Source organism: Rattus norvegicus, chromosome 5 (genome assembly GCF_021556685.1).
Source record: "Rattus norvegicus strain SHRSP/BbbUtx chromosome 5, alternate assembly SHRSP_T2T, whole genome shotgun sequence".
NCBI classification, from domain to species: domain Eukaryota; kingdom Metazoa; phylum Chordata; class Mammalia; order Rodentia; family Muridae; genus Rattus; species Rattus norvegicus.
Genome location: NC_141538.1, coordinates 102,393,937 through 102,970,466, shown reverse-complemented (window position 1 = coordinate 102,970,466; position 576,530 = coordinate 102,393,937). Strand labels below are relative to the sequence as shown.

Sequence of the window (576,530 nt, the reverse complement as noted above, 5' to 3'; positions counted from 1 at the left end):
CCCCGCCAGCCAGATTACTGTTTAATAGCAGTTTTTCAAATACTTATTAAGAAATTATTTAATCCAGATCCCTTTACTTTCAGCATATACGACACACACACACACACACACACACACACACACACACACGTGCGCACACACACACTTTCCTGAGTAATGACTAATTACTCTTTATAAAGAAATTAATTTCATATTTTAATTCTATTCCTTTTAAATCACCATCTAACGTGGTGCTCTGAAGAAGCAAATGCATTTATAGCTAGTGTGTATTATGCAACACATCAATGTAATAGAATACGAGCTACTGAGGTACACATGTGACACATACAACAGAATATATTATACCCTTTGGTGGTCAAAGACAACCTAATTGGCCAAGCTGTGGTCATAAGGATAAAATTGTTAAGCATTAATGATATCCCAGCTGGTCAATATATTCCGGTGCCAAAAGCTATTGAGCATCTGTCTAGTGTGCATCCGCCTAACCCTGATTATGTAAACCCATCTCTGCCAATTGGGGTCCCCTTCTCCTCCTTACGTCTTCATGGATCCCTTTCATCTATACTTGCAAATAGGCTCGCAAGCCCAAGCTGCAAACAATCATTAGTTTTATTCAAACTTCTGGCTTGCTCCTCCTCGCACGTAAACTCCAGATGGGCTAGGTGATAGAAGGGTCGGAGCTTACGTTCATAAAGTGATTTGTACGAACCTCATAAAAACACTCATTCATGAATGTTTTCACTTGCAAGAAAAAGCAGTGTCTCTCGGCTCAATGCAGAAAGCACGGGAGCACAGGAGCTTGATGAGAGGCTATGCACAAACCGTGCATCCGTCAGGCACCAGATGTGTCTTCTAGAAGGCCATCTCCTCTTCTCAAAACACATGTGAAGCAGGTAGTCACCTATTCTACCAGCAAAGAGAGTCAGCCTTGTAAGTTTAAGCAACCTGTCTAGGCTTGCATGGACTGTGTTTTCCTTTCTTTTAATAGGCTTGAGAAGTTAATTTACTTATGACTGTATTTGAATATTTTTATAGACTAGTTCACAGTAAAAGGCGACAAAACAGCATTCTTCCTGCTACACCCTCCCTAGTGCAGATATATTTGCTTTACTTATATAGATAGCTACAGGACCACATTAAACATGGCAACTTTTTCTTTGTGGCACTGACTGATGTTCTACACGGGGTAATCACATAAAAGTGTAATCAAGGACCACCCCAGCTTTTCAGTGATACAAGCTTGAGTTGGGTCTTTTGACATTCCCAGCAGAGTTTCTAACTGTATTAAAACAGTTGTTTGCTCCTTTTCTATAACTTTAGCTTTATGCCTCACTGGTCTTATAGATGTCTCACCTGGCCATTCTATCTGAGCATGTCCCTGGACCATATTCTCGTAAATATTGCTATGACTTGATTGGTCCTTGCTTCAAAGGACTTCCTAGATCTTGGTCTCTGTGTGTGTGTCTCTGTGTGTATCTCTCTCTGTCTCTCTCTGTCTCTGCCTCTGCCTGCCTCTCTCTCTCTCTCTCTCTCTCTCTCTCTCTCTCTCTCTCTCTCTCTCTGTGTGTGTGTGTGCGTGTGTGTGTTTATGTACGTCTTTCTCTGTGTGTGTCTATGTATCTTTGTGTGTATTTATCTGTGTGTGTGTGTGTTTATGTATGTCTCTGTGTGTGTGTGTCTGTGTGTCTCTGTGTATATTTCTACGTGTTTAGTTCCTGGAAACAATCAGCCAGCCAACCTAGAGAAACCCGTGAGCTCCAGGTTCAGTGAGAGATCTGTAGGAAAAATATTGAGGAAAACACCCAACACTGACCTCTGCGCTCCCTCTGCACACGCACCCCTTCACATGAACATGCACGTCTAACTTGGACACACTCTTGCGTTTTGGCAGGCTCGCACACACACAGTGCTCAGCAGCACGGTACTGTTTTTATGCATTTGCTTTATTCAGCAGAGGCTCCCCACTCACACATATGCTGTGTACTAGCTCGAGTGCAAGTTAAACAGAATCCCGGCTCCCGTAGAGCTTCCATTCCTGGGGTGAGATGGGCAAAGAACTCGAAAGCCAAACAACTGAAAAGGGAGAATGAGCTGGCTCTAAGCCTTACGCAGAGCAGCCTGCTACAGGCAGATGGCTTTTGACTGACTGCTCTCTGGAAGCTGGGACGTTAAAGCGGTGCCCTTTTAATGGCTGTCCGATGGTCTCCTTTAGTGGTCTGTGGTGGATTCTTCTCTGCACAGTGCCCTGCCTTATTTCTCCAGTGCCTTTTAGAGATATATTTTTCCCCTAAATGTTTCTGTATATTCTAGACAGCTGACATTCAGTAGTCCCTACAGAGAGCAGCTGAGTGGGCTTTAAGATTTTATCCTCCCAGTGTGCACTTTTTTTTTTTTTTTTTTTTTTTTTTTTGGCATTTGAGGATGCTGGTCTATTTTGTTTTTTACACATTTGTCACCGGTTGGCTTTGCCTCTGCTTCACATTCTTCCAGGATTTACACATTTGACAGGAGCAGACACTGGAATAAGCATCTTGTCTGAAACAAAGAAAGGAAAAGATAGTGTACTTATTCTTGAGGATCGTTCTAGAAGAAACACAAATGACCCTTATCCCATGGTTAGGTCAAGCAAGTCACATGGAAATCCTGACTCCAATGATGTTTGAGGCTATTAGCGTCATTAACATCATTATTTTTGATAAAGGATTTCATCTAGCCCAGGCTGGCCCAGAACATACTGTATGGTTGAGGATGACTTACTAACTCTTCTCTCTCCACCTCCCAAGTGTCAAGGCCACAGGTGTTTGGTGTCACAGCAGGTTTCTGGTGTTTGGAGTTATAATCTTCCACCAAAGTGAGGTCAATGATTTTCTTTTACCTACTCCTTGAATCCCCAATTAAGGATGTCATTTAATCCCTGTGGCTTTAGAGAATTTATTCTATGCAAGGTACTACATTAAAAACTACAGGCTGTTCAAAGATAAGCTGGACACAGCTCCTTCCACTTCAAGCCTTTCAGAATGCAGTGAAAATGATGTGTGCAACAGATGAGGCAAAGACTAGCGCAGGCACAGAAAGAGCACCGAATCATTGAGACTTTACTGTGTTTGGATGCCTTAAATCCTTTTAGGAGAAGACATTTTCTGGTTATGTGAGTATGCGTTATGTGTGTTGTTGAGAACAGAATCTACAGCCTCATGCATGGTGGGACAGCTTTCTACCCAACAACTTTCTTTTTTAACAAGGAACTAAAGACTTCATTAATCCATATGGCTGGGAGGATGCGCAGAGGTGAACAGCATTGAGTGTTTCCAGAGGATCGGGGTTTGATCCCCAGCACTCGTGTGGTGCCTCACAATTGTTTGTAACTGTAGTCCCAAGAGCTCCAGTGTCTTCCTCTGGACTCTTCGGGTGCTGAAGACAGATGGCACACAGACTCGCACATAAACAAGGCCCATCCACATAAGCCCAGCGTAAAGACTATGAATAGACACGTTTAATAGACATAATCCCAGTCCTTTCAAGTCTCTAATACAGGAGCAAGTGAATATACGCTGTTGCTTCCCATTCATTCTTTTATAAAGCATACTGCGCTGAATTCCCCAAAATCTCACGCCCAAGCTCAAGAACTGCTTTCCCAGGGAACGGTCCATAAGCCCAGGCAAGCTTGTGTTCACGGCTTACATGCCTTTACGCTGCTACGTTTCTTTACTTCATGCTTCATCTCAGATCATAATTAGACCTTTGTTTGCGGTATTAACTGAATTCTCAGCTCCATGAGAATGGAGATTATAAATAGGTATTTTCTCACTGCAGTCAGTGCCTGGGAGAGTCTAGCACAGGGTAAGTAGGAGCTTCATAAACAGGGGTTTGTAGTACAAAAGGTGCAATATTAATATGTTTACACACTGAACATATATCCAGGACAGTACCAAGTGAGTGCTCTCTCATATTCGTATATGAGATATAGGAAGCACGATAGACTCATATATCTTCATTGACTCTGCGTGGAAATGTATGGAGTAGAGAACTCAGTGCGGTTTCATAGGTGGTGACATTCAAGCTCCCGTGATAGTAACCTTGCTAAACCTTGTCATTGCTAGGGAAGGGCAGAAGGTGAACTCAAATTCCAAATTCCAAATTCAAGTTCCTTCCTATACCATAATGCTTCATGATAAACAGGTACATGTATTTGGGTAAATATATAAATTTTATATGTACATGATCTATATGTACATAAGGTATACATGTACCTATAGCACACAAGCTTAATTAAGCCTGCAGCTCATTTAATGGTCTATCCCTCCTTTAGGTCCCAAAGCTTTTCTTTCTAAAGTAGTAGTAACAGTAAAGTTCTCTCAATTCCAGTATGAGAAAGCACAGAAGGTAATAAACTATACAGGACTTCTTTCACTGGAATGGAACCTGGCCCAGCCAGCATCTCCACACTTCACTGAGGACATGGGCTCCTTCCTCTTTGCCTGTCACTGCCAATTTCCCACAAACCTTTTCGCTGACAACATGGTTGTTGCTGCACCATTCATATGCCAGGATCTATATTAGAAAAGAAAAGGAGGACGTCTGGGGGTGTCGTAACATACAACCAAGAATAGCCAAGATGATTGAATAAGGAAATGAGGAATAAGGAAAAAATGTGGCTCTTGGGCAGCCTAAACCTGTGCCACCCAAGGCCATTCCACTTGATATCTGACTGTCATTAATTTCTACCTAGTTTATAAACCATTTAAAAGAAGCCCCGTGTATTATATATCTTTGTTGTACTTCTGCCTCTGATATATTATTGCAGGTTATATGTATACACAAAAATATAATGTGTAATTTTAATGTTTTAAAGGACTAAATGAGTATGTTTCATGAACTACTCTGGAAGGGTGGCTACATGTTTGAGGCTCATTACACACGAATTTGGTGAGCAACATGGAGTTTTTGAATAGAATACAGTAAAAGGTGTGTACGATCCACAGAAATGCACACAAATATTGAGAGGGTTCGGGGCAGAAAGTCTTGTATTTCCGTGAGCTTCTTAAAGGTTTCCCTGAGTTGGAGATTGTGCCGCAAGATAACAAACTGGAGTATAGAGGAACAGAGGCCGGAGGTGCCAGAAGAAATCTTGCAACACTGCTGTCCAGGCCTCTTCCTCCTGGAGGGGACAGAGGGGAGCCACTCTGATTTCGCCTGTTGACGCTGAGATCTGCTCTGTGGAGTTGCAGTGGTGACACAGTGAGTAACCTAGTAGAGTGAAGGATTTTTTTTTTTCCTGTAATGTAGCTTCCTAAAGGCGGGACTCCTGCCCCACCTACGATTCCGGCTCAGATTTTCATTTTATTGCTTTCCTCCGACTCTTCCTCCTCCTTCTTTTTCTTTATCCTCTTCCTTCTCTGAAGAGAGAAAAGAAAAGAATAGAATAGAAAACAAAAAGCAACTACAAACAAAAACCAAACCAAAACAAAAAAACAATCACAAGTGACCCACCTGGGTGGGGTTTGGATAAGTACTTTCCAAAGAAATTATGACAGCTTCTTCTTGTCTACCAAGAAAGAGAAACATACCTCTCTCATGACCAATGCCCGAGAACAAGAATTTCCAGTGGGCAATGACATCAACGCAAGGAGCTTGGATTCCTGTTCAGCAAAGGAAGTGAGTGCTAACCCCAGGCAAAGGATGCTGTCTTTGAGAAGCCTCCACCTCACTTAGTGTCTTAGCACACAAGTAAATAGTTGAGAGAACTTTGTTGGGACCCTGAACTGTAGCGTTGATCATCACAAGGGCTCTCAAACAAGCAAGAGTAGACTCCATGTCTTGTTCCCCTGTTTGTCCTAACTTAAATGTATAAGATCATGGGGAAAAAATGCAATGAAAATTACAAAGCAGATAGACTTTTCTTTGGTATCATAATAATCTGTTTTTCCCCCCGCTGATCCATTGCTCATGTCATTTTCCAAATATTCAGTTGTCTCCAGTTCTCTAACGTTCCCGATTAAAGTCTGTTTATGTATCTAGCCCACAGATGTATCAATTCAAAAGAGATACATTTGAATCTAGAAAGCCTCAGGTATTGGGCTGGCTTCTTGGGGCACCTTTAACAGCCATTTCAGGCTCCCTTGTTCAAGAAGACAGAAAATGTGCCTTTTCTTTGAGGTGTTGAGGCATTTGAGTTTTATTCCATAAGCAACTGCTTTTCAACCCTATCTGTATACTAGAATTCTAGCATATGTGTGCCTTTGAAATACAGAAACTCTGATTTTGAAGGCCTGGGGTGGGAGCTGGTGCTATATGTTGATTGGTCCACCTGTTTTAAGCTGCACAAGTGATTTTGTCAGATGACAGGAGATACAGAGGGACTGAAAAATCTCTGATCGCGCCTAGCAAAGTTCTGGGTTCAAACCCAGCACTGGAAAACAAGCAAGCAACTTCACCTTTAACACAGTGTCTGCACTTTCTAAGAATTATGGATATTATCATATGTGAATACTATAATGTCACCATTCCTAAGAATATTAACATTTCCAAGCTATCAGCCAGTCATTTGCATTATGAGAGACACCCTCTGCAAGCTAGTGCTTTCTTTCCAGCATGATACCATGGTAGAGCCGTGGAGATCTTTGCAGAGTAAACAAGAATCAGTGAGCTCTTGTCTATTCTGGGCAGACACCAGGAGCAGGTCAGACAAATGTGTCAACTCGTCAAAATGTGCATCCCACTGCATACACATAACCTACGCCAAACTCACCCATCTCAACAGGAAGAGAGGGGAAAGGCTTTTCCCTGTCCCAGGAAACATCAAAGAAGATCCACCTGCCCTCGTTTTCACAAGTGAGTGTACAACAAGGCATCTCATCATTAGCTGGGCATGCTGGTTTAAGGGCTTGCCAAAGTGTCGCTACTGGTCAGGTGGTTCCTGGTGTGATTAAAGAGTTAAAATTGCAGTCTGTTGGGTGCGTTGGATCAGCCATAAGAAGGAGAGATTATGGGAGTCATAGTGTGGCGTTTTCATGCTGAAACTGTCCTGACAGAGCAGCCTCAGCTGCTACTGCACATGCTATAATTTTAATACATTCTCAATAGTTATAGAGCACCTACACGAGGCTTCATAATGACAGCCTGGCGGCTCCCGTAGCAATTAATAAACACCCAGGGAAGAGTCTGAGAATGCAGGCTTTCATAAGTTGGGCCTGAGAAGGTCCTCGGGTGCAGGCCTTTCTAAACAGGAGGTCATGTTCTAGTGTTTGCTACATGTCCCTGGACAGCCACACCCCAGACTCCTCCTAAACGGAGAAGTCAGAGAGGCAGAGGAGTGAATGGGATACTTGGTAGGCAAACACCAACTGGAAATGACCTTTTGTAATCCTGTTATACTTTTAAAGTTTCCATTTTCCCGAGAGTGCCAAAAAAAAAAAAAAAAAAAAAAAAAAAAAAAAAAAAAAAAGACTGTCAGAAGCACAGTGTGTGTAGTGTGTATCTGGGAGCTTGGGGGGAATGACACTGTCCGGAGCAGCATAATAGGCCACTAATGAGCCCAAGAAACAGCTTTGGAGCAGCCGACTGGCCTTCCACTCTTGTTTTTACCGAATTCCTAGATCCCTGTTTGCTGCAGGCCTCTCTCCCTCAGGACTTTATCCTGCCTTTCTTATGGAGCAAATTTTCTCAAGCATGTTTGCCACTCCACTCATGTCAACCACTGTGTGTGTGCATGTGTGTTTGAGTGCATGCATGTGTGCATGTGTGTGCTTATGTGAGCTTATGTGTGTTTAACCAGTGAAGTATGAGCCCTCCTTCTTGACACTGGAGTGTTGAAAGGGGACATGCCAGTGACCTAAATTTTCCAGCTATTAGATGTGGATGTCATGAACTCAAAGATGGTCTATTGAATTTATATATTTAAAAAAAATCTCTTAAAATTTATCTTTTCAGTGTTAGCAGCTGTAAGGCACAACAGAAAGTACTATTTTTTATTTCTCTTAATTTTCCTTAAAGGACTCCACAGATTTATCCCGTAGTTGACAGACCTCCTCTGAGAGGTGTGAACTGTCTCCTTAGCTGCCTAAGGGCCTCCGTCTCTTCGGGGCTGAGTCCTTTTTTCCACCCCCTTTGAGAACACAGCACATTAGTTCTGGAGCCCTAACTAAGAAGCTGGAAGACATTAGAATGTAAACATTCAGCTGTCCTTCCCTCTTTAAACATCCCCAACCTCATCACCCCCTCATCATCAATCATGTCTTTTGATTTTGCAAATTGAGTAACTAAACATTCTCCTGCCTAAGCTAACCTTCCCGCTGGATCTATAAAACCCATTGGTGTCCCTGCCCTCACTTTGTTTAAATTCCCAATTCTAAATCTAGACATCTCTATTCCAAAACACTAATAAAGAAACAATTCCTTTGCTTATCAGCTTCTTGAAGCAATAATCAATGCCTTCATTTCCAAATAATCTATCCATTCTTAAATTATCTGGTTATTAAAATGCTTCAATAGTTTTCCAGGAAAATGCTAGTCACCAAGTCCAATGGTCTTTCCTCAGTGCCATCATCATCTTTTAGGCTTTCCTATTTTTGACTATCACTCTCCTAACCCCATTCCTTCTCTCACCTCTTGAATGTCTAAAACCCTCCAGTATCTGCAGTAAATCAAGACCAGACTCAGATCTATCTCCAACTGTCTGATCACCATTCAGACTCTTATTTTGAGTGTCTCTCCCCCCATTTTCCATTAACTCAACTAACCCACTGAACTCCTAGGATGGATCTGACAGCAAGGGAAGTAATGGAAGGACAAACATCTAAGACAGAATCTGTGCCTTCATGGAGCTGTCTTGTTAGGAAAATGTACAAGCAAATGGTTCATTCTGTGTTCAAGTGGGAACATCGAATAGAAGCTTAAATTCTAGTGGGCCCTGAACTGTAGCTATGCCATCTCAGGAAAGGAGTCCTAAGAATACTTTAAGCGTTAAAATTATCTTGGGTAAAACTGGTCTCGGGACCAGCCATAAATTCTTATACAATGTGACCCTGATCTAAAGTAAAGGTTAACTGTCTGGCTGTCTAACTGCTCATCTTTGCTTTTGTAAACAACACTTGCTTGAGAAGTCCAGAGCTGCCCCTCTGTATATGTCACAACTGTGGTTTTGCTCTTAAAACTCAAACGACCAGGATCAGGCCTCTTCTAGGCACTAATCTGCTTGGGACAGTCCTGCCAGCAGAGAATAAAGATTCCATTCTACTTATTTCAGGTCTCTCAGGAGCTTTTCTCTTCAGATACCCCATAACCAAAGGAAGATGTCTAATGTAGACTGTGGTTCTGAAGGAATAGATTCAAACATTCTCCAGGATGAGTATGGAGTTAGCAGCTGAGATACAGGGCGAGCCATCATTCAAGGTCACTTTAGGACTGTATAGACATATAGTGGAAGGGAAGGCAAAAGGAAGAGCTGAGATGTGGGACAGGGATGAGGCTGAAAAGGCCAGATTATAAAATCATTACATACTGTGGTAGAAAGTCTCAGTTCATGGTAAAGACTTGAAGCAAGGAATAATGAAAACAGATTTCTTTAATGGAAGAGTCTTAAAGGACAAAGTGGAGATGGCTGGGTAAAGAGGTCTATCTAGAAGTCAGAGAGCATCAGTGTAGTTAACAGCAAAACCTAATGACTTTGTAAACTTGGGTGCTACAACAAGGATAAGAAGACTCAAATAGTTTCAAGATATAATATAGAAATATATAAATACGCGTTTGGGAATGGGTATAGATGGATTAGGGAAAGGCAATCTGAGATTTCCAGTCTTGGACAAACTTTCTGGAGTTCGGTTCTGTGTGCCTTGTCCTGAGGGGAGTGAAGATGTCTTGAAGAGACTGTTGTAGCTTTCTTTGCTTATCATTCGACTTTTAAGACAATAGACCCAAAAGAAATTGGAATTTTCTTACAGGCCTTATGACCCGGGGGAGGAGGCTGAAGTCAGGTGACAGTCCGAGGAGGAAGCTGAGTCTCAGGGAAAGATTTCGCAAGGTTCTGACAACCTGCCAGGCCACCTTGCAGGAGAAACTGAAGGATATAATGATGGGTTGGTTGGTGAGTGATGGGGGAGACCATACCTTAATTAGGATTCTTAGTTATGCATACCCCATCCCCTCTTTTTAAATGTAACCCTTATATCAGGACCCGAAGAGGGGTTCCGAGTCACGGGGCCCCTGTGTTCCTTTTGCAATGGTCACATTGATTAAGTCTCCTTCCTCTGCTTTCTGCCATTACTTGTGTCTTTAATTTTGACTTTAATTTTAATTTTGACCCATCGAGGTCAGGGAGCTAGCTCCGCCAGGGCTGATGCTCTTGCCTTAACAACTCTGCTAACACAGGGAGAATAGGTTTAAGGTGGTGGTGAAATATTAATGTTTGAAAATGTTGAGCTTGAGGAATGTAAGGATCATTCTTTTAGGACCTAAAAATCTAGGGCTTTCTTCTTGTTCCAGAGTAAGGCTCTTGATCTGAAAAATTCCAATGAGGTAGAAGTTTGGGGACAACAAAATCAAGCGGGACTTTGTAGGCTTTTATTCTTTATCCAAACAACGTTAAAATGGTACACACTTGTTACCATACTGTCCTTAGACTTCTACTTGAAATGAAATTATTAACAGTAATTGCACCCCTTCTTCACTAGATACATTGATTCACTCATAAATCTCAAGCAATTTATGATGGTTATTATGTTTTTTTTACATGAGGGGAAACTGAGGCACTGGGTAATTAAGCAATATCTACTTAGTAGTGCCAGAGTTGGGGCACAGTCAGACATCCCTTCTTCATTAAACTCTTTAAAATTAAGAGTTTCCAATCATCTACAAGGCAAGGGTCCGTAGATACTGAGGTACTAGGCTACGTAGACCCTGAACCCATGATTCAAATTATAATTTTATTGGTATCCAGCCTTCCTGCTCATTTACAAATTGTCTAAGGCTGCTTTACAGTGTAATGCTATAGCTGAACAAAAACAATTAAGTTCAAGATTTAAAAGATTTCTATCTCTTTATAGAATGTTTTGCTGAGCCCATCCTGAGGGTTGTAGTCACTCAAATGGACGTTTTCCCTTCTGTATGTGAGGTGGAGGGAAGGACAGACATACAGCCTTAGGCCTTACAGCTGAACCTCTGTTAAAGCCACATTAGAAACTGATCTATTCCTCCTCCCTCACTCCCTCTCTTCTAAGTCATTCACTGTTTGAGTTCCCTGCTACAGAAATGGGCGAAGGTTAAAGCACTCACAAACACCTTTGCCTTACTTACCAGAAGCAAAATGTGACAAGCGACATTACCTAAGCTGTCAATGGAAATAAACGTATTTAAAAGGAAAAAGGAAATTAGAATAAACAGAGCATTCATAAGTCAAGAGGCTATTGAGTTATTTTGGTTTTGTTTTGAACGTACATTTAATTTGTTATCAAATCAAATTGCATCTTGGTGAGGGCAAAGCCATACCAAGAGATGAAATCTAGTAAGTTCATATATATCGATATGGGAAAGCACTCTGAGTCCGGGTACTTTCCTGAGCATGTTCATTTTAAACTCATACTTTAGCAAGGGAAGTGGTATTTCTACGCGTGCCTAGTTCAAACCCATCAAGCGCATGTTCAAATGTTAAGATTGTGGGTAAGAATCCGTCTACGTGCCCGTGTGGGTCTGCTTTTTCCATCGGGGTATCCAGGCACCGTTGTATGCCGGGCAGAACTGGAAGGAATGAAGCTTGGCTGGGTGGGCAGTTAAACAGTCTGTCTGCATGAGGTTGGGGCAAATAGACTTCTCCAGAGACAATTTTCAGTGAAACAGTTCTCTTTACCTGCGGGGTGGGGAGCATAAGGACTATATAAACCTTGGGGAGTGAGTACGGGGTTTCCGGGTGAGTGTCAATTATTGGTTGGGGCCCAGGTGATGAGGAATGATTCATTTGTATGAGGAATTCCAGGTGCTTGCTGGGCATGTCCTTCTAAGGAGAGAGGAAGTTTAGCCTGTAACCTGACCACCAGGCCATGTGACTACCTCAAGCTGTCAGAGGTGGGGGTTGTAAGGTGACCTGCAGGCCCAGAGCAGGGAGAAAACAGTCCTACTGCGGGTCTCGGGTCTCAGGGGGAGATTTAGGTGTTTGGATGCACCTCGACCTCACTCTTGCTCCTGGCTTTCCAGACCAGATCCAGGCATGCTTAGCTGGCATCATAAAGACATGCAGACACGAAGACAGGAGGACACACGGGGATGCTTCTGAGCTTGCTCCATTTTCTTCCAAAACGTTCCTGTTCCAAGAGCCATTGAATTTTAGTCTTTTCTATCAAACACTATAAAAGTCTGTGTATGGCAAGAAATTCAAAAACATTTTTTTAATCTCCCTCGCCTTTTAAGATTCTCCTACAAGTCTTTTTATTCAACCCACCTTGTAAAACCTTTATGTAAAAATTTTAATCCCTCCTTTCCAGTGACACTTTATTTATACAAAGGCCTTGCTACATTCTGGGAACTTAAGTGTCTAAAGTCGCTTAGCCGGGTCTGCTTTATTTAGATTCCTTTGAGCTAGCCAGTTGTGAAACACTGAGATCCAACCCCAGTCAATGGAGAAAAGATATAATCATCACCTGTGTTACAACCAGAGCCAAGAGCACTTCCTGCCCTGGCAAACTCACTCTTCTTTTGGGAGAACGCCGTTTTCGATCAACAGTAAAGTTTAGTCTTACAGAAACCCTTCAGCTGGAATGGTGGTCTCTCTCTTTGGGGCCTGTAGTTTGTTTTTTCACACTGCTTCACTCAGTCACTAATGGGTTAACAGGAAGAGGAAATGAGGTAGGGAGGCTTGGCCTGCCTTGGTAAGACCATCTTACCCTCCCTTGACTTTCATAGCTGTCCCCTAAGACTGCATTCTTGAGTGTACATAATAAGTAAGTGTGTATGGGGTAGGGGAAGGCTTTGCTCTTAATTAATGGATCTGGAGCTCAACAGAAAGCAGGGCTGGAGAGTGACTTATAAATAATTGTAGCACAGGGGATTATTGAATCATTTCTTCCTCTCTCTGATCTTTAATCTATTTTGGCTGGTTCCCAAGAATAAGCCTTCTTCTCTCAGCTTTTACTGCATTCTCTTTCCTGGAGACCCAATGCACTCATCCTCTCTGTCATCCTTGCTGATAAGAGTTCTCCAGAACGAACGCAACAGCCTTCCCCCAACCAATCCTAGAGCACCGCCGCCTCTCTAGGGCCGTGACACTTCTCCATCTTCTTAGTGTGCAACCTCATTCAATTTCTGCCTTTGATGGTTTTCACCATCAAAATGCCCTTTAAAACATTTTAATTTATTTACTTATATGAGGATGACCCCCAGTACCTGGTGCATGGTAGACAACAGCTCCACCACTGTGAAGCGTCTTGAACCCTCTCTACTTTTACATATTCTTGTATTTTTACCATAGCATGGATTTTTATCTTCTTTCTAGGATCACTTAATGCATTACTCTTTTGGGACTCTGCTAATTATGTCTACTCAGATATGATTACTGGAACTATATCTTAGTAGGCATATTAGTAAAGCTTTTTCCAGGAAGATATGGTCACACATAACAGTATTCCTAACCCTTGGATGGTAGAAAGAGGAGAATTAAGAGTTTGAGGCCATGCTGGGCTACATGGCCAAAGCTTACTTACAGCAAACCAAGGGCTATGATGTAACTTGGTGGCCGTCATCTTTCTTAGCACACACAGAGCCCTGAGTTCAATCACCAGTACCCACCCAGACAAGATGATTTTTCTTTGTCTTCTACTTTAATCCACATTTCTTCAAATGATGAGAAACAGGATGATCTGCACACAGCATTGGTTTTTCCAACCTTGGAAGTCTCAGTGTGAGCCGCTGAGCCTCATTACTGGGAGTGGCTGCGACTTCATCGCGCCTTTGACACAGAAAGGAGATCGTGAACATGACTTTGAGTTGTAGCAATGGAAAGATTTCATCATTAAACAGTCTGTTAGGACCTAACCAGCCGATGAGGAACAGAAAGTGTCTCACAGCCTGACACAATCAGATTTACTGTCTCTCAAGGAGGGGAGACACTCCTAGGCCAGAGGGATGAGGGTCACAGGTTTTTGTAGTTGAGTCTGAGGGAGCCTGGATCACTTTGGGATCGGTTGGTGTTTGGAGGTAGGATTAGGAGGAGGGAGTTAACTACGTATCAAGTGGTGACCGGAGGTAAAGATGACAGAGCAATCGAGTATCAGAAATAGTGCATGCAAATCGCCATGGTCCAAGGCTCCACTGGTAAGAAGTCATTTGCCATCAGAGCGGTTCATTATGGCATTGTTTAAGCACTGTGCGGCCTTGGCAGCAATGGTGCTGACTTCTACTCTTTGTAGTTTGTGCTGTCTGTCTGACCATGTCCATCCATCCGCCCATCTGTCTATCTGTCGTCTGTCTGTCTTCCTAGCACTCTGAGTGTCAAGAGTTCTTTACATTTTATTTTCATTCAATCTAATTTTCATTGTTTTAACCTCAAACATATTTTAACTTGTTTACTGTCCTGGATTTAAAATTTATCAGAATATATTTCCCTACTGCATTTATCAAAACATTAACACTGCCAAGTTAATCTTTATTTAACTTGGTCAAAGCATCCAGAACAAGCAAGAAACAAAACCAGTTTCGATTTAGAATATCTAACTCTTTCCAAACATGCCACCTCTCTGCTTTTTGACAATGTTGCCCCAATAACAGACGCTTCCAGCTGTCTGAAAGCTGATGGCTCTTCTTCAGATGTAGCTTTGGTTTTGTGGTTTGACTTTGTTTCATTTCGTTCTTTTCTCTACCTTTCTACCTAATACATACTTGACCCACACAGGAACCTTTATGTTTTCATATCTTCATGTATTTATACAGTCACATTTCCCTCCTCTGGGAACTTGAACCCCAAGTCCTGCTCTCTTTTGCTTCTCTACAGACCAACTGTGATCCACCCTATTGAGACTACTAGCTTCTTGGCAACAGTAGCACAGTAGAACAGTAGAACAGTGGCTTGTGTCTGTGTGTTCAGCATTGCTCTCCCTTTGTCTTCTAAGAATGTAGTGGTTCTTCAGAGTTTCCCTTGCTATTTGAAATTTAAAAGCTTGCCTTATCTATTTTTAACATCTCAGGGTAATTTCTTAACCTGATGTTCCTAATTTCCTTGTGTCCACCGTGGGACAGTGTGTATAACTTTATGTGTACACACACACACACATATATAATAAGAGTACTTGCTTGTATGTATGTATGAATGAATGTGTATAATATATATATACTGTATATATGTATATATGAATGTATGTGTGTAATATATATTTATGTGTGTACTATATATTGTATGTATGTATGTAAGTATGAATGAATGTGTATAATATATATTGTATGTATTTATGTATGAATGTATGTGTGTAATACATATTGTACGTGTGTAATATATATTGTATGTGTATAATATATATGTATGTATTTATGTATGAATGAATGTGTATAATATATATTGTATGTATGTATTTATGTATGTGTGTACTTTTCTGAGGAATGGACCTACAACTTATATCACATGTCCAAAGAGATGTGCTACCTCCCAAAAGGTGAAGAAGAACTTTTAGATTATTAGTCTATTCTGGAATGGGCACTCTGCCACTCAAACAGATGGAGGTGATGACTAGAGCAACCAAGACATCATGAATGTGCATCAAATGTGGGTGCTTAGGGCATGAGACCCAGCTGGGCAGGTGGAGAACGCCATCCACCCAGAGCTGCCAAGGGCTATTAGCCAGTGCTGATTAAGCTCTGGACTGTGCCGACTTTTGGAAATTGCAGTAAAATCCAGTCCTCCCTAGTATTGGCACAGGAGCACAGTGGTTGGCTGGGTTTATCCACACAAATGCTCTGCCTGTGCCTTTGTCAGACACGGTGTTGGCAGTGGTGGCACCATTACTTGTCCCTGTCATTTCTTTTTTAATTCCCACATACAATCAGTTTGATTAGTAATCATGCTTCAGCATCACAGGTCCGTGGAGTGGGGTAGGAATCTGGAGAGAAATATTGCGTGTGACTTATTTTCATGCTTAAATTTAGTGGAAAGGCTCTTGGGCTGGGGATGTTGTTCATTGGTCAAGTGTTTGCCTAGCATTTTCGAGGCTCTAGGTTAGATCTCCACCAGGACAGAAACAAAACAACAATAGAGGAGTTAGGGGAAGGACTGAAGGAGCTGAAGGGGTTTGCCACCCCATAGGAAGAACAACACTATCAACCAACCACATCCCCCAGAGCTCCTAGGGACTAAACCACCAACCAAAAAGTATACATGGAGGGACCCATGGCTCCAGCTGCATATGTAGCAGAGAATGGTCTTTTTTGGTATCAGTGCAAGGAGCGGCCCTTGGTCCTGTGAAGGCTAGATAGCACAACACAGGGGAATGCTAGGATGGTGAGGCAGGAGTGGGTGGGTGAGTTGGTGGGTGAGCACTCTCATAGAAGCAGGGGGCAGGGGGCATGGGATAGAGGGTTTGCAAAGGGGAAGCTGGGAGAGGGGATAACATTTGAAATGTAAATAAATAAAATAACCAATAAATAAATGAAGGAAGGAAGGAAGGAAGGAAGGAAGGAAGGAAGGAAGAAAACCAACAGCACTAACAACCAAAATCTCTTCCAGCAATCATCTACTATGGATGCCAGATTTCTTCTGTGTACTCGCTGTGACATGTCTGTCTATACAGTCAATGCTTAGCATGACTTTCAGACTGAGATGACAAACCTCATGGGGGAGGCAAGACTTTGTCTGTGTCCCTTAACTTCCTATGTTAAAACAATTCATGGTAGCAGGAATATTTTTCTGGCTACTGCCCTCCCTCCATGCTTTTCCTAGAAAGTTCTTTGTAGAAATGGTTTGACTTGTAAAGAAAGTTTAATGTATGAACACGGGCATAAACATGTATACTTCTAATGTTTGTGTGCACTCATATGTTGCTTAACTATTTTTTTGCACTTTTTGTGAATTTATTTATTTTGACACAATTTATTCCCCTTCATAGAGATGTTTGGTGAGACATCAAAACAATACGTAATCCATGTCACTTGGTTTGAAGGAAAATAAGTGTTTTTCTTCAAAGTTACTCTTTGCCTGTATTATGTTGGCTTAGTCAAAGAAACCAAGGAACAAAAATGTCACTATAGCAAATGTATAATGATAATAAAAGCTACTTATTCTAAAGGCAATGTGACAAGTTTTTCAACCCCATAGCTATGTGTGAAAGGGGGACTTGCTAACTTGAAACAGAACAAAACTCGCACACGAACAATTCTAGGATCTGAGTATCTGTTCTGAATCACTTGGAAAATTGTTAGAACACAGGTTTGTGGGCTTCTCCTCCAAACTTTCGAGATCGGGGTATGGCTAAAAATACGATTTTTCACCGGTTTCCAGGTGACACAGATGCTGCATGTCTGGGGGGTCACACTGTGAAAACAAATTCATCTATGACTTAGAGGTCACAAAGTGTTTGCAATCAGGAAAGAACACGTTCCCAAATCCCTAGCAGTTCATGATAATATAAGGATTGGAACAAGCCCCGTAAATGCTCTACAAGGGCAGCCACGACACAGAACTCTGCGCTGACAGGGTTCCCAAGGACACCCTCAAAGTCTGGCTACCATTGAGAGCATTATGTCCAAAAGGTAGACACAGAGCCACACTCTTGTAATCCCACCACTAGGGAGCCTGAGACAGGAGGATAGCCTTGAGTTTGGGATGCAACTCAACATTGTTATTCTAGGACTTCACAAAGGTAAAGCTAGATCTTCAAATACAAGTCAGAGCAAAGTGAATTTATTAAGTATCGACAAGGGACAGCACAAACTTCAGACTTAAGTCCAAGTAAGAGTAAGAGTGTGGGACAGAGGAGGTGCGCACGCGAGTACGCGCGCGCACACACACACACACACACACACACACACACACACGAGGGGGAGAGAGAGAGAGAGAGAGAGAGAGAGAGAGAGAGAGAGAGAGAGAGATGCAGTTACACTGGGAGTCTTTATGATATATATAACATATACATATATACATATATACACATGTATACACATGTATGTGTATATATACATATCCATGTATATACACACACACATAATTCTGCAGATTTCTAAGTTAACTTGTTCAAAAGATGTAATTTACAAAATTTAGAGATTAAGCAAAGTTCAAAAGTAAGAATGGTTTAAAAATAAAGCCGTGATTTACTTATTTCTCTTATCTTAAAGAATGCCCTTTTTGTACATTGTAATGTGGTTTCATGAGGTTTACTGTTTGGAGTTGAGAGTACTGCTAACAGGTTTAAACTCAAGGCCACGGCCATCCTGGCCCTAAGAGGCCATCACAGTGACTTTAACATTGCCGTTTGAGATGTATAAGGAAAAATGAGCATTATCTTGGAGGCAATCTTGGCTCGAGTGGTTGTGTTGAAGTTTCTTGACACACAGCCAAGAGGGAAGCTAGATCCCAGGGTGAGATGCCTCATCCTTTCCCATATTCCCTTGTTTTCTCTGTCTTTCTATCCTGCCCCTATCAGAGGGGAGGTAGAAGATTTCATAAGGGGAATGAAATTAAGGGGATTTGACTGAAAATGGAGCAAACTAGTTGGAGGTTAGCTTCAGAGTTAGTACAGCTGTCATCCCAGGACCTGAGTAACAGGTACCACCAGGAACAATTTGTTCTGGAAAGCTCTCAATACCATTTAATACGAAGTTCAGATTTCCTACAGCAGGGAATTTATCTCCCATCCACACATCATCTCCTTCTGGGACATGTAGACACAAGGAGCTATCTTCATACTCCATGAACAGTGTAAGCTTCCCACAGCACTGTTTGGGGGGTGCAGTGCAAAAAGTTTTAGTTACTGTTTCTCAAGTGTTTGTGAGGGAAACAGCTTAGATTGGGAGATGGGTTATTTGAACTGCCGAGTTCATTAATTTTTCCTAGGTTTCACTGATTGGAACGTTGGTAACTTACAGAGATTTTTCTGAAAGACATAAAAAGATTATTTGAATGTGGATTTAGGTTGCCAGCAAGAACTGGAAAAACCTTGGATGGCTGGAGAATCCCAAAAGAGGGTTGGAAGGCCCTAAGAATGAACATTGCTGCTTTGGGGTTCAAGGATAGGTGTCACTTCCAGATCCTATTAAAATTCAAGTACGGAATGAGCAATCCTGAGACTCCATTCTCTTCAAGATTTCTGAGGATGTCAATGTTGCAGACTGAGTTTTGAAGCAAGGTTAACATGAAAAATCCATAGCTTGTCACTGGGGAGAAAGGCCTGTTCCCTGACAGAAGGAGGAAGTGAGCACTGCTTAAGGCTAAGGCTGGTCCTACGCAGGAAGGGTGTCGGGACACGTGTGTGCAGCTCCCCTGGGCAGGGCCGGGCTGCAGGGAGGGGAGCACAGGTAGGTTCGAAGAAGGTAGGCCGGGCGCAGCTCTGGGCTGCGAGCGTTTTCAGGTCTTTCGGCCCTCGGCGGCTCCCATCGCAGCTCCGGGGCGCGAAGCGGAGACGGCGACGGCCGTGCCTCCGCGCGGGCGCGCGGGCATGCCGACACCCACTCGGCCGGTCCCGGCGCCTCGGCTCCCGGAAGCGGAAGGGGAGCACGGCCCGGCCTGGGCGGCGGAGGCGCGGAGCCGAGTGGAGAGCGGAGGAGCGGGCGGCGGTGAGTGTGGGCCGGCGGGCGGTCCCGCACCTGCCGTGGAGCATCCCTCCCGGAGACCGCGGCCCTGAATTGAATGGGGTGGTGAGAGAAATCGGCCGAGTTCTCTCCGGAACTCTGGCGTCCCTGCATCCCCCGGGCTCGGGCTGTCGGTGTGACCGAACGTTTCATTCATTTCGAGGTCGCTGGTGCGGAGCTGCAGAGGACCCTGTGGAAAAATCGTGCACCTTCATTGACCTTCTCCCTCCTCTCCCTCGGCCGCACCGGTTGTTTTGAGAAAATGGCTTTCCGCATGGCAGCACTTTGCACTTGTTACCATTCCCTGTAATCGCTCGCTGGACTGAGCCTGGCGCTGGTCGTTTAAAATTTATGATCTTTCTCGAGCTGTATTTGGGTCACATTTTAAGATACCTTATGAGTCAGTGGAAGATGTGTGTATCTTCAGGGCTGAGAGGACCTGGCCGATAATTACTTGAAAATACTGCAATATAGCAGTTCATAAAAGTACAGGAGGGGGAAAAATCAAGGTCATTGTGGGTCATAAATCAGTGTAAAGTTTCGGCCCCAAATAAGGGCAAATAAAGGTAATTAAGTGTAAGTTTAAAAGACTTGTCAAATGAGTCCTCCACCCACTGCTACTATGCGCACCCCCCCCCCCCCAATTCACTACCTACTTTGTGGTAAAAGGTAATGATAGCCATTACCGTTTGATGACTGCTTAGTGCGTGCCATTCCTAGATGAAAGGGTTTGGTGCAATATCTCATTAAGTTCTTCCAGAGCTTGAGATCCGCGGATAAAGTTCAGAGGGGTACTCTGTTTCCACCTTAGTTGTGCCCTCTCAATAGTAAGGCTTTTGAAGAGGAGAAGAGGTTTGAAATCATTTGGGGGAAAAGAACAAACAAAACAAAACAAAACAAAACAGAAAACCCAAAAACGATTTGGAGTTGAAGAAAGAAAAACCAGATTCGCTTTTGGTTTCTGTACTGTCCAGCTACGGGGTCATGAGTAGGCCAGGGATCCAGTTTATTCTCTCATCTAGACAACTAGGTAGCCAGGCTAAGTTTTTCCAAGAGCCCATCTTTAAAGCTTTCCCATGTTTATCTGGACAATGTCTGCTTTTAATTTAACACCTTTTTGACATGGTGAGCGTTTACCTGATTTAAAAAAAATAATTAGAAAATGCTTGTAGTACTGGAAGTCCACAATTCAATTTGGATGTAAAACAGCAGCGTTACATTAGCTGTCTTCAAACTGTGGAGATTTCTGTTAGTACTTTAGGAGCTGTAGCTGGAATAAGCAAAATAGACATATTTAAGAGAAACTGATGTCTAAATATGCTTTGTTTACTTAACATAATTTAAATACCTAAGTACCTAAACATCCATACGACAGACAAAAAGAGATCAGTCGATCATAGCATTTTAACTTATGTGCCCACTGCCTGATTTCCCTGATTCGTAGTGGGTAATTCAGAATCCTATTGGGAAAGCACGTATATTAGTAGAGAGACCAAGAACTCTGGAAATGTCCATATAGAGCCTATGGAAACATTTCAGCATGGGATGTTACGTGTTGCAGCATAAATTTATCAGGCATAACCGGTAAAGAAAAGGAATGTATACTTTCTTATTTACAAAAATATTAGGGCTGAGATTCAACTTTTCAAATGTCTTAGAAATAAAAGATCATCTAGTGGAACAGTCAGTATACATTTATTATATGCAATTACTGAAATTAAAAATGTTTGACATATATAGAATGCGCTACAAGCACAGGTCTCCCATGATCTAGCTCCATGTCAATGTCTGTGTATATATGTCAGTTGGTGGTAGAGTGTTTCCCTGGGATGAGCAAGGCCCTAGGTTTGATTCACTGGCACTGGGAGGAGGGGGGAGGATGAAAAATAAAAGAAACAAGCCTCTGGTCTGGTCTGGGTTATGATTTGTTGGTTAAGAATCCCCAGGAAGCTGTGTTAGCTAGTTTGGTAGGCACATTTTTTCATGTGTGAGGCCACTAGCTAACCCTGAACACCTTACTGTAATATCAGCTTATTTACTTGTTCCTGGTGTATATCTCCCTGGGGTAAATGGTGACATTTTCTGGCCATGTGTTTTGCATTATAGGCCTTCTCTTCTCCTGTAGTCATCTCAGAGTAGATTAAGCTTCTTCTAGGCTTTAAGAGGCTGGATGTTGGGGGGGGGGCGTGGGCTGGGGAGACAGACAGAGTCAGAGAGACAGAGAGACAGAGACAGATGGGGCAGTGGCGGGGCGGGGGAGTGGGAGTGTGTGTTAAAGAGATAGATCATATTAGGTACAAATTAGCAGTGCTTGATTGTAAACTCACAAATTCTGGCTTTAAGCCTTTTTTCTGTGGTTAGAGAGTTATTAAGTTGTTCACAACCTGCAGGATTTTTCATCAGTAGAAGCATTTAATGTTATTGTGCTTAGTTCATACCTGCGTTGGTAAACTCTGCTGTGTGTGGGCAAGCCAATCTAGCTTTTTTTCTTCTCCCTGGATGCCTTGGCCCAGTGGCCACTTGAAGGGCAATAACTTGCTCATTTTCCCACTTAGAAGAATGTGCCTGGTTAACACCCAGGAAAGACCTGACTTGGCCTCTTCATTTCTGGTGTTTACTGTACCTGAAATGTTTTTCCCTGGTCTTATTTTTGGAGGAAGGTACCTGTCTCCACCCTACATTAATGTTGCTTTATGTGTTTTTGTACCCCTGTGTTTCTCTGTGAAAATTCCCACAGAAGTTTTCCTACATGGAAACAGTGTTTGACAGTCTGTCTTCAGTTGGTATCATTCTACGTCTCCCAAGTTATTCTTTTGTCAGGAGAGTGCAGAAGTATGTTAGCTAGCTCAGTGTTGTTAATGGAGGTCCATTGTTAGGGAATAGATGAAGCCAGTATACTGAGCAACAAATGCACGTGAAGGGCCAACAGCTTATGTTCAGTTTTGTCCAGAATGCAGTGACAGAGAGCCTTTCACGGGTGCCTTCTTGAGACCATTAAAGGAGCCAAAACACTACAGCACCCATGTTTCCTTGGAACTCTTCTCGGAGAACTGTGTCTCAGAATGCCTTAGCTGGACTTGCTCACCAGTTTCTGAAATGGAGTGCTGATGTCCATCCATGCTCCACTCCCTGGTCTGACATCTGGCTTCCTACCTGGAGTAGGAACTTCGTTTCAGATCAAACCTGTAGTTTTCTTTTTCTGCTTAGAAACAGAGCAGACAGCAGAAGAAACGCACTTCTTTCCTGCATACTTATCATGCAACACAATGCCAGTGGTAAGACTGCAGTAACTAAAGGACTTCTCCTCACAGTTTATTTATTTTGTGTGAATGTGTGTGTATGCATGTGTGTGGGCACATACTTGCAAGAGCACATTCGTAAAAGTTAGAGGACCATTTAAGGAGTTTATTCTCTCTGTCCACATTATGGGTCCCAGGAATTGAACTCAGGTCTGCAGGCTTGATGGCAGGTGCCTTTACCCATGGAGACATCTCACTGGCCCTAAAGGGTTTATTCTAATAAATAATTCCCTGGCTTTGGTATTCAGCAAAATAGAAAGTAGATGGATGGCTAAATGTTAGTACCACTTTTAATGATGGGGTGCAGGAATGCTTTTATCTAGGAATTGCTAAAGTCATACTTACCTTTAATTCACTTCCTTTCAAGTTACCATTGGGCAGTAGTGCTTCTTTGCTGGGCAGCTCCCAGTGAGGCAGTCAGCAGTCCTAAGTGGGCGTTATCCTCCCTAAGTTTTGCCGTGTTACAATGTTACATGTTTCAATGTTACAGTGAAGCCCGGAATGGACAGAGAGACAGTACACAGTTTGACTGTAGCTCCCATGTAAGACTTAGGTCTACTTTGTTGATAATAAACTGAATATTGATGATATTTTTAAAATTATGTTAGCTCATTGGCTGATTCCTAAAGTCAACTAGAGCCTGGTATCTCAGAGTTAACTGCCATGCTTACTCAGTTTTTAGAGTAGAATAAACTCAAAAGTCAAGTAGCTTTATGGATGTCTTTAAAGATAGGTACATGCAACTTTGGTTTTTACTGTGGTGTGTTTGAAAAACGACTCCGTTATTTATATCATTTTGGATGTAGCAGGTTAGGAGATGTAATGCTACTGCGTTATGACATTGTAGACATTTTATAGTTCAGAGGCATTGGGATTCAGGGGCTCCATGTTGTTTGTATCCTACAGAGTGATGTTTTTCTAGATTTTAAGTCAGTGAGTGGCTGGGGTTTGAGTCATGGATGTTTGATCTGTGCTGTTTCCTAATAATGTGATTGACAGAAAGTGCTGTGAGGAAACCATTGAGAGCTCCAAGCCTTTTGCTGCATTACTTTGGCCATGTTGCAAAATGTACTTGAGGCTTGCTTGCTCGTTTCCCTGGATAAAAGAATTCATTTATTTACCAGTAGTGGGGTAGCAGCTCCTCAAGTTTGTCATACATACGTGGCCCCTAAGACCAGGACAAAGTGAAGAGACCTGTTTGAACTTGGTTAAAGTTAGGGGCTGAGAGATGGCTCAGTGGCTAGGAGCACCTGCTGCTCTTCTAGAGGACCTGAATTTCTTTAACATTTGTACCCTAGCAGATAATATGTAATTAATAACTTGGTTGAATAAAGAAGTGAATTGGTATATCCTATGTAGAGTTCTTTACAATATTATCTTTTAAAAATTGAACTGTAGGAATTCACTTTTGTGGTTGACTCTCAGTGGTCTTGTTACAGGAAGATAATTTTTTGTTAGCATTTTGAATGAGAACATACATTTTACATTGCCTCTATTTATCTGTTGTGCTTAGGGACTTGGAGCTGCACATTTGATCATCACTGACCTGACTCTCACAAGTGAGCTCAGAATGCACTGGGACTCTGCTTTGTGGCTAAGGCAGTTCAGTAGAGCCCAAATGCGGGACACATGATTGTTTGGTTTTATGGGAAGCGGGTGATTTCAAGAGAGAGAGCTTCCAGGAATAATGACCATGGTGCTCCTGTGGCTGGGTGGGATGTGAGTGCACAGGCAGCTGGACTGGGTCATCTTATTTCTGATCTTAACACCTTTGGTTATTGACTCTTTCCCAGAATGTCTCCCTGCTTACTGTTCCTATCTCTGTAAGACATTTTTGTTGAACTTCGTAGGTACTCATAAAGAACTGTTATTGAAGAGAGGCCCATATGATGGCACACGAAATGGAAAGAAAGAAAGAAAAGAATGACTGAAGAAGATAGCACTTCTAAATGCAAGTGCCAGAAAAATCACAGCTCATCTCAGTGAATTTGCAAGTGGTAAGTGGGCATTCGATTTTACATAGGAATGTGTTTGCCTTCTGTGACATAGAGTGTCCTTGCAATCTAGTGTTTAGCACATTCATTTGCTAATGAAGAATTAAAGACAATTTGACCTTTTCATATTAAATTTTAACAATGTATTTTCTTAAGACTTTTTCCACTAAAAACCTGAGAAGCATCTTTTTAAATTATAAATCTTAATGGCTTTATGCTGGTCTTTCTGCACCACATTTTAAAAACTAATCTGAAGTGAGAAAGAGAAGCTCAAATTAAACATTTTTGTTTAGAAGACCATTGGTATCTATGCTTTAGGCTATTTCTATTTCTCAGTTGGTTGAAAAGGATTTAGAGTTTTATGTCCTCACTAGTAGAAGAAAACATAACTTGTACATAAAACATAAAAGCCATCCTTCTTACTGCTCTGTCAGCCGTGTGCTATGTGTAGTCTAAGGGATGATCTGTGATGGCCATCTGCTCAGTCTTGAAGTAGCCTGACTGAGACGGCAAATATGGTGATGCCAAGCCTTGGGCTCGGCACATTGAGCAGGAGTCTATGTTGGAGAAGTTGAGGCAGTCAGCTGTACTTCCCGAGTGAGCTTTCTCTCCAACGATAGTCTTCACATAGTTAAACATCCCATTCTGAGTTAGGCATTTTTAACCATGTGGTAAACAGTGGTACCCTTGGTTGGAGATGGTTTGCTTCCTAACTGTTTTCAAGGACATAGTGTTTTTGCTGTTCAGTTTTCTTCCCTGATTTTCAGTCTTAGGCAGCCCAGTCCATTCTCATACGAGGGGTCTTGGAGGACATGTGGCATAAACATGCTTGTGTCTGAAATGGGTTGTAACCCAGCATCAAGAGCCAGCTTCCCAGTGTGCTGAAATAGCATCTGAGAGTCGATATGTTTCTGTACACTGTATCATGGGATGACCACTGCTAGCATTTGGCTTATTGTTTTCTTCAGACTGACATGTTCTCTGTGTACAAATCACTTTTCTTAAACAAAAATTATTATACTGTAACTTGGATGCCCAGATTTTCATCTTAAAAAAATTTCAAAGAGAAGCATGGAAAAAAATTTGGAGGTGTAACACCTGAATACCCTCTTTTAGATTGTGTAGTAGTGACAATTCTGGAATTTGTTTTTTAAAAACACAGAACTATTATAAGAATGTATTTTCTTTTTAATCCCAGGTATGGGATATGGGGCTGCTTCAGACTGTCTGCAGCAGCTGACTATGATTTGCCTCATGCTCTAGCAGAGGCATGGTTTTGCCAGCTATAGATAGTTTTTGTGATTGGAATCTGTGTGATGTTTGGAATTCTGGGAATTTTTCAGATGGTATATAAATGCTAGACCCCTGAGAGGTGAGGTGGGTGGGTGCTGGTTTGTTAGTTGTGCTCAAAGGAGAAATAAGAAAGACTTTAGATTCAGGGATCTCTCTCTCTCTCTCTTTTCTCTCTCTTTTCTCTCTCTTTCTCTCTCCCCTCCCCTCCCCTCCCCTCCCCTCCCCTCCCCTCCCCTCCCCTCCCCTCTCCTCCCCTCCCCTCCTCTCCTCTCCTCTCCTGTCCTGTCCTTTCCTGTCCTCGGGTGGGAAAAAGAAAAAGCCATAACCAGCTACAAGCAAAGAAGAAAGAAATTAGGTTCAAGGATATGTGTGTCCCCCACCCCCTTCTCTCCTATCTAGTGATCAGGGGTGGAATTGGAGGGGGGATAAAGGGTGGGGAAAGTAGAACCCACAAAGTAGCAAAGACCAGCCACTTTGTGCAATTGATGGTCTGGATTTCATCATACACTCACTTGTCTATCCCCATCTATCAGTCAACTTTATTATTTATTATCGTTCTATTTCAGAGTAAACTGCAGACATCAGGATTGTTCTCAATAAGTAGAGTTCAGACTTGGCTTATAGTTTTGACTTTGTAAAGCTTCACACACATACACATAGCATAGAATCCTTCAATCTTTTTTTTTTTTTAAATTGGATATTTTCTTTATTTACACTTCAAATGTTTTTCCCTTTCCCGGTTTCCCCTCCGAAACCCCCTATCCCATCCCTCCTCTCCCTGCCTCCATGAGGGTGCCCCCAACACTCCAGCCTCCCCACCCTGGCATTTCCCTTCACTGGGGCATCGAGCCTTCACAGGACCAAGGACCTCTCCTCCCAGTGTAGTCCAACAAGGCCATCCTCTGCTACATATGTGTCTGGAGCCATGGGTCGCTCCTTGTGTACTCTTTGGTTGGTGGTATAGGCCCTGGGAACTCTGGGGTGTCTGGTTGGTTGATATTGTTGTTCTTCCTATGGGTTGCAAACCCCTTAGGCTCTTAACTTCTCCATTGGGGAGGACCCCGTGCTCAGTCCAATCTGCCTCTGTATTTGTCCGGCTCTGGCAGAGCCACTCAGGAGACAGCTAAATCAGGCTCCTGTCAGCAAGCACTTCTTGGCATCTGCAATAGTGGCTGGGTTTGGGGTCTGTATATGGGATGGATCCCCAGGTGGGGCGGTCTCTGGATGGCCTTTCCTTCAGTCCCTGCTTCACTCTTTGTCTTTGTATTTCCTCCCTTAAGTATTTTGTTCCCCCTTCTAAGGACTGAAGCTACACACGTTGGGCTTCCTTCTTGAGCTTCATGTGGTTTGTGAATTGTATCTTGGGTATTCTGAGCTTTTGGGTTAATATCCACTTATCAATGAGTGTATACCATGTGTGTTTTTCTGTGATTGGGTTACCTCACTCAGGATGATATTTTCCAGTTCCATCCATTTGCCTATGAATTTCATGAAGTCATTGTTTTTGATAGCTGAGTAATATTCCATTGTGTAGATGTACCACATTTTCTGTATCCATTCCTCTGTTGAGGGACATCTGGGTTCTTTCCAGGTTCTGTCTATTATAAATAAGGCTGCTATGAACATAGTGGAGCATGTGTCTTTGTTATATGTTGGAGCATCTTTTGGGCATATGCCCAGGAGAGGTATAACTGGGTCCTCTGGTAGTACTATGTCCAATTTTCTGAGAAACCACCAGATTGATTTCCAGAATGGTTGTACCAGTCTGTGCAATCCCAACAATGGAGGAGTGTTCCTCTTTCTCCACATCCTCACCAGCGTCTGCTGTCACCTGAGTTTTTGATCTTAGCCATTCTGACTGGAATGAGGTGGAATCTCAGGGTTGTTTTGATTTGCATTATAAAATTGCAAAGCTTCTGCAAGGCAAAGGACATTATCAATAAGACAAAACAGGAACCAACAGATTGGGAAAAGATCTTTACCAATCCTACATCTGATAGAGGGCTAATATCCAAAATATACAAAGAACTCAAGAAGTTAGACTCCAGAGAACCAAATAATCCTATTAAAAATGGGGTACAGAGCTAAACAAAGAATTTTCAACAGAGGAGTACTGAATGGCTGAGAAGTACCTAAGAATGCCTCAATCTTAGGTATGCCTTTTCTGAGTTTTATGAATGTTTGATAAAGGTACAATAAGGTTTTAGATAATACTGTATTTTTATGATTGCAGAAAGTTTTTGTATATATTTGTCTGTCTACTTTGTATACTTGCAAGTGTGTTTTCGTAGGTGTTATAAATAAAACTGCTGGGCTGAAGGCTTTCACATTTTGATGGGTATGCGAAATTGCCCTCTTAAGAGGACTTTATCTGTTTACATGCAGGTCAGCAATGTAGCAATGCATGGGAGTGCTCTTTCCCTGTACCCTCTCGACATAGGAAAAACTGCCAAGTCACTCCGCGTCTCCTCATCCGTAGTGACTGCCCATTAGATCTCTTTCTGTTTGTGAGCTGTCTTCTCATTTATTTACTTCGTGTGCCTCTTATCAGCCATGCACTGTAGTGTTCATGTCGGGAATACTTTGTAATTTCGTTTCTGATGTGTTTGAGCTCAGAAATTTAAACTTTTCTGTGGTCACTCAGTGTTTGCTGGTCTTGATTATGGAGGCCATCCTTACTTACAGCAAGCATTTAAAATCACTTGCTCTTTTCTTCCAGGGTCGTCTTTTATTGACCTTTACATGGAAACAGAGAGCATTGTGTCTGAAGTGCTAGGGAAGTTGGGATTAGCTTTAAACCCTGAGTTGAATTCAGGCAGTCAGAGTGCTGGAGACTCTTCAGACATGAGCAGCCAATGACGAATATTTTTCATACTTATGGAATAGCAATAAAACCAGTTTTAGCTAAGGTGGGGAGTCATAGGAAACTTAAGTTTATGAATATATGTTTGACTTTGTTTCTTATTAATTATTTTGGCTAATCCTTATTTTTCTCTAAAATTGTCATTCTGACATTACAATTTTCTGTCATATAGTCATTTTTTGTTATTTTTCTTTCCTCAGTGACTCAAATCTTTGTTCTGTGGTGGTAAAATTAAAGTGCCTAAAATGGCAAGAAAGGAAAGATTGTATACCTTCAGAATAAATTGAACACTGTAAATATTTCCTCAGGGTAGTTTATTACAGTTGAATTATAATTTCTTTAAAAGTAGTTTGTGCTGTAGTAATTTACATCAGTATGAAGCTAGTCACTATACTGGTGTAGTCACCAGATGGCAATCTCCAGTGTTGAGGAACCAGTTCATCAACTAGTCACTTCAAAGTTTGATGATGAGCTCACCACGTAATATACAAATTAGCATGTGGGGATCTCCAGCTAATGAAAGTATTGGGGAAATGCCATCCTAGACCTGAGCAGCAGTGTTCGGTTTAGTTGTTGCTCAGAGTGTGTAATAGTTCCTGTCCAGCCACCAGCCACACCTGATAGCTAGCCGCGCTGGAGTGAACCTGCTGTTCTCCCGGTTACAGGCTCTCAGCTGTAGCCAGCTGTGGGCTCCTGGAAGACCACTGTTCTCCCCGGCCTCCTAGAAGGACTATATGGTGCTAATTTTTACTAATCAGGTATTTGTTCTCAACATCCAATGGTGTGTTCCTTGTTTCATTTCTCTGGGCTCAGTCTTCTTGGGGATGCTGTTGTTTAAGCATTTGCTGTCTGCATATGTTTTCATTCAGGGAAACAGACCCATCTCAAATGATTTTGTTACTGTCTAGTAGTTTCTTTTGCGAGGGATTGATCTTTTCATAATAAGAAAAATTTGTTATTTCAAAACAAGAGGAATTAGAAACAGATTCAAAAGATGAATACTTGATTTTCCTACTTACCAGATTTATATATCTGTTTCTAATGTGAATGTTGGGAATAAGCCACAAAAGTATTGTTGCATGTGGACATAGTTTTTAGTCTTGTGTAGAATTGAAGCTTTGAAAGCCAGAAAGGTAAATGAAGTTCATCCTGTTGGCTATGTTGGGAAGCAGAGCCTCTGTCTTTTCTTTTATCTCTTGGTACTTTAGCAAGGCTGTAAAAAAATTAACAGTAACCTCAGGCCAGCCTGGGCTCCAAAGCAAAGTCCTTTCCTAACTTCCCGTCCTCTCAGATACCTTGCAGTGGTTCTCTCTTTAGATGCGCAGGCATTTGTGCTTCTTTAGGTTTAGAACAGTGATTCCTGGCAAATTACACAATAAGCTTTACTCTTTCTGTTTTTCTCTACTTTAGTGAACTGTCTTTTAAATTTCTAAGAGAGAATGAAGTTCAACTTTTTAAAAGATCTATTTTTAAAATTCCTGTTTTAGAATTATAAAAACACTAATTTGAACTTTATATCACTAAATTGGGGGTGTACTGCATTCGAATTCTTATCATTTTCTTTCTAAGAGGAAACTAGTACCTTTTAAATTAAAAAGATATATATATATATATTTAAATTACTTATTTTCTTGGTCCTGCTGGGACTATTGTTACTTAGTGCTGTGTTCTTTTTCTTCTGTTCCTTCAAGAGTTGGGAATTTGTAAGGATGAGAGGAGAGGTGTTCTTTTGAATGTAAGTGGCCTTCAATCGCTGTTTTGGTAGCCTATGGCCCTGCCGAGCACCAGCAGGGTCCCTCAGTGGAAGCTCAGTTATCCATAGAATGAAGTAGTGGGGCTGTCATGTCAGCTACAGATCTAGGAGTCATCCTTGATTTCTCTTCCACTCCCAGTAGTGAACCAATTAGAAAGGCTTACTGATTGGGTTTTCCTTCAGTAGGTCTCTTCTCTAAAGTTAATTTCGACTTTTGTATTCTTTTAATCTAATGAGTTTGTCTTTAACTGTATTCTCCACAGGAGAGTGTTAATAATTTATTTAAAGTACAGATCTTACTTAACCCCCACTTTAATAGCATTCCTGTGCATACGAATGAAGTCTGAGTGCTCTAAATGACGACTGTTTCCCTCAGGAGAGAGCCCTGTCCTTATTTCTGAGCCAGTCCATGGGGGGCTTTATGACTTCTGATAGCAGATCATGATACTTCCTGTGACGCTCAGCTTAGTCACCCTGCTCTGGCTTCTTTTTGCTGTACTGTTGCCTTGTTTTGTCTTAGATAACCTTTACTCATCTTTTAAGATTGAACTCTGTATCTGTTCCAGGAAGTCCTGCTTGAATCCCAGTGTAACTAGGCCCACCGTCTGTGCATTTACTGACAACTTGTCACAGGTCTGGAACTTACCATAGTAAATTAAACCCCTCTTAAGTGACATTTTCCAAACAGATTTGGTTTATTTAAGCAAAGGCCATGCCTTATTAATAGTTGTATCTATGTCTAGGAAGTGACTCTTCTAAGAATTTATTAAACTCACTACTGTACCACTGATGTCTTAGTGAAGTCAGTGGTTAGTTATTCTGAGCCAACATCATCTGGGTGATGCACCTGGTTTTAAGTCTTGTAAGGAATTCAGCGAACGTGGAATGGGGTCCAGGAATCTGACTTTTTTTTTTTAAAGCTCCCTAGTTGATTCTGGTATGTTGCAAGTTTGGAAATGACTGACCTAACTAATTATAGTTTGTCTCAGAGGTGCCCCTAGACCATGTACAGAAAGTAGTTGTTTAAGCTTAGTACGTTATGTGTGCCTACTACAGTACAGATAGGTTTTAGGTCACTTGATGGACAACACTTCTGTATGAAATGTCAGCTCACTTGGAGACTCATTTAGGGATGTGTTGCTGATTGTGAATTCTCAGCTGAATGAAAGTCCTACTTAAACAGGAGTCTTCTTGAGTTGATAATCGGAAGTTAGGTGGGCTTCATCTCATAGATTTTAATAATTTTAACTACTTGTAATTTTAATATTTCAAAATGATTTTTGAAATATTTCATTGTAATTTTAAGTACATATACAATCTTTATGTTTACGTTTGCATATACTCACAAAGTACTACCCAGATCAAGGTGTAGAATACTTTTGGCCCTTTAGAAGTTCTGATCAAATTCATTTCCAGCTAGAATACACTCCATCTACTACAAGATAACCAGAACTAGAGACTGTGATGTTAACCTCCTGGTTAAAGTGCTAAGACTTTTGCACGTGTTGTTTGGTGGACACACTCATTCATTTTGTTCATGTCTACACATGAAATTTGTAGATATGGATAAATATGTATTTTTGTGATTTATTCTGAACAATTAAAATAGAATTGATTGAAGATTTTAATGAATTTTGCATTTGTTTTGGTAAGTACTTATCGTTGAGAAAAACTCGAATTTCCTACACAGGAAACTCAGTAAATGTCATGAAGTTTCCAGAGATGTAGTTTTCCATTGAGTAATTTTTCCATGTTAGTAACTCTTGCTTTTCTCTCTAGGATTGTCTTCCCTGTGGGTTGGCAGGCAGTTTTAGGACTGCAGAATGGGTCTTCGGATTCACTTTGTTGTTGACCCTCATGGTTGGTGCTGCATGGGTTTGATTGTCTTTGTCTGGTTATACAATATTGTTATAATTCCCAAAATTGTCCTCTTTCCTCACTATGAAGAAGGACATATTCCTGGCATTTTAATAATAAGTAAGTTTCTAAGTATTATTACCTCTATAAAGATTTTTTCTCTTTGTGATTGTTTTGAAGTATCTCCATGCCTTCCTTGGAATGTGCTATTTCAGTAGTACTATTAACCTTTTAATTAAATTAGAGTTGTACAAAATAAAATAATAGTTTTTGTATTTGGAGAGATAAGACACTAACTCTATATTTATTTGACTATGTAAAGTATATGAGGACCATTCTGTTCAAGAGAAAAGCCTGACAACAGGAATTGCAGACATGGGAGGTGATTGACTGATTGATTGATTGATTGATTGATTTACTATTTTTGGGACAGGGCTTCTCTGTGTAGTCCAGGGTGGCTTCAGACTTGCCATCTTTCTGCCTCTCTTCTGCATGCCTGGGACCACAGCATCTCTGTGCCTGGCTTGTAGATGGAGGCGTTATAAGGAAGGGAATGGGATATATTACTGGGAGATGAGAAGTCCATGATCCTAGAAATGACTTGATTGTGATGCTACTGGATCTCCTTGATCAGTTTTGTCTGCTGAAGCCCAAAGATTATGGCTTGCTTATGTTACTGACAGTCAGATCACTATACCACGTTGTTGTGGTAATTTCTTACTCCAATAAGCCCTTATGGAAAACACACAGCTCTGTTATGATACTTATAAACTGTCTGCCTGGGTTGGGCAGATCCATCACCATACGAGTTTATTCCCCAGCTGTGAGACCCCTTGCTACTTGCAGCTTCTGCAGGTCATGTGGTTCTACTGCCTCCTCCTCCATTCTCTCTCCTTCTGCACCCACTCTCTAAGACCTTCAGTCCCACCTTTCTCTTCCACTGCCCAGTCACAGACTCGAGCCTTTATTTGACCAGTTAGAATGGGGAGAAGTTTCACATCAGATCACCTGAATGTGTATGATCTACTCCTTGTCATGTGCAGCCCTCTTGAGGAAGCAGAATTAACATCACAATTCAAATAGCACGAGGGCAACACACATTTCCCCTTTTTGTCCAATAAAAAGGCTCCTTTATGCCCCTCAGATATAAATTGAGCACAACTATAGCAATTATGCAAATATAAAGTATGATATACATTTAACATCCATTCCATCATATTTGTCAATTTAAATTAAGTACTCTACCATCTATCCTAATTTAAAGAATCTACAGTTCTATACTTGAATTATGTTTTGATTTTAACTTGTATTGCTATCTGAAAACCATCTTTTTAAATCTACATTATCTTTCTCAATGCTAAATAACTTAAGTTTGATTATGATACTATAACTAGACTTCCACCCCATCAGAAATCCTAGAACAAATAAAGTATTACCTCAGTATATACGAAGCATAAAAACATAGCTTTCAAAACTTAAACTGTTTGCAGAGACAACTGACTGCCTGGACAGATCCTTATTCCTCAAAACATTGGAGCATCTGTCTTCAGCCTTCTGGCCCAGGGTCATCTGATAGACCTTAAACAAAACAGGAACTGTGAAGGACTAACTTACTCTGTCTTGGCAGAGCTAAGCTGTCGACTATCCCATATTGGGTGTCCTTTCCTGGACAGTATTTTTTTGTCTGTAGATGGATTAGGGCAATGCTTACCCAGCGGCTACCTTGCCACAACTGGAACAACTCCATATAGAGGTTTTGATGCTCAGTATCTTCTTTGAACCATGAAGGGGGCACTGTCTCATAGTCAAATGATCTTCAGTCATGAAATAACATTAAATGTTATATTTTATGGATTTCTGATGTTTTTGAAGACTGCCTATGCAAAGTATACCTGAGTTGTAAAAACTTAACTACTCCTAGCTATTTCTATTTAAATAATATTGAAAAGACTTTATTATAACTAAACCAGAATCTAATATAACCATGAGTTTACTGTCTAGCCCTTAACTTGCATTTCTTAATCATCCTAAACAGTTTGTAATAGCAGCTATAGAAGGACTAGTCAAGGCCTTGTGTTCTTAAGAATTGCATAGGCACAATGCCTATCTAAGAATAACAGTAGTAATTCCAATTTTTTTATCAATATATAAAGATTTATACCAATGAAAACCCTTAAACCTGTATCAATATGCATAAATTCTATTCCAGTGTAAGAAATTAAAACTTCAATTTTACATCAATATAAGGATTTCTACCACTGTAAGATTATGGCTATATAATGCTTTGTTTAAGAATAAATTTGATATCTTCTATTTGTATATTTCTGTAATTTCTATACTATTGTTATATTCCTGCTTTTCTTTCCACCCCTTCTCCTTTACCTAAGGAGGAATGGTAGAGAAGAGGAAAGGAAAGGGAGAAGTACCTGACTCTAAGCTCTCTAGTTTCCTCCCTGTTCAAAGCAACCACACATCTGTACAGTGTTTATAGCTTTCATGTCCTTCCTTATTTTGATCTCATAGTAGCTGTAAGAAATATAATCCCTATTATATATACTGTGAGGAATGGCCATTATCCTGTAGTCCTAACATTCAGAAGACTGAAGCAGGAAAATGGTGACTTCTAGGCCAGGCTGAGCACTGTAGTAAGATATACATCAGACGGACAGATAGACAGATGTCGTAGTTAGGTACATATCAGTGAGCACAGTTTCATTTTTATGTGTTTAATGTGTTGGTTTTTTATTCCCCTACAAAATGCCTATTTTTTTGAGCAACAGAGAATTATAGGATATGTTTATTATTTTTCCTATGTATTAATTTAAAACGGGTAATTATGGTGACTGAATCTTAATTGTTAATTATTTTTAAGGTTACTTTAACATTCAAAAGGTTTTAATTCTTCACTTTTGAAGTATATCTCTTAAGATTCATTTAGAATAATTTTAGAATAAATTTAGAATAATTTTGAAGATAGAATTGATGAAAGGTTAAATGTAGAATTTTTTAAAATGCTGTTTTGATCCCATTCATTTATTTCTCATTATTGGGGTTATTGTATGGAAGAATCTCATTTATTATAAGCTTATCAGTGATTTTGGACAATCATATTTAAAATTGATGCATTTAGTATAAATGTCATCTTGACAGGAGTATTTGAAATAGAAAAATAAACCCACATTTTGTTTTTACATATAGTTTATAAAGTTTTCCTGATAGGGCTTACTAAAACTAATTTTTAAATTTTTAAGCTTGTTAATAAAACATTTTAAATGGCTAATTCCTGTGTTCAATTTCATATTACAGTATTCTATGGCATTTCCATATTTTGTCTGGTTGCCTTAGTGAGGGCCTCCCTAACTGATCCTGGAAGACTCCCTGAAAATCCCAAGATCCCACATGCAGGTATGGCGCTCTTGAGGGTCATCCATTTTTCTGATGTTGAAATTATATTTATTGACACATTAGCTCCAATATATGCTTTATGTAAGTCACTTGAAACCACTCTCACGTCTTTGCTCACATGTCTGTTTTCAGTTGCAAGCACTCCCCTCCCCCATTCTGTGCCTGCCCTTTTCATTCCTTTTAGATCCGCATCCATTCTGAACATGTGGGTTACTTTCAACTCCTGTGTATGTGATGTGCAGTGTTGTCTCTCTAGTCTGCAGAAGAATCTGCCTTCACTTACAACAAATAAATACTTGTTGATTGAAACAAAATTACCTACCTGAGAGATTCTGGATTGTTTAAGAACAGGATTTTCAGTGTGTGATATTAATAAGTTGCTTAGAATAAATATTTTTAGTGTTATAGACACTATTTCCCATCTTTCTGAAGGTTCTACCAACATAATGAAAAATTGAAAGCTTTTGTTTTTGATATCAACAGAAGATAATTTTTTATTCTCCTGACATAAATCATTCAAACCATGAAAAAAATGGGCTGTTTATTTTGTTACGTACCAGATACAATAGAAGTTCACTTCTATCTCTCTTTAGCTCATCTTTGATTATTTCTGTACTGGCTTTGAGAGTTCTGTACTTTTCTATATGTTTTTGTAGTACATTTTAGAGCTATTGTACTCTATTTTCTAAAATAATTTAGTGGCTTCTGAATTTTTACTTTCTAATTATCTGGGGAGCTTAAAAAAAAAAAAAACCTCAGTGTCCAGGTTACAACTTGTATCAGTTAAATCAGAGTACTTGGGAACAGGCACAAGCGTGAGTTCACTGAAAGATCCCCCGTGGTCCCAGTGTATAACTGAGTTTTGGAACCAAGTAGTAACTCCATATGAAATGTGATTGACAAGTCCCCATACAGAGCCCTCCAGAGAGACTTAATTCTTGGGTATTGAGACTTGTCATTCAGGGCCTTACTTGGCTCACAGATTAGAGAGTGGGTGGGAGTATCACAGTGATAATGCATAGCTGCAGCACTGCATTTAATACGTAGTTCTGTTCACTTGCAGCAGTCATAACACAGTCTCTGAGTAGTTAGTGTGTATCTGTTCTGGAGTGCGAGCAGAGAGGACGCTCTGGTCTGTATTGACTCCTTCTTCCCAGGCAGTGTAGCTGTATATATCGTATCCACATGCTGCTGCTTCAGCACTGAAGTGCAGTAGCTGCACAAGAAATAGAAATAGAAGATTCCAGACCCATTCTGAGGAACACCGCAGTGGTCAAATACTCACATGCCTACAGGCTCCTGATACTGCCTGTCATAAGAGACAGTCTAAAGGGAGTAGCCATGATTCAGCTGTTGTGAAATGGTCACACAATTAAGTTGCTAGATGTTAAAATTTTAGAAGAGAAAAACACATTATTAAGTTTTTGTCATCATAACAAATATCCAAGGTAGAGAAGTTTTATAAAGAATTTATTTAGCACACATTGAAAGTGTCCCATGGTCCAGATGATAGGATGTGGGATGGCTTCCTTTCCTCTATCAGTCCTTACCTCCCTGATGTCATTCTCTCCAGAGCCCTCTCCAGAATTGTCCATAAGGCTCTGCTTACAGTGTTACAGGCTTGGCTAGTGTGCTCTTCAGAAGCCTGGTTCCAAAAGCAGTCACACATTCTATGTAGTGTTAGTGTAACAGTCCTATCTGAAGAACCCACTTTTTGTGCTACTTTTGTGTCACCATAATAAAACTACCAAGACAGGGTACTGATGGAGAAAAGAGACTCATTTAATTTAGCTCCTGGTCTGGAGGTACAGGGCCCAGGAATGAGTACTCACATTTCTCAACAGGAAGCTGGATCTTCAAGAGGGATACAGGCGACAGCTTTTAGGATAGCCCCGTTCCAGTTCTTCACAACCAAACTCTTTCTACATAGACCTTTGGGTTCAAACCTCACTCAAACATGAGGAACCGGGAATCTCGATATTTGTAAGAGATTTTACTATTAAAAAACTAATTCTACTTCAGTAAGATCTTGAACTTGAGCCTGGCCTATAGTACATGGTGACACACTCTGTCTCTCCAAGAGCCACCCATCCAAACAAACAACAAACAAATTAACTAACCCACTACCAATAAAGCTTTGAATTCAAACTCTTAACAGTGGGGAAAAAAAACCCCAAACTAATAAATAAATAAATAAATCAGCAAGTAATGAGACATAGAAATATTGAACACTAAGCAAATAATATATTTTTCACAGATTTGTGTGTGTGTGTGTGTGTGTGTATCTACATAAAAGTGTACTCCATTAATGTGCAGGTGACCTCACAGTCCAGAGACATTGTCTCGAGTGTCCTTTTTCTGCAGCTGCATGGAGTATTCTAGGCTAGCTAGCCTGCAAGCTTCTAGCTGATTCTGTCTGCCTTACATCTTGCTGTTGGCTTGCTCTTCCTTCCTTCCTTCCTTCCCCCTTCCTTCCTTCCTTCCTTCCTTCCTTCCTTCCTTCCTTCCTTCCTTTCCTTCCTTTCTTTTAAAAATGCCTTTAACATGCATGTGATCCATTAAATATGAGGCAAGGTTAAACACAAGGGAGTATTTTGTTTTTCCCTTGAAAAGGGAAAACCTTTGAGTATGTAGATCTAATTAAATGAAATTGTTATACATTTATATCATTAAAATTATTCAAATATGTATTTGAAATAACAAGTATAAAACAGTACTCTAATTTAGAAATATCACTGTCATTTTCTAATTTTATGGAACCTTATTTGAGCTCTTAAAAGTTTGCTTTGTTGAGGGTAATTCATCTGTCATATAGTTCATTCATTGAAAATATCTAGTTCATTGTGTGGCCATCTCCACAGTCTGCTTTAGGATACTCTGACCACCATTGACAGAATGTAATAAGTCTTTTTCACCCCTTTTATTGGATATTTTTTATTTACTTTCAACCATTATTCCCTTTCACGGTTTCCCGGACATAAGCCCCCTTTCCATCCCCCTCCCCTTCTTCTATAAGGCTATTTTCCTCCCCAGCCATCCCCCCCGCACCTCCTCCCCCACATTCCCTTACACTGGGGATCCAACCTTGGCAGGACCCCTTCTCCTTCCATTGGTGCCTTCCTCTGCTACATATGCAGCTGGAGCCATGGGTCAGTCCATGTGTACCCTTTGGGTAGTGGTTTAGTCCCTGGGAGCTCTGGTTGGTTGGCATTGTTGTTTTTATGGGGTTGCAAGCTTCTTCAGCTCCTTTAGTCCTTTCTCTAATAGTCTTTAAAACAGGAGATTCTGCTTTGTAACACTGCATCAGAGATCTTGGGTTACAAAAATGGGGTGGACTTGACTACCCTGTAGTCTACTAGCCTGGGCCCCAGCTTCTTACACTGTGGGTCCTGTAACTGAATGTGGGGGGCATGAAAACTTAAACTATAGTGAAAGATTACTGAGATGCAAAACTTAATTCTAAATCAAACGAATGACAATTCTGCACTTATAGTAGCACCACTCTACTGAGTGGTGGGGACATCACTGAATTCTGAATGCAGTGATTCCCGTGTGTGTGTGTGTGTGTGTGTGTGTGTGTGTGTTATAAATGCCACCTGAAACACCCAGGCTCATAATCATTACATAATTAATATATATTAATATATTAATTTTAGTTTTTTATTGTACATAAAAGTTTTCTTATGCGTTTTCTTCTATGAGGAAACAATACTATAAAGAAGACAAGGACTTAATATTTTCCTACGATATTCATCTTACTGGAATGTAAATATTGCTGACTGAAGAGCTGGGTGAGGAGGTACAAGTCTGTAATACAGGAACTCAGGAGGCAGAAGCAGAGTTATCTGCCACAAAGTCAAGGCCAGTCTGGTCTGCATAGTGAGTTTTGGGCAACTCAGGGTTATATATCAAGATGTGTCTCAAGAAAAAAAAATTATTTTGCCTAAATTTCTGACTGGAATTTTATTTAAAAAATTGTTAGATTCTGTTTGCTTCAGTATTATGGCAGAATTCTCAACAATTTCTGACATGGCTGTAGATGTTTTTATGCTATTTTGTATAGTATTTATGCACACTGTTCTCAGCCCTGAAGATTTAAAATCAAACATCAGTCAACTCTGCAATATATTTAAAAGCTTTCTCTTTTGCATTATCAAATATTCATCAAAGATTTCTTTGTGTAAAAACAAGCAAACACAAGTATTATGGCATGAAGTTCTTTAAATGTCAAAATCACGTGTGAACTAAATAACTGTTTTAAAATGATTTGTGGTTCATCAGTAATGTTTGATTTGTAAACTTATCTGTATAGCTAGGATCATAAAAATCTCTGGTGAAAAGGGTTACAAGTGTGATAAGTTAAAAGCCCTGTCACATAGCCGAGCTATAGATTCCTTCTCTATAACTGGGTGTTCTCTCCCCCAAGATACAGGCTGCTGTGCATGGAAGAAAGCATTGATTATCTCTAGATGGTTGCATGCTAATTCATCAAAAAAATGGTGTGCTGGGGCCATTATACAGAGTTTCCATCTTGCTTGCAGTAGTAAGGCTGCCTTGAAGTGTTTAAACTGGATTCCAATATTGTTTCTCTCATGGTGTGTTTCCATTATAAAAGGAACTATGAGAGATGTTTTGAACAATAGTTAATTTGATGCAGATTTTAGTTTTATTTACCAGTTTTCTTAAAAATATCTATAACAGAATGTTTTCCTCACGTTTTCCTAAGTCAGATTGGAGTGTGCTAAGCTATAGCCATTAGACTAAAATGGTAGAATTTAAAAAGGAGATTTTTTTCCAGAAAACTGAACATTATTGTCGTCTTCTTTTAAAAAGATTGAGAATGTTTTTTAAAAGTTTAACCTTCATATTGGAGCAGTCACTAGTCATATGACAGTCACTTCATATGACAGTCCTCATCGTGAAGCCGCCCTGTCTGTCCGTCTCCTTTAGATTATGAGGGTGGCACAAGCAGGAGTGCTGACATTTGAGGACTTTATAATGGTAAAATTTTATTTTAAAAACTGTAAAGAATATGCATCTCATATAAGGAAACAGTTATTTTATCTTGGAGGATGAATTAATAGTTTTTATGGATGTGGTTGGAACAATTTGTGAGGAAACATACCTTTCTCTTCTGCAAGCCTTTAGTTGTAGACCGTTTGCTAGAGCAGAGGCAGTTGCTACCTGGGTAATGGGCTAAAGCTGATCCTAGCGCTGGGTTAGCTGTAGCAGGAATGCTGGCAGTTCAAAGCCAACTGGGCTATGTAGTATCCAGACCCTGTCTCATTAAAAACAAAACTCATCTTTTTATTTTCATTAAATACTAACGATTTTTCTAACCTTTGCGTCTTTACTGGATAGATGCCTTCTAAACCCAATCTGACCTCTAGTCTTCTTCTAAAACACATGCCCAAATTAATTCATTAATATTAAAAAATAAAATGCTTTAGGGGAATATAGGATTGGTTTCAACTCATTTATCTACTGAAACTAAGACTCAGTATTATTTCTTCTTTAGTTCTTTAAAATAATATAATTTGTATAAATTAATTGATTTACATAAAATTCTTCTAATATTTTGGGTAGGCTTAGAGTTTTATAAGATATCACTTACATTCTTATGATGTTTTCAGAACTGTGCTTTCTGTCATGTACTTTGAAACAGTGGTATCTTATTTTTGTTGTGTTAAGATAGAAATGTATAAAGCAGAACACACAGCATTTATGGCAGAGTGGCTTGCTTGTGTTAGAGACTCAGCAGAAAGAAATGTCTCGGTGAAGTAAGTTGAAGATCCCTGTGGGATTCAGTAGCAGTTGCCGAGGCCCAGCCTCCCTCATGTGCCCTCTTCCTGAGTGGATCTCTCTCCTTCACAGAGCGGGAGCTGTGGGAGCTGTGCAACAAGTGTAACTTGATGAGGCCGAAGCGCTCCCATCACTGCAGCCGCTGTGGCCACTGCGTGAGGAGGATGGACCACCACTGTCCCTGGTAAGTAGACAATTGTCACCGCTTGCAGATAGCAATAGAATTGCTGGTGAAAGCATCCTACAGCATGTGAGTGTGTTGTGTACATCTATAGTTCCAGCACTCAAGAGCTGCAGCAGGAGGACTAGTTAAGGAAAAGACAGTCTGAGAACCTGCCAGCTTTAAGCAAAAATTACATTAAAGTTACTCCATTAAACATTCTTTCAATAAAAATGACTTTTGCAAAACCCAGAGTAAATTATAGAGATATTATCCCTGCTACCAAGAAAACATTTGAACAAAAACTTTGAGCAGAAAAAAATTGAACAGAATTAACACATACCCAAATACACAGAAGGGCGAAGGTGCTTACATCCAATGAGACTCAGATGCAGAGTATCTGGCAAGCTCAGGTGTGTGAAAGCACCTGCCTCACAGCTGTTTCTCTTGTTGGTGAGAAAAGCCACAATGTCCACTGCTTAGGTTCCTCTTTCCGTACTCAGGTGAAGAACAACATTTTCAGATTTGCTGATAACTCCCTTCTACTCCTTTTTAGTGTTTTCTGTGGCTGGTGACATTCTGTACATGCTGGGTTTATGCTAATTAACTTTCTGTAGAACTGCCAATAGTTTTGGTCAATAGGGGGCTCTGTTGTAATGTTTAAAGTCATTCTGTTAAAAAACAGATTTAAAAAATGCTCTGAGAAATCTATTGTACTTAATTTCAAAGCTGTCACAAAAAACTTTGAGCAAGATATTATAGTAAATTCTGCTTATCTAACATTGAATTTTTAGGTTTGAATATTTAAATTGGTATAACATACAATTTATAAATATATATATCTGCTTATACACGCATGCACAAACACACACACACACACACACACACACACACACGAAGTTAATTGTATAATAGCCTCCTTTATCTTATGTCCATTTACCTGCAGTTGGCCAAAGAAGATAGTTTACCTTTGTCTAACGGTGATAGTCAATTTTACTTCCCTTGTGTATCATAACTCATTTTGATAACATTGTTAATCTAAATTTTTAGTTGGAATGTTTTTAACTATAAACTGTTTATTTACATAGATATCTAGAGACCAGAAAAACAGAAGAGCAATTTAATAAAAGTACTTCAGGTTTTTTAATTGTCTAAATCTACTATAAGATACTATATACTATGCCATACAGTATAAAAAAAATGTACCTTATATTTTAAATAGATAATTTTCCAAAATTTTTTTAAACCTCAGTGGTACTTACAGTCACAATAATAGCATATGAAAAATACTATGTGAAATCTGCAGGTAATTAGTTCTCACACTGAAAATTCATAGCATTTTCTTCTGTATTAGTTTCATAATCAGCTAAAAAGATAATAAACATTTAGGGTACAGCTGAGTGTTGCTGCTTCCTTACAAAAGAATACCATAATTAAAAAAATCACCTGGGCAATGTGTCTGTTAGTACTAGTGATACATGTTTAAGAGTTAGAGACTAGGTTGTTGGTGAGGACATGAATCTCCCTTTAACTTGAAGTGTAGTGTTGAGACATTTCTGTTCCTAGGCTTCTGGCTTTCAGGGTCTGTTTCAGGGTATTGGTGGGAGCTTAGTGAGGAAGGTGGCCTGGTCTAGGTTAGACTGAATCTTCTAGCAGAGTGCTGCCGAGGTCCCAGGGAGGGCAGTACTTGGTGTTAGCGTAAAGCAGGGGGTCCTTAGGTTATAACAGAGTGCACCACTTTAACTTTAGAGCCCAGCTTCAGATCTCATCTGGTGGCCAGCAGCTCTCGGCTGCCTCAAGGCCTTTGGTTTTCTCTCTGATTGGTTTTTTTTTTTTTTTTTTAATATTTTAAGCTCAGGCACCCACACGCTAAGTGAGGGCTCTCAGCCTGTCAGGGTTAGATGCTGTCTCTGAGCAAAGACAAGTGCCGTGCTGTTCTGGAGCCAGAGGAGAGGCAGGAGCAGAGTTTTGAGGCTCGTGTGAGCACACTTCTCTCAGAGTCTCTCTTGTAGGTAACACGGCTTACAATTGTCCTATTTACCTCCACCAGCATTCCAGCTCAGTCCTATTTTTGATTTTTTAAAAAAATAACATAAAACAGTACATCCTAAAAGTAACAAGTTAAGCTACAAGTTGAACTTGCCATATGTACAGATATGCATTTTCTCCTTTCTTTAGTGATAGTATAGTTCTATTTTGAAGGAAATATTCATATAATTGAGAAAAATAATTTTATATTGAAATTTTAATGGCACCTTAAAATACCCATTTTATAAAATAGGGTACTCATTTTAAACGAACTTTGATGATTTATGATTATAGATTATCATTCTTATAGTTAAGACTTTCCTGTTGTTTTGACAGCAAGTGCCCGTAAGTGGTTTTGAATGCATTTTTAGTCTCAGCAGCCAAGGGTAGATATTTCATAAAGTAATCATGTAAAAATAAAAGGATGTGCCTCGCAGTTCTGCCCAGGAGCAGGTTTGAGCTGTTTTCCTCTAAGTGTTCAAATTGCTCTTCTTAGCTAACATGCAAGGAAGGCAGGGGCGCCACAGAAAGCGTCTCCTTGACCTCTGTCTGTCTCTTCTAACTGAACACCCTCAGGCCGTGACCTGAATCCATTATGCATCTTCCTGTGTCAGTTGGATGAGGCACTGGGCTACTGTGAGCTAGAGGAGCGCAGTCTCTGGCTGGCCTCCTTGGTGAAGGAGAAGGATGTTAAAGTGTGTATCTCTAAGTAGTTGGACATTAGGTTTAGGTGAGACTTACCTTCATGATCCTGATGTGAGCATCTTACTAAAACTTGCATGTTTCTTTGTCATTTTCCCTGTAGGATAAACAACTGTGTGGGTGAGGACAACCACTGGCTTTTTCTGCAGTTGTGCTTCTACACTGAGCTGCTTACCTGCTACGCTCTGATGTTCTCTTTCTGCCATTATTATTATTTCCTGCCACTGAAAACACGTAATTTGGTAAGACATGTTTATCTCCACTGTTGTTAGAGTGCCGTGACACATGCCTGTGAACATGGTAGCTCCTTGAGAGCAGGCAAACATAGCAGACAGTGTACACTACACTGACCGGGTTTGAGTGGTGTGAGAGTCTCTTTATGTGCATTTGTGTTGAGTAGATTTCTTCAGAATACAAAATATGAGCTCTTTCAGTATAGGAGTCTTAAAGTATAGGAGTTTAAAAGTAACATAATGAAAACAAAGGAGAAGTATAAAAATCTTGGGTTTTAAAAAAATTTTTATACAATTTATTTTGCATATTCTTTTTTCTCCTCCTGCTTCTCCCACATTCTTCTTCCCACCAAAATTCATCCTCTTCTCTTCTCCTCCCCCTCCAAAAACAAAAAGCAAAACCACCAAGCCTACAAAACAAAAACCAAAAAGACAAAAGCCACCAAACCGTAACCAAAAGAGAGGACATAAAATAGAGAGCCTGTTTCATGTTGATCGGCTATGCCTGAGCATACGTTGGCCCTGGAGTGTGGAAAATTAGTTAAATTTTTAAAGGTTCTCAAAGAATAGTCAACATTTGAGAGGAGGACTCTTTCTTTTCTGTTGTATTTTATGCCTAGGTCTTGGCCTGTAGCCTAAGGTAGCCATGAACTTTTTGCCTCCCTGCTCATTTCTCCTGAGTGCTGAGATAATAGGCATGTGCCACCATACCTGGCCTTCTGCCTCCAGCTCTCCCTAACAGTAAGATGGGTTTGTAGAATATTCTAGAGCAGTGGTTCACAACTTCCTAATGCTGTGGCCCTTTGATAATTTTCTCATGTTGTGGTGACCTCCAACTATAAATTTGTTTTTGGTTACTTTCTAACTGTTATTTTGCTACTCTCATAATGGAAATATCTGTGTTTTCTGGTGCTCTTAGGTGACCCTCTTGGAAGGATTGTTTGACGCCTCTCCCAATGGGGTCATGACCCACAGTTTGGGAACCCATTACTTTTAGGTATAGGTCATTTGAGCAGTGCTCTGACTTGTCTCAATGGTGAGGAGGAGGCCAGCAGCCCCAGAGCCTTTGGTTCCTGACTCTGCTGACACTGTACCATGGCCTTCTCATAGTGTTTCCAGTATTCACAAGAGACAGTGGAGGACAGTGGGGTGAGAGAATCACTGCCTAGAAGGGGAGGGTGATTACCCAACTGCTTTAGTGACAGAGCTGGGTAAACTCAATTGTATGCTAGTTGTCCACTTTGTTTGGGCCTTGTTTTTTTGTTTGTTTGTTTGTTTGTTTTTTAAAGAAAATCCTTTCTCTCTCTCTCTCTCTCTCTCTCTCTCTCTCTCTCTCTCTCTCTGTGTGTGTGTGTGTGTGTGTGTGTGTGTGTGTGTGTGTGTGAGACAGAGGGGGTTCCGGGGGAGGGAGAAAGAACAAATACAGAGATACAGGATAAAAGAAAAAGCAGAACTGATGGAGGTGGGTATTTTTCGTTACTATTTACACAGTTTATGCCTTTGCATTTGAAATGCCATGAGTGTGTGGTTAAGCTGTGGGATATAAGTGATGGGAGTCTTAGTTCTGTCTATATGTGGTTACTTTGGTGCGCATGATTGTTCTGAGACCTGGCTGTTCTGTGTGGCAACCTCAGTGGAGCTCTGTCTTGAAAGTAATTGGATTGTGATTATTAAATATGGTGTACATCATCAAAACTGGATCCAATAACTGAATAAAACCAAATGAGAATTTTGCTTCTTATTGGTACTAATCATTAAACTTAGATCCTTAGTATGCTAGCCTTGCATCGAGCTGTATCCCTTGCCCACTTTTTAGTTTTCAGACAGGGTCTCACATTGGCCTCCTCTTACTCTATTGCCAAGACAGCCTTGAATTTGTAGCCTTCCTGTCTCAGCCTTCAGAAAAGATTTCAAATGTGTTTGTCATTTTCACACTGAAAATACAGTGCCTGTTTCTATTAGAGTTTTAGAAATGTTTCATCTTGCTTAAGGTTAATTTGTGGCATAATTGATGTTAATTAGAACATGTGAGTCATCCAAGAAAATTGTGTGAAAATTGAACCTCACAAGAAGTGTTTTAATATGGTTACGTAGGGTTAAGGTCATAGTTTTTTAAAGTGTGAGAGAAAAGATGTGAGAGGTGTCAGAGGAGAGAAAGATCAAGAAGAGAGACCCCCTTTCAGGGCTGGGTCAGCAGCTTCTGCCTGGGGTTTAATGAATTTCTATATTTAGATTTTGTTAATCAGTTTTACTGGAGGGACAAAAAAAGCTATTTTCATTTTTCCATGCATAGTCTGTGACTACTTTTGTGCTCCAACAAAATTGAGTGGTGGTGACAGACTGTGTGACTAGCAAAACTTAAAAATACTAAATACCTGGCTGTCAATATTAAGTTTACCATGGTAGTCAAGAGGTCCTTTTGAAAGCAGATATCCTAGATTAAACTTCTTACTTTCTTTTATTGCATGTATAACCATTAATAGGTTGTTTAACCCCTCTGCTTTGTAATTTCATTTTCTGAAAGCTTGAATAATAATGAAACTAAATATGTTAATATATTCAGCCAAGCAGGTGGTTGTGTTTGTGATCCTAGAACTTTGGAGGCTGGCTGATTGCAAGAGTTTTAGCAGTCAGGGTCAGCCTCAGCTACATAGCAAGTTTGAGGCTAACCTGGAGTTCCATAAGACCTCATATCAAAAAACTAGAACAACTGAGAAAAAAAGATAATATATATAGCAAATAGCATATGTTTAGCTTATGTTACATTTGGTTTCATGTAAACTCTCAAAAGCAGAGAATATTTTTTTTAGTTTATTTTTAAGAAAAAAATATAAACCATTGAACAGTATTACAGAGGGTTTGGTGACATTCAAAAGAAGTTCCAATAACAAATAAGAATGGCACAATAATACTTATATGGAAGATTTATAAATTTGAAATTGTAAGACTGTTTTTCTTTAGAGAGATGGGGAGATGGCTTAGTGTGAGCAAAGTGCTCATGCCCTATGGAGGTGGTATGTACCTGTAATCCCAGTGCCAGGGAGCTGGACAGGAGGAGCCCTGGATTCATGACTAGTGCTCTAGCCTCATTGGTAGGCTTCAGACCACTGAGGGTCCCTGCACTGTATGCCCTTGCCAACAATACCTGAGGTTGCCTTTTATAACATGGACAGGGACTTGCACACACATTGACATACATGCACACATAATAGGAAAGATAGGAACAATGGGTAAATTAATGCCATTTAGAGGAAGGATTAGAGGAAGTAGAGATCTGATTATAGGTGGTATTTGAATATGTTTTCATACATGTACTGTGTTTTTTTACATATATACTAAATGTTGGAAGATTAACAGTTAAAAGTATATCAAAAGATTAAAAATCCTGGGGAGAAAATAAGCAAAGCTGGGTTTTGGAAACTCAGACAAGACTAATGCAGGATTTTAAAATAGTAATAATATCTTAGTATTAATAAGTGTCAATGAAGTGATCAGATGTTGTTGTAAAAATATAAAAATAAAAAAAGTATGGCTGTCTTTTACCTTGCTAAAAGCAGTACCGTGGTGCCCCAAGATATCTGCTAGATATCTGGGCGGAAACACATCCCAAATTCACCGCGGTGGCCCAGGGTCTCCAGCCACCGCACACTTTCCTACACTCAAACTCTCACATAAAAGAACACACAACACAATAATCTTAGATCCAATTGCTAAGATATAATTGCCCACTTAAACATACAAAGCCCGGTACCATTCATCCCTTGAAAACATTAATAACAACCTGTAAATACCCAGAGCAAGATCTTTAAGTCAGCCTCCATTGTCCTGCCATAGCTTCTCCCCTCCTCTCTCCTCCTTCTGTCCTAGTCTCCTCCTCTTCCTTCAAACTTCTCTCCCGCCCATCCTTCCTTCTCCAATGACAGGCCTCCTTCTATCCTGTACTTGCCCCTCACCTGTACAAATTCAGTGGGGAGAAGGTTCTGGTGAAGTCACCTGATTCCTGAGTACATGACTAGGCAGCTGTCCTTGGGGCAGTGGAATTGCATCAAAAACAGGTAACTTCAGGGCAAACCACAACAATCAGATGTTATTAACTATATTAAAGGCATTTTGGTACAAGTAATTCTAGAAATATAACTGTTGCGTATGCCTAATAATGTTGAGCAGGCAGTGCTCTTTGAGCCTTAGCTTTCAAGTGTCTTGGCAGTAAGTGGATGGCTTCCTAGTTTGCCATTTTCTTTTTCTTCGCTCACCTTCATTTTAGAAGGAATGAAATGGAAACCTAAAAGTGACTTTTCCAAGACCATGTTGCTTGCCATTGAGGAGTCTCTGGGCATGTCCTATTTAGAACACATTTTCTGAATTAGGGGTGGCAGTTTATTCTGTGATTCCAAACTTGGGAGTCTGAGACAGGAGGGTTGGCATGAGTCTGCCATAGTGAATCTCAGTATGAACTACTTCATTTCAGCCTTCCTGGAGCAGATTATCCCAGTTATAAGCCTGAAAGTATCGTCATTTCTTCAAGTTTGAAAAATTTATTGCTTATCACAGGATTATAGATGAATATTTGCTTTCAGTTAAAAGTATTTTCCATTGTCTTTTGGTTTCTATAGTTTCACTATAAAGTCAGCTGTTGGTCTATTTCATCAACACAATGTATCTTTTAATGACCACTTTTATGATTTTTAAAATTCTCATTCAGTTGTTATTCTCTAATTCTGTAATATGCTTCAGTATTTCTTTGCATTTTTCTGTTGAAAATTTAGTGTAACTTCTTCAACCTGTGTGATGAAATTCTTACATTATAAAATTTCTGTCCCACTCTAAATATGCTGTGACCTTTTTGCATAGTTCAGGATATAATTATGTATGAGGTTTTTGCACTTCCTGTCTTTGTGGTCTTTTTTATTTATTTATTTTTTTTTGCATACCCCGCAGTTCAATCATTTTTCTACTGATCTCTCTTCTGATTTATGGTAGCTTTTCTGCTCCACTCTGTTGAGTTTTTAGTTCTGTGGCATGGTACCCTTTTAGAATTCCCACTTGATACTGTTTCTAATAGAACACTTTTCTAGGGAAATTCTTCATTTGCCATTTTTCTTGAACATCTTAATACCATTTCTTACTATCTTAAAGATTTGTTTATTTTATTTCATGTGCATGATTGTTTGGACTACACATGCATGTCTGGCGCACATGGAGGAAAGAAGGTGAAGGGTGTCTGGAAATGGAGCTGGGGATGGTCGTATGCCACTATGTAGGTGCTGGGTTCACACCCCAGGTTCTCTGCAAGAGCAGCCAGTGTTCTTAACTACTGAGCCATCTCTCTAGTCCCTTCTTGAACATTTAATTAAAGTTATTTTGATGTCCATACCAGATATTAGTCTGTACCCTGGTATACCTGATTTTTGTTGAGTACAGGGTGTATGGCCAGTTGTGGGAGATGTGGTTGGTGTGTTTGATTTACTCTTTGTTTCTGTGTAGGATAAAAGAATCCTCATCTTGACCCAGTCGGGGTTAGATGACATGTTTTCTCCTACTGAATTGGGCTTAGTTTAGTGACTCTTTTTAGAAGATCATACTTACTATGTTTGTATTTTGTAGGATGTTTGGTTGCTAAGTTTCACGAAGGACTAGTTTCAGTTTGTTCTTACTCCTCAATTGTATCCTTATGAGGTTCCAGCTGAGAGTTGAGGTGTCTCTTGTGGATTGTGTCTTCTGATGTCTTCCCTGTGATGATGACAAGCAGTGCAGACGTACAGCTCCTCTTAAGGCACCTCTGTGCTCTGGATCTCAGCCTTAACTTACCACTGGTTTCTAGGTTGGCTGCTGGTTACTGCCTTGCTGGTCATGGATTGGCCTTATCTGACTTTTCACGGTGTCCTTAGGAAGCTTAGTCTCAGACAATGGCTCTTACAGGTGGCAATAATGCTTTCATAACAGTTTCTTCTCAGGTGATTCTCACTGTTGCTGCCCTCATCTATGTAATTAGAGTTCTGTGGAGTTTTCCGTTTCAAAACTTATGTGTCCCTAAGGTTTGAGTACTGTTGGGCTCTGGACAGACTTGATAGTGAAGTAGACATTATCAAACAGAAAGAAGTCAAATGTCAGTGTGAGATAAGGAAACTACAAGAGGCTTGATGTTGGATTTGAAGTTAAATCTTCTGTAAAACACTTACTACAGTGAATGTTGTTGGGCTAAGTAATAGTACACTGTTCTTTTTATAAAAGTTCTTTTGAAGATGACATTGTAAAAAGTTACCACTAATTTCAGTGGGGAAGTCCCCATTGTCACATTGACCTTGGTGATTCTATCCATATGCATTTTTGGAGCTCATTCTTCGTACCTTTACATTTTTCTTATGTACAGTAGGAACTTGTATGCCACTCTAGAGTTGTGTGTTCAGCTGGCCAGAGCGTATCATCCCTGCCTCAGCACCCTCTTACTACTGAGATCTGCAGTGAAGACCCCAGAGTCCCTGGACTCATTGGGAGTTGATGCTTCCTGTGCATCATTGGTGCAGCGTCTGAGATTGACTTTGATCCTACACTTTGTCCTGAGGGAAGTGAGAGGCTTTGCCTGCCTTTCCCTCACACCCTTTCAGGTAGGGAGATGGCAGCACAGCGTCTTCCTCCTGTCCTTAGATGCCAGAGCCGAGTGCTTTTCTTTCTAGGTTGGGAAGGAGGGTGTTATCAGCTCCTAGGTGTGTTAGTTTCTAGGATGAAAGTGTTTACTCTCCTAGAAGAGTAGAACTGCCTGTGAAGGCACTTGCCAGTGTTTGTGAGAAGCTGGTAGGTTATAATACCTCTTGGAAACAAGAATTGAAAGAAAGCAGGCTCAAATTCTGGGAGATAAACCATTTGTGAATCTGATTTTCCATTTATTTTTTATTTTCAGTAGACTTCATTCTATGGTGGATAACTTTAGTTTCTTTGCAGTTACCTGGCCCCAGATTTTTCTCTTTCTTACAGTAATTGCATACTTATTTTATTTTTTCTTGTAGTACTGGGGAAAGCATGGCTGGCAAGTACTCCACCCCTGGATCACACTCCCTTCACCTCCTGTCTCTTAGTCTTTACATTCAAAAGAGGACCTTTCCTGCCTATTTATCAGGCTTTTGGGAAATGCTTTAAAATGTCCTTTGTTGAGGGAAGGAAGGTATAGAAAGTGTAATGGATAAGACTGTATATCTGTCTGTGTCTCTGTCTGTCTGTCTTCTGTCTATCTATCTATCTATCTATCTATCTATCTATCTATCTATTTATCTATCTATCTATGTGTCTATCTTTTTTATGTGAATCCCAAATAGAATTTATTTCTTAAACTTATTTATATTCTAGGTCTTCTGTTAAGGAAAGCTCATGAGCTTAAAACAGTTTATATGATCTATTCTCATTGAAAATAGTAATTTAAAAACTCAGGGACTGGATATATGGTCAATATTTAAGAGTACTTGCTGTTCTTGCAGAGGATCCTTTCAATTCCCAGCACCTACCTAGTGGCTCCCAATTATCTGTAGCTGCTGTTGTGGGGGATCTGACAGCCTCCTTTGGCCTTCATGGGTACCAGGTACAAATGTGGTACATACACATACAAGGATGCGGGCAGAAGCCTCATACACATGATCATGAATGAATAAATCTTAAATTAGAAAATCTGAAGGGCTCAACTAATGTAAGAAAATAATTAATGGGTGTCTAGAGATTTTCAGAAACTTAAGTAACAGGTTAGGTTTATAAAAATAATCAGTTTTGGAAAATGTGTAAAATGTATAAGCTTTAAGTCTTTAAAATGTCAAGCATTAAATTTGTTTGCCTTTTTCATGACAGTGTAATGTTGGGGTTTCCTTAAAATTCTTAAAACTCATGTCTTACCTTAATTATTGAGATTAAAATTATTGGAGGATTTAAAAACTTATTGCTTTTGGAATAACTTATTCTAATTAGATAAATTAAGTGGATATTGAAGGAAATGAACTTTAATCATTGGCCAGTGTCTATGTTTGACAGTTTTATATAGTTATTTTAAGGGTTTCATAAGCAAAGTTTAGTCACTTACTGTTTAGCTGAAGTATAAGAGACAAAACCGCAGGCTTTTAATTAAATGGGGAGATAGAGCATATTTAGAGTGAACTGTCTTACGTTAGATCTGGGGGTATCATGAATGGCATGAGTCCTTTCTCGGGTGCACGTTTTACAATTTCTATCATAGGTCGGATGATTTTGAGCTTGTACATTGCTAGGAATGCTGGGAAACATCACTTTGGAGTGTCCCTGAGACTGGTAAGATGGCTGAGACTGAGGCATCTGTAGCTCATTCATTCACAGAGCAGCTGTTGAGAGAAGGTGATTCTGGCTGGTGCATCAGCCTGCAATGCTGCTTCTGTTTTCCTGAAGAATTGTTTCTCAGGGGGGAGGGAGGGAGAGAACAGTGTCTCATGTCGCCTGAGCCGGCCTCAAACTTGCTATGTATCCCAAGCTGACCTTGGATTTCCAGTCTTCTTGTCTCCATCTTCCAGTGCAAGGGTTGTAGCTGTGCCACCATGCTGGGTGCACCTGAAGAATTTTTAGGCTGTTTATACTAGCATTTAAAAAATTTTAAGTACAGATTTAAAATTCACTTAACAAGCTACAAAATTTGCCCCACAAAGAATGACAGGTTGATAGATTCATGCATTGATGTTTTTCTCTTTTTTTTTAATTGAGGCAGCCTGCATTTAATATTTTTATTTAACATAAAGGCTGTTCATTCTGTTTTATAAAGACATCATAGTAGTGTAAATTTTTTTTAATGTATGCCCACTGGCAACTAGATATTGTAGACAGTAATTACTATCTATGAGAGAAAAAAATTTTAAGTAAATAATTTGTAGTGTTAAAGTAGGGGTTATCATTTGTTAGCAGCTAATCATTTGTGGAATACCACTCCAGTTCTAAAATTATGCTTTTAAAATTATTTTTAGATGAAGTAGATTCAAATTAACTTCAGATTGATTCTTTTATAGCTATTTTTATGTGAAGGGCAAAATCCTACAAACTAAACTTACTGATCTGAGAGCAGGGGTGACAGAAGGAGAAGGGAGGAGAGAGAATTTAAACAAAGGGCTTGCTGCCAATATTCCTAAGAAGGGAGTAAATAATGTGCCGTGGCCAGCCAGACTTTTCTGCTAGCAAGATACATCACTGCTATTCCAACTGACTGATAGCTAATAGTGTTGCTAGGGACTTGATGTCATATAGAATTGTGCTGCACAATTATGGGCCTAGGCATTTAGCTAATAAAGAATAGAAATAACCAGAAGACTTGATTGCGGGTACCTTTGAATATTTCTAAATCCCATTATAATTAAAAATATTTCTATATAATCAACCTTAAAGATAATTACTAGTTCATCGTTTATTGCTGTTAAAATACTTTAGGGCTTAATGGTCATTATTTTATCATGTACAAGGTCATTTATATGGTCACTGAAGAATGGAGAATATTTATGAAATACATATTTAACTTTATGACCTTTTGCTAAGTATAGCCAAGAAGATAGGAGATTAAGACCAATATGAAAAAAGGAACTATTAATGCCAGTATGAAGGTAATTAGCTTCTTCGTTCATGTGTGCTGACTTCACTGCTAGGAACACTCTCTCTTTGTAACATTTACAGATATTGGTAAATAAAAATCTAATAATTGTCAGTTCTTTTTGTCAGTGTGTTCCTTTTCTGTCTTGACAGATGGAACCTAGAAACTTTGTAACAAGCCCTGAGCATGTGCTGTGATAACAAGATGGCTGGATGTACATCTTTATGAGACTGTTTCTGTGGTGGTCTAGTTCTAAACAGAGGACTGTGTAACATGGGGGACACAGCAGCCTCTGCTCCTAAGACAGTCAAGATCTTTGAGTTTAAATGGTTAAAACCTGGAGCAGTGTCGTCACTCTCTTAATTCTATTCGACACTGTAGGGGTTCAGTTCGTGGTGAATTTAGCAAGAAAATATGTTACCCAGTTTCTTATGAATTTGTCCAGATTTCCTAGAGATTCCACTGCCAAAATATGGCAAGACAAACAATACACTTTTTCTGAAGTATTCACTGTTTGTCTGGAAATCAAGTGCTGGTCACATTTACTCTCTAATAACAAAGTTGTATGCACATATATACAAAATGTAAGGTTTGATTCTGAACACTCAGTGATAGTCACTAGAGAAGTATCAAAGTGAATTTTCCTTTAGATATCAATTTCCATTAGGATGTAATGATAGAATAGTTTACATTCCTTCAGAGAACATAGGAAGAAAAACAATAAACTTACAAATTCACCACCTATATTTTGGAATTAATAAACAAAGGCCCAAATTTGTAGAAACATCATACAGATATAAGGACTTTCAAACTAAATTAAAATGTGTTATCATATTATGAAATGAATTTTCATATCGGCATTAATCTCTGCATATGAAGTTGTTAGTCATTTTGAAAACTCAGATCTTTATGTTAGGTGTGTTAGATATGATCCAGTTTCTTTTGTTTCTTGGAAAGCCAGGCAACCCAAGTCCCTTAGTGATAGGCTGGCTCTCTGTAGGGATGGGACAGTCATTTTAAAATAATTCTGTTTCTATTTTAAACTCTCAATATAGTAATATGTAATATATAGTCTAAATTTTATGATTGCAGTTTTCTTTTTTACATCGTCATGTACAGTTTATCTGTAGAAGAGTGCACAACTATTAAACTATACATATACAGGCAGGCCAGTGAACTATCAGGGACTGTATGGACAGCATTCTTTTTTAAATGTAGTTAATACCCACTATGAGTTTTGCTATAAATATTCATAATATCTCATTTAAAATAATGTAATATTTCTTTTGATGGATAGATACATTGTTCCCAGTAATAAACCCATTAGGCAGCCTTGCTTGTATCTCTTTGTTGAACCTGTGGTTCACTTGGTTGTAGCTAGAAATACTGCTGTCCAGAAGCATGTTTTACATATGTATATCACATAGGTGAACTTTCTAATGGTATTCTCTAATGCAGTTGAATCCATTTAAACGTGCACAAGTAGATGATTCAGGTTGAAGCTGCAAATAGTTTCTCAGGCTGCATTAAGTGTCTGGCTTTAGCTCTGTGGTTCAGGTGAGCAAAGCATTATTATCCTTGGGATTGCTTCTCTAGTCTGCTGTCTTATCGTTATGGTTGGACCACCCTCTGTGGACTTGGTGTGATAGTTATAGAACTAATCTTGTTACATGCTAAAGCGATACTTTTGTTTTTTCCCCATCATCATCCTCAGGAGTGACTTTGGGTATTTTCTTTTCTTCCCTCTCCCAAGTGAGTTTAAATTTTAAGAAATAAGACTTTGTCAGACAAGATTGGTTTGTATAGTGCCTGAAGCAGTTGTCACAGCCATGATTTCTTCCTTTTTAATCCCTCGTTGGTGGCATCGTTCTGCTGAACACGGGTGCATTGGCTCAGACATGCGTGCCATGCTTTCACGAAGAGGGTTTGCTGTTCTTCAGGTCTGCCCTTTCTTCCTGTGAGAATCAGCACTGTTTACACACACAAGAGCGAGGCACACTGTGCCAGCTGGTCTCACTCTTCCACTCTGCCGATTCTTGTGCTCAGGATTACATTAATTACATACAACAGTGTGAGTGGACATTTTTATGTGTTTTGAATTTCCTGATCCACAAGGTAATAAATAGAGTCTTTTTACAAAATGGGAAACATTGGTAGTCCTTTAATAAACAGCGAATAGATCTTTCCTGAAGCAAATGCACTCCAGGCCACCCAGTGAGTGACTGTCAGGTGCGAACAGGACCATCATTTCAGCCTTCTTGGTTCATTTCTGAATAGTCTCTTGGATATACGACCCACCAAGGAACATTGAGGAGAAACTTAGAGTCCAATGAGCCTGGACGAAGATGGCTGCCTTCTGAGAAAAGTGTTAGCTAATTGATCCAAGGCAAAATCAAGCTTAGTTTATCCTAGAACATGGTAGATTTCCCATTAGAAAATTAGTCTGCAAAATTTATCACATTAATTGGTCAGATAAATAAGTATCTCAATATGTGGCCAAAGATAAAATTTAGAATTTCCATGTTATCAGACTAGAAGTAGATAAGTTCCTTAGTCAGAAGAAAGTTTTCCAGAACCTGGGAAAACAAATTCCTAGTGTGCTGATGAAATGCTGACTTCTTGCCCTGTGATGGAGGGGTAGACCTGGGCTTAGAAGTAGTTACCTTAGCATAGTAATTTCTACTCTAAAAGCACACATGTGCCTTAAATCATTCTACCACATAAAATCATGTGCTAAAACCCAGAGACTTGTGGGGAATGAAGGCACTGTACCCCAAATGTTTTTGTCAGTTACATTCAAAAAGGGTGAGAGCCACCAGGAAGCACACAAACTCTGTTGAGCATGGAGTGAGGCTGTGAGTGTGGACTTAGGTTGTCTTGTGAGAATGAGCGTCAGAAGCAAGCATTGCAAAGGGAAGGCTGCAGGGACTGTGTGTGGGCATGGCTCATGTGATACACTCTAGGAGATGTTTGCCGAGCGAACTGTCCTGTGTGTTCCTCATGGCTTGATTCAATAGGGTGTACTTTAACTTGATTCGTGTGGGGTCCTTGCAAATGCAATAAACAGGAAACACAGTCCTTGTAATGTTCAAGTTGTTGCTTCACGTGTGAAGTGCATTGCCTTTCAATTTTATTTTCATAAGTATTTATAATTAGACCTCTTAAAAGTGAAATGTTGGGTGACAGCTTAGTATTTCATGTTCCAGAACAATTCAAGTGGCTTGGGGAGTTTTAAGTTTTTCAGGCTAATGAGTAACTATTAAAGGTATAGAGTCAGCTCTTTTTCTTGAGTCTAAAGTTTTATCAGCATGGTCCATAAAAAGGCATCAGTCTTTGTTTCAAACAAACACGTTTTCTTCAGGCTCACCTAATATTTTATTTTTTTCCTTCTACCTACCTACCTACCTACCTACCTACCTACCTGTCTGTGTATCTATCTGTCTGTCTATTCATTCATTCTTTAGAAAATTGACTCCGTGCTGCTTAGCTTGGCCTTGGCTGTCTGGTCCTCCTGCCTTCACCTCCCAAGCTCTGCGATGCTTGCACTCCTCACTCCTGGCCCTACTTTTGGGGTTGCCATCACACTCGTGATCCTTAACCTTTGTCAGGAAGCATACGCTGCTGGCATTTGGGCATCTTCCAGTCCATCCATTGCATTAACACTGGCTGTTTTACTTTCAACTTTAACAGCAACTGGTTCCTGGAGAAATACTAATTCTTTGACTCTCTCCCTTGGTATTTTCAGTAACCATGATGTCAAATGGATTGCTCTTTGTTTTCCTGTCCTTAGAGCACAGTTCATGTTCAGATTGCTCAGTTTCATCCCCCGGAAATGACCAGAAAAATGACCTTTGCCTTATTCTAGTTCCCATTTCCCCTCATGTTCTTTTCTGTCTCAGCAACACTGTATGCCTGCATCCCCAGCAGTACAGCATGGGACATTTGGGAGTGCATAGAGCACATCATTGTTGTTTATCCTGTGTGTGGTGCAGGCTAACTGAATGGGAGAACAAATGGAGTAGGCTTGGAGAAGGCTGTTCTTACACTGCTGTTAGGAAGGTTCCCCTCGATGGTGCTATATTAGATAGATAGTAGACATTTTAGTATTATAAATCATGCCTGTACATTCCAAACTTTAAGCAATGTAATAACAAACTTTCCTTTGTGGATCAAATACCCTATAGTGTTTCTGGTTTTTATTTTCCTCCACAAATTTTGTGTGTGTGTGTGTGTATTAGAAAGGTAACTTGTAACTCTGAGATTGAGAGAGATTATTATTTTAAGACATAATACAGTAGTGAAATCCTATAGCGTTCAACTTTTTATTGTAAGTTCTAAAGTTATTTTTGAAATTTTCAAATACTTATGTGTTGCTGACATGGAACAAAGGGAGGAAGCAGTAAGGGGAATACGTATGCACAACATATTGTCTCTGATGTCAATAGCTAAAGACTTTGTTTTTCTTGTAGGACCTCTTTGTTGTTCGGCATGAGCTGGCTATCATGAGGCTGGCGGCCTTTATGGGCATTACTATGTTAGTGGGAATCACTGGACTCTTTTATACACAACTGATTGGAATCATCACAGTAAGTAGACTTTTAATGTAAAATTGACATGTATGAGCAGGCAATGTAATTGTGGACTTAATTCTAAAATGTTACAGGAAGTTTTACAAATTAAAGGGAAAAAATAACCACAATTGTTAACTACGTATAACGTATATTTAAAAATTTGCATCCCTTTTTTTAAAATGTGTAGAGTATTTTTATATTACAGTAGACCTTGTGCTTATATGCTTATTGATTACATAAAATTTTTTCTATTGATTAGCATCTAGTGTGGAATCATTTTTTTTAAATCTTATTTCCTTTTATACCATACCAATCATTTTGTTTTCTGTGTTACAAACAACTCTTTAAACATCATTCTTTTTCATTAAATTATTTGAGATCAATTTCTGAAGATAGGCTTGCTAAGACAAGACTACTTTTAGTAGTAATTAAATCATCTCTTGGATGTCCTAATTAATTTATCAATGTGCAAGCTAACTTAATAAGTGATTATCACTGTTCAGTATGTCTGAAGACAGTCAGCTCCTTCTTCTATATTTGACATGGGAGAAAAGTCTTGAGGCAGCGCCAATCAACTTCGACATTTCTCTCCATCTGAGGCAGTCGTTTTTCTTACTACTTACTTGGCACAGTTGCATCAAACATGTGACAGTATGGTACTGCTCTGTGTGGACGTTTATTGCATATGTTTCTTAGGTCAGTTTGAGAGTATAGGAATAGAAGCAATGAGAGAGAAGACAGATGTTCTAGAGAATCAATAACCATAGTCAAATCCTTTTATCACAACGAAAGAGATTTGAAAAACTGAGAAAAATCATAAGGATTGAACAAAAGAGCCCTCTGGTAGAGAGAATATAGGTCAAGTGGACTTTCTTATATATTATTGGAAGGAGTAGCACTTGACTTAACCTTGTTAGAGGGTCAATTAAATCAAATTTTAAAATGTACAATCCTTTGACCAACCTTGTCAAAATAGTCTTGTAGACGCTATGTATTTGAATGTATGTGAACATGCTCAAAGGGGCTGCAACATTGTAGTATGTCTAACATCTATGTTGTAAATGAACATTTAAGTACTTACCAGCATATAATGAATCAAGTAAAGAAAGAGCACCTCAGAGCCTAACATTAAAGCAACAGTATTCAAGAGTTATGGGACTGGCCTAAGGATGGACGTGCATGTTCATGAGCTAGAACTGAAAACTAGATAGTCCTTTGCTTTCTATAGAGACTCACTTTCAGAATGCCTTGTGTAAACTAAAATTTGCAGGAGCTGCTAAAAACCCTATTGGGATGGCATAGTATTTGCATATACACATATGTAGTTTACCTCATTTCTGCATCCTTTATAATGTCTAATACAATATCAGTGCTATGCAAATAGTCTCTATACTGTGTTGTTTATGGGATGATGCATAGAAAAATCTGAGCATGTTCAGTGCGAATACAAGTTTCTTCCTAGTATTCCTAGACTCTGGTTAGTTAAATGCACAGATACAGAACCCATGAAAACTGAGGGTCAGTAGATTTTCAATAAAAATGCCAAGACTATTTAATGTGGAATACATAGTTCTGGGACAGATAGATATTCACAATAAAATGATCTCTGCTTTATGACATGTGCAGAAAGCTAACCAAGAATGAATTACAGTGCTGAAATGGAGAGCCTAGAGCAGCAACTCTCAGAAGAAAACATGATTGACAATGTTGGTATCCTAGACTGAGCACCCAAAGTCAAAACACCAGAGAAAAATAAGTTGGACTTCATCCAAATGACTTTTATCAAGGGGCTCTATTTAAGGCAGTGCGAGAAGACTTTAGAACTCAGTTGGTCTTCACACACTGTTGTGTGTGTGAAGTGTAGTGCAGTGTTGCAGAGTGCACCTCCACTGTTCTTTAAACAGTGAGCCACAGAGTTCCCCCTAGACTTACCAGTTTTTTTATACATCCAGCCCAAAAGAGGGACGTGTGTACCCACACAGCAGCTATTTCATAGGAGCCCCAGATGGGAAGCAAGCCAGTACCTATCCATCATGTAGATGCAAGAATGTGTGATTTGCCTATGAGAATATGAAAAGAACAAAGTGCATGGTACTATGCATATAACCTTGAGGACATGCTAACTTAAAGACCACATTCTTCAACAAGGCAGTTTGTTTGAAATGTGCAGAATAGGAATGTAGAAGAAGAAAATGGCATTCTGGTAATATAGGGCTGGAAGGCTAAGGGTGACAGTTCAGGGGTATAGAGTGTCTTTCTATGAAGTAACCATATTCTAGAAGTGACATTATTGGGTCACATGGAGCCATTTTCCCTCACCAGTGGACCTTGATCCAGGGAGGCACTGCCCTCCAATAATGTATGAGAATCTCAGTTGCCCCACATCCTGTCATCATCTCTTGACAACAGTCTTGGTGATTGTAGGTATACTGTTGGTAATAGTACTTTTTTCTAGTACATTTCTCTGATGACTGATGTTGAACACTGTATGCTTATTGAGGCTTCATGCAGCTTTGTGAAGTGTTGAATCTTTTTTGATTTTTATTTTTGGAACCATTGAGTGTAAAATACCTGTTGGTAGTGGTGATAATAAGTGGCATGGCTATGGGTAACAGTGCTGTAGATGGTGATGGTTTCCTAAGACCATGCTCTCTACGGTTATACACATTCATGAGTAGTTCCTAAGAACGAGCTTCTAATGCACAAATGTATCAGAATCAACAGGTTATGTTTAATTTACAACTTTGAATTTGTCAGAATTCCTACTGGGTATTTAAATCCCTCAAGCAGAATTTCTCAGATTCCCCTGTTCTTACTGTTAATGTCTAAGATTGGACATGTGGGAACATTCAGCTAAAAGTGCACAGCACTACTGAGGGCTGGCAGAGGCTTCCTTCCCACTGCAAACCCATTAGCTTCCAAGATTGTACTGTGATGGCAACTATGTCATGCTTTTTAAAGGGTTTCTACTGTAAAGTCTGAACATTCTGAGTTGTACATAATAAGTAAGTTATCTGTTACTTGCTTGGTCCTAACCAGATAGATTATTTCTAAACTGAGTAGAAACCACACAAAATGGTACATCTATGAGACACTGAGGAAAAGACGCAAGTGCTGAGAGAGAGGAATATATGTTGTCAGTCTGATCTTTAGCCACTGTTCTTGCCCTCAAATACCGATGCTCATAAGGAAGATTGCTCTGTATTGATTGAGGGGATAGCCCGTCAGGCAGCACAAATGTGAGGACCTGAGTTTGGGTTCTCAGTCCACAAATAAAAGCCAGGTGTGGCAGGATGCATCTGTAACCCTGCATTGGAAGAGGGAAGCCAGTGTGGCCTTCCCTCTTCATTGGCCAGCTAGTAGCCGAATCAGTGAGCTCCAGGGTCAGTGAGAGACACTGCCCTATGACCCTCATGTCATAAAATGAAGAGTGACTGAAGAAGGCACCTGGTATCCATCTCCGGCCTCCACATGAATGTGTGCGAATGTACACACACCCGCACAGGTACCACACAGGTAAAGAAACTAGAGTATAAAGAAACGTTTTAATAACGTTTTCATGGATTGTTGTGGTGACTACCAAGCACTGTTCTTTTTGGATTAAGTTAGTAATTTACTAGTCAGAATTTACTCCTTTCCTTGCTAATTCAGACTTCATTTTAAGGCTTAATTGTTTAAAGTTGTCATATTTGCAGTGCATGATATTTTTAAATCTAAGGTACAGAATAACACTTAAAACATTGATAATATAGACTACGCATACCTTCTTCATAAATACTTGTTCTGTTCCATCTTTTATTAAATTAAGCTTGCCTATAAGCTTCATCATACCTGAACGCACAGGACTCTGCCATGAGCTAGCGGTGAGTTGAAGACCGCATCAGAGCCATGGAGGAGTCACAGTGGACCCAGTCACTCCATGGAAGCAGTCTTCCTCTCCTCCGCTTGTCTCCCAAAGGGTCTCTGGGAAGAAAGGATGTCATTCCTTATGGAGAGCTAGAGTCTCCTAGCTCGAATGGAGGTCCACTAAACAAGTGACCAGAATAAATGCCAGCACTAGCCCAAGGTGTCAGAGAAACAGGGCTCTCATTTTTAGTAATTATTTCTCCATTGTTTCTTTAACCTGGAATGAATAAACTCTGTTAAAGGACTACAGACAATAGACAATCAGGAATTTCTAGTAAATCGACATTTTTCAGATTTGATTTAAATTGGGATGTAAATGTATGAGTTGTGTCGTGCTCTGAATGGGTACTGGAAGTCGTGTTTGGAGAGCGTTGGCTTTGCTGCACTCTTTATTTAGGAAACAAGTTATCTTAGCAGCCCTTGCCGAGGAACCCTTTTCTGCCCTTGCATCTGAATGAAGTGGACAGTGATGTTGTTATCAATGTCATTGACAACACAATTAAGGAGCAGTAGTCCCAGGCAGCAAGAGGGAAGTTCCTGCTGGTGAGCCCCATGTTAACAGTGCAGGGTAGCCAGACCAGTGAGTTTCCAGTGACAGGAGGTGTAATCAAGAAGCTCAACAGCTGCTCAGCTCCCTAGGGAGGTCCTGACAGGGAGCTGTTGTCTGCCATGACACTCTTCTGACAGTTTGTCTGAATTTTGAATACAAGCATTTCTGTTTGCTGGGCACAGTATTTTGTGTGCTAGTGTGAGCTTCTGATGTCTTCTTTGGAGCTCAGTGTGCTGAAGTTAGGGACAGGGTGAGAAAGATGTATTCAGCTGCAGCTTTGTAGACGTTCAAACTGTCTTAAGTGTGTTGCCTTTGTTCTCACAGATGCTGTTGAATTCTATTGGAATTTAAAAGATGATTTTTAAAACTGTTGCATAGACAATGTTTCACCTTACACCTGCTGGCCCATGCTTGATTTGCAGTCAAGATTTGCCTACATATAGAAAGAATCATTAGTGCACGAGTGACTGGAGGTTTGACTAAGATTGGCCCTACAGGATCATATATTTGAATACTTACTCAGCAGGAAGTGGAACTCTGTGACAGGATTAGAAGGGTTGGAGAAAGTGTGTCCCTACTGGTGGGCTTTGAGCGTCTGGATCAGGATGTAGACGCATCAGTGACTTCTCCAGCACCGTGAGTGCGTTTGTGCTTTCAGGCTCCCTACCTAATGGAAGCAAGGCCCAGTTAAATGCTGTGTTTTTTAAGAGTTCCTTGGTCACAGCAATAGAAGAGTTACGAAGAGAGTGGCATAATTTTAACTGGGGCTAATCTTATGCAGTGAAAAATGGCTCATATTCAAAATCAGATTTAAAGGAGATGAGCTATTAAAAACATTTTATTAATCAATTAGAGAGTTTTTTGCTTTATAAATATGTATCCAGAAATGTAGGCCAAAAATTGTCAATCTTTATAATTGAGTTTTCCCAAATATCAGTGAATCAGTGAGGTGACTTAGTACAGTCTCTATGTAAGTCATTCTTTTTTTATTATGATGTTTTTTTTATTGGATATTTTTTAAATTTACATTTCAAATGTAAATTTGCCAGTTTCCCCTCAGAAACCCACTATCCCATTCCCCCTCCCACTGCTTCTATGAGGGTGCTCCCCACCCACTCCCTCCCTCCCTCCCCTCCCTCTCACTCCCTATATTATCATTCTTAAGGAGCTTCACTAGCAGCCAGCATTCCTCATGTGCAGATCATTGTAGCTCGCTTCTTTAAAGGGATATCAGATCTGGCTGTTTCTGCTTTCCTTTCTAAGTTATACAGATTTAAATCAAATAAATGTATTTCTAGTAGTAGTTATAGGACTTCCAACTGTAAAATTATATGACATATAGAAGTTTTAATACATATTGATCCTTTTAATCTCACAAAGACTTAGAAGGTAAGCATTCCTACTTAGGAATTGACATGTGCAGTTTTACTTTCTTACCTATTTTGTGTAGCCAGATGGTGGGTTGATGAAGAAAAGCAGAGAAATTATTTGGGAAAGAGATTTTTCAGTGGCTACAAATGTAAAACCTTCTGCATCTCCACCATTGTCTTGCAATTGATGAAATGCTTATGTGAACTTCACTTTTCAAATAAAAGACGCAGCTGGTCCTCTGTTTGCAATGGACACTAAGGAGCTGCCAGTTTCCAATAAGGAAACTGAGCTCTGGAGGAGGAGAGAACAAAGGTTAACAGGACTCCTGTCTTCCCATTGAAAACCTCAAAAATAAGGAGTAAAGCGTTATGGTGTTTCTGGTTTGCCTGGCCAGCTCTGGCCAGCTCTGGCCAGCTCTGGCCAGCTCTGTCCTACAGATAGGTATCAATGGTACCCAATTTGTATAACCTTGTTCTGCTACATGCTTTGGACTTTAACGTTAAATGGGGATTAGAAAAATGGCTCAGAAAATGTTCTGCTCTTGCAGAGATCCTGAGTTCCTCTGTTGGGTGTTAGCCCTAGCCCTGGGAGATCTGATACCCTCTTCTGGCCTCCGTGAACACCTTCATTCATTCACCACCACACACACATGCATATACTTTTAAAAAATTAAATGTGCTACTGTTTATATACTAGTAAGCAGTCAGATGATGCTCTTACAATTAGGAGAACAGGTATATGACATTGAACTACAAAAAATGTTCCTGAATGGTGTTTCCAAGGCTGCATACAGTAAGTCATGCAGTTAAGTACCTGTATGCAGCATAGAGGCATCCTGGTCAGCGAGACCTATGAGGACAGATTTCAGGTGACTGTGAAGGCTATGTGGAAGTGTATTAAAGGGCTTCTCTCCGATGGCTACCTTTACTTTTATCAGGTCTTAAGTTTGCTATGCTAAGAAACTCCTTTGGAGACTGTTTCCAGAGTTAAACAGGCCCAAAGGCAAGTACTCTGCCACACTCTGAAGACAGTTGTTGGAACCAGATGGACTATTTATCCTTTATGTGTTGCTCAGGATGTCTGAGGACTCTCTACAGCACATTCTTTTCCCCACAGGACAACAAATGTGGCCAAGTAGTGGTGCTTGGTGAGAGTGAACTGAAAGCAAGAACAGTTATCAGCCTGACTCAGGGGCTGCGTTTTCAGCCCTGTTAACCTGATAATCAAGAAACCTATCTATGGTGATAAATTCTTGCTTTTCATACTACACCCGATTCCAATTTTCCAATAAATCCATCTCTTCCTTTTGTTAAAAATCTTTTTTTCTCCATTCCAGGCACAATCCAGCATTAAGTTAGGGTATAGTTTTTCCTTATAGTCATAATTTTATACTGAATCAGAAGGATCTCTTTTTATGACAGAATTAGCCACTAAGAGAAGACAAGGTATTAAAAGAGAGAATAGACCTGTTTCTGAAAGTCTTTTTTGCTTTTTTTTTTAATGTAAAATTCCAGCTTTTAAAATAATGAGGTATTTATTCTCTTGTATTGTTTAGGTATTGAGGATGATTGAAGCTTTAGATGTTGTGATCATTAGATCATTCTGTGCATAAACATTTCTCAGAACTAATTATCGCAGCACTCAGTAAATGCGATTCCGCATTTGTTAAAAGAATGGTTTATTTCCTAGCTAGCTGAGGCTGAATGTTGTATTTTTATTCCTTTTGTAGCATTTGTCTTGTTGGTCCTTCCCTAGTGCCACTAGAAGTTTTGAGTATCTTCGGTATGCTTAGAAAAATCTCATGTTTGTCCATGTTACAAAACAAAGTAAATCAAGACCAACTTAGTACTTGTACATATGTGGTTTTTATTTTTCCTTCAGTGACAGAGTCTGTCTGGTGCATTGCAACCTGCTTATAAATGATAGGGTTCAACTTTCCTGTGCTCGCTGCCTCCCAGACTGAGCGCTAACTAGCACTCAGGTACAGACCTTATGCTGTTTTTGTGGTAACAGTATTCTGGATGACAGAGGTGGGAAAAGGTGAACACTTGCCATTCTAGAGAAAATAGTAGATTAATTTAGGCAGCTTCCCAACTGCTGTTTATGACAGAGAGTGACGATCTCATCTTTTGAAAGAATAGCTGTTATCTACCCATGATTTAAATGCTTTCGATTTTGATGTCTGAAAACTCCAAAGGGCTTTCTATATGTGAAAGCTAAACCTGCAGAGGCTTTTAAAGATATTTTTTTTTCAGGACCACACTAGATTCTATACTGTAGATTCTGTAGTAAACCTGTCCCAGTATAATGGCGACAGTAGACCCACCACCCTGCCCTGTGTCCTCATGCAGCTTTTAGTTATAAAGAAGGTGTTGTCAAAGGTTGTATTTCAGGTCGAGACCCCTTTGGGGTTGAAGACCCTTTCACTGAGATCACATATCATATTTACACTATGATTTATAACTAGCAAAGTTACAGTTATGAAGTAGTAATGAAAGTAATTTTATGGTTGGGGTCACCACAGCTTGAAGAACAGCATTAGGAAAGTTGAGAACCACTACTCTAGAGATAGCATGTGGTGACTGTCTGCTCTTTCCCTCTGCACTTTGATGTGGGTTCCTTTGCAGTGGCTTTTGCCATCTGCTCAGCACCCTAAGACATTGTCCATATGGCCTTTTCTTTTATTGGATATTTTCTTTATTTACATTTCAAATGTTATTTCCATTCCTGGTTGCCCCTCCAGAAAACCCCTATCTCATCCTCTCTCCCCCTGCTTCTATGAGGGTGCTCCCCACCAACCCACGCACTCCCACCTTGCAGCCCTGGCATTCCCTATACTGGGGCATGGAGCTTTCACAGGACCAAGGGCCTCTTGTCCCATTGATGTCCGACAAGGATGTCCTCTGCTACATATGCAGATGGAGCCATGGGTCCCTCCATGTGTACTCTTTGGTTGGTGGTATAGACCCTGGGAGCTCTGGTGGGGGTGGGTCTGGTTGGTTGATATTGTTCTTCCTATGGGTTGCAAACCCCTTCAACTCCTTCAGTCCTTTCTCTAACTCCTCCATTGGGGACCCCATGCTCAGTCCAATGGTTGGCTGCGAGCATCTGCCTCTGTATTTGTCAGGCTCTGGCAAAGCCTCTCAGGATACAGCTATATCAGGCTCCGTTCAGCATGTACTTCTTAGCATCCACAATATTGTCTGGGTTTGGTGACTGTATATAGGATGGACCCCCAGGTGGGGCAGTCTCTGGATGGCCTTTCCTTCAGTATCTGCTCCACATTTTGTTTCCATATTTCCTCTTGTGAGTATTTTGTACCCCTTTCTAAGAAAGATTGAAGCATCCACACTTCAGTATTCCTGCTTCTTGAGCATCATGTGATCTGTGAATTATTTCTTGGGTATTCCAAGATTTTGGGCTAATATCCACTTATCAGTAAGTGCATACCAAGTATGTTTTTCTGTGATTGGGTTACCTCACTCAGGATGATATTTTCCAGTTCCATCCATTTGCCTATGAATTTCATGAAGTCATTGTTTTTGATATCAGCGTATCCATTGCATAAATGTACCACATTTTCTGTATCCATTCCTCTGTTGAGGGACATCTGGGTTCTTTCCAGCTTCTGGCTATTATAAATAAGGCTGCTATGAACATAGTGGAGCACGTGTCCTTGTTACATGTTAGCATATACCAAAAGATGCTCTAACAACTACCCTTTTCTACTTCCATTAGAACCACTTCTCTAAATGCTTAAGATATTTTCTCACATTATTTATAGACTGTTCTTTCATTTAGAATGAATAAAATATTTGTTTGGGGAGGAAATTATGCAACACAACAAACAGAATCTTATTTTCAACATAGTTGTTAAGTTTCAAGACATAATAAAAAACTAACATGTATGGAATATATAGTAACTCTGCCATCTTTTTGCAAATCTTTTTGCAAATCTTCAGAAAATGCTGTAAATGAAACTATTGTCTGTTGCTAGTCTCATAAAAAGCAGGTTTACTTCTCCCTTCTAGAGGCTAGCTGCTTGCTCAGCATATCTGATAGTTTGTCATCCCTGAATGTAAAAGGTTAGTGCCACTAAAGGAAAGTTCTACAGCCAAGTCATTTTTACACTGACAAGTGTTTCCATGAATGGTTCTGATTATTACTGCTTTACTCCGCCGTTTGTCATAAGTGAACAAGGCAGTAAGGTCGAATCATGGGACATGGGGAAGATTTAGCCAATGTTTTTGCGTATTTGAAAAATGTTTCCTTTGTATTGCTTTAAAATGTACTTACACTTTACATTTTTACCTAGCTATAAGGTTGAACAATTTATATATTGGGTATTTGGCTATCACAACATTTTGTCAATATAATCGATAGATTCTTGGTTATTGGAGTTTGCATCCACACTTTCAGAAACACTTCTGCTGAAGAGCTTTCCTTCTAGGTCTGCATTGCAGCCCTGTAAAAACACACAGGAGAAATTGCATTTTTGTAAAGGTTTGGTTTGCTTGTTGGGGGAACTAAGAAATGTTTTCTTTTTATTAGGGAATATTAATCATCTAATCTTATTTAAACATATCGTAACATGATTAATTTATAGATTTGCCTTGTTATTTATAGAAGTCTGTAAAATCCAGAACCAGTAGTATTCTTTGTCTCTTTATAGTTATGTACTCATTGATAGCTTTTATGTGTTATTTTGATACTTATTTTTAGTGTATATTTTCAGAAAGTTGAGTTAAATGGAAATAGCTAGGCTTTTAAAAGAATTACCAAGGAACCAGGTGTCCTCAGAGGTTATAATCAAATGCAGTAGTTCTTGGAGAAGTGTTTGACATTTTTGTAGTTCACTAATTTTTTGACATGATGTAATGTTCATTTTATTTATTTATTTTTTTTTGGTTCTTTTTTTCGGAGCTGGGGACCGAACCCAGGGCCTTGCGCTTCCTAGGCAAGCGCTCTACCACTGAGCTAAATCCCCAACCCCATTCATTTTATTTTTTAAGAGGACCTCAGGATGTATATAAACTTGTTAAATCTTTGTAATATTTTCTGGATTGGCTTATATATTACATAAATAAAATATTGATAAATTCATTACATCTGAATATAATTTTTCTGTTTTTAATAGGATACAACATCTATTGAAAAAATGTCAAACTGTTGTGAAGAAATGTAAGTATTAAGTTATAGTGATCTTATTTAAAAATAGAAACAACTGACTACCTTTGAGAATTGTGTGCCTATGTTAATAGTAGGAAAGTAATATATTGATGTCTTTTTCCTGTCCTGTCTGAAGCCCAAGCTGGACAGGAGTATCCCAGTCTTACAGTAGGGGCTTTCAGCCATGAGAGCTCTTAAACAAAATAAGTACTGATCACTCTTGTTCCCTGTCTCACAGAAGTAAGCTAAATTATTTGTCCTGAAAGTACATCAAAAGAGATTTGCTACTGTGTTGTTGACACACATTCTGTTATGCTGAGCTTCTCCTCTGCTTCCAGAGTTACCCTAGGTTGATTGACGATGCAGATACAATATCTGCTATCCAGAGCTGAAGCTCAGCTGCATGCCACATTGAAAGGAAAGCTGTGTTTGTGATGCTGAGACACAATGCATCAGAGTCCAGTAATGGATCCCCAGCCAACCTGTATTGTTTTAGCTGACTGAAGTGCACCGTGGGAGTGCTGTCTTTCACTAATAATGCTGTCTTCTGTAGATCGCGGCCCCGAAAGCCATGGCAGCAGACCTTCTCAGAAGTTTTTGGCACTCGTTGGAAGATCCTGTGGTTCATTCCTTTCAGGCAGAGGCAACCACTGAGAGTTCCCTACCACTTTGCCAATCACGTCTAAACAGATGGATGGTGGGCACAGATGGGTCCTCCATGCTGGAAATGCGTTACAGGTTTTATGAGAATAGAACTATGACAGTCTTCAAGTCAATTAAAATCCACCCACCAATCTTAGGCATCATAATGTGCCCCAGGCTTCATTTTAATAGTGATCTTGATCCTGTTGTGGGGCTAATACAAGATCTATATTTAAGTTTTAAAAGCATGTTTACTTTTAAATTAGCCTTGCACCAGGATTCTTTAAATGCTTCTGTTACTAGACTCAAAGGCAGTGATTGGGATAAAACAATGGTACATATGTTTTCTTCAGTACTCGGAATATTTTAAAATCTAGTTTATAGAAATTTGAGATGTTTTATGTTTACCTTTAAGCAGTACTAACCAAATTTGAATTTAATTCTTCAAGTTTACAAAAGTGGATACTTTGTTATGTGTAAATTTTCCTTTTTTGAATATCAGTTAAAATGATGTTACTACTTGCTTTTGATGTGCTGCAGGGTTTTTACAGTGCAGTGAGCAGCAAGGCGCAGTGGCTGCCTGGGAGCAGCTCTCGGATGCTCCTCTTTCCTCCTCAGCAGCCACAGACGACACCACGGGTGTAGCGCACCAACTACTACCTTACTGTAAAGGAAAGATGCTTTTCTCTTCTGCAGCAGTCATTGATTGCTAATAGAATATCTGCTCCCAGGAGACATTTGTGACCAGTCAGGCATATATTCCTGTTTTACCCTAAGATTCTAATGACTGAAGAGGGTAGGAAGTTTGCAATAATTCCAGTTACTTCTTCAAGTGCAGTTATAGTAAAAAGCAGATGTTTTAAATGCTCAACTGGATGGTGTGTAATGTACAGTGTAAAGAGGAAAACTGCTTTTAAAGTATGTATACTTTTATTTATCTGCCACTCGATCTCACTGTGCACATTGAAGGTTTATATATTGTAGAATAGATGCTGCTCAACTTATATCAAAGTTTAAAGTAGGTCACAAAATTCATATACCAGTAATCACCCCAGTTAAAATTGAATTTGCATTGGCCAGTTCTAATTTGTATCACTCTAGAGACCTTTTATTAATGTCAGGATATTATTGTAATCTACGGTAGTGATGGTCCCTTAACAACATGGGTCTATTGTATGCAAAGACATTTCATATGAGTTAATTTCTTTTCATTTAGAATACTGAAAATGTATATGTTTTGTGTGCTTGGTGACCTTTTCCCTGAAAAGAAGTTGAACAAATCTACCATTCTTGAACCATATACATACTTTTCTTATAAGAGTTGTAAAGTAAGGAATCATAGCTGGGAAATACTGTGGCTAGTTCTTTCAGATACTGTAAATGTCTTATAAGATATTCTGAGTAGAATAATCTCTTTGCAGAAATATTAATACCATATTTTCATGTTCTAATAATTATGTTTGTTATTTAAAAACTTAGAAGTGGCAGATGGAAGCATTTATTGGTGCTAAGACATATAGCAAGTTTAATATAAGAAACATTTATAAAGGTTAGGAAACCTAAAATTAGTATGTTTTAGTCTAGGCAGAGGGGTTGGTTTTATGTAAGCTGATTGACTAAGTTGGCTGGTGACAGTTACTAAAGGGGAGTGGTGTATATCTAATGTGGGGAGGTAGGCGTCGAATGCCTGCCTTCAGCTGTGTATGTTCAGTTCACTCAAGACCTGGAGCATCCACAGCAGAGCCAAGTGCAGGCCCAGTGTGGAGCTCCGTAACTGCATGTACTTCTGGAGCAGAGTGGCTCTGACACAGAGGCAATGGGGAGGGATGATCACTTCCCCATCTGGGGGTCTGTGGATTTGGTTTGCTTATATTTACCACTTCTGGGCACATCATCTTCCCTTTCTCTTTGTTCTCCCTGGTCCTGACCCGTCTCTGCAGAATTTCCTAAGTAGTCATTGGACTTAATACACAGTTTGACCTACAGAAATGCTATTATTGATGTATCTATAAGAATCTATATTGCAGTGTACCTATATATACTCACACAGTATTGTCCAATGTATGTGTCTGACCCCACGAGGGGTTTGCAATCTATTTAGATTCCTAGGGAAAAGCCTGTTGGCCATTTCCTAGGGATTAAGCTCCTATGTTCTTTCTGCGCCCTCTTTTGGCTAATTGATGTAATTATTCTGGCTCTAGAGGCTTTTACTATCCTGTTAGTGGGTTGTATCGCCAATCTAGGAACGTGCCAGAGGTGTACACTTATAGGAACATATGTATAAAAGTGTAAAGTTTTATAAACATTGAAAATGGATGTGTTACTGTTGGCGATGTTCCTTCTAGGTGAAGTGCTCAGCTGTATGTATGTATATTCTTGTATACTTTTTACTGTCGCTCACAAGTTCAGATTAGGGTAAGCTAGTTCTTGATTTTACTTTAAACCTTATTGTGGCAACTTATTTTGTTAGCATTATAAAAACTTACTTAAAATACTATTTTATTAAAAGACGAAACATTTATTACAGTTGCTGTGGTAACTGTGTTATCCGGTATGTTTTATTGAGAATTTAAAAAAGTACATGTAGTTTTTTCAATTCAATTTTGGGATGGTCCCCTTCCACACATACACAGGCTCAATTGCCTTAAAATAATTAGTAATTGGTTAATAATACTATTTTTTCTTTGCTTTTTAAAAAACCTTCTCAGTGAGAATTAACCCTGTAGATTCAATAGCCCCTTTCCTCTGAGTAACGGAGGGCATACCTGCCCGTGTGGGGTCTTAGGAGGCAGTGGAGCAAGGAGATGGCTCCTTCTCTATATTACATTGAAGCACATAGAAACTTCCTTTTTAATTAGCAAAATGTGGGTCAAAAGGTATTTTTACATTAGCAAAGTCACCTCTTGGGATTCTGCAGTTCAAATGTTAATACCAGTTCGCAAATACTTGGTAAACAATTAGAGTTGGGCCTGCAAGGTGGTTCAGTACATAAGGGTGTTTGCTGTGCATGACTGGTGACCAGATTTTGGCCCATGTACCCACTTAGGTGAAGAAGGAAAAACGAAAGCACCTGACTCCACAGAATTGTCCGCTGACCTCCACAAACATGCCTTGGCACTCATGCCCTCTCCCCCATCATCATCATTCATTTATTCATTCGTTCGTTCATTCATTCATTCATTCATTCATTCGTCTCACACACCACACATTAAGTTTTGTGATATCTAACAAGCTTGATGTTGGTAACAAAGGACCGAGTTCAAAATCTTCTAAACATTAAACAGTCTCTAAGGAGTCTTTGTTACCAGACTTCCATTTCAAATTACTAAGCTAGCTGATGTTACTTGAAAATAAAAACCTATTTTGTTTTATAAGTTATGTTTAAAATGTTTTAGGTAACATAAAAGACATTTAAAATTGTAGCTAACAGGGTAACCTCTTTTTCAGAAGACATTTTACTTTTAATAGTAATAAAGTAAGGGTCCATATGTACCTCAACAATAGAGTGCACAAGATGCCCAGGATTTAATTCCAAGAATCAAGAAAAGACAGGAAGAGGGTATAGAGCATAGCTGTACCCTAGATGCAGAAGAACTGAGTCAAACATCTCAGAACATTTCATTAATGTGCATAAGTGGTTCCTTTAAGGATGGTGGCTCATTCTAGCTATTCTTAATGAGACTTTGAGCTATTTCCATATAAGTAACTAACTATTTTGCTCCAAAGATATATTAATTCTAAACAGTAATCACAAAGACTCAAATTAAGAATACACTTCCAAATAGGAGATACAAATGAGTTTATATGAAAGCCACATAGTTTTCTGTGTTAGTTCATGGTTAGTTTGAGTGTTCTTACATGTATTGCTAAAAAAAAAAAATCACAATTTGTCTTGCAATGGCTTAACATGGTACTAATATTCATTAGTATTATGCTAATTTCTCTCTAGTCTGTCTGTTCTCTGGGTAGTTCTCTTGTGTGACACATATCAGTAAGTAGATAGCCTAGCTACAGTTCACTACACTATCATACTTGATTATGTAAGTTTTTGACATGACCTCTACTATACATACATATATTGGAAATTTATTACAAACATTATGTAATTTACTAGTAGCTAAAACATTAGACTTTCACCCACCTCTACTAATGCTTTGAGAATTACAAATGTTGACAGATGGAGTTAGTAGGTCCTGTAAACTTACTGCGTTCTACTTGCTAGTGTTATTGACCATTTAATTAGCTAAGCAGTGAGAACGTGGTCCAGTACCCACATCTGTCATTGCCTTCTGGGGTAGGAACCATACTCGGAACTTAGTTACAAATAAAAATTTTAGTATAATTTATGCTTAGCTGTTCTTAGATTCTACAGTATTTTACAGTAGAACATGGGAAAGTATTAGAAGCTGTTTACATGAAGTACTTTGTACCAGTACTGTCACTGAGTATATGAACCAATATTAGCATTTCTGCTACCTTTGAGATGGTGATGACTTAACTTCAAGAAGTGACTTTTCCCACTTTTTTCCATTACCTTTATGCATTTTTAAACAAAATTTATTTTTTAAAAGCTGTTTTGTTAAGACCAATAATATTTTTATCAGTTCTTTTATCAGTTGTGGCAATATTATCTGCTAGTGATAATTTGAAGCAAATTATTGTTATTATTATTATTATTATTATTATTATTATTATTTGGAGACAGGGTTTTACTGGCTTTGCCACATTCTGGGATCATGGGCATATGCTGCTGTGCTTGGCTCAGTGCTTAAAATTCTTAAGTCATTGGTAGTACTGATCTTCCAATGTCATATCTCTTGCTATATTACAGCTTTCCCTGTGTCTACCCTAGAGTTCAGGTACCAGTGAGTAATATTATTAAAAACTAGATTAAGAAAGTCAGGGACGTTAGTGAGATGGAGCGAAGGCCCAAGGACATGAGTAGTCAGCATCTGAAAAGAGCTGACTGGAGACTGAACTGTCCTGGCCACCTCCTCCTCGTCCCCGCTGGCACCATGTCCCTGTAGAGCTCTGTGACGTGTGTAGATAGCTGCACAGTCACTCTGGGAAGCATTTGGTCTGAGCTGTTCCTTCTTCACTCACTGTCCTCCCTCCTTGGCTGGCCCGATGCTCCTGAAAGATTATTTTTAACGTCAGGTGATTGTGAGGGTCAGTTCACCTCAGGCATTTTTAGCACGCACATGTTAAACTATCATGGAAGTGTAGCTGTAGTAAAAGGAGAAGTGATAGCCTGCTCAAAGTTTAAAAAGAACTGGAGCCTGTCCGAGGAGTCCTATAGCAAAGAAAGAATACCCAGTCACCAGAGAAATCAGCAACTGTTATGAAGGAAGGAATCTGTTGGTGTTCATGAGACCCTGGAGGCCTTCTTTTCTGAAGCCCTTATTCCCTCACATGTACAAGTAGTGCTCTCATAGTTGCTCAATAACTAATTACACGTATAAAACACTTTTCATCTCAGTAGCTTTGTACACAGAGGTGTAGCCTGAGCACCTGTGACCGCAGGCATGCTCCTCTGTGCTTTGCCTGCCTGCCTCAGTCAGCACACGGTCTGCTTGTTTGTAGGCTGTCAGTCAGAGGGAAGACGCATCTGCATACTGATAGCTCTGTGTCCAAGCCAATGTGGATGCATGATATTTTTAACCTACTCGTGCCTGAAATTAGAGTTTTACAACCTGAACAGTTAAAACATCCTGGTGCTATTCACATTAGCGTTGAGTTACATTTTTAATTCTTGAACCAAAGAGCAGTTTTCTTTTGGTTGACTGAGAGCTTCTTATGTTCGTGTCTGAAGAAGTGAACAGTCTTGACAGCTTACATTCAGCAGAGTCAATTGAAATGAATCTACCTAGACTCATTTTTATTTTGTTGTGCAGATTAGTGTGGGCTTTACTTTTGTACTTATGTGGCTACTTTATAAGGTATTTCAATAGGCTGAAGCTACTGAAGATTAGAGAATCACTTTTCAAAAGTTCCCCCCTCCCTTGGTCTTCTTACTTCAGCAGTGAAGAAAAAATTATTTCTATAAGCAAAGTAATTCTATTGGACACTTTTAACATTTGCTCAACCAGATGCTAAAATAAAGGGCAAATAATGGGTCCGTTTTTATTTACAAGTCAAGAATTTAGTATCTCTGTGTGTGGGGGTGTATAATCCGTAATGGCTTTAAATAATGATACAGGTATTTGCTTATTTTGACAATGAGAATGAAATTAAAAGACACTTTAAAACATAAAAATCACAAACACATGCATACACAAACACTTTCCCAGTAGGAGGCCTAAAGGTACATTGATTTAAGCCAACACCCTGACAGTTGAACTTCACATCAAAAGCAGTTCCGCTGCTCACCATATGTGAAGATTAGAGTTTGATTGTTTTACAGACTAATTTTTTCAGTGATTTATTTTACATAGCTGGCAGACCAGAGTCCTGGATAGATCGTCCAGCTGTGGTACCGCTGCTCACGATCGACTTCCCTGTGCTTCCCCTGAAGCTCTACACACACTTATCAGTGTTTCCTCAGAGAGAAGCTGCCAGGGCTGATCGCTCAGCCAAGCAAGTAACCATGCAGCTGACTGGGAAAGTAGACAGTCGTGGAAATGCTTGTGTCGTTTCCAGCAGCTTCAGTCTGTGTCTCCTTCTGAATGAAAAAAAAAAAAAAAAACAATCAATCCTAAAACTTGAAAGGTGACGAGCTCATGAGCATGAGGTGTTTATAGATGAGCAGTTAGACAGGAAGCAGGGGAGGGCAGCACTGTGGCTCTTGTGAGAATGTTGCCACTGGAGTGTGTCTTAATAAGCCCATTGCTTGTCCATTGCTTAAAAGGCAGAGTGTAGGAAATTTTTCTCAAGTAGGAAAAGAGAGAATTTGCCACTGCTTGCTGTCTCCTGGTGTGATTATTAAAAAGCAAAGAAAAAACCAACATAAAATAAAAGCAACTAAAGATACAGAAAGAAGAAATTCATCCCCATCAGAGATTTTCGGATGAATGGGTTGTAAGCCCAAGGACAGACAGAGGAAAACAGAGTGCAGGGAATTAGTCTGGCTAGTTTAATCACTAACAACACCTGTGTCATTCTGATGCTCCGAAAACTTGCTATCTGCTCCAATTCTCACACATCCCTAATTGAAAAACACTGCTTGAGTTTTAATAATGGTGTGTACTGTAGGTACCTAGGAAGACCCTGTCTTGAAAGTTGCTGGGTGTGCTTTTCATTCAGCTAAACTATGTGTACGTCTGAGGGCCGTTCGCCTGCCTCGTCTGCTGTTTTGGTTTTGTCTCTTAGCCTAGGAAATCTTCACTAACATTTCCAGTGCTAGTGGTAATAAGGAAGAGAGTGGGTAAGAGACTTGTGAGCACTCTGAGGAGAGGGAGGGAGTTGACAGGTGGGTGGGAACTACGAGGTATATGTAATTGTTTAGATGAGATGTCTACACTGGTTCTTCTAATGAAAATGGACTATGTATCTACCTTAAGAACAACATTGCTTTTAATATTTATTTTAGTGATTTTGTTTTATTCATGTGATACTCTATATTCTTTGCAAATTGCTTTTAATTTAAATTGTGGAATTTTTACTTCTCTTGAAATGTACTATGTACTGTATTTTTAGAAATCTTATTTTTAAATAAATATTTTTGAAAAACATAGGAGTGTTTTTATCCTCTTACCTCCTTAATTATTAAAATTTACTAATGCTCAGAGTTTTAGAATTATCATGTCCTAAGACTACCCCAAAGTTTGTGCTATTTGGATGAATATTTAAAAATTAGTGGCCTTAGGTTCTTCTACCACAATCACAGAAAAACAAGGTATAAATATTGGACTTAAAATTGACAGTATTCCTTGGAAGGTATCTTATTTTATAGACTGTCCAATCGCTACATTCAACTGTCTCATGTATTTGTGTTATGCTTGATGCTGCTTTGTGGAAATATTTTTCTTGAGGAATAGCTTCCACATAGTGAAGTGGGAAGAAGGGTCAGTCTAGGCACTGCTTTAAATCTTGAGTTTGGAAGGCTTCGCTCTTAGGGCATCAGCTCATACAGACTTTCAGGACATCTAGGGACAAGTCTCCAAGCCTGCAGTAGCTGTTTGCTGTGAACACGGACAGTAGATTAGAGAGAAGGACACAGACATGTCAGGTCCACACAGGTAAGCTGTCAGGTCGCCCTGCTGATAAAAGAGGGAATAACTTATCCTTTGAAATCTTTACATTTTTTAACAGAATAGCAATTTTAACAAATATCCTGTATTAATATGGCTTGTAGATAAGCCTAGGGATTTTGTGGTGGTTGGTGAACCGAAACAATTGTTACCCTCTGACATTAAGACTATGAAACTCTTACCTGGTTCTGTTCATTTTTTTTCTCTAACTCTAAGTACTTCATGTTTTAGCTTCATGTTTTATGAATAGTCTCCTGACTATTCATAAAAATTATTACAGATATTAGTATTTTTGTTATCTTTATATTAATTTACTGTATTCTAATTTAAAAGGGACTAGGGAGATGGTTCTGCAGTAAGAGTTCTTATTGCTCTCACAGAGTACATGAATTTGGTTCCCAGCACCCATACTGGGCAACTAACAACTGGGTAACTCCATCTCCTGAGGATCTGAGACTGTCTTCTGCCCTCTGCAGGTACCTGCACACAGGTGAGCATACGCGTACACAAGACACAGGCATACAGAAAATGAAATCTTTAAAAAAGCACATAAAAGTGTAAGAGGGAAATTAGATGTGCATATATTTAAACAAAAGCTCACTTTGATTTAACAATTTAAAATCTTTTCATAAAACAGCTGCCTTCAGAGAAGAAAGTTGGTTTCACGTTTTATGATTCAGTCAGATACATTGGTATCTTAGTGAAGTCTCAGAAGAAGTTTGATCTTATGCAGAGGATGTAATTGGAAAAGGAAGGGGTATTTTACTGGCTTCTTCAAGTAACTGGATATTCCTTTATAGGACACAAACCCACAAGTTGTTCCAGTTATGGCTGTCATCAAGAAGACAGATGACGGCTAATGTCTGCATGAATCCTGGGGAAAAGAATCCCTATACTGTCGGTGGGAATGCAAGCTTAGAGTAGCCACTTTGGAAATCAGCCTGGAAGTTTCTCAAGGAAGGAAGGAAGAAATAAAGCTAGTTTGTGACCCAGATACAACATGTGTGTACCCAAAGGACAACCATACCTTCATATCACTGATACTTACTACCCTTACTCCAAACACATAGGCAAAGGAAACAGACTACTTGTCTACCAGCTTACATATAATGAAAATGTACGGATGGAAAAGGAAAATTGTAGATAAATGGATGAAACCAGGAAAAACATAGACTGGTTGTGACTGTGTCCCAGAAGGACAAATAAAAGTTCTCATGTGAACTAGTTCTAACTCAAGTACAAGTGGAAGCCAAGAAGCTAGGAAATGGGAACATGGTGGGGCAGGGGTCTGAGTACAAGGGGCGTATTGAAACATAGTAAAGGGAAGTGGTGGATGGGATTATGGAGGGTGGAGAGGTTTAAGCAGGGAATGTAGGAGGATTAGGGAGATGAGACAGTGAGGAGGGTTAACCAAAATGAACAGTATATAGAAAAGCCATGTGGAAACCTAATGTTTTAGAATTCAAATAAAGAGAAGCTGAAGTGAGTTACCGCACATGACTAGATAAAGCTACTTCTGGAAGCGGTGGATTACTAAACAAATAACCAGACACCTCCACAGATGTTGGTCAGGGAGGCCCCAGAGGTTTCCAGAACAATGAAGCTCTTGTCAATCCTATTGATTGCTCACTAGAACTAGAGGCTAAGATGCTATGGCTGAAGGCACCATGTACCTCAGTTACAAGGAACAGAGAAAGCAAGCTGGAAGTTTCCTTCCCGCTGGCTAGTTTTCATAGAGCCAGGTGACATGTAGGCTGCTGGAGAGAGGTGTATGTGGAGGGCGTGGGTAGAAGGTCTTACCCAGCTGTGAGCCATTAAAGCAGTATACTAGGTAAGATGAGCTTACCTTTATAGTACTGGCACAACTATTGTGGGTGTAACCAACTGCCCTCGGCATTTAAGGCTCACTCCACAAAAGGGAACCTCTGTCTGCTACTGTAAACCCAGTTAATAATCCATGGCTGTGGAAGTCATTAGGTCTAAGAAAGAAACTTACTACCATTATCTAGCTACGTGGGCATAGCATACCCATAGACAAAACTACTCTTGGCCATAGTCAGAGAACCTCTCTTTGTAGTGAACAACAATGAATACAGGTACTCAAGGCTGCCCAAGAGTGTAACCCAAAGTGAGTGTAGAATGCCATCCTCTAGATTCATAAAACCACTGTGACCAGGAATTCAAAACAGTGCTTACCTGCCCTGCACCACAGAAGACTGCCTTGTCAACCACCCATCATGGAAGGGAGAGGAGCCCATGGACCCTACTCTTCAATGCTGAAGAAGTGGCTATTGATAGACTCTTAAGAGGGGGAGTCATTGTCTTCAAATGTGTGGCCAAAACTGAGTCTACCCATCTGTGATGGTTTGTATGTACTTGGACCAGGGAGTGGCAGCATTAGGAGGTGTGGCCTTGTTGGACTGGGTGTATCACTGTGGACATGGGCTTTAATACCTTAGTCCTAGCTGCCTTCAGATGAAGATGTAGAATTTTTAGCTCTTCCTGCATCATGCCTGCCTGGATGTTGCTATGCTCCCACCTTGATAATGAATAATGGAACCTCTGAACCTGTAAAGCAGCCCCAATTAAATGTCCTAATAAGAGTTGCCTTGGCCATGGTGTCTGTTCACAGCAGTAAAACCCTGACTGAAACACCATCTCAAATAGATGACTCCAAACTCCCATCACACAGATTGGCACTAGTTAGGTTGAATGTAAGGAAGGTTTGTAGGAGAGGATGGTAGACAGGTGGGAGAGAGTTGGGATTGAGAACGATCAGCATGCACTATTTATGTGTGACATTGTCAAAGAATGAGTTTAATAAACCCATACACAATAGTTTCTAGTGATAGTCACCAAAATCCATTGGCTTTACTCTCTTTGGAATGTTCTTCATATAAAATAAAATTCACTGCTCTCACCACTGTTCTCGTCAGAAAACAGGAATGCTGGAAGCTGGTTTGATGGTTACGGGGAAGCCTCACCAGTTAGCCATGGCAGTCTTGGGGGAACGTTGGTTTTTCTTGAAGGGACAGTTAACTTTCACTTGTGTTTGAGGAAATGCGTAATATCCAAGTACAAAAAAAAAAAGCATAATTCCCCAGTTATTCAAGTGATGAGGGTGTTTGGGGGTCAACTCATCCTGTAACTCACAGTAACACTGGTGCTTTCCTCAAGAATAAGTAGTTCTGCTCCCAAATTCACCGAGGAGAGTTTTCCTTGCATATCTCATTGGTGTTGAGAATGTACTCCAGATCAGGACTTGATATGGTGAGTGGGTTGTGTCCCATCCTCAAAGGCATTATTAAATGAAACTGGCTTGCCGATCTCTCTCTCTCTCTCTCTCTCTCTCTCTCTCTCTCTCTCTCTCTCTCTCTCTCTCTCTCTCTCTCTAGCCAGACTGTTCAAATCTAATTCTTTTGTCTGTTTGGGGAGGAGGGTGAAGGAAAACAACTGCATATGTAGTAATGAGTAGCCTAGTAGGGACACCAAGGGAAGGGGAAGCCCTTGGCCCTGCCAAGGCTGGACCCCCAGTGAACGTGATGGTTGGGGGGAGGGCGGTAATGGGCGGAGGATGGGGAGGGGAACAGCCATAGAGAAGGGGAGGGGGAGGGGTTGGGGATGTTGGCCCAGAAACCGGGAGAGGGAATAACAATTGAAATGTAAATAAGAAATACCCAATTTAATAAAGATGGAGGAAAAAATACACTGTCTCCTATAAACCCATGCTAGTTAGCCTTACTATAAAGTCAAGAGCTGAAAAATTCACGGTAGCCCTCTAAGACTGCAGAGTCATCCGGGAAGCTGGCAGACAGCGCAGATGAACAAATGCATGCGGATGCTGCTCTAGGCTGACCAATTACCCATAGAGTAGCAATTATATTAGCGTGCAAGGGCAATTGGAGGGAAAAATTGGACCCTGTGGACATCCAGCTGAGCAAACAGCACCGAGGAAGGAGAGAGGATCTGTGCTTGAAAAACACTGACATCCAAGCTTACTTATAAAAATATTTGTTCCAGTCACAGCACATTCTTTGTGTGGCCTCTCATGCCTAGTGTTTTTCAAATTAGTCCTTGTCCACAAGTGCGGTGCCTGCCTCCTCTTCAAGATCAAACACCCAATAGTAACGGTTTTCTGTTAAGTGAAAATGCCAAGACATCCAGGACAGGGAAGTTAGAATGTTCACATCCAGACACTTTCTGATGGCACTCTGTCTAGGCACAGGACTCTCTGCTCAGCCCAACTCTGGTGTAGCCTGCATATCTGTCCACAGCACTGAAATTCATAGTTCTTTTAAGCTAGATGGGTTCCCTGGATCTAATGTGATGATTATTGGCAAAAAAAAAGTGTTGGGGGAAGGGGGTATTGCCATGTTGATGCTCAGTCCATGTGGGCAGTCTGAGTGTGTAATCCTTTGATATGCACTGCTCACCAGGTTAATGGCATGTTTCTAAACCAGAACGTCATGCGGTTGAAGAGCAAATACTTCACTCAGTCTAACAGCTGCACATTTTACTGCAGTTTGGAAGCTACTACAGCTTTTTTTAATTTTTATTTTCTGAGGGGTTGACTTGGTATACCCTGATGTCTGACTTTGTTGTTGAGTGTTCAAAGTTATTTCTGATATTCTCAATATGGACTAAGCCCCTTGGTGTGGAAAAACGACAAATCATTTCAGGTCCTATGAAATGTGCTGTTTTTGGTCTTTTGTTTTCGTTGTGTATTTTCCATATGTGGATGTTTCTGGTAGTGTGACATCACTCTAAGACCCATGACTCAACTGTCTGCCTTCAGCCTCTCACAGGGAGGAGCATAGAAGTAAATACTGTCTTAAGTTTTGAGTGCAATATTTCCACACATGTATATAAATTCTGTTGAAGATGGACACTGTTCTGTTTGATCACTTTATAAACTTTGCATACAACGTGAAAAGCAGTCTCCATCTTCCTTTTCTAATTATTTCCTCCATAACACTACCTCATAGAACAAAATATGAAAAAAATGGCCAGGATTTTCTCTCTACCCCTGAGGCTTTGGCCGGGCTGCTTTTCTGGAGTGTTTTCTCATAGAAAATTGGTCTTGAAGTAGTCACTTCAGCTCTCACATCCATGCTTCTTCCCACCCCTCCTGACCTTGTGCAAACATCTTTCCCATGGTTTCTTTCTGTATTTCTACCTCTTCCCAAATTATTTGCCAATCTAGTAATTTCCTAGGAATCTGATATCATTTTCTGTAAAAAGTTGAGGGGGAGGGGGACACTAATACAAGCATGCTTCAAAGAAATGAATGATCCATCGTGGAGATTTTTCTTTAAAGGACAAAAGTCAAGGACCAAAGGGGCTGAAATCAACATGTCGGAGGATGAATGGGAGTGAAACATCCCGTTCTCTCGGAGCTTGCTGGAACAGAGCAGCCTATGGGACATGCTGAAGCTTGGGGTCACCCAGGCTCTGCTTATTTCTTATTAGCTGCAATTCCTTCTTCAGTCTCACTGTCGGGCTGAGGTTTGTGAAGTCCTCAGGAATTGATTAGTGTTGCTTGTAGATCTTGGCTTGCCTGTTCTATTTCTCTGGAAAATCAAGATCAGCTTGATAAGATACATACTTCACCTGAGGGTAAATTAGTGAGCTCTGGGTTTTCCTATATGAAAGGAATTGGATCCAAATGTTTTGTGTTCAAATTTGCTTGCTACCAGGGATTCATGGAAATAATAATTTAAAAAAAAACAATGGAGAGAAAATGCCATCAAAATAGTATTGTCAGGGCTGGAAAGAGAATAAGAGTCAGTGAATAAGAGTACTTTATATGAAAGCAAGAGGGCCTGAGTTCAAATCCTGGACATGGCTTTGGTGGGGCAGCGGCAGGGAGACCCTGGGAACTTTTTAGGCAGCCAACCTAGCTAAAGTTGTGAGCTTCAGGTTTGGTAACTCTTTCTCAAAAAGTGACCAATTAAAGGAGATGTTTAATGTTTAAAATAGCTTATATTTAACTTTTCTCATCATTATTGCTAAGGCTTTTCTGGAGCACTTAATCTACATTCTTATAAATGTAATCCTTATGTTAAAAGGATATCATTAGTTCTCTCCCATCTTTAAAAAGTTATACCCCGCTTTCAAACTTTTATAAATGTAACTGGGGGTTTAGATTATGGCTTTATATATACTATCTTGAAACCTATTGAGACATCGTTTAAATGCAGCAAAATGTCCACTTCAAGACCACGTTCCAGGGCAGTTTGGGAAGATCTGCACCTATAGAGTTACAGTCAGTTGCTTTAGACCCCATGATCACACCAGAAACACTAATGGAAATATAAACAAGTAAATGCTGTAAACGTGTAGCTGTTCAAGCATCACCAAGTTTCAGCTTTAGAACACTCTATGCCTGGAAAGCATCCTCACTCCTAGGCTAGACCTCTGGTCTATTGACTCTCTGGTCTGTTGACTGTTATAGGCTTGGTTTTCTAGGCAGACACTGGAGATGGAGTTATAGCTCTCTAGACTTTTTATTTGGCTTCTTTCACCTAATGATGCATAACATACGGGTCAGGTGCACCTGCCCTCTTCCTGGTGACTAGATCACACCCTGTTGACAGGATTCACTATTCCATCCATCCACTCCACAGTCCAGGGGTATTTGGTTGCCTTCATTGGGGGCTGCTGTGACTAATGCTGCTCTCAGCAGTAGTACCACGTGGGCAGAACATCTTAATCTTCTGAGATAGGTATAGGAGGGAGTCTGGCTTGAGTCCTACACTTACACATTTTAGAAAAACAAAAAACAAAACACAAAACCTGGCCAATAGTTAGGCTCCAAAAAGTGGTTGTAACACTTTATATGCCTACCAGGAATGTTAAAGAACTTTTGTATCTGCACTAATGCCAGGATTATCTTTATTACGGCCATTCTAGTGACCCTAGAGGTGTTCCTATGGTTTTGACTTTCAGTTCTTTCGTGGGTTATTATCCCAAACTTTCTTTTCAGTGCTGGCGCTCAAACCTGACATGTGACAATGAGGCTAAGTTAATTTTGTTCTTTACAGGGCAGATCTTGTTCACACCAGTGAAATGATCTACCATTGAGCTTCCCAGTCTGTTAGCCCTCTAACAGTGCCTTTAAGAGATAAAATTCAGATTCAAAGACATAGATAAGTTGAACATACAGTAACTAAAATAATACACAGACACTCATCAATAGCTGGGGTGGCATCTTCATGAAAAATAGGTTTTATATTAAGAAAAATAAACAGACAGGTACGAATCCGCTGAGACAGGCTGTCTAGAATTTTTACATGTTGTGAAGGATTTCCTCAGAAGGGATGTACTTCCTGCTACTTCAGTATTCCTGAGGATAAGTAGGACCTTGGTTCACAGTACGTCGTCTGTGATTTGAGTCTGGGGCTGTGGACAGAGGTTTTGGAATTGCTGACTTGCAACATTAACATTTAACGTAATTGTCAAGGGGGCTGTGTTTGACTCAATTACCTTTCTAATTGTTTACAATTCTTCACATATCTTAGACCAGTTTTTGGTTGCTAGAACAAAATAGTTCGGTCCAGGCAGCTTAGAACGAATAAGTTCTGGGGTTGCGGTTGCACTGGTGTCTGGTGAGGGCTTTCAGGCCGTACCCTTACATCCAGATGGCGAGTACTATGTCCTCACATGACGGAAGACAGGAGGGCAGAGATTCCCTCTCCCAAACCCTTGTACACATAGACCTTCCTGGCCTAGTCACGTCCAAAAGTCACATCTTTACGCCATCGTGTTAAAGATTAAGTGAGTATGGATTTGGGCAGTCACAGATATTCAGAATCCCATCTGTTGTTCGTCCCCTTCCCTGCCCTTGATGGGGTTGAAGCAATTGTTTGCTCCCACTTCATCCCTGCTCTTGGTATTGCTTAGGACTACAATCTGCCCTCCGGTGCGCCGTGTTGCCCCCCCTTGGCCTGTTGGCCTCTGTGGAGTTTGTTGTTTGTGCGCCGGTACCGTGTCTTTCCCTGATGCTCATGTTGTAAACCTAGCCGTACTTGCTTGTTTGCTTTCACTAGTCAACTCTCTTTGAAGTAGGGAAAGCATCTTTTAGGTTTGCCCACACTCACCATTTCTGGTGGTCTTAATTTTCCCCCTCCTGGATCTGTTTCCATGTGGGTGTCTTTTTCCTGTCTGTCAGAACTTTCTTTTACAATTTTTGTGACTCCCGTGGCTGCTGCTGATAATTCCCGGGGCTTCTGTTTGCATGAAAAGGTTCTCATCCACCTTTGTTTCTGATGAGTTTTCTGGTGAACGTAGAATTCTGGGCTGGCGATGGCTTGCTCCCTGTGCTTAGCGCCTTTCATTCTGTGGTTGTCTGCTGATACAAAGTCTGTCCTCTTTCTTTTTTCTTTTCTTTTACTCGCTGTGTTCCTTTTCACTATTTTAAAAATGACACTTTTCCCTCTGGGTTTTAGCAGTTTCAGTGTGGGGAATTCCTGTGGGTTTCTCTGGGTTTGCCCTGCTTAGGGCTAAGTCTGTGGGGTTATTCTCTCTAGATTTGGAGACCTTTGGTCATTAGATCTTCAATTATTTTACCTACAACCTCCCTTTAAAAAATGTTGTGTCACTTTGGGCTTGTGAATGTGCTCTGTCAGAAACACAGAAAGACATGCTTGGATTTGTCTTTCCATAATGTCAAATTTTACTGAATAGCAAGTTCATAAGGTAAGGTGGTTTGAATGGTAGGTTCTTATGTCCATGGAAACCCAGGTCAGGGACAACACAAGTTCTTTAATTCCAGTCCCAATCACTAATGCTCTTATTAGACATCATACATAAATGTGTCTATGTCTCGGCCTCGGCCTGTGTCTGTGTCTATGTCTGTGTCTGTGTCTATGTCTGTGTCTGTCTCTGCCTGTGTCTGTGTCTCTGTCTGTCTATGTCTGTGTCTGCATCTCTGCCTGTGTCTCTGCCTGTTTCTCTGTCTCTGTCTCTGTCTCTGCCTATGTCTGTGTCTGTGTCTGTCTGTGTCTCTGCCTATGTCTGTGTCTGTCTGTGTCTGTCTGTATCTGTGTCTGTCTGTGTCTGTCTGTGTCTGTGTCTGTCTGTGTCTGTGTCTGTGTCTGTGTCTGTCTGTGTCTGTGTCTGTCTGTGTCTGTGTCTGTGTCTGTGTCTGTGTCTGTGTCTGTGTAGAGTACACAGTGACTGCAAAGGGTTAAAGAGGCAAGGACTTTTGAGGAGTCTTAGAAGCAGGCACATAGAAGTGTGAATAGGGTCTATGTTGATACAGATGACAAATTAAAGGCAAAGATGAGGTCTAGGAGCCTCGTGAGCAGAGCTGAGTCCAGCTACAGAGGTGAAAGGACAAGATGGGTCCAGATGGACAGTAGTTCCAGGGCCACATGGTGAACAGGCTTGCAGGGGAGAGGGGTAGCAGTTGAATAGGCTTCATCAACAGCACAGAGCAAGCCCTGGTGAAGGCCCTGCCTGTCAGCCTCTGGGTGTCAGATGACAGCTCTGTGGGGCTGTCACAGGGATAGGTGTCCACTTTGTTATGTCCAGACAGAAGCGTTAAGCCCCTTTCTCTGTCTGACCTTTCTCTGTCTCTCTTATCTGACTTGCTTGTCCAGTAAGTTCTTCAGCCTGTTTCCGTGACGTGACCATGTGCCCCTGTACCTTGTCTGTTGCCATCAATGCCATCTGTCTACCTATGCTGTGTGGGTGGCTCTTGACAGAGGAAGCCATCAAGTGTCACCCTTCAACCTTCAATGAGCCAGACCCTGATTGTAAAATGGAATCTCTCAGGTACAGGTGGTTGGTCTGTGTTGCTTCTGTTTACCTGCTAACATACTGGCTCCCAAGATCTGGTTGGCCCCAATGAGCAGATCCCGAAGTACACCAAGTGATGCTATGTAAACTTTACTCTCCAATTTAGAACTATTGGCTAAATAAAACTGGCAATAGCCCGTTACTTGGGGAAGAAAGAGATGTGGAATTTGAGTTACCGGGCTGGGGGTCGCAGGTAGGGACCACGAGGGAAGAGAGAAGGAGTGCAGGAACACGGACTGGGGGACGATGGGAGAATAGGAGGTCTCCGTGAGTCCCGAAGGATCAGCAGCGTGAGCATATGGGTCCAGGCTGCTGGAGCTGAAGTAACCCAGAGAGCTTCACACAGCAAGCTGAGGAGCACAGCTGAGCCAGTAGCCAGAATGGCACTTAGAGATTTAGATTACTGGTAATTCCCCAGTAGTTGTGCAGAGCCTAGGAAATATATATCATAGTTTGAACCTCATTCATTTAAAGTTAGATGAGGATAAGTTTAATATCTATTCAGGCCAAGAAAAATATCTGAAAAACAAACAAACAAACACCCCAAACAAAACCCCACCATTTTACATTGGATGGAGTAAATTAGAGCAAGATGTAGCCTGATGCTACTGTCCCAACTTATGGAAGCCCTCGGTTCGTGTTCCTTGGGTGTTTTTTGTTTTTTTGTTTTTAATTTTTTTTCTTCCCCTCTGAATGAGTTCTGGATTTCGAGAGCGGATCAATCCTGCAGGCAGTTCGCATGGTGAACTTTGAATTTTAGGTACTGAAGATCATAGCTCTAGAACCTGTCTTTGGTTCTCCTTCCTCGGTGAATGGTTTGTTTGCAGGCTTTCTCTAAATACTGAGAGCAGTGGTGAGAACCTTTAACCCAGTTCCTCATGGTGTGGGGACCCCCCCCCCCACCATAAAATTATTGTTGCCGCTACTTCATAACTATAATTTTGCTCCTGTTATGAATCATAATGTCTGGTATGCATGAGTCTTGACCTACAGGTTGAGAGCCGCTGCCCTCAAGGTGTCCGAGAAGGCGCTGTGAGGAAGTGAGCTTTAGTGGAACTCCTCAAGTTACAGGGACACAAATTTGAAGGTTCAGGGACCTCCAGGCTCTTCTTCCTCGTCTGCATCCTGACGATACAGTCGGTAGCTTTGTCCTGTCCTCAACTTCCATCCTGCAGTGCTACCTCCCACAAAGCAACGGGGCCAGCCCGTCATGAAACAGACCGTCAGCTGAAGTGAGCCTTCCCTGTCTAAGATCATTTTGGAAAAAAAAAAGTCTGAACACTTGCTACGGTGATGGGAAGCTGCCCCAGCCTTTGTTTCCCAACAAACCATGGAAAATTCTTGTGCCCTTTCAGGAAAGCAACAGAAATGTACGTGATCTGTCGGCCCCCTGCCCTCGGACCCAACACCTCGTGCCCGTTGACTTTTCCAAACCGGAGGAACACACTAGCTTTTCATCTGACCTTGTGCTCACCAGCCCTGGAAGGAAGTAGCCATTAATTTCATGCTTAATGAGGAGGGTTCTGCCGGAAAGTCCGAAGGTAGCTGGAATTCCTCTTAGGACTCCCTCTTTTAGTTTGAGAAAAAGGGACCAGGAATTCTCCCAGGGGCAAGGAAGGTATTTAGTGAGCCTCGTGTGTGGAATGTCCACCTGGAGGAGGAAAGGACACTTCCTTGCCAGATCTTCGTTTGGGTGTCAAGTGCTGGAGGCCGAAACAGTGAACCAGCACCTCCCAGTCAGCCTGCATCCCGTGCTGTCATTTCATGCATTTGCCACAATAACAGGACCATAAAGAAAGCCTAGTGTTCACAATAGGAGCCATAAGACCATGCTGCCGGGAGTTAACGGGAAACCAGTACTTATGTGCCCAGCATTGTTATTAAAGACATTAGCTCTTCTGCTCCTCAGAACAACCTCAATCACCCCTGCTATCACAGCTTCTGGAGAATGAAGATCAGCCAGTGATTAAAGATCGGATCCAGTGTACAGCAGTCTACACTTTAACCACCACTAGCATGTTTTTCCAGATCACATGTTGGGGAAATCGAGGCAACTGAGAATTTCCAACTTCGGGGAGAGACTGTGGGGCACCCCTGGAGGTTCCAGACAGAAGCCTTTGCAGTCAAAGATCTCACTGTCCCCTTGGGGGTTCACTTGGGGATTCTGCCATTCGACCATGAATCATGGTGAATATGCTTTAGTGGGGGTTAATGGAACCCTTAGGAATTACCGTCACTGCCAGCTTTATTCCGCATCCTCATTGGTCTGTTCTCAGGAACTAGCTGCCGCTTTGGGAATTAAATTCTCCATGTGGATTTGAATTAATTCCCCCAGGCCACAGAACAGTAATCGAGAGAGTTCATTCAGCGGCGGCACCCAACCCTTCTCACGCTGCTCTGCCAAAGTCACTGTGAGGCTTTGTTTGAACACAGGCAGCAGCACTGGGTGGCAGATGTTTGCAAATACCATTTGTTTAATTACTCGGGCACTTTATAATGTCTGCTTGTCCTGTGCGGTGGAAAACACATCCTTCATTGGCTTTAAAATGGAGTGTAGCTTTGGAGGGCCATTCGGATCTTCTTTTTCCCTTGTGCACTGGGCAAGCAGATGGAGTAAACAAAGAGGAGAGAAAGGAGAAGCTAATGGCAGTTAGGTTTAACTTGGCCTCTTAGCCACTGTAGCATCGACACTATAGAAATCAGAACCATTCCCAGTGTTTCTCCCAACCCAATAACAGAAAGAAAAATGCAAGCAACAGACAAACACACAGGCCTGTCAAGCTGGGCAGACAGTGGGGCAGTGTGAGCTCAGTTGCAGACAGTGGGGCTCTTCTTAGAGGCTCGCCTCAGCGCCTGTAGTTTGTCAAGTGTAAGGCTGCAACAAGAATCTGGCATGGCCTTCCTGCACAGCACAAGTGCTACTGTGAGGGGTGGTCCCACTAAGAGTGCTTGCCCGGCGTGGCCTTTTACCAAGCACACACCAGCTTCCTTAGTGGGCCATGGGAGGGGCTGCGGGTATGAGCTGGGTTGACCTTGGTTTCAGAGTCATGATGGTTGTTGGTAAGGTCACCGGTAGAAGTGAGACTTTCTAGCTATCTCACATTCTACCTGTTACCCTCTTTGTAGCCAGTAGGATATGGTGGCTCTTGGGTATTGGCACCTGTTAATCAACTCATGCGTGAGTGATTCAGGTGTGGATATTTACTGCTTTCTCACGTGTGACACGGAATGTCTCCTTCGTGTAGCAGTTATAAGAATCATCTCTAAACCAAGACTCTAATCTGACAGCTACTTGCTAACTGTCCGGCCTGGGACAGCTCAGGCCTCACTTTCACTGTGAGAGGGAATGGTAACATTCCTCACTTTGTGGGGTAGGCTGAGGCTGAGATGGGCGCTCACGTGGAAGGGACTTAGAATGCAGCCCTTTGACGCTTGGATCCATTTATAGCTGGCTCTGTAGACCCGGAGTTTCAAAGGGTTGTTGTTGTTGTTGTTTGTTGTTTTGTTTGTTTTCTATCTCTGAAGGGATTACTCTGGAGTCTACAGAAGTCAGCTTGACAGCCCTATGTGCCGCTGGCCCACTTAGAACAAATAAAGAGCTCTTAAACATAAACTTTTAGCACTGCTGAAGTTCAGGGAGCTTGACCCAAAGCTAACTAGGTGGAGACCGTACATGAAGCACTTTGGAGGAAGGTGGGAAAATAAGAGAAGGATGGAGGTGCCCTCTATGACAAATATAGTACTAAAGACTTCACAGTCATGTCATGCAAGGCCCGACATAGTTAGTCAGCTGTCCATAACAACAGAGAATCTGACCCTCCTGGAGTTCAAGTCCAGCTCTCTCTGAAATCCAAGGCTTTTCCCTTTCTTATGTGTCCTGACTCCTTGGAAGATTTAGAGACACCCAGTTATGTGTGTGTCTTCTTCTGCATTGGAACTGGGCCAAGTCCAGGGATCTGGCTCTCAGCTGTATTCTGAATCATGTTTACAGGGCTGATCATAATGTGCTTATGGCGCTTTGGTGCTGGGGAATTATTTGTCTTAGTCCACGTTTGTCACAGCAATCTTATGAAAGAACAAATGACAAGCTAGAGAGGAACATTACTTATGAATTTATTGTGTACTAGGCAGTGTGCTGGGATGCTCCTTTACATTTAAAGTAGCTGGTGGGTCCTCTTGGCATCCATATTTTACAGATAAAATCACTGAAGTCATCCTCAATGCTAGCACTGAAGCTCACATTTGGGTCTGCTTCTAGATCCCCAAATCATAACATTCATCTGCCCCTTGTGAATGAGGACACCAGGCTGAAAAGAGTTGTGGACATTCCCTAGGTTCCGAAGCTACACCAGGAATCACCCCACCTTCTAACGACACATTTCTGCTGATCTGGGAGAAAGGTTAGGTAGCACGCAAGCAATGTTAGAAGGCAGAAGAGGAAAGACAATGGGACAAACATTAGGTATATGGTCTGTTGGGATCAGGAGAGGTATGTGAGGGAATAAGATGGACTAAGTAGATGGGTGAAAGCCCTAGAAGCTGAAGTAACCAGGAAGGATATTTAGGTGAAAGGCAGAGGAGGAGGAATAAAAAGATTCCATGAATTTAACAACAACAAACAACAACAACAACAACAACAACAACAACAACAACAACAACAACAGAACCCACATGCAGAATTCAGTGCAGAGAGTGTGGAGGGCCAGGCTAGAAGGCCAAGTGTGCTCACCTGTAAGTCTGGGCTGTGTGTGCTCACCTGTAAGTCTGGGCTGTGTGTGCTCACCTGTAAGTCTGGGCTGTGTGTGCTCACCTGTAAGTCTGGGCTGTGTGTGCTCACCTGTAAGTCTGGGCTGTGTGTGCTCACCTGTAAGTCTGGGCTGTGTGTGCTCACCTGTAAGTCTGGGCTGTGTGTGCTCACCTGTAAGTCTGGGCTGTGTGTGCTCACCTGTAAGTCTGGGCTGTGTGTGCTCACCTGTAAGTCTGGGCTGTGTGCCCCTACACTGCTGCAAAATGGGAGCATCTGAAGTCTCTTGAACAAGTACCGTGTCTTAATTAAGGCTAACCTTTAAGGAAGATCTTTGTGGCAGATAATGAGAAGGCTACTAGGAGGCTGGGAGCCATGATCTCATGATTTGAACTGGTGGTGTCCAAGTGTTGAAGAGGAGAATTCGGAACAAACGGTGATGTAGAGGTAGAAGAACCTTACACGTTCCTGAGTGTGGAGGCCAAAGAGAGCAAGTGCAGTTTTATGTATACCTCAGACCTTAAACGATTCTATTGCCCTATAAGAATAGCAAGGTAGAGGTTGGCTCAATGGTAAATCCCTGGGTACAAGCATTAAGAATTGAGTTTGAATTCCCAGAACTCACATAAAGCCAGGTGTAAATCATGTGTCTCTAATTCTAATTCTTCTATGATAAGAGATGGGAGTCAGAGATAAGCTTGGTGTATACAGACAGATACACACACACACACTCACACACATACTCACACATGCACTCATGCACACATGCATACATGCATACACGTATACACGCACATATATGCATGCACATATACTTGACAAACATGAAAAAAGATTAAGCCTAGGAATCTATAGAAAAAGAAGACTAAGGACGAGCGATGAGCTCATTTGTAGCAGGCCAAGCTGAAGCACATGAAGTTTGGTGAAGCCAACGATCAACAACCGAAGACCCAGTCTGGAGGAGCCTTGTCAGGTCACTGAGAAGGCAGGCATGGAGAGAAGGGAAAGGAAGCAGATGGTGAGAGCCCAGGCTGGAGGCAGCACACAGGGAGAGCGGAAGGGAGCCAACCACGAAAAGACTTTGTCAAGAAAAAATGTAAAAGGAAGCTTCCAGAAAAATAAAAAAGATTAGCAGTAGAGAAACATGGAGCAGGCAGGAGATGAAGAAATCAGTTGAGAGTTGTAGGCGAGTCGGCGCAAGCCCAGAGAGCAATGGGTTAAAGAAACCAGTGAGCTGAGCCCACAGAGCAAAGGGCAGCTGACTCAAAAAATCTGTTAGCAAAAAATTTCCAAGACACACGATCAATTCAATCCTATTTTGCAGTGTCAAATAGCATACTGCATTCCAGTCCAAGGGAGTAAATTCTTTTACTACACCAATTTGTATTTTCAGGAGATTTAGAGAAAACAGAGGTCTTTTTTTTTTTAAATAAGCGTTAGAAATCAACATAAGGCAGCTTTCTGAAGGGGCCGGGTGAAAAACTCAGTGCCACAGATGGAAATGAAGCCGCAGCCCAAGAAAATCCTGCACCCCTGGCTCCCTCCCTCGCTCACTTGGGAGAGCGCATTCCATTAGTAATTAGAGGAGAAAAACTACACCCTCTGGGGAGAAGCACTCAAGTCACTGCCAAGCCAGACACCAAGTTTCTGGAAGTAGTTGGCTGTGCACCTGGCTGCACAGGGTCCTCATCCCGTAGACAAATAGCCATCCGAGTCCCCTTACGACGGATGCTCCATTTCAGAGCGGCTACCCCTTCGGATCACCACAAAAGGAGATATTGCCTCCTCTGGTGCCACAGCCACCCCTTTACTCTTTCCTCTTTTGCAGTCTGCTCTTGAGTTACACATTTCAGTGGTGTTGATGATATAACAGTGGAATTAAATTGAACTTAGTAAGACTGGGAAGACACTGGCTGCAGGGAGAAAACTTGCCTTCTGGATTGGCTGCAACATAATTTCTATTCCCTCCACTTGATGTGATGGGTGCGGGCACCAGCACCAGATTAAGGTTTTGGGGCTCATCACAGAGACTTGATGTGCCAGAATGGGGGAATACCCAAGGGGACCCCACCTGCTTGGAAGAGAAGGGAAGGGGGATGGGGAAGGACTGTGGGAGGGGGGCAGTGAATGGGATGCTAAGAAAGTAAGTAATAAAAATAATAATAAATAAAATTTACTATTTAAATTTAAACTGTTTAGATTGAAAAAAGTTTTAGGGTTGAACTAAGCTTAGCAAGAAAGATGGAAATGAAAGCAAATGACAGACAAGCTGTGACTGGAGGTTATGGGGTGAAGTCCTCAGTGCCAGTGTGAGCTGAAGAGCTTGTCAGCAAATTCCTGTGAACACAGTGAATACACACCCTAAAGAGCTGTGGGCTAGCCCGGGGGACGGAAACCTTCATGAGGAGTGGATGTTTAAGCAGGCTTCGCTTACTAGAAAGCCAGTCTCACAACGGTGTGTGAACATTAGGTAGCATGCCTAAGAGTTTTATAAGTTAATAAAGTAAAACCGACCTGTTCCTCAGAGGCAGGGCTCCCAGCACTGCTCGGGGTTAGTTCCTCTAGGTGCGTGTGTTTTTTCAACATGCCCCAGTGCTAGCTTTGACATTTTTCTAATCTTAGATGCTGGGTGCTAGCTTCCTTCTCTGGAAATTGTGGATTTTGTTTCATTATTCCACCACCTCCATCATCTACTTCCTGTTTCTCTCCATGGCTGCTGGTTTCTTTGTTGTCACAGTAGAAGCCAGATCATTGGCCCTTGTCTGGCCAGCCCTTACAAGGTTATCCGAAAGCTCTGTGTAGAAGGGTCAAGCATTAAGGGTGAAGGCTTCTCCACCAGGGCTCAGTCAGATATTCTGGGTTCTTCCTGAAGAGTTTCAAGGCCCAATATATGTTTTAAGCCATATTTTATTATTTTTAATTATGTATGCATGTATGTGTCTGTGTATGTGTCTGTGTGTATGAGTGCAGGTTCCGGAATAGTTCAGAAGAATGTATTTGAGCCCCTGGAACCAGGCTTACCGTTTGTGAACCAAAATTGGGTCTTCTGAGAAAGAACTAGGCCCTCTTAGCTGCTGAGCCCAGCAACTCAAAGGCCAGTATTTTTAAGTCTTCTCCCTCAGGCTGGTCAACTTTCCCAAAGATGACTCCCACAGCTGGAGCGGTGCAGAGGTCAATATGTCAGCTGTTGTATAGCTCAAACCATCATCCAGGCGGGAGGTCAGCTCAGGGTTTCTCTCAGTCTTGAGACTGCCTCCCCACCCACAGCATGAACTGTGCCTGCTCTAAGTTCGGAGTCTTCAAATTTAACCTTTCCAGTGGAAACCATCAGGCGTAGGGCGCTGAGCAGCCTCCAATCCACAAGAGGGTGAGGGGTCCTGAACCCAGCTGCCTCTTGTGCACTTAGCAAACCTTCCATGGTCAGCGTCCTGTCCTGTCTCCCGTGGCACTAAGGACCTGGCCCTCTAGTCCTGTGAGATGCACTGGGCAGCATGGCGTCCCTACACCAGCTGGGTTGGGTACCATACATCTGCTTTGACACATCCCGAAGCTTTGTTAAAGCACACCACTGCCTCTCACTTCTCTTCTCTTGGTTCTCATAAAGACTCCCTTTCAGGTTATTTTGCTGATTTGTCACCGAGAAGAGTTTACCTTCATTTGGCCTCTCCCGTTTTGGAGTTATAAGTTAAGTTCTAAAAGATACTTGAAGGGTACGAAGGCATGGGGAATAGAAAGGCAGCTCATGAATGGTCATCCACTCATCTCTTCATTCATTCACTGTGGTTTTAGAGACAAGATTGGGCTTTGTAGTGGCCTTAAACACAATGTCTCTACCTCTGCCTGCCCAGCGCTGAGATTATAGCACATCCCTCAGCGACAGGGAGTTTTGATGCAAAGAAATAGCCATTCCAAAAAAAAAAAAAAATTAGGTATTTTCAAAAGCCTTGGCCCTGTTCTTAGGAGACAGGGATTGCAGTTTGGCTAAAGTATGAAATAAAACGGTGGGAATCTAAGCAAGGTGGAAAGGCTCCTTTGGGAGATGGGTTTCAGAAACGGTCCCAGTTATTTCCCTCTCTGCCTGCAGGTTCTTCGTGACGTCACTTTGCAACTTCCTCAAGAGGAAGCATCTCTTGCCCGTCTTTGGAATCTGCCTTGCGATGTTTCCGGATGATAAAACACGACTGAGGATGATGGACAGGCCTGGCTTGAACAAGGGATCTTGCATTTCCACTTGGTATTTTGAACCCTGCCCAGCCGCCACTAACCACTGAGAGGCAGGTGGTCCAGTTGTACCTTGTTGTCCCAGTGAAACCATTGGGTCCCTAGAGGCAGTTGGTTGGCAGACTTAGAGTTAACCATGCAACTCTTAACAACAAAATTGAGCATCTTGATTGGGTACCGGGCTGGGGGGTTCACAGAACGATGGGAAATATATGATGGTTGACTGATCTTTGCTATAGGTCATTCATCATCCAGCCAGAGCTGACTGGTGTAGTCCCTGAATAGAAATCTGAAGAGGAACCTGGGGACCAACAACAGCTCCTTAGTGGTAGGAGACCATTCTACCTCTACCTTCCCTGTTAGTCGTGTGTCCCTAGAAATGGCCATTCACTTGATCTCAGCCTTATCGTTGGTGGACTAAAAGGTAGAGTAGATGAGTGTTTTTTTCAAACCTATTCGTATGTTTTAAAAATAGTCATTCTACCAGCAACACCTCACTGTGATGCCAGAGGCAGAAGGAGTCTCACAAGTTTGGGCTGTGTGGGCCTCCACAGTATAAATTCCACATCAGCCAGGATCCACCACAGCCCAATCTTGTCTCAAAACTACCCTAAGCCAAACCAAACCCCATTTCTGTTCCCAACACTATAAAATGGAAACATGTCGACTGTTTTTTATCTCCTTAGTGAATCTGACGTCAGCAGGCCAGCAAGCGATTCAGACAGGACCTCTGAGTACAATGAGACTGTACAATGAGATTCTCAAAGTCCCTTAAGGGTTAAAAATATGATGGTTGACTGATCTTTGCTATAGGTCATTCATCTGTGAGCAGAAGTCTTATATGTTTATTCCTAACTCTATCACATACCTCTGTGTCCACCTGAAATTGATCCTTCCTGCCTACCTCCCACTCCTGGGCTCTGTCACTTGTCACCCTCTTCCTTTCTCCACCCACCACAGTCCTACAGCTTAGGCAGCTGCTGAAGGCTTGGACTGGCCCAGCTGTGAGGTTTGCCTTTATCTCTGAGTCTAACCAACAGCCTGTGTTTTAATACTGCAAAGTCTACCTTTAGTTCTCCTAAGGACGTCTTTGCTTGTTAGAGGAAAGGGCCAGTAGATTAGAACTTGCTTTTTTCCTTTTTGTTTGTTTGTTTGAGACAGGGTTTCTCTGTGTGATATCCCTGGCTATCCTGGACTCACTTTGTAGACCAGGCTGGCCTTGACTGATCTTAATTTTCCTTAATGCTCCATCTCGAAGGGACACTGGCTCTACTTCCTACTTCCTTTTAACCTCGGTGTGTTGTTTGCAGTTTGATGACAAGTGACAGGTGTCAGGTGTTCTGTGGTGATCCCATAAAAAGTTATCCCCATTCAATCTCTTGAAACCTTAGTCCCCAGCCCCAGCCCCAAGTCAACATTTCTAGAATTCCCAGTCCTCTTTGTTGACATCAGGATCTGGCTTTTGCCTCTGAACCCAGCGGTGACATCATCCGTAGGTGACAGGGACCTGTGCATCTGTTGCCAAGGCCATGGCCACACATTCCCAGCGTCCATTTGGTTTAGCTCCCACCTTTACCTGGGAGCGGTTACAACACAGTTTAAATAAAATGTAGACCCTTCCTGACCTTTGCCCCTTCTTTTTCCCTCTCCTCTTTGTCTCCATCCCCCGTCCCCCCAATAACCTCTCCTATGTGGAACTACATTGGCCTGCTGTGGTCTGTCCAGACACGAGCCGCGAGCTACTCTATCACAAAACTCTCCCTTCTGGAATGCTCTTCCTTTAGGCCCAGGTTGCCCTGACTAGAGTTTCTAGTAGGTGAACAGTTAACAGCTTCACTAGGAATATCAGCATCCCCATCTCTCACAGCAAACATTCGTTCATCAAAGCCTTATTCTGTTTTGTTTTCAAACTGTGTGTGTGTGTGTGTGTGTGTGTGTGTGTGTGTATGTGTGTGGTGTGTGTGTGTGATAGAGAGAGAAAGACAAACAGACAGAGACAGAGGGACAGAGAAACAGAGACAGAGAGAGAGACAGAGGAGACAAAAAGATGGAGAGATTCCATCGACTACATCTGTGTTCCTTTCTTTCCTCACCCCAGTGACGGGGAAGCATCTCAGGACATCAGACCAAAGCTGTACAGCAGCTGGTCAGGCCTAAGTAGCTCCTAACCTGGTGACAGTGGGTGGGGATTGAAAGGTGCAGAGCTCAGAACCAGGTCTAGCTCAGGAGTAGAGAAAGAGGCACCTTTATTGCTGCTGAGTGTTTGAAAAGCTTGGCCCTGTATAGCTCAAACAGAGCCTGTCTCTGGATTCCCCTCTGCTCCAGTGGTGCTGGCTCCTCCCATTAACTTCAGTGTGTGTGTGTGTGTGTGTGTGTGTGTGTGTGTGTGTGTGTGTGTGTGTATGTGTGTGAGCATTGTGGGGTGGTGAATCTGGATAATTTGCAGATAGGTGTTAAGCCCTTTTAATATGTAAAAAGTATAGAGGTTGCTAAAGCTAATTTAACCTCTTTCATTAAGAAGCCAAGAACAACCTATTTATTATATGATGTCCATCTGCTACAATGGTCAGCCACCATAGTGAAAGCAATTAACCCTTTCCTCTCTGTAAACACACAATGCCATCCCAATAAAAGAGCGCTTCCACAGTTACAGCAGAACCAAACACAGACTCAGTTTAACCATGGGTTCAAGTTACTTCTCCACAGCTGGGCAGATGCCTCCTGGCAGTTTATGAAGGAGCTGGCTTGGAGGTAGAGCGGATTGTTTTCCTTCCCAGAGACTCATGTCCATCCTAGAATGATGTTTGGATTCTGTCTTCTTTACACGATCACAAGCTTCACAGGGGTAAGACTCCTGTGACCTAAGTGGCTGTGTGTCTCTGTAGGGCAAGCATTAGTCTGTGTTAGACAACGGAACTCACCTAGGGTTGGGCGGTTCATTCACACTCCTGGCCTTTGAGTTTCTTATTCATGTTAAGGTGCAGCAGAAATGATCCTTGTAGGACATTCTGCCCTGCCCCCTTCGATAGAAGTCTCAGTGTGTGAGCTTGAGAAGTTACCCACACAAGGCTTAGCTGATAAAGCTCTTTTGGTACTGCTGCTATGTGGGACTGGCTGATGCACTTGCTTTGATTTGCCTCAGGTGACAGATAGACTGCTGTGGCCCCACCAGCCCTGGACAGGGAAGTTCTGCCTTGTTTGTTCCCTGCAGAGAGAGCTGTGCATGAGGGCTGAGCAGTACTTTGAGCCTCCAGTGTCCTTTGCATTGGCAGAGGCAGGCCTGCAGGCACACCTAAGGACAGGCCCCTGCCTGCAGCCCATGAACAGCCCTTTCTTTCTGAGAGTCACACACACACACACACACACACACACACACACACACACACACACACCACTCCCCTGACTGCTTTCCCTCCCCCCTCACAGCAGGATAGAGACCTGTAGGGCAGACACACAAGGCTGCCTTTGTCCCTGGGCTTGGAGTTGAGCAATGCACCTGCTTTAGATGAAAGTCTTTCGGGAAAGCCAAATCTTTGTTCCCTTTCTTCCTTTTCCATTTCCACAGATTCAACAATACAGCCCTCACTTTCAACATTTAACCTTATCAAACGTGAGTAGGTTTCGAGTTGGAAAGTGGATTTAAAAGTTCCCCAGCTCCACACTGGGGGCTTAGCTTTCTGAGAGGAAGACTTAGAACTGGGCATGGTTTCTGAAGGCTCCTGAAATCCCCTTAACGGTAGTGGCGCCCTTATGTCCTCTGTTTTCCAGTACAACCATGTCCTGCCTTTGAGGGCAGGTGCCCCTTTTAAGGAATCGGGCATAGTGAAACTTCAAAGCAGTTAGCTTGCCCTCAGAGGGGACCAGGTGTGCATGAGTGGACATGGCTGCTGTCCCGGAGGACAAAGAGCAGCCAGCATTTAGACAATAGAGAACCTAGCGCCTCCTTGACCTCACACTGGCTCCAGCTAACCTGCTCTGGAGAGAATGTGTGCTGTGCCTCTGGGTGATGGGCAGCTCCATTCCCTTATTTAACCCTGGGAACACCACCCAGGATGCCTGTAATTTGAGCAGTGGACAGCCTGCTGCTTTGAACTGAGCTTTCCCATGTTGCAGATCCCTCTATCCTCAACTCCTCTGGGCTCCTTCTGCAGGCATTCCCGTGAGCACTGAGCACAGAGCCTGGCCACCACAGCTCGGAAGCACACTCAGTGCTGAAATTCAGGGTTCTACCGTTTCATGTGAACTACCCAGAACCCCAAATTGGTAGATCCAGAGTTGGCTGACTATAGCCTGAGAGATAGACTTGGCCAAGTGACCTTATTTTGGGGGAGGGGTAAAATATGAATAACAAAATTCATTAGTGTCCTCTTTTTTGAGGGGGAGGGGGGCAGGGTTTCTCTGTGTGGCCCTGGTCATCCTGGAACTTGCTCTGTAGACCAGGCTGGGCTCAGACTCAAAGATCCACCTGCCTCCCTCTGCCTCTGCCTTTGCCTCTGCAGTGATGGGAAGCAATCTTGGTGAGCACGAGGCAGCATTTCGCTGTGGTTTTGAGCTGTGCTTCTCCAGTTATTCATAACACCGAGAGTGTTTTCCCGGGCTTTTTGGCCATTTGTACTTTTTCTTTTTTCTTTTGTTTTCTTCCTTCCTTCTCTCCTTCCTTCCTTCTTTCCTTCCTTCATTTCTTTCCTTCTTTCTTTCTTATGTCTGTCAAATTGTTGACCCACTTTTCACTTTAGCAGTAATAATGGCTTGCTTCCTAGATTTATCTCAGAATGCCTCATCCCCCATTTATTTTATGTGGTTGCACTTGACGCTACAATGGAATGGCAGAGACCAGTGCTCTGCGAGTCTGCATTATTTCCTACACACTCCTTTCTAGAAAAAGGGGTCATCTCTTGGTTCTGACAGTAATAAAAATTAGTTAGATTAAATGTCCTTCATGTTGTGTAAATATTTGAGAGTTTCATACAACATGTTGTTGCTCCTGTTCCTCCTTCCTCGCCTCTGCCTTTGCAGAGTCACAACCCTCCAGCCAATATCAAGGCAGATTTGTGCTGCTCAAATATTCTAAGATGTACGATCTTACACTGTAGTGTGGTCAAATTACCAGGGACTACTTTCTTAGTGAAAAAAAAAAACTGTCTCTCCTTCTCCCTGAAGCTAACAGTTGCCAATTGCTCTATGGCTAGAGGTAAAATGTTTTGTCTAACTCCCATCTCCATGCTGGGATTTAGTCTGGCGTGGGCTTGGAGAAAGATTGTGCATGGTTGTACAACCCCTGTGAGTTCATAGATGCCGTTCTCCTGCTGTGTCTAAGAGTCATTGGTTTTTTGTTTGTTTGTTTGTTTTGTTTGCACAGTGGTCCGCCATGTCTGCCCACTTCTACAGTGAGCCTTGAGCCTTGGGAGGAGGGGCGGAGAGTGTTACAGAATACATGTTCCATGGAAGTCTGAGGGCTCTGTAGCCTCTTATTTTCTGCACTTTGACCAGTTGTGGGTCGCTGTGCTAAGTAACATCTTTTTACAAGAAACTTCTCAGAGGAGAGTTGAGAGAGGCACTGATATACGGGTATAACAATAGGTCATCAGAAACTGGCTTAATATTATGTACACTTAGCGAAAAGAATGGTGTTATGCTCTGCCTTATGAGCTATGACCTGTTTACCCATAGGTTCTTGGTGTGATAATGGTTCCAGGTAGGAGATTCATCTTGTGGAGTGAGACTTAAACGCAACCAGAGTGACTGGCTACTCCCATCATGTTCGTGCCACCACTGAACGAGTGGGCACACCTTCGTCATCTCACAGGGCACACTGCTAGGTAAGTTGGGTGATCATTTTTCTCTTCCCTGGTAGAGTGCAGGGCACCTTTCAGCCTAATGAAAGACGGCCAGGAAGAATGACGCTTCCAGGTCATCACTGCTTGATTCCTCCATGAACTGAAGAGCATATGGGCAAGTTCTGGAGGATAATTACAAGTATTGACAAATGCATGTGTAGTCCCTAGGTCTCTCGTACGGCTGGAATAAACTCAGTGGACTCTTACTGGAGAGACACATCCTTCCTTGTTCATTCTGGCTCCTAACAATAACCAGGAAATGGAATCAGCTATGTCCATCAGCTGATGAGTCTATGATGAAATGGGCTATACTTGTATGATGTAATACTACTCAGCTGTTAAGAAGAACATAATTAGGAAACTTACATGTAAATGAAAGTGGCTATAAACAGCCACTCTGAGTGAGCTAATCTAGACCCAGGAAAACAGACATTGCATATGTTCCCTCCTTTGTGGATGTTAGCTTTAATTCCTCAGATCTGAGTATTTCATTTGGAATACCTGTAGAGGTGAGGAGATTGCTGAGGGGCCATGGCGAGCGACCTCCAAAGGAGGGCAGATGGAATAGAAGGTTAAAGTAGCATAAAATGTTAAAGGAGAGGATGGGGCAAATGGGATTAAAATGGGATGAAGAATGTGAGGGTGAAGGAGGGAATATTGAGAGCTTAAGTAACACTAAAGACTTTTGGAAAAGTCATATGGAAACCTGCTGCTGTTTAAACACACACACACACACACACACACACACACACTCACACACATACACACACACACTCACACACATACACACACATATACACACATACACACATACACATATATACTCACACACACACGTTTTTTCAAATGCTTGTATTACATCGAGTTATTCATTTTGCTGATTTTCTTAATGTAGTCAGAGCTATGGCTCTCCCTCATAGTTCACTTTCAATGTGTCCTAAAGATTTTGGTGATCTCTTCTTTGACCTATTCATAGTGAGCCATTGAACACAATGGGTTTGGGTGGTTACTAGCATTTTTTTTTGCTATTGATTTCATGTTTTATTGCATTGTGGTCAGATAGATACATGGAGATGATTTATTTTTTCTGTGTTTGCTGAGATTTGGTTTGAGTCTTAGAATGTGATCTATGCTAGAGCTATGCCCTGGGTCACTGAGCACGATGTATGTTCTTTGATGTGGGTGGAGCATGCTGTAGTTATCTATTAGGTAAATTTTATTTATGATGCTATTACATCTGCTATTTCTCGGTTTATTTTTTCTAGATGACATATCTATTGGAGAAGGTTAATATGGAAACCACTTATTATTACTGAATTAGGTTAATTCATGTCTTGAAGTCCAATAGAATGACTTTTATAGAATTGCGTGACCCAAAGTTTGGTGCATATATGTCAAAAATTGTAATGTCTTCTTGGTTAAGTTTTTTCCTGATCAGAATGAAGTGCCAGAATACAAACTACCATGACATATCATATTTAAAACACTAAAATATACAGAATAAAGAAAGAATATTAAAAACTTGAAGAGAAAAAGAGCAAGTAACATACAAGGGAAAACCAAGAAAAATAACAGCTTATTTTTTCAATGGAAACTTAAAAGGCCAGAAGAAATTGGATCAATGTTCTCCATCTTCCAGAAGTGCTGGGTTCTGGACATTTGGCCTTATTTCATGATCTGTGTGCATGATGTGAGATTCTAACCCGCGTATGTGGAGTGAAAGCTTGGTCCTGCTTTCGTTCTTGTCTGAACTTGATTGGTTTCAAGTCACAGTAGGAGAGTAGGCAGGCTAGTCCTTCAGATACTTGGTGTTGATTATTGATTAGAGAGGAGGGGTGATTCTGATTCTCTAGTGACCAGTGTGACATATTGGTCTTCAGGCAGTGTGACATTACTTGAAGTCCAAGAAAGTCACCTACTGTAACTATCAGCTGTGCCTGGCTATAAGAGGCAGCACAGGGCAAGGGACTAGACCCACTTTCTGAAAAAGCATAGGAATGAATGTGACTCCAGGCTGGGCATGGGCCTGGAGGTCAGCACAGATCTGGGGACAAGGGCTGGAGTCAGCAAGCCAACCACAGATACAAATCCACTGAGGCCTGGGAAGAGATGGCCGGACAGGCATGGCTCCCAGCTGGGTCCAGAAGGGGGTGACTGGGGAGCATTGGTTTGAAGTCTGGGTTGACCCAGAAAGGGTGAAAATGGGTGTTTGTCCTAGCTGGGCCTGGATCTGGATGTGGGTGGGCAGTGAGGGACTCTGGAGGCTAACACACCACGAGAGCTTGCATATGCAACTGTACCTGGGCAAGGAGGAGTCTTGTGCATGGGCTCTGTGAGGTGAGTGTTCTGAGTCAAACTGGGCAAGAGAGCTCACAGATGTGGCTACTGTGTGGGCCTGGAGGGACAGTGTGGCTCAGGTCTTGCCTTTTCATACTTGCTTTGTCCTCTGGTCTAATTACAATGTATTTCTCTCTCCACACCCTGTCACTTCTGTTATAGCATACATTACAATACAGCTATGTGCTCAGAGAGGGCGTCGTCTGCACAGGGGAATGGTTCTCACCCCTGAGCACATTACGCGGTGTTGCTACCCTTCATTTCTTGAGCACGGGTTCATAATTGCCACAACTTTAACTCCTTTACTCTTCTCCAAACGGTCAGCGGTTCACCGGAAGCGTTATGGAAGTGCACTCACTAGCACCATGTACGGCACTGCTGTATTTACTTCCTCATCTTTTGGAATCCTTGTCTTTCCATCTGAATTCTCCATTTCTGGGGAGTGAAGATGAGGTAAGGAAAAGGAACCAGAGCCGACAAAGCATCACTCTGGTCCTTTGAGGGAAAACACTGTGGGCAGATGTCATAAGAATCCCCCCTGTGAGGTTATTCTTGTGTCTTCCCAAAGCTTGTGTCCTCTGTCTTCCTCTCGAACTAATTTTAATTTCCACTCACAACTGCATTCATTCAGCCTTTGCTGTCAGCATGCCGTGGATGAGGACCATGCTGGGGACGATGGTGTCATCAAGAGGGATGAAGCAGAGATGATTTTTGTCTTGCAGAGGACACAGAAAGCACAGAGCATCTGACAGCATTGGCTCCTTTTTTAATGAAACTCTGTGACCCACATGCCTTTTCGTTTAGCGGAGAAACAGCTCACCTGCCTGTGTGAACAGTTTTTGTGTCTTCAGGACGTAGCAGCATTCGAGGCCCTGGGCTGAGCACCCGCATTGTTCCATGGAACACGGTAGCCCTCTGAGACCGAACTGTTAGGCCTCCCACTGTACACGGGTCATGGGTAGTACTGACGGGATTCAGAAGTGAAGCTCAGAAAGACTTCCCCATGCTTCCCCCTCCATTCTGACTTCTTCTGATCCTAGTTGTGAGGGACGGGACATGGCACCAAATGAGACAAATGTGGGAAACTGAGGAGATACCAAAGACATGCTGAAGAACCGACGCCTTCGGACCGTTGGGATCTTTCCATGCTCACCTCATTCCCTAGCATGACAGTTTATCTTCTTGAATTGGTCTAGAGCCTATCATTCACACACATACATGCACACCCACGCACCCACCCACGCACACACGCAGCAGTACATATTCTATAAAGACAGGAAAGACACCTCAGACCTACCTCCAGTTTTGTTCTATGATGGCCAGCATGCCTGCTACTCTCTCAATATAGGGTTCCCTTTGCAGTCCTTGCTTAGACATTCTTCCCTCCCCTTCTCCTGGCCACATCTACCCACGTCACCTCCTGAGGGAGGCGAGCTGTGGCATTCTGGAGGACTGTCTTGTCTGCCTTCCACAGGAAGCTCCGCCTTGCGTCTGCTGCAGTGAGCCTCAGTACTTACTAAGGAGGCCTAGTTCTGCACGTCAGCTCTGGAGAGACTGGATAAAGTTTATCTAAGTGAAGGACCCTAAATGGGTGGATGACCAGTGGAGGACTGTTCTGTGTCAGTTTCCCCTAAGGACAAAGAGCCTTGCAACTCTCCAGAACCACTTCCTTCGGAATGGTATTTTTCCTGAGGGCCCTTCCATAACTTACCATCTTCCAACCTTTTGTTATTCATTTTAAAATATTGCATAATGGGAAGTGGCTGTCCCTTCATTTCTTCAATTTTTCTCACTATACCCAACTGAACATGCATATTTGAGCCCACTGCTTTGTTATTCTCTTTATAACTCAGCATGTATATTGCTCCTAAAAAAAAGACTTACAGCGTAACACACAAGAGCTCCGTAACAACCCAGTGAAGGAAATGAACCTCTGCTCAGACAGAAGGGTCTATCTCTGTCTTGGCGTCATGCCTTTGACTTAGATCATATAATTCTACTTAGCACTTCTGGGCCATTTCCTTCAAAGTTCTTTCCAAGTATTACCTAAGTGATGCTTAGGTAGGGTGGGTGGGACGCCAGGAACTCTGGCCATAAACGTAGAACTGTTAAATGCAGTCCCGAGGAAATTAGATTTTAGAGTTGGGGGAAAAGAAATGCAGTGCGGACACTAACAGCCTGTTTCACTTCAAATAGCCACGTGTCTACCTTTTCCTCCAGATCTCCTCGGGGACAATGGGGGTATTATACTAAAAGCAGGGGAGAGGGGGAGCTGGTTTTCCAAAGATTATGAAAAGCTATATCCCTTAGTGGGCAGCCACATTAAAGGACAGTCCTTTCCAGTTTGGATGGGAAAATAACTGGCCTCACTTCCTGATCGGGGGTGCAGCATGCTGCGATCGGCAAGGCCAGCCTCAGTTCAAGGGTACGCTATCTGCCAAGGGCCTGCTGTGGGCCAGGCATTTCACATTTGGCATGTGTCATTGTAACACCTAGTGTAAAGCCATGAAGTGTCGCATGTGAGGTGAGGTGTCATACATGAGGTGATTGGTCGGCCCAGTCCCTGGGTTCCCAACAGCTGCAATGCAGGAGCTATTCATACAAGCAGACATTTGAGAGGCCAACATGTGATGGCGAACAAGGTCAGAGGCTGCTCGTGAAACATGCGTCCCAGAATCCTGGAAGGTTGTTAGCAGTGTGGGAACTAGCAGTGTGGGAACAGAGGGTGGGGCTGAGGGTGGCTTTCAGGCATCAGCTTAGAGACTCTGGAACCATAAGTTTTTCAAAAGAAATAAGATGTAGCTGTTTTAGGGAGTTTGAAACACTGAAAGGGAGAAAAAAGCAGACTGTAAGACAACTGCTTTTCTCACAGATAGCCCTGTTTCTCTTTCCTAGTCTAGTATGTAAGCCTGGGGAGCCATTCTTCCTGGGGCAGGGTGCTCAGCCCACTTCATGGCTGGGTCTGCCCCTCAGACCACTGCTTGGTGCCTGGGAAGAACTTGGTATATACTCTTTCCATTCCTTCTGTCCCGGTTCTTTCAATTTTCTTCCTTCCTCTCTCCCCCATCTCCTTCCTTCCTTCCTCTTTTCTCCCTCCCCCATTCCCCTCCTTGATTCCCTCCCCTCCTCCTTCTCCTCTTTTCTCTTCCTCCTCCTCCTCCTCCTCCTCTTCTTCTTCTCCTTCTCTCTCTCTCTCTCTCTCTCTCTCTCTCTCTCTCTCTCTCTCTCTCTCCTTTATTTCTTCCTGTCTTTCTTATTTCTCTCTGGTGATTCCATGAAACACAGCCTAGCCTCAAACTTGTAATCCTCCTGCCTCAGATTCCTGAGTTCCTGATGCTGTAGATATATGCCACCAGCTGCTCATTTCCTCATTATTTCTTGGAGCGGATTATATTTTTGATCCAAAAGAATTATTAGTCTCAATGATGATATAAGAGTAAAATTTTCTAGTTACCTTGATACCAACGTGGATGTGAGTCAAGACACCAATGAGTGTTTTGGATTGTACTTGAGGCAGATGATAAAAGGAAAAGTTAGGTGACTTGTGTGACCGATGTGAGGGCTAAGACCCAGAATGCTGACACACATATGCCACCATAGCTTTCAAAATAGAGCCATGCAGAGTCCAAAGTGCCTCAACCATGAATGTAAGGGCCACTGGACTCATTTCCTCCCAGCCTTGTCCTCTTCACACCATTAACTTGGCTTTTATGAGGTTTCCATTTTGTAATATTATAAATTGTAATAATATTGTAATATTTTAAATTTCCATTTTAAATGTGTGTGTGTGTGAGTGAGAGAGAGAGAGAGAGACAAAGAGAGAGAGAGAGACAAAGAGACACAGAGAGAGAGAGAGAGAGAGAGAGAGAGAGAGAGAGAGAGAGAGAGAGACATGCTCATTTTCAAGTGTATGTGTATGGCCTCTTTTACCTTAATTGTTGTGTATGTTTAGGCACATATAGAATACACCACCTGCCCAGTCCTTCCTGTTGAGTTGGCCTTAAATCCAATTTGAGAGGTGTTGGTTACCACCAAATATGCACACTACAACTGCCTCCTTAAGGTTAGTATGTCATGCTGGCTGTTGTGGTTCGCAGACCTCACAGCTTAGAAAGGCCGTTGGTTGCTTCCCTTCGTTGAAGCTTGCATGGCACCTTCTGGCACCATGGAAACTTGTCCTCAGGGAAGAGGCTTCACGTCAGATCCAGCTCAGGTCCTCTGAGTCTAAAGTGCACAGTGTTTTCAGCAATAAGGGCTTATCTTCCACCTTTGCAGAATAACGCAGGGCAGCGAGCAGTAGCCGGTAGGGTTCTGGGAGTCTCTCAGACAATCCTGGCCGACAACTCAAAAGAGGGCCTCATACCTAATGTTGGCTTTTTTGTTGGCTATTCCATGGCTCACTTAAACTACATACTTATTCACAGGCTTACATGTATTATAGTAGATAGTTGATGGTATGTGATTCCTTATGTATGCCCCAGACATGTCTAATTTGCCTTCTCCCTCTTCCCGCTGTATTTATTTCTTCCCTTCTTCTCTATTTAACGTTTTCTGTTTTCCCCCTTTTCTCTCTTTGGATAGCCACTATTTCCCTCTCCATTGCTCCCCAGCCCCGTGTCATGCCAATGGTTCCTTTTTAAATCCCTGGTGACTGCAGTTACTTTAGGATCTGTTCTCACATCCGAAGATTTGGATTTGGGAGCCTCTGGTGAGAGAGAATACGCGACATTTGTCTTTCTGGGTTACTTCACTCGATGCGATCTTTCCTAGTTCCATGGACTTCCCTGTAATTTCATGTCATTCTTCTTTACAGCCAAATAGTATTTCATAGTGTATATGCACCTTTACGCTATCCGCTCATCAGCTGAAGATCACATTTTCCTGTTTCCATTTTCTCCTGAACAGAACAGCGACACGGCAAGCAGGTAAGCAATCGTGGAGCAGGATGCTGAGGTCTTCGGGCAGATGCCCACAAATGGTATAACTGGACCATGAGGTGGATTGGTTTTTAAAATGTCGAGGGTACTTCAGCCTGGTTTCCAGACCAGCCGCATTAGTTTATGATCTCACCAATATGGAGTGAAGGTTCTGTTTCCCCTGCACCCCGTCCAGCATTTGCTGTTGGTTGTTTGGTCGATCTTTACCTTTCAGACTAGGCTAAGATGAAATCTCAGCGCTGTTTTGATTCCCACTTTTTCTAATTGTCAGGGATGATGAACACTTTTGAGACATTTTAAGGCATTTTTATTTCTTCTTTTTAGAACTCTCTGTCACAATCCCGAGCCCACTGTTTCAGTGGGTTGCTGGCTTTTTTCCTCGTTGTTTTTGTTTTTGTTTTTGTCTTTGTTTTTTGAGCTCTTTATACATTCTGGATATCGGTGTTCTCCCAGATGTATGGTTGGCAAAGATTGTCTCCATTCCGTGGGCCCCTTCTTCACTTGAGTGGCTGTTTCTTGAGCTGTACGCAGAAGCTTTTCAGTTTTATGAAGCCCCACTTGTCATTGTTGGCTTTAGTTCTTGGGCAAGCAGAGTGCGATTCCGAAAGTTGTCTCCCACAACCTATACCATGAAGGGCACGACCTGTGTTTTCTTCTGGTAGTTTCAGTGTTTCAGGTTTCGGTCGTTGATCCATTTGGAGTTAGTGTTTGAGCAGTGTGATAGATATTGGTCTAATTCCATTCTTCTCTGTGTGGCATCTAGTTTTCCTGGCACCATTTATTAAAGGTGCTTTCTTTTCTCCAGCCTGTGTCTTTATATTTAAGCTTCTGTATACTCATATTTAAGCAAATGATTATACAAAATAATTTAAGTCAAACATTAACAACCTGTCAAAATCTTTTTTAAATATATTGGGAAGATTGTTACCAAATATATTGCAACAGACAACAGATACACAGTGATACTATGACGGAACTATTAATGAAAATTTTGGAAACATTTGTTGAATCAAATGGAAATGATGAAAATATGAATCATAAGACTGTTTCCAAAACTGTGCATCTCACCCACATTATGGAGTCACAGGTTTTAACCACCGCTTATTAAAATCAAGGCACTCAGTCTTCAGCCCCCTCCTCACTCGTCCTAGCATCTGTCGGAAAGATTAGTGGATCCTTACAGCCACGAGGTACCAGAGCCTCTCACCGTGTCTGCACCCTCAGCCTGGTGTCTCTCTGCACAGTTCTCTTGGGATGAATCCTTTGACTTAGTGCTGGGCACTCCCAACTTTTATCTCTATGTTGTTCACTGTAACTGGGAAACTGGAAGTGAAAAGCAAGTTTGCCTTTCTAGAGTCCTGGGCTCCAGTAGCCTAAGCTCCCACTGTGTTCTTTATTCATGGCTGGGGCCAGAGCTGCCACACACTGCCAGCTCCTGACTTCTCTCCCTGCCTGGGTTCTTTCTTTTTGGCGTCTGTGTGATTGACCTGTGTTGGGGCTTGAATGGGAAGTGTCTCTCCCAGGCTCAGGCATTTGAATGCTTAGTTTCCAGGGAATGCACTGTTAGGAATTTCTGAGACTTTTTTATGAGATGGGACCACCATAGAGGAAATGGGTCACTTGGGGGAAGTCCTGGAGGTTTTGCAGCCAAGCTGGACATCCTGACCACATTCTCCTTTCTGGTTCATGAAGCCATGAGAAGGCAAAATATCCTTACTGTACATTCCTGCCACCAAGGACTGCCTGCGTTATGCCTTGCCCTTCTTGTTGGACCGTGAGCCGGGTAAACCCTTCTCCTCCTCTCAGATGCTTCAGATATTTACTCAGAGCAACGAGAGAGCTAATACAGCCTGAATTGGCAAATTCTACGGACTGTTTCCACTGATCCAATACACCCACCTCTGAGTTACGTAGGACATAAGCTACCTCCCTTAAGTAGTTAAGTGAACGTGTATTCAATGTCAGGACAATGGAAGAGGGACTAAAATAGTGAAAATTTTCACATTACAATTAATTTGAACTCCACGATGAATTCTAAAACTGAGATTAAAATTATGCATTGCACATATTTATGTAAGCAGTTAAATGGGTCTTATGTTTTTATTGAACTTGAAAAAAATAACATTTAATAAAGTGGAGGAAGTTAGTGGACATGGCCGCAGGTTTGCCCAACTCTTTGCAGTTCCCAGGACGAGTGATCTTGCCTAACTTTGAGCTTCTGGCATGATCTTCCTTACCATCACCTCTTCCCTCTATAAATTTAGAAATGGAAGATACACACCTCTGTCATGGTTTAGAACATTATCCAGTGGCATGAGTTCTCAAAGAGATAAAACATATCAACAGCATTTTTAACTTCGTATTCTCTGTTCCTGTCTGTGCCTTTGAGGTGATGTTCACTAGAGCCATTCTAGTTGGAGTTTGGCTTCTATTTTCTGTTTGTCCTATCCTCTCTGCAGATCAACAGTTTTATCTTAAAAGCAAAGACCAGAGAAGGACCTGGAAAGATAAGAGATCACATTAAGAGCAACTGCATATTATATACAGATATGAAAAGATGTATTTAATGTAAAGGAAATATATAGAATTGCACCTGGGATGGAAAACACAAATATTTAACAAGTGATAGCATTATACAGTAGCTATTCTTGTTTGGGCTATGAAATCAAAACCACTGACTTTTTGAAGTAACAAACATGATATTTTAATTGAGACACAGTGTGCTAATATTACTCTTTCTTAATTATTTTTTATTTTATTCTTATCAGTAGTAGTGTGTGTGTGTGTGTGTGTGTGTGCGTGTGTGTAGTCATGCACGTATGTGTGTGCCACGGTACACATGTGAAGATGAGAAGACAACTTTGTAGAGTGTCCTCTATTCTTCTACCTTAATTGGTTTTCAGGAATCTAACAGCTCTCTGGGCTTCTATAAGCATAGTTATCTGCTGACCACACCACTGCCTCTAGAATTTTCTTTACTCACAATACCCCTGTATTTCCTGAGGAAAGAATTCATTGGCAGCAACAGAACAACACACTGTGAGACTCTTCTTACATGAGGTGCCTATTGTGGCATAAAGAATCGTGGTTGCTTATGGGTAGGAAGGCCAGGAATTGTTATTTAGAGGTGGAGACTTTCGGTTTCCAAGATAGAAGTTCATACATAGATGGCTTATGTGGTGTTTTGTCTTCAACATCCACTTAATGGATTTTGAATCACCTAGGAGACTGACAGAATGGAAGACCTACCATAAACGTGAATGGTGTCATCTCATGGGCCAGGGGCCCAGACCGAATAAAAGGAGAAAGGAAGTCAGCTGAGGTCTGGTGTTCCTGTTTCGGATTTCTAACCCTCAAGAATATGAACTGCTCTGCTCCTTTAGGCTTTCTCGGCCATCCTGGCTTACACCCAACACGACAGATCCAGAAGACCTTAGAATGGGACCCCTGACACTGAGCCAGAATCTTCTTTCCTTTTGTTGTCACAGGGGAAACCTGACTAACACATCCACTGATAGACAAAACGTGAACCGAGTGGTCACTGTAGCTGCCATTTTGTGGAAGACATCAACGCAACAAATATCAGTATTTTAAATGAACTGTGTCATCAAGTAGTTCTCATTCTAGGGATTTCTGCTAAAGATGCCCTTCATGAGTGCACATTTTATATCTAGAAGAAAAGTCCTTTCAGCTTTGCCTTTCTATCACAGGACTAGAGACAACCAATATGTTGTTCTAAGGGCTATTAAACAGAGCCACTTTTGGTGACTTTACAAATGTTTGCGTCTGTCTGTCCATGACAAACATTTTAAGAATGATGGCATCATATTGGGCATGCGCTGCCTAGTTTTATGCCATCTTGACACAAACCAGAACCATTTTGGAAAAGGGAACTTCAACTGAGAAAATGCTCCCGCCAGGTGGGCAGTCATGTAGGGCATTTTCTTGTTTGATGATAACGTACGAGGGCCTGGACCACTGTGGGTAGTACCATTCCTTGCCTGGTGGTCCAGGGTTCTATAAGAAAACAAACCAAGCAAGCTTTGAGGAGCAAGGCAGCACTCCTCCATGGTCTCTGCATCAGTCCTGACTCCAGGTTCCTGCCCTGCTTGAGTTCTTGCTTGGACTTCCCTCAGTGATGAACTGTGGCCTAGAAATGTAAGAGGAAATGAACTCTGCTCCCCGCACTGCTTTTGGCCATGGTATTGACACTAGAAATCCACCCTAAGACAGCAGGCTATTGACTCACTCATCTTTCTGTTGTGTACTGAGAATTTTGTTTTCTTTATGCGCACAGTTATGTTGTGAGAAAACGTTTTTGTTTTAGTCCCGGGTGTGGAATATGGGACTGATTCAGATTGTCCACGGCAGCTGACTGTGAGTGTCTCATGCTCTAGGAGCATGGCTTTTTGCTAGCTGCAGATAGTTTATGTTTGGAATGCTGGGTATACATGGGAGAACCCTGAGACACCTGGGGTAGCTGATGCTCCTCTGCTGCTGGTCCCTCTGCTGCTGGTTCCTATTGCTATGGTTTGTCAAGTAGTTGTGAGCAAATGGATGAAAAGAAGGAATTGGAGATATCCTGAAGTTGGAAATTTGAGCTGCCCCAAGGAACTCAACACCCATAATCAGCAGGAAGTGGTTGGTCTTTCTTTCTCTCTTACCTAGTGTTGGAGGGTTGGAAGGGATAGGGGTGGAATAAGGGATGGAAGAGTGGAACCCAATAAAGTAGCCCCACTGTCACCCCCAAATCGCACCTACATTGTTGCCCTGCTTACCTGGCTTTGTTTACTCACTCTGTTGTTTAATGAATCTCTCTCGCATCGTTGATCTCTTGCAGCTGAATGTCTGACTGATGAGATTATAAGCTTGTGGCAGTACGAGTCAAGAAAGGAAGATAGTGACATATTTGTAGTGTCTACAGAGGACAGAAAAACAGCCCACACTTTTGCAGTCATCCGTTGCCTCCTGTGTTACAGCTTCTCCTCCCAGTGCATGCAGCTTACTTCTCTACCTCTTCAATGTGGGTCGAATAATGACTTGAGGTGAATTATTTGTGTTCAAATTTATTGAATAACAAATACACTCACAACCTCTGTCTCTCTGTGTGTGTTGTTGTTGTTGTTGTAGAATGGCTGCAAAATGTCTACAGAGGGCTTCATTGTAGACTGAAGCAGAGAACTGTTGTTACAGATTTAGGGAGTCTCTGAAGGTGAGTGGGTCAGGTTAAGGAAGCCAATGGATCTGTGCTGAATAAAGCTGATGATGAATCAGGACAAAGTCTTGAGAGATGACTAGATAAACAGATGGGTGGCACTTTGAATGGGCCACATCAAAGAGCAAGGACCCTGCTGAGCTGAAGCCGTGGGACCCTGGCAGGTTTTGGTTCGTGGGCCCTGAGCACACTCTCTGGATGGCAAGATGACAATTCAGTGGTGTCATTACTCACTCCTTTGGAGGATCCAGGTAAAGCGGTGGCATCGTTCATTGATCTGGTGTGCTTGGTAAACTTGCAGCCCTGATTTTTGTGATATGGTTCTAATATGTACATAAATGATGGTTTGAATAAGAATGTCCACCCTCCCAGTAGGCTCACATATTTGGTTGCTTAATTACCAGGGAGTGGCACAGTTTGAAAGGATTTAGAAGGAGGTAGGGTCTTGTTAGAGTAGGTGTGGCCTTGCTGGAGGAAGTGTGTCACTAGCGGTAGGCTCTGAGGTTTCAAAAGCCTGAGCAAGGCCTAGTCTCCCCTCCCTCTTCCCCTCCCTCCCCCTTCCTCTCCCCTTCCTCCTCCCCCTCCCTCTCTACCTCTCCCTCCTTGCAGACCAGGATGTTCTTTCAGTTACTTCTCCAGTGTCCTGTCTGCCTATGCACTGCCTTGGTCCCTGCCATGATGATAATGGGCTAAACTTCTGAAGCCGTAAGCAATCCCAGTTAAATGCTTTCACGTATGTGTTCTGCATAGTTTGATGTCAATTTAACAAAAACTGAAGATTGGGCTGTGGACAAGCTTGTAGGTCATTTTCTTTTGATTAGTGATGGATGGGCGAGGGCCCAGCCCAGTGTGGGTGGTGCTATGGCAAGACACAGCCTAGTCTGCATGCAGAGGTTTAAGGAGCTTTTTGTATTGGAGTTGGTGTTATGGACTCTAAGGCCACAGTGCCAAGCTCACCCTAGAAGACACAGTCAGCTCATTTAACTTCTTCATGGGATTATGAGTTACAAAAGTAATTTATTCCACCATTTCTTTTTTGTTCTGTGAGGTCTCATTATGTACCTCATGCTGTCCTGCTTAGTTAGGCCTCCGAATTCTGGGGTGGTTTTGTATGTAGAGAAAGCTTATAGATGAAGCACTATTTGTTCCACAGAGGGACATGCAGCGAAGCACCACTTATTCATGCAGTGGAGTGTGAGAATATTGTTGGAAATATTTAGTCTTTGCTTGGGAAAGTGTGCAGTGAAAAAGAGATGATTTTAAAATAGTAGATATGCTATACAGAACAAAACTAACCACAGAAGGAAACCGTGACCGTGTCTGCTCAGGAAGAGCTGACTGTTAACGGTGGTTATTTCTGATATTTTAAATAATTTAAATGTGCTTTGGGTATGCTTTGCTTCACTTATTCACTTGGATCAAATAGTTAAGAGTTCATTTCATAAAGAAGAGATATTAAATCTGCTCTGGTTTCCGTGGGCCCTGTTTTAATTAATCTACTTTCAGAAACCCCAGATCGCTTCTCTCCTGGGCTTTGTGCAGCTTCCCTTGCAGCCCGGCCCTCAGCCCCTCCATCGTCTCCCGCTTTCAGGCCCCCTTCTGCGCTTGCTGGCCTCCATGAAACATTCATTATAATTTCATTCTTCCCTTTCCTTCCTCTGTCTACTCAGGTTCCCACGAAGGATCTGCGTTTGTGAATGAGACCTGAGAGTGCCTGGCCACAGACCCGCTCTTGTCTTCTCAGTGAGACACGTAACGTGAGAGGGCCTGGGGTGGGATGAGGTTACCAGGCTCCAGGGATGGCACCCGTGGGCGAGTGCTGTCCAACTTCAGACAGATCTCAGATCAGCAGGCAGAACCCTGTACCTGAGGGAAAAACAATGCCCAGGGCCAAGGAAATCTCACACGCACGAAGCTTCAACAAATAGCAATTCAGAAATATGGTGTTTCCACACGACTAAAGAAAATGACATACATTTATTTATTTATTTGTTTATTTATCATCTCAACCACAGTTCCCCAATTTCTCCTCCCAGCCCTTCCCACTCCCTGCCCTCTGAGTCTCCCCTCAATCCACTCCTCCTTTCTCTTCAGAAAAGGGCAGGCCTCCCATAGCTATCAACCTACCATGGCATATCAAAGTTGCGGTAACACTAGGCACTTCCCTTCCTATTAAGGTTGAATGAGGCAACCCAGTATGAGGAGAAGGTTCCTAAAAGCTGGCAAAAGAGTAAGAAACACCGTCCGCTCCCACTGTAGGGAGTCCCTCAAGGAAACCAAGCTACACAGCTATAGCATATATATGCAGAGGGGAAAATGCATTTCCTATTGAAATTGGTAAACAGCAAACAACAAATAGTCATAATCAATAGACTTAGATGGAAAACAATAGTATCTGTTTTTAGCTTCCAACCGATTTGCATCTCATCACCTGGCATCCCCTGCACACATGGGGATGGAAACATATTTATTTGGAGTGAGGGCCTTGGGAAAGTGACCGTGTTTGTGGGGCATTTGAGGGGCATTGTGGCGGTTTGGGATCGGGTTTTCCAAACACACCATCAAAACGCTAGGTGGTACAGAGTGCTTCTGTGGTTTTGTGAGTTTTAGGACGGGGGTTTTTGGTATTTAATTGGTTCAGTCCCATGTGTTCCCTAATGGTTACAAATGATTAGGAGCTCAAAGCTACAAAATCTGCTTAGCGGAGGGTAATCCTGCCCTGGTAGTCACTCACTATGCCCGAGGAAACAAACAAAAGTAGTGTTTAATGTATTATCAGAGTAGATGGCCGCCCCAGCATTAACTGCAGCAACTGTTAACTATGGGTGTGTGTTAAGCCATAATTACAGTGGCAGCGTGTCATGGAGAACCAGAGACTTATCTGTTTTGGGCTCTTTAACGTCACTAGCAAGGCTGAAAATGGGTCCCTCAGGGCTGTGTACAATCTCATGAAAACACATTTGGCTTAAGCGAACGAGTAGACAGTTATGACTGCCATGCTAAGACAATGCAGTTGGAGCACACATTGAGCCACAAAGAAGTCGCCCCTCTTGCGAACTGCACTCATGGGCCGCCTCTCCCTGGGAGGCCAGCTAGGAGGCGCTGAGGGACAGGTGGGTGGCAGTCGTTGTACTCAGAAAGGATGTTAGAAACCAATTAATGCTTCCTAACTTAATAAGCATAAACTGTCAGTCATTAAATCCTTATGTCATGCAATAGGTTCATGGTTGTATGAGATGCTTGGGACCCAAGTGCCTAATTTTAGAAGAAATGACTGGGGACTAGCTAGAGATGAAAGCGGTGGCCATATCAGCTCTGGGTGTGGAAAGTAGAAATCCCAAGACGAGTGTTGCAATTACGGTCAACTCAGAGAGGGCACAAAGCCATCCTCAGAGAACAGATGCCTCTCCCTGGGCAGAGCCAGCTCTCAGATTCACTTCTTTTGAGCATCCACACTGCAGGTTTGGATAAGTCCCCTCACCTACACACAGCCGTGGTCAACTCATCAGCGCTGTAAATGATTCCAGCAAAGCATAATGGGACAGGATCTGAGCGAAGACTCTCTGACACATAGTAGAGACTCAGGAGACCATGGCCGTTGATGGGTCCACCACATCTACCTTCAGTGTGGTACACAAGGAGACCAGGTAGAGGCCTGTGGAGAAGTCAAGGCGTGTCTGAGAGAGGTTTCCAGATTCTCCAGCCAATGCTTCTTCTATTCCACCATGACCCTTGGGAAGCAGAGATCACCGAGAAGCTAGACTTCTCACATCTTTGTACTTGTGTGGGCTGCAATGCTCAAAAGAAAGGCAGTTTGAACTCACAGAGATGTCAGTATGGTAAATTAAGGGATTATAGTTCTTCCTCTGTGAGTCTGCTCTGACCTGAGCCAAGCAGGGAAACTAGACAAAGAGATGGAGGAGAATGATACACGGAATGCAGAAGGGCGAAAGAGTTGGAGCAGAGGCCTTTTGTCTCAAGCAATGGACAGCAGAACTAGCCTATCTCCAAGATACCTCAACCATCTTTCTGCTCCATCTATCCCTCTGTCTCATTGCGTTAGGCTGAGAATGGGAGGAGAAAGGGAACCCTTCAGAAGCAATTTTTTAACTGACAATGCAGAAAGGCTCTGTTCAGAATTAAGGGGCCTTCTGTATGGGTTTGGCCTGGGGTCATTACTGAAGAGATGGTTGTTTTTTTAGATATCGTTTTATTTCCAAAATCCATAGTTAACTGCATAAGCCCAAACTCAATGGTTCTTTATTGGCCCAAACACTTCAGTAAAAAATCCCTGGCACCTGTCCAAGGCTCCAGATATCCTGGGAGATAGGAGGTCTGGGAGGGAGTGGGTTGTTGGGCTTGTCTTACTAGAGCAAGGGAGACAGTGTGAAGGAAGACACACTGTGTGCTCATGCAGCCGTCAGATCCAACACTGACCTCCTGCAGTATGACATGGTGTCTGGTTTCTCCTTCTGTACCACACAGCGCACACAGGGCAGTGGGTAGATTCTCCCTGCATGTGAGGACCCTGCAATTTGCAAAGGCTTCAACCTTTGTGCAATTGACAATTCTGTGAAGCACAGAGCTGGGACCAGAACTACTACTACTACTACTACTACTACTACTACTACTACTACTACTACTGAGACAGGGTCTCCCGAGATAACCCTGGCTATCCTGGAACTTACTGTGTAGACCAGGCTGATCTCAAACTCGCCTGCCTCTGCTTCCCTAGTGCTGTAACTAAAGGCATACACCGCTTCGCCTGGCTGGGACTCCCATTTCTATTCCTCTGATTCTCTTCCTCCTCCTTTCCCCTTCGGTCAGCCCCACCATCATCCTGTGTGTGTGATTGAACACTGGTCAAATTGGATGATTTGTAGGGCTGTGATGAGCAAATTGTTTGGGGTCATACCTCATTTGTGCAAGTACAGAGACATTGAAGAATGAAAGTTGAATGATAGTCTTGAGAGAGAGGGGAAAGAGTTTAGCTTCTCCCCTTATTCGTATTTTTGATAATCCAAAGTAGAACCAACTCCTGGGCTCTCACCTAAGCTTGCAAGCCTACCTCATGTTGGCTGCCTTGACTCTCATATCCACTGTCATGACAGCCTCTGATTGACACTTCTACTTCCAAACCTCATGTGTATTTTCAGTCTCTAAGACCCTACAGTTCTGTTTGCTATCTGCTGGACAGCCGTGTCACTCAGTTCTAGCTTTTAGGGATGCCTTAGTCACAAAACTGCATATGTTTTTAATGCTCTGCCCAAACTTTATATATATGTGTGTATGTGTACATGATGTATATATATATGTATATATATGCTTATGTATATGATGTACATGCATGCATGTATGTATACAAATACATATATGTATATTGTACACATGTGTGCATCCTTATTAGTCTTCCTCTGACAAAAGTTTATGTTTATTTCATTCAATCATGTGGAGTCATCAGAAGAACAGGTAAGGGAATGTGGAGTCTACTGTCATTTCAGCTTTACAGAATAAGAAACTAAGACTCTGGACTTATGCAGCAGCCTCAAAGTGTACAATTGGAGCCCAAATCTAGCAACTTTGGCACATCCTGGGCTAGTAACTGCCGTGTTTGATGGCACAGTCCTCTGACGTGCCACTTTTCTGAGATTAATGAATTCTGGAAGAGTTGGAACATTTGAAAACTGCCATAGAATGACCCGCACTTTGAAATGTGGAGTCAGTGAGTAAAGCCATGGAGTGGCTACTGTACAGGAGAATTCTTTTGCTTTATATTTTTAGAGAATTAAAATTTAAAGGACTATTTGTTAGGACTTAAGAGAATATTTGTCTCTCTTCAAATTTATATTCCTCAAAGCCACGCGGAGAGTCTGAAAAAGAGGGAGAGCATGAGGATCTTACAATAGCCAGACTAAAAACTGAGAGACTGTTTTATGAAGAAGGACTAGGGTAACTCTATGTCCAGAAGTGACTGCAGGACAGCAGTGGGTGAGGAGAGTCAGCGGGATGGAGGTTGAGTAGAAAGCAGTGTAAGTCTGCACCACCAAGTACTGTGCAAAAACCAGTGGCCAACTTTAAGTCAAAGAAAAATTAAATCCAAGGTTAACAAAAAAAGTTCTAAAAATAAAACATAAAACATGGAAAAGAAAGGCACACAGGTGATAAAACAAACAAACAAACAGCAGAAGTCACAGGTTAGAGATTTGAAAAGATTAATAAAATTGTTAAACATTTTTAACTAGACTGACCAATCTAAAAAATCTTTTTAAAAATAACAAAACACTATCTTAGAATGTTGTATGAAGTGCTCTAGTAGTTTCAGGCTTTCTGTGCTTCCATTGAGGCCTTTGATCCATTTTGGATTGATTTTTGACAGGGTTAAGCGATACTGATCTGGTCTTGAGTGGACCTGCCATTTTCTTGGCACCATTTGTTAAAGTGCTGTCTTTTCTCCAATACTCATATACCACAGCTTTGTCAAACATTAAGTAGCCACGAGTCCATTTACTGCCCACAACACTGTTCCACCCCACTGGTCTATCTACACATCTGGTTTCTGTACTGGTGCTATGTTGCCTTTGTCACTATGGCTCTGTAGTGCAATTTGAAATTAGTATTATGATACTTCCAGCATTTTTCTTCAAGTGACGACTTTGGGTGTTTAGACTCTTGTGTGCCCATGTTCACTTTAGTACTGTTTTCCCCCTAGTCATTGATGAGGGTTACATGGAATCTTTAGATCACTTTTGGATGTATAGCTTTTTAACAGTATTAATTCTTCCCACCAATGAACAACTGAAGTTTTTCTACCTTCTAGTGTCTTCACTGATTTCCTCCTTCAGTATATAAAATGTTTCAGTGTGTATGTTTGGGGCTGCTCGCTAGGTGTACTTAATGAAATGTTTTAGGCTGTTGTATATAGGATTCCCTTCCATTTTGACTTTTTTGTTGGGAAGATTGTCGTTAGTATACAGAAAATATGCTCGGTTTATATATTGATTTTTTTTAATGCTTACTATTGCTAATGGTGTTTATCAGGTTTAAAAGTATTCTGGTGAAATATTTGTAATTTAGTATTATGTCACCTGCACTTCACACACACACACACACACACACACACACACACACGCATGTTCACACATACACATGCACACACACACACAAGCATGCATGCCAACTGGATTAAATTATTCATTGACATCACCCAACAATTACTGCATCAGGATCTATTCACCTTTTATGTCCATTAGTATTGTAAAAGTGTGAGTCACAGTATTTACTGCATACATCTTTACAACTGTGACATTCTGGTGAAATGTCCCTTTGTTAATATGTAACTGCCTTTGTTATGTCTTTTAACTTTGATTTGAAATCTGTTTTCACATATCAGAATAGCTATTCCAGTTTGTTTTCAATTTCTGCTTGCTTAATAATTTTCCATCCTTTAACTCAGTCTGTTGGGGCCTTTGTCAGTGAGGTGTGTTTCTTTTGGAGACAACAGATAATGAAATCTATATTTTTAATCCAGTCGGTCTATGTACCTTTTTGGGTCAGGCCGTTTGCATTAAAGGGTATTCCTGAGGGATGTTTACTAATTCCTGTAATCTTGTTAGCCTTTTTTTCTGGTTGGTTGTGTTATTATTTGTTTTCCCTCATAATTGCTGGAGGTTTACAGTTTTCTCTGTGCATTGTACAGTGTATCCCTTCCTGTATCTCCCATTCTTAGCAGTTCCAGGTGTATTCTCTTCTGTGCCCTTGTGATTGAGTCTGTCTTTCCCTCTCTCTTTTGCACTAAGTTTCCTCGTGCTGGGTTGGGGGTCATAGATTGGCCAACTTAGTCAGTGCTTGTCTCCACTACCATTATTTCTCTTCTCACTTTAAAAGATATTTTGCTTGATACCACAATGCTGGTTGGCAATTATTTACTTTCATACCACGAGGCATATGTTTCACTGGCTTTGAGGGCTGCTGCTGAGAGATCTGTTGTTATTCTGTAGTCTGCCTTTGTAAGCGAGTTGACATTCCTCCCATACAGTTTTTATTACTGCCTCTTTGCTTTGTAGTTCGACATCTTGATTGTGATGGAGTTTCTTCTCAGATCGTATCTATTTGGGGTTTTGAATGTCTTGTGTCTGGATGTCTCTTTCTTCATCATTTGAAGATCCCCTGGTATAATTTCACCAAACCCTACTTAATTTTTCCTCAACTATTAAATTCAAAGACACCAAAAAAGATAAAACTTTATTTTTTTTCTGTGCTGTGACTTTTGTATCTGTTTGTTTTGAGATCACGTCTGCATTTTGGAGGAATCCTCTTACCGAACAGACTTCTCTCACAGATTTGGTCTCCAGGACCACTCAGCAAGGAGAGAGCAAACTGCAGCAGCTGCCCCAGCAAACTATTCAAGGTATACGAATATACTTAAATCAGTCATGGCTCACTAGCCCATCACCAGTGACCATAAAGCTGAACATGGCAGGTGTACTGGAGGGTGTGCTATGAAGCCAGAAATTGTTTAGGTAAATGGGAGGCGTAAATGAGTAAGGGGAGACGTAGGGATAAATAATCTAAAGGAAAGGGAAGAGGATTAGAGAAGAATGCTGTTGGGGTAGAGATCAGAACAAAATTAAACAACAACAACACAACAGCAACAACAAAACAAGAAATGCTTCCCCAATAACAAAAAAGTTCAAAACCAAAATTAAATAAAATGTAACAAGGAGAATAAAGACTATTTTTTGTTTTATTTTAAGATTGAAAAGTGTGTGTGTGTGTGTGAGTGTGTGTGTGTGTGTGTGTGTGTGTGTTTGTAGTATATGAGTGCAGGTGTCTGCAGAGACTGAAGAGGGTGTTGGATTCCCTGGAGCTGGAGTTCAGGCTGTTGTGAACTACCTGACAGGGGTGCTTGGAACTCAACTTGGGTCCTCCGAAAGAGTGCTCCTAACTCTTGATCCATTTCTCCGGCCCTCAGAATACTTTACAAAGTAAAACAGGGCTAGAGACAGTGCTCAGCTGTTGGAGAGCAAGTGAGAGGTCCTGAGTTTCAAAGCAGGTGAGGTCTTAAACATGTGATATGCTGGCACTCAGGAGGGGCCAGGCCATCTCATGCTGAAGGTCATGCTTGGCTAAGCAGTGGATTTGAGGCCATCCTAGATTATGCTAGACCCTGTTTCAAACAAACAAATAGAACAAGTTGGGTCTGACAAGATGGCTCACTGAGCAACAACACTTGCCAGGAAGTCTGAAGACCTGAATTTGATTGCCTGGTCCCACATGGTAGACTGAGGGAACTGAGTCCTCTACCCTCCACCGCCCAACACACACAGACACACACACAGAGGCAGACACACAGACACACACACACAGAGGCAGACACACAGACACATATACAGATATACACACAGAGACAGACACATAGACACACAGATAGACATACACACATGTCCAGACACACACACCCAGGCACACACACAGACATACAGACACACACACATATACACAGATATACACACAGATATACACACAGAGATAGACACACAGACACACATACAACACACACAGCACACACAGACATACACACACACAGGCATACACACAGACAGACACACAGACACATACACAGACATATACACAGATATACACACAGAGACAGACAGACACACACACAGACACACACACACAGACACACACACAGACACATACACAGACCTATACACAGATATACACACAGAGACAGACAGACAGACACACACACATAGACCCACACAGACACACAGATAGACACACGCACACACACATACCCAGACACACAGGCACAGACACACAGACACACACACAGACACACAGACACACACAGACACATACACAGACATACACACAGATATATACACAGATATACACACAGAGACAGACACACAGATGCACACACAACACACACACAGACACACAGATAGGCACACACACAGACACACAGACAGACACACACACACAAACACACACACATACACACAGACACACAGACAGACACATACACAGATACATACACAGACATATACATAGATATACACACAGAGACACACACAGACACATACACAGACATATACACACAGACAGACACACAGACACACACACAACACACACACAGACATACAGATAGATATACACACAAACAGACATACACACACATGCCCAGACACACATGCACAGGCAAACAGACACACACAGACACACACACAGACAAAGACACACAGACAGACATACACATAGAGACGGACACACACAATACACACACAGACACATAGATAGACACACATACACAAACAGACATAGACGCACAGGCACACAGACACACATATACACACACACATAAATGTAATGTTTCAAAACTAAATTCAAAATGTTACTACACATACAGGTAAAAAAAGAGGAAACATAGGCAGAAAATAAAAAAAAAACAACTAAACAAAACATTTAGGGGAAAAAGCATCATTCCCTCCAAAGTAAAAATAGAAATAAAAATACCTTTAAAAATACAATAAATTAAAAATTCTGCAAAACAAGTAAACAAGAAAAGTAGGGAGTCAGAAGGGTAACAACAACAACAGAAATGAAACAGGCATTAGAGCACTTTCTTTGTGGGTCTTCCACATTGGAGATGCCAGTCAGACACTTGGAGGTAGGAAGGACCAGTTGTACTGCAGACTCTTGTCTTTCCTGTGGCTCGTGCTATTGCTGAATCTGCACTGGACACGTGTCTGAGGTGTACCCGAGTTGTCCTCACAGTGGTAGGTTTACCCTTTGTATATCAGGGGCCTTTGCTAGCTATATTAGCTTTGCATTCTGTGAGCTGGGCATATTCTCTCATCCTCCAGAGACTCCTTACACTGTAGCCCTGGGTGGCTAATGTTGCAGCTGTTGTGTGTCTCCCTAGTGTGGTAGTGGAGGTTGTGGTTCAAAAGGAAGACAAGTCTTCATGCTTGTAAAACCTGCTTTTTTGTAGAACTGGCTTCTGTTTGCCATCTCCCAGAAGGGAACTGAACTTTCATCGCTCTTAAGGAAGAAGTTGCACTTCCACACCACCTTTCCCAGAAAACCGGAACGGATGAAATATTCCTTCACTCAGCGTCCCCAAACAGACGCTATGCTAAGAAAACAGTATCACAGACAAGTAATTCTTATGAATGACACAAAAGAGCAACAGATATTATCAATTCAAAGCCAGTGATATCTAAAAATGGTAACAAAATATGGTGTTTTTAAGTGTGAAAGCTTCCTTTTAGGGTTCTAAAAGTAAAAGCCTGTAACATTAGGAAATTTAGGAGAGTAAAGGGGACCATTTTTATGATCATCTCAATAGAGTAAGAATTCAATTTTATATCAGTGACTTTCAAAACATTAGAAGACACTAACAGGAACTTAATGAATGGAACTCTCAGAGGAAGTGTCAAAGTTTTGAATCCAGTATGCTTTCGCTTAGCAAAGAACGAGATTTTGAGACTTTTTTTTTTTTTTTACAAAAATGGAGCTGATTTCATTTGGGAGTCTTTGACACTTCCCTCTCCCGAGAGGCAGAGCTGTGCCTTAGAATTGGGGACCTAGCATAACTGAAGCAGAGCTTGCAGTGTGTACCAACTTTTAGAGTTTCTTTATCAATGGTTTAATAATTCAATTTTTATGAGATTATCTTGTTTGTTTGAGATATTTGTTTATGTCCCAAATTCCAACAACATTGTAGCGCTAAAAAGGTCAGAAATTGAGCATTTATTCAATACAAACTGCTTTGTCTAACGTTTTCCTTACTAATGAACTGGTAAAGGTTTTCTACCCAAGATTTGAAGAGGAATAAGAATACACGTTCTCACCATATTAGTCGGCAACATTTCCCCTGGGGATTGTGACCCATTGGAATAACAAAAAAAGAAAATGAGAACAAGAAAGAAACAGTACCATGCATTCTGGAAAAGGTATACTCACATCAGCACAGAAGACAAGGTTACCTCTAATCAACTAAGAAACAAAACAATCAAAAATTCTTATCAAATGAGTAAATTTAGCAAGATTGATGGAAACAGGAAGTCAACATAAAAAAGCAATTATATCACATTTTGGCTTTGGGGTAATACCATTCGGAAAAATCAATTACATTTCTTCAGTCTGGAGATGAACAACTGCAGAGTGCAGTGTCTTTAGAAATAGCCCCCAGTACAACAAATGCACGATGGCAATGTTCTAACATTTTTAAAAAATTTATTCTCAAACCTCCACCAAGAAAAGGCCAGAAGGTTGCAGAGGAGCATAAACTCAAAATCTAAAGAAACGGTTATGCACACCACATTGGTGGACTGAGAAAGGGAGGAGGGAGAGAGAGAAAAGGGGTGGGGTAATCAAGATCAGCTCTACTGCAGGTAGTCAGAAAAGTCACCACTATCCTGGTGAAATCCAAGTCAACAGACTAACGCACACACAGAAACGCAAAGGACCGAGAGAGCTAGACAGTCTTCAGAAGCAAACAGCAGGTGACTTGCACCACTGAAATGTTACAGTGCTTAAGAAAGTGTTGTTGGCAGAGGGGTAGACACACTTAAGCACGGAATATATGCACAAGTAGAGGTCAGAGGGGGCCACTCACAGGCATGCAGCCAGGTGACATTTTGCTGATGGACCAAATCTATACAAGGAGAAATGGAAATACTTTTCAACACATGGCTCTGGACCGGTTACCCAAACTAAAAAGATGAGAGCACCAATGCTCAATTTTCATCTTACACAGAAATGAATCTGCAGCGGGTCACAGACCCAAACAAAACGGAGACCCCCAAGCATCTGCGGAAACCCCAGAGGGATCTCTGTGATGTTTGGGCAAATGAAAATGTCTCAGAAAAGAGAGAGAAGCTATAAAAGAGGAAGCTGGACTTTACCCAAATTTAAAACAGTATTGAGAAAATTCAGAAAATATGGGCTGTAAAAATAATTCTATAACACAGATGTGTAACAAGAAATCTACATCTAAGCAGACAGAGAGATTTCTATTGGGTAAAAACTACTGCTCTTCTGGAGGGCCTGTGCTCAGTTCCCAGAAGTCACATCAGGTGCTCTTTAACTTTGCCTCTAGTCTATTCTGGCCTTTGTGGGCACAGAACCTCTTGGCATAAATCCACACTGTGACACACACATATACACAGAATTAAAGTGAAATTTTAAAAGTCTAGAATTTATTTATAAAACATTTATACTTTAATATCAAAAGTAGAAAATTAAGTTGGACATTTGGCTAAGATGCTGGCAAAAGGAATGAAATGGTTGTAGCATGAGAGGTTCATCATCCCCAGAGGACAGCTGAGGAACTAGTCAGGTCCTTTATACACCCGCTGAAATGCTAGTTGGAGAATCCTGGCTGTGCCAAGAGGAGAAGATGGAGAAATCTGCAAGTCATATGCACATGATAAACGGCTTATGGTATTACTGCTACATCTCAAAAATGTATGTAAAGTGAAAGGTTCAGACACAAACAAGTACTCTATACCAACGTGAGTTTCTAGAAAAATGCACAGGATGGGATAGTAAAATTCCAAATGATGATTAAAGTTGGGTTCAGATACCCTGAAAGGACCAGACTTGTTCCAGAGCGTCACAGGAGATTAGACAGCCCTATGTATTTGTTAAAAACGTAACTACTTACATAATTGTATAAATTACATTTCAACCAGTCTTTGCTGAACTCCAGCAAACTGGAGCAGGGTGCCATCTTCCAGACTTGCCTCTGGGTGCCTTGGTGAAGGACCCATAGCAGAGACTTTCTCTTCTGGAGAAGCAGAAAGTCCTTCTGTCGATTCGAAGCAGAGTCAGCAAATGGAGGGTGTTCGTTCCGTGCCTTCCAGTGTAGAGCAGTTACCCCATTGCTGGTCAAAGAGAATGGGATCCAGGGTATGTGATTAGTTTCTAGGGTGAATGCACGCGGTGCCCTGGAATAAAGGTGGGTTTTAGAGAAGGACAGCTCTGGTTTTGATTCCAAGGGCTAGCACTCATTCAGAGGTAAATTGCTTAATTGCAAAATGAAGATAATCAGTTGCCTTGAGGGCTATATGTGGAGTCCTGCCCAGCCCTCCCTCTCTTCCTTCCTCCCTCCCTCCCTTCCTCCTTACCCACCTCTTCTATGAGGCTTTCCCCAGTTTTCCTGACTTTGTCAACTTTCTTGTGGCACTGTTCTTTTAAAGCAGAATAATGTCAGGTTTTTTTGTTTTTTGTTTTTTGTTTTTTGTTTTTTACCTCTTTCTCTGCTACAGACTAAATTCCTTCAGGACAAGGAACACAATATTTCTGCTCACTGGCACCTAGTATAATACCTGGTATCCTGTAAATACATAACGAATGTGAATGTTTGCCGTCAAAAGTGGCTGACTGGGGGTTTGGGATTTAGCTCAGTGGTAGAGCGCTTACCTAGCAAGCGCAAGGCCCTGGGTTCGGTCCCCAGCTCCGAAAAGAAGAAAAAAGAAAAAAAAAGTGGCTGACTGGTTGACAAGCTGGGGTTTGTTCTGTAATCAAGCCTTCTCTTACTTTGGTGAAGGCAAGTGGAGCGGTAAACCTCAGTGGAGTCTTCCCTGCCTCCTCGGTTTCACCCCCTCACACTCTCAGACTAACTGAGTGCGTCCTTTCTCCCTTTGCCTGTGCCCTGAGTTCATTACCTTATATAATTCGTGGGAAAGATGAAGGGTGTTGGGAGGAGGGTTTGATAACTCCATCACTGGTTTTTACATGGTCTTTAAGGAGTCCGCTGTTGACTTTATTGGTTACTAAGCTTTCTCTCCAGGATGTCTACAAAGCCCTACCTCAGGGACTGGAAGTCTTGTGCGTGTCAGTTGCTTGCTTATGTGCCCCAGCCTGGACATTTTCAGGACCCTGCTTGTGAAACACACCAATCTTTTGGCAAGGTTTGCAACATGGCAGGGTGCTGTGCTTCCTGTTATCACAACCTCTTTTGCTCTCCATCTTTTTCTCTGCTTTCTCCTTTCTTGCAAGATGGGAGAAAAGGACTGTGGCCTCTCAGCCTGGGAATGCCTGTTGCTCTAGATAGTCCTGTAGACAGACTGTCTGTTATTGGCTTTACTGCTCAGGAGTGTAAAACTTTAGATGGGAACACAATTATTTATGTTGCACAACTGTTTGTTTGGAAGTTCAGCTGCTCCTTACCTTTCGATGGAGTTCTGTACTGAAAACTCAAGGTGAACTGAAACTACGGTGAGTTAGAAACAAAAGATGAATACAGACTGCCCGGTGAACTTCACAGCAGTAGGGCACCCTGTGGTGCCAATTGGTTACCCTTCTGATTCAGTGGCATCTATATTGAAAACATTGACCATGTCTTACTAGCTCATGAAACAAATATCAAACATCGAAACGGAGGCAGCTTCCGCTAATCGAGTATTGCTCCTGCCATCCTGAGAAGCTAAGCATCCAAACAGCCACGGTGAGGAGCGTCTGTGACTGTAGATTGACAGGGCATAGCAAAACGCATTGGGGGCAGGGAGCTTTTATGCAACTGCTTGCTTTTGTTTATCAATCCAATGCATGGGCATTAGAACACCAAGAGCACCAATGCATTTATGACTGACCCAGTTGCAGAGCTGCATGCCTGCAATCCCAGCACTCGGGAAGCAGAGTCAGAAGGACGACCATGGAATGAAGACCAACCTGGTCTACTATAAAGTTCTAGGCCAGTCAGGGGTACAATGTGGGGCCCTGCCTCAAAGCAAACAAAGAAACAACAAAAATATTTCTTTATAATTAAGTCCATATCCTTTTAAGACATTTTCCAGCCATAAATGAATGCATGGAGCTTCTTGGCTCATTGAGCAAAAAATGGAATCATGTGAGTCAAGTTTTGTGGCCCACCCTTTGGATCTCTCTGCGTCTGAGGCCAACCTGGTCCACATAGTGAGCTCCAAGAGAGGCAGGACTACATAGAGAGGCCCTGTTTCAAACAAGCACATACGAGGACCATGCTATCAACCATTTTAACCCTGTCTCAAAGAGGAAATCCTCCTACACCAGTTGCTACAGTGCCACACGTTTCTGTAGGCAGCCATAAAAAAGAGAAAATGTTTCAAACACATATTTTTTTTTAGTAAACAAGATTTTGAAACTCAGTAGAGAAAAGCTGGTATACTCTCAGGTGAACACTCTTTGATTCCGGGCCAGGCCTCTGTTCCTGGTTTTAATCAAATTATCCCTTTCTGGAAACAAACACCTTCCTCCAGGAGAAACCAGGGGTGGTTCCCATCATCACCGTAGGAATTCACTTGCATAATGAGCCTGTTCCATGCCTGTAAGCCCTTAATCTTGTAAAAGGAAAAAAAGTCTGCTGCCTGTCTCCAAAATGTCCTTTTGTCCAGTCTGTGGGGACCAAACTCAAGGGCACCTTTAGGGACAGGCAAATGGGTTAAGACAAAGCCTTCCGGGAGGCAGTAGGAAGACTGCTGGGGCAGTTGCTGGGTGGGTGGGAGGTTGAGTCCTTCCCTGTGAGTAGCCACTACCCACAGCATTCATTGACCAATCCAGACCTCCATTCCAAATCCTGAGATGCTGCCCTGCAGCTAGCATCAGCGAAGGAGAGACAGTAAGGCAATGGACTCGGGCACCTGAGACAAGGCAAGGTTTCATCTTGGATCCCTGCTAAGCTCTCACCCCTGAGACTCTGCCTCAGAGAATCTCTCAGTCTGAGCTTAGAGGGTGAGGGGAAGTGACTCACAGGATAGCAAATCCTATCTTGAGTCCTGAGAGCAGGAGAAGCTGGACATTGTGAAGTGCTTGACTGTAAGTACTCATCCATGAGACCATCACTGCCACCACCAAGGCCATAGTCAGACCCACAGGTGATCCAGTGACATCCTCACAAACACTCAGGATGGTGCTTCCAGCCCTCCTTCATGGGTAAAGAACTTGAGGTTCCCAGAACTTGAGTAGATTGTTCAAGCTTATACAGGTAGCAAGTGGCTAGCAAGAACCCAGAACTACTGTCCAAAGAGGAACACTTATCCACCCACTATGTCATAGTCTACTGCTTCATGCATGAGTTAGGACTCATGAGCACAATTATGTACGTAGAACAGACACCAGGGTTTAAAGGACACAAGCAAACTAAATAGTTTAATTAACTGGATTTCCAAATAGTATATAAACTTATGATCTCTGGGGTGGGGGGGGGGGCGTCCAGTTATTGAGAAAAGGTGGTATCATTTGTAGAACCTGAGGAATATAAAAAGAGCTTCCAGCCTTGGGTGTCTACACCAGAAAAGTATAAGTAGCCAGCAGGAGTCTGGGGCTCAGAGGCAGCTTGGAGCCCCCCACCCCCACTCCTAAAGAGCAATTCAGACACCAGAGTGTCTTTCTCATGCTCTCCCTGTCTACCTCTCTCAATTAGTTTTCTGAATTCTGTTTCTGTGCCTTTCTCTCTCTCTCTCTCTCTCTCTCTCTCTCTCTCTCTCTCTCTCTCTTCTTCCTCTCTCTCCTCTCCCCTGCTGTATGTGTGTGTGTGTGTGCATGCATGTGAGCGTGTGTGCAAGTGTGTAACTCATTTCCCACTCTTTTGTGTAGAAGAAATGGAATTTTCACCTCCCTTTCTCTCATTCTATTTTAATTGTGACCTACATGATTTGAGACAATAGGGGAAGCTGAGATTAAGGAACCTTATAATAGGCCATATAACCAGCAGGCAATAGGGTGTGACAACCCTGGGACTGTGACTCTAGTCCATGTCCACGATTGGTCACCACAGTCCCAGCTGATAGAAGACAAGAGGCTGTAGTAGTTGAGGGAGTCTCACGGGTGTGGGGGGAGGGCTCTCCGAAAACCTCGATATCCTTGAATTCGACTCCAGACTGACCCCTACTTTGTTTTCCTGTAACAGAAATCGAGGCACTTTCAGGGAGAAACTCAGCTACAATCAGTGCTGGATTTGGGGAGAAGGGGAAGCTTGCCCAAGGTTGAATTCTGCTCATGTTCTGGAACACCAGCGGCCCAGAAGTTCCCTTCCTCACTTGAGCCTTCAGAGTTTAAATGTGTTTTTAACTTTCCAATTAACCTTCAGGCCTGCGGCAGGTGGGCGTTTCAGGTAGAGGAGGCACTCTGCCTGAGAACCCAGACCTTCCTCTTGGAAGGCACAATAGGACCCTTGATGGAGAATGGCCACGTAGACGTGATCTGCTTCATTCCAGCCCCAATTACAAGTCTGCTGTGTCTCCAGTTCTTTCAATGAGGGCTCGTTACCTGCTATCCTGCACCCCCAGCCATGCAAGGGGTGCGTGGTTCTCTTATTCATTCTCCATCTTTATACCCCACCCCCACCCCCAGAGTCTGTGAGTGCCTACAGCCTCTCTCCTGCTGCCTCTCCTTCCCCTGGCCTCTCTCGTCATCTCATCATTTCCCACATGTCACCAACTAATTAAAGGGAGGGTTCCCACAGAGCCAGTGAGAAGGGACCCTCTCAGCAGATGTACCAGTGTGCTGGTCACACAGCATGCCGTGATCATCAAGGGATTCTAGGTGGTGTGCAAGCCATGGAGAGATGAAAGCTTTCAGGCCGTCACCCAAAGCTGGTGAAGAATCCTTCAAAGCAAGCACAGCAGGGATGGCACAGAGGAGTTGGCCTTACCCTCAGAGCACACAGAGCTCCAGTCAGAGCTGACTGGAGGGGAGGAGCCAAGATACCAACCATCAACTGCAGGCCACGCATCTATCCCCACAGGGAGCTCTGCAAACACTTGAGTCAGGTCCTGGGTCCAAGCTGCTGCTGGCCTGGCACAGAGTAAGGACATCTCTGTCAGGACATCTCTCTCCTGGACAATGCCAACCAGCTAGATATCCCCGTAGCCAGCAGGACATTGGGTACACACAATTGGAAGCTGCATGAGACTCTGAACATATCTCTCTAGCCTCTCTGCCTCCACGGCCACGGCAACCCCTGGTACATAGTAGGCATAGGACATGGTTGCTAGGGTCCGTGAAAGTTAAAACAACGGTCTATGATCACTGTTAGTGGCCTTATTAGCAAAACGCTGCTCAAAGAAAATCTACAAATAAGTCTTGAAGAGGGAACGAAGGGATAGAGGAGAGAGAAGGGGGGGAAGACATCAGAATCATGGGGTACTTCAAAGGTAGAAGCTGGAGTGGGGTATCCAGGTCCCCAGATACCTCTGCTGCCTGAGGTTTAAAAGACCTAGTGGCGCTCTGAGGGGTTGAGTTAGTTGATACTATTGTTCTTCCCTCAGAGCTCCCAGGGACTAAACCACCAACCAAAGAGTACACATGGGATGGCTCTCCCTACGCATAGAGCAAAGGACTACCTCATCTGGCATCATTGGGAGGGGAGGTGCTTGGTCCTGTGGAGGTCTGATGCCCCAGAGAAGGGAGAGTGGGTGAGGGGGTGGGTGGGGGCAAAAAGGAGGGGATGGGGTGGGAGGGTTCATGGAGGAGAGACCGGGAGGGGGGATAACATTTAAAATGTAAACAAATACAACAATTAATAGAAATAACTAAATAAAAACCCGAGTGGAGGAGGGAGCCACAGAAGCCCCCTGTGACCTGGAGGTTGAGGAGGGTTACCTTCTGCTGCCAGCCCCTGTCAGGTCACCTTAAGCTCCCAGCCTGTCTGGGAGTGTGCCTGACCTGTCTCTGGGTGAATATAAAAATACCCTAAGGACAGAGCTTCAGTCTGGAAGCCATTGCCTCTCATTTTTTGAAGCTCCAAGCTGAAACCGGTTGCTTTGACAGCATCTCACTCATTGAGTGGAGAGGACAGAAGACTCGTTCAGTCTCAGGCAGCAACTTCCCTGTTCCCTCTGCTCAAATTAATCAGGAGGTTGGCCCTTTAAGCTGTGTGCAGCCAACATGAACCCTTAGCCTAAAAGGCTGGCAGAGATACGAGCAGGACATGTGAGGGGCTGCGTGACAAAATATCAACACAGAGAGTTTGCTGGGCCTTGCTGGTGCTGTAGGGACCTGGGGTTCTGTGGCAGTCACTTTGCAGAGATGTACTTTTCTGTATTTTAGCAAAAGAAAAAGTTAGGTCAGCTTGTCCTGACTTAGCTTTCTAGTTTTAGGGTCCTGATTCTGTGAGATTTTCTCCGCATTATTCAGATTTTTTTTTTAATTCTTTGGAAACTTGAGGAAGGAGGGAGGGGAGGAAGGAGGGAGGAAGGAAGGGATGGAGGGAAGGAGGACAGGATATTGGAAGCAAGTGCTTTTATTAGTAATTAGTCCCCATTCCTGTATGCGCTCTCCAGGAAATCAATGCCAAGCTCAGAAGGAAGCAGAAGGGACCCCTTTGAAGGGCGAGACAGAGAAGACCTAAAGCAGAAGCTGGATCTAAAGTCAGACCATGCACAAACCTGGCCCTCATCTTCCTCGGATTTTAATCAGGTCTTCCTGTTTCTGGGTCACCTTTGGAAAGAAGTAAGCACCAGGCAGGGCACCTTCCTGATGGAAAGCCTGTTCTCAAAGCTGGTTTATCTTTGTAAACTGCCTGGCTCTTCTTGAACAGTGATTTCAAAGAGTTAAACTGTTTCCATATGTCCGGCATGAGAATAGCGTTTGTAGCCTTTGGCAACCTCAGCTGAATCCAGCTGCAGCTGCTACCTGTGTGTTCCCCTGTGTGTGTGTGTGTGTGTGTGTGTGTGTGTGTGTGTGTGTGTGTGCTCTCATACGCACACCCGCATGCTTCATGCTTGTGTGCAGTGACACATGAACCGTGTTCCCACTATGTCAATGAAACTGTTATGTCTTTGTTGGGGTAGATATTAATTCTGGGCAATTACAGCTCCCTTTCCCTTCTCCCCTCCCTCCAACCCCTCCCCTCTCTTCATCTGCTCAGCAAGGACCATGGACCATGTCAAACAATATACAACAGAGAAGAATGCAAATAAACTTTAGTCTGCATCGCCCAGCAAGGCAGTTAGCCGCCCACTTGCAAGATACTTAACTCTTGTACACATGATACACAAAGAACGCTAGCTACTTTCACCAATCCCTTTAGACCAGGAAAAAAAAAAGAGGCAAAAGAACTGATCCTTGTCCTTCTATCTGTGAGGTTGCAGTTCCTCCTGCTAATGAAGGAGCTTTTCCCATGATGCAGTGTGATAAGGATTGGCCTACATGTAGTCCAGCAAGCCACCGCTGATGTTTCCTTGATTAGGTCTCTTATCTTCCATTGAGCTGCCTCTGATGAAGGTCGCTGACAGCAGGATGGCTGGGAAAACATCGGACAGCTCCATCAAATGGCAGCTCTGCTATGACATGTCAGCCAGGACCTGGTGGATGGTAAGTTTGGCGTGATAACCCTTTCCCACCCTCCCTCCAAATGTCCCCCTCCCTGCTTCCTTCCCTTTGAGCGCCTCCTTTGTTGTGCGGTGCACGTGTTATAAAGTTTGCTGCCCACTGAAAGTTCAAGCTCAAGTTGTGGGAACCTGGAGTGTTTTGCACACCAGTGGGCTGGATAGGATTTCCCACTATTGTGGCCAGGGGCATAGGCCTTCTCTCTGAAAGGGCAGGGTGAGTTTTTGTTCACTTTTAGGAAAGAAAAGGGGGAAAGGAAGAGAAGAAAGGAAACATGCAAATACTCCGGTGGGCCACAGACAGGCTGGCTGCTGAGAACTTTATGGAGGCGGGGCAGGCAGGCAGGCTGTGGGGGACTGGAGCCGCCTTGCCTAATTGTTCTTGCATTGGTCTTAAAACGGAGCAATGTTCTTCTTCCTTCGGTGTCTCGAATAATAATTTAGACGGTGTATTGTGGCACGTCGAGCGCAGCCCCCTCATCAGTATGCGGCTGTCCCCCATGCTTCGCCTTAATTTGGAACCCACCTCTCTTTCAATGAATACTGTAACCGGAGCGACCACTGATTACTATGCCACTCAGCGTAATTAAATTTACTTAATGAGGATATGCATATTCAGTTCATTATTTTTCTTTGCTCAGGCAAATGTGTGTGGGTTTGCTGTTGGTGTCCCCCCCCCCTTCATATTTGTCCAGCTGCAAATGCGGGGAGGAGAGAGAATTAGCACGGAGCATGGGCGAACCCTGAGACCAACTTTAAAAGTAGGATCGGGAACAGACAAGTTTCAGCCTTCTTCAGTCAGGTTGCTGGGACGAGAGGAGTTTGGGGAAAGAAAACCTCTTCCCATTATAGAGCCGCTACATGATAACTTTCAATATGCTGGGTCCCGTGTGTGGACAATGGTCTCTTGTCTGCTGTAGCCCGTGACATGAATGGGAAATCTTCCCTAGCCAGCATTTAATGTGACTATCAAGTTTGTCATTGGCTAATTTATCTGAGCCATTTTTTTTCTTTTGTCACTTTTTCCCTTTGCTCTCCATCAATTTTGACCCTCGCATTGGTGCCTGGATAGCTTTGGCTCAACGGCTTCCACAATTACTGTGCTGATTGCACTGCCTATTTTCACAATTAGCATGCCGGGAGACAGCCGGCATTTTCTCCTAGGTGGGGAGAGATATGTCTGCCCTGGTGGTCAGTAGTCTGCAGTCCTAGCACAGAAGGCAGCTCCTCCCAAGGTCTTCTGGCTTCTGGTGTTGCTAGGCTACAGGGGTTCTTATTAATGTGTTTAAGTTTCTAAAAGGTAGATGCAGTACCATTGCCTGTAGGCTCCTCCTGAGGGTCCCAGTGCAGAGGCTTCGCTGCCTGCTGCCTGCTTCGCCGTGTGCTTTCTTGTTAGCGAGAGATGTGGGAGCCACAGAACGCCACTGCTACTTGTTGCTGTTTGGAGCTCTCAGTGTCAAAGGAAAAAAGACCGATCTCTGTCTTGTTGTACCCCTTTCTCCCTCCCTCTCCTCTCCTCTTACTCTCATTAGAGTACATTTTTCAACTGATCTAACTCTTCTCCAGTGTTGCAAAACTCTTGTGTAAAAAAGTCTTGTTGTACATGCCTACACCAAGGCTTCAAAGTGACATTTAATAGTGACCCTGTCTCCTGAAACTCATCTAAAAGCTGGGCTTTAAAATTAATATTTTCACTAAGCAAAACATGTACCTGTTAGGGTCAAAAGTAAAGTTGGTGCTAAGAAATTCGTCTTGGTGTGAGCCCAGCAATCCGGTCGCGAATGTGCCCTTAAACTTCATCATCTGTCTCCACAGAGTCGGTGTCCCTTGAGAAGTCCATTGCGAATACTTGATTTAAAGACTTACACAGCTGATTGTTTATTTGCTTTTTAATTATGTTATTGTGTTGCCTGAGAAGATGCAGATGATGGACAAGGACATGTTCGGAGATGAAGTAACAAGTTGAAAATATTTGCACAAGTCATTTAGACTCAGGCGTGGTGTGTAAGGGTGCTGTTCTTAGGATGATTCCGTTTTAAGGGACTGTGTTAATTTGGGACCTAAGAGATTGTTTAAGAGATTATTATTTAATATGTCATCAGAAACTCGGGGTGACAGGTGCTTTGTCAGATACCTGATTAATCAAGCTGCGTTATCGCTTATCTTTGGGAAAGCTCTTGAAGAAACACGAAGCACACAAGGGCCACCCGAGTGTCAGCACCCTGTTTCTGTAAGGTCTAGGAAATATTTTTAATGGGGCTTTAAAGTTCTTACAATCTCTTTTACTGTGACTTTCCACTTACTGTGAAACTGACTCTCCTTTCTGTAATTACTTCAGGGCTTTGTATAAGAAAGGATATTGTATCCTTGTCCGGCTTAATCAAATGAAATTTTAGTAACCAAAGCCTAAATTCCAGAGCCGCAGTGTCAACGCACCCCGACAGTTGCTTCCTGACTCATTGTCTGTTCCACTTAGGTTCTCTTTTTGTGTGACAATGATCATAAATTCTACTTGACAGGAGGGAAAGCCCAACAAGACGTGGTTGTCCAATTCTACATCTGTTTCCCTTCCTAGATAGGCATGTTTTGGTAAAACAGAGGAAGAAAAAACATCTTATTGAGACAGCTCAATAAACAAGTATAGGGAGAGTAAACTCTCGTGAGTGTGCGTGGTGTGTGTGTGTGTGTGCTAGCTGTCATCTACACGCATGCAGTTCTTACATGATGAATCCTGTGTGCTTGACTTTTATGTGTGCGTGTAGTGTGTGTTAGCTATCACGTGCGGAGTTTTAAAATCTTGTGTGTTTTACGCTTGTGAATTTATATGGCTGAGTTAACTCTCACGAGTGAGGAGGCTTTTAAACACTCGAGCCACACACGAGTTACTCTAGTGTGTGTTTTGAGTATTAAACACAGGTACATGGCGCACTTTTTAAAATAATAAACATCATGGTTTCCTTCTTTAGATGGTTTCCTATGCGCTCGCTCTCTTTTCAAGGGAGTAAGCCTGTGAGCACTCTCAATGACAGTTGGCCGGCTATATTTAGAGTTCTGTTGATGACCTTTCCCACTGCTTGAAAATACCACTCAGACTGTATTAAAGATACGTCTTGTAAGTAACACTATCTCACAACTGGTTATTAAAGATGCTGTATGTTTCCTTTTAAAACACTAATAAAGAAAACTTACAGGAGCCATCTCCAGAATTCCCATTGTTTTCTGCGTTGTTTATTTGAAGCTCTCTGAGAGAGAGATTTATTAAAACTTCTTTAGTAGCTGTTTGGAACTTCAAGGAGGCAGATCTGCACCAGACATAATTTTCTTCCCTCTAAATTTCCTAAGTCTAATCCTTTGATCCCATCAGAACCAGGCCAGAATGTTAGCAAGTTTACCTTGATTGTTAAGGCTAATTATGTAAATATTAATCCACAAAATTAATTTGAAAAACAAACTACTTATGCTGCTTGAAATTCTTTAAATATTAATTAAGGTGAATGGGGAGAGAAGTACCATGAGAGAAGAACTTGAGGTAGACCTCACATGGGCAAATTTGTCATTTTTTATTGAATGTTAATATACTTAACTCCTAATATAATTTTGATTTTTTTCTTTGAAAGAAAATAATTTGTCTATGTTTTAAGAAGTTGAACCAAGTACCTTTTCACAACTTTATTCATTGATTTATTATTGATAATAAAATAACAATGTTGCCAAATGACTCACTTTTTGTTTTGTGGTCTTAACATTGTTCTCAATGTCAATTTTAACTGATAGTTTGACAAGAAATGTCAGTGTGCAGATAATTGCATTGAGGAAACTATCTTCAAAGAAAAATATCTTTTGAACTCCTTGAGAAGTAGGGATAAACTTAAGTTTATAGTTGTCTGCTTTTCACTGGCATTTCTAAAATTAGTATCTTCTTAGAAATTTAATTTCTTTTAATACAACCAGAAGGATTTCTAAACCGTGTAATAAATATGTTAAAAAGATATATTTGAGTAAAGCTCTTTCCTGGCTACAAGAGTTGCCAAGACTCACTGACTACTGACCTAGTGTGGACTGCTGGCCTGTAGACATGCATTATTTCAGATCAAACTCCATTTTATCTCTAGAAGTATAGCAGAAATTAGCAGACTTCATACAGATAATAACCTTGTTAAGTAGTTTTCACAAGACACCATGCCCGTGGACAGACTGTTTACAGGGCTTCAACTATGAAGTCTTTGTTTCGTTCACCATTACCAGGCCCACACTGTATGCCAGGCTCAGTTCCAGATGCAGGCACAGCAAGCCTATCTACCTTTACTGGAATCAACCCCACGTCCCTGTGTTAAAGGAGGAAGTGTGTCCTATTGGTGTCCTTCTGAAGGGATTCTCTTTCCCCGAATGCTGGGTGATGTAGGAGGCTCTCAGTCCTAGGCTTGCCACTCCCCAAGGGCAGCCAGATATCTTTCTGATATTCTTCCCTAGACTCGTGGGTGAATACTAACGTGGCCATCACCTCTAAGTCATGTTCTGTTCAGTGCCGAGGATGATCGTGTCTGCAGGGAAATGGTTTCACACTGTATATAGTGCACTGCTTTTTAAATATCTCACGGCCATCACCCGCGGCATGTGCCTTTTTCTTTAGGTCTCCCATCTCTTATTCTTCAGTGACAAAGTGGCATTTATAATAGTGTTTTCCATATGTGAAACCATCTTTAGGTACCAGGGCTCTGTACAGAGGATGTGGTGATTCTCTCAGAAGGAGACCGCTTGTGCGCTGTTCTCCATGGCTCGTTTTCACTTACACACTTGCACAGCCACTGCTACGCATAAACTGTGGATCCTATCTCAATAAGCAGTGATTAGATGGTTGTTAATTTTAAGCAGAGGGTAAGGAAACACAAGGGCCTATTCTCTCTCTCTCTCTCTCTCTCTCTCTCTCTCTCTCTCTCTCTCTCTCGGAGCAAAGTGTTGTGCTCTCAAGGGTGCTATCGCTTCCATCAATGGGAAAGCTGGTGCTGATTTTCCAGTTTAGGGGCTGGTCAGCAGACAGCTATCTGATGCTTCAGTGTCACCGAGACTGTGGCGTTTTTCACTAACATGGCTGAGTGGTGTCAGTCACAAAAGGCATTTTTTCCTATTTCCCAAAATCTTGTGACACTGTAATATATAGTCTCTTAAAGGGCTGAACTCAAGGAGTCGGCTGCAGGAAAATACATACACTGGAGCAGAAAGAAACAGTGGTATTCCCTTGTCTCATTTCAATGTGTAAAATAGCCAGAGAAACTGTAATTGTAAAAGCCAGGAGCTGTGCTAAGGGGTGGACGCAGCTGTACCACATGCCTGCAAGTTGTCTAAACGGCAATGCTCGGCAGAGTCAGAAGACGAGAAAGGGCTCTGTGAGTGTTGCTATGGTCATTATTATTATGTCAACTGACACTGAGTCCGACATACCACAGGACATGTTTAGCCTATCTCGTACTGGGCAAGCTTTAATAGCGTTAATAACCGTTTTCGTTTCTCACCGTTCTAAATAAATCTTAACATTGTACTTCTCCCTAAATTGACTTTGTTCAAGCAAGGTAGCTGTTTTTTCTCTCTCACACAGTGTTCCTGTTCCAAGTTTGTACATAATGGATATGTTTATGAGCACGGGACTGAATCCTGGGAAATGTAGACTCTGTGACCTCTGGCAAATGAATTTGCTCATCCCGCGGCTGCTGGAGCCAGCTGTAAAGTGCAGATAATCATTCTCATTACTTGTCTCTCCAACCTGTCGGGAGGATGAATGAGAGAGAGCCGGCTAGGCACCTGGTGAATGCAAGGTTCATGACACACACCCAAGGGGGCTAACACAACCCTATTTATTCAGGCTCAGGTCCAAGCACTTAGTAGGTGCTCACAGGATGGGTTAGTTAATGGAACTGTTCCATTTTCAAGGTGGCTTTTAGAATCGTGGTGGGTTTTTTTTTTTTTGAGTTTATATAAACATTTTTGGGGGTGTGTGGAAATTGTGTTACATCCAATGAGCTATAAAAATGTACTGTTTTCCATTTCAGAGAGTTGAAGATTTCTTAAAAGCACTGCTTCCCAAAGCATCTTTGAGTGCTTAACATAATCTATTGGCTAGTGTTACATATTAGGTTAATTTTAATTTTAAACATTGACTCCTATGATTTTTTTAAGGCTAAAAAGAAAAAGCAATGATTTTTGAGGGGCTCTTATTTGCCAGGTGTCTGCCAGGTACTTGGCGAGGCAATTTATATAAATCATCTCATTCAGGCTTCAGTACAGCACAATAAAAGAGGCATCACCAGCCCCACACTACAGATGAGGCCACTCGACTCAGAGGCTCAGCAACTTTGAAGAGTGCACTCCACTGTGAGGGAGGAGGGACTGAGACACCGTTTAGAAACCCAAAGTGTTGAGCTCATTTCCCCCCCCTGGATCCTGGTCTAGGACTGCCTCATTCTGTATGACCTGGGTTCCACCTCACTTCCTGCAAACATGATGAGGCATTTGGCTGTTGTCTGGCAACAGTTCCAACTTCACCCCTAGCCTTGTTTTGAGGCTCCAATCCTCCTCATGTTGAGCGGAGCAGGTCAACACCCTCACTTGCACGGGAACTGCCTCTGAGAGGGATGTGGAGAGGGATTCGTTGGAAATGTGATTCCATTCATCTTCCCTCGAGACAATTAGGCTCGATATAGTCACAAGCCATCTGGGGGAAATTTCTGGAAATCCACCAGCAAGGGAAGCATTTGTACCTTTTAGGTTTGGTGTCTATCGCACCTCTCGGGGCTCTGGTACCTCTCAGGGCCGGGATCTAGCAAAGCTGCAGCGAGGTGATGTTCAGCAAACAGGCTAAAAGCTTGAAGGAAGAGAAAAACCCAGTGTACACACCCTGCCAGCTGCTGTTGTTCCACCCGAGTAGGTGAAGGGACGGTCTCAGGCTTTTGCCCATATTCTGGAGTGTGTAGAATGGTAATTTTTCGCCAGACAATGGAAAAACTGCTAGTGTCTAAAGCATCAGGTGGCATCCTTCGCAGATTCCGTGACCAGAATTCAAAAGATTAGTTCTTCAGACCACAAGGCTAAAATCACCAACACCCTGTGAAATAGCAGGGCCACGCTGCCTTTTGTGTGCTTAATAAGACAGGAAGAAGTTCAAAAACAGAAATCCCACAATGCAACCTTGCAGTCACCAGCATCACTATGAACAGCTTTACTCTTAAAAACGCCATCGTTCTGCAGTGGGTTACGGTTCCAGCTTGTGCTTAGTGGGCATTAGCAAGGGAGGATTTGGCTTGTCACAAAGTAGATGGCACATGATACTGTAAATAGTTTTTTCCGGTGTTTTACTTTATGTGTATGAGGTTTTTTTTTTTTTTTTTGCCTACATGTATGTCTGTGTAGCATGTGAATGCCTAGTGTAAAAGGAGATCAAGAGATGGCATGGGATCTCCTGGAACTGGGGTTTATGGATGTCTGTGAGCTGCCGTATGCTGGAAACGGAATCCAGGCTCTTTGTAGATCAGTGAGTGCTCTTAACCCCTAAGCCAGTGGTCCTCAGCCTTCCTAATTCTGTGACTCTTAATACAGTTGCGATGACCTCCAACCATAGGGTTATTTCATTGCAACTTCAGCACCATGATTTTGCTACTGTTACGAATCATAGTGAAGGTACTATAGGAGGTATAGGATTGCTAGAGGGGTCACGACACACAGGTTGAGAGCCTGCTCTAAAACATCTCTCCAGGCTAATTTTAGAATTGTTAGAAATACAACATTGCCGGCAACTATTTGAGATGAAAGACTAGCTGAATTTAGTGTGTTTCTATGTTGTATGTGACATGCACACATGATTGTTGATTGTGAATGACCACAGGTTGGTATAGGACATTGGCTCTGTGTTAGGATTTGTCTCGTTTGGTTGCTTAGGTGTGAACACAAACGTACAGATCCCAAGCAAATAGGAAGCAGGAATTCTTTATCCGCCTACACAGTATTGCACTTGAAGGGCTTCTGATAAGTCATGGCTAGGTTTCACCAAGACAGTTGTCACCTCCTTTGCTGGTGGGATCCTGCTGTGCTCTCTGTGTCTGAGCTGACGGATTATGGTGGGCTGCCAGGCTGGAGCCTGAGACCACCCAGGTGGCCCACTCACAATGAACCCTGCGTATGTTAGAAGGATGTGGATGTTATGACCAAGAGTTTAAAAGCTGAAGGAAAGAGCGGGAAGACACCCAGAAGCAAAAGCAGCCAATTGCCTGTCCCCTTAGGAGACATATTGCTGAGGAAGGCTGAAGAGGAGCAAATCAGGCCGACAGCACACCTCACTCCCACGTCCTCACACCACCATCTTCATGATGACCTGGACATCTCAGAGACTCTGTGAGGAGAAGCTAGTGTGTTTTAACATGATCAGGCAACAGGCTATAGAATCAGTGTGGGTTTGTTTTTAGCTTCTTAATTTTGTTGGAATAGAGTTCACTTAATAAGATTTTTTTCTTGTGAGCTGGGGAGAACATCCAAGAGTTGTCTTGTGCCTTTTAAATGGAAGTGTGAGACTCGAGTTTGAGTCTCAGGATCCACATACAAATCTAGCTGTGGTGATTTCTTCTTGTAATCCTGGAGCTGGGATGCCTGAGACAGGACGCTACCCAGGGAAGCTGATATAGGTTACTTGCTGAGAGGTCCAAGTACCAATAAGAGGCTATCTCAAAAGAGAGTGCTCCATTCGGGCTCTCTCTCTCTCTCTCTCTCTCTCTCTCTCTCTCTCTCTCTCTCACACACACACACACACACACACACACACACACACACACAAAACGGAGGGGGTCTTTTTATTCTAAATGTTGGGTTATTTTCCATGTCTGTACCTTTATGGAAAAACCTCTATTGTGGACTGCCATTTTGGCTGAGGGGTCAGAAGAATGAGTACCAGAAACATGAGAGAGAGAGAGAGAGAGAGAGAGAGAGAGAGAGAGAGAGAGAGAGAGATCTGGAGAAAGTGGGAGAGAATGTAGGCAAGCAACTGCTTCTAAGGCAGCCTAAGAGAGGGATCTTTACAGCGAAGAGGCTGTCTTTAGGCTCTGTCCTGCTTCAGCAAGGTTCTCTGGGGTGTGATAAAAACTTGGAGTCCTGCTGCTTCGGCCTGCACCCAGTGTGCTGGCTATAAATACCTCAGCCCCAAATTTAGCTCACTGGGAAGTCACCTGCTCATCCGTTTCCTGGGACTCCCTTCCCACCTGAAACTTGAGTATTCTAGAAGCCTCTACGATTTTTAGTAGGTTCGTCTTTGCCACACTAGCCCACCACATAAGATGACAAGCTACTTGGTGATCAATAATACTTCTCTACTAATCATGCCCAGGCACTTCTGTGTATTTTAATGTATAACAGCGATGCGGAAACTTGGGAAGAAAGTCATCTGTGGATAGATGTCTCTACTCCCACCACAACCCCAGTCATAGCTGACCTCGGAGGCACTGCCCAACTTTCTCCAGCAGAGCCTCTGGCTCAAAGGAACAGAGAGAGCTGATGATCAAGGAACTAGAACTTACTCTGCCTTCCCAGGTGCTTCGACGTTTCCCACAAGCTCAGTCTTCTCTCAGTGCTGATGCTGACAGCGAACCTGGCAGAAGTTACTCAAAGTGAAGAGATTTGCATGTTTCCAACCTGAACTTTTCGCAGATGAAATAGCAGATCACACAGCTACGATTAACATCATTTATGGTCTAGCATCCATTGCAGAGAAGAGTGGGAGTGGCGGCCTTGTGGGATCACACATAGTTCCCTATCGATAGAATTGGACAATCTCACACAAAGGTCTATCACCTCTAAAATTTGCTCCAGCTCATTCTTCCATAAAACTCAAGAATTTTCTGTTATGCAATGCTCACCAGGACTAGACACGGTCATCCATAGAAGAACTAACGTTCAATTGCCGTTTTACTTTCCAATAAGATTCATTTTCTTACGTGAGCCTGGCTATTCATTATATTGGCATGAAAGATGTGTTATGTGGAACCCCACATAATACAAACCGCATGTTTATGTAGCATGAATGTTCAATCAATTAGTTTATACATACAAATGGTGGAATATTAATGACACATGTTAGTTTTCAGTGGGACAAAAGCCAACACAGCTAATTGATGCATTGATCCCTGGAATCTTCGTGCAGATGTGAACCTTTGACTTCATCGAAAGTGATTTGGCTGACAAACAGTAGCTTGTAATTATTGTTGAGCCATCGTAAATTAATTAAGAAATCAATCAATCAGCTCAACACGGAGTTGAGTCACCTCTGTCAGCTGGGCTCCTTCCCTCTAACTTCCCCCCTTCACCAGAGCTTTCTTATCGAATGTGTGGAAATGTTAGCCCGTGTCCTTTTGATTTTCCTAAACTTTCACAGAATCTTCCCAGTCATAGCATACGCGTGTGATGTTGCTGATGTTTGCAGAGGCAATGTCCTACAAACCCTTGGGCTAAGTCTAGCGATGGGTTAGAATCTTAATGAAAAGGATAACTATTGAGTATTGATAAGCTTTGGGGTAGAGCTATTTTCCCTAATAAAGGACCCTGGACTAGCCCCGGTCTCTTAGCAAATAGGCCTCCTCCAGACTCTGAGTGACTGCCGAGGAAATGGCCTTGTCCAAAGGACGCTTCTCTGATCACGTTTTTATCTGAATGCTATGCTTGGAGGACTGCAGTAACTGAGCAAATTGCTTTATTGGACTGTGAGGTGCAGTCACAGTTTTTCCAAATGCCTGTCCTTTAGGCTTCTCTTGTGTCGGTCTGCCTGCTACAGCCTTGGCACATCATCTTTTGTAAGTCTGTAAGTCTGTCAGCAACACTGAAATGTGTGAGGGTCTATGATTGCCATTCCACAGCGAAGACACCAAAGTGCAGAGGGTGAGATACTTCGCCCATGTCCACTCAGCTGAGAATGGACAGCCCCAAGAGTAAAACCATTGTGCCCAGCCAAAGATATTCAAGGACTTCTGAATGGCTCCGTGCCTCCTGTGTCACAGGACATTGATGTCATTTTAGCCAAATACAAAGCTTGGCATTTTAATTATAGCAAGCACACCCCTCTGCCTCTGGATAAAAAGACCACTTCTGGGTACTTTATGTCTCAGTAAAATATTTAAGAACGGCCAGGTTAGCTTTCTAGAATCTGCTACATTTCAAAGTGCACAGGACAGCTCTGACTCCCTCCTTGCCCTGGTTAGGAAAGCATCGCCCCATTACCTCAGAAGCCTCGCCTACCCCTTTGCTAACACACTGATTGCTTGCTTTTGGATTGCTTCTTTCTCTCAATCAAAATGAACTGTGGAAGTCCAGCCCATCCGAGAATCCAGAGGTCAGAGGACGTTCTAAAACTGTTCTGAAGGCAGAAGCAAGCCACTTGACTCTCCAGTTCTGCTGCTGTTTGTTTTTAAAACACTTATTTCCTGTGTGAGCATGTGCATGTGCGCACGCACGCACATGTGTGTGTGTGTGTGTGTGTGTGTGAGAGAGAGAGAGAGAGAGAGAGAGAGAGAGAGAGAGAGAGAGAGAGACTTGTGTAAAATAGACAACTTCAAGGAGTTAGTTTTCTTGCATCACTGGGGTTCCCAGGGATTGAAGCCAGGTTGTCGGGCTTAGCATTAACCACTGAGCCACCACAGCAGCCTATGATCACTCAGTTTTGAGCCACTGTACAAATGAGTTCCTCTGTTTTAAGACTTCACCTTGCACACACATAAGGCAGATGAGAGTTGAAATACGTGTAGTCTTTATGCTTATTTTAAACTTTTAATATCATTACTGTATTCTAGTTCATTACTTAAATACAAACACTGCTTCTTTAAATCGATATCGTGGCCCATTGGCTACATGGTTTGGAGAACACCTGGATATGAAAAGTCTCCTCAGAAACCGAATTCAATATTTGCCCAGACATACTTCCAATTCCTGTGTTTGCAGGCCTTCCATGATTAGAATCTCACCTTTTGAAGGAATTTCCTATTATTTGGAAGTGATTATTTTAAGGACTGTGGTCTTGGGCTACACATTCTTGTAGAACATTCCACTGGTGTCTTCTCTGGGCTGCTCAAGTCCAGAGGAGTCAGTCTGTCCTTTGGTAGAAGGACAGGCAGGGGGCCATCTGCAAATCATCCAGCTTCCTGTTCATGACTGTTAAGTCTTCTGTTGTGAAGTCATACCTAAGACACATCCTTACTTTTAAAATAAGGTGAGAGAATGAGACTCAAGTGCTTTTTTGGGGGGGAGGGTAGTGCATGGTGTTCGGTTGCTCAATGGCTATATAAAAAAATGACTTTTTATAAAAATAATCACAGTGGGTAGATGGTGCAAATCCTGATGGGTAGATGGGTAGATCCTGAGGAGGCCTCAGTCCTGAAGGTACCATGTACCAGGGAGGCTACGGCTCTGAGAGGGGTCTCCTGTCAAAGTCAAAACGTACAGTTACCTCCTTTACAGTCTCTTCTCTGGTGTCTTCCCGATCTACATTTTATGGTAACAGGGAGCTTACGGGAGCCAACAGTAAAATGGGAGAGACACTAGGATGTAAATTTATGCTTTGAAGAGTTTCAGATCCTGTTGAGAGGCACAATAGCACTCCACTCAAGGCCCTGAGCTTCTGAGATGCCAATTGGTGGTGACCGGCTGGACACAGAGGACAGTGGCAGCCTCCATGGCTCCGTGGCCTTCATCATTACTTGGGGTGATAGCGAGATGCATTTTTGTGAGATTGTGGTGAGGCCTGAAGCAGTTTGTACACATGAGGTGATTCCTTGGACATGGGGTAACCCTGGTGTTCTAATGAAAAGGGGGGCAGTCATGCTTTACTGTAGGGTGCTTTATAATGAGGAAGGCATTCAGAGAAGACCAACGATGACAAAAACCCAAAGCCGCTATTATTCTTCATCCCTACCTCTGCCCCCAGAGCTGTGGAGGCTGCCTCTGGAAATGTGCTCACTGTCTCTCAGCTGTCAAGTCTCTGGGAACCAGCTCAGCAGATTCTCAGAGGTTCAGCTCCCATTGCTCTGACATAGTGACTTCTTGTGGCTTCTGAGTCCTGCCCATGTCCATCTATTTACTGCTCATGCCCTACCACTTCTCTACTTTGCTTTGAGCTTGTTGTGAACAACTCGGGAACAGAGAGGCCATGGTCCTTTCTCCCGTTTCAGTGCCCACAGTTTCCTCTGCTTTTCACAGAGTCGCTCCCCACCCGTGGGACGGCTTACAAATGAGACGAACTGTAAAAGTTCACTGTGAGGCTTTAAAGACCCCTGCACTGAGGTTCCTCTCACCTGTGAGAACCAGGCACCCTGCTCTCTCTGAGCAGTCAGGGTTCAGGTACCAGCACCCTGCCTTCTGCTATTCTGCAGCCTTTCCTCAGCAGGGCAGCAAATCAACCCTATTCCCAGGGCAAGGGCACAGATGCTCCTGCCAATCCAGAGAGACATGAAAACAGGATGTGTGGCTTGAGGCTCCTGGAGCATCAAACAGGCTGGTGGAGAAGCTTCTGCTCCCTAACTGGGAAGCAGAGGGAGAATAGTTCTGCAGGCTTCCTTCCTTCCTTCCTTCCTCCCTCCCTCCCTCCCTCCCTCCCTTCCCTCCCTCCCTCCCTCCCTTCCTCCCTCCCTCCCTTCCTTCCTTCCTTCCTTCCTTCCTTCCTCCCTCCCTCCCTCCCTCCCTCCCTTCCCTCCCTCCCTCCCTCCCTCCCTCCCTCCCTCCCTCCCTTCCTTCCTTTCTTCCTTCCTTCCTTCCTTCCTTCCTTCCTTCCTCCTCTCAATTTTCCTTCCCAAGCGTCTCCTGAGCTTAGAAACTGATCCACATGTGAGGGGCTGGGAGTAATATCCAGAGGTAAGCCTAAGAGATCTCATCTTACTTTCCCTCAGCTCATGCTCTCTTCCTATCCCATCAAGCCACCCAGATCTCACTCCTGGACACTAGATGAGCTCATAGGTTGTGAGCGCTAAGGACCCTGTGACCTGGGAGAACAGCAGGTGGCGGTGATCAGTGAGACTCTGGGACAGCAGTGGGCCCGTCTGTGGGTAAGGATGGTTGGGAGGAGATATTTAGGAGTCAGCAAAAAGAGCTCCGCCCTTATGAGTTGAGCCCACGCAAGTCAAGAAACACCTGTGTCCATGTACCTCAGCTCCTATTCTTGTGGTGGGGGGCTGGGGACTGAGGGGTTCTCAGCGTCTGCACATGTGTCTGTGAGGATATTGTTTAGAACTTCCACCGGTGCTGTGGTGTAAAAATTCAAGCTTTCTCTCCCTGTCAGCTCTGTATTTGCAATTATACGAACCTGTTCCCTATGTCTAGAATTTCATGAATTATTACAACAAACACTACATGAACAAAGCAGACTCAGTTCTGCTCCCTGTGATGGATCCAGTGTGGGAAGGAAGTATGTAAATTAAGAGATGGCCTCTTCCAACTTCTGTAGGACACCTAGTTCATAGGCACCTATGAATCTTGGCAGTGCTACAGTTTCTCTTGAGGGAGAGAAGGAGAGGAAAGTACTAATTCTAAGGAGGAGCGGACATGTACAAAGACCCTAGCTTTTGCATGGAGAGAGTGTGATTCTGGACCCAGAAACAGCACCCTGAATGAGGCAGTACGCTGTAGGTGAGGCAATTAAATAAGCAGGAAAGTCCACAGCCTTGCCGTGTTGCCAATTGATGTCAAGGGAAACATCCAAGAAGAGGACCATGGGCTGTTAAATCACCCCTCTAAACCCTTCACCTATGCACCCAGCACACACACACACACACACACACACACACACACACACACACACACACACCACCACCACCACCACCACCATTACTCTCACCACCACCATGCATCTGCTGCAGGATACGGATTTCATTATAGTGGGACGTCATGGACAGAGATCAAATGACCGTGGATGAGGGTCTAAGCTCATGGCCGTTGTTTCTGCAAGTGTCTGGTGCAGTCAGCCTCAGAGACTGCAGCCAGCTGTACTGTGTTACCTCTGAAACCCTTATCAGCAGCATTCCATCTGTGTCAGCCAAGTAGCAGGAATTAGGCAGGCACCCTTTTGGAAAGTGGCCCAGAGGGTAGAGAAAGCAGGTATGCCTCCAAGGCATGCAGCCTACATCCCTCCACTCAGGAGAGAAAGAAAAACACATTGAGTTTGTCCCAGAAACCCTCAAATGGCTCCCACATTCCAGAGAGGGGGTGCGTTGCGTGGGGGGGTGGATTTGGAGGTTGCTGTGGGCCTCATAGTGATGATTGCTTTGTAATGGAACAAATTAAATTATGTGAAATTTTAGATGCTTTCCCTCGGCCCTGGTGGCTCCCAATCTATTTAGGGGTAGTCAGGAAAAGGGGACCTTCACAACAGCTGCTTAGCTGCTTGAGCTCAGAGAGGAAAACCGTAATTTGTCTGTAATCCCTAATGCCAACCGTTGTTCATTAAGAAACAAAACTAATGTAATCTTGATTATTTGCTCAGATTTCTACTCTATCATGTTTTGTACATCTGGCAGGCTAATGTAATTTTCCTCAGAAACCCAAAGCAATCTGGTACTCAGACAACACCATGCAGATTTAGGTAAATTCCAGGCTCAGATTAGCATAATACTAACTAATCACGAATATCATTTGCATCCATTAGAGTGTTGGGGGGAAAAATTGTTTCTAAATGGCAGAAAATTGAAAGAAAGATTAAGGGCAAGAGCTTGAAAATCCTCTTTGGCTCGATCTGACTATATTACAGATGATTTTTCTCTTACAAGGCCTAATATTTAATGTGGAAGTATTAATTAGAGTATTGGAAAAAGATTGCATCTAATTGGAAGAAAACTGGAAGAGATTAAGGATGGACATATATAGGCCTGAATCAAGTGGGGAACAGATAATTTCCCATGCAATGCCAAGGAGCTTGAATGTGTAAAAGATAGGGTGATTAATATTTTTCAGCAAAAAAAAAAAAAAAAGAAAGAAAATAGGCAGCCTCTCTCTGAGATAAGGGAGAGACACAATTACTTTGCCTTGTGTGGTAAGAAGTTATCAGTCACTGCCTTTGTTGCTAGGATCAAGGAAGGACGATAACCCCATGAGAGTCCCAAATCTGAAATATTACCAAATAAAAAGAGACTTTCCCACAAAGCCCCCACACCAGGCAAACCTGAAACCATGGTAATAGACCCCAAATGTGCTGATTAAAAAAAATAAACAAAAAGATCCAAACCCCCACCTCCTGGTGGCTAGCTATTTCCCTTGCAGTTTCCCAGGGCCAGGCATTTGGCAGAGACCGAGTTGGTTATAGGCTGTGTGCCTGACTGTGGTTGCAGGCAATTGTCTGTAAATCCCGTCTCTCCTCGGCTCGTCTGCTGAGGGCCTAAATTCAGCGCTGGCTTCCTGAGGGCTGGAAGCAGGTGCTCGCCAGAGCCTTTGGCTTCTCGCTCTGACAGATGAACAAGATGAGGCTGCTCCCTGGCTTCCTGCCAGGGGAGCAGCCATTAGCAGTTCTGGTCTGCAAGTGCCCAGGCCTCTCCTGAGTATTTAGGATTCAGGCTCTGGTGTGAGGGTGGATAAATCTAGACAGTATTTCTGATCTGTTGTACAAGGGAAGCTTGGTCACAGTCTCAAAACCTGCCCTTTCCCACCAGTCCTGAGCTATCTGTATGTCCCCTAAAGTTTGAGAAACTGTGAGGTCAAGGACACCAGGCCTCATGCATCCACAGGGACGTATCTACCCACCCAAGCCGTTACTACCCCACCTCCCTCAGCACAAGATTCACCCTCAAGAGGGGTGAGAGGAAGCCCCAGATGACCAGGAAACAGATTACTGACGCCATCTTGACTAGGAGGTGATTTCTCTACCAGTGTCATTGTCAATCAAGGATAATTCAAAGACATTAGCTGTAGACAATCGACCCCAGAGTTAACACAAGTCCTCCTTAAGTTCAGGGGAAGCAAAGCTGCTTCATTAGTCATGCTCTAAAAACAACCCATATCCTGAGTTCTTAGTAAGAGCCATTTCAACTGGGCTAGGCTGACGGAACAGGGGCTTGAACCTAGGGCCCTGCATATGCTAGACAAGAACTCTACCACTGAGCTATAGATCCTCAACCCCTTCTGGCTTTTCAGAGATTGTTTGTAATGATGTATGATGTGTGCCTGTCTGCCTGTACTCACAGTGTGTGAATGTGAGTGCAGGCGGCCGAGGAGGCCAAAGCTGTTGAAACCTTTGGGAGCTGGAGTTACAGGAGGTTATGAGCCACTTATGGGCTCAGGTCCTCTGGAAGAGTAATCTATGCTCTTGACCCCTGTGCCATATCTCCACCACTCTACCTCTGACTCTCACTGAGCCATATACATTTTTGCTCTAGTCCTTTGGAAACAGGTTGGCTGTCATCTCCCTGGCCTTTGACATATAGAACCTTTCAGATGACTCAGGGACAGAACTTGAGTTACAAGGGGCAGCAGAGAGTTCTCTTGCCATATTTGCTTGGATGGAGAAAGCAGACAGAAGGCCATCTCCTCCTCAGAACACGTGTGGCTATCCAGTGAAGGATGTCCAAGGTCTAAAATCAGTGGCAACAATAGCTGGTGTTCTCCTTATCCAGAAACAATGGGACACCAGCTCTGCAAGGGCAGGGATTCTAGTCTGCTTTGTGGTTGACAGCCCTGCGCAAAGCAAGCCCTTATGAAAGAGACAATATAGATTAAGAAAACAACTCATTTCACAAGTGTATGACCAGTCACGCCCATTCTCTTTCCTAGAATGTCTCTGTAACTTTTTATTTATTGTTGGGCTTTTGTTGTTGTTGTGGTTTGGGGTGTTTGTTTGTTTGTTTTGTTTTTTGAGGTTGGTAGAATTACAGGCATGTGACATACTAGTTGGCTGTGTTTTGATACCTTCTTTCGCATTGCTCTAAATAGTCTTTAGAAGCAAGAGCTGGAGGAAATAATCATTACACTAATACACCAATTTTCACGGGCAGAAAAAATTATCTTGTGAACACGATTGAGGTAGAGAGTTTCCAGTTTCCAGTTAATCAAATATTTAATTAAACAGCAGGTGAGACAGGACTTCTTTGGTTATTAGTGACCCAAACCAGTTTGAACCAATGGAGGCACGAGGAGACCTTAGTCGTTTGTGGAACCCAAGGAAATGTGGCAAAATCAACAGGAAGGGTAGAGGCTCTCAGGAAGATGAGGTGACCAGAAGGCAAGCGTCATGTCACACATCACTGGGTCACACCCCTGCTGGCTTCCTTTCCCTCACTGCAGGTAGACTTCTCCCCCAAGGTGGGACACAGGAAACAAAAGTTGTTGGGTTCTGTGTCCCACAGTTTTTACCAACTGAGAGGAACTGTCAACCATCAATGTTTAATTGTATTTAAATTTGTGGGAAGGATTTTGATTAGAGTGGCTTGATTAGATCCTCTCCCTGAGACTAAACAACAATTTCCAGAGGATGTGGTGTAAGATGAGGTAATTTTCCAGCAGAGACTTTTCAGGTAAGGGGTGGGTGATCGATAGGAAAGTAGAAGGGTCCGAGCTTATGTTGCCAACTCACTCGGGAGGTGACCTCTGTTTTCCCACATAGATATAAATGGAGGTCACACTGTTTGGGTACATGTACTTAACCACTGCCACAAAGGTATTAGATACATGTGTCCCCTGGCTATTCCTCAAGCAGGCAGCCTTTGTGATGGCAGCCACAGTCACTGCAAATCCCTGACCTGGAGTTTGGTGGCCGAGACAAAAGTTAATGGATTTCCCCCTCTCTGACACCTAATCAAGGAATAAGTTTCAGTACTCCAACATAATAAACCCTATATTTTCTCCTAATAACAGTGATCCTCCAGAAAACTCTTTTCTTCTCCCCTTTCAGCCAAGCAACACAAGTCTTTCCTAAGTTATTGAAAATTATTCAGCTCTTTTTTTTCTTGCCTGATAATCTTCAATCATTTTAGGGGCCAGTGAGGAAGAAAGGAAATGAGGGAAAGTTAAAAATGAAGTTGTATAAGAAACCTAATTTGTGTGTTTACATTTAATAAACACATGCTTCTGGCATTTCCATATTTATTTACCTTCACGGATTCTCCCAAAATAATCTCTCCTACTAATTATTTATTATATGTTACACTCTCAATATGGAATTCATTTCCAACATCTCTGGAAGGCTTATTCTATTAATTTCTGTACAATAAAGAGTGAGGAGGGATGACCAAGACCCTAAGAATTAGGAGCTATTATCCGGAGATTCCACCCCTCACACCAGTAGTCAGACTCCATTTGCGAGATGAAGGGGTCCAGGCCAAAGACGAGCTCTAAGAAACCTTTCCACACTCTTTTTTTTTTTTTTTGGTTCTTTTTTTCGGAGCTGGGGACCGAACCCAGGGCCTTGCGCTTCCTAGGTAAGCGCTCTACCACTGAGCTAAATCCCCAGCCCCCCCTTCTACACTCTTGATCACCCACTTAGCATGGACTATCCGCTGCTGTCCTGGCTGTCAGGGCTGCATACTTCAGAAGGGTAAGTTTTCTATGCCGAGCCCTCTCAGACAACTTCTCTTCTCCAGGACAGAACAGGAAATGATCTAAATGAAAACATCACACTGCGTCAATGGTAGCAAGTCTGTGAAGCTGAGGGCATGACCTATAACACCCAAAGTGCATGCCATTCGAATCCTGCTCGGAAGACGAAATGTTGGCAGGTGTGGCATGCATCTGTCCCTCCCGGCATAAACAGATAAAGAAGAAATGCAATGCTGAAATTAGAATAAAACGTTAGTACAAAGTTAGGTGCGGAGTTACCTTAAATAAGAAGGTAAATGGAAAATTTCAATTCCTTGCTAGCAGCCACTGTAAGTCTCACAAAATTCAGAAAGATAACAACGTTTTAGTCATGTATGGCATGCTTCTATGCTTTCCCTACATAATGCTGCCTGTTCCATGGTATCATGCATGGCGGCAATTTTACACTGTTTCTGTGGAGAAAAGGAAAAAGAAAGTTGTTGGAACACTAGAGCCACTGCTCAGAAATGGTGTCATTTGCTTCCTAGAGAGGTTTCATCACTAATTCCTGTCCCCGGTGAGGGTGCCTTTGTGATACCCTTTGCAGTGTCTTCCTCTGGTATCATCTCTCAGAGGTTAGCTCACCTCCTGATGAATTCTGGCCTTCCTGTCCCCAGGCGAGAAGTCCCACAGAGGCTGCTGTGCATGGTCCAGCGCTAAGGCAACATCGCTGCTTCATGGGAGTACGTGAGGAGTGTGCTGTCAGGCGTGCCCTATAGCCACCCCTTGTCCCCAGGCCTTAGGGGTGAGCGTTAACCCAGGGTAGCACCATGCTAAAAGTAGTGTTTCTCTGGTTCCTACTTCCTGCCTGCATCTTAGAAAAGCCCCCAACAAAGTGTGATGCTCCAGCCCAAGCCACCCAGCTTCCCTCCGGGGTATGAGGAGGAGCGGGAGTTTACGACGAAACAGAGGACCCAGTGGACGAGAGCTTAACAATTATGAATTATCTGCTGTGTGCATAGGGTCACTAGTTATATACAGTCACAGCAGTGGTTTCTTGGATTATTGGGGAAGGCTTGGATCACTTCCTTCCCCACACTCCGTTAGACTTTCTGCCCCTAGGGCATATTTTAGGCAGGCTCCTTGTCTTCTTGGGCCACATTCAGAGAACCGGAAGCTGCCATCTTAGGGAGACAGATCATACGTTTCATGTCTACCCTTCTAACTCTCCTCCGAAGTTCCCACTTCCAGGAGCGAGCAGGTGAGAGGACCAGGGTGCCGCTGTTGCAGAATCATCGCTCAGTCTCTCCGTTGTACGCCTTCATCCTAAGCACCCGTGAGCCTCTGGCTTCCCTAAGTCGGAGGAAGGAAGACAACTAGACCGGAAAGAAGAGTCTTCAGTGCTACTGTTGCGGTTCTTGCGCTGTAATTCGTCAGTCATTCTCTTGGCACTTTTGATGGCAACCCTGACAGAAAGAAGTTCAGGAGCTGGGAGAGCTGGACCACATCCTGCTTACACAGAACATCATCCCAACTTCCAACCATGAGCCCTCGCCACCGCTGTTCTCAGCTTTGGAATTTCAGTAGAAGGAAATGTCTTGTTTAAAACTGCTGCAGAGGGGGCTGGTGAGATGGCTCAGCGATTAACAGCACTGGTCCTGGGTTCGATTCCCAGCAACCTCATGGTGGCTCACAGCCACCTGTAATGAGATCTGTTGCCCTCTTCTGGTGTGTCTGAAGACAGGAACAGTGTATTCACATACATAAAATAAATAAATCTTAAAAAAGAAAAGACCTGCTCCAGAGCCGGACGTCGCGGCCTATAGCACTTGGGAGGCTAAGGCCACTTTGCTTTGAGTTCCAGAAGCCCTGTCTCAAATGTGAGTAAGTAATTAAAATAAAATTTAAAATCATCTTTAAGGTAAACTCCGAAGACGATATATTCTATATAATGAATTCAAAAGGCCCAAATAATAAAATAGGGGTTAATATGTACATTTAGTCATTGAGTGATTTCAAAAGGAAGGAAATTAGAATGCTAAGATTAAGAAAACAAAGATCAGCTGCTGGGGGCAGGGGGACGGGGCAGTGAGCGGAATGTAAAGTGAATAAGTAAAAATAAGTAAATAAATAAGAAAATAAAAATAAAGAAAGCGGAGATCACAAGGAAGCAGTTACAAAATCTTTATAGCAAGGAGGCCAGACCAAGGGCTTTGACAGAATTGGTCAACCTGAAATAAAACAGCCTCTGTGAAAGGCAGGGGAATCGCTGCTTGTAGAGTACGCCCATGGGAGTGGAATGCAGGTTCTACATAACCACATTTAGAGAAAAGGACATGACGATCAGAGCTTCACGGCCTGTCTCCTGGAACTTTCTACTCCCACTCACCACTCAAGGAACTCAGAAAAATCTGTAATCTTTAAAAGTCAGAAGTCAGGTTGGGAGCCACCAGGATGAGCTTAGAAGCCTCCATTGTGTTTTGAGTGGGTCTAAATTTGGAAATAAACTCAGTCCCACAGACTCATTATACAGTTGGCATGCCCAAGAGGGGAGCTGAAAACTTTCCTTGTCTAAATCCCTCGCTCCTTTTGAGCGAGAGACTTAACGAGAGCGGCTGACATTTCAGAGACACAGCTTCTCTGAGTTTAGAAACCCGGGAGTGGGTGGTTTTCAGAAGGCACCTGTAAACACCATGCAGATCCGCTGTGGGAAATGCGTGAGAGTCCCAAGACGGCATGAGGAGAAACAAAGCAATATTCTCCTCCCACCAGGGGCAGAAAAAAAAAATGTGCGACTCCAGGGCGGCAAAGAATGTTTCATTCACTCCGCCATTCATTCAAGGAAGACTTCTTGAGCTTTGAGTTTCCTTTGTTTGCCCAGCCATGCGTTTGTTTGTTATCGGCACCAAGCACTAGGATATTGACGAAGACAAACTATTATATGATAAATCACAAGTGGGTATGTGATTACACCACAAGGTAGGCGTCCCGAAGACTGCATAGAGGCATAATAAAGGGAACTGATCCTGTAGTGGCTGCTCACACAGGATGTAGACTTTGTGTGGTAGGTAATAGTAGAGGTTATATTGTTCTTTGGCTGTTTTTAGATACATAAATAAGACCGTGCAAACCTTACGGTGACTCTGGGTTTGGGGGTGAATGTATGCTTCAGCCTCTCTCTGATTATTCTTTTGTTCCACCGCTTAATGCCTTAGACGTGCTCACTGGGGTGGGCATGGGTTCTAAAGCTGGCCTTGCTGGTTTGGAATCCACACTGCTCTTGCCTCTTGACCTAGTGAACATCACCTGTCCTCTCTATGCCTCCTCATCTGACGTGCTGAACCATGTTAGTGCCCTCATGTGCCAGAGGAACTTGAAGCATGCTGGCATGAGTGGTGACTGGAGAGGAAGGCAGGGAGGTCATGTCCTGCATGGTCCTGCCCCGAAAGCCTTCCCCATGTTCTCTCAGTTCAGTTGCTTCTCTCCAGTGCTCATGATCCAAATCATCAAATTTGTCAAGCCCAGTTGGATAGACTGCCTTCAGGCTGCACTTCTCCTCTACAGAGGAAGTGTGCGCCATACTCTCTTGCCTCCTCGAGCAGTAGAGATGGGGCAAAAGAAATGAATGCAGGAAGATGAGGGCATGCGTTTACATTTAAACACCCCACGCTCAGGTCCCATGCTAGCTTTGTTCCGGCCTCCACATGTCCAGGTAAACCAGTTCCCTTCCGTCAGCTTCATTCTGCGCATGGACAAAACAGACAGCCAGAGCTGTCTCTCCAGGTTTGCTCCAGAGATCCAGTGAAATACTGGACACGACACACCAAATGGTGCAATACAAAAGGGCCACACCTAACATCAGTAGGCGCCAGCCACTGACTTTAGAGAGCTGCCCTTTTCCAGCCCCTGGTCTGCTAATTGTATTCCAAACTGAAAATCTCATTCACCAGGATGACTCTGCGAGATGTTATGTCAACAAGAAGGCAGCACTACTGTCAACCTTCAAGAAGCTCTTCAATGCTTTGGCGGAGTTCTCGCTCCTTTCTCATCCACCATCCCGGGCTTCATTCTGTGTTCTCAGATGCAAATGTTCTCAGGTATAACATTAAAATATTTACTCCATCTTCTTCTGACTCAAGCCATATTCCATATCCACTTACTGTCATGCTCAGACTCAGTGTGTGGCTGGTCCCTGTCCTCGATTTGCCCAACCTGCCCAATGGGACCGCTGCGGTCCCTGAGTGCAGCTCTTCTGGTCGTATGTGTGTTGGTTTTTAAAAAAAGTGTGAAGTCCACAGCAAATGCTGGTTTATTTCCATCATGCAGTCTTGGGAAATTACGGCATCTAGAGACTGTTCCACAGCTTCTGATCTCCTGAGGAGATACCTGGGTATTTGAAGACAGAATAATCTGGATTTAAACCCCAGCCCTGTCATTTCCAAGGCAATAGAATATTCTTCTCTAAGATCAGATTGTCCTTTTGTAATGTGGAGGCAGTCATACTCCTGGGCTCATGTTGGCCAAGCACCTCATCCACCACTAAAATACATTGCCTGTCCTGCTTCTAATTTTGTTTTTGATGATGCTGGGAGAAAGTGATATAAACTCAATTCAAACAGGCTTTAGAGAGAGGGGGGGAAAGGCAGAATATCCCAGGCAGTCTGTCCAGCTTCAGCCAAAGTTACATCCAGGAGCTACAGTGAATCTTTTAAAATTCAGTCACTTTTCCCATCTCCTAGTTCTATTCCTTTGTCTCTCTGTGTGACTACCCCAAGGCTGCCTGTCAGCAAGTGGCAGGGAAATAGGACTGTCATCCAAGCCTTGGCCTTATACAGCCAATCAAAGGGATGAGATCTTTTCTCTTCTGCTTGGAATAACTTATAGAGGAATTTTTCTCAGTTTAGCCCAGATGAAATGCTCTTCTTGGTGGTGAGGAGATTGAAGTTACCAACACCTCTCCAAGGCCAATGGAATGGAGGTAGGATGGCTATCCATGAAAGACACTAAACGATGAACACAAGCTCATCATAGAATTCCCTGGTTAGCATTCTTATGAGTCATGTGGTGTTGCCTCATCAGCAAGGGGATGCACTGGGCAATAATCAGACACATCGCAGCTGGTCTCTGTTCTTTCTCATTTTCTTACCTCCTTTCCAAGGCTACAGAACTCAGTTACAGATTCCAAGAATTACCAATTAGTGGCTCCCCAGGGCATGGCATCCCACACACTGAAAATTGCCACCAAAGCAAAGATACCAGGGCTGCTTTGGTCTATATAACTTGAACTTTAGGGAATTACCTGGAAGGAAATTTGCTTCTAAGGATGTAAATCCTCCTCTGGTCTGCTCATATATAGCTCCCATAAAACCATGTTCCATGATACTACCAGAACAGAATCCCCCTGTTCAGAGGAGCACTTAAGATCACTGTTCCCTTCTAGCAAGATAAGAAGCAAGGGACTGGACTCTTGGAATGTGACATAGGTAGTGCAGCTTCCACAAGTTCAGCCCTACTTGCCGCCTTTCATGACTTGTAAGGAATGGTGTTTAAATGGCTCCTGTACTGGTTTGAATAAGAACACCCCCATGCACTCAGGCATTTGAGTACTTGGTCCTTAGTTAATGGTGATGTTTGAGGGGGTGGTGGTGGTGGACAGAAGGTATGGCCTTGCTGGAGGAAGTCTGTCACCGGGTGCAGGCTTTGAGGTTTCTAAGCCATACGCCACTCCTAGTTTGCTCTCTCTGCTTGCTGCTCCAGTCACCATGCCACCCTGCCACCAAGCTTCTCTACTGTGTTGAACTTTTATCCCTCTGAGACAACAAGCCCAGTGAAGCCCTTCCTTCTGTGTTACCTTGGTCGTGGTGTTTTTCAGTACAGTGATGGAAAAAGAACAAATACAGCTCCCCCTCAGTGGTTAGGATATCATGTAGTTAGTTCTGGGAAATCTGTCATATACTGAACTTCGTTGGTGTATGGAGGAGATGAGTTTGTGTAGAAGGACATACATAGGGCTCGTGGTTGTGGATCATAACTGAGCAGGACGTACAGACCCATTCTTATGTTTGTAAAAAATATAAAAAAAAATGCAGTAACTGGCACTTTGTGTCCCAAGGTCTAATGAAGTCCCTGCCATAATTCTTGAGTTAGAAGGCCACCTTGGGGAGGGATATGGTGGTGTTTAAAGAGATGTTCAGAGTCTAGGTTAAACTTGCTCTTTGCTGGGGAGTCATGGCTACAGGAACCATATCTATACCTTGTGCGTTCGAGAATTTGAAATTGGCTCTGGTGGACTGTGAGATGCCAGGTGGATGATGAAGGCCAAGGCTTCCCAGCGTCACACTGTAGTGGTGAAAGGACCATGGGACATGAGGGACAGGAGAGACCTTCAAGCTCCCACATGAGGACGATGCCGTGCACATAGACTGTTTCTCCTAATGCCAGCAGCAAACGCCAGCATCAAATGATAGTGACAGTGGGGTGTATTCGTTAAGTGCTTACAGCCTTCCAAACCCACAGCAAAGCAGCTGCCTATACAAAGCTATACAACAGCTGTGAAGTGTTCCCATTACATGGGTGAAAAGATGGAGACTTGGAGAGCTGGGATATCTTGCTGAGCATCTCCCCGCTGGCGAGAGGAGGGTGCAAATTCAAGTGGTGACCCTAGAGCTTACCCACACCCCCCCCCCCAGAACAGTCTCTGGGTCAAGAGTAGGAAAGGGTTAAGGTGTTCAACCTGTGAGAACATCAAATTGAGGAAAGTAGACCAGTCAGAGTTTTCCAAGCTCTGAGTTTTTCTTTAAACACTGTTGTGGTCTAAGAACAGACTTTTCTTTTGTACGGGCCTCTGCCGCCTCCTGTGTTTTTAATAAAGATAATTAGGGTCATCTTGGTCCAACCCTACCTTCTTTTTAATTACACTGCACCTGGATAGAGTGAAGGCACAGATTCATCTCTGCCCCCAGCCTGGTAATGGGTGCGTTTAAAAGACGGGGGCCTCTAGTGCAGGAGAAAGGGTGTTGGCTGAGGGCATAGGGTGCACAGTAGCAACGGTTCTCTCACTCTGCTCTCTGGCTGCCGCCATGGCTCACTCTTCTTTTCCTCAAGTTCTCGCTGTTTTGGTGTCTGTTAAGGCACTGGGAGAGTGTGCAATTCCTGAGGCCTCTGAGATAGGCTTGGGAGATATAAGCTTAGCTTCACGTTCCTTTGCTTTTATTCAAGCCTGCTCTCCCTAGACTCTCTCAGAACTGAGTGTGTGCTCACCTGCTTTGAGATAAGCCAGCCGTGTGCACAGTCTGAGGCAATAGGACCTTCCTTTTTATTTCACAAGTCCATGGGTGTCAACAGAACTGATATGAACAGAGGCCAGGGGAGTGACCATTTCTGTCTCTGCCACAGACAACACTATGGATCAACCTGAAGTTTTAAAATGATTTTTTTCATTAAAGATTTATGAAGAGTGCATTTGGTTTTGGTCTGTTTGTTTGTTTTCAAGACAGGGCTTCTCTGTGTAGCCCTGGCCATTCTGGAATGAATTTTATAGTTCAGGCTGGCCTCAGAGATCCACCTGTCTCAGCCCTCAGAGTGCTGGGTTGAAGGTATGCACCAACACTGCCTAGCTAATAACTCATTTATTTTTACTTTTCATACATTACTATTTTGCCTGAATATTTGTGTGGAGATGTTGTATCTTCTGGAATTGGAGTTACTGACAGTTGTGAGCGTCCATGTAGGTGCTGGGAACTGAACCCTGGTCCTCTGGAAGAGCAGCCTTAGTTCTTAACCACTGAGCCATCTCTCCAGCCCCAAGAGTATATTTGTAATAAGCAGAATAAACTGGTTTTCAAAAACATGAGAGCAACTGTGTGTGTGTGTGTGTGTGTGTGTGTGTGTGTGTGTGTGTGTGTGTGTGTCTGTCTGTCTGTCTGTCTGTCTGTCTGTCTGAACTGGGGTTCATACAAGCCATGGTGCACCTGTTGAGATCAGATATCAAACTTTGGGTTTTTACCTTCGACTTTGTTTGAGGCAGGGTGTCTGGTTCATTACTGCATATACCAGGCTGGCTGGCTGGGGACTTCTGGCTGGTCTCCTAGCTCTCTGCCTCTTATCTTCTCGAAGGGCATGCTGGGATTGCAGATGCTTGAGCTACTGTGTCTGGCCTTTGTGTGGATTCAGGTCATTGGGCTTGTGTGGTGATCACTCTTGCACGCAGGCCAAATCCCCTACCTCATAACCACAGTTCAGAAAAGAGAGCAAAGTGCCAAAGTATCGTGGGTGCTGTGACTGGGAGGATTCCATAAGTTTAATGGGCACAGCAAGATGAGGAAGGCCAGCCTGGATCACTTGAATTGGATGGAGACCTGGGCCATTGAAACAGAGCTGGAGGTCTCAGTGATACAACATTAAGAGGAGCATGGAGATCACCTCTGTAACATGCATTTATATAGGGGTGGGGTTGGGGATGGGGTAGGATGCATAGCTTTAAGTTAAACCTCTGGGTAGGAAGGAAGATAGGTATTCGAAGAGTTCTCAGGCATCTCAACTGCGGAATCCACTCTAGGAATCTATGCGTTTCCAGCTTTGTCGCACCCCATCTTAGGAACACCCTGAATGTGAGAAGTGCCTGGCATCCTGCCTGGAAGAAAAGGGTTCAGGCTGAGAAGTGCTCCACATACCAGCCATTACTAGTGATCCACAATTCAAGAGGAAACGGAAGGATGCTTATGACTTTGTCATATACTGATGAGCTGTAACCGTTGCGATGTGAAAGGTATCCATAGACTCATAGTAACACTTGATTTCTAGCTGGTCTCATGACCAAAAGGCTCCATGGTCTCCATGATAGCTACAGGCCGCTGCCATGGGACTGGAGGGCTACAACTAACCCCATTTCCAGTCTGTCTTTGCTTCCTTGTTCATGCTACGGAGAAGCTACACTCCAAGTTCCCACAATTCCAAGCTCCCATTGCTCCAAGCGCCCCCTACTACAAGTTCCCTCTGCTCCAAGCTCCCACCACTGCTAGCTCGCCCTGCTTTGAGGTTCCCACTACTGCAAGCTCCCACCACGGCAAGTTCTCACTACTTGAAGGTCCCACCGCTCCAAGCTCCCCCTGCTTCGACTTCCCACAATTCCAAGTCCCCGTAAGGTCCCACTAACTATATCACCACTACCAAGACAAAGACCTACTTCAGCTGCTTTCCTGCTAGGATGAACCGCTCCCGCTGGCCTCTGAGCTAAAAGAAATCGTTCCTCCCTTAGCTGTGAGGAAAGCAACTAACACCGGAGCCAAAATAAAAATAACAAATCTGAAGCGAAGCCCAAAGAACATTTACGAAATTCCAAGCTTCCTCATTCAGACTTTCAGAATGCGGAGTCTCACTGACCGCATTCGTTATTTGCATGTAAGTGCACCTTACACAAAAGAAGAACTTTTACTGTTTTGCTTTCTGCTGAATTTAAACCCAGGAACATACCGACTTTCCTCCTTAGAGCAGAGAACTAAAAATGTCAAATACACTCCACCATCAGGAACTCTTCAAACGGAAGCTAAACAGGGAGACTCCTCCCCAAGGACACCACTCAGGCATCAAGCAAAACAATTTTAAAGAAAATATGTATTGCTCAGGTGCGCGCAGGAATGCTGCCTTTAATTGATGTGAGATCTGATCTGACTTAAAAGAAATGATCTACTTCAAAGCAAAAGCCGATCCTCTCTGATTCTGCCACTTTAATTAATGGGAAATAAATAATAATCCCCAGTGCCTCAAAAGACCTTTCCTACATTGTGAAACATTTACTTGTAAGGGGAGAGACAGAAGGAAGGGGAAGAAAAACCTCCGTGTGTGGGGATTAAACGAAGCCTTTCATATTGTGGAATTTGTGTTAAACACATGTAATCAATGCAGTCCTGAGAAGGGTCTCTTCAGCCATCGTTTCCCTCCAGAGTTCATATTCACCCGAGGAACCTTTCTAGAACCTGCTCAGAGTAGGAACACCAAACTGAAGAGATCCAAAGAGTCTGGCAACCCAATGCTGACCCCAGGGTCTTTGTTTCATCATGTAATGAAGCCTTGAGACAAATGACTTCAGCCTTAAGACTATGCTCATGGCTCTTCTTTTTAAATGGAAACAATGACAGAGACTGAGAAAAAGTCCTTTTCCTTTCTGAGAAATCTGTGGGTTCCGAGCTAGTGAACGAAAATGCTTCTTCCCCTAATGTGCTCATTTCTGGTGATCCCAAAACTAAACCAGAGTGTGTTACCTCTTGCCATTAGCATAACACTGAGCAACAATTTAAGTCAAAATTGTGGCAATATCTTCTAAAGTCATAGGGTTTGTTTGTTTGTGTTTAAGTACTAAAAGGGGCTGGAGAGATGGCTCAGTGGTTAAGAGCACTGACTGATCTTCTAGAGGTCCTGAGTTCAGTTCCCAGCAACCACATACATGGTGGCTCACAACCATCTGTGATGGGATCTGATGCCCTCTTTTGGCACACAGAAAACTCATATACATTAAATAAATAAATAAATAAATAAATAAATGAAGAGGGAGGAGGAAGTAGAGGAGGAGGAGGAAGAAGAGGAAGAGGAGAAGGAGGTACCAAAACGGGGGGGGGGGGGGGACTGAGAATAGGAACTAGTCACATGTCTTGGAGACTTAATAAAAGAGGTCTAAGTGCCTCCCTGGTCCCAGGGCCTGAGCTAGGATCTGTGTGGGATAAAAAGGAGAGCACACACTGCCTTCATGTAGGGAGAATGGAACATCAACCTTATCTCCCTCCCTGAGTGACAGTCATTGTCAGGAAATGCCATCTGGTCTACCACATGTTGAACATTTACAAAACCCTGTGGTGTATCATTATTTCCCCAGCTAGCATCTGGAATAGAAGGGCAAGGTTTAGGCTCAAAACTGATCAGGTCAAGGGGTTGGGGATTTAGCTCAGTGGTAGAGCGCTTGCTTAGCAAGCGCAAGGCCCTGGGTTCGGTCCTCAGCTCCGGAAAAAACAAAAAAACAAAAAAACAAAAAAACAAAAAACTGATCAGGTCAAAGCTCATCAAAGCAAACTTAACTCCCTTCTATGCCATGACCCCATCTCCATTTGTGTGAACTAACAAAGCTGCCTGGGGAAGCATGCTGTACACACAATGATGACTTAAAAGATATCCATACACTGAACATTAGTCAGATGTGTTGCTAGGGAAAAACAGTTTATAAAAATGTGAGGAACAGGGGATTTACCTTGGCTCTGGGTTTTGTGGTTTCAGCCTGTCATAGGGACAGTGTGACAGCAGAGAGGCTCACATGGTGAGAGCCCACAAACAAAAAGGAATAATGATGGCCCCAGCTGACTCTGTCTTTTCCCCATTTTATTCCACGCGGGTCCTGACTATGAGATGGTGCTTCCACACCCAGGACATGTCTTCATCCCTTAGTTAACCCTCTCTGGAAACATCTGAGGAAACCCAGAGCATGTTCTGTTTAATCTCCTGTATCTCTCCAGTCAATCAAGCTGATGATCAGAATTAACCACCACGCACTAAAACATGGATACTGACTGTGTGGAGCAAAGATTGTAAGATTCAGAAAAGGGGGGGGGGGGCGGTGGTAGAGAAAAGAAAAAGAAAAGAAAAAGGAGCTTCTGTTAATAATAAGGTTTCTGACTGGTATCAGTAAGGCAGAAAATAAAATTAAAAAGCCAAGGAAAGGGGTCAAGAACAGCGCCATGCAAGGTAAGGAGTGACTCACTGCGACCAGCAGGATTCCCCTTCTGCATGCAGGAGGTGTTGAACAGACGTCATGCTCTCAGGTCTGGTGGGGAGACTGCTGTCCATGCTGGCCCTGTCTCATCTGCCCTCTTGCCCAGCTCGGACCCACAGTTGTCCAGTTGTCCCTGTACATATACTCTTGCATACTCTTGGTCATCTGACATTTGGATCTTCCTGCTTGAAGTTCTTCCCACCATTTCCATCCTGCCGTTTCTCCATCTTACTTTCCCTCATACCTCCGCATTCAACTCAAAGCCCACTGTCTTTTTTACTTAGATTGATGAGAACTTCTGTCTTACCTCTTTAATCACAGCAGCTAATGCGATGCACCTTCTGTGTAGTAGATCCAGTCTTCAGAGCAATTATCCACTTAGTCTTCCCCAGAGAGCTGGGAAACTAGAATTGAGGGGATGAAATACAGAAAAGTAACATCCAAAATTATACTGTTGGTGAATGGAATCAACAGCATTTAAATAAAATGAAAAAATCTAAGCTCATGATCTCACTTGCTTTGTTTTTACAGTAATCCACTGTCCAAAGGTAAATAATTATTCATTTTCCAGTCTACTGGACAATGTGACTTAACTCCAGGTTTTTGCTATAGACATGATTTGCACAGGTTTTCTACAGGTTCTGAAGGACAAAGTATGAACTTCCTGTCATACAGAGTGTAGTTCCTGGTCTTTTCAAATGGTTCTCCAAAGTTCTGTATAAGAGCCCAACCCCTATCAGTACAAGCTGTTGGCAGATAATGAGATAATATTTCATTGAGGCCTTAATTTGCATGTTTTTTAAATATTAAAGGACATTTTGAAATGCACATTCAACACTCCTATTGCCTTTACTGTATGTTTTTACTTTCTTTTCTGTTTTTTTTCCTATTGCTTTGCATACATAACTAGCAAATAGATCCAGATGCTAGATCAGACACTTCAGTGTGACACAGTCTTCCTGCAGACTCGGCCCTGTTAACTTTAACGTAATCAAGGTTATCTATCTTTTATCATTCCTAATTTTCATTGTCTTAGATTGTTTTCTGTTGTTGTGATAAAGACCGTGTCCCAAAGCAAGTTTGAGGGATGGGTAGTTCAGTTTACAGCCCATCATGAAGGGAAGTGAGGACAAGAACTCAAGGCAGGAACTTGGAGACAGAAACTGAACCAGAGGACATAAAGGAATGCTGCCTTCTGACTTGCTCCCTGAAGCTTGCTCAGCTCACTTTTCTATAGCTCCCAGGACCACCATCCATAGTGGTCTGGCCCCTCTCACATCAATCAGTAAGCAATAAGAAGCCTAACAGACTTGCCTCCGGTCAATTTGATGGAGGCATTTTCTCAACTGAGGTTCCCTCTTCCCAGATAAGTCTAGCTCGAATCAAGCGAACAAAGACAAGTAGCCAGCACATACATTTAAAGTAGAAATCTGCCTTGACTTGATTTTGTATGTTTGTGTATCCAAACCCATAATCATCCCAGACCAGGTAAGAAACCTTCCCCTTTCCACCCATCAGCATTTTCTTGGAGTCATACGAAGTATAAATGCTTCACTCATCAGGCTCTAAAATTTTGATAAGGCACCAGTCATTGAGAATGTTGGTTAATAGTCATTGTTGCTTGGAGAGTAATAAAGTAGTATTATGGGGAATATGTGTTCATTTCTAAGTTATCCATGGTCCCCATTGCACTTTGAGGAATTGATAGTATAGACCCTTTCAGATATGTATAAGGCATATATATATATATATATATATATATATATATATATATATATATGCCTCACCTTCGCATTCCCTGTAGTATTGTAGCAGGAATTGCTGCAAACCCGCCTAAGCTGAAACCAGCCTGATTGCAAAAGTGACGATGTGCAGTGTGCTGCTGCTCAGAAGGCAGAGAGAAGTGTGGCGTCCACTAAGGTAGAGACTTGGTAATGCAGGAAAGCAGAGTGGCATGGTGGCTCACATGGAACCCTAGAACCAGAGAGGCTGAGGCAGGAGGATTTCTGTGAACTCAAGGATAACTGGCTATATAATAAGTTTCAGGCTAGTCTAAGTTACAGACTGTGAAATCCATCTCAAAAAACACAAACCAGGCATTGGTGGTTCATGTGTTAATCCCAGCATTCGGGAGGCAGAAGCGGGTGGATCCCTGTGAGTTCATGGCCAACCTGGTTCACAGAGTGAGTTCCAGAACAGCCAGGGCTCTTTTGCACTGGGAAACTGTGTCTAAAAAACCCCAAACTAACCAACCAATCACATATCCAACCAAACAACCAAACAAATAAAAGCCCAACACACACACAGTTAGTGTACGTGCACAAAATACTTCATGCATACATGTCAAAGTGCATGGCGTTTTATAAAACGTAAACGCTGAGCACAAAACTCGGGTGCTGCATAAGTATTATTTCTATAAAACAATTCATATTTGTATAAAATAGCTCTGAAAAGGTACACCTCAATTCAGCACAGTGGCTGGCCCCTGTAGAGGATCTGGGGTGGCCTTCTGCCTCTTCTGTAGTTTTACAATTACTGATCACACATATATTACTCACAGATTGTTTTAATCTCAGTTGAATAAGAAAATGAAGGGATGACTGCAGAGACAGTTCCTGCTTTCCACTTGCAAGGAATTCTTTAAAGGCACAAAATCATCCACACAACAGGTGGGAACGATGGAGACACAAGAGCGGGAAGACATCTACTCGCCGGGCTTCTTCTAGCGCTGTGTCTCATTTATTCTTTCTCTGGCATTATGTTCAGACAACCTTCAACAGACCATCTACCTGATGCTACGTTTTGCCATTGTTACTGACACTTGCACGACACGACTGTTGCTTAAAACCATTTTCTGTAAGTTCTTTCAGAATTTTCATCTTGCAGAAAAAAATCAGTTTCTTAATAACAGGGAGGTAAAATGAATATTTATGGACCATTTTGGAATGTCAGACTTGGGGCTGGGGTTTAACCAGCATTATCCTGGGTATGCCTACAGCAGTTTAGGAGACACGTGTCACCTTGCTTACACGAGACGAGGAAGGTGGATGCCCTCACTACCACCCACTAAGACCAAGTCTTAGATTTTCCATTGGAATCAGAGAACAGAGAAAGAGTATCTAACCGGAGGTCTAGTCAAGGCAGCTCGTTATTGGTTTGTATTTCTTCTCTGCTTCAATAAAAAAAATCTGTGTCCCTTGATCACTGATAATAATTGATGCTCTAGGAAGCTTGAGGCTGTGTGGGCTGTGAGGTGACTTTTGCCTCACACCACGCACACCTGAAGAGTTCCTCAGGAGCAACTGGACATGTTTTGTCTCTCAGACCCTACTGATCAAAGCAGTAAGAACCCTGGGTGGCATGGCGATTTTAACACAACATTTCTCAACACGTAGAGACTTGTATTTGAACAACCTAAAATGCTATAAGCAAAGCAAATGCCTGGAGCCCACCCCATACTTAACTGAACTTGTTAAGGGCATGGTGACTGGGAACCTCTTATTTTTAAAGAACAAGTTTTAAGGTGATTCTTTTGTAAACTGAAGTTCAGAAACATGAATTAAGTCCTCCTGGTCCTACTACTCCTTTCTGGAACTGTTTGGCAGTCTAGACTTTTCAAGGCTGAATTGGGTCATGTTCTCTAGATTTCCCCTGGCTTCCAGATCAGAGGTTTTCCACTTAGACCACGTGATGGGGACTGAGTCCCAGGAACCCTGCTCCGAGAATCCTGACTGAACTTCTTTATCACTTGCTGAGCATGTACTGACATGGCTGAGGAGGTTGGCTGTGAGTGGCAATTCAAACAGAAGATCCTTTCATCCAAAGATTTATAAGACCTAAGGTTCAGCTTGGAAAGTCACAGACAGCTGGTGTTAGCTGAGGCTGGAGCAGGGGCTGGCAGGGTGAGGTAGGGGGGACAGAGACGGAAGGCATGTGTGATTGGTTCAGGCAAGAACTTGAGTTCTTTGATTTTTCCACTGTCCAGTTGTCATTTCTTCTTCAATTGGGTTAGTAGTAAGGGAGGGAGGGTGGAGACCGTGTGTCAGGTGCTATGGCTTTGTAAACCATCAGGGTCCTAACTGCCTTCGCTTTACATGGAGTGTGGTGCCAGTTTATTTCTAAAGCGATCTTTAGTGTTAAGGGACGACTTTTATTAAATATGAAAAGTGTTTCTTTCCATCGCTTTTATAATTTCTATAAATATTCAAGTTGAAAATGGTATCTGTCACACAAACTGGTCGTTTCTATCTTTCTGCATTTTCGCTCACTTTCACTGAAACACAAAGATGCACATGATGCTATTTTCTGTTATTTATTCATTTGGTCCTTCAAGACCTGTTTTCTCTGTGTAACAGAGGCCTGGCTGTTCTGAAACTCGTTTTGTGTAGACCAGGCTGGCCTGGAACACACAGAAATCTGCCTGTCTCTGACTCCTGAGTGCTGAGATCAAAGGCGTATATCACCATGCCCTGGCTCCTTTTGTTTTTGTATTTTGTTTTTTTTATTTTTTAAATCTATGGCTCTGCGTAGGTGTCAGGAAGGCAGCAACAGGCAATGCATATGTTCATGTACTCAGAGCTTCTCCAAATCCAGTGCAAATTTCCCATATATAATCACCTCACAGTGAAAGAGTCCCTCATTCTCATTAAAACAGTCTGGATCCTAGTGTCCGCTTTTGTGAGACACTCATAGTTCCAGAACAAAGAACACACAGAAAAAAGAAGCCAGAGAGATGCCTCAGTGGACATCTACTAACAATGTCCTCAGTTTCACCCATGAGACCCAAGTGGTGGAGAGACTCTGTTCTAGACCCCCACAACTGTCCTCTGACCTCCACACACAACAAAGAAAGGAATGAACAAATGTAAAGAAAGGTCAAAGAATCATAGAATCATTTGGGATAAAATAGTGTCCTGGTTTGAGTCTCTATTGCTATGATAAAGATCCTGCAACTTGGGGAAGAAAGGGTTATCTTGGCTTACAGCTTCCAGTCCACCATGAAGATAAGTCAGGGCAGGAGCTCAAGGCTGGAACCTGGAGACAGGAACCAATGCAGAGGTCATGGAGGAGTGTTGCTTATTGGCCTGCTCCTCATTACTTGCTCAGACTGCTTTCTTATACTGCCAGGACCATACCTACCCAGGAGTAGCATAGCCTCCAATGAGCTGGACCCTCCTTCATTAATCACAAATCACGAAAATGCTCTACCGATTTGACTACTAGCAATCAGATTGAGGCATTTTCTCACTTGAGGTTCCTCTTCCCAGACAACTCCAGCTTGTGTCAAGTTGACAAAAAATTAATCAGGGCAGTTGCAGTTCTCCTCGGTGGCCCCACACAATGCAATTAATAAAAACTCATGCGTCTGTTATCAGCTGTGTTCACTTGGAATGCATAGAAACACTGTTTAAAAGGAAAAGAAACTGGATCTCTTTTGAGTATAAAACAATGTAACTTGCCCCTCTCCTGCAGTCTGATTTAGTTCAAATGTAAATGTGAAATAGTGAGCGACTTGCAATCCAAATGGTCTGAATTGGCAACATCTTTTGCCTAGAATTCTTTTAACTTCCAGTAAGTCTTCACAGTGTCTCTGCTATGGACTGAATGTTAAAGCCCTAATCTTCCTGTAACCGGTGCTGGCATAAAGATCTTGGGATGGTAACTAAGGAGTTATGAGGTCATCAGGTGGAGCACTTAACCAAAATAACTGTCACCTTATAAAAAGAGAAAGATCTCTTCCCCTCCCTCCTTATTAACCTCTCTTCCTCCCCACTCCCCTGTGTGTGTGTGTGTGTGTGTGTGTGTGTGTGTGTGTGTGTGTGTGTGTATGTGTGTGTGTATACTGTCTCCCTCTGGTTCTCATTCTCTCTGTGCCATGAGGGCACAGCAAAAAGTCTGCCATCTGTAAGTTAAGGAAAGCGCCCTCACCACACCTTAGCCAGGTCGGCACCCTGTACTTGGATTACTAGCCTCCAAAAGCTGAAAACACAGATTCCAGCTGCTATAGTCATCACTATATAGTATTTTGTTATATCAATTAGAGCTATAGTTAGATATAGTTATAATAGAGCTATATATTAGTATAACTCCATATAGACACAGGCTTCCAGAGACTCAGGGTGTGCTGCCAGCTATGAATGGAATCTGGCACACTGCATGTGCTCAGCGAAAGCCTGATAACCCACGGGTGGCTTTTGGTACTTGTACTCTGAGTCTAGAGGGGGATCCCTTTGGGAAGCGATACAAGACAACCACTTAAGATGTAGGAACATATTTATGTTGTATTTATTTATTTATTTATTCATTTTTGATGTAGTAATAAATTATTAATTTTTCCCCAAAATTGTTGAATATAACTATCAAAATGTGTCTGTCGAAAGGATGAAGAAATGAGTGAGAGTTGGACAGGGGACAATAACAAGATAAATCCAGGAGCAAAGTTCATGCTGAGGAGAGGACTATGCCATGAGAACATTTGTCTCCCAACTTCCTAGAATCTAAAACAAAGGCTCAAACTGAGTTATTCTTGAGATCCACAGTACTCATAAAATGTCTACACTCATATCTACATCTTCAAATGCTATGGAGGTAGGAGGTGAGCGCCATCACTCGGAGCAGCGCTGTTCTCTGCTCTGTTTAATATTCTGTCCTATGGCCTCAACGTTGCCCGGTGAGGGAGCAATGCACAGTTTTTAAGTAAGAGTGGCATTTTCCTCATTTTAGCCAGGAACAGATCCTCACAAAAGGGGAAGCCATGTAACAAAGCAGGGAGCATCCTCAAGACACTCCCACAACAAATTAATTATTGAGATTTCCGGAAGTTGTTCTCTTTTAACCTTCAATATAACATGTTCGTATGAAATACACAGAAAAGCTAGCCGTGTGATAGTCACTTTGTGACTTTGTCGGTGTGGCTTCCCGATGCCCTGTCTTAAGCCTAGAATAACAGTAGACTATGTTTAGGAAATATCTAGTCTGATGAATGCTGCAGAAGGAAGTACACATGCGAATTGTGGCTAGCTAATCAGCTGCCTCAAAAGATTATGCTACTCTTAGATATTTTTATTGTGACACTGATTGGGTAATGTCGGTGTATCAGGTTCTAGGCATCCTCATCATAACATACGAGGTAGGTGTTATTATTTCCACCCAATCATAGCTAGGAAACCAAGGACTAAGGAGCTGGAATGGTTTGTATTTGCTTGGCCCAAGGAGTGGCAGGCACTACTTGGTGTAGCCTTGTTAGAATAGGTGTGTCACTGTGGGCCTGGGCTTTAATACCCTCATCCTAGCTGCCTGGAAGTCAATATTTTCCTAGAAGCCTCTAGATGAAGATGTAGAACTCTCAGGTCCTCCCGCACCATGCCTGCCTGGACAATGCATGCTCCCACCTTGATGATACTGGACTGAACCACTGAACCTGTAAGCCAGCCCCGATTAAATGTTGTCCTTATAAGAGTTGCCTTGGTCATGGTGTCTGCTCACAGCAGTAAAACCCTAACTAAGGCAGGGGCTAATGATGAAAGTTACAGGCCTAGTGTATCAGCTGCAGGGTTTGGCCCAGGATGTCTGTCCCCAAGACCTCCCTTCTTAACCATTCTTGACACCTTTGTTGGGAGTAATGAAACTATGAGATGTAGCAGAATTGACCGTGTTGCCTCTACTCCACTCAGGACAAGCATACTTGACCCCTACACAAAGCTCTGGGTTTCGTGGAACCCCACCCAGGACCATAATGTATTCTGCACATCCTGAAGCAGTGGGCTTGAAAAGGCACCACCAAAGGAACGTCTGGTCCTTCCCACCTTATTTTGTTTTTGAATTTTAAAATAATTTGAATCATGAACTAAATAAAGCTGAAAATGCTAGAAACACACTGTTCTGTTTATTTTCAAACAGCCTTAAGCAGGAGTTTACAATTCAGCCCACAGCCCAGGTCCAAAAGAGCGTTTTCCCGAACCGTTTCCTTGAGTAAATAATGCACGAGATCATCATTGTCTGGAAGCCACATCACAATGGCTTGTATTTTTATTTGAATTTTCATTTATTGATTTTGTTTCTCTTCCCCATGAATAATGCATCCTTTCAGGCGACATCCAAATTCCCGTTATTTGGCACGCTAGATAAAAAGACCTTTATTTTGAGCAGTTACAAATACAAATTATGCCGGCAATGTGTTTTTAAACTGTTTAAATATGTATTTGCTGAGCTGGGGCATCACTGCATTTGTTTGCATGGAAGTGAAGTACAGTTTTCAATTGTCCAAATATCACCTCATCATAACAAAATGGCTTTAAATGAGGCTGTTGTGGTTCATCTGGGGGCAATAGCGTGTTTAAATATTGATATAAACAACATTCCGTACAATAGCTAGAAGGAACTGTAATTGCATAGGTGAGCAGTGTGAGCCTTTACAAGCTCCACACAGATTGATACCCTAGAGTAGTATGCTGCGTCATTCTCCCTCAGACTTCCTTACGCTATGGACAATCAAAGGACTTACAAACACCGGACTGTCTCAAGTATTTACTCCTGATTTAGCTCCTCACAAACAGGGAATTAACTCTCTATGTTTGGGGCCTGAGCCTGCTGAGAATGATTCTTGATGAGGAAATCAGGCAGTGCTCCAGGGGGAGGACACAAGGCTGAGGAGGAATGGATAGGTGTTCCACCCTCTCCTGCCCTGGTGTTGTCAGATAGGAGGTGACAGGCTGAAAAAGGAGAGGATGCTATAGCATCTCTTGCTGTGGGTGGGGCAGAGGTGTGATTTCTGGCTAACTCTGTCCCTGGTCTTGGTGCTGTACTCAGTGGGATCTGTTTGAAAGGAGACAAACAGGGGAGCTGCTTTTATGGAAGAGGCTTGGTGAATATGCAGCAGCTGGGAAACTGTTCATCTCAGGGCCAGAGGAAATGCTTATGAGGGGAAGAGCAATGTCCCAGGACATGGTACTTAAGGGCATGTTGTCTTTAAGGCTCTTCCTGGTGTACCTACTCTTACACTCCAGAGTCAGTGGAGGAAGATGACAGTGAGGGCTTCATCACAGAACTAGAGCGGGACCACAGGTGAACGTGGCACCCACACAAGCAGAGAATGAGGGGAGAGGTTACATAGGAACCACAGAGGCAGGTTTGAGGACAAAGGAGCACTGTTTCTACCTGAGATGAACCTCTTGGGAAGTCTTCAAGGCTGTGATGGGTGTCTTTGCCCTTTCCGCTCAGGTCTAACACTGGGTGTTTCTATGTTTACCTTGTAAAAAAAATAGAGTAATACCCAGAAAGAAGCAGGGAACGTTTCCTCTATCTGTAGGGATGGCCCTGAATAGAGAGAATCACGTAGTTCCCAGGCGATCGGCGAAACCCCATACCTTTGAAAATTAGTGAAGAAAAAACTCAAGAGATGAAGAGACCTACAGTCAGTACGTGGAGGGCGGAGTCAAAAGCGTGTTTTCTCGATGACTCCCTTCTTTCCCTTTCAGTCCGTGTGCATCCTGCTAGGTAGCTTCTCCTAAAAGAGACATAAACTAGAAGATTCTAGTTGTGTTTGGAAATACAATAGGGGAAACAGGAAGAGAGGAGTGGAGATGTGAGACAGGAAATGGCAGGGCGCTGATGGAACCTGTTCCCACTCCAGATAACTGTGTCTCCCGAACTGTGGGGGAGATGGAGGGCATGGAGTTAAGACGCTGAGCTCCTTATACAAATGAAGTCTTTGGGCACTATTTGCCCATCAAATTAATTGTCTATCACCTCCGTCCCTGGCTGGGAGCTGCTGCTGTATGTTACCCTCTAGCTCTTCCTATTGCCTGGAACCCCTGTCTGTCACCCTCTCCCCAGCCTGACAAAACCCTCACACAGAGTCCACTTATGGTAAACATTCGCGTCTAATTGTTGGTGACACAGTAGTATCTGTTCCCCTCCTTTACATCTGAAATACTCACTTAAAAAAAACAAACCTGCGTCTGAGGGCTTTTAATTCCTCTTGTTATAAAATGACGACCCCTGCCCCCCTTCCCAGAACTGGCGCAAAAGGCAGGAGGGTTTTGCACCAGGAAGGCATGGTTAAAGCACCGGCTATCCACAAAACAGACTGCGCTCCGGCTCTGCAGGAGGCAGCCACGTTTCTTGAAGTGTTGATTAAACTGTTCCCCCATGGTGGTCCCCTTGTTTGTCTCATTCATGTCGTTCTCATTTACCTCCTTTTGCTTTGGGAATTTGCCAGCATGGTACTTGTTTCGACGTCTACACTGATTAGATACGAGCTTATGTTAAGCTGGAAGCCAATAAACATTTGGCTAGGGAACGTGCGGGCCTCATTAACCCAAAACAGGGTTTTGGACTCAAAATGCAAATAGACCCGGGAAGGTTATGACGAGTGTGTAAACACTCGACTCGTAATGGACTGTCCTTCTCTGGCAGCCACACTTTTCTCAACTTTTCAAGTTGCTATCAGAGAACACCCTGGTGATCCTCCACGTGGAGTGAGTGGAGGGGAGACCGCATTTGTGTCTCTGGTGCCTCTGACCAGACCCTCTGCTTTCTGTTTTCAGCTGGGTCGAGGGGCCTCATGTACAGCCGAGGACTTACATTCAGGAATGGAGAGAAGCTAGATTCCTATTCTGAGCAGAGTACCTAGTGACCCATCCAGGCTGTTAAAACCCTCCCTCATTTCCCACAAACACATAAGGAAACTTTTAACATCTCAGGTTATAAGGAGGGTTAAAAAATGGCGCTCTATCTAAAGAACTGAGGGCCAGACTTACCAAATATATCTGAGAGGTTATCTCCCCCTACCTTTTTCCATATCTCCTGTTCAGAATAATTTCTTTTTCTCTTTCCAGGTACTGTCTCTCCCCCTCCCTTCCTTCCTCCCTTCCCATCTGTTTCTCACTTCCACCCTCAGTAGGAGCTTCCTTCTGAGGGAATACAGGGAATGGGCTATGGAGTGAGTGGAAGCGGCCCTTCAGTCCCTACAGTGATGGTAGAGGAGGGATTCTCTGTATTCCTTCTGGTGGCTGGCCCATGGCCACGCTGCTGAGGCCTAACTCTAGAACAATGTGCTTGGTGCACGGGACAGTTCTCTGAACATGCTGCCAATGTTTCTGGGGTAAGATGTTACCGCTAACCACTGTCTTCGGGAGTGGTGACAGAGGACTTGCTGTCTCTGTCGGAGGCTGAGGCTCACTGATGCTCAGTCCTAGGTCAACTCTCAGTGTCTTCTTCACGTATCAGTAGGCTTTACTATGGACTAAATCACATGGGATGCTATGAGCTGATGAGCTGGCAAGCAATAAAAACCAGTAATTAGTACATATCAAAAATTAGTACAAAATGCTATCTTATGTTACTGAGCCGGGACCATTTGGACATTGAGTAGCAGGCCAGACACTGGAAGCAGAGTTTTCCAAAAGAAAGAGCAAAAGCAAGTGGGTTCATTGTTGTTGTTGTTGTTGTTTTGTTTGTTCTCTATCTCAGAAGACAGCCATATTTGGAGACAAGAGAACAAATCTCGAATCTACATTCTATAGGACAGAGCTGGGAGGATTTATGGAATAGGGAAACAGAGAGGCCTACAGGGTCTGGGGACTGGGGAAGGACATTGGAAACAAGAACACACACAGCTTTTCAAAGGTCAGTGAATGGAGTAACTCCCACCTCAAAGGAAATATGAGATCATGGCCCAGGAACAACGTTTTTTGTTTGTTTGTTTGTTTTTACTTTCAAAGTGTTTTAATTAATTAATTAATTATTATTATTTTTTACTTATTCACTTTACATCTCACTCACTGCCACCCTCCTGGTCACCAGCTCCCACAATCATTCTCCTCCCTCCTCCCCTTTTTCTCTGAACGGGTGGGGGCCCTTCAAGTATCACATCAAGACTCTGTGAGGCTAGCCACATCCTCTCTCAGTGAGGCCAGACAAGGCAGCCCAGCAGGAAGAGCATATCCCACTTATAGGCAACAGCGTTTGGGACAGCCCCCACTCCAGTTGTTTGGGACCCACATGAAGACCAAGCTGCACATCTGCTACATATGTTTGGGGAGACCTAAGTCCAGCCTCTATATGACAGGAACAACATTTTATAGTACCAGAACAAAGAAAATCACAAATCAAGACACTTCAAATACATTGGAAGAGTACACCAGGGAGGCGGGTTCCAGAAAACCGGCAAGAACTCAGTTACAGGCCTTGGGAGCTATCTTCTCCCTCTGTCTGGTGGAAACTAGGGTTCTGTTAAATTAATACACTTCAGAAGTTTTTATCTGCTAGTCACAGGATGTCAGGCCCACACAGACGCTGTTTAGAGGCCTGAAGACAGGCCCAGATAAATTACAATTTGGCCTTGACCTGCAACATTCCAACCTCTCCACATCCCTAAGTTCTACTCAGTCAATCATCCTTGGCAGACACCGCTGCTTTCCAGGAATTCTCATTTTCTGGTGCATGTTGGGAGATGCACGATCTGGGGCAAGAGTTTTCAGCCTTCTGCACTTCACTGGTAAGCCACCCATCAGACAAGTTGTACAAGCCTACGCAGAGGGCCAGTTTCCTCAGCAGTCAGAATGGCATGCGACCAGCTTCAAACCCCCTGCAAACATGAGCATCTGCCACCCTCACTTTATAAACCACCTCATTGTCTTCTTCCCTTTTTTACTGTAGCTGTACTTTCTTCTAAATATGAATTACAGAGTGAATGTGGGTCTGAGGGTAGGGTGGACAATGGTAAGCTTCTTCCCTGTGACCCTGTAAGTGAGCAGAGTCAGGGCTTGACAAGCGAGACTATTCTGAGGAAAGATAGAGAGGAAGAGTAGAGGACATGAGGCTAAACATCAGAGAAACAGAAGCACTGTGCAGAGAAAGATGGGAGCTGTCCCCATGTGAAGCTGGCTTCCTGGGGGAAGCTATGGTACCACACTTCAAAGTACACCCGGTGACAGCAGGCACAGGCCCAGCCTCAAGGGAAGCCCAATGTTCTCAGGAGCCTTAGCCAGGCAGCCCAGGGCTTTGGTGTGACAGGAACTCTCTCTCTCTCTCTCTCTCTCTCTCTCTCTCTCTCTCTCTCTCTCTCTCTCTCTCTCTGTCTCTCTCTGTCTCTCTCTCTCTCTCTCTCTCTCTCTCTCTGTGTGTGTGTGTGTGTGTGTGTGTGTGTGTGTGTGTGTGTGTGTGTGTAGGGCTAGCTCAGGAGATAATGTCAATTGCATTACTTCCCATAATTTGGAGTGTGGATAGCCAAGGACCACTTAAAAGAGGGCTTATTGTTTGAGACTGATCTTATCTTGGTGTCTGTAAACAAGGAGTAATCATGGGGCAGGGAGCCTGGGGACACACAGTGGTAATGTCTGGATGCATAGTTTGAGGAGCCCCTGGAGTAGAGCAAGTGCAGGCCTGCCCAACCCACAGCCCACAGAATCCACTGGGATCAGTAGTGCCTGCCAGTACACAAAGCACAGAAGTCTCTGAAGTGACTGCCTCAGAGAACATGGCTGACAAGAGGCAGGTAGCATCACTTTGGCCAGCCTGGGCCTCAGCTGTTCATGGTACCAGCGTGGTTGGTTCCCTTCTGTGACTAATACTTTACATCACACACTTAAGAAGAGGTTACTCACAAAAATAAGCAAGCAAACAAACAAACAAACAAAAACTCCATAGAAGAGAGGAAAAAGATCCATTCCATCAAATGCACAACTTCTTTTTTTTTTTTCATTTGTAAAATGGGATAACAACTTTATTGAAATAGAATTTACAAGCAATTTACTCATTTAGGATGAAGCATTCAAAGATCTTTAACACCTTCAAAAATTATATAATCATTATTACAATGCTAGAACATTTAACCACTCCCTAAGGAAACTTCATATACCTTAGCATTTGCAATTCCTTTCCCTTAACTTCACTCCACTTCTCTAGTACTATGAAAATGCTAATCTTTTTATTGCTACAATTTTTTAACCTCTTCAGGAAACTTGATACTAATGGAATCATATAGAAGGTACCCAGTGAAATGCACAACTTCTAACACAGGTATACAACTCGAACCAAAGGTCAGTAGCTCTTCAAACATCAGAGATGACAAGACGGTTTAAACGCCAAACAGAAAAAATTGAAAGCATAGTTTTAAAACTCATCAGTGAGCTCTGTCAGGACTCAAATAAATAGATGGGGTGAAAACTAAATCAGTTAAAGACAGGCAGAAATTCAACAGAGATACAGGGAGAGAGGGTGGGTCATGGAAGTGAAAGCTTATAGTAATACAAGAAGTACCTCTGGGTTGGGGCAGTGGTGGCTCTGAGGGGAAAGGTTTCCTGTGCAGTTCTGAGCACCCCAGTCGAAGTCCCCACAGTGCATGTTAAAGGCGGCTTCGAAGCACAGGCATCTGCACTCCCAGAGCTCCGGGAGGGGCACGGGGGTCGGGGCAGAGACACTGGGATTCCCAGAAGCCTTCAGTCCAGTTAGCCTATCTGGTGTATGCAGTAGAAAAACACCAAAGAGACCCTATCTAAAGCAAGATAGTAAGTAAGGAAACTGAAGCAGTCACAAAGATAGACTAGCCCAAGACAGACTGAGCCATTGCCGAATCCCTACCAGCTTGGGCGCCAAGGCTCCTCTAACATTCCATAAAATAGAAAGAGAAGAGGTGCTGTACAAAGGACTCATTGTACAAAGCCTGTATGGTTCTGAAACCAAACCTAAGAAAAATAAAATAAAAGTAGGAAAGAAAACTGTAGCCCAACTTCTCTGATGAACAGAGATACAAAAAATTATTAGTAAAAAAAATGCTTATTACCAGATTATATGCTAGCTTATTAAACTAGCATAGAGCGTTATAGATGCTTTAATTCCAGAGACACAAGAATGGTGTAATATGTACACAAAGTATTAAGTGTAATGCAGCACAAAAATAGAGTCAAGGAAGACTGATACCAGGTACAGCAATATTGAGCCCACGTGAACAGTAGGAAGGGTAACAGATCAAAAATCTTGAATTCAAAGTATATCACAGAGGTTTATTTAAAAATCTGTGTGCTAAAATCAGAAAAACAGAAATGTAGACCAATGGAGTAGAATAGAGGACACAGACAGAAATCCATGAAGCTACACATATTCGACTTTCAACAAAGGGACCAAACATTCACAGGATGAAAAGACAGGATGTCTAACGTGTGTGGGTGGGAAAACCTAACATCCACATAAAGAGTGAAATTCGATTGTGTTCGGAATCTGTCAAAGGCCTTAAAGTAAGACCTGAAATCTCGAAAGCACTACAGGAAAACATTTAATGAGTTTGGGATAGGCAACAAATTTCCAAATGAAACCCAGCTAGCTCAGAAAATAATGATAATAATTGAAAATAAGAGTGCACTGAACTGAGAAGCTTCTACACAGAAAATGGAACAGTTATCTGGATGAAGGGACAGTCTACAGAGTGGTAGGATGTCTTTGCTAGCTGTTAATCTAATACCCAAAATATATAACTTATCCCAAAAGTTAGCGCCAAAGAGCAAATCAAGGAACAGACAAATGAACTGTACTGAGTTCTTAGAGGCAGCAGAAATGGTTGGAGCAAGTGCAAATGTTTGCATTGTCCCGTCTTGACCATTTGGATCAAAGTTACACCGAGACTCCATATCGCTCCAGTCGGAATAATTACTGACAAGAAAGCAAAGACTGGGGTTGGAGTTAAGAGCATCAGCTGCTCTTGCAGGGGATCCATGCTGCTAGTGTGGACGTAGATTAGTTCTGCCACTGTGGAGATCAGTGTGGAGGGCCCTGGAAACCCAAAGACAGACATATTGAAACTAGTATATGATCAATACCACACCACACCACCCCATCCCATCCCATCCCATACCATATCACAGCACACCATACCACACCACAGCACACCACACTATACCACACCACACCATACCATACCATACCATACCATACCATACCTAGAACACTTCTGAGTATACACACAGAGGAATCTGAACCAGCAGATATTTTCATACCTGTGTTTTTCTTGGCACTATTCACAATAGAAAAGTTGTTACAGAACTAGAACGTGTGACGAAAATGTGTATGGCTAGGGAGATAGCATGAGGACCTGAGTTCAATCCCCAGACCCTCCCTGAGATACACATACAAAGCTAAGCATGGTAGCAAGCATCTGTAACCCCAGTACTGGGCAAGAGGCAGGAGTACTCCTGGTGCTTGCTGGTCACCTTGTCTAGGCTACTTAGGAAGACTGGGGTGAATGTGAGACTCCGCGTAAAAATGAAAGTGAAAAAATAATTACAGTCACAGTTGTCGATTACTCCTGAGAAATAACACCCAAGTTAGACCTCTGGGTTTCACACCCACCCCCCCACCCCCACACACAAACTCATGTTGACGTGCACCCGTGTGATACACATCCATGTGCACCAAAGGAAGAAAAGGAGGGAGGGACGGAGGGAAGAAAATGGAGGAATAAAATGATAAAGGAGACTGTTATTCAGCCATAAAGAAGAGCTGTCCTGGAGCCTGCAGGAAAGCGAACAAAACAGCAGCTCATTATGGACAATATTAAGTATTCTCTCTCCTATGTGAAATCTGCATTTTTATTTAAAGATAGGAAAATGGATGGGGGACTGTTGAGAAGGAGGAATAGAATGGAGGGATAAGGAAGAGTAACAGAGGTTGAAAACTATCAAAGTAGGTGGTATGTATGTGTGAGAACGTTACAGGGAAATCCGCTATTTTGAAGACCACACAAATCTAAAACTCTCAAAATTCCTAGCTTTAAAGAAGGAGGAGAAAAGAAGCATTTGCTTTTCACTATAGCTGATACTCCTCATCCTCCCACAGTTGCTTCTCTGTGCTACATTGGCTTTTCTCATCCACATCTTCTTTGCAGGAATAATGAGGCAGGGTTGAGTTTTCTGGTGTTTTCCTCAGACTAAGGAAGTCAGTGGCCTTTATATGAAGCAGTTAGACCTAAATAGCTTAACTGTCACGAGCTGGAACCTTAAACTGTGCTTTTTTAACATGCGTGTTCTTACGAGTTTTACTGGACGACATCTAACGGCATGCAGGAATCTGACAAGCCTCAGTCAGTCCTTGGTTCACCTGGTGGCTCACTCTTGGGAAAACACTCTCTATAGTGTTTTCGAGTGTGCCAGTCAATGCCTTCAATGAGTTTTAATTCAAAAGTCCAAGTTCTCTGTGTCCTTTCACTGCCTGAGTTACAAAAGCCATCAGGGAGTTTCTGTCCTGACCTACTGATGGGAAGACCCAAAGGCAATGAGGAACCTCCAAAATAGCCAGAGCATGGGTGCCTGAGATTCTGACTCACCCTATGGAGCAGGGACTGATAGAGACCCTGCCAGGCTGGGAAGACAGTGACTCACCGCTAGGATAGGCCCAAGAAGAGAGTCATGTCTAAGCTGGAGGCCAACTACATCTCCATCCCCCGACGGTCATCAATACATAGAGATTTTTCTGAAAAGATTGCCTTTATACCAATCAGCTAAATGTGCGTGTTTTTCTCCCCTGCTCCCTGTGGGTGCTAAGGAAAGAGGGCTGGAGAAAGCTCCAGGGTAGGACCGTACACTCGCCACATTCCACTCAGTCAGGAATGCTTTCCTTCTAAGCTGTTTAGATATTTGATTTAGAGAGATTAGAAGCCTCGCACAGGGTTGCCTGCATTTTTGGTTGTTTTTGTCAAATATGCCTCCCATCGACGACTGTCTCTAACTAACTGGACTCACAAGTTAACAAATATATTTCTTGAATTAGAATTGGTATTAACTCCACTGTCGTAATTACTAATGGCCCTGATGTCATTGTTGGTGTGGATCCTTCAGAACTCAGAGGGTAATATAAATAAGATATGGCGAATATACTGAATTAACTTCAGTGCCAGTCAATGCCTTCAATGAGTTTTAATTCAAAAGTCCAAGTTCTCTGTGTCCTTTCACTGCCTGAGTTACAAAAGCCATCAGGGAGTTTCTGTGCTGACCTGCTGATGGGAAGACTCATCAGTTTTCCCAGTGGGGATTCTGCTTAAAGAGCAAAGGTGAGTTTTACTACCTAGGTATGTGGAAGGCAGACGCAATTGCAAGTTTAAAACTCACTAAATTCCTTGAGAAATCAACCCTTCTCCACTGCGTTGGAAGGCACTGAAACACACCATTGTTAAGGTTTGGGAAAGCTCAGGGAGATGCGGTGTGACATTGGGTACAAGGTCTGGAAGAAATGAAGAGTTAATGTTGTTTGGGGACCTCCTTCAACAATCAGTTCTTTAGCCTGAAGGTCTACTGGAACTTGGCCATGGAGTTTTGTCTTTCCATTCTTCTTTCCAAATTCTGTCCTTCGGAATGGAAATATTTACCTGCTCCCTAGCCTACCATGGTAGTTTGGAAGGACATAACTTGTTTGGTTTCACAGGTCTGCAGCTGGAAGAACTTTGCTTCAGGGTACTTCATGTCTTGAATCTCACCCACATCCAACTCAAACATTGTTTTGACGGGATTTTGGACTTAAACTTTAAACCTTGAGTGAGTTAAGATGTTGCAGGCTAAATTGACAATCACTCACAAAAGAAAAATTAGTTTTCCCCAATGGAGTCTCACTGGGTATACAAACAACAATGCTGGGCAGTCTCCACACCACCCAGCAGTAGATGGTCAGCCCAGAACGAACTCCGTGGGAAATATCTATCTATCTATCTATCTATCTATCTATCTATCTATCTATCTATCTATCCATCTATCTATCTATCCATCTATCTTTCTATCTAGCCTCATAATGCTTTGTCCCAGCATTTTTTAACCTTTCTGGTGTCTTGCTTATATATTGCAGTTACTAAATTTGCATTTCATAGGTTTTGTGCTTGTGTGTATGTGTTTATGTGTGCATGCATGCACGTGTGTGCGTCTTTGTTTTTGTTTTTTTTTCTTTTTATTTGCCTATTTGTTTCCTGAAGAGACAAAAGGTGGGGAGGATCTGGGAGGAGATGTAGGAGGGGAAAACTGTGATCAGAATATATTGCATGAAAAAAATCCATTTTCAGTTAAAAATGTTTTAAAGGCTATTGCTATTAGGAGGCTTGAACTTATAGGACGTGAGGAACAAATGTCCAATACAGTTATCTGCGATGTCTCTGAACACATCTGCTGAAATCTAACCTTCCTTCACTATGGTCACATTTAGAAGTGGAGTCTCTGGGAAGTGATTATTAGGTCAGGAAGGTGGGAATCCTAATGCGTGGAAACAGTTCATGATGGTTATAGAAGCGACCACCCAAGAAATTCCTCAGCTTTTCTGTCACAGCTTTTTATTTTAGTAAAAGATAGCTATCTTCCCACAAGCTGTGACAACAAACAGAGATGGAGGCTTCTCTGAATGACATATTCTCTGAATGATTAGATAAAACTTCCAGAGTCATAGCACAAAAGATAGCCATAAACCAATGTACTTGCCAAATACATTGTTGGAAACAGCAGGTAGCCTGGTTTTAACAAAGCAGAGGAAACTCTGTCGTCAGGGTTCAGATGCCACCTATTGTCACTCTAGCTTGGGAAGTAGAGGTTAGTGGTTTGCAAAGAATACATTACAAAGGGTTTACTGAAAGAGAAAAGAATGTTAGACTAGGTACAGAGGTGAGTAAAAATGCCTTTAAAAGAATAAAGATAACCCAAGCTAATGTAGGTCATTGATCAGCATCAATAGTCCACTTCTCTACCATCAAGAAGTCTCACCCAGGTATGGCCTTTCAGGAAGTGGGACAACATGTTGCCAGCACCCTGGTCTTGAACATCTCAGCTTGTACAAAAAACGTTGTTACTTTTAAGTCACCTACTCACGGCATTATAATGGCCCAGATGACCTGTGGAGATTAATCTTGATTTTAGCTTTGATTTGGTTGAGAAGTACCTGGGCTAGTAAGCCCCACCTAAGATTGTGTCTGTGAGGTGTTTTCAGAACTTAGCCAGCTCTAGATGGGGTTTTCCCTGCCACAGAAGCTCAGAAAGGTCCAGACCAATGAAAAACCTGTAAAAAAAAAAATCCAAGCACATACACACAGCACCCCCCTCCACCCCCAACCAACCAACCAGGTAGATAGGTATGCACACTTATGCAAATGACTCACATGTGTGACCTCCTCCACCCTCACTAATGACTTGTGGGGGGAAATTGGCCTGGAAAACTCCCCTAGGAAGAATGAAGTCATTTCTACCATTCAGTCCTAATATTCCTTCACAATCTTTTACCTGAGTTAGTTTGAAACTTTCCCAGGCAGAACCCCAGTGAACAGTCATTAACAAAGACAGGAGACCTGGCTAGAAATTAAACTCCATTGAGTTGCTGTCCCAGAGGGAGTGTAAAGTAGAGGTGGGAAGGGGAGCAAAGCAACGAGCTAAGCACAGACTAGCCCGTGTGCTTGGCTCCTAACCAATTAGTGTCACACACCTACTGATAAGTTAGCAAGGCTCAGGATGAGGGGAGAGGCACGGCCCTGGGATGTCAGAATGTGACAATGGCGTGGGCACCCACTGTAGCACCAGTAAGGCTTTGAAGTCTATTGGCTCCAGCACAGCAGAAAAGCTGCCCCGGGAACCAGCTCATGAACAGCATGTGCACCACAGCGCTCTGGACACCAGGAAGTTTGGAAGCCTCACACTGATGGTCAGAGTCCCCGTGGTGAGCATACCGCATCCCTTTGCCAAATGAGAAACTGAGTCTGAAAAGAATTCAAGGCCCTGAGGGGTTCTGTGTGCACAGCACACACATCCCAATTAACTGTGTATCTGCCAATTTGGAAAAATAATGAATATAAAAAAAAATAGTCTTGAAGGGGAAAGGGAGGCCAAGAAATTAGGCACGGGCTGCGTGCATTCCACTTGCGGGTGCTGATCACTGTCGTGTTACCTCATCCCAACCCCTCTTCTGATGCCCGGATCTGCGGGCACGGATCATAATAGGCAAACTAAGGTAAGAGGCAGAAAGAAGATACCGGAGGGAGACTCTACCAGTACCTCTAAAATTACTTTTAATCCAGGTGCCAGGCCCATCTCCCCTTCTGTTTGAGAGACGTTTTCCTGAGTGGAGGTCTCCTTGCTTAGGAAAATTGTTTTCTTTGAGCCAATTCCCCTACCGCCAGGTGTTTTCAAAATCAGAGCAAATCCTGCTGTTGTCTCCTGCTGACTTCAGCCCCAACACAAACCAGGACCCGTATATATTATCATCAAGTTAAAGCAAATACCAAAGGTGTCCATTAAAGAAATGGGAAAGAGATATGCTGGAGAGCCCTGAGGTCAAGAAGAAAGGAAACCTAGAGGGCTCCTCGTAGGGAGGCTGGTCGTTCACCATTGCGTGCAAAAGGTGAATGCTTGTGAGCAAATGGGAGACCTAGAGCTGGTCAACGTTGGATTCCATTTTCCATTTTAAGTATCTCCCTCCATGTTTCCCTCACTCAGCCTCATGGTTTTTGTAGCCAGGAGAACAGGGCAGGTGCAAGCACAGGCCCGGAGGGTAGAGCTTCCAGACCTGCCGTCTTAGACCTCCCATCTGGACACTCGAGAGCTGGTGCCTGGAGTCCTTGGTATGTTTTCAAAGCTGCCCATGTTTGCTACCCACTGGAACATAAGAAAAGACATGTCCTCTGCTTCGACACTGCCTGCATGACACCACTTGGCAGCCCTTCAGGATTTTATGACAAATAGTAATGAATAATTAACTAATCATTTGAGCTGCTACCAAAAGTCTGAAGACAACGGCATCGCCTGAGCCCAGCACCACCCAGAGGGACCCGACAGTGCTCCTCTCTTTATAAAGGCTGGCCAAGACTCCAGCTCTCTGATGTCTCCCACCAGGCTGGCAGGAGATATATCAGTCTTCCTAGATCTGCTTGTCACCAGGCTGTTCACACAAGAGGGCACAGATACAGCTGAGGGTCTCTCAATACTGCCACACTTCTCTGTGAGGGACCAGAGATTTGGGGGCCCATAAGCTCTGGAAGCTTCACTAAGTAGGCATCCCTGCCTCCGAGTGGAGAGGGACATTTGGCAGTGTCTTGTGACATTTTGATCAGCACAATGGGGAAAATGGAAGGATTGTTGCTATTGGCAACTAGTGGGCAGAAGCTAGAGAGACGCTGCTAAGCGTCGTACGGCACACAGGACGGACCTTGACAACAAAGACACCAGCTCTTCTGGATGTCTACCCTACAGCAGAGCAGCAGAAGGATGTGCCACTTGACCAAGTCCCCATGTGATTACAGTGAGGCCAAGACACTTGGGCTCCCTCGAGTGGTGAATAACACTATGACAGCCAGGAAGCACCCCTAGCTGCAAGAGGGTGTGTGTGTGTGTGTGTGTGTGTGTGTGTGTGTGTGTGTGTGCTGTTTCAGATATGTCATTAGAGTCATCACAAAATGTGCATCAGTTAATGGTGACAGTAATCTTGATGAATTATTAATGAGTCATTTTCTTCTCTCCATGTTGTTAATACCAGTGCAGGAGTCTGAATTGACACTGGGTTTCCTTACAATTAATCAGAAATATGTCCTTCCCATTAAGTTTAGAGCAGTGCTCCAGTATGAATCTGTGCGATTTCTTTCTGTTTTTTTTTTTGTGGGTTTTTTTTAATTGTTTTGTTTGTTTGTTTGTTTGTTTGGGTTTTGTTTTGTTTTCCCTTAATGAAAACACAAGAGTTCCTGTCGTGTTCTCTTTTCTCTTTTTTGGAAAGAGGACACTAGCATTCTTCAAGGGGAGAGGACACAGGGTAGTGGGCAACTGTACAATTCCGTTTCCCCGTTTTCACTTTCTACCTCATAAGGCAACTTTCTCAGCATGTCCCTTTTTTTTTTTTCATTAAGCTTGAGAGAAAAGTGTCTTTCACCAACTTAAGGACCTGCCAGCCTGGGTCTAACCTAAGATTGTAGGACATTTTGTTGTACTTCTGTTCAGTAAGCCAGCCATCACATGAGGAAGCTGATTTCCTTCAACTTTTGATCCAGAGTAAGGAGATGTCTGAGTCTTCTTGTGGGAATTCTTAGCACCATTAGACCCAGAAATGGTGGTGGACTTAAATGAAACCCACAGACAGAGGGAGAGAGCTTAGCTCTGAACCTTAGCCCTGGGAGAAACTCACAGGCTGAGCCAGTGTCGGCAGGACTCCATTCCTTCCAAAAGCTTCCGAGAAGAGCCTGTCTCTTTTCGCTCTCCAGCGTCAACAGCCCTCCTCGTCCCTTTCATCATGTTTAAAGCCAGTGACAGCAGCTCTCTCTCTCTGGGCATTACTCAGTAGCCATCTTTCTATCTTAGATTTTCTTTTTAAATCCTTTAGTCACTATACTCATAAACACCTTAATAGATCTTGCTAGGTTTAGTCCTGGGTTGTTCTTGCTGCTGCTGTAAGCTATTCTTTTTATTTAAATTGTCATCACAGACCTCATATCTATTAGTTTTTTGTAGAAACTGTGTCATTATATGAAGATTAGCATTTCAGGAACCGCCGTGGTCAGCCTGGGTGACAAATGAATATGCTGTTCTCTGTGCCTTTGGGAACTGCGGCCAGGCTTTTGAAGATGATTATTCTATACTAAAAGTGTAGCTAAATACCAAATGCCGCTGCCATGGCCTTGTACTGGAATCACCAGTGAGCTCTGGTGTCCGGGAAGATTGTTCTGTCTTGTGCTGGGGGCTCCCAGGCCTGCCTGGCAGCCAAGAACATCAATCTCACTTTTAGAGACCAGGAATTTCTCTCAATTAAAAATGCTAAGAATCAAGGCTGGACGCCCCGTGGACCAGCTGTTCTTTGGTGGTTACTTCACTGTAGAGGAATTCAGTTTGCTGTGTGGAATGCTGGGCTACCCACTAGACACCAAGAACGTGTTTTTGTTTCAAGCTGAAGCTCTGGTGATGTATGAATTTTAACCAATTTAACTCACAAATCAATTTTTTTTTTAAAAAAAATGTACATTCCGATAACCACGGAGCTGGTCATTCATCGAGGTGGCCTAGAGAGTCCCAATCAGGTTCCTTTGACCTTGGTCCACAAGAAATCATCCAGAAGATGTAGTCCTGTGACTCACATGGGTCCAGGTCTCCCCTTCTGTGGATACCCCCAGTATCGCTGTGAACCGTTCTGGAAGCTATCCGAATGGTTTGGGTCATACCTTGTATCAGTACCTTCAACTCCAATGATTCTCCAGCACCCAATTAAGAGCCGACTGTGGTTGCCACAGCCAGGGTGCTGTGAGCTGCTTGGGGGCACAATCATGATCTAGCAGTGAAATGGGGAAGGATGGAGCAAAGGTGACAGAAGTGCCTGCCTGGGGACCCTAATGACCCCGTGACTGCCTGCCCGCCCTCCCACCTGCCTGCCTGTCTGCCTATTGCTGCTCCTGCTGCTGAAGGCAGACTGGTGAGGTTTCGTGTGGCTAAGAACATCAGTATAGGGCTGTGTTTGGGAAGTCCGTTCATTGGTGATGGCCTAATCCTCTTGACAAATTGTACTTGTTTTTTTTGAATTCTATTTTTCCCTCATCTGTGTCTCACCTCCAGTGTGACTTTATTGATAGAGTTCTCCAACAGATTTAGTTATTTATTTATGGCTTCCTTGCTGCTAACAGTTCCCTCCAGGAAATCACAGTCTATTGAGAGGTCAGGGGAGCGAGATACCAACTGCCATCCACGGAAGCGAGGAATGGCCAGAGAGAGTGGGTTTGTGTGGTGAACCTCAGGGCATGGAGGAGATTAGACTGATCCAGCTTTGGAGGCCAAGGAGATCTCTTCTTTTTAGTCGGACGCAGAGAGAAAAGGAGAGGGAGAAAGACCCCAAAGCCAAAGGAACCAGAGGTGACCAGGCTAAGGTAAAGATCTGTTGTGGAGACCGGGTCTTAAAGACAACGTGGAACTCAGTATTAATGAAAACATGAGGAATGAAGCTGGAGAAACAAGGTGAGGTCAGGTGAATGAGGGGCTGTGTAGTACGTATCAAGGAAGTTGAGTCTTATTGTTCTGAGGGTGAGGAGAGCAATGAACAGATCTATGGTAGGAAGATGATGCTATCAAGTTTGTGTTCTAGAAAGCTCCATCTAATTGTGGTGCTGGAAATGAATTATCTTACATACTTATTTATTTAAAATGTAATTATTATAATTACATATAATAACATAACTACACCAAGTATTTTAGTTATTTTTATATCAGGTTTGAGATATTACATCTGGGTATTTCTTTTTTTTTTTTGAGACAGGTGGATAAGTCTCTGTAGGAGGCATAAGCCTCTTCCAAATACTATTGACATAAATTAGTTTTAGCCAAACTAACACTTTAATTTTGTGAGTACGGAACATGTCAAAAGGGATCAAAGTTCAAGAGGGAAGGGAAGACACAGTGGAGGGCGTTTCTCTAGATAAGCGGTTTCTCTTCTCACAAAAACAAGTCTTCCTGGTTCCCTTTCCTTCAGCAGGAAGTTTATACTTACAAAGCCGTACCTTCGTGTAGTCTTTCTTGGCCTTTGAAAGTCAATGCCTGTTGTTTTTACCTGCCCTTTTTCCACATGACTTGAGCATGGACATCTTTCTAAGTCAGTCCCTGAGCATCTCAGGCACCGCTGTGGCTGCATGGCACGCAGTTATGGGCCAGCCTCCTAATCCACACAGTCCTTTCCCAATAACGGCTATTCAGATCACTCCCCATCTTTTGATTTGGCAAACCGTTACGCAATTAATAATGATGCCATTGTCATTTCTCACATGAGCAGGTGCATTTGTGGGATAAGTCCTCCAGAATGGGACGACGGGGCACAGTGTGCTTCTCAGTAATCTTGATTAATATGGCGGAAGTGCCCTCCACTGGGCTTGCGTCAGCTCACAATCCCACCAGAAATGCATGAATTTGTCCGTTCAGTGCATCCTTCTGCGATTTCTGCAGTTTAACGGGGGGCGGGGTCATTATAGTACTCTAATTTTAGTTGGTGTCCGTGTATTCCAAGCACAGCTAAGTATTTGTCCTTGCGAATATGATTTGTGGTCTGTCTTGTCCTTCGACCTCTGTTCTTATTCCACTCTTACCTTAATAATAGACTATTAATAAAATACCTAACTGGTCTTTTAAGGACACTTATAGAGGGTCTTGAGATATTAAAATCATGTGATCTGCATTGAAAACATTTGTTTTTGTTTTTAAGTTTGTAATTTATCTTTGTATTTAAAAAGATATTTTTACAGGTTATTTTAGTGTGTGTGTGTGTGTGTGTGTGTGTGTGTGTGTGCACGCACGCCTGTATGTGCGAGCATGATTAAGAGCAGCAAAGCACCCATGCAGATTCAGAGCACAGTTTGTGGAGGTCGGTTCTCTCTCCCCACACTGCACATCCCGGGGACCGGCTTCTCAGGTTTGATTGCAGGTGCTTTGCCCACATGCTGTCTCTCCTTGTCTGTTTTAAACCTCATTTTGTTTTTATGTATCAATAAATATTAATATATAGTATATTTGTAAACATTATGCTTATTTTTCCTTTTTTTTTTTTAATCCTTTAAAGGTTTTACGGTTTTGTTTAAAAGGTTTATTTTTAAGGGGTCGAATTAGGCTTTGGATTCTGTTACAATCTAAGAAGTATTTTCTAATTCAAGATTCCAAACAAAAACAGAAACAAAACATTGCCTCTATGACTTCAGTTACATTCTGCCATCAATATTTGACAGTTTTTAATCGATAGATATGGTCGCATGGTTAGACCTAGTGCACTTATAAGTGACACTTGATATTTACTCAGTTGTAAGATGTGAAGTTGAGTCCAATTTAATGATTTGCAAAGGGGCCTAGGGGGATGAACCCAAGGTTAAGGTCACTTGCCGCTCTTGCAGATGACCTGGATTCAGTTCCCGACAATACAGCAGCTCACAACAGTCTTGACTCGGGTTCTAGAGGATCTGACACCCTCTTCTGGCTGTCAGAAGCAACTGCACACATATTGCACACACACATACACCCAGGCTCACAAGTTAGGTAAAGAAATCTCTAACATTCTGCAGGTGTGCATGTGGGGCTCAAGTGTGGGCACACACACACACACACACACACACACACACACACACACACACTTTTATAAAGGCACATTTTCTAAGCTGCTTTCTTCGCTGCTTGCAGTTTTTTCAGATCTTCTTTCTTTTGAACTGAGTGGCTTCTGCCATTTGGCTAATGGGCGTCACATAACTTCCCCATTAGCTCCTGTCCCTGAATGTCCCTAATCTGTACATTGTCTTTGTTCTAATCTCTCTTCAGAAATTTGCCAAGCCCTCCTCTGCAAGCTAAAGGCCTTGCTAATTAAGCCTTGAGGAATCATGTCCACCCAGCTAGATCCTTGAGGGAATCTCTCCTCAGTCTGTCAAGACATTCCACATATCTCTCCCCTCCTCGAAACCACAGCTTCACCCTCCATAGTAAACACTGAATTATTTATGACTTTTATTACCCCACACATATTTAACCTGAGAGACTTAGGCTTCAAAAGTAATAATTAAACATTTAATTACATCACATTAAACGCCAGATCTTTGTGGTTGATGTCATGGTGCACATAGATTTATCTTCCTTTGGACTTGGGCATATGTTAAATTCTTGTGTATCTACATCATACATCTCTGTCCATACATTCGGTCCATCACCCACTATGTATGGCAGGCCTGTGTGTACCAGTCACTGAGACTCATCAGACGTTTATATCGAACAAAGCTACATTTAACTATCAGTAACTAAGGGCTGCTTACATCACATGTCCTCACACAGCTCTGCTCTACTATTTCATTTCCTCACCCATTGGTCACCTCTCTGGAGAGAGGGTCATCCCTGTCTTAGGCTCAGGGTACAGGGAAAACAGAACTAACATACTCATATTTGCTGGATTATCTACATGTAAAATCAACAAAACCATTTCCGAGATTCTATATTCCAACAAATTCTTGTTAGCATGATTCCCATGTGGCAAGTCAGAGATAAGCTCAGCTACATATTACCATCATGTCCATTGGCATGGTTTGGGTGGTACCTTTGTACAGATGGCAACATATACCTTGATCTTTACAACGTGGCTAGAGATATCTCATAGAAGTCTTGATCTATATTTTTAGCTATGTATTAGTAATATATGTGTGTGTATGTGTGTGTGTGTGTGTGTGTGTGTGTGTGTGTGTGTGTATTATATCTTCCTTGATTTGAAAACAACACTGCTTTCAAGATAGGTAATTGTACAACCAGGGAATGGTGCAATCACTTCAGGTGGGAGTGCACCCTTCTCCCAAACATATAATTACTAGATAACTTCCAGGTCTCTTAGATGACATTGCTCTCGATTATTTACTAGGAAATAAATGAGTAAACTAATAATGGCGCTGGGGTCTTAGTCCTGCCTTCTTAACGGATGCTTCAGAAGAGAGCCTTTGTAATTCCATCTCCCTGCCATATGTCTCTGTTGACATTAAAGTGCTTAGTTCCAAATGAGTTGGCTTCATTCAAGCATCTTAATTCAAGAGTGGATGATTAGATCTCAAGCTAAAACCCTCTTAGGACAGAAGCACTTGTATTTTTGAAAGGTATTAAGAGAATATCCGAGTGTGGCTGCAGATAAATCTTCCCTACCCCATAGTAGGCTGACAAAAATATAATCTCATTTGATCCTCAAATGAGTTGCAGACCAACTCCTTGTTCCAATTAAGAGCCCAACAAGAAATCTTCCCAGTGTTTGGTACACAACCTACACACTGTGAAGATTCAAGTTTTACCCTTCGCTAGGGCTCATTTTAGAGATCCTGTTTCCAAGTATGCAAAGTCTGAGAGGACCAAATATCTTTCATACGTTGAAGACAAATAGTTGGAAAATTCAGAGATGAGAGCTGAAGCCCACTGCCACAGGACCCATACCCTGAACATCACTGAGTGGCAGCCTTATGCAAACTCAGGGTCTTTCAAGAAACCCCATGATAGAAAGCAATCCATATAAGTAGAGATGGGCAAACCACCTCACACATAGTTTTAGCCCCTTTGGGAGAGCTTGGGCTGGTGCATATAGCTCATTGCTATGGTTTTATTTTATTATCTTTTTGCTTTATTTAAGCATGTGTGGTCCTAACTAATAGGATTTGTCCCCTTCTCCTCCCCTCTTCCAGTTAATTTGCTTGAGTCCCTGTGTAATCCTGTCATCAGCAGGATACAGGGATCTTCGTATGGGGAATGTGAAAATCATTTGATAACCATCTGCCTAGTGTTTTGGCAGATATTTGTCTAGCTAACAGGACTACTGCCACGTTGGGATGCCTCGTCAGGACTAGGCATGTCTACGAGGGAACGGGGAAGAATATAAAGTTGCAGGATTGAGAGTTCCTAATTACATTTTGACAGGTGACCTGGCGAGCTTTAGCTAGAAGAAAGGAAGGCAAGATGAATCTATCATTCTATGATTTCAAAGGCACCTGTTAGTTCCCTCTCCTCCCTCCCTTCCTCTCTTGCTCCCTCTCCTTTTCTATTTCTCCCTTCCTTGTTTCTTTTCCTCTCCCTCCTTGACTTCTCTCCTCTCCCCTCCCTTTTTCTATTTTTATATGAAAATATTGTGGAGATAATGACTCAGAAAAGATGGGCTTTGACTGAAGTGCCTGGAGAGTTTTAGTAGCACAGACTTCCCTCTGTAGAATCCCTGGCTGTTTTTCTTCTGGTTCCCATCATTGTTGACAGCTACTTTATTGCTCTCTAGAAACACTGATAACCATGCACGAAGAAGAAAAAGAAAGGTTGTTTTATAAGAACTGGAATGAGCCAAGAATGGTGGCACACACCTATAATCTTAGCTCCATGGAGGGCAGAGGCCAGAGAGTCACTGGAGTGTGAGGTCAGTCTGGTCTGGGACGATGGTTTGTACTTTAGCTTAAATGAGGGACTAAAATGAACCTTGAGTCAGTAGAAGCTGCTCCAGTCATACACCCAGTCTAGAACAGTTGTTCTCAACCTGTGGGTCTCGACCCCTTCAGAAGCCGAATGCTCTTTCCCAGGGGTAGCATACCATATACTCTGCACAGCAGACGTTTAGATAACAGTGCATAACAGTAACAAAATTGCAGTTATAAAGTAATGAAGAAAATAATTTTATGGCTGGGGGGGGTCACCACAACCTGAGGAACTGTATTAAAGGTTCACAGCATTGAGGGCTGAGAACCAGTGGTGTAGAATGTTGTGATTCTGTTATGGAAGGTATTTGAAGACTATTTGTTTGACTAAGATAAGATAACAAATTACAGTTAATTTGTTTTTAACTATGGGTCATTTTATTAGCTGACATGGTATTGCGATATTGTTTTTAATTACTTACCTTCTCCATATACATATGTTTAAAATCTTTATCTTTTAGAGGTATATACTAACGTGGCTAAGTCAGAACTAAAGCTAGGTAAGGACACATACAGGACCAATGTACTTGCTACTTTCGTATAAGATTAAACATGCTTCATAATAAAATTTAAAAGAAGAAAAATTGATACAAAATATGTCATGTGGGCAAAGGTACAATAAAGCATAGTTTAATAAGCAATTACCTATCCACTAACCAGCTAGCGATCTAAAACATATCAATGTATCTGAAGCAAAAAATAATAAAATGGCTTTATACTGTTTTTGCCTCAATTATCCAGCTGTGTTTGTGGGGTCCCACTGGGAGAGTAGCTGCTGGTGTCAACTCATTAAAATGAGTAACACCTCACATGTTCACTCCAGCTGGCCAGAGTGGACCTGGCTTCAGGCTTCACTGTGTTGCTATGGAGCTAACTCAGGCTCGAGAATCAAGAACACCTGGGCGAAAATCCCTGCCTTAAACACAATTAATTGTCCCGCCTCCAGTAAGGCACCAGACTTCAAGTCCCACGACCTCATCTGTAAAAATCTGATTATTGACATCAACCTTGAAAATGCAGCTGAAGCCTTACAAACCATGTCTGTGAATTGTAAAGCCATCATGGGGAAAACATCACGGGAAAACTGAAACAGTGGAATAAGCCGTAAGCAAAGGCCTGTGGGCCAGCTGCCTAAACAAAGCCCAGTTTGCTGCTTCCTGAAGGAAAGATAATCATCTTCTGGGAAGTGTTCGAGGGGGATGAGGACGGGGAGGACAAGGTCAGGACAGGTGGGAGGTTGGATGGAGGAAGTCTGAGTTCAGTTGTGTCTTTAGGGTCGAATTGTCCCCAAGTTTACCGTATTAAGATTGAGTAGACACAGAATGGGCAGAGTTTGAAAGTAAAGATGGGGCCATCTTTGCACCCACCTGTCATCCCATGAAGGGATAGTGAGTGGAAAACCAATGAAGGGACCTGAGGAACTTTAAAAAAAAATAAATATGGGGTTGGGGATTTAGCTCAGTGGTAGAGCGCTTGCCTAGCAAGCGCAAGGCCCTGGGTTGGGTCCCCAGCTCCAAAAAAAAAAAAAAAAAAAAAAAAAAAAAAAAAAAAAGAAAAAAAAAAAGAAGAAAAAATAAAAAAATAAAAAAAATAAATACAATTACATTATCCCTCTCGCCCCTTTCCTTTCTCCAGTCACTCCTGGGCACCTCCTTTGCTCCTTTTCAAAATCATAGCCTTCTTTTTTTTCTTTAGTTGTTATTGCTATATAAACATACATGCCTAAATATATAATATAAAGTACTCAGTCTACTCAGTGTTACTTGTGTCTATGTGACTTCAGGACTGGTCACTTGGTATTGGATAACCAGCTAGGGGGCTCATCTCTGGGGAGGACTACTTCTCCAGGTCTCGGCGTTCCTTAGTTGCATGCCTATAGTTCTTTGACTAGGACTAGGCCTAGTGTGTTTTCCTTTCCCATGCCAGCATGTCTGATGGTGTGGTTCTTGTTCAGGTCCTGCAGAGGCAGCCATATTGTTGAGGTATCATTGGTGTAGCTCCTCTGCCATCTCTAGGAGACGCAGTCTCACAGATCTCTGTCCTCTGGCTCTTAAGGTCCTCCTGCCCCTTCTTCAGAGATGTCCCCCGAGCCTTAAGTGTAGGGAATGTATTGGAGACGTAGCAACTGTGATTGGGCACAATGAAAGGAGTTCTTGAAAAAAAATACTCAGTTTTCAACTTTAGTTTCCTCCTGGGCAGGAGTTTCTTAGAAAAATGAAGTTCGGCCTTGTGTGTTCAGAGCTCTCGGAAGCTGAGTAACCAGGTTTTGTCCTCACAGAGGGGGCTTTAAAGAACACTCTTATCATTTTTTAACTTCCATTTTCCAGCTTCGGTATGAACTGGGGTTGCATAAAAATGCATTTTACCAGAGTTAACATGCTTCGTGCTCCCCTCTCTCTCCCACGCTCTCTGCTTCTTACCCTCTCACGTGGCCATTGCGTGGCACGTTTAATTCATTGCAGCGCTCTGACTGCAGGACTCAAGGTTGTCTGCACACTGGAAGATTTCTGTCTTGACACCCATGTTTCAGAGCACCTAGAACAGAGCCCTAGAGTGGAGCAAGTGAGTCTGAGCTATTCCAGGGATCCTTTGTGCATCTAAGCTTGAAGAGCGCCCCCTGGAGCAGAGCTAGTGAACTAAAGCCATGGCTGAGGAAGAATGACTTCTTCCTCCAGGTGGGTAGACCCCCAACAGTGACGTCTAACTCATGAAAGCTACAGGGACTCTCTAAAACTACTAAACTTGCTACAAATGTTAACAGTGACCCAAGTGTTACGTGTGAGCATCTGCCCTTCTCTGGATTGAAATCCATCAGGGAGTTGAAGTTTCCTGGTAGCCATTTTGTTTAACCTGTTCCACTTGTTTCTTCTTTGTCACAGAGTTGTTCCCTTATCCTTTGGCACTGACCCACACAAGGAGCAACTTTCTTTCTATGATTTGCACATATGTCTCTTCCGTACCCAGACAAGACTTCTGTGAATGTCGCTAAGTTTCCTGGAGGTTGGGGATGCTGCACATGACAAAAACCTTGAAGAAGAATATTAAGTAGCAGATATTGATGCTACGGGGGTCCATTGTCACCTCACCTGTTGTGTGATTAGCCAAACCTCCCTTCTTTCACACTCCCACTCTGCCTTCTGGAGAGAGAGAATGAGGTTCCCTCTACACCTTCTGAGGAGTACGGCATTCATTTCCATTCACGTCTCCACTCCCTTTGAGATTCTCTTGCAGACTCATAAAGACCTTTGAGAACACATTATATCCTCCAGAAAGCCCATCTACATCTAGACTATGTCCTTTAGATCAAGAAAGTATTGAAAAAAGGCTTATTGACACTTATAAAAATAACAATCATGTCTTCCTGATCCCTTCTCAAGAACAGTTCAATCAAATCAGACATTAATTTATACATTTTTAATCCCTTGGTTCAGTTGGTTTTACCCCTTTAACTCACCATGGTAGGGGTAGACATTTCTAAATGGATGAAATGCATTCCAGGAAGAACCAGCATAGTTGATCATAAGACAGACACTCAACAGACACAGGGCATACAACTGAGCTATAATACAAGAGAGGAATTGTGTGTCCAACGAACTCAGTCTCTAAGCATTCAACTTCACAGACATTGGCCTGCAGTGATTTTTATTCTCAAAGAGTGTGATGTTTGCAAAGGACCAGACTTTTTAACTTCAATTTATTCCCATAGATGATTATACAAGTGGTGTGTGTGAGAGAGAGTGTGTGTGAGAGAGTGTGTGTGAGAGAGTGTTTGTGTTTGTGTCTGTGTGTGTATGTGTCTGTGTGTGTATGTGTGTGTATGTGTCTGTGTGTGTATGTGTCTGTGTGTGTATGTGTCTGTGTGTGTATGTATCTGTGTGTGTATGTGTATGTGTGTGAGTGTGTGTGTTTTTTGACTTAATCTCCAGATTTATTGTTCAGAAGGTTACAATATGAATTACACAACCGAGTCCTTCTCCTTCCAGAGCAAGTACCTGGATGAGCCACATTTCTGTGCACAATTAGAACTCAAATCTGAAAGAGTAGATGAAAAGCCCCATCTTAAACCCACAGAAGAACTCTCATGAAAAGAGAGAATGGCAGTCCACAAAACAAAGTAACTGTTCTATCAGATGAATGTGAACTCCCAGTTTTACAAATTCCATTGTATAAGGAATCTTAGAAAACTCTCAGAAACCAAAAAACTAAGGAGGAGAGGGGGAGGTGAGAAGGCCAAAAAACTGAGTGTCAGAGAGTTGTCCATGTGGGTTAATGTGAACTAGAAATAATCTTGTCATTTCTCTTCATTCCAAGCCTCAACCAAGGGCTGTAAAGAAAATTTACAATGTTTAAGCTTGACGCTGAGTGAAGGTAAGAAAACAATAAATTACCATGGAGAACTCCTAACTCCAGCTATCTCAGATTTACTGCCTGAGTCCACATTCCCTGAGTGGCTTGAAAAACCTCAAGCCAAGAATTTAATCGGGAGTGACGTTTAGAATACTTGTGCCACCAGATGCTTGGTACAAACAAATGCATATCCCTTTATAAAGTACATATCCCTGTGCCAGAACCCAAATAATTCTCGTGAATAAGATTCCAAGAATATTGAACATCCAACAATAAAAATCGACTAAATGCAGAAGGAAATAACTCGCAATGAGCAATAAGTTGAACAGAGCAGACACAGAACCATGAGGACTTCAGATCATGGCAATTTCAGACAGAATACTTTTTTAAAGTATGCATAATATATTTAAAGAGATATATTATAGACTTGAAAACATGTGGAAGAAATAATGAACTATGAAATAGCAAATGGCTGAGCATATTTCTAGAGAACTAAATTGAATTCCTGCAAATGCTGTATAACATTCCTTAAAACACACACACACACACACACACACACACACACACACACACACCCCTACACAATCTCCCTTACTTAAGTATAATGATAGCACACAGGTAGGTAGATATCCAAATCAGTTAGAGATGTAAACTAAGGTCCTTTCAGGAGGAATTCCATTTCACTTGGAAGTACACACTCTCAAAGACTTGCTTTAGCTTTTTCTATGAAGATTTTGTTGAAGGTATGCAGATTAAAAAAGATTAGCATTGGATAATTGATATATTAAGGTTTTTCAATACTTTTATACTTATTCTTGCTTATGCATAATTTTTATGTAATCATAAGTTTATTAAGGGACAGGAAGTATATTTACCTAGCTAGCTTTGTCAAAGATATTGTGCTGTTTATTAAAGTGAGCCTTTAAAGTATACCTTAAAAAACATAACTATCCTACATATTTTCATATCGTTTTACTGTACACAGGGTATATATATATATGAATTTTCATATATATATATACATATATATATAACAAACTGTGACTAGGTGTTCTATAGGAAGAATTGAAGTGTGTAGGCTTGGTAGAAGAGGCCTATAAGTAATTACCCAGGAAACAGCATAAGAAACAAAACCATGGTGGTCACTTTTGAAAACAGAGATATGGTAGGCTCGACTAGACAATGTACTGGTTCAGTGGAGTCCCCGAAGGATAGGGGAAGGATGATTAAGCAGAGACAAAGTCTGAAGGGCTAAAGACAGAGAATTTCTAGAACTGAAGAAGCAGACCAATTCAAGTTGAAGGAACTTAATAAGCCTGCGAAATGGCCTAGCAGGTAAGAGCACTTGTTAAACAAATCTGATCAAATGTGCCCAGTCCCTGGAACCCACAGCAGAAGGAGAGAGACAACTCCTGAGAGTTTGTCTTCTGACATCCACACATCCACTGCGGTGTGAGTGTTCCTGCTCTCATAAGAACACACACACACACACACACACACACACACACACACACACACACACACACTTACACAACACTCTCACATACTTATATTTTTTTTAAAATGAAGAGTTAATAAGTAAGGACCCTCACAAATCCCAGATAACCTAATTAAGATGAAATCCGTAGTTGGACACAGTACAATAAAACTGAAAACAGAAAAAAAAATCACACAAACAAAACTACCAAAACCCAAATGAAGAAACAGCCTTACAAAGAGCTGGGCAGTCAGGTCCCACTTCTCAGCAGGTCACTATTTGAGAGCAATTTTCTTCAGTGTGTGTGTGTGTGTGTGTGTGTGTGTGTGTGTGTGTGTGTGTGTGTGTGGTGTGGTGTGTGTGATTATTTGCACATGAGTACAGTTGCCTTCATAGGCCAGAAGGAGTAAGATAACCCGAAGTTGACGGTACAGGTTTGTGAGTTGCCTGGCATGGGTGCAAGGAGCCAAATTCCAGTCCTCTGCAAAACCAAAAGGTGTTCTTAATGCTGAATGATCTTTCTACTCCAGAGCACCTTTCTTAGCAATGATGCTTGGTGAGAGTCGGACAGTTCCAGAATGCTGAAGGAAAGTGATTGACAATCTGGGTTCTACTTCAGAAAGGAAGACAGAATCCCCACATTTCTGGACATGTGAAACTTAGTTTGTTGCACACAAAAACTCTAGTGGCAATCCTGAAACGTGGTTTTCAGATATCAAGAGAGTCCTGCAAATCAAACTTCTGCCACGTGGTAGAGAAACAGAAATAAACACTGGCTACTAAACCACACACAGGTCAGGCCAACTTCCTTTAAGAACACAGTGAACCAGTCATGATGGCACAGGCCTCTAACCACAGCACTCAGGAGGCAGCAGCAGGTGGATCTCTTAGAGTCTGAGGTCAGCGTGGTCTACAGAGTGAGTTCCGGGATAGCCAAGGGGCTGTTACACAGAAACCGGGTCTCAAAAAACAAAAACGAAACAAAGGGCCACTGTAAATCTCACACACATTCACACATTTTCAGAAAGCTGAGTGGTGTTCCTAAAGGTCAACACTTCTAACCAACTTGGGCTTCTTTCAGGGCCATACAGAAGATCCAACATTTGCAAACTAATGTTTGCATTAATAGAGAAAAGGAGAAAACACTCATGCGACTATCCCAAGAGTTCCAGAAAGAGTGCTTGAGAACATGTCATACCTGTTTCGTGATTTAAACTCTAAAAACGTCAAAATTTCCTATGCCAATTAAAAATAGAAACTTCTTAACTTGCCAATCTATCAGTAAAAACTACAGTGATGTATTTAATATATAAACATACTGAGTATTCCTTTAAAATTATTTATCAGCATCAGCGTCACTACCACCACCACCAGCACCATCATCATCATCATCACCATGTGTGTGTTTACCTGCACGATGCGTGCACGTCGATGTTTGTGCATATTCTCGGAGGTCAGAGAGCAACTCTATGGGGTCAGTTCTTTCTTTCGACCTTCCCACAGACTCTGGGGATTGACTCACTTCACCAGGTACTGTGTGATAAGAGCCTTTACCCACAAAACAAAAAAACTCAAAATCTAAACAAGTTGATAGATTGAATTATTGAGAGGGTTTGGCAACACTATCAGATCAAAACTAAAAGGAAAAAACTGAACTACAGAGCAGGACATGGTGACGCATGCCTTTAATCCCAGCATTTGGGAGACAGGAGTAGGTGGCGATCTGTGAGTTCAAGGTGAGCCTGGCCTACAGAGTGAGTTCCAGGAGAGCCAGGAGGATGTAGAGAGTTCCTATTACAAGCAAATACAACCCTATATACGAGCGTTGCATTAAGCTTTCTATTGCAGTGATAAAACATTGTGAACACCAGCAACTTGATGAGAAAAAGGTTATTTGGCCCACACATGTCCATCATGGTCCAGCATGGGAACTCAGGGCAGAAACCTGGAGGTAGAAACTGAAACAGATCCCAGAGAGCCATTGCTTACTGGGTTGTCCCCCGTGGCTTGCTCCCTGTAGCTTGCTCAGCCTCTAATACCACCCAGCACTACTTGGGCAGGCAACACCCAAGTATGGATATTCTCACAAAAATCACCAATCAAGAAAATGCCTCTTGCAGACGTTCCTTCAGACCGATATGTCGTGGCAGTTCCTCGGTTGAAATACCCTCTTCCTAGATGTCTGGGTTTGTGTCAAGTTGACAAAACCAACCATCACAACTAAATGGTTGGGGCAGAAAAGCACCATTAGGCACAAATGCCAAGCAAACCCCAGCTACTCACGGCTGCACACGCCAGACTCACTAACACAATTGTGGGAATAAGAGGCAAGCTGCGAACTAATGTACACTTTAGAGTTGTGTACATTTAAAGTTTGATAGCAAGCAGAGTTTGTGCGTTTATGCCTGAGGAATTCAGGAATGGATGATAACAGCAGTAAAGAACAAGGAAGTGCTTGGCACAGAGTGAGTGTTGGTTACTTCTGAGAGAAGTCAGACTAGACAGTGAGGGCTTGTGGGCCCAGTCCCTGCATTGTTCTCTCTCTCTCTCTCTCTCTCTCTCTCTCTCTCTCTCTCTCTCTCTCTCTCTCTCTCTCTCTCCTTTCATATATTAAATCCCAGCTACAGTTTTTTCTCCCTCTTCTCTTCCCAGCCCCTCCCACAATGATCTCTTTTGATTTGATTGAGCCTATACAAGGCTAAGGATTGTTAGAAATGTGTGTATGTTCTCATATTCTTCGGGCATGTTTCATAGTTCTTAAAAGGTCAAAGAGTAAATGGATTTCTGGCATTTAGAAAATGTTAAATGCTTGCCTAAGATTAGTTAAGGCTGCCTCTCACAGTTCACATTTGTAGTGCCTGCTGTCTAATTGTTGCGTACATCTCTCTCACAGGAGGCTGAGCACACCTATTCAAAGTGTTCATCTGTTCTCAGTTGTCATTACGTTCATGGCACCCAGATCTCTACTTCCCTTGGTCCTTGTCATCTGTGTCCATTGGTCGATCCCTTTGAGATGCTGACATTGGGAACACCTATTGTTATCTGAAACTTCAGCTCCCATTGGATGGTCTATATAGAGCTTATGAAATACTCTACTTAAATCTGTACCTCCTGTTCCGTGAGTTTATTTGTGCCATTTTTTTTGCTGTTATCGCTACTGTGCCTCTACCCTAACCCTTGTAGTAATTACAGTTCTATATATCCAACTGCTTACCTGAAATCTCAAGTCTCTCGTGACAATCCTGCCACCAGATTTACATTTTAGAACACCTTCGCAAGCATGGAAGATGAGTTTGAGTTTAAAACTAGAAAGGAAAGTTACCAGATGAGAAGTCTGAGCTGCAGTGGTGGGGAGGTGGAGATCAAGGGGGATTTTCAACAGAGCTCACAGAATTATCAGAGTAACCAGCATCTATTTCAGACTCAGCTCACAGCCCAGAGAGGACTAGTTTGGGGCTCTTTCTATGTAGCTAAGCAGTCATACTTATGGTGCTGTTATGGTGACCCCAGGCAAACACTGCATGGCTGTATATTGCCTGCCATTCTTCAAGTGCAGTTCTTTGTGTGGCTCTCATGGGATCCTCACTGTGACCTCCTGGGGGAGGTGTCCTCTGCAACTCTTTTAGGAGGTAGGAGACTAGAAGCTTTAAGAGACTTAGGTGCTTGTGTGGTTAGGCACAAAAAGTCACTGGGGACAATATTAGAAAAAGTCACACGTGAGCAGTTTGTCAATAGTGCTGTAGCAGAGTGTGGTGGAGATGATAGCCTGTGTGAAATGCACTGCACATGCACATTTAACACAATCCGGGAGCACAGGGCAGCATAACCATGGCTTACGGCAAGGCCACTTGGTTAATCTCCTCCAGAGCCCATTGAGTTACTCCTGAGGGTTCTCTCTGTAAGTTAAGCCTCCCAAGAAGCTTTCTCTAGTAGTTATAGGGTTCGCCACATTGTTAGATGTTGGGTGGGTTAGGGGGCAAATTGGAAGGAATGTGCAACTGGGAATCAATCAGTTAAAAGGTCAGAACTTAAAGTGTGGGTTTTGGTATTAGATGAATCCCACATGCGTTGAACTTTAAAATCATGGCCTAAGGTTTTACTATAAGCAAGTTCACCATAAAGAGGTTTCACTATGCAAATAACGGGTAAAGAAATGCAATCTCCATCTTGAGTTTTAAAAACACAATTAAAATTGGTGCAGGCTCGCTGAGCCTTGCCAAACCCTGCTTTAAATAACAGTTTGGAGAATCGCAAACTTCAATTACTTTTGGCAGTGCCTTGGCTTTCCATGAGGCACTATAGGTTATTAAATGCGTAGCTCTTTAGTGTGCTAATGAATAGTTTATCCTACATTCAATTAGGCTAGTTTTCCCTCTTCCCCCCAACCACCGTTCTCTCGTCTTTTTCCCCCCAAATCATCCAAAGAATTGATGATAGTGAAGAAAAAGGTGTCAGGGTCCATATTTTTTTCCAAGATGTATCTTTATGACCGGAGGGGTTTAGGATAGACACACCTTGTTCTTATAACCTTAGTGTCTACCTTCTGAATCCGTAACTGTTATATGATTGTAATGGAGAATAATTGCAGTCAGATCTATATGGAGAGAGGCTTGAAAAGTGTGTGTGTGTGTGTGTGTGTGTGTGTGTGTGTGTGTGTGTGTGTGTGTGTGTATATATATATATATATATATATATATATATATATATATATTCTCCACAACACTGTTCAAGTCTCTGTTCATTACCTCACACTTTCCTCTTGACGCCCTCACATAGAGAGAGAGCCTATTGTTTGCTATTTTTAAAGCTGATGAAGCAAAGGAGGTTATGGCTTCCCCAGGTCATGAGCATCATGAGAAAGGGAGATATCAGCAAGCAGGATGAGAGTGTTCATTCTGTGGTCCTTGCGTCTCCCTGTCTACTTCCTGATTCCTGTCTCTGGTGCGTGTGGTGAAAGAAATGAGATCCAGTCGAGCTATAGTATTTCCGGTATTTTTGATGGCCACATTATTAAGGTCTGATCAGTTAACTTGCTTGTTCAGATTTAAGGTTTTTCTCAATTCTCTCTCTCCCCCTGCCCCGCCCTCTGTGTGTGTGAGTGTGTGTGTGTGTGTGTGTGTGTGTGTGTACATAGATTCCAGAGAACACATGTAGAGGACAGAAGACAACTTGAGGAAATTAGCTTTCTTCTACAATGTGGGTTTCAGGTCATCGGGCTTGACAGCAAGTGTCTCTACCTAGTGAGCCATCTTGCTGGCTCTTGCTGGGATTCTAACTCCAATCTAATTGGGAGAGATTTGGGGGCTTAACAAATTTGATATTCACTGGGCTTGGTAGCACATATCTAGCTGCAGAGGCAGGTAGATCTCAGACTTCAAGGTTAGCCTGGTTTACAGAGTGTTCTAAAACAGTAGGGCTACACAGTAAAATTCTCTCTTGAAAAACAACAACAACAACAAAGAGAATAGGACTTTAAAGAGAAGGTCAAAATCGACCAAGTACTCCACCAAACGGAAACACCTACGGGGCACTCTGCAGAAATGGACCGCGTTAAAACTAACAGTGACAAGACATTTGGCCATCAATAAAGGAAAGCTTTCTGCATTTCTTGACACAAGATCTTGTCATATAACCTAGGCTGGCCTCATATTTGCTATGTCGGCCAGACTAGCCTTGACCACACGATCCCCCGCCTCACTGTCTTGAGGCGGTGTCCCACAGGAGCTGCCATATCCAGCCAAATGCATGTTTACCAGCTTCTTCTGAAGCTCGAAAGTGAGGCCACACTTGAGGCTCCAAGGCACACCAGGTACGTCTAACGTCTAAAGCTTGAGGCTGGTGGCTGGGGTGCTCCAGTACTTTAGTGAAGACTGTGAGAGGTAGGAGACCAAAGAACTATCTGGCCTTTGAGAGGCCATGGGTTATCCTCTGCTCTCAACCCCACCTACCTGGAGCCAGGTGTCTCATATTGTGACAGCTCTGTCATTTTAAATGCAAACTTGTTAAGATTAAAAAAAAAAAAAAAACTAAACAAAAACGGGCCCAAGGGGTGAGCCTCTCACCTCAATCTATATCACAGAGGGCTTGACATAATAACCCATAATTCCTACCTACCTACCTCTCCTCTCTAACGCTCCCTTCGGCCTAAAACAGCCCTAACTTCCTGCTTCAGACACTTCTGGGCTTAAGTGGGTCAGATGCTGGCTTATTTAGGGCATAAGGGCACTAAGTCAGCTTACACCAGGTACAAGTGACTTCTGCCTCAGGACCCTTCTCCTCTGCTTCTGCTTCTTCTCACCACAGTTTCCAGTTGGGTCTCTCTGATCCTGGGACTGGAACCACCTTCCCAGGCCCTGAAGTTCTCTTCCCTGTGGAGAACAGCCATATCCTTCGTCACAGCCACTCAGCAACATGAAGTTTGTAAACGTCAGGCCACTGCGGGCCTTGCCATAAACCTGCTCTTCTGGTCTCTTCTCATGCTGGCCTGGGCTCAGGGCAGCTAGCTCTGATCTACTGAGGCACAGCCCCTCGGTGCTAAGGCCAACCAAGTACGTCGCACAGAGTTTACAGCATGTTGCACACTTAGTTCATCCTCAGTGCAGCCCTAGAAAGTCGATAGTATCCGTCCCTGCCTCCTTGCGCCCCCTCCCTCTGCCCCCTGGTATGAAAGAAACAAACCCAGAAAGGTCAACTCATCCATCCAAAGCTTTTAGCCTTAGTGTAGATTGGGTTCCACAGTGAAAAGCCTGAGTAAGGTGTTCAAGGCCCTGGATTCAATCCCTAGCACTCAGAAAACATAACCATAATAAATAATAAAAGAACAGTAGTTCCTCGGTGAATCTGTCCAAGATAAATCCAGACTGCTCACTGGGCCCCTTCTTTCCATTGCTTCTCCTCCCACGAGCCTGGGGTCTTAATGTGATTGGGGGAACTTGCTGTGCATCCTGAGGGGTCCCTCTCCCACCTTATGGACCCTTCTCTTGTATGCAGAGCTTGACTCTCCGATGCTGGAGGCTTTCAGCTGTTTGGGGGACTATGTGATGTCTCACATTATCATTAATGGATCACCTCCGTCGGAAGGATTCCAGGGGCCGGGACTGCCAGTCATAGAGGTTAGGCCGTATGCTCCGGAGTGCTGTGTGGAGGAGGAATTCTATTAGAGAGCTTTGCATCTGGAGTTTTATAATGGTGCCTTCGGGCAAAAAAAATTAAAATGAAACCAACAACCAACAACGCCCCCACCCCCACCAACCCACAGTTCCAGCTTTCCCCACAGCAAGATTTCTGACTTGGTTAAATAGAATTCATTAATAAGCAGAGGGAAAACCACTCCAGGCAGTTTACTGTTGAACATGTAAGCTGTTAAAACATTTTGTGGTTACAAGCCTTCTGAAAAAGCATGCATTTTCTCCAATGTTTTGTGATTTCTCAGAATCAGAGATATTCCGACGCAGGATGTGTTCAAATCCGAGGCAGTCCACCTTTCTGCAATGTTTGTGATATAGGCTTACACGGAAGTTTGACACTCAAAGCCACCATGTGTTTGGGCTCCCCCCAGCTTTCAGTTGCCTGATTTTTCCTTCCGAAAATACAGCTTATTCTCCAAGGCATGTGCTGTGTACATGAAAGCCTTGGTCCCTTTATAGGTATCAGATTGTCTAATTTTAATCTCTCTCTCTGTCTCTCTCTCTGTCTCTCTCTGTCTCTCTCTCTGTCTCTCTCTCTCTGTCTCTCTCTCTGTCTCTCTCTCTCTCTCCTGTTTGTGTGTGTCGTCGCTTGAGTGTGCATGTGCATATATGCACGTGCGCACGTACACACACACACACACACACACACACACACACACACACACACACACACACACAGCTTCCTAGGATGGGGGCAGAGTTCTAGAAAGTGCCCACGAAGAGACAGGACCCTAGGAGGAGGGGACCGTGGAGCCTTCTTTGTAGGGGGGTTCCCAACCTGTCTTTGTCTGAAAGCTGGGCACACAGCCAGCCTCAGCCCAATGGGTTGGCGTGCTTGGCCTCCAGCCCAGTGAGGATCTGACTGTCATTTCCCCACCCCCAGTGAGGCAGGAGGCAAACTGAAAAAAAGAGGGACTGGGTTGGAGAAAACAGTGTTGAGTCTGGGAAAGGAGGGAGGAGGGGTGACAGAGGAGATGGGGCTCAGCTGGGAGGTGGGGACCCGTGCAGTCCCTGGCCCCTTGTCAACCCCCTTTCCTCTGCTAGAATCCATTATGAACGACCAGAAGATAACAGCTCCATCAGAGGGACACCACCCTGTTGGGCAGCAAAGCTGTTATGCTAACAATGAGACCCTGGTAAACATCAATCTTCCTCTTAAAGACTTTAGAAGGGAAGTCAACAGTGTCTTCCGGGAGAGAAATCTGTCGTTTAGTGCCCCCTCTAAAATGAGAGATACTGGTCATCTTGGAGCCCTTTGCTGTTCGAGCCTGCAAACAATTTGATCCACAATGTGTGTTTGCATCTGGTCTCCTATTATTGTTCTTTCTTACAAAATAAAACTGTATTCAACACTTACTAAAGAAAAAGAAATTCTTCCCCACACTCAGCGAAAGCCACTCATCCAAAAGACCAATCGCTACATGCTTAAAATATGTTCCCATGGGCAGGAGACTAAGACAATAGGACAGTGTCTGTGACCTCCAGGAGAAATACAGATGGTAACTGTGACAACCACTTCTCTTCGAAATGGGTTCCTTTTTTCCTGCAATTGTTTTGTTCTGTATACTGGCAAAAATAAATAAGGAGCAAGGGCCTGAGAGAAGGTCACCATGATATATGCTGGGCTCACCTTCGTTGTTTATTTGGGGAAATAATGCCCTTATTTTGACATTTTTGCAGCAGGATTGGTGCACTAATAAAGCAACTGCATAGACATCATCTTCATAAAGTTTAAAGGATTTATGCCGATTTCTGTTTTTATTGATCTTCATTATTCTGTCTGTTTGCAAAATTTAGCCTGGATGCCAGACAGCATGCGGTCACAATTTTTTTTTCTTCCAAAAGTCTCCTCATTCAAGCTGTGACTGGATTCGAACCGAATTTGCATTAAGATAGCAAAAGTCAAATGTCCATGCATCCTAGTTAACAGGCCACCATACTGACAGACGCAGTGGAAGGGCATTGAAGACATTATTTCTGTGCGGACTGTGCCACAAAAAAACTAACAAAAGATGAGCCAGGCACATCGTGGTGACCTTCTCTCTGACCCTTACTCCTTATCTCACTTTCTTCCCGATAGGACTCCATTTTGGGAAGTCATAAAGAGGTGGTACACAGTGGAAGCTAAGATTATGATGGTCAACTCTGGCTGTTGGAAACAGAGACAGGATGATGTCATGTATAGATAGCTCTTGGGTCCAAGAAGATAGTGGAGCGGAATGAACTTCCTTCCCATTGCAAACTAGTCAGCAAAACCTGTACAATATGGTCGCCAACAACTCCCAAACCCAATGTCTGCTTGATGATTATTACACACCATATTTAAAACCCGTATTTCTCTCTCCAAGAGTTTAACCCCCAGGGCAAGAATACATGGTTTGGCTGTTCAAAAGAGCTTTTATTTGCTCATTTCAGGATCTCCAGAGCTCTCTTCCCATTTATCATGCAGTGAGCATCCCTCAATGCCCAGTCAGCTCCTGAGAACAGATGTCCCCTCAGCCTGGGATCCTGACTGCAGAGATATGGTAGGGTCCTGTGATAGCACAAGTAGAGGAAACCTTGTTTCTGCATTGTCCCATAGTATATCCTAGACTGACAGATGTATGAAATGGTTTACAGGAGCTAATGGGATGTGTTTATTTAAACTGTGATAGCAAAGGTTTCTACAGCGCTTACCCTGTGAAAGGACTGTTTTAAATATTGACATGGACCTATCTATCTTTTCTTAGTCCTGTGGGGTAAATACCATTATTGGTCCCTACATAAAAAAGCCCAGAGGTTAAAAATGGCCTACTACCCTCCAGTTTATAGGTGGCAAGCCACAATTCAAAGAGAAGCTCATTTCATAATTTGTATTATAGGAGTCCTTTTCTTAAAAATAGTATTTCAGGTAATAACAGACCCACCCTACTACACACCAACCAACCAACTAACCAACCAACCAACCAACCAACCAGTCAGCCAACCAACCAACCAACCAACTAACCAACCAACCAACCAACCAGTCAGCCAACCAACCAACCAACCAACTAACCAACCAACCAACCAGTCAGCCAACCAACCAACCAACTAACTAATCAACCAACCAACCAACCAACCAACCAACTAACCAACCAACTAACCAACTACCTAACCAACCAACCAACCAAAGCTGATCCACTCAAGAATGGGCTTGGAAAAGCTATTTCCTTTTCATCAAGAGGTTTGTGTTGTCCCTTCCTCACCTGGTGGCCCACTAGGCTTCATTTACCGTTTGCCTTGCTTCTTACACTGACCATTCACTGCTCAGGAACACGGGCAGCAGCATTCTACACACCACAGCAAGAAAATGTGTCTTTGAAAGTGCCACAGCTTACCTCCAGAGACACACTCCCTCCAAAAACCAGGGAGCTCCTAGCAACCAATCAGCACATGGATTTGGCACCTCACCCACCATGCCTACTAGCCCAGACTGAAACACCAAGGCTTCTAAGGCTTAAAAGAGATAATTCAATAACTGCCCATTCTATAGCAACAGACTCTTGTAGGTGCGTTCCTGTAAGGATCTCAACCCTTCAAATACCTTGAGGAGGATAATTTTTGCAAGAAAATTTATAATAAATTTCCCCCGGAAATATATGGAGCACAGATCAAACTCTTTTCCCTGTCTAATGGGTTGACGGTGCTAAGGGAAGACCTTGTTTCTTTAAAACTGTGAAGTGGGCAAAGAGTAGCTTCAGCGATCAGTAGGTTTGAAGGGAGCCTTTCTTCTTTGGGAATATATTCTATTTCCTAGTAGATAGGAAAATGTCTCTTGGATTCTCTGAACTTCAAGGCATTTTCATCTCTGCTGTATTTTTAGGGTGGTGCTACCTAGGCATGCGGAAATAAGATAAACAGAAGAAAGGACACAAAGAGGTCCGATTTACGTCATTCAGTACAGCATAGTAGGTGGCAGGCAGTATGGGCAATGTGCTGTCTTCGCTGCCTAAACGGTGGGAAGCATGAACCAGCCCGCCAACTTCTGTCTGCCTTGCTACCTTGACAACCATTTCCTAGGCAGTGGATCCAGTTTCTCCTCTCCTCGGACAGCTTTTCCAGTCAGGGAAGAAGGCGGAGCAACTTCCATTATGAGCTTCGCGCTGGGCCTCTCAAGAGACGAACAGACGCACAGCTCATCTCTGGCAGTATCAAGAAAATGTACACAGTTAGGCGATAGATGGCAGTGTTTCCACAAATTTTAATATTGCAGTGGCTCTTAAGGGAAGCTTGCTGTTCAGCTCGTCAGTAGCTCGCCGTGATCGTATAGTGGTTAGTACTCTGCGTTGTGGCCGCAGCAACCTCGGTTCGAATCCGAGTCACGGCAGGATTGAGGAGACTTTTGGAGGAAAATAAAATGTAGCCGCCTGCTGTCTGGCATCCAGGCTAAATTTTGCAGACAGACGGAAAAAATGAAGATCAATAGAAACAGGAATCAGCATAAATACTTTAAACTTTATGAAGATGACGTCTGTGCAGTTGCTTTATTAATGCACCAATCCTGCTGCAAGTGTGTTGCATGGGGATTTTTTTTTTATTTGCATTGACGGATAATATGATAAAACTGGAGTGTAGTGGGCATGTAATTATTATTAATTACAACTACTTAAGCTGTGCTTTGAGCAGACTCGTCAAGTCTGCTTGCTTTTGAGCATTGCCAGTGCTATACAGTAATAACAGCCCTGAATTATTTGGAAAGATGTCAGCAGGAGATGTGGAAATCCTGTTTAACCAGGCATGAATTGTTGTTAGGAGGGTTTTTTTTTTCCAGGATGACAGAGAGAAAATGAACTGTCCCTTATCAGTAATTGCAGGAAACATTTTGTTTCTATGATATGAACTGGTTGTAATTTAACTCTCCTGCATCATTGGATAATGTAAGAAGCCAGTTGTTGCTCAGAATGAAAATCTCTGAAGTGGGCATTTGGGTCTGATAAAGTGTATATTATAAGTAGACAATAGGGCTCAAGCCATAAATAATGTCCATATATGGCAAAACTTTTTAAATGACATTTTCCAAAAGACTGGGGTTTGTATTGTTAAGTGGCTAAATGTTGAATTAATGCGGGTAACACGGCTTTAATGGGTTTTTCTCTAGGACTTAAAAAGCTGGGCCATCCAGTCTGAAAATGTCAACTGTATGTGTGTCCTAATGAGGTATCACTGCTGGCCCATTGTAGCCATCATGTCTTAAATCAGGGGCCACTAGAAGATTCTACATGAATGCCCCCGTGTCTGTCTCCTCACCAACTTAGTAATAGCATATTGAGTTTATGGAATGCTAAAAATTTTTTTCAAATAAATATATACAGGGCTGATCAAGTTCTTTCAGAGCCAGTGAGTTCTTGCAAATAATATTGTAGAAGGACTAGAATAAATATCATACCTCTCCTTTCAAGGCTGGCAGCCATCGTTTGATTATGAACCCAAAAACATTGGTCTCAGCCCCCATGTAATGGAGACAGTAAAATGTGTTTATTATCTCCTCCAAGACTCCCTTTCAAGACCATTTTTCACTCTGAAATTTCTTCCTCCTGCTGACCTAGCATCCCTCCTTTCTTCCCAGTGTTCTCACACGTTTGCCCTCTTCTCCGAAGGCCCTGGCCTAGCCTTTACCTCAGGCCTGCACTGCCTTTTCTTACTGCCAGGACCAAGGCTGCTTCAAGCATACTGCAGTTCTTTACTAAAACAGGAGCTCCCAGCCAGCGTTCTTCACATTTTAGTAAGGGACTGAAAGTGCAACGGATGGCTCACCTGAGGATGCATCCTGAGTTCATCAGAGTTCTGTGGTTACAAGCGACAGAAACCCAGTCTGGGCACAAAGAGAGGCGTGAACCGAACAAAGAGTTTAGGAAGCTTCAGAAACTATCTCGGGTCAAGCCATTGAGGAGAACCAGAGCATGCTAGCCCCAGCTCATGTTTCTTCCAGAATGTTACTGTGATTCTCTGAAACTTACTTCTGTGTAGCTGGAGATGTGTCAGGCCCTGCTCTTTATATCGTAAGAATTGACTGCAGTGGCGGGAGTGGGGGGAAGTGGAGGGGGGCGGGGGGGGGGTGCGGGAGGATGGGAGGATCTCCTCCATTTCTTTTCAAAAATCCTGGACAGGCTGAAATAGGCTGATCATCAGTCAAATCTGTCAGCTATGTCATGGGGACAATCAGATAGACAAAGGAGAGCCTTTATCACACCAGGAGGTCAGTCTCGGAAGGAGAGGGGCAGAACTGACAGCCTTGGAGCCACTACCATGTTTGCCTGCTCTGCGGAGCACCAGTGGCTGTCTGTCTATTTCCACCAACCTGTGAGCTTGCCTCCCACACCAATAGCGTGCTTACCTTGGTGTTGATCACTGTCCTACGGCTGCGATAAGAAAGCATGAACAAGGCAACTTATTGAACAAAGCGTTTAGTTGGGGGCCTATGGTTCCAGAGGGAGAAGAATCCACCCCATCCATGACCGGGAAAGTATGGTAGCAATAGAGATAGAAATGGCTGAGACCTCCCAATCTGAACCAAAATCAGAAACCAGGGACAGCTGGCACGGAATGGCACCTGACCTTTGAAACCACAGAGCTCAACCCCAGTGAGGCTTCCCTTTTAGATAGAACCAAACAGGGTTACCAACTGGGTACTGTCTTTTCAAACACCAAAGAATTGCGGGATGTCTCATTCAAATCACCACAGTTGCCTTGAGGTAAATGAAAATAATGGCGAAATGCTAAAACTACAGTGAACCTGGTCCTGACTTTGAGCCTCCATACACAATTAGAACAGTTGTCTAAATGGACAGCATTTCAAATCACCACTTCGTTGTCTTCACCGGAAGGGGGCCTTTTGGAGTCAACGATCGCCCCCTGTTCGTGAAACCTGCTTAAGTGAGCCCAGTTGTCTATCCTCGAACATGGAACAAACAAACAAAACACCCCTCCCCCCAAAAAACCTAACACACACACACACACACAAATATATATATATACATACATATATATATATATATATATATATATATATATATATAGAGAGAGAGAGAGAGAGAGAGAGTAAACACTAGCACTTAGTGGGGCCACAATGGAAACATTACCCATATCCTTCTAAGATCACTTAGTGCCCTCAGGCACCATCTGGCCCCTATTGGTAGAACAACCAGACTGAGCTTCTGCTTGGAAAAAGCCTCCTCACCACAGATTTCGGAAATTTAAAAAACATGACACTGTACACTCCAAAACCAAGGGCAGCCCAAATCAGCATCCCCAGAGAGACGGCATCTGAACCCACGTTTGCAATCCCAGCTTTCGCCTCTTCATGTGGTTTCCATGACGGAACACCATGGAAATCAATGGTTGCTTTCATCAACGGCTTGTTGACGTTAGCGTTCCTTCTTGCTGTTGTGAAAATGTGTCAAGTTTTCATTCTTAAAAACAATTTTATGTCAAATTCGCTTCCAGAATAAATTAAAGCCCAAGTTATGAGAGGAAATGAATTCTTGTTTTTAATTACAATAACATGAAGACACTACCTGTTTTAACTTTATGGAAGCACTTTATAAATATAAAACAGATCCCATTATTATCTTCAAGTTTATATATCTATATTTCATCATCCAGGGACAGTTCATATTTCATTTAAAAAAAGGCAGTGTTTGCTAGTGAACAAACAGGTAATTGTGATATAGGCTTTAAAAATCACCTCTCTGAAAGGTCAGCTACAGGTCATTTCATGGAAAATGAATTTTTAACATTGACGAAATGCTTGAGACTTGAATCCATGACCATGAAGCAGTAACTTCAAAGGCTATGGTTTTTATTAATTAATGGCATTCTTTTTCTGTAGTTTTAAGATTAATGACATTCTTTACTATATTCAAGAGGCTCAACTACAATGGCAAGAGATTATTTTGTTTGATTTCAGTGAATCTGACTTTTAGAAAATGTTTTATTAGTTCTGCAATCATATTTACCACCCTCTACTCTTCCAAGAGCTAGCCTGTTTCTCTGTTCGTCCAACTATGTGCCTTTTTTGGTTTTTTTTTAACATATCAAGTTATTCTTAGATGTGTGACCTTTGCTGGAACAGTGTGGTTGTCTTATCGGGGGTTATATTCTTGGAGAACCCTGACTTGCCAATAGCTTCTTGACTAGGGGTGGGATTTCATGCCTAACTCACCTCTCTGTGCTGGCATTCAATGTGTCTTGGACTGGCCGAGGTCTTATGTGTGACGTCACAACCTCAGCAAGTCTAAATGTGCGGCTGTCCTGATGTGTCCTTGTAGCATCCACTGCCTCTGACTCCTACACTCTTTCCGGCCCTTCTTCCTCAATGATTCCTGGGCCTTGGAGAGGGACGTGTAAGATATGATAACTAGAGGGCTGAATATCCTGCACTCTCTTATTTTCTGTGTCTTTGGCCAGTAGTTGTGACCAAATATATATTCATTTGCTCTGTAACCTAGACCTTCATGTCCCTCACATTGGCCTGTCTGTGTGGTCTGTTAAAGGTTGTTCAAACAACACGATACGGTTACCTACCAGTTAAAGATCCAGAGCTGCATACCCTCACTTCATTACCGCCAGCTGTAACCAGACATTCTTCCTCTCTTGCTTTCTGCCGTACAATGGAGCAGAGCTATTTCATTGGGGCCCATGGTTGATGCCTTGCACTGAAGAGGCTTTATAGCCCTGGATGACATTTTTGTTTCTACTTCAGTCAACTTTCAGAAACAAAGAAAATCTCCATTTATTTGTCTGACCAAGTCACACTCTGAACAACCCCGAGTAAATCAGCTACTTTTCTTTTAAAAAAAAAAATGTAGTTTCTTGTTTTCAGCCACTCTCTATTCTCCAGTTACGAAGACTATATTTTAAACTTATTTTTCCACAATGAAAGCTCACCGATCCATAGGAAATGATTTGTTAAGACAGGATCTGACGAGCTAGAGTTCACTTTTAAGGAGCAGTGCTGAAGCAAGAAGGTTGTTTCTCAGGTGCCCCGAGGATGCCCTAAGGTGTGGCGCCCCAGGAGAAGCAGTTGGCTTTGCAAAAGGCTAGCAAACTGTTGTGCTTCAATCTCAAGGATAAGGGCAATGAGAAGTAAAGCCTGGGCCACTTCTCCCTCAGCATCTCAGCCACGGGAACCATAGTCTAAAAACCCTAACAGGGCCCCCAGTTCTTCTAAGGTGGGACTGATAATTCAGTTGCTGACAGTCTGTGGGAGATTTGGGGGTGTTGGCCTCCAGGAAGGGAAATTCCAACAGAAGCAGATTCAGAAAGCACGCGTAGAGAGACCTGGGTTAGCCCCATCTCTGCTACTTCCACTGCTTGGCTTCAGACACGACCTCTTTATGGTTTGCTCATCAGCAAACAAGGAGCAGTTTTAAAGTTAGACAAGACGAAATGTAGTTGGGAAGAATGCTCCCTCTTGCCCTCCTCCCCCTCCCAAGAAACTCTGTTCTGTGTGGTTTGTGTGGACTTCCCAGACCTCAAAAGCTGACAACCCATCGACAAAAGGCTTACCCTGGACTCAGTGACTTTGATTGGTGGCAGTTCTATGACACTCTTGTCTCTGTCGTGTAACCGCATGGCAAAAGTAGGTGCTTTTTCCAAGTCCTGGGAACGCTTGCTGAGCTGGAAGGCCCTTTTCTTATTATCCAGGATAAAAGCAGACTGCCACTAGATGGCACTGCTTGTTGTGGATCAGAGACAAGGAACTCCTTTCTGTCTGGGCAGGGAGGGGCCAATTTCACACATTACATCAAGATCTAAGAACCAAACAGACCCCACCTAGGAGCTGGGGAAATTACCTCCACAGGTTGTCTTTATCCAGAGGTGATTTTAAAGGAATATATTGTGTTTGGATGTCAATGTTCAAAGGCTCCAAGGCAGAAAATACCATTTCAAAAGAAAGTGTGATTAATGAAGCCACATAAATCCCGCCGAGCCGGAGCCATGTCAGGGATCACACCACACAAATCAGACAGCTGGGAGCCCCTCTCACATTCTCCTGTTCCCATTTCTATGTCGCTGCATCCCTTGCCTCCTCTTTTCCTCTTTGTCATTTCGTGAACACACGGATCCCCAAATCCAAACCAGGAGGAATTTTGACCAGAATTTTTGGCTGCAGCTGCCTTCAAGCTTGGGTCTAGCCATTTATGCTTTCTTCTTTCCCCAGGAATTCCAAAGACAGGCAGAGGCCGTAACAACCATAGCCTCACTAACTGCCTGCCAAACCAGAGTCAAGTCTGGATCTTTCCATAGCCCAGTCTTACTCAGAGACAAGACTGCACTAAAGAATCTACCCCCAGATTTCCTTGAGACACAGTGCTTCTGTTTCTTTGGAATCCTGCACTTCTGTCAGCTGCTACACGTGTCCCGTGCTCTCCTCGGTTTTTTCCACCTGGGTGCACAGCCTTACCTTTCTCTTTCTCGAATACCAAGTTCGCACACTTGTGCGTTATTTGCTGTGCTAGGAGCACCCTCAGGGCACTAGAGAAACGTAGTCTCCTCTGTCTAGTCTGCAGTGTCTGCTTCCAATGAATCCAGTTCCTAGAGTGATGGTAACACCAAAGTTACCACGCTATCTAAAGTAAGGAGCATGGTGCTGTCTAGTTGCTAAACATTTGAGCTCCCAGGCAGACACCTCTATTTAAACTACAAGCTGGGCACCCATCACAGGCAGATAATTTGGTCTCTTCTTGTGTCTCTTTGTCCACGTACACCATGTAACTGACAAATACACCCTACAGAGGGGACGGGTAGACAGCCCGAGCTAATAGAACAACAGCACAGAGGACAGTGTGGAGGCAAATACTCACCTTGGTTGTTATTACCCTCATTACTAGAACTTGGATTTTAGGTTTTGAAATTATTGTGTGTGTGAATGGTGTATTCCTGGGCACTCACACCATGGCGTGGCTATGGAAGTCAGACGAGCATTTTGTGGAGTCAGTTCTCTCTTTCCACCTTTATGTGGGTTCCAGGGGTCAAACCAAGTTGTCAGGCTTGCTCAGCAAGCACCCATAGCTGTTGACCTTCTCGACGGCTTATAATTATTATAATTATCACCATTACAATATGCTAGGCACAATGGCAAGTAAAGAGGCTAGACGACTGGATGAAATAGGTAACATCTTTGCCCTAACGAAAGAAACAAAATTCATATGGCACAATTCAGTAAAAGAGTGTGAAAAAAACAAAGCAGGTCACAAGAATGATAAAGATATGCACAACCACTTAACCCCAGTTGGGAGCCTAGAGCAATCTTCCTTTTATTACCAAGAGCCCAAAAGACTGAGAAACAGTCTTTACAGAGATAACTACTGGATAACACGTGCTCTGGCTCTTGGGTGACGAGCACAGGAAGGAAAGAGACTTGGTCCCCTCTTGCAGTCTCAGCTTGGCTCTCATGCAGTGTGACCTGAAGGACTCTTGGCATCATTGTGCAGCAGGAACAATTTGCATCTTCAGGGGCTGTCTTAATGTCTGGGGATACTTTTGAGTGCCTAGGACATGGCAGAGGCGCACACGGGGCAGCATCTTCCCTTTTTGTCTTTGAGACGGGGTTTCTGTGTAGCTCTGGCTGCCCCAGAACCTTTTTATAGACCAGGCTGGCCTCATATTCACAGAACTTCACCTCTCAAGTGCTGGGATTCAAGGCATGGTTCCTTTTTTCTGCTTTTAAGGAATCAAGAAGTATCTGGTTTGATCCATACACTCCGTGCACACTGTAGGAAGTATCATTATACCGTAATAATAAAGACAGGCTTTCAATGAGCTCAGTGTCTGTAGGACGAATTGGACATGTGGGTGGGCTGCTATAATCGAACAAACCACGTCATCTCATAGGAACAGGAAAATCCTTGGGAGAATACAGGACCCATTGCTTATAGAGAGGCTCTGCTCGTAGAAGGGACAAGCATGCAGTCTAGAGGAGGATCTGTGGCATGATCGCAAACACTCTCAAGCTGTGAACAGGAGGCTCTGTTTCCCTTTAAGCTGAGTTTAAATTGTTCCCAAGTTACAGTTCTGGAGGAGGTGGGACTGCTCAAAGACTGGACCACTCCTGCATTCTGTCAGCCAACTTCTTCAAAGCATTTACTCAGACAGTGGGGTAAGCAGAGAGTTGAATAGAGGTGGAGAGAGAGAGAGAGAGAGAGAGAGAGAGAGAGAGAGAGAGAGAGAGAGAGAGAGAGAGAGAAGAAAGGACATGCCTGCCATGTACTCTTCGAGTAAACCAAAGTTCTTCACATTTTCTCCTCTAACTGGAAAGATAGAGATAAATCCCCATAGATTGTCCTGAGATTAGGACATTTCATCCCTTCATTCTTTCAGTTTAATGAAGGTTTGTTGGATGTATATTGAGTGTGTTAAACTGGGTGCTGTTCTGTGTTTTGGGAGGAAATAGCGTTTGACACTAGGCATCTGCAGGGAATTGTCTCCTTCCCAATAAACAGGAAAGTACAGATGTCCATTTAAGCTATTGTCACAGGATGGCAATCTCACAATCCACAGTTGGGCTCATAACGAGTGTTCTCTGAATACCCAAGTCAGGACACAATAGTCCCTAAAATTCCAAACTGAAACTCACATGCATACGAAAGAAAATACAGTTTTTTTTTCCTCTCATCTCTCTGTCCTTCCTGGTGAGCCCCCACTCTACAGGTATGCGGGCAAATAACTAAGAAAACGTCTGGGTGCATTTGATTCCAACCCAGAAATATAAATACGCCACATGGCTAATCGTTTGTCTTTCCAAATGCAGTTCAGTATCAATTGACCCAGAGTCTCCCTCAGTTCTCAGAAAGTACAGCGTTGAGGAATGGGTGGCAGGATTCATCAGTTCTCACAGGTACACAGTGAGTGGGACACAGACCCCTGGCTCTAGTCTGTCTCACAGGGCCACGAGTGGCAGGCAGTGTGCTCTGGCTTTACTCTCCTTTGTCGGGGTCTCCTGGACTTTTGAGGCTGACTCTACCACTCTCACCTTGACCATCTGATGGTGTTGGAACTAGTGGGTATATGCCACAGCCACACCATATTAAAAGCTGTGAAACTGAATCCCAGACATCAACCCTGCCTGTTCATACCTCATCTTCTAGGGAGGAGCCAACCACTCTGGCCTCTGTATTTTCCAAGTTCGCATCCCTATTTTGCAGACAGTCACCCCTCTAAGGCTTGATCAGTTCATTTTCTGCTTTCCACACTCTCTTCAAGCATCCTTCAAATGTTGCCAGCACTAAAAATGTAGTTTCTCTCTCTGTCCCTTTCTACCTAGATATTTCTCGTGTAAAATGCTTTGCGATCCCCAGATGCACTTACTCAGCAATAAAATAATCAAAATACAAAAAACAAAAAGAACAAAGAGAAAGCCCTCCTGTCCTTCTCTAAAAAGCCCATCTTGCTGAAACAGACAAGAATTCATCTACCCCCAGCTGCTGGGCCAGTGATCTCTATGGCAATGGTACATAAGATGCAGCAGTAACAATGATTAGAGAAGGAAATTACACTCATATATTTAATATCTACAAAGAGCATACCACTTTTAAGATAATAGAATGTATCTCTTTGTCCTCTAATTGAGTAGCTCAAGGACTGCAGCTCTGCTGGTCGCCTCTGGGGAAACTGTGGCAGGGTTTTCAAGCTCAAATAGGTTTTGGGAATGCTGAGTTAAACAAAGTTAACTCAGTTTATTTAATGTGGAACCATCGGAGCCTTTAATATGCTAATGCGTTCTGTGAATTTTGATACGATGTTTCCCAAACTTATTTGCTCATAGGATACTTGTTTATAACTCCCGGGAACCTTCGATCTGCAAACTTCAGGAGTGAAGGACCTTGAAGATTCTTTGTCCTTAAAATCCTGAATGTGCCCATTGCTACGTTCCTTCCTCATTAAGGAAGCACGGGCAAGCATCAGAAGAGCGTCTACTTCCAATTTGTTTCCCACCTTTTTTCCCCTCCCCCCTCCCCCACCTGGGCTTCCCTTCCAGCTATAGTTTCCATGACATCAGGGTGGCAAGCAGAAAGTACCTGGGAGTTAGGCAGTTAATGACTAGAAACTTAAAAGACTTCATTCCAATTCAAGCAAATAAGTGGGAACCCTTCCCCACCCTCACCAACCCCCCAACCCGGAGAAAAAAAATCAAAGGACCAAATTCCCAAGCTTCTCTGGGAATTCTCTAATGGTGTCGCCGACCCGGGCTCCCCTTATGAAGGATGGGAAATAGAAGATGGCTCATAGTTGAGGAATGCAAACTAAGGATCTCGTGACTTTCCATATAAAAATACATATGGTGTAAGATTACCGCCTAGTTCCCCTGCAATAAGAAGGAATGCTAATATACCCTGCATGTGGGAACAAGGGGACCAATCTGGGTGGACGGAAAGCCTGGAGCAACCGGAACGCTGTGGCCAAACAACTTCGCAGAGAACATAATGATCTTAAAATAGGTTCTGTGAAGGGAACATTACCTAAGGAAAAAATAATGGGAACGCAGGGGACGTGGATGAGTTTCTAGGGAGGACAGTGATGGATGAGAGGAAATGACAGGAGAAAGCCATACACAGCCAGGATAATGGGCCCAGTGACCCTTTTACCTTCCTCAAACTTTTCTTCTGCCCTTGTGTAACTAGAGAAGCCTGACCTGACAGAGCAAAAAGTGTATTGGGGGACGGTAGGAGGGGGGATGGGGAGTGGGGAATTGATGCTTCTCATGCAGCCACATGTGGGCTGAAAATATAACTCATAAAGTAAAGAAGAGAGAATCATCCCGTTGCACATATATCTGTGAAAGGGGATTGATTTACATGCATGGTGTTGGCATGAGAAAGCCTCCCACATCCTCGGGAAAGCAGGGGAAAGCTGCAGGGCACCAGGAGGAGTCTATCTTCTTGGACGTTCTGGGCTTCCATGTCTTGAAGCAACAAAGCTCTCTTTAAAATGAAGGAGAGCACTTTTTGTCCCTAACCCTTGCCATTCTTGTCCCTCAGATCTTCACAAAGTAAACCATGATATCTGCATTACTTTCCAAGTCCTTTATTCATGATGACCAGTTGGTAGCACTCTGAATATAGCGGGTAAAACACTGCCGCTGGCCTGTGGGCATACTGTCTCCTAGCAGAAGCCTCAGTCAAGATAGGATGGTACCTTGAACTGTCTAATGGAGATGGCTCTTACAATGTGAAGTAAATTACTCATCCTAAAGCTATTGCTTCTGAGTGTCGAGAATTTTGGAAAAGCGTGTCTTCTTTCAGACCAGATCAACTTTTTGGCCCCCATTGTCATCTGTACCTTACACCCTACCTACTCTTGTTCCTACTTAGTACTGCTCCACAGCACAAGACTGTAGACGGGAAGGCCAGGAGAACAATGCTCTGTACCCCTTTGGCCACAGTAGTCACTTGATTCAGTCTGGATCAACTTGGTATGGTATTTTGGGTATAGCCAAATGACCAAGGCTAAACTACCCACAATCCTCCCTCCAGATGTCTGGGGGTGGGTGTAAGGGAAGAACCAAGGGGATGTTGTCTCCAAGTAAGACTTAAGTCTTACTGTCTTCCTAAATCCAAAGCTACATGCTCATCCCATGCAAGTAAAACACTTCCGAGTAAGTCAAAGACCTTGGTAGATGGGATGAGAGCCTCAGTTTCCTTTTCTTACTCCATAAGAATATTTATAAAAATGGTGGAAGTGCCAGACCAGAAACATGGCAGTGAAACACTGACATTTGGAAAGATTATGCTCTGTTGGGATAAGTAAACATCAATGATCAATAATAACTAGTGAATTTCAAATGTCCACCGTTCTGTAAAATGAAGTGACCCCAAACAAGAAGGCTAGGATCTGGGGAAAGGAAGGACACAGGCAAGCACTGAGGGTGTCTGGGAATTGACTCATGCTCCCAGAAAGCTGGCTTTGCCATTTGAGTCCTGCAGAACTGGTGGCTACTTGCTTTTTAAGATGTCTGTCCTCCCTGCTGGCTAACAGGCTGATGGCAGTCTGTTGATTTGATACTGTCAGTGGGATAGACTTTGGTACTCTTTATTCTTCAGACTGGGGCCTTACGAAGTAGCAAATGCATAAGACAAAATGTTGTCTAAATAAAATAAAACGCAGAGAGATGAGACAAAGAGCCCCGAAGGGGGAAAATAGTTTAAATTCTATTCTGATAACTTCAGAACCCTAAGAATATCAAAAATTCCTTCTAAATCAAAACTCATGGAAATACTAAAACTTGAATGCTGGTGTGGTGTTGAAGAACATGTACTTTTGTTGAACGAATGTAGAAGCTTATCAAAATCAATCTGTTCTGTTATGCAAATTAGCACTGGGCTAGCCCTACCGGGATATTCTTTGCTTTGTTGAAATGTTTCCAAGTATAGTGGGGCCACTGTCCGCTGGTTTCTAGCAGGTAATTCACATTTGCCAACTCTCATTTGTGTGTGGCTATGGTAACTCATATTGAAGGCCTGTCTTCTTATCTTGCTCAATGGACGAGCTAATCCAATTACCATTTTTTACAGCATACACTATGCATTCGGTGTCTTAAATCCCAGGTAGCCTTTGAATGGCTCCTAATATGAATGGCTGTACAATTTATCTTGTGAAAGAACACACATGTTCTTTGTATTCAGGTACCACAGCTAGCTGCTAGCTTTTTTTTTTTTAAAAAGCATTTCTTTACATGCATAAAGTCATCTCATCTAATAACAATATTGATAACCAGCTTACCGATCTTTATTGAATCTTCTACATATACTTCGGAATTGGGGAAATAAATGACCATTTCGCTTGATGTGAATAGTCTTTATCTCACTTAACATGTGATAAGAACTGTCATCGAGGAAGAAAAGGGGAATTATATATTCGTGAACTTCTATTTATGAATGCTACAGTTAGTTCACACAATAAATACCTTTTTTTTTTTGGCCAAAGACACAGAGTCTTTAAATTATTTGATAGTATTCCACAACAAAACCACTGAAGGCAAGATGCAAAAAGAAATAGTGCAACTCACTTATAATTAAGACAAAGTTGAAAAGTGAAAAGAAATTGGCTTACTCTCGGTAGTGCTGCTGTTGAACTGTCATCTCTGAGCTTATATAATTAGTGAAAGGATGTTAATTGAATTATGGCAATTAAGTCTGTCTTGAGACAAGAGAGTCCCTTCTGATTGAGGAGACTATGGTGGTGGTGCAGCCATTCTTCCCCGTAGGAAAGTTTGGGGCTCTGTCTCATCTTGCCCCCTTAGTAATTTAGCCACCACAATGTGGCCAAATTTGGATTTCTCAGGTGTTAATTATCCACTTTGTGGGTTGTTGGGCCTTGGATTCTCTCCTCCTTTCTCTGGGGTTACAGGGTTGACGGCATCAGTGTGTAGGTTGGATCCCAAGAGGCCGTGCGATTGACATCTGTGAGTTTTTTGTTAGCACACAGCTTCATCAGAGTAAGATAAAGCAGTGGGAGGAAATGAAAATATTTGGGGAGCCGATGTAGAGAGAGCAGTTATCTCTTCAGCCCTTTCTGTAATAAAGCCATTGTTGATTGAAGTATTGAGAACACACTGAAGCAGAAGTTCACATGAGTCCAGTGCTGTCTGGGAACTGTAATTAGCCAGGTGAGCTCCTCTTTACTGATGCTGCAGGAGGAGAGAGGCACATGGACCTCAGGTCTTGCCCCTGACCACTACTAATTAAGTTGCCTTGGGAAATTTCCTTATTCTCTGGGAATACATTTACAATACAAGACGAGATCACCACAGTCCTTTTAAACTCCAAACTTCCATACTTTGGTCCTATTCACAAATTCACAGCCATGTTTTCTGAGGTTTTTGGATGTGGAGTGTGAACCTTCTGCACTCGGGGTTTGTGGGTAGAATGTGTGTGCACCAGTCAGGCTGGTGGAAAGGGAGAAGCTTCTATGACTGCCACCTGGAGTGGCCTTGAAAAGCAAAGTGCCAAATTTTCAGATGAGGATCATACATCCAGGTCCTGGAACAACATCTTGAGAGAAATTCTGTAAGCAGGGCCAGTTGCTTCAATCCACAGGCTTCACCACCCATAGAATATGGGGCCCTTAAACAAAATAAAGAGTTTTACAATGGCAGAGCATTGATGCAGGACTGAGTGATGGTGCAGGTCACACATCCATGAACTTTGTGCCTCGCGTGGTTCTGACATGGTTGAATCCTGTGTTCCAGGGCTGAACCAGCAATATCCTCCCCTCGGGGCTCCCCAAATCTGCCGGGCTTGCTCCAAGTGAGTCTGCTTCTCATTCAGTCCAGTTCCCTTCTTGCTTTTTTTTTTTTAAACAATGTTGCTAACTGTATAAATATTTTACAGTTCCCCTAAGAAAAGTTTCCAAGGGGCCCATGTTGAAGGGGCAAATCTTTGAAAGGATTTTTCCATAGCAATTAAAACCTTTCAAAGAACCAAGAACTCCCCAGCCTCACTTCTGTGCAACAAACCTCAGAGCTTTCTGCACTGTTTGGATGGCTCCGGGTCTGAAAGTAAGCCAGCCTCTTTGTTTAGTGACTTTGTGGGTTTCCGATAGACATTTGGAATTTAAATTCATTAGATACAGGACAGAGCTGTGGATGGGACCGGTGGAAGGTTTGGCAATGCTGTGATCAGAAACTCTAGCCCCCATTTCCTGTATCTCATTTACAGGGGTAAGAGGATTGTAAATCAGACCAAAGCTCATTTCGGCTTCCCAGATGAAGTTGAACGTAGAGTCTGACTTATGCATATACCATTTTTAGTTAACGCACCAATAAAAATAATTGTGCAAGCCTAAATTTGGAAGTGTTCCCAGCGTTTATGACAAAACTTAATAAAGCCAGGCGCATTGAATGTAATACGGGAATTTTATTGAAATGAAATTAGTCCGTCGTGTAAGCGCCACAGTTTCTTCAGATTTCTTGGACTTCATATGAGAACTCTCCTGGGGACCCTAATAGGGTCCTGCAAAGATTCAAGTGCAGGCTGCAGACGAGGGAGGCTCGCAGTGCCTAGCTTGGCCTGCTCTGAGCTGTGTGGCAGCTCTTCCAGCATTACTCAGTTAACCCCAGGGTGTAGGCAGCAGACAGGCTGTTGCGGTTTTACTCAAAACATGGGAGTCCTGGGGAGATGGGAGTGGGGCTTCATTTGCAGTGTTAGGAAACAGTGGCTGTGGCAGTAACCTATTACGTAATTTCCCTGGGGAGGCAGCAGGCCACAGCCAGTGAATGTGTCCATGCCTGTGTAGTGTGGTGGCTTGCCTGTGTTTAGAGACTAAAGCCAGGGTGCCGTGCGATGCCTTTTTTGACTGGTCAGCACAGGAGACACCAGATGCATTTTTGGAATTTAAGATTGTGGGTGGCAGTGCAGAGATAAGGGAACTTAAGAAAGAATTCCACTTTTGATGTGCTGTCTTATTTACAGTAGCTCTCACACTCAGTAATCACATAAATACTTCCTGCGGTGCTTGTTTAAAAAAAAATCTACACCTAATCCCCAATTCAAAATACTTCAGTTCCTTTCTATACACACCCAAACCAACGAATCTCTACGTGCTTCTGTAAGGCGGTTTAATAGTCTCTGTCAACAGCAACTTCAATGGAGCTGGTTGTCTGTAGCAGCAAACCTGTATATTTAATAAAAAGCCGGGTGGGTTACCCTTGCTTTTGTGCTTGACATAGGGTCTCACTGTCTAACCCAAGCAAGTCTGAAAGTCATGATCAGGGGCCCCAGCCTCCCGAGCCCTGGGATTGCAGGCCTGTGTCACCATGTTCAGCTTGTAGAGTTCTTTCCACAGGGGAGCCATGTGAGGGACCTACCAGATGATTTTCTGAGTTCGGACTTGTCTCTGGGTAGTTTTGTACCCTGTTTAAAAACAACTCAGGGACAAGTACCAGATTTATTTCATAGCTTGTATTGGTACAGAGTTACTATCGGGAGGTCTACGCAAATTCTTTCTTGCTGAAATGTGAGCCTGTTTCCATTTTGGAAAGGAGAATGCTTGAGTAGTGTGTTGTTAATAATCCCTTGTCTTTTGAAGGGAGCTTAGAGTTATTTCCCTACAAGTCTGTCAGGCAGGCAGCCTTGCCCATGGCTCGGGGGGTCAGTTTCCAGACTCACAGGTCCAAGGTGACTGATTTAGGCCTGGTCTGTGGGTCTCCTCAGAGGGCCTTCTCCAGAACCATAGTGATGGGGCCCTGGGAATTTAAAGAGCTGCCCTTGGACACTGACATCACCCCAGCCACAGTTCAAATAGAACACATTCTCCTATTCCCCTTCTCTTAAGCTTTTTCCCATTTTGTCTGTGCTTTGTGCCTTTGATTAACAGACACCAAATCCTGCCCAGTCTATGAGGCTAAACCAGAGGTCAAGTTGGGCAATTAAAATGGAGAATGAATGGTGTCTTTCCTCTTGACAGTGGATAGTAATGGATAGCTTTGGAGGAGGCTCCCACCATTTGCACTTGTGTGTTCATGCCCTTTTGAGTATAAGAAGGACTTGTGACTTGACTATAACCAGCAAAATATAGTCAAGCTGATAGATATGACATGGCGTGGCAGTTTATGTATATGACTGATGTGCTAGAAAAAGCTACCATGCAGGCTCTTCCTGATGATCTGATAAAGGAAATGGCTAGGTTGGGAGAGTTCATATGGCAAAAGAGCATGGTGGATTCTAGGAGCTGAAGGCACTCTCTCAGCAATAGATAGCTGTGGCCCTCTGTTCAACTTCAAGGGAATGAAATCTCTTAACCTCCCCCAATGAATTTTGGAGCAGGTTCTTCGCCAGCAGCCTGACCATTAGCACTCATCCTGGATAGGCAGGATCCATCAGGGATCCAAAGGACCCGATGCAACTGTTTGTATTCCTGGCTCATTGGAATGTGCAAGATAATATATGCTGTTGTTTTAAGCTACAAATTATTAGCCACTGTATTACTTACTATCGATGTGATAAAACACCATGACCAAGGCAACTTTTAGAAGAAAGAGTTTATTTGGGTTTATGGTTCAAGATTGTTGGCATCCATTATGGTGGGGACACTAAAGCAGCAGTGGCAGACAAGGAAGCTAGAGCTGAAAGCTGAAAGCTCAGTGCTCAGATCTCAAACCACAAGTGGGAGGCAGAGAGAACGAACTAGAAATAGTACATTATTTTCAAAACTTCAAAAACCTGTCCCAGGGACACATTTTCTCCAACAAGGCCATACTTCCTAACCTTATGCAAACAGTGCCACTAACTGGGACCAAGCATTCAAACTCTAGCCTATGAGAGACATACTCATTCAGTGGCATTTACTCACTGTCTTTCAGGATCAACACTGTTTAAAAGTCTAAACTCTTTTATGAAACTCAAGGCAATCTCGTAACCGTAAGTCCCTCTAAGTGCAAATATTCTTCCACCACATGATGGCACAGAGTATACACCACCATTCCAAGTGGGAAGAATGGGGGCACAGTGGGGACATACTTGATCAAAGAAAGACAGAACCACCAGGACAAATGCCAAAGTCTGCAGCTTCGTGTCTGGTGCCTAATGGCTGAGATGACTCGGGACTTCATCTTTGCTGCCTGTATAACGTACTATTTTCTCTTGGTTTCATTGTCCCACTCTCCATGTGCAACTCTCATCTGCAGATATCCCATGGCATCTCAAACATTTTAGGTTCTCCAGTGAGGCTCAGGGCTTCCCTACCACATCTCCCAGCTGTATGTCAGACCTCCCCTTATCTCATCACAAACCTTTAATGAAACCTTAACATTCCTGATGTACTCTTTCTCATCATACTGTATATTCTATATCCCACTTGATCTTTTTCACTGTGGACTTATGTATTACTAATTAATAATATCAACACCATAGAGCCAATATGTTGTCTTGAAATTTCCTCTCCCCCAAAATTAACTTGTTACTTTTTAATTTAGCCTTGGGCAAGTTCTTAGGACAAGGGCAGAAGGTAGCCAAATTCTTTGCCAAACTATCACAGGAATATCTTCTAGCACAGTTGTTAATATTCTCCCTGCCATTCTGAAACCTATTGACCTAGGCTTCCAAAGTTCATGTAGATTTCAGTACTAATGCCTTATGAACTCCTGTAGGATAGGTCATTAAGCCCTACTCATAGAATTTAAACACTTTTCTACTCCAAAGTCTCAGCATTATCCATTTTCCTCACACAGAGAGAACGATTAGGTCTGTCACAGCAATAGCCCATTCCCTGGTGCCAATCTCTTAGTTACTCTTCTATCGTTACATAAAACCAAGGCAACTTACAGAGAAAGTGGTTTATTTGGGCCTATGGTTCCTGAGGGATAAGAGTCTATCCTGTCCGGGAATTGTGGAAGCAGGTAGAAGGAACTGTTGATAAGTGAGAGCTCACATCTTGAACTACAAGCACAAAAAGCGAATGAACTAGGAATGGTATTGTCTTTTGAACCTCAAAGCCTATCTACCAGTGTTGTACATCATCTAGCAAGACTATACCTTCTAAACCACCTCAAATAGTGCCACATCTAAGCCTACAGGGGGCATTTTAACTCAAACTACCACAGACACCAAAAGAAAATAAGCAAATTAAGATTTGACTGACATGGCACTATGTGTGGGGAGTGAGGTGGCCCTCGTAGGCTGATAGATTTGAATGTTTGATCAACAGGGAGTGGCACAATTAGAAGGTGTGACCTTGTTGGAGGAAGTGTATAACTGGGGGTGGGCTCTGAAATTTCAAAAAGTTCAAGTGAAGCCCGGTTGCTCTTTCTCTTTCTGCTGCCTGTGGATCTAGATGTAGAACCCGCAGCTCCTCTAGCACCATGTCTGCCTGCATACTGCCATGCTTCCTGCCTTGATGATAATGGACCAAACCTCTGAATTGTGAGTCCCCAATTAAATATGTTCCTTTATAAATGTTTCCCTGGTCCTGGTGTCTCTTCACAGCAACAGAACGTTGACTAAGACAGGGAGCATCTGTGGATTTTGGAGAAACTCTTTCCAGAAGTATTCAACCTGTTTGTCAAGCTCCAGAGGTATACTTTTAAATATTTGGGGTCATGCTTTAAATAAATTTCATTTACATAAAAGCTATTTCCCTTTAAAATTAGTTATTATTATAATAGCAATTATCATTAATTTACTGTATGTTAGCCACACTGCTAAGTATGTATTAGTATGTATAAAGTGATAATTTAATTCTCCTAATGATTCTGTTGGGTGTGCAATGTTATTAATTCCATTTTATGGATGAATAAGCAAGGCACTGAGAAGAAAGCTAATCTTCTTGAGGCCACAAACTCATAAGTGAGTTTTCCAGGAGGAGAAGGATAAAAGGAAAAATGAACAAGACGGAAAAGAATCAGTCTTGAGGGGCAAGCCTATAATCCCCATTACTACTTAGAAAGGCTGAGGCGGAAGGTCACAAGGTGGGCGCCAGTCTAGGCTACAGAGTCAGGCGAAACCGAGACATAACTTAGCCAGACTTGTTTCTACATGAAAAGTTAAAAGAAAAATGTTGGTAGAGTGGAGTTTCTGGGTCTGTGGTAGAGCATTTGCCCAACACGCATGAGGCCCTATGTTCAATCCTCAGTAATGAGTGAAAAAAAAATAAGGCTATTCCCTTTTGATAGCCACTTGGTTTCTGTATGTCTTCCATTTATAGAGTTATATACTATGAAAATGCTGCAAGGTGCAGGTCTCCTGTCTCACTATACATCTGAAAGAGTCTACGGGAATGCACCCTAGATATATTTTCCCTAATGAACAGCAAGGACTAAGGCAATGTAAGGGAGTATTACTAATTTATAAAGGTAGAAATTATGAGAGTTCAAGCTTCTGAGACACATGAACTGTCAGAAAACCTATTAACTTCTGGCAAATTGTAAAGTTCTCCCCCCCCCACCTCCTATTCTTTTCTTTCATCAGATGCTGAGTTTTCCTAAGTATTCTTTTGCAAATGAGGAATTAAAAACTCAGTTTGTCACGGTCAAAGCTTACTTAGTATTGGGTCCATGCGTGTGTCCTGGAGTGACACTCTGTTACCTTCAGAAATAGCAACACAACATCCCAAGCTGGCAGGAAACCTCTGAGTCACCCCTTGTATTCATAGCCCCTAAATTTAATCAAACATTCCAAAATATCTGCTTACATATTTTAAAAAGTTCGCTTGACCTCAAGAATCCCAGTCCAATTCAGCCAAAAGTTTTTCAGCGAGTCCTGGGGGGACAGAGGAAAGCTGGTTAAACACTCTTCATTTTGTAGATGAAAACAACAACAACAACAACAACAACAACAATCTAAGACCGAGGAAAGCTGAACTGTCTATGGTTAAAAGATTAGAAGTAACAGATGAGGGATTTGAGATCCCGCTCCACTATTCCACGTGCAGGCCCTGTTTACCACACTACCGGAATGCTATATATATTTTTTTCTTCTCAAAGGTCTGTAATGAGAAAACGTAACATGGGACATCTTTCCCTATCTCTTACTCTCAGGTAGACAGGAAAATATGCAGTCAACATTACTTAATGTTTCCTGACAGCGGGCCCCACACTGTGTGGGTTCCTTAACTCACTGGAAGCTGCTGCCTGCCCAAGCGTTTCTCCATGATCAAACCTTCCCCCTCGGATGCTTCTTTTGTTGTTATTTCCCATGTCCCATCTCAGCAGTGTTCTCAGGGAGTGTCCCCATGGTCTGAGCTTCTCATGGCTGGGGTAATTGAAGCGACTGTTCCTTCTACTTACAGCCGACCTGGAGAAACAGGGGTGGGGGAACAGAAAGGAAAGTCATAGCAGAAGAAATTTTGTTTTGAACCTTGAACCTCTAGACCTTGGAGACAGTAACTCAGTTTCAGCTTCACAAGCTAGGTCCTCAGCTGGCAGGTCCCATCAGCCTGCCTGACACCATCTTATTCATTTTTCCAGTGACATTGACTGAGTCCTTCCTGTGTTCTAAGCACTACCCTTGGCACTGAGGATGAAATCACCAGCTTGATCTCTTTCCTCAAAATACAAGTATTTCAATGGAGGCCCCCGACCGGAGAGTACATGCTTGCGATCATGAATGAGTTATATGGGAACATACAGAAAGACAGTCTAAGATTGTGTGTATGTTATTTATTGCTGCATAACAAATTGCCCCAGACTTGGCAGTTTAAAACAACAAATTCTGATTATCTCATGCAGTGTCTGAGGGCCAGGGGCTTACTGGGTAGCTTTGGCTCTCAGTCAATCATGAGCTTGTTGTCAAGATGTCATCTGGGACTGTAGTCTACAGGCTTCACTATAGAAATAGAAGAACCTCCCCCAGCAAGGTCGCTCACATGACTTCTGACCTTAGTTCTCTTTCACATGGAACCCTCCTCTGGGCCAATCACAACAAGGCAACCCCTTTTTCTTCCTCCTAGCACGCAATTTAAGAGCAAGTGGGACAGATGTCAAGGATTGTTTGTGACCTAACCTCATAATTGTTTTGCTGTCACTTCTGCCATATTCTGTTGGTCATAATGTAACCATTGTATGAGGCATCTACACAAAAATGTAAAGTCAAGGAAAGGGGTTCATTGGGGACCATCATGAAAACTTGCCACCACCATCAGTCTAGGAAGATTAGTCAAACCTCCATCCTCCCCCAGTAGAAGCCAAGATTGTAAAAAGGAAGAGAACTCCGACCTGTGGTTCATGCAAATTCCTATTAGCTTGCCAACCTTCTAACAAGGAGTGTCTTCTCTCCCATCACAATCTGTCTTTTTCTGGATGCCTAAGGTGGCCAAGTGTCCCTCTGTTGGCCTCAACCAGTCTGAAAGAAAACCATTTTCTGAGTCGGGAGGAATGCGATATGAGAATATGCTAAACTCTGGCTAGTGCATCCCAAAGAGCTTTATTTGGATTCTGCTAAGAGTTATATAGAATGGCAAACTGTAGAGGCCCTGTGATGGCTAATCTTGGTGTCAACTTGATTTGATCTGGAATCAACTAAAATACAAGCTGCTGAACTCTCCAGGAGTGAGGGATTTGTCTTGATCAGATTATCTGAAGCAGGAATGCAATGTTTAAACCATAGCTTGTGGTGTTTCCTGTCTTTAACCATAGAATTGATCCCTAGGAAGAGCCCTGTATTGCTGAGTTATAGTCTGTGCTGGAGTTAAAGTAGATGGGGGCAGATTCTGGTGTCATTGCAACCCCCAGTGTGCAAGGAAGCCATGGCTGCTTACGGAACTCCCATGGTCCGTTGTTTCTGTCTCCAGGCAGGGAGTACCCTGCTCTGGGCTGAGACTGGATTGCTCTAGCTTCTAAGAATTGGATTGTCATATCAACAAGAAACTAGCCAACTAGTTGTGAGACACAGCTGCTGTTGCAAGTGAATGGTAGATGCCAGCAAACTGTACTAAAAAGCAAGCTATTGAATACTCAGAACAGATCACTTGGCAGTTGTTTGAGTTTGCAGGTTATTTACCTCTGGTGTGTGTAGTAACAGCACGGTATCAGCAGTCTGAAGCCTCTCTGTCAAGCACAACACGTGCTGCTTTTCCCTACACAGCTTTCCATTACTCCTTGTCCTTGAGCCACACAGCCAAGGTCTGTGGGACAAACAGTAAGTAGTCTCCAAGCAGTTTGCCTTGGTGTCTGTGAGTTCACACGTGCTGTGTGTTACAGACGTAAACACTGAACGCTGCGGACACCCTCGTAGAATCTACCTCTGTCCTCTCCACTGTTCTTGGGAATCTTAGTCTACGCTACTAATGAAATACCTATTTTTTTTTCTGTCGAGTGTGTGACCATCCAAAATAAAGGCTTTTTTTTTTTAATGAGGCTTCTCAATTTCCTAGTAACAAAATTAACAAGTTATGAGCAAGAACATGTGAATGTGAGGAACAGCATCTAGGACCCAATCTCCCAATGAGAGTTTGGGAGCTTTACTCCTCTCCTCCTTATCTATTATGGTCCTTGAAACCTGGCTATGATAGCTAGGCGTGCAGCTGCCTATGCTGAACTCAGGAGAAGGAACCCATAGTCGATGAATAATGAAAGGAAGTTTCAGCAGAGAAATTAAAAAAAAAAACCAGTTATATTTAACCGTTTTGAAGGTAAAAATGGCTGAAATGGCTACAGTTCAGAAAGGGAAGAAGGATTCTGGATTCATATTCTGAAAGTCTTCAGAGCTTGATATAGACTCCAAATTACCTTTTTTGTTCCAAATCCATGAGATTTTGATACTGTAGCTTATTATTTATGGGTTTATGGAAAATTCTATCCTTCTTTTAGGCCATCTGAATCTTTAAAATGTCTTCTTTACAAGGGTTAATGTGACTGTGTCTTCCTTGAGCAACGCTGAAACTATGTGGTGTACAAGGGCACCCCCCAAGTAAAGCCACCTCCAGGCCTGTGTTCTCTGAGTTGATGTTTCTTGTGCGGACGCACTCACACCGCGGGCTTTCTTGGAACGTCCGACGCCCTAAGGTCATCCCTGGGTGGGAGGTTTTCTAAACAGTGACCTGTCACTTCCATCTTAAAAGGCGCTAAACTCTTCTCTCCGTTTACATGTTTACGTATTGATTGTGGTTAACGTTGTTCTTGGGGAGGGGGCTAAGCAAATGCACGTGTGTTTTCCTCCCACTGCCTCTGTTGCTCATCAAGCTCTGAGTTCACATGTCTCTCACCCCAGAACATCAATTGTATAATATGCTGAGTAATCAGCTAGCACGAGGCAACGGTCTCATTCGCATTCTATTGTTAACTCACACGGGGGTTGAAACTGGACCTTTGGCTCAAATCAAAGGGAAAAAATCACCGCTATCTATGTGTAATATACTTACATATCAGACATTATACTAGGAGAAAAAAATTAAACTTTACAACTAATACACAAGGCAAAAGGTGTTGTAGCAATCGAGAAAAATTAATACCTGGTAAAACAGAAAATAAATACATTGAAAAGATATTTGAGAGTTCATAGACCCATCTTCAACCCGGACATATCAACTAAGAAATCTTAGAGGCTTTAAAGAATGTTTCTCACACAAGAGCATTTGGTGTTGGAGGGAAAGTTGCAAGGCCTTGCTTCGTGCACACATTGAGCAAGTCAGCTGGCAGTAGGTGTTCTCTCGTGATCATCAGGACCTCCTCTAGCCTCAACACTGTGTAAGCACGTGGGGCTAGAGAGTGGATGACGATAGGGACAGTCCTTCCTTACACTGGTTTATCTTAGTAATTCTTCAGTGACAGACACACCTAGCCAGTGGTAAACACACAAGGCAGGCGCTGGTTTGTAAAGATTGTTGTCTGTCTTACTGAGACGAGAAAACCTTTCTGTTGGAGTGAGGAGACCCTACCTTGTGAAAGAAACTGTTCTGTCTATTGTTCTGCATGGCCACCAGCTCCACCATCTAGAAGGTTTTCGGACCTTACCATTTTAGCCACTTCTAACTTGAGGAGGGGAAGAAAAGTTCCCATGGGAAATGCATGGTTTTCAAAGCCCACCTCTTACTGATAATCGTCTCACTTTATCTCACTGATAAAGCTTACTGATGTGCTGACGAAGCTTATAGGTTTCATGGGTACAGTTCTGTCACAACCCTGATAGACTTCTAACCTATTTGCTCAAAGTCGGCTTCTTCCTGGTTAGAACTCTCAGGTATGAGTCATGTTTTCTTTTCACCCTTACCCCTGCTCCATTTCCTCATTGCCTTGGGGCTGTCTAGCTTAGACAGCGAGGAGGCTTCACTTCTGATTTGTTCTTAGATGCAAAGCTGAATCTTTTTCAATTGTACTCCTTACTATTTGGGTTTTAGTAGCAGTTGAATTTCCCAGCCTTTCAACACCTCTCGTTTCTGGTGTTCAGTTTTATTTTTACTTGAAAAGAAGCCAACTCTTGCCTCAGTTCCTCTGCCCCTTGGTGAATTGCCACCAGCATTCTGTTTTCTAACCCTTTCCCCTAGAGCGGAAGAACCAGCATGCACTTGGCCTACCTTCTGAGTTGTATCAAGGGGCAATATCATCAAAGGATTCTGCCACTGCCTAACTTATCTTCATCTTCCCAGCCTCCAAAGTCCATTCGACTGCTGTTCCCGCCCTTGTCGCTGAACCGTACTATACATTTTGCATTTGTGATATGGCAATATTCCAGTTAGAGTTGGGGCAACTTTAGCTGCTACAAAGATAAACCCTGAAATCTCAACAGCATAAACCACAGGCTTATTTCTTAGTCCCTGAAATCTGATTAGTGAAGAGGCTCAGCTCCCTGCAGCCATTGAGGAACTAGGCGCATGAAAGCCACGCCATGCTCACCCTGTGAGTGCTAGCTTATACTGCCGGACTAGCCAGCTCATAGCTGGAGGGAAAGAGATTATAAGCTGACTGCTGAGAGGTTTCCATAGCTTACACTCAGAAGGAGAATATGTTCCTTTGACCCTTGACCTACTAAATAACTTTAACTCTAAGTAGAAGATAAAAGAACCAGTTTTAAAAGTATGGCTGTGTGCAAAAGAAAAAGAAAAATGGGTGAGAAACGTTGAGTCTCACTTCTTAAATGTTCTGAATCTTCATCTTTCATAAAGTACATTCTAAATTTTACTGTGACAATTGCAAATCGTTCTTTATCCGAAGGGATTCATGATCTCGGCCCATCTCTTAGCAGTGTTCATCTTTAGGTATTATTTCTTTTCTTTTAGGCTCACAGGCTGGAATAAGTCTCATGGAAACCCATGTTTATCTCATTGCTTCGTAGAATTTTTTTCTTTCTGAGACTGAATAGTGACATCTATTTGACAGAGAGATTTGCCTTTATAATAAGACACTTTAGGTGACACTGAAATTACATGACAATGTTTTAAAAGACAGCCAGCTATTACAAGGCAAAATGTTGAATCCTTTCCTCTCTGGAGGACAGGCCCTTTCATTGGTTTCATACTAATAAGAAAAAGTGTGATATGCAGAAAGCTGTCTACAATTTTGTTCTTCTGTAGATGAAGTTAAAGAGTCTGTGTCTAAGGCAATCAATCTTTAGAAAGAGAGTGGGATGGCAAAGGGAAGGAGAGGGAACACAAGAGGGCAGAAGGGAGGGGAGAGAGAAGAGGCTTTCTCTTTCTGATACAACTTAGATTTAGATTGATTCTTTGAATTCTTAAGGGGCCTATAATTTATAAAGTAGGGATGTTGGACCTACACACTCTTTCTCTCCTCTTTCCCTCCTCTCTTCCTTTCTCATCTCTCTCTCTCTCTCTCTCTCTCTCTCTCTCTCTCTCTCTCCCTCCCTCTCTCTCTCTCTCTCTCTCTTTCTCTCTCTCACACACACACATATACACAGACACACTCTCACACACATGCACACGTACATACAACACACACTCTCACACTCTCTCATACACACACACACATGCACACACTCACATGTATACATAGACACACTCTCTCACACACACACTCTCATGCACACTCTTTCATACACACACACACACACACACACACACACACACACACACACAGTGCTCTACATCTTCCGTCACTGGGAGCACTGCCACCTGGCAGGGATAATGTTCATTGCCTGCACAGGCTGGCTAAAAACCATCTCCTAGTTCTTAAAGAAACATGGTTGTATTTTTAACAGAGCTTATCTCCCCTGTCCCTGAAGAGGGGCACCCTGTCTGCATTATTTCATGGCCACAGATGCTGAGACCCCAGAGTGTACAGCTGGGAGATTCTACACACTCCCTTAAAGAGAGGGCCTCAGACATGTGTGCAAGAAGAAGACAAAGGGAATAATTCTGCTCAGTGTAGAAATAGCCAGTCCATATACATTTTCCAAAACAGTTTTAAGTATGACAGCAACTGTTACTTACAGTGCTATTGTCCAGATTGGGTGTCCTAAATACTTTCTGGCCTAAGCAAATGTCTTTTGTTTAAGCATTGAAAAACTATAAGTTGATAACCTTTTATTACAGAATGACATGAAGGGTAAAACAAAATGGAAGGAGAGAGGAAGGGAGAAGACATAAATGGAAGGATGAATGAAGGAGGGAAGGGATTTTTCTAATACGTTTTTGGCATCTAATATTTTGTTCCAAGGCTAACGTGCCACGCCATCTGCCAAGTTACCATGTCTTTATTAGGTTGCTATGGTATGTAAAGAGAGAAATGCTTTGTAAAGGGTCTGAGTGGTGTTTTTATTTCCCTCTTCAACTTAATAAGCTTTTTTTAAAAGGTGATAAAATTTTGTTAAAAATATTGCTACGATGCTACCCACTAATATTAGCACTGTGTTTTACTTTATGGTTTTAATTTTTTGGACCTGAAAATAATCCTGAGGTTTAGAGTATTTTAGATTTGTAAGCTAGCAAATAAAAAAAAGCCCTCAATTATATCCTCAGAACTGGAAGGGGAGAAAGAGGCTCTTACTCTATTTGGATTTTGCATGAACTGGGAATACAGGACAGAAGCTCAAGGAAGTAAAGGGATAGAGTGGCACTTGTGAGCTTTTTTCACAGAAACTAGTGATTGTCTTCTTGTGGTTAACTCATCTGACTATCTGACCTCTGCCTCTCTAAACGGAGCCTGAGGTAGTAATTTGATCCAGCTTCATCCTGACCTGATGGTGGTTGCAAATGACTTTAAGGAGAGTGTACAGTTTTATGCTTCTCTTCCTCCGCCTCTAAGTTTTCAAGTCTTATTTCTTTTCTGTATCTTACAAATGAGAATTTAAGGCACATGCATATGTGCATACAAATGCTTGATTAAGAGAAATAGCAATGATCTGCAGAGTGTGTGTGTGTGTGTGTGTGTGTGTGTGTGTCCCCGTCTGTCCGTCCGTCCTTCTAGGTGAGAAGTCGAAGGAAGACAGCAGCTGTCCTTCTCTGTCATTCATATTTGCTTGCTATCGGATCTTTCCTTGAACCTGGAGCTAGGCTGGTAGCCAGTAAGTCCCATTGGTCCTACCATCCCTGCCCCTGACAGTACTGGGTTCCAGGCTCGAGCAGCCACACCAGGCTTTGTAAGTGGGGGCTGGTGAGCCCCAGGATGTCGTGCTTGTGCAGCTGCAGCAACTGTGCTTGCTCTCCGAGCCATCTCTCCAGCCTCAGCAGACAGTTTTGACAACACACTGGAATTCATGTAGCCGGAGGGTGGGAGAAAAGTTCTCTGGTCTACCTGTTCATTCTTATTAATGGGAAAAGACTATTAAAATTTTTTTTCCTGCAGAAGAGTTTCTATGACCCATGACCTAATGCTCTCATTACAAACTTTAAAATGACATCACCTCTAGATAATTAAAATGATATGACACTGAACACTTCTGGTATGCCCAAATTATTATTATTATTTTTTGTCAACTCAAACAACCATTTCTAGCATTTCTGTTCAGATCAGCCATGGAGAAGTCTCATTCCTAAAAGCAGTCAAGGGGACATAGAATCCAGAACTATCGAGGGGATTGCAACCCTACTGGAAGAACAACATCAACTTACTGGACTCCCCCTGCCCACAGCTCCCAGGGACTTAAGCACTCACCCAAGAGTATATACATGGATGGGTCCATGACTGCAGTTGCAGACGTAGCAGAAGATGGCCTTATCAAGCATCAATGGGAGGGGAGGTACTTGGTCCTGTGAACGTGGATGCTAAAGTGGTGAGGTAGGAGTGGGTGGCAGGGAGTGGGGAGAACCCTCATAGAAGCAAAGGGGAGGGGAATGGGGTGGAGGTTTTGTGGAGGGAGACCAGGAATGGGGATAGCATTTGAAATGTAAATAAAGAAAATAACCGAGAAAAAAAGAAAGAAAAGAAAACAGAACTATCAAAGTGAATCAGAAGATATTTGCTCAATGTCTACCTATATGGTGAAAACTGTCCTAGGAAGTGAGAAGATGGCTTGAGATACCATCCCAAGAATCTTATAGTTCCAAGTCAGTTAGGAATCTGGTCTTGGTAAAGGTGGAAAACTAGGTTGCCAGGGAATGGAGGCTGGGCAAGGTAGCACATCTTTAATGCCAGGACTCTGGGAGGCAAAAACAGGCACGTCTCAGTGAATTAGAGGACAGCCAGTCTCTGTAGTGAGTCTCGGGGGACCCAGACCCATATAGTGAGACACCTCCTCAAAAAAACAAAACAAGGGGTTAGGGACTTAGCTCAGTGTTAGAGTGCTTGCCTAGCAAGCACAAGGCCCTGGTTTAGGTCCTCAGCTGGGTGGGTAGGGAGGAGGAGGAACAACAACAAAAGCCAGAGAAGGGAAACAAGGCCTCATGAGGATACAATGTCACAAATCCAGTGTCTGTGCAGCCAGACAAGTTTCAATGTCAAACTGGTGCTGGTGGAAGAGAGATGGGTAGAAATCAAATCAAATTGGTTCATTATATGCCAAAAGTGAGTATCCTCAAAGCTGATAGGATACCGATCAGTATTTGGGCTAGAAATTACCCTTTTAAAGTAATTTTATCCAGTGAATCTTCTGATAAAACCTTGGCATTCCCGTTCAAATTTCTTAGCGCCCAGTTGACCACCATCTTTTGGAAGATTGGCCCCCTAAGTGGAATCAATCGATACAACGTTCTCTCCTTGCTTAGAGATAGATGCTTACAAAAACATTCCTGGCTACCAGTGTGAAACATCTAAGAGAAAAAGCGAGGCTTCCGTAGAGAGTTGGCCACTTTGCAGATGGCTTCCCAGAGAGGGTTTGCCAAGTCCATGCTTCCTCCTAGCTCCAGTCACAGAGCATCAGTGATTTGTTCTCTGAGGCTCTGGCTTCAGTGGGCAACATCTCATTAACCAGACCAGCAGATGTCAGTCCTGACCCACTTTTCCTCAGGTTTGAATCAGGACTGCTCCGACTGGGTTGCTGTCCCTGTCATGTTTCTTCTTCCTGAGGTGGAGGGGCCCCGGCTTGGTTTGCTTTGCTAATATTTGCATTATTCGGTAGTCATTATGTGATAAGCAGGCTGTTTGCTTTTGGTTTGCCTGGGTTTGTTTCCTGGTGCTTTCTATTCCTAGCTGGTAGTTTAACCCGAGTTACAGCTGAGAGCTGATTGCGATTGAGTGTGCAGAGGACACTTTTCCCTCACGCCTCCAAAATCCAAACCTGGCTCAAAATAAATAAGTAAATCAAATAAATAAATAAATAAATAATCAACCAATCTGAGGAACACGCATAGCTTTTAGCACTTCGGTGTCAGTTTTGAAAGTATCAGTGTGAACAGGCTAAGGTTTACAAGCCCATTGCATTTGTTTCTGTACATTTATTGAGCAAGAATTTTATCCTTGAATAAAAAACATCTCCCATCTTATGTGGACCAGTTCTCTCATTAGTCAGCAGTACAAATGGAAACAACACAATTTTACAATATATTCCATCTCCACGATGCTGTGACGGACAACATGCTTTCGATTGCAATTTTGAACTTGGAGATGAGTCAGTGAAGGAAAAATGTGTGTGTGTGTGTGTGTGTGTGTGTGTGTGTGTGTGTGTGTGTGTGGTGTGGTGTGTTGTGTTGCTTTTAACAAGGCATTGCTTGTAAGGGATAATTGGCTGCTGCTTATGCCGAAGTCAAATGTCTTAAGAGCTATACACAGGACAAGTTACTGGAACATTGCAAAAAGGCCAGACACAAAAGAAGGCCAGGCCACATTTTGTCAGTTTTGTTACATGCTAAATGTTTATTTACCCAGTTGATTAGCTTAACCAACAAGAATCTCTTGATTTATTAAGAATAACAATGCAACCTATAATATATAGGTAATTTTTAAAATCCCGCCAAAGATTGTAATATTCTCTTTCTTTTCAGGGCAAGCCCTGTAGTAAGCTAATGTATAGTGTTGCCTTTTCTACACTTGAAAGTAACTTCTGAGTTACATAAAAATCTAATCTAAGTAAACATTTTAATACTCCTTTGAAGACACTGTGAGGAAATAAACATTGTTTATAATTCTTTGCAATATTAAATATTAAAGTTATATAAAAATTTGTATTTCATGTTGTTATTTTAATTACTTCAAAATTCTTTGCCTTTTTTTTATTACTAAAGAGACCAAATGCTGACAAAAACAATTTATACTTCACAGTGTGTGTGTGTGTGTGTGTGTGTGTAATATCTTCTTACATTTAGGATTTCTCTGTTAGTGTTGACTGTAAAATTAAGAGCAAAGCAAATGTGATTTGTAAAGATTATCTCGGCCTGTGAAAATCATACCCTGGTTCATCCTCCAGCATTCTAGACTACTGCTTTTCAGTGAGATAATATAATGTGAGCCTTAATAACCAGGTGCCCATGTTAAATTTCTATCATACACACTCTAGAAAGTGAAATTAATTCCAATAGTATATTTCCCAAAACCATTTTGTCGTGCGGTCAATATTTTAAAATTGCACATGCCTTTCTCTGTGTGAGCATCCATGCCTACAAAACCCCCTTCATGGGGTTGGGGATTTAGCTCAGTGGTAGAGCGCTTGCCTAGCAAGTGCAAGGCCCTGGGTTCGGTCCCCAGCTCCGAAAAAAAGAAAAAAGAAAAAGAAAAAGAAAAAAAAAACCCTTCACTTTGTGTTCACCGTTCTTCTCCATCCGCAGTAGGCGTACTTCAGGGGTGTGGGTTAGAGACCACCACACTAGATACTGAAGGCAAAGATGATTAAATCCTACTCTGAAGACCTGGGGAACGTCCCTGCTGAGCCGATGGCCATAGACAAGATTCATGATTGTTCTAACCCGGAGAGGCTGGGCCCACACAGTTCTCATCGGAGTTCTGTTTGAGACATGGAAAGAATGCGTGTCTGTGGACTTTTGCGTCGTCTAGTGCGTAATCCTGAACTAACCCTGGGAGTCCAGAAACAATGCAAATTCCATGCTTAGGTTTTCTGGGAGCAACTAATTTTTTTTTTTACAAAGTTCATCTGATTTTTTGTATTGAATAGGCCTCCAGCTTCTAAGACAAATGTATGGTCTGAAATTTAGAAGCCAGGGCTTCCCTTAAGAAGGTTTTCTGTTGTTGCCAGTGGGTTTGTCTGGGCCAGAGTGGCTGCCCAGGGACACTTGCAGAGCTGTGTAGGAAATGGTGAGAAGAGATGGCCAGGGAGTGAACTGTAAATGTTCCTGATGGGTGGGGGGACATGGATTAGATATTCTGAAGCATATAGCTCTTTCATAGGTACCAAGTTTCTGCACCATTAGTCAAGAGATAATTTAAATTAGAAAGTGGAGAATAATTCACAAAATTCAGATAAATGGACACTTTTCTCCTTTTTCACCTCTCTGTTATACCACACTCTGTATTCCTTATTAAAAAAGAAGAAGAAGAAGAAGAAGAAGAAGAAGAAGAAGAAGAAGAAGAAGAAGAAGAAGAAGAAGAAGAAGAAGAAGAAGAAGAAGAAGCAGCCACTGATTCTTGGTGTTTTCAGCCATGTAACTCCTAATGGAATGAGAAGTATTTGTACCAGACTGGAATATAGTACGCACTAAATTAGTGGAAGTCCTTACTAGAAAGTCTTGGCTGCTGCTGAGCTGTCCCGGGCACAGAAGAGAACGAGGGTGAAGGGATGGCATTGACGCTTCCACTCCGGCCCCTCTCCTGTTCTGTCTTGTTTGTTCTAATAGTCAGGGCCTGCCTCGCCTTGCAGCCCTCTGCATGAAATCATTTTTTCTATCTTATTAGCATACCTTAATTAATAGAAGTATGTTTGTGTATCTCCTAGGCCAAATCACCTCCCCGGGTAAAGGTCTTGGAGGCTGTCCGTAAGTCTGGTTACTTCTCTATGAAGTTGAAGTAGAATCTTGTTTTTAAAAAGGTACCAATAATTATATAAGACTCAGTATGATCTTGAATACAAATTCATTTTTCTTTAAATGGTCCTGGGCTCCTCTCGTTTCTTGGATCAAGGCTTGTGAAGAATTTCTCACATTTAGGGGTTTACTTATTTGCCTAATTTTGAACTCATAAAAAAATGTACTGTATTGGGTGTCTTCACGTTTTTTGGAAGCAAGAGATCTGGCTTATTGTATCCAAAGTTGGTTTGCATTAATCCATATTACTTGCTGCATAAGTGGCAACTGCTTAATGTCCCCACCAAGCCGTTCAAGGTGAGTCATCTGCCAGTGGGATACAGTTAGTGTGGCACATTTGCTTATACTGCCGTTGTTGCTTGTTTTAGCCAAAGATTAATTTAGGAAAAAACAAACCCAAGTATAATATAGCAGGGCTCGCCACGGTTGTCCATAGTGACTGAAATGCTGTCTACATTTCAGTGACACAGTCTTTGCTTATTTTATATTCCTGCCACTGTTGATCTCAGATCAGTGGGCCTTTTTATTTAGAAAGAAAGAGAAGGAGACTTTGATATGAAGGAAGAGAGAGGGGTGCTTATAGACAGTTTACAGAATTCAGGTCCCCCCATCATTGTAGATACAGATAGCCGTGCTTCATCAGGACCTCACCCAACCGGAATTAAAATTATATCTGCTTCTTGTTACGTACGGCAGCCAGAAGAAGTGTCTTCCAAAATCTCCTTGTCCCTGCCTCCATGGACCACTGCTCTTCCTTTTTTTGTCTGCCAACAGCTCAACACACCAGAGGCCCCTCAGATTCTGCGACGGAGAATGACACTGGGTCACAGTCAGACTCCTGTGACAATGACATTTTCTGTGAGAGTTCTGCACAGCTGTGTCACTATTAACTTTTAATGAACATCCTTTCTTCCTTTGAATTTTGGCGAGTTAAACGGACGTGCAGTTTTTGCTTTCATCCCCACTTTATGTGGCTTACTATGCAGTGACTGTGGGTGCTGAGCTAGTCTGGAATGCCTAGCTCGGGTGTTCCAAAACTAATAACATAATTTTGCCCATAGTTACACACGAACATAATATATTTTCTTGGTAATCCCGGGGCTGAAAATATATTTTAACTTATAATACACTAAGAAGCAAAGAGATGCATCTAGGCCTGAATTTGGGCCCCACTGTTCATTTCAGGGACCGAGCGTCTGTGGAGAACTCAATGGAAGGCGTGCCCAGTGGTTCCCGGGACAATGGGTGGAACAGAGGCTCCATGGCGGGTATTTGGAAGCATTATTCTGTCTTGGTCTCCACAATAGCTGGAATCTGATAATTTAGCATTAAGCCTCTTTTCAACTATATGGAACTGTAATAAGGTGATTTAGCCAATGTGCCTGTCCATTGTCCCAGAGATTCTGTGATCTATTATGCTGCAATGTGTAAAAAGAAAGAAAAAAGAAAAAGAAGAAGAAAATGAAAGAAAGAAAAATCGGGGGAAGGGGGAAAACATAAACCAATTAATTACCAGAAACATTAAAAAATGCTTTGAGAGAGCTGTTACTTATTGGCATTTTTATGAATCAATATAGATATAGGAATTGACTGCAAAAGCCTCTGGGTACATTCACATAATGAAAGTCCAATTAATATCCCCAAGCGCAGTGCACGGCCGGCATCAGGGGGCTGCAAGGACAATCACTGGCTTCTGCAGCCAGCATTGACAGCTGCAGGGCCCTGATAGAAAACAGCCTCAAAGGCTCCATCCCCTCCCCCAGCTCAGCCTCAACTGCCCGGGAGCTTCATGTCTTGCCTGTACTGAAGCAAGGGCTGCAGGAACAGATGGGACACCAGAAGCAACCCGTGGCTATTTGTGATGTCACCGAATGAGGCATTCTGGGATGCTGTTGGGTGGCAAAAATATCAAAAGGAAGGATGAGGGAGCTCTGTTAGGAAAACTACATGTGAAGGTAGGCAGTAGGTTAGCAAACCTTCCATCAGGTGCCGGAAGAGGCCATGCAACCTTCCGTCGGAATGGGCTTACATTCCCACTTTATCTTGTGTGGATTAAGGGAAGATTGACTTGATCATTCCATAGATACAGTTTACCCAAGGAGATAGAAGAGACCTATGTGAAATTGCCGATTCTTATAGTGACTGAATGGAACAGAAGTTGTAAACAAAACATAATTTTCCTTGCCTTGCAATAAGCCATTGATGATGTAATTATACTCTTAGAGATCAAAACTCCCAAGGAGCTCACAGAGGTCTGCCATGTGGTCTTCTCCGAAAATTCTAGGAAAGACATTTTAAAGCAATGATGCTATTATGCAGAAGTGACCTGATACCTTGCCTAGGTCAGTGCTAGGAGAAGTCAGAGACAAGGCTCCATTCTTATCCTCCCAAGACCTCTGAAGGCTATAGAAGCCATTTGAGGAAATCATGGAAATAACCTGTGTCTATTTGGTTTTGACTCAATAATTATTGCCTTCTGCACATCTTTCTTCAATCACAGAGTCCCACATCACTTATGGGGGCTCTACTCATGAGAGAAAAACCTGTGTTTTTTCCCCTCTAGAGTGGAGAGCTCTTCTAGGACAAGGACTCTAATTCATTGTTGCATCTTTACTACCTAGTACAATGCCAGGAAAGCAGTAATTATCAGTAATGTCTATTTAAGTAGGTTAGATAGATAGACAACTGGATGGGTGGGTGGATGGATGGATGGATGGATGGATGGATGGATAGCAGAAGACTTAGTTTAGTTACCTGTATAATTTAGCAATGAGCAGCTTAACTTATAAACTTTCCTTGGCCTTCCAGAAACAGAATATATTGAATTTAACCATATCTACATCTAATTTGCCAAAAAACCTTTAGCTGTTACTAATAAACAAAAAGAATGGTACGTAACTCTGATAAATGAAGGAGAATTATAATTAGGTAAAAGCGAATGGGGGTGTGAAAAGGCACTCACTGTCGATGTTTATTCATTTATATTGTTATCAGTTCTAAGGAATTCCTTCTGCACACAACACAGAAACACCCATACTGAATCTCTCTGCTAAGCAAGAAGAGGCCTCCTGGTAGATAAGTTTGTTTCAATGCTTCAGTAACATTTGTAGATGGCTTCCAAATGAGCACCACTTCACTAAATGGGAACTAGGCCACTAGATGTGTTCATGTGTACTACATGTGAAGAAAGTTATCAGGTAGGACTTGGCTTTAGTCACAGGGGAGTTAACCTGGAGAAATAACACAGAATTCTTGCAGATACCTTCAAGATAGGGCTGTGTCTCCAGTGGTCTAGGGAGGGTGATGCTGAGGACCTACTTAGGGAGCAGGGTCAAAAAGGCTTTGATGAACAAAACTGAAGGGATAGATGTGTAAGTAGAAAGCAGATGTGGAGACATTGTAGAGCAGACCCCAGATGGTGAAATGTATCCCTGTAAACCACATCTGGGCTGGAGCATCTTAGAGATGCCCCAGAAGTGCTCTGGAGGTGTGCACAGCACGTTTTCTATCAAATGACTACTTTAATTTGTTGGACATAAAGACGGAACTTTGGAAGTAACTTTGTAACTTAGTAACTTTGGAACAAAGTTACCAGAGGAGATTCCCCAGTTCTTTGCAGTAGTATGAGAAAGTTAAATAGCCCAGAAGCTGTATGGGATTCACTCTTCAGAGTTCTTGCTTAAGTGCAGAAGAAGACTGGGAAACCACTCAGAAGAGTAGACTCGTTGAGCAAGGGTAACACGACAGGGTTCCCAAGACCACATGATGCAGACACAGATCAATGCTCAACATAGTATATTCAAACCAGCACATCATGCTAATGTGCTTCCAAGTAATCTCTACAGCTCATGAGTTAAAATTAGCTTAATAATACCAGATAGTTCATTCTCTGTGTGACAATGTGCTATTTTAAACTTCATTTTTAACCTAATCATTGTTACTACTCTATGAAGTACTATCATCCCTAATAATTTTTTTTTTAGTTCTTTCAGGCTTATTGAAATCGTGAATTGATTCCTGATTACCCTATGCCCACTCCCCTATTATTAAGAGCTTACGTGGGATGCTACATTTTTTATTACTCATGAAGTGTTGTTGGCGCACAATTCTCAAGTCTGCATTTTATTCATACTTCTTTAGGTTTCACTTAATGTCCCTTTCCAACCTATCTTGCCTACTGTGCTATATTCCGTTGTCACTGTCATGCCTCCTGAGCTTTCTCTTCTCTGAGGAGGTTTCTCCATCTTTGCTTTTGAGGACCTTGAAAGTTCTGAGAAGTCGGTTGCAGTGTTTTTCAGACTGCTCTGCAGTTGGGTTTTCTTGTGATTGTGTTGTGCGGTGTAGGAGGCCCCAGAGACAAACTACCATCTCATGTCCATGTGCTTTGTTACTCATTGTATTAACCTTGAACACATAACTGAGGCAAGTCTTGTCAGGTTCCCCTACTGCAAACTGTCCCCGAACCACATACTACACTCTTTGGAAGGAAACCCTCATGCACAAGCCATTAAAAGGAGAAGGAGTTCTGCCCCATCCTGCAGAGGGCCCAATTTTTATGAGTGACTCAAAAGTTTGTATGTGAAAGCCTTCTATACTCGTCCACTTTTAAAAAGTATTCAATATGATCTTCATATCAGTATGCACTCAAAAATATTTGTCTCTTACTTGGTTATTCTGAAAATGCTAATTCATTCAGGCCACTTTCAGGATATCTCAGAATTCCAGAGGCTACAAAAGCCCAAAACTCAGATCCCAACAGGGTTTGTGTCTGCTGAAGGCTGCTTTCTGGCTTGTAGACTGGCATCTTCTTACTGTTTTCTCACATGGCCAAAGATGTGAATAGGACATTTTAGGAGGACACTAATCCGTTCATAGGGGTTTCACCCTCAGGACCTTTGCACATCTGAAAGGACCTACCTTCAAATACTGTTACATGGGGATGAGGTCCCAGCATTTGGATTTGTGGTGGAGACATGCAGAAATCCAGTGTGTGCCTCTAATGCTGCTTTATTTTTACTACCAGTATGGCCACTGTTAATCAAATGCCTCAGCTTTGGGCACCCGCAACTCTCCCACTTGCCCCCTATGTCCCTCTGACAGAACCCCAACTTTTTGTTGTTGTTTGTTTCGTTTTGTTTTTGTTTTTTGTTTTTTGGGAAGTGGCTTATTTTGTTGACCATATCTCTAAGGAAGTCTTTTTTTTTCTTTTTCTTTTTTTTTTTTTTTTTTTTTTTTGATATAAGAAGTGAAAATCTGGATTCTGGGTATAATATGACGGGAACTGTTATTTTTTTTCAGTTTTATTCATAGGGGATGGTTAATAAACCTGCCCCCCCCCCCCGTCATGCTTTAGAGAATTACAGAGACTCGAGTCTGCCTCTTCATTTAACTGTAGCATGATTTCTTACCTTTCCCCTCTGGGACACCAGCCTTCTGGTTAGAGTTAACTTTAAGTGCTGGAGCTTTTCCTGGCCTGTTGGCATACACTGTATCTCAGGATCCCTTGTTTTGTGTCCCTACGATTGGATTTTGCAAGGTTTTAGTCAAGACATTGGCTGTTTCACTAGTGGCTCTGATCTAGAGTTGATATCCTGGAGGTAGTGAGGAGGGTCTGAAATTGATTTTTCTGTATTTTGAGAAACCTAATAGAAATCATATGTTTACCGCTGACACAATTGCCCAGGCCGAGGAGAATGTCATGATTCTCTATCAACTCAATGTGCCTGGTTACACGGGTTATTTCAAGCTGGTAGAAACTCCGATTGGTTGATGATGAGTTCATGATTGCCAAGGTTGGGAAGGACAATAAAGTGTCTTCAGGGTAACAGTGTTGGGAAAGGCCACATTCATTCCTATTCCACGTGTGATCCAACTCTACTTGAGGTAGAGCCATTGTGTCTCTGTGCATGTGGCAGGGAAAGAGTAACTTTTTTGGATATAAAGTAGACATCTATATATTTGGTCTGTGTTTTACCAATTTACTGTAATGTTTTAATGTTCAAAATTCTGATCCAGATCACTTTTAATTTCTGCTTCATTTTAGATGCCTGTTTAAAATACTGGAAGTATACACATTGGACTGATTTTTTTTCTGTATTCCATTTTCTTATGGAAAAAAATCTATATCTCAGTGTAGATAAGCATATGGATCTGTTTAATATGTTCAAAAGCCGTGCATGAGAGTGACTCAGAGCTTAAATTTGTGGTGCTTAGCTAAATTGCTTGTTGGATGGACTCAGAGAGGTAGGAGAGAGGGTAGGATCAACAACTTAGATGAGGAAAGAGAAAGAAAACAAAGGACAGGAACACCCGATGTTAGCTTCTGAGAGAAGGGACAGCCTTGTGGGTGTTAAGACCCTGGCTACTCCTTGTATTCTTTCACATGAAGCCAAACAAAGAATATCATTAAAATGCTTAAAGACAGAAAGTATTATTGGAGAAAAATTTCTAAGATAATATGCGTCCGTAGTCTGAATGTGCACACCAGACCCAGAGGAAGAGTTTCTTTTCGAGTTATATTCATTTAGTGTGTACATGTGCCAGCCTGCCACGGCATGCTCATGGAGGTCTGAGAAGTCAGAGCTGCAGAAATCTACTCTCTCCTTCTACCATTCGGGTCCCAGGGATTGTGCATAGTTCATCAGGCTTGGTGTCAGACAACCTTACCCGCTGAGCTATCTCACCAATCAACAGAGGCCGTTTTTGAATGATACATATGTCTAGGCTCAACTCCTTAAGAGATGATCAAGCCCAGACCCTTCGTATTCTTGACAAGTACATTCTCATCAAACATCAGTTCGACAGCATTGAGACCTGAAATCATTGATCCCTCTGTCTGGTTTTGTAAATTATGAAGAAAATTAAAGCTGTAAGAGTAATAGTAAAAATAGACTCAAAACCTAAGTATTTGCCATCTAAATTTAACCTATGAACTTATTGTTGCCTCTGCTTCGTTTGCTCATAGATGTCCTAAGTTCCTCACCAAACACCAAATCTAATTGCCTTCCTTCCCTTCTTGTCCAGAGGCAATGGCTATCCTGAAGTCGCAGACAATCTCCTCATCTATGTATCTCTGTGTAGCTTCACTAAGTGGGCACCTATAGTTTTGTTTGATTTAAATTTTTGTTTTGGTTTGGATGTTGAGTCTCCTCCTTCCAGCTTGTTCGTGTGTTGTGATCTTTAGAGTAGCACACTAGGACATGGTGAAGAACCTTTAAGAAGCAGAGTCCGTGGGAGGTCTTTAGAACAGTTTGGGCATGGCGTCAGGGAGGACCACAGGACCAGGCCTCCCCTAGCTTTCTGTTTTGTGTATGATAGCTTGCTTCTTCAGAGATGTCTGCCCTTCTGATGTCACACACCTTAGTCTCTCAGCAGAGGTAAAGTCAATGGGGTCACCTCATATTGGATTTTCCTCTTCCAAAGGTGCAAGCTAAACAAACATCTTTTCTTCATAAAGCTACATTTCTTTGGGTATGTCATGATAGTGACAGAAATGATACACATAGAATCATGGCACTTGTGCTGATTTGTATTTTGTTTTTCTTAATTGGCATTCCAGTTTGACACATCATCCCTGAGATTCAAGTTCATTAGTATTTTGTTTTTAGCTAATACACATGAATTTTCATATTTGTGATGTTTTAATATGTTTTGATATTGGTAAATGCACATATATTTATTAGATTTATCACTTGGGTGAAGTTACAATAAACAGGAGACACATCCTAATGTTCTACTCACAGAAAGTGGCTAAAAATCATAATAATGTAGTATATATTTCTGAAAAGCTAGAATAACTTAAGTTTATCATTTTCAACTGTTAGATCATATTTCATTATATAAATGCCCTTGAGTCTATTTTTTCATTCCTTTACCAATGGGAATTTGAGTTGTTGATTCCATTTGTTTTGTGTGGTATCATAAAAAAAAAATCCTACGGTGGGGTCAGAAATGCTGAGGTGGGTAATGGAGTTTGCCACCAAGCCAGACAATCTGAGTTGGCTCCCTAGTACCCACATGGTGAAAGGCAAAGACTTGACTTTCCATAAACACTGTGATAAGAAGCACCCAGTGCATGAGGGAGTGAAAAGGGAGAGGAGAGGGCGGAAAGAAAGGAGAGAGGGAAAGAGAGAAGAGAGAGGAGAGACAGGAGAGAGGAGAGATTTTTTTTTAAAAAGCTGTATAGTTTGTACTTATCTCCTTAAATACACAGAAATAGTTTATCTAGGGTGAAGCTTCCCAACCAGTAGGCAACATGGAGCCTTTTCTAGCCAAAGCCCACTCTATGGGTCCTCTCTTGCTGTGAACAACCCTCTGGGTTGCCCAGTGTGCTGTATGGAATCATCATTTTTCCATGTGTCATAACAAGGAAGAATGTGAAAAATGCTGTCCCATGAAATATACCGTCTTAGGGATTCCATGGCCGGGGTTAAGAACACTGTGCTAAAAAGCAACTTGAGAGAAAAGCTTTATTTCATCAGACAGTATGGAGGCTGTCATCCAGGGGAGACAGGGCGGGAACTCAAGGCAGGAACTGACGCAGTGCCCATGGAGGAGTGCTGCTTCCTGGCTTGCTCCTCGTGGCTTTCTCGGCCTGCTTTCTTCCAGCATCCAAAGCCACTAGCTCAGGTTTGGTACCACCCACAATGAATTGGGCCCTCCCACACTGACCATCAATAAATAAAATGCACACAGGCTTGTTTCAGGGCAATCTGGTAGGGGCATTTTCTGATCTGAGATTCTTAATGACTTCCAAAATGATTCTAGTTGTGTCAAGGTGACTTTATAAAACTAGCCAGCATGGGTACCTACATTGTTGAGCAAGCAGATGTTTATAATTATTGTAAAGTTGTTCTCTAAATAAGTGCACCAATCACGGGCCCATTTTACCAGGCTGATAGATATGAACTGATATTTTGTTTTAATTTGTATTTTTCGGTTAAATCAGAAAGTCTTTTTATGTGTTTGTTGGTCTGTTTAGAGCATGTCAGCCCTCTGTCTCTATTCCTTACTTATTTTTCTATTAGACTGTTTATCCTTCTTGAAGATCTGTATTAACTGTCTGAATTATGAGTATGAATATTTAATGCATACTAATTTTATATATTATTAAATTAGGCTATTGAGTTTGTAAATAGCCTTTGCCCAATCTTCAGGCTGTCTCTTAGCCTTGGTTTTGGAGTCATGTGGCAACTGGTTTTTGTCCATTTGTCACAAATCTAGAGTTATCTAGAAAGAAGAACCTTAATTAAGAAAACGCCTCCATCAGCTTGGCATGTAGACAAGTCTACAGAGCATTTCTTGGTTGATGTGGGGGGGGCCAGCTCTCTGTGGGTGGTGCCAATTCTGGGCAGGTAGTCCTGGGGCTATGAGAAAGCAGGCTGAGCAAGCCATGGGAATCAAGCCAGTAAGTAAGTAGCACTCCTCTATGGCCTCTTGATCAGCTCCTGCCTCCACATTCCTGCCTTGAGTAGTAGCCTTGATGTCCCTGGATGATGAACTCTAAGGTATAAGCTGAAATTAACCTTTTCTTCCCCAAGTTGCTTTTGGATGTGATCTTTTTCACAGTGATAGAAATCCCACAATAAACATTATTCATAAAGTCTTTTTTGTAAGTGGGTGTATGTGTATGTTTGTTCTCATTCCAAGTGAAGATACTTAGAGTTGGTGTTTAAAGTAATAACTTTGGGCATCATATAATACTTTGTGCCTACATAGCTATGTTGCTATGGATCTGGGTCCAAAGCCACAGACACCATAGAGCCCTGACTCCATTAGTTTCTGCAAATAATGGATATTAAAGTCATTTTTCCCATGTCAATTGAATGGTTACCTGAGTAAGTCAAGGCATTTGTTGATGTACACTTAATCACCTAACTCCAAGTCCTATTCTGAAATCCAACACCACCTCCTGACGTATGCTCAGTGTCTTGAAGAGCCACAGTCCAAGGAGGAGGGAAAGTGATATAATACAATTTCAATTGAAAACATGTTTGTTTGATGCCCCAAAATGTGGCTGGTAGCCAATTTCATTTTTTTCTCTTTCTTTCTTTTTTTTTAAAGATTTATTTATTTACTATATTTAAGTACACTGTAGCTTTCTTCAGACACACCAGAAGAGGGCATCAGATCCCATTACAGATGGTTGTGAGCCACCATGTGGTTGCTGGGATTTGAACTCAGGACCTCTGGAAGACCAATCAGTGCTCTTAACCACTGAGCCATCTCTCCAGCCCCTTTCCTTCTCTTTCTTTTCTTAAAATTTCAAACTTTACAATTTGAGAGAGAGAGACTTGGATTTGAAAGCAGTAAGACTTTGCTCCCCCTTCTCCCTTTTTTATTTTTTTTTCAGACATAGAACCCAGGGTGGCCTCAAATTCAAGCTCTCAGCAATCCTCATGCCTTACTTTCATCCAGCATTTTATGAGCTTAGTATTGCCTGTGGAAACTTTTTGGGAAGCATCTAATAGCAATCCAAGAAATATGATGGGATAGAATTTGACAAGCTCTACTTGAAAGCATCCCTCTAGGATATCCAAGACTACTTTCCCCATGTGGGTCTCTCGTCTCTTCTACCAAGTCAACGCTTGAAAGGAGGGACACTGATAGCAGTCGTGTTGAACTTGAAGCACTGGTAGACAGCAGCTGCCTTAGCACATATTCTGGCTTGCTTTTCTGTGACTTTAATAAACGCCATGACAAAAAGAAGAGCAAGCAAACAAACAAAGCTTGGTTAGAGAAACCTTTTATTTGGCTTTTACTTCCAGGTCAAATTCATCACTGAAGGAGGAACTCAGGCAGGAACTCAAGCAGAAACCAAGGGGGTGGGGGCTGCTTACTTACCCATTCACCTGTTCACACTCAACTTCATTCTCACGTTGTCCCAGACTATCTGCCTAGGGATAGTATTGATGAGGCTCTCCATCAATTAGCAGACACCCCCTCGATTGTGTCAGTTAGCAATAAGAAATTAACCAGAACACAGCCAAAATATTTACACCCTGTTGGGGTTCCGTGACTTGCCGCTGTAAGCTACTCTGCTGTGGAAGTTTTTCATCCTTGGAGGATAGAAATGGCTATGTGGAAACGTCTCTTTCTCAGTTAAGGATCCAGGATAATGAGGTTGGAGACAGGAACTCAGATTTTGGACTTTTGTTAGGACCAACATATACTCTCTCTGGACTTGAGTCCAGAACATAGAAAGCTGAGTTACAAAGCAAATATTCATAAAAGGAAGGTACCATGAAGGTTTGGAGCCTGGGCCTTGAACTCCAGAGGACGTAAACCTTGAGAGCCAGACGTACGAGGCAGATTTTTAAAAGTACATCGTTTACACATTTAAATTTTGAGCAAACACATGTGTTATTTATTCAGAATCTTAAGCAATGGATCATAGACTTTACCTCATGAGTCAACACAGTTCCTATTGTGTGTCTGACTCAACATTGTGACAACCAAAAGGAGTGGAAAATTCATTTGTGGAACATGACGGGGGCACAAGATTTTGAGTCATACATTCAAAAATATTACAGAATCATAAATTGCTATTAGAAAAAATGGCAATAAATACAAGGAGAAATGCTGCCTGTACTGTTAATTAAATTGGTGGGAAACTTGGTAGATCTTTTTTTTGCTTCCTTATATTTAAGAGTTTTCTAGTTTACTAATGATAGTATATATTTTTAAATTTCATTTTTATAATTCCACATGTGTACACTTTGTGTCACTTTCACTTCCCACATTTCTACCACCCTCGATTTTGAATTATTTTAAGTTATTTTATTTTTAGATATTCGAAAACAGTGTTGTTAAATCGTAGAAGATGTGCCTATAAATTATGATTAATATGTACTCTGCAGAGGCCCATAACTCTCTTGTGTGTAGTAACTGACCAGCCCCTGTCCAGCTCATGACTAGGGAAGGGCAGCTAGAGAAGCGGGTAGACCTCAGCTTAGGTCCTAGGTTGGCCGATTTCCATCATCCAACCTTGGTCAGTGTTTCTGTGCTTACTGAATGAAGAACGGCAGTTACTTTTGTAGGCTTTTGGTAGTGATGAGTTGAGAACTCCTTGAACCTCTGGGCACAGAAACCAGGGTATAGCAACTAAATCCCAAATACTACTACTACTACCTGTGCTGAAGTCTGACTCCGAGAATTCTAGCCAAATTGGAGTGACTGTTTTCCTTGAACCCAGACTCAACACCAGCCTCTATATGCAGATATTCCTTAAAGAAAGAGGGAGAATTGGCTTCCAGCACAGGGGTACTCTGAGTTCTTACAGTATTGCTTGTGGAGAAGAGACAGAATAACCAGGAGATGGAAGTAAAGACAAAGACAAAGTCAAGAGAGGTCCAAGAGGTGAGACATAACCAGAAGCATAAATACCCATTAATATAGCATTTAACCTTGGATGTGAACCCTCAGGGTCATTTACAGTATCACATTCCTGGCTGTACTATCTTCCCTGCGGTCTTTGGGTTTGCTTTAGATTTATGTTTGTTTGGGTTTTTTTTCCCTTTTCTTTTAGGGAGGGCTTTGGAAAAGAGAGTAGGCGATTGGAAATAAGACATTGGGGCTTTGAAGGCCAAGGGACTTCCCAAGGCTCCCAAATACTGAGTCTGTGCTATCAAGTATCATGGTGGTGTCAGGTTTGTTTTCTGGGAAATATTTGAACTAATTTTATCAGCAGCATTTCTCTGGGGCTATTTACTACCTGAATATTTGTCAGGGCCTCTGGAGGAGGCAGCCAAACATGTACATCTGCAGTTCATGCTATTTGGAGCACAACTTGGGTGGGGACGTCTCTCTGGTAACAGGGGTGGAGAGCTGACAGTAGATGTTGCTGCGAGAAAGATGGGATTTCAGGAGCTGTCATCAGGATTGCGACGTCTGGTTGCAGTCGATATTTTTCCAAATGCCAGCCACACAAGGATTTAAAAGAATGTGCAAAGAAGCATGTGGCGTGCTCCTCGTGAAGCAGAAGTGGGCTGAGTGGCTCGCTTAACATCGCGCCCCCTCCCAGCCAATCACAAGCCCAGGAACCCTGGCCTCTTCCCTGCAAGGCCTTGGCCACATGCCCTCCCGTACAATTGTGAGGAGATTGGATGAACCGCGATGCTATTTAAAGCACTCTTCCATGGCGCTCTTGCAGTTGTAAGATTTCCCAAGAGGCCGTTGCCAAGATTATGCTCTTCCCCACTGGCTTTTAATTTGTAAATTCTAATGGGCTCCCCTTTAGATATGGCAGTATAGGTAGCCTTCCTTGAGGTGGCCAGAGGCGTGTCCCTGGAAATCTTCAATGAACACTCCCTGCCACAAAAGCAGGATGGTCAAATCCTCTCCCAGTCAGCCATGTAGGTGGCAGAAATTCTGGTTTCAAAAGAGATTTGTTATCACCCGTGATCTTACAGAAACTTGAAAGCCACACAATTTTGCTTAAGAGTAAACCACCCTTACAAATGAAACGGAACTAGATCCAGCGTGGGGCCATATTTCTTTTTATGTTTCTACCCACCCTTATCATGCAAACCATGCTGGCAGTCTTCCCAGATTCTTAACACTGCCTTGACACTCTTTTCTCCTCCTCCTGGCACAACAGCCTTATTTGAATTATTAATTCTAGAACACCCCCTTCCTCTCAACCTAGGAGGCAGACATAACCACCCAATCTGAGCACCAAAAAGTAACCAACACTTCACTAGGAATGCATGCTATGAATACTATTTTGGCACCAATTACAGGACTGTTACTTTGGAGTTACTGAATATCCCTCCCCTGGGTAAAACTGAACGTGGGCTCTCTAAGCTTTTACCCTTAGCTTACACAGTGAGCTGTAGAAGTCTCTAAATAAACACCACGACTGTTCTTCCTTTGACTATGGATAAGAGTTTCTATGACAGAAGGACCCAACTACCTTTTGCTTCCAAATTTTGTCCCCCGTCTCTTCTCTCCAGGGTTCTGTATAGGTTGCTGAGCTGGAGGCTAGAGCTGACCTGGGAGGATCACTTAGAGAGGTTTTGGATACCGCTGGGGGGTTTACAGACCCAAGAAGTTCGGAATCCAAGACATGTACCAACCACAAAGCTGCTGTCTTTACGCAGCCCCCTGATGGGTCTGAGTCTCTCCAGATGACTTGGACTACAGAATGCCCTCTGTCCTTCGTACAACGTTTCTCCAGTGTTGTGGTGGGTGCTTCCTATCATCTCTGTGGCTTTCCATTCCACTGAGTGGCCAGTTCACTATCCTTTTGTTAATCCTGTTGCTAGATCTGCATTTGTTTTCATCCGGAGGCTCGTATCAGCTCCCTTGCACATGTAACCTGGCTCGCTCATGCAAGAGTTGTTGAGGATTTGTATTTAGAAGTGGAAAATGCCATAATTCACGACGACTGCCTGTCTCAATAGATAATGCCAAATTACCTTCCAAAATGGCTACCTCCAAATAATTCCTATTGATCCAGGATGTATGCCAGGCTATAAGCTGGCCCCATTGCTAATAAGGTGCATTCACAGTCTTTCCACTCACAGTCTTTAAATCCTAGTGGGAAGATTGGATCAGTGAAGCTGTCTTCTCCCTCTCTGCCTCTGTCCTCTTTCTCCCCACCCCTACTCCATTTTCCTTCTTCTCCTCCCCTTTCTATCTTATTACTTCCTGCCTCTATGGTTCTATCAATGATTACATAAAAGCTGCTCATTCCTTTTTACATTCTTGAACATGATGTGACCATCCATTCTCTCGTCTAGCAGTCTTCTCCCCTCTTTGGCAAGGGTTGCCTTCAGGAGAACAGAATTTATAGCTTTTTGGAAGATAAATCAATCACACACAAGTGATGGCTATCAGTATCTCAAGCTACTTGCCTTTCTCAGTGCCTTCAGGTATTTTAACTCATGTGTACCATGTACATGCCTAGTGCCCATGTGGGTCAGAAGTGGGTGTTGGAGCCCCTGGAACTATATGAACCCTCATTCAAGTGCTAGGAACCAATGTGGGTCTCTGGAATAGCAGTGAATGCTATTGATCCCTGAGCAATCTCTCCAGCCTCTCTCTCTCTCTTTCTCTCTCTCGTTCTTAAAAATTAAAAATAAATCTTTATTTAAATGTAAGAAAATTCGGGGTTGGGGATTTGGCTTAGTGGTAGAGCGCTTGCCTAGCAACCACAAGGCCCTGGGTTCGGTCCCCAGCTCCGAAAAAAAGAAAAAAAATGTAAGAAAATTGCTGGGCAGTGATGGTGCAAGCCTTTTTAATCCCAGCACTCAGGAGGAGGCAAGGCAGGCAGATCTCTGAGTTTGAGGCCAGCCTGGTCTACAAAGTAAATTCCAGGAAAGCCGAGGCTACTCAGAGTAACCCTGTCTCTAAAGACAAAACAAACAAACAAACAAACAAACAAACACTAAGTAAAATTAAGATCATCCAAAGTTGAAGTTCAGTTCCTCAGCCATGCTAATCACATCTCAAGTGGCTACAGTATGAGAATACAGTATAGGATACAGATAACTTCTATCAAGGCAGAATGACCAAGTGGGTGGTGTCAGAATGGCAACCACTGGGCTATAAGTGGGCTTTAGTCATACACGTATGCTGGAATTGAAGTATATGCACTGAGTCTAGGAGTATAAAAGCAAAACAAGACAGTAGACAGTGAAACAGGAGGAAGATATGTAAGGGAAGATAGACACCTGTGCCCTTCCCCTCCAAGATCATATTCTGAAACCCTAACCTCCTGAGTGTTGGTGTTAGAGGTAGAGAGAGTGTTAGGGAGGTGTTTCAGTCTGGAGGGTGGAGAACTTCCAAATGAAATCAGTGTCTTTATAAGGAAGATACAATGAAAATGTGGCCACCTGTAAACCAGAAAGAGCACTCGCCAAGAGAAAGAGTGTTGTTGGCTTGACTTTGGACTTCTCAGCTTCTAGAACCAGGCAAAGTTATTGTTTATTGTTTAGTTATAGTTCTGTTGTTATAGCCTGAACAAACTAAGACAGAATAGTTGACTAATGTACAAAGGTCAGGGTCCTGGAAAAGGGTAGCATAAACTGGATTCGTAGGCCAATTGCATTGTGGGTGGTTCCAAAGGCACAACCAATCAGTGACAGATTCCTTCCCCTGCCTCGTCGTGGCCATGTGGCTCTGTATAGTCACTCAAATATCTCTCCTAAGAATCATGGAAGTTGACACCTCCTCTGAAAGTGGTCATGGGGATTTAGATATCAAAAGCAGTGTGACCAGCACAGAGGAAGAAGTCATTTCTTGGCCCATGCAAATGACTAGGGACCCAAAGTGCCTACCTTCCCTTCCCCCTGCTATGACAAACACTTAAAAGAAATAAAAATGCTTAAGAGGAAAAAATTTTTAGGGAATATAGTTCCAAAGACATCAGTCCATGGTTGGCTTCACTGTTTGGACCCCAAAGTGAAACAAAACATCACTGTGGCTACCGTGACTGACTGCTCAATGTCAACCAGCAGAGAATGTGAGAAGAGCTGGTCCTTTTTCTTCCACTCTAATCGATTATACAGCTTATTGTAAGGTGCTACCCACATTCAGTTTGATTCCCCCAACCTCCAGCCCTGTCTCTTCTGCTATTTCTCTCTGGATCCTCTCACAAAGACACACCCAAAACTGCTTTACTGACGTAGACACCTTTCTCTACACTCAGGTAGACAGTTAAAATTACCCATCATCGCCTCAGCCACTCACACGCCTGATGTAAAATGTCATGACATTTGCATATACTACACACACACACACACACACACACACACACACCCCTTCTCCTATACTTATCTTAGAGTTACGTACAATATCAATATAATGTCAACTCCGTGTAACTAGTGTTCTACTATATTGCTTAGGGACTAAGGAGGGTGAGCTTGTGTGCCCGTTGAGCACAGAGGTGACTTTTTTGACTCAACTTTAGATGAATCCACAGATGCAAAATGTACAGATAATAGAGGTTGACTGTGTGTCCCCTGTCACTGATACTCCCCAGAGTGACTAAATGTTCCACACAACAATGGTGTCAGGCAAGTCAGGAAGATCAGTTGGGGGCAGGCTCTGCTTGCTATCATGAATGGCTTGCTCTGGGTAACTATTCCTGCTTGTGCCTCCGTGGTTCTGATTCCAGGAAGATTACTCTTGCCTCCTTATTTTCCTAATAACTAAACTCAGTCAGCAGAGCGTGAGCTGTTAATTGGCCTTTCATCCTAACCACTCTGAAACAGGTTCTATTTACATTATAGCTTACTAGGCAGGCCACCATTGGCCTTAGTTTCTTTTAACAGTTATGTTTTAGCTCTCAGATTCAGCCCTTTGTTGGCTTATCCTTTCTCTCAATGACTGTGCCTTCCCCAGGTGTGGCTGCTTCCTCATAGTGAAGACCAGGACACGGTATAGACTTGGTAAAGAATTTTCTGCATGTTGTGTCCCATTTAAAGTTTTCCTCTAGCTTGCAGCACAAAATGGGTCTAGTTACTGAGTTGACTCTTGGATTTTAAATGCTTACAATTTCTTTTTATTATTTGGATAAGAACTAATGGCGATGGACAGATATATTTTTTCTTTTATTTTAAGAGTTATTTCTGCTGAGTATGTCTTCAACTCCAGCATTCTGGAGACAAAGGCAGGCAATCTCTATGGGTTCGAGACCAACCTGGTCTTTGTTGCAAGTTCCAGGATAGACTTATATGAAGTATTCCTTATATATTATTCCCAACAGGTCAAATTATACCTACTTTGCTTTCTTCTTAATTAAAAAACAAAGTTTATGGCTAGAAAGATGCCTTTAGGTTTAGAGCACTTGCTACTATTACAGAGGACTTGAGTTCAACTCCTCATACCCACACTACACTGATCACGGCTACCTGTAACTCCAGGGGTTGAGGGTGCAGGGGTGTCTGATGCCCTCTTCTGGTATCTGTGGGTACTTGTGCGCACGCGCGCGCGCACACACACACACACACACACACACTTTCAGACTCCTATCCATACACCTAATAGGAAAATAAAAAGTAAATCCTTTAAAAAAAATCTAACAGCTAAAAAATAATTTCTAACAACAGAGGAAGAAAGTGGAAGGATATTGGCAATGTGAAGACAAATCCAGATCCCCCTTTACCCAACCAGCCAGTGACATAATCCCAAGGTAGAAGGACTAGGACTGAGCAAAGGGGTCAGGTCATTCACAAAGCCTTACTCTTAGCATCATTAACATATCCAGCAAGTAGGGGATTTTTATGTGCGTTCAGCAATCATAACATGCCACAAGTGGTCTTTTATGCCTCAGTTAGTGACACCATAAAGAGGCTGTTATTCTACAAAAACGGCTTTTCACAGAAACCTAATTCAATTTTAAGAAAGTGAGTGTGACAGAAAATACCTGTTCCTGCTCTTTCAATAGCTCCATCCTCCTCCGACTCCCACTGAGAGTCAAACTTCCTTTATCCTCCTAGAAGGCTTCAGGAGTTTCCAGGTTGTCTCAACAAACAATTGTCCCTCATTGTTTGGTCGGCAGCTTCTGCTAGGGAGAGCATTTCAGGGCTGATTTCGAGCACAATGAATGTATGGGAAGTTACAGTTCCCGGTAGCTGTACTGACAAGACAGGGGTGAGTGCATGCTCTCCTCGCCCTGTCTTTCAGATGGTTACTCTCTGAACACTACAGACTCCTTCTTTTCTTTATCTTAATGCCTCTTCCCTCTGCTTATACATCCTCTAATGCCATGGGAAATTCAGATAACTTTTTGGGTTTTTGTTTTTGTTTTTGTTTTTCAAGAGAGGGTTTCTCTGTGTATCCCTGGCTGTTCTGGAACTCCTCGTGGGATCTGCCTATGGTACCACCTCTTACCTACCTAACCTTAGATATCTTAACATTCAGGGGGCAGAGCAGTGTGGATGAGTTCAAGATGCATTGCTTGGAATTCTCAAAGAATTAATTAAAACATAAATTGAAAAGTCTTAACATGGGAGTCAAAAACCAAATCAAGCCAGCAGTACCAAACAGTGCTTTTCTTTGAGCTACAGTCTGATTTTCCTGTTCCGTAGCTCTTGGAAGGAATCTGGATGGTATGAGGTCCTCAATGGCAACAGTCAGTGCTTATCTCTGAGTTGTTTTTTTTAATGTCTGCACCACCACGGCGTCTGTTCACCTGATGAGTCTCAAACAATGACGTCCGACACAATGCAACGTGAAGTTGTTGTGGGGGCATAAAAATAATAATAAACAATTTATGTAGCTAAAATAAGCCCTTCATGTGGATTACTGGGCTTATTCTATAACCACGAGGCATTAATCCTTTCGAAAAGCCAAAGAAACTGACGATAAAAGCAAATTGTGCGGCTCATAAGAAGAGTTAAGTCCCACAGTCTCGAGGAGACGAGCCCCACTGCCGGGTGGTGGAGATGGCGTTTGAGACAGCCCAGCTGATCCTAACCGTTAGTTATTGCTAAGCGATTACAGACTTGCCTTCCAAGCTGGGAACGCTTTGAAGACGGAAGTGGAAACTATTAAATACTATGCCAGGACAAGTGGCATCAATGGAGACTGTTTCAGAGAAATTTAGTTGTCGATCTAGTTATTAGGAACCTAGAACGGTATTTTCTGTTGAAATGCTGCCACGTGGGGTTTTACTCTCCCAATCGACCCTTGTGTTGCCTTCGGCTTGAGGTTTTCCCACACAGGCCCAGGCCTCTATTTTATTTTCATGCTTGTTTTTTTTTTTTCATTGAAAATAGATCTTTTTCACACAATATACTCTGGTTACGGTTTTTCCCCCCCTCATGCAACCCCTCCCACATCCTCCCTATCTTCCCACTCGAGCAAATCCAAATCCTCTCTCTCATCAGAAAACAAACAAGAATCTACTAGTGATGATGACGATGATGATGATAAAGTGAGATTAAAATAAAAACAGATAGAAAAAAGAACCAAAGAAAAAGCATGAGAAGACATGTAGAAACATTATTGCATTCATAATAAAACATTGAGACAAAATGTCTCATACTCTAAAAATATAACATGCCTCACACTGTCGAAAACTCCAATTTTAACGACAAGCTTTATTTTGTTTTTAATATAGCATTTCTGCATAACGCTAAAAAAGAAACTTCCAATGAAACCTTAACTTTAATTTTTTATTACTTGTATATATTTGCATACGATTACGAGGGTCAGAGAGTGACTTTAGTTCTAACATTTCATCCAATATGTGGGTCTTTGGGTCAAGCTGAGACCTTGGCAGCTCCCCAACCACCAACCCTGCTTTTTTTTTGTAATGTAACACAGAATGGAGCATGAGAATATGTTAGTTAAGGTTAAATAGGTTCTTACCTATTTCTACAGTATATATGCATGTGTTAATACACATAAAATTCACAAATTCTCACTATTGCTTCAAGGAAGGAAAGAATCTCAAAATCACAAATGAATGGGAGACACAGTATGTCTCTTCCTCAGGCTGGAATGTTTTACTTTTTGAGTGAGAAGACAAACTAGAAAAACAAAAACCACAATAACCAAACCCCTTGCGTTCTGTGGAGCTTCACTGTAGTCGGGGAGGAGCATCCCGACGAGAATAAGTAGGAGAGCTGGTGATGTTTTTAGCAATAATACTTCATCTCTGAAGAAACAGTGGCGCTTTGAAGGAGAATCTTTAATTGGTGGGATTTTAGGAACACAAGAAAAAAGTGAAGGAAGAGGAAAAACAAAAACAAAAAAACCCAAAACCCTCAAGAAGTGGGGACCTTGAGGTCAAGATGCTCATTCCTCCCAGACGGCCTCCTGAGCCAGCTACCCTACCATGTCTACCTTTTTCTCTATATGTGAGCCTGCATCTCTAAAAACTGGCATTAAAATATGTTTACCCTCCAATAACAATATAAAATATGCAACCATTTCCAAATGTCATTTTTTTTTAAAGCAAGAAGATGTATTTGCGTCATTCAGAGACCTGAGGCACGTGGACATTTCTGCACTCCAGTTACCTACACAAAACTTTCTCTGCTTGAAGTACTCCCCTGACAAAGGACCAGTGAGTGCAATAAGTCTGTTCCTTTCTGCCTTATGCGTTGAGACACTGCCTTCAGAATCGGGCCATTCTGGCAGCACCTTTCCATGGTACGTGGTCTGAGAGAAGCAGCCGGAAAGCTTGGTGCACTGTCAGTGAAGACGCCATACAGATGTCTAGCTTCCTGTGCAAAGCTTGTCTTTCCTCTATCACTATTAACAGAACCCCCAAGCTCTTTTGAAATAGGCTTTCCCCGCTTTAAAAGACTAAATCTCTCCCCGAAATTTCTCTTGCAGTTAGGCACAGACGTGTGACAAAAGTACTTAAAATGGTCTGACACAGGGTTGTGCTGAAGCTCCTTAAAGGGAGACTACCAAGCCAGGTGAGGCGCCCTTTTGCAAGGGCCTTCTGTCATTTATAAATCAAGACAATGCATGATGGCTAGAGGACACTATGGTATAAGAATAAAGGAACAGGGAGTTGAACGGATGGGTCCCTAAGGACTTAGAAGAGGCAAAGGCAGGAACTCTTCTAGATATGAAGTCATCTTATATGGTAGGAGTGGTGGCTCATGCCGAAAATCCCACCACTGTAAAGGCTAGGCAGGGAGATTCAGGGTTGATGGCTAGTTGGGGTACAGAGTGAGTTGAAGGCCATCCCGGGCTGCTTTTTACAAGTCTGTTCCAAAAGCAAAAGGAAAACGAAAGAACAGAACAAAATAGAAAAAGAAACAAGGAAAGAAATTGCTCATGTATCCTTAGGCCACTGTAGCTGATTAAATCCTGTCATCGACAGGTAGACGAGATGTCTAACCTCTTTCTTTTGAGAGGAGATATCGCAGGCCTGGAGGGATGGATCAGATGGATCAGAAATGTGTGCGCTCTTGCAGAGGATCACAGTTCAGTGCCTACCACCTATGTCAGGTGCCCACAGTGGCTTGTAACTCCAGCTCTAGGGAATTTGGTGCTCTTTTCTGTCCTCAAAGAATACCACATACACACACACACACACACACACACACACACACACACACACATACACACACACAGATGCACATGCATATGCACACACACACACACAGATGCACACACACATGCACATGCACACACACTTACACACAGATGCACATGCATGTGTTCATGCATGGGTGCACACATATACACACACCCACATTTAAAAATAAATCTTAAAGAATCTGTGGCATCAGGTCCAACGGGTTTAGTGCAGAATTCTATCAGACCTTCATAGAAGACCTCATACCAATATTATCCAAACTATTCCACAAAATTGAAACAGATGGAGCACTACCGAATTCCTTCTATGAAGCCACAATTACTCTTATACCTAAACCACACAAAGACTCAACAAAGAAAGAGAACTTCAGACCAAATTCCCTTATGAATATCGACGCAAAAATACTCAATAAAATTCTGGCAAACCGAATCCAAGAGCACATCAAAACAATCATCCACCATGATCAAGTAGGCTTCATCCCAGGCATGCAGGGATGGTTTAATATACGGAAAACCATCAATGTGATCCATTATATAAACAAACTGAAAGAACAAAACCACATGATCATCTCATTAGATGCTGAGAAAGCATTTGACAAAATTCAACACTCCTTCATGATAAAAGTCCTGGAAAGAATAGGAATTCAAGGCCCATACCTAAACATAGTAAAAGCCATATACAGCAAACCAGTTGCTAACATTAAACTAAATGGAGAGAAACTTGAAGCAATCCCACTAAAATCAGGGACTAGACAAGGCTGCCCACTCTCTCCCTACTTATTCAATATAGTTCTTGAAGTTCTAGCCAGAGCAATCAGACAACAAAAGGAGGTCAAGGGGATACAGATCAGAAAAGAAGAAGTCAAAATATCACTATTTGCAGATGATATGATAGTTTATTTAAGTGATCCCAAAAGTTCCACCAGAGAACTACTAAAGCTGATAAACAACTTCAGCAAAGTGGCTGGGTATAAAATTAACTCAAATAAATCAGTAGCCTTCCTCTACACAAAAGAGAAACAAGCCAAGAAAGAAATTAGGGAAACGACACCCTTCATAATAGACCCAAATAATATAAAGTACCTCGGTGTGACTTTAACCAAGCAAGTAAAAGACCTGTACAATAAGAACTTCAAGACTCTGAAGAAGGAAATTGAAGAAGACCTCAGAAGATGGAAAGATCTCCCATGCTCATGGATTGGCAGGATTAATATAGTAAAAATGGCCATTTTACCAAAAGCGATCTACATATTCAATGCAATCCCCATCAAAATACCAATCCAATTCTTCAAAGAGTTAGATAGAACAATTTGCAAATTCATCTGGAATAACAAAAAACCCAGGATAGCTAAAACTATCCTCAACAATAAAAGGACTTCAGGGGGAATCACTATCCCTGAACTCAAGCAGTATTACAGAGCAATAGTGATAAAAACTGCATGGTATTGGTACAGAGACAGACAGATAGACCAATGGAACAGAATTGAAGACCCAGAAATGAACCCACACACCTATGGGCACTTGATTTTTGACAAAGGAGCCAAAACCATCCAATGGAAAAAAGATAGCATTTTCAGCAAATGGTGCTGGTCCAACTGGAGGTCAACATGTAGAAGAATGCAGATTGATCCATGCTTATCACCCTGTACAAAGCTTAAGTCCAAGTGGATCAAGGACCTCCACATCAAACCAGATACACTCAAACTACTAGAAGAAAAACTAGGGCAGCATCTCGAACACATGGGCACTGGAAAAAATTTCCTGAACAAAACACCAATGGCTTATGCTCTAAGATCAACAATCGACAAATGGGATCTCATAAAACTGTAAAGCTTCTGTAAGGCAAAGGACACTGTGGTTAGGACAAAATGGCAACCAACAGATTGGGAAAAGATCTTTACCAATCCTACAATAGATAGAGGCTTTATATCCAAAATATACAAAGAACTCAAGAAGTTAGACCGCAGGGAGACAAATAACCCTATTAAAAATGGGGTTCAGAGCTAAACAAAGAATTCACAGCTGAGGAATGCCTAATGGCTGAGAAACACCTAAAGAAATATTCAACATCTTTAGTCATAAGGGAAATGCAAATCAAAACAACCCTGAGATTTCACCTCACACCAGTGAGAATGGCTAAGATCAAAAACTCAGGTGACAGCAAATGCTGGCGAGGATGCGGAGAAAGAGGAACACTCCTCCATTGTTGGTGGGATTGCAGACTGGTACAACCATTCTGGAAATCAGTCTGGAGGTTCCTCAGAAAATTGGACATTGAACTGCCTGAGGATCCAGCTATACCTCACTTGGGCATATACCCAAAAGATGCCCCAACATATAAAAAAGACACGTGCTCCACTATGTTCATCGCAGCCTTATTTATGATAGCCAGAAGCTGGAAAGAACCCAGATGCCCTTCAACAGAGGAATGGATACAAAAAATGTGGTACATCTACACAATGGAATATTACTCAGCTATCAAAAACAATGACTTTATGAAATTCGTAGGCAAATGGTTGGAACTGGAAAATATCATCCTGAGTGAGGTAACCCAATCACAGAAAAACACACATGGTATGCACTCATTGATAAGTGGCTATTAGCCCAAATGCTTGAATTACCCTAGATGCCTAGAACAAATGAAACTCAAGACGGATGATCAAAATGTGAATGCTTCACTCCTTCTTTAAAAGGGGAACAAGAATACCCTTGGCAGGGAAGAGAGAGGCAAAGATTAAAACAGACACAGAAGGAACACCCATTCAGAGCCTGCCCCACATGTGGCCCATAAATATACAGCCACCCAATTAGACAAGATGGATGAAGCAAAGAAGTGCAGGCCGACAGGAGCCGGATGTAGATCGCTCCTGAGAGGCACAGCCAGAATACAGCAAATACAGAGGCAAATGCCAGCAGCAAACCACTGAACTGAGAATAGGACCCCCATTGAAGGAATTAGAGAAAGAACTGGAAGAGCTTGAAGGGGCTCAAGACCCCATATGTACAACAATGCCAAGCAACCAGAGCTTCCAGGGACTAAGCCACTACCTAAAGACTATACATGGACTGACCCTGGACTCTGACCTCATAGGTAGCAATGAATATCCTAGTAAGAGCACCAGTGGAAGGGGAAGCCCTGGGTCCTGCTAAGACTGAACCCCCAGTGAAATAGATTGTTGGGGGAAGGGCAGCAATGGGGGGAGGATGGGGAGGGGAACACCCATAAAGAAGGGGAGGGGGAGGGATTAGGGGGATGTTTGCCCGGAAACCGGGAAAGGGAATAACACTCGAAATGTAAATAAGAAATACTCAAGTTTATAAAAAAATAAATAAATAAAGAAAGAAAGAAAGAAAGAAAGAAAGAAAGAAAGAAAGAAAGAAAGAAAGAAAGAAAGAAAAAAGAATCTGTGGCATAAGACGGCTACTCTTCACAGCCCCTACTCTGTGACTTGCATTGGGTCTGGTTTGTCTTCTTTTACTTTTAATTAGCTCTGGTTTGAAGAGACCCTTTGTCTTTAAAGATAACCCATGTCTCGAGTCTTCAGTTTCTTGTAGTCTAGCAAAGTTCCTACTTTTTCTGAATGAGCCGTCTTTGAATTCTTAGGAACCTCAATTAATAATCATTTGCTCACAAGATGACTTTTGGGGACACTAACTTAGACATTGTGACTGTCACTGTAGTTGCTGGAGCTGAAGTTAAGACACAGATGAACTACCCTGCTTGCTTGTGTTGCATGTGGGGTGTCCCACTGAAGCAGCTCCGTTGTGAGTTCCCACGCTGTAAACGCATGCTGCTGTGCTGTAGATATTGTGTGAAACCCCTCCTTTCACTCCTCTGCAAAGGAGCAAAGGCTCAAATAATGAGGGGGATAGAAAAATAGAAAGGGAAGAAAGGGAACAAAATAAAAAACCATGTTTTTAATGAAAAGATTGTCAAAGCTTTGGGAAATGTTGTGTTCACTCACACAAGACCCCACTGTTTTAAACATATTTTACTATAATTTTTCCTTCAAAATCCTGACATGCAATGTTGAACAGGGCTCTTTGAGTGTACAACCCCAGGACACAGAGATATAAAAGGAGCAATATTCCATCGAACGCATGCCCAGTGGGGAACATAATATTGACTGATTGCTTGAAATCCACAGGCTGATCCAATGTCATTGTCCTGAATATGCAAGTATTTCTTTGTTTTCTGATTTAGAGGTATTTCCTTGCTCTAGGGCTTAACTCTTCTGTTGCTGCTTCTTGTGTGGGACATGATTAAAATGAATGTTAGGCGAATCTTCTCCAGTCCCCTCTATACCTTAGGCAAGAGGCCCTGAGACTGTGAACCTCTGTCCTACCAGAACCACAAAATACAAATGTTGGGCTACCCCTTGCCTTCTTTTACAACACATTCCACATACTACACACACACACACACACACACACACACAAAATATACCCATGCCACCACACACACACGCCACACATACCACACATATACATCCATACATCCCCATATACACACAAACATCCACACACATAAAAATATATACACAGCACTCCTGCACTACACAACCATATGTGTGCACCACACATCCTCCCCGCGCGCGCGCACACACGCACACACACACGCACACGCACACACACCACATATACACAACCCCCTTTCATCATCTGAGAAACTCTGAAAGAACAGAAGAGTTGCCATTTCAGAGCAGGCAATGGTATATTTAAATTTCATCAACTTCCCCTTAACCAAACAGCAACCAACCAAACAAAAAACTGGCAACGAGTCTAAGCAATGGAAGACAGTTTAGAGGAAGAAAATCTTGAGATTTCGTTTTTTGTAACATGATGTAAATCCAAAATGCACCAATGGTCTGGAAGTGATTACAAAAGGCTATGGGGTAAAATAGTCCTACGCGAACTTTGCCAACAGGAGCCTCACTGCTCATCAGAGGGTTTGGGAAGGTGAGGGCTCACTGCAGCTAGAGACTTGTGGCCCTGCAGTTTGCCCAGGAAAGCCTCAGGAATAGACCCTCTTTATAGAAGCTGGTCTTCTAACTTAGGGTGAATTAGAAGTCCCTGTGCTTCTGATTGTATTTGTCCTTCCAGACAGATCCCCAAAAGAGGAGGGGGCCCAAAGCCCACAGTTCTAGAAATGTGAGTCATTTCTGAATCAACCCCCACTGCCCAGATAAAGTCCTGCCATACTCCAGCTTCTCAATGCCTGTCAGAAGTGTGTCATGGTTTTGTCTGTTCTCAACCTTGTCCCAAGGGTAAAGTTTTAACTTTTCACTCTCAAAGTGTTTCCACCCTTGAGTTAGAGATTTCCTTCAGTTCATAGAACATCAAAAAATCACACTTTCCTTGATAGAGAGGCATGAGGAGTCACAGCCAGCCAGCTCAAAGGGACACTGCAATGCCATCTTATAATTAAGCAGGGCACCCACTGAACCGCATGTTACAACAGATGTTTCTTGGCCTCAGGTACTAAGCCAGCGCACAGTAGAACTGCCCAGAGCTTGGCTGAGCCAAGATGGGTCAGTGTCTGGACCAACTCTTGTGTAGTGTCTCTTACTGTAATTAGAGAATGAGACTAGTTTTTGGTCATTAATTCCATTTGAAAAATAGCCATGGTTAAATTTAAAAATGAAAGAAAAAAAGGAGGAAGAACATCAGAGTGCTCTTTAAAATTGACAAGCCTAATAAGAAAGTGGATAATTTATTTATGATGTGTTATTTCTATGAGTGTTTTAGATCTGGTATGGATTCTTGCATGCTGCCTTCTCTTCAACATTGTTTGAAGAATGCTCACTCTATTTATAAAGTGGCTAAAATTAGTGGCACTTTATCCTTAGGCTGGAACGTAGCTTATAGATCGGTCAGTACCAGGAAATCACACTCAGAAATGCAGAGGACAGCTGGACAATGAGCCAAGCGGGTGTGGCAAGAAGGACTGCTCTGCCATTTTGTCCTAGTTTTCTTCCATTTTATTACTTTCACAAAGATCCCTGGGGATCACGAGACTCTGGACTCTGAGGAGCCAGCAGCCCTGGTAAGCCTGGCTCTCTCGGGGCAGGTGGTCCACATGCTGCATGCATCATGGTGTACAGATGTCACTCTGAGCCTGTCCAGTGATACCCACCCCTGGCTCTCCTCTAGCAGCTCCAGGGCCCCTCACGACCACCTGGGGCAGCCCAGAGCACTTCCTACGTACTCTCTCACAGAGTATGCTCTCCATATCTTATTGATTAAATGGTTTTAATTTTTCCCAGTGCCGGCATGTTGATAAACAGCTACTTACGTTTTGTCTGAAGCAAGCAGACAAAAGGACAATAGAAAGTTCTAGGTACACTGGACAGGAGGGTATATGCCTTACTAAAGGAGGCTGCTGCTGTGAGTAGAGTGAGGATGTGGGATTTATATAGGCTGGGTCTTCTGACTTCTTACATGAAGTTTTCCAACACAGTTATCTGCCGCCTCATTTAAATGTTGTTGGGAGGAACAAGTGTGCCCCAGGTATTCCAAGTTTGCAAACACTTCCATTCCCACGACAGAGAATAATAGTCAAGGCACAGTCATTTGCCAAAAGGTCATTCAGATGGCTGTGTAACAGCCAGAGTTAGAACCCAGAGCCCAATTTTCCACCCAGTGAAATATGGCTTCCTTTAAAAGTAAATCCTACCATACTATGGAAAACCCCTGAGGAAGACTGTGCAGACATCAAAGAAACAGGGGGGGGGCGGGAATTTTTTTATATTGCTGTTCTGTAGGTATATACATGTATACACCTGTACGGATAGGCCAAAGGCTGGTGTCCTCTTTCCCTCAATTACTCTCTCCATTTTTTAATATTTATTTATTCTATGTTATGTGCATGACTTTTGCCTGCATCTCTCTCTCTCTCTCTCTCTCTCTCTCTCTCTCTCTCTCTCTCTCTCTCTCTCTGTGTGTGTGTGTGTGTGTGTGTGTGTGTGTGTGTGTGTGTGTGTGTAGGCCACATCCTGTTTCCTTCAGTTGCTGTTCATGATCTGACATGGCTACTAGCCAATAGTTGCAGGGATCTGTTTGTCTCTGTGCCCCTTCCCAAAACTCTGGGACTACAGGCACATGTGAGCGCATCCAGCTTTTTACATGGTTCCTGGGTATCTATATCCAGGTGCTAATGTTGTACAGAATGAAAGATCTCTCCCATAATTATAATCCTAATTCTTTACAGTAACTTTTTGCCTACAACAGAAAAATGAAGCATCACTTCCAGAGCTGACATGGAAGAAACGATAAGAAAGTTCAACAGATAACTGGGTCATTACACAACTATCAGGACAGGGTGGTCATCCGAGCGTTGGGAACTTCTTCCTAAACAAGGAATCCCAAGAGATAATGGGGTTTTAAATGCCCTGCAGTGAAGGTGAATCCCTGAATCAAAAGACACTCTCCAACTCTAAGGAAGCAGTGCTGTTAGGAGCGATTGGGCTATTGGTAGACTTCTTGCTCTATGTGGCCTTAAGCCCCTGTCATGGCTATTTCTTACCTTGTTGTTAGGCAGGGCTGTGCCTAAGCCAGGTAAGATGTATTGAACTTACACTGTACTGTAGATCGGCATTGCCAAACATTCTACCTTTCTATGTGAGTTGGCTTCTTCTTACCTCTGATATTGTTCACTTCAATTAGAAAAAAAAATGAATGGGCTCCTTTCTCTTAAGTAGAGAAAGGCTAAGTATCTATGTGTGCTGGGATTGGAGCTCTTAATGAGTTTAACATCCTACAGACCCTTTCTATATAAGCAATTTCAATAAGAAATGTTGGGAGTACATGCGAACGCACTCAATTATCCTCGGGTTGGGTGGGAGTGGGATAGCCAAGGGCTACATGAAGGGAGCAGGGTGCGAGAGTCTATTTTGGTGCAAAGAGGCCACAAAGGAGGTGATGATGATGTAATCATCAGAAACTGCTTCAGTCAGGACAGAACATAGAGTATTCAGACACTGTTACACCTTTACGTGTATGAAGTTCTTTGAGATTGTGTTTCATTTAACTCTTGTTGGCTCATTTTACCCTTATCTGTTCGCCATACCAAACCTCCGAGGTGGCTGTTACTGCTCTCCCATTGTACAGTTGAGGGAACAGTTTGGGGACCTTGCCTAAGCTCTTAGGGGAAAAGCATATGTTCATCGGAGGACATGTTTTAATCTCTGCTCTGCCAAACACAGATGGATGGTACAAGCAAGGCCTTTTCTTTCACAGCCTCAGGGTAGGCTGAGCAGAAGAAGTTACCACCCAAACATGGTGCCAATAAGTAGAGATCCGATAGTACAATAGACAATGGTTAAAACTCAGGTTTGTCAGGGTAGTTCTGGGGCAAAGCTCTCCACGTACAAGCGACCATGCACCAGGAAAGAAGAGCTGTTGCAGATGTCAATGCAGATATCAACACAGTGGCAGCCTTGGCTGCCATTCCCCAATGCACGGCATCAGCTGGTGGCCCACGATTTAACCAAGGAATGTCTTCCCACTCAGTCTGAGAGGAACAGAGAAACGAATTATTGACTCATCAACTGAGAGTTAAGAAGATGAGAGAGGCAATTACCTCTCAAAATGTAACCTTTAAGACATTCTGGGACAGGAGTATTTACCCCTCCACTGCTTGCCCATAACTGCTCCCTAACCATTCCTTAACACCTTCCTCTCCCCTCCCTCCTTGCTGGGCTGTCCTCAATCCTAGCTGCTTACATCCTCTCTCCTTGATTGTGATGCCACAGTCACTCCAATGGCAGTTCCCGTTGTCCCAAACAGTCCCAACCTTCACATGTGTTCTGGCATTCATCCCCTGTTCAGCTTCTGAGACCCCAGACTGTGCCAGACAATTTCACCACCCTGGTCTTTCGAGCCAGCACTCATTGCCCCTCTTCCTACCATGCCCTCCCCAGTTCAGTCTGAGAGTGCCTACTCCTCTTTAAACTCACATATCAGAAACCTTCCACGGCCTTTCCTGTCTGAATCTCTGTCCCCACTAGACTGTTTGCTACGGAATCTGGTCACACCGAATGAATTTTACTCATTAGCATTTGTGCCTCCCCTAAGATACTGACCTTGCCTCTCTCCCTCGAAATGCTGTGACAAGGCAAACAGGCTCGGTAAAAACTGTTGCCTTGAAGAGAATTGAAGGCAACCGTTATTGTCATGGCCACTGGTCCATGGAGAGTGAACTCCTGCAGGACGATAACTTGTCGGTAGGTGCTACGTTGGCTGTGATAGGAGAGACAGCAAAGCTCCTTGCTGATTCCAGCACACATCCACCACCCCCATAAGAAGGAGGCAAAGAAGAGAAGCCCAGGCATCCAACGATGCATTTTCTGTAGCGCTCTTGGATGCCAGAGACTGGAAATGTACTACAGGCCAAGTCACTTATTTTTGAAAGTTCCAAAAAGTTTTCTGGGGGAAAAAATAAAAGAAATAGATAAAATTAAAAATGTGTGGTAAGAAAGTTGGAGGAAGGAAAGGCCTACGTTTCCGCTAGGGAACAGGAAGTGGTCTTGTCTTCCGCAACAGGGCTGTCTAATAAATCTGGAGAGTTTTATTGACTTCATAGGCGCAAAAATAACCACCCAGAGAAGACATCGGGTTTCACTTATGTTTTTGGAAAGTAATTTCTCACAGACGCGAGGTTAAAAGAAAGTGGTTGCACGGGCCTCATCTGCGGTGGTGTGTCTTCTGGTATGCGTAATGCAACTGGATCTGAGTTCTGGGACCATGCCCAGACTCGGGGGCTAAAGCCTCTGTTGAAAGCACCGAGGACAGAGTGTTGCCAAAATTTTATGTATGCAACTATAGATCGATTGTCTTAGTGCAAGCACAGACTTTGATCAAGAGCGTCTGGAGGGCGGGGTTTCATTAAATGATGTTTTCATCCCTTAATTCTGCAGTTTTTATGTCTACTTGTTCCTAAGTCGACCACAGACTCTGAGTGTCCCTGACGCAGAGAAGCCCCTCCTTAAAACCATGTCTGGCTCTCAGGCTGCTGCAACGACTGGCACGGAAAGAGTTCCTGGGTAGAAAGGATGCAGTCTGGGAGGTTTTACCCCACTCAATAGCTTTTGGTCTCCTATTAGACCAGTCAGAAAGGAAAACGCTAGGCGATCGCTCCCTCCCGCCTTGGGTCTGTGATTCATTAGTAAGACTTGAAAACTTCCCTTACACAAAGACAAGCTTTCCTAAGCAAAGGACTGATAAGAATGTGTGTCTGTAGAACGAATTCTCCCTTTTAAAGATGTCTGGCCAAGACTAGAAAACTCAGCCTGTCTCAGAAAGTAGAAATGTGTATTTCTGAAGTCTTTTCGGGTTTTCATAGAATTATGGAAAAGATGGGCCCTAAGTAAGATTTCTAAGGCCTAGCAAGAGTCTTCTTCAAGTCTCAGGGAGAATCTTGTCCCAGAGGGCAGAGGAAACATTTGTTCCACCCTGCGTCTACAAAGCTGTGGGACTGAAGTTAGTACTTCTGTTAGTACGTGAAGTAGCCACGTTCTGGCCACTGTGAATGGGAGATCAGAGCCTGCTGGTATGTGGGAGGGCAGTTTACTCCCATAGCCTCTAGCACTGTCCACAAAATTAAGGCAGGGTTGGAGAAAGAAAAGAGCCTTTGCCCTGAGAAACGGGAAATAAACAAAATGAAACTCAGAATTAATTGCCTCATTTTAGAGATGACAAGAAACAAATTGGTGGTTTCAAAACTTTATTTTAGCAGCAGAATCTCTTTTTCAAAGCAAAACTTTTTAATAAAATACCTAACATTTACTGAGCCTTTGACATGTGCAAGGTTAGGCTAAGCAGTGTACAATAGTGCTAGTTAGTAGGCTACACTGTTGTGAAATGGGCATCGTCATTTCATATCTACCTCACAACTGTGGAAAGTGAGAAGCCAGTCTTCTCCAGATGAGACAGTAGAGACAGTTTTGTATCACAGGGCAGGTCGATGTGAGGCTGCTCTTGTGAAATTGGGGCTGCAAGACCCCAAACCCCTGCTCTCTCTCTCTCTCTCTCTCTCTCTCTCTCTCTCTCTCTCTCTCTCTCTCTCTCCGGAAGCTCCACAGGGCAGCATTCCAATCTTCTGACTAGATGACTTCTCTATCCTCTGATGGTGTCTGCACAGCCCAGCTACCAGAGGTGTAAACACAGTAGCCCTTAAAACAACCTTACATTGCAAGCTGGCAAACCCTGTCATTCATTAAGGGTCATTAGATGCCATTCACTAGATGGCCTCCACTTCTTTTTTCATGCACCCATAAAGAGTAGATTTTAAAAAACAAACAAAACCTACTTTGAAGAAATAGACATAAGGATAGAATTCAAGAGTTGTTCACATGCAAACATACGCTATTAGGTCAAACATGTTGATTTCACAAAAACCACAGGCCAACCATCAGGATCAGTTTGCACTCCTGCAACCATTCAGTTACAGAGTTTTCTATCTTTGACACACTTTTCTATTTTCTCTCTAATAAGCTGCCTCTAATAACTCCATCTGGAGACAAGTAAGAGGCTGTGATTTTTTTTAACCTCTTAAATTAAGCAGTTGTCTGTCTAGTTTCTGGATTCCCTAGAGCAGAGTTAATCAAGGTAAGAGGACACTTCTGATGTCATTTGTTAGCTCCTGACAAAGGGAGAAACAAACAAACATAGGCTGAACCTCTTTACTCCTGTTACATCACACACACACACACACACACACACACACACACACACACACACACACACACACATACACAATTACAGGACTTGAGAGCCACTCCAAGAGCAGAAGAAAACACCATTCTCATGCTTACCTCCACAAGGGGTATAAATAGATATAAAATTATTGGTGGGTAGTCTGATGACAGCTATTAAAATGAAATGTTCAAACTGTTGATCTGATAATGATTCACCTACTGGGAGCTCCTCATAGAGAAACATGCTGACAACTGTTCAAATGCTCAAGTGGACCGTGATGCTTGCGAGAATCCGTGTTACAGGAGAGTGGAAAGAACCCGTGTGCACTAAAGAGAGGTGGTTAAGGAAAATACAGTTTGGCTATACAGTACAATCCAGTGAGACTATTAAATGGTTAAAAAGATCTTTTCTATAGACTGACATGAAACACAGTGGAGGTTAGAGTTTTTGTTTTGTTTTTGTTTTATAAAATGTTAATGGGTATCTTAGAAAAATATCTGCTTTTCTTAGCTACATGGGATTTTAGATTTTCATTTTCTATGCTGTATATTTTTTGTTTCAAGTTATTTTTTGTGTGTTCATGTATATATGTGTGCATAGATATACAGCATTGCTTCAGTTATCAGAATAACAGCCACTAACATTCCTACAGCTTCGTCCTCTGAGAGCCCTCATTGCACAGTCTGGAAGCCTAGTCCAAACCTACTGACTTTACTGGCAAGCAAACCAAGCTGACACTGAAACAGTGAGAGCCCAGAGCTGAGAAGACCATGCATGAAAGTTCTTGTAGTGCTCAGAGTTTATGAGCCAGTGTAGCAAATATTACCCCAGAAGGAAATCCTCTTCTAGGGAGGAGCCGATGTGGATAAACTTGCACTCTGGCTAGTTTGTGACTTGGTGTTGTAGTTAAGAGAGTACAACTTACAACCAGAGACAAAAGGAGTCTTAGGCAGATGGTGCCATTCCAGGGGTAAAGGCATGCCCATAAAAGATAGAAGTAGTGATATTTAATCGTGTTTATGTGTATGGGTGTGTTCCTGTGTGTATATAGCACATGTGTGGAGGTGTCAGAGAGGCCAGAAGAGGAAGTTAGATCCCCTGGAGCTTCAGATACAAGCAACTGTGAACCTTCCTACACAGGTACTGGGAACTGAACTCAAGTCCTCTGGAAGAGCAGCAAATACTCTTAACCACTGAGCCATCTCTCTAGCCTGGTGCTTAATCTTTATGCTTTCATCCGGAGGGACTTTGGTGTACTTTCTCTAATAGGTATCCATGTGGAGAGTTTTATAGCTTATACAATTCAGAGAACTCAATAAAGAGGACTCAAAATCCCAAATCCACAGCCAGGCGTTGGGAGAAGCCCTGAGAAGGAAGAGCCATTAACCTAAGCTTCACTATGGTCACTCTAGGTGTCTCAGGGAACCATCATCACAGATTCCTGCACCCAAGACAACATGGGAGAGCAAAAGCCACACCTCCTTTTCCTGAGGGACCATCCTTAGAGCAGAGATTTATTCCACACGTGGCAAAAGCTCCAGGCTGAGTGGTAGACCCAAAGAGACTGGGGCCTGCCTTTGGGGTTCTTGGTGTCTGTGCAGAGAAAAGCCCAGGAGAAGCTCTGTTTGTTGACAATGGCAGACACCCAGTTCTTGATGCTCATAAAACTATGGCCGGCAGTGCTGAGAAAGATATATTAGGTCATCAATCTCGGTTTGGGTCCAAGGCAGGATGGTTCCCCAGTGCAGTCATTCTGAGCCTTTGTCCAGGCAGCTTTGACAATGTCTCTTGGGCTTAACTCTGGTCCTCAGCTCCAGTTCCTGAGCAAATGTTGAATTGCTTGACTTCAAACAAAAGAAAAGAGTGTTTGAGAGTAGGAGCCACACGGTACCTAATTATATCCATTCCTAGATTTCTATCAGCCATTTCCACATGAAGAAAACAATTCAGTGTAAAGAAACACATATCTTTGCTATAAAGTTACCATCAAGAAACAAATCACTGATTTCTTCCAGTTCCTTATATCTCAACTTTGGTGGTGAGTTCTCTTTTAGCTTTTAGAGAAAAGGCAGATTTGCAGGGCTGCTCTTAACCAGTGTTACTGAGAATGAGTAATACTTAAAAGTGTTTTTTTGTTAGCAAAAGGAAAATTGTAATCTTGTCTTTTTTCTATAAACCTTATTTGAGTCTGTCTACCTTTGACATTGATAGAACTGATGTGTTTGCAATTTTCTAGGCTACAATGGGGCTTATATAATTCCAGCACTTGGGAGGTAGAGGCTGGTAGATCTCTGAAAGGTCAAAGTTAGCCTAGTTCAGCAAGATCCACAGCTACATAATGTGACTCTGTACAAACACAGGGAGTGAGATGAGGGGGGGTGGGAGGTTTTAAAACTAAGTTTTTATTTTCTCCCATTTTTCTTTAGCTTTGTAATAAATAATTCTAATCTCCTGAAACATCTTGGTGGCTGGAGAGCAGACTTGAATAAATACTGTTGTAGCAATGCATGTTTTATGGCCTTAGAGGAACCCTTCATCTGTGGCAGGCCGTTTGGTCTTAAGAATAGTCTATTTTCTTTTAGGTAAATAATATTTTACTCAGTAAGAAAGTCTAAATAATAATGCAACATTTTCTCTGAACACCCATAATCCATTCTTTCTGTTATTTATTCTTTACATGTATATGTATGTGCGTGTGTGTATGTGTGTGTGTGTGTGTGTGTGTGTGTGTGTGTGCTCATGCGTGCGCACACGCATGCTGTAGGGATAAAAGCCAGGCTTTTCACAAGCTAAGTATACATTCTGCCTCTAAGTTGCACTTCAGCATCCAAATGCTTTTGTATGATTTGTAAAGGCATTTAAATGTTATCTCACAAAGAATTCTGGGTATTTAAATGCATACTAAACAACTTCTTCTTAGGGAAAAAAATCATTAAATTACATGAAATTAGGACTGTCCAGAAGTCATGGACTCCACCGAAAAAATTAATTTAAAAAATGTTCATATCCATTAAAAGATAACAGTGTATACATTCCCAATGTTCTGTGCAAGCAAACATTTTAAAGGCACTCTAAAAAAAAATGATGCATTGTCATCTAGGAAATTGATATAAAAGGAAATTAACTCACTCATTTATTATATGTTCTTACTCACAGAGGCAGGAGCATTCCACTGGGCCACAGCTTCCTTCCCCTTCACTGTTCTTGCCTTGTGCACTATGGTGGTAGGTGGACGCTCTCAGCAAGCCCTGGCAGGAGAGTTTGCTTCCCAGCAGAAGTTGACTTCCTATCCTGCTGCACTGAGCCAGTGCTCATGCACAAACCACAGGGCAAGACTGCAGCAGCATTCTCCTGCATTCCATCATTACCAACTCCAAGCAACCTTAAAGAACACAAATGTATTCTTTATTCTTTCTGGATAGCGTGGGGCTGTGGTGCCACATTGCCTCTAGATACTAGAGGGGAGATTCTGTCTCTGTCTCTGGCAGCTTCTGGTGACTCTGGGGAAATTTTTGGTTGGTGGCAACCTCATTCTAACTTCAGTGTGTGGGGTCACACTGCCCCTCACTTCCTCTGCACTCATGCTTCACCTTGCTTTCTCCTTGTCTGATAGCACAGGCTATCTCATCAAAATCATTAATGTAATTACAGCAACAACGACTATAGTCACAACAATGAGGCTATAGTCACAAGTTCTGGGAAAGAGGATGCAGACATATCCACTATAGCTAGCTGATGCTTAACAATGCCTACTTTGGGAAAGGGGAGACCTGCTCAATAGCACTGGCCTCATTCCATCAGTACTGCCGCCATGATGAACTCAAGGGGAAGTCACTGATCACAGATTTGAGATGTCAACAGCGTGTCACTATACGGTCTTTTTTTATAGGACCAAGAGATGCTAGTAGCCTCAAGACCCCAGGTGGTGATATAAAGAACTGAAGCAATGGGGAGGAGAGGCGGCATGAGCACTGCTTCTTTTGATTTCACTTTATTTGCTTTAGATCGTTACAGCAATTGAATATAACAAACAGCTCAAGAGCTCTCTTTCTGTATGAACTCAACTGGTTCACGTGGGTCAGTGCAAGTTGGCGTCAGTCAGCATTCCATTTGGACAGGATATGCCAAGGGATGAAGCATGAGTCACCGTGTCTAGGACAGGCAGCCTGTCAGAAGTAACGGCAGCATGTAAACTGAAAATGGAGTTATCAGTTCTTTCAGGGCAAGTTGCAGTGTTAGTACCTAAAAGGGGGGACAGAACCCCAAATAAATCAATTTTAGGCTCATTTAAATATACACATATCTTACATCTGTAAAGATTTGCTTATTTTTAATTATGTGCATATGTGTATGTCTGTGTATGGGTGTGCACACATAGAAATGCAGGGGTCCGAGAAGAGCGTGAAAGTGTACGGCTATCCTGGAGCTGGGGTTATAGGTGATGGTGAGCCATTCAACATGGGTGCTGGGAACTGAACTCAGACCCTGTGCTGGCTTTTTTATGTTAACTTGACACAAGCTAGAGTGATCTGAAAGGAGGGAACTTCAATAGAGAAAATGCTTCCATAAGATCAGGCTGTAGATTTCTTATTTAGTGACTGGTGAAGAGCCCAGCCCATTGTGAGTGGTGCATCCCTGGGCCCTGGGTTCTATAAGAAAGTAGATGGTGTAAGTCATAAGGAATAAGCCAGTAAGCAGCATTCCTCCATGGCCTCTGCCTCAGTTCCTGTCTCCAGATTCCAGCCCTGCTTAAGCTCCTATGACTTCCCTCCGTGATGGACTAGATGTAGAAATATAAGCCAAACAAACCCGTTCATTCCCAACTTGATTTTGGTCATAGTGTTTCATTATAGCAATAGAAACCCTAAAGACAAGTTGGCACTAGGATAGTAGGATATTGCTGTGACAAAACTAAGTATATTGTGTTGGGGAGTGTTGTTGAAGGACTTTAGAACTTTGGGCTAGAGAAACTACTGAATGTTGAGAACTCAATGAGCAGTCTCGCAGGTGCTTGGAAGATAAGAATCTTGAGAACAGTATGGACAATGGGGGCCTGGCTTGTGAAGTTTCAGAAGGACACAAAGACTCTACTGAGACTTTGAGTTAAGAAGCTGTGGTTCTGATAAGCTGTGGTTAACAAAAGACCAGAGCCAATGAAGTAAAACCATTGCTCTACTGGGACAATAGAAGCTGGTCAACTGGAGTTAAGAAATTGACCTCGATTAAGGTGATTAGGAAGAGACCAGCATCATTGAGGTGAAAGAGATCTGGGCAGTATTTCCTCAGTATCTACACAAAGAAGTTGTGTTCCAGAGGTGGCCCGATTTGTACCTCATGCTGATAGCTGAACTTAGTAGCCTAAGAGTTGTCCAGGTGGTACTGGTTTCGAAGGCATGAAGGGGTCATGAGAAACAGCTGAGATTTGGCACCGTGAGGGGCCAGGATAGGCCATTGGAGACGGTGCGGCCTCAGTAGCAATTGAAACCCCACAATTGAAAGGGATATGGAGAAAAGTTGAGGTTTGGCACTATGAAGAGAGCTCAGTGAGAAGCCATTGCTGAAAGTGCAGCCCAGTTGAAGCTGAAGACTGCCAGTACCATGGGATGACCACCAAGAACAGCAGCGGTGGGGAGGAATGCAGCCAGCAGGAGCCTAGAAGACAGGCTGTGTGTGCTACAGAGGGCAGAGCTGGAGAAGTGATACAAACCCTTGGGAAGAGCCCAGAAGACTGTGAGTGAATCCCAGACATTGGTCATTAAGTTATTTATACTGCTGGAGTTTGTTTTGCTTTATTCAGATGGTAAGTGTGCCCTGGTTCTTTCCTCTTAAAGTGAGAAACTATTTAATTTACTTTTGATTTCATGGGAGCCCACAATCAGAAGACTGAATTTTACAAGAGTTTGGATTTTTAGAGACTGGATATTTCAAAGAAAATGATTTTTTTTAAAGACTGTGGAACTTTAAAATTTTGGAATACTTATATTATAATGTTGATGATATTAATGTGTAATCTTGGGGAAGCACAAGGAAGGAAAGGTTATGTGTCAACAGTGATATGCTTGACAAAGTGTCAAGTTGACAAAGGGTCAATTGTGTTGGTGAGTTTTTTGGTTCTTTTTTTTTTTTTCCGGAGCTGGGGACCGAACCCAGGGCCTTGCGCTTCCTAGGTAAGCGTTCTACCACTGAGCTAAATCCCCAGCCCCGTGTTGGTGAGTTTTATTTCAACTTGATGCAAGCTAGAGTTATCTGAAAGGAGAGAACCGCAATTGAGAAAATGCCTTCATACATTTAAGCTGTAGGGCATTTTCTCATTTAGTGATTGGTGTTGTGAGTGGTACCAATACTGGGCTGGTCCTGGGTTCTATAAGCCAGTAAAGAACTCTCTCTCCTCTGTGCCCTCTGTACCAGCTCCTGCCTCTAGGTTCCTGCCCTGCTTGAGATCCTGTTCTAATCTCCTTTAGTGAAACACTACAGTGTGGAAGTGTAAGCCAAGTAAAGCCTTTCTTCCCCAACCTGTCTTTGGTCATGGTGTTAAGTCACAACAATAAAACCCCTAACTTCAAAAGGCCCATTGCTAGAGCAGTACCTGCTCTTAACCACAATGGGCTATCTCCCCAGGTCCCATTTAAATATATCTTAATGATTTTGTAGCAATAAAAATCCTTTAAGTTTAGAGGAGACATAGGTGTGGATGTGCATTGTGGGTATTCACTGATATTCAGGTCAGAACCTGTCCTGGAAACGCACTGGTTTGCTTGTTTGTTTGTTTGTTTGTTTGTTTGTTTGTTTTTCATTCTCATTTCTACTTGTAAGATCTGCTTTTAACACACTTATCAGAAGGCAATTAGGGCCCAAGAAAGAAAGGCAGTCCAGGTCTTTAGAAATCTCTTAAAAATACTCGCAGCTTTATTGAGATTAAAATGAAGGTACCATGCAATTCACCCACTAAAAGTAAAATTCAGTGGTTTGTAAATGCAGTCATCAAGTGGGCAAGCATGACTTCCGTTCATTCAAGAACATCGCCACTCAAGTAAATTCTGTTCCATTCTGTTGTCTTCCAAAGTCCAGTCCGTGTCTCCAATCCAGGATACCAGGCTGTACTTTTTTCTGCATCGGTGAGCCCATATATCCCAGAAATATGGAACATACGCCTTCCTAGGCTGACCTCGTTACTTAGGGAGATGTTTAAGGGATCATCCATCGTATCTATCATTTCAAACTTTTCTACTGATGACTAGCATCCCGAGTATAGACAAGGCACTCCGCTTATCCATTCCTCAGTAGGTGTTTAAACTCCTTCCCCTTTGCGCCTATACTGAAAACGCTGCTGTGAATGCCTCCACTCCTCCCGCTTCTCTTTTTCGGTGCTGGGGCTTGAACCTCGGATTATGCACATTGCTATGCAAGCACTCCATGACTGAGCTATATCCCCCGCCATGATCAAAACATGAACACTTCCATACATGTTTTATGTGGGCATGATTTTCCATTTCTCTTAATTCAATGGTTTTTTAAATGACAAGGTGTAACTCCATTTCTTATTTTCCCCACGACTAAGGGACAGAATTTCAGAACTGAAATCAGAAATGCCAAGTATACAATTTGAAGCCTCTTGAATGTGGTGGAGTCATTCATTTTCCTAAGCTCTACTGTTTCCTAGGGATGGGGGAGAGGCTGTCTCTTGGGGTAAAGTGGGCTCTGGATAACCTGTGACCTAGGAGCAGATGCAATGAAATTTCCTTTGCTGTCCCAGTGCAGGCCTTGCCTACCGCAGGCTCACAACTCTTATAGCTCATTGCAATATTCCTTTAAGGGCTCATTGCACACAGACTATCCAGAAGAGCGAACATGAACCAGAGGTAGAGAGTTTAGGAAATTCACAAGGAAGAGGTGGAGAAAGCAGCTTCTGAGACACAGGCCAGCGAGAGCCTCATGCTGTCCCTGGAGTGACTTGGAAACATCCGTCCTGTGTGTCCTGGGCCTGCAAAGAAAAAGAGGGCTCTATATTAATGTATAGTTACCTTCTTCCAAGAAATGCAGGATGTCTCAAACAAGCTTTCATTTATCCCCTGGAGGGAATAGGCATAAAACATGCATAAGAAATAAGTCCTCTTGAAATGTACACTCTTCAGTTAGTGCCGGGCAGAAATACTAGCAAGGCAGACCTCCAGACCAAACATTCCACCACACCATTGTCAGTGTGCTTTATAAATCAATGCATATGCAGAAAGGCAGATCCGCCACGACAGCCCCGTGACCGGGTCTCACTTCACTGATAACTGCATTTCTTTTTTTTTTTTTTCTTGGAGCTGGGGACCGAACCCAGGGCCTTGCGCTCGCTAGGCAAGCGCTCTACCACTGAGCTAAATCCCCAACCCGATAACTGCATTTCTTTCAATGGGATCTAAACCCTTTCTTCCAAACTCTAACCTCCTGCTATGACCTGCTCCAGGAAGTGGAAAGATATCAGTTCATCTACAGTACGTGACTCAGACCACACATTTCCATGCACAGGTGGCCTCGTGTTGTTTTATGCTCCAGCTTAATCCTCCAAACTCATCCCAACTGGGAACCTGGTAAGGAATCTGGTAGAAAGGGAGCAGAGGGGGCCGTCGTCGTCGTCGTCGTCGTCGTCGTCGTCGTCGTCGTCGTCGTCGTCGTCGTCGTTGTTGTTGTTGTTGTCATTGTATCTCAGTTTTATTTCTGATACTGTGATAAAACACCCTGACAAAAAACATCACACGGGGGAAAGGATTTATTCAGCCTATAATTCAGGGTTATAGTCTGTCACTGTAGGGAAGTCAAGACAGGAACCGAGACAGCTGGTTACACCACAGCCACAATCATGAATGCACACTGGCTTGCCTATGCTCAGCTGGCTCTCTCCCCTCACACGGTACTGTGGCAATGGTTGGACCCACAGTGGGCTTGGTCTTCCCGCACCAATAAGTTTAATTAAGATAATCCTCTACAGACTTGTACCAACCCAGTGTACACAATCCCTTATTGAAAGTGTATTCCTGTGTGATTACAGTTTATGTCAAGTTGACAATTAGGGCTCACCATAACCCTTTGTCAGCTTGACACACAAACATATCACTTTTAAACCATTATGTTCCACTCATACCCGAGTCTCACTGAGGCTCTGCGAGGAAACTTCAGTTGGTACTTGCCAGGAAAGCACAGGAGCCTAATTCGGATCCCCAATACCTATATAAAGGTCTCCTGTGCTGATGTGTTTGTGATCTTAGTGCTAGGGGTAAGGGTGGAGACAGAAGGATCTCCAGACTTCCCTGGGCAGCCATTGCAGACTGTTGATGGGCTCCCTATGTAGTATGAGACACAGTGTCTCAAAAAGTAAGATGAAGAGAGATTGACATACACACATGCGTGCACACAGGCATGGGTGTGCACACCCTACACACAGAGAGTAAAAATTAATTAAAAAATACTGAAACGATACTTGTGAGGTTCTTAAGGCTGAGCTCTAAAAACAACAACAAACAAATGAACAAACAACAACAACAACAAAAAAATCCAGCCTGGGCCACATTAATTCATCTAAGAGAATCATATCTGGTGGCTTTCCTTCCATCTCTGACAAACTTCTGGGTTCTATAAACTCTTTCCCAGTGGTTATCAGGGATGGAAAATCTTAATGCAGTTAGAACAAAAAATTCAGTGCAATATCCCAAGGTCACTGTAGCCCCTAGCCATGTTTGATTTGGGCTCCCATAATCTTAATACACACATCACTTATATTTCATATCATTTGTCACTAGACTAGTTCCATAATGTCCAGAGGCCTAGTCACATATGAAAAGGCAAGACCCCTGTTGGGAATTAAGAATTTGAAGATGGAGAGAGCAGGACATCAAGACAAACATGGACCACTCACTTCTAAGTAACGGATCTTGTGGGATTGCTCATGTCGCACACCCGTAAAGCCAGTCCTCCTCCCAAAATTCAAAAATAAAAGACTCTCACACTGGAAAATGTGTTGACATGGGATCTGTATCTCCACGGCTGCACATAATTGGCTCCTGCCAAAGAGTAGCTTGCATTAGTTTGATGGGACCGCCATAATCAAATGCCACAAAATCTAGTGGTTCAAACAAAGGCAATCTATCACCTCACAGTCTGAGTCTCAAGTCTGAGACCAGGGTTATCAGCAGGGTTGGTTTCTTCTGAGGATCTTTCCTTGGTTCATATCTGGTCCCTTGTCCTTGTGTTTTTATATGGTCTAGCTCTGTACATGTCTCTGTCAACATCTTATCCGGTCCACGTTGGTCACCTTAGATTAATTAAGGCTTACGTCACTGAGACATAATTGTGTTTCTAAAGAACCTGTCTCCTGGGGCTGATGACTCAGCAGGTAAAGGTGCTCGCTGCCAAGCACCTCGATGGATCCTCGAAATACGATCCCTGGAACCCAAAAAGTGGAAGCCAACTCTAGTACATAAACACAATAAATAAACAAGTAATAAATGGATATTGTTTTTTAAACAATGAACCTATCTCTGAATGCAACCACGTTCTGAGGTCCGAGGGATTAGAACTGTAACATAGGAATTTTGGAATCATGCACTTTAGCCCGTAACAGAGTTGTTTCCTTCAATGGGGGTCATGGTGCTCCCAACCACTGCATTAGCCATCTGGTAAACCCTTCTTACTCAGGGTCTTCCCCTTTGTGAGGCAGGAGTCAGTTATCACAGGGCATCTCATCTGTGTGCTGCCCTTCCAGGCTCACCTCTCTCAGAGGGAGACCAGCTCCTCCAGACACTGTCATTTGGGACAACGGCTGCATACGTTTGCCACAGCTACAGCACTAAAGTAGCTGCTCAAATATTCTTTCTGGGGCACTCATGAGATCCCTAGTAGTGATGCTAGTAAGAAACTGTGCCCATTGCACAGAGATAACAGTGGAGCAGCAGTGCAGAGGGAAGAAGCTGCCCGAGGCATAACCGACTGCTCACGTTAGAGACAAGACATACAGGTTTGAGGAGTGGAAAACTCTCAGTGGCGCCATAATTCTTCCCCGGGGCTGATCACCTGACTAGATGAGGAATGGCTGTAAATTTCGATGGCAATTCAGTCTGGTCTTCATACCTATTTGCAGAAAAATGTTAGCCAGATTATAGCTGAAAACCCTGCTAATTCTGGGGAAGTTTTTGGTCTAGTGCCTGGAACAATTAAAGCATGTATTCACACCTACCACACGAGACACTGAGCAGAATTTCCAGCACAACACTTAGTACTTTATTTTTAAAAGAAATAGCAGCGACTGAGCTGTGCTCACTCTCCAGCTTCCTAGCTGGGTTTTTACTTGAGACTGGAGGGTGAGGGGCTTCTGTGCTGAAAAGAGATACATTTTGCACTTTTAAAAATCTTCGCTCAGAATCAGGAAACTTTGGATGCTGAAATGGGCCTGCACCTGCAAAGAAATTAACAAATCCCTTTTGCAAGGCTCTGAGAAAAGATGGCTCAGTGTACCACTTATTCAACACTGGAGCTTAAGGGAGCCCTTAAAACATCCTATTCAAAACTATCTGCTTTTAAGAGGAGGAACAAGGGGTTGTGAAGTTTCAAACGACTCCCCTCAAACCAGAACATCACCCACAATGCAGAGTTGTTTGCAGACTGCTGCACTCCCCCCAAAACAGGGTCGCTTTTAAGCGGTCTTTGTCCCGCTAGACTAAATTTTATGCAAAGAAAACCAAATAAAACAAAGTAGCCGGCGGTACACACAGCTCTCTCTAGAGCAGAGGGTATCTACTTAGACTACAGAATTGAGAAAGTAAGGGCGAATTCTACTCAATGTGCTTAGCAAACAGAAGAAACTTTTCTGTGGTTCCTTTAGGAAGCTCCTGGCTGCTGGTCTCCACACAGCTCTCTGGAATCTGATCTGAGTCCAACACCAGGGGGCGCAGTAGCCTTTGTCCTGGTGTCCTTCAGAGCCTCTAGACAAGCTCTGAAGCCTTGCTGAGCTTAAGAAACTTGATTTTTCTCTACTCACAGTTTCTTCTTGGAACGGGCTTACTCCCCAGGCCCCGTCATCTCTTTTCCTTTCTTCCTAGAGGCCAGACAGTCTTGTGTGCATGCTGCAGGCATTAGCAGGAAGGGTTAGCGGCCCCTTCCCATGGCTGTGCCCCTGCTAAGCCAAGGAGACCCTGCCAGTGGACTTTCATTTCTCCTCATCAGTCCCCTAAAGAAAGTTGCAAAACGAAATCGTTGTTGTTTTCTTCTTTTTAAATCAAGACAAAGTGAGCATCACGTGAGAAAAGGCACAAAGCCACCCTTCCTATTCACAAAAGAAATGTAATAAATTAAATAATTGCACTTTGGAAGCTGTTAGCCTCGTACAGGTGTGTGCTCCCAAAAGTCTATGACTAGCTTTTGGTAGTAAATACTTACCAAAGGAGCAGGCCGAAGCATCTTTCAGGGCACACCACTGCTACTCTTGGTCACCCTCCTCCATACAGTGTACCTGTATCTCTCTGTGTCCTAATCAACCAGTCTTCAGGAGGAAGAAATCTACTTCGCACATGCTACAGTCTTCCCATGTGAAAGGCCCAGCACTCCTGTTCCCACTGATCAATGAGCATCCCCTTTCACCTTGTAGCCATCAATCCCCAAAAGCATAGCCTTTTGCAAAGTCCCCAGATTTGCTGGGTGTGGTGGCTCAACCTTTAACTTCAGCACTCAGGAGGTGGAGACACGCAGATCTCTGAATCTGAGACCAGTCTGGGCAAAATAGCCAGTTCTAAGAGAGACACCTCCCCTTCCTTTCAAGAAAAAAAAAAAAAAAAAAACCCTAATTCTCCATTGTTCTAACTGCATAGAGGGTCCTAAAGACATCTTTGAAAAGTAGCAATTACATTTATAGAGCGAGAATTTAAATTTACATAGTTTCCTTGTCTCTCATTGAAATCTCCCAACAAGTCTAAGGGATCATCAGGGAAATCCACAGCTTAACAGGTATTCCCCAGCTCTGGCCTACCACAGGGTGGAGGCAGCCTCAGGGCCTTGGTCATGAGGCTTGGAGGAGAACAGTTTATACAATTACACCAAGGCCAAGGAAGAATACAGTCACTACAGATAATTATTAATACGGTCTCAGCTTCTGAAAATACGCAGCAATGTTGGCTCTTAAAAAGGAGAAATAGAAAAGAAGGAAAGGAAAATGATATCGACTCTCTCATCTTGTATTTTTTTTTTTATATCAATGTTTCACTCACACGGTTCACCTTCGCTTTATTAGCTCACAGAGAGCAATGGGATGGGATGCAGGTAGCCACATTTTGTTAGCTTGAGAGCCTTCCTTTTCCCACTCATAAAACGATACTAACATTTGTCAGGTACATACTCGGCCATGAAAATGAAAGCTATAAATGGTATTTTGGGAGAAAGAGTGAAGTGGAAGGCTTTCACTTTCAGTTTATCTTCTTTTACATTACTTGAGGAATTTTGATTTATGCCTGTCTTCCTATTGTGTCATTTACATTTTGTTGGGGGCTAATGAGACTCGTCAGAGCTGCTAAGGAGATGACTTACATACACGTCTGGGTGGCACGTGCTCTGCCACACGGTTGACACTCACTGAACAGTAGCTCATTGTCAACTTTTGCACCTCCCTCAAACTGAGCAAATGGACTCCGAACTTAAGATGTCCGGAGGCCGCTCCAGCCTCTGCTCTCAGCTCTTCCTGCATCCTTTGGTCAAAAACTTTCCCTGGGCCTCGATTTCTTCAAAATGACAATACAGAGCCAAGTTGACTTGGAGAGCAGTGGGAAAGCCAAGACAATCTATCTGCTCATCACCTAAACCCTCCTGAGATGCCCTCTACAGTTTGGTCACACTCTGTGGGAGGATGTCTCTCAAGCTTGGGCTTAGCACACAGGATGCTTCTTAGGAGAAAGGGCCATGCAGGCCGAGGGTCCATCAGAGACTGCTGGGCAATCTGCAGGTCAAGTACAGAGAGTTAGGAACAGATGACTGTGAGCCCTGGATGAGGTCATCATCTTTGAGGGGAGGTGGGAAAGGGCTTCAGATGTTTCATGGGGTACAGCTGTCAATACAACCATCTCCAGAATAGAGGATGCCTTCAGTGGAACAGGAGGGGCATAACTGAAGGTTGGGTCATCCAGGGAAAAGTGGCAGCCAGCACCTCAATTACCTAGGATGAGTTCTGTCTTAGGGTCCAGGACTGAACCCAGACCTTCCCTAATCAAGCCCCACTCCACCCCCTTCAGCTTTGAACAAAACAAAAGGAGCACAGCCAAATGCCTCTCAAACGCCTTCTAATGGTTCCCTGTATCTGAACAAGCACAGAGGCTATCGGTGAGGCATAGAAGTCAAGGATAAGCCAGACTCTTACCTTGCTTCCCTTTAACAACTGGCCTTCAGGGACCCATCTGCATGTACACTGTACATGGTTTACATTCCCCACTCCGCTTTAAAAAGGAGAGTTTCTAGGTGTCTCCTTTCTCTGCCTTTGGGCTTTGGGGGGTTGGGTACGGAGGCAGGTAACCTGGCCCTTGAAGGTTGCTGGTTTTCTTTTTGCCTGCCCGGGTCTGTCTCTTTCCTATTTAAAGCAGCACCGCCTGTCACGGCAGCTTGGTGCCAATATTTGTGGGCAGATTTTCTGACATTGTAAGGGGAGGGGGTGTTCAGAGCAGATGGGAAGCCCTTTCCCAAGGCCATTGGGCAGAGTAGAAATCAGTTTCACCCACACCCAAAAAGGAAGGCTTAATCCCCAGTGGCAGTCAGCACCCAAAACCACAACCAATGTCTCTCTCTCTCTCTCTCTCTCTCTCTCTCTCTCTCTCTCTCTCTCTCTCTCTCTCTCTGTGTGTGTGTGTGTGTGTGTGTGTGTGTGTGTGTGTGTGTGTGTAGGAAGGAGAGAGAGTTCCCTGTCTTTGAATTATTCGGGCAACGCCAGTTAAAATTGCATTTTCCCCTAAAGTCCCCACTGCCTGTGGTACCTGCAACTCCGGGGCATCTAGAATAAGGGTAGCACAGTATACAGACACCCAGAAGACCCTTTTAATGAGACCTTAAGATAGGGAGGCGATTTGCACCAAGGAGTAGGTAGGTAGCAACTGCGCCTGCTGATCTCCAGAGGCAAAGGACAATAAATAAACACCGCTCCAAACAGCACATTCTGACAACGCGTGTTCCATGTATTTCTGTACTTAAAAAAAAAAAGAGAGAGAGCCGCCAATGGTTTTACTTTACAAGTCTCTTTCAAAGGCGTCCCTGAAAGTCTGACCACTTGTTAAACCATCTCCGTGCTTCTGCACCCACTTTGTATCTTTAGTAAGCAGCATTGTTTATTATCCTTGATTCTGTGAGCCCCCTCCCGCCCCCCATTGAACTAAAATAAAGGAGGGGCTTCGGAGCGCGGCGCTGAAAATTATTCCAGGCTTCTCGGCTGAAGAGGGTCTCCCGGCAGTCCAGAGACCCGCTTGGAGAGAGCCCACCCGCAAGTGTGCGATGGATGGGAAAGTTTGTAAAGAGTTTTTGCAAATGCAGGCACCAGAGAGGTTGGGGCAGCCCCAAACTCTGATGACCCCCGCATAGAAAAGATGTAAACAGAGAAGGAAAGTGTCATGAAGGACTGGAGACAGCTACGTGCGGGCAGATCAAGAGAATATTGCCAGGTTGATTAACTGCGGGTGGGAACCTGCAGCGCGCACGGAGATCGGAGACATTTTTTAGTTCCCCCGCTCAATCTCCTCCACCTTCCTGAGCAGAGAAGTCTCACTAATAATTTCTCTCCGTTCCACGTAGCCCTGTGGTCTTCACTGTAAAAAGGAAAGCTCTCAACAATTTAAGGCTTATCCACTTTCTTCCCCCCCAGTTTCCTAAAATCTATTCCCATTTCGTTTGCAGCCAAATAAATCGTGACGGTGACCGTGAGGGATTAAAAAAAGATGCATGGCCTTAGAAAACTAAACGGGTGCGTTCCTCAAGTTGCTTCATCTCTGATCCTCTGATGAGACCCGTGGTAGGGCTCTTCCAAATATTGGTGCTCCCCAAACCCAGTGGGGTTTGCTGCCAATAAACAAACAAACAAAGCAAAAACAAAAAACAAAAATCAAAAAACAAAAACCCCCAGGAACCCGCATGAGAAACTCTCGATGGAAAAGCCGGAGCCCCCATGCCTCCCGCAGCTTCGCTGCAGTTTGGCTGCCTGGAAGCCTGGAAATTGTGCGCCAGAGCCGGGCTGCGCCCAGCACTTTCCAAATGAAACTTCCCAATGGTCTTTCCCACAGGTTCTGGGACACATAAGCCTTCCAGTCCCCAGCTTCTAAAAATCCTCGTCACAGGCTCAGCAGGTCCCGGTAAGCTGGCCGCTCTTCTGCGGAGGCTGTATGATGACTGTGTCTGCTCCTTGGGGCAGAGACTTTCTTCCAGCAAAGTGGCCAGGCTGCGGCAGGAAAGCATCCGTTGCCCGCTCCTTGGAGAAGTTGAGTGAATTTCTGCACGTAGGGAGAAACAGGAGTTGGAGCGTACCGTGGGGGGCGGGAGCACAGCAAGCTGCCCCCGGCTCTTTGTTTCTGAGAGTCCAAGGACGTGCTCTAGTGTCAAGAATCCACTACATTGCTTCGTAGTGAATCACAGAGAATCGTGCCGAGATTCGGCTGCATGGGACTGTCTTTAGTTTCTGCAGACCGGGGCCGTGGAGCTGGTGCAGTTCCCCTTCGGCCGGTGTCCCTTCTCTGAACACCCCCTGAACAGTTCCACCTCTCCCACAAACTGCATAAGGAAAGTAGGGTCAGACTTATAGGCTGCAGTGTGCCCCAACAGGTAGTTTCACCTGGCCTGGTTTAAATATCAAAGTCTGGGCCTTGCGTGGGCAGTCGTGAAATTGGCCCAAGACATAGACGTTTATTCGTGGAACTAAAAAAGCGATGTGCGAGTCACTTAAGATAATGTTTTCTCTTTACTTTTCACGTTATCCCCAAACAACGAGAGAGCTAATCCGTTAGGAACGAGGCTCAGGGAGCCTCAATAACTGGCTTCCAGCTGCAAGCCCACAGGCGATTTGATTTATCTCCCACCCCCGAGAAAATTACTAAAGAACCCTACTGGCTTTAGAAAGATGGGTTCCTTTGGAAAGATCCTTCCTCAAAACGCCCTAGCCCTGGGCAAGGAGGGTGCCCTGCGCTCGCTTGGAACGTAATTGCATTCTGCGTTCTGGTGGTGCGCTGAGCAGCGAGGGAAAGCAAAGCGATGTGCCAGGGAGATCATGGAACCCGCGTGGTTCACAATTCCTTCCGGAAGCTCAGGGAGAAGTTGGTGGCCGGCTTGCACAATCTGGGGCCAGCATAACCCTCTTCCCACAAGGGAGTGCTAGCCGGAATCCTTCCCCTGGGGCCACGGTGCGTGTGGTGCCCGCAATGACCCAAAGCAGAGTCAGAAAATCACTAACAGTGGCTCAAAGATTCTCGAGTGGCATGCCTCCCTCGTGGGGTGGGGGAGATCGGGACTGGACCCCTCAGAAGGGACAATCTAAGACTGCCTTGGGAGAAGGACTTCCCCAGCTCCTTCTAAGCTTTTGCTTAGTTGTGCCTATTGCCATCTAAGCCAGGAATCCAGGTCTTGCCCCACCCATGTCTCTCTTTAGGAACCAACGCAGGCTCCCTGCTGTCACCAGCCCCCACTTCAGAAGCTACGGGCAGATGTGACCTCGGACTCTGATTTTTAAGGGTATCAAGATCTGGCCCTGTTTCCAGTGTTCAAAAAAATCTCTCCCTCGACTATGGCTAATTTAAAGCCTCTGTCACTGGTCAAGTTACCTAAACTTGCTGTTTTCTGGTGCGTTGACCCCTTAAAGCTTGCCTCAGCTAGCTCTGGCAGGGAGAGAAAAGTAGCCACCCTTTCTCCCCCACCACACACACACCTATTCTCTTCTCACCCACCAGCCATCTTCACCTTTCCCCAGTGCAAACCTTGCAGGCGGTGGAAGAGCAGGGGTCCCCAAAGGCATAGACTCACTGGCCCTGGCTGTCCAAGAAGTTCTTTTCTGTCCATGAAGTTCTTTTCTTCTCAAGCTCCTCTGTGAGACCTCTACCCCACCCTCCACCCTCTGCCGTTCTGCCCTCTCCACCTCTGTCTCACTTACAGTGGGACCCCTGGACTTGTAGTTTGGGTTTCAAATTGATTTTGTCTTGCTTTAATTTGTTTAAGGTTCCACCCTGCCTGAGTCTGGAGCACAGTTTTCCAGTTTATCAGTCAGGAATTAGGAAGATGGATCCTTTGAGCAGGGCAGGTTGTCCCTCCATGGAGGCCTGGGGAATCCCTGACTCCCTGTTCCCTGGCATCACTCTGTCTTCCTGGGGTACCCCATTCTCTCTCTCTCTCTCTCTCTCTCTCTCTCTCTCTCTCTCACACACACACACACACACACACACACACACACACACACACACACCACCACCACCACCACCACCACCACCACGGAGCTGTGCATGAGGCACAGATGGCTATTTAGAAGGCACGAGTAGGTAGAGGACACCAATTTCTATCACTGTCCTGAACTCTTGGCACACAGGAGAGCTGGAGATGACCAAGTTCACTCTCTTGGGGTTACCCAGCCCAGATCACTGAACCTAAATAAACACAGACAAAACCTCAACTCACTTGTCTGGTGGCTTAATAAGGCTATTTTGTCTAGGATTGGTGAAGTTTGATATTTGAGGGGTCCGAGGCTTCAACTTCCAAGCCAAGAAGCCCATGGGAAAGTACCAGAGAAACTAGATCTCTTGTGCTGTGCTTCTGGGATACCTGTGGGGAACGGAATGAAATCCACTCACATCTGCATGGTTGGTCTGCATGGCTGCCTACTTCTGGGTTCGAGGATGCTGGGCTGGCTTTTCTAAATTTACACCACTTTATTGGGAGTGAAATTGATCATGGCTCCCACTTAGCCTTGATTCTCCTGAGTGGCAGGCTCCTATCCTTAGTCACAGAAGATGCCTGACCAGAATTTTGTTCTGGGGACAAGTGGGTTACAGGGTGAACCAGTGTCTGGGATATCAGAATGTGTTTTGTCTTTTGTTCAGGGTTTTGTTCATAGTTTGTTCAACTGTGTGACAGTGAATTTGAAACTATGTGGACTCACGGGAGCACCAGTTGATCCTGTTCCCACCTCCATTTTGCAGGCTCTCCTTCCAACATGTGTACCTTTAGCTAGGGGTCTCCAGCTGGGCTCCTAACTGTGCACTTTGCACAAACCTGATTCAAACCCAGACTGCCAGGAACCTACCCTACACCCTCTCCTTTAGCAGGTGAGAGCCCTGTCACTAAGCCTAAGCCAGGACTGCTGGTCACCTTTGCAGTCAAAACTCTTTTAGAGAAAGCTCCATTGTAAGTTACATGGTGAAGGGGGTTTCTGGACTTTCAAAACAAAATGGGGAACTTCTGCTCTAGCTCTGAAATAAGCCTTTCCTGGGAGGGCATGAGGAGAGAAAAATTAAGGTACCTGTGCTATCCTAACTTTGAAGGGTCCATAGACCTTGTCTTTTAAGTCCCCAACTCTCTCAAGATGGGATGAGGGGGAACAAGCCAGAACTTTTAGGGAGATAAAGGAGATTAAGGCAAGTAAAGGAGAGAAAGATCCATTAGAATTTTCTTTTAAAAAGCTGGCTGGGCTCCTCAAGGGGGAACCAGAGAGGAGGACTGAGAGAAGAGGGAAGCAGATATAGGGCATCTTTTGGAGAACCTCTCTTCCTCTACACTCAAATATGTTCAAATAGTTGCCAAGAAGGGCAGGAGACTGGAGTTCTTCCTAGTGGACAGTCAGACCTGAGGGATGTCTGTTCCTCTTACATCTCCATTACAGGTAGCCCTCCATTCCTCTGCCCTTCAGTGGGGCACCTCTGCCCGGTGTGTTGATGGTTAGAGTGGCCAGGCCAGAGTGAGACTCAAGGCAGGCTTTCAGAACCCCTTGATATCTGGGGGCCTGGGAAGAGGAAGCTGGGCTGAGAGGGCGCCCACCAACCTCTCCCTTCAAAGCCCCCTCCCGTTTGTATCTCTAATTCTTGGGCCTAGATTAAGAGGGAAAGGGAGTGGGGATGGCTGTCATTTTCATTTTATGCTTGTATAAAGGGCTCTCCTATTTTCGCCTCCCCCTTCTTCCCCTGATGTCTTGGCAACCATGGAGTGGGGAGGCTTAGTTGGTACCAAGAAATTGACCAGTTTATTCTTGTTAATCAGGCATAAAGCAGCACAAACACTGACTCTCTATTAAACATGGGATCAAAAAGAAAAAAAAAGAAGGAAGGAAGGAAGGAAGGAAGGAAGGAAGGAAGGAAGGAAGGAAAACAGTTATGTGGGTAGGAACTGGTTGGAACTGAGAATTGAGTGATATGGGTGCTCCTGCTGATCCTGTCCCTTTAAGAAAAATCCATAAAGGTTTTCCATCAGCCCAGTGTCTGGGAAAAAAGCAGACTAACTGCTTGGAACAAAAGAGACAAAGAGGCCAAACAACAAAACAAACAAACAACCCCCCTCCCCACTCTGAGACAACAATAGACTAGACACAGCAAGTGCAGTTAGGCCTGGCCCGCTGCTCCTGTCCACCTGCCAAGTCTCCCCATTCGACTGGAGACGTTCTCTCTCACCCCACTCCCACCCCACCACCCCCTCCCAAATCCCTTTCTCTTTCTCTCTGTGTGACTCTCTGTGTCTCTCTTGGGGTCTGGTGCACTCTCTTCTCTCTCTCTCTCTCTCTCTCTCTCTCTCTCTCTCTCTCTCTCTCTCTCTCTCTCTCTCTCATTAACAACACCCCTGGCATTATTTACCGATCTATTTCCTAGACCTTCTCAGCAGCTCCCCCTTAAGTATCCAACTCCCCAGAACCGGAGCCTTCCCCAGGCATCCCTTTTGTGTTATCTTTGCAGCGGTCCCTGCCAGGAGGACCCCAAGTCCATCTGCACTTCAATTTCACCCTTCCTCCTGTTCAGCTCTTTGCTCCTTTTCTGTGAGGCTCTGGCATGCTCCCTCCCCATCCCCAGCAGCCCTTTCTTCCGTGCTTGGCACTGCTTGGGACTCTCATGCATGCCTGCCTTCTCTTTCTCTCACCCCCTCTCTCTTCCCTTCTCCTCTGAAGCAGGCCCCCTCCCCTTTGCCCCCAAATCCAGCCCCTTTCTTTTCCTTTCCCCTTCTCCCCTTCAAACTTTCATAAAATACTGTAAACAACTTTGCCTGGGGATTGCTTTTCTTTGTGGTGTGAATAGAAAGCATGGAGAAAGGAAAGAGTGGACAGAGGCAAGGACAGTAGGCAGAGGCTGTGGTGTGGAACCTGCTCCCAGCCAACAGCCTTGGCCCCTTTCAGGCTTTCTTTCAAATAACCCCTTTTGTGCCAGCATCCCTCCTGAGGCATCTGCGTCTGCTCAGGAAGGCCTGGCTCGGGCCTGAAACCCTTCTTCAGGGGGCAGTAGGGGTGAATCCAGGCACCCACACCCACAGGAAGGGTTGCTATTGATTTAGTCACAGGCCCGCCACCTGCAGCCCCTTATGGGCAGTAGAGGTTTCCCTGGCAATGTGGCAGCTTGGTCTTCAGTCCCGTCTAGAGTGTAGTTTAGAACAGAGACTGTGAAAAGAATGCCTCCTCAAGGACTAGAGGAGAGAGAAGACCATGTCCTAGAGAATGCTGGTCTTATGGAGAGAGTGTATGTGTTGGGAGGGGGCAGGGGAGGATTGACTGTTGGAAGATGTGTAAGGCAGAGCTTGGGGCTTCCACATTCAGGAAGAACATGGCCAGGAAAGTGATCACTCTACCCTATACCACACGTGCACTGTGAGGTCAGGGCACGGAACCAGGACAAATTATTTCCCCTGGCCTCACCCCACTCCTTTCCTTCTCTTTTCAGTAACAGGCAGACAAGATGGGACACTCCTAAAGAGAGAGAAATCATTGAGTCTTAGCCCAGTATTAAAAACAGAAGCAGCAGAGCGTACTCTGCTGTTTGGTTGCTTGGTGATGAGGACAGAGAGATGAAACACTGATGGTGACTACGCAGGGCCTAAGCTCGGCGACAGAGCCTGGGGAAAGTCCTGACACTAAAGTGACTATTTAAAAATGTGTACACATGTGTGCAGATATGTTTATGTAAATGTATGTGTATTTATTTGATTTTTTTTATCGTCAGAAGAGAAAGGAGATGTGTCACTGGCAGCTTTTTGGCTAGGCAAGTGAAGGTAGGCTGATGTGCCTCCTCCAGGGTGATTTTCTAAAGACGAGAGGTTTTTAACACATGAATACACCACATGCAAGCCTGGCATGGCCTCATGTACAAGTCTTTCCTCCTTCCTTCCATTCCTTCCTCTTTCTTTTCTCCCTTTGTTGGCTTCCTCCCCAGGCTGTCTAAGCAAAGGGGAAGTCTCCCAAACTGTGAGATTTTTTCATGTCCGAAGGGAGACCTCACTGCTGTCTGACTCAGTGTCTGAACCCTGCGGACCGTACAGCAGTCTACTCTGTTTGTGCCCGGTGCCACTGGAGGCTATGTCTTCTTCCTTATGATCCTTAGGCTGTATTCTCTCCTCTCCTCTCAAGGAGGGAGACCCTCCTCAGCACTCTCCCTGCATGTTTTTACTATTCCAGAGGTCTGCTCTTAGAAGCTTGCTAAACAGAGCCCTTTGGCCAGAAAGCCTAAGGAGAGAACAGCAGAGAGGAGTGTGTTCTAATGAACTCTCTCGTGCTGGCCAGAACAGTCCCAATTGGGAATACTGTTTTCTTGGTATTTTGACCTTGTGTCAAAATGACAGATTCCTCCCCCTCGGGGAAGTCACTTCCTAGCCAGCAATGATTCTGGAGCTGTTCTGGAAGCACTCACTAGCAGAGGCCTTCTGGCTGACTGTGGCAGGGAGTCCTCCTCAAGCCTGGGAGCCACTGTGGGAGGCTCTGATTTCCAGGCTGGAAGAAGAACCACACCGAAAATGTTCCCACCTCCAACTTCCTTTTTCCATGGTCGTATTGTGAGCTCTGCTGATCCTCCATGTCCACACTTCCTGGCTTCCTGTGTGGGTTTCCTGTTTTATCACCACCTCAGCAGCCATAAAGAGGCACAGGATGATAGAGGTGCAGGCAAAGTGGATGATCCCTCGGCTCCTTTCCCAAAGCGCCCTACCTCATGCTCTTGATTCTCTGTCCTCAGAGTCTCCCCGACTTAGGGTATAGCTGGGAGAACTTGCTTGTGTTTTTTTCCAATTTGGGCTTTCTTGTACGACCTTTCTGTAAACTACAAGTACACTTGTCCATTCTTCCTGGGAATATTTCCCGCATGCAGACGTCTGCTGCCCTGCAACAAGCATCCGTGAGCTGTCAACAACCTGCACGATCAGTCATGCATGTGCCTTTTAGCTCCCCAGTTCTGACAGATGTGAATGCTAGTGGTCACTTAGTCCTTAAGAGCTATTTGCCTGAGATGGAAAAGACCACAGAGTGTGACATCAGGATGCTAAGAGCTTCTGAAGCCTTCCAAAACTGGGCATTGTATCCTTTTGGGCCCCTGTTTAAGAAGAAACCTGAGATTCTGTTTTATTTTTGTGTTGACCAATGTTCTTCATCTACTTTAGGGTTTTGTGCTAGATGGTGGCAGGAAGGCATTTGCTACTTCAGTGAGTCCAGTGGGTTATGTGAGCAAGACCCTCCCCAAGCAATGAATAAACTTGCAACTATCTATAACTCTGGCTCCAGGGACTATGACACCCTCTTCTGGTCTCCAAGAACACTGCTTATACACAGTACACATACATACGTGCAGGCAAAATACTAATACATGTAAAATAATAATACATTTTACAAACAAAACAAAAACAGTGCCTGGCTTCCCCTCAATGCAATTAAATCAGAATTTCTAGGAATGAGGTGTAGTTATCTATCTATCTATCTATCTATCTATCTATCTATCTATCTATCTATCTATCTATCTATCTCTGTCTCTCTGTCACTCTCTGTCTCTGTCTCTCTGTCTCTCTCTGTCTGTCTATCTGTCTCTCTCTCTCTCTCTCTCTCTATATATATATATATATATATATATATATATATATATATATATATATATTCATTCATTCCTCTCTACCTGACTGGCTTTAACACTTTTTGAGGGTTAGTTGAGGGTTAGACACGTTGATTTATAGGCCAGGAAACCAGTATATTATACAATGCTCTCTCCTTTATGAAGTACATGATGAGTTCATTCCTACCCCAGGATACATTTATCTAGAGACAGAAAAATGCAGCTGTTTTTATGTATGAGACTTAGAGGCAAATGCTATCCTGCAAATGTAAGAACACAGTCTCTGTGAAGTATGTTGGGTATAGGTCTGAAAACTGGGCCCAGAGTTCCAATTCAGGCGCCATCCCTAACTTGGGTTGTGACTTTGGACAAATCACTTGACATTTTGGGTCTCAGATTTTTTTTTTCCAATGTAAAAAGAAATGGCTGCTGTGAGAACTCTGAAATCTGTCCTGCTGTGCCCCAGCCTTAGCTCAATTTGCTAAATTCTTGGACGCCAAGAAGCCAAGAAGCTTAGCTAGGAGATCACCAAATACTTCTGGAGGCTGGCTCACTTATTCATGAACACACAGTACTGACATCTACTCTTTGCCGGCTCTACTGAATCCCTTTCCCAGACCCTGAGTATCAGAGTGATGATTTTTAAATAATTCTGGGCTCCCTTAATTCTCTCTCCCGGTCTCTTGCAAATGAGCAGATGAAGGGAATGGATGGGGTGGTAATGTCTATGAGCAGTGGGTAATGACTAACAGAAGTTTATCCAGTTGGATAAGTGTCTAGTGGATTGCTGCTGGGGTCAGTGCTTGTTCTGGTCTTAATTAACATCTTCATTAATAGTGTGGGAGAGGGAATAAACAATAGCTAATGATATTTGCAGATGGTAGTAAATTCAGAGGTGTTGCAACTACCAGGGAGAGCGGCAAGAGCCATGGGGATATCAGAGATGTGAACAAGAAGCAATTATAATGATGTTTATTCTGGAATAAGCAGAGTGAAATGTTTATAGGGGGGAATGACAGGGGACACTGGGAGACGCCAGAAGAACAACCATCTCTACCATCCGTAACTTGGTGTGAATTTGGCAAATGAGGCAGTTAATAGTCTTAGAACTTCTGTTGCACATGCTGGCCTGGTCCTGACAAACAGCAATAACCACAAGGACAATAGCAGGAACAGCATCCAACATTGTAATCCGGATGCAGGGACATAAGCCTGTAATCTCAGCATCAGCGAGATGGAGGTAGGAGATCAGGAGTTCAAGACTAGGCTTGGTCACATAGTGAGTTTGAGGCTAGCTGCTGGGACTGTGGGAGGCCCTGGCTTTACAAACAAGGCCCCCACCCAAGACAATAAGTCAGACAGACAGGCAGGCACCCAATGTTTATAGACAGGATTCAAAGTGGTCTGTAGGGGAGTGAGTCTTTGTCCTAAATTTCTGAGAAGCGTGGGTCTCTACAGGTTTGTCATCTTGGATTTCTAGATCTGAACAGACTCAGGCTCATGAGGAGGTGAGAAGTGCCTTGCCTCATGGACAAAATCCTCTCACCAATGGCTTTTCCCATCCTGCTTACAGTCTTTCTCTCCCTTTAGGCAATTGCTCAGAATTGAGGTGACCCCTGAGAACAGAGAGAAATTTTTGTAGAAGCTCAGAAAGAATGAAAGTAAAGGGAAAGAGGGGAGGAAGGAAGGAAGGAAGGAAGGAAGGAGGAGGATGAGAGGAAGAAAGGAAAAGAGAAGAGCAAACTTGTGTTTGCTTGTGCTTTCCACAGATACAGAGGGACAAAAGTGCTGAGCTTGGATGTTACGTAGCATCCTTGTGTACCCAATTTTCAGTGACCGTTTCCAGCAATAACTCCCACATCTCGTAATGAACCCAGAAGAGCCAGAGAGTGTAGGCCACTGGCTGCGAGCATAGAGAGGTCATAGGCTGGGTAGAAATCCAAATGCCAGTTGTCTAATCCTTCCATCCACGTCCCTTTCAATCACAAATCTGGTTCCGTTTCTCTCCACTCACCCCTACCTAGAATAATGGCAACACAGAACCATGCACAGAGAGCCAGAAGGTAAAAGTGTAAAGGAGAGAACGGGCCCTGGAGAGCAGAGGACAAAGGGAAAGTGTCCAAAATAGACATCCTTCACCCAGTCCAAATGATTGAATTATTTATAATTACATTTTGAAATTAAGAAAAATAGACTTTCCAAACAAGAAAGGCTTCAACACAATGGGACCTAAAATAATGTGGATCTGACCTTGAGGGAATTTGGCAGACAGTACCAGTGTCGGAGACAAAAGTGAAGTGAAAGGAAAAACAGTTCAATGCAGAAAAGCCAAGACCGTTCTTGAGAAATTCGAAGTCCAGGCCCGATGAATGCCAAAGGTCTCGCCAGTTGCATCAGAGGAATCTTAGGACATCAGAGATGTGGGCCTCGGCATGGGCCTCCACACTCCAATGAGGCCTCATATGCCGGCATAGGTTTAGAAACTAGGAATGTATAAGGAATGAACATTTCTGTATAGGAACATAAATTGCAAAATTCAAAGAACCGAGTCAGAGAAAAGACCAAAGACATTAAGAATCAACATTGCCTTGGCAGGAAGGCTCTCCCTGTCACCTCCCTCTCCTGGAGGCCAGCTCAAGGGATCCTCTTATGGTCACCTCCTGGCTTTTCGTCTTTGTTTGTAGTTTCAAAATGTCTCTGCCTCTTTTTCTGAGTGTAGATGAATAAAATCATGCTGCGTGTTTTCTTTCATGGCTCGCTTCTTCCAACCATATGTTGTGTGTAAGTAAACTCTACCATATTTATCCATTGTACCATTGAGGGAATTTTGATTTTCTCCTATGGAACACTTATGAACAATTCTGCTATAAACTTCTTGCACATGTTACCTGCTGCACATGGTATCCCTGGGGCAGGAAAAGTGAATTTGCATCTACAGTTTTAACCGAATCGACCGGTTAGATGGTTCGAGAGCTTTTAAAGCTTTGTAGATTTTATTTAGTGTTAAACATTTGAGAATAAAACAAAAATAAAAGGTTAACAATATTATGTGATATACTAACACTATATAAAATTCAGCTTTCCATGTCCAGAAATAAAATTGTATTGAGGCATAGCCACACTGTCCCTGGCTTCCCTTGTACAGGGCTGGCAGAGTAGAAGACTTGCCTTAGAAGTCATGGCCTGTAAGGCTTGCACTATGTAAGCTTTATACACATAGTGTTTGTAAGAGATCTTAACCGAAAGACTCAGGACTCCTTAAAAACCAAAAGCTAACATCCCTTAAAAGTTTCAATATGATCCGAGCAGAAGAGTCAACCAACATGAGAGCCCCTAAAACATTCACCTCACAGACAGTCCGAGCAGGACTACACAGCCATGCAACATGAGACCCTTTAAGCAAGGCTTTCTGCAGCCAATATAGACCCGACACAGATCCATCATAGACCCAACCAGGGCTCTATACAAGGACACTGTACATGCTCATGAAGGTTGGTTCTGCCTAAAACACGGGCCCTTCACAGCAAAGATTTATTGATTCCCAGTCATGAAACCTGAAGCAGCTTAGTTTATCAGAGTTTAGTGATGGCTGTCACATACAGGTACAGTGCTTAGTGACCTCCATGGCTGCTATGACCAGTCAGCTCCTTTCCTTCCACCTGTGCTTTCCTGACCTTCCACAAATCCACTAACATCTTTTCCTAGAAAGGTCAGATTTTCAGCAGCTGTCAGTTACAACAATAGTAATAGGCTGACACTGCCTACATTCTTATCGCCTTTGGGCATCAGGTATTCAAAAACCACTGAGTAACGAAGACTATGCAGTCCTCCAGCCAAAGAAGTTAAAATGTACAAGTGTTCTTTCTGGATCTGAGCTATAGAGCTTCTGCCCAAGTGAATTCCAGATTTCCTGTAGAAAATTCGTCAAAAACAAACAACAAAGCCCATCAGAACAGCCATGCAATGAGGGACAGAATTATATGGAGTAAATTTAGGGCAAGATGGCTCAGGAGTAAGGGCACTGGCCCCCCCAGGCTGACGAGTTGAGTTCTATCTCCTGGAGCCCTCATAAGTAGATAGGAAGAAACAACTCTCCAGGGTTATCCCTTGTCAGTGGCTCAGATGAATACAAAAGCTGGGGCCCTGTGCACACAGGCATCTGGACTTGGGTGAATATATAAAGACTGCGAGTAGGGAAATACGTCTTTTCAACGATGGGGCTGGAACAACTTGGAAGCCATATGAATACTTACACGTTTCAAGTCATATCTTGCACTTGATACAACATTTCACTCAAAATGAAATCTAGACTTCAATGTAAAAATATTAGATTATAAAAATTCTAAAAGAAAATTTATGGAGAAGATTCTTGGTGTTGTTAGATTAGGCAAATTGCCTTAGATAGAAACCAAAAGCACAATCCATAATTTTGACTTCATCAAAATTTTTAAAAATCTGCTCTACAAAAGGCAATCTTAAAAGACTGAAAACAAAAGTCACAGACTCAGAAAACATTGAAAATCAGATATGTGGCAAAGGCTTTGCAGGCGCAGTGTAAGGCAGTAAAATTCAACAATAAGAACACACACAGAAAGAACATAGGCAGACAGATGCCTCAGCCAGGATGCTGTGGCGATACAAAGATGCACACAACACCATGCCCACACGTTAGCCAAGAAGACAATGCACACTGCATACGTTCTGTAATAGCTAGCCAATAGAGAGAGAGAAGTGGAAGAGAAGGAGTGAGGGATTTGAGCATAAGTGTTGATGAGCATGTAGAGAAATGGGAACTTCATTCACAGCTGGCCAAAGAATAGCACATAGCCACTCAATATGAGAAAACACCATGACATTTCAGACAAAAAGAGACCAGCCCTGTGCCCAGATATTCCCAAAAGAACTGAGAACATAAGCTGGGATGGAGACCCAGGTTGCCATTTTATGATATTCAAAAAGTGGACACAATCTGGTGACCATTCGCCAGATTATCTGTTTTCTATTATACAGCACAAAATCAGTGAAAAAATATTACTGGTGCACACAATAATGTTGATAAGTATCGGCATTACCGTGGTCAATGAAAGGCACAGGAAACAAGGGGCAAGGAACACAAACAATAAACAAAAAACTCAAGAGTACATGCTGTGTGATTCATTTATCTAAAACACCAAACTGTTACGACTGAAAAAACAAAAACAAAAACAAACAAACAAAAAACCAGGAGCTAGAGAAGGCTCAGGGGTTAAGAGCACTGGCTCATCTTCTAGAGGACCTGAGTTTAATTCCCAGCACCCACATGGTGGCTGACAGCCATCCCTAATGGGATCTGCTTTGTCATCTGCACAAAGACAGAGCACTCCTAGGCATTGCAGGGACAGACTCCATGGGAGGGATGGTAACCGAGTGGAAACTTAACCAAGTATGTGTAGCTTATTAGCTTATTGTGTGCTCCGTGCACTGTTATAATATGCTTTTTCTAAGAAAGTGCAAACGGAGACGTTGAAAGGGTGAAGCTCCACAGCTCTGTGAGGGAAGGGAAATAAACCTACCAGAGATTCAGCTAGCAAAGGGCTCGTGTCTACAACATACAGGGGATAGCTACTAGTCAGTAAGAAAGAGATAGAAGAACCAACTGGCCAGGGCAGACTATTTAAGTAGATATTTATCAAGAGGTCATCCAAATGGACAAAAAGCAGATGAAATACGAACGGAAACTCTTTAGTCATTTGAAAACTGAAATTTCACAATACACTGCCGTCTTACATTATACCAGTTTGTTTGGTTTTTTCCTTTTTTGGGGGAGGTTCTGTCTTGTTTTGTTTTTTAAACGTGTTGGTGAATATGGAAAAAAATTCAAACTCATAGGCTGCTGCTGGGAGCGTGAGTACAGGCATTTTGTAAATACTCAGCATTTTGTCTAACAAAGTTTACTGGCAAACTGCAAACCCAGGAATTCTGCACACAGATTTATGCCCTAAGCGGACATATATGCTCATACACTAGAAAACAGGAAGGACAAGGTTCGCATCATTGTTATTGATATTGGCCCCATATTGGAAATGATCCAGAGGCTGTCAAGTGTAACACAAATTGTGTATACATATACAATAGAATTTCACATACAATGTTGCGAGGTGCGGAGTGGGATCTGTTATCAGCAACAGCAGGAGAGAGTCTCACATAAAATGTCGAATGCAGTAATTCAGACATAAAAGGAACCAGTGCATGTTTTCCCTTACATGTAACTTTGAAGTCAGGGGGTATATGTATTAGGGGAAGGTCTTTGTTACAGGTATATGTTTGCATTATTAGAAATAAGAAGAAAGTTGAATGTAGCAATCGCTAGAGAGCAGGAATGGTTTCTGGATCACCAGAAATCTTCCATTTTTCCTTTTCTCCTTTTTCTCTGATTCCTGATGGGGTCTGCTTATGTAACCTAGGTTAGCTTCTAACTCTGTCCTGCTAACCCCGCCTCCTTGGTGCTGGGATCACAGAAGTGTCCCACTTACTTGGTGTTTTCTTCCTTAGCATGGATAATGAGAATGAGAACTGGATAACCCGACCCCCAGCAATGCTCTCACAGCTCACACTGTGCACATTAAACAGAACAGGACTCCTTCCTTGCTATACTATGTTCTCTTGCACGACTGCATAACAGCCTAGTATTTAGTCACTGACATATTCACTTCCTTCAACCGTCCCTTCCTTCCTTCCTTCCTTCCTTCCTTCCTTCCTTCCTTCCTTCCTTCCTTTATTATGGCATAGGCAATTGAACCTAGTGCTTACTACATGCTAGGCAAGTACTCTAGTGCTTAATTATATTTTTAGTCCATCTTGAACTCTTAGAAATTGGATCTATGTTGTTCGTGGTGGCTTTAATCTTATTCTGTAATATAGGCAAGAGTTTGTGATTCTCCTGTCTCAGCCTCCTGGATTGGAATTGCTGGGATTGCAGGCCTGCTCTAGTCCTAGTCCTAGTCCTCCCCCAACCCCCACCTCCTGTGTGTGTGTGTGTGTGTGTGTGTGTGTGTGTGTGTGTGTGTGTGTGTGTGTAATCCTGATCTGCTAGCCATCTATTTGGCCAGGTTATACAAGGCTGCTCATAGCTTTTTCCCCAGTCAGAGACTTACAGGTCCTAAAGAAAAGGAGATTTCAAAGCTTAGCAACCTGCTGTGATGAATGGTTGGTAGGTGGAAGGGAACAGGTTACATGGTGGTGAAGAAAGGTTTCATTGTGGTAAGAGCCAAAATTCTAGGACTACACAGTGTTGGTTCATTTCTTGCCACAGACACAAGCTGTTGGCTGAGGAGTCTACTTTCTTTATCACAGTTTTCTCATAGGCACAGTGAAAGTCAACACTGGGATCTGGATTTCTAGGAGAATTAGATGCAGAGGGCTCTGAGTTCTAAGGTGAGAGGGAGTAGTACTCTTGGAAAGCATTTTGGCCTAAAGAGTACTTCCAGGTCACTGCTCGAACTCTCTTCCTTATACGACCTTTGATCTACACTGTTTTGGAAGAACTGCACAGCCCCATGTCCCTTCTTTTGCTAAACACCTGTTTACCAGGTTTCCAGAATTTTCAGGTCATGTTCCTGACCCAACTAAGCAGCCTGGGTAGTCAATGCTCCCAAAACAAGGGCGCACATATTCCATATTTCTATTGGCTATGTCTGCATTCTCCTCCCCCTACTGTCCCTATCCCAGGCCTCTTCACACTGGGCAAGGGTATTGTGGTTATTTGTTTGTGCATTTGTTTTTTTGCCCATAGAATGCCTTCCAGACACAGCAGGTACTCCTTTGTCTCCTAGAAACATCCTTTGCAATCGGTGACCAGCATTGTGTCAGTACTTCTGAGATTGTCACAGTTCTTATCATGGGGCCCCACTATTTTATGTCATCACTAGCCTCAGCTTTTGGATACTGTTCTTGTTTGCAGTGTACCATTCTGTCCTTGAGCACAAACCCTGATGTGGGGCGGACACACTAAACCAGTTTACAAAGGGCACTTGCTCAAGATGCTGTTAACCATCTTACCTTTCCAAAGATGCCCTGGGAGTGATTTGAAACAGTCTGCCAGCTGACTGACTTCTGACCACAGCACAGCCTCCTTCAAACCCAGGACTGTGTGGTCAGGGCACTAGTGGGACCCCTCTTCCTATTATTGCAGATGAAAGCTCTTTGCTAGGACCACTGGGTTCTCAGGCCCCTATCTTTCAGTCTATAGTCTGGTCATTCTCATAGATCTTATCAACTCTCTCACGTTGGAAAGGTGGGGACAGGTGAGTTCAGGGAATATTTATTTCAGTAATAAAATATAAAAACATTCTTCTAAAAGGATCTTAAGAATTTTGACAATTGAAAAACAAAACAAAACTTGATCCCCAAGCACTAAGGAAAACATTCTTTTGTTGTGTTCTGTTTGAGGATCAGAGAATATGGTGAAGAACTACAACAAACCTTGCTCAGAATCACACAGCTTTGGTAGCTAAGACAGGATCTGAACCCCCAAATGCCAGGGCTTCTGAGTCTAAGTCGAAAGCCTTATTCTCTCACCTCAAAACATACAAGAGAATGAAATAACAATCTTGTTACTTTCTATCATGTTTGTTTTAGAGCCAAACAGGTTTACCCAGCTGGATAAGTTCCTTAAACACCATAGGGTAATGAACAAATCTTCTCTATATCCAAAACCAGAATCCACATTCACAGAAGGAAGATCTATCCCATTGATAATGTTTGAAAGAATGTGCCTGGAGTCCTAAAGATAATTTCAAAAGAAGAGTGATAAGTTCTCTCCAAGGCATGTGTACAGCTTCCAAAAGATCCCACACAGATGCCAGCCACCGGCCCCGCAGTGGTGACCATCTTGCAGGCTTCCCCTGCCATGGGGGCTGTTTCATTTCATCAGAGCTGGCTGATCGAATGACCAGCAATGGGCTAGCTAACTTCTCCAAGCCTCAAGCTCCTCACCTTTGAAAGAGCTGAAATAATCAACATAAATCCAGTGCAGAGGAGAGGTGGGGTGAGAAGACGGTAATTACTATCGCTTGCCATAATTCTCCTTTCAACTCAAGATTGAGAAAACTATCACCCTAGGGAGCCCTTGCTTAATGAAGGTGCTGCTGTTGGCCTCAAGGGACCATGGAGGAGGAAAAGATCAGTTTGTAGGTGTTACTTAAAATGCTCCCTAATGAGCCTGCCTATTCCGGCCACAGGGAAAGGGTACAGAGGGTCTGATCTGGCTGTGGTACAGTGTTTGGACTGCAACAGTAAGGGTCACTAAAACTGTTCTGCCAAGAGCTTGATGGGACATGGAACTGCCATGTACGGGCCAAGAAGGTAACCATAGCCCCAGGGCATACATAATACATGGGCTTCTCAATTATTTACAGTTGGTGCCTGGTGTTGATGTGTATCCTCGGGTCTACTGGAGAACACTGGGGACCAGCACGCAGAAAGTGGGCCTCCTACTCAAACCCTACAAGCAAATGTGGACTCTAGGGGACGCTTTAATTGTGGCTACAAGGTGGCTGTGATTGTCACCAAAGTTGATTTTTATCCATTTACTAAACTATCACTGACAGATTTGAAAAAATAAAAACTGTAAAGTTCCTCAAATCTTAAGTCCATTTTAACAAATTCTTGGTTGTACCATGTGTCCTGGTTTAGAGTTCAGAAAACCTCTCTGTGGAGGGATGGGCTATTTATATTTTCTTGGATAGGGATTGTCTATAAGAATGTTGTCCTTTTAGTCTCTTTATGACAGAATTGTTACGACGTATCTAATTTTTCCATTAGGTGCTTCCTGAATCACTTAGAGAGGATGTAGTGTCATCCCCATTAACTGACTGTCCTCATTCAATTACTGTTCTTCAGTTGTTAATAAGAGACTGGAAAGGACCTACTGTGTGTGGGCCACCATTCTTGGGCTCATGTGTCTATGAACATTTACAATTAATTATGACCAGGAGCTGGAGAGGTGGTGACACCCTTGGGCATTTTGTCTGTGAAGTAGCTTGTGGCCACAGTCATCCCAGTGGGGCTGCACATTAGTACTTAGGACTCAATGTGCCCATGACCCATGGACTACATACTGAAAATGAGCAGTTACTCGGGGTGAGAGGCTCTACTCTGTGATGCTGGCACTGTTACTAGCCAGCTTAACACCCATGAGCTGGGAGAGTGAGACACTGTAATGGAACCAAGAGCAATGGGAACTAAGGGGAAGAAGACATTCAGCGGCAGCCTTTAGGTTCTGGGCAGTACTGGCGCAGAATGATATCCACCATCCCCTTTTCAAGGGTACTAGTCTGTTTAGATTTTTATGTAAACTCTCCAGGCTTCATTTTAAACTTTAACAATTTCTAACAACAACCACCTCCCCCCCCACAGTCCCCTTTTGGGGGAGTTGGTGGTTTCTGTTTCTTATTCTCTTATCTAGAAGTCTCAAAAGGACTTGCTAGCTTCTGTGTGTCTTTGTGTGTGTGTGTGTGGGGGGGACGAGTATACAATAGTATCAACAATGCAAACGGAAGGCTGGATGGAAAAGTTACAAAATTCTATCCACCTTAGGTTTTCAGGTAGCAAATATTATACACTAAAGAACCTGTTGGTGGTTGGGGATTTAGCTCAGTGGTAGAGCGCTTGCCTAGGAAGTGCAAGGCCCTGGGTTCGATCCCCAGCTCTGGAAAAAAAGAACCAAAAAAAAAAAAAAAAAAAAAAGAACCTGTTGGTAATATGCCCTGACTTTAAGTTACAGGATTATAATTGGATGCCTTTTTTTATCTTGTTATTTATGCAAAGTGCCTCCATTCTTGTTTTAAAAATACTATTTTTTTTAACATAATGGTAAAAGAAATAAAAAGGGCAATTCAGGATGGGATTAGAAAGACTGAAGGTGAAAAGGACAAAGTTTTTATAGCTTGGGTTTCTCCCCAACTCTGTATTGCTTGTGGATCCTCATGAAACCCTTAGTTGGAGGAAACAGTCACCACTAGTCACACATTTGATTAGCCTGTGTGCTCAAGTTTACCACTCCACACTGTTCCTCTCTGTTCCTTCTTTCCCCTTGTCCATAAAAGAATAAACAAACAAATAACAACATAAACCATTTTTAACAACATGTAGCCTAGTGGTATCAAAAACTTCCCAATTTTATTGGTTTGGCTTCTGAATATGTTAGAAGGGGATTTGGTTTTGTTTCACTGGGCCAGAGGAGGGAGTGGGGGTAGGAAGAGCAGCTGACTTATTGTCCCTAATTAAAATTGTCTTTGGTTTTTATTAAGACTGTTTTCACTGTACAAACCCACACCAACTGCAAAGTGAGGAGAAAACCATTCTACAAGTCAATGTGAAGGTTTTCAGAAGACCCCATGTGGACTTGACTCTTTTCTAAACAAATTTGGAGGAGAATATTCACACAAAACCCTTTGTATCACAAATGCAGAGGCATGCCCTCCACTTACACTAGTGCTTAGCAAGGACTGGGCTCCTGCTAGCCAGAAGGTCATGGCCTGAAGAAAGACTTACATCCCTTCTATGCTTACTCCTGGTCTCTTATCTATACTTTCTGAGCTATGGGATCAAGACACAAGTGTGATTACTGATATTGTTAAGCAATGGGCAATTTGAAAGACACCAACATGCTCTAGAATTGACACTGGGAATCTGTGACATTGGGGATAAGTGACTACAAAATTTAGATATGAGGAACTTGATGCTGACTTAACTCTAAGTGGCCCACTGTACAAAAAAAAGGAGAGTTCTCTGCCAGGTTAACACTGAAAGATGACAGGATGTCTAGCATTTCCTGGTATTTTGCCTTACTCTGTACTAGTATTTGGATTGCCAGACAATTCTGGGGTTTTTTGTTTTTTTAGTGGAAAAAAAAATCCAACCAAAAATACCTTAGTAATTTAGTTGTCTCATACATATGGCATAAAATATTCTGAAAAAAATTTTTTGATAAAGCATTTGGTTTTTCTTTATTCAATTTGATCACCATTACAGTGAAATTGATTCAAATCTATTCCCTCTTCTTATGGGCATTTTGATGGTTAAAGTTCTAGTCATATGAATGTATAGGCAAGAAATGAAGATTTAATTGCACATGCTTTGTGTTTATAAGGAAATCTTAAAAACACACATAGGCTAAGAAATGATTAATACTTTAAATAGACAATTTCTAGCAATTGCCATATATTTTTTTGAAGCCAGAAGACATTGATTTACCACTGTTGAATCTGAAAGCAGATTTTCGAATATTGAGTCATATTTTATAGCCCCCCCCCCCCCCTTTTAAACCTCCTTAACCTGCTCTTGAAGTGTGAGCAATGACTCCTAGTTGGTCTCTGCTTAGCCTGGGGTTGGTAAGTGAGGCTGTGAGCCATATTACCATCGCAGGTTTTTGATGACACCACACACCACTTGAGATTTATTTTGCTAGCAGATGTCATCAGATCTATGTGTGCACAGGTGCAGCATGCAGTTAGTGGAAGAAAGAATATTGCATGTAGATATTTATTTTTGTACCCACACTCTCCGTGGGCTACAAAATGACTCCGTGTGCCCTGGGTATTGTGGAGTTTCAACCTTACTTCAAGAGCCTCTATGGAAATCTCCCAAGATCTTTGTGGTTAGAATTGTAAATGGTGAGGAACTATTTCTTGTGTGAAAGACACCGTTTTTAAAACCAGTGTCTTTAGAAGAGGCATAACAGGTTATAGCTAAAGGTCGCCATAAACAATGAAAAATAAAACGTAAACAGAGACTTTGACGTAGGCTTGGCTGGTGTTTTCCTTTCACAAGGCAGTACTCGCCATAGGCATTCTCTTTTCCTTGGTAAGACCTGAACAGACAGCTCCTGCCTACCATCTCCAACAAGATGCTCAAATCTGGTACTTTGTAAATGTCCAGGTCTAAGTCTCTCTAGATAATTTTAAATAACAAAGAAGCAATTCAAACTATTGCCTATAGGCAATAACAAATACATTGTATATTTTTAAGATTTTACATAAACTCCAAATAGTTATCCACTTACTTGTAAAATGCTGTTGTTCTATGTAAGTATTAAATATCCCACTAACTTTATTACATGCATTAAACTCAAATAATTTCTGGTGAAACAAAAGACTAAATGTAATAATATAATACTTTAGTATGTTCCCTTCACTAATATAATGAAAATATGCTTCCTATATTTTTGGGAAATAGAGAAGACAAAATAAACACCTCTGGAGCAATGACTGAAAATTACTGGTTTAGATGGGGCAGAGGAATTACTTCAATTATGACATAAAGCTCTGAAATAATGCATGGCTTTGGGAAATAATTAGCAATTATTTTCATTATAAACACACAGATGTTGCTAGCACATTAAAAACTTCTGAGTTTGAAGAAAACATACAGAAACTGCATTTCCAGTTATTTGGCTATAGGAAGAACCAGAAAAATCTAAAGTGAGTATTTGCTAGGAGTTCTTGCCAGTAAATTCTATGGAAAAAAATTGTCTGCAATTTTAGTGAGATGGTCCCTATGTCCAAAATGATCAAGAAGCATTGGCCATTGGACAGTCATTTTAAAAAATAAATAAATAAAATCAGTAGTTATAATTTCTAAAAAATGAATATAAGAAGATATTAAATCTTAATTATATTCTTGGAAAGGTTTTTCAGTCAAAATTATTAAGAGAAACAGCTACACTAAAACATTCCTAATTTGCACTTCTGGTGCAAATTTATGTTGCCAAATATAAGACCCAGAGAGTCAGCGACGGAGATCAAAAGATCCTGATCACTTGCCATTTGAAGGATCGACAATTGTATTGAGGTGAATACAAATCCGTCAGACAGATTTCTGAACGACACACTTGAAAATTTATCTCCTTATTTCACAAACTTGGAGCATCCTCGCGTGATGCTGTGTGCATGTTTGACAGGCAGAAGAGTGATCGGCACAGGGACAAGTATTCTTATAACCGTCAAATGTGGAGAGAAAGGGTGACATGCCGACAGAAAAAGTTAATCTACAAAAGTCTGGACATGACATGCAAGGGTACATTTTATCACCAAAGAATACGCTTAGGAAGACATCTACTGACAAGTGACACCAGCACTGGATCCTACTGTGTCATAATGAGAGTGGGGAGCATCTCTCCCCCTTCATTTGTTTCCTCCTTTTGTCCCTTAAGTATTTCCTAAACAAAATTGGACTGTGTCTTCTTTGCACGAGATAGATCCTCAGATACCTCCTGGGATACACATGGAAGAGTGGCGGTAAAACCGCCTGTCTAAAACAGTCTCGTCCCTGCTTTCTATAATTTTGCATTTAGCTCTGGATTTTTCTCATTGTATTCTTGGTCTGCAATGCCTCATGTGCCAGTCTGTGTTCCACGGACCAGACTCCTGACCATAAAACTACCACCAGTCAATCCTAGAATGCACAGTGATTTGTTTGTAGCTCACTTAAGTTGACTGCCTGTGTAGAGCAAGTTTACCGCCAGGCTGCTAGGTGGTTATAATCATGGACCAACACCTTGAAAGGAAAAATTTCCCTCCGAAGTTTGAGCTGAGTGTGTTGGTGATGACGAACACGCCTCCTGTCCTCTTTGCTAGTTGTTCATCTGTCTTCCTAAAAACGATGTGGCTATAAAAAACATATACACACCTGTGTTGGTGTTTGAGGGGACATTGGGAACTGTTAAGCTTGCAGCTAACAGCCCATTCTTAATGGTGCATTTTCTAAACTTTAATTTGGGTAGCACTTTTTTTTGGATCAATAATCTTAGCACTGAAAATTGGTATGTGTATCATGCAGGAACAAACTCCATCCATGTATGCGTATATGTTTATGGGCAGGGGACTCTTTTTGTAATGAGGCCAAATGTCTTCTTAATTTACAGTTGTCTATTGTAGGGACTGCAAACCTTAACAGTGTTTAAGTTCATCAGAACTTTGATGTAAACACAATTGGGATCCTAACACCGACATGTTCACATTTAGAGATAAAGAACAATTCATTGGGAGTGTTTTTAGTCTCACTAGTAATCATATAATTGAACAGGGTTTTTAGAGGCTATTTGAAGCTATTGTTGCCAGTTGAGCAATTACATAATTATGATCCCTGTAATAAAATCTCCAAACACACGTGGGTTAGTAACTAAGTGCATTTAGGGCAAATGTTATATTTTTACCTTGTAAGTCTTACATTTTCAAGCACGGTTTTATACCGACTTTGCTTAAGTGTTGACCATGCAAGTACAGATTCATACTTAAGATGAAAATAATTGGATTACTTTAAATCCAGGCATTCCTCGCTCCATATATTTAACTTTCAAAACTATGAATTAAAACAGGTTTATCTGTGAACTTCAATACTATCCGATGTCCTCTAGATACAGGGGGTGGGGGCGGGGTTAGAGTTCTCTGCTTTCTCTCCCACCTACTACTCCCCATCTCTAACAATGTCTCGCACCGCCTAAGCACACACAAGTTCGAAAGCAAAGGCCGTGGAGCCAGGGGCCTCTCGGTCTCTGCACGGAAACCAGCGAGGCCCGGGCAGTAGCAGCTCTGGCCACGTGGCAGGGAACCGCAAGGAACCACAGCCAGTGGCGCTAGGTCGGGTACTGTCCAGGCTCCACTACCCACTGGCGCCACGCCCACCGCGGTACAGGCCCCGCCCTCCCGTGGCTCCTCCCCCCCCAGCGCGCCTTCCCGCCGCCGGGCGGAAGCGAAGCGCCGCTTCCCGCGTCCCGGCCGGCGGGGCGGGGCAGGGCTGCGGGGCGGGAGGCCCGGGCGGCGCGGCCAGGCCAATCCCAGCACGGCGAGGCCCGCGCGAGACCGTGCGCCCTGGAGCACGCACGCACGCACGCACGTACGCGCGCACACACATATACGCACACACCCACATACACTCACACACAGACACACTCACACAGACACACACACACTCACACTACACGGCGTGGGAGTTGGCCAAGAGTCTTCCGCCCAAGCGAGCAACGGGAGCTGCGTTCCAGACTTTACCTCAACCTGCTTTTCTTCTTGGGCCAGGAAGTGTGGCCGTGCAGAAATAATTTTAAACAGTATCAGACTACGTCGGTATTTCTTTAAAAAGAAAACAACAACAAAAAACCTACACACCCCAAAACAAAACAAAACACCCTTAACACAAAAAGACAGAAAAACAACCACAAATTCCTACCCGAGACACGCAAAGTCAGCGGCCCAGGGTTCTGTACAGACTCCAGATCTGTTTTATTTAGTGCAGTGCGATGGTATGTGGCTTTAAAATGATCGGTCTTGTTTGCATTTCATGCTCGTCCTTTGCAACCTCCTGCCTAACCCCACGCACACAATTTATTTCCTGTCCCTGTGTGTACAGCGATTCTTTTACTCCTTTCTCGAGGCCGTATTTTTGTTTTAAAGATTGAACAATGGTGTTGGATTTTCAGAACTAACGTAAATACGTATTTTGTAAGCGTTGGCAACTTTAGTACACTTATGGCGGGAATCAGCGAATTATACTAAATTCAAACAGTGTGGAATCCGGCAAACCACCCCCACCCCCACCCCAGCCCATCCCGTTCTGACTCCACTTTCTCCTCTTCTCCCTTTACTGTTGGGGGAAAATTATAAATAATACTTAGCCGCCCACAAAGTCCATTTCGTTTTTATTTTTATTTTTTTTAATGAAAGCGTATTACTTCACCCTAAGGCACTACTTTGTTCCATATTCTTATTTAAAATGCGGTTTCAAATGCAAAAAGTTTTACGTAGCTTCCATTGGTGTGTTAAGGGTTTTAAAAATTGGTGTCATTCTAAAGTTTAGCTCACTCGTCCACACCCAGTTTGAGCGAGGAATTGTTAGCCCTCTACCTCCAACACCCTCAACTCTTAAAAAAAAAAAAAAAAGGATTATGATGGATTTCTTCCTGCTCCCGTTAATGCGTCTTTTTCCCACCCCACTGGTTTCTGCCCTCGCCTAAGATCCCCCTCTGCCTAAATCTGTGTGTGCTTGTTTGTGGGTCTGCCTTCTCCGTTGTCCTCTTCGACAGTGAGTCTGGGACACATTTTAATGCACAATATCCCATCCATTAAGTTGTGGTTGAATGCGGAGTGTGTGAAGACTTGGCAGCTTTCAGGTTGAAGGGGGCGGGGAAGCCAGTTTCGACTTTGACACAAGATGCCGAGGTGGCGTGATCTGAATTATTATTAGGGCTGCGAAAATGGCCATCTTCCCCTCCTGGTTGAAGAACTGCCATTGAACTTGAGACAGGACAGACAAGATCTCCAGGTTTTTCTTACCCCCTCAAGTACAGTAGCTGGCAGGGAAAAGGCGCCAAAATACACAAGATTAACTGACTTTCTTTGAACGGGTCTTATAGCAGCACCCTTTTGTAACTATAACTTCCAATGGGAGTGGGGGGGGGGTCGGGTTAACTTTTGAACCCATATTCGAACAGACATTTAAATCAGCCCTAAAGTGGAATAAGTCCAGAAAGTCATACACGCATGCTTCTGCGGTTAGAAAGAATGCACGTGTAAATAAGCAGGGTGCATGTGTGCACGTGTGGAAGGCTGGAGATTTAATCAAAATCAGAATGAGTGACTTCCCGGTGCATTTACGGTACTGGGAAGCCTGTTGTGAGACTAAGAGGCCGACCTTTGGGTAGCTTAAGTAAAAACTGCAAAGGGTTGTGAAACGCAAAAAACGTTGTGGTTTCCAGTTTTACATTTGAGGTTTAATGTTTTTATTTAATGGTATGAGGGATGGAGAGAGTGCCAGCGCTGAAAAGTCCCTATTAAATCATATGTGGTCAAAGGTCAAACACTCCAACTTGCTGATACAATATACTGGAGATTCCTGCGTAGTGATGGGGAGCACAGGAAAAAAAAAAAAAAAAAAAAAAACAAACCGCTCGGGCAATAAAAGTATTAGAATGGTAATTATCGTCCGTGGTCAGGGCTGCATTCTTGTGCACTGGGCAAAGGTTTTTACTGGCCCTGATGAATTTTAAAGCCGAGTATTGTTGAAAGCTATTTTAACAGGAAATTGATTAGCTGAGTGTTTCATACAATAAATGGTGACAGATTCATTGTTTGATGTGCAGAATAAATTCCTTCTATTCTTTGGACAGCATAGACATCCGTTTAGTTTTAATATGGTCAGACTGAGCAGCAGCATAATTTTGAGTGGATGTGATGTCACACACATCTGTAACTTTGTAACTTTGCATGGCATCACAGAGCATGACAGTATTCATTGCTTTGAAATTTACTAGCTTGCTGTGTTCTTAAATTACATTCAGAGTTTTCGTCTTTGTTTTTTTTCTGAATATATACTGTGTTTAGGCCCAGTTGTTTATGTTCTCTTTTTACTTCTTATATTTCCATTTGCAAATGTAAGTGGTAAAAATCCCCTTATTGGGCATTATTTTGATTTTGAAATACAGCAGCAGCTTTCGAAGGAGAACTAGAGAAAAGGCTACAGAGGTTTAAGATGGCCTGTGGCCACCTCTAATACTACAGTGTAAAAACTTCTGAATGTCTGTGTCTTTATAGGTCACAGCATATATGTAGACGAGCGGCCAGTTTACTCATCCAAACAAAAGGAAGTATGATTTTACTTCAAAGATAATCTATTTTGAAAAGGTCAAGACTGCAGCATCAGCAGAGAAGGCACCACTGTGTATGTAACCTCTGTAGTGCTGTACACAGAGCCAGGAAACTGTGACAGAAAATTTTGAAACTTCAAAATAAATCAGACATAAGTTTCAGTCCAGTTGCTGACGCTGTAGCCCGGGACCAAATGATTTCAAACTTGGGAATCTCTTGTTGTACTGAATTCATCTCTGTAGAGAAATCGTGACCAGTGAACCTTCATGGAGGCCTTTGGGCTGGTCCTCGTTCACATTCACAGTGGTAGCCTGCAACTGTGTCCTGGCTGCAGACATGCTTAGTGGGATTTCTTTTTAATAGTTAAGTACAGGCATCTCAGCAGCGGCATTATTAACAGCGTCATTTTTTCTCATTTAGTTTTGTCCTCGGGGAGACCAAACAGCTCCCAGAGGAGGGAAGAAAAGTCCAAGGTTATTTATTCATTTCAGTTGAAAAGCAAAGGACTGGCAGTAGGTGGGGAAACCAACTAGTTGTGAATTCTCCAGTGGGGAGAAATTGCTCCCCTAATTTGACAGTAGTAGTTTAAGGGCTCATAGAGCTGGGCATGATTCTGCAGTTCCTATCATGCACAGGCTGTCTTAGCACTTGCTGCCTGTTTATATATGCATTTTTTGGGGGGGAGGGTTTTGGTGTTGTGACTGGTGGATATAAATCTAGGTTTTCCAGGCTATACTTGGAGGAAAGAAAGGTCCCTGGGTATGAGACAGTGGACACCTGCAGTTCTGCAAGCTTGCTTCCTGGGGTCAGAAGGTCACCTGTCTCTTTTGTATTTAGTTTTTAAACATTGATACTGGCCATGCAGGGATTGGGACTGTTGAACCTCCTAGTAAATCATGGGCAAGAGATAAAAAATAAAAGTAGTGGTGCACACTGGGAATGACAGCTTTGTTAAGCTGGGAGAAACCTTATTTGAATTTGCCCAGGCTTTGCAATCTGTCTCTGCAGTTTCTTCTTTAAAAAGATTAAAGAAACAAAACAAAACAAAACAAACCAGTATCAGGAGATACTTGAGATCTCAAACTCCTCTCTAGAGATCAGAGAAAGACCCAGACTGGGTGGCAATGTGAATTTTTTAGTATACAGTTAGATAGATGTTTGAAAACCCACTAGAAGCCCTGACTTTTCTTTTAGAATTCAATAAACTTTCAGAAAAGACAATTTCCCCTAATGTGGCAGCAGAGAATAGTCCAAAGAGATCACTGGGAATATGGCAACAGAGCTCCCTGTAGTTGAGAGCACTTCACAAGCAGGTTTTGAGATTAAGGTAGGTGGCCTTTTATGGCCCCCAATGCAAGAAAGGAAGAACAGAGGGTTTAGGAGAGAAAGGACCAAAGTCTTTTTGGTCCATTTTGACAGCATCAGAAACTTTTCTGCAGAGCAACTTGAAACCTACTTTTAAAAAAACATAGATACTTTCTATCCTTCTTGTATTTAAAAAGAAGGGTGTTTCTCAAAGCACAGGTGGCTGACAAGTGCTGAGGGAAGCCAGAGAAAGCAGAGATCCCAGGAGGTCAGATTTTCCAGGAGGATTCCCTTAGGGTTCTTCCTGGGAAGGCCTACAGTGACCAGAACTTTGGGCAGGCAGCAGAGCTTGAGGCCCACGGAGTGTCAGCCTTCTTGACTTTGACTCTGAGGTCTGTAAGTCAAAGCCTTCCACACCCAGCACCCCAAGCCCTTTTTTCCCAGCTATCTATTGTTCAGTCTTTACTCCTTTTTGGTTTTCCTCACCACACTGTTATTGCTTCTTCTGTTTCGTTTCTTTTTTCCCCCCTTGGAAACAAATCAAAACCCCAAACTACAAAGCATCCCCTATGGCTATCAGCATGTACCACAGCCATCCTCAGCACTGTACAAATACAGACACGGGACACCTGACAGAGCCGGGCCTCTCAGGGATGGGCCTGGGAGGCCAGGAATCTGGGCTCTCTGGGTTCTTACCTGTGTCTGACGCTGCTTCTCTGCCCTGGCGCTCTGCAGCTTTTGTGAATTCTTCTGCATAATGGTGTCAATTTTTCTTTTTTAAGCTTGTGAGAAACTTTTGGATGCAACCTAGTTTTAGTGGCAAAGGAAATGGGTTCTGTTGGGAAAGAAGACTTAATAAAGGGAGAGAAAGGTAGGGATGTCTGGAGACACTTGCCCAGGGCTCAGCACTGGGCCTCTTTTGCCAGGGGACAACGGCTGTTTCTGGGCTCTGGTTGAAAACGAGTGCTCTCTGGGTGCCAGGATTTCGCTGGGGGTGGCGTAGTGAGGAGGGAGGGAGGGAGGAAGGGAGGGAAGCACAGAGATGGGCGCTGGATTTTTAAAGAGACCCCGAAATAATGCTTCTATAAGAGTCCAGGCATTCAAAGAGGTGTGTTCAAGGACATGAGTGCATTCGTGCCAAGGGGAATGTCTTTTATGGTAAATTAACTCCAGTTAAATTGAATATTTGTTCAAAGGGAAACTCCAGTAGTTAAAGCTGGTATTATCAGTGGAGCGTCCCCGCCCCCCTCCCGCAGATTCTGGTGAGGGTGAGAAAAGGGATGCAGCTCAGTACAAAGTGATGCTTTGGGATTGTTCGGGTTGTTTTTTTTTTTTTTTTTTCCTCCTTCCCTTCCCTTCTTTCTTTTAAAAGTTAAGATGAGGTTGCCTAAAAATTATGAGAGAAGTGAGTATTTATTTGGATTAACCCCAACTGTCACCTCCTTTCATCTATAAAGACTGTCAACTTTATCCCAGCTTTTCAAGAAGAAGAAATGACCGGTACAAAGGAAATTAACGTTGTCAGAACGCTAACTAGAGGATTTGCCTAGCAGGGGTAGGGGACCGCTCCCCGTGGCGCGTGCCCTAAAGGGTTAACTCCCCCTGGTTCTCACAGTTTCCCCGACTTTACCTGTCCTCCTAGACCCGCCGCCCTCCCCGCCTCCACACCCCCTGCGCCTTTCTTCACCGGGCTCTTGGTTTACAGGGGCTGCAGCTGGTAGACTTGGCAAGCTCGCCTCATTAAGAGCGCTTTTTGAAAACGGACTGTGTTTGAGCATTTCCCTAATGAGGACAGGACGGGGTTAAAAAGTGACCATTTCATGGTTGACTTGAACCTGCCTACTTTTCTTGATGTGTCGTTGTGAAATGCTTGATGTGGGTAACTTCCACTTGGGGAAGGAAAAAGTCACTGGTTCTTTCAGGTCCGCTGGGGGAGGGCACGGTGGTCAGGAGTGCGAGGACTGGAGAAAGTTGAGGGGGGAAAGTCCGGGGCGCAGGGTGGGAGCGGGAGGCCGCGGGGGGCCTGGAAACGCTCGGCGGCCCCAAGCTAGGGCGACACGGAGCCCCGGGCGCTCACTTTTCTTTCTCCATTGTCTGGGCAGCCTTTGATTCCTCCATTTCCCCACCCACCCCTAGCGGAAACCCGGAATTTGGGGGGCGGTGTGTGTGGGAGAGAGTGCCCGCGCGAATAGGGGTGCGGGCCGGCCGCCTCCCAGGTCCCGGGAATCAAGTTCATTCACTCGGCGGGGGGCGGGGCGGGGCGCTGGCGGGAGCGGCCGGGGAAGAACCGCAGCCGCACACGCACCCCGCGCGCTCCCGCCCCGCAGCCTCGGGCGCGCCGCGGCCCCGCCCTGCCTTGCACCCCCGCGGGAAGGGAGCCGCTTTCCGCCGGCGCCCCGGGCCCTGGGGGTGGGGATTGGGACGCGGCCAGCGCGGCAGGAGGAGGAGAGGAGGGGCGAGCGGTGGTGGTGGCGGGGCCTTCCCGCTCCGAGCGCGGCCACGTGCACCGGGCGCCGGGGGAGGGCGAGCGGCGGCGGCGAGGCTCGGGGGACCCCAGGGACCCCGGCGCCCCTCTCCGCTCGCCACTGAGGGCTCCGGGCTGGGCTGCCCGCCGCGCCCTCGGCTTCGCCCCGGTTCGCTCCAACTCCAGGAGGCCAAGTTCACTGTGGCCCCAGCCTCCGCCCTCTCACTCCCTCCAGCCGCCTGGGGTGCTAGAGTCGGCGCCCTAGCCCCAGCTCCGGGCGGCCTGGGTGTGAGGGAATTTTCCATTCGTTTCTTTCTTGGGCCCAGGCCGGTTCAGGGCTTCTCCACTTAGGATGTTCTTGAGGCTTGAGCGTCTGCAGCGAGCAGTGAAATAACCTCTCCCTGGGCGGGTTTTCGGGGGTGCAAGTAGAGTGGCAGAGAGAAGAGCTATTTCTGAAAAAAAAAAAAAAAGTCCCAGTACTGTGGCACCGGTCTGATACCTTTAACAAATGAGGGGGAGAGACGCGAGGGCTGGGGGAGGCGCGCGGGAGGAGGAGGAAGGTGGGGGGCGGGGGGTGTGGAGAGGCTGGTGCAAAAGGAACGCGCGTTTGCTGGAGGAGGAGGAGTAAAGCGGTGATTGTGTAATTAAATAATAAAACAATCCTTAAGTCTGATTTGGAGAGAGCTCGAGCGGGGTCCAGAGGGTGGAACCGGTGAATCTTTCAACTTGCAAGTTTTTCAAGGAAAGAAAGCGAGAGAGGGAGGGGGAAAGCGCCCAGAACAGAAAAGAGGAGTTTGCAGCCAAGCGGGATCGATCGTTTGGGATTTTTTTCAGGAGGTCCTTCCGATCCCTTCCGTGGGCTGTGGGCATCGGCACCGGCAGCGGAGTCCACGCTCGGCGGGTCAGACGCGGGGCGAGGCGGGCGGGCGGCGGTGTGGCGGGGCAGGAGCGCAGCAAAGGCTTTTCCGCCCGGGAGCTCCGCGCCTGCGCCCCCTCCCTCACCCCGGCCTCTCCCTGCTCCCCCCTCCCCACCCCCACCCGGCCCTCTCCGGCGCGCGCCCCGCCACCCGCGCGCACTCGCTTGCGCTCCCCCTCGCGCACACACATGGTCGGCTCGCGGCAAAGTTTCGCCTGCGTTCGCCACTCCCGGATCCTGCTGCAGTATTGGCGGCGGTAACCTTGAACTTTCCCAGCGCGGTGACACATTCTCCTCGCTTTCCCCACCGCCCGGCCTCCTGCGCCCCCCTCCCCGCCTTTTTTTAAAAAAAGCATTTCACCACCCACCACCACCCCAATCCAACACACGCCGAACTCTCGCGCACCCCAAGCCCCCAACAACAACAACAACAACAACAACAACAACAACAACAACTGCAAAACAGAAAACAAATCCCCTAAACCGGGCGACCAGCAGCCTGCACCGGCGGCGGCCTCGGAGAGCTCGGCCGGCGCGCGCGGACCGCAAGAGGGTTAAAAGTGTAGATTGGATTTCACCCCGGGAAATCTAGCTCGCCGAGTGAACTTGAATCTTTGGCTATTTAAGGAGGACTGGGTTTGTTGCGAAGTTGCGGTGATCCGGCGCAGAGCCCCGTCCTGATTGATCGCACCGCTGGGCTCAGATGACTGTAAAATGAATAGATGAAATCCTTGCTTCTCGAAGATTTTCTTGGGCATCTCCGGGAAAGTGCGTTTTAAGGCGAAGTCATGATGTATTCTCCCATCTGTCTCACTCAGGTACTTATCTTGGTCGCTTTCTCGAGCTTTCTCTGGCCCCAGACGCCTTTGTTGTATCTTGCTCTTGTGCTGCAGACCCTCTAAGGCTTTGCCTAACCTTGGCACACCCTAGTCTTCCCGAGAAGTAGTGAGGAGTTGCGGTGGGCTGTGCGGGCGGCGTGGGACCACGGCTACCTTATACGCCCATCCCAGCGCCCAAGCGGGGAGATCCGGCAACGGGCGGGTGAGGTTGCTAGGGTGGGCCGGGCCGAGACCTGTGGCCGTGAGCCCCGCAGGAGCCTGCGGCGACCGCGGCGGCGGTGGCTGTGGCAGCACCCTTACTCCCTGGCCGGTGCGCGTGGGGCGGACTCCGGCTTGGGAGCAGCTGTAGAGGGACTCTTGGGCAAGGGGCTGAGAGCTTGGCTTGAGCGCCTTTGGACTCCGCTGCCCGCAGTGGGCGGGTGACAAGACCAGTCTAGGTGGTGGTCCAGAGGACCTATTACTTTGCGTATTTGGGGACCTAAAACCCTGTTCTACAGTGACCCACACTTTGTAGAGACCTCACTTTATTATATATTTATGCTGACAAGAGTTGGGTTGTTTGTGGTGCATTTTTAGGACTTTTAGGACACGTTTGTTTTAAAAGTGGGACTTGTTCATTTGATGATATTTGAACATAGCTCGCAAGGCATAAAGAAGTATCGGAAAAGTGAGGTCTTTTTAAAAAAAAAAACAACTTGGAAATTTGCCTTAAGGAACAATGTTAAGAGGTGAAACACGCTTTTTATACCAAAAACCTAAACCAGCTTCTATCCCTTCAATCAGTTGGTAAAATGAAAAAGTGGTCAGATTGAGGGAGCGACTTACCTGGCCGCACTTTCCTCCTTTCATGGGTGCCGGATGAACTCACCAACTGATGATAGCTTAACTAGCTTAGTCCCGAACTGTTAATTTACAGCAGTTAATTCAACCTTGAAAGTTATGGGACAGCTTACTTCCAACTTTCAAGAGTATGAGTCTAGATTGGTCATTGGAAAATTTCATTGACATTGTCATAAAAACGAAACAGAATTGTCGTCTAGTTTTGGTTGTCTTAAAGTTTAAAAAAATCTACATTATGACGATGCATTTTTTATAATGAACAAATAATTAAGATTTCAATTGTATGACAATTAGAAACCATTGTGATTCAAAAGGACTGCGGCATTCATAAATCGTGAATGAAGATGAAAACAGTGATAAGGGGCATTCAGTGATTGGACACAGCCCTGTAGCTTTTTGGCTGACACATTTTTTATTGTTTATATTTTGTTTGGCATCTGAGTACGATTAACTTAGATATGGCTATTTTAAGCAAGTAAACGTGCACTTTAATTTAACAAAACTGGAAACATGGGTTGTCTGAGTTATCTGCATTTTAAAAGCTATGAATGATAGTAACCCACGAAGGATTAACTCAGGTATAACAATCGGCCTGTAGTGGTAAAAGTTTCTTTTATTTATCCATCCGCAGGCTTTTCTCTTTTTCCCATCTCTTTCTGGTAAACCAGGAACATTTCTATTCTTTCTACATAGTGATCAAAGGAAGCAGACTGAAGTAAGCTTTTCCTTCACAAAGATGGCCTAGCTTGTTCTTACCTGGGAAGGACTGGATGATCCGTGTGTGACTCCATGTTTGTATTTCCAACACTTGCTTTTGGGGGAACTACTAGCAAATGAATTGCATTTTTTAAAAAAAATCTCCGAAATAAGCATTTAAAAAGTCACCGGCTCCATCTTACTTTGTGGATGTTAGAACTACTGTTGCAGAAGCCTGACACATGGAGTGTTAGGGGCCTAGACTACACAATCGCCCAACTATCACGTTGCTATTCCAGGACACATCCTTACCAACCGTAATTCAGGATGATGACTACGTATTCTTTGTTATTTTACCAGTATAAATCTGGGTTGGTGTATTAGTGCCGTTTCTGGGGCTTAAGGCCTACCAGAGAAGGAGTTACAGTTTTAGAACTCTCAATTAACAATCCCTTCACCACTTTGTAGGTAGCTGAAGTGAGAGTATACTAAAGTATTACTTTTGTATCAGATGGGTACTTTAGTCTCATGTTACAGGCACATGCTTGCTGCCTCACAACCTATTTTGAAGCCTACGGATACAAAGTAAACTACAATGTTAATTGGTTAGAAACTTTAAGACGTAATCCAGGTTTTACATAGATGCATTTAGGTTGTTTTAAATCCTAATTTAAATGATGCTGCCACTAATCTTGATATTTAGCAAAATGGTTTGGTGTGGCATCATCATAAATCAGCACTCGTAGGTCAGTATGAGTAAAGAGAAAAATTAAGGAACAGCTCTCTGTTTTAATATTTCATTTTCCTCCGCACATAAGCATTTGGTGCAACCCTCAGTTTGCATGATGATGCTTTTCTTTCATTGTCATCCAACTTCCTTCAGCGTTTTTTCAGCGTTTATTGTTATGTAGTGATGAGCCTGCAAGAGCACACAGTACTTACTCTTCCATTGCTACGTTGGACCAGTTTTTCAACCCTTTCCTGGAAACTATTGTTCCCGTGAAGCAGAATAAATAAGTCCAGTTAAGCAAGATATTTTTATGTTTATATCTGGAACTTTAACTCGCCTATTTATTTTATCAATTTACTTCAATACAGGAAAATTTTATAAGAAAAAGGATCTCACTGGACATCCATATGTTTTAAGGAAAATTCTGAATCAACTTGTCTATATATTTTAGTGTAGAGACTTTAAATGCTAAATCACCCCCGTGCTTTGATTTGGGAAAAACAATTTTGATAATTTCTTAGTGTGATCGTGATAATCTATCAGTTAGGATGTTTGAATGCCTTAATCCTGTTTGCTTTTTTCCATGTGAGGACAGCCACATTCTGAATTCATGCCCCTTAAAATTATTAAGACTATGTGGCGATAGGCAGTGACATTTAGACATGGAATGCAAAAATATACACGGCATATTGCTTATATCTATCTACTTCTTATCATGTTGGGATGGTACATCTTCTTCTCAAGTAAATGCTCTACGTAAAGTTGAGTCTGCATAGTAAGGAGGCTCCAAAAGATACTAAGGCAAATTGATGGGCTGAGAAAGTTTGCCACTTCTTTTTAATCAATAAAAGAAGTTATATTTTAAAACAATATTTGCCATCAATAACAGCAAACCCAAGACAACAGTAAGACAGTATCTTTTTGCTTTTTTTTTCCCAAGCTGGTGACGAGTTTCCAAATCAGCTTACAAATCGGCATCCTCGTGGTGTGACGCAATTATTTAAAATTTAAAATTTGTTATATGATGGATGATGCTTATTGTCAAATATTAAATCTCAAAACCATTTAATCAGAAGTTATGTTTGATGAGCATATAAGAAAATGAAATGTCACTGAACATAGTATTTAAGTCTCAAAGCACTTCAGTGTTCCTGGACTGCTTAATAGCCATTAAATAATGGTGCATTTTACGAAGTGTGGTAAGGGTAAAAGGAGCAGGACAAAGCACTCTCACCCATTTCTCACTTACAGAAGTGAGGATGCATGTTTTTAAGTCATATCAGTAAATCACAGTAAAAGTCAGGTCATAGGAAGTGAGTTCATAAAGTACATTTCAGTCCACATTTCCTTGAGCGGGCAGCCTTCCCTTTTGCATATATTTTGAGGGGAGGGGATGAACAAAGTTTTTACAGTTACAGTGGGAGCTAAAAGCATGGCATCGGAAAGTGTATGGGGATGGGATGTCTTCTCATGGGCTGTGGTTGCTGTGAGCAGGGCTGCCTTCCCACACAAAGAACAGATTGTGGTTTAACTCTTTCCATGGCCTCCTTTAATGTGCCCACATAGTAACCGAATTGTTCAAATCTCTGCTGGAAAGAAAGTACTGATCGGTTTAATTTCCTCCATGGCATTTGGCTATGCCTCATGCTGCGATGCGATCAGCTACATTCTGTATTATAAAAATTTGAATCATTCTTAGTCGGCAATATGTCAGAGTACTTGATAACCGTGTTATTGATTAGGGGAGACATACACCTGTTCTGGGTCTGAGCTGCAAACTGCTAAATATGTTGTAGTCTTCTGCACGCAAAGCTTGAGTTTTATCTTACAAAGGCTTTTGTGGAGATCTGAATTCTGGGGCTGCTTCTTTGTTGGAATGTCATTAGTTTACTTTAAACACCTTTATCTTATAAAATTAGTCACTCTTCTAGGCTCTTTACTCCACATACTTCAGAGTAACTAACCCGAGCAAGAAAATTCTGGCTAGGGATATAACCTATTAGAGAAACTTATTTTGTGGTTAGGATGTCAGAACAGTCAACATGACCAGGAAAAATGGTTGTGATAGAGTTCTCCTTTGCCCCTCTGTGCTTGGTTTATTACAGTGCATGCGTGGGATGCTGTCTTTTTCTCTGAACAGCAATAGGCCTAAGCTTATATGACCAGCTTTACCTAGGTCAGGAAGGAGTGGAACACTGACTCCATTTGGAAGTAGCCTGAAATATTTGCAGGTAGAGATGGTCTGCATGCAAGGCCTGACAGCCCCATCCCTTTAAAAGGCTCAGATAAAACAGGCAGAAAAAAATGCCGGGCTTCAAGGTAAACCACTTTATTCCCAGCCATGTAGTTAGGAACTATAGGACCGGAGCACTTGCAGTCTCCCAAGCACAATGTATGTGTGAACCTATAGTCCTGCCCCAAGTACCCTCTGTGTAGCACACAACTTGTAGGGATTCCACAAAAGCAGTAGCCGACCAGGGTACACTCCTGGTGTCACCGTGCCACAGCATGCGGAGAAACAAAGGATGGAAAGTTGGTGCCAAGTTGCCATTTTTTCATTGTTCACCTCAGATTGATTTTTTTAAAGGGGTTTGAATAATTGCCACACTCATGCGATCGGGTAACAAATTAACTGACTCTGTGGGGCTTCATAGTCTATAGGAAAGCCGCCACAAGGACATTTATGTCCTTTTGTTTTTAACTTTGAAAACTATTTGAAAATGAGAGAGAGAGAGAGAGAGAGAGAGAGAGAGAGAGAGAGAGAGAGAATGTGTATGTGTGTTTGTGCTGCTGGAAGCTAATGTTGGTGGTGCAGGGGGAGAATGCACTGTTCAAAGTATGGAAACCTTGTTCAGAACACTGATAGACAAGCCGTGTCCTTTGCCCACTTTCCCTCACTGTATACTGGTTTCTCTAGTTACCACTCTTGGAATGGTGCTGTTTCAGTGTTGGAATGTTGGACGTTTGATAAGAAAATGGATCAAGTTTAATGGCGCATGCTCTTTGTGCCCCCAGCAGCCTCTTGCTGGGAGCATGCTCCAGAGCGGGAACTGTGAGCATTACAGTGGGCATGTACATGCTTTGTGCTTCTGTGCCACAGAGAAGAGGAGTGGACCGTGCCACCGCTCCTGCCTTCTTAGAAGCTCTGCTCCGGCTTACAAAACAAAAAGCAACAAACAAACAAACAGCCCACTGTGTTCCTTGTAAAATGGTACTGCATAGTGCTCCTTGGTCAATCAAATACTTAAATATTAAATTTGGTGCCATGCGCCTTATTTTAAAGGATGTGGATGCGTGGCATGGAGGTGGGAACCAGGGGGATAGGACCAGAGCTGAGATACAAAATAAAACCTTCTATTTTCTCTGTAGGAGAGAGAACCAGTTTATGAATTTTGGTGGAGAGGGGGTATACTTTATTTTCTTCTTGATCTGCTCTTTTGTTTGTTTTAAATTAGAAAATAATGTTATTTCCTTTAAAATAAGTTTTCGTGCTGAGTTTGGAGATTTTTTGTTGTTGTTTTGTTGTCGTCGTTTTGTTTTGGTTTTGCTTAGCATTGGAAATTAAACCGACTGTCCACTTCTTCCTCCCCCTCTTCCGCAGGATGAATTCCACCCATTTATTGAGGCGCTTCTTCCACACGTCCGTGCAATCGCCTATACGTGGTTCAACCTGCAGGCTCGAAAACGCAAGTACTTTAAAAAGCATGAGAAGCGGATGTCGAAGGATGAAGAAAGAGCAGTCAAAGATGAGCTGCTCAGTGAAAAGCCTGAAATCAAACAGAAGTGGGCATCCAGGCTCCTGGCCAAGCTGCGCAAAGATATCCGCCAGGAGTACCGCGAGGACTTTGTGCTTACCGTGACTGGCAAGAAGCACCCGTGCTGTGTCTTATCCAATCCAGACCAGAAGGGTAAGATTAGGAGGATCGACTGCCTGCGACAGGCAGACAAAGTCTGGCGTCTGGATCTAGTCATGGTGATCCTGTTCAAAGGCATCCCTTTGGAGAGTACCGATGGAGAGCGACTTATGAAGTCCCCACACTGCACAAACCCAGCACTTTGTGTGCAGCCGCACCATATCACAGTATCAGTTAAGGAGCTTGACCTGTTTTTGGCATACTACGTGCAGGAGCAAGGTAGGAGCAGATTGTTCTTTCTTCTAGCACAGTAAACACTGCACATACACCTCACAGATATGGGAGGTCTCTGGCTTGGACTAGAGTGTCCTGGAGGCCTCCAGATGTCCTCTGCCCCTTCTGGGAACCTTGGTGTGCCCAGTTGTACTCCATGTCCACGGTCATGTGGGAGCCATGAAATTGGACATGGGCCTTTCTTACCTGGATAGGCTTCCGCGTTCGAAGAAAGGTCAAAAGGCCAAACAGACGCAGGAGCAGTCTAAGCCATACAGTTTATTGCACTCTACTTTCTCTACTAGGCTGCTCTCCACGACCACCTGACAAGACAACCTGACTGATGGCAGCCAAAGTGCTGTTTGATAATCTTTGTACGAGTCTCTTACCTAACGAGGTAGATGAACTTTGTTCAGGAGTCCAGTGGTGGTTGCACCAAAAATCAAATTAGCATTTACTATTACAGAATATCTAAGCTGGTCATTATCAAAATACATATCTGACAGAGGTCCGGATTTATGTAGTTTTCGTATTTCTGGCAACACGTCCTTTTGATCGTGCAGTGTTCACTGTAGATTTAAAGTGACACAGCTCTTGTTTAAACCAGTTATAATACTTTCCCAGAGTGACCAGGGAACACTTTCTGTTATCAGTCTACTTGAATGCAAATTTATAAAAGCTTCCCAATGAAGGAGTCACAGCTTTCTTTACAGAGCATCCCAGAGCAAACCAGAAAGCGAACTGGTTACACTGGTTTAAAATAAATCTCAAAAGAATGCAGAAACCGCATGCCGGACCATGTTTACAGTCCTCGATAAAGAGTGCTGCAAATGTCGCCTGGACAGTGCAAAATAGGCAGTGGGGGTGCAAGGGAGTTTCGAGTTAATGAGCTGTTTCTTTGTTGTTGCTGTTTTTCTTAAGAAGGTGAGACTTTTGACTTTGTCTTCAAATCAGCGTGTCAGGATACAGTCCACACAGGAGAGCACCATACTGAAAGTGGGCTTGACTTTGGGCTACCACAGATGGTGGGTCATTTCTGCAGTTGGCCTGGTGGGAGGGAGGATGACCTACAGATAGCCAGGTGTCAGACAGTTATCCGATGCTCATTATATACATGTGGGGGTTTAATAAAGTGAGGTGCGTTATTCTGATCCAGAAAAGTGAGATAAGAAAACTAATCTTATGACTCAGACCTTGCTGTAGAACTTACTGTATGCCCTTTGCCTTCATTTTCCCTCAAATTAGTTCTTGAGAGATGCTTAAGTGTCATTTCCAATTTCTTTGATTTTTAAATAACCATGTTGGACCTTGTCATTTGGAAATGTGTCTCTTAACAAACAGAACACCACATTTGTTATCTCCCTGGGTTTAGAACTAAAGTTCAAGTAATGACGAGTGGGGAAATACATATTTTCATTCCTGATGTCCTAAAATAAAAGCTTATTAACACATGGCAATTTGATTGGCAGCTGCCTAAGAGGTGGCATTTTAAGGTGGGCTACATGCGTGTGTGGATTGACTACGTGTTATAAGTGTTGCGGAAGTCTCTGGTTAGAAGGAAAAGTTTTGCAAAGTGGGTCACACAACTCTTTAGTCAGGAGAGAAGATCTGAGCAATGCTCCCCTTTAACGCTTGGTGGTTGGTCACTAAGTGGACATACTTGTCGATTTAACCCTGGGCAGGCAACTAGAGTTCTTCGTTTTGTTGAACTGACAATAGAGGTTATCTTTTGGATTTAGGAAGATAGATTGAAAAAAAGAAAAGAAAGACAAAACCATAAATATATTCTTTTTTTTTTTTTTTTTGCATGACACTAGTGGGCATAATAATCATGAAGTTTTGAGCCAAGTCTTAGAAACTGTGTTTTCAGATAAGACACTGATGCAGTATGAAAACCCTTTTGGTATCTTCCCTGTACATCCAGTCACCTGTCCCCTCTGCCACTTGCCTTCACATCATCCCCTCTTAACATCTGGTGACTCGTTACAAGAGTCACAGCCCAGTACTTTTCTGTTTTCTCTTTTTCAAGATTTGTATCTTTTTTATATATGAACTGTGAGTTGACTGTCCTTTTGCACCATAGCTGATCAGAGAAAGAAGGCTCTCAAAGATAAGTCTGCAAACACCCCGGGGCCTCACCTCACGCCGTAACTTTTCATTTCTCCTCTAAGTACATGAAATCATATGTACTGTACTTTAGAAATTAGATAAAGAAGAGAGGAAAACATGAAGGAAGAATTAACACGGGAAAAAAAATACTTATAACAGAATGAGCAACAAAATGACTTCCCCCTATCTTCCTCTCCCCTTCTAAGGGACTGGGAGAGAAAACAGGAGGAAGAGCAGAGAGAATGCCAATACTGGTTGCCACTGGCACCGGGATTGGCATCAGACCCTCTTTGTTTAGCTCAGGATGCCTGTGATTTGTTAGTTGGCATCCGCATTGCAGTGTGGAGTGATGTTACAATATATTGACAATTTCCAGATCTAGAAATGTCAATAGTCCTCTTGGCTATTTGCAGATCACATGCTTCATCTCTAATAGAAGACGAGGTAGAGACGGGCGGATAATAAACTTCCATTGTTGACCAACTTCCCGTTGCTTTTCTGTCTCCCTCCTTCCCTCTTGGTTCAACCCACACTCACCCTTTCTCCTTCCCCAGCAACCTCATCTTTTCTGAAATGCGGAAAGTTACTGAAGCTTGGGCACAAACTGGAAGGCTACCTTTGTGTCTGATACAGTTTTGGGGGAGAAATTTATATATTTTGAAATCATTTTTGATACGTAGTTTAATTAGGCTTTTGCATCACAGGGCAATACTTTGTTCACAGCTCAATGTCTTTGTTACTTAGCTTCTTCCCCTCGTGCAGCTCGCTTGACCGCAATTCGGTCCATTTTATTTATTTATTTTTGACGTCAGTGGAGTCGGGTCGCACGAGGTATAGTAATGTATGAAATTATGTGCCTTCGTTTTACCTAAGATTTTGTAACTGGCTTGGGAGTAGCTGTATGTAAGTCCATAAAAATCTTTGATGCTATTGATTCAGAGGGCTGCGCTTCGGCTGTTCCGTTGCTACAAGAACCGCCATTTTGTTTGTGAAGTGCCAGGCGAGGGGGGAGAAAAAAAAAAGGCAGACACTGTGTTTGGTGCCAATAATGGTTGCCAGTGGCACCGAGGTTGGCATCAGACCCTCTTTGTCTCGCTGCTGAATGCCTGTGATTCGTTGGTTGGCATCCGCATTGCAGTGGGCACACTGGAAAGTTTTTGACAATCTCTGAATGAAAGCTGTGTGCTCGTCTGCTGCAGCAAAGCTTGGCTAATAGAAAAACCTTCCCTTTCCTCCCCCCCACCCCGCCCCCCAAAGGCTTAAAAAAAGATTGGGACAGATTAAGGAAAAATCGTTCAAAAATGGGCTCCATGTTCCCAAAGATATTAAAGATGCCCAATGATTCTTGGGCAGGTGGCACCTATTCCCCATATTGTCTTTGTTATTGCGTTCATCCAAACAAAGCAAGAAAACAGAAGGAGAAGCAAGCAAGCCTTGTGCAGTACACCTACCCGGGACATACCGCCCCATACACTACAGGGGATGCTATGACAAGTGTGTGGGGGACAGGCTCAGTGTGGTGATGTGTGAGCGCACCCATTACAACTGTCTGTTGCTTTCATTTAGCTCCCCACTGGTTTCTGATTCAATTTCTAGTTCTCTCAGTCTCTAAACCTCCTCATTTTTTAGTAGTTTGTTGAGAGGCCCTCACTTCCCTCTCTAGTTAGCAGTGTGTACAGTGAACACGTGAAAAACAGAAAACCCAAGTGAGGGGAGTACATGCTAAAATCTGATATAAATCAGTCACTCCTAACCTCCTCAGTTCTGCAATGAGATGTTGGAAAAATTCTTAGTCCACGATTCCACATACTGGGGGAGGGGGAGGTTGGAGGGGGGACAGACAACAACCAAAAGGCTAAAATAATTTTTGTTCAAGTTTACTAGATAGTTAACATTACTATTGCTTCCTGGTTAACCACCGTTATCTCATTAATTAATAAGAGGGATTAGCAGTTCTACCCAAAGGGCTACACAGAAGGAAGTGTAGCCTATGGGAGGCCTTGAGTCGCCAGACTGTGTCCTGTCTGGAGCCAGCAGAAGCAGGGACGCTGGTGGGGGGGCTTGTAAAGGGCTGTGGGGAGGAAACAAGGGCTGGGCTTTTTCTGAGCCAGGGAGGGTTTTTAAAGAAAGGAGAGGCCACAACACGAAGCTTAAAGACCTCTAGAGATAGTATCTGCTGTTATGAATTTAACAGATGGGAGTTTAAAGCAAGTCAGCCTAAGTGATGTTTGGATCCCACTTTCCACTCCTATTAGATGTGTTTTTGGCGCATGGCAGAGTTCTGCAGTCCTGCTTGCTTCTATCCTGAGCAAGGCGCTTCCTCTAGCCTTCTTGAACCCTTAGCGCTAACTGTGATCCATTGTCACAGGACAGCTTCTTTTTTCTTTTCTTTTTTTCTTCTTTTGCTTGATTGCTAAACGATATCATAATTGAGGCGTATTTTGAAGTTGTGAAACATGTGACTTGTTCAGAAGGGAAGTTGTAATCGTTATTGTCTTTGAAACAGAACCCTTCCTGCTTGTCACGTGGCATTAGTGAGGACGCACATGCAGAGAGCGATTTTCCTCCTTCAGCTACTGCAGCTTAGAATCCTTCTGGGTAACAATTATTTCTTTATGAAAAGCTTAAATAGATAATTGTTTGCAAGTTGACAGCGCACTTTAACATTTTAATAATTTTCACTTCATTTGCAGGTATTTCCCATTGTGGGGGGGGGAAATAAGCTTGCATAACTTGTTTAAATGCTGCGGTTTGGCGGGCTTGCATTGTGACATCAGAGAGCGTGAATTTTGTGTGTAGGATTAAATACTTTGGATGCATGTTCGATTTAGGGAAATGCTGTTTTACGTTTTCCCATCCTGTTACCCTGTCCTTGACTGAACTCCTGAACCCTGGTATGCATTTGTTTGCATTCTTCTTCATACACAATTCACAAGCTAAAGAGGGGCTCTTGTTGGTATGTCTTGCCCGTAGGCTTAATGAGACCTTTGTTAGAACATATATTATAAGATGAGATACTTAGCAATTTTCCCACTGATAAGGACAAAGCAGAGTCCATGGAGCCAGAAGTACGCCTTCTATGCCATGATGTCCTTGCCCCAAGATAGCTTTGCCAGACAACTCAAGAGTTAAACTTTGAGGTCCCGGCTGCCAGCTAGAGAGCTTGGCATCTGTGTCCTGATATGGTGAGGCAAGCTTCTGCATAGCTGTTAATATGGTCTCACTTTTCAGAGGCAGAGGGAAGAGAGAGCACAGGAGAGGCAGAGATGGGAACAGGAGCATCATTTGTTACATTTAGTGTTTTCAAATATCCAAATACACTATGCAGATACACTTTATTTTCTGAAGGCAGCAAAGGTTGGGAAGGCATTCTATGGAGGCACAAGCTTTAGGCTTGGTTTCCTACCCTGTCCTCCCTCCCTTGTAGACAAGAGAATAGATTTTGAAATGAAAAAAAGAAAATATGTGCATAGATTTTGCATGTTTAGAGTCACACACTTTGTACTCTGTGTCTCTTGTGAGTAAGAGTCAAAGTTGTGTTCATTGCATAGGAATGGTGGTAATCGGGGGGCACTGAAGCCCGTAGTTACAGGAAGGGTGGTTGTGTAGTATGGGGGCCAGCACCCTGCTCAACACAGTGACGTGTGTGAGCCTGCAGACCTCCGGTGTGCATAAGCGCATCCAAATGCAGAAGTGTGGATTTATGAAGGATTCAGTAGGGTTTTAAAGTACACGTAGCTGTTTCTACCCTAAATTGGAATTTGAGTTCAAATTGCCAAGAGGAAATGAAAGATTTAATATCCATTGACTTTCCTTCTTAATCTGGCACTCCGGTTTGAATAAACAATCTAAGATACTCAACTCAGTAGGGTCTTTATTCTCATGAGCCTTGATTCTGCTAGACTAACATGAAAAAGTCTGCTGTCTGTTGTGGCATCCCCTTGCTGTCTCCACTGAACAGTGAGAATGCAGCCCCTGAAGCCGAAGGCATTCGTGGCTGAGTCTGAATCCTCTACATTTCCTTAGTTTTCATTTTTGTCATCACAGTGGCCTACAGGACACCTAAACTTACCTTCAGAGGAGTAATTACTGCCCTGACTGGAGGAGGCTTGTGAGGAGTGAAAACAGCACACAGGGCTCACACTGGAACTGGCCAGGCCTAAATAGCTGCGAAGGATGCCATAGAACAAGGCCGGTCTCCTTCAGGAGAGTAACTCCTAATAAAGTTCCTTTTACTTTATGAAAGAATAGCATTTTATAGCGCAGTGGTGGTGGGAATTGAACTCATGACCCTACGGGAGTTTGTCAGCACCTCTCAAAATAAGCATTTCAGCTTTTCTCTTCCATCCTTCCAAGGAAGAATCCAAGGCCCCATGGTTCTGTGATTGAAAATTCACGTTGGTCCAGCAGCTCCGCACACCGAGCACGGGGAGGAGAGGGCTTCTTCCCCCCCTCTGCTCACCTTTCTGTGGCAGCGTTGTACTTGTCTCATTTTAAAGCGACTTCTGAGGTTCTTGAACTCTAATTGTGTGCTGTGGTTAATTTAACAGAATTTGGTCGTTAGGATTTGGGCTTAGAGACTGAATCATCGAATTGTAGAGGAACTTGTCAAAACTGAGTATGTACAGCAAGGAGTGAGTTTGTGGGATTAGCTTGTATCAACTGAAAGTTACAGGATGTGAGACTAATAACACCCGAATGGCTGGGCTTGTTGGCTGTTCCATTATTCAGAAAATTGGGATAAATGGCCACCAATTAACCAGTGAGGTGGAGAGACCTTGAGGCTGAATTGAGGGCTATGCATTAAAAAAATAAAATTCTTATAATTTAGGCAAAGCAGTATTCTATTACGGGGGGCAGCCAGCCATTCATGTGCATCCACGCATTGTTTGAATAAAGCACTGAGACGCGTTGTCTCTCTCCTCATGATCACAGTTTAAGCAGGACAGTGTTGATGAATCACAGACAAATTAAAGAACTTTGAATAAAGACTATATAATTGGGAATATGGAGTGATGGATGAAGTAATTTTATGAGCTGAGAAGTTGCCCGGAGGTTGTGTATTTTCAGAATCCCATTTTAAGGCCCTTCAGAGCACGCATTAGGTTACTGATACAGCACAATCAGAAAACAGAATTTGTTCAAACAAGTACAGAGCGAAGTAGGGACTGCCTCTGCCTAAAGTTCCTAAACGCTCTGTCCGTGCAGCTTTAAAGCTATAGTTACCTTCAAGTATCTCTCGAAGTAGGGAACTGAACAAGTACTAAGCACTGTGTTTTAAATACATGGACATATTTAAGATGACGTAAATTCAAATATGTCTCCCATAAAACTACAAAAAGTATTTAACAGGTACTAATTACTATTAAGTACTCTGATATGGAAGGAAAATAAAGATTTTTTTTTTGTTTTGTTTTGAAAAGCTTGGCTTTGTACATTCATATTGGGAAAATGCAGGGAAATGTCTAATACTTTTAACAGTAATGGCTTGAGAGGAGGGAAAGTAAATCTAACCAGGCATACAGATGTTAACAAAGTTATCTGGAATAGAGTATATTTGGTAATTCATATAAGTTGCAGACTGTACTTGTGTTTGTACGAATGCGGGTGTGAAGGCTGTGCCCATCTATTAGTGAATTCTAAAGTGTGAAAAATGTTCTTGCTTGGGACAACTTGTATTTTATTATTCTGACATCTGCAGTTTCTGGATGGATTAGCCTAAATTTGCTATGCTATGTTAAAAGCCTTGTTTTATGAGGTTGGTCTCAGCTTCTGGCCTTGGTGTCAGGAACCCTGCTACGGGATGCAACTTGCCTTGTTAGGTTTAATTGACCAAAGCTGATGTGCTAAAACAATTCATTTGGGCTGTAACTTATGCCCTGGCTAAGTTGCTACCTGAATCCCTTGACCTTGACTTGTCTGGGTCACGAAACGGCTGCAAGCTGTTTGACCTTTCTGTTGTGTGGCCATGGCTCTGTTTCCTCTTATTCTTTTATGGTAATGGCTGACAAACAGGCCCCAGCCCATACTTTACACCCCAGTGGGTTCAAGGCGTCCCTCTGCAGTAGCTACATCTTCTGTTTGACATGGTCTGGCTGCAGAAGTGACTTTCCTTTGTTTGCTGACAGTGATGGGGACAAATTTGCTGCCTTGCCGGCTATGGGAGGTGGGGGATTGTGCAGCCTTGCCATCTATGGGAGGTAAGGGGATTGTGCTCTGGAATTTGGAGGGATTTGAATCAATTCTTTGTAGGTTTCCAACTTGTGTGTTTTGTGTTGACTTGTCACGGTTTCCTTTCCCCAATCCACTGAGGCTAACTTATTAGTCCCTTCCATTTACGGCTTCCTTAATAGTTATTTTTCAACACTTTTTGCTGTTCCAATCAAAGCATTCTCTTGTCATCATATTAAAGTGATAGATTTAGTTATGTGCATGGCTGCTCGGTTCCTAACCTGAGAACAACTAACTTGCACTTGGCACCATCATTGTCCAGCGCTGGAAAGGTTAGAAACGAGCACTTTAAACTGGGTGTACTATCTTCCACAGTATGTTATAGTTTTAAGGGAAACCTTTTCTTACTGAGGTAAATGGTTAAATTTCATGACGTCTTAGTGACCCATAGGAACAAATGTGAAGATTTTATTTCTGTGAGGACTTTTGGCAATATATAACTTTAATTGTTTATCCTAATGAACATAAAATTGTTTTTCTGTTCCCATGAAAACCCCGTGTTCAAAAATGGTGAATTTTACCTTGGTTCCCATTCAAGGCAGTGAAATAATTTTATTTTAAAAATATTGGAAATGTCTTCTGAAACGTTAAAACACAGATATTTTTATCCTTCTAATCTTTTCATTGCCAAATATGACATTATAGTTCGTGATTTTTTTCCCTATATTTGCCAGATTAAATGCACAGCAAACAGTGCAAACTGTTACATTTTATTTTTAAATTATTAGATGGAAGAAGGAAGTTTAAGTTAGAATGTGCAGTTTTCTCTTGTGCTGCACACTGTTTGCACCAACAGATGAAACCCTAGTGTGGCAGTGAGGCCTTGGGAAAAGCGCTAGTGTTGTGGGTTCTTGCTAAAAATTTTTTTCCTACAAATAGCGGGTGAGAAACTTTCTTTAAGAAAAATCTTTTAGTGATTGTATTAAACTGCCTTCTTGTAGGGATGTTCAGACATCAAGGAATGGTTTTAAACTTTAACCCTGTTGATTATGCATCTTAGGGTTCAGAGGGCATGGACCTCACTGAATCAGCAGCCCCAGATTTCCTCAGAGGGGGATGAGCCCACAGGCCTTTCTGTTCATTCATGGGCATCCCACAGGTAATGCTAACCTGGAGTGGATAATGAGCTAGTGAGTCCATGTCAGTGGAGTTGAGGTGTGAAGGGTTTTAAGATAACATCTGTGATGTTCTTCCAGACATACTCCTCAGTTCTTTAAAGATTGCTAAAGTGTTCTCAGCTGTTGAGTTGCAGAGGTCCAGTTTCTGGTCTATGGATAATGAGTGGGTGCTGGGCTATGCACATGTGTGTTTTGGGTTTCAAGAAGAGAAGTAGGGGAAAAGAAAGAAAGAGTTGTAGGTCTGGCAGGAATTGAGAGGATGGATGATTTATGGATCGAGGAGGGGATAATCTTTCAATTACTCAAAAGTGTAGATTAGTGATTAATCCATAGATGAAAATCTGTCATTCTTTGAATTTTGGATTTCTTTTGCAGTTCAGCAGATCTCCTTTCCTTGTGCATTCTCAGGATTTGTAAAGAAGTGTCTTCATTAGAACTGCTGTCATGGAGTAGCAGACTGGCTGGCTCACAGACCACAAACTACTTCTTTCTCACAGTTCTGGAGGTGGTTAGTCCAGGATCAGAGCCCAGAGAGGGCCACCTTCTGGGTTGCTGATCCTTTCCTCCAGTGTCTCATCAGAAAACCCAACTGGGATCTCTCTTCAAGCCAATAATTTCATTTGTGAGGAACCTACCCTCCTGAATTAATTTGGTACCAAACGTGTTTCTTAATACCATCATGTTCAGGGTTAGGGTTTAAACAGGAATTTTGGTGACACACAAACTGTTCTGGTTAGTTTTCTGTTGCTGTAATTAAAGCCCATGACCAAAACAACGTGGGGAGGCAAGGGTTTATCTCACCTTCTGCTTCCAGGTAACAGTTCACCACTGAAGGTAGTCAAGGCAGTGAGCCATCAGGAACAAAAGCAGGAACTAATGGGGTATGACACCAACTGGCTTGCTTTTTTTTCTGGCTTCTGCTCAGTTAGCTTTCTTATCTAGCCTGCGTAGGAATGGTGCTGCCCAGAGTGGACTGGGCTCTCTAATATCAGTTAACAGTTAAGAAAATGCTTCACAGATAGGCACAGACCGGTGTGATAGAGATTGTCTCCAGTCGAGGTCTCCTCTTCCCAGGTGACTCTGTCAAGGTGACACAGACTAAGCAGTATACAAACATTTATTCTCTCAAACAAAGACCATGCCCATGATCGACACAGTTCTGCTTTTGCATTCATGAGCTTTGTAACTTTGGTCAAGTCCTTTATACTACATGTGCTTTGGTTCTTCTCTTTTATGAAGTAGGAGTTATAATGACTATTTTAGCATTTGTCAAATCATGTAAGTAAAGCATTCATTTAATAATAGCCATTTTAGTATATATGAAGGAATATGGCATAGAATATAGCATAGTCTATAGACTACCTGAGCATGGAGGGAAGGAATATGTGGATGTTTAAGCAAGTGCTCAATCACTGTGTTAGTAGCTATTGCCAGTGGTGTAAAACATCCTAAAGAGAGGAAGGGGTGGGGAAAAAAAGCAATGAGCCAGTCATACTCCTGTGTATGGGTCCCGGCTAGTAAGAACTTTGAAGGTAGGCATATACCTATAGCTATTCCTCTATGGTTTTGAAATACACTTAAATTAGAATTATGGTATCATTTCACGAGTTCTCAGATTTCCTAGAGTTTCCTTGATGCATCTAGGGATATTTTAGGGAGTAAAATAATTTTTGACACATGTTCGATAAAGAGTGTCCTGGCCAATACTTAGAACAAACTCATTACCCTGCCGTGGAACATGGAAGGTTCCTCGGTATCAAGATTAAGTCACCCACATTTGGAAGAGCTTCATTTACTTCTTAGATTGAGTTGGACAGAGTGTGGGTGATGTGACAAGGCTGGACGGCTGGTTAAAAGGAGCAAGCTGCTGGTTTTGAGACTCTCAGTCTGAAAGGTCCCGTGACCCTTAGTTGGATCAAAGCCTCAGACAGTTTAACTGGTTACATGAATTGTTTTGATTCCACAGCCATCTGACTCTTCAAGTCAGCCTTTTCTACTACTCCTTTTTGTGGCTTTCTGAAAATTAATTAAATGACCTCTAGAGGGAAGAAGTTAGTATTTATTGCTTAGAGCAATTTTACTTTTACTAAGAACAACTGGAAGTCAAAGGAGAAATGGTTAAAACATTGGCTTCTCCCCACCATGAGGTAATTTGGGATCAGTGTTTGACTTCAGTGACTCTGGTTGGTTGACTCCCCTTGGGCCTGAAGCTAAATTTGTGTGCCAGATTCCTGGGCAACTAGATGATCTTGCTCTCTGTGGCCAGTGGACTGTTCTCACTCACTTTGCACAGTACTTTAGATATTGTAGAGATTAGGAGGGAAATATCTTAAATTATATCTTACACTGATGCTATGTGCAGAAGAAACATTCTATGTGAAGGGCTTGGTGATAGTGTTTACAGTAGACCTAAAGGATCTAGTCAGAGCTCAGGAAGAGAGGTCATTCCACAGTTGTCTAATAGTTAAAGGGTAACTAGGCTGTGCACGTCAGAACATTGATCAGTTTGTTTAGATTCTGGTACATAAGTGCTGATGGTCTGTGGTGTGCCTTTTCTCTTGGAGAAGATACTGGCATTCAGTTGCCGTTCAGACGATACACAGAAATCTATTAAAACTGAGTTCCTAGAACACAGTGTATCCTCAAGTTTTCAACACTCAAATTGGATTGCTGCTGACAGCATTTGTAACATTTGTTACTGCATCTTCCCAATGCTCTTGAAGAGCTTTGTGTACACTTCCAGTGGAAGTTAATGTGATGCTACAATGAGAACATCCACATGGATCTTAAACACTGGCTGTGTTTTGTAGCTGCTCAGAGATGCTGCAGTGTCTCTTTTATTCCTGCCATGTGAAACATCATGTTTCAGGGTATGACCTGTAGTTATCATGTGCAATTTCGGTTCCATTTATAGGCTCCAAATAAGGGAAAAGCAGCTTATAGTAATATGAGGATCACTGGTCTTACAATAATTAAATAGACTTGTTATACGGCATTAATCCCGTTTGGAACAGTTGGAATGACTTCTCAGTACTAACAAACACAGCATTAGGGCTCACAGTTAATCTGCTTTTTGTGTCCAACGTTCGTATAATATAAAACATGTGTATGGAGAAACATATTTCAGATTTAAGATGAGTTCATGGGAGGACAAAATGAAATCTCGTATTAGATTCGAGAAATATGAACACAGTTCCAAATACTGATAAAATCTGGAATTCATTTAGAATGGGAGTAGGTAGAAAAATATTTTTAGCAACTTGCAAGTTTTCTTCTTTGGTGAATACCCTGTTTGTATTCTTAGAATTGGATTTTGTGTGTGTGTGTGTGTGTGTGTGTGTGTGTGTGTGTGTATGTGTGTGTGTGTGTGTATGTGTGCGCGCGCGCTGAGATCCATGTCTTATAGATATATGAGACACATAAGCAATGTGAATAGAAACCTTTATGCAGCTATTAACACCTTGTAACTTGTGGTCATGGTATCTGTCATTGGTACAACCTTTGGCCAGCCCTTGAGAGCATGAAGCAGACTCGGTTTTAAAGTCTGGTCCGATCTGCTTCTGTAGTTCATGGGAATGGACTATGTTAGTGAAAAACTCATCTTTCATTCTTTGTTCAAAGAGCATCATTACGGTTTGGTTAAAAGGGCTCCTGAGTTAGGATTATGTTTATGTCTCCTGTGGTCCAAGCCCCACGAGGCCTGGTTTTCTCCTCAGTGTAGGCTTCTTTGCTCTCGTTGAGTGTTTCACACTGGGGATGTGAATTCATCTTTGGTGCCCCAGTTCCAGGAAACATATCTCAGGAAGGATGAAGTATTGGTCCATTGTAGGACAGATTGCATTGCCTGTGCACAGGAGTGTGGAAAGCCTGTGATTACTGAGTGAGTGGTGTGCAGCCATTTTATGTCACGTGCCTGGGACCAACTACCACATTGTCAGGGAAAACCACGGTGTAGCAACAGTATTAGATCATGCAAATGAGACTACTGAATAGTAATAGTTATGGGCAATATTTTGGAAAACACTGATTAGTGACAGTTTTATTACAGCAAATGTATGTATCAAGTCCCCAGATTTCATTGTAACGCACTGAAAACAGATGTCAAAGTGTCCCAAACAGAATTTCATGGTTAATCTACATATTGCATGGAAAGTAAAAACAAACCATTTAGAATTCTGTTATTTAATCCTTTTAGAAGGACCGAAAAAATATAAAATTTAGATTTTTTTCTCCCTTCTTTCTTTTATTTTCAGTTTTTGTTTTCTAGGGGCTGAGGATAAATTATTTCCCTGTTTGTTATCTTCTTAAGATGTATATGGGAGGAGATACGTGTGCATATGGATGTGATTTTACTTGGTGTACTTCAAACTGTAACTTTCTGAGCATAAGGTCTTTGTACTATAGAAAGGAGAAATTAGGCGCTAAATTATTTAGTGACCTGGCAGTGGGATTACTTTCTTCTATTTCTTTGTTTACTGGAAGATTTCACTCTGGACCACACAACATGCAGCTGAAGTGAAAGAGAAAGGAGTTCATGATTCTACTCCTGCCCTGTCTCTGGGGGACTTTGTCTCTCAGTGACTCAGTTTCTAGAGGACTTCCTCAAGACCTCTTAGCTCTGGCATCTTAGGAATTTGGCCTCTGGTTTAGCTTGGCTCAGGGGCAGGGCAGTCTCCACCATGATAACCAGCTCTTAAGAGTTGATGCCCTTGCTAAGTTGGAGTTTTAATATGTTTTATTTATTATTGAGTATTAGGTAACATTTCCATGTGGTTCAGTTCAAAGTCCAATAGTCAGATGAGTCTGTCAGTCTCGGGTCAGTCAATACTTCAAAATTAAAAACGGTTACTCCTAAAGAAAGTAGCCTTTATTTGATAGGATTTTAGTGCAGAGGGGCAGGGTTGGGGAGGGTCTCCGGAGATTACAGTTCAAAATATTGTGCCTAAGAGACCCAAGCCTCGTTGGTTGTTTATGTTAGAGTGACTGCTACAGAGTCAGAATAAGCATGTCTAATAAGAAGTGTGAGTTTATGAAAACACCAGCCACTTTTTTTTTTAAAAGAAACATAGACAAAAGTCCCAAAACATCTCATATTTTTCTTCACTGTCTTGAAATAAATTGACTCAAGGATCTTCTGTTTTCCTTCCATCTCTTTGTAGGAAATGCTGTAAGGAAGTCAGTCAAAGGCCATGTTTTTCAGGAGAAGCTGGCTTTCCCTTCTCAGTGGTTGGAAAACACCCACTTAAAGTTACAGACAACTAGCTAGTATCATGGATATACTAAGAGGCAGGAAACGGAAAAGAATCTACTAAAAACGCATTGTTAAGCTTCCAGTAAGAAATGGTTCGATGCATTTGAATAAATGTTTGAAGTCGGTTTAAGAAAAAAATTAAGTTGAAAGTTTCATATTTTTAGAAAAAATAGGAGCTGTCTTGAGGAGCTGGTTTTCAGGTTGCTTCTGATCCCTGCACCTTTGAGATTCATTTGATAATTACTATCTCCATTTCCCTCTGCACCATGTACATATTTTATCTCAGTTACAGTTTTTTTTTTTTTTAAGTTTAAAACAAACACCATATGACTGCTCTTATCTAAGAGATACTTCTAAGGCCTCTGTCTCAGTTCAGGTTTTAGAAAACAAAACACTTAGGTTCAATGTCAAAGCACCCCTCAAATGATATTTTAAGTTAAGAGTCTTTTTCAGTATGGGAAAGATTGATGGGGAGTTCACGTTTCACACATGTCCTGTCCCGGGGAGTAGGGTGAACTCCAAATTGAAGAGGAGGCAGGCAAGGTTACGTACACATTGTTTCAAAAAGCTCATTTCTAGTTGGATAGTTTGGGAAACAAGTTTTAAGGTATGTTTCTTAGGCACAGTTGTAGATGGAAAAACAAATGAATAAAAATGAATAAAAGTGGGGTTGGGGATTTAGCTCAGTGGTAGAGCGCTTGCCTAGCAAGCATAAGGCCCTGGGTTTGGTCCCCAGCTCCGAAAAAAAGAAAAGAAAAAAAATGAATAAAAGTGGGGGCTGGAGAGATGGCTCAGTGGTTAAGAGCACTGACTGCTCTTCCAGAGGTCCTGCGTTCAAATCCCAGCAACCACATGGTGGCTCACAACCATCTGTAATGGGATCTGATGCCCCCTTCTGATGTGTCTGAAGACAGCTACAGTGGACTTATATATAATAAATAAATAAAATTTAAAAACTGGATAAAAGTTGAAGACCAAGCCATGACAATGGTATGGGAGTGTCCCAGGACTCAATGGCATTTATTTAATGAGAAAATGCAGGTAAATTTAAACTGTATGTAGACTAACAGGGGAATTAGATGTGGTCACTGAGGTAGTACAAGGGAAAACCATCAAACTGGGTGAATTGTGTATTGGGGTTGGCTTTCTTATTTTATTATTTCTATTGATTGGTCAGTGTTTCAAAATGTCACTCCGCCATATACATACTTGAGTTTTAAGAATGAACAAAATGAAACCATGTGTGTTCATGCCAGTCACCGAGTGTATCATGCCATAGGTCTGACTGACGGTTTTGATGTTCACCATGTGGTTGGGTAAATTAGTTTTATTTGCTAAGCTCTGGTTTCCTGAGCTCTGGAGTGGTATGCGCGTCATCTTGGCAGCTGAGATCAAATCAGAATATGCTTGTAAAGTGCTAGCACCGTGCCTCAATGCAGGTGCTTGATGAAACATTTACTGTCAGCAGGGTGGGGTGCACTATCTTCAAACCCAGCACTCAGCAGGCAGAGACAGGTGGGTCTCTGCGAGTTCTAGCCAGCCAGGGTTTCATAGTGAAACTCTCTTCAAACAAACAAACAAACAAACAAACAAACAAACAACTCATTCCAAATCTAAAACCATTCTGGGCGTGCTCTGATATTAACCAGCTCACACAGTGTTGGCACATAGTAGAGCTTCAGTATTTATTCTGTAGGAGAGTGCTTCCTCCCTTTCTCTGAGGAGCCTGGAGATGAAGTGTTCCCTTTGTGGAGGCATAATATTAATTTAAGGACAGTTAATAAAGTGAGGAGAAAAACAAACCCTCTGAAATTAGCATTTTTTCAAATATTATAATTAAGGTGAGAATTGCTAGGTGGTTTTGAAGACTTCATCCCTACTGTGAATGGCAGAGAAGTACAGAGGGTTGCTGTCCTCACGCCAGCCTCTGTAGGTAACTTAAAAGCATAGCCTTCCCTAGGAGACAAAGATATGCTGGCTGCCAGTAAAATTTCATATTAGAATCTAAGATACTTTGCTATTCGTTATTTGTAAGCCCTTTAACTTTGGTTTTAAGAAGGTCACTGACATAGAAGTAACTGGAAAGAAAGTGAACGTACCCACAGCTGTTACCTAACAGCAAGTACTTGGGGAAGTGCCATTTATTTACATCAGAAACCAGACTTAATGTGTTCATGGTCTCGGATAATCATACGCACATGTATGATACGTCTGTATCTCGTTATAATATGTATGCATTTCCTTTTTATCTTATTAGTTTTAATCATAGTTCCCCCAATCAGTTGAGAAGAAATATTTCAATATTATATGTAAGGTTATTCTCTGAAGAAAAGTTTTGACTGTTTTGTCTTTTTTTAAATATGTTAAAATGATTTTTGCTACTAATTATATACCTTTAAGTGCCTGAAGTAATTGTGGTACTGGAATCTCTGCCTCAGTGTTCACTTCATAGCCATCTTGTAGTCTTCTTGCCTTGTTTGCACTTAATGGTTTCTAGCTTTCCTAAAGTGCGCGTTATGTGAGTATGCATATGTATACATTCTGCTGTTGGTTATGATTTTGTACACATAGAGTTAATGAGGTATGCGTTTATGGGATTATTAAGGTGCACCATTTTATATATAAAACTTTGATGTAAATATACAAAGTGGTTGAGAGTGCACTCAAAGAAGAATATGGGTCTGTATCTGTTACAGTTTTAGCATTTTAAGGATTATGACTTTGCTCGAGTCATTTGCAAGTGGAAGAGAAAAGATCACGGCCACTTGTACTGTTGACGAGCAGCAGAAAGCTAATGGCGCTGGAACAGGCGTAACTACCTGTCTCACCCTCTCCTAAATATAGTTAGTGGTGCTGAGCTGCTGAGAGGAGACCCAGTGGGACTGTACTAGAAAGGTCATGGAGGAGGTGAGTCTTTTCTCAGGGGCTCTGTGACAAAACAAAACAAAAGGGAAGGTTACTCAGAGTCTATGTGTGTGGATCGTACTTGCCAGTACTCTGCCCCTGCTTAGAGTACATATATATATATGTTGGACAGATTGGGTCTTTCATTAAAAAGAATTGTTAAAAGAGATTAATGTGATGTTTTAACTCAGAAGTTACAATGCACAGGAGTAAATGTCTTTGATTAATTAATTTCACTTTTTTGTTATTGTATAGTACCACTAAATTTTACTCTTGAAATGATTCTTAAATGCCTTGCCTCTTACAATTTAGCGAATTTTTTCAATGTTTTACATTCATTTTTTTATTCATCGTGATATTTTAGTTGCTTATAATCCTGAGTGGAAAATGTCAATTTTATGTACCAATAATTTATTTAAATATATTTTTTATGATCGACAACATAATTCTATAAGCAATATAGGCAGATTATTTTACAAACATGTTTCTAAAATTTACTCTTAAAGTTAGTTGAATTCAGTTTTTGGTCATCATTGTAGTTTAAAAGTCAAGGTTGGATCTCCAGATGAGTAGAAAAAAATAACGGTTTTCGTCTGGTGAGCTGTGTTTTGTTGTCAGGCTGAAGCGTGGTATGATATAAATTCATACTTTGGTTGCTGAGGGCAGTAGTCTAGTGCAGTGCCATCCCCTAAACAAAATGAAACACCTTTCTTTATTGAATTTTCCTAATGAAATTCACTTCCTACAAATGATTCTACTCCATAATAGAGTGTTTCTTCATAGGTCATTACCAAAAATAAAATAATAAAATAACATAAAAGGATACAAGAAATCATGGCAGACCTGCGACTATAGCCTGCTTTCAGTTCATGTTCACAAGAGGTAAGACCTAAACTGAGCAGAGGCAGACGGGGTGGTCTTTAATCCCAGCACTTGGAATGCAGAGGCAGGCATCTCTCTGTGAGTTCAAGACCAGCCTGGTCATCGTAGTGAGTTCCAGGACAGCAACAGCTACCTAATGGGACTCTATCTCAAAATCCAAAATGTGAAACCCCAGACTTCATTGCCCTGTTGGTCTGTGTTTTGTAGAGGGCGCTGCTCATGGTTTTTAAACTAATGTTTATTCTGAGTGTTTGCATGCAGTATGTGACCTTGGATGTGCTTAGTGCCTGAAAAAGCCAGAAGAGGGCATTGGATGCCGAGGAGCTGGGGTTACAGCATATAGTAAGGATCTGTGTGAGGGATGGGAACCAGACCCAGGGCCTCTGCAGGAGCAGCAAGTGCTTCCCAGTCCCCAGATCCCCAGACGTCTCTTTTATATTTCTTATTCTTTGTGAGAATGGCTGTGTGTGTGTGTGTGTGTGTGTGTGTGTGTGTGTACACGCACATAAACACATAAATAGAGACACATACATTTGTGTATGTCATAGGTTTTGTTGATTGTGTAGTTGGATGTTGACTCACATACATGAAACAAGATTATGAGCAGCTGAAGAGAAAGCTCCTTTGCCATCCAACAGTCACTCACTGAGCAGCCCAGACTGTGTATCAGGCACTGTGTCAGGTGCTGGCATTACAGTGTAGAAGACATTTCTCTAATTTAACAGTAGTGAAAGAAGCTTTAAAAATTATCCACCTATTTTATTTTTTTTTCTTAACTGAAAAGCATTGCAGTTAAGTTCATAGCAAGTGCTTTTGTCACCAGAGTAATGATATTGATTGTACAAATACAGTCTCAGGGGAGTTACACGGCGGTTTATAACAATTCCCCAGGAAACGAGACTGGATTGTTCCGACTAGCAAGTGCGAGTGTCCTGATGACTAGACCTGTCCTTGTAGGGCACACACAGAAACGAAGCACCTGCTTCTGACTTGTGGCAGCAGGAAGCTCTTCTTGCCTGCAGTTGGCAGAGATAGGATTCTTTCTGTGCTGTGCCCATTGTGGGGGCATGGTGGGCTCTTGGGTAACATTAGCACCCCAATGGAGAATGACACCAAGAAGTGCTGGGAGGCTGGGAGGCTGGGAGGCTGGGAGAGCATAGATTAGGCTCCTAATGACAACTCCCTTAAATGGAATGAGTCAGAAGAATGAGTGTGGCCTTAGGGGCCATTCAGTCCTTTCTCCAGCTGGATAGCATCAGCCCAGTGACGGCCACAGAGGAGGAAGTGACCAGGGATCCACTGAGCTGGAATTTGCCAGAAGAAGCTATTGGGAACAAGTGTCAAAAGTTGAGAATCCTCACTATTGGGTAGAAAATCCCATTCTTAGCAATTCATAGTCCTAGCAAGTGTTTTAAAGTCCTGGGGGCTTCGTTTCTTATGCAAAGTAGAGGTAATACTAACCCCGGAACTTGTTGTTGGAGTTCTGAGGGCTTTAATGACCTTCTGTAATGACCTTCTGGCCCTAGCACCTAACTGACATACAATAGCGTATGCGCTCAGACTTTGCTATGTAGTGCACAGGTGTCCAGCAGTCATTTAGTGTGCATGGGACATGTACTAAACTTCATGAGTCACCTGTGTCACTCACTTAATTTTATTTTAAAACGAGACAGGACATTGCTATGCACATCAGGCTGTCCTCAAGCTTGTAGTGATTTTCCTGTGTCAGCCTCCCAACTACTGGGATTACAGGCATGAGCCACCAACCCAAGCTTCATTTGATGCTCAAAAACTACATAAGGTAGCTACTTTTCTGGCCTTCCATAAATGACAGTTCTGTAGTTGATCTAGTTAAAAAGGGGCTGGACTTGAACCCATATCAGTTGTCTCCAGAGCTCTGTTTTACCCACCCTCCTAGGTAATGAGGACTGCTCTGACCACATAGGGTTCAGAGGACAAGTGCAGATGATTGTGTATTAAGCAGCACACTCGATGTAAAAAGCCACAAACTCACTCAGCTTCTTCACGTATCTCAGAAAAGATCGACGTGCTCATTTGTTTGATGTTTGACTTGTAAATGATTCAGGCTGTATTTATTAATTCTGATACACAGTACTGCGATCTCCCATCTGATATACAGCTCTGCAGTTTCCTTTGTCATCTGTCATTTTTTTTCTCTGTTGTGCTTCTTGTGTGAGATCCTGGATGCGTGTGCGTTCATTGTCTACGACACTGAGGATACATTAGGAAAAAATAAAACGTCTTTAAAGGTAGGATTAAGCCGGTCAGGAGTGGTACACAGTGAGGCAGAGCCTGAAGCATGGGCTCCCAGTGTCTGTGCTTTAGTATAAGGCCCTCAGTGGCTGTCTAATGAAGCAGTTCAGTGTTTCCATCTCCTTTTAGAACACCCCTTGTCTGTTCTTACATGTTGGAAAGGTTGTGTTATTTTGCTGTAATACTATGTAGTATTGTGTACTCTTTTTCTATAAGACTTTCCTGAAGGAAAAAGAGACACATTTTCTACAAAATTTCCCTGTTGGATTTTTTTTTCCTAAGCACATCCAATGCCTCATTATAGTTCTTGGTATGTTCTGGGTACTTGGTCTATAGAAGATTTAGATAAGAACTTTATGAGGTTTGTGTATACCCTAAGAATTTTTATTTCTAAATGTTTTATTCTCTCTCTCTCTCTCTCTCTCTCTCTCTCTCTCTCTTTTGGTTCAAAGAACTGTTTTCTTCTTCAATGAGGTGGCATATCTTAGAGAGAAAGCTAACATGATAGAAGACTCCAGAAAAGACTCTAGAAAGGACCCTACCTCAAAAAGCTGGGGCTATCTTCTGAGTTTTTTATTATGGAAGTAAGATCAATAATGACAAAACAGCTCCAGTATGTTGAAAATATCCCATGTGCCTTGAATTAATTAAAGTAATCCTTACAGTTCCTCAAAGGCCCAAGGATTACTGTCATAACAGAGAGAAATTGAGGTTGGCCACTTAGTACATGTCTGATCACACAGCTAGTGAGGGAGACAAGATTTGAATCCATGTCTGGCCCATCCCACCTCATTTCAGTATCCATGTACTGTTTCATTTAGAAGGTGTTCTTCACTAGGGTGACGTTCAACGATAAAGCTAATGCTTAGCAGGTATGAGGCCCTGGGTTTGAGACCCACCATCAAACAGATGATGAGGAGGAGGAGGAAGAGGGGAAAGAGGAAGAGGAGGATATTGATGATAGGTTGGTTCTTCAATCCTCCCCAACACAGCATCCTGTTCCCCCCACCCCCATCACCAAGTTCCATTTTATAACTGTATGTCTGAGAAGCAGTTAAATGATGGCCACCAAACCTCAGGCTGGCTGTGCCTTCAGGGAGAGAGTATTGTATGATTTTCCTTCACTGCCCACAGTAAACCTTTCCTCCAGCTTCTTGCCTGTTTTATGTTTGTCTCCACAAACTGTGGCCTTCTTCCTTGGTCCACAGCAAAACCAAAGTCTTCTCTTGGTGTTTAAATGTGTTAGTTTTATGTATTTGCAAACACGAGTGTAGGTTTCTCTGTCTTCCTATTGAGAGGAATCTCAGAGACCTTTGTGAGACTCAGTGAGGGCTCAGGAGGGACATTGTTAGTGCTGTACTCAGCCTGAATGAGGCAGTCATTGCCCCAAAGGACAGTGCAGCCCTTAGCTGGGAGCATGCAGTCAGGATGCTCTATCCTGAGCTGGTTACACAGAAGCTGTTCTGTCCAGACTGAAATGTGGCTGTTAAAACAGGAGAACTTTGATCCTGAAAATGAAGTAGGTACAGACTCGAGTGCACTGTTGTGTTGGGTCACAGCTTAGAATTTGCAAAGACTTTTTTCCTGATCTTATTTAAGTTCTTTAAATCTATTTGGGGAGTTATATTACTATAAATACACAAGCATCTTGTCAAAACAAAAACAAAAAACAAACCCCCCAAAAAACACTTAAAGGAGCTAGTGAATGCAATGTATTCCCTGAGATTCCCCAGTCAGAAATGACATGGAAACCTAGCTATGTCATTTAGATAAAGTGAGGTAAACTCTAATGTGGGACTTGGTGTTTATATAGTTATTACCTTAATCCTTCAGCCATGTAGGAGTTCTCTTGCCAGACTTGCTGTGAGGTGACTGTACTGTATCAACAGCTACAACTCCTCATGTACTGGAAGCGCCATGTGTCCTAGGAGACCCTGTGAGAGCACTTCTCCTATAACCTTCTGAGCACCTTTAGGTAGAAGCCATCACTATTACCATTAGCATCTTGGTAGACAGTACTGTCTTCATCAGGTTTATTCAGGAGTGAGTGAGGAAGAGGGCTGGGAACCCAGGCATTCAGGCCATGTGTCCAAACAGCTCACCTGGCTGTCTGAGGTTTGGGACAAGTCCATGTGCTTTCAGGAAGCTGTTTGTTGATCTGTAAAAGGGTCAAATACTTTTGCCTTCCTTGTCAAGATAGAAAGCCAGGTGGCTGGGGATGTATCATAGTAAGAGTGCTTGCTTAACTTGCACAAGACCCTGGGTTCTATTCTCAGTAAGGGCATAAACAGGATTATTTACTCAGGTCTATAATCCCACACGTAGGGGGGGGGTGGAGACCAGAGGATCAGAAGTTCAAATTTAACTTCTGCTATGTAACAAAACTAGGCCAGCCTGGGATACATGAGACCATGCCTTTAAAAACACCTCTGTGTATGCTTTTAAGAACGCTACACACACACAGGCTTGTCTTGGTGGCAATGCACATCCTTAAGGTCATGCTAACACAGTTCTGTGAATAATCACGTTGAAAAGTTACATTGTTTCTAGCGTGTTGCTACATATGTATTTTGTGAAAATCACATGTCCTGTTGGTGATTATAGGAATCCTGTAGGACTTTAGAGAGAAAGTCATTGAATTTGATGCCATACTTTATGCCTTAAAGAATATTTATTGGCTTCCTAATTGCCTTTGTTCCCACCATTATGAAAAGACGTGGATGTAACACTTCTGTGTATGATTACTATGGAGGCATATAATCGAGTGAATATTGAAAAATTTTATCAGTGTAAATATGGGTTAAACATCTGTAATTTAATAGTACAACTTGAAATGGCACAACCCCATGCAGCAACAAGTTTTTGTGCCGAAACCAATTTTCTCATTTTCCTTTTTCCTCTGTGTAAATCTATCTAGAAAATCAAATATTTAAGAATGAAGAGTTGCCACAAAGTTTTTTTTTCAAAGATTTACATTTGTTTTTTAAAAAGGCATATTGATTTTCTTTTATAAAAAAAAGAACAGATATTTGGCCCATCTGGTGTATATTTTACATCCCTTTAGGTGTTTGCAAGTACGTGATGTAGTAGCCCTAAAGTTCTGTAACCTCATTTCCCTAAAGAAGACAGGTGTGCGTGCACGCGTGTGCATCTGCTCTAGGGAAAACGAAGCTCAGGGATTCCAGCAAAGTCGTCAAGGTCAGAAGTGACCTGACATGCCCTCCAGCACACTGTTTATAATTGCTGTGGTTAGTCCTCCGTCTCACTGTTTTTACCTATAATGTCAAAACACAATTATATGGAGTTGGTATGTTCACTAATAGCAGTTTATCTCTGCATGGTTTATAGACAGAGTCAGAAGCCAACGACTATAATTACATCCATGTTTCTAACTTAGCAGTGAGCTAGAAAAGTGTGGTTGAAGAACACAGTAGCTGTAACCCCGCCAGTAGGAATTACAGGGTAAACTCATTGCTCTGCATTCTTTTGGTTTTACAATAATTGTTACTTAAATTTTGTTTTCTGGATCTTACCGCTGTCTGTTGTGTTTATATGACCACATAAAGAGTGGTTGAGTTCCGTGTCTCCATTCTTCTTGCCTTCCTCCATGAATGAATGGCTGTCCTCTCGCTTCCTTCTGACTCAGCACACAGTCCATTACAGTTAATAGTCCTCAGAAGCAGCTTGATATTCATGCTCTATGGAACCCATAAGACTTCTACTATTTGCATTATATGTTTAATTGGATAATTATGGGAACCATGTTGAACTGTTAACAACTGTCAAGCCTTTGATTAATCTTTTCAGTAGTGTTCATTGGCATGGTTCAAGTTAGCAACCACAATACAGATTGTGTGTGTGTGTGTGTGTATGTGCGTGTGCGAGATGCTGTTGTTACTGTTTTCGTGATTATTCAAGAGAATAAAAATAAGATTATTTTTAAAGAAGAAAATAGAAATTCCCATTTTGAATCATGTAACTTTTTGTGGCATAAAAAGTAACACAGTTAGTGGGTTGTCATGCTTGGTTTGCATATGAAATATTACTGTAGCTTAACGGTTCTAGGGGAACATGTAAGAAGGCTTTATTTTTAATGAATCCAGTCATATAAAATGTGAACAGAGCCTCATCCCTCCCCGACCCCCGAAGAAGTTCAGTGTCAGGTTGGTCTCGACCTTTCTGGATTTTGTACACATCTTCTGCTTTTAGTTGAGAAGAGTGCTCTTTGTCTATAAGAGAAGTGTGCCCTGGGTTCCCTAAAGCCTGCCTGGGCTGCTGCCTGGACCCCGCTTTCCTAACATTGACCAGTGAGGGGTTAGACTTCTTTGTGTGCTGCTTGATGGAAGAAGACACCAGCTACTGATTTGCTTCCTCCTTTTAAGTCATGTCATAAATTCAGTCTTTAACACAGAATCCAGCCTTGTGGGAAACTGTTGTATCTAGCTCTAAAGGAAACTGTGTGAGTTCGGAGTAGAGGAACTTGAGAATTAAAGTGTATTAATGTGACCAGTTACATTTTTGCTGATAGTATTTCAATAATGACTTCAAGGAGGCAGTGAATATAGATGAAGTAAACCTATAAATGAATGAGAGAGAGAGAGAGAGAGAGAGAGAGAGAGAGAGAGAGAGAGAGAGAGAGAGAAATGTGTGTGTGTGTGTAAGTATATAGGTCACCATTTCTGTGAAAACCAGTTTCGTTGCTACCAATATTGAACATGTGAGGACACCAATGTACAAATGATGATGCCCAAGTTCCCACACTAGCACGTGGTCAGAGCCAAGCTTTAGGCTTATACTTTGTGAGGCCGTTAGATCTGGGCAGCTCCTGAGCTGGCTTGGAGAGACCAATCCAGGCTGGGCTAACTGCCTCAGTGGACTTTATGCTGGACAGGCTCCTCCTGGCCCCGATTCATTCTTCTTCAGAAAATAGCGTCTACCTGTCAGTTCCAGCGTGTGTCACCCTCGAGTGCCATCTTGCATTTTGTTTGTAGTCTTGGAGGCTTGGAATGGGTGTGTCATCTACTCCCAAAGCAATCCCTCTACTTGTATTGAAAGCATACTTTGATGATTTAATCAAATGTACAAAGGATGAGGGGGAAAGGAGTTGTTTTAGATTGAAAAACAACAACAACCAAGCCCAGAAGCCATCTAAATACCATTCTCTCCTCTTGAATTTGCTGTGCCATCGTGAGGCTGTTGGTTCCAGTTGGAAGCTTTGGGATACTGGGCTTCCCAATGAGGTTCAGGATGACCTCGTCAGCCATCTCATAGTAGGGCAACCAACTGAGAGTGTGAAAGTGTGAAAGGTGTGTGTGGAAGGATCAAATTTAGACCAGTAGTAGTGCTTGCTGAGTAGTAGTAATGCTAAACCCTGGGGGGTTTAGTACATGGCAGTGAGAAACTAATTTCCTTCCTTCCTCCCTCCCTCCCTCTCTCCCTCCCTCCCTCCCTCCCTCCCTCCCTCCTTCCCTCCCTCCCTCTCTTCCCTTCCTTCCTTCCTTTCTTCTTTCCCTCCTTCCCTCTTCTTCCTCTCCCCTACCCTTTTGGTTTTGTTTTTGGTTTTTGCTAAACCCTTTCTTTGAAGTCCTGCCCTCCGAGCTGCCTTCTATGCCAAGCAGTCTGATTAATCATTGCCCTGATTTGAGGCAAAATTCCATAAAATCTTGGTCTTAGTGTTAAGCAACGTGTTTATGTGAAGGGCAATGGGAACGTAATGTAGCTTCAAGAGTGTATCTATCAACTGAAAGTGGGACTGCTAGGTTTCAGGATGAGATGCTTCAAGAGTGACAGTGATAAGTAGACATAATTTTATTATTGAAGAGGTAAAGTTTGTGAAGTCTAGATTTCAATTCTTCCCATTATCCGCTTCTATCCCGTCCTATATAAAATGAAAGTAGTACAGATTTTCCTGCAGAAACATTTCTATGATATGATAAATGGGCTCTGTGGAATGGAAAAGTTCATGTTTTCTCCTCCCTCCCTCTCTCCTTACTTCTCTTTCCCCCTCCTTATCATCTCTCTCCTCTTCTGTGTGTATGCATACATGTATATAGTTATACTTTTTTTTTTACCCTCACACACCAAACTGAAAAATTACTGAGGCCAAGAAATGTGCTTTATTCTTAATACTTGTTTAAAGCCCAGTTCTATTAATACATTGATCTATCCTGGATGTTTTCGCTCATCTTAAACGTTTTAGTGTATGCCTCGTAAACCGAGTGTGCTTGTCGTTGATAAGCAGAGCAGGTTGCTGCTCCTAGAACAGGTGAGCTGCAGGTGAGATGGTAGCTTCACATCCTGCCTAGAGCATGGCCTCTCACTTGCAGCTCTTCATTCTCCAGAGAGTCACAGTGGAAACAAAGTGCTAAATGCCTCCACTTAGCAGCTGGTGAAACTGAATGTTAATAATGTTTCTTACTAGTGTCTGATGTAGGCTCCAACTTGCCTTTTCTCATTCTTTGCTTACTAAACCCCAAACCGAATGTTCTAGATTGCACCCCACCCACCCCCACCCCCAGAGACTCAGCTCTTTCTCCTGGACCCTTGAGATGGCCCTAAGAACACACCCTGACATTCTTTTTGTAGAGCATTTCTTGTTGATTCATACGTACATTTCAAACCACTGGACTGCCCAGTTTTGAGGATTTAAAATTAGACTCTTATTGGATGTGTGCATCTCGTTAAAGTAGTGCTGTGACACAGGAATCTGTGTGAACTCATCTTTCTGTAACTTCACACAGGGGATTCAGTTAACAATGGACCACTGTCAGAGTCCTTTTTACCTCCTGGTTCCCCTGAACCTTTGTGTTGTGTACCAGGAATATTGTTTACCAACCACACAAGGAAATGTCAAATGGTACAACTCAATTGAATTTCTCTTGGCTGTCTCGGGATGACCAAGAGAGGGACTGGCTATCGTGATCAATGTATTGATTCTAATTGTGGCAGAAGGGTCGATTTCAGTGTTGCTTTTCAATTTAGCAGCCAAATTCCTGGCCCTGAGGAGCTGCCCCACTGATCCAGGTAAGCAAGAGGAGAGTGTGAGGCCAGAGCTTCCTCTGTGGTCACTTTGTCACACAGAAGTGCACTTTTGTGCGTGACGATTTAAAAACAGAATTTTCAAGTGACTTTTCTTTTTTACCTCTCGAGGTAATTTTTAACCATTGTTTATAGTCAGAAAAGGGAGGGCAAGCCGGATGCTCCAGTGCAGCGGAAGTCAGAGAAGCAGTGTTACAGCTTTAGAAGAGCAAAGCACAAAAGTTCAGGCTCCAGTTGAAGTGCACTTGACATCTGAACTCCTTGTCTAAAGCTGTGCTTTACGTCTATCTGCAGAGGACATCTGAAATGCCTTTGGTTTCTAACCTATGGCAAATGAACAAGAATGGATGACAAAGGGATATAAAGATAGAGCTCAAACAAGGTGTTGTTAATTCTTTCTTTCACCTACGATAAATGGAAAGCTGAAATTACTAAATTCAGAGGAGTCCGTTGTCGCTACTTGCCAAATTGTACATGCTTGTGCGTCTGTCTAATCCATATTGGAAAGCCACAAACAGAAGCACATAATTTGGCAAAACACCAAAAACATGCCTCAGCACACTTCTGGAGATTCTTCCAAATGACATAATGATTCAAGAATGTGTGTGTGTGTGTGTGTGTGTGTGTGTGTGTGTGTGTGTGTGTGTGCAGAGAGGCTTAGAATAAATTCTGCTTGCAAACTATGTGTATTATACATGTCTTGGGGGTTGGAGGACTTCCCTCCAAAATTCTGAATTATAAAAGGCAAAAGAAAGCTGAATGGCAGCTTTTTAACACACACACACACACACACACACACACACACACACACACACTTTTCACTTTTCTTAAATAGCAGCTCAGAGGAAGTAAAACTTCATAACACCATGAAGAAAACACATAGACTGACATACTACTTTCTTCTAAAGTTCACAAAACCTTTTTCTTTTGCGTAGTTATAGCCTTTTTCCTTTGTAGGTTTAAGGCTGCAACTAGTAGGCCATGCCTGTAATATCAGCATAGGAGACCGAGGCAGGAGGATCATCATGAGTTTGATGTTAGCTTGGGCTATCTGGTGAGACCCGTCTCAAACATCATAACCCCCCTCTCCAGGTATCTTTTTGCCTGTTTAAAGTATGCTATTTAATATTTGTTTCCCACTTTTCCATTAGGAAAGAGGACTGAGTCTGTAATTAAATACCTCACTCAATAGGGTCTAGAGATGAAGGTTGAGACTATCTCCTCTTGGGCCTGGAGAGGTAGCTTAGTGGTTGACAGCACTGGCTGCTCTTACAGAGGACTGAGTTTAGTTCCCAGCATTCACATGGTGGCTCACAACCACCTGTGATTCCAGTTCCAGGGATCTGACTTCCTTTTCTGGGCCTCTGGGGGCATCAGATCTACATGTGGTACACAGATGTACAACCAGGGAACGCATTATATACATAATACAATTAAAGAGTAGCATCTCTTTCTGTTTGTGGTCTTGTTTTTCAGGACATTCTTGAATTCAGAGAAAATGCTTGGCTGCATTGCTGCTGCCTCATAATCAGATAGTGAGTGTAGCGGCAATAGAACAGTTTTGCTGGATTAAAGAATAAGAGTTGCAGGGTCTGAGCCTATGCTATTAGCATCTTCCACAGCAGAGCATTCCAGTGGCTCATGGGCTGAGCTGGCCACACGTTTAACAGACTCTTCATTTTTGGTGATGAATAAAATATTTTTGTTATTTTTCCTAGTTTTTTTTGTTTATTTATTATTGTTGTTGTTGTTATTATTTTGAGTTTTTGAGATAGAGTTTCTCCGTGTCACCCTGGCTGTTGTGGTCACTCTGTAGAGCAGCCTGGCCTGAAACTCAGAGATCAATCTGCCTCTGCCTCCCAAGTGTTGTGATTAAAGGCATGCACCACCATTGCCTCCTCCCCTAGTTTTAAGAGAGACTGTGTGTGTGTGTGTGTGTGTGTGTGTGTGTGTGTGTATGTGTGTGTGTGTGTGTGTGTGTGTGTGTGTACACACGTATTGGCAAGGTTTTGAACATCACCTGTTTTTAGGCTTTTGGTGTATGAGGATTAGAGAAATGAAGTTTACTGAATTTACAAACGTAAAATAAAAACGGAGACAGGTAAGGCTAGGCGAGAATTAATTGGTTGCCTGATTTATTTGCTTTTAACAGTACTTCAGAGATGCCTGGGAATGTGGCATTTCCCTCTTCTGCTACAGCAGAAGTTCAGTTCTTGGTCTGCAGTGGAGGATAGAGTCACCCTGTCTCTCAGGTCAATACACACAACTGAAGTTAAGAAACTGAGGACTTATGTGCACAGACATCATCCATCAAGGCCATGCTGGTGAATGGGGTGGCTCCAGAGGTGCTAATGAGCCTTCCGATCCTGGCAGAATTTCCTAGCCATGAACCACATACTGGTTCTTCATTGTTTACTGGGACTCCAACAAAATACATCATTACTCTTTCTCTTATTACAGCTTCGAGATTGACAGTTGCCAAAACTCCAGAACCGTTATGAATTCAGGTGTGTTCTCTTATTAGAGTAGGCGAATGTTGGCTGACGAAGAAGTTGACGTCAGATAAATGGAAAATGGTGACCTCTGGAGTACTTGGTTAAGTATGAGACACAGGCAGAGTTGCCTGCCTGTGGACTGAGGGGTCCTGCCTGAGGCCGAGGCCCCAGGAAATGGTTCTCCTTGGAAGGATCAACAACAGGGCCACGCCACCCAATCTGAGGCCACTGAACCAGATGACATTTCACTCATGGGCTTTTTATCAAAGGCCCTGTCAGACTTACTCTCCAGGAAGAGTTGATTTCCTCATGAGACAATGATCAGGAAAACAATGCTCTATTTATCTCTTACCTAAATAATGTTTTCAAAAAGTTCACCGCACTCATTTGGCTTGCTCATAAAATCAGTTCCTTGAGCTAGAGAGCGGCAGGCATGGCTTCCTCCTTATGTGTTTGCAGGGTTATTCTTGTCCATCTAGATGCCGTCAGACCTGTGTAGTACCCACGTTTACAAACAGGCGAGGCTTCCCTCTCTAGTCTGTGAATTCAGACTGAATTCCAGGGCCTCCTGGTGTGTATTTCCCAAGAGTAGTGTGAAGCTCTGTCTGCTGGGGATGTGCTGCTTTTTAAGTTCAAGCCTAAATTTTCAGCAGAGCCAGCAACAGTGTCTGATAATCCAGACAGAGCAAGTGAAGATCACTCCTACCTTCCCTCCAAAACAAACAGTTCTTCCGGGAACTGCAACTGTTAGGAAAACAAAGCCACTCAGACCAGCAGAGGCTGGACTGAAGAGTGGGGGGCTGGGCTCCCAGAAGGCACCCCTTCTGACGGGAGAGGAGCTTGGTTGTTGACCTCTTAAGCCACTGAGAGATTCTGACCAAGACTGTTCTTCATATTACATGATGTCTTTGTGTGGGGGTGCGTGTGTGTACATGCATGTTCCCGTGCATGTTTATGCGATGGTGTGCATATACGTGCATGTGCGGTGTGTTATTCTAGAGAGAGAGAGAGAGAGAGAGAGAGAGAGAGAGAGAGAGAGAGAGAGATTGCATAGGAAGAACTATCAGTGAAAATATTTAATTTTTGAATAGAGAATATTTACATTCACCATTTCTTCCCTTCTATCCTTTGTGTAGATCAAGAGATATGCAGGAGCGTCCGATATTTGGACATACCAAGTTAGCCCTGTAGAATTGTGACCGTCCACATAAGATTCTTCCTAACATACTTTGCAGATGATGTTGCCCACTGACTGGGTCTCGTACCAGAGCTTTCTGGTCTCTGGGCCTCAGAGGAGAGAACAGAGGCTGCTTCCCTGAGCTTGGTCCTGGTGCACACCATTCTACTCTCCTGTGATGAACTGAGTCAGGCACCAAATCCTGGTGCTCTGCCTCCAGGGAGGGGACGTTTTCCTTTGCAGCTCAGATTCAGGGAACATGATCATTTGTATTTTCAAGACCACATACCTCTGTGCAAGAAGTGGTAGAGATGGGTGCTGGGGCCGAGCGAGGATACCTGGGAACTGCTGGAGTCTTAGCCACCCTTTCCGGCATGCTCTTAGAATTTTCAGCCTGAGAGTAACATTGATATGTGCTTAGGGTTATTTGTACAAAATTCTTTCTTTCCCTTTCAGGATTGGACAGACCTCTTGTTCATTATTCTTGATCAGCACAGCCATGTTCTGTGTGTGAATGTGTCTGAGGAAACACACAACAGTCTGTTGCCAGATAGTTCACTGGTGTTTCCTAGGGACACCTAGCATAGTAAAGGAATTTAATAACTGTGCAAGCCAGTCGTCAACTCGAAAGTCATTTTCAGATGGAGAATATTTTCAGTCATTAACTCTCCAAGACTGCTAGCCACAGAGGACCTGGCCTTCCTGTCTTCAGAATTCAGGCCTCACTACGTGCGTTCCTACAGGAAGAATGTTGATAAGGGGGGAAATTACAAGGTGTATGTTTGAGGAGAGTGCCCTGCCTTGCAGCACAGTTGGAAGTGGAACACGGTTTTCTCAGACAGGCTGAGGCCTCTGAGCACTGCTGCTTCCTCACTGATCTCATCTCTGGCCAGGGCTGGCACCGCTGCTTTTCTTGATTTAGAACTGACACTCTCAATGTAACCATAATTCACTTTTCGTCCAGGCTGACTAAATCTTCCAGGTTGGCAAAGTGGAGTGTCAGGATTCCCACTGTCGTGTTTATTCTGGATTTATATCTAAGTTGTGGTTAAGTAACATATTTACAAAAATCAACTCTCAGAGCCAGACTCTTAACACAAACGTCTTTTGCTGAGAGGAGAAAAAACTAATTGTTTTGAGATTTGCTTTTATTATATATAGAAAGCTCAAAGGAGGTAGAAATGTTGTATGTGGTTGAGCGTTAAACTGAACTAGTCTGGATATTGCTTTTTATAACAGGTTTAATCTCTCTCTCTCTCTCTCTCTCTCTCTCTCTCTCTCTCTCTCTCTCTCTCTCTCTCTCTCAGGAGAGCTGGTTGTTGCCGCAGCCTGTGGATTTTGGGGAGGTAAAGTGGAAAGGGCAGAGGCTAATGCTATTAGCACAGTGGCCACATGCTTTCCCAAACGGTTCCTGTTTTCTGCCACAAAGGAACCCAAACCAGCTGTCTCTGTTACAAAGATGATAGAAAAGGAGGCCGAGGCCTTCAGAGTAGAGGTGCAAACACTTTCAACAGGATTGCATTAAAATTAAAACTCCTGGTGATTCAGGCAAATATTTTGTATATGTGATTTCCTTTAAAATTGATAGCCAGGAAAAAATGTCCTCCAGTGGACATTTTTTTAGTGGTCATCTTTCTACTAATTAATTCATTAATTTGGTTTAAGCCATCTTGTTAAAAATGACACATTGGCTTCTAGGTCGTTGGCATGAAGCCATCCAAACTTGGGGGATAACCTCTCTAGGACTAATGTGCTCTACTTGTTAAGTTTCTTCAACCTGTGGAGGAGAATGAGATGTTCAAAGCTATTGTAGGTTTGTTCAGAATTTACAGTGAAAGCCTGCCGGTTCCTAGTAGGAGATATGATCTGAACAGTATTGATCATGAACTGCATTGGGAGATCTCAGACTTTCAAATTTTTTTTTATGGCCAATCATTGGTATTTGCCATTCAGCAATACTATTTTTATTTACTCTTGTCTAAGAAATGCAGGAGCTTCATGACACGTTTTCAGTTTTGTATTGAATGGGCTCACTTACCACATGCACTAGCATCGCTGAGATGTACCTGAAATGTACATTTTAATGTAGGTGTACCTAAAAGGAGACATCTTCTACCCTGGGTGACAGTAGAGAATGACCTTGGGTCACAGTGTATTTCCCTCTGCAGCTTGGCTCTGGAGAACATTTTGATTTGTTTAACAAAATCCTTACTGAGATTTAAACTGTACCCCTGAGGCTCCCTGTCCCCTGATTTATCTCAGTTTGCTCCTTGGAACAACAGTGTGGCTGTGCGGCCAGGCCTGAGTCCCTTTTCATTGGCATCCCTTTGAACGACACAGGATCTGTATTCCAGTCCCTGAGAGGTAGAAGTGTGTCTTGTCCAGCTGAATCTTTTGGTCTGATTTTTCCCCCCCTGGTCCTAATACATGTTTATTCCTACATGTGACAGATCTGCAGTCGTGTTTTCTTTCTGAGTTATAATGACTCAGATGTCGTAATTAATGTGATGAGCAGGTGGGGGTTATTAGCCCTGTGCTTCACTTGCTAATAGCCCCACAGTTTTTCTAAAGTACTCTTTCAACTAAGGAGGCATTTCTTCACATAGAATAAACAGTACAGCACAAAAGCCTCAGTTAGATAACTATCCGTGGGCTTGAAAGGCTGCCAAGCAGATGTTGTTATTGGAGCTGGCCCAGGCGAGATTGGGCCAGGCAGATGCTCATGGGGAGGGGAGTAGGGGGAGCAAAGGGGGAGGAGAAACAAGGGAGTGGAGGTTGCAGGAAGGAGGGGGGTGGTTCTCCAGGACCCCGACACTGTCCTTGCCAGGTTGAGACAGATGGGAGGTGTCTTTGTGTCCTATACGTCACCTCCATGGATGTGACCTTTAGCAATACCCAAATGAGGGTGGGATGGGTGAGGGGACCCTGTGCAAATGTCTCCATGGGAGCGTTCATCCCCCAGTCTGAGACTCCTGGTTTGCATTAGGGCGGCTGTGTGCAATTTCTGAAGGGCCTACGGAGACTGCTTCATACCTATCCACGTATGTAATGGATGTGACATTTACCAGAACACACAGGTTTCTCCTTTATTGCTCTAAATTAGGTCGTGCAAACTTAAGACAAAATGCTGTTCTGTTTCCCATCACCTCTTTCTATAATTTTTCTTTGCACATTCCCCATTCTGTATTAAAATGTTACAAAGTAACCACTTACTTTTCAGAGTTAAAATGAATCTTGAGGTCTGTCAGATTTGTATGAGGTAAATGTGTGGAAGATTTTTATCTAAGCTGATCTTGTTTTGGTTCTCTGCTCTGTGTGTGTGTGTGTGTGTGTGTGTGTGTGTGTGTGTGTGTTCTAAAGCTTTTTAAAACTCATCTCTCACTCCCCTTCACTAGATTAAATTCTGTAATCTCATTTTTCTTTGAGCTGATCTCAAGCCAATGGTCTGGGGATTTTATAGCCAAGGGATAATTTTTGATAATGGGCTATTAAAACACTTGCATGCCTACCCTGTCTTTCAAATTAGTGTGTGCAGATTGTCTTTCTGGGGGGGAAAAGTCCTTCCCTTGGCAATAAGCAACTGATTATGCTGTAACTAGCGTAAAAGCTTCCTGGAAGGTTTGTACCAAGTGCACAGGTACATTTGAAATGACAAATAGCATGGTGGCTGGCAGGAGCTGCAGCGCTGCCTAGGGTTTCTCTTCTCCTCACTGGAGGTAGTCTTGTTTTCTCTTAGTGTCTCGGCAACAGCCCATCGAATAGTGATAAAGTGCAGTGTCTTGAGACAGTGGCGTGAGGTTGTGTGTGTGGTTTTTTTTTTTTTTTTTTTGCTGTTGTTTATGGTGTGTGTATGAATGGGTTAAAATGAATAAATCACAGGCTAGGGGCCAGGCGACACCTGAATAAATAATGAGCATGCCCATCAAAATACGTAATGTAAAATTAATCAGAGATGTGTAGCTTGTCACTTAACTTTTGTTTAATCACTTAAGCTTCCTTTTCCTTCTCTAGGTTGTTTTTGTTGTTGTTATGTTTTGTTTTGAATTAAAGGGAAACTCTCAGGTCCTGAGAAAGTAGACTTACCTGTCAGTATTGGGTTTGAGTATGTCTAGGGTTTTGCTAGCATAAGAGTAAGGGTAATATCCCGAAATTAAAGAATGTATTTGGTTCTGTGTATTTTTTTCAACATTACATTTATATGTTTGATTTTTTTTCTTTTAAGGGGAAATACACCATGGTGTCTATGTGGAGGTCAGAGGTCAACTTGTGCTTGGTTCTCTCCTTCTGGCACATGGGTCCCAGGAATCAAACTCAGACACCTTCACGCATGGCGGCAGGGCCCCTTTACCCTGAGATATAACTCACTGGCCCTGGTTCTGTGCCTTAGTATTTTCTTTCTTTCTACAAAGGTTGTACTTACAGGCACATTTACAGTAGCTTGATGACACTGATCATGAAACTCATGTGGAAGAGTTGGCAGGAGAACTTTTCTTCCTAATCGTAAAGCTAGGTTTCAGACACGTCATAAGTCCTCAGCGCACTGTTACCGTGTGTGCAGATGGTAAGAACGTTCCTGTCTCCGTACCATTCTCTTCAGTCTGTGCTTTCATTGCTCCATAGCCTGAAGATGTATCTGGAGAATGCCCTCTTTATTATTGGTAGTACTTTAGGAAAAGCTGTTCTGATTTGGCAACTGACTCTTGCTGGGGAGCAGTTCTGGAAGGAATAAGGGGACGGTACCAACGAGAGTTCAGATGGTTGGGTAGTGGTAGAAGATGTCTCCCGGTAGGAGACTTTGATGTGCTACGATATTTAATATGCTTCATAGTAGATGCAGCCTTCAGAAAATTCCCGTTTTTTATTGGCAAATGCTGATTAAAATTATTTTGAAATATACATGGAATGATATATATATGTGTGTGTGTGTATATATATATATACATATATATATATATATATATATATATACACATATCATGTGAGATGTGGGATCTGAGAGTGTACGTTCAGTCAGTAGGCCACACACGTTGAGACTTTTCATAGCAAACATCTCGCCACGCGAGTCATCATTTGAAAACACTGGATCACAGGATTATTTTTTTAAAAAATAAGAACTATAGTTAGCAATCACTAATATATCAAGGTACAGGCTATTAATTATCTGTATAGTATACAATTTTACTCTACTTTGGTCTTTATTTTTCATGATTTATTTTTACTTTATGCTCATTGACGTTTTACCTGCATGTGTGCCTGTATGAAGGTGTCAGATACCTTGGAACTGAAGTGACAGATAATTGTGACCAGCCAAGTCACTATTCCATGCTTGGAATTGAACTTGGGTTCTCAGGAAGAGCAATTCGTGCTCTTCATGGCTGAGCTGTCTCTCCAGCCCTTTACCTTGGTCTTCAGCCTTAGTGCCTCTTTATAATTTGCACACTCTCGGCTTTTTAATTCAACATTTGCTTAGTACACTCTGCCTCTCTAGGACTGCACTAAAGGTTGGAGAAGTATAAAGAACAATAAAGAGTTGGGTCCTGTTCTCAAATAGTTTATACTCTAATTTAGTAATAAAAACATGAGTATAAAACTAGCCATCTAACTCATACAGAACAGATGGCAAATGGATTTAAGTGGAGAGAAGGCATTACGGGAGTGTAGAGGAAGCAGTTCAGTCGGGCACAAGAATCTAACAAAGGTTCTAACTCAAGGAAAGGGCATGTAAGATGTGACAAACCTGTGAGACCCCGAGATCTTATAGGCTAAGGCTAGCATAAAGGTAAGTCACTAGGACCAGTGTCTCGCACGAGGGCATGGGTTCTGAGTGGTTATTGAGTTCGTTTTTAGAGGAAGGAGAGGAAAGTGGTCCAAGGCCATGCTGAAAGATTGGGGTTGCTGAGGGCTTCAACCTCTATCGAGTGGTTTCTAGAAGGTGACTTACATATCCTTTAGCAGACAAAGCTGAGAGCAAATCCAGGATAGAGTGAAAAGGGAGATATTGGCGTCAATAAGGTTTTAAACCAGGTTCTTTCATTTTAATACAAATTCTGTCATAGCTTTGCCTTCTTTTTTTATAGTATAGTATAGTACGCATGTTTATTCATTCCTTCGTTAAGGACATTTTAATCAAGTACCTATTACATGCTAGTGATGTTTCCAAGTGCGTTCTACTCAGTACTGTACTTTGTCTGCTTTAGGAGCTCTTAGCTCTCTACTGGGACGGAAAATGAACCGAATCAACCACTTCATAAATGAACCATTTTAATTTGGTGCCTACAGCAAGTAAACAGCGATGTGGGTTAAGTTGGAACTGAAGTTGGGGAAGTGTCATGAGCCTGGGTCCCTGGCAAAGCCTTTTGGAGCAAGTGATGTATAGAGATGTGAGCAGTAACCCAGCCTCATAATGCTTCTGGTAGTTGGCGCACAGTATGATGATTGCTTTCCCTGATGGTCCCTGTAAAGCATTTGCACTTAAGAGGATCATGCAGGGAAGGTTCCCCTTTTCTTACCTATCAGAAAGCTATGCAGGAGAAGCCCTTCCCATGCCCCCCTGTAGGCTGCCCTTGATGAGTTGTTCTGTTTCTGTGGGCAGGCTTCACCGTAGCGGGGATGTTTGAGAGACAAACTGCTTAGATTCATACTAGAAGACCTTGTTTGTATTTGCAAAATCCCCTTCTTGCTATTGCGTTGCTTTAGTATCCCTTATTCAACTCCCTGCAATCAATTTCTCCGAAGCAGAGCTTCCAGGAAACAGATTTGCTGTTTCTGATAAGTTAGCATGCTTCTCTTCCACCATTGATTCCCATAATGAGAACTGTGTAATCAATGTTGTTTTCTTCCTTTGCCTGTGTGCTAGGAAGCTCAGGGCTGAAAATTTATGCTCAGTCATCTGCTTTCTTCTTCTATCCCACAGACAGAATCTTCTGTCTCTCTGACTTTATGACTTGTAGTTTTATATCACTTTACATTAGTGGATAATATGCAGACTTCCTTCGGTTAGATGCAACATCAAGTTGCTACTTTTTAGAATCTGTCAGTCAGCTCTGTGATTTAATGCTCAGGTCCAACTGAGAGCAGAAGTCCCAGTCATGCACAGATTCTGGCGATACTGATACTTAGGAAACGGGACTTGCTGATGAGCGGACGGGAGGTCAGAAGACAGAGAAGGTGGCGGTAGCCACAGCCATGGATGGACACCGATACTGTCATCGATGAGGGAATGCCAGCTGTGAGGGAAAGATCATGACTGGTTTTAGGGAGATGATAGACCGCCCTACTGCGGTAGTCACCTAACAGAACAGAACAGAACAGAACAGAACAGAACAGAACAGAACAGAACAGAACAGAGGTCAAGGCAGACATTAAGACTGTGATTGCAGAGCCGGACGTTATGGAAGACTTGGAGGTGGGCCTGTCAGGGGAGAGTGTGGGCCCACACCTGAGTGCATGGTTAGTGATGGTGGGAGATGTGTGCTCAGCATGTCTGTGTCCCACTCCTGACCCATTAGATGATGATTCTGCTTCATCCTGCAGGGTCTGGTGGAGACATTTGTGCTTCAGTCTGCTATTTCTCCCGCTCTGGCTAGGTAGCTTGTTCTTCCTCCTTCAGGCCCTGGCAGAACTTTCTGTTCTCCATCACTGACTTCTCACAGAACAGTAAGAAAGCCCATTTCTAACTGAGCCTCCTTTTTGTACTGAGTGGGGACTCATACAGAATGAAGTGTCTGTAGTATCTAGGTCAGTGTCAGCACTGAGCTCAGTTCATGGTTGCTCCATGAGTAAATAAACTATGATCCAAGCCATAAGCAAGAGAGTTCTGTACCAGAGATGTCAAGGCAAGATGCATGTGTATCCTTATAAAAGGGATGTTTAACCACTCGAGTCCACAGTATTCAACTTGAGCTTGGTGACTTAAATGTCAGAAAAGATTTCCTCACATCATGGTAGGATGGAAGTCTACAAGATGTCTACCTGTGGTCCTTTTTCTTGGGAGGTGGCATACTCTCCCCGTGTCTCCAAGGGGTGAGGGGTGGATGTGGCAAGCATGTTCTTGGGTATCCCTTAGGGGAACATTAGCCCTGAGGTATTGGCTTCACTCTTGTGACCCATATCACCTCCAGAAAGGCCATGTTTCTGAATAAGAAAACCTTTGTTCTACCTGCACTGGGGCTGGCTTTGACACGTCATTTTGAGGACACAAATGTTTATTGCACCGTAGAGATCTTCATACATCAGCTATGATCTATAGTCTACAGTGGGAGGTATCCACCTTTGCCCTGACTCTCAGTGCACACAGGTCATTCTGTGGTGCAGTCGCACCTCACCCGAATCAACACCCTCTACTCTGAGGGCTCATTGAGTTATTTTCTCTAGAAACGTGCAGGGACTCTCATGTAGTCCACTCTTGTCTGTCCACTCTTGAAACGTTATTGATCATAACTGGATATGCTCAGGCTGCTGTTTGGAAAGGAATTTCCTAAGTAGAAGGATTCCAGGCACCAGAACGTGCACATTAGGGATGAGAATGGTGGAACCTGACTTTTACAATGTTGATGAGAACATTCTCTTGTTTGGCCTGTTGAGGTGTGGTTTGGACCTGGGCTGAACGTTCTCTAGTTGGGATTTGAAAAGTCCATCTTTCAGAATGTTTGAAATCGTTTTCTATTCTGCATCTTAGAAGTATGACCTGTTGAAAATAAAAACAGGTTCAAGAAAAAGTGTGTAATTCATACAGGAGAGGGCAGAGCCCGACAGAGACCTTGAAGGATTAGTGCGAATGGGGTGTATTCTTTCCCCTATCTTCCTTTAGTCTCTTCCTGCCCAGAACACTGCCTATTGATGTATCCTTGTGAGTTAAAACCACAAATGACCCTAATGGAGAAATCGCCTTCCTTAGATCTAAGAAAGGCTGTCAGTTAGGCTGGCAAAATAAGCCAGGAATGTACAGGGCCACCTATCCTAGGAGCAGAGAAGAGAGGAAAACAACATTGGACTTCTTGAAACCTAACATACATCTATCTGATGCTAGTAAGAATATGGATCTGCTTTTTTGGTTTTCTTGTTTGTTTGTTTTTTGGTTAATTTTAAGTGGCCATTTCTTTATTTCTAAAACGTTCAGTGGAAATTGGTTTCCCTAAGGCCGGAAGTCTGGGCTAGAGGCAAAAACCTTTGAAGTTTGTCTCCTTTCTTCCTTTGTACATCAGAATAAATCAAAACAAAACTCTAATCCCGTTATTGCGTTTGACAGCCGTGGAAGGTTTCTATACTGTGTCAGTAAAATCAGTTTTTCCCCACTTGAGCTGAGAGTTTTTCAGGCTGCTTTAAATTTTTCCTGCCTGTTTTAAGATGTACACACTGGCCAGTAGCGGGCGGTGCAGCAGGTCTGATGAGAGTTAAGTCACTGCCAAAACCCCAAGGGCAAACTCGTGGAAGACAGCACACACTGCAGAGGCTGCACACCATGGACACTGCACACTGCAGGAACATCACTGACAAGGTGCATGGGGGACACCACACACGGATACTGCACACCGTGGATTCCCAGTGGATACCGTACCTCTAGGACATGCGCAGATGCTGCATACCGCGGCCTCACCTCATCCGGGGCTCAGTTTTCCTTTTGTTCATGAACTCTTCAGTTATGAACATGACCTTTTGTGTTCACGGTTGTCTTCCGTAACGGGGCTTTTACAGTTGCTCTGGTGGATGTCTCCATCAGAAGCCTGAATAGTCCCGGTAGCAAACCCTTGTCCTGCCTGTGGGCACCCACCCCACTCTCCCCAACCCCCACCTCCTCACGGGGCAGCCCCCAAAGTTTAGCTCCATGTTGCTGATGGTTTTGAGGCCTTTAGGAGTAATTCTCTATTCCCCCCTCAGAGTTTTGCATCCGTTTATGTTAGAATAGTTTTTAGCACAACCTTTTTCATAGACAAATACATAGCGGGTAACTGGCTCTGTAAAATAAGGGTGCATTTTATTTTGTTAGACGAATGGAAGGGAATGCTGGAAGTGGAAAAGTCTGGAGGAATTCTCTGCTTCCTCCACCATTTCTCCATGGACAGCCAGATTCAGAGCTTTGTGAGACAGAAATCTTTCCTGCCATTCAGGTGGCTTGGAGAAAGCCACACTTCAGTCAGGCATCAGAACACAGCCTGTTCAACATAGTTTGTCTTAGAGGCTGTACAAATAACAAAACCGCGTTTCTGGCTATGACGAAGTCTACAGCAGCCTTCTCACTGCTAGCCCTTTCCTTGTGGGGGAAGCGAGCCAGATGTTTAAACAATATGGCAGGATATGTGAATGCCACAGGACTTGGAGACCTTGGGAAAGAAATCATGTCTGCACCCCTAGTGTTTCACAGTTTCGGACCCCTGACCTAGAAACAGTTTAAACAGATGTTTAGTTCAAGGGATTTATGCCATTGGTGAATTCTTTTCTTTTCTTTTTTATTTTATTTTTGTCTTTGGAAATGGCAGCCTCGAAAATGATACCTTTCTTTTTTTTTCTTTTCTTTCCCTGGAAAACGAACCTTTAATATTTCGAAGCTTCTAGTTTCCTGCTGAACCTCTCTTGGTGCTGCAGGAACGAAACAGTGGAAAGGCCTCCTCTCTCCTCATTACTCCTGAGGCATATGGTGCACATCACCCCTGTCTCTCCTCCCAGGTGGCTAAACTCAGACTGGCAACATTTACAGAGTTTCCTAAAGAAGACCCCACAGCCCCCCAGAGATCACGAGCCAGCATACGGTCTGCAGTAGCTCTTCCTCTTCATGCCCGCAGGCCAGTCCTGTTTCCTCCCTTCCTGTTACGCTTCTTCCTCTAGGTAATGCCCTCCAACCGGAACCGTGGTGAGAGGAGTCCAGTCCACAGTGTGGATCATCTCAGCAAAGCGGCCCTTGTGGAAGTGTGTGTTTCATATCTGAGATAGTTTTGTGTGTGCTCGCCCTGCTTTGACTTGCACGAGGAGAAAGAAAGCAGCAGTTTTTTTACTGGAGGCAAAACAGCCACCTGTGAAAACTAATTGCGTAGGTAGGGGTTTGATGGTATCTCTGGGGAGGAATCCAGCAGGAAGAAAGTAAATGTTCTCAATCTACGAGGAAATCACCTGTATGCCAAACTGACCCTCTTCATCAAAGCCCGGATTGAAATAGCCCATCAAGTATGTGGCTCATACTTCGGTGGTGAGATGGGGTGGGGAGCCAGGCGCTGGAGCCATAGAGGAGGCAGGTGCAGACTATTTTCCTGATTGGTTTAAAAAAATAAAAGTCAATACGGTAGACTCTCCAGTGCCTCCTTAGGGGCTGAGTATGATATACATGGTGAATTGTTTGAAGCCATAGTGTGAGATGGTACCATTTTGAGTTCCTTGTTTCTTTCCCTTCAACCCCCTCCCTGAAAATGTCTTTTTCCTTCTCTAGAGCTGCCGGTCTTGGGTCCCCATATTTATTCCTCGATCCTACCATTCTCCTATTCCAATTGTTTGCAACAAAAAGGACAGAACTAGCTTCAGTGCTGAGGCAGGCACATAGTGCCACCATCTGTGGACCCCTGTGTCAGGATGATTGTCACATAGTTAGGAAGCAGATCCATCAGTGCAGGCTGCATGCTGCCCCGTCCTGCCGCCATGCCGCCCTGTCCTGCCGCCAGTGTAGTAGACCAGTCTGGCTGTTCGCTTGGCAGTGTCTGATCTGTCTTGAAAGGCTCTACATTTTGTTGTCCTAAGTGTGTGATGGCTGAGGTCCTGGCATGAGGCGTGCTGGACAAACATGTCAGCATGTTTTCTTCCTTCAGCCACAGAGGGCCGACGGCTCAGATCTGATTGGGACTCTATGGGAAACCAACACTAGAAGGGACAGATAATTTCGCATTATATAGAGCACTACAAAGCTTAGAGAGATTTTTAGGGAGAGTTAGGTGATCTTTAGAGGAGCCCAGTTTAAAAAAAAATCTTTAGAAAGAGACAAAGAAGTTTCCCAAAAGCTATGTAAACTAAATAAAGACATGAATTAAAATGACATTTACATGATTTTTTTTTTAAAGTCATTTTGCTTGGAATGCTTTGGGCATACTTTTTACTGTTCTTGGTGATAGTATGGTAAGGGCTCACAATGTGGGGTCTCAGTGCATTTGTACGGATGCTGAGCTGTCCCGGGAACTGAGGATAAGGGAACCAGAGGGCTTCCAGAGTCCCTGCGATCCTCACTGACTGGAAAAGCTGGGTCTCTGAAGTCCAAGTCCCCGGCTCGTCCCTGCCCATTCTTCCATGTTCGTGTCTTATTGGTTCTTGCCAGAGCCAGCAGTCCTCTCCTGCATCTGTTACCTAGGAAGCCGCCTCCTTCTGGCACCACCAGAGCCTCTTTTGCAGAAGCCAGTCCCGTCGTAATGAAATTCATATGCAGGTCGTATTGGAAAGCCACTTTTGAACACAGCCCCAGCCAACCAGAGCGTCTGATTCTTTCCAATGCCTTTTTTTGAGAGAAGGTCCCTCCATCTCTTCTGAGCCCATTGGATTCTCGCTTATAAGGAAATTTTTAATCCACAGAACACCTAGTCACTGCCAAGTACTTTCACTATGCCTAGGAATTCAGACATAGTATATATAATGATATATAATAGGAATTCAGACATAGCATATATAATGATATATAATAGGAATTCAGACATAGTATATATAATGAGATATAATAGGAATTCAGGCATAGTATATATAATAGGAATTCAGACATAGTATATATAATGATATATAATAGATCTGGGCATTCATCAAAGTGAGCATCATGCATTTCTAAATTGACAGGTAGCTTTTTAGAATGCATTGTCCTTCTAAAGCATTAGTATCTGTCTTAAAAACTATCACTTGCTTAGTCCTTTTCAGAGAGAGAGAGAGAGAGAGAGAGAGAGAGGAGAGAGAGAGAGAGAGAGAGAGAGAGAGAGAGAGAGAGAGAAAGAGAACACGCTTAACATGCATGCATGTGTCTGTAAATGTGGAGGCTGTAAAAGTGGAGTGGACTGAGACTGGCTGGCTCCCGAACTCTAAGGGGCGCCTGTCTTTGGATCCACCTCTCAACTGCCTGTACATACACGGTTCTGGGGATCAGAGCTCAAGGAGCCATGTATATGAAAATGCTTTGTCGACTGATACAGCTCTTCAGCCTTCCCTCCTTATTTTTTAAGAAACAAAGAGTAAATGTGAAGTGAAATAAAACATGGAGGATGTCACTGACTCTGGCCTTCCCTGTGGCTGTGAGTGGAGAGGGAACCAAATGCTCTCCGATCTGAGGTATCGCCAGGGTTCCTACGCCTACAAGAGTCTGCAGTCATGTGTGCTGAGTCAAAGCCATTGGAAAGTATGTGTTTTGATGGATAACCACTTCTCTCTTACATGGTTCTCATCAATTGCTCATAGACTGTGGGGTGTGGAGTAGAAAGATACTGATCTATTATGTAGACCTCCAAATGAAGGCATTCCTGAAAGAAGAGTTAGTTAGTGACTAGAGCAGCGTGTGTGTGTGTGTGTGTGTGTGTGTGTGTGTGTGTGTGTACACTCATATACATGTGTGCATGTGTGTGGCAATGTGTGTGCTTACTTTATTTTTATAATGTTTTCACCTAACAAGCTTTCAAAGGGAAGGACATCCTCACTGGCTTGATACGTGAAGACAAAGTAGAGAACGTGCCTCCTAGTTCACAAGTAAGGATGCCATCTAAAAGCAAACAGTTGAAATCTTGTGACCTTCCCCCCAACCCCGACCCATGGTTTTCCCAGTTCACGTTGAACCTCCAGCAAAATCCTGCTTGTATTTGTTTTGTTGTAAGATGTCCAGGAGAAACTGAAAAAGCAGGCTGCTGGTGACAGCAGCACCGGACGAGACTGGGAAGGCTGCAAGGTACATCTTCAGTGCTTTGTCCAAGAAGTGTATGACCTCCTTTGTGCCCTTTGCTCTGTAACAGTGCAGAAGTGTTCTCCGATACTTAGACCTCACAGTCTTACCTACCTGGGACATTCCTTATCTGGAAGGACTGAGTTTTCATCCTAACCCCGAGAGCACTGCTCCTTTACGTATAGGCAGCCAGTGGCAAACAGCCTGTTGGTTAGATCACAGGGAGAATACATTTCCGTTAGAGCAGTTATAAGACGGCAGTAGATCCCAATGGGCATTTGCAGTCATGGTACCCTCGCTCCCACTGAGCTCACATCTTAAATTAGTCATCTAAGAGTTCTCTTACATTTACTGTGTCCACGAAAGAGCACTCAGGATGCTTGACAACAACAATAGCTACAGCCACTGGAAACATAAATGATGTGTGGGGGTGGGGAGAAAGTCTCCTCTGTTCAGACAGTTTAGCAAATTGCATTATTTAAGCAAAACCTAATTATGGGAGAGGCTGATATAATGGTCTAAGAAAACCTCCTGGCTTTCTTAGAATGACATCTTTATCGCTGTAATGAGGCACTCTGCCCATTTGTGTTCAATTCAAAGGACAAACTTTATAGCAGGTTCCTTGTTTACCTTGTCCCTGGAATTAGCTGGAATTAGAGGATCCTGAGGTTTCTCTTACTCGTTCATTCTCCACCGTTGAACTAGGCACTAGGGATGCTGGTGCTTGCCGATGCTGGCAATTCAGTCTGATACCCAGCTTGTGTTCTGTCCCTCTGCAGCTGTGCAGCAGCTGGAGCAAGGCCCAGCTGTCCCATGTTCTAGAATGCCGCTCACTTTTATATATGCATTTTATAACTTAATATTCACAGCAACTTCGTACCTGTCCCCATTTTAAAAGTGATGGGCCCGTGGCCCCATGTTAAAGACTTTCCAAGGGCCAAACAATTTGCAGGTAGAACGAAAGCAACCTGTGGGTTCCAAAGCATTAGTCAGTGCTGCTTGATGTATAAAGTGAAGAACTGCTGGTCCTGGTTGTCCTTCCTCTAGGCTCTTCTTCCACCTCAAGGCAGTTTGACTTCAATTGCACCCCGTTCCAGGGAGGGAGGAGTATAGTCTCTTCAGAAGTTCAGGAACAGCAAAGCCAATCCAAATAAAGCCGTGGAGACTCAGTTCCTGAAAGACAGGGTTTGGGGGTGGAAGGCTTGAGGATATTGCTGCTGGCAGGTTTTATAGACTGCCCCTGGAAGTGGTACCTTGTTGGAGCATTCCTGGCTCCTTCCTCCTCTCTCTGCTTGGTCCTTAGGCCCACCCTTAAGAACTTACGGTGATTACATATCTGTAATTCTTATCATCATTCTGTAACTGCCCCAAACGCTAGTGTTGCTGGAACATCCTTACCGTCTGATGTGTTCACTTTCCTTCTCGTAGTTAATGGTTTGGAGGCAGGAATATGAGTAATGTATTTCAGATTTTCTTTTTTCTGTGTGTCAGTTCTTCCCACAGATTTTTCTTCTGTCACTTTTGCATATGTTTTCTTTATTGAATACAACAATGAAAACGATTGTATACACTGAAGGTAACAAATTTTATGTTTTTAAAGGGAGGAGACATTTCCGTCTAAATGTTCAGATGAGTGAGAAATTATTAATAATTTTTTTTCTCTTGACCACACTCTTTCCCCCTTGAAACTACATTTTGGGGTGGAATGGAAACCCATAATTGAAAATTTTAAGGGAAAAAATATAATTAAGAAGTACTTTGCTTCCAAATCCATCTGTGCTGGAGTTTCAATGAGTGCTTGGGTTGGTTTTATATGTGAATATTGCAAGGACATGCATGACCTTACAATGGGCAAAGGAATCGAGAATGAATTGTTTCAGGAAAATGTTTTTTGCACAAAGTATTTGATTTTTACCTTCATAGCAGCCTGCACAGGCAGGCACAGTTGTTAACTTCAGCTTACAGAAGAAGCCTCCTAGTCACAGAAGTCACGTCTACCGCACTAGGCCCTCGGAATCTAGAATGTAAGTATTTTTCTATAACACCTTAACTTAACGAGGCCGGAGAAAATGAGTTGTTCCTGGAATCTGAGGATAGTTTCAGAGGCAGAGTTAACTGTTTTATAAGGGCTCTCTGAATGGACTTTGATCATCGTTTGCGTATATAAGATCCCCCAGAACCAGGTAGGGGTTCCTCCACACATGAGCCAGACCGTTCACAAGAAATTTATAACAACTGCTCGAAAGCCTGAATTTTTCCATATCCCAACTGTCCTAGTGACAAAAGTTAACCTTGATTTTTGTTATCTTTTAAAAGGCTATTTAAGGGGGTTAAGCTGTCACCACGAAGTGAGCATTTTGTATAAATTGAACCATGCGTATGTGTAAATATTAGTGACCTCACAGCTGATGCCGAGCAGTCCGTGCCTAGCCATCAGTGCCCGGGACCTTTATTTTATGCGTAGTTACTATGGCACTGATCACACTTCCTTTTTATGAGGACTGTCACAATAATGTCAAGTGCTCAATATGACTAGTATATGTTACAATAGAGAAGTGAAGTCTGATGAAATTGGTCTTTCTTTAGTAAAGAAATACCATCCATTTGCAGGAGGCAAAGTGTTCAGCAAAGTTCCCAACATTTCCTGTAGTTTCTCAAAAAAAGGAGTATTTAAGTTTTGGCTCCTTAGGTTCTGCTAAGTTACCGGTAGTTTGAAATTTGGAAGCACTATTAATACTTTCTTTTATAAACTAATGCTTTGAGATCCATCACTTAAATATCTTTTGTCTAAAGTACACTAAAAGAGTAAAAAAAATTATTATTGTTATTGCTTGTCCCTCTAGCTCCTGTTGGCTAGCATGAACACACACACACACACACACACACACACACACACACAGATATGTACATACAGAATCCTAAGCATATTGTATTAAAAAAAAACTTTGTTCAAAAGAAAGGCACAAGTTATTCTTCTTTGGTGAGACACTGCTAAGCACGCTGTAATAATATTATTTATCTCAGGATGCTGTATATTGCTGCAAATGCTAATATAGCAGATGAGACTTTGAACTGGTGGAGGGGCTTTTGAGTGCTTGTAGAGAAGCAGTGCACAGGAGAACTGTAAAATAAATTAGCCTCATCAATTTACGTCAAATCAGCAAAGGATCATGGAGTGCAAACCCTCCAAGAGGCATGCTGAATAAACTCAGTGAGTCATGCAAGCCCACATCAGCTTGGCCTTTAAGAAAGGGCAAACATTAAGTTTTGAGGTACTGTGGAGGGCACTCACTATAGGGTCTTATACCTGGTTTTGGGGAGAAGAGGTATCTTAAATGGACCATGAGAGATGTGCCATTTATGAGAGCTCTGTTAGCCCAGGGAAACAACATGAGCAATTGTCAAAGGCAAGGAAAGGAAATCCACACCCCCAGTGTGGCTGGAAGAAAGCACACATATGGAGGTGAACACTCAGCTGAAAGAATTTGGAAAAATAAACTTATGTTACCTTGTAGAGGGCCTCCCATGCTGCTGGGAGAAATCTGTATTCCTTCATGAATTCTGTGAGGATACTGAAGGCAGTTCCCACTCTCCGGCCAGTTCTTGGATCATCTCTTGACTTTGCTTGTGTGTGATCCCTCACCATCAAGGGATCAACATTTCCCATTCTCTGTAGTTGAGCTTCTTACCCTGTGCAGAAATGAGCCTCAACATTTCCCCCGTGCACATTCCCAGCATTTCTTGAGACAATCACTTTGAGGACTGTCAAATTATCCAGCGATTATCTAATTGGTGACAGTGGCTTAGTCCCTTTGCACCAAAGGACTGGCACCGCGCAAGCTTCTTTCTTTCAGACGTTTGGTAGAGCATCACAGATGTTGTGCTAGAGGTAAGATACGGTGTCTTTACCATGGAAAGAAAAGGCCAGGACAAAAGATAAGCTGAATAGTCCAAGATGAGTTATCACCATCAGGAAGAGCAGACTATAGGACCTGATTAGACTGAGTGATGGTGATGACATCGGCTTTGTAGCTGTTGTGAATCTGTTTAAACTTTTTCATAAGTGTAATGAATGAAAATTAAGAAGCATTGATAAAAGAAAAAAAATTACAGCTTTCTCTCGGTGTGCTTTTCTGGAAACTCACCTTTCTTTCCTGCCTACTTTGTGCTCTGGTTTGGTTCTCTGCTCCTTCCAGAACCCCTCCCCCTCTCGGCCCTCCCTCCGTCCTCAGGTCTTTTTCTTACTTTGCAAATTTCTGACAGGTTGACTTCTTATACCAGTCTACCTGAATTGAATGCAGGCCACAGTCACTCCTGAGTGCAATCCCCTTTAGCAAGCAGGCAAAAAAAGGAAGGGCCTTTGTGGTAGAAGGAGAGAAGTGATTCCCATGTTGTCTCCTGACCTCCATGTGCACCTCTCCACACCACACATAATAATAATAAAAAAAATGACTAAAAATTAGAAGAGAAGATTGGAAATGATTGAGAGCAGCGTTGAGGTCTTTTAGATCACTGAGCCATGTGGTCAGGATGTGGATCATGGCGAGCCCCAGCCGTGCCAGCCTCTTGCACTCTCTAATGTTTTATGTTTCTCCCAGGAGAAAGATTACAAAGTAGGTCGTATTTTTTAATTCTCTGTATTGTGTGTTAGGGAGTGAAATAGTTTCTCTCACTAAGAGATAAGGCTTACTAGTTTTAAAAACCACAGTTTTCAAAACAGAGTGTATTCACCCTTGTAAATCATGTCGCAACTGAAAAAACATACTGATAAATGGAAAAGTGAACTGCTATCTTACCACCATGCAAAGAATGTGGGCGTACGTTGATGAGGGTGACTAAATCCTACAGAATTCATGTGGCTTCCCATTAATTCTCTAGTAATGCAACAGAAACAAAAGTCCAGGCCTGCTTCTGTTTGTTTTTCCTACCCAGCTGGGCATTCACAAAAGGTTGGCCCTGTGTGTTGTGCTCTCTAGCTATACCTGGTCCAGTGAGTTAGAGTAGTCCCTTGTCTCCTGGGCAGACTTTGTATGCTGGACTTGAGTCTCTGGAACAGACACATGGGGATTAGCTGAGCTCCCCCTGGAGTCCCTGGACCCTTGGATCGTGAAAAGAGTGGTAGCCTAGTGTGTCTGTGACCTCTGCTAGTGAAGTGCTGTGCAGCTCACTGACAGTACTCCCAGCAGCTTGACTGACTGGTTATTCTGGTCAGGAGAAAAATAGCACTGACATCACGTGATCCTGGCAAAGTAAACCACATTGGAACTTAGCCTTTGAATACCCAAGGGGCTGGCAGCAATCTCAGGGGTTGGCTGGGAGCCCCATTGAGTTCACTAGTAATCAGTTGACTGCTGAGCTGGACAAGCTGCCCCAGTTTTTCTGACAAGCTCTGTCTAAAAGAATGATGGGCAGTCTGCCATTAGGATTTTTTAGCGGAGTTGCTAATGATTAACTCTTTAGCTACTGTACATACATCATGTCTTTCGTTATGTGTTGGTATGCAATTAGATAAAACTTTGGAGGCAATGTTCTAATTCCTCATGCAGTTGCTGTACCAGGAATTCCTCTCTTGCACAACGTACACCCAACGGCAAGGAAAAACACTGTAGGGCCCTTTATATGCATATTTCAAAGGAATGCCAGTAGACTGGTTTTCCTTGAAGTTTCTCATTTGTTGCTTTTAAACCAAAAAATGCTATAATCTTTAATCATATTAAACGTCAGGTGCTACACCCCAGGCATACCTAGGGAATAGATATCACCTACAAGAAAACTTTGGAAAACTGGGCATTTAATATTTATTCATGATTTTATGAACCCATTCATATGCTCTCCCCCAAATCCTGTGGTAAGTATTATATCTCAGCAAAGAAGCATTTGTAACCAGTTACTATAAGTCCAGAGAAGCAGATCCTTTTGGATCGTGCAGAATTCCCAGTGGATTAATCAGCTTTTTACTAGAAAAAAGATGATTTCTTCGTAGTAACTTTTATACTTTTCTCTATGTGCTTCAAATGAAGTCCCGTTCCCAGGGTTGCACGTTTTTACATGTTGTAATTCAGCGAGCGTGGCGTGTTCACTCTTGTTTTTTTTTTTTTGTTTTTGTTTTTGTTTTTTTTTTTGTAGGAAGTTTTTCTAAGACATACTTTCTTTCCAACAGAAGCTCTTACAGGTGACTGGCACCACTCTCCTGGGAGCAGGTAGACAGACTGCAGCAGGGACGGTGACTCGCCCATGGAGTTCATGAGTCAGTTTACCAAAACATCGAAAACCAAACAGTACCTAAATAATGTCGGCACTAACACAGACCCCTGGATAGTTTCTTCACTAAGCTAACACTTTTCAAGCTTATAACAATCTACTGAAGTGTCCTGGGAAAAAAACAAAAACAAAAACGCTGCCTTCAGCTTATTCTGACTTCCCTCATTTCCCTCTGTGTATTTCAGGGGCTGTTTAACCATTGAAAGGTACCAGGGTTTTGCTGGCGTTGGGTTATTTGTTAACTCTAGGTGTCAGAGATTGAAGCAAAGCAGGGAGAACTGAGGAGGGAGGTTACTCTCGGATGTGATTTAATGTCCAGTTTACCCTCGGGCACTGACTACTGTAAGGACAACGCTTTCTCTACTGTCATTGCCAGTGTCTCTCTGGCTCTCACTTTATGCTATCCCCGTGTTGCCTTCCCTGTAGGTACACCAGTCTTCTTACTGGGGACCAAGCTTCATGGTATAAACTATCAGCTGAGCAACCTGGGAGGTTAAATGTGCTCTTTTCCAGTAGTTTTAGTCAAGTTTTCTTTCTTTCTATTTTTTTTATTGGATATTTTTTATTTACACTTCAACTGTTATTCCCTTTCCCCGTTTCCCATCTGTAAACCCTCATCCCATACTCCCTACCCCTTCTATGAGGGTATTTCCCCTCTCCATCCACCCACCCCTTCCTGCCTCTCCACCCTGACATTCCCCTACACTGGGGGTTCCAGCCTTAGCAGGACCAAGGGCTTCTCCTCCCATTGGTGCCCAACAAGGCCATCCTCTGCTACATATGCAGCTCGAGCCATGGGTCAGTCCATGTGTACTCTCTGGGTAGTGGTTTAGTCTCTATAGTCAAGTTTTCTAGGATGCCTGTCATTGGCTATCTCTGAACCAATCTCTAAATGATGGGTTTTCATTGGCAGCACCTGGTCTCCTGTTCTTAGAGTAGAAGACGAACCTAGAACATTCAAACTAGGTGATTGGAGTGAGTCAACAGGTACAGCTCCCCAGAGGGAAATTATTACTTTTTATTACGAGAAAGCAGTGGACATTATTCAAACAACACCTCGACAGACAAACCAAGTAACCAGATCCACTACAGATAAAAAGATTACAGTTTATCAAGATTCTACTTTTAACTTTGGCAGGAGTAAAATTGTTAACGAGATGACATTCAGGCACACAGAGTACCTACTAATTACTGAATCTTGACAGTATGACAAGCCGTGGGATACGTATGTCTCTATTTTATTTTGGACCTTCACAGTAATCCTATGAGATAAGCACTTAAATCTTCCTTATATGGACTAGGAGGCCGGCATCTGCTGAAATGGAAGCACTTCTTTGCAGTCACTAAGGAGTGGGGATAGCCACTGCGTGCTTTTGGCCACCTTGTCTTAGAGTTGATACCTGTGCCATGGCAGTTGGCCCTTTGGGCCCAAGGCATGGCAGAGATGCCTAGATGGCTGGCATGCTTTTCTGGGGAAAGTGGTTTAGGCTGGCTTTCTTTTCTTTTCTTTCTTTCTTTCTTTCTTTCTTTCTTTCTTTCTTTCTTTCTTTCTTTCTTTCTTTCTTTCTTTCTTCTCGTCTTCCTCCTCTTCTTCATTTTTAAAATTTCCCTAGAAGTCTGTGGAAAGCCAGGACTTCAAAATCCTATTCTATTAGTGAGTTGTAGGTGATACTATTTCCAGGAAGACATAACAAATTCCTGTTTACCTCAGATAGAGAATCAACAACAGACCAAAGTAGATACCATCAAAGTTCCATTTGGTGATCCACTGAGTTTTACTGGGGATACTTACAGGACGATTGGTGAGGGGTTACTTGGGAGAGCAGAAATGAGTCAGATACTGACATCACCAAATCCCATACCACCTTGAGTGATTTCTCACAACAACCGAAACCAAGTAGTTTGACAGGCTGGAGAATGTCTTTTTCAGGCAGCCTACATAGTCTGAGCTTTTGTGAGAGAGCTAGGATGGACTCTGCCTCTTCCAGGCAGTTTGGCTTGACTGTTCATTGTCATCATTGCCTCCTTCTTCTCCTCCTCCTTCTCCCCCTCTTTCTTCCTTTAACACAGAATGCTTTGTCTGAGAGTCTCTTTCAGCAGTACTTATGACTTATATATCTCTACAGGGGGAGGAGCCCAATGAATTTGATATGTTTCAGGGACTTCCTGAAACTACTGGGTTGTTTTTTTCCTATGTCATAATGATGTAGGATAGAGTATTTCACCTCTCTGTAGAATACCCTGTGTCTTAATGAGCTGCCATCTAAGATGGATGTTTTATCTTGGAGGAATTTGTGACACAACAGTATTGCCACTGAGTTGACCCACCTTAATGGATGGCAGATTGGGAGGACTCTGAACCTTAGCCAGATCTGTCTGAAAATGGTGGCAGTTCTGTTAGGAATCTGGGAGATTTGTGCTGTATGTGGATAAAGTTACATGTGCTTAGCATTGTACCATAGATTTTATTGAGAAGCTTACCAGATAATCCTATATTATTAAAATACTTTTGACAAGGTTGTAAGACCTAGTTTACTGGGCTTCCATAACAAAATACCATAGGGTGTGTGACTTAAGCAACAGGTATTTATATTTTTTAACCCCTGAGAGCTGGAAGTCCAAGAGCAGGATGACCCCATCCTGTGTCTTTTGTGACTCTTGTGACTCTTCCTGGATTGCTGGAGGCCATCTTTTTACTGTGTGTTTAAGTAGAGAGAAAGAGAAACCAAGCTTTCCCATCAATTCTTGTAAGGACACTGATATTCTCAGCATCCGCATTTTGCTGAATGCTTTTTAGCATGTCTCATTTGTTTCACACACTAAGCTGTTAGCTTTGTTTAAACACTTCAAATTCAAACCCAGAGCAGTTTTTGTTTGTTTATTCTTCTGGTTTTTGTTTTTCCAAGAAATGGTTTCTCCATGTATCCCTAACTGTCCTAGAGTTTACTCTATAGACAAGACAGGTCCTGAACTTAGATCCTATCTCTGCCTTTTCCCAAGTGCTAGCTAGAATTAAAGGCATGTGCCACCACCAGCAGGTAAAACTGAGAAATTAAGTAATGTGACCAAGACCGAGCAGAAGTAGACATGATTTTGAATACTACATATGTATGCTACACATAGTGTGGCAGATATGAACATTGATTGTGTAAGTCATGTGAAGGGTGTGCAGACAGAGACTTAGATGCTCAAGGGAGGAGCTATCCCTATCTCTCGGGGAAAACTTCAGTGAAGTTGAACATTAATGCCCCAGAGTCAATGATTTCCCAGATGAGAGGCAGAGGAACATTCTTGATGGCCGGAACACCATTTCATATGAAGGAGTAGTGGCCTGTGGACCTGCTGTAGGGATGTGGAGAACAGTAAGAGTAGACTCCAAGCTCACCGAGCCAGAGTTCAGAATCCAAGCACCTTGTCAATGCCCGTCATTTGGATTTTATTCTAGAGCTTGTGGAAAGGTACTGAAGGCCTTCAGGAGAAGGACCAGTGTCCTAATTAGGTCTAGGTTTTGGACAAACAAGTTTTAACAATACGCATGCTGATTAGAGAGCTCGAGTCGGAGGTCCAGCTCGGGCAGCTGCGTCCTTAGGATGCCTTGCCCCCTCTCTGCAACCCCAAACTCTTCATCCCTTAGCCCAGCTCTGGAGTGATACCCGCAGTGCAGTCATTCCTGGTCTGGCCAGATGGAATGATCGCTCCCCTCTGTTCTGCTCTGTGATTTATGTGTAGCTCTTAGAGCTTCTACCACAGCACAGGGTAACGATGTGTTTACATGTCTCTCCCACGGCTTGACACGCAGGGCCCTGTGAGGAGGGAGTGTGTTTTTGTTGGTTTGTTTCATTGCTGTTTTGCTTGCACAGTGTATGGTTCTTGGCACATCACGGGGGTTCCTGTTTGTTGAATACAACACATTGAATGAAGGCTGCTATGAACATGGGGAGAAAAGCAAGAACCACAGAATAGAAATAAGCGGGTCTCACACGGGGGTAGAGATGAGGAGTCAGGGATGATTCTGAGGCTTTTAACATAATCATCTGCGGGAATTGTTAATTTCCCAGAGAGGGAAGGAGAACCACTGAATTGGGAGCTACATTTTCTAATTTTGTTGGGTAGGGACATTTTGATGCTATCCTGCAGGCAAATAAGAGTACACATCTGCATTTAGCTTTGTGGCACCCCAAGCCTTTGAAGAAAAAGTTTGAAGGAGATTTGGGTGGCCGGGAATATCAAGGACACAGCTTTAGGGGAAATGCTGTCTTTTAAGGAACTGGTAGAAAAACTGAAATTGAAAGAGAATAATTCAAAGCCTCTGATATGTAAGGATGGAAACAGGAGTGTGTGTAATAGTTAGGCACATCCTGGACTGAACTATGGGCAGCAATTTTTATCATGGGATAGAGATGGATACATTCATGAATGGATGGAGAGTCAAGTGTGTGTGTGTGTGTGTGTGTGTGTGTGTGTGTGTGTGTGTGTGTGTGTGTGTGTGTAGATGTACTCATGAATGCAGGTACCCAGGGAGAATAGAAGAGGATGTCAGACCTCTTGGACCTGCAGTCACCAGTTACAGGCGGTTGTGAACATCAGGTGCTGTGAACTGAACCTGGGTCCTCTGCAAAGGTGTTCTGTGCCCTTAGCCACCCAGCCACCTCTCCTGCCCCACAAAAGTACTTTGTGATAACAAATTAGCAGCAGCAAGAATAGTCACATTTACCGTTTTCCCAGTCCTTATTACCTGTGAAACAGTTTGCCAAGTGTTTTTCCAGGATGTGTCATTTGTTTCAGACTTTTAGCCTTGTATAGCACTCTCTAAGTTCAAACTCAGAGAAGTGAACTAATTTGTCCAAGACCAAACAGCCAACGTGCATTAGAAGTGGACATGTTTTGTGAATGTCACATTATGTGCTGCAAGGATACTGACCAGATAAAATTTCCTGGTTTATTAATCGATGGAAACAGTGGATTTTCAAGTCACCTGCAATATAATTTTGTCTTTCACATGGAGGAAAAAATATGTGGTTGAGTTACATTCTTCCTGAGTTTCTTTCATTTAAATCAGCTGATTCAAAATAAATTTGATGGCTGTAATATATCTGAGTAGTATGTATTTTAACTGGTTTCTATTGTAAGGCCACATCCTTGCTGGTATTTTCTTTATAAACTTCTTATACTTACATTATACAACCTGAAGTTTTATGCAATGGAATTATTTAAACAAGATCCTGATTACTTTAGGCAATTCTTTTGGTTAATGCTTTCATGCAGCTTTGTGTGCTTAAAAGACGTACGCAATGTCTGTACATAACCCAAAAATATTTGCTCATAATTACTGTACCAGTATGTATGTACTTGCATATATAATTCAGGAAAGAAAACATCCACATCCTCAAATAATCGAATGTTTTCTTTCATTTATATGTTAAAGTGAAATTTTAAATAAAAGGCTTTGTCTTTTGTTTTCATTTTTGTTTTGTATTTTTGAGACAGCTTTCTCCATGTAGCCCTGGCTGTCCTGACACTCTCTCTGTAGACTAGGTTGGACCTTGAACTAACAGATATCTGCCTACCTCTGCCTCTGAAGTGTTGGGATGAAAGGCATGTGCCACCACAGCCTGGCTACTCACAGTCTGCTTTAACAGGTATTTCCATCAAGAGGCTGGTTCTTACAGGGTTTGTGTCTGTAAGGAGGAAAAGAATGAGGTCTAAGTTTTTAATACTATAGTCTGATGACTAAAATATCTGCAGTCTTGGATAAATCAGCTCTGTCTTTACATAACCATTGGATTCCTTTCAAGGTACTGTCTCCTAACCAACATACTGTACAAATAACCAGTTTAATATAGCTCTATCTTGATGTGTTTAGATTTGGTAAACTCTCCTATCTTTCAAACATGCATCATTTATTTAAAATGCATAGGCATATGTTCAGGACAAAGTTATTTTCAGTGCATATATATTCATTAGCCTCTGTGTGAAAGTGCATTTCAAGTAACAACCATTTGAGTGTTTATTTTTCCTTTAAAACTTTCCTCTTTCTCCATCTTGCTTTAATTGAACTCTAGGCTTGAATGAACTCTTTAAAGCCATTCCCATGGAGGGAGAGCACGTGTGAACGTGCTTGACTGATACCGAATCATTTCTTTGTTGATCATATACCCATGCATGATAAGATATGCAGAAGAAGAAATCTGGTACAGAAGTATAAATAATACTTATCTTTAAGCCAGCATCTGTCATCTGCTTCAGCAGACAGTACATGCTTTCTTCCTAGCACAAAAAGGGCTGGGAGATTTATGGAACATCTTTGTTTGTGCTCTGCGATCCTTAATCAATTTTTATTAAATTCTAAATTAAAACTTGGCTTTCACTCCAGTGACATCTCTGATGTATACAACCAGGGGAAAGATCATGAGGCCCCGAAAAGGTTAAGCACGGGTAGTCCAAAGCCCCAAGTCTGCTGCTCCTTCCTGGACCTCACTTGTAAGTCCTGTAAGTCTGGCCAAGTTCTTGGAGGGATATAGGGAAATCAGGAGGGTAGCTTCAGCTTGGGGCTCCTCAACTTCCTTCAGCTTGTGGCTATTTGTAGTATGTTTTTAATGCTCTCACGCATGTCCCCGTATCTAAGAGGAGGATATATCAGTTCTGGCAATGTACAGATAATGTGCTCACTCTGCATTCCAAACACTCCGATAAATTAGGACTCGCCAGTTATAATTGCAGAGAATTTGAATTTTCTAATCTTCATAGAGTTTTTCATATTCAAGGCCTGATACCGATATGAACATTTTAGCTTTTTTTTTTTTTCCCCTGCCTGGATTTCCTGATAAGCTATGCATTTGGAACTTTCTAGTCTTTTCCTAAAAATTCTCTCGGTTAAATACCAGCATGTGGCAGGAAAGTCCAGTCAAAGACGTCAGTGTAAAAATGACCACCTTATTTTTCATATTCTCCTGCCAAAGCGTGAACTAGATCTGACCCTGCTAGGCTTCTGAGACCAGTGGACATTGGGTACATTCAGGATCCTATTCGAATGTACATGAAGGACAGAGTCATGTGTCAAACTGGATTTTTTTTCCTTGATGGAAACATGTTTAAAAAATCCAGTTGCTTCTTCCTTCCTTCCTTCCTTCTTTCCTTCCTTCCTTCCTTCCTTCCTTCCTTCCTTCCTTCCTTCTTTCCTTTCAGATTCTGCATCTATAAGGAAAGGGAGAATGGGATTTAATTTAAATTTTATTTCTCTGCTGAATACTGATATTTTTTGTTTTTGGATTTGGTTTTTCTTACATCTGGTACACACCAGACTAACCTGTACATATTATTCCTTTGGAAGCATATGTTTATGGGCTCTGATCCAAGAGCAGCTTCTGTATCTCCATTTCAAAGTGGAAGGTTTCTTGAAGAGAAGAGAGAGGGGGGGAACTATGAAATTTGTTAATTATTGTTTATGTTCTGGGAAATATGGCAAGCTGTAAACTTAGGATGAGAAGATCTGTGTTTTTGAATTATGTAATATGCTACTTAGGAGGCAAGTGATTGCAGGAGGACTTGGGAACCAATTTTTCCATGCCCAGTGAAAATTAATAATACAGGCAGCTGCTCCCTGCCCATCACGACTCTAGCCTTCACCACATGTATACTTTCCTGTTGCACATCACTATACCTTAGTGACCGGTGCGGCGTGGACACAGAAACGCTGATGGTTAGAAATCATATTTATCTATCTATTACCCAAGGTTCAGGTTGCATTCCTGACTTGTTTCACTTTTAGAACCAGCCCGGTACTGTGCACACATGAAGGTAGAAATACATGTATAGTGTTCATAGTTCATTAGCTCAGCTCTGAAAACAGAGAACGGGCAGGAAACGGCCCAATATAGCTGACCCTCATCTGCTGAAAGTGTATTAGGTCTCTGATTGCACCGTCCACATTTTTCTGCTGGTCGAGAGAAAGCGTTTGTACTGGTCCCTAGTAGAGCATCCCTAGTAGAAGGTGTCCCTGGTCGACTTGATGCACAGAGAGACTTTTAGGATAAAGTGGAGTTGGTCCTAGCCTTCTCACTTCAGAACTGTATCTCACTATGCCCTGGCCAAAGCCAGTCTACTTGCAGATTGTGGAGCAAGGAGAACGTTCTGTCTGCTTTCTGTGTTTCTGAGGGGTAATTTTGAGTAGATGAACTGAGGCTTGGGAGAGATTGCCAAATGAGGTGGTGATGATGGCTAAAGAGACTGGGACTTAGGGAATGCTTTCTGGCAGAAGTACAACACAGACGGTATCGTGTTTTTGACCATGATACTTCAGACAGGCTGCCAAGTGTTTGTGACGGGATAGGGCTGTTACTATACTTTGCTTTTAACTTTACTTTTGCATACAGTGTATCCTTCTTGTTTTATAAACTGTGTTGCATACTTTTGTCTCTCTATAAACAAGTGAAGCTGTTGAGTTTTTGGACAAAGTTTGAAGCAGTCTTGTGTTGCTTCCTTGCTTTATGCTCCAAGTTAAGAGCTGAATAGTGAGATCTTTTTTCGCACCATTTATAATGCGATGCACATTTTGAAGGCAATTTAAATTCTTTTGGCTTCCCAGCCATATGCTTTAAAATGGAGGCATTCTACATGTCTGAATAGAGAACTAGGTAGGAGAGTGGCTCACACACATGTACAGCAAAGTCTGCAGTAGGGTATTGTCTGTCGGGGTGGGGGCGGAGGTGGGGGGGCTGGGGGGCAGGAATCTCCAAGCATTAGCTCCAGCTTTGTTGAAGGAAATTTAAAATACTTCCAAGGCAACATACAATCGTTTTTATATTCAGAATTTATATGTGTGATTTACAACTTGCCTAACATATTATCTGAAAAGCTGTCAATATGGAGACTAATGAACTTCTAAGTCTAGTTCGTGATGGAAAGACAAGAGCTAATAGGAGAGAGAATCGCACTCCTGCTTTGTAATTGCTGTTCTGCTCTGTCCCATTTAAAGATCATATTCTTCTTCATCCCTGCCACCGACCGTCTCGCAGTTTATTTCTAGACTGGAGAAGTGAAATGCAATACTCTCGTAGCACATAAACTTCTTTTCTGTCTCTCTAGAGAATATTTTTCATTGTTTTCACAATCCATTCTGCCCGGGGTGAAAACACCAGATTTCTCCAATATTTGGGAAAGAGTTTATACTTTCTTAGATAGAAGTATCCTGTTGCTAAACTTCTTTTTTCATAATCACGCTGAGATGTTGTGGTCATGCTGCACTGACCGCATGAATGCCATTGCAAAAGTAACTTTGCAGATGCGTGGAGGAACAGGCTTATGCATCTTTTTGGGGTTAGGGGGCTGGTGGACTGGTTTCTTACTATATATCTCAGGTCTACTTCAAACTTAGGATGTTCCTGCCTGATCTTCCACAGGGCTGGGATTGCAGGTGTAGAGATTATACCTGGAGTTTATATATCTGAGGTTAGGACACAGGCTCCTTCTCATTTTCACTAGAACTGTCTTCCTTGCCTTTTGCTTCTGTTTCTATTCTAGTTACCCATGGGCTTGTGATGTTAGGTCACATAGAAAAAGTGGTTGTCTCTTTAACTTTCATCAGGAATGGGGGAGAGTGCTCTGACCACCTAGGAGTCATACTTTTTTCCTGATAATAATTGTTTATAGGTCCATTGACCTGTAGCTGTTGGTTTAGAATGGCAGCACTCTTGATGGTGCACAGTTTCTCATGTACACACACACACACACACACACACACACACACACACACACACACATAGACACTGTTTTCTCCTCCTGCTCTCTGTACCCTATAGATAGAGTAACTTTTTATAAAAAGACATTTCTGTCCATTCTATAAAGTTTTTAAAGATAAATCAGTGTTCTCTAACCCTGACAATAACCTGTTAAATGATTGAGAATTATTTTACATTTTAGGGAGATTTCTTATGATGCCTGTTCATGGGATGTGTTCTTTAGTATACTTGAACAATCAGTGGTAGCACCCTTTCTTATTAAAAGCAGTGCTATATAACTCAACAGCTTCACAATACTTATCCCTTGATGGACTTTCACCACTAACTGACCTTAGGTTGTTTGGGAAACAAGGGGATTGGGGGCCGAGGATTAGGAACCAATAGAGAGAAGGAAAGAAAAGAAACCAGGAACTGAAATCCGTTTATTTTTTAGAAGTCCGTGGGTTGCTATTTCAGTTGGGTGAAATTGTGTTACTGTTTATCTGTACTTTCTTCCCCCTGTGGCAAGAGACGTGGTGAATAGACACTCACTCCCAAAGACACCAAGTTCCAAAGCACTGACTCATGAGTCCACAATGAAATACGAGGATGCAGCCATTTCCTACCTTTGTTTGAGAGCAAATGGATTGGACCAGGCGGATGTGGGCCTAGGCTGCAGGGCTTTGCAGAAGGAAATGCTTTGGGTGGCCCTTCAGTACTAGATGCTCTCTAACAACCCCTTTGTATAGCCCTGTATAGAGCAGTGTGAAAGTGTTCCATAGTGTACAGTTCTAGTCCTCTGGCCCCTTCTTGTGGGCTTAGAGCTTCTGTGAGGCGGTGGAAGTAGAGAGAAGCTTTCACTGCTTCTAAGGCAGACTGTTTTAGTGCTTGTTACATAATCTAGTAAACACACATAGCGAACTCCTATGTGGTTGAAGCTTCCACATAGAACCATGACTTCTAGGTACCGTGCAAGTAGGTCCCATCTTACCTCCTCTGCAACAGTTTGCCTAAGCTCTGTGTTACAATGTTGCCTACTTTTGTGTGTTACACTGAAACTGACCATGTCACCACCCTCTAGCTTAGTTGGGCCTCTGGTATTTGTGTGCTGGAATCTCTTCCCTCGGAGAGTGGCAGATTCTGCTTTCTTCCTTATTTTTTCCAAAGTCTGTTCAAGTTACCTGTGCCTACAGAGACCTTCTCTTATCTTTCTGTCTGTCATCCCCTACCAGGTCCCTTTCTTTTCCCCTGCTAAACTGGTTGCCTTGTGACTACTTGACATGTTGTAGGAATCCCTTTCTTCCTTTGCTGTTCCTTAGGCTTGCTAGACTGTTAGCCTCATGAGGGGGTTAGGACTTGAATCATTTTGTGCTCTTTTGCCAGGGGACTCAAATATAGTAGAATCCATGTCTTCCTGTGATTAGCACTTTGAGGAAACCAGGAGATCTGAGTAAGTGAAGAAGAGCCACTGTGGGCCATCCAAAGATGGCGCCAACTTCTTCCATTGGGTCACTCACTCCAGGCCTTGCTGAGTTTCTGGATAACTTTCTTTTCCCATCTTACATGTGCAAACGAAGAATTGCACACTCAGAAGCATTGTTGGGGTCTAGTTATGAGGAGTAATTCTGTGTGGTAAAAAGGCAAAATACTAAATGTTCTCAGAAATAGTACAGGGGTAAAAGCAAGATGGTGTGTACAGTGGATGGTGCATCTCTTTGGGCCCGTGGTTTTTCCTGTGTGCTCTGTCCCTGGGCACATTTTGAGTGACAATGCTTGGAACGGTTTTGCAAGGGAGGAGTAAAAGGCAGTTAAGCATGTCCAACACTTAGAATAGAACTTGGCGGTTGGGGCAGGCACAGTAAAGTCAGAACACGAGACAAATGAGAAATGTCTTTGAACAGAGTGTTGGAAGCTGTGTGTTGTCATAATAACCACTGTCTTTTCTCAGACATGATAGTTTCATTCTGGGAGTTTCAGAAATATGTGTGTGTGTGTGTGTGTGTTTTTTAAACTGTTAAACTTATTAAGTCTGGAAAGAATTGCTTCTTTTTGTGTGGTTCATAGCTTACGGTGTGGTATATGGGTTAGTGATCCTACTGTTGGGCTGCCTAGCAAGTCCGAGCCAGGAGGGTAGCATAGGCGGAAGTATGTTTTTAACTAAAGTTAGCGTTTGCCAGTGTGAGGGTATATAGGAGATAAGGAGAAAGAAAAGGACAGGGGAAGAGGGGAGAAAAGGGGAGGGGAGAGGGGGAGGGAGGAGAAATTCTGGATGTTCTCCAGAAAGGGGCTAGGAGAGAACTCGAGGACAAACGTTCCTACTTGGAACACACACCAAATACTGGATTTTTTTTTTTTTAAAGAGAAGCCAAAATTAAACACAGTAGAGCTTACTGTTTGCTAATCAGCATGTGTTTACTTTCTCTTCCAAAATTGAAGTTGCCAACCAATACATTTCCTACCCAGTGCTATGAATCTGTCCAAATAAACATGGGAAGTAGCGAAACAATGACACCGTACGGAAAAACGTCTCCTCATTCATTAAATAGGATGCAAAATGCCCTGGGATTTAATCCTAGCCGCAAAGTGAAGATGGCTTGGTTCACGAAGGTAGGCGGGTGGCTTCCCCTTCAGTTCGTCAACATGGATGGGCAGGCTTTTAAGGGAACATATAATTCTGCCAGGCTATCGTAAGCCTAAATGAAAATGACTCGTTTCAGACCAGCTTCACTCATGCTTCCACTGCATCGGAATATTTGGTTGTCCTGTAATCTTCTGATAACATAAACTTAAGCAACAGTCAGTTTTAATTTCCATCTTAAACTAGAGATCGCTGACAGAGGTTTCAGGGCGACATTAAGGGCAGATTTCTCTGGAGAACAGAGAGAAGCTGTAAAAGGGAGCTTCTTTGTTGTGGTCAATTTTGAAGAGTACAGTGGGAAACAAAATCCTTAATCAACATCATAGAAAACCTTCGGTACATAAGACTGACAGTTTACTTAGGCCACTAGCAGGCGGCTTTATATAGGAAGATCACGCCTTATCCACACGTGTGTGTCTATAAGGAACGCTGTTTTAGGGCTACATATGGAGGCGTGGTTAATCCTAGGCTTCCTTCGTCGTGATGTTATAAACGTGTTCTTGGGATTGCCGCTCAGGTTCCCATTTTCTATGAATGATTTTCCTTTTAGGAAACAGCAAGGTGTCAATCAGTAATTCTTTGTTGTGAATTTAAGTAAAAGGCAACTTTTTGTCTGAACGTTATCCAAAACTCCTTGCACTCACTGGTAAATCCAGCAGACCCCAGTGCATAGAAAGTTACCATCGCAGTGCACCACACAATGTAACGAAACACGCAAACCTGGGAAAAGGGCCTTTGGGCATGAAGAGGTGTGGGAGGTTGGGATGGTAGGACACGGGTAGAGGGTTTGAGAGTGGACTGGGAGAGCTAAGGAGAGGCTTGAGAGTATCCAGGATGACTTGTCTACTTGTCTGACATTTTCAAAGAACAAATTCAATAGAAGTTATTTTAGAAAAGAAAAAATCCAAACCAACACACGGACAGGTACTCTAAAATCAGACCATGGCAGCAGCAGAAATGTCTCTGAGTTTTGCAGAGCTCCAGCCCTGGAGATTTGAGTGGTGGCATGCACTAAGGCCAGGCTCTTCTTCTGGTCCTGCCCCTGTGCTCCCTCTCCACGGTAAAGCCCTGTCTGTTCCTTCCAGGCCCAAGTGATGCTTCTGGGTATCAGCACAACAAGAGGTGACTGAAGCACCTAACTGGGGGTCAGCCGCACACTGAAGTTAGACTCCTTCCACCTGCATAAGTACTGGTTTATATTTTTAGAAATGAATGATTGGAATACATTTACGTCTTATATTCATTAGGTAGATGGCATATAATAAAAAAGTTTAGTGTCAAGCGTTGATGTAAGTAGAAGTAGAAATACAGCCATGATTTTTTTTTTGGGGGGGGGGGGAGATAACCATATCGGAATCGTGGGACAAAAGCTATATGGACTTGGCTGTTGTCTTTGCAATCTAGTCAGATGGTTTACTGAAAAGGAGCCTAAATCTTCAGCACCAAGGTCTCAGTTGGGCCTGTGTAGATGTCAGGAGAGGGAGCAGTCAGTGTAGCAGTAGGAGAAATCCTAAACGTAGTGCACATTCTCTGATGAGCAGTCTCCTCAGCTGTAAACAGCCTCCTTCGGAAAGCAGGGAATAAAATATAGAGGGAATGATGGCTTCCTAAAAAAAATGGCATTTTAGCGTCTTTCAACAGTCAACATGGATCTCTGTAAATTAGTCTATGTAAGCAAGTCACTTGTACTGTGGGCTCTTTGCTGTGACAGTCATATATATCAGGGAGCACTTCTAGATTTATATATCTGTATGTTTCCAGGTATTAGGGAATACCTGGGATGAAAACTATCTGTGTGCCATTTAGATTGAAGGAGAAACTGAGAGGCTCCAGCATGGTGCTGGAGTTCAGACAGGACCTTCTCTTTGTAGGGACTGGGAGGCCCATGGAGACTGCCACAGTCCTTGACTCCCTGAACTTGTATTTCAAGCAGAGGCAGTGAGCAGCAGTCCATGGCGTTTGGGGAAAGCTGCAGAGGGAGAATGTAGTGATTTATTGGCCAAAAGGAAGAGGCCCTGTATAGAACTATGAAACCTCAAAAATGGAAACTAAGCACAGGAAGGGCAGAGCTGTGTTCCAGGAAAGCATCGAGCATGTCTCTGAGAGAACACAGGAACTAAAAACTTACGGTAGGTAAAGACAGAGCCCCAGTGGGAAGCCGTGCAGAAGCTCCCGGAGTTCCTCAGCAGCAATGGGACAGTTGTCCCTGATGCCAACTTATAAACTATGTTTGACTAAAAACCCCACTTGATTATTTTTACTTTTCATATAGGGAGTTTTACTTGCATATATGTTAATATCGCACATGTGCCTGGTCTTGTGGTCAGAGGAGGATCCCCTGTAACTGTGGTTGTGAACTGCCACTCAGGGCCTGGGGATAGAACCCAGGTCTTCTTAGCACCGGAGCCGTCTCTCCAGTTTCTATGTGATTTTGTTTTAAATACTGATTTTAGTAAGGTCACAGTCCCGGCCATGTCCCACTGGAGACAAGTGGTCATTTCCTTCTGCAGCACACATATTTTATTAAGTGCCTGCCATCTGTAAGTCCCTAGCTTGGGAACTTATGAATATAAAGACTGATATATTTGAACTCTGAGAATAGTAAAAGACTTCAGGACTAGAAATTAAATTGTTGAAATTAAATTAAGACATCCAAGTGTTCATCATCGAGATTTTTTAAACTCACATTGTTTGATCCAGTGATTTATTATTTGTTATTTTTAATTTTTTGAGACAGGGTTTCTCTTTGTATCCCTGATGGTCCTGGAACTTACCTGTAGCCCAGGCTAGCCCAGAACTCTGACATGTGGCATCGTAATACCGTTTTCAAATGGATTTAGAAATATTTAATGTACATTAAATATAAATGTTTTTAGTTAATATGTCATGAATTGATGTGGTTAAGAAATGCTATTTCAGTTCAGTTTGCTTAAATTAAAATAGTAATTTCATATGAGTAAGTACATTTTTGAGAAATTTAAGCAAATTAACCTTGAGTCATCTTTCCCCAATCCTTCTCTTCCTTGTGCCATTACACCAGGAGGGCGCCTCTCTCTGCAGCCCCTTGTTACACAGGATCCAGTCCTCTTGCTTGTGTTTGTGGTCCGAGTTGGATGCAGGGGATGCAGATTTCTGCCATTCACCCTACAGCATGAGCCTCTGTCATTTTAACGCCAGGATAACTTTTCCCGAGTATGACAGTTCACTAGTCACCGGCTTCTAGTACGGACCTTCCAAGTCACAAGAGGTCTCCTGAGCATCTTCCCCTTGACACCTCACACAGTCTTAGAGCACCAACTCTGACTTTGGAAACGACCGTCCATAGATGATACCATAGAGAGGCTTCCTGTTTAATATGCAGGTAAGTGTGAGGATGATCCAAGTGCCCGGGGCTCATTCATTCATAGGGAATCTATAGACTAGAAGTGGCTGCGGCCCCTGAGCTCATGGTTATGTCTTCTACCCACCTTTCATTCTGTGTCTACAGTAGACACTGAGATGCAGAGGGCTTCGGGGATGGGTTGGTGGATAAGAGTGCTTATTGTGAGATGAAGAGGACCCAGTCAACTCCCTACCACTCACATCAAAAGTCAGGCACTGCCAACATCCCCAGTGCAGGGAATCAGAGACAGGAGCTTGCTGGTCAGTCAGGCTGGCAGAACTAAGAAACTTCAGGTTCAGAGAGAGACTGTGTCCGGAAGCAAGAGGTAGAAGATGACACCTAATAGCTTCCTGTGGCCTCCGCATGCATGAGCTTGGGTGCATGTACCCACATATGTGCATTCCCCCATACAACAGCAACAGCAACAGCAACAACAACAGCTACGTAGTGATCCGCAGACTTCACATAGTCTTCCATGATATTTTCTCCCTGAAAATATTTCTTCTTACTTGAAAATGTTAGTTTCCAGTTACTCCAGAAAGGATAAGAATAGTGGCTTGCTTTGGTTTTTGTTTTCATTTGGAAATAGATTATGTTAGGTTGCTTTTGTGTGGATTTCATAGGTTTGGTGTGATTTCTGCCTTTGCATATAAAATTCACATCAATAAAATGTGTTGAAGAGCAGTAATGTACAGTGGTCCTGGGCAGTGCGGTAACCTGGACTTCTCTTCTTTGCCCTGCTTTCTTTAACAAGTGAGGACTCTGCTTCGGAGGCAGAGTTCCCTCCTAACCTACCGAGGAGCCTGCTTATCTGGGAGAGAGCAGGAGTCCTTGACCTCTGCTTCAGGAAGTCCTGCAGAGACCAGGGCCACCCTGACATCTATGGTCATAGACCTCAGTAATTGCAGGAGAGAACATGGACGCAAACACGTTAAACTAATGTTTGAGTAAAGTGAAATAGATAGTTCAGCTCATTATAGGACTTTATCACAATTCAGGAGTCTCTGTCACTTGAAGCCACAGAAGATACCAAGACCCATTTTCTTTATTCCTCTGTTTACAGCTTACAAGGCAATATCCATCTTAGAAAGCAGTTGGTTCCTGGAACTTGGTCCCTTGCTCTCTAAATCATTATTATTTTTAATTGTATGCATGTGTGTGTGTCAGTGTGTAGGTTTATGTGTGAGTGCTAGTGCGTATAGAGGACAGATGTGTCAGATGCCCATGGAGCTGCAGATACATGCCGTGGTGTGGCCGGTTGGACTTGGGTCCTTTGGAGGAGTAATGCATACTCTCTGCTGTGTCCAGAAATGCTGAGCCATTTCTCCAGTCTCTACATCTTTTTATTTTATTTTATTTTTTATTTGTTTTGGTGTTGGAGTTTGAGCCAAGGATCTCACAAACACCCAGGACATGCTCTGCCACCAAAGTTACACCCCCGGAGACAAAACTTTTAAATGGACCTTCAGACATTTTTCTTCAGCTCTGCCAATCTTCGCTTTCTTGGTAAAGTCTGTGACGGACAGTCAGTCCAGTGGCATTTATGTAGTGTTTGCTTTTGCCGTTCCCTGAGCATAGGCGGAATGTTGGGGCTACCTGCCATCTTTGCTGGTGGCAAATGATTCTATGTATTCTGAAGCAAAAAGACAGGCAGGCCCAGAGTTCAGCCCACGCTGCTTTGTGTTAAGTGGAAATTCCCACAGTGACAGGGTCACAATCCCAAAGCAGATGTTTTCTGGAGTCTCATTATTGTCCAGAAGCGGCTTTCGGATGAGCCAAGGCAGCCATGCAGAAACAGCACCAACACAATTGACTTGCCCACCTTGGCTTAAGGCTTTTCCTTCTTATCATCCTGGAGGCCACTCCATCCTCACCTTGCCATAGATCCTTGCTTCTTCCGGCTCTGCACCTTTAGCTAATTAAAAATGAAAAGATAAGAGAAAATGGCTAGAGTCAACCCCTAGCGCTCCATCCTGATCTGGGGCTGGCTTTGCCTCCAGACCTTTCTGGTCTGTTGTTGTTGGCAAAGACCTTGTTTCTTTCTCAGATCTTTCAGCCACCCCGTAGCCTTTCACAACCTATAAGTCCTGTAATACTATATTTCGTGAAGAAAGGAAAAATGAGATTTTCTCTCCTCCTCGCTTTTGTTAACCCATTCTTGTTTTAGGCTCCAACAAAAAGGGTTTTTGTTAACTGGAGCTTAAAATCGGCCAGCTCGCAAAGTATTCTCCCTTTTTATGCAAGGAGGATTAGCTTGGCATGTTATGCAGTTCCCTTGTATGAGCCATTCCCGTGTCCTGTCATAAGGTATATAATTACTGCACTTCACCATCAGCGATCATTCTTCAGTTAAGACCTGTTTTAAACCTCTTAATATAAATCATACTGGGAAGGTAGAAAATACACCTTCAAAAGGAAGCAAGTGTTAGGGAACGCATCTGTTCTTTTCATAATAGACCCAGAGTAAACAATTTTTACTTAGTGCTTTTCTTCTCTAAGCAATCAAAATAGCTTATGATAAAAGATCGGGTACCTGGATTACACAAATACACAGGAGTTTATTCACAGGGTCAGACTTCCTGCCTGATTCCAGATTCATTTTCTCTGTTACCCTTGAACAGTGAAGTGTATGTATAATCCTCCACTCTTTCAAAGTCAGTCGTCTGACAAGTCTCTCTCTATCTGTCTGTCTTCTGTCTGTCTCTGTCTCTCTCTCTCTCTCTCTCTGTCTCTCTGTCTCTCTCTCTCTCTCTCTCTCTCTCTCTCTCTCTCTCTCTCTCTCTCTCTCTCTCTCTCTCTCTCGTATGTATACATGAATTCAGTTGTGGCCTTCATTGAGGCCCCTCATCCTGATCAGATAATAGTCTGTACTCAAAAACCGTCTCGGAGAGTGATTTTTCTCTTTCTTGGGCGAGTCACAGGCAAAGCAGTCAAACACTCATGGTCTGCTTCTCATCACTCGTGAATGTTTCCTTCAGTGTAAGGTAACAGTCCTGTTTGATAGCTGAAGTTTCTCATCCTTCTTGCCCCCAGCTGCCGTTTTGACCCTCCGAGTGTGTCATCCACCACCAGCTGCTGTCTGCTTCGAGATGTTAGGACAGCTGATGGAGGGAAGCTCAATCTAGTGGGGCTGCTGGGTAGAGGAGCTTGTCCATCTCCGGAAAACATCTCAGATTATTAGAGACTCTAAAGGCCCAGGCTGTTGGATGCAACCTGTGCTCACTTCAGCTGACATGTTCCTCTCTTCTCTCCTCTGAGTGTCTGACATGATTACAGCTTCTGTGGTCTTTAAATTTGTCCAAGAGCCCCCACTTTTTACACTAAAGACCTTCTTCTGTTAGTTTTTCTTCATCCTTCTACTTTAAGTTTAAAGTAACTTCCCTTCTTTTCTAACCTGTGTTTTAAGTTGAGTGCCTACTATGTGACAGAACTTATTATAGCCCTTCAAATCCAGGGGATTTTCAGACAGACTACATTGCCGCTCGCGTGACCTAGGAGAGCACATAGCAAAGAAGTCTTCCAGATGCTCCATTTCTGTTGGCTTTTAATTTTGCATGTCTACCACACTCTATGCATTTCAGTAGCATTTATTCACCTCATCCAGCAATTCTTTATGAATGGCCTTTGGAAAGAATCAGGTTAGGTTGAGCCAGTCTTCCCTGATGCACTTAAACTCTGTGAAGGCATAGCACACCTCTTCCCTCTCGTGCATCATCTCAGGATATAGTTGGAATACAGTTGGTGAATGAAGGTGAACCAAGGCACACCATGCTTCACATCCACTGATGTCCTCCTCCGTCTGAATTCTTTTATGTTACTTTCTTATATTGCCTTAAACATAACACAAGTTAGAGATTCATGCAGAACCATCAACCTTTCCTCCAAAGAGAAGTCGATTACTAAAAGTCATTGGTTTTATTTCTATTGCTTGTCCTTCTTTCAGTACTCAACGGATTTAGTGACCGCAGGAGTGGGAATAAACTGAGTCTAGGACTGATGGTGGCTTAGGGAGGGGTTGGTGTTGAAGGGCAAGTCCTGGGCTGAGGACTGGTGCTCAGAGAGTGGGGACTCAGGACATGGAGAGGACTGGAGATGAAGAGAGAATCATGTCCAAGTGAAGCATGCCTCACTTCAACAGTTCACATTAGGAAAGCTTGGAACATCCTTTCTTCTTGCCCAATGTTAGAAAAGAATCTTTTGTATGCTGCTTTTAAGAAAACATGTATTTTAAGATGTATTTGTTGAGAATTTCATACATGCATGCAGTGTATTTTGAATATCTATATTGCCCACTTCTCCAGTTTATCTCCCAATCCATCTTCCTCCCAACCAACCTTACCACTCCCGTCACCATCTCCTCCTCTTCTGCTTTGCTCATTGAACCCAATTACTGCTGCCTTTATGCAAGTGGACATAGACCACTCACTGGAGCAACCCAGTAGTCCCATAACTCTTCCTTCCCTTGCCATCATCAACTTCCTAGCTAAGGGTGGGGTCTTGTCAGCACCTCCCTATTCGTACTGGAATTTGGAGTGGCTTGGTCTTGCTCAGATGTCTTTGAGGTGATCAGCTGCTGTGACTTCATGACCGCAAGCAGCCATGTCATGCCCTGGGTCAGCACTTCCAAGTACTCTATGTCCTCCAGCTCTGACACTCTCTTTTCCCCTCTTCTGGGATGTTCCCTCAGTGTTGGTGGGGAAAGGGGTTCTGTAGATACATGATTTGAGACTGAGCACCCAAACTAACATATTTTCAACACTGTGAATCTCTGCCTTAACTGATGCCCCCTGGAAAAGTGGAGAGCAGCTCGTTCTATGGGGATAACTGTAAGTATTTTGAAGGCAGTTTGACAACATGACCATTTAGTGGAACAACAGTGGATTCCAGGGGCTTGTGTGCATGACGTCATTGAAGGCACGGCTGCAACTTCACCTCATACTGTAGAACCAGGTCTCATAATCTCAGAATTACAGCCTTTTGGTGATTGATTGGAGGCTGAAGAGTGTATTTCACTGTAAATACTTGTGAGTAAATACTTGCTCTCACTTTTGCTCTAATTCTTCTTAAGCCCCCCTTGTTTAGAATCAAATTCCCGTTGTTACTACTCATATGATAGTTGAGTTACAATCAGGGTTAAATTGTGCTTTTGTGGGCTGATATGAAAACCAAACTACTCCAGTTGCTGTTGTCTCAGTAGGAGAATTTGCTGTGTTTTGTGCTGTTGACTGACCTATAGTTTAGAGCACTCTTGATTAGTGAGTTGGGGATTGTTTGTATGAGAATACAGAAATGGTACAAAATTAATTTTATGTATTCCCATATGGTACTAAAGGGCACCTTTTTATTTTTTGGAACTCAGTTTAAATATCTTTTTTTGTGTTGCCTTCTCCAAAAAGTTCTCCAAGGCATTTTTATGAATAGGTGGCACATATAATAACAATCGTAATAAAGTTATCACTGAAAGAAACTTTTAAAAAGAAAAGAGTAAAAGAATTTCTAACATTCCAAAAATGCACCATTTTATCCCGAGTACTAAGAACATACATTATTATCCTGCATTACACTTCAGTTCCTGTGGAAGAGAAACTACATTGGTAATGAACTCCAGTAAAATTGAACTATCAACATAGAGAGGCAACAGGGACTGAAAAGAGCCAAACTGTAAGATCCTTTCTTATCTGGTGGTAAAGTTTGGCTGGAAAGCAAACTTTTCCATGAGAATGGTTTCCAAAACAAATATACTCTAATTTGAAAGCAATTTAAATTAATATGCAATTAATATATCTGAAAGAAATTAAAGGAGGAATGAAATGCTTACTGTTGGCCACAGAACCTCAGTGTGGCTTTTGCATGTGGGTTCAAGTAGGACGTTGGATTCTTAAGATGTGGAAACAGAATCACGAAGTTCATCTTGATCATTTGAAGGCTTTGATGTTTCTCTTCTTACATAACTGCTGTTGAAGACAGCTTCAAGCCAGCACACTTAAATCTGTGTCTCAGTTACTCTGTGTGATAAATACAGTAGGGAAAATAAAGGTGGGTGAATCCCCTGGTGAAATGAAGAGTAGATTAATTATTTTCACTGAATTACAGTAACATTTTACATATTCAGGAAGTATCATGTCAAAGATGGAGAGCACATAATGGTAACATGTATTTACCATATGCAAAGCTCTGGGTTCAGTTGTTAGCACCCTGCCCAGCAACCCCTAAAGTATTATGTTAAAGAAGATTTGTGGAAAAATGCATCCGACCAATTTAAATTCCTGTCATGGTAGCATCCTGATGATGTCAAAACTCAAGAATCCGAGTGGGTGGGACCTTGGGTTCATGCTCATCCGGGAGGAGTCTCTACCTCCACGGTTTGTAGTAAGAGTGAAAGCCAGCTTTTGTGAAACTTGCTGTAAAGTGCTTGCTTATAATTAGGATCTACAAATGGTGCTTATTATCGACCGTTCCATGCCACAGAGGCGCAGGTATCAAAGCAGGGCTGCAGCACTCTTGTCGATTTCCACTCACTGATCATATAGTTAGGTTCAGAGAAAATAGTTCATAAAATCCCAGATCAGCTCTGTTTTTCTTAGACTACAGTAACACTATATTTCAAATTTATAAAAGTATTCCTTATGTTTTTTTAGACATAAAAGTAGAAGTTTCCAACTCCATGCCGAACTTTAAAATTTTTAAAATCTCCCAATTCATTCAGCAATTGGTGGATACTAGTCATAAACTCACTGTGAGGAACACAGACTCAGGTCTGGCCCCAAGGATACCATAGTCTATATAGTCTGTAATCAGAGAGATGAGAATCCACCTGGGTCACAGTAGGTGGCAGAAATCTTTGAAACGGTGAGCTGGCTCTTAAAATGATAAGTTTCTGGCCACATTTGGGAAAGATTTCACTTTCCTACCCATGACATGAATCTCTGACAAAATGATCTGAAATCTGAACAAAGTAATCAGTTATAATTTTTAATCTCTGATAAAGTTTTAAAATTATTTGAATAGCCCAACCTTTCATTTCTAAATCTTCTTGGATATATAGTCTGATATTCATCTACACATGTGTTTAGCGGTTCTCTGTTTCATTCTAAGTATTTACTCATGGAAACGAAGGTCATCTCACATGTGTTGTAAGCACTGGTAGGCTTACATGTTCATTGTTTTTCTTGACAATGGCTGTGTTTAACACACATGAGCCAAAATTGTTCTTCAGATATCACTTATTAGCTCATTAAAAGAAGGATGATTCATCTCTTAATGAATTAATATTTTAACTTTTTAAAAACAAAGTCGAATTATCATTAAATGATTATAAAAAGTAATAGACTCTTTAAAATGTATAATATGTACCTCTTCCATTTATTTTCTTAACGCTATAATAAGCAACAAGAGGCAATTTGAGTCAAGTAATGGAGTCTTTAAAGTCTAAAGTCTAATTTAAAAAGTGTTCTAAATCATATTTTAATGATTTTATTGAACTTTAATTACACTGGAACTAGTCTGTATTTCCAGGAGAATGATCAAATGTATCTGGCTAATATAAAAGAAAAATAAATAAATAGTAAGATTCAGTATGGTATTGTATGCCTTTAATCCTGTCACTCGGGAGTCAGAGGCACGTTTATCTCTGTGGATTACAGGTCAGTCTGTACTATACCTTAAGTTGCAGGCCAGCCAGAATAACACAGGAAGGTCCTTTCCTCTCCTTCTCCCTACCACCCCCCCTACCCCTGCTCTTCCTCCTCCTCCTCCTCCACCACCATCAGCATCACCACCACCTCCACCACCATCACCACCACCACCACCACCACCACCACCACCACCACCACCACCATCACCACCACCTCCACCACCATCACCACCACCATCACCACCACCACCACCACCACCACCACCACCACCATCACCACCACCTCCACCACCACCACCACCATCACCACCACCACCACCACCACCACCACCTCCACCTCCACCTCCACCACCACCACCTCCACCACCACCACCTCCACCTCCACCTCCACCACCACCACCTCCACCTCCACCACCACCACCACCACCATCACCACCACCTCCTCCACCACCACCACCACCACCACCACCACCACCACCACCATCACCACCACCTCCACCACCACCACCACCATCACCACCATCACCACCACCTCCTCCACCACCACCACCTCCACCTCCACCACCACCACCACCTCCACCTCCACCTCCACCACCACCACCACCACCACCACCACCATCACCACCACCTCCACCTCCACCACCACCACCACCACCATCACCACCTCCACCTCCATCACTACCACCACCACCACCACCACCACCATCACCACCTCCACCACCACCACATCAACAAAACTGTTACTAAATAGTAGACATGTATGTTGGCCTAGCCCCTAAGAGACTTCGTTTGGCATTTCTGAGTACATTTTTTGGTTCTAAGTTTGCAGAATCCCAGCAGCACCCAGAGAGAATACTTGGCAGAACTAGGACTGCTTTTAGGTCACAAACCAACTAAGCACAATTATAACCTTTTGTTATTTTCATCCCAGACGATACTGTTCTGTTACAGGCAGTGAAGGTCTTCTCATGCTGTTTCCATAGAATGAGACCTTTCTCATAAATCTAAGCCCACGAAGCCGCAGGTGCCCCAGCTGCCACCCATCGCTGCCCCTGCTCCTGCTCTGCTGTTGCTCTCACACAGCTCATGCGGTCTCCCGTTCCTTCAGAGTGGGAGTACAGCGGTTGTGAGGGTGAACTTAGCGTCAGTCCCTGGACTCTTAAGAGTGTCTCACTCGTTTAACTAATTACTTATTTATCTGTCTACTTAAGAGGGCTTTTTTTAAAGACAAAAGAGCCCTGTATATATAAAAATCAAATGTACTCCAGTGCAAGGTTGGCGTTCACCCTAAAGCACGCTTCCAATTCCCACTTATATATGCAGTGTAAGAAGGCTAGACATACAGATAACAGGACAGAATGTTATCCTGAGGGGTGGTGGTCATTGGGAAGGGCTACAAACTCAAAGGGCTAGGGATGTAGGTTAGTGGTAGAATATTTGCCTAATGTGTCAGTCCCTGTGTTTAATTCCAGCTAATACACACACACACACACACACACACACACACACACACACACACACACACACACACACATCCAGAGCTTCTGAAGAATTAAAATTACATAAGACAAACTGAAGCCCAGAGAATGTGTATATAGCATAAGGACCGTAGTTAGTAATATTGAGCATTTGCTAAGAGAGCATGTTTGTTTTTATAAACAGAGATAATAGAAGCAAACGTTATACAATTAAGTGATCATTTACCATTCTCCAAGATGTTGCCTACCTATTTTAGAAGTAAGAGTAATATGGCAATGGTCAGTATAAGCCATTCACAAGTAGGACGGGCCAGAGTATTGAATTGTGACCATTTATATACTTTTTTTGGGGGGGGCAGTTTCAATCAGATACCCTCTTTGCTTCTTAACTATCTGTTTAAGAGATAAAATCACAATGGTTTATTATTAGAGAAACATGGTTTCTTCCTGCAGCTTCCAAGTAAGGACTAAAAAATTAACAGTGGTGACAGTGAATAGGGGTCTTCAACAGATGATGCTATGGTTTCCTGGTAGCCTACCTGTTATTGTCCACCTTATTTATGCCTCTTTCTAGAAGGCTTTCTGTGTAGACACATTTCAAGAACTGTTATTTGTTCCAGGGAGTTCAGTAATGAATGAGATGAGAGGGAATGCATTGAGGAAGAGTTTTTTTTTTCTGTTTCTCTGAGTTAATTTCATTCAATGTTGTTTTAGATACTCGTAGGCAGGTATGTGTGTGTGTGTGGGGGGGGGGGGGAAGTAGAGGCTCTTCTGCCCGAGAGATAAAATTTGAGAAGGGCACCTCTCCGTGGCACACCAGACTGAGTGTGCTGATAAGGCTGAGGAGAGGCAGGGCCAGGAAGGGGCTCCAGAGTTGTCTCGTGATTCTTAGAACCTTGTTGCGTTTCTCTGTGAGGCTGAGATTTGGTAGGCGTAGAGGAACAGAAGAACAGGACTAAAAAAGGTCTCTTCTTCCTCTTCCCCCACCCCTTTCTCTCAGCTTGATGTGTCAGAATTTTTCCTCCTGATGGAACACTCCTATTGAAATATACAATAAAGAAGTAAAGGAAGTCACATGGTCATTAAATAATTAGTGGTTGTCACATGTGTACAGTGTAAAAATTTTAAACCTTAGGACTCATACTTTTTAAGCCGCGTTCTATTTAAATGTTGTATATGGGGAATATGGATGGGAACCAGACTTGCTGAAATTGTTACAAACAGGTAAAAGTCAGCAAAACATTGCGCCAAAGGAGTTAATTAGCACTGTTCACCGAAATTGGAGTCTTACAGAGTCCTTTGCCATAAGGAGAGTATTATCAAAGAGGGGACCCACTTGGTGAACAAGGGCAGTAAGTGGTCCCCAACCGCTCCTTCTGCTTCAGAAGACAAACTGGCTTTCCTCATGAAGGAGTGAGACTTTCTTCATGTTGTCTCTGCTCTCTGAGCTTCTCTTAGCTTTGTAATTCAGTGTTGAGAGTTGTCGGTGACATTGTGGAGAGACCACAGAAAGGAGGAGTGGAACTTTGCAATGTACAAAGATAGAAGAAAAGTGGGATTTGAGCTGGACCACAGAAAGTGTTTCTAGGCTCCACGTACAGGGATGGCATGTCTGGTAGAGACAGTAACAGAGCCAAAACCCAGGGCACCAGCTCATATGCCGCTGGGGTTGCTGGGATTAGTATGAGAATGGTTGAGGACATGGATGTCAGATGATGCAGCAACATTATTCTGTAGGTCTAAATGTTTCGGGCCATACCATCGAATGTCAACAAGTTTATTGCCTTAACAAAATCCCTGTTCACAAGCCTGTGGCATGTAACTGTGTTCTCTGCCCTGTTTATTCCAAGATTGAAATCAGTGTTTGGCCTGGGGTGAGTCCTCATCTGGAGGCTTGGGCAGGGGTGGAAGGAGACTGTTTTAAAGGTCCTTGGTGTTGCTGGTTGAATGTAACTCTTGTGCTAGCAGTTGGAGGCTGCATCCAGTCTTTACGTGTTATCTGAACTCCATTCTGTCCTTTAGCCAGCGAGGGCCCTTTTCATGCTTTAAATCATTCTGGCTTGTGTTCTGAGACAAGCTGGAGAAGAGTCTCCTTTTGAAGAGATCATTTGACTAGGTCAGGCCCGTACTCTCAAGTATGTCATCACATTTAATCAAGGGAGTACAAGCTATGGAGTCCATCCTCCTGTGGGGATTGTGTAGGACTGTAGACCAGAGCAGGAAGTTGCAATGATCCCCTTGGAGACCTGCCTTAGATAGGAGGCAGTGGGCCATCATGGGTGTCTAAAGAAGGGAATGCCATGCCCCAAGCAGCGTCCTAGAATGTGGAACGTAGGAAGCTCTTTGGAGAAATAGGGATTGGACGCAGATGGCAAAGAAGGAAGTCTTTGAAATATCAAACGATCTGAAAGAATTAGGGGGCTGGTAATGGTGCTTCGTCTTAAAAAAGAAATTCCCTGCTTCTTTCATATCATTTATGCTAAAAAGAAATCGAAGGACCATTGGATCTTTCTGATAAGCTAATTTCAAAAGCGAGAAAATTCTGAGCTTAAAGAGGAAAGAAGGACCTGATCACTGAGTGTCTTTACCAGTTGAATTTAGAGCAGTGACCAGTCTGGAATGGCTGGGGGCTGTTAGAGCTGTACCAGAAAGGAGCTTGTTCAATTACATCATGGAGTCTAGCAGCTTATTGGGATTTACCAGGAATTGCCATGGGAGGAGGCTGTCCTTAAATCTGACTAGACAGTTAATGGAAGTGATGGAGGGTGAGACCAGCCTAGTACAGACCAGCTCTGCAGTGTTGGGCAGGCAAAGAAGCTTAGGAAGCAGTGGAGGGCAGACTTATATAGTTGAGATATATAAGTGGAGGCTTATATGAGATGTATGAGTTTGAGGAAGATATTTTTTCTTAGCCTCGACTTCCAAATGAGACTATTATGCCCATATAAGCACAGAGTAACAGACTTATCCATCAAAACAGTACTGTCAATCTTATGTGATCCCCCTAGTCCATAAAATGATAGTGGTCTCTGGGTGTGAGAAGACATGCTTAGCCTAGTAGCGACCATGTGATCAGTACCTGCTGTGTTACTAATACTGCATGTTAGTAACTGTGATATTATAACGGTTCTGAGTCTGGGGTTTAGAAAGCTCAAGTTTTCAAATGGTAAGAATCCTTTCATGTCGAGTTACAGGACCATCACCATGGTAAAAGAAGAGGATTGGATTTTAAATGAAATATGAGAGTATCTAACTGAAGCTGGGGTCCAGAGGGTAGGAGGTCCAGAGGGTAGGAACTCCTGGTATGTTAAATTTGGCTTGATCTGGGAATACACTGTTCCTACAGATTGAAGTCCTAGTGGAGCTCACAGACTTGAAGGTAAGAAGGAGTGGGGCAGGTAGACAGAGTAACAGTGGGTTCAATTAGGAGAGGCAGGAGGATAGGATTCTGGCCTATGTTAGTTCTCACCACGTGAAGAGTCGACCCTTGACTTGTGGAAACTCATTTGTATTGTGCTAATTTCTACTGATGAGATGGTCAAGTAGAGAAGAAGGGAGTTTCAGTTTAACTTCATTGAAAGAAAGATGAGATGTGTTTAGGGAAGAGTAAAAAGCTGGGGGAGGGTGCCGGGAAGAGGAGGAAACATAGGAAGTGTGTGGTTGGCGAGGTAGAGGGTTTGGGTGTCAGAAGGACTGATATGGAGCTGCTGGCAGGGGGCCACCATTGGCAAGACTAAGAGCCATTGTTATTCTGAGAGACAATGCAAAGAGCTTGGCTCCCAAGCAAAGCTCTTGGTTTCCCTTGGGCTCTGGTTCCCTGTGGATGTAGGAGAGGCCTTGCTTAAAGCTGTTTGAGGGATGCCATAACTTATAGCTGGTGAAATGGCATTATGAACGATATTCAAAGCATCTCTAGAAGCCAGGGGACCACAGTGTTTTAAAACACCATAGAGATGTTTTTGTCTTGCTTCTGGTGCACGGACCAATTTAAAACCAGTGCTCTTTTTGTGGCTTACTTGGTGGTGGGTCTGCATCACCGCTGTTATTCATAAAAGTAAACTCCAGAAGTGTTTAGTGATCCTAGCTGAGGAGAGGTCAGGATCCTGTTCCTTGATTTTGCCTTTGTTCCACCTGTAAGGAAGGTGAGCCCACCATATGTAGCTAGGAGACAGTGCCTTAACTATTCAATAAAGAGAGTATGGAGGGAACCGACTAGATACTTGGAGGGACACAGGTCTGCTGCTTGGATACTCTCCTGAGCTCGGGGATGGAGAAGAGTCTGTAGTACAGTTCTTCCTCTCACAGGGAAGAACTCCATTCCTCAGGTGTGGAAGCACCGCCTCCATAGTCATTGTGTGGGCTCTGATGAAATGAGTCAAGCTTCTAGGAGGACTTGTGATAGGTTACTTTATGAACACCACCCTCATTCCACTGTGTAAAAAAGGAACTTGTGTTATTTTGAACTCCTTTCTCTATTTTCTACTTTCTTTCTTCTTTCCTTCCCCTTCCCCTTTCTCTCCCCTCCACCATTAAGCAAGGCCTTGTGCATGCTGGGTAAACATAAGCACTTCTGCTACAACTGCTAGGCAATACCCCTAGTCCCTTATTTAATCTATAAAGTATAGTGTCATTTTCTCAAGGTTTTCCCCCAGCTCCCTCCCTGGAGTATTGGTAGGCAGAGTCCTCTCTAGCTTTACTTCCTATTTAATAAAATCTCTAGGAAAAATACCTCTATAAAATACATATAAAATGAAAATATCATGAATGAGCAGAGTCTTGCCCTGAATAAGTACTATGATAACAAGGGGATTTTGAGTGGATGAGTCTGTAAACTAAAATAGCAAGTGTGATCTTTAGGCTTTCGGTGTTGATACCATAGCCTAAATTAAATCTTATCTGGAGGAATGTTTTTAAGTCAAAATTTTAAGCATATTGTCACAAGATGAATGGCTATATTAATATTCTCCTGAAGACCATACAGCAAAGCTGGTTTTAGCTATGTGCCTTGTCTTAGATATGGTTTTACTGCTGTGAACAGACACCATGACCAAGGCAAGTCTTATAAAGGACAACATTTAATTGGGGCTGGCTTACAGGTTCGGAGGTTCAGTCCATTATCACCAAGGCGGGAACATGGCAGCATCCAGACAGGCATGGTGCAGGAGGAGCTGAGAGTTCTACATCTTCATCTGAAGGCTGCTAAAAGACTGGCTTCCAGACAGCTAAAATGAAGGTCTTAAAGCCAAGCTCATAGTGACACACCTATTCCAACAAGGTCACACCTCCAAACAGTGCCACTCCCTGTCCCAAACATATTCAAACCATGTCACGCCTGCATAATAAATGCAAATTACTATTACTTAGCTGAGACTTAGGCTTGTTGGTTTTGTTGGAAATGTTGATAATCTTAAATATACAGAATCAAAACAAGAAATTTGTGTTATGTTCTACAGGATTGAACATTTAGGAGAGGAAAGGGGTTAACACCACCAAAGTTACTACCACCTTGATATATTCTCTCTCTCTCTCTCTCTCTCTCTCTCTCTCTCTCTCTCTCTCTCTCTCTATTTCTCTCTCTATTTCTCTCTCTCTCTCTCTCTCTCTCTCTCTCTCTCTCTCTCTCTCTCGGTATGTGTGTGTGTGTGTGAGAGAGAGAGAGAGAGAGAGATAGTAGCCACCCCTTCATTAAGAAGGAGCGCTTGAGACTTGTTTTTGTGGTGGGAGAATGAGGTCAATGATATTCAGTTGAAGCCACTAGAGGAACTGAGAGGGTTGGCGTAGGTCCCTAGAGAGCAGGAGATGCTCTTTCACAAATACTCTGCAGTGTCTCCAAGAGCAAGTACACAGACTGGAACTTGTCTTTTGATGATGTTTGAAGGAAGGTGGCTTATTGTCACATTGAGTTCGTGTGGAAAAGAGGCAGTGCATTTCACATGCCAATGACTCCACTAAACTTGGACAGTAGTAATAGCCTCTTTTGGTCCACATTAAAGTCTCCAGTAAACCAAAAACCAAAATCACATAGCGGAAATGCAGGGACCTGTAGACTAGCCTTACGGCACCCATGGTCATCAGTATCCCTGGTGGCCAGGATGTCAGCTAAGAGTTGCCTAAGAGCTCCTTACAGTTTTCCCAGGACCTTCAGAGTCCCATTCTGATGTCTGGAAAGTCTTCCTAAGCTGCGTTGAAGCTTGCTGGCTTGAACACAGGGACAGATGGTGGCATCTGGGTTTCATCAGCTGCTGCTTGAGGAGCTTGGGCAGAGCGCTGAAGACAGGCTGGCTTTGAGGTTATTCAAAGTCAGATTCCTGAAAGGATCCTGGACATAAAGACTTTTATAGAATGTTATCATTTCTATTTCTTATCTGACCTGCATAGCAAACTGTGAAGAGGTCTGCCCCCATTTGGACAAGCGCCTTTCCCTTTGGGAACATGTCTGCCTTTCCAGGGCTGCTCAGATGCTCACACCTCATTATTCTTACTGACTTTCTGAGTAGGGAGATCCTTGCCTCCTTCTGAACATATCCTTAGATCTTGGTGATCTCGGCAAAAAAAAAAAAAAAAAATGGAAGAAAGGGAGCCTGGGCAGTAGAAAAGCTCTCTAACCAAGTACTTGGAGATAAAAGCTTGATATGCGTACACACTGGCTTACCTTCATTTTTCTCTTCACCCAGAGGGGCTAATATTTCTTTTTATCTCAGGGACATGTATGTTTTAGTAAGTCTTCTCTAATATTTCTGAGACTGAAGCAGGATAAAGTAATAAATAATAAATAATGGTACAGTTATATCCTGCCTTAAGTGAGATAATCAGCAGATGATATTTGAGACCAAGACTTCATGGTCCTTTCAGAGTAACATAAGCTTAGAGCATGGATAGCATATATTTTGCAGCAATTTTAAATAATTTATGAATCTTGTTTCTTATTTTGGTTGTTTGTGTCCACATCAAAAATAATTTGCACAACATCGAATTCAGATCCTATGTGCTTTAAATAGAAAACAATTTGAGTTGAACATAATAATATGTAAAATACATAACCTAAGAGACGTTTGTGGCCTGGAAGCTCTGTAAATTACTACTAATGTTTCTTCAAGCATCCGTTGGCGATGAAACAAAAGCCAATTTAATGTTCACAATATGACTTTGCACTTAACAAACTTATGGATTCTAATATCACTGAAATCACACACCTATTTTATTTCTGCCAGTTCAGTAAATAATTCTGACGATGTTTACGAATGTGGACAGGGAATCTCTGCTGTTTTTCAGGCTGTTACATAGACCCAAATGCCACTGTGGCCCTGCAACTATGGGCACAACTATGGGAACCCTCCTGAGGCTCAGTTTCTGGGCTTCCATCTTGTCCCCAGCTCTTTCTTCACACTCACCAGCAGACACTGAAAACTGTCATTCTGGCTGAACTCCACTTTCCACTCTGTCTTTACCAGGACACTATGGCATGGACACAGGAGCTTGGATAGGGATACAAGCTCAACTTATCCATCTGCGAAGCCGCCTCCCTCTCTTGTTGACTTTTATGCTTTGCAAATGACTACTATTTTGAAGTTATTTACATATTTTTACCATTCATTTAAACTTAAGTGGAAAAGGCAAAATTGTTGACCACAAGCTATGACTGTCCTAGGGAGATTCCTCCTTCACAAGACAAAATCTCAATGTCAAACATTATCTCTTTTAAACGAATTTTGAATTTGACTGCATTCATTCCAATGTAAACTGCACCAGCTTTATTACCATTGCTAAGAGTGATGGTAATGTTGGTACCTACTATGCTGCTACCGCATGCAGTGTACTGACTGTGCTGCTACCACATGCAGTGTACTGACTGTGCTGCTACCACATGCGGTGTACTCACTGTCCTGCTACCACATGCAGTGTACTCACTGTGCAGCTACCACATGCAGTGTACTGACTGTGCTGCTACCACATGCGGTGTACTCACTGTCCTGCTACCACATGCAGTGTACTCACTGTCCTGCTACCACATGCAGTGTACTGACTGTGCTGCTACCACATGCGGTGTACTCACTGTCCTGCTACCACATGCAGTGTACTCACTGTCCTGCTACCACATGCAGTGTACTCACTGTGCTGGAAACTGGGAACTTGAAACATCTCAGTGTTAGGACAGAATCTGTGAAAGAAACAATGATCTAAGTTATAAAGCAAGCAGATGGACAGGTCAGTTGTAAATTCCTTTTCAAATTATGCCTTTCTAAGGGTCTTGAGAGATGCCTCGGTGGCTAAAAGCTTATATCATGTTTCCAGAGAACTGAATTTGATTCCTAATACCCACATCCATCCATGGCACATAACTCACAACCACCTTTAACTCGGGCTCCAGGGAATCTGATGCCTCTGGCCTCTGGGCACCTGTGCTCCCATGCACAGACTCACACCTGGCTTACATATATGTATATAAATATGTAAGTTTAAAAAATAAGAAAGGCATTTAAACAGTTATGCTTTGATAATAAGAGTAATTCTTGTTTTTTAAGAACATGTATGTAGCAGCACATGAGACATCATAAATGACATTGGCATGTAAACTCATTGTCATTCATTTTCTAGAAAAAAATAAAACAAACAAACAAACCTCACTGTTAACAATTGGTACATCTTTGTCTGGCCTCTTGAGAATGATCTTTGTAGATCATCTGAAAACTTATTAAGTAGCAGGTTTATTGGTCCTTATGATTCCTTATCCCACCTCGTGCTGAGGATCTGACTGAGGCCCTCACGCGTCACACCACTGAGGTGCACATTTCTAGACCAGGACAGTAAGATCCTTCCCACATCTGATCTGCTTAGTGAATATTTCACCACTAACTAGACACACCCTTCCTTATTTGGTTAGCTAACCTTAGTCAATCATACATTTTTAAAATGACTTTTAGCTAGTATATGCAGAAGCTCACCCAGTATGGTGTTCAAAGCTATCACTTTCTATGTTTTATTTAAACTAATAAGTGGATAAAAGAGATTCTGTTCTTTAGCCTCCTCATTCTGTTTGTGTGCACTGTTTTAACTCACTTTGTTGTCGTTACAAATGCACTACCCAGTCTATTAGAAACTGGTGTAAACGTTGGTGCCTTGGAGATGAAGTGAAAACCACCCTGGCCATTTCTCTTTTTACCCTCTGCTTATTGCCTTGTTAAAGGGTTTGGCATAAGATCACTTTTATCCAACTATGTACCTCGAGAAATTAAAAGTAATTTATTTGCTGAAAATAATTGCTATGTGCAGAGAGAAGTGGGAAATAAATGTCCTTCCCACCTTTCCTTCTTAGGTGTGCCCTTTCTGTTCCTACATTTAATCCATTTTTATCTTTCCTTCTTCTGTTTTGGTGCTGAAATTGAACCCAGGTCCTTACACATGCTGGGCAAGCATCCCACCCCTGAACCCTTGTGTTCACATTGTCTTAGTGAACATACACTCATACATATGTGTGCATACTAGCATAGTTTATGTGAGTAGGATCGCTTGAAGTGGTTTGTATAGGGTGACTCTCATCCCTGTGTACTGCAGAATAAGCAACTTCTTTTCTGCTTCTTATGTAAAGTACTTGGTGAGGAGTGTGGCCCTGGTCCTGCCATACCTGTGGCATGGTAGGGGAGGGTAGAGGCTCTTTTAGAATCATCTGAGAGCTGATGTATAGTCGGACATTGGCCTTGGGCTGTTAGAGGACAGGGAGAAAGACATGAGTTGATTCTGTGGTACTGAATGTGGAAGAACAGGAGGAGAGGGAGTAGAGAGGCATACATTTACCGCTTCAAGTTCTGAGAACAGATGGAAGAAAGAACAGTTACAACTCCTAGAAATGTTAGGACAAAGAAACCATGCTTTCTCACCAGAGAGCACTCTGCTTGTGTGTGTGTGTGTGTGTGTGTGTGTATGTGTGTGTGTGTGTGTGTGTGTATGTGTGTCTGTGTCTGTGTCTGTGTCTGTGTCTGTGTGTGTCTCTGTGTGTGTGTCTGTGTGTATCTCTGTGTGTGTGTCTCTGTGTGTGCATGTGTCTCTGTGTGTGAGTGTGTGTGTCTGTGTGTCTGTGTATGTGTGTGTGTGGTGTCTCTCTCTCTCTCTATGTGTGTGTGTCTGTGTATGTGTGTGTGTGGTGGTGTCTGTGTGTGTGTGTATGTGTGTGTGTGTGCATGTGTGTGTCTGTGTCTCTGTGTGTGAGTGTGTGTGTCTGTGTATGTGTGTGTGTGGTGTCTCTCTCTCTCTGTGTCTGTGTATGTGTGTGTGTGGTGTGTGTGTGTGTGTGTGTGTGTGTGTGTCTGTCTGTCTGTCTGTGTGTCTGTGTGTCTGTGTGAGTCAGGGGTAAGGAGGGATGAAAAATTTAACTGGGTGAAGGCTTCCTGCAGATGATCCTAAGTGGAATTCTGAAGAGTCTGGGCCGAGACTTGGATGCCCGTGTGTGTGCTGTTGTTACACATTAAGTACTTCAAATCTCATATTAAGGTTTGGAAACCTTAACGTTCAGGAAAGTGATGTAGTCCCATTTGGCCTGTCTGATGTGTTTCCCACATGACCATGTAGCTGTGCTCTCCAAGCGCGGTCTTTGGTCAGGCAGCATTGGCACCATGGGAACTCCTGTGAAACCCAGAGACAAGGGTCCTGCTCTGTCTCGCTCACACTGTGACAGTGGTCCAGAAACTGCTGGAATAAGTTCTGAAAGTGATTCTTCTGTATGTTGAAACTGAAGAACTCCTGACGTGGATGATAGACCAACAGAACTATTGTAGATTCCCTAGGCTGGAGGACCTTGGTAAGCAAGTCATCATTTTCTAAGGCTTAACTTACACAACAAGCTTCCTGCTGTGGCCTTCTGCTATGGAGACTTACCAGGTAATGAGAGGTCTGGGGTGGCATTTTAAAAAGACACGGCAGTAGTTCTGTCTCCCTTCCAAAGCAATGCTTCTAAAAGTACACATGGTCTTAGGCGAATCACCTGGAGGTGGCTGGTGGAATTTTCGGTTCTTTCTCACATTTTACCCAACTGCTTTAGTGTTTATGTCTGGGCTGGAATGGGGAAGAAGGAAGTAGACTTTATCTAACTTGAGCTAATTATTCTCTAGGCATGAGGTCAGCAGACCATGACCTTGGGTAAAACATTGCATCCCTTTGTGCCTCAACTTCTTATCTAAGTAATGGGGATAATGATGCCTCCCGGACAGGCTTACCGGGATAAGGTGGCTCACTTGTGAAAGGGTTTTGTGGGTGTGAAGTGTGCTAAGTGTAGTGGAATTAATTTTTAAAGCATGTATTATGTGAAGTTGTACCAAGCTTTTTAACAATATTTTTTCCAGAGGAGTTACAAGCTATTTTATAGGGCTCAACTAAATTATTTATGTTATTGCTAAATTGGAAATGTATTAGAATTACGTAAAAGAGCTTGAAATGCTCAGTCTTTTAGTTTGGGTTGAATCTTGGTTAGTTAATTGGCTTTTGAACATATCAAGGCATTTTAGGAATAAACCCATTATGAGGTAGTACATTGTGTTTTAATTTTTTCTTTTTATCCATTGAAAGATGATTCAATCTAATAGTAACAAGAATATATAATTATATACATATATACATATATGTATGCATGTTTGCATATGTATGTGTGTATATGTCTTTATGTGTATACACATATACACACATGTGCACACACATGCGCACACACCTTTCCAGACCAGGGACAAAGTATATGAATAAATTCTAACCAGTAAGTCACTGAATGGGCTGTGGTAACTCATCAAGCCTTGAAGGTAATTAGAATATTTTTGTTTTTATTGTTCAGAGAGAAATACATTGGCTCTTAGCATCAGTCTTTTAGCTTGCCCATTCAAACAGTTCATGGACATTTCTCACAGCTGTAGACCCAGGTCTCACAGACATTGGTTCATTTGGACTTGCTTGTTTCCATTATGAAGGAATGAATGCCTAGTTACCTCTTGTGCTTGTCCTCAGTCTTTAGTAACCGTGCTTTGTTCGAGTTAACACTGGAACCACACACATTGAGTACCCATTAGACTGAACTTACCATTAAGCTTAGGGACACATTTTGTTGTGAACACTTAGAGTAGCTGGGAAATCATTTAAATGCTCTCATTCTTTCTTGATACCAAAGCACTTTCTGAAGTTTCTTCTCTGTTAGGATCTTATCGATGTCCCATTGTCATCCTTTTAAATGACTGTGCCCACAAGTTCTTCTCTAGTCTCATTGGGAAATACAGGACAAGGCTGACATGAAAAGTACCTGTCAGCTGAGGTTGTCTGGGGGTGCAAAGCTCCTCAGTACCTCTGTGCTTCATCTCTCTTAAGAATCAACTTCCAGCCATGATTGTCAGCACCAACTTCTGTGACTTGCTTTACCCTGGCTGTGGGTTCTGTTTTCTGTATTCGGCTCGACCTCTGTGCAGTTGCTGGCCTTGAGTACCCTAGCAGGACAGTGCTGTTTTCTTTTCTCTAAGGTGGACAGTAGGGAAGTCACAGCCCCCTCTCCTCCTCTACTTTCACTGTTTTTGCATAGTTCTGACTATCATTTTACATCACTACAGTTCTCTTACTACTTTGCTTTTTAGTATAGAGCCTACTCAACTGTCGTATCCCACCTGTTTCTGTGCGTTTCGAACTATTGATATAGAAAAGGAAGTGTATCTATTTTAAGACATTCTTCAGATGCAACAACATCTGAATCCAGGTTGTTTTGTGGATGCAACTTTATAAAATGAAATTCTAATTTTAGGTAAAAAACAACAACAACAACAACATTCAAGTAATATTACTATGAAACATGCACATAACACCACAACTAACCCTAAACACCAAAGCCTGCTCTACCCAAATAGCTGGGGTAGTGGGGCTAAGGAGGCTTGTTTCTGTGTGCACGGCCCCCTTGCTGGAGCTCGCCCCCTCCTTCTACCACATGGGTTCTGCTCAGCTGAGGCATGTCTTTACCTGCTAAGCTCTCTCATTGTCCTCGATCTTGTTTTTAAATTAAAAAAAAAAATCAATTTTATACCATCTCTTTTCCTATTTTACAGTTCTTCCCAATGTGCCAAGAGTGTATGTATACGCATGGAATGCAAACACAGAGTAATGTATGTGCGTACTAAATAGATGACCTCGGCTATAGCTTCAAAGCTATAATATATTAAAGTTAACTTATTTTGAATTATCAGAGGACAATTATTAAATACCATTTTCAGCTTTTAGTCCAAACAGAAAGGGAACGATCGGTTCCTATAGATGAGAATTCCAGCTCTTAGCCAGACTTTCCTATATTTTCACTTAGTCAGAGTTAATAAATCCATAGAATACCTGCCGTGTCCGTGAGACCCTGCTAAAATAGTACACGTCTGGATGGACGTAACAAAACCTGAGATAAGAAGGAAGGACACTTCAGGACCCAGCCAAGAACACTTACGTTTGAAGGTTAAAAATATTCTTCCTGTTTTTTTCCTAGTAAAGGACTTTAAACAAAAGTAAAGAGTGAGCGATGTTTCCGTTACACTTATTATTCCCGTGTCTTCTTAAGATGTTACTTTTTGGCTTGCTTATGAGTTGCCGGATCATTATAGTTACTTTGTGCTTTTAACAACCAGAAGTAACTAATGATGCTGTTCTGTTTGGTGATGATTAATGGGGTTTGTGGACGTCCATGAGCTGCATACATGCACATGTGTGTATGCATGTATGTGCGCCTATACTTTAGATTTTTTTTTCGGTACAACCAAAATGACAAAAGAACAGTAAATTCATCTAGGCTTTCAGTGTCTGGAACCCAGGGTTCTAATCTTGAAGTTATTAAGAAAGATATTTAAAAACATTCTAATTATCACATGTAAGAACCTTTAAAGCAAAGAAACAACTTTTACCTTGTTTTAGAAAGATCTGACCCAGAAGGCGTCTGAAGTGCATTTTGTACTTGGATTTACTCCGTAGCTTGGATGCCCCGTGTATTCTGGGCTTTACTTGGTAACTTGCATGCTTCCATACATGTTTAATTTCATTGAAGTTTTCATTCTGGAAAGGAAGCGAAATATTGTATCCTTTTTCCAAAGGAAAATGTTTGTGGTGTTGTGAAAATGAGAACAGATGGCTTTGTAAAGCTTTGGGGAGAAGAGCAGCACTTCAATTCAAATTGTGAGGCGAAGTCAGAGACAAACACGTGGCTACCAATTGTTGTAGATATTTATATGACTTAACTCAGGCATGTTAAACAAAACACTGGAAAGGGAGAATTTTCCCCCCTATTTTTACAGACCAGACTTCATGGAGTATAGTCTGAAGCAGCTAGGTTTTGTAAGGAAACAAAACAAAACAAAACAAACAACAACAAAAACCCCTAAACAAACAAAGAACCCCAGAGTGATCAGAGAACAGCTTAGTGGCATAAGATGTGTTCTGTAATTTTGGGTTTCATAGTGGCTAAGTTTACCCAGATGCAGTGTGACAGCCTATTAGCAAGACCAACAGATCTGAACATGGAGGCTTCTGCTCTCTCCCCTGCTCGCAGTGATTAGCTTTGCAGCAAGGCCTCGAAGCCTGGCTGTGCTGGGATGCATTAACTTCTCCCCACTTCTCCACAGCTGATCAGCAAAGTGTTCATTACCTCCGCCATATCCAAAGTGACGTCTAGTGACGTCTCCATGCAGGCAGCCTGCTGTTTCATTCATAACCACAAAACAGACCGAAATGACTTTCCTTCTTTTTACAACTTGCAAAGAGTTAATGGACTGTGCTGGCCCCCTGCCAGAACCCTTAAGAAACTTTATTAATGTGTTATGAGGCCAGGACACCATAGTGTGGGATTTGGTTGGTTATTCATCCTAATGAATAAAAATATGTACGCACAATTAAAGCTGCATGCTTGCACAGTTGCTTTCTAATAAATGGCGAGTCTTTGTCAGGATTCCTCGTCGCCTTTACTGCCAGCTGTGGTCTTCTTACCTCTGTCCCAAAATCAGCAGCAGTGCTGGGAAAGGCTTCGTTTAAGGAACACTAGTGAAGTGTTTGAAATGAATGATGGAGATAGACGGTTAGAAGTAGGTAGAAAAGTATATTTTAAATCTCCATTAAAAACAGCCAGCTATTTACTCTGTGCTCTTCTTTTATTTAAGTAATTCGACATATATAAGATGAACTTATTTATATCAGTTAGTCACACAACAGAGGTGGCACCATTTTTCAAATCTTATTTGCTTTTCCCCAAATGATTTTCTTAGCACAGTCGTTAGACTGGAGGACTTTTATGCCCGTCCATTAATAGAACTCTTGAAGGGCTCCATGAAAAAATAAATAAAAACCTTTTGGCAAGTAACAGATATCAAGAGAAAGAATATTACGCTTCACAAATAATAAAATCTGAACTGGCTTTTGCAAAGCTGACCTTAATTGCAGCTGCCAGTTCTGAGGCATAAGATGACCCATGTGACCTGGGGTGCTAGGAATGGAGACTCGTTCCACTTCTGTTTCACTATTGTTTTTTTGTTGCCAGCCGTCTTTTCAAAGTGAGGCACTTGGCCTTGTGAATTTCACAGTACTGTGTCATCATGCTCACTGAAGCAGGGAAATCTTTCTTGTCCGAGGACTTGGTGTTTGAGGGCGTGCCAGAGATGGTGTTGGAAGTCTGTGGAACAGTGGGAACTGGCTCTTGGCCTTCCTTGTAGGAAAGCCACCAGCCTGGTAGCCCTGGTAAAGCACCACAAAGACGATATTAGCAGTCATGGAAAAAGGACAATGGAAGCCATCAGACTGTTCTTGGGAGATGCGGCTTAGCAGGAAATAACCCGATCTTGTGGAAGTTTCCTGACTATGGTGGGAGATGATGGGGGGTTTGTGGGTGTGAGCAGGTGGCAACTGATGAGGCTATAGTGGAAGTGGGGCTCCTTTACTTACTGCTCCTTGGGCTGTACTGCAGTATGCCAGCACAGCCTTCAGTTTGTGGCAGCCATGGGCAGCGGGGTTTTCTGGTCTCTGCTGTGCACATTACAAGCCCCGGCCTCTGTTTACCATGCTCAGCAGCCTGCACTCAATGGCAGTCTCTGTCAGGAAAATTGGAAAGTCATATGTTGAAAATTAAGAGAATTGACCAAGATGCCATGCAACTTGTCTACTTACAATGCAGGGGTTTTGTTTGTTTTTGCTTTGTGTGTGCGTGAATCTTACTCAAACTAGGAAAAAACAGTCGTTGAAATTGGATTATAGAGTCAGATTGTCTGGGGTTTAATTCCTTGCTTTTTCATATATTAGCTAAACATACTCCGTCCATGTCCCTTATTTTAAGGTGACAGTGACCAGAGCCCGCTTTCCCTTGTTCCTGTGTGGCCTGGTGGGCAGTGAAGGACATGTACCCAGCTGGTCAGTGGCTCTTGGCCTGTCTCAACTGTACTACTGTTCATTCATCCATGAAGTAGTCACAGAGAGAGGAGACAGGAGTATTTAAGTGAGAATGTGTAGGGCGTTCATCCTCCCTTTACACATCTATCAGTTATCCACACTGCTATCTTTCAGGAATAGATATCAATTTTATATGTGCTGCACTGTCTGGTGCACTTGATGATACATGAAGTGTACAAAATTCTAGAACCTTGGGTTCTCTTTGAGGTTAGAAAATATAGCCATTTTTGTCAGTAGGTTTGTCAAAAATGGCCACAGGAAGGAACAAGCAACTCTGAGTGTTTTTGCAAAGCAATGTCTTCTTCGCCAAGTTCTTCCTCCCAGAACAGAATCCTCACGCAGGAGGTGAGCGACCATCATTTGGTGAATGATTGATGAATAGATTATTGCTTTGGAATTTGGAAAGTCTCAAGGAAGAAAGTGACAAGTTAGCAAAATCATTAAACCCTCATGTCAAAGCTGAGGTTGGCTTGCACCCGCCATCCAATGCCTCATCTAGGAGGATCTTAGAGGCTTGCAGGATAGATAGCCAGTGTAACCTGAAGAGGAAAGTTCCTGGTTCAGTGAGAGACCCTGCCTCAAAAGACTGAGGTGGAGCTGTATAGAGGAAGACACCTGATGGCTGTGTCTGGCCTTCACACACTGGTGCGCAGGTGAGCACACATGCACAGAGGTTTACATGCTCCATGTTGCATTACAGAGACGTTAGGCCATCCTCCATTGTAATGGGGATGGGAAGGAAAGCAGAAATTATTAGCGTGGCTGTGCTGAGTGTGGGGCATATAATTAAAGGTAGAAAGACAGGGCATTTAGTGACAAATCACAATAAATGTAATGAGTGCTCCCAGTCTGTCAGCTACATGGAATTCAACCTTCACCTCTGAATTCTCGAGGCACAGGTGGATGCTGGGTTCAACTGGCGCTTACTAATCACTGCCAGTGAGTATAGGGTAGCATATTGGGCCCACTGTGTCTAACAGCCTGAGCTTAAACTTGTGGGACTCTCTAAAAGAAAAACCCAGTTGTCTCATTACAACATTTGGCATCTGGGGACACAGCATTCTAGCTGGATTTCAGTTTTGAGTGGGGAGAGGTGGTGGGCAGAGACAGAGATAGAGACAGTATACATTTTTCTGGGGCTAGTTCCTTTATTTGTCCCTTAAGGTTTTGTATATATTCCTACCGTGAAGAAATCAATATATCTTAGTTTCACACAGCCCCCTTCTACTTCCTGCGTCTCCCTTCATTTCCTCATTCCTTTCCTTCTCTCCCTCCACCCCTCCTCCTTCCCTCCCTTCCTTCCTCCCTCCCTCCCTCCCTGCCTCCTTTCTCACTGCCCCTTTAGTCAGCTCCTGCGTCTTGCAGAGATGGAAAGATTGTGGGTTTTATTCCACTTTTCTCAGTCAGGTGGGTTTTGTGCTATAGACAATTCCTCAAATTCAAGGTGTTTGCTGGAGAAAGGCAAAAAAGGGGTTGCTTTATAATGTTATTAGAATGATATAAAAGGATCACAGCCTTTAAAAGAGAAGCCGATTGGACTTGCCTGAATTTTCTAAACACGCATACTGTGTTGGGGCTCTGAGTGCAAGCGCATTTCACCACTGCAAATGGCAACTGGCCTGTGCATGCGCTTCCACAGTAAATTTAAGTGTGATCAAGAGGATTTAATTTTACCTTTTCACACAGATTTAAATGAGCTGCTTTAATTAGCGGAAGGCATTGAGGGTTCACCTGTGACGGAGATGGAATTTGGAACCAGATCCCCGTATTCGCGTTTCTAACTTGTAGCCTTCAAATAATGCTTTGTGGTTTCTCAAGCAGCTTTAGGGAACAAAACAAAACAGTATGTTGTGGTAGCATCTCTTATCCGTGTGGGAAATGCCCCCTGGGCTCTGTGACAGCCTGCAGCCCTGCCCAGCCGCAGTGGCCTTTGCCCTGGCCAGGCGCAGGCCGACGACATTTCAGGAGGCCGCTTGGCAGCCATTTTAGATCTGCCCGCGCAGAGCCCTGGCTGCCAAGAGCTGCAGCCACTCTGTGCCAAGACACTCTTGGCAGTGGAGATAAACTTTGTAGAGATACACAGTCCAGAAATATCTTATAATTACAAAGCACAGGGGGCAGAATGTTTTTACAATACAGCTGTGCTAATGTAAACATTTAATTTGGCAGCCTTCTCCACCCACTTTTCAATTAACCGGGTTTATGCAGATACTTTAGCTCTGTAATAAACTTTATTGCTACTTCTCTTAGAGTACAGTTTATGAAACACAGATTTGAGGGGCTTGGGGGGGGGCACAACTGTCCATCCATTTAGGAAAGCATACTATGAATGTTAGGTTGCCATGAAGGGGAAGCTTAGCTTTCTATCTGGAAAATGCCACAGTCCTGGCTTGACTCAAAGAACTGCTTTGGGGGAAAAATGTGGGGGCTGTCTCCTTTGGCTCCCAAAGCATGCAAGAAGATATTAATAGAAAGAGGTAAAATCACTTATGTAGTGCATAAAGACACTCGTGTTGATCATTAAAAAGGATAAATGTCCCCTGCAATGCATGAGACAGCTTCAGAGATAAATTCCCAATAACAGTTCTTACAGATATAATTATAATAATTGTGTGATCGCCGTGATAATTATTCTTATAGACTGAAAGAAATAATTTTCTATCTAGAGTAGCATTCAACTGTTCTGCTCACAAAGCCAGTCAATAGATCTTTTTTAGCTAACCTAAAAAATTGTAGAGGTCATGGGGCTTTGCAGCTAAGTTTGGAACTAAATGAATTTGTTAAAAGCACCTCTCCCCAATAAGGAATAGTCATAGTCATAGTCAATGAAGTGTCTTTGCAGTGATTTGCTTACACAGTTCTCATAAATTAGGGAAAGTCATGCACATATGCCATATATATCAAAGCATTTTCTTATAAACAGATTTAAAAACTTATGATTTTCTTTATTCTAGATTGGATACATTGTCTTGGTTATGATTATTTTCTTTTTAATTTTTTTTGTTTTTTAGATTTATGTATATCAGTGTTTTACGTGTGCAAGTACGTGTGTGTCCGTGTACGTGTATATGAGCGTGTACATGTCTGTATTTATTTATGTATATGAACCACAGGCATGCCTGGTACCTGTGGAGGTCAGAAGAACATTGGATCCCCAGGTACTGGAGTCCTGCATGGCTGTGAGCCACCATGTGACTTTGGGGAAATAACCTGGGTCCTCTGCAAAAGCCGCCAATGCCCTTAGCCATTTTTTTATGTGTGGTTATGATTTTTTTTTAAGGTAGTATTTTTTTTTCTTAGTGGTGGGTGTAGTAATAGAAAACTGGTTTTTATGGTGTTTTCTCTTAGGACCTTTTAAAGAGTCCTTCCTTTAGTCTTTCTCCAGCTTCTAGACTAGGGTATGACCACATGATGGTTTTTTAATTTGAGATGATTATTAATTTAATTCTTCAGCTTCCCAACTAGCCCATAGATTCCTTGATACTGAAGACAGTAGAGGGCAAAGAATGTTAAGCCGCTCTTCTCACAGCTGGGTCTCACATTGCAGCAGTGGTGCAACCTTCTCATTGGCCATCATTGTTGATGTCACCTATACCCATGATGCTTTGCAGATAGCAACCCAGCACTCGTGGTCTGTTGCTTGCTTGTGTCTACTTATTTTTAAATTTATAATTTATTTTTTTCAGAGACAGGGTCTTAATATATAACTGGCCCAACAAACTTATGACCAGGCTGGCCTCCTACTCACAGGAATCTGCCTACCTGCTTCCAGAGCGCTGGGGCTAAAGTATGCCACCATACCCAACATTACTTGTAAATTTTAAGCTGAACCATTTATTTTTCTAAGTGGATAAATTTAATAACTATAGGAGGGAATAATATATAGAAGGAACATTGTTGGTTTTCAGTCTTCTAAAACTAAACAAATGGCCAAATGGCCAAATGCACTTAAGAATTAGGTGCATTTGCTGCTGGGGATTGAACCCATGGCTACCCACTGAGCTGTTCTCTAGCCCCAGCATCTCACTATTGTTACTTGTTTGAGTAAGCTGGTAGCTCATTATTAATCTTTCTTTTAAATTATTTTGTCTTTCCTGAGGGAATGGGTGGTTTTCATCCATTTTCTTCATGGATAGGATATTTAAGATAACACCCTTTCTGCAATGTAAACAGATGTCCCAGTTTGTACAAGGTACGTTAGGATACGGTCAGTCACAACTATGGAGGGAAACAGCGCATGCGCAGCCAGCCCCAGCACAGTGTTAAAGCCTTATTAGAGATGGGAGCGAAGTTATGTGGCCCTACAGGGTGGTCTCATTAGGTGGATGCAGAAAGAGGGCCAGGAAGAATATACCAGATGAAGGAAATCAAGCGCTTTAAAGATGAAATTGGAGTTTGTCTGACGTCAGAGTAGCGACATTTCCGTAATGAAAGCCACATGGGTAAAGAGCATGGAGACCTGCAATTAGCAAAACAAGGGGGAGGAGCCTTAAAAGATAAGGTCTGAAGCAACACCTGGAATTAAGGGGTTTCCAGCAAGTCTTTCCGGTTCACTGAAATGAGAGAGGGTAGGGAAAGGTCCTGCAGGAAGGACAACAATACGGACTTTGACATTCAAATGAGAGCAGGGTTAGCTACAGAGGGTTGGGGGTCCCAGACAATGAGTAGAACTTTGCTAAATGGAGCTGGTTGAGTTTGCCTTGGGGTTACAGGCAGGAACCAGGAGGTGGGCCAGTGGAAGGGGTTTCTTAGTCAGTGACAGTACCAAAGGGTCCCACAGTAGAGAAAGAGCTCCCACAAAAGCAGCTCCCACAAAAAGAGTCTTACATAGACAATGGAACTGGTCCCCAAAGGCAAAAGGATGGGGCCTTTGAAGGGTCCAGATACGTGGAGTCTGAAGTCAGTTAGGACCCTCTGTGGCTGATGGGAATAGCAGTGGTGGTCAGGCACCCCTGGGCTCTGATGCTGGTTGGAAGATTACTTTCGATCCTTATTAGGTGGAGATCAGGGAGTGTCTGGGTATTCCTCTTTTATTTTGCTTCTCTGTAGATTGTGTTCCTTTGTAAGATGTTTCTTTCCCCAGTTTGAGAGAAGGTGTTTGCAATACCTTTTCAATTTAATTTCATTATTTGCGGCTGTGTTTAAAGAAGCAGAAGCCACTGTGAAATTTTGATGGGAGAAGACATGAACAACTTCATTAAAAAAAAGAAGAAAGAAAGAAAGAAAGAAAGAAAGAAAGAAAGAAAGAAAGAAAGAAAGAAAGAAAGAAAATGTGCCCAACCTTTGAGTGCACTCCTCCAGCGAGAAGACCATGCGCTCAGGTCCCTAGAATCACCCAGTTAGCGGCAGCAAGCGAGGCTCAGTTTGCTGGCACTGCCTCCTCTGCCATTCCTCCTTGTGTGAGTCCCTACTTTAGGCAAAGACCCAGAAGCCAGCAGATGAGGCTACATCATCCCTTAGCTGAGCCAGCCAATGCCTAAGTAGAAACAGTAGCCCAAAGTAAATGGGTGTGGCCCTGCAGCTTCCTCAAAGGGGGGTTGTCGTTGTTTTTAAATGTCTTGAGTTCTGCAAATGGACTAAAGTTTTTGTTCAGTATGCAACATGGCTCTACATTTTGAGTGAAAAAATGAGCCAGTGGAAGGCTTGCTAGTTAAAACACTCTCTCTTCCTCCCTCCCTCCCTCCCTTTCCCTTTCCCTCTCCCTCTCTCTCTCTCATGCACAGGCACCCTTCAGAAGCAAGATGCAAGATGTCTATGGATATAACCAGACTTCAGAACAGTTTTTTCTTTAAACTCTTTTCAGCCCTTGCCATCTTAAGCTATGCCTTACCACTTCCCTGGGAAACACACACAGGAGCAAATTAAGTTTCTGAGCGAGTTGAGGAGGATCCTAGTTAAGTAGATTAGGGTCTGGCATTCCATTTAGCTTCATCAGTCATTTAAAGCAGAGATGGACACTGTAGCCGGCTGCGACTTGCCAATTAGCTGGGCTTTCCCTGCTGTTTCTGGTTTGGCAGGGACGAGGTGGTTCACCCTGCTGCACTGCTGCCTGCCAAGGACACATGGCCAGCTCCCTGCTTCCTGTCTTCCTCTTTGTGTCCTGGCCTTGCCTTCCAGACAGCTGCCAGGTTATGGTTGCCAAAAATCTTCCTTCCTTCAGAAAGGTCAAGTAACCTCAAGTCACCTTGGCCAATATTTGTGTTTTCTTTTTAATCCTTCTGTGCACAAGTTGGAGAAGACTGTAGCACTGAGTGCTCAGAGTGGAACTTAGGGTCACTTCAGATCTCTTGGAGCTGAAGCTGAAGCATCCCTGAGCCAGTCCGGATGGTGCTTCTAGTACAGTTCTGTTAGCGGCTCTGAAATGTGTTAGAGTTCAGGAGGGTTCAGTGTGGATCCCAGTGCATTGCTTTTCAGGATTCTCAGTTCACTTGTGATCTTTGGCCAAAGCCTGATGGGTTGCATGGCAGGAAGAGAAGAATGTGAAGATAGGTTTTGGCCAAAGGCTTACATTTTTTTTTTTTTAAAGGACTTGATAGTTGCGAACCTGACTTTGCTTTCCTGTTTGGCGGCTGTGAACTAGAATTAGCAGCCTGTGCATGGCCTGGGGACAGCAGCTGAATTAGCAGGAGCTTGCAGAATGGGAGTACCACTTCCTTGGCCCTGGCATTGCTGTAGGAGACACAGCCACTGGCACTGAGGCTCAGGAACCAGCCTTTGGAATGACGCTCACACTCCCCGAGTGTATGCACTGAACAGGCCATCGGTTACACAAGAGGACCAGCAAGATTTCCTGTTCTCACACAGCATATGTCCTTTCCCAGCCATCTCTTCGGATTGCCTTCCTCATGCTCACCTTTCATCAATGGACACAGACCCCCAGTAGATACCGCTTTTTAGAAGATTGAAGTTCTAGAACAGTAATAATGAGAAATTTCCTTTAAGTAATTTTTCTGATTTAAGGTCTATGTTTTTGTGAACTGTTTTCCATGACACATGGGGCCGCCACAATCTGTGTCTACATTCTGATATCTATTTTGGATGAGAAATTTTGTCTCCCTCCCTCCCTCCCTCCCTCCCTCCCTCCCTCCCTCCCTCCCTCCCTCCCAGTACTGGAGATTGAACTTGCGGTTTACTGCATGCTAGGTAAGTGCTCTACCACTGAGCTGCACTGTAACTTTAATACTTTATAAGGCAAAGAAGTTTTATTCCTTGCCTAGAAAAAAAGTTCCATTTGATGTCCATTAAACTGACTGAAATAGAGCTACCTACTGATGATTCTCATGATGTTTGCTGGTTGACAGAGGGTAGGGCTGCATCCTGCCCAAAGACTCAGAGAAAGTTCAGCGTGGTCCTGAGATTTCATGTAAAATTGGACATGTGATCTTTCTCGTAAGCACAAGCCCAAGGTTCTTGCATGCTTTCTGGACTTTGCAGTGACAATAGCTCTGCATGGACCAACACTTTATCATTGTATCGCAGTAACCTTTGCAGAGTTAGGCCCAGGTCACCCCTGCAATTTTATTTCTTCCTTTCTTGACTCCTAAACTCTGCTAAAAAGTTGCAGCCTCAGGGACACCTGACTTTCTGATATGACGGACACAAAACCCTGCTAATTTGGAACACATGTTCTTCAGAGTTCACCTACAGTCTTAGGTCCCACATTTGCAAGCTCAGCATCTTCCGTGGAACACAGCCTAATTTTTCTTAAACTCCCTATTTTGCCTCTCCTTGAACTATAGTCCTTTGTAACAGTAATAAGGAAATGCGGTTATGGGTTTAATTGCCACGAGGCAATTGTCCCCCAGAGGACTTAGTAGAATTTTCTGCTCTGTATCTGAGGGCTGGACTCCATCAAGATGATCATTCATAAATAACTCAATTAGAATAATAACAACAATGCCTTTATTTTTATGACAGCGTTGCCTGTAGGGATCAAAGTGCACCAGAGAAGTCCTATCAAGTCTTTGTTCTAATACCCCAGTGGAATGGAATAAATATACATTTCAAAAGTTCTCCCGTAGATCCTTTGAGGTAGAGCAGTGTGGCAGAGGGTTTTCTCAACATCCCTGAGGACCCAGACAAAGTCTCTAGGGCAAGGGCATGGAAGAATGGGGGTGAGGTCTCCTATCACTGCAGGGCCTCAAGCCACATTCTTTGTAAGGCAAGTAGCGTGCACAGCACAGCAGCCCCTCTTAGGATTGCAGAAGACGTTGGTGAAGGTGCTTGCAAAGCTCCGAAGGCCCTGGTGCTGTCTTCATCACCTCCCACAAGTGTAAGAAAAGAAGGAGCTCCTCCGTGTTGTTGTCTAGCTGGCCCACGATCTGCAGAATGCATTTCGCACACTTTCTGAGTGACTGGATCCAAGTTACTTCTTGTATTCTTTAGTAATACAGGAGTAGTGGAAAGTTTACATTTGCAGCTCTTGATTTTAAAGCCTCCTATGAGATTGACAACACGTTTTGAGAAGATTAGGAAGCCAAAGGTCAAATGTCAAAGGTCTGCTTAAACTGCAAACCAAAAACTTACCCAACTAGTCTCAGTGGTTGCCTGCCTGCTTGCTTGTTTCCCTTCTCTGTGGTTTTACTGTGGACTCTAGAGTTGCAGAATGAATATAATGAATTTTGGGCAGATTTATTATTATTATTTTTTAGTAGAAGTAGGACAATCAGGAGTAAAATTACTTCTAATCTCCCCATTGGATTTGAAGCAGCTTTAGTGGCTGCCCTCCCTGGGGAGTAGACACAATTAACTACAGCATCTTAACACTATTGTTTGTTTTATTATGGTTAAAGATAACATATCTTTACGCTCTTGGTTCAAGTATCAGTGTCCATGGCGGCTTGGGTATGATATTGGTCCCTAGCAGAGGAAACCTCTTCCACATGTAGGAGCTCAGAGTCGATAGGGACCTCTGCTTTTGACATCTTATGGGAGACAATGTGAAGTTAGGTAACGTATACATACTTGGGTTTTAAAAAAAATATTTAATTGTAGTTTCAAAATTCCTGTGTAAGTTTCTACTTTTCATTTCATCGTAAACCAAATTGCTACTTAGATACGTCCCTGGAACCCTCCTGGGAGGAATAATGACCGTGAGACTACCTTATCACCTCTTGTTATGCCTTAACCTTAATGAATGTTCAGCCAAAAACTGATCCAGGTAAACAGAAAGGAAAAAGTCAATCAATGCTAGCCTGTTTGTGAACTAGCAGTGGGGAAACGCCCATCCTTTAACAGAGCTGATAGCCTTGCCCCTGGGCCAAGGGAATATGTGCTCTATAGCTATTTCACTGGCACAAACGGGAAGGAGAAACACAAAACGTAGATGTCGTTGCCCAGTGTCCTCCATGGCTATCTTCTGTCTACTTAGGCTCTACTCCCATTTTCCTTTTTCAACAACTATTTCTTCGTTAAATTTGTAAGTTTTGCCTTACGACGCAGAGATTAAGATCTCAGAATCAAATTTAAAATAGCTTAATAAATAGTTTTTCCTTAAAAATATTTATGTTCCTTTTGGCTTGCACGTTCATGTGCCTGTGGTGCTGCTGAGGGCTGGTGCACAAGTGAGTGCAGGCACTGACAGAGTCCAAAAGAAAGGGTTAGCCTCCCTGGAGCTGATATGGATGCTGAGATACTGACTCGGGTCCTGTGGAAGAGGAGCAACTGCTCTTAATTGTAGAGCCGGATCTCCAGCTCTTAATGAACATGGGTTTTCAATGGATAAAATGTCCACATGCTGTTCAGTGTTAACTGACACAAACAGCACAAACTTGGATAATAGCGGACAAATGAGACATTGTCTCAGGTAACAGCCCATCACTGAGAGAATTCAGGCCAGGAACCCAAGCAGGGTATGCACCTGGAGGCAGGAGCTGGGGCCGAAGCCATGGAGGAGTGTTGCTTACTGGCTTTCTTCCCGTGGCTTGCTCAGCCTGCTTTCTGAATAGTGCCCAAGACTGCCAGTCCAAGAGTGTCACCTCCCACTGTGGGCTGGACCAAATCAATCGTGAATCAATCAATCAAACAAACAAAACCAAAAATACACCATGGGCTTGCCTACAGGCCAATCTGGTTGGGACATTTTCTCAGTTCCCTCTTCCCAAAGCTATGTCTTTCGTCACGTTGACAAAAAAACTAATCCAGACAGACATGAAAAGGAACTTGGTTATGGTGAGAGTGTCAAGTGACTCAGCAGAGCATCAGGACATGAAAATGCAGCTGCAAAACATTAAATAAAATCCATCAAGCTCCTAATTTTTCCAGCCCAAAGACACACAGCCTTGTGTGTGGCAATAGCATTCAAGAAGAAGGACTTTGTTAATCATTGGAGAGAAAGCTTGTGTTATGGTAAAGGGAAGAAAATGGAAATGGAATGGAGTTATCCAAAGATGTCCCAGAAGACTATATTTTGAGCTTGATTTTGAAAATGTAATTATGTTATTATCTTTATATGTCAATATCATGTGGCACGAAAGGCCTTGGTGTATAAGAATCATGCTTAGGGTAGTATAGAGGCAACATTTCCTTCCTTCCCTCCCTCCCTCCTTCCCTTCCTTCCTTCCTCCCTTCCTTTCTTCTTTCCTTCCTTTCTCCTTCTTCCTTTCCTATTTTTATGATAATAATAATTATTTGAATATTCCAAGTGGCATTATATCTAATCTGACTTATATTGATTAACTTTGTTGCCTGGCATTGATTCTAGAGTGATAAACATGTCAGACTTCAAAACTCACTTGCTTCTATTAGCCATAATAGAACTCCTCCCAGAGATCCCCCTAGAAGGAACTTCCTGGAAAGGACCAATTCCGAAAATGTTATAATTGCTGAAAAGCCAAATGCTCGAGGCATCTCAGACACCAGCCCCCTGCCACCAGCAAGCAGAGAGATCAAGAGAAGAGGTCCTGATTTTAGAGTCTTTGAGTGGAGTTGTGTGGAGGTACAGATGTACAAGGGAAGGGACTTGTCTAGTGGTAGCTAGAGCCAGCAAACAGAGAACAAAGACTTCCTGTGGAGGTGTATATAGACACACACAGGAGGCAAGAAGGGTTCCCTTTTCTTTGGTCCTGCCATTGCTCCCACCTAGTGTCAACCAACAAAACTGGTCAAGGCCGTATTCAGAAACTGACAGATAACCAATTCTTTATTCATTCCCTTTTGCAAGGGGTGGGGGGTGCTTTCCAGGAAAAGGAATTGGAGGAAGCCTGAGGCTTCTATGAGATCATCCACAGTTTTCTCACATCTATCTATCTATCTATCTATCTATCTATCTATCTATCTATCTATCTATCTATCTATCTATCTATCTATCCATTTTGCTGGAATTGAATCACTGAGTGTTTTTATTCACAGGATTGAATGTTCTCCTTAAAAATTCTCCATAGGCGATCTCCTTGATTAATATTCAAATTTTAATAATCTTTTCAAAATGAATTTGGTCTTCTCTAATTAGAACCAGCACCTAAATCTCTTTGAAACAAGAACCAACCTGTGATGGGCTGCATTGTCGTTGTTGTTGTTGTTGTTAAGGCTAAAAAAAAAAAAAAAAAAAAAAAAACCAGAATTTCTGCTCATTAGGAGGAGAAACCAAGAACCTGCAAAGATCTTGTTTGCTGCCCTGGCAAGTATCTGTAACTTGCAAATATCAGCATGGGTTTCTGGGTTCTTTTATGATTTTGCTGTTGGTCGGATATGCACATAGTTTGTTTCTTTGATTGGAAGGTAGTGTCAGTTTTGAAAGGCTGGCCTGGTAATCAGTTTAGAGAAATAAGAACTCTAGGTATGGTTGTGTTAAACATGGAAGATGAATTTATCCTAAAGGGTTTGAGGTGATCTAGGCTAAGATTGCATCACTTCTGAAGTCATTGATTTATATGATTATGCAGGTCTGTGTATTTTTAGGGGTAAGACATAGGGATAGAAAGTTTGTAGATACTTGTTTGCTTTCCATGCTTTTGAAATTAGCTTATAGAGTTGAATTATGAGGAGGTAATTTGAATCTCAACCAAAGATGAAATGGCAGGTATTCTGAGAAGTTTCAGAGTCCTCATATTAATTTGGGTTCTCTTTGTCTCTTTCTTTAAACAGCCATGGCACTAGGCATTTCTTTCCTTTTATTTTTTTTCTTCATCTTCCAAGAAACCATCTATAGAATCAACAGTGGACTTATAAAAAAAAGCAATTTATCATTCTGTTAGATTATCTGTATTTGAAACAGTTTTCTTAAAAGTTATCATTTGAAACATGATTATTTCATAATTATAACAAGTTTTTGCGTTTCATTTCATGCAGGTTGTAGATTATAAACTTACGTTGTAACTTTAGATTGTAAACCTTTTATAGTCCTTTTAAACATGTCTGTAGAATAATATTGATCGTCCTTTAAAAAATGAAGAAAACCTGGGGTTGGGGATTTAGCTCAGTGGTAGAGTGCTTGTCTAGGAAGCGCAAGGCCCTGGGTTCGGTCCCCAGCTCCGAAAAAAAGAACCAAAAAAAAAAAAAAAAAGCATAAAAAAAAAATGAAGAAAACCTTAGGTAAGCTTTTTTTCCTAATTATTTTATCAATGTAATTGAGTGGATTTCCTCTCGTGCAGCCTTGACTTGCAAGAGGAAGTGACTGTCTCCTTTCTGTGTTTTTTACTGTTGAAAACACGTTAGTTCCATGGTATGCTATATACGGAGCTTTCCTGGTAAATTAGGTTCTGCCCCGAAAACATGGGGACAGAAGTTCTTTGAACCACTTATCAAGGAACTGTGGGAACATTCAAGCCATTATCTACCACAATCAGAGGACTTCCTGTTCCTCAAGTGACTTCTTCGGTTCTTTCGTCTATTACTATGATAAGGACCCGTCAGAAACAGCAACCGTCGATGGACAGTTGACAGGCCCGCCTTTACCCTTTGTAGGAATCTGTTCTTCCTCATCCCCATCCATTGTTAAAGCCACTGTTGGAACCTTTAGATTACATAGAGGTATTCCATAACATCAGTGAATTACGTTCCAGGATGTAATAAAAAGCAAAGATAGGTGATTAATCACACACAATCAATATGTGACGTAAAAGCCTATCATTTTTTTCTATAAGCTCATATAATGATTTAAACATAAACATTTAAATGACTTGGCCAAACTTTGTTTTGAAAGACAGGCTCTCAGAGTACAGTCCTGAATGGCTTCCTGCTTAGAGATCTGCCTGCCGCTGTGCTGGGATTAATGGTTAGGCCACCAGGCCCATCTGATTTTTTAGGCTAAACATAAAGGAGACATTTTTTTTATTCAAGTAAAGAATATTTTAGAGAACATTCCTGTAGTAAGCATTGTAAAAGGTAAAAATTCAGAGTCATTGACCCAACAAACCGCAACATCTTATTTGTTGAGAAGTTGTGGATCCTTAAAAATGAAAATACACGTGGGTAACACAAACAAGCCAAATTTATGATTGTTATTGCCGACTCTGTAATTGTAATTCGAAGCTGTTCAAGTGTTACTAGCTTCCATGCTGCTTCCAAGAGAATTGTAGCTGTTCATTCAGACAGAAGTGAGCACCTACTGTGTGCTGAGAGTTGTGATCAGCTGCGAATAAAACTGAGACAGGTCTTGATCCCATGAGTTCAACATATAGCAAGCAGGACAGATGGACACTGACCCAGTCCTGTGTTACCATTTTTGTCAGGACTCTGGTGGGAAAACAGGAGTACTCATCACAAAGGGCTTTACTGGGTGGGGGTAGTAATTAAAATGTAACGTACATGTTAAGACTATTTTGGTCTTTCTCACTGTCTGTGTTCAGGGGTATGAAGTGCCATTCCAGACTCCTTTGCCCCATTTTGGAATCCTTTTACAGTTCGTTCAGTTCAGACTAAGCCTTTGTCTCCTTCTTATCCTGTATTGTTTTCTTCAGCTTGATCTTTTTTGTTCTCAAGATAATGTCTCCTAGTGCATCTCAGGCTGGCCTCGAACTCACTACGAAAAGCCCAAGCGGGCATCACACTCTCCACGGCCTTCCTGCCTCAGTCTCCCAAGTACTGGGTTTATTGGTGTGAACACGGGTGGGTGAGATTTTATCCAGCTTGTAAACGAGTGGGCAAGGTGACAGCGGATTCTGGCCTGTGGAAGTTTGCTGAGGGTCAGAGTACAAATGGCTGAGGAAGGCAGGAGTCCAGACTCAGGTCAGTGTGGGGGGAACACGTCCTGCCTGGGGAACAAAGATCACAGGTGAAACATTAGAGAGTACTGTGTCGGTTTGGCTTTAACCTAGATTAAAAAAAAAAAATTAAGTTTGGTGAAAATACATGAAATGGCATAGCACAGAAGGGACTTTTGCAGGCAAAGTTGTGATGTATAAGATTTAGAGTACTGGGAACCAAGCTGGGGACAAGCTAGAGCAGGTGTGATAGCCTCAGCCAGGCAGGGAGCAAATACCAAAGGGGTTCCAGGGGAAGTATCATTTCTTTTCCCACAAGCTCCTTTTAACAGGATACCAGACCGAGAACGTGAATGCCGATTTGCTTTCTGTGGAAAGTCTGCATGGAGTTTTAAATTCCCCTCCATGATTTTGCTTTCAAGTCTCGGGGCATTGTGCTTTATTTCCAGCTCGCTCCACACACGTTTCTCAAAGTGCGGGCTCTTTACTCCCGAGTGAGGGGAGAATGTATTATGTAGTATCTCTGAGAGCCAAACTATCTCCTAGATGGAAGCGAGTTATCGGCGCCTCGTCCTGGACCCTCCTGGATCCGGCTAGGTTTCTGGAAGGTGCTCAATTATTTTTCTGTGGCAAGCTGCACTGGTGAATTGTTCCTTGAAGTACATAGTGGCGTGTTCGTGGAGTCTTGTGAGATACGGGCAGCATTTATGAAAGATTATAAATTGTTCAGCTCTCTTCAGAAACTTAAAATACAGCTGGAAATGTTTTGCTCCCAACAAACATGCAATCTTCATAAAATTGGGAAAGAAATGTTTTGAATAAATAATGTTTCAATTTATTTCTCTCCAGTGTGAGAACTATTTTTTTTTCCCAGTCAACATCGTGTCACAGAGCTCCTCCCCCTCAGCTCTAACACTCTTCCCCTCCTGTTTATGGTATGCTGTGAGTTCCACTTGAGTCTTAAGCATGCCAGATTTCTCTGCCTTGTTTTTAAAGATAGAAAACTGGATTTGCTCCCGGGGACTCTTTCCATAACTAGGCCAGTTTAAAAACTAAACAAGGATTGAGTCAGTTAATTAATTTAAATGAGATTACAAATCAAAAACATATTATGCAATCTTGATTTAATTACCACATTTTATTTACTTAATTGAAAACACACTGTAGAAAGTTAGCAATCTTGACAATGACCGGATTCACGTCTTCCATTTCTGTACATTAAAGGCCTGGAAGGCAGAAGCCCAGGTGATCTTGGTGGTACCCCTGGCGTTGTTGGTCCCCCTCTGTATCAGTGGACAACACTGGACTTGAGCATGGTGCAGAGATGGGGACTTATTGTCCTGGCCTTCCCTTTGGAGTCTCGTGAGGGCTCTGCAGAGGTACAACGTTGTCACTGTGCCCTGGGTTCTGTGGTGGGCAAACCTACTTTGTCCTCCAGTGTTCCTGTGCCGTCTCTCTCTCAAGTTTCAGCACTCTGGGACTTTGCCTAATTCCATGTGGACAAATTTTCAGTCTAGGGCTCAAACAAATCCTTCTTCTAATCCTTGGGATGTGAGGCTTTGAACCTAATCTCCCTGTTAAGCAAAAAAGAGTAGTTCTTTATAAGAAAGTTGAAGAACAGAATTAGCGCAATGTGTGAGGGAGCAGAAATAAAGTGTATTACCCGTGTGCTCTGTGCTTTTCCTTTGTTAATGGAGTTACTTTGCCCATAAGGATCCTTTGCACGCTAACTTCTTTTTAAACTATATGTTTTTTTTTTTTCCTGAATTATATCCTCAGGGTCAGTATTATACCAAAAGTACAGGCCTTGAGAAGTGCTGGTTGAAAAAGCCTGGTTTAACGTATGAGGAAGCCACCTTTCACAAATATTATCTCAGTTCTATTTAGAGTTGTTTGATGTCCCATTGGATTTTGAGAAAGAGATACAGATTCAGCACAAGCATGTTCAGGATTCCATCACCGAGCGAGCGGGAGAGCTAGCAAAGCATGCTGTGTCATTAGCTAAGTTATGCAATGGTGGGGCTTCGAGTAGATAACGTGTTATGGAGAAGAGACAGAGAGAGGGGAGACCTGGGGATGGAGAGATGTGAACTTCAAATGGGAAGAGATAGTGGGGGATGGAGGTGGGGGTGGGGGTCCTAGCAGGGCAGAGTGAGAGAAGAGAAAGAGACAGAAAACTAATGGGAGACCCGAAAGGGGGAGGGGAGAAAAAAAGATTTCCCCCATATTCATAAGGTTTGCAGAAGCAGGAAAGCACTCTCCTTGTCCATGTATCTTTGCATTGCTTTAATAAACATTTAATAAGAGGAAAAGAAAATATTGTAAAGTCATAGTTTCGTACCACCTTCGCTAACCAAACAGCTGCCCTCTCAAACTGAACAGTGTTTTAACTGTGCTAGAGGGCAAAAGATTCCTGGCCCATGTTACATAATGGAGACTGTGATTATGTAAAACTTACTGTCAGCCTCCCTGGGAGTCAGTATTCTGGGGTCACCACAGTCTTGGGGGTGGGACAAGATGGGCAGGGGCTTTGTTCTCAGGACAGGTCTCTTCTTGTCCTGAAAAACAGGCATGGTATATATCTCATATGTGAATGTGTTTATAATGAGTGATATTTTAAAGAGAACTGATCTCAGACTCTATGAAATTCCCTGGTATTCTATAGCTGACAATGAACTTTTTTTTTTCTTTTTTTTTACCTGCTTAAAGCAAAGGACTGTGACAAAGGGACCTTTATCCTGCAATGACTAATTTTAGTTCTAGCTGTAGCTATCTGTAAGTTAACAGGTTAAAGTTTGGGTTTCATTTACTCTTCTGATATCGCTCAATATAAAAGCTATATTGTTGTAGAATCATAAAATTTTAGAGCCGGAAGAGTGCCTTTAATTTACCTCGGTCTGCTCCGTCTATGCCAAAATGACGTTACATTGAAGTTGTCCTTCTCAAATTCAGGCTCTCCCTTCTTCCTTTTCATCCTCTTTAATGAGAGAGAGAGAGAGAGAGAGAGAGAGAGAGAGAGAGAGAGAGAGAGAGAGAGAGAGAGAGTCGTTTATTATATTTTATGTATATGAGCATTTGCCTGCCTGCATGTTTGTGTGCCTCTTTCTCATCCTTTCAGACAGGGTCTTAGTCATCCCAAGCTGGCCTTGAACTTGTTACGTAGTGCAGGCAGGTCTTGTGTTTTATCTTTGACTGGGATGGGGGATTTACACACCCAAGGACAGGGTCTGTTTGTTTTTTGTTTGTTCCTTTGTTTTCTTGCCGATGCTCTAGTCTGAGCATAAAAATGAGGTCGTGGAAGATCTCCTGGGAGTGTTCAGGTCTGGGCTTTCCTTTCCCCCATTCTTGCTTCCTGACCCCAATTAAACTGCATTTCCCATCGTTGGTCAGAGCCAGTAAGAATTACTGATGGAAGTGCTCATGTGACCCCTCCCTGCTCCTATACACAATTGTCCAATCTAGAAGTGACAAATAGGGTCAAGCCTTCACCTGAACTTGAGTTGTGGGAATGGCTCCTGCGTCTCTTTCCTTCACCCCTAAGTGATCCTATGGAGTGGCTTGCTATGCATGTCTGTACTTCATACCCTCATCTGTTCTCTGTGCATTGGACTTAACTCAGCTTTGTTGGTATCAGCCCAGACATTGAGAGATAAGGTAATAAAACAAGGCACACATTGGTCAGACACCCTAAAAGGACGACTGACCATGAGGATGTCAGAATTAGCAAAGGGGCGACATCATAGGTCCAGGCACACATGTCAAATGTAGGTAGACAGTAACTAAGGCACATGGGTAGGTATTGGCTGAGGTCAAGTTAAGGTGCCATGATGCATTAAAACCTTTGGAGTTCTTTTGTGGCTACATGGGATATAAAGTTTTAGCTTATCAGTTCTGAGTTTTATAAAGATCATCTTGGAAGCAGAGGAAACTATTTACTATCTGTGTATCAGCACACTCGTGTCCTGACATACTATTTATATCTATATATTTTTGCAACAGGGTTTCTCTAGATATCTCTGGCTGTCCTGGAACTTACTCCATAGACCAAGCTGACGTTGAGCACAAAGGTCCACCTGCTTGTAGCTCTACCACCTCCTGGTTGGCTCTCTTTTGACTCTCTTCTGAGGGTTCGCTTCCTCTGATGTCTTCTGTGATGTGACCTTGGTCTCCTTCCCTAAGAAGAATCAAGCTGTTATTTTTTTTTAAATGTAACTTACTTTCATTAAAATGAATTAGCTTTTTAGTTAAAATTGTTGTGGAAACTAATATATACAAATGTAAGAATTTTCCGTGTTTGTGGGGTGTACCATGAACATGTCACCACATGCATCCATTTTGTAACATTCAATTCAGTTTTGACAAGTCTCTTTCCTAGTTTGCATTTCTTTATGGTGAAAACGTTCACAGCCCTCCCTTCCTGCTTTTTGAGTGGTCTGTCACCTCTGCTAGCCCTGCCTCCTCATGTGACTGTGACCTGATGCTCCCCATCTGCTTTGCCCATTCCTCCATCCCTAAGCTTTTAATTTGTGCGTTCCTAGCACACAAGGTCACTTCTGAGCTTCAAGAAGAAATACGATACGTACTTCATTCTTTTCTTCAAACAACACACAATATTTAGAATATTTAGGGCCGGCAAGATGCCTCAGTGGATAAAAGGATTTGAGGCACCAACCTGGTGACCTGAGTTCAATCCCCAGAACTCATATAAAAGGAAAAATCCTGACTCGATAAAAGATAGCCTCTGACCTGCATACATGTGCCATGTCTTTTGAGCTTATGTGCACACACTAATAAATAGATACCTGGACGGATGTTCATAGGTCATTATGAACTGAATAGAAACACACCAACCATTCCTATGTGCCAAACATGGAACACGGATGAACTTCTGATTCGAAGGTTCTCCAGGATTCTTACTTATTGTCATTTAATGGCCATGGTCCTTAGTGGTTGGCCTACCACAGACAGTAGCAGTTACTGCTTGATGACAACCATTTCACAGGTCACTATTGATGATATCGCCATATCTATATTGGCCAAACTTTTATTGGACTTTTACCAGGTTATCTAAAAGACATTTTTGTAGCTTAGTGGTTGGGATGGGCCATAGATTTGACTCAGAACCGTTTCTCTTCAGCATACCCAGTAGTGAACAAGCTTCACATGATAGGAACAGAAATTTCAACAGATCAAAAACATGCTCTTGCTTTTTTTTTTTTTTTTTTTTTTTAGTTCTCAGAGTGACTTGGGATGAGCTGATTAATGGCATTGAGGAGGGAAGTTGGGGGAAGAAGATCAGGTTAAATTCCCAGAAACATTTAATCTGCCTCAGGATCACTTGGCTTTGTGCAATTTCAAGGTTGCATCAGACAGTGAGAAATAAGATGTCTGAATAGGGCACACAGGGATCCACTTTGCACAGCCTTTTAGAGCCTTATGCTTGGGTCTTCTGTCAGAGTGGGTCACCTCCTTAGGTGAACTTGTGTTAGAAGAGCAAGACTAGACAGGCTGCCCTTCACAGGGGAGCGAAAGCACTGGGTCATGGCTGTGTATATCATGAAGGTTCCCATCTTTAACCCAAGGGACAGGAGTAGCTACGGTAAAAACCATAATTTAGAGATCTCATTTCAGTTTCCTTCTTCCCAAAGAAGCAGCATGTTTAGAAGGCTGTGTGCTGTGCACACACTTGGAATCCCTGGCATCAGGGTGACTGAGGCAGAAGAGTCCTTGAAACTAGAAATCCATCTTGAAGAGTCCTAGAGGATTGGTTTGCTTCAAAATTATGTTGAGTCAAACCCAAAGGAGAAGAAATATAGAAAATATAGATTCAGATAAGAAACTAGAGAACAAAAGATGGGGAGAAGGTGAGTTAACTGGTCGGCCATTTGCTGGGCTCACCACGTTTTTCTTTGTGGCATCAAAATCTTCCTGGACTCTACACGATGTGCTGGGTAGCTCCTACCCCTACCCTGCCAGTCTTGCCCCTTACAGGCTTAAGCCTCCAGGAAGGCCATTGAGTCAGCTACTTGTATCTCTGTCTAGAGCATGGTCTCTCCCAAGAGCTCAGGGCAGGGCTGTGACACCACCTGCCTCAAGGGCCTGGGACAAAGGCATTGACTAGGACACTTTGGAGTGGTTGCACAGACCCAGCATAGATATTTCTAGGTGCTGTGTCACTGTGGCGAGAACTTACCTTCCTCCTTTTCTCTCTTCCTGAGGGTTAGTTCACTTAAAATCTTACGCATTTTAATGTGCCATTTTGTTAATAATACCTCCTGTGTATTGATGGTGTATGAAGCAGCTGAGCCAGGGTGCTTGGTATGACATAATCTTTGCAGAGATTTTGAGGTAGATGCTATTATTGCAGTTTTTATGATTAAGGGGCAAGGTTCTATAAGCTAACCGATTTTGTACAAGATCATGTGACTGGAGAGAGGGACAGAGCTAATATTCAGTATAACTGAAACCCCCTTACATTCACACACACACACACACACACACACACACACACACACACACACACACACACACTCAGAGAATAAAGGTGGGGGGAGAGTGATGGAAGTGGTTAATGAAACCTTTGAGTCTGGAGTAATTTGACCTGGTCGGCGATTTGCGGGGGTTTTAGATGTGGTCTGAAAAATTCCTTCTCTGAAGTCAACCACAATAACAGTTCATTCTTGGGTTCTCTGCCAACTGTGGCTCCCTGGTTACTTCCCTCTCCTGCCGTTGGAATTAAGTGACTGATCTAAGGTGACATCGGAGGGGAGAGTTCATAGTATGAAAAGTAAGGGTGCCGCTTGACCTCTCTGGGGGCCCTCATCTGTGTTTTGGGGGCCCAGTATTTGCCTTTTGGCTTCATGAGAATGTACATGTTTTATAGTATGAAGGAAAACCTGTTACTGAGGGCAAGGGGCAGGAAACATCAGGTCATTGTAGAAAGAAAACTTATGACAAAATTATTTAGCTTTCCCCTAAATCTTATGGTGTCCATAGTGATTTTTTTCTAAGCAAATAGTGTTTCTCTTTTTCTTAAGTGAATAGTGTTTTGTTTTGTCTTGAAGACACTGATGTGCAGCTTTTGGAAATGAGAGGAGAACTTTAACACACATAAGGGGAGGGCAGGCTGAGAAAGACTGCCCCAGTCAGGTATGTGACAGTGTGGAAATGAAGGCTATACCATGGCAAGAGAGAGCAGATTCTCAGGGAGAGACACTGGTCTGTATTCTGCTGGACAGAAGTTTAGCAGTAGAGGCAACGCAGGTGAGGGGTGACATTTTGCCGTCACTGTAGCCAAACATGATAAGGCTCTGGTTTAAAGTCCACGGCTTCCAGAGGGAGGTTGCCCTGCAGCTTGCCTGCTTAGGACAGTTACAGTCTTTTCCCATCTTGCTGTTTCTAGAGGTGCTCATCCGACAGTGTACTGGTAAAGTAGCGCCAGAGAGGAAAGAGAAAAACTGCCTAGGGTTTGGCCTCTGAGTCCGACCCTGTAAGTGGGAATCTCAACCAGCTAGACTCGGTTGGGACGTTAAACTCTTAGGAAACCTAGGTACTAGACACCCGGTGAATTCAAAGCTGAAAACAGCAGAGGTGGTAACAAAGCGAAACAGTTTTAACATTTCTGTTAAATGTAACTGTTTCACTCTTAGTTTGAGTGGCCAGTGTTTCCTTCTCTTTGAAAGAAACAACAGCAGCAACAACAAAATTCTGGTTATAAGTTACCCAGTCTTGCCTCAATTCAACTAAAAAAAAAAAAAGAAGTAAGAGATGCCACTTTTCCTCCATTTTGTGAAGTCAGAATCATGGAGAAGGTCACTGTGGGAATCACAAAAATAAGTTTGCTATTTTTCATGAAATTTACTGTAGAACAAAGGGGAAAAAGGGATTGGGATAGAGGGATGACATTCTTCTTCTCAGTTAACTCTGACCTAGTAAGCAGGAGACAAAGGCGGAAATGAAAAACCGAGTTTTATGCAGGCATAGACTAGCAGGGTGTTCCTACCATCAAGATTGAAGAGCAGTTGTAGTATGTTAACCACGTCCCTGGCATAACCAAATAACCTTAATAAAGAACAAAAGGAATCTGCTTTTCTGCTTAATTCAATCCCTTCCTTGCCTCATGTGTAAGGGTAAGTTTTTGAGGAAGAGATTTGTGAATTTATGGCAGTTGGTGACACCGCCAGTACCACATTTTGTTGAAATTCACGATTGTGCTCAAAATTGCCTTTTTGTAGGCAAGCAAAGGAGGAGTCTGAATCTGAGCCATTTATTTCTCTGGCTTATACCACAAGCAAGCCTAGTATGTTCACGCCATGAACGGCCCCTGGAAGACAAAGAGGTAGACAGGCTCTCTGGCCCCTCCTTCCTAGTGCAGTGTAGCTGTGGAGACAGAACCTATGTGCTAGAGCCAGTAAAAGATTTCATAGCAACACCCTGCCAGCAAGTGTGTAAGAACCCAGGCCAGATGACGCAGATAAATGCAGAGGGTCCATGGAGGCAGAGGATGGAGCCAAACAGCATGTGGATGGCTTAGGACAGGCTGACAGTGTCTGTCCTCTGAGCCTGTTCTGTGGTATTGGTAAGGAATGACATAGACGGAGCTGCTCTGAATGACTGTGGCAGCCTCTTCTACCTTATCTAAGAGTCTGCCTGTATCTCGCAGATGGAGATTAAATTGATCCAACAATTTGCTCTCCGCAAAGCCATGTTGGGTTTCTACCTAGTAATTTATGCTTTTCCTGGTGTTTGCAAATCGATTGCTATTATGGGATGCCGGCAGAACTGGGCCGGGATCCAGTAGGTTGGGGGATTACTGAAGTGGATATCTGAACCTGCCTGTGCGAACCCAGAAGAGAAGGCCCTTGTTTCTCTGTCTTTTACTCTCTGAAGAAATGCATATTCTTGGGTCTTTTAAAAGCATTCTTAATTATTTTTAGATTGTATCTTTTAAGGGACAGTATCTGCTTTATTTCAAATTTCTACTATCTGGCCTTGGTATTTGCCTAACCCTCAAACGATTTTAGTGGCTTTTTAGCCAGACCTCTCATTGCAGGGAAAACTTCCTCCACCCCCAAAGCATTATAGGCGAGGAATTGTTCACTTTGACGACGAAATATGTATAGACATTTGTCTAGTTCGATGAATAAAATGCTGCTATAGAACAGCTTGGGAAAGTATACTTTATTTAAACACTTCACCTCATTGTTGTCCCTTAATTTTTTTTTCTAAAGTTCTTCTTAGTATTGTGAAATTCTTTCATAACGAATTAAAAAGAAAACATATTCTGTGATTTCTTTACAGATTCTGGGCAATCAGGAAGTCCAAGCCACAATGATCCTGCCAAGAATCCTCCAGGTAAATATGTGTCCCCGGACGTGTGCACCCTGACATTGTTGGAGAACAAAGGGGCCCTGTATAGATCAGCACCCATAATTGGTCAGCTGCCTGCTCTGTTCTGGCAGGCAGTAGGATTGGGACAAGATGCGATTGTGTGTCGGCCTCTGCCGCTGAAGCAACTGCTTTCCCCCACCCCAGCCACCTTTGTTCACCTGAGCAGCGAGATTTTAAATTCTTTCTGGTAGCCGTAGAAGCTGATTCAAACATATGCTATAGTTGTATATGATTTAGGCATTTGAAAAGCTAAAAACCATCTAATCCTTTTTAAAATAAACAAACATTCCCTTCCTCCCCCCAAAAAATCTCCAAACCAAAAAAAACCACAAACAAACAAACAAACAAACAAACAAAAATCTGGTAATTTCGGTCTTCTTACAGTTTATCTGCTCTGTTTTAAGAAAGGTACTGGTGGGGGTTGGGGATTAAGCTCAGTGGTAGAACGCTTGCCTAGCAAGCGCAAGGCCCTGGGTTCGGTCCCCAGCTCTGAAAAAAAGAAAAAAAAGAAAAAAAAAAAAGAAAGGTATTGGTGAATGGTTATGTTTTTATAAAGTGGGGTTTGCAGGACTTTTGATTCTCAGTCCTCAGTGTACGGTGTGCCTGGTCTTTAGTTTCAGACCTGAACCTGGTTGCATGCAGTTTGGCTGTACTGGGGGTTTGTTCTCCACACTCTCAATGTACTGCATTCTACTTTGGATTTATAAGAAGTATTTTTTTTCCATCAGAAAATAATATAAAAATAAGTAAAGAAGAATTACAAATGTCCATTATCATAAAATTTCAATTGTATCTGTGATTTTGTTAAAAGAATGTTCTAAAGATACTCTTAACAAGAATCAAAAAGTAAAACACAAGAAACCCCAAACAGCCACACCTCCCTTCAGTCTCTCAAACAATCTCACCTGCCATTTCTCTGGAATCAGCAGTGCAGAAAGTCAGGACCTAAGGTTTCTCAGACACAAGTTATATTCTTCTTAAAATTATATTGTATAGAAAATATTATATACCCTGATGATGAAAGTACTAATTCCATACATAATATATAATCCAAAGGTGAAAGTGTTAGTTTAATACATAATATATTCTCCAGCAATAAAAAGTACTAATTTAATGTATATTTTAAATTTACATGGAATTGATTTTTCTTGATAAATTTGCTAAAATTTGCTAATGCTACAGTCTGTGAGCAGAGCATAGAATATTTAAATAAATAAAAAATAAATCATTAAAAGCCTCTACACATCTTACAAAAAAAGAAAAGAAAAGAAAGGAAAAGAAGAATATCGTCAGGAGAAAAGGGTTGCTGAGTCTTAAAAGCCAGACTAAACAAAGGCTGTCCTGTTTACATCTGAACAGCAACTTGATTGGAATTAATGAAGTAGCAAATACAAAGTGTGTTTCCGAGCATGCGCAGAGGCTCACCAAATGTTGTCTGCTGGAGCCCGGCAGAGCCAGGCAGGTGACCTTTGTGTGCTTATGTAATGGCAGGATTGCGTTTTTTAGTATTTGTCTAGAAGGTTGGTTAAATTTTACTTTTGCTGCATACCACATAGTCTCCTAACTTTTCTGCTTTTATAAAGTAAACAGAAACTAGCTTGAACACATTATTTTCTCCCACTTTCACGTTTCCTTGGGGGAAATTTTATTTTGATAACTGTCTAAAGTTAAGATGTTAGAGTAAAATTGAATTAGTTTAAATTAAAAATTGGAATTTTCTTTAACCATTCAGGAACATCATATGCGCATTACTATAGATCCTATTAAGGAATTTTCATTTAGTTTTGAGACAGCATTTTTTTAGTATATTAAAAGTTTTTAAGAAGAGCAGAAATACGTTCTGCAATATTTTAAAATAAACCAGGCTTTTGGAAGTAGATAATAGTTTTCAGTTTCAAATCCAAGAGACCTGAATTTATCAAAGTTCTTGTCTTGTAGTCAGCCAGGATAAACCTTATGAGCAACCCAGGCATTGGGGGCTCAGCAGATCTGTCCTAGGACACTGTCTTCATCTCTTAGTTCTGACCTTGGCTGAAGTAGGAAATCTTCACACAGAGATTTAGCATCTCAGGAGGTCCATGCAGCCCATTTATTGGAAAATTCAGGCTAGCACCAAAGTTGCAGAGACCTTCCCCTTGTTTCCAAGAGCAGCTGGGCATCTGCGAATGGTGGCTTCCATGGCCTTTGTGTTGCTGCAGGTTTTCTACTAAGAGATGTGGAAATCATGGGGATTGCCACTGTCGACTAAGGTGCAGTTCCCAACAACTTAGGAAGAGCTATCCTAGCAGCTCATGGAATCTCTTCCTGAAGGTGGTCTCCTACACAGCCCTCTCGTGTCTGTTGAGTGTCAGCCAGCTGCCCCACTCTGCTTGGCTGTCTGACATAGTCTACTACCTTACTGATTCTCAACTGCTGTTTTGTAATATACAGTATTTTTAAATATTTACTTTTTAAAAAAGTTAATGTGCAACTAATTGGTTTTATCAGGGCAGTTTCATACCTGTCATTACACTTTGTTCTTCAACTCCTCTTCCTTCCCCTCCCCCTCTTCTCCTCTTGCTAACCCTGCTGTCCTTCACACTGGACTATGTACCTTGACAGATAAATGAATCTTAGTTTCAGAATTCATGCTTCTCATTTGGGATTAGTGTTTAAGCACAAGCAAACAAAAATATTTGCCATTTTAAAAGTATTTAAATAATTTCTTGGTTCTTGTAACCTGTAAAAAGCATCTGAATAGCCTTTCTGGAACCTGTTTGTAACTTACGGTTTTGCTCTGATTTGCAGTGCATCACCAGATCACCTTCTTTTGAATTCAGCCTCGTTTTGCTGTTACTTTGTGACTATATTCCTTGCACTGTTATCTTTTAGCTTTCCACCTGCTTACTTCTGGATGGGGGGGATCTCAAGAGAAAACAGCAATCTGGAAGTTTAATTTGGCCTTTGTTCCAAGTTGATGTGTCCGTTTGCAGTTTAAGAAGGCTACAGTTTGGTGGGATGTTCCCTTGGCTGGTAGAGCAGCAAAGAAATGTTGAATCCTAGAGGAAGTCCTGTAAATTTTCAGATGTAGCTTTTTGAAGTGTTCCAAATTTCATTAGCCAGAATTTTGTAGTGTGTGTGTGTGTGTGTGTGTGTGTGTATGTGTGTGTGTGTGTGTGTGTGTGTGTGTGTGTTGATATTTGCATGTGGCTTGAAGTTATATCATTATATGAGCCTTGGAGCCACATCTTGTATGACCTTTAAGTCAGCCACCTTGACTCCCTTCTCCACAGCAAGGATAGAAATGACTAATTAATTCACACAAAGAATCTCTGTCAACTGCAGCCATGTATTTGTGAATGCCTTCACATAGAAACTTGTTTAAGTCATATAAATTTGGAAGTTGATCATTCCCCAAACATATTTGATAGATACCACCACTGAAGCCATTGCAGGGGAGCCACAAAGCTAATAAGAACCAGTTGCACTGACTGAGAGGACAACTCAGCATCTGCATTGGTACTTGGCACCTGCTGGGATCACTGGGGCCCATGTTCCCCTAACCTTTCACTCTATGTTTTAAACCTTGGATTTTAGAGTGCACACAACACTCTCTAATAGTTGTTAAAATCCTGAAGTGCTTCTCTTTACTATTCTCATGAACAGATCAATGTTTTTAGATTCACACTACCAAAGAAAAGGAGTCTTCCTTTGATATTTAAAATTAGAACCCACTCTTTAGAAGTTCATACTTAACTCCTTTTCATATCCTCATTTGTTTCTGTCAGTCAAGACTTTTTTTTTTAAACAGAGAAAATATATTGTTTAATAATACCGATGAATAGCATTAAACTGTGGTACAGTAAAGTATTCAACAAACTATAACGAGCTTTCTAGTCACAAAAGAATAAGTAGGAAGGCCCTGAAAAGAACAGTTAACAGCAGTTCATACCTGAAAATAGGGAAAGCTTTTAAGTAATTTAAAAATTAGATCTGCAACAGTCAAAAAAATCAAAGGATCTTTTTCCTCCTTGGACTTGCTTCAGAAACATATTCTCCTTCTCACTTATTTGGAAATATTACACTTAATAAAGTCCTTACATGTTCAAAATTAGGGCAGGATTGAGGATAAAGGAGAAGCAGATAAGGGAAGTGTTTGTTCACAAAAATATTCTGAAAAAGCCAGAAGGGGAGGTCTAGATCTCAACCACTAATTTTTATAGGCTACATTCTGGGTACTGAGACATAACCCACTCTGTAAAAGTTGGTATGCATAGCAGTTGGCACCAAGCCAAGTGTAGACTATGAAGTTGGTCTGGTTGCTTGTAAGAGTTAATTTTCTAAAAGAAAGATAATTTAAAGCTATCCCATGAGACCCAAGAGAAGCTTTCTCTCTTTCTACATTCACTCCATCACTTATCAGGCACAAATAATATCATTTCCTACCAGCTATCAAGTTCAGGATTAAATATTGCACTCTCAACAATGAGGTTCTCGCTTTGAGTGAGCCAAAAGGAAGAGTGGAGGCCTCCATCCCCCCTTGGGAATTTTGGAATATACATCATTCCACACTGAGCATCCTTAACAGCTCAAGAAGTTCTGAGCTGGCCATGAGAAACCTTTCCATCGGGTAGATACTGAATCAGCATCAATGTTGTACACGACACACAAAGACTTTTACAAAATATGAATTGCACTTAATCCTCACTCTTCCCAAGGTTTGTCTGTGAGCACAGGCAGTATTTTATATCCTCTGAGATTAAGTTTTGTTTACTGCTTCAGAAGGATTATTTTAGTTTAAAGTTGTGGAACAGTGTTTCTAACCATTGTGGGGAGCATGAAGAGTGGGAAGAGCATAAGGCATAGACTGACAGTTCTCCTCTGAGTCAAGCTCTGTCCATTCCAGTTATCTTGAGGTCATGAGGGGACTGCAAAGCTCAGTCAGCTCCGTAGTAACTCAGCTATCTGCACACCATTTTCAAGGGACACACAGAACACCTGGATAATTGAGTGTGGTTTAGATTTTCTTTAAATTATATGCTCTGTCCAGCTTGGCTGGTCAAGAAAGCCTCACATAGGAAGAGCTGTTTGATGTGGAACCCAATATATAAATATAATATGTTTATATTTATTCTGTACTTCCTGGATATAGAAGGCAGAGCAGGAACAAGGGAGTGGAAAAGAGTAGGGGTAGACTAGGAAAGGCTGGGATGGGTTTTAGATGGAAGCAAAGGAGGCTGATGTTTTTGGGTAGAATTGGAGTTTTTAGATGGTGAGTCTATTGTGTGTCTCTTGGCACTGAAAGTCAGGGTCACTGACTTTATTGCACAGCTCTTACTATGGCTGTGGTCCCATCTCTCTTTGGGGATTGGGCAACTTTTTCCCTGGCAAGACTGTTAGACTGTCACATTGGCACTGTATAAATATTTTTTCCTGGTTGCTTCCCCATGATGTTCCCACCTCCTGAACCCACCTATTTCTCTATTCCCTTAAACCTTGTCTGTCTATATTCTTCCTTACCTTTCTTATCTCTTTTTCCCCCCTGTTGACTCTTACTAAAGACTTGTGCCTTGTCCTTCAGACAAGCCTCCCCCACCAGAGGTTCCTCTCTTCCTTGTTCTGACTGAACAGAAAGGCCATCAGCTTTGTAACTAGCCTTGTGTTCTCATTGAGTGACTCTCTTGAACTCATGACTTTTTCAGGAGCTGGCCCCAGGTGGTTCCTTTCCGTGCTGTGCCAGCTTCCATGTGCTCTGTCTTGTTTTCTTTGTGACAGGCTCTAACCCTGGAGCCCCCATTGCTTTGAAGTGGTAGCTAGTTTTCTCTATCAGCCACCAAGTGCTGGGATTACAGGTGTGATTCCCCATGCCTGGCTAATGTTCTGGAGTATTGTTGATTTGAGTGTACTCTGTTTAGAACTTGCCTCTTCATTTTGAAAGTAATATCTCTGTTAGAAGTCCAGGAATTGGTGTTTTTCTTGAGTTTTTCTAACGACTTTTTTCCTTAATGAGATCCTTTACCTAAGGCTTCTGTGTTTCCAGTACCCCCTATGCTTTTTCAGACTGCAGTCTGATATGCTGTTGGAGCAGAGTCCTCTTCTAATGTCTCAAACCTTTGTTTCCAACAATAGGTTGAACTTGCTTCCCCAGGTGTCTTGTGGGTAACTCAGATGTAACATTTAAAAATTAAATTCACCAGACTCAACTATGTTTGCTTTCCTTTGTTAGTATCTTAGTTCTATTAGAATCTCATCAGTCACCTTGGCTTGGGGAAACTTGCAACTTTCTTAGGGATCCCCCCTTTACCTATAAACTCATCCTTGGGCACAGAGTTCTCAATTCTGTTACTCTAGTTTGAGATCTGTCTTACTTTCTTCTCCTGTGAAAAGACACTATGACCCAGGGAACCTACAAAAGAAAGCATTTAATTTGGGGTCCACCGTTCTGGAGGGTTATAGAGTCTATGACCATCATGGCAGGGAAAGCATGGTAGCAGGCAGGCCAGCATGGTGCTGGAGCAGTAGTTGAGAGCTTACATCTGATCCCCAAGCTTGAGGCAGAGGGTGGTTGGCTTACTGGGAATGGCAGGGGCATTTTAAACCTCAGAGCTCATCTGTAGTGACATACGTTCTCCAACAAAGCCACACTTCATAATCCTTAAGTAGTTCTACCGGCTACAAAGCAAGCGTTCAAACGTATGAACCTATGGGAGCCATTCCCATTAAACCACCACAGTCTCTAACTGTGATTTCCTGCCTGAATCCTTGTAAGCGCCCCTTCTTTCCCATGCTTCTTTTCTCTAACCCTATACACGAATCTGTCATGAAGCACAAAGGTGAGTTAAAGGCCTAGGATGGCTCATTGCCTAAAAACCTGAGTTCCACAAATTGAGTTCCACAAATAGTTTTAGATCAGCAGTTCTCAACCTCTGGGTCATGACCTCTTTGGGGGTTGCATATCAGATATTTATATTACGATTCATAACAGTAACAAAATTACAGTTTTGAAATAACAATGAAATAATTTTGTGGTTGGGGGTCACCACAACATGAAGAACTGTATTAAACGGTCCTAGCATTAGGAAGGTTGAGGACCACTCTGTTAGATGCTTCTCAATACCCAGTTCCCCCATCTCCTGCTCTTATCCCCATGTTATCAGCTGCTGAGCTCTGTCCAGTGCCACAACTTCTGGAATCCCACTATAAACCAATGCTAACCTCAGCCATCCAGACCCTGTCAGGCATCCTATTGGATCTTCCTATGCAGTACTGGGTGCTTCTGTATCCTCAACATTTGCAGCTTTACCCTCCCCGCCTCTGCTTACATGACTTATGGTAGGTATTTTTTTCATGATGCTATACTACTATAATCTAGTTTATCTTGTACAAAATAATCATAGAAATATTATTCATCAAAAGTTCATGTGTGAGTACTTAGAGATTGTTGTCCAACTTCTTTCCCTTCCTTATTAAACCCGAATGAGAGGTGAAAGGACCTCTATGAACTTCCAAGTAGTTATTAGGAACTGTGATTTTAATTCAGTTTTTTTCCCCTGGATCAAAACTTTATTCAGTTGTAATTTTAATACAGGACCAGTACTTTCCCCCCGTTCTTCACCACCCACAACCTGCAGGCTGTACTGTGGGGGTGGGGGTGTTGCTAGCAGACAGAGGTAAGGCAGTAGAGGATGATGGGAGCTTGGGCCAGTGAGGATGTAATTAGGGTGAGTGTAGGGGAGGGTATAATTATAATTAGGGTGAGCTTGGGGGAGCATAATCTGATGAGTTTAGGGAGGAATGATATAAGAGGTCCCTAGGAAGTGGGATCAGGCCACTTGCAAAGCAGGCTCCCTGACTGCATAATTTTTTATTGCCCAGAATACCCTGTCTGTTTCTTACCACATGCTCTCTTACATGTCAGTTCCTCATCGTGCAGATCAGGTCGAGACTTGTCACTTGGTCCCAGTATAACTCAAGTAAACGAGAAAATACCGTCTTTCTGCCATACAGTGAGAGAGAAGACAGGTTGGATCAGGGGGCTGGTCTTATTCAAGCTTTTTGTTGGTTTTAATTTTAATCATGTTAAGGTTTTGTAGTGTCTGAAATTAAGTAGCCATGCAACGTGGACTCCAAATGAAAAGGTAATACATTGATGCAGACACTCAGCTTATACCATACCGAGTTCAGAAGGCTCAACATCAATAGATTGTAGTTTTTTAAATTTTAAGAGCTGATGCTGCAGCATGTTTTTCTTCTCATTGCCGAATGTCTTGGTTCCCACAGAGAGACAGAATTCCCATGCAGAAGTCCTAAGTACCCCAGGTTAGGTTTGCCTGGACCCACTCCTCTGGACACTATTTTAATGATTGTTCCTTCAGCTAGGTATTGTGTATTCCTTTCACAATGACTGCCTGTGTCTGAAATCTCTCAATTTAACTTTCTTTTCATCCTCTGTGTATTCTAAGCACTACCTTTGCAGTATGCAGGTATGAATTAATAATGCGAATCGTTTGTCTTCTCACAGCTGGGCTGTAAGGACAGCTCTGTAGTACAGAGTGGGCTCTCGCTAGACTGGCTACAGTCCATGAGCTCTGTAGAGGTAGAGCTTCCTGTTCTCTCGGGCCTACACGGGGCACTGGCAGCCCTGGTGTGGAACAGGGATGAGCCCTGTAATGTAACACAAGCAGAATGCACTAATGCACACAGGTACCTCTCACTACTCAAGCTTCAAGTTCTCTCTACCGTGTAGGCTTAAAGAGTACATTTTTAAGATACCGGGGATCTCCATCAGAGACTTTTTCTTTTTCTTTCTTTTTCCTGTGATGCCAAATGAAATAATTTAAGCAAGGACTTGTATGTGACAATTTGAGTCTTGCCATCTTTTAATTAACAGTGCCAAAGAACTTTGGATAATTTAGAAGGTTTTGTTTTTCAAAGTTGTTAAGAATTTGAGGGGGGCGGTGTTTGACATAAGCTAAGTTTCAGAGGCCTCATCCTTTTTAACCTTTGTTAATGAAGCGGCAGTAGGACCGGATTCTTATTTTGTTGTTGAGATGCTTTCGATTATTATCCCCGAATGTCTCATGCCTCCACAACCCCCCCTACCCTGTGCTATACCCATGTCCCTTTAGGGAGGAGAAGACAGAAATCCCATCTGACTTTTATGTTTCCCCTTTGGATTATCAATAAAATCAAATCCAAGGCTGAAGAGATGGGTCAGTGGGTTCACTGCCTACCGTGCAAGCATGAAGACCCTGGATTGGATCCCTAGCCCCTGTGTGAAAAGAATGTGGTAGTGTGTACAGGCACCTAGAACCCTAGTCCTGGAGGAGTAGAGACAGGTGGATTCCCAGAGCTCCCTGAGTTTGCAAGCCAAGTTCTACGAGAAACCTTATCTTAAAATGTACAGTAGACAGTAGTAGAAGAAGACATCTTAGGCTGACTTATGGCCACTATTGCCATGTTCATACTCATGAGCACACACATGCATGAACGTACGCCAACAGATTTATATACCCACACACAAACACACACATATGCGTACATACACACAAACACACATACACACAAACACACATACACACACAGACACACAGACACACATATACACACACATAGAGATACACACATATATCCATACAAATACACACATATACACACAGACACACATAGATAAACACACACATATATACCCACACAGACACACACACATATCCCAAATATACCTGTTAATGCCCTGATGTTTTATAAATTGCTGCTGCTACTGGTTATTTTGTAGATTGTTTTTAATGCTTTAAACTTTAAATTTTAGAGTTTTTAACTTTCCTGTCACATTCCTAATTGAACTACTGTCCAGCAGTGCGACATAATAAAGCATTCTGCTGTTTTTGTCTTAGCAGTCCTAGATGATGTTCCGGAGTAGCTCCCTCCCCTCCCCCACGCCCCCCACACTGTTACCCTTCACTCAGAGAGGAAGTAGTAGCTAGGAATGTTTAAGACCCAGCATGTAGAGAAGAAGACAGGAATGAATGAATGGGTGGATGACTGAATGAAGAGGCTCCAGACCCTCGGGGCATTGCTCTTAATTAAAAGGAAATAAGCAAAGTTTTTTTTCAAAAGAAGATAATTGGTGCTAAATTATAATGTGTGTTTATTAGCAAATATTTTCACTTTAATTAGTTCATCTAAGTCATTATAATAACTTCCTGACCTCAATAGCTGATAGTTTTGCCTTGGGTCTAAGCCTCTGACGTGCGTGCTGCAGGTCCACGTTCTCTGTTCTCTGTGCAATGTGTAGGCTGCATTATCCCGTTTCCTCCTTCTGCTGCCAAGGCCCCACTCTAGGCTCAACCGAAATTCTTGACCATCATAAAACAGTTCTTCAGGCTTTTCATGTCTCTCTTTTGGGTTCTCCCACCTGTGGTTACTATCTAGAATGTCTGTACTCTGTGACTACCTTCTTGATAGGCTTCTTCGGACCCTTCTCTCTTCATTTTATGGAAATAGAGCTTAACACATTGTCTCTATCAACAGATCTATTCCTGTCAGTAAGTTCAGAACACCTTAGTATTATTATCTCAGTCTTCTGTAAGCCTCCCTTTACTCAGGTACCTGAGCCTGGCCAGAGATAGCACTTAGCAGTGCCCAAGACTTGTGATGTAGAGGATCAGATCATATACGTTCACCAGTATATGCCTGGAGTATATAATATGATCCCCAGACATAGTGCTTGGCCTCAGCCAGAAAACTCAGGCATTTCTGTGGGGATATGTATAGCAATCCTTGTAGGCTAACTACCCCTCCCCCCTAACCCCAATCAGGACTGTGCTAGAGGAAGCTGATTGAGAGGTGGAATCCTTGATTCAGAATCTAGGCTTAGACACTTTCTTTTCTCCCAGTCAAGAGGTCTTGTTCATTCTTTCATGCCTTTATTTACTAACCCAGAGAGAACATACCGCAATCTTGCCAGACTTTGCATGATCTCAAAAGAAAGATCATTTTGGTAAGACCACATCGGAGAAGGAACAAAACAGGCAAATGCTATCCTGTAGTAGTTGGCGTCTCCAGAAACCTTCCAGATTCGGCTGAGTGGATCTCATTCTCTGTGAGGATTTTCATCCCAGTAGAAATAGTACCAGGTCCTGAAATCTGGCTACTTGTTGCACAAGATGAACTGGAACTGGAGTTACGCATGACTGTGAGCCAATGTATAAATGCTAACAGTTGAACTCAAGTCCTCTAGACCAGTGCTGATAATTGCTGAGCCATTTCCCCAGCCCTTGTACGTTCACTCTTGTGTGGTTTCATTATCAACATGGTCACCTGGCAGAATGTCAGCTAGTTAGGTGGTTGGGAAGTGGGAGAGCAGAATCCAACTCCTTCTCTTAGAATCTTGGGAACTATTCCTGGAAACTCTGATGAACTCTACTAACACATCATTGCTTCGCTCAGTAATTATTCACTGACTTGGAGTACTGTAACACGTTTTAACTTTTTAACTCTTTGAGCTTAGTGTTTTCAGGAGCTAAGAATTTGAAGTATTTGAAGTCATCAGCATTATCGCCACCATCACTGTCAACAACAATTACAACAACACATGGCCAACCTGCTGGGTTTTTTAGGATGAGGTAGATTGAACCTGAAGTGCTAGCCCAAAGCCTGGTATATAATTAACGCTCAATAAAGTTAACTATTATTTGCGTCACCATCATCACTATTGTTACTATTTTGTAAAAGTGAGTAATCTTGGCTGGTCTCTGAGTGAGGAGACAAGATTCCAGATCTGCTTCCCCTCATTCTACAGCTTTACACTCAGCCCAGATTAAGGACTTTGCTTATGTAGCCAACAGAAAGCCACACACTGCACCAAGTCCAAACCCAAAGTCTGGATAAGGTTAAATGAAAACAACCACACTAATAGGCCCTTGAAAAAAAAAAGAAAGAAAGAATGTATTAGTACCATCTAGAAAAGTGTGTCTTTGAATATGAGAAACTAGGGGGAAAGGAAAAGCAGTTTGTTCAGAAGGAAGGACTTGCATGATAAATGAACCAAAAAAAAAATATGGTTTGAATAAGCATGGAACCCTGTAAGTAGGAAAAAATAGTAAAAGAGGTTGTTTTCCTGCTATTAAAGTCTGTAACTGACAGGCAGACACCCAGCCGGGGCCTCGACACAGACTGACTCAAGTTATTTGCTCTTAAAAACAAAGGATTAAAATGTTTAAATAATGGAAAGTAGAAGATGAGAAAACTTCAAACTCATTTATGTCACCTTTGTAGAAAAATCGGCAGTATAGAAGAAACAATGTAGAATTGAAGACAAATGAGGAAAACTTGTATGCTCTAAGAAAGACCTAGATGTGTAGGTCAGAGATGCCAACTCTGTCCAATGCACAGTCGTAGAAAGAGATTAGCAGCTAAAGTGTGTTCAGTGGAAATGTTTATATTTGGAAGCTGAAGCAGAAAATCTTTTGATCATCGTAGATGAATACAGAGTCATCTGCATATTTCTGCTTTTCAGAATGAAATGCTAGAAGATATCAGGGGATATTTAAAATTATGAGAAGAAAACTTGGGCATTGAAGTCTTGCATTCAAAGGCAAAAGAAACAAATTCATTTACATTTGTGGCCCCCTAAAATTATCTCTGGTTGGTGACAATTTCCCCCCTGAAAACCCATTCCAACTGGCAATAATTCAATTTAAAAATGTCAGAGAAGTAGTAGAAATAACTCAAAAAAATGTTAAGTTCCTATATATACAAGTATAAAGATTAGCTATTGGGTTGATTCTTGATAATTGCTGTAAACAACATTGCAAACATGATAATGCCAATGCAAAGATTACTTATTTCTGAGCATAGCCACATTGTGGTTACAGATTCCAAGTTACATGGTTAGAATTGTAGCAGAAATATGCAGAACATAAAGTATGCATGCCCCCCTAATAATTTTCAATTATACAGTTTAGTAGTGGTAAGTGTGTTCACGTCATCGAATAAGCATTCTTGAGAACTTCATCAGTTTGCAGAGCTAAACTCTACCCCTTAAACAGTTCCCCGTTGCTCCCCATCCCCTCACAATGGTCCTACTTTGCCACTCTCACTGTTCTGTATCACTCGTATACGTGAAGTCATGCAGTCTGTCTTTTCCCAGTTGGCTGATTTCCAGATTTCATTTTTAAGAACCGAAAATAGGAGAAAGCTGGGGGACGAGACAAGGAACGGCAGACTTGCTGTCTCTTTTTAGAGTAATTCGCTGGTGGATTTTGCTAGTCTTTATCGTTAGCTTTCATCACGTTTCTGCTTAGATTTGAGATTCAGTAAAGCAGCCCTGTGCTGTGAAGTGAATTGTGAGGATCTTGATGTGGCCACATGAGTGTTTATTCCTTACCCAAAGGGCAAGTTTTCTGCTAGCAGTCTGTACTCAGTCATGGGCCTTAACAGCCATGCTGTGCTTTGTCCTTTGGATGGTATGGCTATGTGCAGTTGAGGATGCTTTACACAGGGCTCGAGAGGTTGCACTTGTGTATGCTGGAGCTTTCCTATTGGTTCCTTACTTGGGTTCCATGAAGGAGGTGAAGTGTCCTTAAGAACTTAAGACTTAAGAACTGACGTCTGCTAGTCTCAGAAAAGAATAAGAGATTTGTCATTTTCGAAGGCCTGGCATAGTGTGACATCCAAACTCTCTCCAGCTGTGTACCCACTTTGACCTGATGTTATTTAAGGTGGTCGTTCAGTCACCTATCTGTTCTGTCTGGAGTGGTCATATCCTGAAGTGCCCTCACATTGCCCATAGATTCTAATTCCCAGGACACGGTAGAGCCTGCCATCCTGGAGTTGTATGGGCTCGGACATGGACCAGGACATTGCTGTTTGGTTCATTGCTAACAGTCCTTCCCAAACTGTTACACATCTGAATTTCTTGTGGGAATGTAACACTCTTTCCTGTCCAGGTCTCACCCCAAAGGAGTTGAGTCAGAATAATTGAGGTTGGAATCCAAGCTTTCATTGGTTTTAAGATCCCCAGGTGGTTCCAGGGCTGAGCAAATGTTGGGAAACTCTGCACTAGGATAATTGGTCTGTTTCAGGGTTTCCAGTTCTTTGCAATTTTGGTTACTTTTATTTTACCAAGTAATTGCTCATTTGAGCTTTTCAAAGCTGTGGTCAGTTTTATGTGCGATCCTCTCCCAAGTCAGTTTCCACGTTTATGTCTCCTTGCCGATCTGGTGCGTTTTTCTTGCTTTTTTGGAGCCAGCCTTGCAAATCATTTTTTTTTCTCCCTTTGTTCTTTTCAAGAAATTCTTTTTCTTTCTCTCTTTATCACCATAATATTTCTCTTTTCTTAAAAAAGTTACCCTAGGGGCTGGGGATTTAGCTCAGTGGTAGAGCGCTTACCTAGGAAGCGCAAGGCCCTGGGTTCGGTCCCCAGCTCCGAAAAAAAGAACCAAAAAAAAAAAAAAAAGTTACCCTAGATGAATGGGTATTGCCTGTTGGCATGTCTGTGTACCACTGCGCGTTTGGTGCTTTAGAGGGAGATAGACCTTCCACGTCCACAGACAAGAGAAAAAGGCACACGTGGTGTTACACTGTACAAAGCAACGCACTTTAGTTACTCTAAAATACCTCCTTTCAAAAAGTGAAGATTTTTTTGGAGTGAATATAAGACTGAATTTGTGTTCTGACTCCTTAAATCAGTTACTACTCAGAACTGATATTAAAGGATAAACTTAATTCTACATTAATCTCCGCAGGGAAGGGATGTAGCTTGGTGGCACACCTTTGTACCATGTGCACAGCCCTAGGTTTGAGTCTCCAATGCCATAAAAACATTAATATCAGAATTTTAGGCTATGAATCTTGACTATAGGCTGAGACCTAGTTTTAATTCAAAGACACATTTTTGTAAAGATTTGTATTTCCGTTTAATAAACACTCTCCCAGCATTTGCCACAGGGAGTTCAAGTCAGTTGAGAAGATAGGGCTTTATCATATATAATTTTGAATGTAGAAATTATCCAAGTCGGTTTTCCACACAGTCTTGTCTGAGAAACAGACACAGGCTAGAAGATGCTTCTTCCGTCAGGGAGGTTCCTCCAAGCCTGCAGGAGCTTCTATCAAGCCAAGCTTTGTTCTGTCTTCCAATCCATTTTATGACGTGCCCCCCCCCCATCACTCTGAAACGATAATTTCACAGGAACAAACCTGCTACAGCACTTCTTCAAGCACACCCAGAAAACTCAGGGGGAACCGGTTTATCGATAAGTGGAAAGAACTGTCTTCCATGATGAACATGGGTCGAGATTCCAGTACCTTGAAGCATCAGCGAATGGTGTAAGGGACGATTGTTGTCTTGGAACAGTTCGAGAAGCCAAAGGCCGTTGTAATCGGAGAAAAGTTTAAAGTAGGGAAATAAAGATTAGTGAGAAGGGTTGGGGATTTAGCTCAGTGGTAGAGCGCTTGCCTAGCAAAGGCAAGGCCCTGGGTTCGGTCCCCAGCTCCGGGGGAAAAAAAAAAAAAAAGATTAGTGAGGCTTTATTCAAATGACAAGAAAAACATTCACAGAAATGTCTTTAAATGCAGGAGTTTAGAAGTAATATTCAGCATAAATTTTCCTGTTAGCACACCACCGTTTTACATACTTTTAGTATTTGGTTTTTGTCTGGGTTATATTTCTTTTTTCCAAAAGCTCTATTTTGAAAGTTCTTGACAAAGAAATAATACATATGTATCTGCCAAAAAAAAAAAGCAACCCAATTTTGTCTTAATGAAGTAAATGGAAATTACAGTATTCCTGCTGTGATGTCTTGCTCAGATCAACTTGCCACAGTAAAGGACAAGCCGTTTCTAGTGTTCCTCACAGGGTGGTGGGCTGGCAAGCTTGTATTGCCCCAGGGAATCTAACTGGGCAGAAACCTTCATAGAAAGCAGCTGGACAGTTTTGAGCAAGAGCTTTGGGAGAGCATATTCTTTGACCTGGTAAGCCTGCTTCCGAGAACGCCAGCCGGAGGGAATCATGGGAATTGCTGACAAAGATTTGTGCACGAGGATCTTAATGGCGGCGCTGTTTATAGTATTTGTTAAAAATGGGAAATAACCTAAAATGCCAAACACTAAGAGAATGACCAAGAAAATGGTCATATCAAGTATGCAGCGTAGTCATAGAAACCAGGCTTCTGGAACAGGAAAAGACAGGACATCGAAAGGAAAATTTTAGCATATGGATTTGTTTAAATAAATTTTGTTTTAATTTTTACAAAACCACATAATTATATGTATTAGACACGCAGGAGAAAGTTTTATGAACTGGAAGGAAATACTAAAAAATATATAAAAATCTACCCAGCACTGTCCAAGTCTGTAAATACTGCACATATTTTAATGTTCGATCATTTAATTCTTGCTTCGGGGACTTTCATTTTATATCGAAAGACAAACTGTTCTAGATGTTAGAATGTTTTCGTGGCTATCGATTGAGAAGCAGATCCATTTCTGGATCCAACCATGGATGTCTGTGATCGGTTTGGGGAGGCAGAGAGTAGAGCTCTGTGCATAACACCTCTACCAGAAAAGCAGCAGTGCCTTAGCTGTGGTCTGTGGTGCTGAGAGGGCTCCTGTGAGGTAACTTCCCCATATCCCATTGGCTCCCATAAATGGGGAGTTAAGTCAGCTTGTTCTGTTGATGGAAACAAACTGTTGGAATCAAAGGCTAGATTGCACCTGTCCTTCTTTGAACACACAGTGCAGGAAAAGTAACATGGGCGAATAAACACGAAGACTGTGGAATCTGGGGGCTTCACAGTGCTTCACAGGGTAAGAAGGTGTTGCTGTTGTTGCTCCTGCTCTCATCTTTAACCCGATGTGAGAATTCTCCCGTCCAGTGGTGGCATTTATACACAACAGTAATCTTTCTACCTCTGGGAAAGAAAGATGGAGAGGGAGAGGGAGAGGGAGAAGGAGAGGGAGGGAGGGAGGGAGGGAGGGAGGGAGGGAGAGAGAGAGAGAGAGAGAGAGAGAGAGAGAGAGAGAGAGAGAGAGATCTTCATTTCTGAAATTGTGACATTGCTGCCGTGGCCCTTGCCAAGCTGTGGCCTTGAACGTTTTAGCATAGTCAAGATTAACACTGCAGTCTCACATTGCCTTTTAGGACTTTTCTCATTGGATGGTAAATCTGTTTATGGAGCCAGGAAACCGTTCCTGGAATTATTCAGAATAAGTTTAATCTACCATCTACATTAACAGCCTTCAAATACTTGAAGTCGGCTCTCATGAATTTAATAACTGCTTTCCCTGTGGCTTGCTTTTTTTTTTTCTTTTTAATTTCAAGAATAGAACACAGTAGACCATAAAAATGAGTGTTATCATTCTTCCCTTGGATTTTCTATGTAAATGTTGCTTAACATCTAAATGGTGCTGATTATAATTTGAGATATTAACAGATATGCCATTGTGTCCCTTCAGTTATTGTCTGTAAAGGAGGTTAAACACTGTATTAACTTCTGAGTAGTGATTTACTGTTGTTTTGTTTTAGAAAAATAAATAAAAAAAGAAGTAAAATAATATAATTTGATATTGCCTTTGAGACTTTTGTGTTTGTGGGGGCTCTTTATTTCCCCACTCATTTTTTTTCTTCTTCTTAAAGAGCATAGATGTATGTAAACACAGCCTCACACAAGTGCGGAGTTGTTCTTTCTTCCTGGCTTGTGCCGCTGTGTAATATTGCTCTATAACCGTTAAGCAGCTGCTGTGTCTCAAAGATGGGCACATTTCCGTTGGTACATGAAGAGAATTTACTCGGAATCTCTCCAAACTACTTAAGGATATCTGGCCTTTGCACGAACTGTTGAGATTTACAATAGACTGTGTTCCATGTGAAGCTGTGTTTCTCTGAGTCTCCGTAGCCTGCAGGCTCCCAGAGGTTTGATGGCCTCAGCAGTACCCTGGCATTTCTGCTGAATCTGTATATTTTTGCCGGGTTCTAGGCCCACAGTGAGAAAGACCCTTCCCAGTTATTTGCCCAAGCCTTTGTCTTCTGACGATTTGAGCAAGCACTTAGTTATCCAAGCGCCATGCCATCCCTTCCTTCTGGGTCTGATTCAGATGACGCTGGCTCATCGCGAAGGTTGTACCGTTCGTGGAGAAACATGAAATGCCACCCCCAAATCCAGCCACCAATTGCCTGCTTCCCACCTACCACCGGCCTTCTGGCTCAGTGAATTATATCATATGATACACATCTCAGAATATAGGTATTTAAGTTGATGTTTTTCATTGTAACTATGAGTAGTTAAGGTTCCACGTGTTCCTAAGTCACAACGTGGCATCATTACTGCTGCTTGCCAGTGTTCCTACACTCAGATCTCTCCTGTGATGTGCTGCGCAGAAGCAGAGCCCAGTGGGTCCTAAGGGGTCACATTTTATCGTCTGGGTATTTCCATTATGTTTCATAGTTTTGGTAAAAAGAACTTTCCTTTTTCCTTGTAGATTTCAAGTCTTTATCACTGAGGAATCATCATTTGTCTTTGACTTCTTATCTTGTTGCATAAAATTAGCCTCGAGGTGGTTCACTCCTTCCTTGTGATCAGGCCCAGGGTGTCCCCACACCACCTGACTTAATCGTTGTGACTTAGGAACACGTGGAACCTTAACTACTCATAGTTACAATGAAAAACATCAACTTAAATACCTATATTCTGAGATGTGTATCATATGATATAATTCGTGTAAATATACTGAAATAGTCAACATTTATTCTCTTACTCATTAGTTTTTAAGTGTGTGTGTGTGTGTGTGTGTGTGTGTGTGTGTGTGTGTGTATGGGCTGGATGAGACTCAGGTTGTCAGGCTTGGTGACAAGTGACTTTTATCTACTAAGCCTTTTAAGTGGCCCTCTTCCACACATCTATTTTGCAAACCTTTTTATGCTCTTGTTTAACTCCTTTGGTTATCGATATTTACTATATGCTCAAGGTTACACATTAAAATACAACAAAAGCCAGAACTATAATCTGAGCTTAAGTGTTACGTTTCCTATTGCACGTAAAAGTCCAACCTTTTAACACTGTAACATGTCATCTGCAAATGCATTGGGCCACAGTCATAGCTATTTTGGGACCCATGTGCTGCAGAATAGAGACATGCTTACAGCAAACCCTTCAGCAAACAAGTTCTCAAGGAGGGAGGGATGGAGCCAGTAGTGTTACCCATCAATTTTGTGCCAAGTATAGTTATAAGATCACTAAGCTGTTAATTTATGACCTTGGTTTTAAAAGCTGAATTTTAAAATATTGTCCCATGTTCGTTTAGTAGTTACTCTATATATAGGGCAATGAGTCAGTTGCCCAGGGAGTTAGGCTGAAAAACACAACCTAGTCACTCCCCTAAATAAAGGAACTGATAATCCAACAAAGAATTTAATACTTGAAAACAAATATCTTGGAAAATCTGAATGTGTAAAGTGTAAAATCAAGGCTAAGTAGGTGTGATGTGAAAAGGAGGATCGAGGTTATGTTTGCCAGCGAGGGTCAGAGGAAGCAGAGGATGGGGGCGGGCAGCTTGTCAGAGTGTTGTCATTCAGCAGGACACGGAGAGTCGAAAGCAGCACGTACAACCAGGGCGAGCTATAGGGTAGAACAGTGATTGGCTGCAGAGATGCTAAATATCTGGTGCATTTCTGCTTTACACATTAAATGTTTTTAGCATCTATAAAACAATCTTTAATAAGCTAGTCAACCAAACTACATAATCTACGGTGGCCTAGAGCATTAAAACATCTTTGTTCCATCCAGGCAAATGGAATCAATACCCCCACCACCACCCACCACCACTTCCTCCTCTTCTTCCTCCTCCCCCTCCTCCTCCTCCTCTTCTTCTTTTTCTTCTTCTTCTTTGCATTTATAACTTCTAACACCTTATAGAATACTGGTTGCACAGACATTTCTCATCTCTGAAACAAATTGAATTTTGTGAAGAATTCATTGCTCAAGCAGTTTCTTAAAATAGAAGTGAATCAGCTAGGGACATTTTGTTATTCTTATAGAAATATATAATTTCCAGAGTAGCTACTCAGTTTGAGACTTCAGGCTTTATCATCAAATGAGACGCTGTACTTCCTTTTGCTTTTTCTCTCTGCCTTTCTAAAAGGGTGAACAGGTTGAGTGTGAAGCCATGCCCCCACATGCTTGACTCTTCACCCCCCTGATTGTGAAGCACCACCCCTGTGAAGCACCTACCCCTCACACACACACACACACACACGCACACACACGCAGCAGTCACCTCTTGGGCGCTCTGGGTTGTATAACTCCTAAGAGGCTTCATTGTTCAGGGTGTGACTCTGTTGGAAGTTGTTACTGTTGCACTCACGTCTGGAGAGTGTTTATCATTGTTCTGGGCCTGGGTCTCACTTTGCGTGAAGACACTTGAAGAGTCTTCTACTTCTTCCTCTTGTGCATTGGGATTACTGGCTTATTACCCCAGGCTTTCTTCTACCCTGGATTTAATGCTTTATCTTACTTTGTTTTGATAATAACTCTAGGAGGTAGGTGATTTTTTTTAATCTCTCATTTATAGACAAGGAACCTGAAACAAAATAAGGTCTACTCACATGGCCAACATCTCTTAGCTGACAAACTCAGGCCAGGGTTGCCTCCCAGATCTCCCTGATGGTTCCTTGTGACTCTCCACCCATATGTCATCTCCTTGTGCTGAATCTGATTCTTGGTTAGTTATGAAGCTGTGTGTGAAATCCAATCTAGTCACAGATTCTGATTCCCTTGGGTGTTCTGCTCTAGAAATATTTCAGTTGTGAACATTTCAGACTTTTTTATTTTCCTTGAAGACAGCTACTCATGGTCTTCTTACCCTCATTCTGTACTCTTGACAGAAATAAAAATTGTAAAATTTCTGGACGCCATGCGATAAGCTAGGGTTTCCTCAGGGTCCTGAGTTGTGGGCCATGCCCTCTGTGGACTGTGTGCCTGGATTCACTGCATCTGCAACCTCTAGTTCTTGGTTTTGTTTTGTTTTGTTTTGTTTTTTAAAACAAAAAACAGGGAGGGGAATCCGGTAGTAGGAATAGTAAGGAAATGTTGAAAATTGGCAAAGAAAACTAAGACTCAGAGATTGAGCTTGGTGCAAAGAGGAATTCACTGTGTCCCACGTTTTGATCCTCTGTTGAATGGCCCAGGAACAAGGCTGGAAATTCTGGCAGCAGCAGCTCACTGTCTTTAATCAGGGAAGGATTTGTGAAAGAACACTGCTTTCCAGAGAACCTTGAAGCATTTCCAACAAGGTGCTAATTGTGATGTGGTCATGGTTTCCCTTTGCTTCCTGTCTCCTTCCCTCTCCTACATTTTTAATAGGTCGACTGGCTTTCCAGGCGTTGTAGAATGAGATGCAGTCAGAGTGTCCCAGCCTTCTTCCTCCAGGTCTTCAGGGTGTCCCAGCTTCCTCCTCCAGGTCTTCCATGGCAAATAGGATCCTACCAATTACACATTTAGAAGAGCTCATGAGAAATTCCATGGGTTATTTATGTTATTTATATTTCTTATTTTTGAAAACCAGATTATGTTGGTATTTAGGTCCCAAGTTTACTTGTCTTTAGAATAAGCAATGAACAAATTGTAGAAATTAAACTTTACCCTCTGCGTATGCTGATCTTTTTCCTTTGACGTTTGTTTTTAGGGTACCTAGAGGACAGTTTTGTAAAATCCGGAGTCTTCAACGTATCAGAGCTTGTGAGAGTATCCAGAAGTAAGTAAACTCTTTTCTTACTACAGAAGTACACAGAATCATTAAAATCCTACATACTTTGAATCTTAAATACTGTGTGAAAACCAACTACTTGAAAGTATTTAAATTTAAAAGTTCACGATTTAAAAAATCTTAAATTAATAAAATAACCAAATGTATTACTAATTTTATAAAATATTTCCATTCAGCTCATCAAAGCTTTGTGTTGTGTAACACTAATGTTTAGGCCGTTCTCATTGGTCATCATATCGGTATCCATTCAGTTCAGTCCTCTCTGTGACCATAGATGGTCATTTATATCAAAGGAAGTGTGGTTAATTAAATGTACCCTGTGTTGTTATGATAACCCACATAAGTTTCCTGTAGATAAGTGCTTTTTCAGTTAGAGCGATGTGGCGGGGGTTGGAGATGTACAGGATACACACACTCACATGCAGTGTGTAAAGGGATGCAGAAATTAATTTTGCAGATTGTACTTGGATATAGATAGAAAGCATTGTTAGTCCAAACAATGTCCAGTTGTTTACAGCAGCCACCTCACCTGAGGTACCATTCTTGGCCAGCAGGATTGGGTTTTTCTAGGGTAAACTCACCTGGTGGCTACTTAAGCCAAGGGGAAGCTCTGTTGATTAACCAGCTCTTGGTTTTTGCTAGTGTGAGCAGACGCATCCAAGGTGCCAGTATTAACACACTGATGACATAAAAGGAGGTGGCTGTTTTCTTCCTGATCCTGTCTTTGGTTTATATTGTTCAGGTCCCCTTGAGGGCTGTGTTTTGACTTCATGTTTTGATAGAAAGTATCATGGTCTAGAACTGATGTCACTTAGATGATCCAGTGGCAAATCCAGAGGGTCCTTGCTTGTCTTTATTAACAGTCCTCATGTGCACACTTCTGTAATCTCAGTACTCCAGAGTCAGGAGGATTGCAACGAGCTTGCAGCCAGTTGGGCTACATAGCTAATTTCAGGCCACCCATGGGACATATGGCAATCCCCTTTCTCAAAACAGAACTCAAACAAACAAACAACAACAACAAAAACTGGCTTTTGTATAAACTCCAGAATGTATGAATGAGGGCCACAGCCAACTGTAAGGACCAAACATAGTGAGCTAAGAGGGTAAGACTAACCAAGCAGCTATAGAGTCCTCATGTTCAGGAACTCTTGTCCCCAAGCTTCCAGGTGACTGCCTTTTGAACTATAGTTTCTCAAGTAACTCAGATTTGTGAACTTTCCACAAAACCAACAGACACACAAACAAAAAAATCAAAACCAACAAACCAACTAACAAAAACCCATGTTTATCAGAGAATGACACGTATGGCCACTCAAGACCTTATATACCTTGTCTCTTCTGCCAGTATTCAGAGTAGAGATGGGTGTCATGGGTTCATCAACTTGGGAGCAGCATCCGGAGTGACAGCTAAATATGTGTATCCCAACAGCTCTAGTGTGCGTATGAACTTCACAAGAGGTGTCTAATGGCCTAGTTCATCATTCAAGGCCACATGTGGTTTTCCAGAAATCCCCTAAGAAGTACGTATTCAAAGTTGTTCTCTAGCAGAGATGCTGAACTGTGAAACTATAGAGCATAGGAAACCATTCCCTCCTCTTACACCATTTTGCAAGCTCCATAATGGATTTTGTCCCTTCTTACAAGGAGGGCAGTAGAAGTATCCATCAGAAAGGATTCACATAGTGCACCATTAAAGATAGCACTACCCCAAGCATATCAAAAGAGAGACGCTTTAAAATCCTCAAGAGCCCACAGTGATATTTTGAAAAATCAGAATTTTAAACATCAAATATAGATTGAAAATACCTTCTCCTAACATTTCAGAAACAAGGTAAATTTTAACATGTTTCACTCATTTATTCTTAATTTATACTGTCATTTCTTAGAGGTTTTTAGGCTGTGTGTCATAACAAACATTACTGATTTGTAATTAGTACATTAATTATCCATATTCACCCCTTAGTTAATTTATTCAGCAAACATTTACTTTCTCCTCCATATGTAAATAGATGTCTCCAAGATTCTCGAACGTTCTATTCTCCAAGTGTTTTAATATACTCATACTGTAATCTTGTTTACACAGTTGAACGTCATTGTTTATGAAATAGGGGTTTGTTAAGTCAAGCTCCAGCACATAAGTTAAGTCTTATGCAGTGTGTTACAGGTTTTGGCTTCTTGATTCATGGCCTGCCCTTGGTACTATCCTCTAGCTTTTCTGTGGCCACGTGACCTACTACTGTGCATGCTGACATTAGCTAATGATGCTGTCATCTCAGGAACCATTCAGTTGAAGGATATTATCTCTGTTCCAAAAGCTGGTTAAGGACAGCTTCTGGCTTCCAACCTTTAGAAATCGGGATCTAGGTTGAATGGCTTCTAGAAGAACATTGGTATGTTGTAGCCAGGATCTGTAGCTTTTGGCTTTCTTAAAGCTCTGTCTAGAAATGGTGCTACGAGTCATGTTTCTGTCTGATTTGGGCTCTTCCTGAGGCTTACAAGCAGGAGGACCTGGCTGTCTTGCTCTTCTCAAATGCTCTAGTGTTACTCAGGAACCTGGGCGTTGTTTGAAGTTTTTAGTCACGCTTATTACTACTATTACTTCCTTTTCAATAACTTCCCATTTACTGCCAGAATGCCTTCTAAGTTTTTCAGTTATAGATCTGGACCTCACCATGTAGCCATGAATGGCCTGGACTCAATGTGTAGACCAAGTTGTCCCTGAGTTTATAGAGATCCACCTGCCTCTGCCTCCCGAGTGCTGAGATGAAAGATACCCATCCCAATACTTGACCCTGATCCTGAAGGGTTTGTTTGTTTGTTTGTTTGTTTGTTTTTAAGTTACCATTTTACTGCCTACTCTACCCAGCATGCTTATGGCCAAGTGAAGTATAGTGACTATTAAACTCTAGTGACTGTTAAGCCAGGTATGTCTTTTAGAAGGAAACTTGCCTAACTACTGTGCACTCTTAATGCCTCTACAAAAATGTGTCTAAATAATACAGCCTGTAAGTTCCTGCCATTTTACACTGTCAAGTAACTCAGATGTCTGAAGTGGCCAGAGCAAAGAAAATGTCTGGTAGGGAGTAAATGCCCACACATATTAGGGACTTCAGACAGCCTGTGTCTTCTGGCATTGCTGGATGTGGTAAGGGAATAACCCAAAGATTGCCGTCACAGGTCATATACCTGGACTCCATGGGAGGGACTAATTCCAGTCTGAAACGGATGTGTCTCTGTTGGAGGAGACAGGCAGATTGTTCACATTCTCTGAGACAATCAACTCCCTGCTTCTCACATATACCCGGCTTCTCATATCACATGGACCACGGTTATACAAATACATCTTAAGGTGTGTGGTTACTGTGGATTAAGAAATTCTACATTTTTTAAACCTCTGACATACTTCAGTCCACAAAAGACCTCAGTATTGTAACTGTCTAAATAATTCAAATAGCCTTTAACACTCAGGATAAAAATATTTTCTCTCTGAAGAAGGTTCAAGTATATCGAATAATTTAGACAGAGCAATTAAAATCTGAGCAACTTAACAAAAGACAGGGGCTCCGGTTTTAGACCTGAGACTCTTCCTGGGTGTAGAGATGCTGTATTTAATAGACAGATTCTGTCTACATAGTCTGTGACTAGCTCTCTCCAGTAAACATGTGCCTTTTATTTATACTTCCCTAAAAACACCTAAAGTTAATCTTGGCCCAACAGATATTAAAATTCAATCAAATTGAATAGAAAATACACCTAATGCTGCTAACTGTTCTGAATGAGAAAAAAAATTCTTGAAAATTAGTGATCCTTTGTAGTTATACATTCGGCTAAAGGCAGTTAGAGAGGCTGTGGTAAGTAGATTGTGCGTTCAAAGAATGGATTTCAAGAGCTCTAAAACTCTATTGCCAAGTCCCCCGGACACTCTCTGTAGAGGTCCTTACTGAAGGCTTGAGGGCTCAGCTGGCACAGCACACTGCCCTTGACACCAGCTGTCTGGTTCTTCACTTTGTTTGTAGCTCCTATCCTGACTTTAACACTAGTCACATCAGCTTGGAAAAATCTTCCTTCAGTGCCTTGATCCTTCTCCCAAGTCTACTTACTACCAGATAAAGCTTTTCCATAGTCAGTCAGTCAGTCAGTCAGTCAGTCTGTCTGTCTGTCTGTCTGTCTGTCTGTCTGTCTGTCTGTCTCTGTGTCTCTGTGTCTGTCTGTGTCTGTCTGTCTCTGTCTCTCTCTATCTCTGTCTCTGTCTCTCTCTATCTCTGTCTCTCTCTCTGTCTCTCTCTCTGTCTCTCTCTCTCTCTCTCTCTCTCTCACACACACACACACACACACACACACACATTGGAGAAGCTTTATTGTTATCTAAGTTTCTCAGATATTTTTAAGTTTGCTCCAGTGTTTTTTCCCCCGCTCTACATACTGCACAGTTTGTTTATTGAAGACAGACGTCTGAGAATATCGAGTATCCACTGCAGTGCCTGCTTGCAATAGACATAGGCACTAGTCTGTCTGATTCTTAGCCAGCCCACCTGCCTGCCTTCCCTTCCCTCCTTCCTTCTTTCTTCCCCTTCTTTTACATATATATTTATTCATGTGTGTATGGGCACATGTCTGTGTACACACATAGACATGCATGTGGAGGCCATATGCCAGCATGAGATCTTGTACTTTGAGGTAGTATCTGTCATTGAACTTGGGTGGTCAGCGAGTGCCTCCCAGCATGGGAATTACAGGTGCACACCCTTGGTTTTATAGGGAGGTCGGGGATCCAAACTCAGATCCTTTTGCTTGCACAGCAAGTTCTTTACCCATGGAACTGTCTCCCCAGTCACCAGACAATAGCTTTTTAAAGAATAAACTTCCAGGAAGAGGGTTCACTTGTCTGTGACTGCCTTTTGCACAGTTTTGAATGGTTCCACCTTTACCAACTACTCCATTTTACCAGAGAAGGAGTGGAGAGAAAATAAAGGAGGGAGCCCACCTCGCTGCCAAAGACATGGTGCTGGGCTGCCACGGCTCCCACTGCTCTATTGCCAGATACTCGTATGTGCTAGCTTTTCATTTTGTTGTGTGAGGCGCTCTCTGTTTAAGTGCGACTCTAACGTATGAAGTGAGGGTGCAATGAACATTCATTTATGACACCTACCTGTGTGCATATTTGCAAAACACCTTGGCTTTTATTTCATACTCATAAACTTTACTTACTCCTGCCACACTTTTCAAGATTTACTTAAATCAAGTTATACACACTGTGGGTTTGTGTTTGTTTATTTTGTCTTGTTTCAGACATGGTCTCACTCTGTACATTTGTCTGGCCTCAGACTTGTTACATAGTCCAGTCTGGCACTGACTTCTCTATTCTCCTGCCTCAAACTCCCTAGAGCTGGGATTACAAGTGTATGATACCAGACATTACTAACCATCGTGTTTTGAAATTTATTTTTGTGTTGACGTTAAAACTAATAGAGGAGTGCTCGCTTCAGCAGCACATAGACTAAAAACTAATAGAGGGTAATAAGCTTTATTTGTGAAAGCCTTTAATCTTTATGTAGTTAACCATGACTTAGTTCAGTGCTAGCCACTCATTTGGTGCTAGGTAGTAAGAATCATTTGTTCTGCTCTGCCTACATCTACAGACTGGAGAGCGACAGATGGAATGACCAATCATACGGGGGAGTGAATGAAGAAGATTGGTTATTGTGACCAGGGAAAGTGGTGTCAGGGACCGAGTGTGTGTGTTTAGAACGCTCAGACTTGAGTTGAGGTTTCTGGGTCTTGTCTGCAGCATCCAGGGGATATTAGATCTTAAGGTAAAGAGAACTCTTGCCTGGAGCCTTAAACGAATAGGGATTTTATATCTGAGCAGAGGTAACAGTGAGCGTCACTTACAACCTTTCTTTAAAACAAATTTTTCCTCAGCACCCATAACCCAGGGGACTGGAGTCAACTTCCCAATCGGAGAAATCCCCAGCCAACCATACTATCATGACATGAACTCTGGCGTGAACCTGCAGAGGTCGCTGTCTTCTCCACCGAGCAGGTAATGAGGACACTGTGCATGCTCTACCCCTTCCGAGGTCAGACAGGAGGGGAAAGAAGGCAAATAAGTGCCTGGCAATACATGCTTCAGAATTTTGCCAGAATCGTTTGTTTTGATATTCTCATATCGGGTGTAACTGTTGTCACCTTTAAAGTCTTTTGGGGGGGGGAATGAACTATGAAATGAGTTTTTGTTTTATGGCATGACATATAATTCTGCTAGTTAAACTTTTAGCAACTGTGAAGTGATACTGGAGATTGGAAAGATGGCCCTGGGGATAAGTGCACTTGTTGCTCTTACAGAAGACCTGGGTTCTGTTCTCAGCACCCACATGGTGGCTTACAACCGTATGGAAGCTCTAGTTCCAGGGACTACAGTGCCATTTTCTGCTTTCCATGGACACCAGGCATGCACATGGATGATACACATCCGGGCAAAGCATACATATACACAAATTATAATAAACATTGAAAAAGTGTAAATGATATTACAGCAGGGACCCTCACCGATAGCCATGACTGTTACTATAATGACATGTCTGCATGTGGGACAATGAAACATACAAAAGGTGTCATTTTCCTAGCTTTAAAGTTAAAGCCTGATTTGAGACAACCAGTATTCAATGAATTGAGGTTCTCTGACTAAATCAGTTTACTCTCCTGGAACCAAGGAAAGCATCAGCCACTCTGCGACGGAGTTAGCCAGACTGTGCTGGGACCATAAAGAATGAGGTCCCCTGGCTTCTCGTTCTCTGCTCACATGGTAACTTTCTCTGGCACTCTTGTAACTTTGATTCAAGATACATATAGAAGTATTTTTTTTCCTTTTTTGGGTTGTGTCTTTCATGTATAAAGTCCTATGTCATCCTTGGAGCTTTCACTATATCCACAGACTAACATAAGGATATACACAAACTCCCAACAAAAGCACGCATTATGCTAATTTTTAAAAATAAAATACAATCTGGAAAAGTATTTTTCTAGACATTTTCAGTAATGAAAGTTAATTGCTTCTGTGGAAATATCCATATTTATGTGTTTATAAAATAAGGTCGATTTTATAACGTTTATAACCCAACTGTATTTTCATGTAATTAGATTGTATATCAAGATAATTGGGTTTATTATCACTAAAATTATCTCTGATATGTTGACGTCCTAAAAGTGCTTTGATCTTTTTAAATTTAAAATATGAATTAGGATTTTTTTAAAATTCCCTCCATCGGATCCATATGTTGTCAGCACAGGTCTCTCCCCAGGGCCACTCAGTATCAGATCCTGTGCCCTTCAACGTAAGTGCAGCCTAAAGATGTTTCTTTGTTGCTCCTTGTGGAAATAATTCCTCCTCCCTTCTTTGCATACTTCTGCTGACTCACGGTGGAAGAGAATTACACTAAAAGGAGAATTTGAAAAACTTGTGCAGTCTTTAAGTTTGGATATTTTGATAGAGACTAAAGAAATAATATCATTTCTGGTAAGCTTTGTCATGGGGAGAAATGTCAAGCTCAATCATGTCAGTACTCCAGGCATTCTTAGCCAACAATTAACCCAGTACATCCGCAAAGAAACTGAGATGTGAGCAGGCTTCAAGGGCTGAGGCATGTAGTGCCCTGACTGGGAGACCTTCCTCCTGGAGTGACTACTTCTGTTCACTTTTCCTGGGTAAATTCACTGAATTCATCCATATTTGTCCCCCTGTTTGTTAAAAAACGGGGGCTTTGTGTGCATGTATATTTTTTGAGATAACCTATAGTCCCAAACTTTGGTCACATTACAATTATTGATGGTGCATAAAGTCAATCCGGGAGGTATTTTCTGGTTGTTGCATATGAACACAGATACCAGTGAGAAGTCTTTCAATAAAGAGGAAGTGTTCATTTAAGAGTGAATCATTAGCTGTTTACTGGGGTGTTGGTTGGAGCGTATCAAAGTAAAGTGTCCCAAAATATCACTGCAGCTTTGAATCTTTGCTGTAGATACCCAATTTTCTCCATAATAAGTAAGTCGTGTTATTCCATTCAAAGTATTTTCTTAAAGTACATCACTTGTTTTGTTAGCCATCATTTTTCATGGTTGACCTTAAGAATAAAGGATCAGTGGCTCAATTTCTTTAAGGAAGAGCATGGAATACTTACAACTAGTAAAGTTCTAGAAATGGTCGTCTTGTAATTAATTACAAGGTCAGCACTAATAATTAATATTTAATAAGTATCTTCAAACTGCACGCCACTTAGCTGAGAGCTTTATAGGTATTAGCTCACTTCATCTTCTCAACCAAACTCTTTAAACTAGTTTTTATTATTTCCACCTTACAGGTGATTAACTGGGCTGAGGCAGTTACCTGCTACCGTAGCTAATAAATGGCAGTCAAAAGGTGGGATTCCAGAAGCCTTTCCCTGCCCAGCTCCAGTGCCTTAGCTCCAAACCGACAACATTGTACTGCACTGTCTGTGGCTGTGCTGGGCAGTGAGCAGTATTGATATCAAAACCATAAGATCAATCAATAGGTCTTAGCAAAACTCGCATGTTAGCAGAAAAGGCATTCGGAGAGTTCAGTATGTCTCTGGAAAATAAAATTGAAGAGGTAAGTAGAGTGAACAGTTTTTGTTGGGTAGGCCCAGGGATAGGTGGTGCACACAGAGGACAGAGAATATAGAATATTGCAAATGTTCACCATTGCTGCGGATGTCTGGAATACCCACCATTCTTTCAAGCGAACTCTTTCACTTGGATATGGGAGTTATTTTTCATTTTAAAAATAAATGCTGCAATCTTCCCAGAAATGCCATTAATGTCATCACTTTTATATTTTAACAGCAAAAGACCCAAAACTATATCCATAGATGAAAATATGGAGCCAAGTCCTACAGGAGACTTTTACCCCTCTCCAAATTCACCAGCTGCTGGAAGTCGAACATGGCATGAGCGAGATCAAGGTGGGTACAGAGACACCTCCAAGGGGCACTGTGGTATCTGCGTCACTTATGTCATGTTACCATGTTAGTCACCATTGCTGGGGAACCAGCACGGACTAAACTTGAAGTAATTTCAGTAATTATTTTAAAGATAATTTTACGAGAGTGGTCACATATTATCAAAGTTACAAAAATCCTTCATGTTCATACAAAACGATCTCTCAGGGCCTGCAGTTATGTATACAACTGGCTTGGGTCCATCAACACCAGACAGTAGAATGTTGACAGCGTAGCAAGTTCAGACTCAGTGAGCTCCCAATATTTTCTCTGTGAGCCTGTTCGGAGGAGCAAACGTTAGGCAGTTAGCAGGTATGAGAATCCTCACTTAAAGGAAGTTGTAGTTTCTTTCTTGTGGAAGTAGGTGGTGCATAGATAACAGATCAAAGTCTAACTTTAGCGTCTGAGTCTTAAGTTAAATCTAGTTGCCTCCTAGGTAGACCTGTGACTCAGTTCTAGGCTAGTTGAGGAGGAGCATAATTTTACATAGGTATGATTTAGCTTTCTGGGATCTGACTTGGTCTTTATTCTTGAAATACATTGGATCTCCTATGTTATTTAATAACACATATCCCTGCCTTTCTATACAATAAGGAGGGATTAAAGGAGTGGGAATAGACAAATCAGCTAATTACAATGTTTGTTGGTTTGTCTGTATATGTGTGCAAATAAGTTTTTAGAGTAGCATCATAAAATAATCATAATTTAATAATACATATTAATGATAATACATTAATAATAATAATTTATAAGTTTCTTTTAACTCAAATTCTGTGTTTGAAAATGTAAAAGGGGGGTTGGGGATTTAGCTCAGTGGTAGAGCGCTTTCCTAGGAAGCGCAAGGCCCTGGGTTCGGTCCCCAGCTCCGAAAAAAAGAACCAAAAAAAAAAAAAAAAAAAAAAAGAAAATGTAAAAGGGATATAATGTTTTGCCCTAATGGTTCCAGACCAGAGTGTGTCGTCGTTGTTTTTGTTGATGTTGTCTGTGACATTGGGAAGCTATCTGCAGAGAAATATTAACAGACAACTGACCCTTGAGCATAGCATTTACAGCCAGTGCCACTTCCTTACCAGGATTTCCTTCTTGCTATTCAGAATTTCATATTGAGTAACACATGACTTCTACCAGGATGAGGCCTAATAGTTGGATTACCTTTCCCATGTTGATATTTTTAAGTTTTCTTTTTAAAAAGATTTATTTATCTTTATGTCATATGCAGCAGAGTTTAGCCTGCATGTGTGTGTATATGCAATCTGGGTGCAATTTGGGCACCTGTGGGGACCAAAGAGGCCATCAGCCCCCTGGAACTAGAGCTACAGATAGTGTTGAGATGCTTTGTGGGTACAAATGCCCTTAACTGCTGACCTGTCTCTACAGCCCCACATTTAAAGAATTTAACTTGTGAAGATGGAAGGGACAGGGGACAGTTACAGGGAACAGAACAAAGCAGGGTGAGGCTCTGAGGTGGGGAAGCAATGGCAGAATGGCTATTTGTGCCTTGAGGTTAGTACTGCTGAAGGGAAGGAAAGTGCGAGGCTTGTCCGGCTCCTTTTACAGAAGGGTTGGAAAATCAGCTGGTGAGTTGCGCCCTGAAACCCTTCCCCAATCCATTCTTCAGACAATAGGCACACTTGATCATGAAACATTATTTGACTGCTTCCTCTCCATCAGTAACCCCCCCAGTGTTCACAGGAGAAAATCTCCAGTCCCTCATTTGACCACAGGTTCACAGCATTGCCTTCCGTTCCCACTGGCATCCTATGACTTTGGGTTTGGGAATGCAGTGCCCAAGAAGCCAGACCTTCTGAAGTGGTCTTTCCTACCTCTTCATCTATCAAATCCCTTGATATCTTTAGTGGCGTATGATCCGCTGTTGAATTTCATTCTAAATTAGTCCTTCCCACTTTTGTGCCTTGACAGCTGACATTGTTCCTTCATTGTGTTCATAATATGTAATTTTATATTTATTTATTGGGTGAATTGCTTATATATATATCTATACTATTAAGGTAACTGTTTTGATTGTGGCTGTCATTAGTACCAAAGACAACAGTGATGCATAGTAGGGCCACAGTAAATATTGTTCAGATAAATGAGTCACTGGTTACCCATCCAGTGTCATAAGGGAAAGCAAGAGATAACAGACCTATAGGAGTGAAAATAAAAATAAAATCCACACATCTTCATGTTTTGTTCCTTGTTTTACTAACATTGTCACTTTAGTCTAAACAGAGCTATATTTTCTCTGTCAGAAAATTACTCTGGGACAGATCCTATTGGTGATAATAACGACACGGAATACTTACAGATGAGTGTGTTGTTCAAATGTAGGTGTTCTTTATTGTAGAGTGTCACTCCGTAAGAACCAATTTCCACTTTGTAAGAACTGATTTCTCCTTTCAGCTATTCAGGAAAGCCAATCTCCCATCATATTACAAAACAGTTTTGAAAAGTAGAAGGGAGACTGTCATTCTTTCTCTTTGTAAAATCATGGCATTGTCTTGATGATTTCCTATTGTCAAAATAACTAACACTATCAGAGAAGGCTGTAAAAGCAAATTATAATAAGAGGAAGGAGGAAGGTTCCATTCTCCTGTGGTGATTAAAACACCTGTCACTTGAAATTTGAAGACCCTGAGGACTTTGTAATGTGCACAATAAGCCATAATGGGAAGAAGGCTCTGACTACAGTGAGAAGCCAGGGAGGTCCAGCACCATCTTCACAAACTTGCCAAGCCCAAGGTGGTGAGCTTGTTCTTAGAAGGAGATCCATTTTTAAAATTTGCAAAATAAAATGCCCCCAACTGTTCTTGTCTGACTTCATTCCATTCTCCAGGTGTCCTTGTCTGTTGGGAAGGTGTGGTCAAAGGCACTCACAAGTGAGTGAGTGAGTGAGGGAGGGAGGGAGTGAGTGAGTGAGTGAGGGAGTGAGTACCACTTGCAGTACTGTTTCCTGCCAGTACCTTACAGTTGTTTTCCACACAAAGACCTGTGATCATCATAGGATTCTGTTTTTAATTGGCAGAAGTGCTAAAAATTCATTGCTATTCCCTTGATATCTGCCTTAATAGATGATTACTAACTGTCTATTAAAATATCTGCTGGACACCCCTATCAAAACTGAATTTCGAAATCGAATAAAAAATGAAAATATAGGCAACATATTATAATGTTTTTTATTCCAAGGTAGAAATGAATGATGCCATATGACCAAGTTGCTGTTTCTATTTTTTAAAAAGAATTTATACAAAGCATTCATGCCAAATATGATGACATATACCTAAGTAGTTTTTAATTACTTATTATACAACTTTTTACTTTCACAGATTAAATATACTTGTATATTGAAATCGTAGTGTATAACTTTGCAAAGGTAGGCAAGACTATTTTTAAACTAAATAGTATTTAGTCATGTTAAATATTTGATAGAAGACTATATAATTTGGTTAAATTTCTTCTCATTGCTGGTGATAGATATTGAATTTGTCAGTATCAATGGCTGTTGGTGCTGGCACACGCCTTTAATCCCAGCATTTGTGAGGCAGAGGCAGGAAGATCTACAGAATTCCCAGAGAACTACAGAAAGCCTGATCTACAGATCTGGGACAGCCGAGGGCTACACAGATCAACCCTGTCTTGAGTCTCCCCCCACCTAGCCTGAAATGAAATTGTCAATTAAAAGGAATAATGGGTATGAGGAACATAGAGTAGCCACTGTATTCCCTTCCTAAGGTATAGCATATTCTCTTTGCTTAGTCTCTACTGTGAATACTTAGGTCTGACATTAAAGACCGATTCATTTTTCTTTGTTCGGGGTGGGGCAAGCAAGCTGCCCAAGTGGTAGTGCCTAGTTTCCAAGCAGTCTACCCCTGAGCTATGGCTTCAGACTTAAGTATTTCTTTTGGATACTTTTTAAAAAAATCCTTCAGATCATAATGATTACATTCATAAAACATGGAGGTCGGACATGTCTTTGATTCCACCATTTATCCAGAAAGAGATCTTAACTTGTCTCCACTTAGTTATACCTCCCTGAGTCTACTGAGGAACTTGATTACTAGCTGACTTCTCCAGAAAGGACTAGAGCAATCCTTCTAACACAAGATGAAGATTGTTGCACCTCATGGTTTTCCTTCTACTTCTGTTTGCTTTCATGACACTAAATCTGGTTGTATTTTAATGCCCAGTAATTTAACTGTCTGGTTGATTATTTACTTGGACATTTGAAATTTTATTTCCTTGAGATACTCACTGTCTCTGTCTCCCAAGTGTTAGGACTCATGCTTGGTTACTTGAACCCTTCAAATCATAACCCATCAGGATCATTTGCCCCTCCTATTCAACTACTCATGGCTTTATCTAAGTCTGAATGTAAAATGATACAGTAATACACTTGTAATACAGAGTTGAAAATTTCTGAGTGGAAAATGTAATGGCTTTTCAATCTGATAAATAATAAAGACAATTTGTAATTTTAGATAAAATGTAAATTTAAAAGGACAGTTTCATGCAGTTAGGATTGAGATAATTTGGCTCATTTAACATTTATCAAATTCCTGTCATATGACAAGAATTTTTTATAGGCATTGGGCACACAAATATGATTGATTACGTTGCTAGCTCTGGACCTGCTAAACAGAAAAATAATTGTTATTTATGAAAATGGGCTTTATCAAAGATAAATAATTAAGGCATGTGACAAGGGATTATCTTTATGCTTTGGAACTAACTTACTTTTGAAGCACCAAGAGCTATAAATCTTTACATAAAATCAATAAGGTGACATCTTAGAAAAATTGGCACGAGTTAAATATTGGTATGTAATTAGAATTAGTTAAAATTTTAATTGAACTCTAAGACCACATAGTTATCATGTTCTGATTACAGCAAATTCTAGAAAATACAATTACTAATTTTTTAAAAAATATTCAACAGCAGACAACTTAGCTTCATGGTAGATAGAGCGCTGGCTGAGCATGCGCAAAGGCCATGGTTCTAGTCCCAGCCGCACGCACGCACGCACGCACGCACGCACGCACGCACGCACGCACGCACGCACGCACGTCCTGTTATGAAACGAACTCTCCCGAAGGTGTTTGTGAAGTTTTGTATACTTGTAAGTTCATGCAATTAACTTTGCAAATGTTTTTCTCAGGGAAATAGTCTCCCCTGTGAGGACCTTCAGTATGTACTGGCTAAAGCTCTCGAGAGATAGTATAGTGGTAGCTTTCAACAAATGAATTCAAGCAAAGGGCCCACAAGAAAAGTGGGAGCTGGAGATGGACGCTGTCTCCTGAGTTAATGAAGAAATAAGTAAGGGTACCTGTAGTGAGGCACCATATGAGAGAAACAGATTCAAGACCAGTGCCACTCAATGTGAGTTCAAGAAGTGTTCATAAACATGCTAGCTACCAGTGGTCTACTAAGTTTGGAAAGTTCTGGTTTAACTCAATTTAAACTTTTATTCTTTGCCGAATGAATATGTGCAATATTAAATATACTGTTGCGTGCTGCAGCTTTTCCAGGAGAGGCTGCGGACTTGATTAGCATGCTTATTGTGTGTGTGTGAATTCAGAAGCCTCCCTCCCCCACAATGGGAGGAGTTAGAGGGAGGGAGCATTAAGTCCAAACTTTGGGCAAGTGCCAGAGCCCAAACTTCTGTTTGATGAAGGCTGGAATCTCAAGGTTTCTGTGAGCTTGGGAGCCGAGTGAACCCACAGCTTTCATGCTTGGCTGGGTAGCTGTTCTCTGAGAGTCATTAACGTTAAAAGCAGTCCTGGTGAAGGCAGGGAGTGACCTGGCAGGCAAAACTTTCCAGCTGCCTTTGGGGACCCACTGACCACCAATTCTGTATGTTCTTGGGGTTGGCACTACCGCAGTCAAATAGCAAATCTTCAGATATCAAGCTCTTTTAACGTGAAAAATAAAAACAGAGGTAAAATCCTTTGATGGGATAAATGCGTAGAGGGGCTGGTTGGAATTTAATGTGCAAGCCCAGTTTTAAATCTTCCTTCAGCTTCCTACAAAAGTATCAGGATTTGTAGCCGAGTGCTCTCCCCCACCCGACTCCCGGTCGTTTTAGTATCAGAAAGCCAATCTCAGAGACCCTCACCATGTGTGGATGATTCCCATCAGCTGAGGGTGGAAAAAAAGAAAAGGAAAGAAAAGAAAATCACATGACCATCTTCAAAACAGAAAGGAGAACAGTAAATTGTTCCTGAAGGCTCTCGTTAGAATTCCTCTTGTTGCCTGCTAATTAACAGATATCTGTCCGCCTTTCATGTGCTTGAATGGAGGCCGGCATGTTGGGTGGGGCAAGCTCGTGTGCATGTTCCAAGGGCCCATACTGGTTAATATGGAAAAGTTGAGCTCTGATTTCGTGCTCTGGAAACTTAATGATTTAAAAGCACCAATTTTGCAGGGAAAAAAAAACCTAATACATAATTAGTTCCAAATAACAACAGCTGTTTGATAACTCGATGAACCAGATGAAAATTGGCAAGTAGGAGCCCCAAAGATGCTGAGTCCTGGGGTGCCTTGCAGAGTTCTGTGTCATAATCAAACTTTTTGCTTTAATTCGGTTTACATGTTGATTTACGGTTCAAGCATGTTTTGGAAGTTTGGAAAGTCAGGGTTACTAGACTAGCAATAGCCCACACAGTGAGAACTTGATTTTCTAGACAGATCACAAGGCACTGGAACCCTCGGGCATTATAAACGGACAGGGCGAGTTTCCCTCCAGCTAAAAGGCCTTATCCAGGGAGAAGAGACCCAGCCTTTCTCACAAGTCTCCTCAGGCAAATGGTTTTCCTGGAGAGCTTCATCTTTGATCCTGTCAGGTGTTATAGAATAAAATAAGAGAATGGAAATGAATTTATGCATTTCTCAGGGTTCTGAAAGAACTCTCAAAACACAATTATGTTATGTAAAATACGTAAATACTTGTGTCTAAAACCAACTTAAGAATGCTAGGACTAGATACCTTTGACCTAAAGTGTTGGAAGTGAAGTGGTTTTGACAAGTAAATGTCAGGAGGAGCAGGAGTGAGGCAAGTGACTGGCTACAAACTTTAAGGGTCTGTTACCCTGTGTAAACCTCCACTCTGCCAGTCTCGAATTTTATATTTTCTAGCAATTAAGCAATATGTTAAGTAAATCATGCTATTTGCTTATAAATACTTCTAAGAATTTCTTACAGGTTTTTAAAACATGTGATATGGTTATTAATTTAACCTAAGATACACTCTGAGATTAAGACACCATAATATATCAAAGGTTCTCTTTTTTGAGTTAAAACATTTCAACTTTGCTGCTAAATGTTTTATTTATATTTTCAAGTAAGTGTTTATCCTTTACCAGATATCCCCTTCCTTCTCTCAGTAATTGAAGTAATCACGTAAATTTAAAGTATACATACCTGAGAAAGTCAAGCTTCTATTTTTGTTTGAGGCTATCTGACCTCTGCAGGCTCACATACACTCTCTAAATAAATAAGTAAATAGCAAATGCAAAAATCTTATTAAACACCCCACCCATATGGCTTAAACATTTACTATTAACCATAGTGGCCATGGTTGGAGTTTTTCCTTCTTGTGGGGGGGGGGCAAAAAAACAAACAAACAAAAAAAAAGAAACTTTGATAGGCATGTTTCTTTGTGTCTGGTGTTTCAGATTTTAGATCAGTTGTAGTCAGTGTTTGGCAGTGTCAGTAGTCTGGTGTTTGAAAATCTGAAATGCTTCTAGAAATACTTAATGATGTCATAGTGGGAGCTTCCATGCCTGACTTCATGTTTTGGGTTCTAGTCTAAACACAAACACACACACGAACAGTTTTCTGTAGGGCTGCCTTCAGGGTGTGCATATAAGGTGTATATGCCTAGATGAATTATGCTTGGACTTGCACTGCATTCCAGGGCGCCCTATTATATGTATGCCAACATCCCGAACTCTGAAACTCCGAACGTCGGACCTCAAGCATCTCACAGAAAGGACGCTTGACCTGTCTTTGAGTTTTTGAGCTTTCATTAATGTAGATATGTTAAAGATCCAAAGGCATCCATTTCTAAAGTGAGCTTTTAAATGTTTACTTTAAATGCTCTCACTGAATAGCATAATAACTGTATTGTTTATGTCTCGGAGGCACCCAGTGTTTTGCCTTACAGTTCAGGAATGCCCAGATCTCACAACCACATGTCCTGTCCTGTTCCATTGTGCTTCCAGTGATTGATAGAGATTGAGTTATTATACACAACCTTGTTATGGGATCAGTGTCTCCTACTCTGAAAACAAGTGACTCAGCCAGACGGCAACATTTATTTTCTCTAAGTGACTGGAGGCCTCGCAATAGGAGACCATTATCCTGTGACAATATTCTGTTTCATTGACATTATCTCGAAAATGTAATTGGCCCATTACTAAATAGAGGTTTTGTTACTGATCAATTTCACGTGATTTCTAAAACCATTAGGATAATAAATATGCCATCCCAATAATTTCATTGACAGGACGGTTTTATTTTCTTCATTTACATTTATTGGGGAGGGATATATATATATACACATATATGTATATATATATATATATAATGTATATGTATTTAAATTTACAACCATAACCTTTGTTAGCTTTCTACTCTAAGAAACAGAGTTTATGTGGGGCTACCATGTTTACATGGAGCACGGATGACTTTAGACTTGCCATGACTTTCTTCCACTAGCTGCACCATATCGACTCATAATTGTTCCCAAGCAACTAGCTTGCTTGAAAAATAAAGGTCCGGGTTATTTCTAGGACTGGGAGGCTTTCCTGCAAATCTTCTAAATCAACACATCAGTTCCATTGCCCCAACGTACAGTGTGGAAGACAACAGTGTCCAAAGCTACAGGATCCTGCGGGGGTCTTGCAATACAAGCGTTTCTAAATGCGTGGCGGTTTCCCAAATGTCCGCCTCCAAAAAGTCATCTATAATCTTGTTAAATTAGAACACTTCCAGTATCTCTCTGACTTTTACAGTTAAGGTTACAGTATTGATTTTATTTTATAGTCCACGGCTCTCAGATGCTTAACACTAACAAGACCCCATGGCTAGAACGTCCCCCAGAGACTGCTGAATCACAGCCATTTATTTACCTATGCTGATGCCTAGCCAGGGAGGAGGATGTGCTTAGCCTCCCGCATACTTGTTTAGTGTTTTTTTTTCCCCCTCGCTTCCAAATTATGTTTACTGACATTACTCGAGATCCTTTAGAATGGTCTGTTAAACCGGCAGGAGACAAAAGCAGTTTGAAGTGTTTTTAAAAAACAATGTCATCTTTCTGGTATTCATTCTGGTGACACTGTTCTTGAGTATCCAGAGACTTGTTTTTGTATAAAGCTGTTTCAGGAAGGTATTTTTGAGTTTCAAAGCAGTTTCAGTTTTAGCTTTGAATTGGATACAGGTGTAGCCTAGATCCCTGTTTTAAATGGAGACATTAGGTAAAGTACAGGCTTGTCGCGACATGCTGCTCCACTGTGCTTGGGTTAAAATATACAGGAGTCTTCCCCCGTCCCAAACGGTTTCAGGTCGGTGAAGCACACAGCAAGCACTGTGCTCAGGCGTGGTTAGGAGGATTGACCAGCACCACTTACAGCAGAGACGCCTTTATTCAGCACAAAGGTTGCCATGCTTTTCCCCCTAAGAAAAACTGATTTCATTTTTAAAAAGTTGAAAATCCAGATGTCAGTTGACGTCTGACCCTCATGATGCAGCCTGCCTTCTCCCCAGTTGATTTTTGGAGTGTGAGACACAGAGATGCGGGGCTGCAGAGCAGAATAGATTCTGAGCAGGGCAGATTGTTCGAATCACCAGGCATCCTCGTCACGAGACTGCAGCGGGAGTCAATCCACGCGTCTCATCACAGGGTCAGAGCACGTGTTAACTTGGAGTGTGTAGATGGTACTTACCTCCATCACCACACGACTGTGAACTCTCACATCAAGAATCCTTAGAGTCACATATTCTCTTTACTGTGTTTTAGAGACAATGTTTTGTCTTTAACTTACTTCTCAGTGTCCCATTCAGCACTCCACCCCAGAACTTTGCAGAGTAAGGCCTTTCCCTACTGGACACACGACAAGATCCCTTGCTGTCAACCTAGAATTTTTATGACGCTCTGTGGAACTGCGAACTTATTTCTAATATCTTTTTTGTAAAATATTTTTCTAAAAGCTCTTTCTAATATATTCGTATGAATATATTTCAATTATTCCTGGTGAAAGTAATAGCCTTTTAAAAGAAATTTGGGAAGGCAAACTATAAAATGCAGATAGTAAAAATAATTGCTTCTAATTGTATCACCCAGGAATAAAATCTGGATTGACTCTTATTAATATTTGACTGATCAGTACAAGTGTAGTTTCTAAGTAGTTTAAACTGCATTTTCTATATGTTTTAACTTGAGTCATGGATTTGCACTGATGGGCCTACATGTTGTTCATTTTTTTCACTTGTAATACATCAGCAGCTTACCACATCCTTCAGATTCTGTTTTAATATATCTGTATTATGCTGTTCTGTGTGTGTGTGTGTGTGTGTGTGTGTGTGTGTGTAATGCTGGTTTGTTGCCTTTATTATTTTCATTTTGAGTTTGGGTCTCTAGGAACCTGGGCTGTCCTGGGACTCACTGGGTTTCTTAGGATGAACTTGAACTCCCAGATCTGCCTCCTCAGTGATAGGATTAGCAGTGTGCATCCTTATACCTGTTGATATCTATGTTGTCCTCAAAATGTTTGAGTTTCTGCCTGCTGATGAATTTGTAGGTAGTTTCTGAGTTCTCATTGTCAGCTTAATGAGCACCTCTGCCTGTTATCCCTGTAGCTCCTTGAAGTCTACTCCTGTCTGTTTCTTTTCACTGCCCTTGTGTCTTAACAAACTGTAGCACTATAGCAAGTCACCAAGTAGAAGCTCAATAAAAATCTTAAAGGAATAGACACATCGTATTGTAAAATAGATACATATTACTATAAAATACCGGGTTTAGTTTTATGTCCGTTTCTAAGCCTTTGTGGCAGATTGACAGATAATCCAGAAAAGTCTCGATCAGTTCCCATAAACCACTAGGCGTAACTAGTTTATCTTTCCCATCACAGGAGAAAGACTGAAAATTGCTCTGTGAACAATTTTGAAGTGTGTCCTGTGAAATGTATTTCTGAGACGGTTCCTCTGGTGGTTGACTGTACCCCTGCACCTTTTTAAATAAGTATTTAAGCTATTGGGGGTTACAACACACCTTTTCTTCCTATGAGCTTGCATAGCTCTATTTTACTGTGAAAGAAATGGAGAAATTGGAAAAGCACATTGAGATCGGCAGAGCTTTTAAGTAAAGACACAGCCTACGGTGTATGCACATTCCCCTCTCTCCCCCCCTCCCTCCCCACCCTTCTCTTTCCCCCTCTTCCTCTATTTCCCCTCTCCATTCTTTATCCTCCAGGGCAAGTTTCCTGCCAGCACTATTTGATCAATAGGTGAACCTTGTGAAAGAAAAGATCTGTCAGTCATCACAGGGAAAGCAACTGAAATAAATACATCTGAGCTCTGGACTGAGTCTGAAATAATCATCAGTCTGTTTTACCCTAGCTTTGCTGACTGTGAGGTTTTACATAACGTTTATGACACTGTAAATAACAGGTAGACATTTCTCTCCTCAACTTTATCCTCCCCAAGGCAAAAATCACAGGCGGAGAAACTGTGGTCTGTCTCAGCATTTAGTTGGCAAACCATGTTCTCTGCCTTCACCTTTCCTCTGGGCACAGAGCCCAAGCCATTTCCTTGTCTCAAAGTTGACTGTGGATTTGTGGCCTGAAGTAAAAATACCAGATTCCAGCTCCAGAAACCATCCCACACACTTGATTTGGGAGCCTCTCATTTATTATCTCATCTATTCTAAATAACATTATTATTTTATGCACATAGTTCATCTTTTTTATATTGTCTTTCAGCTTCCACTCAGCATTTTAATGGAAAGCAGAAGTCTTCCATTGTAGCTGAGAGCTCACCTTTCTCTTTTAGTGTTGTATGTTACGTGACAGCTTCCAGGAAGTAATGGTTGTGTTGACCACCTATGCCTTCATTCCCAAAATGAGTTTGGTCTCTGAAGAGATTTTCAGCGTTCACCAGAGTTGTGTAAACCTATAAAATTTTTAAAAAAATGTAAAAGTCTAAACCCTGTAAAAGCGCAAGATATAAGGATTCATGGAGAACCTGAGAGACTAACACGTTAGTAAGACGTTACTGTAATATAATTCTGTCACACTCCTGTCAGTAAACGGTCTTTGAGCTAAGTGTTCCATATAGGAGCTTTGTTTCCCTGGCTTGCATTGTACCACAGGGTCAGAGTTCATAGACGGTTTCAAGCTGTTTTTGTCCTGTACCTTGATTTCCTTATGGGAATATATATATATTACGTGTGTGTGTATGTGTGTGTGTGTGTGTCTGTCTGTCTGTCTGTGAGGGGGAGTCTAAGATAAGGGGAGAGATGTCTTAAAAAGTTCAACAACTTAATAATGTAAAAAAAAATAAAGAAGATATTATAAGCCATGATTATAACTCTTTGAGCACAGAAATAAGACAGGCATTAGCATTCAATACTAGCCAATGAGGAGACAGCCAGTGTCGACTGATATGCATAAAGTTCATTTGCATAAAGTTAACATTGTTCATGAGTCTTACTGGTAAGCAAGAAGGCTGAGAAATATGTAAAATAATCAAACTTCTAAACTATTTCGATGCAATTACTTCTTTGTTGGTTGCATAGAAATATGTTTTTCTAGCCAGTAGAACTAGCCCAGCTATGATTATGTTATAATTTAGTGTCATGTTAAGCTAAAAATAACAGCTACCAGAAATGTAGGGTCTCTCGTGTGCTTTTACATAATTAATTTGAAACAGCCACAGATCTGAAGTGTTATATATAGGGAGGAAGGATGGGAGTTTTCAGAGCAAAGAAAATGGTTTGTTTTCTAGGTAGACTATAGCAATTGGATTGGTAACCTCAGTGTGCTTGAACATATTGGAGAGGCTAACATATTGTTGCAGAATACGTGAGAGGAGAGCAGGTGTCCCTGGCAGGCAGGTGTTAAAGGTTGCTGTTCAAGCTTGCCCTAGATCACTAGTTGACTTTACCGAAGTTCTGCTAACAGGTGGCTAAGTGATTGGAGTGCCATGTGACATTTATCCCGGGAGCAACTTAGATGACAGGCTGCTACAGACTGAGGAAGGGGGTCTTTGCTTTGATGAAGAAATTGCCAAAACTCACGTCTCATTAGTGTTTCCTAGGGTTCTTTGGAAGTGAACAACAGTTTAATTAAGGGCTGACGTAAACACATTTCTGCACACTTTCCCTGCAGCATTTTATCACATTAGAATCGATCAAAATTGTTGCCTTGGGCTGACTTGAGCAGATATACATCTGGAGCACCATTTGTGCAAGCTGCTGCCGAGCCGAGTACATAAGCTGTGCTCGTTGCAGCTCGCTCCTTTTATAGCTGAAATTACCTTGTTGGGAGATGAGTTGACCTAGCTCCTTATTTGCTTAAGCCTTTATCTCTTTGAAGTGATGCTGTGAAATGAATGACACATCAGAGCTTAGGATGTGTGCACGCTACAGTGCCAAGAACTCACAGTATAGCTAGTAAAAAATTATAACTTGGTTTGCAAAATACTTGTTTAAAGATAGGCTTAAGTCCATGCGAACGTCTATCAGTGGCTTACTCAAACTTTTTTCTTTTTTCTTTTTTTTTTTTTTGGTTTGGAGGCATTTTATTTTATAATTCACTATATAATTAGTTCTAGAGCCATAGCTAATTGTCCAATTATGAATCAAAGCACAGGTGTGGACAGCAAAGAGCAGCGCCTTCAACACGAATCTTTCCTTTTGAAGACTTAGCCTCCCTAGACTTTTGTCATTAGGAAGGATCCTTGGTACAACCTAATATCACCATGGTTATAGTTATTTAACGAAATCTGCCTTTCACGTCCGCCCCTTTCGCTGGCTTGTGAGCCTCACAGCACATCGGCAGTGGGTCTTGATCAGAGCATTGAACCTTGTGTGCAGCTGAGCCCTTCACACTTACTGGGTGCTCAGTGGTTGGCTTTGAAGTCTCTCTTTGGTTTCTTTAACCACTCTTTTGTTGTTGTTAAATCATTTTCCATTGTAAACTTTATCTTTTCCTTTTATTGAAAATTTATTTTTTTCTCACACAATACATTCTTATGGTTAATGGAATGTGTACTTGAAGGTATCCATCCTGGGTTAATTTTGTTCACTGTGCTGCTAGTGAATATGCTATCAGACAGTTTCTCTCACATACAAGAGATTTGAAAACATGCTATCTAATATGATATCTGCTTTACCTCCTCCAGGTTTTCTTGAATCCTATATTTCTAGTACATTCATTCCTAAGTAGTATGACCTTCTATAACATTCACATATATAGTATATGTACACACAATATACAGCATATATAATCTACATGTATGTGATGGAACAGATAAAAATTAGTTATCAAGTAATACAAGATCTAGGTGTAAGATTGCTAATGGAGTCTAGGGCTCAGAATTTCTCAGTTATTTGTTTCTTGCACTTGTGTGTATCTGCACAAACCTCGACCTGCATATGGTGGTCAGAGGAAAGCTTACAGTAGCCAACTTTCTCCCATTGTGTGAGTTCTGGGGATGAGATTTAGGTCATCAGGTTTGATATGAATGCCTGTGCCTGTGGAGCCATTGTGCTGGCTTAAACCTCAAGTTTTTTTCCCAAGGGGGGTTATGGTTTGCCTAAGCACGTTAAGGTGGACAAGGTATTGTTGTACAAGTAGAGTGAGAGAATAGGAGAGCAATTTAAGATGTGGCAAAAACGTCACACACTGGCATGAGAGAAGGCTGGAAGAACAGTCCTTCCACCCCAAAGTACACTGTTAAAATTCCTAATGCAGACTGCGGCAAGTGCAAAGTCTCAAGGCAAGTATACTTGTGTAAGTGTGGAATCCAAGCTCTTGAAAGGCTGAGGAAGAAGGATTCTGAGTTTATGACCAGTCTGGGCTCTATAAGAAGACCCTGTTTGTATGTACACACATACATACTTACATATACACACACATATATACATATATATGTATACATACATATATGTAAAAATGTATAATCTAGAAAAGATTGATGGTCAAATTTTGGGACAGTTTTCCAGTGTGAAGTCATTTCATTTATAAATGAGTTCTTCATAGATAAAACTTGCATCTTGTAAGGCCTTCCTGGCTTTTGCTTCTTTCTCACCAGTTGTGAGCCATTTCCGCTCTCTTCTTCCAGAAGTACCAGCTACCTCTTGTCTTCACCGTCTTTCTTTCTCTTCAATGGCATTATCTTATGTATTATTCAACTTACCCTTTATTATGTATGTATTATCATTCCACTTATTATATATTTATACATTACCCAGATTTGTTATTCAACTAATTTTCAATTTAATCTTTTTATGTATTATTCTTCCTTCGTGGGGAACAGTAGGTTGCAAAAGGCACAGCATTTGTTTTTTGTGACAGAAAGGCCACTGAAAGCCATCTTTCCCATATTTTCAGTCTCCAAACACTCTTTATATGTATATGAGTACATTAAAAATAGAAATGATATCATTCTTGGGTTGAACGCCTATTAGACCACAGACTTTCAAAACAAAATAAAATCAAAACAATACAAGTTCGATATATAGTTAAAATGCCATGTCTAGAGACCCTGCCCTGGGTCTCAGCATAATTATCCTCTTACCCCACCTACCCCAGTCCATTGCTGTATTGTGCTTTGAGAGGAATTCACTTTTTGCCTCTGAGTACTCAGCACAGTGCTATTTCCATCCCACATAGCATTTCTTTATTGATTAATGGGCCCAGAATTAATTTAACTTAATGGGAAGACCAAGAAATGAAACTAAATCCTAGCACTCTCCTGCTTTGTCTAAGGCCAAGCCTTCTGCTTGGCGGTGCTCCTCAATCTTGTTCTTTCTCTGAGTTATTTTTGTTGTTAAACGGGAAATAGCTTGTGGTCCTTTTTACCTTGTAGACAGCCACTGCTCCCTTGTGCTGTGTCTCCTCTGTAATCCTCTGTGCTCTGCACATGGAAATATTGCTCTTATTAGGCCCATGTCCCTTAAAAGGTGGACTTCCGACAACAGCTTACAGAAGCTAAGGGTATCATTTTGACCAAGAAAAGTTTTAAATCATTAGGTTAAAAATGGCAAAGTCACTCCTAATCTTAAATTTTTACAGTAACAGTATTTGACTTGTCCTGTTCTGAAAAGATGCTCATGGGAGTGTGTCTGGTGGTTGTGGTAGTTGAGGGGCTCTAGTTGTTCTTTGGAAGCAGTGTAGCCAGAATGTCTCTCTTCTGCTCCTGAATAAACAGAGAGCTCTTCCTTACATGACTTGGGCTGCCTCTTATCACACTCTAAGAAGACTTGGAAAACTGACTTACACAGCTTCAGTTCTTTTAAATTAACCTGTAGGCAGAGGTAAACATAAGAGTCAATATTAAGTTACTGCCTTTTTAAAAGCCATCTGTCATTAAAATTTTGAAATGGGTACCGGAAAAGTGGCTCAGGGGTTAAGAACGCTGGCTACGTTTGCCGAGGGCCAGGTTTGTTTTCCAGCACCCACGAGGCACTCCACAACCTGTGTTACTCTGGTTTCAGGGATCCAGTATGTTCTCCTGACCTGCACAGACAACCATCAGCATGTGGCACTTACATACATGCAGACAAAACACTCATACATTTAAAAGAGTCCATGTTTTTAAAGAGTTTAGCACACCTTAGAACAAAAAATGTACTTTAGTATATATCACAAGGAATGAAATAGAGCTCCTTCCTCTTCTAACAGTTCAACTTCTAGTAGTTCAAACCCAATATTGAATCATTCCTTTTAAGTCACATAGTTTTTGGGGGAATTATCTTTACTATTTGGAAGATAACTTAGCCAAAATGCACTTCCTTTCTCTCTCTATATATATTTTTTAAACCTTGCTTTTACACCCCTTGGTAGCCACCTTAATTGTTGTGGCTTCATGAACAACTTTCTTTTCTTCTGTCTTTCTGAGGACTATATTAAAAGCCTGAAGTCTAATAGATGAGTGGCCACCCATTAGTCAGAAGCATCGCTTCTGCCTTTCTGCAGACTGTGCTCCCTTCAGTAGCACCTCCATTCCTTAAGTGCCAGCACGCTCAGAACACGTACTCAATTTTTATTTGGATGCCTCTTCCAGAACTCAGGCAATTTTTCAAATGCCAACATGCAAATGGCAACTAGTCTCTCACTTTTATAACACTGGGAGGTCTTTCTTTTTAAATTTCAGAACATTGTGAATAAGTAATTCAGGTCATTTTTTTTAATGCAGTGCTAAAATTGTAGAGTTTTCTTTTAACAGATCTGTACACAGAAATATTCAGAGGTGAAATCAAATGATAATACATTTACTTCAGAACTAATTCAGGGAGTAGATGAGTAGGTGAGACTGTTACGGTGGCTGAAGTAGTGTGCTGAGTACAAGAAGTCCATTGTTATTCTGTGTACTGTGCACACCTTTAAAATTTTTGATGGTAAAATACCAATTTTATGGGTCATGTCCTTGTTAGAGCACCTTAATATAAATTTATAAGCCTCCATAAAAATCAGCATCAGTTAAGATGTTAACTCCTGAGTCATCTCCCTTACGTAGGTGCCTGCTGGATATCCTGGTCAGGCATCCTGCGAGATGCAATCCCAGAGTGCCCTGAGATGAGCCGGGCTTCCACAGCAGTCCGCATCAGTCTACCTGCATTGACCCTGCTTGCTTAGCTGCTGCATTGGCGCTCTCCCCACCTTTGTTTCAGCTTCTCCTCTTGTATACTGTGGAAGTGTTAAGTACTTACAGAACAGGTGAATGGAACCATGCACACTTCCCGTGGCACCATTGGCAGTGTCCCATAATTCCCTTTATCTCAGAGAGGAAATCCAGTTCACAGTTGTATCCCCAGAAACTGGTGGTATTTCTGCCGTGATTTAGGCCTCTAATGCATATTCGTGAAATGGTGACAACAGTTTCCACTCCATTTTCCTCTTCACTAACAGGTGTTTGTTTGTTTGTTTGTTTGTTTTTTTAAAGAATGGACCTCCATAGTGAGTCTATTATAGACCCTCCAACTCCATGTAGTTTCTGGAGGATATGTTCTATCTAAACTGTCTATTCATCATATATGTTGCCCCTCTATACCATTCAAACATGAGTCCTGCTCCTCCAGACTTTGCTCTTATGTGTTCTTCCAGATGTTTACCCCCTCAGCACAGAGCACTCAGACTGCTTAAGCACTTTATCTTGTCCCAACACTTTTGAATCCTCTTTTTTTTTTTTTTTTTTTTTTTTTTTTTTTTTGGTAGGCCTGTTATCCCCGTGCACATTTTGAAATTGGACAACATGGGGGCTGCCGTCCTTAACCTGAGGCAGAAAACAATACATCACTCCAGAGGCTGGGAATATAACAGCAAACACCACAGTGCCCATGTCTTCAGCCCACACACTTCCTCTCCACTGGTGACAACAGTTTCCACTCCATTTTCCTCTTCACTAACAGCAAATGTCCCTGAGTCAGGAACAGCCTTTCATTTGTCTTAACATCCATATTTATCCGGAAAATAGAGGAACCTGAGAAATATTTGTAGAAGGAGCAAGTTGAGAATGAATTTCCCTTTGTTTTTGCTAAACAAATAAAAATTTCTTCATAAAAGATGTTAAGTCGGGTATTGTTTCTCACACATCAGCACCTGGTTATCCCCTTGTCGCTGTCACAATGTAGTCATCAGGTGAAATAATAACCCCTGAATCCTTAAAGTCAAAGCTGCCCACACTGGCCCACAGAAGACCTTCAAGTCTGCAGCGTGGATTCTCAGATCTTCAGGGTATCTTTGATGGTTCTTAGGTCAGCTTTAGCAAAGAATGTTCCTAAAGGATGTTTTCCAGCTCTGGCTTGGCAGGGTCTTTGACCTTGTGTATAGATTTCTCTAAATGGGTGAGGGCAGAAGAATCCATGAGTGTTGGGAAATGAAATGTGTTATGTTGACACGACCCTCCTTGCTTAAGAAGGCTAGGCAGATTGAATGTGTCCCTTTCTCTTTGCAGATATGTCTTCTCCAACTACAATGAAGAAGCCTGAGAAGCCACTGTTTAGCTCTACATCTCCACAGGATTCTTCCCCAAGATTGAGCACTTTTCCCCAGCACCACCATCCCGGAATACCTGGAGTCGCGCACAGTGGTGAGGAGTTTGAAGCAGAGAGGAAAGGCCTTCCTCTTGTTCACACACCGAACACTTAAGGGTGGAGGGGAAGTTTATTGTCGTTGCTGTGGTGACTATATCCTCTCCACCCAAAAGGGAGGGTTGCTAATGGACAAAATATTTTTTTCTTTCCAGTTTATGAGAAAATACTTAAGATTATATAATTTAACAATGTGGCCGAGGACCGACAAATTCTAGTAGGGTCAGTGATCCACGAATGATCCCTAAAACACAGGAGGGCCCACATATATATTGCGATATTGTTGGGATATTATTCTGGAAATCAATCTTCAGTATTTCAGCAAAAACATTATACAATTGGAATGGTATTTAAAAAGAAGTCATTGGTCCAGAACTTACCAGGTAAAGTTGGAAAGAGCCAGACTGGAGGGAAAAGACAATGAAGAAGACCTTGCAATAATGGAAGCAAAACGTATGCATGTATGTTTTCTTTAAAAGTAAAGGAAAACACGTCTGTTGTGTAAGTTGGCTTTCTGTCCTTTTCAAAGGCTCAGAATGACTTTTATTAATAAAATAGCCATCTTTACTTTCATTTTTAAATATAAAATCCTATCTGAATCAGACCCACTACAGTTTCTGAACTATCCAAAGATTTGAATTCAAACTTGAGTTTTGATAGTTCTTAGAAAGAAATTTTTTTCAGACTTGCTAAGACCAATCATTTCTTAAGCTCAGAGGCCAAAATGAAGCCACCTGTGTAGTTCACGTGGATGTATATACACACGTGAAAAAAATCTATTATTAAACTGAGCCGAGATTAAAATTCCTTATGACTTTGGGTGTAGTTTGTTGGCAGAAAGCATGCTTGAGGTCCCAGCACTGGGTTCAAGAAAACAAAACAAAACAAAACAAAACAAAACATGAGACATGAAGTAAAAAAAGATGCCCAACCTTTTGGTAAACATTTGCCTTTCCTTAAATTCTACTTCAAGTGGGCATACATCTTAAAGAAACACTTCAGTAGAACTTGTGTTTTAAGAAGTGTATGGTTCTTCTCCACAGTGCATCTGGTAGAAGGATGACACAGGGAAACGTTTAAACCATGTATCCTGTTACCATGCTTTTTAGTCAACGAGATCTGACAAACTAAGTTTGTGGTTCTGCACTGTGCACTCCTACAGTTTATATCCTGAGTGTTTTCTTTGAGGGGTGGATCAGTGTTTCTTAAAGCTTTCTCCCTCCCCTCTCTTCCACATAATCATGAAGTTGAAGATGATCATTCTAGACACTCTTCATTCATAGTCATGAAAAGAACTAAGTTTTCACATTGTTACCTCAAATATTGAACACTTGATATTCTCATATGCCTTGGATCAAAATATTAAAGCAACAGAGTTTTAATCTTTACTTTATATATATTTGTAGTCTTAATTACTAATCATATAGTTACTTCCAGCAACTCTATAGAAATAATGGCTAAAATACTCTTTCTCCATATTTGATTTAAAAATTAATTTTCCAAAATATACATTATGACCATGATACTGGGGAAAGCTTCCGTTGAACATTACCTACAACACATACTTATAGTACTTTGTTCTACAAGTAGAACATACTATTGTAAGATATGTGGGTAAATTCATATAAACATTTTTAATTAGCATTTTTGTGGCTTCCATTCTTCATGTTACCTCAGCAATGCTGTTGAACTTCAGTATAGTAAGAACTGGAGTCAGGATAAAGATAACCATAGGATAAATATCTTTGCTTTGAAAGGAATCATCTTCATTTGGAGGAGTGCAGCCCCATGTGCCAGTGTTCAAGAGTATTTACATAGCGAGTAGGTCATTATTCATGATCTGACAGTTTGGTCTGTTAATTGTTGTCTTTCATTTTAAACAACTGTCAACTAGGTTGTATAGGGAGATGATTTATTTGAAATTGAATTGCATTTCTATTTTGAGTTGTAGTCGAAGACTTGTGGGTCTCTTTCTCTCTAATTAATGCTGTAACTTGCTCCGGATTTAGGGAGACAAAGACTTTGTAATTGATGAATATACCTTGAATGGAAAGTAACTTGACTCAAAAAAAGCAATATTTTTTTTGTATAGTTCTACCCTAATCTGAACAAGAACTTTTCTTTTTTTTTTTAATTTTGGTTTGTGGATCTGGAAAGAAAGATGGGTTTGTCATGTAGGGTGGAGTTAATGTCTTTATATTCTTAGCAGAGCCAGCATTGAGGAAAAAACCATGAAAGGTAGTTGGCTTAATTATGGGAGCAGATGAACGGCTGATCTCCAGTGTTCCATCATTGGGAGTGAGTGACGTGGGAAGGCACAGCATTGACCAGCCAGTCTTTGTGTTCTGTGTTCTGCAGTCATCTCAACTCGAACTCCACCTCCACCCTCACCGTTGCCATTTCCAACGCAAGCTATCCTTCCTCCAGCACCATCAAGTTACTTTTCTCATCCAACAATCAGATATCCTCCTCACCTGAATCCTCAGGATACTCTGAAGAACTATGTACCTTCTTATGACCCGTCCAGTCCTCAAACGAGCCAGGTAAAAATGTAAAAACGAGAGAAAGCCAGATAAATGAGCCTAAGGGGCGCGGGGCAGGTCTGATTCCAAGCGCGAGGCTAGTCAGGCAGCGAGCCTCGTGGAACATCAAGGCTCCCAGTCTGCGAATGACAGGTAGGAAGGGCATTGTCCCAAAGGGATTCGTGAATACGTTTTGTGTTTAATGTTTTTGGGTTTTCATTGATTGAAAGAAAGTTTATGCAGAATGTTCACTGCCAAAAACCCCTCTGAGCTCAAGTTCACACCTCTGAAATACCTGGTTTGACATAAAGACAAAGTGCTTATTTCAGGCAGGAGCAAGGTATGTGCTAAAATAAACACCACCAAAGAGCTTACAGCTGTATTTATAGGCCAGTTATTTGGCATTAAAACCAGCTTTGGTAATGTAAACGTTTCAGCAGCCTTTGATGGCTCCTTGACTCTTTGCAGAGACATGACTTACATTTAATGAAATGGCATTTCTAGCTCTATCTGTCTGTCTGTCTCTGTCTCTCTCTATCTCAACATCATATAGTGGTTTTAGGAATTTACTGTGTAAGTACAGTAACTCTAGGGCATTTCTCAGTTTAGATGCACGGTTTCTTCTGTGATAGGGCATTGCATAGGAGTTTTCCACAGGCGGGGTTTTCAGTCATCTAGAAGCTCTTTGCACCAGTAATGAGTCGATTAACAGTTACGGTATCCAGGTAATTTTGATCTCATGTCTAGTATTGGGTTTTTCTGTTTTATCTTAAAAAAAAAAAGAAGAAGAAGAAACAAACAAACAAAAAAAAAATTGCTCATCACCATTTTAAGACCTTTGGGGAATCTATACAACATTTTACGATAACACTGTTAAGTTGTACTAAAATTAGAGTTTATGACTGTATGCATATTAGTTGTCAAGTTCAGGAAAAAATTGTATTAGTTTGTTAAATAAAGCAGAATGGTTCTTTCTGGATGCTTTAATTTTAAACATAAAATACTGTACCCCTTCTGTGGCTTAGAAAGTTACCTTTGCTTTTAGTTTCACTAATTAATATATAAGAGCAAATATTAACGTTTGGGAGTTAAACTCATCTATGTGTGCTTTAAAAGTGTCCACATGATGTGATGATGATGAGACCGAGGACAGTTAAGGAACAGGGTGAGATCTTGGGATGCCAGTTTAGAAGCGACATTTGCTCTCAGAGTATGGATTCAAAAGTCTGTCCATAGAGTATTTTGCTAGACTCAGCTGGGAACAGCGCACACAAGGTCTGATTTTAATTTGTGTAGAATTTCCATGAATAACAAAGTCTAATTAAGACATCCATTAAAAGTCCTTAACGTTAATTCAGTGTGGAAAATCTTAGAGTTCCATTGGATTTTTTTTTTAAACTGATGTCTTAATTAGGCACTGTTAGGGGGAAAATTATGCAAATTAAAATCAGGCCCTTAGTGTTACGCATTTCTTTAATTATTCAGTACTTGTTTTACATATATTTCGATTTCTTTATAAGTTAAGAGTGCATATTAGGTGATAATCTGCCTCTTTTGTCTCAGTTTTTCCTGTATGTTTTGAAAGTAGAGGTCCAGCTTCCAGAGGGGCATCCTACCCCCATCTCTGTTGGAAGCCAAAAGTTAAAAGAAAATCCTTCAGAGTTTTATAGACTGGGGAATCAGTAACTAGGATAGCCCATTGCTGGTGCTGTTCTTCCTCAGATGAGACATCCCTCTCCATGTCCAACAGCAGCGTCAAAGGGAGATGCTTCAGAATCTAGCTTCACATGTTTAAACTGGTGCGAACCTGGAGAGTGAAAGGTCCGTTGCCCCCGGTGTTTTAGAAAAGTCTGCATGGGCCTAGGCACTCTTCTTTGTCCCTTTTCTTACCTTTGAATGGGAGAGTGCCTGTCTGGCCCTATAGACTGTTCCTGTAGACAGAATATGCCCTGCACAAGCTTTTCATCAGCGAAGACAAGCATTGAGATTCTGGCTGTTTGACTTCTGTCCCAGGTAGGTATGGACTGTTCTGAACGACACGCAGAAACACTTTCACTATTGATTGCATCAATAGTGTAAAAACATTAGAGCTTCCTTCTTCCCAAGGACATACACAAAGCAGTCATTTATAATGTTCCCATAGCCAGGGGTTGATAGTGTGTACTTTATAAGAAAAGTAGGGCTTTAGAGGAAATGGCAGAACTTTTTTTTTAAGGAGTGTTATATCCGATTTGATGTTGAGTTCCAAACTCAAAGGCAGTTGATCTGGGTTTCGGAGTAAGACTGTTGCTCCGTACCTTTGCAGTGCTGGAAATTCGGAGTGGGCAATGGTCCTCAAGCCCTGAGGTCAGCTGCTGCTTTTCAGGGCCATGCTGATCTGGACTCTTATGCAAGGAGATGCCTTCTCCTCCCAACAACAGTTGGGAGATTAATTCCATTGGTGCTGTACCAATTATAGTGGTCATGCTATTCAGTGAAATATTTGGAATAAAATTGGCTTAAAGATATAATTCTCCTATAGGTTCCCATAGAGGAAAATTCCACTTTATTTTCCTGACATAAAGTTAAATACTCAGAAGTGTTCATTATGAATTGTCAGGATATTCAAAGTCAATTTTTAAAAATGAAAAGGAGGAAGTAACCCCTCTGTAACCTGCCCAAACTGAACCTATGCCTTTAAGTCAAAATATTTAAATGCTATTAGCTGTCTTTCCCTTATAAAATAGCCAGTTATAATGTATACATTGATATCTGGATATGTAGTGTTTAATTGATTTCTTTGTTTTATAAAGTTGGGATTAAACAGACCGTACATACATTTGGGGAGAATACTTGCCAGGAAATTGTTAGAAAGACCATGCAGTGAAGAATTGTTCCATGAGTATAAATAAAAAATGGCATTCTCTACCTAGAATAATATATTCCAGGCTTTCTTCAAACAGCGTACCCCAAAACAGTGTTTTGGTCTCCTACCACAGCAAATATTTTTTTTTGGAGTGGTTAAAACTCAAATAATAATGTATTTCCCGAGACTGGAGAGGGGATTTTCTTCATTAATTCTCAAAAATGTCTATGTAACTCTTCATCCCAGCAAGGGAAGAACAACAAACAGAAGTGTGCATTTGATGGTCCTCGCGCCCACTTCCGGTGTATCATAGTTACTCCTTTGAGGATATTGTATTCCAAAGCATAATGCCTGACTTACTTTCACATTTTATAATTGTGTTTGCATCTGAAATCTTGGATGCTTTAAATCTCATTCTATCTGCTTGTCTTAGCAAATCATTGACAATAGACTGGGCACCTTGCAGTCTAAACTGAGTTGTGTGTCTGTCATACCTATGTGCGAGAGAGAAAACTGTAAGCGATGGAAACTGTATAGTGTTGGACATGTTCCCTACTCTTGACATTCTTGTGTTCCTTATGTCAGTGATACCATTGTTCAGTAGGAGAACACTGTAGTGAGAGGGAATCCGAGAATTCGGATTGCTGGGTTCTTACTGCAGAGAACTCGGTAAGGAATTCCATCGTAGCCTTAGCTCAAGGCCAGTCTCCACGTGGGTTTTCTGCCTACTACATCAGAGGGTCAGGTCAACTGGACTCTGTAAAGAGGTGCTGTAAAGAGGAAGTCACCTGTGCAAAGTGCATCTGTGATCAAACCCTTCCTTTAAGTATGGTTGCTGCTGCTTCTTACTATTAAACGTTGACCGGCTCCCAGCTGAGGCTTCAGAGGGCCTGCATGGTGGCTCTCTACCCTGTGCAGAATCCCCGTGCGTGTACTGAGAGGAGTTGCTGGACAGGATGGCTGCCTTTTGGATTGCTTCACCCGGCGTTCTGTTTTTGTTTTGTAGCCTAACAGCAGTGGTCAAGTAGTAGGGAAAGTGCCTGGCCATTTCACGCCTGTCTTGGCACCCTCTCCCCATCCCAGTGCAGTGCGACCTGTGACCCTGACCATGACAGATACTAAACCCATCACTACATCCACTGAAGGTGAGGCAGCTTCACCTACAGCAACCAGTAAGTATTTCTGTAGGAAATGAGAAATGTCCATCGAAGGCACCATTGGATACATGATCCAAGGTGGAAAACACAGGAACATTCTGGCTACCTGACCAGATGGAGATTTCTCATTTAAGTGGAGCTAGCAGGCATGTATGTGGCCCAGTGGTCCCATGCTCTCTCTTATCAAATTTCTATTAGCGAATCATATTTGACAGGAGAGAAGCATGATTGTTTTTTGAGTTAACAGCTATAACAAAAGTAATAACCCATGCCTGCTTGTTCAAGGTAGACATTGAAATTACACCAACAACACAACACAGTATGCAAAGGTTTTACATCACCAAAAGGGAGATTAGATAATTATTACTCATTGGAACATTTCTAGAAACCAAGCCCCTTTCCCAAGCGAGTGTCTCTGGAAGATAATTACATGCTTACCTCAGTGTACGTTATGTCACCGTGAGAAGCAGTTACACATGCAGGCAAGGACACTGTGAAGCTTAGGATTAGGCATGTGTGAGGTGCCCACACTTTCATTATCTACAATGTTTTCTTTGAATATTTTGGTTATCAAATTACAATCAGATACTGAGTCTGTTGGCATGGCCATAGCACTGTAAATGTCAGCTGTAGACAGTATCCTTACAGAGCACACATTGTAAATGTCAGACTTAGGCAGTATACTAATGTTGCTGGCACACATCAGTAAGCCAAGTGACTCCTCCGCTTCATCATGTAGAGTATTCCGAATTATATAAGGAATAGATTTTCAAATGGCTTCACCTAAACTCCCAGCTTCTTAGAGGTAGTTGGTACGCGCAGATTGGCAAATGGTGACACTCCATCTGACAGGCACTAGAATCTCCGTCCCGTGATGTGTGGCCTACATCCCAGTGATCTGTCCCCGTGATGTGTGGCCTACATCCCAGTGATCTGTCCCCGTGATGTGTGGCCTACATCCCAGTGATCTGTCCCCGTGATGTGTGGCCTACATCCCAGTGATCTGTCCCCGTGATGTGTGGCCTACATCCCAGTGATCTGTCCCCGTGATGTGTGGCTTACATCCCAGTGATTTTTTTTTTCTTGCACAGAGCAAGGCCATCCTTTGCGCTCTGAAAACTCCCTTATGGAATTAGACCATCAGAGACACCAACGGCTCTTACTCTCTCAGCCATCAGAAAAACATTTTTTTAAATGACTTCTAAAAACAAACTTTTCAAGAAAAAAAAAGGTGTAACTTTATTTTCACCTTAGGTGCACAGTCAATACCCATTATTTATTTAGCAAAATTCACAAGCCCTTCAAAGTAGGAAGTCTAGATAGGCTTGGAATGTATATCACTGACCAGCGATGCCTGGGAATTAGCTCACTGGCAAAGAGTCCAACCCCAGTAAGCTCTTTTCTGAATGCAAAGATGGATGAAACTTTTCTTTTAACTATTTTCTGTGTATAGTACAGTCACTAAGACACTATATGTATGCTTTAAAAGCGAGCATCAGAGCGTCTTTGAGCCAAGACACTGGTTTAAATAAAAGCGCATAAAAATGCTTTTAAAAATCAAAAACCAATCTCAGCATAAGTGATGAAAACCAAAGTGCCAGAAACTGCTGGTGCCTACTTTTATGTTGGCACCGAACATGAGGTTCAGCGGAGGCTCCAACCCGGGTAACCCACAGTCCTTTGACAGGTACCTTCAGCATGTTTGATAATGAACTGCTTGTATCCTCATGCAGAAGTTGTTCAAAAAGAGGTCTATTTTGCCTACTAAAATTTCTAAAATGTCCAAAAGGAATATCTAGGTTATATAAACATGGCTTCTTCATTCCTACATACAATAGCTATGGATAATGAGAAACTTCTTCTAAAATTTATACATTAGGAAAGTTAAACAGAGAGACCAAGGAAGCTTGTTTTATAATGGTCGGGAAAAACAGACAACAACAAAACAAAACAAAAACCCACAAAGCCAAAAAATGAGCCCAGACATGCTGTTCACACTGTAAGAGCAAAAGGCCCTCTCCTTATTCCCCAGCCTGTGTAGTGAAAGCTCAGGGCGTGGGGATGAGCGGGGAACACCGCACAGGCGCTGATGGCTACCCCTGCCAGCGCTCCTTATTTAGCAGCAATTAGAACATAACCTGTGAGCATCCTCACTGTTTTAAAAACGTGACCTGTAAGTATCAAGTTCAAATGGTGCGTTTTTAAGAGAACATGAAGAATTAATATATTGATCTTTAAAAGCTCGCCTTTTAAAAGTCAGTGTCTGAATTCCTAGTTAATAAAATGGTTTTAAACCCTTCAGACCTCGTAGTGTAACATATGGTACAAAACCAGTTTTTCTGTTTAATCTGAGATGGAGCAGTAGGCTGAATTCTTCTTTTCCTTTTAAAAGATAGGCTCAGTAGTGAGAGAGTTTTCTATGGGATGTTCACTCCACCAGAGAAGCGCTTGTAGAAAAAGTAATTGTAAACTAAGTTACATCCATGTAAAGAGTCACCTGTATCTGCCTAGTGATCAGATATATAAGAGGTCATCAGCTCCTCACTGGCCAGTCACAAGCAATTGGTAGGGTTTTTGTTTTGTTTTGTTTTATAAGTACAGAAAATGAAGAATTTTTTTTCTTTCTTTGTCACAAATTTTTCAACCACACTTGAGGACATTTCTCATATTAAATAAAAGATGGAGCCAAGTCATTCCATGTGCTATAATCCAACTGTGCTCCTCTTTTAGAAAATTATTAGTGGAATTTTTTTTTATTTTAGTTACACATTAAGCATCGGCTTAACCCTGTCTCTGAACGCTGTAACATCCCCGACATCCTTGCCTATCTTTACACTTAGATTCACAGGCAGCCGTCACTGAGTCACCCACTGGGCACAGGAGAAAAGAGTATCTATAGAAACGGAGCACAGGGTAGCCAGGCGTCAGCGTCTAGACAGTAGTGTAGCCACAGCACTCACTGATACACACCCACACAAGAGCACAGGTTGTGGTTCGTTGCATAGATTCCTTTTTAAAAGGGGGGATAGTTGATTTGAATTCAGTTACCGTTTCTTTCCCGTTACTTGCCATTCAGTAAGAGGAAAGAGAAGAGAAATGGAGACACCTCTTTGGTAGTGAATCCCACTTCTCTGGGTTTCTTATACATGGACAGGGTGTTCGTTCTGACAGTTCACAATTTTTATCTTTGTTTTTGTTCTTCCTTAATCAGCCTACACAGCCTCAGGCACATCTCAAGCCAATCGATATGTGGGACTAAGCCCAAGAGACCCATCCTTCCTGCATCAGCAACAGGTGGGCACGTTTCACCCAGGTGGAATGGGGTAGCCACGCTTTGCTTCGGCGCCTTTCTCCATGTCGCCTCTCAGATCTGGACTCAGGATGGGGCTCACGGGGCTTCTGAGACCAAAAAATAATTGATCATTTTGTTTTCCAAATTTTTTTTTCTCATTTATCCTCTGCTTCTCACCTATCTGGAGTTTCTGAAACTAGCTCACAGCTTCCTCTGTCTTCCTAGAACACAATGACAGCATCCACAGAACTGTTCATCCTAGCCAGACAGTACCGTTCTGCTTTACTGGGTACTGAGGACTCACCAGCTTATGTGGCTTTCCAGGGGGTGACATGCAAAACCAGTTGGAGAGCCAGCTAGAGTCAGTCCGTTATTTCTGTTTGAGACAGTTTTCTTTTCTCCAGATGTTTCACTCCTCCTTTGTACATTAGTCCATGGAGGAGGATGTGCTGAAAAGCTGAGTTCACAGGCGACACATTATTCCCACTCTAATAGTTTAAATTGCTTCACTGATTTCAGATGAGATAGAACACTTTTTTGGGGGGGAGGGGCGATTCTGCCTTCTTACATCTTTTATGTTTCAAGTAGCATTTTTAAATTTCACATCTCATTAATGCTGTAAATTTAATGCAAATGAAGTGCTTACCCAAACTGTGAAATAGTACAGCCAGGATTAATGGGGGCTTATAAACAAATTAGCCACAGTCAAAAGCATGCACCACACCAACATAGAAATCCCATGATTCTAGTTCTAGGGTCACAGGAATACTTGTAAACACTTCAGAATCGAAGTCTGTTTTGTGAGGCATATGGTCACCACCCTTAACTCTGGATAGCAGAGCAGTTTGAAAGGAACAGTATGTAAAACGTTACATAAGGAAAAATAGGCTATAGCTTGTAAGCCGGAGCTGGGAGTAGACACCTCGGCTCTTCATTTGCAAGTCCTCTGTGTTTCTATGAGGTTTATATATGTATGAAGCCTGTGCAGTTACATGCGCCCACTTACTCAGCTCTAGGACGGCCTATCTGGAGTTTGCTTACTGTCCTCCAGGCCTTCCCTTTCCCAGGCCAGGGTGATCAGCTGTGTGTGGTAAAGGTCACCACGTGCGGAGTTCAGAGAAAAGTGTGTGACTGATAGCTCATTCTAGACACTTGACATTTTGCAAGGTTAAAATAACAAAACAGAACACGAGAGAACTGACTGTAGACATCTGTATATAGTTATGGAAATACCAAATAATAATTAGTGGCTTTGCCAGCCAATGGCTTTTCAACAGAATTCTCTGGAATGTTGCTTTTTTGACCTCCTAAAGTGCTATAATATGAATGTGTTATAATTACTATAGTTATATTTAACAAATGTATGTGATCATTGTGCTTTTTAAACATATGCAGGATTTATAGGTTTTGGAAACATGTTTTTTTTTTAAATCATACATTTCTTTCAGAAATATTTTTGTCATGGGACTTGCTATTATTCTTTATGACACATCTCTAATTTCCAGTTAATTTTTAATTCAAAAAACATGCCTCCATTATTTAACCTTTAGCCCCAAACACATTTAGAATATTATAACCAATCCCATGCGTTCAGAAGCAATTGTCCTCTCTCCTCGTCCTACGCCAGGGCAGCATTAGTTTGTATCAGTTAAAATTAACATCAGGGTCTCCTGCAATGACGGTTGCAACAGTATATTTGTGCCAAAATTCTCTCAACATTATCTAAAGAAGCATCAAGAAAGCTTAGCACAGTGACAACATGGACCTTAATATAGGCAGAAATCTGGGAATCTTTTCATCTGAGGAATGTATAGGACCAACGTTCCTATAAAGACTGCCACTTGCTATTTAAGTGGTCAGTACTGAATAAAGACCACTTATAATGTCATGCATTATCTAAGTTCAAATGTGTTTGCTACTTATGAATATATGGTATATATTAATCCTTGGAAGCGAAAAGCCATATATTCCACAGTTACAATTTGTAAATACTGAATAGATAGATAACTTATCTCTTATGTAATGGAATTTTGATTTGAAGCTATGATTTTGAGGCATGAAGCAAACAACGTAAATGTATATCACACGACATAATCATACCACTGAACTGAAGCTCTGGTTAAAATCTATTATCGTCATCCTTTCCAGTTAAGAACTGTAGGGATGAAGCTCTATAGTCATTGTACTGGAATGGAGAGAGCAAAATAGTTTAAATGACTTCAGTAAAGGTTATTCTTCCTCCAGCAGAAACGAGATTGATTTACTGTGTCCTCCCATTACTTTACGAAGATTTAGACGAGACCACTCTTCTAAGGGCAGCTCCTAAATGCGTTTGGCTTAAAGCTCTCCGTGATGAATGCAAAGGAAAATGAAGGGGTCCATGAAATAAAAGTGATCAATCATTTTATATTAGCTAGGAGAAATTCAAAATTAGAAAGGCAGTAGCTTTAGGCCGAGGGAGCTCTTTTAAACATTCCCCATAACCTTTAATATACATGACCCTTTAAAAATAAATATTGTCACCAGGTACATTCTTCAGTTCCCGTGGATTGCTTTATAGAGATTTATCCTTTCAGCTTATGAAAAGTATCGATGTGCATTGTTGCCTGCCATTTTCTCCCTTAGAAAAGAACTTTAATATAGCTTACATAAATTAGAGCTAACAATAAATTTAAGATTGTCGAATGTTTTTGACTGTCTTCAAGCAACCTTCCCACAAGATGACATTGCGGAAGAGCTCTCACTGTAGCTGTTCCTAGCGCACGCTCACGCTGACATTTAAATCGAAATGTAAAATACTAAAGTACATCCATATTGGCAGATTCAAGGAGTAAAGCCCGTGCTTTTATGGTTAGTTGCTTGTTACCCAGTTATTAGTCGTTACCCATCGGCAAGCTCCTTTTAACAATGATTATTTCTGACGATTGCCAGTTCCTAACTACCTTGAAATATTAGTTTTTGTGGGTTTTTTCCTTCCGATGTTGAAATTTCACCTATCATATAAATACAGTATCTCACTTGAATTAAAAAAAAAAAAATAGAAGTCAGTTAATTCCAGAAAGCGTTTCAGGAAGGTCCTGTAGAGCTGCTGCTAGCTTGTCATTAACAACAACCCTCCCTGTGAAGAGCACCCTCAGCTCATTTAGATGATCAGGACTCGCCTTTATGGCATGTCACTGCCTTGGGCACAGTGAGGCCTGGCACTGGTCTGTCTTTGGGATCACTGGCTGGCTTACTGGATTCGCCAGCAGTGTAAGAGAAATCCAAACCAGAACTGTTTCTCCTAGAGCTTCTTTCTGCTTTAACTTTTCTGTTGGAAGACAGTGCGCTCGGTGGCTTGAAGAACTCTGGGGTCCTGCTTTAGCAAACTGGCCTCTGCTCTGTGCTGCCAAATACTTTGTCTTGGTTTGGAACACTTTTCGAATGTTGAACACACCTTCTCTGACTTCCCTGTGTAGAAGTCCTGCTTCCTGCCTTGCATGCACTCTGTACACATTCCTTCCTGTTGACAGTGACTTAACGCTATCTCCCAAATTCTATCCCCTGAGGAAATGGGAACCCTCTAGCAGAGTGTTAGATTTCGCTTAGAAGGAATGGGCATTATTTTATAAGTCAGGTTAAACAATGTTAATATAAATGGGTATGATGAGGAAAGTCAGTTAAAGCTTCATAATTTGTTTGCTATAATAGGAACTTTAGTAATTTAAAATAATATAGCTTACAGTTCAGTGGAAGGTTGCTTTCACAGCAGAAACCTTAGTAACACACATCAATACCATGACAGTTTGACAAGATTTATTGTAGATTGAAACTAAAAGTTTGCAGCTAAAACACTTCCTGTGTAGCTGTAAGAGACCCTACCATACAGCTATAAGAGACCAGTCAATGAGTTACACACAGACCTTGACACTCACTGGAGATTGTAGGTAGACTGAGCAGGGAGCTGCTTTGCCCTTCCTTTAATAAGACAATCAAGGAAGCTCCTACTTGTAAGAAGTAAGGCTTGCTCTCAGTCTCAAAAGGATGTCCTGGCTGGCTGTGCTATGTGTGACTGGAGCCACTGGCTGAGTGCCTTGTCACTGTGGATTTTACTGGTGCTTGAGCTTCAGCGGTTACGTCTCCAATGTGGCCATGGAACACTGTTACTTCAAGTCCAGTTATCAACTAGTTATGCTGAAATATTTTCAACACTTTCTGGGTTGCACTTGGAAATTTGGAATTTGGAAGCACTCTTCATTACACTAAAGATTTCTGTTACACAAAATAGCTTTTAAAGAAATTGCTTCCTTAGGATTTCTTCTTTTAAAAAAAAAAAAAAAAAAAAGCTAAGACATGAAGTGAAATCCTGTTGTAATTTTGTCCTGGCAAATGACAAAGCCAAAGCCAAAACTTAGACCATAAAAAAAAAAAAAAAAAAAAAAAAAAAAAAAAAAAAACAGAAACAAAAACAACAAAAAAACCCATTGACAAGTCAGTCATTAGAAGCAAGCAGTTGAAAACGGACACACGTGGACTATCCACAGGCTTCTCGGTAGAGCCAGGAAGCAGGCTATCAACATAGGCCATTCTTAGTGCGACTGTTATCATAATTGACAGCATGACGCAAAGGCCTATCACATGACTTCTGGGTAGGTATGTAAATGGTAAGAGGTTACTCTTCGAATGTGCCTGCTGAAAAGGAAACATATCTAAAGGAAGTTTGAGTCAAACTGATGGCTATGCAAATGTTTAGCTTTGGGGCGAGTTTTGAAATTGAAAAAGAATTCTTTCATCTTCTGGCTGTCTTTTATTATTTATTCTTTTATTTACTTTTCCTAGTTACCAAAGACAAGGCTCTATATATAGTATTTGAGTTAATGTCAAAATAAAATTATTTTTAATTCAGTCTTATATTTCAATCAACAAAAACACAGAAATTATCTTCTTTCCTGAAATGAAAAGCTCTCAGTAGGAAAATTCTAAAGATTATATTTACAAACTATTTGAGCTGCACATGAAGCTCCGGATAGGCAAGAGACAATGACAGCATGGTTGGGTGGGGCAGTGACAGGCATGGTGGGGTAGGGACAGGACAGGCATGGTAGTGTGCTAAGAACACAGGTTTAGGAGTCAGGACTTTGGCCTTTGCCCTCCGATGGGAACAGGTATGTCTGAATTTGGACAAGTCTTAAAAGGGGAAAGGGTCTAGCCTCTAACATTCCCAAATATCTTAAATGTTATAGGCATGAGTAGCTTCTATTCAAAGAAAGGATCCCTTATTTTCCAACTCTTTAACATGTGACTTATAGTCAGTGATTTTGATTATGTTCGTGGACTATTCATGCCCATTTAACTTTATTCTGTGAAGTATCAAGAAACATGGCTTCAGAAATTGTCACGGTGACTTTTGGGTACCAGGATGGTCTTGATTTTATTTCGTGACAGTTTCCTCATGATCATTGTCCTTGCTCATTAACATTCCACAGCATCCATCCACAGTCCCTTCCAGTTACTCCACAGCAAGTAGTTCATAGTAACAGAGGAAAACGTTACCCATCCAGTCAATGAGTGGAAATCACAGACACTCAAATGATGCTCCTTTTTATACATTTCCATTGCTCCCCTCCCCCAGTCTGCTACCCTGAGCCATCAGGAGAAGTGGGGAAACTCAATAGAACACATAACATACAATTCAGGGTATCCCCCTGGAGTGTTTTGTAAACTTAAAATAAAGTGACAAGGTAAACTTGTTCATGTTGGTTACTCAGTTTCACATTTAATGGTTTAGTGGGTTAGTTGAGAACTCTCATTCGCCATCATGGATGACTGTTAGCACATTGCCTGTTAGGTGAATGTGGCAAAGCTGGTCATTTTTCTTACTTTAATTTTCCCCCCCAAATTGCTATACGTTTACTAACCAAAGTCCCCATGAATAACCACGAAGGGCCATCATCTGAGTATACAACCTTGAATTTAAGGCCATATTGATTCTGGATGGCATCAGCGACTTAGTGTACTTAATTTGAGTGTAGCATCTAAAGTATTTCCGCTAGGTGTTTCCCGCTTATGCACATTTTTCATTTTAATTACTTAATCAATTGAGATTCCCACCTGGTTCTGGGCTCACTATATGATAGCAGATGGCCCAGAACTTCTGATCCTCCTGCTTCTGCCTCCCAAGTGCTAGAAGTATAAGCATGTACCAGCATCCTTGGTTTTCTGTGGTGCTGAGGACCAAGGACCAAACCTAGGACTGTATATCCTGGGCCAGTACCCTCCGGACTGAGCTACACCCCAGCCTCCTTGTGCAGATATTTGAAAGAAACCAGATGGTTTCTTTTCTGTCTTTTTTTTTTTTCTTTTTGACACATTTGCATCTGAATTGTGCCAGGTACAAAGTTTCCCTTCAAAAGGAGGAACTCTAGTCTGAGAACATATGTAGGGACGTCTTCATCTTCACCTCTTTCTTAGTAGTTTGCAATACTTTTCATTTGACCCCTATCCCTGTACCCATTACTTTGTGGGGTGGCCCTGTTTCTTTCATTTCTTACTTCTTTTTGAATTACTGGGCACAATGGATTTAACATATGGCTTTATAGAAAGTCTTCTTTTATTTTGGTAGGTACATATAAATTAAATAAGTAAAACAGCATGTGGCTGTGTATTCTGTACAGATGTGCGTATTATTAAGTCTGACTTTCCGAGTGTAAGAATTGGAACCAGCCCCCCCTCTGCACAGTCACATGGCACTAACAGACTGAGCTTCTAAGCTTGGCTGCACGCGGTCTTTTAAGCTTGACTGCTATGCGCTAGGAGACCACCTCTCACATTGCCAAGTAAAATACTCAGAAAGCTCACACTTACAGGAGTTTTGAGCTTTTGAAAATGTAATCGAGATGGAAGGTGTATGTTTCTGTACCAGTTAAAATTCAAATTGAAAACTTGATTAGAAGTGATTGACAGTTGAATTTTCTAGCACTGAGAACAATCAATGGCTAGGCCAGTGGATCGCAGCATCCCAGTGCTTCCTAACGCTTTAGTACAGTTCTTCGCATATGGAGATCCCCAACCTTAACATTATTTCATTGCTGCTTCAACTGTAATTCTGCTACTGTTGTGAATACGATATAAGTATATGATATGCAGGATATCTGATATGCAACCCCTATAAAAGGGTACTTTGAACCCCAAAGGGCTTACACCCTACGGGTTGAAAACCACTGAGCTAGACTGTCGCCACTCAAAATTTTAAAATGGTTATTGCTTATTACTTAAAATCTCTTTAAAGCTTAAAGAGAAAATTATGCTTAGCATCTTTAATCATAATGAAATATTTCACATGTTCTCCTAAAGAAGCTTAAATATATTTAGTTTGAGTCTTTCAGTATTAAAAAATCTGTTCTGAATTTGCCTGGTCAAAGAGTGTCGTGGTTAAACAAGATACTTATGAGCCTGACTTTCTTAGACACGCCTGTCAGAGAACTCTCTCATAGTAACAGCTGATGTTTACCTCAGCTATTTAACTGCTGTTGTTTACCTCAGCTATTTAACTGTTTCCCTTACCTACACCCTTTAGATCTTTACTTTATTGGCTAGTTTATCAGTTGAAAGATAGTTTAATAACAAAGGTAATTTAAAGAAGAGCGAGAAAGAAATGTTATTGCTTAAGGAATAACTTGGATCGAAAGACTGCTAACATACAAGCTGGCACAATTGTCTTTCTCAGACACCTTGAACGTGTACACACTGCTGGCCCATAATATGGACAAATCTATTCAAATTTTACTTTATAATTTTAGTTAATGAACGAAAGTTAATTCAATATTTATTAGTATCTTGCCAACTTCTTTGCCACTAAGTTATTGTTAAATATAGTCTTTGGTCATTTTGTACGTATGTAAACATCTTTTCTGCTTTAGAGAAAATATAACTTTAAGACGTGTCTATATGCATGAATATGTATATATGCATATATACATAAGTGATAAATGGAAGTAACTAGTTAGGTTTAGCATCTTTGAAAGTATATTTAGGAAAGAAACTCAAAAAGAAAGAAAGAAAGAAAGAAAAATGTTGATTTTTAAATGTTCAGGATGAGGCCAAAGATTGCCCACTTGAAATTTTTAGAAGTGGTTATAGAAAAAAGCAATCTGCATGTAACTAGCCAATTTACATAAGGATCCTTCCAGAAAGACGGTAGTAGTCTCTCAGCCTTTTCTGAGATAGCCTGTGAGTGGCACTCAGAATCTTAAGGATTTGTGTGGAATTACCAGCTTTCTGAGAGAGCAGAGTCCCCTAGACATTAGCCTGTTGTAGTCATTAGCAGGATGGGATGTTGTGTGCCCGAACATACATCCTGCTTTTTGAAATGCTGACCTTACTCAGCACTGGCATTCACCGGTAAATGGATCAGTGAGCGAGCGGCACCAGGTGAACTCAAACGGGTCATGTCGTTCTCTTTCAAAGCTCATATTTTGAAATGTGCCCCACTTATTTCTGAAGATAAACAGCATAGGCTAGCACATTGAATTTCTGTTTGGAAGGCCCACTCAGAAAATTTGAAAAACAAACAAACAAACAAACAAACAAACCAGGAAATAACCCAAACCCTTCACCACGGAATAGGCCAGTAATCCTAGTCCTCGGAAGGTTGAGGACATGTTCAAGGCCAGCCAGAGCTTCATAGTGAGGTTCTGTGTGTCCACCCCTGCCAATAGTGTCCCTCAAAAACAAGTCTCACAAAATTGCTTCTCATACACTATAGACTAAACACATTTTATTTTTTGAAACAGCAGAAATATGTCACCTGTTTAAAAATGAATAAGTATAAATTTTCTCCTTTATACAAATTATGGCCTGTTTACTGAATACCAACTTTTTATTGTATTTATTTTCTGTTATTACTTCTTTGTAGCGTTGAGCTAAGCAAACCCCACCCACCCAGCTCTCTGTACCCCCCTCTGTCTCTCTCTCTCTGTCTGTCTGTCTGTCTGTCTCTCTCTCTCTCTCTCTCTCTCTCTCTCTCTCGCTCGCTCGCTCGCTCTCGCTCTGTCTGTCTCTGTCTCTCCTCCCCTGCCCCCCCCCCCCCCGTCATCCCCTTGGGTAGAACTTTTTTCCAGTTCTTTATAAAACTATCGTTACTTTAAATATCTAAGTATTTTAAAGACCCCTTCAGAATTGCAGAATTCATTTTCAGAACAAGAGCCATCATCCTGAAACCTCAGGATCTCTCTCTTAGGCTCTGCCGAAACTGGAGTCTGACGGGGAATAGTCCACATTTTAGAGTACCGTGTTTTCAGGACGGGGTTGAAGCAATTTGTCTTAAGTTTAAAGGCTTTTTGGCTGCAGTCGCCATCTAGAAACGACCACAGAAGAGGGAAAGAGGGACAAGCCAGGGTATTGCTTTCAGCAAGGCACCTCTTTCTATGTGAGAGGTGGTTATTTATAACCTGCCTTTCCGGAGGTTAAAAAACATGATCTTCTACTTTGTCCATTCCCCGCCCTCACCACTCCTCCCACCCCTGCAACGCCAGATAAGTTTACTTTCTTAAGCATAAAAATAAGCAATATATCTTCTCAATAAATCTGCTAGCACTGTAGGGCAGCTGTTAGCCAAACAGAACTGGATAGGGTTACCAAGAAGCATCCTGAAGAGTGGGGCCAATGTGCAGATCTAGGGAGAATTTGTCTCCGGTCCTGTTCAGTGCCTTCTCCACCTTCTTCAAGTGCAGGGAAGTATTTACAGTGTCATGACTCTGACTTTTACATACAACTCAAGCTCATTTTTGACTCTTTCTGAACAATGCCACTTTAGGAGAAATGCAGTTATTAACATGGAAAATGGGAAGCCATCCAGCTTCTCTACCTGTCAGGGTGGACACAGGGTGGGGACTTTCTCCTCTAAACTGCATGTGTCCTGTTTTGCAAACTGCATGCTTTACAGATATTGATTATTTCCCTTTGCACAGATGATTTGGTATGTCGCATAGAAAAAATGCATTTTTATTTCCTTTCTAAAATAATCTCTCTATTGAACATTATTAACGTTTTCTTTTATTTCAGCTTGATTTATATTCTAATGCTGGCTAATTGTTATGTTCTAAGCACTCGTTTCTCTGTATGCTTTAATTAATAGAGGAGCATATTGCAATAACTTTTTGTGCCTAAGGAAAAGTCTGAAAATTTTGCTTTACAGAGTAATATTTTTTGTTTTGTTTTGTTTTATTTTTCATTTTTTTTGTTTGTTTGTTTTGTTTTTTGATTCTGTTTGTTTTCTTTTAAGTTGCCTCTTGGGAAAGTAAGAGTAATGCCATGTTCAGTACTAGTTTGCATGTGTTCATTTAAATACTAAAAACTGTAGTACTGCTCGATCATATCTGACTGCTAGGTTTCAATTGACAGCTGAGGATTTGTGACTGGACCATGAATCAAAACGGCAGGCATTTATACCCCAGTACCAGTGAGGATACATTGGGAATTACTTGGCAAAGGTAACATTTTAATTATTTCCAACCCTACACTTAAACACTTAAAAATTACATGACCTAGAGTGTTTGTTTTTAATTAGCTGTGCAGAAAATATGTTAAAGCTTTAGTTGTTTGGCTTCATCATCCCCGTTTCCCTCTCCCTCTGTTTAATTCCTGTTTCAATGCAGCATCAAATGAATCTGGGACTCTGGCATCTGTAAACTATCATTGGAATTTCTCAATACTGTCAAACGTTTGGGACAATTTATAACATTTTTGGTGGGAGTTGGAGGAGTGGAATTTGACATTTAGATTTAAGGGCCTAGAAATGAAATCATAGCTTTAGGCGAGATTTTTCTGCTACCTGGGGATAAAACATTGGTTTTTCTATATAATATGCATTTTCTTATTTCAACTCTTTCTGCTCCTGCTAACTCTAAGTCCTTTTTATATCATTTATTCATCTTCCAGTGGGGGAAAGACTAGAAGAAAAATTTTAAGTCAGTCAACTTAGCTGTCATTCACAGCACCAGTAAATTTTGGAGTGGAAAGACGACTCTGTAGTTAAAAAAGAAAATTTAAATAGTTTTCATTTCTGATTACGTACTGATGTAAATGACTTTATTAGATTGGCTGAGAAAATTCTTTGAAATTAGTTTTAATAATTTATGTTTTGATTTTAAGAAGTACTTGTAAGGTAGTTGTTATCTTTTCAGAGCAGCTTGTGTCAAATAAATAATTTGTGGTACAATATATATTAAAACATCACCCTGAACACAGGGAGTAAGGTAATCCTCGAGTCCCCTCACAATAGAGCCAACATAGTTTTTATCCTCACTCTGATTGTTATTGCCTGATTTTAGTGTTTGTGTGAAACCAGTTGTCCAGGTGTGTCAGATATGAAGGTGATTCTTCATTCCACAGCGGGTGGTGATGGAACCTGCTGTGGGCTTGAGGAGTCAAATGTTTCCATTTCTCAGATAAAACCTAAGACGCCTATCTGCGTTTTCTTTTTTTTGTTTGAATTTAAAATTATATTTATCCCTCTTACATGTGTTTTGCCTGCATGTGTGTGTGTGTTGTGTGCCATGCACACGCTTGGTGCCTGCAGATGTCAGAAGAGGGCGTTTGAATCTTTGGAACTAGAGGTAGGGAATGGTCGTGAACCATCAGGTGGGTGCTGGGAACTGAACCGCAGTCCCCAACAAGAGCAACAAGTGGTGCTTTTAACTGCTCATCCCTCTGCAGCCCTGTACCCATTAGTTAATTTAGCATTAACTTTAGTTAATTTAAGTTATTACAATATGACTTTCCCCATTTATATATAGGTAATAATATCATCTTTTTAAAAAATCTATTGTTCTTCCCCAAGAAGCATATATTAGTACAGAAAAACCCATATAATGTATACTTATAAATGAAAGATAAACTTGACTTAAACAGTCTCAATGATTAATGAATGATGCTTAATTAAAATGAATGAAAGTGGCTTGAGTCTGAATTAGTAAGCTATTTAAAGTTAATTTAATTACATTTGATAACACAATGTTTACACTAGTTTATTAAGTAACAATCCTATACTCCATGCTTTGCCTATCACCAGAATAGCCCATGTTCACAAGGACAGCAAATTAGATGGAAGATACTCATCTTTCTAAATCTGATTCTGGCTGTCAGAACTTTGTAGTGGGTAGATTACTGATAGGTCTTTACTTAATTTAGAATAGGATAGTGTCTTTGAAATACATTGAAACCAACGTGATGTGGTTTGGATGATTTGGTCTGAGTAGTTCTGGAATCAGAGATTGATATACCCCAAAAGAAAAGATAGCCCACATATGGGGAAGAATGACCAGAGTCACTAACAGTCCTTGCAAAAACATTGGTTCATCCTGACGCTCCCTTTCTCATCAAGAGAGTTGATGTGGGCAACCAGCTTCAGATCATAGTGAATCAGCGAGGGGGGCACTGCCTGAGTTTATTGACTTCATTTATCCCGAGTCTCTGAGGATACTAATCTTTCTTTGGTTCAGTGGAATAAGCCTATGAGAAGGTCTGACTGACCAACAAAGCCCAGGAGTTCTCTTTGGGTAGCCTCTGTTCTTCCTGCCACATTTCAAAAAGGCACATGGTTGGTGTTTCAGGTGTGTGTATACATTCTGTAGGGATTCAGAGTCAGGAGCAAGGGTGGGCTGTCTTAAGTCCTGTGCTAGTCACACTCACAGCTCTCTGAATCTGCGTATCACAGTTCAAAATAAACATGTGCAGGCGAGACAGCAATCTGCTTTGCTTTGCTACCATTTTCAAAGACAGACATGACTGCAGGGTATGGTGGAGCATGCCTTTAGTCCTAGCATAGGAGGCTGAGGCAGGTGAGTCTCTTAAGTTTGAGGAAATGTGGTCTACACATGATTAATACATGGTGCCCTGAAGTTGTTTTAAGACTTGGTGGGTTTTCATTTCTTGATAGAACACTAAGAAGAAAATCCTAACTGCCTGTACCACTGTCACTTTCAAGAGAGGTCGGGACAACCAACGGCACAGTCGTCTCAGTAGTTTGACAATATTAGGGAAAGATAGATTTGTTCAACCAGAGACTTGAATGACTTGAAACACTCGGGTGCGTTGCCGCCTGGTTTGTCCTCTCTGCTTTCTTTCCTGAGCTTTGATATGGTAGATAAAGATTGTTCGGCCAGAGGCTTGAATGACTGAGCTTTGATATGGTAGATGCAGATAAAGAACAGGACACAGTTCATGCTTGTTGTGGTAACTACTCATTGTTTTGGTTGCGGTTGTTGTTGATTATGTTTTTAATTAAAATAAAACTAGATCACTTTCCTCCCTTCCTTTCCTCCCTCCAGCTAGAAACTCTCCAATCCCCCATGCTCCCCTACTCTCGTTGATAGCCTCTTTTTCTTTGATTTTTGTTGTTTTATACACACACACACACACACACACACACACACACACTCACACGTATGATCATGGAGACTGTAGATCACAATCCCCTTTGGGGGTTGCATATCAGATATCTTTTTTTTTTCTTTTCTTTTCTTTTTTTTTTTTCGGGGCTGGGGACCGAACCCAGGACCTTGCGCTTCCTAGGTAAGTGCTCTACCACTGAGCCAAATACCCAACCCCCAGATATCCTGTATATCAGATATTCACATTACAATTACTGTAGTGACAGTAGCAAACTTAAAGTTATGAAGCAGCAATGAAGGTAATTTTATGGTTGGGGCCACCACAACATGAGGAGCTGCATAAAAGGGTCACAGCGTTAGGAAGGCTGAGAGCCACTGCTTAGATAGGAAGGCCAGAGAAAAGCACATATTTGGATCTGTTTTCTTTTGTTGGAATTGGGTGTGTTGCCGCCTGGTTTGTCCTCTCTGCTTTCTTTCCTGCCTGGGCCAGTTACCATCTCCACGTGCTTCCCTGCCAGATGCAACTTCTTTGGAGGGCTGAAAATGGCAGGGAGCTGTGTGCATCCTGTGTGAGCTAGAGATCTGCTTGCCACATCCAACCCCAGCTCAGAAACTCCCTCTGGCACCAAATGACTCTTAGGTTCCTCCTAGGTTACAATCTGCAGGACCTTTCTTGCTTTGACCTTAGCATTAATGAGCCAGTCTCTCTCCCTCTCTCCCTCTCTCTTCCTCTCTCTCCCTCTCCCTCTCTCTCTCCCTCTCTCTCTCTCTCTCTCTCTCTCTCTCCCTCTCCCTCTCCCTCTCCCTCTCTCTCCCTCTCTCTCCCTCTCTCTCCCTCTCTCTCCCTCTCTCTCCCTCTCTCCCTCCCTCTCCCTCCCTCTCCCTCCCTCTCCCTCTCCCTCCCTCCCTCCTTCTCTCTCTCTCTCTCTCTCTCTCTCTCTCTCTCTCTCTCTCTCTCTCTCTGTGTGTGTGTGTGTGTGTGTGTGTGTGTGTGTGTGTGTATGCGCTAAGTGGAATTTCCTGCTAAGCAAACGCTTAGTTGCTAGGGTAGACAGTCAAAAGCTGGAGGTCTGCTTCCACACAGGTGGCTTCACCTTCTAGGAGGTTGACAGGGGCTGGATCGCTCCAGCCGGGCACTGCAGTGTTTGTCCTTTGTCCTCCTCCATGCTCAAGCCCTGTTGTTTTTGCACAAGTGAGTTTTGTGGGTGCAAACAGAGAGCCATCACTTGCTCTCTTTAGCCCCTAGCCTGACTCTTGCTTGCACTTTCAGATCCAGGGCCAGTGTAATTGAGTGTAAAAGAAAGCTAAAGGACAATCTAAGAGTAACATAAGCAGAAGTTACTTTAAAACCCTGGATGGGTGATTTATGCTAAAGAGAAACTGGATTTATCGTTTCATTTTCCCTCCTCGCCCTTCACCCCTTTGGGTGAAGTGGGTGGTTGTATGTGTCCGATGGCTTATATAAACAGAAGAAGCCTTCAGATGGCTAAAGTAAACAGGAGCGTGTTACTGAAGGCCATGTTTACACAAACCATTTGCTCAGCCCCTGGAATAATGAATAAATGAAGATTTTACTGAAATAATTGGAAGGTTTTTTCCTGCTTATGCCACAAGTGAACGGCAAAGAGACTTTTACCAGTGGTTTTCCATGTTACCATGTTACGTGTGTTCCCAGTTCCCCTCTCAGTTGAATGCTTCATCCTGTCATTACTTTACACATGTTTTTGTAAGAAATTGTCGTTTATTACTGCAATTCCAGAGAGTTGCTTGATTTCCCAAGAGAAGTTTAGCAGCCAGTAAAGGTTATTTGGATCTGACTGGTCAGGAGGAGGGTAAAGCGCAGGGGCAGCCGTGTGCATTTCATGCTCAGTAGTTATTGTGAAACACTGCTTTCTTTATAAAATGTATGTTCTCTTTCAAAAGACCAAAATCCAAAAACTTACGGAGAGTTTTCAGTAGGTTGCAACCTGCATTCACATATGTATGTTTACGTACACAGATAAGTGGCATGTGTGTGCACAGTCCTGTTCCTATAGAATTAAGTTACTTTTTACATCAGTATTATTGGGACCATCTCTGCACATCTCCTAGGTTAGCATTTCCTGCTCAGGATTTCTTTTTTTTTTTTTTTTTTCATTTTTTCTTTATTAACTTGAATATTTCTTATTTACATTTCGAATGTTATTCCCTTTCCCGGTTCCCGGGGCCAACATCCCCCTCCCCTTCCTTATGGGTGTTCCCCTCCCCATCCTCTCCCCATTACCGCCCTCCCCCCAACAATCACATTCACTGCGGGTTCAGTCTTCTGCTCCGGATTTCTTATTCTGACACAAACCTGCAGTCCCGGCAGCTGGGTTGTCCCTGCAGTTCCTGGGGAGAGCTAGATTTCCATCTCCGAATCTTCTTTTCAGCTGTTAGCTCTAAAGTGTTCAGATTTTTGTCCTCATTCTGGGGCCCTTGCACTGCTCCGGACTAACAGAAATAGGTGAGTCTTTGGTTCAAGGCTGAAAATGACAAGATCGGAAGGTGCGCAGGGCAGTGTTTGGTAACAGGGCAGCTGCTGTTACTTTGAACAGTCTCTTGAAAGCAGTGACTTTCTCTTCTTATCAGTGTCACTTGACACCTGTCAGGAGAGAAAACCTAAAGTTGTTAGCATTTTATTAAAATTATCCGAAATGGCTTTTAACAAACACACAGTGTCTCCCGATCTGGCCATTGAGAGCTGTGTAATTTTCACCTACCTTTCTCCATTTGTAAAGAAAGATTTGTCCAACTGGACGTTTCCTTTTTTATCTAGACAAACTCTTCAGAACACTTCCTAAGAAATTAATTGTATTCCAGCCAGACTTGCATGCTGCCATCCCACAGGAAATGGGTCAGCACTCCATTAAGATGCCATTAGATAATCTAATTTGGAGCTTAATCTCTAAATTAACCATGCTCCATACTTGAAGCATACTTGAGAGAAAGAAAAAAAGTTTACGTTTGAATCGATAGGGGAGCCGAAGCGTGAAGAAGGCTGTTTGTTTTTTCTGTAGCTGTGGTCACGTCTCAAGCCGTCTGGTAACCAGGAGAAACCAGACATGATGTAATTCCAGATTGAACTTGAACTTCAGGGACTTAGCATGGGGGAACAATGGGCCATAGGAATCAATAATGTCCATTTTCCACATGATTATGTCTGGAGCTTTGCCGTCAACCTTTCTGGATGGACAGTGTGACCAAAACGAGATGATCCAGGGACAAGATGTTAGAGGAAAGAGAACAACTTTCTCCATGTTATTTTCAGAGCAGCACTGCAGATGCCAGTGGGATTAGAAAAGTTCCCCCTCTGCAGTAAAGTGGTAGCCTGTTCAGAGCAGTCTTTGTTCGCCTAGGTAGGACAAACTTAATCTTCCGTTTCCTGTCAGATGGTTTTTGGCAGCAGAGCCAGAGAGGGAGGAGCAGGATTCAGAACATTCTCAAATGCAAACCTTACTGGTTAACCCTTTGCAGCTAAAGGAAGTGTGCTAAATGCTGACCTTGTTTGAAGATGGTTTATGCAAAGCACCGTGTAAACACGCACATTCTCTGCTGAGGAAGTCAGCTCCATTGCAGCCCACACATTACTTCATTGTTGTGACCTAGGAGCTGGAAATAGGTATATTGGGAATTGGGTCGCATTTAAATAATAGAGCTTAGAAATGAATATATGTTATAGGAAATGTTACAGAAGTAAAGGCAAAAGCCTGTTGAATTTCCACATAGTGAATAATAATAATATTTCTGTAGCATATCAGAAAGTATAGAAAGTGAGTTTTCTCTCCCTCATTTACTTCATTGTAGGAGTTCCCTGCATATGCGAACACAGTGAAAGGCCCAACATCCTAAATACAATTCTTAACTTCTTTTCATCTTACTCTTCAGAATTCTGTTGTAAACAAGTCCTCTCCTTTAGAAGCAAAACTGTACAGATAATACTAGTGTTTGCTTTTTAAGAGAAATCATTTGTGAGAAAGTCTCCTGGCTGTTATACCAACTCTCTTTCACTTAATATGCCTTTGGCGATCCTCTGTGTGAAAGGCACTATTTCGGAGGACTTTTTTTTTTTTTTTTTTTTTTTTTTTTTTTGCAGGGAAATGTCTGTAGTTGAAGAATCACTTATGCAAATAAGAGGAGCAGTAACCCTTGTAACAATAGCATTGAAAAGAAGCCCAGGGGTGGAGAGGAATACAGACCAGAGGAAGGCTGAGAATCAACATGTGGGCTTCCCTATGCCATGGTATGGGAGGACGGACGGAAATGACTACAGTTGGCCTGTGTGTCTTTATATTTTTTTTTTCCTTTTCGTTTTTTTGGAGCTGGGGACCAAACCCAGGGCCTTGCGCTTGCTAGGCAAGCTCTCTACCACTGAGCTAAATCCCCAACCCCGTGTCTTTATATTTTTAATTGGCAATAACATCCCATAGCTTCATAAGTGTGTGTGTGTGTGTGTGTATATATATATATATATATATACACGTGTATGTCCTATAATTAATAATCTTCATTATTTTCTACCATAGGTTTATAGCTCTAAAATATGAGCAAGATCAAATCAAATTGCTTTTAAAATATGCTTTTAATTTGCTGATTGAGGGGAAGAATTTCCTCTTAAATCCTATCTACATTTAACTGTTGTAAGCGAGTAAATGTTGTGACTTTTTAAGTGCCCAGGTTCCCTTGTTGGAGGGCCTTCTAGCCTCATGTGTAGACCTCCCTAGTAGAAGAACAGAGGGTGGCGATGATCTAGGTTCCTGTACAGCTGCAGTGTTCGCGTGTGAAGGCAATATTCTGTGAAGTCTCTCTCAGATTAAGAACTTCTCTAATATATGATATCTTTAAAAAAAAAAAAAAAAACTGGGGTTGGGGATTTAGCTCAGTGGTAGAGCGCTTGCCTAGGAAGCTCAAGGCCCTGGGTTCGGTCCCCAGCTCCGAAAAAAAAGAACAAAAAAAAAAAAAAAACTTGGAAAATACTTTCACTTGTGCATGTGAAAGTGAACCTTCAATCCAGCATAGCCCAGAAGCAAAGCCATCTGAAACAGTCGAATATAAACCAGCGAGGTTTGACAACCTCCGTTTGATGTTATTTTCCTAAGTGTGGCTCCCCAAGGATTAACAATAAAAAAGGCCATTTACCTACTTAGTTAAGAAATAAATACATTTCTCTTTCATTACTATGAAGTGCTATTGCTTGCAGTTAGACTCATTCTACAAGCCACCTGCAGTTTATGATATTTGGTGTTTCCCAGAGAGCCCCCTGGGGTCCTTTGCAAAGCAGGTAAGAGCTAGCTGGGGATCTTTCTGGTGTAGACTATTACAAATAGTTATCATCATTAGAAATCATCTTGCATGCAAATAGGATCATTCGGATGGTGATAACAATCATTAAAAATGGGAAAAATAAATCAAAGAAATCCAGGACCTGTATACAGCACGCAGTATATTTCACTTTCACTTTGGCCCCTGGTAAAAGGGGGCTCGAAAGCAAATTACAGTCATACATCCACATCTGCACATACATTAAACAAAGATGGTATTACTGTCAGCTGGAAAACAGCTAGCGTTGCATAAATAAATCACAGTTACGAATGTGGACATTGGACTCAAGAATTATTCTTGTTCGGGAGTTCTAATGGATGCAAGTGTCAGCTGTACACCATTGGATGGCATGTAAAATTCACCTGATACACCATGGGATGGCATGTAAAATTCACCTGATACACCATGGGATGGCATGTAAAATTCACCTGATACACCATGGGATGGCATGTAAAATTCACCTGATACACCATGGGATGGCATGTAAAATTCACCTGATACACCATGGGATGGCATGTAAAATTCACCTGATACACCATGGGATGGCATGTAAAATTCACCTGATACACCATGGGATGGCATGTAAAATTCACCTGCAGTAGAAATACAGGGACATGAAGTTGAAATGTTTTTCACAGAGAAAGCTAAAGTAAAGAGTACCGGGAAGCATTTAGATTCCAGGACTCTAATCCTGTGGCTAAGACCTGGGCTTCTGCTGCCTGGGCTGCTTCTGTGTACAGTTGGGCAAGAGTTCAGGCTTCAGTCTCCTCCTCCATAAACTAGGCATGAATGTTTGCCATTAGGATGAAAAGTCTAAGGTAGGTCAATCACACAGACCAGGGTATAGCAAATTACTCATGCTCTGTGAGTGCTATTGATCAGACGCTGTCGTCTTTGCTCTAATATATTAATAGATTCAACCTGAAGCTTGCCTATTTATTCTGTCCACTGATATGAGTTCTTCACCAGAAAGCAAGCAATTAGTTCAAATGCAACATAGTAGTATACCTAGACTTAACTAACATGCCTGAGCCTAATTGTTTCAGATATTTTTTTTCTTTAGCAGAGGAAATACCTTCCTACATGTTTTGGAAGAGATATCAAAACCAGCATGTTAGTAATTTATTAATAAAGTTGAAACTAGTGCAAAGTAATTGAAAGCAAATTTTTCTAAATTACCATTTTCTGTGGTCTTCATGCTCTCGTCAATCTATTAAAGATATGGCTACCTTAACTATACAGCAGACTTTGTATAAACTTACCAAATCTTTGCGCTGTATTACCTAGTGTTGCTCAAGTTTCTTAAAAGAGTACCTATATTCCTTGAAGGAAAAGCAGTGTGTTAATCTGAATGGCCAATAGTATGATTCCCCTGGAAAGTATTAATATAATTAGAATGTTGACATTATATGACCTAACATATTGGAATGCCTAATTCATTATGAAATGAGCACCGATTCGTAGCTGCACGGACTGAGCCATTCTTCCAGTACCTCTCACTGTTTTACTACCTGACTTTCGTAGGTGAAGTATTTTACTTTGGTTCCTGCTTCAACTGAATGACTTCATCTATGTTTACTTGACACCCTGTAGTTCTGGTTGGTAATTGAGTTAAAAGCCAAAGCACCAATCACTTTTGGCCTTGAAGCCACTGTCACAGGATGAATTTATTTATTTATTTATTTTTTAATGACCAACAGATGTTCTTTTGGCACTCACTGCAGTTTTGTTCTCCTTCATTGAGAGATAAAGAATCTATTCACTCTGTTAGTGGAAAAACTATGGTTTACCCAGAGTAAGAAGTAGACATAGAGTGAGTTTTAAAGTCATGGTTGGACTATGCATAAAATCTACCAAACCCTTTTGCTGTATTACTAAATGCATCTCAACTTTCTTGAGAGTTTCAAACCACTTTCCCTCATAATGTTCTCTGTAGTGTTATCTGGGAACTACTTTTTGCTTCCTAAGAAGAGAGATCTAGAGAATTTGAGGTTGTTGCCTCTGACAAACCACTTACTCACTCAGTACACAAGTCCCCATGTCAACATTGGCTAGGTTATGATATAGTTTATGTGGCATATGGTGAATTCATTGCCTCCTGAAGCAAATACATTTACCTTAATAAAGTTCCATCCCAAAAGTTCTTTCCAAGGTTGAACGGACACCTGACTTTGTCAGAAAGCAATGTTGCATAGTGTAATGGCCACGGGACACAAACAGATGAGTTAGTATCTGGGGACTACGTGGGAGAGATTTGCCTTAGTGTCTTTGCACATGAGAGGATGATGATGGCCATTTCAGGAGTTCATAGACGAGACACCAAAGACGGCATCTTACGTTCACTGCAGGATTATCATCTACAGTGTCTGCCATTGTGCTAATTCTGTGAATCGAGTCCTTCATACCTCTGTATCGTTTCTAATTCAGTGTCTTTCCTGTTCCCTGAAAGTCTTCTGTAAATAATTTGATAAGTTTCTTTAACAAAGATGAGACCACAGTGTGGAATGAATCCCCTAAGTCAAAACAATTGCTTGTGTCTTCCCTCTTGGGGAGAGTCGGTTGCGCAGGTCGTCCCAGTAAAGTGCATATGTTTTCCAAGATAGCCAACATTTTGTTTCTGGAAATTGGATTTAGCTCTCATGTGTTTTCATGTGATATCTCATAATAAATGCCATTGGGATGAGCTGTATTTTGTTTTCTGATGCTGACAAAATCTTTTGAGTTTTTTGATTCTGATTTTCATAGTTGTATCCTTTTCTTTGGTTTTTAGTGGTTATGTGTAGTAAATGTTTTCTAGATATATGTTGTCAGATTTGAGTAAGATTTTTTCAGTTTGTCTGCAGGTGATTTGACAAAAATCTAATGACTACACAATAAACACAGCTTAGAGACCCATATTGCTATCTTGGAAGGTTTTAGAAATCCCTTTAGTTATATTTCAAAACTCTTACTAGTCAAAGTATCGACTAAAAATTTGAACATACAATAATTCATACAATTTTCACTCCACCATGAATGAAGACCAAGATATATTTTCTATGTACCAGATTTACATATGTTTACGTATGTCAGATGTTGATATTCACTTGTATTAGGGAGTCACATGCGTGGTGCTTATGCATTCTCAGTGAAGAACTGTGAACATGTAGGGGTGTTTTTCAATTCAGTGATCTAGTTTGGTTTAACATTTAACATTGTTACTTTTACCAGGACCCCTCTTCCACCCTCAAGGGAACTGCTGTCAAAGCTGTAAAGAATGTTCCTTATAATTCTGAATTAACCTATATTTGGTGATAAGAGGCTCGTAAAACTCACATATGAGATCGCGTAGTAGTCATGTTTGAGACTTTTCCTGCCCTAAAGATTTGTAAACAGGACCAACAAATGTGCTACACTCTGCAGTATCTGTATGGCCGTCATGTAGGCCGGGGGTTAGGTTAACTACACATTCAGTTTGGTACACACTCTACAGCCTGAGTCTTCCTTGTGATGAGCGGCCATTTATCCCGGACTCTTACCCTGTCTCTTAAGCATTTGGTAGGTTTGTCCTTCCCGGAGCCACCTTTATTTTTCATTCGTTAATACATGTCCCCAAAGCACGCAATCTCAAGATCACTGTGAAGCTGCTCTCCTTGGGGATTCTTCTTGATTTCACGGGACAGCTTGCTTGTTGTTGACGCTGTGTTTTACTGCCAGGGTTTACCTGTTGACCTACACGTTTTGCTTTTGACACATACGTCTTACTTTACAATAATAGATGATTATTTTGTAATTTCCCTTATCGTTAAGAAATAGTATCAACTATGGCCAGACTCTATAAGGATAGATAAGGCTGGGCCATTTTCCCCCACTGTAGTGTTCACCTCTCAGTCAGTAAGATAATTGCAGATAACAGATGATTTGGATATGAAGTACTAAATGGCTGTAGTAGGACTATGTACAGAGTGCCATGAAGCACAGTTGAGGTGAAAATAAGTTTCTTGGTACATTATGTAACTTTGTTCCCAGTCAATGCTACAAACTACAGAAATAATTCTGAAGATGTGTGTAGGAAGAGAGAAAGATGTGAAAAACAGTCAAGTCTCTTAGAAAAGATTTCAGTAAAAATATGCACTCTTTAGAATTGGGGTAATTCAATAACTAAGGAAGACTTGTAAATTGGTGTGTGTTATTCTTCTGCATAAACTTAGTACGGAGCATCTCAATTTTAAATTCAGAGATATTCGGATGGCTGTATTCATAAATAAAGGTAATCAAGGTCAACACCTTTTAAAAACATCTCAGTGTGATTGAAGCCAGTGATTTAGTGTCCAAAACTCTGTAACTCATCTGCCACATGCTAAACCATGTACTAACTTAAATGATTAGCAAAGTGAGAACCGGATTTTGCTGCTCTTGATCTGGTCATCTAATCGTAAAATCCACTGAGAAAAAGCAGTCACTGGTTTCTTTTCTCTTGCTGCACTGCTGAGCAGTACGTACCGAGACATGTAGAAATGAACCATGTTATATATTGAGGTGTCTTCAGAGTAAAAAAAAAAAAAAAAAAACCAAAAAACGTATGTTTGGGTTTTTGAAATCTAAAAGTGCTTCTTTGTATTAATTGCCATTCTGCTTTTTATGCCTTTAAGAGCCAAACGTGGACAGAAAGGCAGGTCTAGATTCCTAACTACAACAGTGTCCGTCTCACCTATGGGTCCAACAGTAGAGAATACTAAATAAAATGTAAAACGTGGAGCAGATGCCCTGCCAGACTATTGCTAAACTAGGGACAGAAGTGTCTGTGTGATGCTTCCTCAGTGGAGTGATGCAGCTGCTATGTGGCTAACATTAGCTCCAAGTCGAGTATCAATATAAACAATGCATTAGGCATACCCCAAAATGTCTGGGGTGGGGTGTTTTGTGGTGCTGTAGATCTGGCACTCCTTTTCTCCATATGATTCTTTTATGAGAAATTATGCCAGGAGCAACTAGAGAATTTTTTTTTTTCAAACTTGTTTTTAAATCCCAAGGCCAATATAGGCTGATCCACAGCTGACTGGTGAGAGACAGTGCTGCTGGCTTAGGCTACTCCCCTTCTCTTTTCTATCTCCATGACTGCATCCCAAATGTGCCATCATTCCTGGTGGTAAAGTCTGGGAATGCCCAGGCCCCCGATGCGAGCCAATTGAGGAAAAGTGAATTGAAAGGAAGTCTTTGGTTTATCTGAGGAGCTTATAAAGGCAAGCAGGAAAACAGCAGACAGCCCCCATGCTGCACCCTCCCCAGTGGGCTCTGTGTGGTCCAGGATAGACATCCATTTGGTTGTCTAAAACTCTTCAGTTATGTATAATAATAAGATATTTCACTATATATGGATGTGCCTGAAAGTGTATTATTTTCTCATGTGAGAAAAAAGAATGTGTATTTTGTTACGTTTTTAAATGTTTGTGACCCAATAGGCACATAAACCCATCTTACCCGGAATGTCTTGTGAGTTAAAGACTGGACACAACTAATGTATCTAGCAAACTACAGTAGTGTAGCGTCCCTACCAATTTCTGCATTTCGTTTCCTTTGTTTGAACAATGAAACTCATACTGCATTTAGAACATTGAAATGGGTCAGATATTTGAAAAAAAAATCCTTAATTAGCTGGAGTTCAGCAATTGTGAATGTAGTTTATTTCATGTTTTTCTGCATCGTAGTTAAGTCTTTTCATGGAAGCAAGTGATCATATATATTACATCTGTATAATGTATATAATTTAGGAGTTATGTGTATATATGTACAATATATAATTTAGCAATGTCAATACATGCTATTAATTATTACATTTTATTACAATTTTGGTTTAAAGAGTTAAAAATATAATAATTGTAATTTTATGCATTTAGAATTTATATTTATGCTATGGCTAGAGATTTTAACATTGTCTTCTTTTTTCTTTCTTTCTTTCTTTTTTTTTTTTTCCTTTTCCTCTCAACAGTCCTGGTACCTGGGCTAGCTTGGTTCCTTTTCAAGTGTCAAATAGGACACCCATCTTACCGGCAAATGTCCAAAATTATGGTTTGAACATAATTGGAGAACCTTTCCTTCAAGCGGAGACAAGCAACTGAGGGGAAAGAAACACAACCATAGTGTAAGAAAATTAGGGGAAAAACACCCAACAAAAGAAAAGAGGAAGACTGGACAACAGGGAGAAAGGAGAGAAACTGAAGAAAGAAGACGCTAGACCAGCATTGCAGCACTTCCGGTCACTAATTCCCTTAAGGTTGAGACTGTAGTGACAGGAAAGGGTCAATGACATCTCACCGATGCTAGACTGCAGCCCCTGCACCGTAGCCTTTGTTCCATGAAGTCCGCTGGGAAATAGATGTTCTGTCTCTATGACAATATATTTTAACTGACTTTCTAGATGCCTTAATATTTGCATGATAAGCTAGTTTTCTTGGTTAGTATTCTTGTTGTTTACGCATGGAGTCACTATTCCTGGTTATCTCAACAACGAAGGCTAGGAGGCGGCGTCAGAGGGGCTGGGGACAGAGCCATGAGCCAGCCATTTTATAAGCACTCTGATTTCTAAAAGTTAAAAAAAATTATATATATATATATATAAAAATCTCTGTAGCCTTTAGTTATCCGTACAGATTTATTAAATTTTGGCCCTTAACCCAGCCTTTTCCAGTGTGTAACCCAGTTTGAAAATCTTAAAAAGGAAAAAAAAAGAAAACTAGGGAAAAAATGGTTTGAACTCAAAGGCTCTATGGAAGAAATGCCTCTATGTGGGTAAAGGGTTACCTCTGCATGCAACAGTAAAAATTAATATAATATTTTCCCCACAAAAGAAACACTTAACAGAGGCAAGTGCAATTTATAAATTTATATCTAAAGGGGAATCATGATTATAAGTCCTTCAGCCCTTGGACTCTAAATTGAGGGGATTAAAAAGAATTTAAAATAATTTTGAGTGAATTTATTTTCCCCTCAGTTTTTGAGGGCACTTAAAAAGGCATTAAATCAAGACAAATCATGTGCTTGAACAGAAAAAAATAAAAAATAAAAAAAAATATTGAAAACACAGCACTTAGGTTGGCTTAGCTGCAGCCTCCTCAGAGGTCGAATTATTTATTTAAAATTACTGGTTGCATCAAGAACCCATAGGGTGTACAAATGGTTCTATACAATCTGCATAGTAGAGACAAAGAGGCAGGTTAATCCATGTCACAAGGGTAAAGCTTCCAGTGTACAGGCTGGGAACGCCAGGGCATAGAATAGGAAAACACGCTCTTCAGAGAAGTGCCATCAGGGTGCTGGGAACATGCATGGTGCTTTCGGACATTAGCCTTGTTCAACACATTTCTCGTAATGACAGATCTATAGTGTGCATGGGCAGACACATGTTGCCTCTATGTCTCTTAAAATTTTAATTAAAAAGTACTCTTTCCAGTAATCCTAATTTGCACGAAGATATAATGTCCACATTACGTGCCTTGCCTTGAAATCTAAAAAACAAAAGACAAAAAAAAAAAATCCACAAAAGTGACATCACTACACTTGTTTTGCTGCATTTATTATCGTTTTAAATCTTTACCATTTTTATGACAAAATATTTTGTACTCCAGACGAAGAAAAATGTGTGACATCATGGATTTTTTAGACAGTTACACCTTTATCTCACATTTATAAAGCATATCATGGCTGTGTATAGTTGCCGCTTAAAAATTGTAATCGACCAGCAATATTTTCAGTATTTTGGTGTTTTTTCTATTAACCTTTCATGTTTTTCATCTTCCAATTAATATTTGGGGGGAGGGGTTTCAAATTTATACGAATTATGCAATACCAAGTTTTGCCTATGTAGGTAGTGCTTTTAGCTGTATTGGTTATTATAGGTAAGTACACAGATTTAAAAAGAAATAATGTATGCTTTTTTTGTTTGTTTGTTTATTTGTTTGTTTGTTTTAATTGACCAAAGTGGGTACTGCTATTTTTGCAGTGTGATGAGGTCCTTTTGTGTACTGAGAGATGGACAGGGGATTTTTTTTAATATACATATATAAATATATATATATTCCGGGGTGGGTGGGAGGATTTTTAACCCTTTACAGTGTAGCTGTGAAGCACTGTACCCTGAGATAGGTCTGGGCTGCAAAGCGACTGTTCTGCCTACTGTGACAAACTTCAACTTAGACAGGTTCCCCTCCCCCTGCCCCCACTTTCCCCCCTGGGGTGCAAGCTGAACTCATTTCTGGTTTTCAATCTAAGAAACCAGGAAGAAAAAGCAAGCACAGCACAGCGAAGCCTCCTAGAGGCAGACTTAGAAGAACTGCCCTGTCTTATTTTAGTTGTTGTCGATAGTTTTTCCTGAAAGTTCCGAAACCACAGTGGAAAGTGAGCCTGTCTCATCTTTGGCAAAGACATTTCTTGAAGTGCCCACATAGCAGATGTTGGCTGTTTCACACTTTTGAGTTTAACACAGGAATACGCTTCCTTCTACCAAACGCATTCGCCCATCTGGAGGGAGAGCACCCCTGCCCCTTCCTAGCGCTCCTCCATTTTGTTAATGACAGATATGTTGTTCCTGTGACTTACTACTTCAAATGGATGGCATTGCACTTAGGATTTTGTTTTTTGGCATCCAGAAGGTTGACCAGACAGAAGGTTGCTCTTCTTGAATGTATTTGGACCGATAGATTAAAATCAAAGTTCAGTTTTTAAGGAACAAAAATAAGCCAGTCCTTTTATTCTACCTGCCCTTGTAAACTGAGAAGTAGAGCAGAGGGAAATGTAGAGTTTTAAGCAACTGATTTTCCTGTGGATGAATTTAAGCGTGTTTGATAATGATGGGAGGAACTTCTTGTGAAGGGGTGGTACTTCAAGTATATATTTGAATTAGTTTCCCCTGAGGACTAGAGGTGAATGGAAACCAGTTTTATTTTGTCTTCCCCTCACTTTCACCTGGTCCTGTTGAGTGTATCCATTACTCCAAGGAGATCTTTCAGAATTAGTGACATACACAGTCAGCTGCCAAGAAGCCTTCTTGACCCCCACCCCAGGCCATGCCCTAGTAAATGAACTGTCAAGTGTATGCATAGCAGATCGTTTAATCGTGAGTACTTTAGACCAGTGCTCAGAGGCCTGAGAATTGTACCTGACCAGTCCATTCAGTTTCATGTCCACGTGCTGGATAGCACAGTCGGATGCTAGGATGCAGGTTCCAAGAAAGTCTAGCCATGTCTGCGATATCAGCTGTGCAGATAACAGATCCTCTCAGCCAAGCTCTTGGTGTATTTCTGACCTATTTGCTGAAGAGTGTGACCCTACATGACACAGCATTCTTTCCAGGCAGTCCCCTCTCCTTGTCACCAGTGAATGAACAATTCATGGCACACTGTGGGCAACCCTGCCTTCCTCTTGGGTACAGAGGCCTAGGGCAAGTGTTCCTTTTTTTTTTTTTTTTAAACCTAGATCAATTTTTCTTTTCTTTGAGATAAACTTATTAAAAAAGCACTACTATAGAAAATCTCAAATCCACTTTTAGCCTTCTATTTTTTTTTTAAACCAGGAAGTATATTCTGACGAAGGGCCCCACTTTTGCAGGTCTTGCACGCCCCTTCCTTACCCAGACTGCAGAGCTTCAGGATGGTGAAGATCACCCAAGGGCATCTGTAGGGGGTGGTGTCTCCAGCCACCAGCTCAAGGCACTGTCCAGCCTGTGTTGTATTTGCTTTGCAGCCCACCACTCCCAGTGCCTCTGAAGTGTGTTTTCCCCAGAGTGACGTGAGCAGTCGAGACTTGCCTAAGGGGGAACAGAAACCTGAGAGGCAGTGAAGGAGACTGTACATAAAGACGTGGCAAACCTTAAGTATAGCAATATAGTTACCGGGTGATGTTCGGGTGGGCAGCTCCATTATAAAGAGTGTGAATGAGTCTGTGAAGCTGCAATTAGCAAGAAGAACGTGGTCTTCTTAATGAACCGCCTACCTTGTAGACAGTAATTTGTACACTGTATAGTTTTGTTAAGAATTTTTTTTTAAATTAAAGTTCCCATGTTTGTAAAGCTAACTTTTTAACAATTATAATGGAACTGTATGTTGTTTCCATTTTTAAAGTAAACAAGAATATTCCTTGTTTAGAGACTGGACTCGAGTTAAAACTCTCCAGGCTCTTAAGTTATGTATTAAAAAAAAAATCTGTCCATGTTAGGAGATATTTCACAGATTCCCATGCTTGAAAAGCATAGGACACTAATCCTTTAAAAAAAGTGTAAATGGAGAAAAGTTATATTTTATGAAGGTTATTTTGTTGTATTTAGTATTGGAAAAGTTGGTTTTCAGAGCATTTCAGAATGTCGGAAGCACCACTGTCCTTTTATTAGTATATAAGATCTTTAGCAAACATTTTCTCTCTTTTTTTTTTAATGGTTATTCCATGATGGTATTTAAGGTTACGTTTCACAGAGCATTCAGGATAGGCAGAAAACAAAGCAGTGCTATGTCTCACATAACGTGTCCTCAGGGAGCAGAATCTTGGATTTGTGACTTGTAGCTTCAAAAGGACTCAACGGCAGAGACTGCACGGGAACATCTTGAGCAGCAAAGCAGGGCATGTTCTCTACCTAGACGCAGATTCAATGTACTGTGTGAACGGATGAAGGCTGCAGAAAGTTACCCCATATCAGTGGACAGTATTCATTCTCCGTGAAACAACTCTACAATCTTGCTGGCAGATAGGCCCCAAGCATGACATTCAATATAGTTTACATGTTCCTGTCAAGGTCTTTTGTTAACATTAACCAGCTGCATGCTTCCTGGACTTTAAAAATTGGGGTTTCTATATTTTAAAAAAAAATTTTTTTTATGTGCAGGCTATTCAAGTTCAATAGTAAAAACTCAAAATTGAATGTTCTCCTCCATGCTGAAGGAGCTGAAAACTGCCTTCTTCATAGTTTGCACTTTCTGGTAGTCGCCCTGTTTTCTCTAACTCCTTAAAATTGTGTGGGTGGAGTGGATCCCTGCACTGGGGGATAACATGGACCACTGATTTTGCCCTTTGACCCTGCACAATGACCTTTGCATCAGCCAAACTCATTGCCATGACAACTCTTTGTACTGTGTCGTGCCACAGATCTGTTGGTCACATTGTTAATAGTAAAGGGGACAAGTTGGAGACGGTCAATTTTTACATTTTTTTTTTTGTTGTTGCAGTTTTTCTTCAATGGTTGTAAGTAGTTTTTTTTTTTTTTTAATGATAAAAGGGTTCAGTAGTTAATACTCTTTAGAAATATCTGTGTGTTGCAATTCAAATGTATGTTGAGATTGTGAAAGCGCTTCAGTGGCACTAGCCTACGGGGACCCTAGATTAAGCCTTTGATAACTTTTATTGCATGATACAGTACCAGTAACAAAAGGTGGCCTAAACACATGAAAAGCAGTGTAAGCTAGTGACACTAAAGCCAGTCTTGTATTACTGTATTTTTGACAGATGGTTTTGAAAACTGTGCTACAGGGACTGATGTGGCAAATATATCTCTTTATGCAGAAGGAAGTCTTTTTTTTTTTTTAAGAAAAAAAGAAGTATGGCTTATTATGCATTCTTCATCGAGGGCATTGAAGTTGCATGGACTGATAAAAGTTGATGCAAAATGAGAAAGAAACAAAAAACAAAAACAAAAAAAAAAAACAAAAAACAAAAAAACCAGCAAAATGTTTACCAAAAAACTCAAACAAATGAGCAGTGCCTGTTCAATTTCACAGTCTCTGTTGAGTTCAGTTGTAAATATGTTTCAAATGACATTTTCTTGGGAAAAAAAAAATCTCTACAACATTGTGGAATGTGAGGGGCAACTGTCTCCCGGGCATAGGCGTCTCAAAGCTGCAGTAGATTGCGCCTTGATCAGGTGGTTAATTTGTGCTTTTATCACGGAGAACTTTGAGCATCCTGGGAAGAGGTGCCCCCACCTCAATGATATTTCTCTGAGAACAACTTTTGTAGGACTGTGTGTTTCTTTAGATACATTTAGTACAACTGTAGGTGACGAGTAGTCAGTGATTGCTTGCTAGCTACACACCAGGGTTGATCCATTTTAAAACTTTTGGCATTTTGTCCTCGTGGGCCATAAATACAGAACCTTGTGTTTTAATTAGATTTTCGGGGGGAAAAGGAGGCACATGCATAATCTCCATGTAACAAACCTTTAGCCGTGGGATGTATTATATGACAGTTACTTAATTTCTGGAGTTCGGGCCTCTGGGATAGGCCCCCAGACGGGGCCAGAATGTTAGTGAAGGTTTTATTGTGCCCGGTTGGAGGATAACGTTCTTTGTGTACTTTTTGTGGGTCGCAAATGAACTCAATTGCCACAAGTTTTAAACTGGTGTAAATCAAGCTTGACTTAATGTGATTGTTACTGTTATATCCAGCCTATACTGCTAGCAGCTGCTCATACTGCAGTCAATTACTGGAAGCGGATATATTTCCTATGCAAAAACTGTTTAAACAATAAAATGAGCTATGCTACAGACTCTGGCCTCATGGTTTCTCTTTCCTCAATGTCTTGATGCTCTTTCAACATCAGCGTTGGTCAGTAGAACCTCGAAAATTGATCCTGGCTCTTACATTTGGACATTGGGCGACACCGGCTTAATTTCCCAACAACTGAGAAGGTTAATATTTCAGCTCAGTACTGAAGTGTTTATCTATATAGTCCCTCCCCCCAAGATCTTTTAACACTGACAATGGGAATACAAGCGCAGGTACAGAATTTCAGGCCCAGAACACCCTTTGAGCTGTGACTTGAAGACTGCCACAGAGACCAGACTGTGGTCTGCTGGACAGGAAAACCACAGGACACACACACTATAAAGGGAAGGGAAACCCTGGCCCCTCCCCGTGACTGTGGGTTTAGTGGTTATATGAACAGTGTAGAATTTTGTTCTGCAAATATCTGAGAAAGGGAATCGTCTCAGGTTTCAAAGAGAGAGCAGAACTTGAGAGCAAGCAGGGCTGATGTCCTCTTTCTGAGCCGAAACCAAGGACCAGGTTAGAATCCATTCTCGATGAATGCAGCGTCCAAGAGTGGAGTCAGCTGGAGTTCAGTAATAGCTTATTGAAAAGGAATGAGTTTAAATGGTTCCCTGATCTGTTTGAGTGATGTGCATAAATAAAATAAAAAAGTAATTCGAGCTTCTTTGAAGAGAGAGAAAATGCCTGGAATTTGGCCATCATAACCAAAGACTTGCTGAGACACATCTGAGATCCTTGATAGCTTCTTTTTGCATCCCCAGACCAGTTTTGTATAGTGTGTTCACTCTGTTATAGCTAGGATTCTGTGGAAATTATTTGGTTATATTGACAGAAAATATAACATCTTGGACAGTCTCTGTGTGAGAGGCTAACTGGATTTCTTAGAATAATAATTTTTTTTTTTTTACAAATTTTGAAAATATCACCAAAATTTAAAACAAATTACCTATAGAGAAATGTTTTGCCTCTATAAAGTGTTGGGTTTTCTTGGCACCAATTAAGATGTAGAGGAAGGAAACGGTGGTGGTTACAGAGAAGGTGACAGAAACAGCCCAGTCTACTCTCAGGGCTTCAGGTGTCTCATCTCAAATCCTAAAAGCAGCCGTCAGCTCTACAGCGCTTCTGAGCTTTCTTTGCTTCAGCTCCCTTATTCGTAAGGTAGTTACTGGTGAGAATGCTTGTTTTCTTAGGAGGCTAAAACAGGACATGATATTTTTTTTCTTTCTTTTTTTTTTAAATTAACTTGAGTATTTCTTATATACATTTCGAGTGTTATTCCCTTTCCTGGTTTCCGGGCAAACATCCCCCTCCCCCCTCCCCCCTCCCCCCTCCCCCCTCCCCCCTCCCCCCTCCCCTTCCTTACGGGTGTTCCCCTCCCAACCCTCCCCCCATTGCCGCCCTCCCCCCATAGACTAGTTCACTGGGGGTTCAGTCTTAGCAGGACCCAGGGCTTCCCCTTCCACTGGTGTTCTTACTAGGATATTCATTGCTACCTATGAGGTCAGAGTCCAGGGTCAGTCCATGGATAGTCTTTAGGTAGTGGCTTAGTCCCTGGAAGCTCTAGTTGCTTGGCATTGTTGTACATATGGGGTCTCGAGCCCCTTCAAGCTCTTCCAGTTCTTTCTCTGATTCCTTCAACGGGGGTCCTATTCTCAGTTCAAGGAAATGATATTTTGCTTGTAAAGCCCTTTGTAAAATACCTTGTAGGTATTGTGATACAATAAGATATGCACATTAGTCAAGAATGTATGGGTCATTTTTTTTTTTTGTGAGTAAAGACAATTATACTTATCAGGCAGTTTTGTCTTATTGAGATAGAAAAAAAAATAATTGAATTTCTTCCAGTTGGGAGTGATTACTTCCTTTACTGTTAGTTAGCTTTAACTCTGTGGCAGCCAGCAAATCTCTCCTGGCAGACGGCTGCACACTCCCTCCAGACCATGTCTTAGGTGGAAGCCGTGACTGTAGATGATCTTACCATTACTTTCTATAAGTTCTCCTCAGGTGACGTCAATATTTTCCTTTCTCTGAGATGCGAGAAAAGCATTGATTTCATAAGTGTGTTAATTCCCCTAAGTGGTATTCATTAAAGGAGACAGAGCACAAGGGGAATAAAATTTATGTAGGAAAAGTCCCAAGTCATGAACAGATGTAGTTGAGGGAAGAAACATAAGGCAAAGATGGAGTGACTCACCTCCTTCCTACAGCAAGCTGGTGGGTGCCATTTGTGCTTCTCTCATGGGACATGCCACTCTTTCCTCCTAAAAGGGGCAAGGGGGGTGTTAGACACAGATATGATATCTGGAAAACACTGGGAAAGACTGGTAGAGACTGGGAGCTCTAGGTTTGCCAGTGTTATCCAACAGAAACCCCACAGATTCCTTACACAATGCAACAACTACAGGAAGCTGGGCCATGTCCTTTGTTGGGATCCCCTTTCCTGTGTCGTCCCTTCTCTCGAAGCTCACTAAGTCCTGCCTGTCACCATGTTCTCTCTAGATTGTGCAAATTAACCATTCCACTCAGGGTCCGCACAACTCAGACTTACTGTCTCTTGTTCAAAGTGGCCCACCCTTCCACATCTACAGTATCCTCTTAAACAGCCCAGTCTGCTGGATTCTGGTATAATCTAACTAACTCACATGAAGCCATCAATGGTAGTCTTAAAAGCATAGTGGAGGTGGGACAGTTTTGCCAAGAGGCAATTACTTACTATCTCTTAATACAGATAATGTGACTGTGGCTCAATCTGTGTCTATGGTCTCTGACACCTTCTTACCCCCATAGCAAAGGTTAGAAATGCAAATGGATACAGGAACCCACGGACAGGGCAGAGAGCATAGTCAGGTAAGCAGGCAGAGTTCACAAATAGGAAGCATGGACTCCAGTGTCCTGGAAGGGACAGTCATGTCAACAGTAGCAGCTGAGAGCTATATACAGTTCATGAGTACAGCTTTTATGAGGCTTGATGCTTCCTGGAAACATCCACCACAATAGTGTGGCCTTTGAGGAAAATGTGTAGAGCATGTATCATTTATAGCTCAGAGGTACCGTTGGGCCCCAGCACCTGTGCCCAGCAGCCCTTTGCCTCACAGGTGCAGAAGACAAGAGAATCTTCTCAGAAAGAGACCAGAATCCTCTGTCAAACCCACCTTGAACTTTACCTTGCTTGTTTCTCGAAATTATTCTTTCTCACGTTGCCAAATTCTCTGTTTATATAAAATTAATGTGCTTTTTAAGTGTTACTTGCCCAGAAAAGGAAATAAGAGAAATTACAATAGTGGAATCATAGCATCATAAGAACCCAGGTAAAACTTTTAAAAATATTCACTTAAGCTATTTCCTGATCTGTTTTGCAATAATAACAACAAAAATTTAAGATTTAAGTTATTCAGCATTTTCAAATACTCCTGTTTGACTTATTAAATAGGGGACACCCCTGGAATCAATAGGGTACACTGGGGCTGGTGGCTCAGCAGTTAAGAGCACTTGTGTTGGGTTCCCAACACCCACAAGGTGACTGGCCACTGTCTGTATCTCCATTTCCAAAGGCTCCAACACCCTCTTCTGGCCCAGTAGGCACACATGTGGTACACAGACAGAATATAGGCAGAACCCTCAATGTACACAGGATATGTAAATACACAAATACATTTTAAAGTAGAATTGATTATTTCTATAACAGGCATGCTGGTTCCTGTTTTTTGAAGAATTTCATGTAAACTGGAATGTTAAGAACGGGCAAAAATGGGGCAAATATGGGTGTAAGCTCAGCCATGCCATTAGCATGTGTGAGACCATGCTGACACCATTTCGTCATCTACTAGCTACATGGTCAGATTATAGAGGGAAGACAGAGCTAAGGACACCCTGACTTATTTGTAAACAAAGACTCTTTGGTAGACTATTTAAGAAGTTTTAAAAGGGAAAAAACAAGTGCCTTAGCTCTATCTGAGGAGAGCCACAGAAACAAGCTAGAATGTGATCAAACGTTTCATGAACTCAAAGACATTGGGTGTTACATGGCCTGGAAAAAGCAAGCATCATATTAACTTAGAATATAATGCACACACACACACACACACACACACACACACACACTAAATGTTCAGAAGTAAATATTCAAAAGTAGGGAAGAATTAAAATAATCAATATTTTATTATGAACTTCTTAATTTTACTTTTTAAGTGTTGTTTCACTGGAGAAACAACTCACCAGATATAACTACATAAAACTTAACAAAGAAAGAAAGATGTTGGGCAATAAAAGTCACTGATTTTTTTTAAGTTTGGTATAAAACTTGTACCAGACAGTACAGGAGTGATCCCATCTGTGAGAACAGAAAACTACTGGGCATGGTAAGGTCCTTCTCAAGTTCCTGGAAGTTGTCTTAAGTCAATTGGGTTCTGTCTCGGCTTGTGTCCTAGCTGGGAGCATGGTGCCTGGTGCTGTTGAAGTTCACATGAGTGTCTGTGCCTTCCCTGCCTTTCTCTACGGCCATTGCTTCTGCAACATCATTCCTTCAGGCAGCCCCTCAGGGGAGAAGTCTCCAGACATGTTCCCCATCTAGCTTGAAAGAAGTTGGTGAGAAGTTAGCTAGATTCATGTAAGACAACACCACCAAGATACCAACACATAATGACCACCCCATTAGGAGGAATGAAGTTGAATTTTTGAAGAGATATCTCGGTGGTTAAGAGCACTTGCTGCTCTCACCGTGAACCGGGATTTGGTTCTCAGCACCCACATATGTGGTATCTCACACCCATCTCTCTAACTCACTGTCAGGGGATACAGTACCGTCTCCTGGCCTCCTCAACCACCAGGCTTATTAAATACATGCAACCACTCACACACAGGTTTTTTGTTTTAAGTGATAATTTATTAAATATTTTCCATTTAGTGACTTTTAAGGAACAATGCCCTTTTAAATTTTTGACAATAAAGAGAATACCACTTTTCATGAAACAGTAGAGTTGAATAATTATGTTCAGAGATGCCTAAATGTTCAGTTCTATTTAAAAAATGTAAAATATAAATAGGCAGTATTTCAAAATAAAACAATTGTACACAACTCCTATCATTTATAAACCTAACATAGTAGCATTATTTACTATACTATATTCTTTAGAATTATCACAAAAGAAATCTTAAATGCATCCTTCTGTATCACATTTGGTTAGGAAGAAAACTATGCTTAGAAAAAAGCCAATCCAATGTATAAAACAAATTTTCAAAATAAAATTGTTAATAAATTCAAAATACAAATTCTTAAAGGGGATGATGCTGCTAAAATAGGATGGTGGTGGTAAGAACTGTTTCCAAAACCAGTGAGATGGTCTTGCTGGCAGCTGGGTACCTGGACATACATTTGAAAGGAGGGCAGGGGTTAAGTCTGGTACACACGGTATCTTATGTAGGCCTTGTGAATCTCGTGAAAGGAAAGTACTGAAAAATAAAGGCTTCTGGACTACAATAATGATCAGTAGGAAATAGGTTGGGGAATAGGAGGGGAGGGGGCTTTAACTAGGGCTGTGGGGACAATAATTACAAAGGCAGGAGAGAGGAAGGTAAAATAACAGTAAGGATGTCTGGAAAAGTCACCTAGAATTATATTATTAACTACCTAAGAAATTCTATAACACATATAAGTCTTCTATAAATATGCATATATAGTTTAAAGGGAATATTCACATTTGGGTTGACAATGCTACTCCAAGAACCAAAGACCACCTAGCAAAACCCCAACACCATGAGAAGCTCTCTGTTGAGTTGGTTAGGGTTGTCTAAGAGACTCCCAGAACATGACAGATGGCTGTTGTTGCCCTAGGTTGCCCCCTAGGAGGAGGAGGTTAAGTCTCTATTGCTGAAAATACATGCACTTCAGATGCAGAAGCCATGTTTGCCCTGAACTGGAACTTACTTGAATGTCTAGCTTTCATGGCACCAGAGGGTTCCATGAAAACTTCCAAAGGAGGGAAGCAACCACAGTCCTACCCAGCTATGACACCTATGAAATACAACAATTACCACCATGGCACGATACCCTACAGGTATGTAATGGTACACATACCGTTGTGGTAACCAACAACTGTCTAATTGGACATAAGGCCTATTTAACAGGAAGTAAGTCATTCCTAGTACTAGAAATCTGGTCAACCATCTAGGGCTAGTGAAGTCATGGATATTGAAGGAGACCTTACAACAGCAACTTTATTACACCAGCACAATCCATAACTACATTCTAAATTTTTCTTCTACCCACAGATAAGTATAGTCTTCACTATTCTTCAAAGAAACTTCTCTTTGCAACAGAGACCACCATAGAAAACCACAACCAATCAAAATGCAGAGTCATGGAGCCCAGTCTTCATGGGCACATCTATAAAGACAGCTCCTGAACCTGAGGTCCCAGGTAACTGTGAGGAAGAGTAAGAACCAAAGGACCAGAGAGTTTGCTGTGATTCCGTGTCTCCTAAAGAGTGTCATAAATTACACCCATAACGTCTCACCAACATGACTGTCTAAACATGAGCTGAGCAGGAGAACAGCAGGCATGCCAACGAGAATAGGGAAAAGAGGTCTCAACCAGACAAGAACAATGGGCAACTAAAACTACTGATAGTGGAAAGACACACCAATTTGTTGTCTGATGCCAAACGGTCACAGGTGTGAGTAACATACAAACTGAAAAGGTTCTATTTCTGAACATACGTATATACATGTACAAATATACTTGTGACAACAATTAATGAAAAACAGAGGCCATGAATTTGAAAGAAAGCAAGGAGGATTTGGAAGGGAAGAGAGAAATTCTGTAATTATAACCTCAAAAGTTTGTTGTTTTATTTTTAAATTAAAATGGCATCAGTTGGCTAGTCCTTGGCAGAGAATTGGCAGAGAAGACCTTCTGCATAGAGTTCTGTCCTTGCCAATCCATTAGGACCTGGTGCAGGGAAGTAATCAGGTGCCATTATGAAAGATTTTGTAGTTCTGAAGAACAGAGGTATTTTATGCCCCTATGTATACTAAAGAATGCAGACTTATCCAGGGCAGGGTTTTAGTAATGGGCAGCACTCTGCAGCAAGAGGATCAGAGAGCCAACACTAATTCTACCTGGAGTGGCTTTGTAGGTACCCAAGATTTGGGAGTATCTTCACGTGTTGACTCTGAGATGTTGGCGGTTAAATATTGGCCAAGCAGTCTAATTATGATGAAAGTGGGCTTCCAGGCCTCAACAAGTTTCCTTTCTCAGTGAGTGCCCGGAGCAGAAAGGTGGGGTGCTTGGTATGGCTTCATTGTTTGAGCCTGTGTGCAGGTGCCTAATATGAAACAATGAGCTTCATTGTGGTGGTAACTCGCTCTACGCATGCCAAAGCCAACGCATATTGCTGAGGGCAGGTACGGAAGTTGGTGGTGATGCATAGCCAGGTGGATTTGGATCAAAATGGCCTCCGTAAGCTGACAAAATACATCATGGCAGAAGCAAACAATATGCAATGCTTCTGCAACAGGGCTGTGAGTTCAGCCAGGATCATGGCAGATGCATCTGTTTTTCACATATTCCGCAAATGGAGAACTGTTATAGCATGGGAAACCATACGTGCTTCTTTTTAAAGAAGGTACACTTGAAGAGTTGCAAACTATGAGAAGGAATTTTATAAATTTGCTTGGTTTAATTTGATATTTTTGTATTATGTTCTCTGGATGAAGTACAGCTAAGAAACCAAAATATATTGTGTGATATTAAAAAAAATCATTATTCCTTGTACTTTCTCAATAAGGAAGTTTTTAAATGCCTGATTTCATAGGAGTAGACGTCCTCGTTAAGCTTAATTTTCCAAACCAAAATTGTGTAAACAGTGGCTAGAGAAATGGAAATACACACACACACAAAATCTCAAAACCAAGTATGAAGGGGTATGTGAGTGTGGCCCGGTAGCTTTGAAACATTTTGCAGAGAAAGATATTAATTTATGAAATACTGATGAACCTTGTGTCATCTGGCACCACATGAGCTTTCAATTCTTACATATCAGATTTTCTTTCCAGGCTTCTTGGATGCCAGCTTGTGGACGATAGTAAGATAACTCACCTTTGCTAAGGAGGTATGGAGGTGGGCATAAGTGATCGGTTTTATTTTCTCAAAGAAGCTTCCTGACAACTGTAAATGACAGTGCCACAGTCTGCCCCTGGAGAAAGAGTAAGTCCCACTCCCCCAGGGTTCTCCTTCCTGGTCACAGCATGTGACTTCTGTTGCCCTTTCTCTGGAGCCTGGTTGACCTGAGTCTGACAGAAACTCGCTACCAAAAGGAAAGAGGCAAAGTATGATTAATGGCCAGTAGAGCAGTGAGCTTGGTGTATGGGTACTGAAACACTTTAGATGGCAGAACCTTCTTCATAGGTAGAGTAGGGACGATCAAACCTCCTTAAATGTTTGGTGTAGGGCATGAAATGAGATGGTACTGTGTGCTCTGTCGGACCACAGTTCCTTATACATAATAGACCAGAAAGTGTACTCCTTGTGTTTCCGACGTGTATCTTCCCTCTCAGCCTTTCCACCACTGAAATTATGGATAGGTTTATGAGCCAAAGTTCTACTTACTGTCCCCAAAGAATCTACTGTGTGAAACTTCAAAGTGCACAAAAGTGCATGTTTATTTCTTAAGGATTTCCAGCCCTTGTTTGGATAATATCGCATTCAGGCCTTTCCTCCTCCAGGCTGCCCCTCTGTTTCACCTCACGTATTTTACTTCTGGTTTGTTGTTGTTGTTTTGTTGTTGTTTTGTTTTGTTTTGTTTTTGTTTTTGTTTTGTTTTTTGTTTTTCTGCCCATAAGGGGACAAAAAAGTGTAGGCAGGTACTCCCCCTCTCTCAACTGCTAAGATCACCCTTGCTCTCAGGTCTCGGCTACTGAGGGAACAGGCTTGTCATTACCTCCAGGTGATTCCAAAATCAACCTCAGAGCTTAACTCACCAGTATGGATGTGTTCAGTTACAGAGGAGAATCAATCCAATCCTGACATCCCATTGGTTATGAAAACAGGCATTCTCTGGGAACATGTGGCTGTCCCTGTTCATGCTGGCTTCAAGAGAACTCCTTTGACCTAACACAGAATTAAGTGGGTATTGTGGGAAAGGGCATCTGGCCATTCACTTCCTGCAGTTGGCATTTGATTGTATCCAAGAAGGGGCCTGAGAGTCAGTGGAAACCCTGATCTCCTGTGACATTGTCTCTCAGTAGGAGTACAGCTTCCACTCAGAGAAGAAGAAAGCAGAGAAGGACTTGAACCTAATCTCAGCAATGCCGCATGCCCAGAACGAAGGCAGGCTTTCCTTGAGCAGCATGTCTGGACGAGGCTGCCATGGACCATGAGCTTATGTTCTCAGGATGGGCACAGTGAGTGAAATCCAGGTCAGCGCAAAAGGAAGTCTAACTTCTGTTTATATTTTATGTTTTTTTTCCTGTTATACCTTTGTTTTCAGTGCATACCCTTCCACTTCCTGTCCCTCCCTCCATTGTCCTTACCCACTTCCAAGTTCTTAAAGTGGATGATATGAAATGGAAGTAGAAGTCAATCCCCTGCCTTTGGCTATCTAGATGCCCATGGTCTTGTAAGAGTTAGATGAGTCTGACTTGGCAAGAGCAAAGGCCAGAGCAGGTCCTGAGGAGGAAAAATCCAAGTTATATTGAAGCATATTAACTGATCTAGGCCTTAGCTGAGCCCTTGGACAGCTCCTCTTCTCTTCCCTCTCTATGCCTCTCCTCAAGGATTGGTACCTTGGGGTCTTCGGTTCTCCAAGTTTATTCATCCTATGCTTGGTTCCTTGACCCCCAGTGAGTAGAAGTCAACAATCCTGTCCACATTAACCATGAATAAGCCCCTTTGCCCCATCCCCATCTTATTCCCAGTGGTATTTTCTCCAAAAATGGACTTGGTCACCAGGACCCGTAGCATTTCTTCCACATAAGGACATCAGAGGCTCAGTGGCAAGGCTCTTGGAGAATAAACAACATTGACCACTTCCTGCTAATGATGCTAGTGACTCCCTTGTTGAGGAGTCCTTGAGTTACTGGATGTCATATCATCCACAGGCCACCATTTTCTTTCTACTTAATGATTCCCAGCCAGGGCAGTGCATTAGCATGGTCTGGGGGTGTGGCCTGGTGAGGGTAGCAGGTGTTGGGTGAGGCCAGTTTGCAGTCAAGAGTGGAGAATCCCTGTCATTCAGTGGCTGAGCCTGTGGGGTTTCTTTCTCCTGCTCCTAAGCTTGAGTTTAGGGACCACCTTTTTTTTCCCACATAAATTTCCAATGCTTTTGGAGCGTGATGGAATCATCTGTGTTTCTTAATTTGGGTTGTGCCTTAAAACCTTTATATTTATTATAAAATAGATTCCAACAAACATATTCAAATGTATTGTTACCCAAACAATAAATGCCTAGCTTTCCAGTTAAAAAACAAAGAAATAAGAATCATTATTGGAGTTCCTTTCTGGAACAACATCAGAAACAAATCGGAAACACACTAATGATAACTTGCCGAACTTGTATTTGAATATGCCATGCCAACTTTATCATTAGCATCTTGTTGAGTTCTAATTAAAATCCTTACCTTGTATAAGCAGGGATACTGCGGCCAGTGTGTGTCACATGTTCAGTCACATTGTGGGGCTCTTGATCATCTCCAAACCGTGACTCTGAAAATTCCCATCTAGAAACCTGGAGCCAGCCATGTTTGAGTCTCTCATGCAGAACCAACTTTCTCATAGCATGGCTGGAATTCAAGGAGATGATACAAGCCGACAGACAGAACTGTACTTTTCTTTGCCTCTGTTTACAAATACAGCTCATTAACAGACAGACCAATACTAAGTGCACGAAGAAACCTGTGAGGTGTGGCAGAAGGCCCAGGCTAGGGTCCTCATCTTTGAGATTGGGATCAGGGTTGCTACTGCCAATGGCATTGTAGTTATTTGGTTTTAGGGGTTCCTTTTTCTTTTTAAAATACTAAAATACTTTATAAGAAAATACTTTCAAAGATGCAGATTAAAGACTGATTTTTATACCATCACTCACCATGTTTTACTGCATGGTTCATTGGTATTCTCTTCTATCCCTGCATCTTCCTGGGTGGCTGGATTTTGTCAGCAGACATTTCAGACGCCATCTCACCATGGATCAGTATTTTAATATTTAGAATAAGTTGTAAACCTACAAAGTAAATGAGCTGGATAGTTTCACCATTGCAGGTGAATCGTTGGGCTTTAAACTGGAACCCAATATGATACATTGTTTTCTGGGTTCCAAGGCATCACTACAGAAGTCGCAGTGCACAGTGCCTATTGGCAGACAAGGAGCTTGCCTTCAACTCCGCGTACACCAGTGGGTTACATGGGTGGTGCTCAGCAGCAGGTCCTGAACGTGCACGGAACACAGTTCATTGAAAGTTGTGAAGATGTAGCCGGAATCTGAAATCATGCTCTAAATTTCTGCTCACAAGCATCCCAAGTTGGATATACTTAATTTATGGATAATCAATGGTCTAAAATACTTCACAGAGATGTATATACTTAGAGAAGAAAACTGAAGGGAAAGAAGGAATTCAGTAGGAAATAGAATGCAACTTTGATTTCTTCTTCTTCTTCTTCTTCTCCTTCTTCTTCTTCCTTCTCTTCATCCTCATTTTCTTTTTGTCTCTTTCTCTTATTCTTCATCTCCTCCTCCTACATGTAGATTGACTTCTGTACATACATGGGTGATTTGCCTGCTAATAAGCTCCACGCACATACATACATACATACATGCATACATATATGTACATATACCATATACACACATACTATATATACCACATATATATACATATATACACATACCATATATATATATACACATACTATATATATACACATAATATATATAACATATGTGTGTATATATATATTTGTGTGTGTGTGTGTGTGTGTGTGTGTGTATGTGTGTGTATCATATATACCATATATACCACAGGCATGCCTGGTTCTTGCAAATGTCAGAAGAGGATAACAGATGCCCTGAAACTAGCATTACAGATGTCTGTGGGTCATCAAGTGGGTGCTGAGAATCAATCCTGTATCCTCTGAAAGAGCAGTCAGTACCCTTAACCACTGAGTCATATCTGCAGCCTCTTAATGGACTTTTATATATTTTATCTTGTGAGAGTCTCAGAAACAGAAGAGAACAGTCATCACTGTGAGGTAAACGCTGGTTTTATCAATCTGATTCCTACTGAGCCCAGTGTAACAACATGCAGCCCATTTTCACTGGACTGTGCTCTGGAACTACAATGGTTCTGGACATTCATATGCCTTGGGGAAGCAGCAACAATAATAACTTAGGTGAGTACCAGAGTTACTTGGCATAGCGTATCTTCAAAGCCTGACTATTAGTATGAAAACAATTTCTTCCCATACTATCTCCTCTGTGATTCCCCGGGCCCACTGTTTTCCAAGCTGTCTTTTAATTCTTAGTAGATTCATAAAGTGGAAATAGGGGTGCCATGAACTATTGCCATAAGTCCAAATCAATTATACATTGCCTACTTCCTGGCAGAGTCTCTTGCTTGAGTTATGGCTCTTCAGTAAGAGCTCCTGGCTGCAGGTACTGGGGGAAGTCCTCCTCTCAGAGAACAAAAGAGCTGTGGTGTGACTTTGAAGGAGAGAGCTTCAGGTTGGAGGCGCCTACTGTCACTTTGGAGCTCCAGGTGAAACTGCTTTCCTTGACTTAACTACTAGGGTCTACTGTGCATCTACATTTTTGTGTGAGGTACACGGGAAACAGGAATATTTTCAGATAAACTATAACCTTCCGGTCCATCATCATCACTATGGGTTCTTCATGTTCCTTCCTAGCAGACACTAAGGTACCTAAATGCTTCTAGGAAGTTATGGAAACATAAGTTAGCCAGCCTGTCTACTGACTGCTCTGATTTGGGCTTTCTGAGGTCCACTTGATCGCCTCTATTTGCCAGTAGTGTATTGAGTAGATTTTATAGGACTAGCTTCCTGGCTCCAAGCTTTGGAACCCATAGGGAAGCACCGTCAGCGTTGTTCCCCACCCAGCTCATTACTCAACTTCAGAACTTCAAAAACCATGCTCTGTTCAAGTTTGCTGTTTTCTGTAACCCACACGTACTCCAATGTGTTCAATGCACATTTCCTATGTTTCCTCATGGCTTTGGGAATCCCCTAATGGAGGCCCAGTGGTTTTATGCCTTTTAGTCTAGACTGCCTAAGGGAACTGATACAAAAGCTAAGCAAAGAGGTGGTAGGTATAGATGTCAGTTAATGTTACAATTGTATGACAGGCCCCAAACTGATCTCACACTTAGCTGTGAGCCTTGAATGGACTTTTCATATACAATAATGCCTTCTTGGAAATGGTTTGAGTTTGAACGTTCTCTAATTTAGTGGACTCAGGAATATAGAATCCATGACAACACATACCCAGCACTGTTTCTTGTACAGCGTGGGGCAAACATAAATGATTCTCCTTGGATAACTGCCCATGGGCTTTACCGTTCATGTGCACTTTCCAAACGTTCAGGGCTGGAAAAACATTAAAAAAGTCAGGAAATCTCTCCCAAGCAAGCTTTCTTGGGCAGATTTCTGGCAGATAATGTTTCCTGTTGCATAGGAAATGCTTTTAAGCTTAGCTTCATTTATAGCGCTTTGGCTTGCGGAGAGTCGAAGCTATGAATTTTGCTTGGTTGCTGGTAACAGACATTAAAAAACAAACCAAGCAGCCGTCTCAGTAAGAAACATAAAGATGCATTAGGAGTTGCTTGTCCATTTTACAAAACACATTTGGAGAGGAGCTCCGTGGCTGGGTGGGAGATCCTTAATGTTACGATCAAAGACTCGAGACTTTTCTGGTTTTGTTCTTCATTTGCAGAAGGTAACTCATCCCAGTGTTCTCAGGATGAGCTACGGTGCTACCATATCATAACTCAGTACAGTCTGGATGAGCAAAGGATAAAATGGATGCCACACTCTCGTTTAAGGTGTCTTTATCAGTCTTTCTCTGCAGTTTCTGCTCATAGCCCTTCAGCCATACCACTGTCGCACAACATCTCTGATCTGTAAGAAACATGGATGCATGTCTAAATGGGACCTTCTTAGATGAAATTGATCTTTGTAACGAGAAAATGTTACTAGGTAGGCAAGTTGCAACAGACGTATCTAGCTCTCTTTCTAACTAGTTGTTGTAGTAACTCTTATAACAGTTATATGGGGGAAACACAGATGTTAGTTAGCCAGCCGTGTGTGATAGCACATTCTTTAATCCCAGCACTAAGGAGGCAGAGGCAGGCAAGCTCTGTGAGTTCAAGGCTAGGCTGTTCTACTCAGTTCTAGGTTAGCTAGGCCTACATATGAGATGCTGTCTCATAAACACCACAACCAACCAAAACGGTAAACCTTCTAATGGTAAGTACATTTAAAATATTTGTAGTAATTAGTATTTAATACTTATTCTCAAATCTTTAACTATAGCTGGAAGTGCTTGTATTGGTCTTTAGTTTCATGGTCTAAATCCTTAAAATCACAAATCAAAGTGACGCCCACGTGTGCAGTTGTTCACATGCTGTTCACTGAAAGTGTCATGGTGCTTTTTATATTAACTCAAGGAAGAAGGTAATTTGATAAAGAACTACCATGGCAAAGACTAGGCTCCAATGGAAAGATGAAATTTGTCACGTTGCTTTCCAACAATGGTCACTGTGAACAGTGGAATGGAAAGGCACACAGCTGGTAATAAAAGCTGTCAGTGCTGGCTTTTAACGTATTTGTAGTCCCTTGAAGTTCAATTACACTGAAGATGATGTAAAAGAGACTTTTCACAAGTTACTTGCCTTCTCTGGGTGCAAGGTTTTTGAGGTAGAAGCCAGGAGGGTTGGACTAGATCCCTGGTCTTCTGTTTAGCTCTTGTGTATGATTCCCTACTTGCCAGACTATGCCTGTTGAGCCTCTAGCAAGGAGTTCTTCACTCTTCATCCAAATGGCAAGAAACCAACAACAAAACAAAACAAAGTGCCATCGTATAACAAATGCAAACAACAAATTCCAGCCATTAAATGTAGATTAAAAAATAAACAACTGGAGAACACGGTGAGGTTTTTTTTTGCTTAAATATTTTCCTACTCAAAGGAAAATGTGTCGAAGGGAAGTCAGTGGAATTCTTAGTGCGTTGTGGCCTTTATCACTGCAGTCTTTGTAGAGAGAGGCTGGTGACAACCATTTCAGAGCATCAGTTATCTACAAAGCAATCCAAGTATTGCTCTGTCACATTTTATTTCATTTAAAGCACCCACTACTCATCAGGGGAACTATGATTCCCTCTGTCACACAGGAACACGGGCCAGGAGCTGGGTACCATATGAAAAGCTCAAGATTCAAAACACAGTAAAACTCGGGGATCTTGGGCCTGCCTTTGAAGTCCAATTATCATCTTTGTACCAATACTGCCCAGTTATTGTTTTTCAGTGCAAATGATCTGAGGGGAGGATTAAACTTCAGTTAATCTCACCCTCCTACTCCAGAGGCCTTCAGCTTGCAGATATAAGGTGGATTCAAGGCATCTATGTTTTTAGGTATGGTTCAGATGGCTTGGTCACCCAGCATGGGGAGGAAAGCCCAGCTTTATCCTGAGTGGAGTTATGTGCACATAACATCTAGTGCACATCTCGTGCCTTGCTAACCAGGTTGTAGGCTTTGGTTGATGTGCATTGTGCCTTTTTTCCCATTGTAATGATATTTAAAATGTGTTTTTAAAAAATAGTTGAGGATTCAAGATCAAAAAGGAGAGAGAGAGAAAGAGAGAGAGAGAGAGAGAGAGAGAGAGAGAGAGAGAGAGAGGCTGAACTAAGGTCTAGAACACACAACAAAACAAAAAACAAATAGAAACCAGACAATAATAACACCCACAAAAGGAGAAGGGGGTCCATTCCAAGGGAGACATTTCAGGATTATGAGAGAATGAAGCCGGGAAGCAGCCTCACCCCCTTGTACTGCTTCTCAATCTTCTGCCAATCGTTTTGTCAAAGAACACCATGAGTCCTTGTCCCATCCCCCACGTCTGGTATAGGTCTGTGGTGCCTGGACCCGGTCAGCTGTTTCCTTCTGCTCTCTAGAGAACAACAGACCTTGGCACACAATGAAGGGAAGGAAGAAAACAATGATGTGATGGGCTGAAGCACAGCAGGAAGGAGCGAGAGAAAGGGGGATCTAGGCTAGCCTTGAGTACTGTGCTGCTCTTGAGGCGAAATGCTAAGTTACTCCAACACTCAATTAGCTATTTTTATTAAGTGTCCAAGCCTCCTTCATTTAATGGGTGTTTTACTTCTTTTATCTCAAGAAAGATGGCAGAAGTTTGTGTCTTTTGGCTTTGATCACATTATTTCTGGGTTTTGTTACTTAATAAGGCAGAAGTTTAAATTAACATCATTCTCCATTGCCTGTTTCGGGGTTAGTTGTGCGGTATAGAGTGGATTTTGGCAATTTTTCAATGGAAAGAAAGAAAGGGAAACCCTGTTTGGGATCTGTAGGGGGAAGGAGAGGAAACCATTTACCTGGGCCCCTAGGGCTACATCTGCTTTCCAGAAAAGATCCCAGAGTCAAATCAAGTCACCAGCTCTGGTAAGGTGCCAGCTCAGGGACAGGTAGAAGGCCTGGGCTCGAGCCAGCCTCTGAGCCCTGGAGGGGGTGAAGAGGAAGGCCAGAAGACAAGCTCAGTCATTTATTTCTGTGTTCAGGGCCCTCTCACACTTCACAGCTGGGGTCACACTTGTCAGACTGAACAAGCGCCACCTCTCCATGTCTCATTTAAAACACTACCTGGACTCGGGAAGCTCATGTCTACAGGAAACACATTTCCTTCTTTTCCTCACTGCTAGTCCCTCCTTGCAGGGAAAACCTCTTGCCTTACAGGACATAACAATCCTTCCCTGAGCACGTTTGGATGACTGCAGCAAAGGTCTCTTTCTGTAATAATTGGCTTCAGAAAAAAAACAACAACAACACTGCTTTCAGTTAAACACTTTGAATATCTTTTGGTGAATCATAGGTTTGAGTCAAGTGTTATTAATTCAGGAATCAAAATGCCTTTTGTCACGAGTAGATAAATGTTGCCATAGCAAGGGTAGTGTAAACAGATCTGTTCAAGCCACAACAACATATAGAAAGAAGCCCACACAGAAAGAGAGTGCAGTTGCCTCGTGAGAGGTACCAGTATTGAATTAAATGCTACCCAGTCGGTCTCGAGGACAGATAACATGGGCTTTGCACTGATGAAGGGGACCTCGGGTCCACAGATGCCAGGGAGAAGGAGGCCTTTATCGTCATGGGTTTTTATCAAATGTGTACAGTCAGTGAAACATCTGGCTTTAATCCTGATAGAAACCGGAGGATTTTTTGGCTCTTCTCTGGCCTTGCATATTTTCCATCGTCTGTATCAGTACTGGTTGTCAGTGATTTGATGAAGTTAAATTGGCTGCATTTGATTCTTTGAGCACCAGAAAAACTGCAGAATGCCCATTCCCCTCTTCTTGGCCCCATTCTTTTTTGGAGCAAGCAGAGTAACTTTGCAATGAGTAAATTTAAGTCATGAGCCTCAGCACCTAAGAAGAAAAGGAAACAACAGGAAAAGCCTCCAGACCAGCACCCCATCGTGTTCATTCATGAAAGGCTGCAGAGTTACGCTGCATTGGTGATCCACTGGATCAGTACCATTCACTGGTTTCATCGAAACCAAAACAAAACAAAACAAAACAAACAAACAAAAACCAAAAATTAAATAAATAAACACTGTCCAGAGAAAGCCCATGCCTCAAATGAAGTTCTAAGGGCCTTTTGATGACTGATTTCCCCAGAGGACCTTGTCACTCTCATCAGTCCTCTGCTGGTCAAGCGGATGTCATCTGGCACAACTGGCAATCATGGCACAGAAAATGACAAGACCCAAGTAAGGATGGAGATTGAATTCACACCTCATCACATCCCATAAAGGGTAATTTTTCAAGGTCAGCATTTAGGTGAATTAAAGGAACAACGTTTGGCAGAGTGCCCTTTGCTTGGCCCTCTGCAAACCATCCATCCGGCTGCCTTCCTTTGTATGCCCCAGCTCATGTGACAGAGAGCGCAGACACACGAGAACCCCGACTCTAATGAGTACCTCTGAGCTTCCAAGTGGGTCGGGTGGTTCAGGAGCTGCGTCTTGTATTTATTAATGCCCTGTGACATCCAAGAGGGGAAAACTGAAATCGTTCTTGTAAATATCTCAGTAACAGGAAAATAGCCATAGAAAGGACTAAATTATTTTCCTCTGTAGGAGAGAGTTTCTTCTGTAATTTTCCTAAATGTCGATGTGGGACTTGTGCACCAAGATCCCCTCGATTGCTGACAGGCAAGCCTGGCTGTCCCATTGCCTCCCAAGATCAAAGTGGTTATCCATTTTAGTTATCGGGGTTTCCTGTCATATCACAACCCAAGGTCACCCAGGCCCCCTCACCTCAAAGATGAGGCCATAAAGATACAGAAGAGTAAAGAAACTGCCTCAGTCAGTCAGGTAGGAGGGTGCCCACAGGCTCTCCAAAGTAAGGATGAACAGCGTCCCTGACATTCTCAATTGGGTCTGCCTGGCCACTTAAATTCCTGATTATATCTCATTAGATACAGGCAAAACTTTACTAAATATCTAGCATGGTGCTTGGTAACATTCTATGTTTTAAAAAGCAGGGAATGAATTCAGGAGTCTGGCAAAGAGATGTCCGGGTAAACTCAGGACTAAATCTGTCTCTCTAATGGGACGGGAAATGAAATAGACCAGCTAGGGGGATGGCTCAGTGGATAAAGAGCTTGCCCCACAAACATGAGGACTTGAGTTTGTATTCCCAGTGTTCACATAATAGCCTGGAGCAGCCCTTGACATTCGTCCGAAATCCCAGAGTTTAGGGGACAGAGACAAGTGGACTCTGGTATTCATTGGGCAGCTGGACTAGCTAATCATCGAGCTCCAGGTAGAGCTAAGTTAAAGAAGATACTCAACTCTGGCCGACAGACAGACAGACAGACAGACAGACAGACACACACACACACACACACACACACACACACAAACACACACTGAAGTGACTAGATACAGTGCCCTGGCTCTGAAGTGCAATGCTCCAAAACTTTGTCCATTGTCTTCCTTTCAGCTACACCTGAGCTCGCTTTTCTCCCGCTCTATAATTTTTCAAGCATGGTTAGTATGTCCCACAAAAATGAGACTGACTGGACTCATTAACAAGACGTTTAAGTCTTTCTCTGTAGTCTCCAACAGTTTAACATTTCTCTCACATAGCTCTGCTGTCAAAAAACAAACAAACAAACAAACAAATAAAAGCAAGCGGTGGTGCTACAGGACTGAATATATGTGTGTTTACAAGATGAGTACGTTGAAGCCTGGACTCCAATGTACTAGTGTTAGGAGGTGGGGACTTCAGGGAGTGTTAGAGGCTGCTGCTCACCAGAACCCAGCCACACGCTCATTTACATAAGTGCTCACCTTGATCGTGGGATTCCAGCCTCTAGTACCGTGACCCATCCGAGCAAGATCTGAGATCTATGGCATTTGTGTGGCAATCCATGCTAAGACATACCCACACTGCTCATTTAAATAAATATGCTCATAATTTAATCAAAAGAGACTCCAGGCCTCAATGAGACCTACCCTACTTTTAAAATCAATCACACCCAAACTTGTTTGTCATATTCCTTTATTTCGAGGGATCCTGATTTCTTCAGAGCCCACTAGATGTCTGTTCACCATGCGAATGCTCAGTAATCAAAAGCTTGAAGTCTAGAACAGAGGCCAGAACCTGGAGCACCACACCCAGCCTTGGACCTGGAACTCTCTTAGTGACCTTCAGCCACCTGCGCTGCTCTCTCACTGCTTCCTTTTGAAAGCTGGGACTTGGCTTTGGCACATCTTTCTTAAGGACACTAGGAAGTAGCCTACCTTTATCCATCTGTGACAGACATACTCAACCCTCCTGACTGCATCTCATTTTCCTAAATTTGGTGGGTGGGTGGGGGGCAGAAACTAGCTGAGGCTTGTTGGTACTAATGTACAATGTACAGGAAATGACTCCACCCCAACCCTCAGCCATCCCCCTAACATAAATTAAGACTTGAGAGGCAAGAGCTATGAGACCTTGCTCAGGTATCGGAATTCCCAGTTAGATTCTCAGTAGCAGAATCACCTCCGAATGTTCCAGTTTGACTTGGCACAAAAGCAAGTCCATCAGACCCTTTTACAAACATTTCGTCAAGATATTGGGTTAGACAACTCGAAAAATAAACTTCCTCATGAGAACTCAAAGGTGGAAAAACATAGCAGAGGTGATTCCTGTGGGACCCCAATCCAAGTGTTTCCTACAGGAGCCAAGATGGTTTAAAAAACAAACAACCAAAACCCCAAACCAGAATTTAGCAAGTTTTGGGGAAAAAAATGCAGATCCAAATGGAGTTCTGGAGTTCTGTTTTTATAAAATTAAAAGAAGAAGTTTTGTGTAAAAAGTTCTTCTATTGTTCCAGGCTTCATCAAATGCTGGAGTTGAGATCTTTCTGATTCCTGTGCCTCCGTAGGGTACCATAATTTAATCTAGTTAGTGGCACCAGACGCTGGTAACCACAGCCAGCCGTTATGGGCAGGGGTTTCAAACATATGGCCTGTGTATTGCACCCCCATTCCCTTCCCTCCATGAATTATTTTTATATCAGATGCCAACCTCGGCAATGCATGAATCCTGATGCAGGCTGCCAGCCTGCTACCAGCCAGCCCTCGCCCATCCCCTCCCTGCCACCCATCCTTCCATTCTCCTGGACCAGAATCTCACGCGGAGCTCCTGCCAAGAGCCAAGCAAGGTGGTGCATGACAGGGGCGGTGGGGAGCTTCTTTCTGCCTGCACCCCTAGTCTGCAGCCCAGGCCTGAGCCTGGCCAGCCACTGTGCTCAGTTTCTCCCCAGCAACTCTCTGCCGAGCTGCCGCTAGAGTCTCACAGTGACCTGCAGAACTGAGGAAAAAAACCAGATGTCCCAATAAATTTTTGTCAAAACATAATTACCTCGGGATTAGAAAAGCACGTGGGGGTGGGGAGCGAAAGGAACAGATGTATTACCTTCAAACATGCAACCATTATTCTGCAGAAGTTTAAATAATCAAGGGGTTTAAATGATGGGAGCCAAGTGCCCCCCGTCCCCCACACCCCCATTCTGATCCTTCCTTCGCTATCAGTTCTGGATGGTTCCGGGCGCCCTACAAGCTCCCGCAGTACCAACCAACGACAGCCGAGCAGGATTGGGGCATATTGCACAATTGTACCATCACGGTGCTTTTTCATAAATAAATCTCAGCAAAAATGACAGGCTATCTTTCCCTCAGGAACCTGGCCAAGTCTTTTCTCCTCTGCAGCCGACAAAATATGATAAACTATGAATTTTCCCGGTAACCATAAAAGATTCTTATTTTCATGATTCGAACTGTTAGGTGTAGGTCAAGGCTGTATATCAGACAGGGAACCTTGCAGGACAGTTCTTTCTTGCTTTCTGCTTTCACACTGTGCCGGGGGGGGGGGGGGGGGGGTGCTGGGAGCGGACTGAAGACTCTTTGTGTTTGTTACCTGCTAGCTTGTTTCAGGGGATTCTGAAGGTGGAATGCCGGTCTGTCTTAGGTATTTGCCTGCCCATGGATCTACCTAAAGGACTTGATTGGAGAGGAAGGATGCGTCTTCAAGAAGTTCAAGTTCAAAGGAGCTACCATTGCTGGAGCTTGTCGGAGGATTCCCCTTAGGGTAGAGGTTGGCTGTATTACTTAAGTAACTGCCCCTCAGCCTAATTTCAAAACAACTCTACCCGGACTGAGAAGCATCACAGGGGATTAGTAAGAAACAAACACCAGAAAAGAGACCCCATCTCACACAGATGGGAGCTCCGGAGGCAAGGGTTGACACCCAAAACTGTCTTCTGAACTTTATACACATCTGCCGAGATGGACGTCTGCATCCACGCACTTGAACACAGTGACAGAATGAATGAATGACTAAATGAAATAGCTGCCATTCATCTTGTCCTTGAGACGAGATCTCTGTGTGATACTCGGGTTGGCTTGCACTCAGCCTTCTCACCTTCCTCTTCCAAGTGCTAGGATTTTAGGTGGGTACCACCATGCCCTGATTTTAGTTTCCAGTTCTCAGGGATCTAGTGACTATGAGTCTCTACCAAGTGATGCCTTTGTGTCCATATATACATATCCATATGTACAATAGACATCACACACACAGGCATGTACGTCATATACATACACATACATATCTCCCATCTTCCCACAGGGCCTGGAGGGGAGGCCTTACTTTTCCACTTTAGAAACATGGTGATTAAGACTCACTCCATTAACTAGCTCTTCACATGCATGAGGCTAGTTTTCTGATTCAACCTCAAATCCATGTGTAAAGTCATTTACAAAGATTTCAACTACCCAGTGATCTGTTATGTCTTGGGAATCTTTTCCTTTACATAAAACATAACTGGATTTGCCCTGGAAATGATACCCCCCCTCCCACCCCGCAAATAAGAGCAACCCATGCTGTGACATCTTGGACACAGTAATTTTTTTCTTCTTAAAGCAGCCATGTGCAGTTAGCATTTACGATCCTCTTTTGCTGAAGTTAAGGCATGTCAGGGCACGTTTGCACTGACTTTAGTCTGTTGCACTTCATGTAGAGCTAAGCATGACCGTTGACATGAAAGAGTTAAAAAGGAAGTCTTCAGGCTAGGCAATGAGCGGAAGGTTGACTCTGGCTGCTGCAGGGGCATATCTGACAGAGGGAGCCAGGCAGGAAACAGCCCTGGGGAAAGGAATCCTGAATAGTGGGGGTGGCTTCCTGATCCTCCTTGTAGGCTTTTTTTCTCCACGAAGCTTCAGGGAACTTTATAAAACACCATTTTCCCAGCAGCCTGTGTAGGACCTTTGCAGAGAGAATTCACAGACAACTTCACTTCAGGAGAAGAAATTTCCCCAAAGGATCCTGAATCCTGTGGATGTACAAATCAGCAAACAGAAATTGTGAGAAGAAGCCTCGGGAGTTGAGGGTGCAAAGGTCGAGAATCCTGAAGTTGGTTGGCAGCCCTAGTTTCAAGAAAGGATGAGTCCAGTCTGCAACTCCAGACAACATCAAGGTCATTTAAAGGGTGATGCTACTTGTTCAGAAAAAAGAGGCAGCTGAGGACAGAAACAGCACGGCCCGCTCTAGGTTCAGCTGTATTCTAGAGAGGTGTTTTCTTCAGATGTGTTTGTATGTATATGTATGTGGGTAAAATCCTAGCACTAAGAATTCATGAATCTAATCACTGGCATTAGAACTGGATAGGAAAGGGGAAAGACAAAACAGTCAAAACATTCCGCGTGTGTGGTCTTACCTCCTCCTGCCATTGTCTGACTCCAGTATCTTTCACGTGACTGTCTTGATTTGTTGATCACATGTATAAACTGATTGCAAAGGTAAATGGGAAAAATAAAGATGTCGATCGTGTACAATTTCACGAATGTGATCTCAGAGAAGCTCTCTGATGGCAGGTATAAGCATCAGGCAGCCTTAGAGTAGCCATCTCTTCTGTTTATTCTAGGGAAATACTTTATCAGTTAAGATCTCTCGGTGTGAAGAATTCAATGTTTATTTACAGATCCCCTCCCTGCTCACATTTTAAAGCCCTACATCTCAGTGTGATGAGATCAGGCATAGACAGCCTTTTGGGAGGTAGTCAGGTTTAGATGACAGCATGCGGAAGATGCCCTCAGGATGGTATTAAAGCCCCAATAGGAAGTGAGAAGAGAGCAGAGCTCACTTTCTGTCATTTGAGGACATAGCAAAAAGGTGATTACACCTCATTCAAGGAAAGAGTGCTCATTAGACACGGATCCTGCTGGCTTCTTGACCTCAGCTGTATAGTCTGCAGAAAGACAAGAAATACATTCCTGTGGTTTAAGCCACCCAGTCTAAAGTATTTTGTTATGGTAGCCCAAGTAACACATATTCAATGGTCTGAAGATCCTTTGATTTTTATTTCCTATGTATATTTGGAAAAACGTTAACACATACTCCAAACCCCTTGATTCAGAACACTATTTAGGGCACTGAGACATTAAATCATATTCTAGGCCTATGTTTGAGAACAGGAACATTAGAGATCAGATCTGAACCCAACCCTACTTCATATTGGCTAGCCGCCTCAAACAAATGCTTGGTTAAGGAAGGCTCAGTGTCTGCTGGTTCGCCTTTCAATTCTTTAATTGCCATTTCAGGAAGGCAGATTCGAGTTTGAGGATGCAAACAAAATGTAGTTTGAATCCAGAGTGGGCTCCACAGGTTCATGCCTTGTGGTCCACCTTTGTGGTGCCTTTTGGCTCTAAGGCTAGGCTTTTGAAGGTTTTACCAGCCTTGGGTCCTAGCCTGCAGTCTCTGCTTCTTGATCCACAGTGGTGTTTCAGCCATACTTCTATACTACGATGGATACAACCCCTGAAAGCAGGAGCTCAAACACACTTTTCCTCCCTTATCTTGGTTCTGTTGAGTATGTGGTCACAGTGATACCTAAGTAACTAATACATAAAGGAAATTTAACCTCTCAGCTACTATACTGACTTGTTAATGTTTAGATACTGGGTATGAACTACTCGTTATCTGAAGTCTTCTCTAAAAAACAATCTCTTAATGCTTTCCCAAACAAATACCAATATTGTATGTTTTAGAGATATCAAGTTAAATATGAAAAAATACACATTCATGTAAGTACTTTATTCTACACAGCTAGAGAAGTTTACAATTTGGAGCATTAAAACTAGTGCTCACTAGAATAATATGTTACATTCAATTTTCCATTTTAAAATCTTTCCCCTAAATCATGCTTTTGTGACTCTCAAAAATCACCTTTGATTCTGTTAGTCAATTCCAATTTTATGAGTTCCCATGAAATTTGTACCACACACTCCAGTTCTCTCTCTCTCTCTCTCTCTCTCTCTCTCTCTCTCTCTCTCTCTCACACACACACACACACACACACACACACACACACACACGCATACATACATACATTCACTACACACACTCATGTACTCCCCCAAAGTGTCTGAGAAATTTACCCTTGGGAAGACCCTCTTTTCTACACTGAACAAATATCCTGATAATCAATGTTTTGGGTCAAAATTCAGTTAGTTTTGAGGAAATTTCTTCACTCTGGGGGAATTTGATTACTCTGAAGGGCGGTTAGAGAACACCTTAGTGGCACTGTTTATTCTTAAAATGGCTGCCCATGGAAATGTCTCCTGAGAGTCATCTCTCTCCACGGTTTCCTACCACGAATCCATCCATCTGCCCTTCGCTCATTCCCAGAGAACAGGAATATCGGAGCTCTAGGCCTACCTTAAACTCATGACGGATCTATGCCTTTGGGGGGAAAGTCAAGAAAGAAAAATCTTCAAGGCATCCAGAAAGCAAATGACGTTGTCACCTCTCTGTGTAAGTCCGAGGAGAAAGAAAACTTATTAGACAAAGATTCCTTTGGGCAGTGCTTTCCAAAACCTTCTGGCACATTTGTATCAAAGTCGAATTCATACTGGGATTTTAAGAATAGATCCGATGGCATAGAAAGGGACCATCCTTAAGGGCTGCCATGTGTTTGCTGTTTCTGGTACTAACATCTTGAATGTGATCTTAGTCCAGCTATCTATTTATGCCAACATCCAGATAGCCTTTTAAATGTAGACTTTATGAAGCCAATAAAGGAGATATTTAGAAAATGACAGAAACTGTACCCTGCAATGTTTCTTAGCTATACTTTATTGAACAAATAAAGAACCACACAATGAAGGAGATGTTCAGCAGATCCTACTAATGATTTCCAGCACTTCCTGTCAGTTGGATGACAACCTTTTATTTCTCTATGAAGCTTACTCTCCAAGTTATCTGTGCTGCAATGTGTACTCATGGTATGGTTCTTACTAGCCACGTTTAGTTTTGTTTATGCAGTTTCTCAAAGTTTACACGTTATGTTTAGTCTTTGTTTTGTACAGAAGATGACGTTATTTTGGAGAAAGCATAATGATACTGGTCGTAAGGAAAAGGTGGTAAATATTTTCCTACACAGCCCTGGAGCCTCAAGGGACAATGTGACTACTTCAAACCAAGTCAAGGTGAAGGGAGAAGAGCAACTAAGTGCTGTGTAGCTCTCCAGGCAACGGATCACCATGGGGAGCCCTTCAATTTGCTTGTCTTTTGCTACTGTGACCATAGAAATGTGTGTCCATATGGAGACCAAGACTGAAGCCTGATAGAATGTGAAGTCAGTAGAAGGCGATAAGTAGTCCCAAGAATATTCCCAGATCTACCGTATGCTCTCTACAAATAAATGCATGCTTGTTCCAGAGCACTGAGGGAGCAGTTTGTGATCATAGAATAGCCCGCTATCACTTGATTCATGTGACTTCTCTCAAATATGTCCTACAAAATCATGACCCTCTGGCCTTTCAGCCATAGTGTTTCTTGGCCTTTTCAGCTTGCAGATGTGGCTTGTCCCTGACACTGATTTCCTTCATTTGTATTTGCTTTCACATGAGATGTCAAGGTGCAAATGTAAGTTAAGACTCTTGGTCAGAAAGGGTAACCACTTCTCCTGATTCTACTTCTCATGCTGGTTCCCTTTTGCTCACCATTGTGCTTTCCGGGAGACAAGGGCCATCTAACATTTGCTAGTTGTGTACTAGTTTGAGGATTATTACGAAGCTCCCTTATGCTTGACATAATCCGATGCATGTGGTTTGGTTTAAATCTAAGAGTGAGGAGGTTGATTCTCTATCAGATTTCTACTTTGTCCTCCCTGCAAGAATGGAGTGGGCAAACAACAAAGGGACTTGCTACCTAGGAACAAATTAGAAGGACAGGGGAAACGTATGTGGCATCCTGGGGACGTGGGATGCCACATAATCAAGACGGATGGGTGGTGTTACAGATCTTCGTTCTCAGGTGTCTTCATGATGTCCACGGAAGAATAGGCAAGTGTCAGGGGTCCTGCTGAGGCAGGCCTCTGTAAAGCAAATCTGAAGATCTGTGGAGAGAATGTCTGAGGTCCTTCTGGTTTGAAGTCTGTATCAAGTCTTTAGTCTGTGGTAAAGAGACTGGTCTTGGAGTCACCCCAGGTTCTATCTCTGGTGAGTCTCCGACATTCTTGAATCTCACACATCAGAAGACTTTCTGGGAGCCAGTTGAGTAGGACTCAGGTTAGGAGTCAGACTAATGAAAGTCCCATGTGCATCCTGTTATGGAAAGCCAAGTGGGCTCTGATTGGCTGAATGTATTTGCTGATAAGGTGTAGAATGGACCAATTAGCAGAAAGTTGTCCAACTTGGAAGGGAATGGGTAGACATAAGCCCAGGAAAAGAGTTCCCAGCCACGTCTGTGGCTCTCTTGCCCTTTCTGTGAAGGGGATGATAAAGAAGCATTCAGCAAAACCTTCCGCAGTGGGAAAGATCCCACAAGACAGCTCATACCTGAAGATTGAGACCCTTTCTGGTTTCCTGCACATTCTGATTGCCTTTGTATCCATAGTCACTGCCTTGATCATGCCCTGAAGCTGTTCCACGGTGTTTTGAAAGCTCTGATTGCTTTTAGGGCTTTGGGGGTGTCTTTTCTTGTTTCTGGTGCTACTTAGATGATAGCCTGGGCCCATCTATCGGCGGGATCATTACAGATAACTACTAATTTATGAACCACCTAACTCCCCTCTTTAATAAAGTCTAAGGCACAGGCATCCTGGATGGTAAAATGGGCATCATGGCAATTGCCTTATGCTGTTATTTCTGTCGTCCTACATTCATAAATACATATTTGAAAAATTTCGGAAACATTAGTGAGAGAATATTAATAAGCATCAATTTTAGAGCTGATGATTTGTAATTGCATGATGTAAGGCTACAGCCATCTACCCATTGTCTTATGGCTCTTGTGCATTCACTATCTTGACTAAACGTCTATGCTTTTGTTAGCATTTAATGGGTAAAATCAAAGGCTTGCAGTTCAGGAGTAGTTTACTTTGTAGGAAATAGGATTAGAAAACATGCCTTTCGTTTGTGTCTTTCTTGTGTTTGAATTTCATATTACTGTAGTAATTTGCAATGAAATTACAAGAAAATTCATTTTTAATCTTCTTTTTAGAACGTTGGCGGCTGGTCAGTTAGTTGAAATGAAGTCCTGCACACTGAGATCCTGCTTCCTCGTCTCTCTAGTCTGGACAGACCATCAGGTTATGTGTTCTCCATAGGGCAAGTGCTAGCATTGTTTTTCATGGATAAATAGAAACTTACTTAGAAACCAGGAGAAGAGTTTGGCTAAACTTTTGTCTGTGTGGGCAGGGGATGGCCATTTGTAAAGTAACCCTTTCTAAATAAGTCAGACACAAGAAGCTTATCTGGGGTCTATAATAAATAAGTAGCAATTCCACATGTCAAATTAATATTCAAGAGGTGAAGGGAAATATGTAACTTTTCCTTAGTGAGATAAGGGAATTACTTCAGTTGGACTGGTATGCTAGCAAGCAACCAATCAATAAAATCTGTAGTTTCACGCATGCTTTTTCCTTAAAAACTATTTTAAAGGGCCCCTAGCCTGTGCATGCCCAGGGCACAATTTCAGGTTTTTCTAAGTCATCAAAAGTCCTGCTTGACGTATGCCATGCCACTTACATGCTCCAGCTGCATATGTAGCAGAGGATGGCCTTGTCAGGCATCAGTGGGAGGAGAGGCCCTTAGTCCTGTGAAGGCTTGATGCCCCAGAGTAGGGGAATGACAGGGTGGTGAGGCTGGAGGGAGTGGGTAGGTGGGGGAGCACCCTCATAGAAGCAGGGGGAGAGGAGTTGGGATAGGGGGTTGCCAGAGGGGAAACCAAGATAGGGGATAACATTTGAAATGTAAATAAAGAAAATATCCAATAAAGAAAAAAACTAATTGTTTCTAGAATATTATAAAGGATGTATTGTGGCCTAAACTATCAAAATTCTCAAAGACGGCACTTCTTTGGTAGTTTTCAAAGACATTTAACATTTTTTACGTTTTTTTTTTTTTTTTTTTTTTTTTTTTTTTTATTAACTTGAGTATTTCTTATATACATTTCGAGTGTTATTCCCCTTCCCGGTTTCCGGGCCAACATCCCCCTCCCCCCTCCCCTTCCTTATGGGTGTTCCCCTCCCAACCCTCCCACCATTGCCGCCCTCCCCCCATAGACTAGTTCACTGGGGGTTCAGTCTTAGCAGGACCCAGGGCTTCCCCTTCCACTGGTGCTCTTACTAGGATATTCATTGCTACCTATGGGGTCAGAGTCCAGGGTCAGTCCATGTATAGTCTTTAGGTAGTGGCTTATTCCCTGGAAGCTCTGGTTGCTTGGCATTGTTGTACTTTTGGGGTCTCGAGCCCCTTCAAGCTCTTCCAGTTCTTTCTCTGATTCCTTCAATAGGGGACCTATTCTCAGTTCAGTGGTTTGCTGCTGGCATTCGCCTCTGTATTTGCTGTATTCTGGCTGTGTCTCTCAGGAGCGATCTACATCCGGCTCCTGTCGGTCTGCACTTCTTTGCTTCATCCATCTAGTCCAATTGGGTGGCTGTATATGTATGGGCCAAATGTGGGGCAGGCTCTGAATGGGTGTTCCTTCAGTCTCTGTTTTAATCTTTGCCTCTTCCTTCCCTGCCAAGGGTATTCTTTTTCCTCATTTAAAGAAGGAGTGAAGCATTCACATTTTGATCATCCGTCTTGAGTTTCGTTTGTTCTAGGGATCTAGGGTAATTCAAGCATTTGGGCTAATAGCCACTTATCAATGAGTGCATACCATGTATGTCTTTCTGTGATTGGGTTAGTTCACTCAGGATGATATTTTCCAGTTCCAACCATTTGCCTACGAATTTCATAAACTCGTTGTTTTTGATAGCTGAGTAGTATTCCATTGTGTAGATGTACCACATTTTCTGTATCCATTCCTCTGTTGAAGGGCATCTGGGTTCTTTCCATTTTCTGGCTATTATAAATAAGGCTGCGATGAACATAGTGGAGCACGTGTCTCTTTTATATGTTGAGGCATCTTTTGGGTATATGCCCAAGAGAGGTATAGCTGGATCCTCAGGCAGTTCAATGTCCAATTTTCTGAGGAACCTCCAGACTGATTTCCAGAATGGTTTTACCAGTCTGCAATCCCACCAACAATGGAGGAGTGTTCCTCTTTCTCCACAACCTCGCCAGCATCTGCTGTCACCTGAGTTTTTGATCTTAGCCAATCGCACTGGTGTGAGGTGAAATCTCAGGGTTGTTTTGATTTGCATTTCCCTTATGACTAAAGATGTTGAACATTTCTTTAGGTGTTTCTCAGCCATTCGGTATTCCTCAGCTGTGAATTCTTTGTTTAGCTCTGAACCCCATTTTTTAATAGGGTTATTTGTTTCCCTGCGATCTAACTTCTTGAGTTCTTTGTATATTTTGGATATAAGGCCTCTATCTGTTGTAGGGTTGTTAAAGATCTTTTCCCAAGCTGTTGGTTGCCGTTTTGTCCTAACCACCGTGTCCTTTGCCTTACAGAAGCTTTGCAGTTTTATGAGATCCCATTTGTCGATTCTTGATCTTAGAGCATAAGCCATTGGTGTTTTGTTCAGGAAATTTTTTCCAGTGCCCATGTGTTCCAGATGCTTCCCTAGTTTTTCTTCTATTAGTTTGAGTGTGTCTGGTTTGATGTGGAGGTCCTTGATCCACTTGGACTTAAGCTTTGTACAGGGTGATAAGCATGGATCGATCTGCATTCTTCTACATGTTGCCCTCCAGTTGAACCAGCACCATTTGCTGAAAATGCTATCTTTTTTCCATTGGATGGTTTTGGCTCCTTTGTCAAAAATCAAGTGACCATAGGTGTGTGGGTTCATTTCTGGGTCTTCAATTCTATTCCATTGGTCTATCTGTCTGTCTCTGTACCAATACCATGCAGTTTTTATCACTATTGCTCTGTAATACTGCTTGAGTTCAGGGATAGTGATTCCCCCTGAAGTCCTTTTATTGTTGAGGATAGCTTTAGCTATCCTGGGTTTTTTGTTATTCCAGATGAATTTGCAAATTGTTCTGTCTAACTCTTTGAAGAATTGGATTGGTATTTTGATGGGGATTGCATTGAATCTGTAGATTGCTTTTGGTAAAATGGCCATTTTTACTATATTAATCCTGCCAATCCATGAGCATGGGAGATCTTTCCATCTTCTGAGGTCTTCTTCAATTTCTTTCCTCAGTGTCTTGAAGTTCTTATTGTACAGATCTTTTACTTGCTTGGTTAAAGTCACACCGAGGTACTTTATATTATTTGGGTCTATTATGAAGGGTGTCGTTTCCCTAATTTCTTTCTCGGCTTGTTTCTCTTTTGTATAGAGGAAGGCAACTGATTTATTTGAGTTAATTTTATACCCAGCCACTTTGCTGAAGTTGTTTATCAGCTTTAGTAGTTCTCTGGTGGAACTTTTGGGATCACTTAAATATACTATCATATCATCTGCGAATAGTGATATTTTGACCTCTTCTTTTCCGATCTGTATCCCTTTGATCTCCTTTTGTTGTCTGATTGCTCTGGCTAGAACTTCAAGAACTATATTGAATAAGTAGGGAGAGAGTGGGCAGCCTTGTCTAGTCCCTGATTTTAGTGGGATTGCTTCAAGTTTCTCTCCATTTAGTTTAATGTTAGCAACTGGTTTGCTGTATATGGCTTTTACTATGTTTAGGTATGGGCCTTGAATTCCTATTCTTTCCAGGACTTTTATCATGAAGGGGTGTTGAATTTTGTCAAATGCTTTCTCAGCATCTAATGAAATGATCATGTGGTTCTGTTCTTTCAGTTTGTTTATATAATGGATCACGTTGATGGTTTTCCGTATATTAAACCATCCCTGCATGCCTGGGATGAAGCCTACTTGATCATGGTGGATGATTGTTTTGATGTGCTCTTGAATTCGGTTTGCCAGAATTTTATTGAGTATTTTTGCGTCGATATTCATAAGGGAAATTGGTCTGAAGTTCTCTTTCTTTGTTGTGTCTTTGTGTGGTTTAGGTATAAGAGTAATTGTAGATTCGTAGAAGGAATTCGGTAGGGCTCCATCTGTTTCAATTTTGTGGAATAGTTTGGATAATATTGGTATGAGGTCTTCTATGAAGGTTTGA

The 576,530-nt window shown here is 42.3% G+C and overlaps 2 protein-coding genes, 6 long non-coding RNA genes and 1 other non-coding gene across 29 annotated transcripts; 4 read left to right on the top strand and 5 right to left on the bottom strand.

The window, feature by feature from the left end:
• The first annotated feature begins 19,419 nt into the window (after positions 1-19,419).
• Positions 19,420-78,594, top strand: Zdhhc21 (zDHHC palmitoyltransferase 21). Of its 8 annotated transcripts, XM_087548051.1 has the most exons (11): positions 19,667-20,315; positions 22,957-23,024; positions 24,562-24,607; positions 24,899-25,045; positions 32,731-32,928; positions 36,115-36,213; positions 42,088-42,199; positions 45,009-45,147; positions 59,185-59,301; positions 70,251-70,294; positions 70,836-78,065. In XM_087548051.1, exons 5-11 carry the CDS (start codon positions 32,775-32,777, stop codon positions 70,966-70,968), a joined length of 798 nt encoding a protein of 265 aa, XP_087404177.1. In that variant the 5' UTR covers positions 19,667-20,315; positions 22,957-23,024; positions 24,562-24,607; positions 24,899-25,045; positions 32,731-32,774; the 3' UTR covers positions 70,969-78,065.
• Positions 78,595-137,280: 58,686 nt separating this feature from the next.
• Positions 137,281-544,231, top strand: Nfib (nuclear factor I/B). 12 transcript variants are annotated; one of them, NM_001398938.2, is given in 12 exon segments: positions 329,649-330,309; positions 336,198-336,729; positions 453,047-453,100; positions 474,794-474,862; positions 480,800-480,920; positions 483,737-483,855; positions 503,065-503,199; positions 505,559-505,743; positions 509,574-509,712; positions 512,936-513,018; positions 523,397-523,485; positions 537,695-544,231. In NM_001398938.2, coding segments are annotated over 12 exon segments (1,686 nt in total). In that variant the 5' UTR covers positions 329,649-330,279; the 3' UTR covers positions 537,825-544,231.
• Positions 182,480-221,407, bottom strand: LOC148005877 (uncharacterized). The gene is made up of 4 exons (XR_015620952.1): positions 221,237-221,407; positions 220,253-220,434; positions 211,489-211,659; positions 182,480-184,557 (listed from the first exon to the last, which is right to left on the bottom strand). It is a non-coding gene; the product is annotated as an uncharacterized LOC148005877 (long non-coding RNA).
• Positions 215,985-216,056, top strand: Trnah-gug10 (transfer RNA histidine (anticodon GUG) 10). Its single transcript has one exon. It is a non-coding gene; the product is annotated as a tRNA-His (tRNA).
• Positions 235,802-237,118, bottom strand: LOC102551858 (uncharacterized). Its single transcript, XR_015621433.1, has 3 exons — positions 237,038-237,118; positions 236,279-236,454; positions 235,802-235,920 (listed from the first exon to the last, which is right to left on the bottom strand). It is a non-coding gene; the product is annotated as an uncharacterized LOC102551858 (long non-coding RNA).
• Positions 289,037-327,081, bottom strand: LOC100910558 (uncharacterized). Of its 3 annotated transcripts, NR_110678.1 has the most exon segments (4): positions 289,037-290,141; positions 292,059-292,203; positions 294,177-294,365; positions 326,808-327,081. It is a non-coding gene; the product is annotated as an uncharacterized LOC100910558 (long non-coding RNA).
• On the top strand, positions 347,815-351,894 carry LOC148005876 (uncharacterized). The gene is made up of 2 exons (XR_015620949.1): positions 347,815-351,317; positions 351,448-351,894. It is a non-coding gene; the product is annotated as an uncharacterized LOC148005876 (long non-coding RNA).
• LOC134486945 (uncharacterized) lies at positions 490,195-491,632 on the bottom strand. The gene is made up of 2 exons (XR_015620950.1): positions 491,308-491,632; positions 490,195-490,723 (listed from the first exon to the last, which is right to left on the bottom strand). It is a non-coding gene; the product is annotated as an uncharacterized LOC134486945 (long non-coding RNA).
• Positions 528,559-529,770, bottom strand: LOC148005875 (uncharacterized). The gene is made up of 2 exons (XR_015620951.1): positions 529,128-529,770; positions 528,559-529,009 (listed from the first exon to the last, which is right to left on the bottom strand). It is a non-coding gene; the product is annotated as an uncharacterized LOC148005875 (long non-coding RNA).
• Positions 544,232-576,530: the final 32,299 nt, after the last annotated feature.

Excerpts from the sequence above, each read along its gene's own strand:
- Zdhhc21 (XM_087548050.1), top strand. The coding sequence starts at position 32,775 with ATGGGTCTTCGGATTCACTTTGTTGTTGACCCTCATGGTTGGTGCTGC. Across the intron at positions 42,200-45,008 it reads ATGGACCACCACTGTCCCTG|GATAAACAACTGTGTGGGTG; the intron begins GTAAGTAGACAA and ends TTTTCCCTGTAG. Across the intron at positions 70,295-70,835 it reads TCAAACTGTTGTGAAGAAAT|ATCGCGGCCCCGAAAGCCAT; the intron begins GTAAGTATTAAG and ends TGTCTTCTGTAG.